The sequence below is a fragment of the Eupeodes corollae genome, chromosome 2, assembly GCF_945859685.1.
Source record: "Eupeodes corollae chromosome 2, idEupCoro1.1, whole genome shotgun sequence".
NCBI lineage: Eukaryota > Metazoa > Arthropoda > Insecta > Diptera > Syrphidae > Eupeodes > Eupeodes corollae.
The window spans coordinates 100,273,094-100,775,954 of record NC_079148.1 but is presented as its reverse complement, the minus strand read 5'-3'; the positions used below and the strand labels follow the sequence as shown (position 1 = coordinate 100,775,954).

General features: G+C 34.2%; 2 protein-coding genes and 1 pseudogene across 11 annotated transcripts; 2 read left to right on the top strand and 1 right to left on the bottom strand.

The window, feature by feature from the left end:
• Nucleotides 1–15,085: 15,085 nt before the first annotated feature.
• On the bottom strand, nucleotides 15,086–15,589 carry LOC129946693 (nucleoside diphosphate kinase-like; annotated as a pseudogene).
• An 8,710-nt stretch (nucleotides 15,590–24,299) lies between these two features.
• LOC129945839 (20-hydroxyecdysone protein) lies at nucleotides 24,300–26,654 on the top strand. Its single transcript, XM_056055772.1, has one exon. The coding sequence runs from the start codon at nucleotides 24,455–24,457 to the stop codon at nucleotides 26,240–26,242; it is 1,788 nt and encodes a 595-aa protein (XP_055911747.1). The 5' UTR covers nucleotides 24,300–24,454; the 3' UTR covers nucleotides 26,243–26,654.
• A 16,060-nt stretch (nucleotides 26,655–42,714) lies between these two features.
• LOC129945868 (cyclin-dependent kinase 14) lies at nucleotides 42,715–488,849 on the top strand. Of its 10 annotated transcripts, none has more exons than XM_056055818.1 (12): nucleotides 149,392–149,611; nucleotides 158,528–158,814; nucleotides 203,752–203,829; nucleotides 348,114–348,302; nucleotides 412,182–412,214; nucleotides 430,704–430,903; nucleotides 434,547–434,638; nucleotides 448,149–448,323; nucleotides 448,389–448,650; nucleotides 464,503–464,715; nucleotides 464,888–465,067; nucleotides 482,772–488,849. In XM_056055818.1, exons 3-12 carry the CDS (start codon nucleotides 203,760–203,762, stop codon nucleotides 482,834–482,836), a joined length of 1,479 nt encoding a protein of 492 aa, XP_055911793.1. In that variant the 5' UTR covers nucleotides 149,392–149,611; nucleotides 158,528–158,814; nucleotides 203,752–203,759; the 3' UTR covers nucleotides 482,837–488,849. The 10 variants fall into 10 exon arrangements, with proteins under 10 accessions (XP_055911785.1, XP_055911784.1, XP_055911793.1 ...); XM_056055817.1 differs by having other exon boundaries at nucleotides 158,064–158,814; XM_056055812.1 differs by having other exon boundaries at nucleotides 158,002–158,814.
• The last annotated feature ends 14,012 nt before the right edge of the window (nucleotides 488,850–502,861 follow it).

The window sequence follows — 502,861 nt, the reverse complement described above, 5'->3', positions numbered from 1 at the left end:
AAAGAAATAATAATACAAAATTAAACCATACACAAATTATAGCTTTTAAATACAAGAAACCGTCCCACTAATCTCATCAAGCTGTCTTTAATAAAAAAAAAGTTGAACACTAAAAGCTGATCACTTTTTAAAACCGTAACCTATTACCACTGTCAATTTTTTTTTTAATTTTTAGAGTTGTCAACACTTAAAGGGTTTTTCAAAAAGAGGCTGCGATGCGACCCACACTGATAACTTCCCATCTCGTCTGTCGTTTTGTCTTGTTTGAGAGTTTGTAGGTTTTTTGTGTTGGGTTAAAAAAGTTGTTAGTTGAAATATTCTTAAAATTTTAAAATTACCAACAATATTTTCCACATAAAGAAATAGTTTAGTTTGAAAATTTAGTTCTGTTAAATAGATTTTTAGTCCAAAACAAATTTGTACCAATTTATACATAATTACTATTTGCTGTGAAAAAAAATAAGTTTGATGTCAATATTTTTAATTTTTTAAAAGCTATTTGAATCAAAAGTAAATGTTTGCCAAGTTTTAGTATTGTATTTTTTTTAAGTATTTATTGTTTGTAAAAAAACTGTCAACGTTTTTTTTCTCAAAATTTTACTGAATGTTCACAACAATATTCTTTTAAAGGCAAAAATAGTTTAAAGTCCAATATCTCAAAGTTTTGAAAAGATATTTGAGTCAAAAATCAATTTTTACAAACTTTTATTAATTTTTTTGTTCAGGTTTTTATTTTTTGTAAGAAAACTGTCAATTCGATTTTTCTTAAATTTTGTCCGAATGTTAAAAAAAATATTTCTTATAAGTTAAAATTAATTGAAAGCCATAATCTTAAATTGTTGAAAAGATATTTGAGTCCAAATTCAATTTTTACCAACTTGGAGTAATGTGTTTTAGATTTTTATTTTTTATAAAAAAAACTATCCATTCCATTTTTCTAAAAATCTTACCAGAAGTTAAAATCTTTATTTTTCGTTGCACAAAATTGTTTTGAAGATAAAATCATTTTGTATTCGTAAAATTTTCTAGGTGACAATCTTTTTCAGTCTTTTTGATTTATAAAAAAAAAACGTTAATTCAATTTTTTTTTCAAAAACTAAACTTGTTTGGTATCGCGTTACAAAATATTATATAAAATTTAATTCAAGTCTCTAGCGTTTTTGGTTCATGAGATATTTAGGGTTAACCAAAATGTTCAATTTTTTTTAACTACTACGGTAAAAAAAAGCACCTGCTCAATTTTCTTGAGAGCCCTTTCTGCATCTTTTTGCCTTATTATATCTGTACAACAAAATGTATTTGAATTTGAAATCTCTTCTGGTTCTTGAGCTATAGACGAAGAAAAAAACGTCGCGAACGTACGGACGACGGACTTACGTACTTTCGAACGTACGGACACACGCAGGCACAGACATATTTCTAAAAAATCTTTTATTTCGACTCTAGTGACCTTGAAACGTCGAGAAATGTCAAAATTTTCAATTCGATAAATCGGACCCATTTCAATTACTTCCTATGGGAAGTTAATAAGGGGGGTCGATGGTATTAACAAAATTGTTTTTTATTTGAAAGGCACATATAAGCTATTAAGTTTGGTTATGACATCGTTCAAATGCCCGCCTCGGCTTCTTACGGCGGCACGGATCCGAATGGTACAATTTTCAATGACTCTTTCGCATAGATCCGACTGAATTAGAGCGATGGCCTGTGCTATGTTAACCTTTAGGGCATCAGTTGATTGTGGTTTTTTGGCATAGACCTGCGACTTCAAGAAACCTCACAGGAAAAAGTCTAACGGGGTCAAATCGCATGACCTAGGTGGCCAAGTCAGATCATCCCTGCAAGAGATAACCTTACCCTCAAATCGTTCATGCGAAATGTCAATCGTGGCGTTTAGAAACTTAACTAAGATTCCAAACTCAGTTCTTAACGCGTCCTGCAAAAGTTCTTTCTTTTGTTTAATAGCCAATTTTTCTTCAAACCCTTTAACCTGCCAGTTTTTGTTTTCAATTTTGTACGATATATGGAAAAGAGCTTCTATAAATCGTATTTGCACGTGAAGGGTTTGCAATCCAAACGAGGAAAATCAAGATTCTTATCTTTAGGCGAAACTTTGCATATTTAGCAAAAAGAGCATTGCATCTAACATTGTTAAAAAAACCGTTTTATCATTAAAAATGATTCAAGGTGGTTAATTTCAACTTCCATTCGGTTGAACTCTCTTTTTATCGTTTCAATATTTTTTTTTTCAAACTCGGAGCACTATATCGGTAGCACTCGCTTCTGGATTTACTAAAAAGTTTTGTTTATATCGCGGGTGCCCTAAACTTCCATCTGATCCCCATTACCAGGAACACACGAAGTAATCGCCACTGGAATACGATGGAAAGAAATCTCGAACACTTTCTTAAGCTATGATTCTTCCGATTTTAAAAATTGTTCTGGAGACTTTTTTAATTTATTTTTTTTAAGAGTTGGCTTACAAATGCCTTGCTGTATGCAAGACATGTAATGCGATCCTCTTCTTCAGAAATGGATATTCTCGACATTGCGTATAGTAAAACAGCACTTGCACACTCGGTAACTAATGTCTTCAACAAGTTTTCATTCAATGTCTTCACGTTTTCAACAAGTTTTCATTCAATGTCTTCACGTTACAAAGGCAAAAGGTCGCCCTAAAAAGGTCGGGTTGGTATCTATAAAAAAGCGCAATGTAGCAGCACAATGATAATTTTCACTGAAAAAAACTCCTTTTTTTGTTTGAATAACTTGCTTAATATTGAAATACTTACCTGTACTAGATTCTGACATTTTGTCTTCAACTAATTCCACAACTTTTACTGCAATGAAGTTACTCGCTAACGCTTGCTAACACTTGATAGGTAAATTTTCATGTGAAGGGAATTTTAATGCAATGCATAACAAAGCCCTGCATTGCCAAATTAACAGAAATAATTGAAAAAAATGACCGTTCCTTGCTATTTGAATAAATAATCCGAGTTCTTGTGCACGGCGAGGAATAGACTGCTTCGGGTTTTGCTTTCACTGACCACGGCGATGTTGTCAGCCGATCTTACGTTCCTTGAACGTTCGGGTATTGGCCCATTGTTTCCTGAACCGAATGTCTCAAATTTGGCCACCAAACGTTGACTGTGAAGTGCCACCACGTCTACGGTAAAATAGGCATTTTGATAATAAAGTTTTATCATTTGAACGTGCAACTTGCTTCACGATCATTTGACATAAGCAACTGAACAATAAACAAGAGATGACACCTATTGATAAACCCTTTATTTGTGGCCAGTCCTTATGATTTGAAAAAAGTAATCTATATATCTTACAAAAGGAATTGGACTTGTCTGCGAGATTTTCCCTCATATTTCACTAACTCAAATAACCTTCCACAGCTACAGCATCATTAATATTATATTTAAATGTATTTTCTAAATTTTTAAACCTTTACAAATATTTCTTATTTATTTATTTGTTTGTTTTTAATTGATGTTTAAATTGCTGTTCGTCTTTTAAGTAAATTATGTTTGACCAAAAAAGAAACTCAAGAGCGACACTTGTGTCGAGTAATGTCGTCCATTAAAAAAAAACTACTATCCTTACCAATCCAATAAAAAAAAATCAGAAGAAAATCTCAATAATAAAAGTCAATGTTTCATAGTTTGCATGTCTTAAAAATTTCTTTAAATGTTTAAATCTCAGTGTAAAATTCAATTCATGAATGCACCAAAAATAAATTCAACAACAAGAAAAAACAAAACAATTTATTTAAATTGCACATAATTGTCTAAATGAATGATGAATATATAGTGAACAATTTCTATAAACAAAAAAAAAGAAATGTCCATTATCAAAACCAAAAAAATAAAAACAAATGAAAAAACAATGCAATAAAAATCACATCCAATGTTATTGAGATGTTTACTACAAAAAACAAGAATAAATTAATTAGGGAATCGAAAAAAAATATCAATATATTTTTTATAAGTGTACAGGATCCAGAATCTTAGCGAAAATTGCAAAAACATACAAAATACAAAAAAAAATCGTACTAACTTAGAGAAAATATTTTAAAATATTTTCCTTACCCTCGCTCCTAGCCCTGTCAACTTGTACTTCAACAACAACTGTAAAAATGTATTTAAGTGCTTACTTTTAGAAAAGAAAAAATAATGTTAAGTTTATGATTAAAAAGAAAAAACATACAAAAATAACTTTATGCTTTTTATAACTGAGCGAAAAATGTAAATTGATTATTGTAAATGTTTGTTTCTTATATAAATAGTTTCTAGTTTATTTAAATACTTTCATATTTTTCGTTAAATTTTAATTTTGAGATGATTTTAAGTATAGCGACTCTTTAGAAACAAAACTGAAAATATACAAACAAAAATAAAACAAGAAAATAATTTTCAATCAAAGAAAATAAAAATAAATGTGTTTAAGGAAATGCAATTTAGTTTGAGTGTTTTAAAATAACATCTTTCGATATGATGGGCAAATCAAAGGTAATAATATCACAAATCTGTTTAAGTTTGGTGAGCTTCTTTATCAAAAATTCAACTTATTATTTTGTTTAATTTTTTAACAATAATTTCATTTATGTACTTGATTAATTCCTTACACACATCAAAAATGAATAAAAATGAAAGTTTTGAACTTGTTCCCTTATAATCAAACATATAAATATTAACTAAGAGAAATACATTTTTGTAGTAATTTTGTGACTATTTTACAAATTTATAACAAAATACGAAAGATCTCTTCTCTTTTTTAAAATTGTGTTTTGAATTTCAATTTCAATTTAAACATGAAAATGATTTAAATTTACCTAAATAGCCCAACCAACTACAATGGTAATTTTTAGATTGTAAAAACATTTCACTTTAGAATCGATAATAATCAGAATCACATCACACCAGGTTCGCAATCTTAATTAATTTACTTTTGACAATTTCTTTTTTATATTCAAATTTATACTTTCTGATGTTGATCATATAAAAAGAAGAAAGATGTCAATTCGGGAAAAAGATTTGTTTTATTATTTGCAGTAACTTTACCTTTGGTATTTTGGGTCAAATTTATTTTTCCTGATGTTTAACGCAGAATATTATTTTTAATACTAAAACAAAATCCACAAAACCGTGAATGATGGAATAGTTTCGAATTACGAATTATTTTCTTTAAAAAGGATAAGTTCCGTTCAAAGTTCAAAGTCCAAGACTTGGATTACCAATATAATAGACTATAGACTTTAAAAAAATATCAGAACAGCCTTTGGAACAAGGACATAACGTGTCTGGGGACACGGTTATTTGACTTTTTATAAAAAGTGGAACAGATTTGTTTTTTTTTTCAATTGTTTTAAAAATATGCTGTTTTATTTGAGGATATACTCGAGACGAATGCTAACTCCACGTTACCATTTTATTTTCTCATTTGCCTCTTAAAATAGATTTGGATCAGTGGTGGTGGTGGCTAAAAATAAAAAATTGAAAACAGGAAATAACCTTGTTGTACTCGTTTTTGAAACCATCTCACTGCCACTTATGTGAGTTTTTAACTTTACTGTTTTTACTTCTTGAATTGTGACACAAGAATATTATAAAACAAAAACAGCAACTATGTTTGCTTTTATAGCATTTTTTTCCTATTTTTCAAGATAAAGAATCAAATTGATAATGAAAGTTACGTGATGTCTCAATATTTTTAAACATTCGAATGCATTTCTCCATTCAAACATACCTTAATGTAAGGACCAAATAATATGTCTTCGGTCTAAAGATTCGAAACGCGTCGAAAATCATTACTTCTTCAACATGAAGGTGAGCTTAAGAAAAACGTGTTTGACAATTTCAAAATTCAATCTAGCAATCTACCGTCTTTTGATTTTGATTTTTTTTTTTGACAGGAGGAAATCTTCAAAAGACACTTGGCAGAATTCGACACCAAGAAGTGTGGGAATGTTAGCCACTAAAACCACCTCTTCATCAGGACCAATCTTGAAGGATCGACTACAGATTTTTCTTTCTTAACTTTGTACAATCACTTTGTAGAAAGTTTAAACTTTTAATACTTTTCCATGTTTTTTTAGACCATAAGCTCATGATTCTTGGTTCTTCTTAATCTCCGAACATGGTTCCTTATATTCAAGACGGACTCCATTTCAGAACTTTGCAGTCTCTGTTTGTGCGATACAGCGTATTTTTTAACAACTTCTGTAACCATATCTATTTGTAAGTCACGATGTAGATCGGTATTTCTTATGTACCAAGGTGCATTAACCATTCCACGAAGGACTTTGTTTTGGAATTTTTGGATGATTTCGGTATTTCGGTTTGATACGCCATTTTTCGGTCCAACCTCTCACTATGTTGACGGCATTTTGTAGTTTTACTTCTTCCTTAGAGACACATTTTTAGGGTCCCGAAATTGCGGTATCATCTGCAAAAGTAGCCATTATGGTGTGATTGCCAACTGGAATATCCCTTGTGTATAGTATATACAGGGTAGGACCTAGGACACTTCCTTGTGGTACACGGGCTTCTATTTTCTTCAATTCCGAGTATTATTGATTGTACCTTACTCTAAACAATCGGTCTGAGATGTACGATTTTTATATTTCAAAGTACTGCCTGGGAAGATTCCTTTGCAGTTTGTACTCAAGTCCCTCCCAAACCTTGTCAAAAGCTTGAGCAACATCTAAGAAAATAGCTGAACATACTTGTTTTTCTACTAATGCTTTTTCTATTACATCCGATATTCTATGATCTTGGTCTATGGTGGAATGTTTATTTCTAAAGCCAAAATGATAGTTTGGGATTAACCTTCTTTCTTCTATGATTTTGCTAAATCTCTTCAGAAGCAGTTTTTCAAATAATTGGTATAAGCGATATTGGTCTGTAAGTCGTCACTTCTATAGGTGGTTTACCTTGCTTTGGTATGACAATTACTTCAGCAATTTTCCAATTATGCGGGACATACCGGTGTTTAAGGAATGCATTTATTATATATTGGAGTTTTATGAAGGCTTTCAATGGGTTGAGCATTTAGACTCCATTATTTTGTTTTATGACGTTTATGAGCTTATCTGCTGCCCGTTAGAGATCCTGGATGAACAAAATTTGAAAAGTGATGGAATCATGCCTCACACTTTATTAACAGCAATACAAAAGCCAATTTTTAGCCTTTTTAAAAATATTAGTGAGTTTTTCCAAAAAAATGCGATGCTGCTGCGTCGGATATGCCAATCATCTTTACGAAGAAATTGTTGAAATGCGACATAATTCCGAAACAAGATTTGGTAGCATATTTAAGCAGCTAAAGAAATGGCTGATAAAATGGACTTACAATTGGTAGTCCCCCGAATTTTTGCCAAACAGACAAAATGAGACAATTATGCTGGTGGTCCGGAAGAAGATTTTCATCGTTATGTCTATGTTCCTTTTTTGGACCATTTGTTGGTTCAGTTAAAAAATCGGTTTCTCGACCATAGTGAATTAATTTCCAAAATTCAAAATAATTTACCAGAAATATGGTGCAAACTTTATGAAGATGACATGAAAAGAACTGTTGAAGTATTTGCTCATGTGTGGTCAGATGATATAAGAGAATGTTTGAATGATTTCTTAGCTGAGATGAGAATGTGGCGCAGGTACAAATTGTATTCTTATTTCTTATAAATTCTTCACAGTTGTCAATGCCAGTATATGCCAAAGCAACATGGAAACTTCAACAAAAGTCAAAATATTAAAAATATAAAAAAGGAAAGTTGAGAGTAAAAGTTTAAGGGAATTAAACTTATGAGGCTGTTTTTGACGAAAATTTCCAATTTTATTATTACTTTTTGTCTTAAAAATTAAAAAAAAACGCCCAAATCGAATCTACATAAATCAGAGAAATGTGGGATTTACTTTTTCCGATTTCTCTATCATCATAATGTCATGCTTGATTACAGTCTCAAGTTCTAAATTTCATACGAAAGAAAACTTGCCTAGTTTCTATATGTAAAATTAAAAAAGTTATAACAGAATAATATACGGGTATAGGTGGTGCTGGTTTTAATGGGTTATCCATTTTGAGGTTTCAAAAGTAAACGTAAAAAAACACATATACAATATTTTGTCATGCTATATCTTTTTTATTATAAAGTTTTAACATTGACATCATCGATTCTTGACGTGGTGGCTTTTAAGTGCTCAAGAGTCAAAGATTTATCTGCATAAACATGGTCTTTCGAGTAGACCCACAAACAAAAGTCCAATGGTGTCAAATCGTATGATCTTGGTGGCCAGTTGATATCTCCACGACGAGAAATTACGTGGCCAGTAAATGTCTCTTGCCATAAAGCCATATTCGGTCGTATTATCTGGGGCATGTGGGACAGTATTATATACCACATATTCCCCTAGTCGTATTCTTCAATAGCAGGGCAAAACAAGTCGGTTATCATATGACCATAATGCTCCGAATTGACAGCGCCAGTAGTTCCATCGTCGTTTTCGAAGAAATTAGGTCCAACCACAAGTCTGAACCAAGAAGTGCACCAAACACTGACTTTTTGTAGATTTAATGACCTATCTTCAATAACTTGAGGATTCTTAGAACCCCAAATACTACAATTTTGTTTATTAACATCCCCACCGAGAATATTTTGTTGCAAAAGTCGCTGTCCACCGCCTAATATTCAAGTACCCATTCTACGTATCTACTAGATTTTGAATGGCTTCAGTTGTTGTCAGCTGGACTTTATATGGATGAAGGAGTAGGTCCAAATGCAAAATACGCTAAATTTGCCGTAAGACTGTCCCAATTCCTGAGAACGATGAAGAATAGACACATTCGGGCCTTTAGCAACACTTTCACTTACAGCAGCGATATTTTCAGAGGAACGAGCGAAACAATGAAACGAAACAGGAACTTAAATATCTGTAACCAATGCAGCCTCTTCAAAATTTCTTCAACGTTTTGCCACTTGCTTGTGTAGTTGGACAATAATGTTAACTATGATTAAATCACGATAATTTGGCTGTGGTAGAATCAGCATTTTGTAGTAGGCTTAAACAATTTGTACGCGTTGTGCTTAACGATTCATTTTCGTAAATGTAAGACTTTTAAATGAAAAAAAAATTGGTTTAACAACTTAGTTTGACAGGTTTTGAATTCCAGTCCTATACTTTTGAAACCGTAAAATGAATAACCCGTTACATCTATCGTTATTTTATCGATATTTTTTTTAAACAATGTTCTGTTGAAATACCAACTTTTTTAAGGATGCCTATCATTTTAATATGGACCTCACTGGGACGTACTATCAAGCACGGGGATTCCTTTTTTTATCCTTTTACAAGATTGTGGAATGATCTAACTTATTCTGTTCTCTACATCCTACATTTTAAGGATAGACATAACCCCTTTCGTGTTTGTAAAAAATTATAAAAATTATTGAATTTTTATCTGAGGTTCGAAAGTTCACGTGGGGATAGAGACACCACCCATACCCTTTATTTTTGTTTCGGCTCAATTTTTACGATTAAGCTCTGTGGTTTAGACGAAGTCAACGATTAATATTTCAAATTTCTTTACAAACTTTTTAAGCTGAGTGTTAACCTAAAAAGCGTTAAATATTATTAATATTTTTTGTAAAGAATATATGTATTTTTGGCAAAACTGTTTTACTCGCAGCCATTTTACAGCTATCTAGAAATGTATTTTATGTTTGATTTGATATTTTAACATGAGTAATGTGCAAATTTATTTCAAAAATCAAGGTTCCTTTTTTGCAATGCTCATAGGTGATTTTTTTTAACCGCTGAAGCTCACTTTTGAAAATGGGTGAATCAATAAACAAAATAACTGAAGTATTTAGCGTGATGATAATTCTCAATTGTATATTCGGACACCGGTCTCTGGGGCTTTCGTGAGTATTGAGAGAGCCTGAAAGGTAAAATTCTAAAGACTAAGATGGCTGGTTCACCTAGATTGCATGGAAATCAATGCTCCGGCCCGGAAAGTTTTCGAATCTACACCCACAGGTCAGCGCAGTAGAGGAAGACCACGAATCGGGTTGCGCGCACAAGTGGAAAGTGACCTCACCCAACTTGTAGCGCGAAACTGGAGACTAGCGCTAAAAGGAGAAGTTAGTTGGTTATTCTAGTTCTTCTCACCACCACAAGTATTGAGCCACCGGTACATCCAAACAAACTGACTGATGTGATTTATGGTTGCTGGAATAATTGGTCAGTATTTCTTCAAAAAAGATGCTGGCCAGAATGTTACAGTCAATGTTAACCATTATAGAACCACGATTACTTACTTTTTCGTTTATTAATTGAAAAACATGATTTTGTGTTTTATGTTACGGACACTTGACACTTATGAGGTCGCTAGTCTACTCCGATAAGCCAAAACGATTGACTGGTTGAGGGACAAAATTCGCCGCGATATTGCCGATATACGGCCACAAATGTTGGAAAACGTCATTGAAAGCTGGACCTCCATATTAGGATAACAAAGTTAATTTCTATGAATCAAAAACATTATATTTGGTCTATTTTATTTATTTATTTCAATGAAATTTTCCGAGAAATTTTAGTTCCCTGGGTTCCATGAAAGCATAAAAATATCAAAATTTGAAGTTCCTACATATATCAATTGCATATTGCAAGAATATTATTTGTCACTTAACAAGTGACTACGAAAACAATTTATAAAAACCTTAACTTGACCATGTGTCAAAAAACATCATCCAGATCACTTCAAAACCTTAACAAACATGTCAAACTCACCAAACAACATACAACATAATAACAAAATGTCATTGAACTCGCTCTATATAAGCAGCTATTAGCCCGTTATCTCATGTTGCATATGTATGGTATATAAGTAGTACGTATTTCCGTGTTGCGCAATAAAATTCAGGTTTATTGAACAAAATTATTTAATTTTTTTTATGACTGAAGCATATTTTTTTAATTTACCTATACCTCGTTCTTTTTGAAGAAAAAATGCAATAAACAAAAACTAAAAATAAAAATAAACAAAACTTATAAAATGCAGTTTATTCCAACGAATAAAGCCATGAAACCAGTCAAAATAGGTCAATGGACGAACATAAAACAAAACAAAAAAATACACAAAATTGAGTAAATATTTTGTAGTTATTTATTTTTTCAGTTCGAAAAAAGGATGAACATAACTGGATTTTCATCGTACGCAGGAGAAACCCCGTCTCAGAGAATCAATCGATACGCAGTGAACAAAATATATATATTTTATAAAATTCTTCAAGTTTGTACCTCAGCTCTTTCGTTTTAAGTGCGTGTTTTTTTTTGTTTTTATTTTTGATTTCTTTGAATTAACTCATGCCTGCCTTTCCTTTTGATTGAAATTAAAATGAGTAATGAATGGAATAAAAACATTGTTAATCCCAAATAAACAATAATAAGTCCCACATCAATATGATTATGGGGACATTTCGTTTCGTGCTAAAAGTGTGACCTTAGTCTCTGAATGATGTGTCTTGAAATTTGCATAAAGCCTTTACAAACAGCTGCACCTACGATCTTACATATTTATGGCATGAAGAGTGTAAGTACTTGTGTACAATGAAAACCGGACGGTTGATGATATCTTATATTGATTATGCAATTCAAGTTTGTGCCAGTTCCGATTTCAGTTAATCTGTCCTTAAATGTTTTGACATTGCTGATGCTAAGAGGAGGTAAAGCTTATTATTTTTTGTGAATTGTTAATTTCTCCGATCAGACTAAAACTCATAGAGAGTTGAAGAAATATAAGTGTGCTAATTGCATGTGTCTACATAACATAACCCACTAATATTCTATAAATAAATGTTTCTTATTTTTACACCACCACACCATCAGTACCATTTGAGAGTCTTAATTTTCTAAAATTTACCTTAACCGGCAAGCAGACGTTGATACGTATAAAAAGAAAGCCCGTCTATATCTATCTTGTACATAAGGCTTTTAATGACCCTAATCGATGATGGAGTGTGACAAAAATGGAACAAAAATTAACGTGATAAGATCGACAGAAAGTGCATTATGCAGATGAATCCAAGAAACTTACGCCCACCTTTCTCTGAAGCCCATCATATCAGTGCCATATGAGTACGCTTCCGAGCGCGAGCGTGCGTCGTCATGTTGTCGGTCGGCACTGCGCGGCGGTGTTTGTTTTTTACTTTACATTTTTTTTTTTCGTCTGAAAAGAACCATCGGCTACCAATTTATAAAGAAAGAAGTCCAAATGCGTGCCTCTCATTCATTCTCAATCAGCAGCAACACAAGAGAGCTTCATATTTCATTCATGTGAGTGCCAAAGCCGATTAGCATTTTCAAAGCAACAAGTAGCTTCACACCTTTGGATATGCTATATCCATATACCTCTTGTCTCCATGCATTATCTCTGTGGCTCTTGTTCTGCTTAAGGAATTTTAAGTGGCCCACATTATGGTTTGGTTAGAGTGGCACCATCTCTCAAACACCCATATGGTGGAGTAGATATAGATTCGTTGAAATAATATTCAAACAACGTTTGCATCGACGATAAATTAGAAAAAAAAAATTAAATTCGAGTTAAATGAGTTTAATAGAGCTCTCCCTTGCACCTGGTGATGATGATGATGCGATGGTGATGGTGTGCGAAGCCTCATAAATTCAAACTGTTTTTTGAGCCATCCATTCAGAATACAAATTCATATCGCTAATTGGTTATTTCATATTTCGACCAAGAGGAAGCTACATTCCGTGTCACAGATTGGGTGATAATTATACAATGTTAAACTTTTATTTTGGAAGTTACAAGGGACATATATGTATTGAGACGACATCGACACGACATGACGTTTTTTTTATTTGTTGTAAACTTCGACACGTTCGTTTCAAATTTTCACTTGACAAATTATTGATATTTAGGTTTCTAGTCATGTTCTTTGGTATTTACACTTTTACTTTTAATATTTTACCAAACAAAAAAAGTCAAACTATTACACTGCTGTATCTAAGGTACTGTACAACAAACAGCACACCACGCCACAATACACTGTTCTCTGTGCTTAGTGTATTTATGTACATAGGTAGGTCTGGTAGTTATGTATGACGGTAGGTTAAATTGTTTTGTTAAAGAAAGTTAACAAGTCAAATGAAAGTGAATAAATTCAATTTCAAGCGGTATTTTCATTTTTCATGGTTAATGATGGCCCATGATGAAGATAATGATGATGATAGAATAAAGCTGATACCATGAGAATTTTACCATCAAGATAATAGTCTCTCAATCTCTTTGTACAAGAAGAAGGACCATGAGACCAAAGACTAGACAAACTACATTTTATATAGCCAAAGGCAAACAAGTTGCAATATATTCTATTCTTAGATACAAAAGTGCACATAGAGTATATATGTACATAGTTTTATGGTGCGTCCGTCGCATCCGCCGTCACTACTTACTTGGGTTGGCTAATATGGCAAATACCAAAGACCATAAGAAAGCGCAATCTCATCTATACCTATTATAGAAAAGGCAATCAGTGCGCTTCTGCTGCAATGAACTTTAACGCTGTGGTGCTGTGGCAGCGCGATGACGACGCGACGACCGGCATTGCACTGCACTGCGCTCCATTGGATGGCATAGAGAAGGTAACCTAACAAAAAGTGCAACAAACAAAGAGAATATAAATAATCAAAGACAGGGCTGTATTAAGAACCAAGAATCAGGCGAATATAAGACGCTCGAGTGAAACCATCACTGTACTGGATCTATAGTATATTTGCGAATTACAGTCAAGAGTCTGATGATCGAAACAATGTTTCTTCTTTGGCACCAATAAGACTGATGTTTCAATACGAGAAAAAAACCAACAAGTCGGTAATGTACCAGTCTCAAAAAAAAACACAAACTGTTAATTTGGTAAATGCAGAGAATCAAGATAAGTATCTTCTTAAAGAGTCCAATTTTTAGCTTAGCCGTTGTGTCAATTAAAAAATTGGCATGCTTTATGTCTATATCATATAAGCTTCACAATCCTTAAAGCTGGGAAATTTAAACTTAATTAAATGAAATAATAAAATAGTTCGCAGCCTTTTTTTACATGATTTAAAATATAATTGCTTTTGTCATTCAACTTTAAAGAAACCATAACATCGGAAATCGTTTCTTAGATCAAATTAAAAATAACCGTTTACAGAATAACCAAAGAGCTGACCAGTGCACACAGCTCAAAGCAACACCTGGTGAAAGAAGTAGACGGTTTGCTAAGTTCGGTGGATGAACAAGCCAGATGGTGGAAAGAACATTTTTCCTCGGTTTTAAGCCGAGTGTTTGCAAACAACTTGCAGCCGATGCCTTCTAAAGCACCCGAACAAACGAATCCCTGATTCCTCACCGCACCTCCCAGATAAGATCATTGCCGCAATTAAAGCACTTAAGATCAACAAATCGGTAAGACTTGATGGAATTCTAGCAGAGCTTTTACAAGCAGCGCCAACGTCATCAAGCGAACTGCTTCATCCGCTCATAAAAGAAGCCTGGACCAACGAAAGCTTCGTCGATAAGTGGAAAAGGGGAATGATCGTCAAGCTCCATAAAAAGGAAAGCTTACAAAATGCGAAACTTTTTTACTTACTTAAGGTTGCGCTACAGTCCTGTGGGCGTGGATTCGAAGAATTTCCGGGACGGAGCATTGGTTTCAATGCGCTCTACGTGACCCAGCCATTTTAGTCGTTGGAGTTTTACCCTTCTGGCTAAGTCTACGTCAAACAGGCAGGATTGCTCTATGGATCCTCCTGCATTGATCATATCAACTCCCTGCGGATCATTATTGAACAGTGCGTTGAATATCGATCACCACTACACCTGCTGTTCATCGACTTCGAGAAGGCCTTTGGTATCGTTAACAGGGAGTATATCTGGTTAGCTTTGCGAAGGAGAGCCAGCCCAGAAAAACGAATTGCTATTATTAAAGCAACTTATGATGGATCCAAGTTTTCTCATTTTTGCCTTAAAAAGTTGGAAATGCTTGACGATTTAGATATTTGGGAATATTAAAAAAAAGAGTACGACGAATTCTCCTAACCGGTAGGTAGAGCAGCTTCTTATTCGTAGACCCAGTTCTAGGTAGCTGGAGTCCATGAGACCAATTCTTTCTCATTGAACCACAGAGCAATTTCCTTGTTAGCCGATTCAACAGCATCTGAACCGTGGAGGATATTACGTCCGACTTGGATGCAGAAATCACCACGGATGGTACCTGGCAGAGAGTCAGCAGGGTTGGTGGCACCCAACATCTGGCGACTGGTTTTGACGACGTTCTAGCCTTCCCACACTTGGAACTACTGGGCCGGAGCTCATGTAATTGACCAAACCGGGGAAGAATGGACGAGCAGACATGTCAGAGTAGTGCTTCTCCAACAAGTCCTTGGAAGTCCACATGAATTTCATGGCGACCAACTTAAAGCCCTTCTGTTCGAAATGCTCGATGATCTTGCCGACAAGTCCACGACAAGACCGCATTGGGCTTGACCATGATAAAGGTACGTTCCTTGTTTGCTGCCATTGCTGTCGAGAACAACGAGAAGAATGCGTTTCACGTTCTGCACGATGGTAGGTTGTGAAAGGATTTTGAAATCCGGAGAAAATTCAGACAGGGCTGTATTCTGTAAGAGATGTACTGCGTGCAGCTTTGTCAGGTAGCTGAGAGATTCAAAGGACTTTGACATCCTATTTAAACCACTTGGAATACACGGACGATGTTTGTTTACTCTCTCATAGGATCATGGATCTCCATCACATGACAACGAGTGTGGAGAGAGAAGCAGAAGTCGTCATCGAAGTCGGAACCGTACAAGACGTTATCTCCTGCATCGGCAAAGCAAAAGCGGCGTTCAATATGTTGTCGAAAATTTGGAGGAATAATTATATCAACTTAGAACAAATCTACGACTGTTTTGCACAAATGTCGAATCTGTGCTTCTTTATGGATGCAGCACCTGGAAGGTTTCTTCAGCCATTACAAGAAAGCTGCAAACCTTAGTGAATGAGGTCTTCGTAACATCACAACCTTAGGATTTTCTGGCCAACCGTATATCAAATGAGGTAACAACTCATTGCAGGCCAAATAATGCAGTAGTATCCGGTCTTACAAGAAGAAAGAAGAGCTGGAGGACCGAGAAGTACATGGCGCAGGACAGTCGAGGCGTAATCAGCGTCACTAGGCAAGAGTTGGAGGGAGCTGAAACACATCTCCAGAAACCGCATACGATGGAGCGGAGATGTAGTAGAGTCCGTATGCCCCTTAAGGGCTTTCCAAAGGACTTAACAGGTCTGAGGAACTAAGTAAATAAGTAAGAGTACTAATTGCCTTTTCAAAGTCAATACAATTATCGTTCTTTAAAAGAAGACAAAACTTGTTAGCTTATTTCAGAATAAAAACCTGCATCATTAGAAATAACTTTAATCTTGTGTCTCAAGACTTAACTGTCAGTTGTAAAAGATTAAATACGCACTGTATCTATCCGTCAGATAGAACACCTAGACTTGAATTCAAATCCATAATCATATATTCTAAAAATCAAACCTTTGGGCATAAATTTTCTCCTATAGAAATAGGTTGTAAGTGCAGCCCTGATCAAAGTAATAACTCTACTTATACGAAAAAGAAAAATCCATCTGACTCGACTATGTTTAACTTCATGCTGATAAAAACACAAGCACCGCATTAAGAAACTCGTTCTTTTGTATAAGTTTTATCCATACGTGTATATGTATATAGTGATTGAATAAATGCAAGATGTTTATCTCTTAGGCATATCTTTCTAAGGTAGGACCAAGCCAAAGAAGACCAAGTCCAACTAACCCTCTGCGCCTACCCAGCACCCCCTTTTGGCTGGTGATGGTTTTTCTTTTTTTTCGTGGTTTAATGCGCGCAACGCATCAAAGAGTTCGTATGGATTCTTGGTCAGTAACTTCTTCGATATGTCCTCTTCCTCAGGTCCCAAGCGTCTTTGATTTTGCTTAGTGTTGTTTTTTTGTTTGTTTGTTATTTTGCTTCATTGGTCTCTTATGTTGTTGCAGATGGTATATGTGAGATGGTAAGAAACGATGATGGCAACTACTAGAAGGATTCTGGTTACCGAGAGATGGCAATAAAAGTAAATTTTTGCGCACATACGCTGAATTGTAATAAATAAGATTTAATCATTGGCAATGCACTTGGTCTTCAGGTTTGAGGATATAAATATACATACATACATATAAGTGCGGTTGATGATGATGATGAGGACGTGCAGCAAGAGATGGCTGACCAAAAGTCCATCGTGGATTTCTTATCGAAGATATTTCTTTTGCTATAAAAATATATGTATAGCGAAAGAACCAAACTAAAAGATTTTATTTCTGTTGTGGTATGGAAGCACATTTTGTATAATGAAGTGTGCATTCATGTTATTGGGACAGTGATTTAAGTTGAACTTGATGGTTTATATGATTTGGAAATTTATTCTTTGCGGTATGGTGCGGTGCGATGCGATGCTGCACAGTGAAGTGAGGTGGTACGATGATGGTGATGTCCACTCTTTGAAAACTCATTCAGTGTTAAATGAGAGTTAAGTTAAAATGCGCTGAGATAAGGTCAATGATCTTAAAAGTTGGTCTTGTTTTTATGTTGATATATTTTGTTTTGATATAAAAATAAAAATTATTACAAAAACAAAGAACAAGGCAGGATTTGACTTTTGTATAAGAGTACATTCTTAAAATAAAAACTACATTATAATTAGTTGACAAATTGTACTCTTCAATAACATTTACAAAAATAAATGCAAGAATTTAACTATTTGTGTAGTAACGGCTTCGAAACCCTAAAAAAGACAACTTTAAAACTAAAGGATCAATTTTTAGCATTTTACAATTTTATATTAATTTTTAACTTTAGCTTCCAAAACAAAGTTGTGTATATTTTATCTACAAAATAAATGTTTTTAACTTTCCATAAGAAGTTATTGTAATCGGTCCGATTTGCGAAATTGAAAATGTTGACATTTTTCGACTGTTTATGGTCCCTAGAATCTTAATGAAAGTTTTTTAGAGAGATATCTGTGTTGTACATTCGTTCGTATGTTTTTACGTTCAGGAAGCTTTTTTAGTCGGCCGCATATCTCAAGAACTAGTGGAGATATTGACTTCAAATAAATTTTGTTCTACAGATAATAAAATAGAAAGATGGAGAAGGGATACTCAAAAAAATTGTATGGGTGGTTTTATTACCTTAGCAATTTAAAAAAATCAAAATATCTCACAAAAAAGTCGCATTACTAAAAGTAACCTCTTAGTAAGTAATGTTGGAATTGAACCAACCTCCATAACTGAAACTCGACAAGAAGTCTTAGACATAACTCTTGTCTCAGATACTATACCCCATATGATCTTGGACTGGAAAGTATCCAAAGAACACTCGTTCTCTGATCATAGATATATCCAGTTCAATATAAATGTGGATGATAACCCGAGTCCATTGACTTTTCGAAACTATCGGAAAACTGACTGGGCTTCATACAGGAACTCATTACAGAGCTTACTAGAACCTGGACTATCTATAGTCCTTCATGTAACGCTAATGAACTTGACAACAAAGTCAATTACCTTACCTCAGCTATGAACAGATCGCTAGAAATCGCTTGTCCACTTATACACATAAGATACAATAGGAAACCACAATGGTGGGCCTCAGAGCTTGAATCACTCAGGAAAGAATGCAGGAAACTTGTCAACCGGGCCAAAGCCGCAAGACTAGCCTCTCACTGGGACTCTTACAAAGAATCCCTAGGAATCTACAAGAAGGCACTTAGGAAATCCAAGCGATCTTCTTGGCGATCCTTCTGTGGCACGATAGAAGGAACTTCTGAAGCCTCTAGGTTACGGAATTTTTTTTCAACTAGTCTAGCTATGCCGAGCTGCTTGAAAAATGCAGATGGCTCCTGGACAAATTCAAGTAATGAATCGCTGAACTTACTATTGGACACTCACTTTCCTGGTAGTTCTCTTACTCAAACTTGCAACAATTATATATGTTGTTCAAGTTCAAATACAACATATTCACAAGATCTGATCACGAGGGATAATCTACAATGGGCTCTCAACAGCTTCAAACCATTTAAATCTGCAGGACCATATGGCATAATACCAGCCGAGTTACAAAAGGCTTCTCACATAATTGCACCAATCCTTGAGGCAATTTTTACCAGCTGTCTTTACCTGGTCCATGTTCCCTCGGCATTGAGAGAAGTTAAAGTTGTTTTTATACCCAAAACAGGTAAATGCTCGCAATTCAATCCTAAAGATCTACGACCTATAAGTCTATCATCATCCCTTCTCAAGACCTTGAAAAGATTGATTGATATCCATTTAAGGGCAAGTATCAATATACAAGACTTCTGTCTTCGTCTCAACATGCCTAATGTAAAGTTGAATCGGTGGAAACACCATTACACACTTTAGTACGCACCGTCAAATATTCCGTCCATCATAAAGATTTCACTATGGTTGCTTTCCTTGACATCGAAGGACGTGGACACATCTGCATTAACATCTCTAAATGTAGAGAGTTCGCTTCGGGAGTTAATTCATTTAATGTTGACTAGCAAAATAATTAACTCAAAACTAGATAACTCTTCAGGCAGACGATTCGGTAGTAGAGGGACACCGCAAAGTGGTGTTCTATCCCCTCTCCTCTGGAACCTGGTGGTGAATGAAATCCTAACTGGTCTGGATGCGGAGAGTTTCAGAGTGATAGCCTATGCGGACGACGTTGATATTCCAGTTTCAGAAAAGCATCTTAACATCCTAAAAGAATGCAAAATGCTTTGGACAGACTAATACTTTGGGCTGATCGGTGTGGTACACACAAAACCGATTTAGTCTAAATTTCGAGGAGATACAATATTTATTTGTCAACCCTCCCTATATTAAAGGAATCCAATTAAAATTCTCAGACGAGGGTTAATACATGGATCTTGTCTTAGATAAAAAAAAAACTAAATTGGAAACGCAACGTACAGGAAAGAGTCAAAAAACCTACTGTAGAGAAAGGTATAAAAAGGGATAAGCTAAATAAAGTTCAACTTGCCTATGTATAAGCGGATCGCTTCGCACGACCCTATCTGCCGCAATGGACACCTTGCTCTACCTAACACTTCTCCAACTCTCTCTACCTCTCTGCTATTCGCCTCAAAGCTTCGTCGCAATGGACTAACAACAAAATTGGCCACTCCGTAATTCTTAGGTGTTTAGAATCAATTGCAAAGCACACAGCCTACACCATCCCCCAACTGCAATTCGACACAAAATTTCCAGATTTCTATACATCCCAGATCTTTTTGGAATAATAGGACATTCTTGGAGGATGAGTCAATCCATTTTTACCCAGATGGGTCAAAAACAAAAGAGAGAGTTGATGGAGGTGTATACTCTGAACGACTGAAATTAAGTCTCTCATTCCCCCTTCCCAATCATGGTAGCGTGTTCCAGGTGGAACTTTTGGCGATAGAGGAAGTCTTGTCCTGTCTTAAAGAAAACGTGATATCAACATCTGATATCCGTATTTTCTCAGATAGTCAGGCCGCTATCAAATCTCTGGACTCTGTCTCTACAAATAAATAACTGTCTCTAATGGAGATGGCGCAACAGTTTAATATTCACCTTTGTTGGGTGTCGGGCCATAGAGACATTCCAGGTAACTGTAAGATAGATGACCTCGCCAGGAACGGTACAGTACAGCCCAACCTAACCTAACCTTACTAAAAATACATACAAATTGATTTTCGACTGAAATATCTTTTCAAAAATTAAAAATATTGGATTTAAACTAATTTTATTTTATAGAAATTATTGTTTCAACATTCAGTAAAATTTGTATAAATATCCAACAGTCAATTTTTTCATAAAAAATAAAAATCCTGATACTTTGTGAATAAATGAAGACATTGACTTCAAATAATGCTGTGCTAAATTTTCTTAGAAAAATCCTATCTGTGTTTGTTTTTTTAAGAAATAAAAACTTTCAAGAAATGCTACTAAAATTGGTAAAATTTGGTATTTGACTAAAAATCTCGTTAGCGAACATAGATTTTGAAGTCAACAACTATTTTATAATATACAAAATATTGTTGGTTGAAAATTTTTTTTAACAAAACACGAAAACATACAAGAACAACAAAAAACTGATTAGAAATGGTCACACCCACAGCTTCTATTTTTTTGTAATCTTATTTTTTTTTAATTTTAACTTGTTTCTTTTAACTCAACTTGTTCTATTAAAGATGCAAGAATTTTTAAAAAGTTGTTTCAGGATTATACATTTTGTAGCAGCACATTTTGGCATACAACTAGAAAAATGTTATGGGCTCAAAATCAAAATTTCAAGCTATAATGATGACTTTTAGTTTATAATGTTGCAAAATTTGTATATTAATAAACTTTAACAGGGTAGCGCACAGACTTCTATACATTTTTAGAAATATTGCTTAGTGGTCTTACATAAACCATCAATTCGGGAACGTCTGGGTATTTTATATATACCTATATTAAATAAGCAATAATGAAAACAATACATACAAAATCTTCTACCAGTAAAATACGTCAAATCATATCCAGGAAAATTCCCGAAGTCACCGTTCATGCAATAACGATTTCTAATAAGCGCGCCCTTTTTTGATTATAGGGCAGCCATCTTAAATGTGATCTGACTTTGTTAATACGAAAATATTTGAGGTTACTTTGTTATTTGGTGTAGAAAGGTAATTACCATTTAGTTATAATTTATTCCACGATTAAAACTGACAGCCTGCTTTCTTATTGTTCTCTTTCTCGACTGACGTTTGACAACGAATGGCTGCGTTCACTTAAAATTATTTTTTGACATCAAATGCATTGGTGAGATCTTTTCCGACCTTGATAGAGCAGCGTGCATTCTCCATCGTCATTCTGCACAAACGGATAAGTTTGACAGGGATGCCAAAACTAGACATTGCTCTGTAGAGCTGCTGTTATACGCGGCTTCAAAATCGATAAAGAGATGGTGGGTATCGATTTGAAGCTCCTGGGTTGTGTCAGTTTATTTTGAGTGAACATTTTATAGCAAAAGGAATGCCAAAAATTATGGATCTAAATTTGCCATTTTTTTTTTTAAGTAGTAAAGTTATAGCAACAAAAAATGAAAAATAAAATGATTTTAACAGCGATAGTTGTTTGAAAGAAGATTTGAATTAACCACCATTTTCTGGGCAATGAAGTGATCGTCATCGTAAAGAATAAAAGACCTTGACAGTTGACAGTAAGGAGCTCCACTTTTCAATACAAATTTCGTCAAATTCAAGAATTTTATTAATTTGTATTCATTAAGTATTTTCAGACACTAAAATGTAAAACTGATTCGTTCTTGAGGTTGTGTGTATGATAATTCAGAATCCACAAAGCCCATGCCAATACTTACATATTCTTATTCTATTAATCAAGAAATTTTACGAGTTTGTCCTAAATCTTGTAACGAATATCAGTTGTGTTTAGTTTACAATAACTTTTCTTAGGGCATGGACTCATGATAACTCTTAGGTTTACGATAATGTTAAGCCACAACACAACTGTTAACCCACAACACAACTGTAAGATCACACCACAACTGTGAAGCCACAACACAACTCCTATTTAGAGGTTTACTTTTAAAGATGTCTTTAAAAACCTGAATTGCCAACAAAAGGTTTTTAAGCACCAAAAAAAACCTCAGAGTTATTGTTTTTATTTTTTTATCGCCTATTTCTTAGGATGGTTATAACAAAAAGAAGTTAAGAAGTCCTTGAATTTATAGTGGATCCATGATTCTTGCCCTTACACTACTTTGATTTATTTTTTCTAGAAGTTTAAGTTCTAAAATGTGTCTATGAGAATTTTTTAATTTTTATTTCCTGTAAAATGTTTGACAAATGTATTAATAGATTCGAACAACATGAAGACTAAGCTACTCTTTAAAAACTAACCACGGAAAATAAGCCCTCAGCCTTTAATTTTAAAGAGCACATTTTTTTGTATGCTCGAAACGTTTTTAATCGAATGTGCTTCATTGCATGATCAAAATTACATTAGAACGAAACTATCCACCGCAAAAACAAGATGCACATACACAACCCATCAAGTACAAAATCAAAACCCCCCTGGGGCGGTTCGATCGTATAATAAGCAAAAACCACAACTTACAGAGCCTTGCTGCATTCCATTCTCCTTCCCTTCCCTGTTTCCGCTGCATCATTTATGCATCAGACACGCCAGTGCAGCATTGGACGGTTTTGTTCGCTTAAATTTTAATGCACAATCAATTGACACAGACATTTGGTTAGAAGAATCATCGTTCTCGATTGCCGAAGATTACCTTCTAGAAATAAAAAGTACAACAACAAAAATAGGTACCCATCCGTTCTGATGCTAGAGCTTGTGATTGTGATTGTGCTTGTGCTTGTGCTACCGCTGCTGTCTGCCCAACCCACCCCTTTTGTAACTGACTGCTTGTCTGTCTACTGTCCGCCACATGTCTTCGTCTTGTGGTCTTCTGCTGTCCAATGTCTTGGCCATTATCAAAACTTATTACCAAACCAAAATACAACAACAACAAAAAATGTAAGAACCTGCGTGCAATTGATTCGCCATCCAAGAACCAAGAGTTCTGTGCAGAGCTCTTCGTTCCATACTCTGTGGTTGGCTATGTGTCCAGATTTTAAAAACGTTACAAGAAAAAAAAATTGATCTTAGCCTGCACTTTGGTGAGGCGTGTACGCTCTGCTCTGGCGTCTGACACGACCGATGCGAGGCGACGCGCCGCTCCGCGGCGACAGAAGTTCGTTAGTTGGTCTTCTTCCATCTACTTCTTGTACTGCTGCCAATACCGCCGCCGCCAGCCGTTGCTGTCCATGTTACCACTTCTACTTCTTCCGCTGCTATTTTGATGCCGCCAAGCTGTACTGATGTGCGGACTGTGCTGCGAGTAGAGCTTGGTGGCTCACATACACACTGTAAATAACGGGTCATTGGCATAAGCGCAAATCTGGGGCTGCACGTTGCTGTTGACGCTCTGCCACTTGGTTGGCCGATGCATGTGTGCGCAAGCGCGTGCGATAGACATACACTCTTCTTTCTCTTCTTCATCATCGTCACCGTCATCGTTGCCACTGTCTTCTTCTGTTCGAGCCATAAACTAAGGTATAAATGCGCCTCATCCATTACAAGTTCGATCAGTTTCGGCCGTGAGCTGAAGGTGGGAATTTGAAATTTCAAAGTTTACATTTGGTCTAAAGAGTGAGGTGTGCTTGTGCCTGTGCTTGTTTTGTGTGGATTAATCTTATATTTTCGATAAAATTGAAACAGAAAAAATAGTTGCAAAATGCGTGGATTATTAGCTTTGGTGTTTGCCCTTTTGGTGGCGACAAATTCAGTCAATTCAGGAGCTATCTATCGGCGTTATCGTGAACTTGAGCTTCCTGTTGGCGGCCAAAGCGATGCTCAGTCCTTGCCAGCCGAGAACTATGTCTCCGAGCTGCGAAAGAACCAAATCCCCGTTCAAGTTGTCGAGGTTATCGAGCCAGTTCTAGTCGTGAAACCAGTTGAGAATCTCCGCAGCGTGGAACCCCAACTTACCATCGCTGAATCTGAGCCAGCGGCAGTGATTACCAACGAAATTATTCCCGAGAAGCTAGAGAAGCTCGAAGAGAATCTTGAAGCTGTGCGTGCCATCGAACAAGCAGTGGTTGCTCAGGAGCAGGAACTTCAACAGCCCATCGCTGAAGCTGTGGTTGCTGTTGCCGAGCAAGGGCAAGGCCAGCAGCAACAGCAACAATTGCGTAACATTGAACCTGAAGCACCAGCTGCACCTGCCATTTTACTTGTCGAAGAAGCACCTTTGCCCCAAAAGAATGAAGAAACTCTTACAGAAAGTATCGAAAAGAAACTTGAACAGTTACCCGCTTCCGCAGAAAGCCTTCCAGCAGCACTTCCCGAAGCTCTGCCAGAATCCCTTCAAAAAGAACCCCTAGTTTTGGCTATCATCGAAGAAAAGAAACCAGAACAAGACAAACCACTTGCTGCTGAACTCCCCGAACTGAAAGCTATCAAATCAGAAGAACCAGCTAAGGATATCATTCCAGAAGCTTCAGCTGCCCAAGAAGTTGCTCTCCCAGCTGCAATTGAAAAACAATCTGATTTGAAATCGGTAGAAGAACAACAATCTCCTGCCGAAGTCCAGCCCCAACTTAAGACACTCAAAGAGGAAACACTCCCTATTGAAGCATCAAAATTAGACGAATTACTCAAAGAGGAAATTATTGAGAAGAAAGAAGAAGAAAAGAAAGAGCAAATCAAAGAAGACAAGAAGGAAATCCTTAAGGAAGCAATCCAAGAGGCAATCAAGGAAGATATCAAAGAAGTTCTCAAGGAAAAAAGCCAAGCTAATGAAATCAAACAGCAAGCACAAGACTTAGAGGCCCCAATTAGTGGAAGACAGGCAGACAGTGCTGACCCCGGTCCAACAACTGCTCGTCCCGCCCAACCTGGATTCATCCAACAACTCGTCCAGAACACCCCTCTAGGTCAACTCCTTACCAACTTCAACGGAGCTAATAACCAAGCTGCCCCTGAACAGAACACCCCAGTCGCCACGGCTGCAACCTTCATCCAGGCCTTGCAGAACACAACATCTCAGATCACCAACAGCATCCAACAGGGCTTCCAACAGCAGTTGCAGTCTCTGCAGACCACTTTTTCTGGTCAACAGCCACAGCAAGCAGCCGTCTCGAGTGATGCTGCAGCCCCCGCAGCTGCCACACCCCGCCCACAGGGTCCTTTCCAATCCATCGTTACTTCTTTTCTAGGAAATGGTGCCCAGGGTCAGCAACAAGCCGCCCCAGCACCAACACAACAAGGTGGCCCACTCCAGGGAATCCTCAATCTCTTCGGAGGTAACCGTGCTCCTGGCGCAAGCCCATCCTCGTCAACTCCTGCCGCAGAACCAGTCAAAGACGAAATTGCCCCCGCATCAGCGGAAGCAGTCGCCCCTGCCGCCGAAGAAGTCAGTCCTGAGTCCGCACGTGACAGTGTCGAAGCAGCTGACGATAGTCTAGAATCGGCCAAGCCCGATGAAATTGTCGTCAATGACGATGATATCCATCACGAATAGGACATAAGTTTTTAGAATTTAACTTCACAAAAAGTGGCACACTTTGACTGATTGTGCTGAGCGTATTCAGCGGAAAAGCCATTCTTTTAATTTTTATTTCAACAAAAATTTTGAGTTTAGGAATTTTCTATTTTTTTATATTTTATCTAATATTATTATTTTTTTTAATTTATGTATTTATTATTTTTTTGTGTAACTAAATTATTATCAAAAAAACAACAAACAAAAACGGAATACAAAAAACAGTAAACAAATAATAGAAAACAAATTCGGATCTAATCACTTATACATAATATTATTATATGAGTAATATTAAGTTCTATAAAACTTTGTCTGTTTTTGTGACATTGCTGCGATTGTAATAAAATGATTTAAATATAACGAATAAATAAATAAAAAAAGGTATAAAAATTATTTTAGAGTTTTTTCTTATATTCATTCAATTGACAACATTTTTCCCAATTGAAATATCGGTTTTTCTTAACGAGATTTTGAATGAGGTTTTGATTGAAATAAAAAACTTTTTGATCAGACGTTATCTGCAAATTTTTAAAAGATTATTACATTATAAATATTTATGATTTAAGCTTCGTTTAAATTTGAAAATGGTGCAAATGAGTCTTAACTGAATAGTTGCAATAAATATAGTTAAGCTTAAGCTAGGTTTACACTAAAGTCTCATCTCAATATAATCTTATGTGACAATATTGCTTGAAACGTCATTAACATCAATGATAATTGTCAGTTGACGTTTGAGATAGTAATTTAAGGTAGGGTAGGTAGGTAGGTAGAAATGGCGATCTCAAGGCAACCTAGCCTGAGATCTTATTAGCGCTGTAGTGCGCCGTTTTGATACCAACAACTCGTTTGACCTTTAATTGAAAGGGATAGATTGATAGAGAAGCTTCATAGCGATTATGTTAGAGCCATTTTGTCGCATTGAGAAAAAAGATTAGGTCTCTAATCTTTGTCTCAGATAGCTCATCAAGTTCTTGAAAGAATGCTTTTCCAAAGGATTTCATTCTGGTGTTTGCCAAAGCAGGACATTTGCAGAGGATTATGGTTTCACTTTCTCCTTGGTCACTACAGCTACGGCAAAAGATGTTGTAAGAGATACCCAACTTCTCTGCATGAACTCCTATTGACCAATGTCCGGTACAAACCGCAACAATCCTGGCTATGTCTAGCCTTGGCCTGCATAGAAGATCGTTTATACGGGTTTTGTTATAGGTGGGCCATATCTTCCTAGATATAATGCAGTTGGGTAAATTGCTCCACCTTCGGTTTGATTCAGTTTGGTAGATAGAAAAGATTTTACCCTTCATAGCACCAAGAGGAATGTTAACCATTTCCACATGTGAGCTATGAAGGGCCGATCCTTGCCTGGCTAGCTCGTCAGCCCGTTCATTTCCCACGATACCACTATGGCCCGGAACCCAGATCAGGGTGACACCGAGGTTAATATTCAGCTTCGCAAGCTTATCGTGACATTGCTGGACCAATTTAGATGAGGATATGGCCGAGTTAATGGCTTTGACAGCTGACTGACTGTCTGTAAAGATAGCCGCATTTCGGTTTTGGTTTGGGCTTTGTTTAAGTAACTTACATGCCTCCCTTATTGCCAGCAATTCAGCCTGAAAAACGCTAGCAAAGTCAGGAAGCCTAAAGGATTTGGCTACATTTAGGGATTTAGAAAAGATCCCAGAACCAACTCCGCACTCCATCTTTGAGCCGTCAGTAAAGATGGTTGTGTCGAAACCTATCGACACGATGTCATCCTACCAATCTTCTCTCGATGGGAAAGTAACCTTAAAACCCTTACTAAGGTTCAAAGTACGAGTGCAGTAGTCAGTGTCAGTGTTGCTGTGACCATAAGGTTTTGACAACCAGCTATTTGATTCCTTCAGTCTAATAGCGCTGCAGGAAACTATGTATTTAATAAAAAGGTCGATTGGTAGAAGATCCAAAATAACGTTTAAGGCGTCCGTTGGGCAAGTACGCATGGCCCCTGTGGTGCCCACTCTAGCTGTTCTCTGAACCTTCTTTAGCTTATTAATATTATAGGCTTTGCTAAGAGCAGGTCACCACAGAATCGAACCATATGTTAATATTGGGCGTACTGCGGCTGTGTACGTCCATAAAACCATCTTCGACTGAAGTCCCCACTTTTTGCCGAAAGTTTATCTGCAGGCGTAGAAGGCAACACAGGCCTTCTTAACCCGTACTTCAATATTAAGTTTCCTGTTTAGTTTACGGTCTAGTATAACTCCCAAATATTTTGCACTGGAAGACAATGATAGGATTTGACTGTTGAGTCGAGGTAGCGTGAAGGGCGGTACTTTAGTTTTGGTGGTAAAAAGCAACAGTTCAGTTTTACTTTGGTTAACTCCTAGTCCACTTTCTTCTTTCACTAATCACAGAGGTGTACTTTTCTGACACCAATAGCACCAAATCCTCCGTATAGGCTACCGCCTTCACTACACATCTCTCTAATTTAACGAGAGTTGTATCCATGACCAGAAGCCATAGAAGAGGCGAAAGAACACCATCCTGGGGTGTTCCCCTACTCACGTGTTTTGTTGCGATTGTATTGCCTAGAGAGGCTCGAATCTTCCTACCACTGAGCATGGAAATAATCCATTCTCGAATGAAGTCTTCTACACCGAACTTAACGAGCTATTCTTCTATGGATTCTGTAAGGACGTTGTTAAAAGCACCTTCTATGTCTAGGAAGGTGGCAAGAGTAAATTCTTTATAATGGATTGTTTGTTCTGCAGTACGCACTACCTCATGGAGGGTAGTCTCCGTAGATTTGCCCTTAAGATAAGCATGCGGAGAGCTTTCGAGTGGCCGTCCAACCAGGATTTCTCTAACATGGTAATCAAGAATGCACTCCAAGGTTTTAAGCACAAAATATGTTAAGCTTATTGGTCTGAAAACCTTCGCGGATTCGTGACCTCGCCTACCCACTTTCGGGATAAAAACTACTTTGACCTGTCTCCACGACATGGGCACATGTTTGAGAAGGAGACATCCTTTGAGCGATTCGGGGTTTTCACTCTCGCAACCCGGAAAGTGCGTCTTCATCAGTAGCTCAAGAGATTCGGCTGGAGAGGCTGTCCAGGTTCCATCAGGCTTTTTTAGAAATGAAGGATTACAATGTTCCTTCGATAAAACTTTGCTGAGCCTTGCGGAGTCCTTTATGTCTTCGATTGATTGACAGTATTCTCTCCAGCCTTGTCTTTTGGCTGATGAGAGCCAAAAATTTTAAGAGAGTCTTTATACGGTTGGTAAAATTTATGTTTGTGACAGATATTGAAAATTGTCCTCGTCATTTTCCTAAGACTTTACAGTTTTTCATTCCACCAAGATGGAAGGGTTTTACGGCTATATTTAACTGGGCAAGAGACTCTAAAAGCTTTACTTATAGAAGTTTCAAAGGTTTTCACCTTTGATTCAAGGTCTCCTATCGATTCAGTGAGATTCGGTAAGTTGCTTAATTTGGAAATCGCATTTTGACTGAATTTCGTCCAGTCAGTTCTTTTGGGATTTCTGTAAGGTGGAGGGTTTTTCGACTCGTAATTAATTTGAAAGAGAATCCACTTGTGATCCGAAAACGAATTCAAAGGGGAAACTCTCCAATTCTCCACTAATAAACAACGGTTGTTTACTAAAGTAACATCAAGCACATCCTCCCATCCATCATAATTTTCCGAGCTCGGAAAGACGAAAGTGGGATTATTGCCTCTGTTACAAATGGTCATATTATTTTCAATAATAAAATCAAAAAGTAACTCACCTCGTTTATTGATCACAGAACTTCCCCAAAGGGTATGCCGAGCATTTGCGTCGCCTCCGACCAGAAGGTTTGCCTTTTTAATGTTAGCTTCGGTTATGATTTTGCACACCTCCTACGGAGGTGATGGTGCATTATGGGCAGAGTAAAAAGAGGCCAACAGCAAACCCTGTGTATTCTTATCTTCAAATCTGACAACTGTCAGATCGGGAGTGCTAAAATTTTTACATAAAAAACCTTTTAATTGTTTCTTAGCTAAAAAATCAACTAGCTATTAGATAGTTTTTTTTTGGATAGAAGTATGAAAAAACCTATTAGCTTCTTACTTTTTAGTACGTATGTTTGAATTGTACCGAGATGATACGGATTGTTAGAAATGTGCGGAAGAATGAAGAGACTTCCATAAAATAAATGCTACAACTTATTCTTAAAACAATTGATAAACAGGATTTTAATATCAAACTGCTAAGCGAAAAAGTCGCTCTTAAAAAACAATGATGGACAGACCACTACATCTAATCTTTTTAGTTCTAGAACATATCAATATTTGCCTGGTGTCCGAAACTTATTTCTCCAATGGGCAAAGTCTAGATAATGTAATAGAAAACTATTGATGTTACCACGCTCCATATCCAGCTGACAAGGCAAGAGGTGGATCGGCGATTCTTATAAAAGAAAGCTTAAAACATTATGAAGTAACCAAGTTTACTAGTGAAAATATGCAAGTAACAACTATCAGTTTTGGTATGAAAAAGAAAGAGTTTAAGAAGGCAGCTATATACTGCCCACCAAGACGCTCAGCGACAGAAGATGATTATACAGATTTATTTAATCTTCTTGGGCATAACTTTCTTGTTGGTGGAGACTTCAATGCGAAACACACCCATTGGGGTTCAAGACTTATATCAACAAAAGGCAAAAGACTTTTCCAAGCAGGCTGTAAATACAATTGCGAATTCTATTCCTCCAGGTCGCCAACTTACTGGCCTTCCGATACTAACAAAATACCAGACGTTATTGACTTTTTTGTAGCTAAAGAAATCAAACGAAATCACATTAGTGTCGAAGGTAATTATGACCTGTCATCAGATCATAGTCCAGTGATTCTATCACTAAGTGAATCGGTATGATTTTAGAGAAAGGCTTTTAAGTTTTATAAATTTAAGATCTCCCATGGATACAATCGAGCAAACTGACCATGAAGTGGAATAATTTATTGCTGATGTGCAACAGGCCGCTGAAGAAAGTACTCGAACATTTTCTAATAGAAGACAAAATGAAATAAAATATCCTTTAGAGATAAGCGAGTTTATAATAGAGAAAAGAAGAGCTCGAATAAAATGGCAAAATAGTAGATTTCCAGATGATAAAACAATGGTTAACCGTATAAGCAACAATCTTAAAAAAAAAAAAAAAATTTATAAATACAAAAATGATTCACTCAGTACATTCCTAAAGAATTTAACGACTGATGCTTAAACCGATATTTAGCTATGGAAAGCAGCCAAGCGTCTGAAAAGCCATACTCATCAAACGTGGCTGAAAATAACTTACAGTTTGTTGATAAGATAGATGAAAGTGAAATACCAATTGTAAGACTTAAAGAAATAAAAAGTATGTGTTTACATCAACTACCAAATAAAAAATCAATAGGTTACGATTTAATTACTGCTCAGGTTATGAAAGAAATGCCATTGAAAGCCTTCATATAACTCCAATATATAATAAATGCATGCCTTAAGCACCGATATGTCCCGCACCATTGGAAAATTGCTGAAGTAATTGTCATACCAAAGCAAGGTACGTAAACCACCTACAGAAGTGACGGCTCCAAAGTTTTTGAAAAACTGCTTCTGAAAAGACTTAGCAAAATCATAGAAGAAAGAAGGTTAATCCCAAACCATCAGTTTGGATTTAGAAATAAACATTAAACGATAGACCAAGTTCATAGAATATCGGATGTAATAGAAAAGGCATTAGAAGAAACAAGTATGTTCAGCTATTTTCTTAGATGTTGCTCAAGCTTTTGACAAGGTTTGGCATGAGGGCCTTGATTATAAACTACAAAGGGATGTTCCCAGGCAATACTTTGAAATATTAAAATCGTACATCTCAGCGGATTGTTTAGAGTAAGGTACGATCAAGAATACTCGGTATTGAAGAAAATAGAAGCCGGTGTACCACAAGGAAGTGTCCTAGGTCCTACCCTGTATTTACTATACACAAGGGATACTCCAGTTGACAATCACACCATAATGGCCCAGATGATACCGCAATTTTGGTACCCGACAGTCAGAGCTTGGACCGAAAAATGGCGTATCAAACTCAATGAAAAAGATAAACAATATTCCATTATTCTTTAATAATCAAGGTACAGACCTTACGCCAATGCGGCCAAATACCTTGGAATGACTTTGGATGCAAAGCTAAAGTGGAAAGAGCACTTCAGAAAGAAAAGAGAAGAACTAAACTTGAAATATAGAAAAATGTAACGGTTACTTTGTAACAACTCAATCTAAAACAAAATAATGCTGTATAAACAAATACTAAAGCCTGTTTGGACCTATGGAATCCAATTATGGGGTTGTACAAAGAAAACTAATACCGAAATCATCTAAAAATTCCAAACAAAGTCCTTCGTGGAATAGTTAATGCATCATGGTACATAAGAAATACCGATCTACATCGTGACTTACAAATAGAAAAGGTTACATAAGTTGTTAAAAAATACGCTGTATCGCACAACCAAAGACTGCAAAGTCATACTAATTCTGAAATGGAGTCCGTCTTGAATATAAGAAACCATGTTCACCTCATGAGCTTATGGTCTAAAAAAAAACATGGGAAAGTATTAAAAGTTTAAACTTCCCCCAAAGTGATTGTACAAAGTTAAGAGTAAAAAATCGGAAGTCGATCCTTCAAGATTGGTCCTGATGAAGAGCTGGTTTTAGTGGTTAAGAGTCCCACACTACTTGGTGTCGAACACTGCCAAGTGTCTTTTGAAGAATTCCTTCTGTCAAAAAAAATAGGTTGCTGTTTCAAAAAAACCTAAAAGTATTTCTATCAATGGTTGCGATGTAACGGACAAGCTCGCTAATGCTTTTAATAGTTTTTTTTTCGAATATTGCCAGCAGTTTGCAACGATGCCCCTCTCATCCTGATTGTACTCGTTGTGTGCCTGTATGCAGATGCGTTGTACCATGGGAAATTAACAGTTTTGTTTTTGAGCCCATAACTCCTTTCGAAATACTTAAGGCTATTGGTAGTTCAAAAAATTCTCATTCTTGCCGAGCTGATGGTATATCTAATATAATTCTTAAGACTATTCGGTTTTATGTTGTAGACGTCTTAGCTTATATCTCTAACAGATGCCTATTTCTCTTCTTTTAGTTTTCAGCAAAATTTTTGAAAAACTTGTTAAGTCTAGAATATTAAATTATTTAGCTGAAACAAAGTTTTTTAATCCTTTCCAATTTGTGTTTCAAAAAGAAAAATCGACAGAAGATGCACTTTTACAATTTTGTGATCAAATAATGTCAAATCTTGACAAGAAAAAATATACAGCTGGTTTATTTATCGATATTACCAAAGCCTTTGATATGGTTAACCACAACTACCTGTTGAGAAAATTGGAAAAGGCCGGTTTTCGTGGCTTTATGCTCAACTATTTTAGGTCATATCTTGGGAATAGGTCGCAGAGGGTGAAAATGGACGAGATTAGGAGTGAAATTAAGTTCCTTAACTTAGGTGTACCGCAAGGTTCTGTTTTGGGACCGATTTTGTTTCAGATTTACATCAATTCACTCTTTGCACTTGATTTTCGGGGTATACCAACTGCATTTGCAGATGATGTTGGTTTTTCATATGGCTCTAACAGTAGATTGAATCTGTTTTCCGATATAAAATATGATCTTGAGTTTGTTTGAGTTGGTTATGAGTTGCAAAACTAAAATAATGCTTTTTAGCTTGGCTTCTTTACAAAAACTTTGAAGTAAACACATATTTTCCTGCTCCAGAATGTCAAAAATATAAGCTATCGAGTTGTAACTGTGTGCATGGTAATTGTTCTCCTACTTATTTTGACAATATAAGCTGTAGCTCTAAGTGCTTTTTGATTGAAAAAGTTGATGAATTTAAATATTTAGGGCTCACTATTGATTCTAGAATGATTTTTTTTAAATCATACGAATAATTTGAGACAGTATCTTCGATGCACACTTAGACATTTCTATTATTTGCGTAGTATCGTTTCAAAAGATCTTTTAAAAACAATTTATTATGGAATTTTTCAGTCCAAGCTGCAGTATGGAATTTCTTGTTGGGGTGGTGCATACCTAAACAAAATTCAACCCTTGTTAGTCTTGCAAAAATACGTTTTAAGAAAATTTGTCGCAAGGCGAGTAGACAACCGAGTTTCTCTTTATTTTGTGACCTAAAAATTCTACCTGTGCGCCATTTGTATTGTTTTAAGGTGCTTAAAACTCTCTTTATGAAGTCTGGTAATCGTAATTTTCGATTAATATCTAGTCACGGTTTGCGTGGAAACTCTTTGATAAAGAATGTCACCATTTTTCTTATTTATATGATTAACCTTCCGATGCCTAGTGGGGTTACCCATTACCCCACTACTTTTTATAAAACCTCAAAAGAATACTTTTCTCAGTTTCTTTTAATGTAAATACTCGATCTTTAATAAATTATAATAATTGATTTTCAGTTTCATTACTATTTTTTTTTATAAAAGGTGATGGGACGATGAACAACAGGAGATGTAATTCACTAAGGCAAAAAAGCCTTGCCTTCGGAAGGTTAATTACATTTTTATATATATTATAATTTTGTAATTTTGAATTCATAAGAAATAAAAAATTCTATCTATCTCTCTATCTATCTGCTTTTTGTGGGACATTCTACATTCACCCCAAACCAACAATTTATACTGCTGCAACATTCTTCCACGCTCACTACTTTTATTACATACTGTTTGTGTTTCCTCATGAGCTAAGTTCAAGGGCAGTTTCCTGAGGAAGTTACCTGTAGCTAAAGCAACTCCATAGTTTTTCCGAATTTGAGCTCACAGTAGATTCAAAATAAAAGTTTTGCATGTGCCTCCTGGAGCATCAAAATAGCAAACCACCTTCTCCGCTGGAAATTTTGTGTATAACTGTATCAAAAACTATTTTTTGGTCTGAATTTAAAACTGGAACCTCCTCTGTTATTCTCTGCTCTAGAGCGACAGTATAATAATTTAATTCGCTAGCTAAATCACTGCTCACTTCCCCAATTCTCTGTGGTCTGGTCAGTGGTCATCCCAAATTCAGACAAATCTTTCCCCGTAATATTTATAAAGTCATCTTCTACAAAAGTTGTTTTCCCGTAATACCAATTGTATCCAAATGTTATTCAAATATTTGGTAATTTAGGAGTGAAAGCAATCAGCGTTGTTTTCCCCATATCAAAAATAACTCATGTCCTTTCTTAATTATCAAAATATCTCCTTACCAAATTTCATTTAAATCTGTCCAGTAGTTTAGGCGTAAAAGCTTAGCTTATGTCCTTCCCGGTTATCAAAATATCTCCTTACCAAATTTCATGCAAATTGTTTCAGTAGCTTAGGCGTGATTGAGTAACAGACAGACAAACAGAGTTACTTTCGAATTTATAATATTAGTATAATAAAATGCATATATTTTGGCCCATAAATTAGTCGAACTTGATATTACGATCATAGAAAAAATGGAAAAAAAAAAAAAAAAAACAATTTTATTTTAAATATTTAGTATTTACCATAATTGTGAAAACAAAGTTATTTAATGATACAAATTTGTCTTAAGGAATTTCCACAAGACTTTTTATATGTTGCCAAATTATTATTCTACTGGTCTAGGACAATAACTTCTTTTCTTACCTTCTTTCCTAAATATAAATACTAATTTGAATTTCTGTATTTTAATATTCACAATTTGAATTAATTCAAAACTGAAATTATACTGCGTCATCTATTAGTCAAAATAAAAACAAAATACGTGGTGTAAAACCTAAATAATGGCTTAGTTTTTAGAATCGAATATTTCATTGCATATTTGAAGGTGGCCCTATATTTAAAGGTTCGTCCGCACATTCTTTAAAAACTGTGGCGCAAATTCTTTAACAGTTCCCATATATGCATTAAAGCCGACTCTAGTTAAGGAAATAAAAAACAAACGTCAAATTCTTCAAATTACAAAGCGATAATTTTTCATAAAAAATGGTAAAATTTATGAAATATCTATTTCAATAATATTGTTTCCATTTTATTTCACTCATTTTAGAAAAAAATAAATCAACAAAAAATACGAAAAACAACACACACGAACATCAAAGACATCAAAAACGGTTTCTTTAGTAATATTCAAGATTTATAACTCTTTTGGCTTCTAAATAGCTAATTATCCTCGAAAATATGAACGTTTTCATTTTCAAGAAACATTTGTCTTTGGTTGTATTTTATGAAATAGCAAACGTCAATGTTATTCAGACTTTAATAGACTTTTAGAATCGACTTCGAATAGAAAAATTATTTGAAGTTGTTTTTTAATATTTTAAAATGTGCACCTATGTTTTGAGTCACTGAAGCACTTATGACACTATTTTTACTATTTTATTTTTAATATTACGAATCAGTGCAAAATTTAGAAACATTGACTTGTATTTCCTTTTTAAATTTCTAAACGCTCATATGTGACTATGAACAGAAGCGTTGCGACATAAGCCTGACATTACTACTAGTCATGAATCCATGGTTTCACGAAGTGTTTTCACTCCCAAACCCTATTTTTTAAAATGTTGATATTTTTCTCTAATACGACTCGACAACTTTCTGCCTCTCTGTTTTTTTTATCGTCTGCAACTCAGCATACGATTTTAAATGTTATGGACTAGCAGTCGATAGGTGCGTGTTTTTTTCAAAATATCCGTAGTGGACTGTGACTTTATACGTATTACATACACAAATTCGAGTTTTAGAATATAAATCTTCGGTAAATTGATAACTTTTATGTAAGCCGAAGGCATGACACTTAACTGATGTAAAACAAAAACTTAACAGAATTGCAAACGCTTTTAACTGCGCTTTTATAAGAAAAATGTTTTATTTTCTTTCGTGTCCAAGAAAGCTGTATAATCTCGGCCCCTCCTTATGTTTACCTACTCATATGGTAGTTTCTAATTTCAATTACGAATAGCATGAAATTGGTTGAAATAAACGGAAATAATCATTTTTTGTTTGCAAAGTTAACCGAAAAAATTGTTAATCATCAAATCAATCTCACGGGTATCGTCCAATTTAGTTGAAATGGAGGATGGATAGGAAATAATTCTACATGCGAGTAGATCAGATTCCGAACAGAATCATACATTTAATTCGATATTGCCAACGACATCTTAATAACTGATAATATGGTCAATAAACTATTTAAAAAAAAAATAAACACCAAAAAATGTGATTGCGGTACAACTACAGTACAACTTTCCGCTGAATCGACTCCACGCAAGTTAAGGCTGTGAGCTGCACATGGTGAGCACACGGCATTCGGATTTTTGTTTAAACTATGACTTTGTGCACAGTTTTCAATATAAAATAAATTTGAAATGTACGTTAAATTAAATAAGAAAAGCAAAACAATTTATTATAACTCAATAGTTCAGAGTTAACCAATTTTTCATTAAATATTAAAAAATATGTATGCCAATAATAAATCAAGGGCCCAGATCGACAAGCTTGCGAATGATAGATTGGAAGATAATATACAAACAGGGGCCCAATTGCAAAAGCATTAATAAAGGGTGTCCCAAAATAAACGCAAGATTTGAATTAAATAGAAAACGCCGTTTTTAGTCTTTTGATAGTTATATTTTTATTGACTCGTAAAGTACATAGGATAGCGTTATGTATGGAATAATACATCGGACAAATGGCCTCCACGGCTTTGCATGCTCATGCGCACTCTTTTGTTGAAATTTTCCATGAGCATTCTGCATAAATGTGGCTGAATTTCTTTGATGCAGCGTTGAATCTCCTCCTTTAATGCTCGGGTGGTTGTGGGGTTGTTGACATAGACTTGTGATTTCAAATAACCCCATAAAAAGAAGTCTAATGGTGTTAAATCACACGATCTAGGAGGCCAATTTTGATCACCGAAACGAGAGAGTACACGACCTGGAAATGTCTCATGCAGTAATAGAATTGTTTCACGGGCTGTACGACATGTGGCACCGTCTTGTTGAAACCACATATTGGACACATCAATATCATCCAATTTTGGCAAAAAGAACTGTGTAATCATGTCGCAATATCGAGTACCAGTAACAGTCACTGCTTGACCAGCATCATTTTCAAAAAAATATGGCCCAATTATGCCTCCAGCCCAAAATCCACACCATACAGTCACGCGTTGTGGATGCATTTGTTTTTCGACAATCACATGTGGGTTCTCCGAACACCGAATGCGGCAATTTTGGCGATTGACAAAGCCATCAAGATGAAAATGTGCTTCATCGCTTAGGATGATTTTGCTCGAAAAATCAGGGTCCATTTGTTGATGTTCAATAATCCATTCAACGAACTCTCTTCTCTGTCCATGGTCATTAGGCTTCAATTGTTGTGTTAATTGAATGTTGTAGGCATGAAGACACAGATCTTTGGTGAGTATACGCTGTAGAGAGGTTCTTGAAATTTGCAATTCTTGTCCATGACGTCGAATTGAGGTTCCTGGATTGTCAGCAACACTCTCACGCACTGCTTCGAGATTCACATTTGAACGGCTTGTTTTTGGACGACCAGTGTGTTTGGCGTCTCCAAGGGATCCAGTCTCCATGAATTTTTCAATTAATCTCTTCACAGTTGACGAAGTTCAAACACTATTCCGAATATATTTTGTATGAAATTTTCGAACTGCAGCCGCCAAGCTTTCACTATTTTTGAAATATTCTTTAATAATGAAGACACGTTGTTCTATCGTGTAACGCTCCATTTTTAGTAACCCTTTACTGTTAGCTGTCAAATTGCTGTTTTTTAGGGTTGCCAACACCTTACTGCACAAATGGCGGCAAATTCAAATCTTGCGTTAATTTTGGGACACCCTTTAAGTGCGTTTTTTTGGTATTGCATATATAGTACCCTAAGAAATTGCCAACAAAACAATCCGCCAAATTTTTGTATTTAAAAATTGATAAAACTGAAAGAAGATCTGTCAGAATAATAATGAACAAACACACAAATAGAAGAAAGTTTTGTGAAAATCTAAAGTTAAAATTAATAAAATGGACAATTTTCAAGAAGAAATGGTAAGAAAACATCTGGAAATTGAGATTCTTTAAAAAAAAGTTCATTTAACAATTGTTTCAAGGTGGTTTGTTCTTGAAGCTCGCTTCAATTCTTTATATATCTGAACCGAGTTGAAATGACCTTGATTCGCCTCGATTCCGGTCGGAGATCACACAAAAATATAGTTTTGGTTTAATTAAATTAAAAAAAAATTGCACATGGAGTAGATAGCATATTCTTATATGGTGCTGAACTATTCAGTTTTTCATTGTTTAACACAAATCAAACTATCTCACTTGCACTTCATAAGAAACATCGAAAAACCATTTGCATTTAAGAAATTGTTGTCAAACATAATCATTTTTTAATCTTCTTGTGCCGTGGAGACACCATGAAGATTTATTAAACCTAAACTGAAATAAACCTTTGGTGGAAATATCGCAAAACATAAATATATTTTCTATTGTTTTCTCTTGCAAAATAAGCCCAGTTAGTCCATTTTCACTAACAAAACTAAATAATGTCAACAGTAATAGATTGATTTTGTCTCCCCAATAAAAAACACACATGATTCCACATTCACAAATACTCAACGAACACATCCATCGAGATACAAATGCAATATCAATCGGACCAACATTTGAGAACGAAATCCCATAAGATACATTCGAGACTCGTATAAATGTCAAAAACCCATCCATAGTAAGATTGTACTCTTACTTTTATCGGTCTTATTCATACTATGGATATTGTTTTTGTGTAAAATCCTACTTCAGTATTGATAGATTTTCTAACAAAACACGGGTATTGCAGACAAAAATAGAAGTAGTATCCAACTGCGGATAGGGTTTTGACGTTTGCTCGAGTCTTGAATATAAACTTTCGTAAAATTGATAAATTTTTTGTAAGTCAAAGGCATGTTCATAGATTTTAATAAGTATACTTTATGTGAACTTGACAACAAACAAAAAAGAAATAAATCAAATTCGAAACACAGAAAGAGAAACGTCAAAAACATGCAAGGAATATCCTACCCTCGCGTGTAGTAAAGTAGTGAAATTATATTGAGATTGTTCTTTTCATTAACTTAATTTTTACTTATATTAAAATGTTTACATTATGTTAATATAGATTCAGAAAATCTAGACGTTTATTTAATTAATTTTAGTTTTACAACTAAACAATTCAATATTTAAAGAACAATGTCTTACTTATTAAAAAAATGTGCCCACTCAACGAGACAACATACTATAAAAGAGCTTAACCTTACAATTAGAAGAAGAATACAAAAATTTAAATAAAATTAGGGATAGAAACATGCATTCCATACACCAACTGTGTGTGCAAGGAGGGCAGAAGGCCATTTATAAAGAGCAAATGCAAAGAGGAATTTATTATAGTTCAGTTTTGCTCTCTCTTTAGTTTTTATGAGTGTACTAGTGAATCTTTGTACTGTATGTCAGTCTTAAACAATCTTAGGCTACTAAAAGATACTTAAATTTACTTAGAATTTATTACACAGCAAGGTATAATAGCCTTAAAGACCCTTGTACATTTAGCACATTTTGAGATTTCATGTCTTATCTGACACTTAACTAATGCAAAACAAAAACGCGACAGAAGTACAAACGCTCTTGACACTAGTTTTATAAGAAAAATGCTTAGTTTTGTATGGTGTTGGTGTTATAGATAACTGTGTAATCTCTCCTAAGCCAATGCGTTTTTGAAGTAGCACAATAAAGTCTTTTAAGTTCCCTAATTTTAGTAACCCATAGTTTCAGTGTTCACGCACTAACACTACAAAAATAAATCTTTTCAATTTGTGTATGGTCTTAATAAAAATTTTTCGGCCCTTAATAACTGTAGTGCGACTACCATTCGCAATAAAACTTAAATGGTATCTTGACTAGTCTTCAAAAAAGATAAATAAGTGAAAGATAAAATATTGCTTCTCATTCCAGTTTTCAACTTAACTTAGCTTATTATAAAGTCGATCTTTGAGTTTCCTGTGAATTTTTGTTTTCTTTTTTATGATTAATTGTTAAACTAAATATATGTACAGTTTTTTATTGTAAGCTGATTCGACTAAGTTATTTAATTATACGGAAATAGGATTTAAGCTAGAATATAAAATGGGCAATATTATCATGCAGCTGTTATTTTGTACGTTCACTGTAGCCACTAGGTGTCGCCACGCATAATCTCGTGATGGTACCATAGATTTTATTTACAAAGATGTTTTGGGAAACAAGGAGAATTCCAAATAAGTAGAATTTAGTTCGTTTGTGAAAGGTACGAGCGCTTAAGGCGATAGAGTGAATTTTTGATTTTCAACGAACTAAATTGCAGACAGACATTCTCCCTTTTTACCAGCTGCTGTCTAGACGTGTTCTGGCTAGATATAATACATTATAATTAAATTGTTTTTAAGTTAAGATTTTATCCGTTTGGATTATTTAATAAAACAAAAAGTATTCAACTACGTTGCGTATTATTTTGTTAATGAAGAAATAGTTCTTAGTTAATAAGACCGCTACAATGTCAATAAATAGTGCGCCATCTGTTGCATGCGAATATCGAAATAAAGTATGATTATTCAGTTCTTAATTCGTTCGGCTTCAATTTTCAAAATGGAAGATTTAAAAACAAATTATATACAAATTGTTCCTTAGTATATTACTTTCTTGATATATCCTTTTTGCAATTGTCCATTTCATTAAGTTAAAGGTAATTGTGGTCTGATTATAGCATTTTTTTTAAACACAGTTCTTAATTATTATGACAAATGTTTGGTCGTTTCAAATTTCAAATATTAATAATATCTTGCATTTTAATTATTTAAGAACAATCGTTATTGATAAGTCAACATTTTAATAAACGTTCAATATTTGAAATAGTTTATTTTTCTGAACCTAGACGAGTAAGCTATTATTCAGTATTCATATTTTAAGCATTTCGACATATAATAAAGAAGCACTCGTATTGGAAGCGCAGAGTTTTGGGTATATGTATAAATTAAATAACAAGTATCTCTTCTGTCCCTCAACGCCATCCCTGTTATAGTGAATATTATCTTGGTTCTCAGCGCCATCTCTATATTAAATATAAACCATATCTTCGCCGTAATATATATATGGAAATATTATTTACTGACCATTTATTGAAATTATTCACAAAAACGTGTTGCAAATCTTTCAAATATCTGATTTTCTTTCGATTTTCTAAAATATCAAATAATTTGTTTCCAACTACTTTTATAATTATTCCAGTTCAATCTGACATTCGCCTTTGCGCACATTCAAATTCGCTTCATATTTCCAATTGTCAAACTACCCTTCAAAAAATTAAAAAAAATAACATTTCCAAATGCAACTATCTTCGCTTTTAGTTCCGGGTTGCCCTTAATGGCCGCGTTTACTTCATCTAATTTCGTGCAGCAAGAAAATATTAAATTTCATGTAGAAATAATCGTTAATAAATTAACAATTACCGAAAATACACTGCGCGAATCAATATCCAATCGAAATCAATTCAAATAAACCACTAATGAAGTGATATAACGCGTCAAATTTAACATTATCCCAAGGATTCACAGCAGAAGCACCACCAACTAGCAATCAAGAACCCAACAAGAGAATCAAGAACAGCAAAAGAAGAAAAGAAATCCAATCCAAGTCCCAATCCCTCGCCAAAGTGAAGTGAATTGAATTGAATTCCATGCAATCGCATTCCAGTAACAAAAAAACAACAACAACAAAACAGTGATTGCCAGTTGCCACACATTACACTGAAATAAGAAACAAAAAAATACAAAAGAAAATCAATCATTTCGCCGCGAAATTAAAAGAAAATCAAGAGAAATTTGCGTAAATGTGTTCTGTTTTGTGTTTTCTTTAAATTCCAAGTGAATCGTGTTTAATTAAAAATACAAATCTAACAAAAAAGATACCAAGAGCTCTTCCTCGTCCTCACTCAGTGTTCGTTGTCGTTCCCTCTGTCAGTTACCCTGCCCCCATCGCGTCGTTGTCTTCTTCGACATCGACACCGATAACGACAACGTTTGTGCGTTTTTCTCCTAATTTCGTTCACCTGAAGTCGTCGAAGTCGGAGCTCCTCCAAGAGCAGCATCAACAACATCAAGAAAGAAGAAAAATTCGTCTCGTTTTTATTTTAATTTCTTTTTTAATTTTAATTTTTTTATTTGGTTTTATTTCTGTTTAATTTCGTGTGTCCCGTTGGTTTTTTTTTTTTGGTTAATTTTTATTTGAGTGCAAGTGCTTGAGATGTATTGAGTGAGTTATTTTCTAATTTCTGTAAATAAAAGAAAAGCTGAAGAATAAGTTTCCTTCGTCGCCGCCGCACCGCGCCGCGCCGTCAACGTCTTCGTTTTGTTCTTCTCGCCACGTGAAGCCGAGCCGAGTCCGAGAGGCAGAGATAAAAGAAAAACCACAAACTTTTGTTTGCTAATCAGAAATCTGTAGAATTGAAGAAGAGTCTGTGATCTTTTGCTGCGGCAGGTAGAGGAGTCAAGTGAATGCACTGCTCAATGGAGAGGAGCTTATCAGCTGGTGGAGGTGACAGTTCGAGTCAAACAACAAAAAACTCTAAAGATGGTAAGTCAAAAATTAAATTGAACGCTAGTCTCCAAATACCCAAGGCCCAATTACTAGGTTACCTTGGTTGTTTTGGGGATTCAACAAAAACCTGTAGTGGCAGAATATGTTCGTATTTAAACAGTAGCAATGAGTCCTTTCCACGTCCTCTAGGGATTTGGTTGTGTTGGAGTTATGAGTTTCCTTTTTTCATGAATTCCTAACATGACTTTGACAGAAGCAAGCAGGGTTGCCATGACACATTGTATTCAAAATTCTATTGGGAAAGCAAGTCTTATATTGATGGTTTTGATTGAAGGATTAGTTTTTAGTTTTGTTTAGTCTTTTGAACTTATAATGGTGACATTTAAACAAAAGCTTAATCTTAAACTTTAAGTAGCCAAAGAATTAATTTGAATTGAATTATAAAATACACTAACTCTGGGTTAGGTTAGGTTAAAGTGGCTGTCCATGATGGAAACGGACACACTTAGGCCAGTTTAATGGACCATTGTGATACCATATGAATCTTGAGGCTTCCTCCTAAGCTTAATGGAATCAGCTTGAGTCCCTTACGAAACTTGAGAGGCTGACTATGCTGATATGATTAAGATCCTTTAGATCGTTAAAGAAGAATTCTACTAGGTAATTCGTGCGTTTTCGAGCTAAAGCAGGGCATGTACAGAGAAGGTGAAGAACTGTTTCCTCATCCTTCTCGTCCACACAGGTTCTGCTAAGTTATTTGAGAACACGACTAGCCGCTTGGCGTGCCTTTCTATTAGGCAGTACCCGGTTGTGGCACCTGTTATCGAGCTAATATGAGATCTGCTTAGAGATATCAAGCACCTTGAACGTTTTAAATCCAGTGTTGGCCAGATGTTTTTTGTGACCTGACAAGTGGTGATGTTTTTCCACCTGGTGTTTGCCTTCTTCGTAGCGTCTTGCATTAGCAACTGTTTACAAGTAGCGATTGGTATGCCAGTAGTTGCCAAACGTGGTAGCATGGGCTGTACTGTACCGTTCCTGGGGAGTTCATCTGCCTTACAGTTACCTGGAATGTCTCTATGGCCCTCTACTGTTGTGCCATCTCCATTATAGATCATCGACAGTTATGGGCTATTATAGAGTTTGTAGAGACGGAGTCCAGAGATTTGATAGCGGCCTGACTATCTAAGAAGATACGGATATCAGATATTGATATCACGTTTTATTTAAGCCAGAATAAGACTTCTTTTATCGCCAAAAGTTCCGCCTGGAACACTCTACAATGATTAGGAAGGCGAAATGAGAGACTTAATTTCAGTCGTTCAGAGTACACATCTCCATCAAACCCTTCTATTGTATTTGAACCATCTGTATAAAACTCTAACATTGAATCAAAATTTCATAACCAGTTGTTGCTATCAAAATATTTTTTTAAAGCGTATGGAAACTTGGCACTAATGTAATTTGATAATGTTTCTAAAGTAAAGAGTTTGAGTTAATGAATTTAGTTTGACCTAAAAATATATTGCTTCTCCTTTTAGAGCTTACTTAATTACTAAAGGTAGCGCTACAGTCCGGGGCGGACCTGGGCGGACCTGGGCCTCAACCAACAAGCGTCTCCAGCCAGCTCGGTCCCTAACTAACTGTCTCCAGTTGCGCACGCCCAGTTGGTTAAGGTCCTCTCCCACCTGGGTGCGCCACCTGAGTCGCGGTCTTCCTCCACTGCGCCGTTCCACAGGATTGGATTCGAAGATGTTCCGGGCTGGAGCGTTGATGTCCATTCGCTCTACATGACCTAGCCATCTAAGCCGTTAGACTTTTATTCTGCTAACTAGGTCAGTGTCGCTGTACAGTTCGTCATTATATCTTCTCCTCCATTCTCCATCTATGCCTACGGGCCAAAAATCACCTGAAGAATTTTTCTCTCGAAGCATCCTAAGATGCTCTCATCTTTCTTTGACAGGGTCCAGGCCTCAGCGCCATAAATGAGGACCGGGATGATGAGTGCCTTATAGATGGTGATTTTAGATGCTCGAGAGAGGACTTTACTTCTCAATTGGCTTCTAAGACCAAAGATGCAGCGATTTGCAAGAGTTATTCTTCGTTTGATTTCAGCGCTGGTGTCGTATTCTGTGTTTATAGCGGTGCCTAGGTAGACAAAGTCCTTAACTACCTCGAAGTTATAGCTGTCCATGGTGACGTTTTGTCCAAGACGTCGTTGTTCAATGTCCTTTTTTGATGACAGCATATACTTGGTCTTGCCCTCATTGACCACTAAACCCATCTTCTTCCTCCTCCTCCTCCTTTTAGAGCTGGATAAGAATAAATAAATAAGATGGTGCAACAGTCCGTTCAGAACTAGGGCCCAATGACTTACAACTTTCAACCATTCCTGTATGCGAGAAATATTTGACAGGTTCAGGCGACATAGGGGACTTAAAAGTAAGTCATGTTTATATTATCTGATTGGCTGTTAAAAAATTTCCTTCCAATTAAGGCCATTTCATTGGAAAGTTAGTCGGGAATAATCTCCCTTAATAAAGCACAAAATACGAGTCGAGATAGACTTTTACTTTGCCTAAGAAGTTTTATTTATGTTTTTAATAGTTTCTGCACGATCAGCATAAAGTAAAGATTAGTGAAGTAAAGTTCCAAATTTGAAGTTTATGGCACTTTACCGACTATCTAGATGCCTTGGTCAAAATGTAGGTTCAAAGAAAGTAGTTGACTGCAAATTATGTACCTTATGTTGTCTGAACCTGTCCATTGTCTGGGATAGAGGTGACCTACAGTTTTAAGCCGAATCCGAACGGCTTGTTTGAGAAAGCACTTTTTTATCACAAGAACTACTATTGGAGGAATTGTCAATTCCTCTCAAGAGGCAGTGAAAAAAAAACTTTGGGTAGCACAGCCAGAGATTGAACAAAAGACCTCTAGAATGACAGTCCAACGCACTAACCATCACGCCAAGGGCACTGCTGGATAAGGATTTAAATTCTACAGTTTTCCTCTAAGCATATTTTCTTTAGAAACTTAAGTATTCGAGGACCCATCAGGGAGAGAAAAATGTTTTCTTTCACTCTGTGGTGTCCAAAGTGTTTCCTCCTTTTGGTTATAAGTACTTTCCATTTGTTTAAAAAGTAATCAGTTGTTTCCCCATGGGTTCAGCTTATTTTACTTTGGAATAATTATGCCTGATAATTTGTAGCTAGCCTGTTCCATCGGTATGGATGTTCTAATTCTAGGCCAGAGAAATTCTAAACAAGTCACTTCTTGGTCCATAGAAGTCGAAGTTTCCACTTAAACACCATTTCTTGAAACTTAACTTCCTTCTAAAGTTTTAAAATTAGATGTTTTGGTCGTGACATCTCTTAGGTGCCAGTTATAGCTATCATTGGTGTTCATCATTGAAAACAAATATTGGATTTTTTTTTTGGCAGGTCGTTTATAGCTATCATTAAAAATGTCTGTTTAGAGATAATCTTAAAAGATTTCAGGCCGAAATATTGGTGTCAATTCTCTCTAATTGACTTTCTCCGTTCGTTCTGTCATATACAAACGGGACCATTAAAAATATCCGATAATATTTCACCCTCAAAGTTATCTAAAGTGACTTCACTCTTAGCAGAGTCAATGTTTTATTTACTCAATTAGGTGAGCGATAGTTTTAACAACAATAAGAGTGTTCTAGCGTTGTTTATTGATCTGACCAAAGCATTTGGTTGTTTTCTTTTATAATAAACACACACTTAAGGGGATATTACTACCCTTATTATGAAGAATCACTGTGTGAGCACTAGAAAGAGAAGAGAGGGTTTAAAAGGAGATGTCGGTGCACATTGGTTTTGAATTCCTGAATATTGCAATGACTAGGAAAGACAGAGTGTGGTAAGGCATTCCACATTCGCGTAGTACGGCTAAAGAGCGAATCTCTGTATTTGACAGTACGGCCGAGGGTATGCTTATGAGCATTCCTAGAAGCTCGAGTTTTACGGTTGAACTGTTTAAGAGGAGGAATGCAACTGGCTATTTACTAGAGCATAAGCTGTTAAAATAACGATAAAAAGGGTCAGACAAGAGGCCTTACGACGATGTTCAAGCGAAGTAAATGAACTTATGATGATACTATCAATTTAAATGCTCTACGTTCAATACCATCCAAGAGGCTTAAGTAAGTTGCAGGAGCACCTTCCAAGAAATGGGAGTTATACTCAAGCTTTGAACGTATATAAGTCTTGTAGATAACAGTCAGATCAGAAGGGGTGAAATATTGATTGCATCGCCTAAGGAAACCACACCTTGCGACATTTTTGACGACATCGCGTTCCACAAGAATATCGAGGTGTTCAGTCTCATTGATGCAAGTGCCATCCAACGATAATAGCAAGGGGGTATATCTCACTTTAACGATACAAGACAGCATTGCGTTTTCGAAGCATTAAATTTCACGCGGTTTCTTAATGCCCATTGAACAATGCTGTTTAGGTCGGAATTTAATGAGCTTATCATATTTTGTCGTTGCGGTCCCACATCCGAAGAAGGCGAATGTGAGTCTGAAAACGAATATGAAAAACTAAGAGTACTATCGTCAGCGAAACAATGTATTGGATAAGATGTGGCAGACAGGAGATCATTAATAAAAATTAGAAAGAGTGGTGGAGATAGAACAGAGCCCTGGGGCACACCAGCATTCATTGTATGGTCTTCAGACTTAAATCCATCCAATACTACTTATATTGAAAGATCCGAAAGGTAATTACTAATCCAATGAAGCAGGGGTTCACGCAAACCGAAAACACACATTTTCGATAAGAGAGCCTAATACCAAACCCTATCAAATGCTTTTGAAATTTCAAGTGTAATAATCTTACTTTCTCAAAAGCGATGTAAAGATTGGTTTCACTGTTCGGTGAGATGAACCATGAGATCACCACTGGCCCTATTGCTTCGAAAGCCGTACTAATTTGGTCAATTATCAGATCCTTTTAGGAAAAATATATAAAACTGGATTTAGAGGCCCGGTTTTCGATTGGTTTGCTTCCTATTTATCCGCAAACATCAAAAAGTTAGAATCTATAGAATATTTAGCGATGTTCAAGAGCTTTCTACCGGTGTTCCCCAAGGATCTGTGCTAGGTCCAATATTGTTTTTGATATACATAAACCCTGTCTTCAAACAATCATCAATTAGCAAAATAACAGCGTTCGCTGATGATATGGCTCTGATATATGTTAGCAATTCGCTATTTGAATTGATCGCTATTTTACAAAAAGATTTAAATGTACTAAGATAATGGTTTTCAAGGCGTGAGCTCATTTTAAGTGAAAAAAAAAAAACAAAAATAATGGTTTGCAATTTAAAACAAACAGCTCCAATCTTGGACTGTTAGTTATCTTCCATTCAGGAACATGCAAGAAACTTAGCTTAGCTACACATTCTTGTAGAAAATCCAGCTTTGAACATATGACACCTTGTTCCAATGATTGTTTTGAAATCGAATTCGTAATAGTTTTAAATGTTTAGGAGTTACAATTGACAAAAATTTAAAACAGAGAATTAAAAAAGTACTTAATGTCCGTAACACGTAAAATGTTCTTATTAAAACGAACTTGTACAAAAAATCTATTAACAACAATATATTATGGGCTCGTTCATTCTAAGCTACAATATGGAAGAACTAGTTGAGGAGGTGCAAATCAAAACACGCTTGATCCCATAATTACATCGCAAAAACATACTGTCCGAATCATTTGTAAGAAATCAAGGTTAACAAGTAGTTGGCCTTTATTTCAAGATCGTCGTAGCTTGCCGTTGAAACACCTTTATGTATATGCAGTTCTTCAAGTTTATTTCATGAGAAGTGGATACAGTCCACTGGATTGAAAGTCTGCCATATCAATACTCAAAGTTTGAATCCAAAATTAGATAGATTTTGGTATTTATTTATAAATTCTAAGATTGACATGGTTTGTGTTAGTGAAACATGGTTCTCTGTGGATTTGTTGAAATAAGGTGTAATAACAATAAAATAATGATAGGGTCAGTGTATCGTCCTCTTCGGAATATAGACATATCACCTCTCTTCTCAATATTGGATGAACTATTATATGTGTCACCGTCTGTTATCGTTGCTGGAGATTTTAGTAACAATGTCCTCAAGAGCTCTGAGCTTACGGATAGAATGGCATCTCTTGGCCTATTTCCAGTAAATACTTTAACACCTACTCATTTTACCAAGGACTTTAGCACTCCACTTGACTTGTTTTTTGTTAGTCATCTTAGCAAAGTTCTTCTGTATGACCAACTACCTGCTTCTTATTTCTCTCATCATGATTTAATTTATTTAACCTTTGAATGTACACCAATGAATCAACCTTCTAATTAAAGCTTTAGAGATTTTAAAAATGTCGATAGACGGCAGTATGTATGTATGTGTGTTTATTTAGCTTTTCAACTATTTGATTACAAATGATATAAATTTACATTAATTTTATATTATATGGAGTGGAATAAGAGAGCTTAACATCAAAGAAATAAATAATTTAACAATTTTTTAAATAAACTTAATAATATAATTATGTATATGAATGTTTATAATTTACATTTATAATGATACATTGCGCTGAGTTTTTATATGCGCTATAATTTTTCGTTTGAAAACTTTTACATTTAATTCAGTCTTTAATTCACTTGGTAAATCATTGAAAGCTTGAAGTCCTTTGTAAAAAATACTGTTCTGACTCGCAGTTGTTCTTGCCATAGGTAGTCTAAAATCTTGATTGTTTCTTAAATTAAAGGGTTGCACATTACCAACATAGTTTAACAAACGTGACAAATAAAACGGCATGAGATTGTTTTTATTTTGAAAATAAATAGCAAAACATTCAAAAGGATCCTTTCTCTAACATTTAACCACATCAACACATCCAACATATAACATATAGGTGTATAAATATTGCACTTTAAGATAATTCTCATGGCTTTGTTTTGAAGTTTTTGGAGTCTATTTAACATACTTTGATTCGACAAAAAAAGGACAGATGAACAATATTCAAAATGGGGTTTTATAATTACGTTAAATATTTGTATTGCACTTAATGTTGATATGTTTTTACGAATTCGTTTAAGTAGATTTATTTTTTTAACAATTTTCTTTTCAATATAGTCAATATGTTTATTAAATGTCAACTTATTATCTATGACAACACCAAGATATTTTATATCTGCTACCATTTCAAGATTTTGACCATCAACTTTTATATTTACAGCAGAATCTCTTAAATTATTACTTAAAATCATAATTTTGGTTTTAGCAACATTAATCTTTAATCTATTTGCTCTGAGCCATAAACTAAGACTATCTAAATCAGATTGCATTTTCATTACACCATCTTCTAAGTCGTCACATTTTAAAAACAATAAACCATCATCTGCAAATAATGCACATTCACTATTTCTTAAAACTTTTGTAATATCATTTATATAGATGTTAAATAAAAATGTTCCTAAAATAGAACCTTGGGGAACGCCAATATTGATTGCAGCTTCTTCTGATATTACATTGTTCACTTTAGTTTGTTGTTTACGATTTGACAGATACGAGGTCATCCAATTTAATGATTCAGCACGAACTCCATACTGTTCCAATTTTTCGAATAAAATTGCTCTATCAACTGTCTCAAATGCTCGTTTTAAATCAAGAAAAACACATATTATTTTCGTTTTTGTATCGAGTTGTTGTTTCCAATTTGCGATTACCATATTAAGTGCACTTTCACATGAATGTTGTTTTCTGAACCCGGACTGGTTTTCAATTATCAACTTATTATTTTCGAAAAATGATTCCAGTTGAATATATGCAACTTTTTCGAGCACTTTTTCATAAAGAGGGAGGGCATTAATTGGTCTAAAGTCTTCGCATTTTTTTGAATTCTTAACTTTCGGGATTGGAGTTATTTGAGACACTTTCCAAGAGTTCGGAAACTCACCATCACTAAAAGACTGGTTTATTATTTTCACCAATGGAGGACCAATCCAATTGATCATGTCTTTAAAAATCTTAATATTTATATAATTAGGATCTCGTTTGTTTTTAATTTTATCAAAAACTTTTTTCAAATCAGCCAATTGTATTTCAGAAAAAGTGAACTCTATCGGGTTTCTTGTAATATAATTTACGAATGGGGCATAAGGGATGGAGTCATTGATTTCCGTTATACTTTCAACAAAATACTTATTAAACTTGTTTGCTATAATTGAATTGACACTACACATTACATCTTTCAACACAATTTCAGAGATTAGCGATTGTTTTTCTTTAAGAACAAATTGTTTAATATTTCTCCACATTGATTTTTGATCAGTTGAACTGATTATTTTATTTTTAATAAAGTTACTTTTTGCTTTGTTTATCTCGTATTTGTAATTATTTCTCAAATTTGTATAACTATACCAATCTCTCGAATTATTTGTAAAACGGGCCTTATTATAAGCGGCAATTTTTTGATGTTTCAATATTCGAAGTTGGTTACTAAACCATTCAAATCCATCTTCACACACGTTTATAGTTTTAATAAATGAATTTGCAGTTTGTTCGATAATATTTTTAAATATCAGACTCATTTCATTCGTTTCATTTAGATAACAAATGTTATAGATGTTACTTAAATTTAAATGATATTCAAAATTTGCTCGATTATATTTCAGCACCGTCAACTTTTTCTTTTTAATCTCTTTTTTTATTTTTATATTAATATTGATTAAAACAGATTCATGATCGGTAATTTTGAAATCAGGGGCAGTTTTAACCGTAATTTTTTTTGAATTCGTAATAGCAAAGTCAATTAGCGTTTTTGAAGATTTAGTTATTCTAGTGGGAGAATTCACAAGTTGTTTTAAACCGTTTGTTTTTATATATCTTTCAATATTTTTCTTGTAAACGTCATTTGACTGGAACCAGTCGATATTAAAGTCACCAACGATAAGTATTTCGTCCGAACGCTCATTAAGTTCATCAACCCATTCAATAAATTTTTCACAAAAAACACTTTTTGAGCAACTTGGTGACCTATATAATGCCACTAGTATAAATGAGTATGTTTCACAAAAAACTCTTAATGACAACCACCAGATATCCTTGTTTATTGATAAAACTTGTAGAGTTTCAGTTTGCCACCTTTCATTCACAAAAATTATTACACCACCGGTATGTCTTGATTCACTGTCACATCTGTTAATATTATAGTTCTTTAAAAATAGTTCATTGTCATCGATTTCAGAGGTTACGCAAGTTTCAGATAATATTATAAATTCAAATCGGTTATTTTGCACTACTGTTTCAAGTTCAGTGAAGTTGCTCAAAATACTTTGGATGTTTAAATACAACGCTTGAACATGCTCTGGTTGCTAAAACTCTACTTTGTTTTTTTCCAATTGATATTTATTTTTAAAAACTGAACAATTTTTATCTCTAGCGTCATGATTAACATCTAATGAAAACCCGAATTTTTTATTTGCATCGATACAATTATTACATTTAAGGTCATTACATGTACAATCTCGAGTGTCATGATCATCACCACATTTAGCACAAACTATTTTTTTGGAACACTTCCCAGCAATATGGTTAAATCCCCAGCAGTTAGAAATAGATCTCAATAATATTGAGTGGTTTCGAATATACGGTATCCTTTCTGTAGATGACCAAATATTATTTCTTCAAACGAATATAAAGTATCTCTATGACTTACATGTTCCCTTGGCTATAAAGCAGTTTCGAAGGAAAAATCAGTCTTGGTTTAACAATAATATTAAGGCTTTAATAAGGGAACGTCGAACTTAATAAAAAAATCACTTCAGTAACTATAGAAGGCCTTGAAAATAGTTCTAATGTGTCGCATTTTCCTGATTATCAATTGAATGAGCTGCCTTCACGTTTTTATATCTCTACGGTTGATGAGGCTGAAAGCCTCTTAGCCATCAAATCTAACACCGTGGGTATTGATGGTATACATCCAGTTTTCTTAAAAGCCATATTACCTTACGTTCTGAAATACATAACGCACACAGTTAACACAATCTTTATGACCAGTACCTTTCCCTCTGCTTCCAAACAAGCTAAGGTCATACCTGTTCTTAAAAATCGTGATTGTGGTAATTGTCGATCCATCGCCATTTTGCCTTTTCTTTCAAAAGCCGTAGAAAAATTAATTAATAACCAAATGCGCTCTTTTCTGAACAATAACAAAATGATATCATCCAATCAGTCTGGTTTCGGACCGAGGCACAGCTGTACCACGGCTTTAATTGAGGTGGTGAAAAACATTAGGCAAGCTATAGACAATGATAAAGTGACCATTCTCACTCTCTTAGATTTTTCGAAGGCTTTCGATACCGTCAATATCGAGAAACTTTGCGAAAATATTGAACATCTCTTTAATTTTTCTGCGCCATCAACAAATTTAATTCGGTCTTATCTTTCTATGAGATTTCATGCAGTTCATGCTAATGATGCAATGTCTTCCTTTCTTCCTTTGCATTGTGGTGTTCCTCAGGGTTCAATTTTGGGCCCTTTGCTATTTACAATGTATATCAATGAACTTTCTTCTTTGTCGCTTAGCTCATCCATACACATGTATGCAGATGATGTGCAACTGTACCACAGTTTTCCATTAGGTATGGCTAAGAATGGTGCACATGAAATTAATGAAGATCTTTTTAAATCGTAAGAAATAAAAGTACTTAGTGATTTCAAAAACTAATATAGATACCTCATATTTTCCCGAAATATATTTTAACAATTCTGTAACCGATTTTGTTGCTTCTGCAAAAATCCTTGGTCTTACTTTCGATACAAACTTAACCTGGAAGAGTCATATAAAAATTGGGTTAGGTAGGATCTATGGTGGTCTTCGTTTTTTGTGGGTTAGCTAAAGTTTTGATCGTCCCTATTATGCTCTACTGCAGCGAGGTTTTTAGCAATTTAATTTTTTTTCTGCTATTTGTAAATTATAAAGAAGAAGAAGAAGAAGGGATTACCGAGAAAGTTATTCCTTCTAATGGAGAGTGCTGGACATGTACATAGAAGGTGTTGGACTGTTTCCTCTACCTTCTCGTCCATGCAGCTTCTACAGAAGTCATTTGTGTAGACCCCTAGCCTCAGAGCATGTCTTCCTATGAGGCAGTGTCCTGTTATAATTCCAATTATAGAGCTTTTGTCTGTTTAGAGATATCAAGCCTTTTGACCGTTTTAAGTCTATGCTTGGCCATATTTGCTTGGTTGGTAGGCAGGTGGTACTCTGTGACCATCTAGCATTTGTTGATTCTAGAGCATATTGTTTGAGAAGATATTAGCATGTAGCAAGTGGTGTTCCTATGTTATGTTTTTGTCTAACATTAGGCAAAAGTGTTCCGTTTTTCGTGAGCTCATCTGTTTTGAAATTTCCCTGAATGTCTCTGTGGCCCGGCACCCAAATGAGGTGAATATTAAACTGTTCCGTCATCTCATTCAGAGATGATCGACAATCTTGGACTATTTGAGAGTTTGTGAAGATAGACGCGAGTGATTTAAGAGCGGCTTGGCTGTCCGAGAAGATTCGTATATGCTTGCAAGATATAACTTTTTCCTTGAGCAAGGATAGTGCTTCTTTAATCGCCCAAAACCATTCCTATGCTAAAGCTTACTTTTCCGAGTAATTTGTGCATAGTAGTAAATTTCTAACATCAAATCCCTGAGTTTTGAATATCTTTTCGCAGTGAACATTTCGTATTCCAAATATTTTCTTATTTTGATTTTTCGTGTTGAACGGAATCACTTTGCTTTTTAGAACTGTGATAAAAAAAAAAAATTAAGTTAGTTTCAAACTAACAGTGATGGCAACCCGTATAAGTACAACATTGTGTTTGCATTTGTATTGTGCGCTGCGCATACAAACAAACATACATCAACATCATAGCCTATCTATATGAGGCCTTTTCTTGCAATAGTTGAGGTTGAGGGTTTTTCTTGACAATTCCTGATTTTCTGATTGAACAACATTTCTGCCTTCGATTGCTTGAACATTTTTGTGTGCTAAAAACTTGTTTCGCCACGAAGAATGTTGGTTGTACAAAAAGTACAAACAAAATAAAAACAAATTAAGCCGGCTAGAGAGTATAGGTACCTACCAGAAAAATTGTTTCTTCTGGATAGAGCATGCAAGCTAGGTTCTAGTTTTTTATCATCTTGGAAAAAGTTATAGTTGGTACCTACGAGAAGACGTTAAGAAAATGACAATGTCATTTTAACGTCTAAAAATAAATGAACATATAGATATACCCACGTTAAATAAAAGGACAAACAAATAAAAAGGAAGTAGAAGAATTTTTCATATTTTCTACTCTTAACGAAAATAATGTTGAAGAAACACACAAAATAATAATAAAAACGTTAATGCGATGTTCATTTGAAGAAAAAGTGTCATCAGAGATGATAATTTATTATGATGCTGTTGCACTAAGTCCCACGTGGATTTTTCTTTTCGTTCATTTAATGGAAATTATGGAATAAAGTGTTTTTATTTAAGTTTTATTCTTTTTTTGAACGATGTCGAACTTACTCAACAAAGAGTATATTTAAGGTAGAAAATGATTATGAGGATATTTTTGAAACACTGATGTACAGTGTTTTTTTTTTTTAAGAATTTACTTATGCACACTCAAGGCGTTCATGTGAGTGATAAGACAAAATGTTACTGATGGGAATTTCATCAATAGCTAATAGGTTTTGAGAACGCCAACATTTGTATTCAATTTCTTCCTAATTTGCAAATGATTGTTTTACAAGCTCTGTTGCAAAGTTAATCCATAATTCGGAAAACAAAATTTACCTATAAATTAAGGACCAAGATCAAGAATGACAAAATCAGTGATTTACAATTTCTTAAATAAATAAAATAAAATAAAATAAAACTTTAAAAAAAAAAAAAACGTATAAAATTTGCAAAATCTCATCGATTCTTTATTTGAAACGTTAGATTGGTCCATGACATTTACTTTTTGAAGATAATTTTATTTAAATGTTGACCGCGGCTGCGTCTTAGGTGGTCCATTCGGAAAGTCCAATTTTGGGTAACTTTTTCGAGCATTTCGGCCGGAATAGCCCAAATTTCTTCGGAAATGTTGTCTTCCAAAGATGGAATAGTTGCTGGCTTATTTGTGTAGACTTTAGACTTGACGTAGCCCCACAAAAAATAGTCTAAAGGCGTCAAATCGCATGATCTTGGTGGCCAACTTACCGGTCCATTCATTGAGATGAATTGTTCTCCGAAGTTTTCCCTCAAAATGGCCATAGAATCGCGAGCTGTGTGGCATGTAGCGCCATCTTGTTGAAACCACATGTCAACCAAGTTCAGTTCTTCCATTTTTGGCAACAAAAAGTTTGTTAGCATTGAACGATAGCGATCGCCATTCACCATAACGTTGCGTCCAACAGCATCTTTGAAAAAATACGGTCCAATGATTCCACCAGCGTACAAATCACACCAAACAGTGCATTTTTCGGGATGCATGGGCAGTTCTTGAACGGCTTCTGGTTGCTCTTCACTTCAAATGCAGCAATTTTGCTTATTTACGTAGCCATTCAACCAGAAATGAGCCTCATCGCTGAACAAAATTTGTCGATAAAAAAGCGGTTTTTCTGCCAACTTTTCTAGGGCCCATTCACTGAAAATTCGACGTTGTGGCAGATCGTTCGGCTTCAGTTCTAGCACGAGCTGTATTTTATACGGTTTTACACCAAGATCTTTGCGTAAAATCTTCCATGTGGTCGAATAACACAAACCCAATTGCTGCGAACGGCGACGAATCGACATTTCACGGTCTTCAGCAACACTCTCAGAAACAGACGCAATTTTCTCTTCTGTACGCACTGTACGCATTCGTGTGGTTGGTTTAATGTCCAATAAAGTAAACTGAGTGCGAAACTTGGTCACAATCGCATTAATTATTTGCTCACTTGGTCGATTATGTAGACCATAAATCGGACGTAAAGCGTGAAACAAATTTCGACCCGAACACTGATTTTGGTAATAAAATTCAATGATTTGCAAGCGTTGCTCGTTAGTAAGTCTATTCATGATGAAATGTCAAAGCATACTGAGCATCTTTCGCTTTGACACCATGTCTGAAATCCCTCGTGATCTGTCAAATACTAATGCATGAAAATCCTAACCTCAAAAAAATCACCCTTTAGTACTACCCTCAACCATTCTGGCAAAGTTTTTTTTAAACTATTTATTTTATTTACTTTTAATTAAGGAAAGACTTATTTTGTAGATTAACTTTGAAGTTTTCAACATTTTTTGTTGTTAGGACTGATTATTTGAGTCATTTTCAGTGGTCTACTCTAACCCTAACCCTTATTCAAATCCACCTTCCATTGCTGTTTTTTATTAAATTTCGTTCATGTAGTAGATTGGGTTGAACAGCACCATTTCTGGCGAGTTGATCTGCCTTACAGTTTCCTGGAATGTATCTATACCCCGGCACCCAGCAGGGCTGAATATTAATTAATTGTTGTGCCATCTCCATTAGAGTTTGTAATTGTGCCACCTAGAATTTGCTATCGCAAAAGCTGTTTCCTTTAGCATAAGTTTACATGTGGCTATCGGTATACCTATGTCCTCCCTTTCAGGTGAAATAGGCATGACGATTCCATTTTTAGCGAGTTTATCGGCTCTACAATTTCCCGTGATGTCTCTGTGGCCCGGAACCCAACATAGGTGAATGTTAAATTGCTGCGCCATCTCCATAGGAGACGATAGACAATCGAGGGCCGTTTGAGATTTGGTTGAGACACCATCAAGAGATTTAATAGCAGCCTGACTGTCAGAGAAGATACGGATATCAGAGGTTGATATCACGTTTTCTCTTAGCCAGGAGAGAACCTCTTTGATCGCTAAAATTTCCGCTTGGAAGACGCTACAATGATTAGGAAGGCGGAATGAGATGCTTAGATTAAGCTTTTCTCAGTACACACCACTACCAACTCCCTCATTTGTCTTGGGTCCATCTGTATAAAAATGAATACTTTTGTTATCCAGGAGTTTTTTGTCTTCTCAATCATCTCTGGATGGAATGGATACCTGGAAGTTTTTTCCAAATAGGGGTTTAGAAATAGTCTTGAGTCTTATAGCTGTACTCGCTGCCACTTGTTTACAGAAGATGTCGAGGGGTGTCAGATGGAGGAGAGTGTCTAACGCTGCTGAGGGTGTGGTTCTCAATGCCTCGCTTTTGCAGAGACATGCAGTGCGTTGGACTCTGCTGAGTTTGTCGTAGTATGTGACTTTGCAGTCCACCATACTGCAACCCCGTACATAACTATTGGTCGGATTACCGATGTGTATAGCCAGTAGGTTATGCTAGGTTGAAAACCCAATTTACTTCCTATGGCTTTTTTGCAAAGGAAAAGAGCTGCTGTAGCTTTTTAAATTCTTTCCTGTATATTAGATTTCCAACTTAATTTTTTGTCCAATATCAGACCAAGATATTTGGCTTCATTGATAAAAATTAGTGGTACACCTTTTATTGAAGGAGGTACAATTTCTGAGATCTTGTATTTCCGTTTTTTTGAGGATTAATACTAAGTATGCAGTGATCAGTCCATCTAGTGAGCATATTAAGTGCATTTTGGAGGAGGTCTCTTAGTGTATTAGGATGTTCCCCTGTGACGGCGAAAGCAACATCATCGGCATATGCAACCACTCTGTAGCCTTCCCTCTCAAGGGATATTAGTAGTTCGTTAACCACTATGTTCCACAGGAGAAGGGACAGAACACCTCCTTGCAGAGTGCCTCTACTGACAGATCTTTTTGTGCCCAACTTAGAGTTGATGATCCTGCTTTTTAGCATTAGATTAATCAACTCACAGATTGAGTATTCGACGTTTAGGGTCGTTATAGCAGAAGTGATAGTGGATGTGTCAACGTCGTTGAAAGCTCCCTCAATATCCAGGAAGGCCACCATAGTATATTCCTTTTGCTCTAGGGAGTATTCGATAGTTCTTACCAGAGTGTGCAAGGCTGTTTCTACCGATTTCCCTTTGTAGTAAGCATGCTGAAACATTGATAGTCCTTTATCAATGCTATAACGTATATGGATATCGATCAATAGTTCCAGAGTTTTGAGAATAAAAGATAATAGGCTAATAGGTCTTAGGCCTTTAGGGTTGAAATGCGAGCATTTGCCCGCCTCGGGAATAAAACTAAATTTACATCTCTCCATCGCTGAGGTATATAGACCAGATTTATACAACTTTTGCAGATCATGTCAATGATGGGCAAAGTTATATCAATGGTAAATTGTAGCTCAGCTGATACGATGTGATCTGGACCTGGAGATTTATAAGGTTTGAAACTATTCAAAGCTTATATCAATTTTTCCTATGTAACCAGACCTTGAGGAAAAATTAAGTTATTACCCGACCCAGGACTGTTTGTTGTATTAACGGATTGGGAGCTATCCGGGAAGTGGATGTCTAGTAGCAGGTTTAGTGTTTCCTTGCAAGAGTTAGTCCATGTAAAATCTGAGTTTTTAAGACAGCTAGGCATGGTTGGATTTGTCGAGAGAATCTTCCTTATCCTTGATGCCTCCGAGGATTCTTCTATGGAGTTACAGAAGGATCTCCATGAGGATCTTTTGGTTATTCTCAATTCTAGTTTATACTTTTTGAAGGATTCTTTATAGTAGTCCCGATCTTTTGGTGTCTAGTCTTTTTTGTTCGATTGAAAAGCCTTCTACAATCTAGTTCAGCAGCCCACCAATATGGTTTCTCTAAGTTTCTGTCAAATTGCAGTTGAGGGATGGTATAGTCTGTGTGCGTTGGAATGTTGTTGTTAATCCACTGCGGCGAAACTTGGGGGCGAATAGCAGAGCTTGCAGTTATTTGTTTGCTAAATAAAGGGTGATTTTTTAAAAGCCATACAAAAAAACACATACAATTCAGAAAAATGCATGAAATCTTTATTTAAATCGTTAGTACGGTCCACATAATTTAATGTTTGAAGATTATTTCATGCAAATGTAGACCTTGACTGCGCCTCAAACGGTACATCCGCTTAGTCCACTACTCTTTCCAACATTTCGGCTGTCTACCAATGCACTAATCGAATCAGGCTTGTCTGTATAGACTTGAGCTTTAAGGTAGCATCACAACAAATTATCTAAAGGTGTTAAATCGCACGATCTAGGCGGCCAATTGACCCGTCCCAAAATTGAAATAAAATGTTCACCGAACTCTCCTCTCCGGTGGCATGTGGCATCGTCTTGTTGAAACCACATGTTATGCAAGTCAAGCTCTTACATTTTGGCCAACAAAAGTTGGATATCATCTCACTGTTCCAATGATGCCACCAGCCCATAAACCGCACCAAACCGTGACTTTTTGTGGATGCATTGGTAGCTCTTGCAATTCTTTTTGCTGATATTCACTCGGTAAAAAAGTGGACCTTCGGCCAGCTGTATTTTGAAAGGCAGCACACCTAAATCCTTCCACAAAATGTTCTACGTTGTAGAGTAACAGAGGCCCAATTGCTGCTAACGGCGACGAATCGATAATTGATGGTCTTAAAATTACACTGGCCGATGCAGCTGCTATATTTTCTTCAGTTCGTACTCTACGTAAGCGTTTTGGTGGTTAAATGTCCAACAATGTTAATTTGGTGCGAAATTTAGTCACGATAGCCCGAATAGCCGCTTCAGTGGGTCGATTAAACTGAGCATAAAATGGAAGAAGTGCGCTATAAACTTTCTTAACAGAGCACGCATTTTGATAATAAAATGCAATAAATTTTGCAAGCGTTGTTCATTTGTAAATCGATTCATGGGTTAATTATAGACCAAACTGAAGATGTTTGACAGTGAAACAAGACACAAAACGTGCGTCAGCTGTTTAAACCAGTTTTGCCAAAAAGATAATAGCTAAAAAATCACCCTTCACATATATCCTTTGAAGAATCAACAGTACAAAGAAAAAAAATTGCATCGTCTTGTTAAAAATATCCTTAATTTTTGATCGAAAAAAGTTTGTTAATATCTCTTGGTAACGAACCTCGTTTTAGGTTAACTCATAGCCGACCTCATTTACCAATAAGTTCGGCCTGATGATGCATCGTTCTCAGACCATAAGCTTCACAGCAGAGACTCCCTGTTTATGCACTACATATAATATCTTATGTCCCTAAACAAGGCAATGTTTGCTAACAAATTCATCGGGGCACGTTTAATCGATTAGACTGACCATAAAATGGAAGAAGTGCGCGATGAACTTTTTTAACAGAGCACGCAATTTGATAATAAAATTCAATAATTTGCAAGTATTGTTCGTTTGTAAGTCGATTCATGGGTAAATTATAGACCAAACTTAAGATATTTGACAGTGAAACAAAACTCGAAACCTGCGTAAGCTGTTTTAACCACTGACTGTTGCCAAAAATATAATCGCTTAAAAATCAGCCTTTATATCAAGAGGTGTTAGGTAAAGTAGGGTATCCAATTCCGCAGATCGGTTCTTGCGAAGCGATCCGCTTATACATAGGCAACCTGAACGTTGGACTTTATATTGTTTGTCGCGATTTATTGCTTTTCTAAAGCAGTTCGCTTACTGCCACACATTCATTAAAATCGGTCTGATTACCGATTATTTTGGCAATGACTTAAGATATTCCCTTCAAACTAAACAAATCATCGCATTTAAAAATTTCTACAAAATATACAAAACAAAATTCGTAAAAACTAGTGTTCGACCCCAATACCTCGAGAAAAAATTAAGGCTTTGACTTCAAAGTTATTTCATTCCTTGTAAAGTTTTGTTATTAATATAAAATACATTTTTTTAGAAAAATCGAATAGGTATTTTTTTTTTGCTACTTAAATTGGTAAAAACTGGTTTTCAAATAAAATTTATCAAATAGAAAAAGATATTGAAATCAAACTTACTTAAATTTGCAAAATATTGTTTTTAACTTTAAGTTGGTTTTAAGCGAAGTGCTATTGACAACTTTTTTCATACAAAAGACGAAAACCTACAAATACAAAAACAACTGATAGGCAATCTGGCCGTCCAGGCTAGAGGTTGTGACTTCCTGACCACGTAAAATTAGCCTAGTTGCGAAGCACCAACAAACCTCGGATACAGACGTATTTCCTCATGACGAACCAAGCAAACGAAATAAGGACATCGAACTTCGTGAAATGATAGGTTCTTATAAAACTACGTGCAGCTGTACAATTAGTGGAAGCCCTAAACTGCTGCAAGGCAGATATAACCGCCATCCTAGAAGTGCTATGGGATGCACGGGGCAAACGCAAATTAAAAAACTGCGATGTATGCTACGGCGGCAACTGCTATTTGGGTGTAAATTACTTGTTGGAACTAGACTCAGGCAAAAACTCCTGATTTTCAACAGTGTGAGCGAGCGCATCACAACAATTCGCATTAAGGCGAAATTCGCCAACATAAGTCTAATGTGCCCGCACGCCCAAACAGAGAAGAAAGATAAAGGCACCAAAGACATATTCGTATAGCTCTTGGGCAAGACATATGAGCAGTGCCCTGGCTATGTCTTTAAAATTGTCTTACAAGATTTTAACGCTAAGCTGGGAAGAGAAGACATCTTTGGTGGCACAATCGGCAGATACAGCCTGCACGACACCATCTTAGAAAACGAATTCCGGCTGATTGATATCGCTGTGGTCTTAAACGTCTGAAACACAATTCACACATCTTGCTATCCACAAGGGGACATGGAAATCTCCTAATGATCAATCTAATGTCGACCAGATTGGTCACATTGCAATCGACGCACGACACTTCTCCAGTATACATGATATCCGAATATTCCGAGGGGTCAACATTGACTCGGACCACTACCTTGTTGTAGCCAAGGTAAGGCTACGCATATCCCCATCCAAGCCAAAACAAGGAAGTACTCAAAATTTAGGAGAACAAAGAATGATATTGTCTTCAAACTTTTCTTTTCTCATACAAAATGTTGATGTTAATATTTTTAACAACTTTTAGAAATATCGACAGGTGGCATCTCCACTACTTTTTTCATTTATAAAAAAACCATATAGTTGATTTTTTTTAAATCCTACTGATTACGAATGATGGTGAACAGGTAAAAAAGTCGATACCATTTTTTGTTTGAAACAATACTTGAAGTCGATATGTCAATTAGTTCCTCAGATATGAAAGTCGTTTTTTTTTTCGAAACGAATGTACCAACTCACACAGACATCTCTCTTCAAATAATGGACTTAGAGTCTAAGAATCTTGAAACGTCGAGAAATGTAAACAAATTTAAAAATTTATAAAAATGTTCTGGTACTTTTTCTGCGAGCAAGTGATGTTATAGGTTTGGTAATGTAAAGTTCAAAGTTTGAAATGAATGACATTTGAAAAGCTTTCTTGTTACCTTGGTCTAAATCTAAATTGTTTATGTTTTCGTCTCTTTAAGCATATATTTCAAAAAATTCATTTACAAGACAAGCTATGCAAATTGATCCAACTGTGCTCCATAAATGTCCGATAATTCTTGAATGTCGTGTCGAAGTGTTATCTAAGTTCAGCCTTAAATCTCAAATTGAAAGTAGCCTCAGCTGTTTAAATTACCTGCCTAATGCAGAAACTTTAAAGAAAAGTTTTTATACCTAACTACTTGAGAATTTCGTCTGCATTTCTTGTCATTCTTTCGAATTTCTTTTCTTGCCACTTTATAAAAATGCATGCATTTAGTTGCAAGTAGAATAAATCTTTTATTTATGTCACTTTTATATGCATTTTATGTCGCCATTCCTCTTAATAAATCCACTTCCTCAAAGAAATTTTCATTCTTATTATAAACCAAACCAGGAAATAATAAATTAACAAAAACTATAAATAAAAAGTTCTCATTGCACATTTATGTACAGTCAGACAGAAAAATTTGCATACAAATTTAATAAAAAAAAAGCACCACAAACCAGACAAAAACTGACTAAGAAAAAAAAGTGGACTGAAAACTTGAATGTTACCTAAAATGGAAAAATCAAAATACTATGTATGCCATTTCCATACCCTACCCGACCCAACTACCTATTTTGTGTTTTATATTATTCAAAGCACAAAAAGAAATTAATTGCTATTTAATTTAATTTATTTACTTTTATAGATTTTGTTTTTTTTTGATATATGTAGATATTAATTCGATTGTTATCGAGGTAGAAAAAAAAAAACAAAAAATATTAATTACTTTTAAAATTGCTCTTAATTTGTTTGTGGCGGTATTTCCAAATATAGATTCCTCTACACTACACCTGGGTAAATTTTGTTTGTTTATTTAATTTATTTTGTTGTTATTTTTAAATTAATTAGGTATAGAGCCGCCCGTCCATTTCTATAATTTATCGATCTTCAATCGAACTCAAAAAAAATGTTGTGGCTCCAAATCTATGGATATGTATGTTTGATGTAGGTACACCCAGTTTTTAATAAGTAAGAGCTTAAGTTGCCACTTGCCACTTGCAACTCAACTAAACACAAACCACTAAAAATAAAACTCTACGTTCGCGCGTCATTATTTATCTTGTACCGGATGATGATTACCTAGTTCCATTCCAGCACGAGTAACAACAAATTGCTTTGGTAAAATAAGACGTTTCTCCATAATTTACAACCGCACTTTTACTTGTTTTAAAAAATGGAACAAAGTAGAAAATTATGGCAACTATGTAAGTGAAATAAAGTTTGCTAGAAATTATGGTATATATCAGGGTTGTTAGTTCGGTACTTTTCGTCTAAAGTTTAGATAATGGACTTTGGTGTGTTAATTCTACTTTAACTCAGCAATAGTATCTTTGATGATTTTATCTTCTTAGTTTGATTATGTTGATTTTTAAATCTTGAGATTTGGTCTGCACAAAATAAGAACGTTTATGTAAATCCGTATCAATAAAGGATAACAGAATTTAATTGTTTTACATGATAAGTTGAAAAGAATAGCTTGTTTATTGTTCTGAAATATTAAGTTTTTTGTTTTTAAATACAGCTATGGCAAAAATAACTCTAGTCGACAAGGTTTTCTTTCTCGCAATGAAATTGTGCTTTTCCAATGGGTTTTGATTCTTTTTATTCAAATCCGTCTTGCTTAAAAGTTGGTAGGTTTTCGTATTGGGTTTAAAACGTTGTCAGTTGAATTATTCTTAAAAATTTAAAAATTACCATCAATATTTTTCATATAAACAAAATAGTTTAGTTTGAAAATCTAGTTTTGTTAAAAAGATTTACAGTCGAAAACAAATGTTTACCAATTTTAGTAGCATTTCTTAAATTTTTACAAATTGGATGAATGAAATTAATTTGAGAGGTATCAAGAACCGAAAATCAATTTTTACCAAATTTGCGTACTATTTTTTGTTTTTTTTTTTTTTTTTATGAAAAAAATAAAAACGGATTGTTGGATTTTTATAAAAAAAACTACTGAATATCGAAATCTTGAAAAGCTATTTGAGTCTGAAGTAAATTTTTACCAAGTTTTTATATTTTGTAAAAAACTGTCAATTAGATTTTTCTCAAAATTTGACTGAATGTTAAAAAAAATATTTTTTAAAATATAAAAGTAGTTCAAAGATGTTAAATTTGTTACTTTTCGTTACACAACATTGTTTTGGAGATGTAATAATTTTGAATTCGTAAAATTTTCGACTCTAGGGACCTTGAAACCTCAATAAATGTCAAAATTTTCAATTCGCCAAATCGGTCTCATTACAATAACTTCCTAGGGGAAGTTAATAAATTATTTTTTTTTTATGATATTTATTTTTTATCATTTAATGACCACCACGCGCTAAAGCTAAGTGGCATGTGGCACCTTTTTGTTGAAACCACATATTCTTCAAGTCCTATTCTTAAATAGCAGACAAAAAAAGTCAATTATCATGACTATAACGCTCCGAATTGACGGTGACTGTCGTTCTAGCATCGCTTTCGAAAAAGTAAGGTCCAATGATACCTTTGGACCAGAGAGCGCACGAAGCAGTGACTTTTTGTGGATGAGGATTCTTAGAACACCAAATACGACAATTTTGTTAATTAACACACCCACCGGCCGAGTGAGAAATGTGATTTTCGACGCCAACAAAAATTGTGTTTGAAAAACCGCCCTTCACCGTCTATTGTTCAAGCACCCATTCGACGTATCTACGACGTTGTGAATGATCAGCTGGCTTCAGTTGTTGTGTGAGCTGGACTTTATATGGATGTAGGTGTAAATCCAAATGCAAAATACGCCATAATGTTACGTAGGACAGTTCTTGTTCCTTAGAGTTTTCGGCAAACTCTTTCACTTCTTCTTCTTAGATCATCAGACCTGTTAAGTCCGTTGGGGCCTCTACTACGACTATGCGCCATCGTGTACTGTTTTACGGAGATGTGTTTCAGCTCCCTCCAACCCTTGTATAGTGACGCTGATTCCGCCTCGACTGTCCTACGGCATTTGCTTCTCAGTCGTCCAGCTTCCTTGGCCTGCAATACCGTCGTTACCTTTTCGAAGCGTATGTCCAATGCATTGCCACTTATGCCTTCGTATTATAGAGTCTATAGGTTCCTGATCAGTCCTTCTATGAAGGACCTCATTTGATATACGGTTTGGCCAGAAAATCCTTAGGATGTTACGAAGACATCTATTCACGAAGGTTTGCAGCTTTGTTGTATTGGCTGAAGTAACCTTACAAGTGCTGCACCAATAAAGAAGCACAGATTCGACATTTGTGCAAAACAGTCATAGCTTAGTTCTTAAGCTGATAGAGTTATTCCTCAAAATTTTCGACAGCCGCTTTTGCTTTGCCAATGAGGCAGACTTCTTATTCAGTTTAGCCTTTGATGAAGACGATGCTTCCAAAGTATTGAAAGCTCTCCACTTTTGGCACCGGTTGGGAGGAAATATTTATTCAAGAGGATGGACGGGTTTCGGGGCTGATCATTTTTTTTTGCCGGAATCAATTTTATACCACACAACTTTTGCTTCTCTTCTGATCCTATGAGAGAAAATATCGTCCGCGTAATCCAAGTGCTTTAAATAGGCTGTCAAAGTCCATTGAATCCCTTCACTACCTGACAAAGCTGCACCCAGCACATCGCTTATCACCAACAAAAACAATATTGGCGACAGAATACAGTCCTGTCTGACTCCGCTTTAGATTCCAAAATCATCAAACAACCTACCATCGTGAAGTACGTAACATTTGGATCCATCGTATGTTGCTTTAAAAAACTCTTTCACTTACAGAAGCGATGATGCACTGGTCTTACAATGTCTGTAACCAATAAAGTCCCTTAAAATTTCTTCACAATTTTGCAAATTGCTCCTGTAGTTAAGACGATTATGTAAACTATAATTTTCTCTTAAAGTACGGTATGTGACTGTGGCAGAATCCTTAGTTTTGTTATAGGTTTAAACAATTTGTATGCGTGCGATCGTTAAGCTATCCATTTTCGTAAATGTCAGACTTTCAACTGAAAAAATTGGCCCTAAACTTTTGAAACGGCAAAATGGATAACTCGTATATTTCACTTTTTCTTTATTTGAAAACAGTTTAATTTGCTAAGATTATTTTTTTGAAATGCTTTGAGTCAAATATGGACATTCTCGTATATGTTTTTTGTATAAATACATGTACGTATTTGTAAAAAGAAGCAGTTACCAATGTATACCATACCAATATTTTCTCAAGGATTTGCTTAAACTTCCAGTAGTGATCATAGTCACTTTATACAATTAAATTATTTTTCGTTGTATACTTAAGCGTATACGTACTTTTTTATTTTTTCTGATATACCATTAAAACTTTAGATTTCGTACTAATTTTATTATAAATTAATTAATTTCAGAAATTTAAACCTGTTATTGCATTTTTTTTGTTGAATAACGAAAAATACGACACATTTTTCAATATGTTTTGACATAACGAAGCAACAAAACCTTTTTACTACATCCCAATTAAAATAGAAATGTTGCTTAGGAAAAATTTCAATATTGATGAAAATTGGTGGTTTAGAATATCATTTTTATGAAGCTATACAAAAATCCCAAGTGAACATTAAAAGTTATAAAGGTTTTTTGTGCAAAATGTCAGTTTGTATTCTGTTTGAATGGTAAATGCTATAAAAAAGTTGTTCTAGATTTGGTAGATCATGCGATCTTTGATTTTAACTTTTATTTCTACAAGCAATCGTTTGAAAGTTACAGCTGTTTCAAAAAATTTTAAGCTTTGAAAATATCATTATGCTTGCCTTAACTGTACTCTGTATCTAAAAGCGTATCGGAAAATACCTGTAGACTTTGTGTCACTTGTTAATAACTATGTACAGTGTATATGTCTAAGGAACAAATTTTTTTCTTTTTTTTAAATTCATTTTTATTAATTCAATCTTAAACCTATCTTAAAGCTAGACAAAAATTCATTAAACTAGCCTACTTATCCATAACTTTCAACAAACTTAATGGTCCCATACGGACACTCTAAAATAAACTATAACACTAACTACTAATGCCTTTCGGCCCTAAGATCTATTTTAACTTCAATTTTATTTATTTTGTATTTATTAGAAAATTATGAGAAAAAACTAATATCAAGGTCCTTCTTTATTTTTACTTAAAAAACTACTTAAAATAAGGTCCTTAATATAAAACTTAAAGCTAACTTAAACTACCTATTCTACCTATAAACTACTTAAAACTAGAACAACCACAGCAGCAAATCTAACGTTTTTTGTTTTATATATTTTATTGTCTTTTTTATGTTTTTTTTATTATTTATATGTCTGTCGAAATATAAATACTGATCTAACCAGATACCGAGGTACTTCACTACACTTTTGCTCGCTGCCCGTGAAGATCAACGATGACCATCTTGCGCCAATTCTTACACGTATCCCTCGTGGCCCTAGCCAACGGATTTCGGAACAGAATTGTCTCCGACTTCTGGACATTTATTTTCAGTTTCCAGTCGTCGCAATATGGCTGAATCTTGTCGAAATCACGCTGCAAGAGAATTCTAATAACCTCAACCTTTCGGGCCGTCCTGTACGCAATTAGATCGTCGGCGTACGCAATTGCCTTTGTTAGATTACCTATCAGATCGCTGGTGTAATGATGAAGAGAATCGGCAATTCACCGCTCCCTGTTGAAGACCATTTTTAATTAAGAATGTTGTGGTAGAAGTTACATTGACACTTTTGACAACAAACTTTCTATAGTTAAGCATATCATAAAGTATATACAACAATGGCTTGCTTATGCCAAGCCTGTTCAGTTTTAGGTAAAGACAATCCATACGGTGTCAAAGGCCTTTTCCAAATCAACCGGAACAGCACCTGTGCATTGTTGTTTTGATTTATTCCATTGGATATCAGAAACGAGTTTAGACGCAGCATGAATTGTGTCATAACCCGGCTTGAACCCGAACTGTTTATCCGGAATTATGTTGTTGTCCGCAGCGCACTACTGATGATATTTTCGAAAACTTTGCTGATGCTCGGAAGAAGACTTATCGACCGAAGATTTGACGGGTTGGAGTTGTCCTTTCCCTTTTTCGGAAGAGGATGAACCACAGCGGTCTTCCAATGTACTGGATAATATGGATTATTTAGTGCATTGTTGAAGAGTGTGGTGTACTTGTCAATTGCTTCCATCGGTAAATGTCTTAGTACAAAGTTGGATTACCATCGATACCTGCTGACTTTTTATTTTGTATTGAATTGAAGATGAGCAGAAGCTCAACCTTCGTCACTAACTAGGGACTTGCTCCCGTTTGCTCGGCGATTATGGCATTTGCCAAGGAATCGTCATGTAACCGCACTAAACCGCGGTTCTCAGATCGCCATTGTGTCATATGATTTCGAAGGTAAAAGTGATTAAGTAGGGCTTCGTTTTCCAGGTCGTGGTTGGGGCGAATGCTAACATTTACCTTGTACACTTGCTGGAAAGCAGCTCCCACCGCCTCCACTTTTTTCTTCGGATCTTCAATTATATAAAAGTCGTCGTCAAAGATGGCTTCTTCTGGATCTATTTTCGTTGTCCTGAGTACGTCTCTGTTCTCTTCAGTTTTTTGGAGTTTCAGACACGGAAGGTCATTATCATTCTTTTTTCTGAATATCTTACTGATTATAGGGAACATACTAGAGTCATTGGAATTAACTGACCGGATCTTACGGTCCCAGTACTTGTTGATTGATAACCTGTAGTTCTCATTTTTTATTGACGACTTTAGTGTCCTAACCTCCAAGTGGGTCTGTAAGTCGTCTCTACAAGTTTTTGAGTTTTGTCAGTAAGCCACTCTAGTGCTTGAGTAGTGCGTCAATAGTCGCGTTTCTGTAAGCGTCCATTTGGTCCCGTTCTTTGTACTTTGGTATTGTCCGTTCCATAGTTCGTTTTATTGTTTCGTCCATCTGTTGTTTATGTTGTTCAATTTGGTGGGGCTATGCCAATCGAAAGTAGTTCTCTCGCTAAGGCTTTGGTGAAACGAGGCCAACGCATCTTACTGTAATTGTAAGAGTGCGTTGCAACGTATTCCTCCAACTCCACGCGTTCGTTCGGAATCTGCATTACAGCAGCCAGTCCGAAGTGATCACTGTCGTACTCGACTGTATGTAAGCAGTTTCGAGTGTGATTACCCACTTTGTCTGTAACTGTAAGCCTTGTGTCGTACAGCAAAAGATCCAGAAAGGAGCCGCTCCTTGGATACGATGGCTTTTCAGTAGCCAGCAGGTCGACGCCATATTCAACGCTGTAAAGATTCATCAAAATAAAAAGATGGTTACCACTGGGATTACTATGTAGATTTCCCCAATCTTCATTCTTTGCGTTCAAATCACCTGCCAAGATAAAATAGTTTTCTTCTAAGCTCAGTTTCAGTTCTAAGAGAAAACTTGCAGAGTCAACATTGTTATGCACATCTACATTCTATTTTATCCTTAATATTACATCTTTAAAGAAAACGTTTTCAGTGATTAATGTGAGCATTCCGTCCTACTCTATTGGAAACTGTTGTGCCAAAATCTCACTAAAGATCTTTAAACAGCCAATTTCAATAGCAAGGAATGTTAGTATCATTTTGGCTTTAACTGTACAATTTGTATATCTATACATTCAAAGAAACATATTTATAAATACTTCTTTTTATTTATTTTTAAATTAAACAATTTAAATACATACATATGTATATGTATACATACATATATCATAAATGAAAAATTCTAGTAATGACAACAAGTGTGTCGGGTGTTTTGATAATTTAAATTAAAACTAAAATACGTGTGTATATATTTAAACATTTTAAAATTGGATTTTTGATGAACCTTTTAATATCGGATATTAATTCAGATATTATAAAGACATTAAAGAAAATATAAACATTTTTATAATTTAATTACAGAAACAGACACAAATTGTAGTTTAAAAAGAATGTTGTTTTAAATTAATTAGATAAATATTGTTTACGTTGTAGATTATTCTTTAAACGTTTGTTGTTGAAAAATTCCTAAAAAGATGATTTAATCAGCTTTATTATATTTCCAAACTTTCAATCCTAAATTTTTTTGAAATGTTTTTTTTTTTTTTAAGTAACCCTAATATCTTATGGCCATGACTACGAAATCATTTTTTTTAACAGTTGTGTTCCCCAATATTTTGTAGTTAACATGGGTCAAAAATGTGTTTGCAACAATAAATATCACTGTTAACTTTCTGTTTTAGAAAAAAATCTCCATTTAAAATTGGTTGATCTGCCAATTAGACAATTTTGAATTAGTTGTTCAAATTTCTATAGTTTCAATTATAAATATTTATAGACATTTTTTAGTGAGCAAAGTAAATATAATAATAAATAAAAGGTATTAAACGTAATGGTTCATATTAATAGTTCTTTGATAAGTTCTGATTTCGTCTGCTTGGAAGTAAAAGTCACTAAGTGCATTTTTTTCCAAACTCGAGAAAAAGTCATTGTGTGTTGATGTAACGAGTCTAGTGTTAATTTAATAAAAGGTAGGATAATTTAAAATAAGTTTAAAAAAAGGAATTGAGTGGAAATTTTGATTTATCATTTTCCTATTTTTAATGATCGTATCCCCGTTTATTTGCTCTCCTGAAAAATCTTGATTTTGTTACTAAATGTCTTCTACCTCCAAGCAGCCGATTTTGTTTTTGCTAAACTAAACACCGGTCTACGTTACTCATAGACAGTTTAAACCTATTTTTAAACAATAGCTTGGAGTCTACAAATGAACTCGAAGGAACCTATGTTTAAACTGTTTTTAACTCTATAAAACTTCAAAAATAAAACAAAAAAAACTATGTACATATGTACAAATGTAATTGAGAAAATTATATTGTGAGACATTTTTTTGGAAAATATAAAAACCAAAATTGAAATGTCAATAGACTTACTCATTTATCAAGATTTTATTTTGCTGGATGTTAGAATGGTACCCGGATCAACCCCTTTGAAAAGGTATCAATTCGATAACAAAAAACTGCCAAGTTTATTATAAACCTTCAAAATATTGAAGATTGAACATCAATGGGACGTTTTCCAACATCTGCGAGTTTTCAAGTCCTAATAGCACTCGGAATATTCACCAAAGTAAGAAAGGTAATGTGACTTTGGAGACTTTTCTGGATTTTTTTAACCAACAATCAGCAGAAAAGTTTTAAGGATATCGAAGAAATGGGCTTTTCCGGTTGGTTAGAATTAAATTGAACTAGAATTGTAGTAGATTATACCTTAAACCAGTCTCTACCTAAACAGAGCTTCTTAATACTGGCTGTTAAATTTGGGCTCTTGTTTAATTAGACTTTGGTCTAAGTTATGACCATAACCATAAATTTGCCCCAATATCCCTGAAAAAATCATAGCTTTTGAAAATGACTGATTTTAATAACTAAAAACTCACTATTTTAAGCAAAAAAAAAATGAAAAATATTACCCAAAACGGATTTCATTAAAGATTTTTCAGATATATTTAAAATAATTTTTGAAATGCCAACAGTTTTAAATGTTTTCTAACGAACAATTTATTTTGTTTCTTTTCAGGTAAGTCTCGATACTCTCAAATCATATGAAATACCACAACCCAATTCTAGAAGAGCCAATTACATGATTTAAGTAGAAGTTTTTTAGTATAAAGTTTATAAGAATACATTCCTTTTACTTGGAGCCTGGGAATTGTAATTCTGCAATCAACGATCAAAAATTGTCTTAATTGATTGTAGCCAATTTATTGCAGATGCCAAGAAAGCGAATTGAATGAATGCAATAAACATCTTTAGCGCCATTCGCTGTAAAAGTATAACATCCCCTATGAAAAAATTGTGTAAAGTGTGTTTTTTTAGACTTGTGGTTTTCAAGAAGAAAGGCAGCACATAAAGGGGTTTTCAATAAGGTCGGGTAGATGATGAAAATGTCAATCGCCGCGTTTGTGTCACGTAGCGCAATCCTATTGGAATCACATGTCGTCTGGGTCTATTTTATTAAATTTGGGCCAAAAGAAATTAATTATCATCGTCATGTAGCGCTCGCTGTTGACGGTAACCGCCTCACTAACGACGTTTTCTTAAAAGTACGTACCAATTACGCCCAAATATAGCTGCAGGTAACCATTTTTAGTTTGGAGTGGTCCAATCCGGCTGAATTTGAGAGATGGCCTTTATAATGTTCAGCTTTCGGGCATTGGTCGATTATGGTTTATTTGCATATACCTTCGACTTTAAGAAACCCCGCAGGAAAAAGTCTAGCGGGTTCAAATCGCATGACATTGGTGGGCAATTCACATTACCCCTGCGAGAAATAATCTTACCCTCAAATCGGGCGTTGTCTATGGTCATGTACTTGGGTCAGTTGGATCTTGTACGGGTGTAGGCCCAAGTCTCGACAAAATTTGCCAAGTTGAAGTATGCCAAAGGCCAAATTCATGTGCACGCCGAGGAATATACTTTCTGGTGTTCTGCTGTATACTTTCACAGACCACGGCGATGTTCTCGGCTGATCTTGCGTTCCTTGAACGTTCGGGTATTGGCCCATTGTTTGCTGAACCGGTCGTCTCAAATTTGGAAACCAAACGTTGAAGAGTCGACTGTAAAGTGTCACCACGTCTACGGTAAAATAGGCGCAATGCGCGCAACGTTTACGCTTACGAACACTCATTTTGATAATAAAGTTTAATCATTTCAACGTTCTTTTCAATTGTGTACCTGATGATTTGGCATAAACAAGTTAATAATAAACAAAAAATTTGACAGAGTCACCAAAACAAAATGGCCACTATGGGGTGCCAAAATCTATCCGCGCCAATTGAAAAACCCTTTATAATTAAATGCTGTGATCAAGAACTTCACTCTGTTATAAAGAAAAGTGTTTGAAATAATGCATCTAAAATGATTTGGGTAAAGTGAGTTCAGTACAATCTAGCCGAGAGGTTTAATTTTCCAAAGCGTCAATCAGCGTCAAAGTCTATTCATTATGAAGAGACAAACTAAAAAATAGAGTGACAGCTGTCAAAAAGACCAACACTGATAATAGTATTAAATTAAATTAAATTGGGTGGCGCAACAGTCTGTTGAGAACTAAGGACTCAACCATTCCTGTGTGCGAGTACTGTTGTCAGGGATGGAAGCAACCTACAGTCTTAAGCCGAATCCAAAGGGCATATATATTAGAAAGCACTTTTCATGACAAGAATTACTCTTGCAAAATGTGTTAATTCCTCGCAAGAGGCTACCCGACAAAAAACTTTAGATGACATAAGCACGGATCGAACCGAAGACAGTCCAACGCACTAACCATCAGGCCACGGGTTCTACCGATAATAGTATTGCCAGATTAAAAACCACACGTCTAAAATAAGCACTCTACTCGTCTTTGCAAAACCAAAATATGGTTATCTTATTCATAGCATGCATTTTTAAAAATCACAACGATAAAAACTGCAAATTCCGTTCATATTTAATCATTTCTCGATTAAAAAACATACTATTATATAATCAGATAAAATATACTTAAATAGTAGGTCAATGCTAATTAATTTCTTTTGCATTAAAGTCTGTCACCAATCTTATCGTCTCTGTTGTGTATTTCATATATACTCGTACCATCAAAAAAAAAATCAACTGGTTGACACATTCTCATTAATAAAAAATAAACTCATTTATTCGCAATAATTAAATAATATTTGTACCGAATAAATGAAAACAAAATGTCCTTGAAATAAACATGAACATGATATCCATCAAGGGGAAAAAATGTTTAATGAATTTCTCATGTTAATTTTGACTCGATATGATTTTCGAAAAGTTCCAAAGAGGTATATTTATAGGTACATCATTTATGAGGTATAGGTTAGGTATCTACCATATATGTACGCATGTAGTTAAGGTATCATGTCAACTTTGATACCTAGCAATTAAATTAATGTATCATCACTTTGCTGACGTATTTCCTACATTTCAACGTAAATCATCTAGACAATCTTATCGTTTTTTTTTTGTAGAATAACTTATGATAAAGGTTACACAAAGGTCAGGTCTTGGATTTGTAAAAAAATTTTAGTAAGTTATAGCTTCATAAGTGCTAAGCTAAGTTTCGAATCATTTTCGAAAAAAAAATTGATTCTTACAGTCTATAAAGTAAGAGCGTGGTCGATTTTATCGACAGTTAATTAAAGATTTCGTTCTAATTCCTTCGCAAACCGTTAGAGCGAAGCTTTGACCTTGATGCATTGTCAACAAAGGTTCAGTTGTCGTTGATCTTTTGAAAAAGAATCACGTTAAGCGCCATGAGCGCTAAGTACGCGTCACGCTACGAGGCTGTGTTCCTTTGCATCTACCCGAAAGGTCCCAAAAAGGTCGCAATCAGCGGCTGCTAAATATATGATATAGTCGTAGGCATTTGTTCAGAATTGGATACAGCGATTTAAAGTGGCTAAAAATGTCGATGAATTACCAGAAAGTGGTTCGATAGGAAAAGTGAAAGGGGAATCCTGCTTTAACACTGCGACAAGGACAAACAAAATTAATGGCAAAAGGTTTAGATATATTCTACGAAACTATCCGAACCCTTCTTCATACTCATAATCTGAAATGGCGCAACACAATGAAGAAGCCTCTGTTGACTGAGAAACATGTGACAAAGCGACTCGCTTGGGCGAGTGATTTTGAAAATGTCATTTTTATTGATGAATGTTCTAAATGAGCACGTTTTGTCCTCACGCAAGTTTGGTCAACTACCACTAATAGGCTTGTTCAGCGGACCGCAAAACATGGGGCTGCTTCTCAAAGCAGGGATTCGTCACTTTGCACCTGTTTACTGACAACCTAAATGCCGATAAAATGATAAAAATCTACAAAAAAGCTTTACTGCCATCTGCCAAACGATGGTTTATCACAAAAAAATGAAGAAAAAACAACGCAGCAAGCTCTGTACTCAGTGGAAGACTCAATCCGGCATCGTAACATTGGATTGGCCATCGCAGTAGCCCCATGCAAACCCTATCGATAATGTGTGGGCATATATTGAAGAGAAGCTTCGTGGAAAACGCACATACACTTTGAAGCACCTTCAAATTAGTAGTAGAAAGCATGCCTCGGAGATACCAGACAATTATCGACGCTGGACACATTATTGACCAAATTGCATCATTGTTTGTAATGTGTACAATGTATATATAAATATAAAGGTTTCATAAAATATTTTTTTTTTATAAACTAACATGACCACGCTTTTACTTGACACACTGTATTAAGGGTGGAACAATTAAAGGTTTCTCTTTAAAATAGCCCCGAAATTAAAAAAAATATATTTTTGCCATGTGCTATGGATTTATTATAGTAAAGAGTAGGATTTTCCACGGACAGGTCAACGGACCTTAAATAGTGAATAGTTTTCGGGTTGTTAGCATACTATTGGCCCTTTACATATCAACAAAAATAGGGTCAAATGACAGTTCCGTCGGAGCCATTACACTTTGCCCCAAGACGGCTGTTAACACGATTTCGAAATTTGGTTCCGTGAAAAGGTCGATTGTGGTACAGCTGTTTGTCCAAATCCATGTCTTCAATTTCCGTAAAAAAAACATGGTAACCGTACCTCATTGTTCACCGGCACGTATGTGGATTGTGGACGTAATTAAGTCCGTTTTATTTAGTGTCCATCTAGACTATTCTTGAAAGAAAAGCTTATTTTAAAATACACGCTTTTGCATGTATAATGATGCGACTTTGACAAACAAGTTTTTGGCCAAAAAAATACATGTTAAGAAAGTCAAAGCGTATTTTTTTTTTCTAGATTTGTGGCTTTATTTGTGATCTCTAGAGTTAAATCCATACGCTCTTTCTAAATCTCTTCGATATCTAAAGTTCCACAAGGTAGGCTTGTGAGGCCACTTCTATTTGACTATGTATTTTATATTGACTTAAGAATCAGATGTACTTTATCTACTTACTTACTTAAGGTGACGCTACAGTCCTGTCTGAACTAAGGCCTCAACCAACTAACTTCTCAATCTAGCTCGGTCCTTAGGTAGATGTCTCCAGTTTCACGGTCCAAGTTGGGTGAGGTCACTTTCGCGGTCCTCCTCTACTACGCTGTCCTGTGGGTGTGGATTTGAAGACTTTCCGGGCCGGAGCATTGTTTTCCATGCGCTTTACGTGACCCAGCCATGTTAGTCGTTGGACTTTTACCCTACCTGCTAAGTCTACGTCACTGTACAGTCCGTACAGCTCGTCGTTTAATCTTCTCCTCCATTCCCCTTCTATGCATACAGGACCATAGATCGCACGAATAACTTTTCTCTTGAAACGACCCAAGTTACTTTCATCCGCTTTTGTCATAGTCCATACTTCTGCACTGTATAGCAGGAAGGGAATGATGAGGGTATTATATAGCGATCCTTTGGGCTTTGCAACTTAATTGTTTTCTTAGCCCAAAGAAACAGCGGTTAGCAAGAGTTATTCTTCGGTTGATCTCAGCGCTTGTGTTATTTTCTGCGTTTATATCGGAGCCTATGCAGACCAATTCCTTGACTACCTCAAAGTTACACCTGTCGATGGTGACGTTAACACCGACAAGTCGATATTGTAAGTTCTTTCTTGACGACATCATGTTCTTTGTTTTGCCCTCATTGACCGTTAAACATATTTTTACCGCCTTGCCTCAATACTCACAAAAGCCCCATTGAGATCACGCTGAGTTCTTTCGGTTATGTCATATGCTAGCAATCGGACAGACTTTTGAAAGATAGTGCCTCTAGTGTTGACGTGTGAGCTCTGCACCGCGCATCAACTTGTCTAAAACCTATTTGACAACGAAAGGTTCTGTTAAGTTGTTTGCAACCTTAATGGATCAGCGTGAATTCTCCATGGTCATCCTACACAAACGGTCGAGTTTGGCAGGGATGCCAAAACTAGACATGGCTCTATACAGCTCGTACCTGTAGATACTGTAATATGCCGCCTTGAAATCGATGAAAAGATGGTGGGTGTCGATTTGGTGCTCTTGAGTTTTTTCCAGGATCTGACATAATGTGAATATTTGATCTAAAACCACACTGATAATGACCTATCACGTTGTTGACGATGGGCTTTAAACGTTCACATATTACGGCAGAGAAGATTTTGTAAGCGATGTTAAGAAGACTGATTCCTCTATAGTTGGTAAAGTTTAGAGAGTCTCCTTTTTTCAGAATCATATTTTATCAATGGCCCTTAAATTGAAACACAATAGCAAGTCCCTGTGATATTTTCGAGCATTATCAGTTTTCTTCATTTTTCGCATTCCATAATTTTCGAAAACCATAAAGTTAGATTCATAAAACCCCTTTGTAAACTTTTCTTTTTTAAATTATGGTAGGAAGTAAAAGATTCTTTTACAAGGAAAGAAAGAAAAAAAAATGGTCTATATTTATCAAAAATACAAAAAAAATCTATAAAACTTGAACTTTAATCCACAGCACATATGCAAACTGTGGGTATGTTTGTATATACTATCGATTGCATGCTACACCGAACTCCTCTAAGATATTAAGTTCTTCATATTATATATGCACATTGACGACCGACCGCTACTGAAATTTCCATTTTTTTGTTTGAAACATTTTTTCGTCCCATTTCAGTCTTAAAAATAAAGAAGCAGATAGCTTTACAAACATTCAGGGAAAAAAGACATTCCTTGCAATAAAAAAGTTCCATGTGAGTCTTAGGACTTGTATAAGCACACCAGACCACGACCACCGACCGCACTCGATGGATCTATGTATAAGGAATTGATACTTTTTACTTTGAAAGATATACGAATGACGTCGTCTTCGTCGTCGTCCTTTTTCTACTAGAACTTGGTCTTTTCACCGTTTTCATTTTTAACACAAATGTGGTGATGTCGAAAGGCAGAAAAAAATAAACATAAAAACTCATGTAAGCTGCAGGACTCTTTTTTTGTGCTATGCAGCGCGTGTGTGAGTACTTAGGCCAAAGGATGAGAGGCCTGTAAGTTCCGCTGACATAAACATTATATTGATTTCATGTTTTGGTTTTCACAAAAATATACATACAAATAGGTTTTCGGTGTAGCAATGAATAACCCCTTTTTTAAAACTTTACCGCTTCAAAAGACTTTTAAGGGTAATACCGACCATGGGGGTGGGATGTAGCATCACTAGTATATCAAACGAACACGCATGAGAACACTGACATCCTGTGATTAGGGTATTTTTATTATTTTCCGCAACTATCTTTTGGGGCAAATGACATTTCCATGTTCGATGAATGTCATATCTCGTTAAATTTTCATGTTGACACAAAGCCCATACTTGTAGAATAATTGCAAAATTGTACCGAAATAAATTCAGGAAATTTGAGTTCCATTGCACGCCGCCGCCGCCGACCAATCGAGGGTGTGTGTATCTTTTGTATATGTTTTTGCAAAGTAGTATCATAACAATGAATTAATTCCAATTTATTTTAATTATAAATAAATAATGTTAATTACAACGCAAGCTTTGCAGAAAGAATGCCTTTAAAAAAAAAAAACAAGGAATGAAGCGACATTTCTGACGTGTCTTTTTCCCTCTTTTTCAATGTCCTCGCTGATGTCCATCAAACAGGATCTCACTCCACAGCTATCATTATTTTCAATTGGCTCAACTTTTTTAAGTGCGGTGGTTGAAAGTTGGCAGACTATGGTATCTTGTTGTGGTTCCTTTAATGCTGTCCAGGTAAAAAAAAGCTGTAATTTTTGTGGCGTAGACAAATTGACTGGCTACATATTTATATATATAATGTTAAAATGGGTGAGATTCATTACATTTTAATGCGTTCGTTTGGTTAATTCAATTTTGAGATACTGATTAATTATAGATATATACAAAATGTGATGATATTTTTTTAAAGTGTTTGTAAATAAAAAGATAACTTGTAAAAATGTTATGACTCAAATTGGGTGTAACGTGGTATGTTCAAAATAATGTTCCACACATTTTTCATTTACATAATTGCAATTTCGAAGGGATTAAATAAAAATCTGATGGTACCGATTAAAAATCTTAAAAAAGAGGCTGGGATGCGACCAAAACTGATAAGTTTCCATTCATGCCCGTTGATATTTCTAAAAATATAAGAAAATATTAATAACAGTTAATTTGAAGTTAATATTTTTTATGTTCTCAGTAGAAAACACTTTCTTTTCAAATTTCTATTTTTTTAAGTTTTTAGTTTTTGTAAAAAAAGTTGTCAATTGGATTTTTCTAAAAAATGAACCAAAAGTTAACAACACAATTTTGTATATAAAAAGAATAAGTTTGTTTTAAAAATCTTTTCTTCTTGCCAACATTTTTAGTAGGTTTTTTCACTTTCTTACTTCCGACATAATATAGGAACTACATATTTGGCAAGTTTTACATTTATAAAAGATTTTAATCAAACATGACATTACGAAGTCCATAAAAGTAGTTACCCCCCATTCCGCCCGTCTTTTTGTCTGTCCTGGGCCCTACAGCCCAAAGCAATTGGTCGACTGACTTTAAATTTAAAAAAAGAGGCTGAGATGCGACCCACACTGATATCTTCACATTCCGTTCTGTTGATGTGTCTTGCTTAAAAGGGTAACACTAAAAGTGTTATGTTAAAAATGTTATCGAAATAGTTTGATTTCAAAATCTATTTTTGTTAACAAGATTTTCAGTCGTTAACCAATTTTTACCAATTTTAGTAGCATTTCTTAAAAGTTTTTATTGCTAATATAAACAAATACAAATTAAATGAATTAAATAAATTTAAAGTCAAAATCTTCTATTATTCACGAGATATCGAGAACCAAAAATCAATTTTTACCAAATTTGCGTACTTTTTTTTGTAGGTTTTATTCGTTTATAAAAAAATAATGAAATTACTGAATATCGAAAACAATATTTTCTGTAACATAAAAAAAGTTTCAAGCTAATATTTTAAATTTTTAAAAAACTATTTAAGTCGAAAGTAAATTTTTACCAAGTTTAAGTATTGTTTTTTTTACGTTTTTATTTTTTGTAAAAAAAACTGTCAATTCGATTTATCTCAAAATTATATTGATTGTTGACAACAATATTTTTTAAAAGATGAAAGTAGTTTGAAGCCTTTATCTCAAAGTTTTGAAAAGATATTTGAGGCGAAAATAAATTTTTACCAACTTTTTTTTTTTAATTTTTTTTTTTTTTGTTAAAAAAACTGTCAATTCGATTTTGCCCCCAATTTTTCCAAATGTTGAAAACAATATTTCTTATGAGTCAAAAATAATTGGAAGCCATAATCTCAAATTTTTAAAAAGATATTTGAATGAAAAATAAATTTTTACCAACTGTCATTCATTTTATTTTAAGTTTTTATTTTTTGTAAAAAATATCAGTTCGATTTTTGTCGAAATGTGGGCGAATGTTGGAAACAACATCTCTTATAAGTCAAAATTAGTTGGAAGCCAAAATCTCAAATGTTTGAAAAGATATTTGAGTCAAAAATAAATGTTAACCAACTTTTATTATTTTTTTTTTAGGTTTGTATTTTTTTTTGTAAAAAAACTGTCGAATTGATTTTTCTAAAAATTTCACTGAATGTAGACAACAATATTTTTTTAAAGATAAAAATAGTCTGAAGCCAATATCTCAAATTGTTGATAAGATATTTGAGTCGGAAATCAATTTTTACCAACTTTTAATAATTTTATTTTTAGGTTTTTATTTTTTGTAAAAAAAACTGTAAATTCGATTTTACTCAAAATTTTACTGAGTGTTGAAAAAAATATTTCATGTAAGTCAAAATTGGTTGCAAGCCATAATTTCAATTTTTGGAAAAGATATTTGGGTCAGAAATAAATTTTTACCAATTCTTATTCAATTTATTTTAAGTTTTTATTTTTTGTTAAAAAACTGTCAATTCGATTTTTTTTTCAAATTTTTACTGAATGACAACACTATTTCTAAAAAGATAAAATCAGTTTAAAGCCAATATCTCAAAGTTTTAAAAAGATATTTGAGCCGAAAATCAATTTTTACCAAATTTATTAATTTTGTTGTTCAGGTTTTTTTTTGTAAGAAACTGTGAATTCGTTTTTTCTCAAATTTTGTCCGAATGTTAAAAAAAAATATTTCTTATAAGTCAAAATTAGTAGGAAGCCATAATCTCAATATTTTGAAAAGATATTTGAATCAAAAATAACATTTTTTCCAATTTTTAAAATTTTGTTTTAGGTTTTTATATTTAGAACAAAAAACTGTCATTTCGATTTTTCTCAAAATTTTACTGAATGTTTACAACAAAGTTTTTTAAAAGATAAAAGTAATTTGAAGCCAATATCGCAAATTTTTGGAAAGCTATTTGAGTCGAAAATCAATTTTTATCAGCTGTTATTAATTTTGTTTTAGGTTTAATTTTTTGTAAAAAAAAAAACTGTCCATTCTATTTTTCTCAAAATGTTTCCGGAAGTTGGAAACAATATTTATTATAAGATAAAATTATTTAGAAGCCAATATCTCAAAGTTTTGAAAAGATATTTCGTCGAAAAGCATTTTTAACAATTTTTTTTTTAATTTTTGTATATGTTTTTATTTTTCGTAAAAAACTGTAAATGCGATTTTTCTCAAAATTTTTCGTAATGTTGAAAACAATATTTTTTAAAAGATAAAAGTAATTTGAAGCCAATATCTCAAATTTTTTAAAAGCTATTGGAGTCGAAAATCAATTTTTACCAACTTTTGTTAATCTTTTTTAGGTTTTTATTTTTTGTAAAAAATCAGTAAATTCGATTTATTCAAAATTTTACTGAATGTTGGCAACAATATTTTTTGAGAGATTAAAATAGTTTGAAGCCAATAAAAAAAAGATATTTGAGTCGAAAATCAATTTTTACCAACTTTTTTTAATTTCTGTTCAGGTTTTTATTTTTTGTAAAAAAAACTGTCAATTCGATTTTTCTCAGAATTTTTCCGAATGTTGAAAACAATATTTCTTATAATTAAAAATTAGTGGCAATCCAATATCTCAAATTTTTAAAAAGATATTTAAGTCAAAAATCATTCTTTACCAACTTTTATCAATTTTCTTTAGGTTTTTATTTTTTGTAAAAACAACTCTTAATTCGATTCTTCTCAATTAACTGAATTTTGACAACAATGTTTTTTAAAAGATAAAAGTAGTTTGAAGCCAATATCTCAAATTTTTGAAAAGATATTTGAGTCGAAAATTAATTTTTACCAACTTTTATTAATTTTTTTCTTTAGGTTTTTTCTTTTTTGTAAAAAAAACTGTCAATTCGATTTTTAACAAAAAATTCACTGATTGTTGAAAAAAATATTTTATATAAGTCAAAATTGGTTGGAAGCCATTATTTCAATTTTTTAAAAAGATATTTTGGTCAAAAATAAGTTTACCAATTCTTATTCATTTTATTATAACTTTTTATTTTTTTGTTAAAAAACTGTCAATTCGATTTTTTTCAAAACTTTACTGAATGTTGACAACTCTATTTTTAAAAAGATAAAATCACTTTGATGCCAATATCTTAAAGTTTTGTAAAGATATTTGAGTCGTAAATCAATTTTTATCAACTTTTATAAATTTTTTTGGTTTAGGTTTTTATTTTTTATAAAAAAACTATCTATTCGATTTCTCTCAAAATTTTGCCAAATGTCAAAAACGTTATTCTTCGTTGCAGAAAATTGTTTTGGAGATAAAATCATTTTAATATCTTAAAATTTTGGATGTGACAAATTTTTTTTTTGATTTATAAATAAAAATTATTAATTTGATTTTTTTCAAAAATATATTTGTTTAATATTAAGTCAATTATTTTTTTTTTATAATTTAAGTCTCTTGCTTCATTTGTTCGTGAGACCTTTCTGCCTTATCTGTGTAACCAAATTTATTTGCAGTCGATATCTCTGTTGGTTCTTAAACTATGAACAGCGAAAAAAACGTACGGAACGCACAGACGTGTACGAACGTACGAACACACGCACGCACAGACATCTCTGCAAAAACTTTTTTTATGTCTAAATAATTTTTTATGATCAAAAATGTTGTTGTTAAAATATTAAACATGAAAATATTAAACATTTTATTCGAAACTCGATATCTTGAAAACAGGTCATCATTTTTGTACGATATTGAAATGTAAAACGTATTTTAATAAGCTCTAAATCCTTGCATATCAAAAATATTTTAAAACTCAAATTGAAAAATGGTGAACGTGTAAAATTAGTTTAAAAAAAACGCTCTATCGGTTTTTAATAAAAAGTTTCTAAAATTAAGCTGACATTTAAATTTAAAAAAAGTTAAAAGATAATGTTTTTAATTATTAAAATACAGAAATTATTTTTGAACAGACTCTTTGGATACATGAACAGGTTCGTGTGACCCAATCTTGCATTTTATTTTTTGAAATATGGCCGTTGTAAAAAAGTATCCCAAATGTTTGACGAATGTATTTACGTACACAAGCACACTTAGACATCTTTCTAAAAATTCCAAAAATAGTAATAATTCGACAAATCGGAAACCGAAAAAAACTTGGATAAAAATGTTTCTAAATACTCTTTAAAATTCTTAAAACTAATAGTAGTCTCTTCATTTTTTAAAAATAAGTACGTTGTCTTACAAAATCAAAATTTTGTTATTAGAATTTTTAAAATCATTTCTCAATACTGTCGATTTTGACTAAAATGCAACAAAACTGTGATCCCCTTTTTTAAATAAAGTTTAAAATTATAAACGAAGTTCAAAAACAGGAAAAATCTCAGCTGTTAATGTTAGTATAATAAAGTTTTTTTTTTTAAGTACTGAAAATGTGTCAAGAAAACCAAAAAAGAACAACGATTAACACAACTTCAAATGTGATAATAAGTAACTCCAATTGTCTTGAGTTTCATCAAACATTCCATGCCATGACGATAAACCAGATATAAAATTATACCCGACACAAAACTAAGAATATCTTTGTACATCACATTAAAAGTGAATGAAGTATTTTATTTGTGGATCTTGCATTGCTCTGCCAGCTGTAAATAACTAATTAACACCGTCTTGACTACCTATATATATATATCTCCCGAAAGAAAATAAAGGGAAGATACACAGGGAATGAATGTTTTATAACCTCATCCTGGGCGCACAATCTGTCTCAGAGATATAATTTTATAGATACTGCAAATGTACTATGGTTCTATAGGATTTTCCTTGAACTTATTTTTTCATAAATTTTTTATTGACAAACTTTATTAAACGACTTAAATCTCATTTTATCAGTTGAGAAAAATCTGAAAACTTATACAAACTCAAAAGACTCTTGAAGTTCAATACAAAATTTCATAATTTTCATCAAAATTAAAACCCTTAACAAACTTAACTGACCCCAAATTAAATTATTTCAGTTTGGTCTTTGCAACATTTTTTAAAAACATCAATAAGCCTATGTGCTTGATAAGTGCATCAAAGCTCTTATCTTCAAACGAATCTGCAATTACCTAAAAGGATCCATAAATTCGCGCTTTGCTAGACTTCTCTAATCCTCCACCAAAAAATATCTGCAATGAAATAAAATTGAATCCCCCTATTTGTTTAGAGAACACCTCTAGAACAGCCATTTACCCACCCTTAAGAGCATTTTACCCTAACAAAAACAACAACTGAACAAAAATCACAATACCGCACAAATCTTGGAACAAAGTGTAAAAATATATCTTCACGGATGTAAGAAGGTTTGTGCAGTTCTACACAATCCACCATCTAGCATCATACGTGTGGCGTGATGGTTTTATTTGGAATCTTCTACTCTTTTTTTTGTTGTTGTTTTATTTTTATATTTTGCTCTGCCGAACTCTCTTCCGCATCAGCTGAAACGGAAGTACCACTTTGATGGTAATGCACCTCCCCATATTGAGGGTATTTCGTCGGTAGTGATATCGTCATCGTCATCGTCGACTTCAACGTCGTTCTTGTCGTCGTCGTGGTTGTCCTTCCATCTCTGTATGATTATACTCAAAGTTTTCGTTGTTCACGTACGAACTGAGAAATCTTTTCTCTACCCCTACATCGCACCCACTTTCCGCCCATCGAATGCCACAAAACTAGATTCATTCACGGTTGTAGCATATAGAGGAGACACATGATGAACCAAACGGAAATAAATTTTTCACTTCAGCAGGGGGTTCTGCTTATTTTCTTTTTTACTCCACATATAACAAAAATGTTTTCCTGTAACGGCTACGCCAGCATCGCATCACTAATACTGGATGAAGCTATACATGCTGCTCTGCTGCTCTGGCTGTTCCTTGCCAAACCATTAGTTAGAAGTGCGGAAGGGTGGATAAGAAGGAGGTGGGGGGGTGGTTGAGTTTGTTTCTCATGGGGTGGCGGCCGGCGTGGCGTGGCGTTGTTTAGTTTTGTTTGCGGTATACTTCCCACTATGCCTTTTTGTCTTAAATAATGACTCTTAGTTTTTAGTAAATCCTTGCTTCATAGTCCCGTCGTTTTTGAAGTACTTGAGAGTAGCGGCAGGCGCACATCCAGATTTCATCGGAGAAGGTATAGAGTAGCAGCAGAAAGTGCAAATGTATATTATTATATATGCATGCGGATGAAAAATGGAAGGAGTGCGAATTCTGCGGTGGGTTTAGAATTTTATAAACCTTGTAGGTAGTCTGTGGATCTATAGAGGGAGGGAAAGATTGAGAGAGAAAAAGAATATAAACACAACGGAACGGATACCCTTAGGTGAGATGCTTTCAATAAGCGGATGTAAACTTTAACTTGAAGACTTTTCTTCTTTACAAAGGATAAAGTTATCATTTTTTCTTTAAGAGAGATAAGCATCAGGTATTCTTCAGAGGGTAAATGCCAATGACCTTTTAAAAGTTTTTTTTTTTTTATTTTTGTTACAAAAAAAATTACCAAATCTTTTCAACATTGTTTATAAAATTAATTTTTTACATTTTAATATGCGCAAAAAAAAAGAAAAAAATGATGTTGGAGTTTAGATTTTTTAATACAAATAGAAGAGTATTGTACTTTATTAAAAGTGAGAGCTAAGCAGAGCTAAACATTTATTAGGTTTATCTTCTTTATGTAGGTTTATAAAAGGTGAAGATAAATAAAAGGTGATTTTTTAAAAGCTACAGGAAAGTTTTCCTGAAAAAAAAAACATACAATTCAGAAAAATGCATGACAAATTTATTCGAATCGATAGTTCGTTGAGCTTTAACATAGCCCCACAAAAAATGATCTAAAGACCGGTTCCGAAAGTGAAATAAAATGTTCACCGAACTCGCCTTTCAATAAGTCCATTGTTGCGCGTGCTGTGTGGCATGTGGCACCGTCTTGCTGAAACCACATGTCAAGCAAGTAAAGCTATTGTATTTTGGGCAAACAAATGTTGGGGATATCATCTCACAATTAGCTTCGTCGCTGAACACAATTTTTTCGGTAAAAAAGTGGATCTTCGACAAACTTTCCAAGAGCATATTCACCAAAAATTTGTACGTTGCATTAGGTCGTTGGGCTTCAATTCTTCCACCAGCTGTTTTGAAGACATCACACCTAAATCCTTCCGCAATATTTTCCAGGTTGTTGAGTAACAGAAGCCTAATTGCTGTTAACGGCGATGAATCGATAATTGATGGTCATCATTAACACTGACCGATACAGCTGCGATGTTTTCTTCAGTTTGCATTCTACGTAAGCGTGTTGGTGGTTTAATGTCCAACAATCACAATAGCCCGAAAACCCGCTTCAGTGGGTCGATTAAACTGACCATAAAATGGAAGAAGCACGCGATGAGCTTTCTTCAAAGAGCTCGCATTTTGATAATAAAATTCAACAATTTGCAAGCGTTGTTCGTTTGTAAGACGATTCATGGTTAAATTATAGACCAAACTGAAGATGCTTGACACTGAAAAAAAAAACACGAAACGTGCGTCAGCTTTTAAACCAGTGTTGCCAAAAAGATACGAATCAACGTTAAAATGAAAAAAAAGTTGCACCGTCCTGTTAAAAATATCCTCAATTTCTGAACGTAAAAAGTTCATTAATATCTCTTGGTAACGAACACCATTTAAGGTTAACTCTTAGCCGACCTCATTTACAAAGAAATACGCCCTGAAAACGCAACGCCCTCAGCCCATAACCTCCACAAAGCAGTCACTCTGTCGATTTTAGATTAACTCATAGCCCACCTTATTTCCCAAGAAGTGCGGCCCAAAAACACATCCCGTTTTGACAAAGCAGTCACTCTCTGTCGAGGCATCACTTGAAGGATCTTATTCCCCTAAACACGGTATCGGTAACGACAAATCAAAAGTTTTTTGTTGGTCCTCGAGACCATTTATGCCTTAAGTCATTAATGGACATTTTACCTGCCCTTTACATACAACTTGACTATAGGTTTTTTTGTATTAAGAACAAATTTTAATAATAGTTAGTATTCTCTTTGATGGAAAATGTCATCATCATCACCATCAGCTCAACAACCTTTATTCGGTCTTGACCTCACAGAACAAGGCTACCATAAAATGTACTACAAGATACTTTTCGGGCTTTTGTCACAATATAAGCTTCAAAGTACTTAGCATGCAGTTCATGATTGTAGCGTCTCCGTAATCGTCCTGCCTCACATAAGGGGCCAACAATTCTCCGCAAAAGCCTTTCTTTCGAACGTGCCTGGGAGGTCGAAATGATTTTTACTTATTAGCCAGATCTCGGATCCATACGTGAGTCCTGGTAGAACCATCGTCCTGTAAAGCAGCAGCTAAAAAGGTATGGTAAGGTTTCTTGAGTTAAAGTGCTGAAGTAACCTCTATTGGCTTTGAGAAACCTCCCGCGTCTTCCTTCTTTTATGTTGTTATCGTATTCGGTCTTCGAAGGATTGTCAAACTTCAAATTCATTTTTCGCTACCTTGTTTGATGACCAATTCTATATTCCGTATGCGAGCAAGTCAATCATAAAGATCTACGACCTATAAGTCTATCATCATTCATTTTTTTAGATCTTGGAAAGATTGATTAACATCCATATGAGGGCATGTATTGATACAAGACTTCTGTCTTCATCTCAACATGCTTACTGTATAGGTAAATCGTATGGAAACGGCGTTACACACCATCGAATACTCTTTTCATCATAGAGAGTTCAATATGGTTGCTTTGCTTGACATCGAAGTTGTTTTTAACAACGTAGACACATCTGCAATCGCATCTGCAGAATAATTTACTCGAAACTGCTCACCTCTTCTGCAAGAAAATTCGTTAGTAGAGGGACACCGCAGTGGTGTTCTATCCCCTCTCCTCTGGAAGCTAGTGGTGAATGAAATCCTAACTAGTCTGGATGCGGAGGGTTTCAGAGTGATTGCATATGCAGATGACGTTGCTCTGGCGATTTCAGGAAAGCATCTTAACACCTTAATAGAATGCTTTAGACAAACTAATACTTTAGGCTGATCGGTGTGGATTTGGTGTTAACCCATTCAAAACCGAATTAGTCCTATTTTCGAAGAAATACAAAATTCTATAAGTTAACCCTCTCTTTATTAAAGGTAGCCAATAAAAGTTGTTAGATGGGGCTAAGTACAAGAATTTTATTTTAGTAAAAAAACCTTTTCTAGTTCTCTTTTCTTGAAAAAGAGCTAAGCAAAAACTAAAAAAAGTTCAAAGTTCAGCTTGTCTTCGAATAAGCGCATCGCTTCACACGACCCCATCTGCGGCACTAGGTACCCTACTCCACCCAACACCTCTTGATATATTTAGCAAACAAATATCTGCGAATTCTACTATTCGCCTTAAAGCTTCGTCGCAGTGGACTAACAACAACATTGGCCACTCCGTAATTCTAAGGTATTTAGAATTAATTCTAAATCACACAGTCTACACCATCCCCCAACTGCAATTCTACAGAAACTTCCAGATTTCTTTACCTTCCAGATCTTTCTGGGAGGGCGGGGCATTCCTGAAAGACGAGCCAATCCAGTTTTATATAGATAGATCAAAAACAAAAGAAGGGGTTGGTGGTGGTGTGCTCTGAACGACTGAAATTAAGTCACTCATTCCGCCTTCCCAATCATTCTAGCGTGTTCCAGACGGAATTTTTCTCGATGAAAGAAGTCTTGTCTTGGCCTAAAGAAAACGTGATATCAACATCTGATATCCGTATCTTCTCAGATAGTGAGGCCGCTACCAAATCTCTGGACTCTGTCTCGACAATCTCTATAACAGTCCATAATTGTCGATCTGCTCTAATGGAGATGACACAACAGTTTGATGTTCACCTTTGCTGTGTGCCGGGCCATAGAGACATACCAGGTAACTGTAGGGTAGATGAACTTACCAGGAACGGTACAGTACAACCCATTCTACTACGTTTGGTAAATGCTGGTATACCAACCTCTACTTGTAAACTATTGCTAATGCAGAACGCTATGAAGAAGGCAAACACCAATTGAAACAGCATCACTGTGTGTCAGGACACAAAAAACATCTGACCAAGACTAGATTTAAAGCGATCAAGGTGCTTCCTATCTCTAAGCTGATCGCATATAAGCTCAATAATAGGTGTCATAACCAGACAATGTCTAATAGGGCACGCAACGCGACTTGGCTTATTCTCAAATGAATTTTGCAGAAGCTGTATGGACGACGAAGAGGAGGAAACAGTTCTTCACCTTCTCTGTACATGCCCGGCATTAGCTCAAAAACGCAAGAATTACCTTCTTCTATAACGATTTAAACGATCTAAATCATATTAGCCAAATCAGCCTCTCACCTTTCGTATGGGACTCAAACTGGCTTCATTGAGCATGGGCCATTAAACTGGCCTAAGTGTGTCCTATTCTATCACTGATAGTCTTTTTAACCTAACCTTACGCTTTCGTGTTCGAAAAACTTAATCTGTCAAATTGAATCTTATCATTCTAAATTGTTCACAAATATTTCATTTAAAAAATATAAACGATTCAATAAACTTGATTCAATATACAACTTCCTCATTCTAAATATAAATCAATCAAAACGTCAAAACTTCAAATACTTTAAACAATTTATTTTAATTTATTTAAATCTACTTTTACGCCAATAAAGTCATCAAAAATTCCTCAACCTCGTCCCCTTTAACCATGCGAGAGGCGAGAAAAATGCGAAATCATTTATAAAACCAAAAACAAAAACACTCCTTTCCTCTTTTTTTTTTTTAGATTGAATGACACATTAAACTTTTAGAATTGACGTCAAATGTCAAACAAACATCACAAATCTAGTGCCATTACATTCCAAGCCCATGTCCATTTCCATAAAATATTTCTTACCTATATATCTACTTACTCTTAATAACTCAGAATAAACCTCTGATATTTTGCCTCCCTTATATACCCCTATACACAATCTAGAATTTTGACCTACTAAAAAAGGCTTCTCTCATGACTGTTTGTATCTATGTATGTTCATTGTACATACCTTCCACTGAAGGTATACCTAAACAAGACACAATCAAAGCTACGTGCGTTGTTGATTCAAGTCAAGTCACCACCATTGACAGCACTACAGCTCAAAATACATACCTAGAAGTAGTGCACTTAAGAAGATTGAATGTCAACCGCATTTACAGTATTACATTCCTCTAATCGAATTAGTTGACCCGCACCATCAATTTCAAGGAGTGAGCGTCAATTTCCAAATAACTTTATCAGCATTTGTGTCTTGCATAGGTACTGATGTCGAAAAGTCAACTTAAAATTCGGTCGGTCGGTCGGTTGTTTGGATGGTCGGTAGGGGTCAATTTCTCCCAAAAGTAATCAATGTCAATTAAATTTATTGAATTTGAAAGTATCTCAACAACATGATGACTTTTAAAAGTCTGTCCAAAAATCCCTTAACATAAAAGGCAAAAGGATGCATATACATATATATATCCAACCAACCAACCCACCTACCTACATAAGTTTTGGTAAATATTGATTTATTGCCAAACACTGACACAAGGAAGACATTTTAGTGATCTATCTACGGAGGCAACTTAAAATTCAGTCAGAAAAAAAACCTCCCTCTTTGCCTGTCAAAATATAATGTTCTTCTGCGTGAAGAGGATAGAGTTCCTGGTGCGCTGTTCCATCATATTTTTGGTCGAAAGCCAACAATACAACTTATACACATTAATTTGCTCTCACCCAACTAAAATACTTTTAGCCACTCACCCATATTTTGGTGCGTCACTTTGTTGATGCCTCTCCTCCACTCGCCATCACCACATCACGACACACAAGAGTGGTAATTGTACTGGCCAAGAAAATTTGTATAGAGTACAGGGTGTGCAGAAAGTAGATTCGGTTGTCATGGTACTGAGATGGGGTGTCATGCAAAAGAAATGAAAATTCATATTAAACTATGCAATTTGCAACTTCAACTCGAGTCAACTTAAAACGAAATCATTTTGCATAAGGCGGTGGCAAAGTGGAAACGAGTGGGCGCGGCTGACAAAGAGACCATTTTTCCAAAAAAAAAGAGGAAAAAGCTAAAACAAAAAACATCATGGAAAACTTCATGCCTACACGGAAATAGTTGAGGTTAAGTGGTGGCTCTGCGCGACATCAAAACAACGACGCTGACGATGATGACGACGACTACGACTACGACTACGACTACGTGGTACGAGTAGAACGCTCACATTTGATGGTATAATAACGCTCCGTAGCCGCGCCACACTGCAGCCGCAGCCACAGCCGCCACGGCAAATTCAGATTCAAATTCAGACGTTGAACAGCTGAGCTGCCCTCAGTCACTTTTATATTTGGCACTATTGTGAAAGGTGCCTGATGGCTTGAGACAGGGCAGAGAAAGAGGCATAGACTGGGGGGGGGGGCAGACGGTAAACGAATGAAACAATTTTTTGACTGTACCTACCAAAGTGGATTTAATTTTTTTTTTGTTTTTTGGTCTGATAGTTACAAGTACATGGCTTTGACATGCACCAGGCACACATTACAGAGCATTTTTCTTTTAGACATTTTGGCGACGAGTTTTAGGTGTAGCGACAATGACGTAAGGAAAGTTTTGTTGAAAGTCGAAAGTGGTTGCAAGGTGGTTCATGCAGAAGGTGAACGGTGGTCATTTTTGTTATGCTAAAAAGAGTCAAAAAGATTCTTTTTAATGGTAATTTATTTAAGAGTGTATAATTTATGGGATTGTTACAGTATTTGAGGAAAACTGTCAACCAAAAATTTTTTTGGTATTATATTCGTTTCGTTTTTAGAAGCCACTTTCTAAGTGAGTGCTAATTATAGTTTTAGGTTTTGTAGGAAATAAAATTGCATTGTGATTTGACGTATTCAAGTTGATTTTGTGCGACTTTTTAGGTCAAAAGTCAAATTTAATGTATACCATTTTCTGACTTTTTAAGCTGTTTTTAGTCTGGAATTTTTGTTTGCTATGCAGTTGAACCATTAAGTGAGACAAGTGTAACAACCTTAGCAATATGGTGTAATATTGAAAAAAAGCAAATCATTCAAAGAACACACAGTAAAAATCAGTACTGAGTAGTGGGGGACACTGAACGCACTGAAACCAACAGTTGTTCAATGCCAATCTGTGAAAGATCCTCAGATGAGTTTCTTTCCTAGTTTAAAATTCATTTTGTAATACTTTTGCATAGCTTACAGTCCATAAGCTCATGATCTTCTTAATTTCCAAACATTGACTCGTATATGTAAAACAACCTTCATTTCAAAATTGGTGTGACTTTGTAGTTGCTGATTGTGTGATAAATCGTGTTTTTTACAACCACTTCTGTAACCATTCCATCAACCTTACACCCCTGAAATTTTTAAATAAATCCCCATCGCCAATGATAATATGAGTCTTAAAAGTCCCACTCAACAATGGAGCTTAAAAATTCGAAGGCTGTCCAAACTTCCGCTTCTTTTACAATTATTTGTGCAGCTCCTATGTGATGTTTTTTTAGAAGAAGAATGTGCTGCGACAGGGCCCTCTTCTGTCACATTCTCATCCACATCCAAGTATGGGAAGGTGATGATAGCACTTAGACCCCCTGCGTCATGCAACACAGCTTGCGGAAGAAGACTGTGTTGCGACCTAGGTACATCAACATCCACATACCAGAAAGGGAATGTGATAGTAGCACTGCGACCCCTTACGTCTTGCGACACACCTTTAAAAAAGGGTGGTGGACGTTCGCATGAAGCGTCTACATCTTCTTTTTTATAGATACGTAGCGTAACTGTCTCGAAACCGTATCTTATCACTCCCTTAACTCGCGCCAGAGAAGCCACAGAGTCTTTATTGATTACGATAATCGCACTTGGATAAGGACCCTTTGGCTCCTCCAGTTTCGCGATCTTACAGTCGTGACAAGGGAGGTCCGGGTTGCTGATCTCAATCGTCTCACGTATGTCATCAGGACATGAGGGTTCTTTAGGAATCCAAGCGCGAGCTCTCGGCCTGCATGGAATATCTTCCTTTGAAACGACCTCGAGAAACCAGCCGAGAGCCCCAGTTTCACCATCTGTCAACGGTCAGAAGTAATCGAGCCATCAATATTGCTTCTATCAATGACCGCAACTATGATTTTGTTGGATTCCTTAAGTACATCACTAAAAGGTTTAGCGAGAGGTACTCTTGCAATGTAAGGAGGGCTAGTGTTCTGCACTTTGGGCTTTTTAATGACGGGAGTGGACTCCTTCAAAGACCTTTGTCGCTTTGACGTGCAGTCGTAGCGACTAGTTTTGTCTAGAATGGATTTAACCCACTCCTGCCTCTTGCTGATGGGATTACTTCCATTCCCAGAGAATCGCTTACACAGATAAGGCTGGCTAATCCGGAGGTCGCCTGGTATCCGGATACTCCGTTAATGGCTGAGCTATTTTTAGAAATCGGCACGGGTCGTATAACACCTTAGATCCAGCCCAATTGAGAAGTTGAAGGGAAGGATATGTTTTGGAAAAAGGAGAGACGAAAAGCAACTAAGACACAAGCGTCCCAGGAAGGAAACAAAGTTTTCACGGACAGTGATACGCTTTACAGCCAGGGAACAGGGAATAGCACAAAGCCGATGGGGGTAAGGATTAGGAAGGGGAAGAGGGAGCGGCCTTAGGTTTCAGGTCTCTTCTGGAGAAATAATTCCCGAGATTCATTGACCTTACTCAGCTTCTACAACTCGACAAGTTCGACGCTCAGGTAGAAGTAGTCCATTATTTCTTTGAGTAAATTATGGCCTTGTTCACGGTTTCATCACCATTTTTATAAAGAAAACCTGCGAGTGTCTAAGGTTTTATACTTTTTTCTAGAGTGAGCCCGGATTTTTGCAAATATTTCTGTGCTGCATTAACTTCTTCCAAAATATCGCACCAGAAGGAAAGGTGACACAAAAAAGTAAAGTCGCATACAGTAGATAAGAGTATATGGTTGTCGAACCTCTGGTATCCAAATTTTCCGTTTGAGGATCATAAAGGAGTCCAAGAGTTGAAACTATATTCTGATGAACTATTTGCATTTAAAATGCGCAGTGACATACCTCCTTAAAATAAAATGTACCTTAAAAAATGTTCAGTTTGTTGGCAAAATGGGAGAACAACCTGTCGGTCGCTGTTCTATTTTCTATTTCTGTGGGACTGTGTCTAATGTGCAAAATACTTATTTTGATTTGCTGATGGCAGCCTGTATTAGTCTACCACCCGTGGCGGATCTATCTTGCACCAATGTTAAAGTTTTATCAACAAAAGTTGATCTTGATGGCTTTGGTATCCACTGGATAATCTCTTGCATATGAAAGCTACAATATTGGCACTAGGATACTTCCTTGTGGTACACCGGTTTCTTTTTCTTTAGTTCTAAGAAATGCTGGTCGTTCCTTACTCTTAAAGATTCGGTTCGTAGAATAAGATTTTAGTATTCCGTAGCACTGACTGGGAAGATTGCTACACAGTTTGTACTCAAGTCCCAAATGCCACAACTTGTCATAGGCTTTTCCACCAAATCCGAAAATCAAAGTTCTTGGTTTTTTTGTATTTGTATTTGTATTTATTTATTATTATTAAGCATTTTAAAACATAGAGTCTTATTTTTAATACTTATTATGTTCAGATTTAAATTTTATCAAATTAAAAAGAGGAATCAAATTATTATGCTAAATTTACAATTTGCTTGAAGTTAAGAGAAAATTTATTTTTAGATAAATGGTCATGATGAAAAATTAAATAACATACATTTTTAAATTCTAAGACAAAGTGATTTTTATTTTGGAAACATTTTCAGCATTTGTATAAGTTCTTTAAGGAGTTCTCAAAACGAGTGCTGCTGTGTATCCCTCTCAGGTTAGCAGGCAAAGAGTTCCATAGGGCAACAGCGTGTACAAAGAACTGTTGTTTTGAATTTCTGAATTTGAAAGAAGGGACAATTAGAACATTACTTCTTTGTGATACCTAAGCCTTTCGTATAGATATTCAGGAGATCTAGTATGAATAAGTCTAAAAAGAAATGTCAAAGTTTGATAGTTTATGTAGTTGTTGAAGGTCATGTTGAAAATACTACTTGCTTGCATCGAAACATGATCGAACTATCGCAAGTCATAAATAAAGCGAACAACATTATTAAACGCGACTTGAAGTTTTCGTTTATTAGCGCTGTCAAGGGCACAGAAAATGGGACTGCTTGGGAATGATTTATAGTAAAATGTTTATTTCTAAATGCAAAGTAATAGTTCGGAATAAGTCTTCTATCTTCTATTATTTTGCTGAGTCTTTTCAATAACATTTTTTCGAAAACATTTCCTATAAGCGATATTGGTTTGAAAGATGTTACTTCTGTTTTTTAATTTGTATTGTTTTTTTTTTATTTAACTTGATATTCGTTCCTATTAACAAAATGTAAGAGATCTGTAGCCGTATTTGCTGGAAATTGTTAAAAACCATTCGCAAGGCGTTTGACTAAACAATAAGCTTTTTGTTTCGGGTTTCAGAATGTGTACGTGTCTTTTTAGACCCTTAGGCTGCTTTCCAAGAGTATTCGGTAGAAGCATCTGATTTTCATTAATCTTATTTTTATAATTTTTGAATACAATTATGTTGATTTGTGTTAAAAGCGGAACACCCAATATTTTTTTAAAGCCAAATCTCATAACTTGTTCATGTAAAAAAAGTAAGAGTTTTTCTACAGTTTGAAATTTTTAAGCTTATAGCAAGCTTCAAACTACAATCAGAGGCTCATCATAAGTACATGTGTTAGTTGTTAACAAAATACAAAACATTTAACTATATTCAGAACAAAAAATAAAATGGGACCGTTTACGACAGTGGAGCACTGGCTCTAAACAATGATTTTAATCCCACTTTACTTAAATTTAAATCTATCGATGAACAGTTTAAGTTATATAAAATAGTCAGTCATTCGACTTAAAGCTTCATTCTTGCCGTAGTTAGTTCTATGGACGTCAATATGTATAAAGTCAAAAATAAGCAGGTGATGAGTTCCGCCTCGGTAGTTCAAATGTACACAAGATAGCAAATAAGGTGCATCAATTTCACCGTTAATTAGTTGATGAAGAAATATTAAATCACTATTAACACGCCTATGATGGAGATATTGCAATTGAAGAAGCTGAATACGATGTTCATAGGGAGGCATATCATAAGGATCTTCCCAAGGAAGACCCTTTAGAGCAAAGCAAATGAAATTATGATGAATTCATTTAATACGTATTCTATAAATTTCGTAATAAGAAGTCCATACCTGCGAAGCATATTCAAGATGAGGACGAACGTGGCAGTTGTACAAAGAAAGAGTTACATAGCGATCATTGAACTCCTTTGCCCAGCGTTTTATAAAAGCAAGCATAGAACTTGCCTTATCAACAATACAATTAATGTGATGTGTAAACTCTAAGTTGGAACAGAAATGTACACCTAAATCATTAAATGTGGAGACACGACATAGTTTTTGCTGTGATATACAGTAGTCAAATACGTTACGGATTAGTTTTTTAGTGAAAGTTATCGTCTGGCATTTTAAAGGGTTAAGTGAAAGGCTACTTTTCCCACACCAAAATGTGAAACTATCATTGTGATCATGGTTGGACTTTATCTTAAAAATGTTCATGTCATCAGCAAAAATAAAAATTTAACTTGAGCGTAGCCATGACGATACATTGTTAATAGACAGGATGAACAGAAAAGGACCAAGGTGGCTTCCGTGGGGAACACCAAATTGAGCAACAAAAGGTAAAGAATGACAATTTTTAAATATTACCTCATAGGATCTGTTTTCAAGGTATGATTTGATCCAAATGGTGAAAAACCAAAAGCCTTAAGTTTAAATAAAATAATTCCGTGGATAAGTTGGTTAAAAAATTTAGAAAAGTCAGTGTATGCACAGTCAACTTATCATAACCTTATTCTAAAGCGTTTGAACATACATATGTTTGAGAATATGAGGAGATTAATAACGGTTGATCTTTTTTTCACAAGACCATGTTGCTGTTCGCAAATGAGATTCTCATTAAAAAATGCTACGATTTTCACAAACAACATGTTCAAACAATGTAGGAATGCAAGAAAGCTTTGCAATGGGCCTGTAGTTTGTTATTTTAGCATTGTTACCTTTCTTGAAAATTTTTGTTAGAAGTGACATCTTCCATATAGTGAGAAATTTTGCCCGTTTTTAGAGAAAGGTTGAATAAGAAGATAAGGGGTTCCAATAAAGCATTACTACACTTTTTTTAATATTATGGGGAGAATTGCATCGGTACCGGCTAGGCAGTTACCATTCAACGCGGAAAAAAGATGGAGGGCCGTACTCAGTAGCGCATAGATGTGACTAAAGCTAGTTTGCAAAAATAAGCGAAGATTATGAAAATGTACTTCATCAACTTCTTGAGGGCTATTAAAAAATAACTCACGGAAATTTGTTGCGAAAGCGTTACAGATATCAACAGTTTTATCTAACGAAATGTTCTTGTAAGTGAAGTTAACTGGAAAGCCATTTGACTTTTTCTTTAAGTTTACAAGTTTCCACAATTTGTTAGGATTCTCTTTCAAAGAGGTGCCCATATCAGTAACATAGCTCGCATATAAAAAGAGACTTAAATTGGTTAAAGATTTCAACATGAAAAGAGAAGTTGATCTGAGACAGAGTTTTGAGATAAGTTTTCCATGCCTTATTTCTTTTGTTACGCAGGAAACGCAATTCTTTCGTGTACCAAAGATGGTTTAAGTTTGTATTTCTTGATTTTTTTAAAGGTAGTTTTTTTTTCAAAACAATAATTAAGGATCTTATAAAAAGTTGAAACTGCTCCGTCAATGTTAGAAATTGCTAGTGTATCAGCAATTCCAGAAATGGTTAACTTCAGACAACTGCTGGAAATTGGCCCTTCTGAAATCAAAATTAGATTGGCAAGGAATTACGGTGTTCGGTAAGGTGATTACTTAAGTCAAGAAAATGTCGAGGGGGGGGTGATACTTATCAATATTAATGATTCCTGATCTAGATTCTAGTCAGAATAAAATACTAAATCGAGAATTCGATTTTTTGAATTTTTAATACCGCTTGTCTGTAAGTCAGTAAGAAGGATTTTATCGAGAAAAGAAAGTTCCAATTGTGAAGTGGAGACCGCTCTAAAACCAAAGAACAATATATGAAAGATCGTCAGATGATTTTTCTTTCTTAATTTAAAATTCGCTTATAGTTGTAATACTTTCCCATAGCTTTTAGACAATAAGCTCATGAATGTTGGTTCTTTTTAATCTCCAAATATTGTTTCGTATTTTTAAAACTGTCCCATTTCAGAGTTGGTATGACTTTGTAGTCGCTGATTATGTGATATGGGGTGTTTTTTTAACCACTTCTGTAACCATTTCAATTTGAAGGTCACATTCGACCATAACATTCTTACATACCAAAGACCACTGGGCATTTATTATTCCACGAAGGACTTTGTTTTGGAATTGTTAGATAGGTTATGTTTGTACAGGACAATAGTTGTAGTTCATATGTCCAAACGGGTCTCAGTACTTCCAAATATAACATTAATTTGTCGTGATGGATAGAGTTCTTTCCTATTAACCTTTTTGATGTACTCTTTCCAACGTCATTTAAAGATATTTGGCAGAGATATAGTAAGGAACTTCTTACTGTTTAAAATTATTGGAATTACGTTTTTGTTTGTTAAATGTAAATGCGTCTGTTTAGTTTATACGTCATTTTGGGACCAAACACCAAATTTTTCGATAGCATTTTCCAATTTTTCTTAAGTACTTAAAAAGGATGACCAATACTTCAGTATCATCAGCAAAAGTTGGCCATGATAGCTTTGGTATCCACTGAAATATCTCTTGTATATAAAAGCTACAATGTTGGTCCTAAGACACATCCTTGTGGCACACCGGCTGTGTGCCTGTTCCCTCTAGTTCCGTAAAATGCTGATCGTACCGAACTTTTTAAAGTCGGACATAAGATTTACTTCGAAGCACTATCTAAAAAGATCGCTATCCAAATTGTACTCAAGTCCCAGGTGCCAAACCTTGGTTGGGTTGCATCCCAATCTCTTTGTTTTTAAAATCGGGAAAGTATTTTCCATTAAAGTTTTATAGATATGCAACGATTTTTAAAGGAGTTAATAATATTCAAAAAAAGAAAATTTATAATCCTTGAAGCTTTAATTTTGTAGACTGAAATGTTTTTGTCATGACATCTGGAATGAAAAACAAAAACTGAATAAAAAAATACCACGCGCCATCGATTAAACCTTTCCGTTGTCCCTTGCGTGACAAAGTGACATCTCTGCAGGCAGGTCATTTTCCATTTAAGGGTGTAATAATTTAGAGTGCCCTTCTTCTTCTTCCAGACTGTAAATACAAAACATAATAAAAAAGCAAAAAGAAAAAATCTCTGAATTTCATAAAGCAAACGAAAGAAAAAAAAATACATAAAACTTTTTAATTTCATCAATGTCATTTGACACATTACCCATTATAGAGTACGTTAGAAAATCCTTTGTCATTGTTCTCAACTATTTCTGTCCCTCTCTTTACATTTAAGTCTTATAAAAGTGGCTACCTACCATCATCATCATAAGCAACCAACTACTGTATCCTTATACCTCTGACGACGACGACGACGTTATGAAGCTATGTTTTTTTTTATATACATGTATATTTTTAGAGAACAGCATTTCTTAATAATTGCATTATATTCTTCACTGAAAGGATATAAAGCGAGAACAGATTCTAAGTTCATATCCTCCATTTGCCACTACCACTGGGCTGCCATACACACCATCGTCGTCATCAACATTGTTGTCTCTTTGCTCTGTCGAAGTGGAAGCACTTGCAATCCATTTGGAAAGAAAGTTGTTGGCATACATACATATGTATGTATATATACACCCAGGTACACTTAAACGATGTAAGTATATGCAATTTCCTAGTAGAATCCTTATGGTAACCCAATTAGAGTCGTTCTCAAGATGAATTTCTGTGATGCTTCATCATAAAGTCTGACGAAGACGTAACCAACTATATACTAAAATGACGACGACGACGACGACAACGATAACGGGTATGAGTTTGTTATTTTATACTTTCTCAACCATATACAGTATATATACAGTAACACACCCACGAACACTTGTCTTCTTCGTCATCGTCGTATGTTTATCTATGTCCTTTTGGTAAAAATCCTTTTTGCCTACCTATGAGATGTTAAGTAAGCATCTTTGCGTTTCGGTCACATGTGAACTAAAAAAGTGTCAAACCTTATTCTTCACCATCCCTGTCCCATCCCCTGATGACATCACTGCCCTCCGCGCCTAAAGTGGTGTTGGCGTTAGCGTTGGCGTAGTCTTTTTCGTTCAACTGCAAGGATATGTTACAATCCACCAACAAAAATGAAAATGAAAATGTATGTGCGTCCTTAAATGTTGCGATTTTTCTTTTCACCTGTCAATGCAGTGTGTGATCCCATTTCTTGTATTTTTTCTGTAACGTAACCTAGAAAAATAAAATGGAAAAACAAACTTTTCTCATCAGAATATGTTGGGGCTGAAAAAAAAATAGTGAAAAGCAGAGCAGGAGATGGAAGGGGTCCTCAATCTGCTTGAAATTTATATATTTATAGCTATGAATGTAGGTATGTGTATTCTGATGCTGCTGCATCCTGATGCAGTAGCACATCCTTGAATATTTTTTTAAGCAAACAGTATATCAATATTAAATGCGCGCACATCCAGATGCAGGGATTAAGCGTGGACTTGTACATTAATTTACATACCTTGATCTCTGAAGGATATAAGCATAAGCATAACATAAAAGTAGGTAGATGTTTGCAATAGAAATGGAAGAGTGCCGGCCCGGCCGAGTGTTGGAAAGTTTTTATGTTGTGCAACAGAAAACTATCCTTATATTAGTGGAAAGAATGGGATAAAAGAAGAAAATGTAATGAAAAGTTCAACTTGTTTTTTATTTTTCATTTGATTTTTCTTTCTTTTTGTATTTGTGATATTAAGCTTGAAGCTTTAGTAAGCGATTAAGTTGGTTTTTGTGTTTACTTTGACTATTTATGTAGAGGTAGAATATCCTTTCTGGCCATGGAAGTGGCCTTGGTTTATAAATGTGAGAATAAAAGTGTGAAAGATGGCGCGAGCGGTCTTTGAATATGAAATGATGGAAATGTTTTGTGATTTTTTAAAGGTTTGTAGAGGAACTTTAGTCTAGAAATAAATCGTTAAAATATTACAGAGACGGCTGTAATTTATTTTCTTTTTAATTGTATGGAATTAATTTTGCAATAATTGCAGTCCTAAATCATTAACTCATATACATCACTTTAAATATTGTCATCTACAGAAAGAAATTAAATGGATATTTAAATTTTCAATGAGTGTCTCATCGATTATTAGTAAACGTCGAGCTACAATCAATCCCAGTAAAGTAAAAATTAAAGCTTTAATTACAGCCGGTACGTAGAAGCGGGTCCCGCGATTCTGTGCGTCTGTCTGTCCACGTTCCTACAGCCTAAACCACTAGGTCGATCGAGTTCAAACTTGGAAGTTAAGGTTCTCAGCAGATTTGAGTTAGGTGTTTTTTCATTTTTTTTAAGTTCAAAACTAACAGTGGTCCGATACAATTTTTTTGGTCAAAAAACGAAAATTCGAATTTTCTCAAAAACAAACCGATAGATTTCTTTTTTAATTTTCTCTAAATTTTATTTTTTAACTTGAATTCTTTAAGTAAGAAAAACATGTTTTTGTATTGCTCCGGAAAGAAACCGCATACAAACATGATCTTCCTCTTTCTTTTCTTCAGATAATTTCTTTCCGTCCTGGTTCTTTTAATATGAAATTTAAATAAAGCTATCCAAAGGAAAAAGATTTGAACGAACTAGCTTACAAGTATTTTCCATTTCCGGGATGAGTTGTCCTAGGATGAGTTATGCTTTGGGATGAATTGCGCCTTTGTATATACTAAGGAAATACCTGGAAACTAACTTACCGACAAAAATTGGGTGTATTCGATAAGTTCATTTAAATGCAGAAACCATTTCCCTTAACATAATATTTTCCGAGTATTTCATATATTTTTTAGTCTACGGAAAATTGTCTTTGTTTTGACACCCTATTTGTACATAGTACCGCTCATAGAACCTTAATTTTGTTTTTATAATTCTCAGGAACTAATTAATCGATTTCAATATTTGATAATCAAAAGTGTATATTGTTTTAGATTTTCGAAAAAAACTATTGAATTTTTTCTTATATAGGTACTTTTTTAAACAGACTCTTTGCATACAGGAGCAATTTCGTGCGTCCCATTCGTGCATTATATTTTACTGGCACTCTAGGACTTATCAATACCGTTAACGTGTTTTAAGTTAAAACACATTGCAAGCTTTAGGAAAGAATTAAAGAACAGATACATATGCAAATCCGAGGCTTGTTGGTGCTTCGCAACTATCAGGCTTTTACGTGGCCAGGAAGTCACCCCGACGGAACAACCCCCAACCTGGAAGGCCAGATCCTAAGTATAACTCCAAGGATGGGGAGCCGGATAAAACCGCTCCTTATATGCATGGGCTCCGAATAAGTCGAAGAAGCCCTATAAGGTGTTCACTAAGTAGTTCAACCATACTGGAACTGTAGACAATACCGTTGACTCCATTTCGGGAATTCCTCCGCTGCCGTCTGGATAAGGAGAGGTGCCTTAGTGGAAACACCTCTCCCCCCCTCCCCACTCGTTTGCTAGGCTCCGCTGTAAACGCAGAAAACAAAACTAGCGCTGAGATCAAACGCAGAATAACTCTTGCTAACCGCTATTTCTTTGGGCTAAGAAAGCAATTGAGTGGTAAAGTCCTCTCTCAAAGAACCAAAGTGTCACTTTATAATACCCTTATCATCCCCGTCCTACTATACGGTGCAGATGCATGGACTATGACAAAAGCGAATGAAATCACATTGGGTCGGTTCGAGAGAAAAGTTCTTCGTGTTCATGCATCGAAGGGTAGTGGAGGAGAAGATGGAACACGAGCTGTAAAGCGACGTAGACTTAGCAAGAAGGGTAAAAGTTCTACGACTAAGATGGCTGATTCACGTAGAGCGCATGGAAACCAATGCTCCGGCCCGGAAACTCTTCGAATTTACACCCGCAGAACAGCGCATTAGAGGAAGACCGTGGATCAGGTGGTGCGCACAAGTGGAAAGTGACCACACCTAACTTGGGGCGCGAAACTGAAGACATCTAGCTAGGGACCGAGCTAGATGCAGAAGTTTGTTGGGTGAGACCCTAGTTCACACAGGACTGTAGCGCACATTAAGTAAGTAAGTAAGTACATATGCAAATTGGTTTCAAAGATTTTAATAAACAAAGAGGAGTAAAAGCAGAATGGGTAAAACATTCCACATTCTCGATGTGCGATTAAAAAACAAATCTCTATACTTGACAGTGCGACCAAATTGAGCATAAGAGTAAACTGAAGAACATTCTGGGAAGTGCAAGTGTTACAACTAAATTGTATGATTGAGAGGGGTATACAACTTCCTAATTCGACATAACATTGTTTGTAAAAATATCAGAAAAAACATCTAAAGAGAAATATTGCGGCGGTATTCGAGTCATGTAAATGTTTCGGTTATAGTTCTATCGTCTCTGATTCTTAAAGCTCTTTTTTTAATTCTATCGAGATTTCGTAAAGTTTGTTTTAGAAGCCCCTACCTAAATATAAGAGTTATATTCAAGATTTCGACGAATAAGGGCGTTGTAAATTTTATTTCGAAGTGTTTTTGGTCATTTCTAAATACTTAAAGGAAATCAATTGGAATTCCTTCCTTTACTTAAAATTTAGAAGATATTTGTAATAACTTTCAATCGATTTGGGTTAAGATTATAATGAATGATTGATGTATTAAATGCTTTATCGTCGTTTGATAACAGTTTCTCGGCGGCACCGGACAATATTCTACCTTTAGCTTTGAAATTTTGTAAATATAACCTTAAAACCCCACTTTGCTTTATTTTTAATGTGTCCTTAAAACAAGAAGTATTTTTAGATACATGGAAACATTCTCTGATAACTCCTTTGCATAAATCTGGATCTAAAAAATCTGTAGAAATTTATAGACCTATAGCTAGTCTTCAGATAATCCCCAAATTATTTGAAGCAATTGCTACAATCAAACTTTATAGTTTAGTTCAAAACCGTATTTCCCTGCATCAGCAGGGGTCAACTGCAACAAATTTATGAATTTATAGAAATTACTGTTTCGGTTTTTTAGAAAATCGTACTCAAGTGGATGTAATCCACACCGATTTTTCCAAGGCGTTTGATTGGGTACAACATAATGTTCTCTTGAAAAAACTTGAATTGCTTGGCTTCCACTCGAATCTGCTAAAATGTATCAGAAGCTATTTGGTTGGACGAAGACAATATGTTAAAGTTGGTGATGTTCTTTCCAATGAAATACAAAATTTTTCAGGTGTACCACAAGGTAGTCATCTTGGTCCACTCCTTTTCATTTTATTTATAAATGATTTACCGAATTGTATTTAAAGTTCTAGATGTCTTTTATGATCTCTAGATTTTTAGTTCTGTAAGTTATTTCAAAACCTAACGCCATATTGGGATTTATTTCAAGAACTTCTTAGTCATTCGAAGATCCTCATACTTTAAAAACTCTTTTTGTGTCCCTGTTTGGAATACCTTTATACAATCAAGTATTTTAAGGATTAAAAGGTTGAGAAGAGATTTACAAAATTTGCTTTACGAAAGCTGTATAATTATTCAAATATGCCACCTTATGAGACCCGATGTACTTTAAAACTTTAGTATCTAGAAGAAATTTGTATTCAGTATCAACGTCGGTACAAGCAGCATTTTTGGCAATGTCAAATACGTGATCAATCCATAAGAGGTGATCTGTGGTACACACACTAAATATTGAAAGTTTTTCCGAGCCCTGGATGCAAGTGTCACTCATAGAAAGCAGCATAGAGATTAGGTTACTTTTTGGATGAGCTTTTGATTAAGCAATTTACTGAGCTTATCATGCGTTACCGCTGAAGTTAAACATCCGGAAATATAAGGATGATCCAAAAACGAATATATAAATCCGAATGAATTATCGTCAGCGAAATAGATTAGAAGTGACGGACAAGAAAACGCTTGTGAATTTAAAAAAAAAAATGTTGAAAAAAAACGGAGTCCTGAGGAACACCATCACTCATTTGATGAATTTCGGACTTTATCCAATACAATTTGTATTGAAGTTTGTTTCCAAGGTTTTGAAATATTAAGAGCAATAATCTTACTTCCTAAGTAGTACCCGTAGCATGATGATTAGTGAGTTGGACTGACACAGGCAAGGATCGAACCCAAGACCTCTGGCATGTAAATCCAAAGAACTAACAGTCACTCCACGGTTACTACATATATTTCTTAAGCTGATGATTAATCGGGGTTTCCATGTCCAAGTGCAATTGAATGATGGTTAGAGAGGCAGGAGGACTAGACTGCTGGTCAAGGGTCTTTTAATAATCTCGCAACTACAAGAGTGCGGAAGAAGATTCGACCAATAAAATCGCTTACTCATAAAACTCTCTGATAGCTTCGAATTAACAGCAAACTGTGGTGCAAGCAGATTGGGTTTATCAATAGAACTTACAAAAGAAGTGTCGCTGTGAACAAGCTTTGAAACCGAGGACGACGCGACGCACAGGGGTTCGGGTTGTATAGGACAGCGGAAAAAAGTCTGTTTTATCTGAAAGGTTCAACGGATTTAAATGAAACAAACATGTTAAGATTAGTTTTAAACATATTTGGTCAAAATTTGGTTAAAAAAAATGATTATAAACAAAGTTATTGAAATTTTTCTAAAATTTGAGGGTTTTGATGTTTGTATGGTAGAGCGAAAAAAAGTTTATAAAATATTAACGAATTTTAATGGAATTTGACACCCATGTTAATATTAGTCTTATGCATGTTTGGTCAAAATTTGGTCATGAAAAAATTATTAGATAAAAAGTTATTGACATTTTTATAAAATTTGAGTCTTTTGATGTTAAATAAAAGTTTTTTTTTAGTAAAATCTTTTAGGACATATCTTAATACTTCACATTGGCGTTTCGACAATTCTGCTTGTATAAATATGTGAGCAGGAATAGCTCTCTGATGTTGCTGCATATTTAATCTCTTCTTCAGGAAATATATTTCTAATTTCGTCCCTCTTATAAACGGTGATTTTTTAAGAGCTTGAGAACTTTAAAAAAAAAACGCATAAAATTTGCAAAATCTCATCGATTCTTTATTTGAAACGTTAGATTGGTCCATGACATTTACTTTTTGAAGATAATTTCATTTAAATGTTGACCGCGGCTGCGTCTTAGGTGGTTCATTCGGAAAGTCCAATTTTGGGTAACTTTTTCCAGCATTTCGGCCGGAATAGCCCGAATTTCTTCGGAAATGTTGTCTTCCAAAGCTGGAATAGTTGCTGGCTTATTTGTGTAGACTTTAGACTTGACGTAGCCCCACAAAAAATATTCTAAAGGCGTCAAATCGCATGATCTTGGTGGCCAACTTACCGGTCCATTCCTTGAGATGAATTGTTCTCTGAAGTTTTCCCTCAAAATGGCCATAGAATCGCGAGCTGTGTGGCATGTAGCGCCATCTTGTTGAAAGCACATATCAACCAAGTTCAGTTCTTCCATTTTTGGCAACAAAAAGTTTGTTAGCATTGAACGATAGCGATCGCCATTCACCGTAACGTTGCGTCCAACAGCATCTTTGAAAAAATACGGTCCAATGATTCCACCAGCGTACAAACCACACCAAACAGTGCATTTTTCGGGATGCATGGGCAGTTCTTGAACGGCTTCTGGTTGCTCTTCACTCCAAATGCGGCAATTTTGCTTATTTACGTAGCCATTCAACCAGAAATGAGCCTCATCGCTGAACAAAATTTGTCGATAAAAAAGCGGATTTTCTGCCAACTTTTCTAGGGCCCATTCACTGAAAATTCGACGTTGTGGCAGATCGTTCGGCTTCAGTTCTTGCACGAGCTGTATTTTATACGGTTTTCCACCAAGATCTTTGCGTAAAATCTTCCATGTGGTCGAATAACACAAACCCAATTGCTGCGAACGGCGACGAATCGACATTTCACGGTCTTCAGCAACACTCTCAGAAACAGACGCAATATTCTCTTCTGTACGCACTGTACGTATTCGTGTGGTTGGTTTGATGTCCAATAAAGTAAACTGAGTGCGAAACTTGGTCACAATCGCATTAATTGTTTGCTCACTTGTCCGATTATGTAGACCATAAATCGGACGTAAACCCCAAAAACATTTCGAACCGAACACTGATTTTGGTAATAAAATTCAATGATTTGCAAGCGTTGCTCGTTAGTAAGTCTATTCATGATGAAATGCCAAAGCATACTGAGCATCTTTCTCTTTGACACCATGTCTGAAATCCCGCGTGATCTGTCAAATACTAATGCATGAAAATCCTAACCTCAAAAAAATCACCCTTTACCTTTTAGCTCGATCGCAGCATTCATGGAGCATATGCTGGCATACTAACTTTCTTGATATCTTTTGGCGCGTTTTTTTTTGTTTTTTTGAATCAAAAAGTTAAAAAACGCATTTTTTCCTAGTACTAAAGCTTCAGACTACTTATAGAAGGCATCTTTTATAAATAATCAATATTTTTATTTCTTCTAGATAATCGAAAATAGGCCAATTAAATGATTTAAGAAGCTATGGAGTTTATTTATAGGAACTTCGGAAAAATACATCCCAAACATTTGTTGAAAATACGGTTCGCGATTTGAGTAAAATTATTTTTCAACTTTGAGTGCTTGTAAATCAGAACATACAATATATATTTTAAAAAATACTTTTAAATCATAAACTTGGGTTATCTAAGAGTATTTAAACATAAAGTTTAAGAGGATAACTATGACTTTTTTAAAAAAAAAAACTTTTTTCCGCTTTTTTACTGCTTTTGCAGTATTCTGTTACCGTAATTTTGGTCATGTTAGAATTTAGTTACTTATAACTTTCTAGCTTGTGTAAATGTATCCCTTTTTCCTCAGTGGGGTTTGTTTTATAACGACGGAGTCTTCCAGCTCTAATCCTAATAAAGTCTTTACAGCTCGATTCAAACCATGAGTTTTCCGGAGGTTTGATACATTTTTCTCTTTTTGCGATGCAATTTCTTATTCATTACATATTTTCTTTTCAAACCTTTTATCGAAATAACAAAACAATGTTGTATATTAACAAAATTATAAAAAGTTTTGAGCTTAATTAATTGCATGCATTCATTTGTTATAAAATTTAAATTAACATACTAAGCACAAGAAGTTAAACAAAAGCTCGTACAAAAATCTAATTTCAACATAAATTTCCAAATTACTAACATGTTACAATAGGGATTAAATTACAATGAATGTCCTTCCACATGTACCCAAAACTCACCAAACTATGTTACTAAACCGATTGTTTTAGTATTTAAACCCCTCCTACAGGCGATGCCCTATTCTATTGTGTCAACTTGTCCTCAATTTATTTGTATTTCTTTTGGAAAAACAAAAAAGTTATTTAAACTAAACCAAAAACCCATTTCCTTCTCCCCATTCTACTAATTGATACAAACCGATTTTAATGAATTTTTACGAGTATTTATCTCTATTTTTTGAATATCCTAACTATTCTCTAACTACAAACAACTTAGCATATAAAATATATATTTATCTATATTTATGTGGAGCTGCTATACGACAACATGCAACCGCAATTTCACAGTTGAAATCATTTTTCTACTGCACTCTTTCCTTCAATGCTCCAGCAACCCCCATTACCACAGTGTAATAATACACAGAGAAAAAGAAAAAAAAATAACAATATATAGAAAACTCTAATTTTCATGATTTTCATTTGAAAGTTTTCCAAAATCCACCTCCCAACCCTATACACCCTCCATTAGACTTTTCTGACTTGTAACATAGTCATACAGTTGAAATCCTTGCTCATCTGCATTTTTCGACTTCAAATCCAACGCTGACGAGGCATCACAATATCTATGCATCTATAGATACTTTACTGCAGACAATTACCAACCAATATACAGTGAAATTAAGCGAAACTTTTGCAATCAGAGCCATGACCTTCCATCACTCTTCCTACTTGCTCGCCACCCACCGCTCATCTTTGCATCGTATACTGACCAAAGTCAAGAGGGTGGAACAATGCCCTATGCCCATGATGTGTCCATGTCCTTTCCAGTTCTGGATAAAATTTTATTTCTCTGCGCTCTGCCTTCTCAGGACTTGAGTAATGGCGGGTTGTTCAACATTTTCTTTTTCTTCTTCTTTTCCCATCATGGCCAAAATAAACACAAAAAGCCGCCCTCCTAAAACCGCACACGTTCCAATACCAAACCTACCTACTCCTTTATACTCAAAAGGGTTTATAAAATGTAATAAAAATAAAGTTATAGTAAAAGTGCAATTACTGCACTAAGCTCGTTGTCTTCTTATTTTTTTTGTCTATGTTTTTTTGAGGGAGGGTGGAGATCTCCTATTCTGAGAGATGGAAAACTACAATCAACTCGACTTGAGGGTGGCTAGGCTAGCTAGGAAGCTTCAGTGGCAATTAGTTTCTTCTTTCATACTCCCCACAAAGAACATCATGGCCGTCCTAACATAATTAAATTAAAATTTCTACTTGCAAAAACCGTAAAAAAAGTACAAGGTATGGTATTAAAAAAGTCAAGGAATTTTTAAACAGTAGTCGCATTTGAAAAAAAAGAGACTTGAATGATGCCAACATCTCGAGAAGTGTCTTCTAAGTTCTGTGGGAATCTAAGTGTTCTAAGACGATTCGTCTATCCTAACTTTAATTTCTCAAATGTTTTTATATTCTCTTTGTCTGTATGACGGAACTAAAACTGCCACAAAACGTCATCCTACCGAGTACCGTTCTGACATTTCTTCTCTGACAGGTTCAGGGGTTCTTTATAATGTATGATGTGTTTTCCGTTTGCATTTTCCTACTCGCTTGTCAGAATTTTAAATAAAAATTAAAGCATGCAGCACCCCCATAAAGCTTTTGTATTCTTTTACTTATTCTTGGGCCTTAAACCTCATCCCTTGAAAAAGTTTCAAAGACTCAAAAGAACGCCGGACAAACAAACAAAAGTGTTGGTGGTGCAGTGGGTGCTGATGTTGTGGGGTAAAAAAAGAAAAACAGGAACCACAAACAAACCCCATTCCTAGAGTGGTGTTTGTTATACCTTCTATTTATGTGTCGCGTCGACGACCCACTACCCACGACCCACGACCGTCGACGAACTGCTGAGTCATGTCTGGAGAAAAATAAAAACCAGAAAGTCGGTGTTTTATTATATTGCTTGCACCACCACTTGGGTTGTTGTTTCTTATATCGTCTCGTTAACGACTGCAAATTGAGAACCGGGGTTTGTTGTATATGAGGTGCAATATTGTGCATATTGTGCATGTGCATACTGTGTGCTTATGTGCAGTGCATGCAACAGTCAACCAATTAAGACAAATGACAAAGTATCGCGCAACATCGTCGTCGCGGTCACCGCGCTGCCCATTGCTGGTCGTCTTTGTAGTTGGTTTACTGAGTTTTGAAGAAAGGAATTGATATAGCCCGAGTGCAAGTAGTATAATAAAAGTGATTGGAAATTTTATGACACAAAATGTCTTAGACTATGATTAATATAATACAAGAAATTTTGATAGACATTTTGAATGCGATTATAATTTACGGTATTTTTTATGTAAAATATCTTCTATGAAGCCCCATGTTTATTACCGCATATTAAGGATGATAGGGAATATGGTCGTCAGATTCAAAAGTAAGTTGGACATTTACAACCCTTTTTTTAATATGCTGTAAAATCAAACCTTTTCTACAAAAATGTACCATAAAGTTTATTTGCTATAAATCAACTGCTCGAATGTCGCCGCTAAAATGTATTGAGTATAATTTATTGACTAATCGCTAAATTCTTAAGGCATATATCTATTTAAGAAATTAAGGTTTTTCGTTTATATCTTAACTGATAAACTTGAGGTCGAAAATCAAGAACCGATAGGAATATTTAAGCATTTAGGACCTTTTGCGAAAAAATCAAACCTTAGCTCTAAACTATATTATCTAAAACCTATATAAAGTCTTGTGCTAAAGCTTTTAAAAAGCAACGACTTAATGTCGTGCAACAGCAGGTTTGCTTCAAACCTAAAAGGCAATGTTCGTCTTTGACACAAACGCCCGGATCGTAGTCTTGATGATTACATTTATCAAACCTTAGCTCTGAAATATATTTTCTAAAACCTATATAAAGTCTTCGCTAAAGCTTTTAAAAAGCAACGACTTAATGTCGTGCAACAGCAGGTTTGCTTCAAACCTAAAACGCAATGTTCGTCTTTCCCACAAACGCCCGGAGCGTAGTGTTGATGATTTGATTTATCCATTTCGCAGGATTCGCCTGCGGATGGTAATTCCCTGTAAACCAAAGTTTTAACGTATGCTTCGCTAAGCGTTTTCAGTTCCTTGCCACGGAACCGACGACCGTTAAAAAATACTCACGACGATGGACCCACCAAGTCCAAGCAAATCATTTCCCACGGTTGGTAATTTCCTACTCGTTCGGTCATTAGACCAGCTGGTTTTTCATTCACGCTTTTGCAAATTTTACAATTCCCAACATATTTCGTTATATCGCCTCTCATTTTGGGCCAGTAATACTTTTCTACTATTCTAGCAAAAGTTTTCTTAACGCCCATGTGTCCTGAAAGCGCAGCATCATGGCATTCGTTAAGGTTTCTCGTCCTATCACTTTTCCCTAACACTAACTTCCACTCCTCTCCATTATCATAAACGACTATACGGTTTAACCTAACATGTTTCTAGAGCCATTCATTTTGAACTCGCCAAGATGGGCTCTTTTCTACCTGTGATTTAATTTTAATCACCCAAGGATCTGAATCCGCCTCAGAGACCAGCTACTTTTGGAAGTCAACAACATATCAGGAACTACATGTTCTTTGCCGTTTCTATGATCCTGCGGATCCTCAAGGTTGCTTTGCCAGATCAATGAGTGGTAATCAGTTACGACAGTAAATCGAACTCTTTCGAGATAAGGCAGCAACTTTTCAATCGCCAAAAGGACCGCTAAACATTCTTTTTCGGTCGTAGAGCAATTCTTTTCACTGCTATTCCTCGATACCAAGAAATAGTCCCAAAAAAATTCCTAAATTACTTCAGGGTTTTCGGTGGAGGAATCCTAATCATGCTTTCTACTTTTTCCGGGCCAGCATGAAGCCCTTTTATGATCTTTTTTTTTTAAATCTCTAAGTGCCTATCGAAAGAATCGGTGACGATGATAATGTCATCCAAGAACAAAGACAAACGGTTCTAAGTCAAGACCTAAAACGTCTTCAACAATCTTTTGCAATGTTACCGGTGAATTATGAAGCCCAAATATCATCCTTCAAAATTGAAAAAGACCTTGTCCTGGCAAGGCAAAGGCGGTGTACTTGCGTGATTCTTCCTCGTTTCACTTCCTATAGTCAAGACAGAACAGATAACTACCATCTTTCTTCTTAACGAGAAGACTCAGTGATTTCCAGGGACTCTTCGACTTTTCGATCACTCTATCTTCCAACATCTCCTTGAGCTCCTGATCGATATGTTTCTGAATAGCTGGCGAAACGGGGTAATATCTTTGTTTTATCGGCTCTGCAGATGTCATAATCTTGTGCTTAACTAAATTGGTGCAACCTAAACCTTCGGCCATTGGTTTAAAAAAAGAAATTTAATACTAGTTCTGACTCCCTATTTTCAGAATGGTTGAAATCCGATTTTTCCTAATCGCTACCATTTCTATCATCAATACCAATCTCTCTTGGCTAGAAAAAGATAATGAAATAACTTTTCTCTTGCGTGGATGGAACGAACCTACAGTTCTTAAGTAGAATCCGAACAGCTTATTTGTAACATAACTTTTTACAATAAGAACTATTACTCTTGGCCGTTTTCAATTCTTCACAAGAAGAGGCTTACATGGCTGACTTTTGTTTCTTCGAATTTTTGTCGATTAGCCTGCAAGAGTTAATTTTTTCATAACCAAGACATACGTATCCCAAATTTGAGTATTCTTTTTTAAATGCTAATATTATGACTTCAGCATACAGCATCATTTACCACAGACTCCAGAGTTAAACATGATGGGACCATCTGTTAGAATCGAAAATTCTATTTACTAATTTATGATTTCCCAATGTAAACTCATCCAATATTTTCCATCAATTAAATTTCTTCCACATTTTTCGCTTCTTCAGAAAAATAAAAATCAAACAAAATTCCCACAATAGTTAATTTCCCTGTCATTGGTATTCAAATATTCCACAACGCATACAACATGTCAGAAATTCTTTTTCTTTACTTTTCAAATCGTTTCGTTTCGTAGCTTTTAAAATCCTGCAAATTTGCAAACATCTTCAAAGCAAACAACAAAAAAGTCAGCGCAAACTGTGTGTCCAGTTGACAGACAAATTGCCTTCATTCCTTATAGCATCACACAGGTCTGATGCTTAAAAATCTTTTCCTGCTCCTAGTCATGCACAACAACATGATGAACAACGATGACGATGACTACGACTACGAAGAAGAAGCTGGCTACGATGGCGATGAAATGTGTAATTCCCCAAACCGAGTCGTTGTCGCCCTCACTTCCTTGTCGATTCATCAGATCGTGCAGGCAATGGCTGTCTAATGTTTTGTTCCCTTCCGACAGAACCAAAGACCACCTTTTTCGCATTTATGGGATGTGATGTGTACTTGTGCTCCTCTTGGATTTCATTCCTTGGAAGTATAAAGTCATCCTTTTTTGGAAAATATGCAGTTAAAGAGAAATGTTCGGTGCAATTTGTGAGATCATAAACCAAACACAGATGCATTCAGCTACCGTGCACTCAGCAAGCTCTGCATTTGGCTTGCTTCTTCCAACAATCAAACAGAATTGGTCCCAGAGTATGGTTACCACATGAGCTTGAATGCACACAGTTTGACATTTTACACTTCACAGCTGACAGACGTTTTAGCTCGGAAAGTTGAACTTTGAAAAGTAAAATATAAATCAGCGAAAACAGATAAATTGGTTATGCTAAGCACACTAGTTTTCGAAACACAAGTTATTTAAATACAAATATTTAAGCAGTCCTTGGTCAAGTTCTAGAAGTATAACTTCCTTAGATGTGTGTTTGACAACGAAAATAAGTTTTCCTCTATAAACTAGAATCTGTCAATTTTTATATAATGTAGAAATTTGAAAAAAGAAAAGAAAATTTGAGCCTCGTTGGCAATTCATCTAAGTTCCAAACTTTAAGTAAACATTTCCCGAAATGATAGGGAAGCCATCAGCAACATACAAAAGAGGAGAAGAATAAATTTTGCATAATTAGAAAACTATCAAAGTGAGCTAATAGCTTGACAAGAGATGTGCAGCGTTGTCAACGTTATCCTATACTTGTATACTTTGACATTCCAACTAAGCAACTTTAGGATGGAAAACATATAAATCGTCTATGTTTGATGGGGATTAATGTTTTGCGAGATTTGGTTTGCTTAGATAAATTCAAATGTTGCTTCTTCTCTTTGGACCGGCATAAACCGTTGGCGCCATCATTCGACTATATCTATAAACGGCATTTCAGTACATTTCCCATAATAATTTCTGTGCGTTTAATAGTTTGTTAAAAATGGAAGCAGTAAATGATGGAGTGTAACGCCGACGACGACGATACGATGTAACGCTTCGATATTGCATGCGGGTACCTCAATACTTTATATTTTTTTTATTAGTCTTACTGAGTCAAACATTGTGATGCACAATTCAGGGACGTATACTTTTATATAAAAATATGAACATTACAATTTATCTACATACATATTTATCATCAAACTATTAAGCAATCAATTGACTTTTGCAATTGGTTTGAATTGACGGGCAATTAACCAAGAATGGGGAGGCATTTTGATTAAGTGCAATCATTAGGTACACATAGTACGAGAAAAGCTATAAAGACGCGTTCATTCAATGTGGCATCAGCTTGTTAGATGTTTGGATTTGATTTGTGTCTATGGTACATATATGTGTTTGTCTTAAAGCAAGCCGAGCGTAACAACGGTGGTCGGTTGGCGCCGCCTTTTAAAAAGAAAGAAAACTTCAATCTTATAAAAAGATTTCCTTCTATCTCTTGTCAGAAGGTATGCGAAATATGGAAGACGTTATAGCAAAAGTTCTAATTGATCTGTGGTTTTCGCCAATTGAGTGCTAAATAAGGCGTTAAGAATAAAAAAAGAACAATTTAATGTCGACACATAGACATTTGACTCATGATGATTATAATGGTGAAAACGTGCTTCATTTTACCTTTAGGGAGTTTTTAGACAGGAAATATTGAGTGGTAGGCAAATGGTATACAATTTTGGAAGAAATCATCGCCTTTCAAATAATTGTATCGGATATTTATTTTTTTTAGTAAAACACTAACAATTTAATGGAATGAATACAAATGTTTAAAAACACTTTCTTGTCCGATTTTACGTCATTTTTAAAAAGTTTAATTTCGCAAAGGTTGAATGTTAGTTTTAAATGATAATTGTTGCTGTTTTATCAGATTATTACTAAAATTTGGTAAAATCTAAATTTCGACTCAAATATCTTTTTAAAAATTTAGGATATTGGCTTCAAACTAATTTCATCTTATAGAAAATATTTGTTTTCGACAATCTGTACAATTTTAATACAAATCCAACAATCAATTTTTTCATGCAAATTGGAATCTACAGAAAAAAATGCAGACTTGTTAAAAAATTATTTTCACAATTAAGGTATTGACTTCAATTTGATATTATTTGCTTATTTTTCTAAAAAAACTATATAAGAAATAAAACATTTATGAAATGCTACTAAAATTGTTGAAAATTGAGTTTCGACCATAAATCTCGTTTAAAAAATTTCAACCGATAACTTTTTTAACAAAACACAACTCAAGTAATTATTGGCGCAAGAAGCAAAAGATGCTGCCAACAGGTGCGACAGCAGGACCGTTTACAGAATAACCAAAAAAGCTCACTGGTGCACACAGCTCAAAGCAACACCTGGTGAAAGAAGTAGATGATACTGTGATAAGTTCGGCGGACGAGCAAGTCAGAAGGGGTTGAAAGAACACTTTTCCTCGGTTTTAAACCGAGTGTTTGCAAACAACGTGCATCCAATGTCTTCTGAAGGGTCTGAACAAACTAATCCCCGAAACCGCACCGCACCTCCCAGTAAAGATGAGATCGTCGCCACAATTAAAGCACTTAAGAACAACAAAGCGGTAGGACTTGATGGAATTCCCGCAGAGCGTTTAAAAGCAGCGCCAACGTCTTCAAGCGAACTGCTTCATCCGCTCATAAAAGAAGCCTGGACCACCGAAAGCTTCCTCGATGAGTGGAAAAGAGGAATGATCGCCAAGCTCCAGAAAAGGATATCTTACAAAATGCGAAACTTACTAACTTACTTAATTTGGCGCTACAGTTGTGTGATCTAGGGCTTCAATCAACAAACTTCTCCATCTAGCTCGGCTCCTAGCTAGATGTCTCCAGTTTCGCGCTCCAAGTTGGGTGAGGTCACTTCCCACTTATGCGCGCCACCTGATCCGCGGTCTTCCTCTACTTCGCTGTCCTGTGGGTGTGGATTCGAAGACTTTCCGGGACGGAGCATTAGTTTCAATGCGCTCTACGTGAAACAGCCATCTTAGTCGTTGGACTTTTACCCTTCTGGCTAAGTCTACGTCGCTGTACAGCCCGTACAGCTCGTCATTCCATCTTCTCCTCCACTCCCCTTCAATGCATACGGGAACGTAGATCACAAGAAGAACTTTTCTCTCGAAGCGACCCAAGGTGCTTTCATCCGCTTTTGTCATAGTCCATGCTTCTGCACCGTATAGCAGGACGCCGATATTGAGGGACTTATATAGCGACACTTTGGTCCGTCGATAGAGGACTTTACCACTCAATTGCTTTCTCTGCCCAAAGAAACAGCGGTTAGCATGAGTTATTCTGCGTTTGATCTCAGCGCTAGTGTTGTTTTCTGCGTTTACAGCGGAGCCTAGGTAGACGAAGTCCTTGACTACCTCAAAGTTACCTCTGTCGATGGTAACGTTTTGACCAAGACGTCGGTGTTGTATGGCTTTTCTTGACGACGGTATGTAAATGTGAAAACTGGAGAGGAATTTGCGTTCTACCTGCCGTTGTGGAAATAGTACCAAAAAACGTACCGGGACACATCAGGGAACACCTTGAGGCCACACTCGATGTCGAACAGGCAGGATTCCGCGCTGGATTCTCCTATATTGATCATATCAATTCCCTGCTTATCATTATTGAACAGTGCGTTGAATATCGATCACCTCTACACCTGCTGTTCATCGACTTCGAGAAGGCCTTTGATAGCGTTAACAGAGAGTATATCTGGTTAGCTTTCCGGAGAGAGGAATCCCTGAAAAATTAATCGCTATTATTAAAGCAACATCCAAATGTCACGCTCTGCACGATGGTAGGATGTCAGGGGATTTTGAAATTCGTTGCGAAATCAGACAGGGCTGTATTCTGTCGTCAATATTGTGTTTGTTGGTGATAAGGGAAGTAATGCGTTCAGCTTTGTGAAGTAGGGTAGGGATCCAATAGACTTTGACATCCTATTTAAAGCAATTGGATTACGTGGATGATGTTTAATTACTCTCTCATAGGATTATGGACCTCCATCAAATGACAACAAGTTTGGAGAGAGAGAAGCAAAAGTTGTGGGGCTGAATATTAATTCCGGCATAACAAAAATGATGAACCTCGGAACCCTACCATCCTCTCAAATAAATATTTCCTCGCAACCGGTGGAAAAAGTGGAGAGCTTTTAATACCTTGGAAATATCGTCTCCATCAAAGTCGAAACAGAACAAGACGTCATCTGCCACATCGGCAAAGTAAAAGCGGCGTTGGGTATGCTGTTGAAAATTTGGAGGAATAACAAAACTACGACTTTTTCACACAAATTACGAATCTGTGCTTCCTTATGGGTGCAGCTCTTGGAAGGTTACTTCTGCCATTACAAGAAAGCTGCAAACCTTCGTGAATAGATGTCATCGTAATATCCTAAGGATTTTCTGACCAAACCGTATATTAAATGAGATCCTTCATAGAAGCACAGGTAAGAACCTATAGACTCGAATCCGCTCACACAAGAAGAAGCTGGAAGACTAAGAAGCACATGGCACTGGATGCCCTATGCGCCTTAAAGGGTTCCCAACGGAGTTAACAGGTCGAATACCAAAGAAAGTACGTACGACTCAAGTATTAGGGGGACAAAGAAAGATATTGACATAAAATATTGTATCTAACACAAAATATGTTTTGTTAATATTTTATTACAGTTACAGCAAGACCAAGTTACACAGACAGGGAAGTTGTCAGTACCTATAGGCGCGGCCCACCTTATTTTTTAAAAATTTGTCGAAAGTTGTTAGAGCATATCAATCAAATGTCTCCATTTCTAGAGATTATTCGGTATGTTGGAATCATTTCTTCTCCAACGACATAAGAACTACTAAAATAAATAATTTATTATCTTGTATTTTTGCGACTAGCGCTCACGTTCACTGCAAAAATGTCAATTCTTGAAACCAGAAATCAGTTTCAAGAATGAACATGATTTTATGATGGCAAATGTTTTTTTTTGTAATGGGTTCGATTTGGTGAATTAATAATTTTGACATTTCTCGACGTTTCAAGGTCCCTAAAATCGAAATAAAAGATTTTTAGAAAGATCTCTGTGCGTGCGCGTGTACGTACGTTCGAACATCTGTACGTTTGCGACGTTTTTTTTTGTCGTCCATAGCTCAAGAACCAGAAGAGATATCGACTTTAAATAAATTTTGTTATACAAAATTTATGGTTTATGGTAAATGGTTTTTTTTTTTACCATAGCAGTTTAAAAAAAAAAGGTGAACATTTTGGTGAACCCTAAATATCTCACGAACCAATAAAGCTAGAGAGCTGAATTAAATTTTATATTATATATTGTATCGTGATACCAAAAAAATATATTTTTGGAAAATAAAAAATGTTTTCATCTCTATATTAATTTTGTGCAACGAAAAATAACATTTTTAACACCTGGTAAAATTTTGAGAATAATAAAATTGACAGTATTTTTTTTACAAAAAATAGAAACTAAAAAAAACATTACTTAAAGTTGGTAAAAATTGGCTTTCGACTTAAATATCTTTTCAAAAATTAAAAATTTATTAGCTCCAAACTAATATTGTCTTATAAAAAATATTGTTCTGAACATTCGATACAATATTGAGAAAAATTGACAAATTGACAGTTTTTTTTTACAAAAAATAAAAACTTTAAAGAAAAATTTATAAACGTTGGTGAAATTGATTGTCGACACAAATATCTTTCCAAAAATTTAATATTATGCCTTTCAACTAATTTTTACTTATAAGAAATTTTGTTTTCAACATTCGATAAAATTTTGAGAAAAATCGAATTGGCAGTTATTTCTATAAAAAACAATAAAAACCTTAAAAAAAATTAATAAAAGTTGGTAAAAATTGATTTTCGACTCGAAAAGCTTTTCAAAAATTAAAAATATTGTCTTCAAACTTTTTTATTTCAAAGAAAACATTGTTTTCGGTATTCAGTAGATTTCTTCCAACAGTCCGTTTTTTTACAAAAAAAATAGTACGCAAATTTGGTAAAATGTTCGGTTCTTGATATCTCTAGATTAATTTCATTCATCCAATTTGTAAAAATTTAATAACTGCTACTTAAATTGGTAAAAATTAGTTCTCGACTAGAAATCTATTAAACAAAACTAGATTTTCAAACTAACATATTTCTTTATGTGAAAAATATTGGTGGTAATTTTGAAATTTTTAAGAATAATTCAACTGGCAACTTTTTTTTAACCCAACACGAAAACCTACAAACTTTTAAGCAAGACAAACCGACAGACGGGATGGGAGGTTATCAGTGTGGGTCGCATCACAGCCTCTTTTTTTTTGTTAAATAAAAATGCCCACAATTTGTAAACGTTGTTTTGAAAAAAGTCATCGGGAAGTTTTCAAATGTCAAAACACATTATTAGTATAAATAAGTGACCTATAGTTCTTAACAAAACTTTCCGAGAAAAGTATACATATTGTTGAAAACCGGCCTCCCTTTCTAGTCTTTTTTGATTAGTTGTATGTTTATTTAATTTAATTCGTTAAAATCTAACGTTAACAATATTTAAAAAAATTCTTATAATCTAATAATATCTAATATCATAATTTATATTAATTATACAATATTGTTGAAAAACATAAGTTTAAATTGTTTACATTTTATATTATCATTTACAGATTCTAAACAAAAATGAAATTCGTTATAAATTGTTATTAACTGATTGAGAGGGCTACATACACCATAGTTTGATCTGCTAAATATTTGAATAATAGGTTGCTGTCGCCTTAAACTTGCACGACTGAAACTGAAATTTAATTTACTTAGAACTGATGGTAATGATATCGAACCATTACTAATCCTAGTCTTTGCTATTTTTCACTTCTATTATGAATATTTAAGTATTGCAACAATTTCAGACATTTACTGTCTGGAAAGCTACAGACTTCTAATGGGTTAACGAGTAGATACTTGAAGTATCAAAACGGACAAACTAATAGTCAAAATTTTGCATCTTGCAACTATTAGACACTAACCACATTTAAAAAAAATACCAATTCATTTTAAATTTAGTAATGCAATTCGTTTTTTAATTCAGGATTTCGGTTATTGAAATAAATATAAGGTTGTTTTTACCATTGGCGAATTTTGACGTACACTCTGCGTCAACTAAATACAAACAACGTTTTTTGAAAGTAGAGATGGTACAATAACCATCAATATTTGGAAAAATTGTACAAAGTATCTTCAGAAAATCTTGTGCATATTCGGTTCATGGGGAGTGTATTTAAGATTGAAGTTAAATACTACGAAAAAGGTTTCACTTATATTTCTTCCAAAAGTTTGATATTTTTCGCAATAAATAGTATGTTTTCGAAACGATTTTTAATTGTGAATCGAATGGTACTTTTGTTGATTTTTATCAACACGAATCCAGTAATGAAATGTTGAAAGTTTGTCTTGTAACACTCAGTGTTGCATCTAAAGTAATGTATCTTAAAATCTTGTTGAATGAAGTATTTCATTGTAAACAGCAGATATCTCGAAGTGCTTACCCAGTTATATTGAAAGTTCGTACTTAGAAACTTAAAGTGTCGATTCCTTAAATCTGATTTGGCATTGGAAACAAAAAGTTACATTTTTTTCAGAAATAATAAATGTTTCCAAATTATTGTTTCCATACATAAACAGTCCAAGGTAAACACATAAAGAAGATACGAAAAAGCCAAAGGGTATTATTATGAGAAAGAATTTACATTTCTATTTAAAAAACAAAAAATGTTACTTTTTTAATCAAAAGTATCCCGAAAATCTTCCATTTTGATTTATCTTATACTCATCATCAATAGTCCTATGGCAAATACCTATGATGTACCTATTTCCTATTCAGTGACAGTTTTATCTTTGTCATATCCATCTCATTCACTTGCAAATTTTCGTAACCAAATCGATACAAAAATACATCCGAATAACCTTGGAAACAAACAAATAATACAAAAATAAAATCCAAAAAAAAAGATATGCTAAGCAGAACATAATGAGAAAAAATCCAATACCTTTTTCAACTTCAAAAAAAGAGATGAATGAATACAAATAGATCACTAACAGTATATATTGTATACTATGGAATATATGCATCTATTTGTGTGTTTTCTTTCGTATACAGTTAAGTGGTTATATCTCAAAAACCCAGTGAAGTAGGAGAAAAGTAGGTGGTGGTGATGGAAGCTTGCCTGGGATGTCAGAATGACGACATGAAGAGTTTTTTTTATTTTCTCGTGTAACCATACTTACCTACGTAACGTAGATAGGTATAAATACGTTCGTTAGGTTGTATCTTATTATAACGAAAGTTGAATGTCAAGGATGCTTGGCAAAAACCAACATGGAGTACATCATCTTTCCTGAAGATAAAATAATAATAATATCTACGACAACAAAAAAAACTACAAAACAAAAGTATCTATAAAAAGCAGATAACACGAGTTGAGAAAGTATTTTCGTTTTAAGAGTTCATAGTTCAAAAGGCTATTGTTTTAAGTTTCTATGTTAATTTTTTTTTCTTTCATTTCAATTTTCTCTTAATTCCTCAAAACAAGTTTCTGATGATTCGTTGTTCAATCAATTAAACGTTTTTCCAATTTATTTTAAAATGAATGCATTGATGAAACTAGGCATGTTTGAAAACAATGTAATCACAGAATAAGGAATTGATTTCCAATCATGGAAAGGGTATTAAAAGCTGACAGGAGAAATGAAAATTACCGTAGTTGTGAGATCAGCAAATAACTTTTTACTTCTTAAAACAGGACGAATAATTTAAAATAAAGAACAGAACAAATTCTCTGATGCATATTTTGGTGAAAGGTTAAACAGCTTATACCTTGTCTTTTAATTCAGATTTTATTTTGTCAATCAAATTTGCATAAGGTTTGGGTATTTTGCGGCTTAAAAAGTTTTGTTTGTTAAGTTTTAAGAACAGAAAAAACAAACTTTTAAATGTTTTAATTATTTTATTTATTTCAGAGATATCATTTTCTTAAAAATTTAATAAACATGTACACTCATTTCAAGTTCTTAAAGTATTCTTACAAATAGCAAAAAATCGTGTTTTAAAGGAACGCTAAGGACATGAAAGATTGAATAAAACAAGTAGTATGGAATATATCAGGCTGATCGATTTCGCTGCGGGGCGAGACATTCTGGTAGATAGTACGCAGTTCACACATCTTAATATCCACAAGGGGACATGGAAATCTCCTGATCAGTCAACCGTCCGTTAGTTCTTTAGTTCCAGATTGACCAGATTGCGATCGACGCACGACACTTCTCCAGTATACAGGATATCCGACCATTCCGAGGAGTCAACATTGACTCCGACCATTACCTCGTTGTAACCAAGGTACGGCTATGGATATCCCGATAAAAACCAAAACAAGGAAGTACTGTGAGAAGATTCGACGTTAGACGGCTACAATCGCAAGAGACTGCAATGGCCTTTTCCGATCGAGTCTCTAATAACCCCTTAAGGAGTCCTTTGCTGCCTGCATTAAGCATTAATAACCAGTGGCAACATTACCTTCCAGGCATCAGAGATGCCGCCTCTGAATTGCTAGGTTTCACACGGCCAGCACAGCGAAACCTCTGGTTTTAGGACGAATGCCGACAAGCGCACGCAGCGAAACAGCAGGCATACAAAACGACGCTGCACAAAAAGACCAGAGCTGTGCGCGAGCTCTACGAGCAGAAAAGGAGAGAGGAACACCCGCTCCTTAGATGGAAAAAAGAGAGTAAATAGAGGGATGTCACAACAGGAATGAGGTTCGTAAATTTTACCAAAAGGTAAAAAAAACCTCCCAAGGGTACCAGCCACGAACCGAAGCCTGTGAAGACGATCAGGGGAAAATCGTAGTAGAACCGCAGTTGATGTTGGGAATATGGAAAGACCACTTCTCCAAATTATATAACGGCGATGACGAACCGAATTCCGCTGTAAGGGAGATAGAACCACTCAAGCTCGGCGACGCAGATCAACAATTCCCTACCCGACCTTGACGAAGTGAAGATAGCTATATATAAACTTTAGTCAAACAAAGCTGCTGGCTGACGGCATCGCTGCCGAACTAATCAAAGCAGCAGGCGATGACTTGGTACGGAGCATGCACCAACTCATCTGCAAAATATTGTCGGAAGAAAGCATGCCCGATGAGTGGAATCTCAGCATAGTGTGCCCGATACATGAGAAGGGAGACCCTCTTATCTGCGCCAACTACAGAGGCATCAGTCTCCTTAACATTGCGTATAAGGTCCTCTCTGCGGTATTATGTGAACGTCTGAAGCCATTCTTCAACAACCTGATTGGTAATTATCAGTGTGGTTTAAGACCAGGAAAGTCCACTATCGACCAAATATTCACACTACGGCAGATCTTGGAAAAAACCCAGGAGCTTCAAATCGATACCCACCATCTCTTTATCGATTTTAAAGCCGCGTATGACAGCATCTATAGGGAAGAGATCTACCGAGCAATGTCTAGTTTTGGCATCCCTGTCAAACTTATCCGTTTGTGCAGAATGACGATGGAGAATGCACGCTCCTCTATCAAGGTCGGAAAAGATCTTACCGATGCATTTGATGTCAAAAATGGTTTTAGACAAGGCGATGCACTGTCGTGCGACTTCTTCAACATCGTTCTGAAAAGAATTGTGCAAAACTAAACCGTCAACACTAGAGGCACAATCTTCCAAAGTTCCATCCAATTACTCGGATACGCAGATGATATTGACATAATTGGAAGACCAAAGCGTGATGTCAGTGGAGCGTTTTTGAGCATTGCGGCGGAAGTGAAGAAGATGGGTTTAGTGGTCAATGAGGGCAAGACCAAGTATATGCTGTCATCAAAAAAGGACATTAAACAACGACGTGTTGGACAAAAAGTCACCATGGACAGCTAAAACTTTGAGGTAGTTAAGGACTTTGTATACCTAGGCACCGCTATTAACACAGACAACGACACCAGCGCTGAAATCAAACTAAGAATAACGCTTGCGAAACGCTGCTTCTTTGGACTTACTCGTGGAAGGTAATTGAGACGTAAAGTCCTCTCTCGAGCATGTAAAATCACCATCTATAAGACACTCATCATCCCGGTTCTCATTTATGGCGCTGAGGCCTGGACCCTGTCAAAGAAAGATGAAAACGTCTTAGGATGCTTCGAGAGAAAAATTCTTCGGGTGATTTTTAGTCTCGTACGCATAGATGGAAAATGGAGGAGAAGATATAACGACGAACTGTACGGGTTGTATTTGTATAGCGACAGTGACCTGTTAGCAGAATTAAAGTCCAACAGCTTGGATGGCTAGGTCATGTAGAACGAATAGACATCAACGCTCCAGCCCGGTTGGTCTTCGACGCAGTATTGGGACGGCGCAGTAGAGGAAGACAGCGACTCAGGTGACGCACCCAGGTGGGAGAGGACCTCAACCAACTTGGCGTGCGAAACTGGAGACAGTTAGGTAGGGATCGAGGTGGCTGGAGACGCATGTTGGTTGAGGCCTAGGTCCGTCCGGACTGTAGCGCCACCTTAAGTAAGAAAGTAAGTATGGAAGACATCAATTTTTATCTTTATTTGAGAACGCTTGAAAGGTGCAGTTTTTGATGACAATGGCGCATAAATCCGACCAAATTTGTCCGATGGCTTCGATTATGTTGTCTTTGAAGGTTACGATGGTTATCGGCTTATTTGCATAGTCCTGAAACTTTGAAAGCCCCACCAAAAAAATTTTGAAGTTAATTAATCAAACGATCTTGGTGGCCAAGATCGTACCCGTTCAGCATTGATGATTTTTCGACAAAAATTGGTATGAATGCTCGTAAATCCAAAATCAGTGTAATTTTGTAAGAATGCAAGCTCAAATCACAATCCAAACTTTCCAAGTTGTGGACAGGCCAACTTCTTGTGAGCGACGCGGCATTGACAGCCTCGGATTCTGCTGCAGACTTTCATTAACAGCGGCAGGGTTTTCGGCAGATCTTGCGTTTCGTTGCAGTACGGATGTTGGCTGATTGATCCTGAGCTTGTGGACTAGAATTTGGCTATCAAACGTTAAATTATTGACTCGGAAATACGTCCGTATACCCAGTAAAGAATACCAATTTCGGTAATAAAGTTTTATCATTTGCACGACTTGCCTTAAGCGACCAAATAAATGAAAACATTTTGATAGAAAGTCAAAGAAATAATTTGCTCACAACGAGCTGTCAAATTCAACCTGGTAATTACTGGGAAACCCTTTAGAAAAGAATACTTCAGTGAAGCTACATAGCAAGCAATCTCGTCTGTCTTCTGATAGAGTGTCTGTTGGGTCATCAGTGGTTCCTTTTTTAATCAGATGTATTTTTGACAATGTGATTGGTTTCCTGATCAAAATATTTACAGAAAGTTAGTTTTATTCCTCATATGACATTAAATCACTTTTCTGTTGAACGTTTGTGCAAACGCTTTGGTAAACTGTCATGCTAGTTTAAAACTGTCATAGTCTCCGTCATCGTCGCTGCACAGACGAAAATGTAGCTGATGTAGCTGACATTTCAAGACTTAATTCACAAACATCAACTAATTTCAGAAGCTGAACATTTTCTGCATCTGCACTCACTATCTTGCCTGAGGAGAATTCGGCACAAAATTTTGGAATCTCCGTTTGCAAAATGCAATTGGTTAAAGAATTGGACGAGTTCGACTGTTTGCTTTGTTATCGATTCACAGTTTAGGTGAATTGGGTAATGATTTGAGTCTTTTCTGACGAGACACATTTCATTTCGGTAGATACGTCGACTTAAAAGATCGCCGCATCTAGGGTTTGGAAAATTCACAGGTTGGAATGATAGCATGGTTGACCCATTTTTTTAAAAAGTAAAATGTCTTAGCATTAACTTATTGTGCAGATCTGTTTACTGTGATCTCAGCTTTTATTTGATAATTCGTAAAAATATATGTTTAAGGTTTAAGTTGTCTTATTTAGTAATAAAAAAAACTCACATTTTGCTTTCCCTAAGACAATGTACCAATTAAAACTAAATATGAAACGAAAAAGTGTCTATTATGGTTCAATCGTGGACTAAAACGTTTAATTATGAAAAGTGGCAAAGCTGACAAGGGATAGAAACAATTCCGGTTAGATGATTTCCACAAAGCATATCGATCGTTCTGTAGTAACGCTACATTTATAATACGTAAAGCAAAACTTAGATTTTAAGCTTTCAAAGTGAAACCCTCTCAAACCAAACGCAAACTCTGTAAAAACCTATCAAAAACAATGCAGAAATCTCTAAACATTTTTGACATAATCTTGACAATACTGTTGATAGCAGTTTGAGCTTCAATGGAGTTGACTAAATAAATGTGACAGAAAGTTGTACTTTACTGAAATCCCACTCGGTGGCTTTTGATGAAATACACTCCGTATTCGCAAAGCTATATTTTCTTAAATAAAAAACTTAAAACTCTAATGTTCAATACCATTATCATAACCAAACTGTTGTTTTCTACCTGAAAAAGGGCAAACATTGCTCCTATTTCCAAGAATCAGAACGAAGTTAGACAGATTATTATTCTTTTCCAAGGCATTTGAAACAATAACCAGTCTATCTTTTGCCCTTAACATTGTCCTTATAATTATGGTTGAAGATCTGAGAAATTCTAAATATAATATAATAAACCTGAGCATCCTGCTTTAGAAGATTTCTCCAAAAACTCAAAAGTCAATTATTTTTAATTCAATTTCTTTTATTAATCTTAAATCTTCGTAGCTTTAACTTAGGAATCAAGCTAAAGTCGCCAATTATTATGTGCCAAAGTTCCTTCCACTTATAAAAGGCATTCCTCAAGGCTCAATATTGGGTCCACTTTTCTTCACGATGTATATAAATGGCCTTCGCAGAAATATTAAAAATTGCTTGTTATAGACATGCATGAAGACGATATTGACGTTTTGAAGATCCACATAGAATTTTGGAATTTAGGAATTCAAAAAGAAATGAAACGCATATATTTTAATGTTCTGAATTCAGCTATAGATAAGTGTTTGCCATTAAGTTTGAAAATTATGATCTCGGGCATCGAGAGGCAAAATTTTCTACCAGTTTTTACAAAAATTGGGGCAGTATGTCAGCAATAAATCGCCAAATATTTACTTCCAAGGTTTCAATCGTTTAAGACTTATCTGCGTAGTCAAGCAACTTTAAATAACCCCCCAACAAAATTTCAGCTGTGTTAGATCTAACGATCTTTAAGGCCACGCTCCATGCCTACGACGACGCGAGATAATGCGTTCTCATTGTTCTAGATTGTAAAGTAAGTTTAGTTTTTATGAAATGACAAAACAAACTAAGCTAAAATAGATTCACGGCTGTCAAAAAGACAAAATCTTAAAAATGTACGTTCATTACATTGACAGTAAAATGTCAAATTTCCCTACTTGTGCTATCTTGTAAGATATTGTATCTTAAAGTGTTAAGTAACTACAAATAGAAATGAAAACAACAAAATAAAGAACGAGTCTCAGTATTTTTCTTTAATTAAATCAAGGAACCAAATAGTTTGTGTTACTGTATTCGTAACCAAAATTTACGTTAATCCCTTAATCTGTATTTTCTGTAGATTTCCTGCGAAATACTAGTTTGAAGTAAGGACAAAGGACAAAAATTACTATTAAAGCTTCATAAATAAATCAAAGAGTATTAACTCTCCCAATAAAATAGTCTTGCAAATACAAAAATCTCTTAAATTTATGTAAAGGATAAAATAAAATGGAATGAAAGTGGGCCATTTAGACCAGAGAATGGCAGAGATGAATGAACGAATAAAGTAACCAAATGTATAAATGGAAAGTCCAAGACTGGAAGACACTATCGTTTATACATAGCAAGCAAAACGGGAAGAAACCATTTTTGGTTAAGTGCTCCCCATACTTTGAGACAGGAGCCGAGTCTTGTTAGGTACGGTACCTATAACATAGCAGCAGCAGCCGGTAAAATTTGCAATTAGATGTACATAATTATTTCAGGATAATGCTATCTAGGGGTTTGTATTTTTTTGTCAGATCTCTGTATCTAACTCTTTTTCTTGCTTCGTTGGCAAAGTCGTCGTTGTCGTTCTCGTCTCCGTCGACGTTGTCGGTCCTATCCGACCCAATTGCTACAACTAATTGCTTTACCTGCGACTTTACGAGTTTCTTCTTCTTTGTTTTTATTGAAGATGTTCATCTGTTCCTTGTTGTGCACCTACTTCGGTTATTGCACCCACTGACTACTGTTTTACTTTAAATTCCAACCACCACACCCGCAACCGTTGCCGCGCCCTTGTCGTCGCACAGCACTCCCGCCAGGATAGTTATTACCCACCTGAAGGGTTTCCCTTTGCTTTCACAAAAAAATCGCTCGAAGGAGTCTCGCTGTGTCTTTCAGTTGGATCCATTTCCATTAGGCAGTTGACCTGATTTTATTTTAAATGAAGAGTAATCACTTTCTTTATAAAACTTCGAGGATGTGATGGAGCGCAGGGATATTCTACGTTCGTTGGGAAAAAGATACATTTTTTGTTTGCGTTTTATGTGTATGTATTTACGGTACACTATCAGTGTACATGTAACAGTATTTAAGTATAAACGACGAAGAAGCAGAGCTTGGTAATTAACTTGGTGAAAATTTTGTTATCCGGAAAGAAAAAATTGTGCCAATTTAAAGTGTAAAGACTATGGCGCGGAGTGAAAATCGACCAAAAAGTCAAGGTGAACGTTGGATGTTACACATATATATATATATGTACGTACAACATACCTTTATAGTTACTTTAATAAATTTTTGAGCCTATAATATGAAGGTGGGATGCCAACTGCTCGAAATGGATGGTGATGTTAATGTTGATGGTGAGAAGAAAATTATGAACCTTTTAATATTTTTGTAAGTGTAAATCAGATTTTAATGAGGCCATGGATGCGAGGGTTTATATATGAGTGTTGATCCTACATTTTGAACTTTTCGTTTTATATAATATGAACATTTAGCTGAGATGATTTAGAGCAAAAATATAAGTTCTTGATTAAACGTTTAAAATTGAAGTAGATATATCATCAGAGCGGAGCAAAACTTGGAAGGATGTTTTTAAATGTTTTATATATGTACATACTTGTGAACTGTTTGAAAATATGTGCCACAATTTACAGTCTTTAAAGTTGATTTTTAAGTTATAGACAATGACAAAGTTTAATAATAAAAAGAAAAATGTGTTTAGGTTTTCTTGATTTAAACGAGGACTTCTTGGTATTAAGAAATGGGAATTTGTTTAACTTTAACTTTTATATTACAACATAAAATAAAAAATTAAAATATGTATAACTTTATATTAAATGTTTTTTTCTCTTTTTTTTCAGGTAAGTCGATAGTCAATTTTGTAATGATCGTAAGTAAAATTCCATTCATTTTAAATATAAAGGCTCAAGGTAGGTATCAATTTTGTTTTTTTTTTTTTAAATTCGTAAACCAGTGGCGATTTCTGGTTATGATCTCAGGGTTAGCTACTTTCTTCTAGACGTTGAAGATAAGTTTTTATAAATAATAATTAATTTTATTCAAATTTTCTGCAGTGCGCTCTGAGCTCACATCGATAAATGCAGCAAATCTTTCATGATTTTTGTTTATTAAAGTAATAGCAATAGATAATTGGGACTTTAAATGAATGTCAGGCAAAGCTATAAATTCTGGCAGTCGGATTCAGAAATGTGATCGTCTAAAATGCCAGCAACAGTTTTGATTAAATCAATTTAAATAGCCATTGAAAACCTTTGAAAACTGTTTGCCGTTTCTTAGTCTTCTTATAAAATTATATCATATTGTCTTAGTAAATTGAGTAGTTCTATATAAGTGTTTTTACTTAAAGATGAACTTGATTCGTTGTGGCCTCTAAACAACAACTCCTGCTTTCCAAGAAAGCATATTACATTTAATATACGTTTTAACACCGCACGGAGTTTTTGAATGTTATGTTGAAAACTTGAAGCTTCGTATTCCCTAGTCTGAAAAAGTTGTTTTTATAATTGGGTTTTGACGCCCATTATAAACTATTAATAGCTTCTTCTAAAATGATATTGTTTAAAATGGTTTAATAATTCTTCAATTATGGTTTTGCTTAACAAGTATTGGAGATTTCATTTTAATTCCTATTTTAAATAAAAGAACCTACTGTTAGACCAAGATAATTAAAATAAGGTATTTAAATAAGCCTAACACCTTATTCTTAACTGGTCATAGAATTATGCAATTCCATGACTTTGAAGTCAAATTGAATTCTTTATTTAATACAATTTAAAAATAAAACTTCATACAATTTTTATTTCTTTTTTAATTGCAAAGGAATTGAATTTGATGCAATGCAGGTGCATAAGACGTTATGTTCTCTTATTCTTTTTTTTGCTCCGCTATTTTTCAATTTAAAGTCTTATATTTTTTAGTTTTTTTAGAATTCATAAAAATAAAATCCACGTGAGTGTTTTAAAAAACAGTGTGTCTTATAACTCTCAACCATTTCTGTACCCAACCTTTAACAGAGATAGAGGTGACGTAAAACTTCTTGTATGCCGAATCCAACCGACTCATTTCAGAAATCACTTTTTCATAACAAAAATTTGTAAATTCCTTTCACAGACAAGAATTGAATCTAAGAGTCTTCTCGCATGACTTATATTTTATTCTTTATAACAACACTAGCGGCCCGTCTTGGCTTCGCACGGGTAGACATAAATATGTACTGATATTTAAGTTATAAGCATGCTAATTAAAACCACAATGAAACACTAAATTAGAAACAAATTATATACCTTAAAGTCTCCCTGTACACTATGTTGTAGGTGGCAACAAAACGTATTGTTTTTTAGGAGATCCTAGTCGAGAAAGTGTCACATACAATTGCCCGTGGGATAAGCACTCTTTCCTAAAGTCGATACCAACTATGGAAAAAGTTTGTTCCTGGGATTTATTTAATGGTAGGGCAAAGGATATTTTTAAAGGGCACTGTAATCTTTTAAAAGATATGGGCAAAACAGTTGGTATTATCGAGATCCGCCGAGCATGTGCGAGCTGACCGGCCGCGGGACCCGTAATGATAGTTGCTACAATCACATCTCTTAATTCTTTGATCAATAGTCTTGTACCATTACACATATTCAGATGGCTCAAATGTCTAAAAAGCATAACAGGCGTACCTATTTTTAATTTTAGTTCATGAGGTGGCATGCCAGCAGGATTGATGAAATTTCAAAATTCCTGGGGTTAGTGCACTTTATCTTCGATGTTGCACACGGTTTCAACAGATTTGTAACATTTAAAATCATCTGGTACTTTTTCAATAATAAGAGCTTTCCCAGTGGACCATTTTTACGGATTGAACATACAGACTATTGATCTAAAGAAACAGTCAACGGTAATTTTAACGTAGTTACGCCATTTTTCTATCATTTTATTGGGTTGCAGCAATTCCTGACGATGCCACTGACACTACCTTTCCTCCGGATAATCGTACATTTGACAATACTAAATTGGCAAGTGCCACACAGCGCGTCCAAAAAAAAAATTGACCACTGTTATTTTCCACACTTTCAATCTGCCACTAACTTGGGTACATTTTTGAATTGGCAAATTCTGACAACTCGTTAACATCATATGTACGGCACGGTATGGCATCAACTACATTTTGTGAGCGATTCGGAGAAGGTAATCCAAAGTCTCTTAAACTTCTGTTATTTAATTATAAAAGTTTGTATCAAACCTTCTTTCTATACATCATAATCGGAACCTCGTTATTGGGCTATATGTTTGATTTCTTTACACAAATCATCTTTAAAGGTGTACCATAATTTGAGAGAATTTCATGATATATTTTGAATGAAAAGTCCGATTTTAATAATTTAAAAAGTAATCATCGGATATTGAGACAGTCTTAAATATTTACCATTTTTCCCAAATTGCATGCTTACAAATTTTGAAAATAGATGTTTTCACAAAATACTACTAAAATGGGTTGAGTTGTTAATATTATGAAAACAACTGCTTAAATTTTCATTACTGATTTAATCATATGATTATTTCAAAGCCTTTCAAAAGATGGTTCTAAACAATAATTTTAATCCCACCTTATTTAAATTTAAATCTATCGATGAACAGTTTAAATTATATAAAATGCTCATTCGACTTAAAGCTTCATTCTTCCCATAGTTAGTTCTATGGAAGTCAATATGTATAAAATCAAAAGAACGTAGGTGATGGGTTCCGCCTCGGTAATTCAAATGTACACAAGATAGCAAATAAGGTGCATCAATTTCACCATTAATGAGTTGATGAAGAAATAATCATTATTAACACGCCTTTGATGGAGAGATTGCAATTTAAAAAGCTGAATACGATATTCATAGGGAGGCAGATCATAAGGATCATCCCAAGGAAGACCCTTTAGGGCAAAGCGAATGAAATTATGATGAATTGATTCAATACGTTTTCTATGAATTTCGTAATAAGGAGTCCATACCTGCGAACCGTATTCAAGATGAGGACGAACATGGCAATTATACAAAGAAAGAGGAACATAGGGATCATTGAACTACTTTGCCCAGCGTTTTATAAAACCAAGCATAGAACTTGCTTTTTAAAAATACAATTAATGTGATGTGTAAACTCTAAGTTGGTACAGAAAAGTACACCTAAATCTTAAAATGTGGAGACACGACAGAGTTTTTGCTGTGATATACAGTAGTCAAATACGTTAGTGATTAGTTTTTTAGTGAAAGTTATCGTCTGGCATTTTAAAGGGTTAAGTGAAAGGCTATTTTTCCCACACCCAAATGTGAAACTATCAATGTCGGCTTGTAATAGAATACGATCATGGGTGGATTTTATTATTTTGAACATCTTCATATCCTCAGAAAAAATGAGAAGTTCACTTGAGCGCTGATAAGACGAAACATTGTTAATAGACAGGATGAACAGAAAAGGCCAAGATGGCTTCCCAGATGTTCAGAATGACAATTTCTAAATTTTACCTCGTAGGATCTGTTTTCAAGCTGTGACTTAATCCAAGCTAAGAAAAATGGTGTAAAACCAAGAGCTTTGAGTTTAAATAAAATAATTCCTCATTTTAGTTGGCCAAAAGCTTTAGAGAAGTCAGTGTATACACAGTCAACTTCTTAACCTTGTTCTAAAGCGTTTGAACATATGTTGGAGAATGTGAGGAGATTAGTGACGGTTGATCTTTTTTCACAAAACCATGTTGCTGTTCACAAATGAGATTTTTACTAAAAAATGCAATACTGTCACAAACAACTTGTTGAAGCAATTAAGGAATGCTCGAAAGCTTTACAATGAGTCTTTAGTTTGTTATATCCGACTTGTTACCTTTTTTGAAAATTGGTGTGAGAAATAACTTCTTCCATATACTGGGAAATTTGCCTGTTTTTAGATAAAGTTTGAATAAGAACGTAAGGGGTTCAACTAAAGCATTACTACACTTTTTTAATACTATAGGGGGAATACCATCGGTACCGGGTGAGCAGTCATCATTCAACGCGGATAAAAGATTAAGGAACGTACTCTGTAGCACAGGTATGTGACTACAGCTAGCTTGCGAAAAGGAGTGAAGATTATGAAAATATACTTCATCAACTTCTTCAAGGCTATTAACAAAGGACACACGTAAATTTGTTGCGAAAGCGTTACAGATATCAATAGTTTTATCTAACGGAAGGTTCTTGTAAGTGAAGTTAACTGGAAAGTCATCTGATTTTTTCTTTGAGTTTACAAAATTCCAAAATTTTTTAGGAGTCTCTTTCAAAGAGGTGTCCTTATCAGTAACATAACAAGCATATACAAAATTAGAAAGAGATTTAAATTGGTTAAAGAGTTCAACATAAAAAGAGAAGTTGATTGGAGACAGAGTTTTGAGATACGTTTTCCATGCCTTATTTCTTTTGTTACGTAGTAAACGCAGTTCTTTCGTGTTTCAAGGATGGCTAAAGTTTGTATTTCTTGATTTCTTTATGAGTACATAAAAATTATAAAAAGTTGAAACTGCTTCGTCAATGTTAGAAAATGCTAGTGTATCAGCAATTCCAGAAATGGTTAAATCTTCAGACAACTGCTGGAAATTGGCTCTTCTGAAATCAAAATTATATAAGCAATCAAAAGAATTACTGTGATTAGTAAGGTGATTACTTAAGTAAAAAAAATGTCCAAAGGGGGGTGATATTTGTCAATATTAGTAATTCCTAATCTAGATTCTACAACAAGAGTACTAATAGCGTCAGAAGAAAAGACTAAATTGAGAATGCGATTTTTTCATTTTTTAATACAGCTTGTTTGCTGTAAGTCAGTAAGATGGACTTTATCGAGAAGAGGATTCATCTTCAGACAGAATCCAGTCAATGTATGGTAAATTAAAATCACCTAGAAGTAAAATATTGGTGTCAGAGCTTTACAAATTTAGAAGATAGTCTAATGCCAAGAAGAGATCGTTATAAACAGACTCCAAACTTTTTGGAGGAATGTAAACGTTTAAAATGAAAAAAGTCTAAGTCTGTAAATTCTTTACATTACACATTATTTATTTTTAGTAATTATGAAATTATGATAGAGTGTCAAGTGTCAAATGTTTTATTTATTTGTAAAATGAGTATTTTTATAGTTCGATTAGAGACAAATTTCTGGAAATAATGTCTTCAAAAATTATGACTAAAACAATTAAAAAATACAATTCAAATCTTTATCTTGTTTTCACGGCATCACTTCCTTTTTTTAAGCTGTTTCAATATTAAAAAAGTTTGTTAAAGGCCATTTCCTCCATGTTAATGTCTTAAACTATTAATTTCGCAAAAAAAAAATTGCAAACTCAAATGATTGTTTCCACAGCAAAACACGAACAAAAATTATCATATTCACATCATAAATTATGACTCCTATATTTTGACCAGTCCACAAATCTTCGTTAATACTTCATCATCAAATAATATGACCAAATGAGTTTTGTTTGTATGTTTCTATAGCAACTTATAAGAAAAAAAAAAGAAACTTATCTTTGTATTTGATTAAAACCACAATTCAACAATGAAATTCGCATCAGTGGTATGCGCAGACAAACATCAACATCATCATCATCATCATAATCATCAGCAATCAAAAATATTATGAAGCGATGATGTTGGGAGCTTCCGGTTTACTTTTGAAGTGGGTTCATATAATAATAAATTATTGTCTGCGAAATCGAAATTGCGGTTCTGCGTTTGGGGAGCAACGCATCAACCAATGATTGTGTTTTATTAATTTTTTTTGTTTTTTATTTTATACTTCATCTCTTGGTTTTATTTTTATTATTATTATTTTTAGTATGCCATTAGTGCACATGTTTTTATGTTTATACATATAGATTGAAGTTATCATTCAGTTTTGTTGCGAGTGGAAAGTGGAATATCTGTACTTAGTGAATTGCAATAAATGGAAAGGGGAGATTAAAGTCTCATACTATAGGTATATATTTATATGGAAAAGAGATAACATGAAGCTACTGTGGGAAAATGGGGCTAAAAAACTGTGCTGTGCATTATAATATTTTGTTTTTGTATCTGATGGTAGAGTATTTAAATGAGGTTGAATAAAATGCATACATTTAATAGAAGCTACATTTATTGTTATTTAAAAAAATTAATACAAATATCTGTGTTTGAAAACACTCAACTAAAATTATGACTCTTCAAAATCCTTACTTTATTTTTAGGGTGCTTTTGTTCAAAAAGGAAATTATTGCAATGTTTATAATTTAATTGCGCAAATGTATTTACTTTTATTTCACGCAACTACCCCCATTCAAGCAAAATGCTGACGAGTTGTCAATCAATATATTTATAAAGGGTGTCCCAAAATTAACGCAAGATTTGAATTTGCCGCCATTTGTGCAGTGAAGTGTTGGTAACCCTGAAAAAAAAGCAATTTGACAGCTAACAGTATAGGGTTATTAAAAATGGAGCGTTACGCGATAGAACAACGTGTCTTCATTATTAAAGAATATTTCAAAAATAGTGAAAGCTTGGCGGCTGCAGTTTGAAAATTTCATACAAAATATGGTCGAAAGGTGCTTTAACTTCGTCAACTGTGAAGAGATTAATTGAAAAATTCATGGAGACTGGATCCGTTGGAGACGCCAAACACACTGGTCGTCCAAAAACAAGCCGTTCAAATGTGAATGTCGAAGCAGTGCGTGAGAGTGTTGCTGACAATCAAATTTTAAGAACCTCTCTACAGCGTATGCTCACCAAAGATCTTTGTCTTCATGCTTACAAAATTCAATTAACACAACAATTGAAGCCTAATGACCATGGACAGAGAAGAGAGTTCGTTGATTGGATTATTGAACATCAACAAATGGACCCTGATTTTTCGAGCAAAATCATCCTAAGCGATGAAGCACATTTTCATCTTGATAGCTTTGTCAATCGCCAAAATTGCCGCATTTGGGGTTCGGAGAACCCACATGTGATTGTCGAAAAACAAGTGCATCCACAACGCGTGGCTGTATGGTGTGGATTTTGGCTGGAGGCATAATTGGGCCATATTTTTTTGAAAACGATGCTGGTCAAGCATTGACTGTTACTGATGCTCGATATCGCGACATGATTACACAGTTCTTTTTACCAAAATTGGATGATATTGATGTGTCCAATATGTGGTTTCAAGAAGACGGTGCCACATGTCATACAGTCCGCGAAACAATTCAATTACTGCATGAGACATTTCCAGGTCGTGTACTCTCTCGTTTCGGTGATCGAAATTGGCCTCCTAGATCGTGTGATTTAACACCATTAGACTTCTTTTTATGGGGTTATTTGAAATCACAAGTCTATGTCAACAAGCCCACAACCACCCGTGCATTAAAGGAGTCGATTCAACGCTGCATCAACGAAATTCAGCCACATTTATGCAGAATGGTCATGGAAAATTTCAACAAAAGAGTGCGCATGTGCATGCAAAGCCGTGGAGGCCATTTTTCCGATGTTTTATTCCATACATAACCCTATCCTATGTACTTTACGAGTCAATAAAAATATAACTATCAAAAGACTAAAAACGGCGTTTTCTATTTAATTCAAATCTTGCGATAATTTTGGGACACCCTTTAGAAACAAATGTATGACATTTAATTCAATTTAGCACAAATTTAATATCCCAAATAAATTATAACGATACGTGTCGTGTTGCTTCTGAGTGGAAAAGTCTATTCTTTTTATTTTTTTTTACTATTTTCATTAAATAAACACAAATTGAAAGCCTAATTGCAATAGCCAAATATTATGATTCCAAATGTAGATTCTAGGGGTGGATAAAAAATGAACGTTAACAAGCACGCACAGTTTGCTGTGTACAATAAACTCCAACCAACCGTTTCCGGATCCGATACAATACGACGACATAAGTATTTATTTTATCAACGAGTATTTTATTTTATCTATCTCTGCCATGAAACAACAAAACAAAATACACACAACATTTGCTAAATATAATTAGTATTTGAAAGGCCAATGGAAAATGTGGTTTGAATAAAAAAAAAAGATGCGCTTTTAATCGAATCCCAGGTAATCATCAGCAAATAGTAAATCGATTTAGTTTATAACATGGTGGTCAGTCGATCCGAAGCCAGTTCGGTGTGTTTTGTGTAAAACAAAGCCTGATGTAGATAACAGGTCTCAATGCGTAACGCTATTTAATATATTTACCTAATCTATGCACATATTGTTAGAATAAGCTTAATGGAATTATTGCGAAAAAGAGATTTTGGTCTATAAACCTTTCGCGAATAGGCTTCACCTTCTGAACATTTGTTTTTTAAAAAAAACTATAAAAGTAGAGTATTTAAATTGAGAACTATCAATAAAGTTGGATTTGAATAAATCGTAGACAAAAACATGTCACATTATTTTAAATGGTATTTACAATTGAAAACCTGTGAATGATGCTTTATAAATTTTCTGCTTTTTTTGTTTGATTTATTTAAAATTTTATATATTTATCTGAAAATAGGGTTGGGTTGGGACGAACATGCCTATGTTTATTTACCTACCACTGATTCGTAAAGTGGCGCTTTATTTTACAAATTCTACATTGATAGACGAAAAAGCCTCATATCTCTGTCGATTCAAATGTAAAAGTCACGAAATAAAAAAGTGCACATTTTTAAGGAATACAGATCGACAAACATTTTAAAGCTTTATAGCTGTTTTTGATAAAGTTGCATACCTTACAACACTTTTTATTTATTCGTTGTCAATCTGTTAAATAAAAGGTGACTGCAGTATTAAAAAAATATACAAAAACTTAAGTTGCACGTTTTTTGTTATGAGATTTTTGTTTTCCAACACTCAGGCGTATACGCATTTTTTTATTTGGTTGCGATTGCACGTTTAATTATTTGATCAAAGACTGTGTTTGTAAACGTTTCGTACTAAAAGTAACGAATCACCTAGTCAAGCTATCAATTTTATGCATGGTGTCCTTCAATGATATCTCAAAACGAGCACAAACGAGTCTTCGAAGTGAAAAGGCTTTTTTACTTGTCACATACAAGTACTATATGGCAAATTTTGCATTCGTAAACAAATTTCGAAGTCGAGTATGGAAATCGAAAAAAGTCGGTCCCCCAATTCTTTCCGTCTGTCTGTCTGTCCTAGCACCTGCAGCCCAAACCATTGGGTAGATTGACTTCATATTTGGAAATTAAGGTTTTGAGCCGACTTGTGTTATTCGTTTTTAAGACTAAAAATAACAGAAGTCCCGATACACATTTTTTGACCAAAAATCGAAAATTAGAATTTTAGATAGAATCTTTTAATCTCGGTCATTTTTTTTTCTTAATTTTGCTCCTTAAAACTATAGAACCGCTATTATGTTTTTGTTTTTTCTCAAGAACTAATGAATGTTTAAATGTTCAGTGTTTCTACGAAAGCTCTTATACTGTCTCAATAATATTTGATGATCAAAAATGTTACTGTTTTTTAAAAAAAATATACCTAATTTTTATTCGAAACGCGATATCTTTAAAATGGATCATCATTTGCTTACAAAATTGAAAACTAATTGGTATAAGAATAAGCTCTGAATAATAAATAATGTTTTGATTGGGTTGATAATTGAACAAAGGATACATTGACATTCTTGGGTATATTCGCATAAGAAACTTGTTTCATGTATCCGTCTAAGAAACTTTTCGCATATCCATTCTAAAAGGTTATTTTTTAAAAGCTATAGGAAAGTATTTCAATTTAATTTTGATGTTTGAAGACTATTTCATGCAAATGTTCATCTTGACTGGCATTGGCATACTCTTTCCAACATTTTGGGCTGGTATCTCACGAATAAATGCTTTACTGTTGTCTTCCAATGCGTCAATTGAAGCTTGTCTGTATAGATATGACTCATGAGCTTTAACATAGCCCCACAAAAAAATTGTCAAAGGCACAATAAAGGTGGCTAATTGACTTGTCCCGAACGTGAAATAAAATGTTCACCCAACTTGCCTCTCAATAAGTCCATAGTTGCGTGTTCTGTGTGGCATGTGGCACCGTCTTGTTGAAACCACATGTCATACAAGGCCAGGTCTGGCATTTTGGGCGAAAAAAAGTTGGATATCATCTCACGGTAGCGCTCATTATTCACAGTTAAATTACGATTCGCATCATCTTTGAGGAACTACGGTCCAATGATGCCACCAGCCCATAAACCGCACCAAACTGTGACTTTTTCTGGATGCGTTGGAAGCTCTTGCAATGTTTCTGGGTGATATTCACTCCAAAATCGACAATTCATGAATTTTCTGAACAGAACACGCATTTTAATAATAATATTCAACAATTCGCAAGCGTTGTTCATTTGTAAGACGATTTATGGACCAAACTGAAGATGTTCCACAGTGAAACAAAACACGAAACGTGCGTAAGCTTTTTAAACAGTGTTTCCAAAAAGATAATAGCTAAAAAATCACACTTAAAGAATAAAAGAAACCATTTGTTATTGTGATATTTTTGAATTAGCGTTATGTTAACTGCAAATCTTTAGTAAATGTTTTCAAAGGTTGTGAGAATGCGTTAGCTTGTTCTTGTCATTTCAAAAAAATCTGAAAATTTGTATATCGATTACAAACTTTTAATGCCAAAGTCTCAAAATACAAAATTGGAGTTAGGGAGCTTAAATGAAACGTCAACGATATCTACCCACATAATATCTAAACTAATTCTGGCAGAAAATGAAAAATGATACGATCATCTTTAAGATTTGACCTACTAATTTATTTACATAGATTCGAACCCAGGGTACCTTGAAAAAATCAGTGATGACGTACACTTTTTTGCTACTACCGTTAAGGTTTATTTGTTGCCTTCAATTTTTCAATTTTCGGTACCAAATAGTTGATAGTTTATGTTTTTACCATCTCAGACATTTAACATTATTGAACTGCTTTTTGTTTTGTCATAAATAAGTTTTTTAACAAGTGTCGAAGAAAAAGTGTGAAAACTTATTAAGTGTAAATATTTATTTTTGTTGAAATCTAAATATTCGAAACATTAATTTTGGACTGTTGGATTTTTATAAACAAAAACTACTGAATATCGAACACAATATTTTCTGTGAAATAAAAAAGTTTGAAGACAATATTTTTAATTTTTAAAAAAGCTTTTTGAGTCGAATTTTTTTACCAGGTTTTTTTTAGGGTTTTATTTTTTGTAAGAAAACTGTCAATTAGATTTTTCTCAAAATTTTACTGAATGTTGACAACAATATTTTTCCAAAGATTAAAGTAGTTTAAAGCCAATATCTCAAAGTTTTGAAAACATATTTGAGTCGAAAATCAATTTTTACAACCTTTTATTAATTTTTTTAGGTTTTCATTTTTTGTACATAAAACTGTCAATTCGATTTCTCTCAAAATGTTTCCGAATGTTGAAGACGATATTTCTTTTAAGTGAAAATTAGTTAGAAGCCATAATTTCAAAATTTTGAAAAGATAATTCATTCGAAAATTTATTTTTACAAACTTTTAAGAAATTTTTGTTTAGGTTTTTAGTTTTTTTGTAAAAAAAAAAACAGTCAATTCGAACTCAACAATATTTTTAAAAGTTCAAGCCCAGCTCGGGCAAAAGTTCTTCAAAAAATTAAATTGAACAAAAAGTGATTAAGCACCACTAAAGGAGTCTGATGATCGGGTTGGCCCCCGTGAAATAGCTATAACTCCAGCCTATGAACTTGGTGGTAGCACACACAAGTTGTTGTTGTTTCATTCTTATATTCAATTATAAATTCGGCAAGCAGCTGCCTTAAACTGTGAGTATAAAATTTCATACAAAAAACCTCTAAAAGATAAAAGTTGTTTAAAGCCAATATCTCAAAGTTTTGAAAAAATATTTAAGTCGAAAATCAATTTTTACCAACTTTTATTAATTTTTTTAGGTTTTTATTTTTTGTACATACATTTGTCAATTCGATTTCTCTCAAAATGTTACCGAATGTTGAAGACGATATTTCTTTTAAGTGAAAATTAGTAAGAAGCCATAATTTCAAAATTTTGAAAAGTTATTTCATTCGAAAATCAGTTTTTATATTTTGCAAAAAAGAACTGTCAATCCGATTTTTCTCAAAATTTAACCGAATGTTGAAAACAATATTTCTTATGAGATAAAATAAGTTCAAATTGGATTTTTTTCTAAAAATATATTGGTTTGGTATCACGTTACAATATATAATAGACAATTTAATTCAAGTCTCTAGCGTCATTGTTCCGTGAGATATTTAAAGTTAACCAAAATTGTTGTCACCTATTTTTTAAACTGCTATGGTAAAAAACCACCCACTCAATTTTCTTGAGAGCCCTTTCTCCATCGTTCTGCATTATTATCTGAGTAACAAAATAATTTAAAGGCGATATGTCTGCTGCTTCTTGAGGACGACGAAAAAAGCGTCGCTAACGTACAAACAAACGCACGCACTGACATGTTTCCGTAAATCTTTTATTTCGACTTTAGGAACCCTGAAATGTCGAGAAATGTCAAAATGATCAATTCGACAAATCGGACCCATTACAATAACTTCCTATTTGAAGTAAAAGAGAGACCTTTAAGCCACAACTTTATTTTTTCTGGAGACATCATGTGTGCGTTCAGAAATGTATTTATATTTGTTTGTTTTAGACATTAATTTTCGAAAATTATTTATGAATTATTTAATTTTTAATTCCCGAAAATTGTCTTTTTATAGGTTATCTATGATTTTTCTTGATAAGCTATTCATACGTAGTGGTTATATACTCTTTGAGCTATTGTCTATGTCTCGAAAGTTCAGGCACTGTTATTATATTTGGTGATTTTATGCGAGTGCACATTTTAATAACAATGCCGCGTCCTAGAAGATCTAATCTTTCTCAGCGAAACCGTAATGCAATTAGGCAACGGAATATCGTGAGTCAATTATCTGATGGAAAACGAAAAATTGCGCGAGAACAGCGCCGCGTTAGTATGGAGCAAAGAAGGGCCTTAATTCGTGCTTCTGAAACACTAGAGCAATGAAAGGCAGCCCGTGAAACGGCTAGGTTAGAAACGAGAAATCGTCGAGCCTATCGTACAGATGAACGTGATTGATTGCACCATCAACTACAGCTTTTATTGTTTACATTGCATTGGTCCAATGGACGTTGTTGCCAGCATTGCGGAGCATTGAAGTTTGCTGGTGAAACGCATGGTTTGTGCTGCCTTAGTAGTAAAGTCCTGCCACCAGAGCCATTGTGCTCCCTGCTTTATGGCGAAACACTAGAATCACTAAATTTTCCAGCGAATACTCAAAAATACAGTGTCTGTTTCCAAATGACTTCATTTGGGGCAGAAATTATCGAAGAGCACGGATATAATCCGACATTTAAGGTAATTACGTTAAAAAATTTATTTTCTATCATTGTAAAAAAAAATCTGAAATGTAGTTTGTTAGATTTCTGTATTTGTCTCTGAAATAAAAATGGCATGTTATTATTTGAAAAAAAAAAATTGTTACATCGAAGAAATTTCAACGTCAGAAGCAAGGCGATGCAGTTCCTTATCATCCAGATATGCGTTCTACTGATGCTCTTGGTCGTATTCATACAGTTCATCCGAAGAATGATGAATGTTTCTATTTGTGGTTGTTGCTGGTAAATGTTCGAGGGCCAACATCATTTAAATCACTACGAACTGTTAATGATATCGTGTGCCCCACATTTCGTGCATCTCCAAGTCAGATACGCACATTATTTGCTATCATGATTTCAATATGCTTCCCATCGAACCCACGTGACCTGTGGAACAAATACAAAGATAACATGTCAGAAGATATTTTACATCGAATTCGCGTCAGCTCAAGAAATTCCGATCTTGAGGTGAATTAGGAGATCCATAACCAGACTTTGATCTTGATCAAAGATATGTATTGCCTCATGTGTTTCAGTTTGTCAGTAAGGTTAGGAATGCCCGCGCCAGATCGCGGAATGAATGACGCATTTAATAGAGGATTGGAACGTGAACATGAATATGATCCACATGAACTAATCCAATCAGTTCAAATGAATGTACCTCTGTTGAATCCTAAGCAGAGGGAAGTCTATGATACACTGATTAATGCAATTGATGATGGAAATGGCGGCTTATTTTTTTTGGATGACCCAGTGGAACTGGGACTGTGACCTTGACTATCTGTGGCCTCAATCTAGAAAATGCATGTTTTTCTCATGGTCAATTGTAAGTGGCATGCTCACGTGTAGGCAAACCATCCGCTTTATTTGTTCTTGCGCCTGACCAAAAAAAAAAGAATTTCGTTTACCACAAAGAGCTTGAATGAAAATCCTTTTAATGAATTAATTTGTTTCTATCCCTATAAAAATATTATTTTGTATCATTGTCTTATGTTCATCAAATCTAAATTAGTTCAGCCAAAAAGTAACACGACATTCATTGACTATTAGGCGGTACAAAGTTCGACGGGTCAGCTAGTTTAAATAAACCTAAATCACATTTTAGTAATTAATTCTTATCAAAATGAAATGTACACCATTATTCATCCGTCATTTCCTAACTGTATTTTGAATATTTCTATATCTACCCGTACATTCTGACGGAGTCAAGGACGGGGACTAGCTTCACAATTAATCTTTTTCTATTTTAAAAGAGTCCTTATTTTAAATCCTCACGACTGCTTCCGCCACAGATTTATTGATTGTTACAATTTATCTCTCTATGTTTTAAGAGTAACTTTAATACCATTAATTGTCATGTATTGCGATGTATGTACATACATAAAAACAACTTTCTGAACAAATTATTCAAAGTTTTATTCTTTTTGCAAAAACAAAAAAGAATTATTATGCGTGCTCCAGTTACTCTAGTTACCATACCCACTCCCCAACACTGTCTCACTGCCTGACAACATCCCTTAAAAATAAAATATGCAGCACATCTAAATTTATTCTCTAAATTTGCGAGTTTGATTTTCTTGAATTTTCTCTGTAATCTCAAAAGTCAGATACGAAATCCTCTTTCTAAAACAAAAACGTTTTCTTTTTTCTTGTTTTTAAATTTCATGAGAAGAAGTTAAACAAATTAATACATTTGAATTCCAATCACATACTAACTTAAACCAGCAGCCCCCCATTTCTGTCAGAAGTACTAATCCCCCCAGCTTGAAGGCTTCAGTCTTTTTCTTCGGGTTCAACATCAACATTATTTTCAATTCCACTCACTCAAAACAGTGTTGTTGAATGAGTGAGTGTGGATAAAGGTGGTGGATTTTGTGGATCATAAAATTGTACTATTCACCACGGATGAATCATCCCTTGAGTGACAGCCAAAACGAGTTGTGGTAAAAATAAACTAACGGCTAAACAAAAGCAAAACAAATCTCTAGAGCTAGACGTGCCGCTATATACGCTATACGCTATGTTATGTGGATGTTGTGAATTTTAATGACGCAAGTGACGAAAATGTTTTGCAAAAATAAGGTGACACTACGACTTACACCGACAGAGCTACAGGGTGGGAAAAAATGCCGAGAGAAAACAGAGAGCGAGAGTAAAAACGTAAACATTGAACATTTGTGCTCTCTATAGAGTTACAGAGCTACGGCTATGGGTGGTGGGCTCGAACTCGACCCACTTACCAACCACTATTCCACTACCACGACCGACCGACGACGACGCACGTTCAACACCCAACCAACCACCCCCTTTTAGACGAAGTAAGTCGTGAATATGCCGTTTTCATTTGAAAATATGACACTGAATGTGTTCAGTTGGTTAGATTTGCTTTTGTTGTTGTTGTTGCTACTGTTGGTGGTGCTGCTACTGCTACTGCTACTGCTGATTCTTTTTTGCCACTGCTGCTTCTGCCTCTTGAGGGATGAGGTTTTTTATTTTTTGTCGAGCGAGATGAAGTGGTGGTGGAGGCAGTGGCAATGAAGTGAATTCCAGGGCTTTGAAATTGAACACATCGCATCGCTTAGCTTGTGCGAAATACGCTCCCAGATTTTAGCAGCAGTTCACAAACGAACTCCGAGTGTGACGCAACGGTGGTGAATCGGCAAATTGAATATATCTCTATCTTTTACCTACAAATGTATATACGATATTAATCTACTGTATCTAAAATTACGATACAACGACTTCGACGACCGACATTTCCTCGAATTTCGTGTTGGCGTATATTTGCCTAGATATCGCTTATATCCTACTCAAATGATGGTTTGTGGTTTTTATTTTTGTTTTGTTTTTTTTTTTCGTTGTTGTGTTCTTCTTTGGCTCCTTTCCGAACAAAGTGCATTCTGTGATTTGAAATAGAAATAAATACAAAAAAAAAGGAAAAATCCAAACAAAAGAATCTAGAGAAGTGAATCTCTTTTGCTGCAGCTCTTACAAATGTAATCGGATGAATTCGTAGTGTTACATCGCAATTGCTGAAAAATACCGGGCTTTAGAAATAACTTCAAAGTGGAATTTAACACCAAATTGCAGAGAGAGATGATACAAGCCAATGTGTATCTTTTTGAGATGGTTTTTATGGGGTGTTGCATAAGTGGCTGTTAATTCGAGAACCAATTTCAATGCAAATTTACGTTGGTATAGTTATATCTTTGTAGATACACAAATACCACAACTACATCCTATAGTACGGTACAAAGTTAGAAAATGCATCATTATCATCAGAATATACATTTGAAGGAATAATTGGGATACCTTTATGTAGTTTAGTTACAAGGCTTGTGGATAATTAAGCCTTTCTGCTTTGTTGATAAGTGGGTTTGAACCTATGTTTGAAAAATTATACTGAAAGGTATTCGGTTTTATTGTAGTTATCAGGAAGAGGATTATGACCTTATTTTGAAAAGGGATAGTTTTTGTAGGTATTTTTTTCTAATAACTCGGAATATCATATCGCTTATTAATGGGTGGGTTCTTAAGGACTGAGCGTTATATTGGGGAAAGTCAAATGGTCCCAAGTTGAAGTGTAATAAATTTCGAAATTCCATTTGGTTTTAATAAAGTGATCATCAAGTTTGGAGACAACTTTTGACTTTAGAGCAGTGAGTAAATAATTGACTAGTGAAGCAGTTTTTGTCAATTCAAAAATGAAACGGTGGTATTTTGTTAACTGCTGATCCTAAAATTGTTTTTTTTTTTTTTTTTTTTTTTTTTTGTTAAAATAAGATATAATTGCATAATTGCAGACAAAATAAAGAAAATAAATCCAAACTTTTCACTAAACGAAAAAACATTTCTTCTTCAATGCATTTATGAAGAAAGAGCTCTAATAGAGAACAAAAAAACTGATGCCTCTACATGGAAGGAAGAATAGTCAATATCCATCTGTCCAGCGCTGATAACACGTTCTAGATCTTTATTGCAACAATAATGGTTAATACGGTACTCAATTTCAAACGGGCACCGTAGGCCAAAATGGGAAATCTTCGTTTTAAAATGCCAAAAGCTTTTTCGATTACTCCTCTCGAACGAATTTGAGACTCGTTATACAACTGTTTTGCTGTGCCATGTGGGTCATCAAATATGGTTTTTGAGGATAAGCTGAATCACCTAATATTTAATGAAAATAACATTCTTACACATACCTACCCAAAATAAAACAATCTTCATATGAGCTAGACTCTCTTTCCAAAACTTTGCAACTATTTGAAATATTTGCATCATGGCTTGATCCAGGCCACCTCGCCACCACATTGGTGAATATCATTTTAGTATTGCAAATTGCCTGGACGTTTATAGAAAAATACCTTTTTCTGTTTCGAAAAACTTCTGCATCAAGCTCACCTTTACATACACAATATTATTTACCAGGAGACTGAATTTTTACATTAGTGCCATCAATGGCGTCAATAACATTTGGAAACGATGCTATTTCAAAAAAATCCCTTTTAGTTTTTAAAATATCAGTTGTACTATCAGAAAATGTGATAGTCATTAGCAAGTCTAGCTATTGCTTTGGAAACTTTCAAAACTATCTTTGAAACTATCGAAACATGCATCCCTCCAAAATCAGCTATGCTTAGAAGGTGGTTTCCAGTTTCAAAAAATGGCAAGGCGACCAAAAGTTGGTTGATAAGAGCTATGGAGTTGTTTAATTTAATTAAAATGACTGTACCTGTTTGAAGGGCATTCTAAAAAGCTTTCTATTTTTTCTAAAACAAATATGGTTATTTCTCTTGTTAAACGAAATCTTTTGTAAAACGAGAGCTCATCAAACGACGAAGAATATCCATCTCTTTCTTATATTTGACGAGGAACTTCAAGTTCAACAATCTCAAGGATTTCAATGTGATCATCAAATACATCCAGGATTTCGAAGTCCATTTTATTTTGTTTTATTGATATTGATTTTTTTAAATCACTATTTATATTAGCTTACAAGAACGTCCAAAAATGGCTTTAACGATTGATTCAATCATTTATGTCTTACTTAAATAATTTATGCGACACTTCCTGTTACACATAAATTGTGTTTGACTTAATGACTTTTATGTTTAGGTTTGAGTTTGGTGCAAAGCAATATGTGTCGCTTAAGTTTTGTATCAGCAAATGGGCCTAAAACACATATAAAACATTTGTTTTTTTCAATATATTTCTTTTTATAATAAAGTTTGAAGTTTTGACATGATGTGTAAAATACTACATCATTTAAATGACCACAACGCGAATTGTTGCAAGCATCGATTCTTTTGGCTATACCCGAGGCATGATGGTTAGTGCTTTGGACTGTTATGGTTAATTAGGCTAGTCTTACAAATTTGCTTTAATATACTTTTAAGAATTAATGAATAAAAAAGAATTTAAAAAAAAGTGTGTTCGACTATTATGCCAGAAGCCATTGGTTCGATACCTGTCTATGCCATCTTAAGTTTTTTTTCACGGGTACTGCCTCTAGCATTTGTTATGAAAAGTGCTTTCTCCAATTAGCCGTTCGGCTTCAAACTGTAGGTCCCCTACATCCCTCACAACAGCACTCGAACACAGGAATGGTTGAGAGTTGTAAATCACTAAGTCCTAGTTCTCAACAGACTGTTGCGCCACCCAATTTTTTTTATGGATTCTTTTGAGGTAATTTTCGGCCATTTTTTGACACATATTGGGTGGTGTCTCAGCAATAACTTGACGAATTTTGGTTTTTAAGTACTCAAGAGTTAAAAGTCTGCAAAACACGGTCTTTTGCAAAGTGCCACAAAAAAGTCCAGCGGTGTCAAATCGCATGATCTTGGTGGCCAGCTGATACCGCCAAGACGAGAAATTACGCGGCCAAGAAATGTGTCTTTCGTTAAAGCCATATTCGCTCGACTAGTGTGGCATGTGGCACAGTCTTGTTGAAAGCACATATTCTCCAAGTGGTATTCTTCAATAGCAGGCAAAAATAAAGTCGGTTATCATATGACCATAACGCTCCGAATTGACGGTGACAGTCGTAACATCGTTGTCTTTCAACCACAACCAAAGAACGCATTAAACAGCGACTTTATGGATGTAATGGCCTCTCTTCAATTACTTGAGGATTCTCAAAACCCCAAATACGACAATTTTGTTCATACCCACGAAGTGAGTATGTACTTCCTCGCTGAAGAAAATTGTGCTGGAAATATCGCCTGTTGTTCAAGCACCCATTGAACGTATCTACGTATGTGAATGGTCAGCTGGACTTTGCATGAATGTAGGTGTAGATCAGGGGTCGGCAAGTAGTTTTAAGTGCGGCCCAGATACGATTGAAAATATTTTAATAGAGGTCCAGAAAAAATAAAATAAAAAAGTTTTGTAGTTTTTATTTTGCTTCATTTCAAGTAACTACAATATTAATGAAATTAATGAAACGGTAGTACCCGTGGCATGATGGTTAGTGCGTTAAACTGTCATGCAAGGGGTCTTGGGTTCAATCCTTGCCTGTGCCACCTTAATTTAAACAAATTAAGCGGGTACCACCTCTTGCGAGGAATTGACAAATCCTTCTAGAGTAATTCTTGTCATGAAAAAGTGCTTTCTCAAACTAGCCGTTCGGATTCGGCCTAAAATTGTAGGTCCCTTCCATTCCTGACAACAGTACTCGCACGTTGTTAGTCACTAAGCTCTAATTTTCAACAGACTGTTGCGCCACCCAATTTTTTTATCGATTCTTTTGGTGGTGTCTCAGCAATAACTTGACGAATTTTGGTTTTTAAGTACTCAAGAGTTAAAAGTCTGCAAAACACGGTCTTTTGCAAAGTGCCACAAAAAAGTCCAGCGGTGTCAAATCGCATGATCTTGGTGGCCAGCTGATATCGCCAAGACGAGAAATTACGCGGCCAGGAAATGTCTCTCGTGTTAAAGCCATATTCGCTCCACTTGTTTGGCATGTGGCACAGTCTTGTTGAAAGCACATATTCTCCAAAGTCGGTTATCATATGACCATAACGCTCCGAATTGACGGTGACAGTCGTAACATAGTTGTCTTTCAACCACAACCAAAGAACGCATTAAACAGCGACTTTATGGATGTAATGGCCTCTCTTCAATAACTTGAGCATTCTCAAAACCCCAAATACGACAATTCTGTTTATACCCACGAAGTGAGTATGTACATCCTCGCTGAAGAAAATTGTGTTCGAAAAATCGCCACCCACCACCCGTTGTTCAAGCACCCATTAAACGTATCTACGTATGTGAATGGTCAATTGGACCTTGCATGGATGTAGGTGTAGATCAGGGGTCGGCAAGTAGTTTTAAGTGCGTCCCAGATACGGTTGAAAATATTTTCATAGAGGCCCAGAAAAAAGAACTAAAAAAGTTTTGTAGTTTTTATTTTGCACATTTCAAGTAACTACAATATTAATGAGAGAAAAATTATAACGATGGTCTTGCAGGGAAATATATTGTTGAAGTTCAATCAATTCCAATTCTAATGAAGCTCTTGAAAGATCAAATAACTTCGCATCCACTTCAGTCCATTCTACTACTGCAGTGACTCCATAAGGCAATTTCAGGAATTGAGATAGCTTCCCAATCTCTGCAAAATTTTACAGCAACTAAGCTTTAAGATTGGATAGAAAGTATGAAAACATTGCAAAGTCTTCTTCTTCACAGTTCTTCTTTTTATATTCAAGAATTGTTAAGAAATAAATAAATTCTTTTTTTAGCAATATCTTTTTCCAATACATTCAGCTTATGACAAAAAGTGAACGCGCTTTGTATAGAATCACATATTAACTTCCCATTTACGTAACTGGATGTTAAGCTCATTTAACCATCTCTTAGAAAAAGCGAGGCTCTTTTATTATGATCTCCAAGTGTTTCCTGGCTTCCGTCGTATCCAAGTTTTTCAAGAAGGAAATAACTTGCTCTTTAATCATTGAGAAAGGTTCAATAATATGGCCTTAACTTAGCCAACGAATATTATTGTGCTGCAGTAAGTCCAAATACGCCGTTTCACATTCACAAAGAATTGCTGATAAGTTGTTTTGTAATGTTGCTTTAAATTGGCACTTTTAACAACAGCAACAGTTTTAGGATCCATATTATTAGTAAGATACGATTTTAAACACGAACAATTATAAAACAATCGATATCGAACGAAAGCTCCGTAATTAGATCTCACAATAAGACTGACAAACGATTCGAAAGTAGAGATAATTTTAAATTTTTGAATCAGTCAACGGTCCGCTTGTTGCTGATCGCGCGCTGGTGTAGATCCAAATGCAAAAAATATGCCGTAATGTGCCGTAAGACTGGCTTATTTCTTGAGAACCACGAGAAATTGAAACACTCGGTTTTTCGGCAACACTTTCACTTATAGCAACTTATAGTAACGGGCCTTACAATATCTCTTCAGATTTGTTCATCGCCTCTTAAAATACGATATGTGACTGTGGCAGGATAACCAATTTTTTAAAAAGTTTTTAGCGATCCATCCTAATTGTCAGACTTTCAATTTAAAAACAAAAATGATTTAACAACTTAGTTTGATAGATGTTTAGCCCTATACTTTGAAACCGCAAAATGGATAACTTTTTACAATTAACTTCGGTCATTGAACTGATTTTCTTTTTTAATAACATGTTTGTACTGCACCACTTATTAAAAGACTTAGTGTAAAGTGACCATTGTCAAAATAAACTCATTAGTGAAATACTCATCAAATATGTTATAAGAAGACATATGTTTTTAAAAGAAAAATGGTTGATTCAATTTATGTAAGGAAAAGTAATCAAAAAAGCAGCGCGTTGTTAATTCTAACACCAGAGTACAATAAATGGAAGAATTAACGACTTACAGAAGATCTTACTTACTCTCAGCTGAATATACTTTAAAATCTCTTATATTTTTATTTATGTCAAATTTTGGCAAATAGTTTTAAATTAAAACTTTCTCTTATTGATTCTTAATTAATAAAAAGGACATCATCCTCGAGGATGATATCTGGCTTCTTGAAGTTAATTGCTTATTCACTATTCGACATAAAATCTCTTACAATATTTTTAACCAAGCGTTAAAAAACTAGTTTCTAACTATTTCTTTATAAGTAAGGTGCAGGTCAGCTTTTATATTATGCGATACTTGCAGTTTTTTTAAAAGCCGATTTTAAGTATTTTTTATCATCAACGTCACAGATTACAACTTATTATGCAAGCAAATATTTTACTCCGAATATGTACCAGCTACCTTGCAGAAACTTGTTCAAGAAACTAACCACGTATTTACCTTTCCTAAAATACTTTTCATCTTTATTATGGAACTATTCCAAAATATATACAAAATAAAAGACAAATTCTAAAATCCATTTCACTCAAAACTCCACTCCAACTTCTCTTTTTTCAATTTTCCACCAACACCAATAAATCGAAAATTAATCATCTCCTAAATGTCAATATTATCCTACATTACCTAAGTGACCTCTTATACAATCAATTTTTCATAAACTTTCATAAAGCACTTTCGATCTATTTATTATACTTATACCCCAAAACTTTTTGCCACACTATAAATTCTCTTCAGTATTTATATATTATATAAACCAACGCCTATACAAGTGCTTCCATATATTGTAAACAACGCATTTTACTTTTAAGCATACCAATAAAAAAAAAAGAGAAATTTCTTTTCCTTTACTTTTCTTCCTTTTTTCCGCAATTAAATTTGGGTCAAGCATCATTTAGAAAAAAAAAAATAAAATAAAAAACAAATATTACAACATCGTTTAGGGCATCGTTAGAAAAACCGCCCAAAAAATATACTTTTTGGTCTCATCTTGAATTTATAATACCGCATAGATACTTTTTACGTGAGATAGTCTTTTCGTATTAGATATGTTTCGAAATAAAAAAAAAAAGAAAACTTAACCTTGTATCTAATTTGCATAAAAGGATACTCGAAAACTTTTTTTCTTATTCTTCTAGCTCCTTAAACTTCGGTCGAAGCGAAAATAATTAAAAGGATAAGATTAAATTTACCATTTATTGTTCATCGCTTGTTATTATAGAATTTTCAAAAAGAAAAACAAAAAAAATCATTATTTTCGAGTCACGTGGGTTTTGATTTAAGTTTTTTATTGTTGTTGTTGGTACACATTTAACCTACCATGACCAGCTCGTGTAGGTTTATCCTGTGACATTTTCCCGGGTTGTAAAACTACCCCTACTATGAAATCCTTTCTCTCTTTGAAAGCACATTCTCTCGAAATCTCACTCTCTCTCTCTCTTGATGTGGTAGGTTTTCAGTTTCCTTGTTCTCTGTATTTAATTTGTATCCAAAACCACCCACCACAGTCCACAACTCCTTCCTTGAGACGTTGCGCGCCGCCGCCGCCACCACTTCTCTCAATCATCATAGAATTTGTTGAATCCTTGTTGGGGTTTCGGCAATGGTCTCGACTAAAAATCTCGTTGACCTCATTTCCGTCGGAATTCTCGTCGAGTTTAGTCGTGCTGCTGCCATATAGCTGATGGTTACCAAAAAAGTCCTCCGGGGAGACTCTTAAATAAAAAAATACTATACACTTCTCCCAATTTGTCGTAAAACATCCAAACATTCGTGTCGTCCTAGCCTAACGGTGTGTTGTCGTTATTGCTGCTGAAAGTAAGCAAATAGCAAAATAGCATCAAAATAATAAAAGGAAACCTACATAAAAACAGTAACAGATCAAGGACTTCTATTTGATTTCTTCACATCTGTGTTTGTGTGTCCTACTTTATTTTTTTTGTCTCGATATACTCGTACACTATATATATATATATACACATTCACATCCTTAAGTGCCGCACACACGAAATTATTGTCTGCCATCACAATTTCTTCTTTTTTGCTCTCTGTTTTTGTTTGAATTTTCGAAACTTTGAATTTTCGAATCCTTGAATTTGTAAGATATATTTTTGTTGTCTTCATCCGATCCCCATAATAATATACAACAAGACACCTTTTCCACAACACCATGGATAGCATTGGTTTCGGGTATATTGTATTTTTCTTTCTTTTTTGTATACTCTTGTTCGTCTTCCTTTGGATTTGTTTGTTTATTTATGTCCTTTTCTTATCATAACTTTCAAATAAAAGTGTTGATAAAGTATTTTAATTAAGTTTCGTTTCAAAGATATTTATATTACTAAATGTAGATTCACACTATCTTCTTTTGTTTGGATTTGAAAAAAAAAAAAACAAAAAAATCCCAAAACAGCATCACGCGGAAATAAGTTCGTGAAAAAAATATTTACATAACTTTTTGTTACTTATATGAATAAAAAAAAATACTAAAAAATATTTCCTGGCAACGCGGTGCATCTAATAACTTGAAAAAAAAAATCTAATTAAATTTCAGTCGTGAGTTTATAAAAATCTTCACTTAAACCAAGCCCAGCAAAAGGGTATTAAAATTCCCAAATAACAACAACAAAAAGAAGAAGATAAAAGTTACATAAATAAAAATTTGCTCTGAGATAGCAAAGTGTGTGTTTTTTTTCTAAATTGTGAGTTCAATCTTCGATTCATTGTTGTTTCCCGCGTCTCGTCGTGTATATGGTCTGTGTAAATATATTCAAATGTATCTATGCTAATTGCTATTGTATATATATTGGTTTAGTTTATATATGAGGAGAGTGTATATCTATCTATCTATGTATCTTTTATAAATAATTGTCGTAGATAAAAAGTGCAAAGAAAATAAAAATAAAAAGTATCTCTAATTGTGATTGTGTGGCTTAATTCTATAACCGGTGTGGTGCTATAGTAGATATCAATTAAAGCCAATAAGAAAATATCTATCCATATATAAAGAAGTACACACTCTGTAAGCCTTCAAAAAACCTCATCAGCAGCGAGTATTAGATAATTTGTACAGGCAAAATAAAACATTTGTAAATCTACACGGTAAATATTGGAAGAAATCAGCAAAATTAATAACAACAACAATAACATTCGGAGCAGCAGAGGTCTGTATCTCTATCTATCTATCTACATTTTGTATTTATTGTATATTCACAAGAGCATTTTGCATTTTAATTAAGTTTATTGATTTTGTTTTCATTTATAAATATAGATACCTTTTTAAAAAGAAAAAAAAAAACACCCTATCTATAGAGACTTTTCGCTTGGCCTCTCGAATGAGGGTGGCAATTTTGTGATATCGGATAGTTGGATTTTTATAATATATATGTGTTTACACTTTTCTCCTTGGCAGGACTTCAGAAATGAACATGAATATATTAAAGAGAGAGAGGCAATCATTTAAATATTAATTCGTTTGATTTAATTTTTTAATTATGGATGTTTAATTAATAACAAAAAATGAATCAATAAGTGGATATTCTCCACTTTCAGGAAATCGGTATAGGAACCTATCGACTATGATAGACGAACAAAATTTTGGTTTGCAAGTCACGTAAACGTTATATGTCAGCTGTGATAAGTTTTTACTACCTGATAATGTTTTTGCTCATTTTTTTTGTTTGTGTTTGTTAAGTTTACAAAGTTATTTATTTATTCTAAGCACACAATTTAATATGTATTATATTATTGTCATTGGAATTATATTTGAGGGTCGGGGTCTTATATTAGGTGCAGTTCATTGTATCTCCATTCTATAGATGCAGCTTATAGCTTGTATTTATTTATGAAACAAGTTTTAAAATGACGATTTTGTTGGGTGTGACCTTAAATATTCATAAAGGTACCTATACTTTGGATATTTATAAGTTCATGTTAAAACAATATTGTTTTTATGACAATCTTAACCTCCTTTTAGTTTGATGAACTTATTGTTATTTTAAGTTTAAAATTTCTTCAAGAAAATTTTGAAAAACATGACTTTAAATTGTTTCTTGAACCAATAAGTATACATATAGACAAAATTTGGTGTCGTCCTTTTTTCTGTTTTAATAAGGAAGACATTTAAAAAAAAAATTCGTTTCCATTTAAAAGTTTAGGGTTTGTAAATGTTTAATTAAAGTTTCAATGTTAACCAAATGTAGACTAATTATTTGAAAACATTAATTGAATCATTGAAATGAAATTTCATAAACCAATCGTTCATAAAGTGAAGCACTAATAAGTTAAATTGATTTCGTAAGTAATTTATAAAACACCAAAACCTAACTTATTAACATCCCATAGGAAGTTATTGTTATCGGTCCGATTTTTCGAATTGCAAATTTTGACATTTCTCGACGTTTTAGAGAGATGTCTGTGCGTGCGAGTGCACGGACGTTCATGCGTTTGTAAAGTTTTATTCGTCTTCCTTAGCTCAAAAACCAGTAGAGATACCGACTTCAAATAAACTTTGTTATACAGATATAAAGCAGAAAGGGCTCTCAAGAAAAGTGAGTGGGTGTTTTTTTACAATTGCAATTTCAAAAACAGGTGAAAATTTTGTTTTACCCAAAATATCTGCCGAACCAATAATGCAAGCGACTTGAATAAAATATTGAATTATATATTTTAACGTTATAAAAAACTTTGGAAAAAATATAAACACAAAAATATTTGTCACCTCGAATATTTTACGAACAAAAACTGATCTTATCTTCAAAACAATGTTGTGAAACTAAAAAAACAACATTTCTGATATCTGGTAAAATTTTGAGTAAAATCGAATTGAAAGTTTTTTTTTTATAAAAAATAAAAACCCAGAAAAAAACAATATTTAAAGTTGGTAAAAATTGATTTAGGACTCAATTATTCTTGCAAAAATTTATTTTATTTTACCTATACAATAATATTGTTGTCAACATTCAGTAAAGTTTTGGTAAAAATCTAATTGACGAGTTTGGAAAAACTGATTTTTTACTCAAATATCTTTTCAATAACCTAAGATATTGTGTCCAAAATAATTTCATTGGAAAATGTGTAATTGTTAATATTCAGCAAAATTTTGCAAACCATTGAGTCGTTGAAAAGTTGGTAAAAATTAATTTTCGATTCAAATATCTAAAATTAAAAAAATTGGCTTCAAACTTATTTAATCTCACAGAAAGTAATGTTTTCGATATTCGGCGATTTTTTTAGATAAAAATCCAACAATTTCTTATAAAAAATTAAAATCTTCAAAAACTAGTACGCAAAAATAGTACGGTTCTTGATATTCCGTGAATAATCAAAGATATTGACTTCAAATTAATTTCATTCATTCAATTTGTATTTGTTTATATAAGACAAACAAATTTGTAAGAAGTGCTACTAATATTTTTGAACATTAGTTTTTGAATAAAAATCTCGTTACCATAAAAAGGTTTTGAAATCAAACTCTTTATCATATTCAAAATATTGTTGGTAATTTTTAATTTTTTTTTAGAGCAGCGACAACTTTTAAACAAAACTTAATAAACTACAAACACCTTTTAAGCAAGAAAAATCGACAGACGGAATGTGAAGTTATTAGTGTGGGTGCCAGCTTCTTTTTCTTTATTAAATTAAAAATACAATTTACTTGAACTTTTAAACATTAGAGTTAAAGATCTGTTTTTGTGAGTTAAGTATTTAACACTCTTAATGTACTATGTGTATGTTTTCCTTTATGTTGTCTTCAATAATTTAAGAAACACAGAGCTATGCAATACTTGTCAGTCTATAATTAACTTAAAAATAGATTTCGGCTTATCACGTTGAAAAGGTTAAGTTATTGCATGGAGGAAGTATTTCACCTCGGAATAATTTGTACATCGATGGTACAGAGACTGAAGACATCGCTATTAACAAGTGACAACAATTCCCCAAATATACTTAGTGAGCATAAAAAGTAAATATGTTTCTTTTTGTCAAAAATGCCCGTTTCTGAAGATGTAACTTTTGAACGGTACAATTTTGTAGATCATGGTATGTACTACAAAATAAATTAATTAACTTTTGTTTCTACGTGGAAGCGTTTACAAGTTACAAAAATGTTAAAAACTGATAATTGTTCAACATATTAAATTGTTGCTTATTGTTCCTAAACGGTAATTTGTATCTAAGGGCGTCATAAATGTCTTCTATTGATTCTCTCTCAGAAACCAGAATTTATTTGTTTAAAATTGTTTTTTAAGGTAAATATTTTTCCATTTTTTTCATCTTAATTCTCAAATGTAACTGGTGTTGAAAAATATTTCAAAATGTATTTGTTTGCTTGTTATGACACAGAGTATTTAAAAAAAACTCAAAATTTTGACAATTTCGTTTTTTCGCAAACAACTCCTTAATTGTTCTCTTTATAGATGTTTTAGACCTTATTTATTTCTACAAATTTATGTTCTTTGTTTTTATTTAGAGATACTGGTTTCACTGGTCTACAAATTTTGACTTTATAAAAGTATTCCTTATGTAACGTAGATTTGTGTACGTATTTATATGTGCTTAACACAAAAAAAAACACAAAAACAATTATTATTAACTAAAATAAGATTGACTTTTTTAAACAAAAATGAAAAAAATAATTTTTGAAAAATGTAGAGAATTTACTTTGGTTTTTTAATTCCTAACAGAACTGCGACGTTGTTTTTTCGCGGCCCTCTTGTATTTTGCGTCCTTCATATCTCTATAAATAGTCCAACAAAATTCCTCTAACATAGAAGCGTTCCAATGCAATGGCCTAGATACCGATTTTCCATATTGTCGATGTCCTGATGAAAGCGCTCATCGCTAAAAGTTCCGCTATTATCTGGAAAGAACTCCAAGTGGAAATGTAAAAAGTGGATTTATAAAGACATTATTTTCGGCAAGTTCAACAAAGTTCGCACTCCTCTTATTTCCCAGAAAATTTTGTGCTACCTACAAGTCAAAGTTGACATCTTTAAATAAATCTCTTATCTGAGGACCGACGAATATGCTTTCTTTGAATTAGGCCTCACTTATTCGTGGGAATTTTTGGCGAAGGTATTGAAAAGCAGCTCCATCTCTATCCATTGCCTTTACGAAGTTTTTCATGAGTCCTAGCTTTATATGCAAGGGCGAAAGTAACACCTTTTGTGGATCAATTAGAGGTCACAACTTTTCAATATAATGCTGTTTTCTACCACGATTGTCCCATTCACGGATGAAGCAACAAAATTTCGTGTAGCCTAATTGCAGTTCAAGCAGCGGACCTACGACTTTCAAATTCCCGCATATTTGCCAGTGGTGTTCCTCATGTTTAATCCGCAGCAGAACACTTTTATATTTTCATAAGACTCCTTTTTAATGAACTGCGTAACCAATAGGAATCAAAGATAAAATATTTCGGTTATGTAGCAATACAGTTTTTAAGCTTAACTTAGAGCTATCTATGAAAAGTCTGTGTTCACTCCGGTTATACGTTATGTTAAGGGCTACCATCTTAACTTTCATCTATTTCAAATTATTGCTGGAACTCTTTTTATCGAGTCCGGAACGATGTTATAACCACACCCCTTTCCAAAAGATTCCATTAATGTAACCTCGAGCCTTATTCTTGGGCAATTCTTAGTCCCTAACAAGATCATTCAATTCAGCTTGTGTCAGCTTGAGAAAGAGTAGCCGATGGTACATTTGCATACACTATAGTATTCTTCTTATATGTAGAAAATCCCTTGAATTTTGAAACACAAGAGTGGTGAGGCAGAAATAACAATCCGTTACGTCACTAGTTGATTCCCGCCACTGCATTCTACTGCGAACCGAAATTATTTTTTTTCTCCACTCATGCAATTTCTCAAACCTATCGCACATGGATTGCAACAATGCAAAACCCAGCTTTGATCTTTATGTTTAAAATAGTAGGAATAGGCTTGTTTTATTGTCGGCGATATGGAACACCTTTGCTTACAAAATACTACTTCACCGCAAATGTAACAAAAATTGTCGGGATTACTTACACATTTTCGTGGAATTTTTCAATAAAATACTTTTCTTCAATTTTAATACTTAAAAACACAGAATAGAACACTAAAGCACAATATATTTATCATTATATGGCAGCTACCGTAGTATAAATTCAAAAGTAACAAGTGAAATGAGGATAGCTTTTTAGCCAAATATTTTTTTCTAAGAAAATGCAAAAAACAGAATAAATCAAAATATACATTTTTAAAAGATGGCACATGTAAACTCCGGCATGGAAATATTGGCAATAAACTTATCCAAGTGAAGACCAATTTTATACGGGCTTTTAGTAGTTCATTGTAGATCTTGGGGTTTTCCAACGCTCGTTATTAATTAACACTATACTTTTATTTTAATGAGGAAATATGTACCCTTTCAAAGGTTGTAAACTTTTTCGGCTATGAACTTCCAACAGGTATAAATGGTTATAATCCTGATACATATGAAAAAGTATTTAAAACTGAATCTTAAGTACAAAGCCAAGAAAACCAAAATGTGCAAATAAGTGCTCATTCTGTATTTTTGTTTCTAAATACTAATATTCTACACGCCTGTGCCGATTTTCATCAATATTGTAATTTTTCTTGGGAATAGAATGTGTGTTTGCGTTATCTTAAAGCATATTGCAAAATGAGTTAATATTTTGTTATTTAACAAAAAAGAATGCACAGAAAAGTTTAAATTGTGAAATTACTTAATTTAAACTAAAATAAATTCTAAGTTTAAAATTGTAATGTTAAATGAGCTAAAATAAAAAATATAAAAAGTAAGTATACGCCTGAGTGTAGCATACTATTAATTTTCTTAATATGAAGTGATAACTAAAACCAAGAAAAGTTTAATCGGGACCTTAAAAAAATATTGTTATAATTTCTTGATTCAACCAACATTGGTTAACATTTTTTTATGTCTAGTCCTTCATTCTGTCACCCCACTGTTTCAAGATGGTTTTGGTCTGTAGCACAAAGATTTCTTGCCCAAATCTCTGGCTTCAATTTCAGTCAATTCGCAGCCTTAATTTTGAAGAAGAAGGGACCATACTATTACTGTCAATAGTTGAATTTGCTTTTCGACGTTAACATTTGGTTTTTCGAGCCCCTAATTTTCTAAATTTGTAGACAAAAATACACCAAGAATAGATGATTATTAAATTTGCTTTAAAGTATAAAATACGAAGCATAACCAAGCAGATTTGCTGAGTCAATTTGAACTCCAAGGCGAATAATCCTAAATCTTTGTGCAGAATTCCTCTCAGGTTACGTAGTGTGAGATTTCTTAAAAATTGCGTTTTGTAAAAGGTATAGTCGTACATTTTGTAGTTCCGTCTTTTAAGAAAATAAACACTGAGAGTATTTTTGTGTCTATTAATATAAATCCATTAAAACTTAACCTCTCATATTTTTACCAAGAGTAAAAAATCTCCTTTTCGATAAACTCTCCTTTTTTGAGAAAATATTATTAATTTTTGCATATTTCTATAAAAATCAATGTAAACATCTATTTTAATTATTTTTCTTTTAATTTAAAACTGAAATTGAAAATAAAATGTTATTAATATATTTATTATGAAACAGACATTTTTGGGTCAAGTCATGTTAAGTTATGCATCAATTCAATTATTATCTGAATGAATTCCTTCTATTTCAAATTTAGTATTATCTTAAAAACTTTTCTTGTAAGACATCAACTCAAATGTTCTTAATAGTTTTAATAATCAATTAAGATTTGTTTAAATAGATAAATGTCAGTTTGAATAAACTCTAGGCATCTAATTTCGAATTCTTAAGTGAGTTAGCATCTTAAAATATAAATAACACAGTTTATTTTAAACATGACTGTCTAAAATTAGATGTGTGTTATAAATTAGACTGTTTTATAAATATTTTTTCTCATTTCTTTTAAGTGAAATCACAAACAAAATTAAATACATTCTAGTTCTTCATTAGGAAATAATTAATTTTCAAATGTCCAAACTTTATTTTAAAATTAAACCTACACACATATCAATTTATTATAAACAGAAAGTATGAACAAAAATAAACCCATCGTCACAAAACAGCTGCCGAGATCTAAGGCGTTCTTTAGTGATAAATTAATTTTAATTTTTTCAAAATATTCATTTAACAACAATTTTCGAAATCATCAAAACGCATTACACACAAATTATTTAAAAATAAAAAAAAAGACAAAAATACAAGTTGAACATAAATTTTAATGTTAATTCTATTTTTAAATAAAATTTTATTTATATGATGAGAAGAGATAAGGTAGACTCATAGACTCCAATTTCTTAAGAGCTTCGTAACACAAAATTAATCTTAGAAAATATTCATACACTATTTATATGTCTGTAGATATGTAAAAATGTAAAATAAAACGAATTTTGAAGTGTCTGAACTTTTTTACACTATCCGGTAGAAAATCGCATCGGCACATTTTAATAATAAAAATAATGATTCATTATACAGATTAGCATTATTGTTGTAGTCATAAAAAGTTTTGTGTAATAAAATTTGTATTTATTTATCAACAAGTATTTATTAGCTAATAAATTTATGAGTTTTGAGAAATCTTACTTTCTTATAGATATTTTTGTTTGGTTCACAAAAAGCACTAAATTTCTTCAAAAGTCTCAAAAGGTAAAATAATGTTGAGATTATAACTTGATTTTGCGTCAGTATTTCGCTACCAAAAGTATTCCTTCTTATTTCTTTAAGAACTGGACTTCTTCCAACAAAGTTTTAAACATCCTCCCATTTCTTTAAATTGCACAATGAGGTATAAAATTCAGCTGCATTAATTCACCTCTCAATTTAACCATCATTGAAATTTCGACAATACTATTATCGTCCCTAAAATAATTCCTCTCTTCCAAGTTGTGATTTAGTTGACAGTAGAACTGCCTGTGGCGTCATTCTAGTATTTCTCTAGTTGTTTTATGTCCACTTCCGAAAAGAGCTGGTATAAAGAAGCTTTTAAATCAATCATGATCATTACACAAAAGGTTAAGTTCCATTCCAAATTCTCTTGCCAAATTTATCCTATCAGCACACTAACTGTTTTGGTTCGTATTACTTGAAGGGCTGCTATCTTCAGAAGCCTATTATTGATCATCTTCATAACTCTCAAAATGTAATCGACTTGCATTTTTAGGGTTCGTATGATTATAGGTGATAATCCTGATTCCCACATAATAACATAGTTGAGTGTATTTGATGAAAGTCTAAAAATTCGCTTATTAAAGTATCGGAGAAGTTTCTCAGCTGTTTCGTTCCAAAAGTTTTTCCCGCGTAAATCATAACAGACTCAGATACCGCTTCAAATATCTTGAACTTCCTGCTATGTGCTATAGTTTTGTTAGAAAAACATCTTTTCCAAGTTGCACTAATTGCACCTTTAGTCTTAACTAGTTTCTCTCTTAGATGAATTTTATGTGAACTCCAAGGTATTTGAACCTCTTTATTATAGAACCATTTTTCTTTCGCCGAATTGCGGCCTCCTCCTCGATTAAAAATCAATGTTTGGGACCTATTAAGATTAACCATCAAACTCCAAAGTTGACAATATTGATACAGGGGGTTTATACCATTAACTGCAATGATTCAGGTGATGTTGTCAAAAGAACAATCTCGTCCGCAAACAGCAATGATTTTATTATTTGTCCAGCGAAGTCTATGCCACCTGATAAGAGGTCTATAAAATCTTCAATAAACAAGGCTAACAGACTCTTACTCAATGTACAGCGCATTTCTATCGATCATATCAAATGCTGATTTAAAGTCAACGAAAAACTTATATAGGTTAGGTTTGAGTGGCTGTCCAAATGTCATTGACGCACGAAGACCTCAAGGGTCCATTGCGATACCACTAATGAGGTTACTCATGGGAGAGTAATGAACTTAAATAAACCATTTCGTACTTTTAATAAAGTTAGAGAGACGTTTTGTGTCAATCGTTGCCAGTTCACTGGTATTATGGAAGAAGGGATTACCGAGAAAGTTATTCCTTCTAATGGAGAGTGCTGGACATGTACATAGAAGGTGTGGACTGTTTCCTGTTCCTCCTCGTCCATGCAGCTGCTACAGAAGTCATTTGTGTAGACCCCTAGCCTCAGAGCATGTCTTCCTAATTGGCAGTGTCCTGTTATTACTCCAATTGTAGAGCTTATACTTTGTCTGGGATAACAAGCCTTTTGACCGTTTTAAGTCAATACTTGGCCATATTTGTTTGGTTGCTAGGCAGGTGGTACTCTGTGACCATCTAGCATTTGTTGTTTCTAGAGCATACTGCTTGAAAAGATATTGGCATGTAGCAAGTGGTGTTCCTATGTTGTGTTTTTGTCTAACATTAGGGAGAAGTGTCGGCTTTGCAATTTCCCAGAATGTCTCTGTGACCCGGCACCCAAATGAGGTGAATGTTAAACTGTTCCGTCATCTCATTCAGAGATGATCGACAATCGTGGACTGTTTGAGAGTTTGTGGAGACAGACGCGAGAGATTTAAGAACGGCTTGGCTGTCTGAGAAGATTCGTATATCCTTACAAGATATAACGTTTTCTTTGAGCCAGCATAGTGCTTCTTTAATCGCCATTTCTTCTGCCTGGAATACACTACATTGATTGGGAAGTCTATAAGATAGACTGCGATTAAGTTGTTCCAAAAAGATACCATTTCCAACTCCGTGATCGGTCTTTGAACCGTCTGTATAGAAGTGTACCGCATTGTCTTCCAGGAGTCTCTCTTCTTCCCAGGAGGAATATGAAGGGATGGACACATAGAAGCTTTTACTAAAATGGATTGAAAACTTTTTTCTTTTCAGCTGCTTTGCCAGGATCCAAAACTAATTTCGCCTATTACAAGCCGCTAATCTCTTAGATTCAGCTCCAAAGAATGCTGCCTTCTTTAGCTTACATATTGCCTTGAAATATCTATTAGCCTACGAATATTGATTTTTAAACTAGCCATCATTCAAATATCTGTATGCTCTAAGCCAGATAAACGATAATTCCCGTGCCTTTCTACAGTCTACATCAAACTATGGCTCTATGAAGTTCTCCCGGGCTTTGCTGTTGGCAGCTATAGTTGGATACGACACCTTGATTATTTTATCCAGCTTGGATAGATTTTAGTTTCTTTGTAAACACACTTCTGTTACAAATTAAAATTATTCAAAAACATTGAGCTGATTTTCTAAGACTTATAATTCCGTGTTTTATTAAAGTTGGTACTTGTATTTTTCTTAGACTTAATAATATAGTTCGAGTTCGAAAAGCTTCTGAAACAGATTGGATGGAATACCACGGTTCCATTCTCATGCTTTTTCTACTTTAATATTATCTTCATAATTTAAAAAGGTACAAATTTCTAAAACACCCTGTAACCACTTTAATCAAAATATAGAATTGGCTTAATACTTTGGGTAATTTTTGCAAACGAAAATTTTCCAAATTGAAGCCGCAAACAAAAATTTCCAAGAAAAGAAAAAAACACTTCTGACAACTTTTATTTTTCAATTTTTTTCGGACCTTTCGGTCCTAACTCGCACCATGTTCACAAATTCACTTGCTTCATTCGCCAAGTTATTCTATTAAGAACGAAAATAGCTTGTAATGGCTGATATAATGTTCTCCTAAATTTAGAAGAACAAGAACAAAGTAAAAAAAAGCGACAAGCCGAATATTTCGAGTTAATAATTTTTGAATGGGGCGCTGAGAGGTTGTATGGTGGTGTAGCATGATGATGACTTGAGTTTGAGTACTATCGCACAATATTCGTACTGTAATGTGAAAGGAATTTTAAATCATCATTGCACATAAAAACGGTCCCACCTACCGACCGACCGACAGACAGGTCCGGCGCGGTATTGCTTGCTATTTAACCGATGCCAAGTTCTTTGTTGTTTGCCACGCTGCGGGCTGTGGACTGAGGACTGCTATTGTATATGTCAGTCGGTCGTTGGCGGAAAACAGATATTAAATAATTGTGTCTTATTATTTGTTTATTTGTTTTTTTTTTGTTATTATTTTTATTTGCATACTCATATAACTCTTGGTTAAAATGATGTGACAACAGAAAGAACCATACAAATAAAATAGTTCTGAGTAAAAGTGAAATGACGCTTGGATACGTTCGTTTTTTTTTTTAAATATATAATTTCTGTTTACGGACTGTTTGATGAAATGATTACTCATAATATACTCAATTTATAGCAACGGCAGCAGCAGTAGCAGAGGTGGCGGTGAACTTATGGCTGAATTTTAAGCACTAGAAAAATTATTGAAATTTGTTGCAAATAGGTTTCAAATTTGTTTGACAAATATGTATCTTTATGAGAAAACTTTGGGTAATTTTATTTATTCATGCAAAAGACATAAAGTAGTTATTTGTCAATAATACAATTTCGTTAAAAAGCTGACATTTAAGATTTTTAAATTAATAGGATAGTAAATAGATATCGATTATTCATAATAGAAACATGAATATTTTGTTGTATTGTCTTCAAAGCAAAAAAGGTGTGGGAAGATCTAAGATACAAATTTTGAAACTATTTGGACGAGATTTCGATACTAATTAGGTTAATTTAACACATGGTGAAGAAATTGATGTATTGCATGTTTGCGTCTTGAAATTTGAAATCTTAACTTTGGAGAACATGTTTCTTAACACCCACTCGCATGTCATTAAAATCTCATGCTTTTTGAAATATATTTGTATCTCAATATATCAGAAATATTTGCTTAAAAGGAGCATTTAAAGGGCTTGTCTCTTAATGAGATACCTGTATGAGAACCACATCGATACTAAAAAATACGCCTACTTAAAAATATCATAATATAAATTAATAATTGATTTTTAAGAACGAAGTATTAGTTTGATTTGTACAAAACAAAAAAATGTATTAAAGAAAAAGAAAACCCGTAACATTTTTAAATGTGGTTTACAAATTACGAGGAACTTTTACGGTTACAAGGAATTTTAATGTCAAATTACTCATATGTTAAACAAATTACTTCTGGGGAATCGAATTCATACCATCTCCATTGATTCGGCGTATTTACAATAAAATCTAGAACTTGTAATGTTTTTAAAATCAATCGATTTGATTATTTATCTATTATTTTCATTCATTGTTTGATACAAAAAAGGTCGAAGATTCTTAATATTACTTGAAAACATGAAATAAGTTTTGGTGGTCTTAATTCAAAACCGATCCCAAGTTAAATGTTAAATGTTAGGTTTTTGAAACATACGTAACATTTTAAAATTCGAAAAAAAACAAACTATAATAAATCTTTTTGAATCTATAAAGTAGCTTTTTTGTCAATAAAATGGTTTTCCAAATCTATAATTCTTTTCTTCAATATTCAGTTGAAATATCACCATCTTAGTTCAAATGGTCCCCAGCTCTAGAAATATCTGCGGAAAATTGGAATAGGAAAGACAAAATTCGGTGATGTTGAGGGCATTGATGGCAATAAACTTAATGAAATATTCATTTCTTCTCCACCGCCACAGATCCCACAAATTTGGCCTTCAATTTCTTTTACTGACCAACGTGACAGTAATGAGCCTGGTTTAGAATGTTCTGCAGTAGATAGTGCTGGGTGTTCTTTCTATAAAGTCAAAAACTGTTGGGCTCGATGATACACATCCTACACTTTTGTGTATGATGTTGCCAGTTGTTTTGACACTTTTGCTTTCAATTCTTTTTTGACGTCCTCGATATACCTTGAGCCATAGAAAATTGCTAATATCATTCCACTTCCCAAAAACGCTAAAAGAGATGAATTTAGACCTTTTTCAAAATTACCATTTTTGTCGAAAGTTTTTGAAAGGATCCTTCAAAAGCAAACTAACATCTTTCTATTTACAAACTTACTTATCAATCTGGTTTTCGGAAGGAACACAGCTGTGTTACCGCACTTTTAAACGTTGCTGATGACATTAGAAAAACATTAGATAAAGACGAGGTTACGTTTCTAGTTTTTTTTTTATTTTCGAAAGCTTTCGATTCAGATAATCATGTTAATCTATGTAGAAAACTCACGCTCAATTTTAATTTTTCATCTAGTGCAACAAAATTAATTTTGTCTTATATATAACTGATAAAAAGCAAGCAGTGCAAGTTGGTGACACCCTGTCAAATTTTTTGCCGAATGCTACTGGTGTACCACACGATTCCATACTGGGTCCTCTCTTGTTTTCTGCTTATGTAATTGAACTTCCATCTTCATTAGTTAATTGCAGCTCTCTCTTGTATACTGATGACTTAAGCTGTCCACTTGGCCTTATCGAACATGGAGCTCTCTGCCTCAATGAAGACCTGAAGAGAGTGGCAAATTTTTCTTTGTCAAACGGAATTATGTTAAACACTAAAAAATCCAAATGTCTTGTAATTAATAGAATCTTGACCTTTCTTATTTTCCACCGATTGTTCTGAGCAATGCTCTAATCGAATATGTGGTTACAGCAAAGAATCTTGGTGTGACTTTTAATCGTCTTTTGACTTAGGATGATCATATAAATGGACTCTTTGGTAAGGTTTATGGAGTACTTCGTACATCATGGGTTACACAATCTTTCACTTCATTAAAAACGCGTTTGCTTCTCGCTAAAACCTTAGTAATTCTTATTATGGTTTATGGTTCTGAAATCTTTTGTTACTGCAGTTTCACGAGCAGGCGAAAACTTAATGTAGCTTTCAACTCAATCGTTTGTTATGTTTTTGGATTACGTAGATATGATAGGATATCTGATTTTGCCTCGCACTTACTAGACATGCCTTTCAAAAAAATATATAGAATTTCGTAGCTTTCCAACATACGAGTACTTATCGCACACCAACCACAATATTATTTTGACAGACTAAGAAGGGCGAAATCAAACAGATCTCATCTGCTAACTATCTCTCCTTACTCATATTTAAAATCTTAACGACAATTTTTTGTAAATTCGGTTAAGCTTTGGAACACTTTACCTTACTTACTTACTTACTTAGGTGGCGCTACATTCCTGTGTGAACTAGGGCCTCACCCAACAAACTTCTCCATCTAGCTCGGTCCCTAGCTAGATGTCTCCAGTTTTGCGGTCCAAGTTGGTTGAGGTCACCTTCCACTTGTGCGCGCCACCTTATTCCTCTACTGCGCTGTCCTGTGTGTGTCGCTTCTAAAACTTTCCGCGACGGAGCATTGGTTTCCATGCGCTCTTCTCGACCCAGCCATCTTAGTCGTTGGACGTTTACCCTTCTGACATCGAAAGGTTCTGTTAAGTTGTTTGCAACCTTTATGGAGCAGCGTGAATTCTCCATGGTCATCCTGCATAAACGGACGACAGCTCGTCCCTGTAGATGCTGTCATATGCGGCCTTGAAATAGATGAAACGATAGTGGGTGTCAAATTGGTGTTCTTGGTTTTTTTCCAGTATCTGCCGTAATGTGAATATTTGATCAACTGTGGACTTTCCTGGTCTAAAACCACACTGATAAGGACCTATCAGGTTGTTGACGATGGCCTTTAGACGTTTACATATTACGACAGAGAAGGTTTTATAGGCGATGTTAAGTAGGCTGATTCCTCTATAGTTGGTGCAGTTTAGAGGGTCTCCTTTTTTTAGGATCGGGCAAACAATACTGAGGTTCCATTCATCGGGCATGCTTTCTTCTGACTATACCTTACAGATAAGTTGGTGCATGCTCCTAACCAACTTATCTCCAGCTGCTTTAAAGAGCTCGGCATTCAAGCCATCCGCTCCAGCGGCTTTATTGCACTTCAGCTTAGATATGGCAATCTTTACTTCGTCTAAGTCGGGAGGACGGGATTGTTGGCTTTCGTTGTCTAAGTTGAATGGATCATCCTGCCTGACAGCGGAATTCAGTTCTTCGTCGCCGTTATACAGTCTGCAGAAGTAGTCCTTCCATATCCTCAGCATTTACTGCGGTTCCACTATAATGTCTCCACTTTCGTCTTTGCAGCCTTCGGTTCTAGGTTTATGTACCTGTGAATTTCGTTTCACCTGTTCATAAAACTTTCGAACCTCATTCCTTTTATACCTCTCAACATCTTCGACCGCACGCTTCTCATGCCCTCTCTTTTTTCTTCTGAGAAGTCGGCGTTCCTCTCGCCTCTTCTGCTCATAGAGCTCACGAGCAGCTCTGCTCCTTTTATGCAGCGCAGCTTTTCATGCCTGTTGTTTGGCTGCATTTGCCTGCCGACATTCCTCATCAAACCAGGGGTTCCTTGTTGGTGGCTGTTTGAAACCCAGCACATCAGAGGCGGCTTCTCTGATTGCATCTTAGCAATGTTGCCACTAGTTTTCGATACATTGTGTTGGCGACAGAGAACTTTGAGAGAGGTTACTGGTAACTCGGTCGGAAAAGGATTTGGCGATCTCTGGCGATTGTAGCCGTGCGACACGTTGTACCTTCTCCCTGCACCTCCCTGTTTTGCCTTGGGTCTGGAAATCCGAAGTGTTACCTTGGCTACAACGAGGTAGTGGTCCGAGTCGATGTTAGCTCCTCGGAAAGTTCGTACATCCATAATGCTGGAAGCGTGTCTGGCGTCCATCGCAATATGGTCAATCTGGTTGACGGTACGTTGATCTGGAGAAGTCCAAGTTCCTTTGTGAATGTTGAGGTGTGGAAAACGCGTACTGGCTACCATGACGTTTCGCCCCGCAGCAAAATCTATGAGCCTGAATCCGTTTTCGGAAGTGTTGTCGTGCAGGCTGTTCTTCCCGATTATTCCACCAAAGATGTCTTCCCTTCTTGGCTTGGCATTAAAATCGCCCGGTACTATTTTAATATCGTAGCAAGGGCACTGCTCATATGTTTTGTCTAGGAACTCGAAGAACATATCTTTGGTGTTGTCGTTTTTCTCTTCTGTGGGGGCGTTCGCGCATATCAGGCTAATGTTGGCGAGTTTAGCCTTGATGCGTATGGTCATGAGGCGCTCATTGATGCACCTATAGCTCAAGACTTCTTGCCTAAGTCTGGCTCCAATTTTGAAGCCGCATCCAAATAAGCGCTGTTGGTTTTCGTGGTAGCAGTCACCATAGTAAATATCGCAGTTTTTCATCCTCTTTTTGCCCGGTCTATCCCATCGTATTTCCTAGATGGCGGAGATGTCTCTTTTATAGCAGTCTAGGGCCTCCTCTAATTCTTCGGCCGCTCGTGGTTTGTTAAGAGTTCTAACATTCCACGTGCATATCCGAAGTTCGTTGTCCTTAATTCGTTTGCGTAGGTTGCCAACAGTAAATCCGTCCGTGTATCCGAGGCTTGTTGGTGCTTCGCAACTATGAAGCCTTTACTTGGCCAGGAAGTCTCCCCGACCGACGGCACAACCCTTAACCTGGAGAACCAGATCCTAAGTATAACTCCAAGGATGGGTAGCCGGATAAAACCGTTCCTTATAGGCCAAGGCTCTGAAAAAGTCGAAGAAGCCCTATAAGGTGTTCACTAAGTAGTTCAACCTTACTGGAACTGTAGACGTGACCGTTGATTCCAACACCTCTCCCACCTTCTCTCGTTTGCTTCCCCCATTAACTTTCCACTAGGGTTGGAACCCAATCTCCAGTTGAGGTACTAGTCAGCCGATGTTTACCACGGGGAGGTGAGAGTAGGAATTGATAGACAGAGGTTGGTTTAAAAGGAAAACCTGTGGACGCTTGTGTCCTCTTGAATGCACATGTCTACCATTTGAACATCTTAATTTTTATTCTCCCTATAAAATTGTTCAAAATCTAAATACATCAGGTTATGAAAAAGCTTAAAATCTTCAATACACTGTTAAGCACACGATATAAAGTAAAATAGTTTTTCTCCAAACTAGTATTTTATACTCTTACTGTTGAAGCACTTACCTAGTCAAATATTTTCGGAAACATTTCAAAAGATGAAGGCCAAAAACAAAGTTTAAACCTTATACCGAAATGATCCCATTGATTCAAACTTAACAGTTAAACCTATAATACAAAAAAACTGGACATTCACAGTTTTTTAGCGACCATATTGTTGAAGCTTAATCTTTCAAATTGACTGTCATTTATTGAGTACGTTTTAGAAAATCATTTTGGACTCTTATACCTCTCAACAACACTTTCAAAGTTTTCCCAGTTTTGCATTTCACTGGTTCAAAAACGATCGGATGACAACTTGGGTTGTATGTACATTTTGGATTTTATTCCGATTTTAATGACAATAAAGTTTGGATTGGATGGTGATTGAAGTGCAAGGTGTTAAATATGTAAATTCTGAAAGAACTATTCGAAGCTGATCATCTCACACTGACTACCGAAATCGTGCTATCTCGCTTTTGAGCTTGTTTCTTGTGCCAGTTCTTGTAACAGTTTAAATATTATTAATCGTTTTATATCGATTTAAACTTCATAAAACAATTTTTGAAAAACAACTACTAGATCAAATTCATGCATTCTAGTCGCACCGAAAGAAAGAACTTTCCTAATGTTTACGTGTTTTATTATTTAATTTCTTAGATTGACATTATTTGTTTGTTTGTTAAAAAAAAGACCTTTGGCCACCCAGTTTGAATTTGTGTTTAGTCGGAACTCAAAAACATGCTACCTAATTTAAAAAGGAAAAATCTTTTTAAAATATTCATTCGTAAAGTAGTTTTTAAGTTTATTTTAACATTCATAATAAAGTCATAACTTATTCAGTGCGTGATGTGATGTGATATGTTTCACCATATAAATATGATGAATGATGTCCCATCTCTTCACGTCACGATGCGATGGGGGAATTTCTAATCCTCCCACACTGGGTACCTACCTATGAATGTGTCAAGCCAAACAACAAGCCCTCTAAAGTCACTTTATCACTTTTCATTTATTTTAATGAGTTCCAGGAGCAAGAATCATAAAATAAAATTTAAAAAAAATACAAATTATTTAAGACTACATTTATGTATGTTTTCTGCCGCTGCCGTTACCATTGCCGCTGCCACTGCTTTTGCTTTGGAACTCTGAAAGTGAAGAAAAACATGTCTGACTCACATGACAAATGGCCATGGAGGCGATTCTCAAGGTGAACTTGCACTTGGCTGATGATGATGATGGTGATGGGGATGGTGTTGGTGATATAGCGATGAGTGTAGGAAGGAGCTTTTCATAGCCCAACACGAACATACTAAAAGTTCCCATTGATTGTGATGTTTCCCGTGCAGCTCATGCATGTCATTGCTGGTCTATTTTCCTGGCTCGTTTCGTGATGTGTCTAGAAAATTCTATGAGGATGATGATGATGGGAATCTCGTTTTGGAACTCTTGACGGAATGCAAAAATTACTACGTAAATGCAGGAGGGGTTTTGCATTTGTCACACAACTAATTGGAAAAGAACTTAAACGACAATGTTGGTGACGATGACGGTGACGGAAACGACGAACGTGACAGTTGGGACAGATTCAAACCATTTGGACAGCACTAATGACGCCATTTTAGAATTTAGACATCGCAGTTATGATGTCTGTAATTACGACAGAACGTATTCAGCTTTAAATTTCTGTTGTACTGCTGAATGTTGACCGCACCTTTCGTCACCAACACCACCCTCTCTGTCAAAAGCACAGTGTTTAGATGCTGCAGAAATTATACATATGTGATGTAGACCAACTAGAAAGCCGGTATGTTATAGTTTTATACGCTTCATCATAACTTGAGTTATTTATAACAAAAAATAAAAATAATTAAAAAAAAAGACACAAAAGTTGATCGTTTATTTTTATCATCATCGTTTATTGTGATGAATGAAAATCGACTGCAAGATGGTGAGGAGGTGGCCTGCAATGAGTGGGGTTGACTGTAGGTAAGGTATAGGTATAGGTATTGAGTGAGCCTGAGCATTTATACGATGTAAGGTCATTGGCTTGAGATAACGAGTTAGTGTACGTGATATAGTGTGGCGTGAAATATACGGAAAGAACGTGCTAGTTTTAATTTTATTCCCAGGCATCAGGGTTCAATTAAGATTGAATTTATGACATGACTGACGTTCGATGTAAAATGTATATGATTGTTTATAACTATAGAAACATATAGTTGCTAGTAGTTTGAAATTAGAACTTCAAGTATTGTTTTAATTGGAATTTTAATGAAAACTGATGGAAAAAAATTGTGACCGTGATGGGTGTTTAAGGCGAAGGTAAAGATTGATTATTTTTCTTGGTTAAGATTTGCTTTTTGAAATTGAATACAATTTATAAGTCTGTTAGTACTGACGTTAGTAGGAAGTTTTTCGAAGGGATATGTTTTTTGCGATTGCAAATTCTGTTCAATTTTCAATAGAAACATTTGAAAGTATGTTCTATGGGTGATCTGTTTGACAGCTGTTATTCAAAATTGATTTTCTTGAAATTATTTAACAATCGCATATGAATATCTCTAAACGTATTTTCGTCAATGAGACTATTTATTGCATTACACAGTTACAGAGAGGATATCATTTATACAAATCAGGAAAGGAGAGCTCTAAAGCGCGCAAAGATTTACATTTAGAGCTGATATCAGAATAGAATGAACTTGTATTGACTGCTTAAATAAAAATAAAATATTAATCTATCGAATCCGAAAGCAGCCGTTATTAATAATGCTTCTATCTCAAGGCTTATTTATTTGAATTTGTTAAATTCCAACGTGAACAGGGTAAATACTAACATGTGATCATGGAAGAAATATAAGGCGAAAACTCATAAATCTTCTCTGAATTGCTTCCAGTCTTGTAATAAAGGGTTGATGTTAAAATGGAATAAAACCAGCTGTATAAGAGATATTAACAAAATTATTTTTTATTGGAAAGGCGCATGTATGCCATTAAGTGTGGAATATGACATGATTTAAATGACATCTTACGGTGGCACGGATTCCTAGTGGTCCAATCTTCAATGACTCTTCCTCATAGATCCTTTAAAATTTGATCGATGGCCTGTGTTATATCTACCTTAAAGGAATCGGTCGATTGTGGTTTATTGGCATAGACCTGTGACTTCAAGAAATTCACAGAAAAAAGTCTAGTGGGGTACACGAAAGAATTGCGTTTACTGCGTAACAAAAGAAATAAGTCATAGAAAACGTATCTCAAAACTCTGTCTCCAATCAACTTCTCTTTTTATGTTGAACTATTTAACCAATTTAAGTCTCTTTCTATTTTTGTATATGCTTGTTATGTACTGATATGGACACCTCTTTGAAATAGAATCCTAAGAAATTTTGGAATTTTGTAAACTCAAAGGAAAAATCAGATGGCTTTCCAGTTAACTTCACTTACAAGAACCTTTCATTGGATAAAACTGTTGGTATCTGTAACGCTTTCGCAACAAATTTCCGTGAGTCCTTTGTTTAAAGCCCTAAAAAAGTTTATAATGTATATTTTCATAATCTTCACCTCTTTTCGCAAACTAGCTGTTGTCACATATATTTGCTACAAAGTAAGGTCCTTGATCTTTTGTCTGCGTTAAATTATGATTGCTCAGCCGCTCCCGATGGTATTCGACCGAAAGTACTAAAAAGTGTAGTAATGCTTTAGTTGAACCCCTTACGTTCTTATTCAAACTTTCCCTAAAAACAGGCAAATTTCTCAGCATATGGAAGAAATCATTTCTTACACCAATTTTCAAGAAAGGTAACAAGGCAGTTATAACCAACTACAGGCCCATTGTAAAGCTTTCTTGAATTCCTTAATTGTTTGAACAAGTTGTTTGTGAAAGTGTAGCATTTTTTAGTAAAAATCTCATTTGCGAACAGGAACATGGTGAAAAAAAAGATCAACCGTTACTAATCTCCTCACATTCTCAAAACATTTTAAAACGAGGTTATGAAGTTGACTGTATATACTATACACTGACTTTTCTAAAGCTTTTGACCAACTTAGCCACGGAATTATTTTATTTAAACTTAAGGCTCTTGGTTTTCCACCATTTGTCTTAGCTTGAATTGAGTCATACCTTGAAATCAGATCCTACGAAGTAAAATTTAGAAATTGTCATTCTGAACACTGTTGCTCAATCTGGTGTTTCCCAGGGAAGCTATCTTGTCCGTTTTCTGAAGTATAATAAATCGCATGAACTTGGTGGCCGATTCATATCACCCCTGCGAGTGATAACTTTACTCTCAAATTGTTCATACAAAATGTCAATCGTGACGTTGGCTGTGTGGCACGTAGCGCCGTCCTGCTGAAGCCACATGTCGTCTAGGCCCCTATATTTTGATTTGATTCATACAAAATCACCTGGTGAACATCGAGTGGGTTGGTGTCGTCCCATATACGGAAATTTTGCTTGTTAAAACAGCCATTCACCCATTCAGCACAAAAGACCTCTCCTTCCAAATGATTCGAAGCCGTCAGCGAACAAACGGCGCTTTCAATGGTTAATGAACTTTGAGTTCCTGGGTCGGTTGGATCTTGACAGGTGTAGGCCAAAGTCCCGATTGCCATGTTGCGCAACATTTGCGTTAGCGAGCACTAATTTTGTTAATAAAGTTTTATCATTTAAACGTGGTGTTCAATCGTGTAACTTGCCATGATGATTTGGCATAAACAACTGATATTAATAAACCAAAGATTTGACAGATGTCACCAAAACAAAATGGCCCCCATTGGACGCCAAAATCTACCCGCTCAAATCGAAAAACCTTTCATGAATGGAGTAGCAAGAAGACCACACTACAAACCTATATTGGTCTTACAAATGAAACAAAGAGATTCTTAAGAACCTTAACGTCACGTCAATCGCGACCGAATCTCTTTATAAATCGTAAAGCCCTATAATCTTTCTTAACTATGTATTTTAAATGCTTAATAAAAGTTGACTTGGATTTACGAATAACCCCTGGGTCACAAAATACAGAGATTTATAATTAAACTTAAAGGGTTTTTTTTTCGTGTAAAACTCGTGGTTTTACACATATTAACATATTAAACAAGACGATAGTGTTCATAGCACAGAAACGATGAAAATTGTTCCAAAATATTAATAAAATCAAAGCTTCTGAAGTTAAACCAAGAATAGTTCAGTTTGTAGCCATATGCATTTCTATAATGTTAAACAAACTTTAGAGGATGGCTTATAAATAAATTATATGATGAAGGGATGCAGCTTTTTTTCTCGAATTTATAAAGAATCAGGACGTTTCAAAGTATCGGTCATTTGCATACAATTTGGGTAAAAACTTCCTGACCGAAATTTTACAGTAATTTCAAAGTATTTGAAACAAAAACATTACTATCCACTTTATTTTATAAGTAGCCATCAAAATGACCAACAAAAATGAATGACATTTTAAATAATTTCCCTTGGAATTTATTTGTAAAGGTGATTTTCTTAGCTATTATCTTCTTGGAAACAGTGGTTAAAACAGCTAGCGCACGGTTAGTGTTTTGTTTCACTGTCTAACATTTTCAGTTTGGTCTATAAGTTAACCATGAATCGCCTTTCAAACGAACAACGCTTGCAAGTTATTGAATTTTATTATCAAAATGCGTGCTCTGTGAAGAAAGTTCATCGTGCGCTTCTTCCATTTTATGAGCAGTTTAATCGACTTTAATCGCCCTTCTCAGCAATTGGGCCTCTGTTATTCAACACCGTGGAAAATTGAGCGGAAGGATTTAGGTGTGATGCCTTTTAAAATACAGCTGGTGCAAGAATTAAAGCCGAATGACCTACTGCAACGTAAAATTTTTGGTGAATATTCTATTGGAAAGTTGGCAAAAGATAAACTTTTTTACCGAAATATTGTGTTCTGCGAAGAAGCTTATTTTTGGCTTGGCTCAATGGGTACATAAATAAGCAGAATTTCAAAGATGATGCGAATCGTAACGTAACTGTGAATGCTTAGCACTATCGGGACATGATACCCAACTTTTTTTTTGCCAAAATGCAAGAGCTTGACTTGCGTGACATGTGGTTTCAACAAGACGGTGCCACATGCAACACAGCACGCGCAATAATGGACTTATTGAGAGGTTAGTTCTGTGAACATTTTATTTCACGTTCGGGACCAGCCAATTCGCCGCATAGATCGTACGATTTAACGGCTTTAGACGATTTTTGTTGGGGCTATGTTAAAGCTCATGTCTTTACAGACTCCAAGTTACGCATTGGAAAACAACATTGAAGCATTTATTTGTTAGATAAATTGAACTAAGCGGATGGACCATTTGAGGCACAGTCCAGGTCAACATTTGTATACAAAAATCTTTAAACATTAAACTATATGGACCGTACTATCAATTCAAACAAAGATTTCGTACACTTTTCTGAATTGTATGTGTTTTTGTTTTTGAAAAACTTTCCTATAGCGTTTAAAAAATCACCCTTTAAAAATTGATTTTTTTGCTCCCTTTTTCAAAAAACTCACTCTCTTGTAAAAGAAGATAAATTTTGGGTTTAAGAAGTACAAATGTTTCTTTGATTTGGCACAAATTGTAACCTTGAACTTTATAATCATGATCCAACAAAATGCACTAAGAAAGACCTATACGTCCGGCAGTGAATTGACCCACTTTTGAAACTTTGGTATAGATCTATCAATTGATTGACAATTTAATCTGTAACCTTATAAACTAAGTCGCTGCTTGAATTATGAAGACACTCAATGCCTCGCCCATCCTACATGGTGTCCTTTTTGATGCATCAATATTTTGCCAAGAAATTCGCATAATAAAGAGTATCGACGTTTTAATATATCATTATTTTACTTTTGGCTTATTTTCGTACGGGCTTCGCCAAATCTATTTAAATCTTGAAAATATGTCGACACTTACTTCTGAAGGTCGCAATAATATTTTTTTTTGTATACCCTTAAAATAAATCAACATAAAAGTATCTTAAAAGCAAATACCTTATCTCACCTTGAATAACTTTTGAAATTTCCATTAATTCCCGAAAGATGTCTCCAATTATTACCTAAAAAAAACTTAAGCAAAAATGTATTATTATTTCAAATTGATTTGAAGGGAATATCTACTTTAGCTACGAAAAAAAATCACCATAAAATCCATAATTTGCAATTCCATCTTTTTACTCATACCAAACCCATAAATGTGTGATAATGTGACATTTCGAAGTAACTTTGCCAAAAACAAAAATTCGCAAGAAAACAGAAAATAAAACAAAGAACATAACACAAGAAATCCCAAGGTGGCAAAACTTTTCTTGTTGTTTCCAACTTGAAATTATATTGTGTCCAACAAGACGGAAAAAACTGATAAAGTGTCAAATTGCAAATGCCAAAAGTACACAAAACTCTATACTTTTTCAAAATAAAAAAGAGAACAAAAACAAATATCACGCTGCTTAGACAGAAATCTCATTCCAAATATTTATAACACAGACTTATTATTTCTGTAAAGCCCCCAAATCTACCCTCAGCCAAGCAAACTTAAGATTTATTCTTTTTTCTTAAAATTTTATAAAACGTCAGAAAAAGGCAAATAGAAGAAAAGTTTAAGCAAATATTGACAAATTGATAAATTGCCAACAAAAAAAAGTCAACACTTTGTGTTTGTCTATGATTTAGAGATAAACGCGAAGATGGTTATGGTTAAAATAACTAATTTGTAGCCTTACCGTTCCTTGTCGTCGGGCTATAACCAGACTTATCCTCTCTTATCCAAACGTTTTTGGAAATCAAAAGAAAAAAAACACAATTCTGAAGAAAAACTCATTAAAATTTTTAGCGAAGAGGGGAAGATTCTAACAAACCCACCACAATGCTGCAAGTGAAGATGGAGCAGGGAGATGACTGGAGGAAGAAAAGTGTGCGAGATTATAATGAAAAATTAATTGTTTCATTTCCTATATTTGTTTGGTTTTGTGTGTTTTTCTTGTCTGTAAGTCAAAATAAATATATACATACATAAGTAGGTTTGTGTATCTTTAAGATTATAAATGTAATTTCACGGACAAGGTTTTCCTCGTTATCGTTTGATGACTTTCTTAATTAAATTTTATGCTTAATCGATATTTTTTTTGAACTTAATGTTTTGTCTAAAATAAATATTTGGTTTAACATAATTTGGGTTGGTAACCTACTTCAAAAACAACATTTTGGTTTAATCAACTGATATTGAAATACGACAAAAAAATATACTATCGGAAAGAATAATCGTAAAATTAATTGAGTGGATTAAGTAAATTGATTAATGTTCTTACAAAGTGGACACATTCCTTTCAAAACTCTTTCAATGTCTTAGTTTGAAATTGATGAAGCTTTGATAAAACAATGTTACGGATGGGTTTGAACTTCAAAAAATTACATCACGTAGAATTAATAAAGCAATCAAAGTATCAAAAATTATGATACAAGAATTTCAACCATTTTTTTTTCAATAGTAGTTTTTTAAAAAGGATATAGTGCTTCAACCGTTTCCGTTTTGGCCACATGGGAAAAGTTTTTTGCTATTGTTAAACATAGTTTCATATTTACAATAGAATATGCAATCCAACCCACAATGATAACTTCCCATCCCATCTGCCGATTTGTGTTGCTTAAAAGGTTTCGTTAAAAAAAGTTGTCAGTTGAATTATTCTTTAAAATTTAAAAATTACCAGAAATATTTTGTGAAGAATGAAATAGTTTGAATTCGAAATATATTTTTGTTAACGAGATTTTTAGTTTCTAGGCCAGGCCATGTCAATATGACTAATTACTTTGTTGAACTCCCTAGTTGAGTCCTATGCTTAGGTTGAAAAAAGAGGTATCTTGCTCTCAATGGTCTAATCGGGGTATAATTTCAAATTTACGATAGAAGTTTAGGACACTTTACATGGTTATATAAAATATCTCGCACAAATATTATATCATGAATAGTTTTTTGAGATTTCAGACCCAGAAGATTACGGCGAGCTTAAGAATCTGGACAAAAATTCCAGTGAACTTTACAAAACACATATTTTGTGAAACGATTCTGAACTTTCTCAATTCTATCCGTAAATGTTTGTTGGAAAAGATTCCATATGCCATCAGCATACTCAAGTAATGATTTAACTTATGAGTTATAGAGATGTAATAGATCCGAAAAGTAGGTTGAGTTTCTTCTAATGAAACCAATCATAGAGCTGACTTTAGCGACAATAGCATCCATGTGCGGAACAATTGTTAACTTAGAATCAAAGGAGACACCCAAATCCTTTACTGTAGCAGTGCTCTGAAAATTGAAACGATCAAGAGCATACGCAAACTCATAAGTTGAGAGTTTCCTAGAGACAGATATAGCAAATCATTTCTTGACATTAAGTTTAAGACAGTTAACCAAACACCAGTCTGATAGATGATCGATGTCTATTTGGAGATTGAAGCATAAAGAAATGGAATTCACTTTTAAAAATATTTTAAGATAAGAGATTTGCTGAACTTTATGTTTTTGCAAATATCATCGATAAAGATTATAAATAAAAGTGGGCCAAGATGACTGCCCTGGGGAACTCCTGAGACACATTTAATAGATCTCGAAGTTTGATTGTCAAGTTTTACTTTTTGTAAAAAGTAACAAAAAACATGAAATCCACTGAAGGAGATTGGATTGAATCCCAAAATTATGACGCTTACGAAGTAGTATTTTGTTACACAAAATCAAATGGCGAACTAAAACCGATTAGATAGAGTCTACTTGACTTTGAATTTCTATACAATTAATAACGAAAGATGAAAAACATGCGAGCGATTCAGGAATTGTGGTCAGCTTACAAATGCCTCTATATTTTTCACCATTATTTTTCGAACCAGACTTATATATTATGATCGGAAAAGATGATTTCCATTCGTCCAAAAATATTTCGGACGATAAAGATCAGTTGAAATTAATTTGAAATGGAAAGCATACAGAACTAAAGCATTTTTTTTAACAAGAGCAGAAATGCTATCCACACTAGGGATGTGATAATGTTTAAGATTCTGAAGACCATTTAATACATCAGATAATTGTAAGTGTATCGAGTTAATATCTACTTTAGGGGTAATATCTGAAAGAACATTCAAGTTTCCTTGTGAAGAGTAAACTGATTCAAAAAATTGAGCCAAAAGATCAAGAATTTTATTGATGTTAGTAGAATTATCCCCTCTAAAATTCTTCGTAGATGGAATGCCAATAGATTTCTTTTTAGAATTAATAAAAGTCCAGAATCGTTTCGGATCACTTTCAAATTAAGCTCAATATTCGAAATATAATTCCTGTGCAAGAATTTGCTGAGAACCATGAATTCTTTAGATAATGAATGTTTGTCACCTTAAGTGTTTGACATTTTATGCTTGGCAAAAGATTTATTTTTGAAGTGAGTCAGCCTTTTGTTATACCACGGAGGTTTTGAGATATTCTTTTTTAGCAGTTATCAAAAACGTCATTTTTCGTTGCGTTTTGCAATTTTTTTTCCTAAAAAATTCTAACTTTGTACAACGTTACAATATTTAATTCAAGTCGGTTATTCAAAAACTTAACCTGTTATTTAAATTGCTATTGTAAAAAACCACGCACTCAATTTTCTTAATTTATGTCTGCATCTTTCTGTATTATTATCTATAAACAAATTTATTTGAAGACGATATCTCTACTGGTTCTTGAGCTATGGACGACGAAAAAAACGTACGGACGAACGAACGTACGTGCACTCCCACGCACGCACAGACGTCTCTCTAAAAATGTTTTCTTTCGACTCTAGAAAACTCGAAAAGGCGAGAAATGTTAAAATTTTCAATTCGAGAAATCGGACCGGCTTCCCATGGAAAGTTAATAAAGGGTAGTTTTTAAGACGTGAAGTTTTTAAGAAGAAATAAAACGCGTTTAATTCAATTTTATGGCCAAGAATCAAACTTTATAATAAAGACAAGGGTTTGCCATTATGATTTAAGTATGATTTCGGACAAGTTGCTGTAACGACTAGCTTAAATAAATTCCAATCAAGAGGCTCAATTTTTGACCACTTTTTGCAGAAATTGAGGCCGCTTATCATCAATATTCTCTTCCAAGGTGTCAAGCGTCTCTAAAGTATCTGTTGAATGGAAAAGTTTTACCCATCTAAAAGCAGATCTTGGAAGCCCCCCAACAGTTTCCTTCAATGAATTGATTGTTTTGGTTGATGACATGACATGAAGTGCCGTCTTGTTAGAACTTATTATTGTCCCCATCAATATCTTCCAATTCAGGCAATTTCATAGTGTGTCTCATTGACTGTAACGTTATGCCCGTCTTCATTATTAAAGGAATATGAAGCAATGATTCCCTCTGTCTATATAGAGCACACCAAACATTGACTTTTTGAGGATATAACGGTGACTTCTCAACAATGGCTTGTAGACAATTTTACTTATTAACTTACTCATTCAACCAAAAATTAATTTCAACGCTGACAAAAAAAAATAATAATGAAAATGGGGATGGGTGGCAATCTCGTCTTGGACCCATTCACCATTGTTGGATTTTTAAGCTCGCATACCAATTTCCTTCCGCATATGGACTCATTCCATCCACGAGAGTAGAAGTGAAGCGAACCCCATCCATTGTTGCTCAAATTTCCGACTCTGCTGGACAATTATGTCGAGCAAATATTGGACGGAGCATTATTATGGTAATACATATTTACAATTTGAAGACCTTGTTTAGGTGACTATGCCTATTCATAAGGAAACTGCAAATCAAACTGAGGATAAATTAAATGACAACTCTAACTCTCTAAAAAAGATTGCAAGATTCAAAATCACACGTCTAATAAACCACACCCGTTACATGTTTACCTAAGCATAGAAATTAAAGACAACAAAATTTGAAACTGTGGCGATTGTGACATTCAAGGTTAAATTAATGTTTTCATATCAAATAAAATGGACACATTTTTTTTATTAAATACTCTTATAACTTTTTTCTGTAAACCTTATATTTTCAAGTATGCTTTTAATTTTTATAATTTATAAACATGTTTTAGTAAAACAAAATAAAATTTGTTGTAACTTTTCATTTTATATATTGAGTTTTAATAAATCAAATTTGATTTTGATTCTAAATCACGTTACAATTTCTGAGAGAGCTTCTTTAACCTTTAACATAATAAACAACAAAAATCTCTGACGCAAATAGATTTTTTTTTCAAGTTTGTATCTTAACTTCATTTACCGTGACTATCAAATTCCCATTTAAAATTCCTCCGACTTACAAATTCAATTTTCTATTTTCGCATAAAATAAATTCTTGGCAATTCTCTACCTTGGTAACGAAGAACCATAGAAACCTCTCATCTTAATTGGCTCTAGATTCAGTAGATATTGAAAACATGAGAAGCAAAAAGAAAAACAAAAAATCACTACCTTAGAATGTGACACCTTTTTTTTACAACCGTGCTTTCTTAGCAATCACAGAAAAGAATCTCAATAAAGAAAAATTAACAAACATTCTGTGGCACTGCTGGCTGCTATCCACTATGATCTTATATATCTATGCAGCACACACACATCCAAACATAAAACAAACAAACAACCCTGACTACGAATTAAATGGTTATAAGCGGAACTTGAAGCTTTGTATATGTATATCGAGTGCGTAATCAGAGCAAGGCACCTTACCTTACCTACAGAACATAAAGCTATATAGTAGTTAGCTTGGTACAATAGGTACCATAACACCAAAAAGCCATCGACACTAAAGCTATGACCTTTAAAAAGCAATTTTAATCTTATTTTTATTATTTTCATCGTTTTTTTCTATTCGTACGGAAGTAAAAAAAAAAACTGGAAAAGTACCCCCAGGCACTTGACTGTCACGTAATACCAAAAGGGGAACCCCTTCACGCCATAATCGTCATCATCACCATCGGCGGCGGTAACGGCGACAGCGAGGTTCGGCGTTAGCTGTGTATAGTTGTCGTCATTTCGTAGTCGTCGTTGTCGCTGTTTTCGTTGTTTTCGTTGTCCTAAATGGCGGATGCTTTGTGCCGATATGCTTTAGCTGGATCGCTGATGACGGTTTTCTGGTAGTGATGGTGATGCTGATGATGATGCCGAAGGCGGTGGAGGCGATGGAAAACATGTTCCCTTCCTTCTGCTTAAAGAAAGTACATTTCGAGTACATAAACTGACTACACGCACTTTGGCAGATAAAAACAACAACATTTCGCGTACAAAAATGTGCCAACATGCAATGGTTTTTATTTAAAAAACAAAAAAAAAAACATTAAAACAACACAAAATTGGTGTCGTAATATACAGACGACTGCATGGCTGGCTGCGGTGGTTGGCCTGAGAACGGTTAGGCTATAGGCTGTAAGCAGTGGAGAAGGGTTTCCTTTGTCATAAAAAAGAGGTTGTTCCAAACTACATACCCACATCAGTAACAAAGAAAGAGAAGGGTTTTCATAAATATGTCCCTTTTGGATCCTTTAAGTTTTATAAGTGTATCAAAAAGTATTTAATTTTAATTGTCATGCTCTCTTTTTTGTTTACTGCTTTGCTTCCATTTAACAATAAAACCCAGACAACAAGTGAAATTTAATTTCATACAATGTGGGCCAAACGTTGACATCGTGCATCAGACAACACCCTCCCCCCGTCGACACCGACACAACGAGCGACGGCCCGCCCTCAAGCACTTCACGACGAGTTAGTGTTGTTAAATAAGAATAATCTGTCGTCGTTTAACACTCACATGGTTAGATATGAATTTTATATACCTCCTAAATGACAGAGTGATACCGAGGGAAGCAGACTTCAACGATCATGGTATCTGTACATATGTAATAATTTCTGGAGGTTATTTTGAAATTTCGTGTCATTAAAACCTAATCTCCAATGAGATAGGAAGAGTTTTTAAATCTGTTTACCTTTATCAGCTAAATTGATATTTAAGGTTTGTCGGATGTGATTTTGATTAAAAAAGAAACTCATGAATGATAATGCAATATGAATTTCAATGTACATTCTTTAAGATTCTTTAGGGAATATTCAATCTGTTTTATCTTGAACATATTTTCAGATTTTTCACTTTCATATTTAAAGAAAACACTTTTTTTTGTTGTACTGTTGATATGAAATGCTTGACTTATTTCATGTACTTGATCTCAATGACTATCGACATCTATCTTCCCCTTTGGGAAAGGTCCTTAGAATTAAGAATTTAAATACATATCTAAAAATGACTTACTTATTTGTTAAGTCAACATAACCATTTAATGGCTTCTTTATAATATGGGTCACTATGGCGTATGTGGAACCTTTTTAATATAGATTTTCCGAACTGTTTTAAATTTACAATTTTTGCTAATCAAACATTTATTGTTCAAGTGTAATGTAAGAAATTAAAATAAATATACAATACTGGCTAAAACAAAAGCAACTTTAATTGCCGCGATTAATAAATAATTAAAAAACAACAAAGGATTCAATTATTGTTTTTTTTTTGTTTTTTAAATTTAAATAAATATTTACATAATATTTGTAATTGTTATTGTTATTGGTCTAATCAAAGCAAAGCAATAACTTTTAAAAAATTCATATATTTTTTAAACTTACTAAAATGTTGTTACTATCTGGTAGCAAACCCCTTTTATCTAATCACTTCAGCAAATCTTTCCCAAGCCAATTTAATATAATCAAACAGAATGTTTTTATTTTTGCAATTAGTTCTTACAATTCATCGATTTACAATTTCCCATAGATTTTGTATGTGGTTGAGATCGGGAGACTGTGCTGGACATTGTAACACGCCAATCAGGTTTTCTTGAAACCACGTCTTAATCTATTGGACGTATGCTTTGGGTCGTTGCCCTGCTGAAATGTCCATATCAGATGCAACTGATCCTCACCGTGTGGCACCATTATATTTTGCAAAATGTCAGGGTAAATAAAACAATCCATTGTACCATCTATTTGGTTAATCGATCTCAGTACAAGCCCTTAAAAATTTCCCCACACCATTACGTTACCTCCTACGAGTTTCACAGTAGCTTTGATGTTACGTGAATTAAGTGCCACTTTGGCTGTTCTGGAACACGACAGAAATAATCGGAACCCTTGAGATTGAATTTGGACTCGTCCAAAAAGGGTACTTTCCTCCATTTACTAACGGTTCAGGTAATGTGGTCATGAACAAAATTTAATCTCGCAAGCTTGTTTTTGGTAAGGCACGTCCTGAACAAAACGAGTTAAACAAAAATTGCTTAATGTAGACTTTATTTCGTAAAATATTTTTCGTTTAATAATCCAAATAATAGTCCAGTCAAAATACCCATTGCACCTCCTAATAATTCGCATATTGATACAAATTTGCAAGTACACTAAGAACATTGTTGTTATGTCTTTACCAGAAGTTCCCTTAAATCCCAAGTCAGCATACAAAATTATTAAGGTTTTACGTAGGTTTTTTGCTGCTAAAAAGTTTGTAGATTATAAGATGTACTTAATTAATTTTTCTCTACGAGTAATCGTTTAGAAATTACAGCATTTTCAAAAAATTGTCATTAAGAAAAATATCGATTTTTCTTGTTTATTATTTGGTGAAGAATATTTCATTTTTTTTTTTTTTGAATTGAAACAAATTTAGACATTAAACTCATATCTAGTTTCGAGGTCCAGCAAATTTCTTTTAGAAACAAATAATTTCTATTTCATACCATAAAATACTTATACAAAATATGAACATTTTAAAAAAATGATTTTTTTTTACATTTTTCCAATATTTGACCTTTTATGTAAAATAATCGTATATTGCTTTAAAAACTGTAGTGTAAAGGGTATAAATATAATACAAAATATTTTACAATTCTTCATACATTGAGGAAAAAATATCATATAAAATTGTTAAACTTTAAAAAACGGAAATAATTTTTAAAATCTCTAAAGTATTTCGCACTAATTCTTGCAAAAATAATTGAAAGAAATTAAGAATGGTACTACATTTTTGCAATAGAATCATTTAATGGTTAAAATTGTCCCTTATCCTAAATTACGTGGTCGTTACACATTTATTTTAAATATCATAATCATATCTTCCAATATATAACTAACCATCTAGACCCATGTCTTAAAAAGTGTGGAATATCATCAACTTGTTTTATATTAAACCGTGTCTTTGGTCCTGCAATTTCTTTTAAGTTCACTGCATACATTTTCCATTATTTCAAAATCAAATAATTTTGATGGTCCTTTCATTAAGAATATTTAATTATGAAGATTGTAATCTTTCTACATCCCATTTTGATGTTCAGAACTTTAAGATGAATGTGCACCGGTATCTCCTTTTAAATCCTTCCCTATTTTCCTTACGCTCGCACTATCAGACCTTGGTTCATTATCTTCAGTGAATACTCAATAATTGGCATGTCCTCTTCGGCAAAAAGCATCATTTCGATGCTTAGAGTTCGAATTCAGTCCGAAGCACATTTTTATGTTAAATTCAAGAAATTGGCCTAGCATCAGATGTTAAAAGAAATTACAAAAACTAATAGTGCTTCCACCAAAATCCATAACTATCATCTTTGTGTATTTGGGATCGAACTTAACTGAATTCTTTCCATCTTAAAACATCTATGATTGTAATTCTAAACAGACGATCAAGGAACTCTAAATTCGATCCCTTATACACGGTGATAATAGTTTAAAATACTGGCTATTTTTTTTCGCATCCAAGTAAAAAAAAACGGTTTTCTAGAGTTTACAAAATAAAATTTCAATGTATAAATAAGTACGTATACGCCAGAGTATACCATAATAACTTTTTTATTAATATAAAATTACCATGATCACAATTAGAAGCTAAAGCGCGTCTTTAAAGAATATTAGTATGCTTTCAAAATTAATGAAATTTAATCGAATACACCTAGTTTCCGGAATGTTATGCCTTCTTATAAAATTTGTAAAACTAACATTTTGATAAATTGATTAATGTAAAGGGTGTCCCAAATTTAACGCAAGATTTGAATTAAATAGAAAACGCCGTTTTTAGTCTTTTGATAGTTATATTTTTATTGACTCGTAAAGTACATAGAATAGGGTTATGTATGGAATAACACATCGGACAAATGGCCTCCACGGCTTTGCATGCACATGCGCACTCTTTTGTTGAAATTTTCCATGACCATTCTGCATAAATGTGGCTGAATTTCGTTGATGCAGCGTTGAATCTCCTCCTTTAATGCACGGGTGGTTGTGGGCTTGTTGACATAGACTTGTGATTTCAAATAACCCCATAAAAGAAAGTCTAAGGGTGTTAAATCACACGATCTAGGAGGCCGATTTTGATCACCGAAACGAGAGAGTACACGACCGGGAAATGTCTCATGCAGTAATTGATTTTTTTCACGGGCTGTATGACATGTGGCACCGTCTTGTTGAAACCACATATTGGACACATCAATATCATCCAATTTTGGCAGAAAGAACTGTGTAATCATGTCGCGATATCGAGCACCAGTAACAGTCACTGCTTGACCAGCATCATTTTAAAAAAAATATGGCCCAATTATGCCTCCAGCCCAAAATCCACACCATACAGTCACGCGTTGTGGATGCATTTGTTTTTCGACAATCACATGTGGGTTCTCCGAACCCCAAATGCGGCAATTTTGGCGATTGACAAAGCTATCAAGATGAAAATGTGCTTCATCGCTTAGGATGATTTTGCTCGAAAAATCAGGGTCCATTTGTTGATGTTCAATAATCCATTCAACGAACTCTCTTCTCTGTCCATGGTCATTAGGCTTCAATTGTTGTGTTAAATTCAATTAACAGTAAGCATGAAGACACTGATATTTGGTGAGTATACGCTGTAGAGAGGTTCTTGAAATTTGCAATTCTTGTCCACGATGTCGAATTGAGGTTCCTGGATTGTCAGCAACACTCTCACGCACTGCGTCTCCAACGGATCCAGTCTCCTTGAATTTTTCAATTAATCTCTTCACAGTTGACGAAGTTAAAACACTATTCCGACCATATTTTGTATGAAATTTTCAAACTGCATCCGCCAAGCTTTCACTATTTTTGAAATATTCTTTAATAATGAAGACACGTTATTCTATCGTGTAACGCTTCATTTTTAATAACCCTATACTGTCAATATATCGGCTGGTAAGTCTTACTAAGACATCGGTAGACATCATTGAATGAAGCGTATTATGCTTAGGTTTTATTAAAAATGTGTGTATATTATTTATTAATATATTATTATTATTTTTTTTAATTATAAAAATCTATGCTTTCTGTTAGAGAAACAGAAAAAATTATATATATTACCTACCTGAAATGCTTTAAGAAACAAACTATTGTTTGGGTACAATATATTTACGACAACTGCTCTAAGAAAAAAGTTACTGAAGTTATTTTGAATTATCAATTATTGATATTTTTTTGAATTTTTTGCAGAATTATTCATTTTGCAGTTTCAAAAGTAAACGTTAAAAAAAGAAACACATATAAAATATTTGTTTAAATGAGCTTTCTATTTTATTATATATTGTTTAAACGTCGATTTTGATTGTGAAACACGACATCATTTAAATGACCACTACATAAATAACTGCAAGCACCGATTCTTTCGAGTTAATTTTCGACCTCTTTTTGAATCATACCGAGCGGTATCTTATGGCTGAGATGAACTTGACGAATGTTAATATTTTTGTTTTGTTAAAGAGTAAAAGTCTTATCTGCATAAACACAGTCTTTCTCGTGGCCCACAGAAAAAAGATCAGTGGTGTTAAATCGCATGATCTTGGTGGCCAGCTGATATTACCAAGACGAGAAATACGCGGCCAGCAAATGTTCCTTACCATAAAGCCATATTCGCTAAAGCTGTGTGGCATGTGGCATCGTCTTGTTGAAACCGCATAATCTCCAAGTCGTATTCCTTAATAGCGGGTAAAAACAGATGGTTATCATATGACCGTAACGCTCCAAATTGATGGTGCCAGTCGTTCCATCGTCGTTTTCGAAAAAGTAAGGTCCAATGCATACGGACCAAAGAGCGTACCCAAAAGTGCTTTTTTGTAGATGTAGTGGCATCTCTTCAATTGCTCTATTCTCAGGATTATTAACATACCAACCGAGTGAGAAATGTGCTACGTAGCTGAAGAACATTTTTTTGGAAAACAAGCAGTCCACCGCCTCTTGTTCAAGCACACATTCGACGTGTCTACGACATTGTGAATGAACAGCTGGCTTCAGTTGTTGTGTGAGCTAGACCTTATATGGATGTGGGTGTAGATCCAAATGGAAAATACGCCATAATGTGCCTTAAGACCGTCCTAAGTCCTGAGAACGACACATTCGGTCCTTCTGCAAAAACTTTTCACTTACAGCAGCGATATGTTCAGTGGTACGACAACAACAGACCTCACAATTTCTATAACCAATCCAGTCTCTTAAAATTTCTTCACAATTTTATGGAAGAATCACCATTTTTGTAGTAGGTTTTAACAATTTGTATGTGCGATAGTTAAGCGATCCATTTTCGTAAATGTCAGGATTCCAAAAAAAAATAAAATTGGTTTAAGAACTTAGTTTGACAGGTGTCGAATTCGAGCCCTAAACCTTTGAAATTGCAGAATGGAATGGTATGAATTAAAATTCATGTTTTTCTCTTCTACCGACTGGTAAACCTTTGCTAGGATCTTTGTAGACAACATTCAATGGAAAGTTTTATTATTGTTAATTTTTTAGGAGCTATAACTTAGTTATTTTGAAGTATATTTCAGGATTTTCAAAGTCTATTTGAAAAAATTTGTGGTAGTATTTACCCTTTAAAAGTAAGATGCAATAGACGAACGTTTTCGATACAAAAAACTTATACATTTTTTGTACTCAAAATATTCTTGTTTTGCACATTTCCCATGACTTTATTTGGTCCTTAAACAGCGGTAATTTATTTTAAATATAGATAGATGTGAAAAACTTTCAACACTAACCCATGTATTTATAAAGAAAATAAACATAAAATTAGTTATTTCAGCTCTCGTTTTTAGGAAAACTATACCATGGAATACGAATTTTCCGAATTATAACTAAAGGCAGTTGCCTACCGTTCCATTTGAGCCCGGAATATTTGTATTCTGTTGTGTAGCTTTCCTAAGCACGGAATATGAAATAATTTATTTTAACCATGTTTTCTGTATAAATATAAATATAAAAATAAATCAAATAAACGTTGAGATTACATAATTTAGAAAAAAATGTCGTACTAAAATACAGAGCATCGACCCACCTTTCAATTGATGCATAAATTACAAAAATGATTTTTTTTCAGTTTTTCGAGAAAATCGTGGGCTAACCCTTGCCGAAAAAGTAGTATTTTCAAAATTATTTCCCACCCCCTTAGTGGGGGTTAACATAGATAGTGGCCCAATTATGCTGCAAAGTATAGGGTTCTCTGATCTTTTTGGGAAAATAATGTTGTCCTGGAAAGGAATTCTGAAAAATTGGCCTAAGTCTCAAATTTCAACCTATTCAACCAAGATGACCAACTTTTTCATAATAATACATAAGAGATATAAGAAAGTAAAAATAAGTTCTTTTACTTCTTTTAAATCCGCTAATGTTAAAAAAAAAAATCAGCTGTTTTGCCATTTAAGGAATAAATTAATTTTAAGATGTACAGTGATTCTTATTTAAAACATGTTATTTTATAATATATCTGGCGACTTATATCAACTTATTATGTCTACTATATAGTTTAATGAATACTGAGTAATACTTTCTCGAAAAACGTTTGCTAAGCAGGTTAATTTATCATTACTTAATATTTAGTATGCATAACCGTTATTAATTTTCGTAGACTTTACACTATACAAAGTACCTACATTTGTTTTATAACGCCTGTTTGTATTGTTCTGACTCACAAAAGCCTTACCTACATTTCTTATTGTTATTATTTAATAAATGAACAAATAATTCATTTTATAACCACTTTGTATTTTTATTGATAAAAACTTCGATAATAAACCTACCTACCTTCATTGCTCACGTGTCACTTAACACACTTATCAAAATTTAGCTCAAAAAACATGTCCATTCACTGCCATTTATGTTACGTAGGTGTTCATAAAATAAATGAACCCTAACAAAATTTCAAGAGACTCCTTAAAATCGAAAATAAAAAAAAATAATTGAATTACAATCTCCATTAAACTTTATTACACCCCCTTACACGGCTGATGAGCGACGACACGGTGGTGGTGTGTGCTGGTGTGCTTTTATATGTTTATTGTTACTGCCAAGACTTACTCAATCGCAATCTGCCGTGTCATAAAAGTTTCGCTAAAAATAAATATCTGATCCAAATTTCAATAAATATAAATAAAATATCTTTGACTTGGCCTGTTTTTTTAAGTTCTTTTGTTGATCGTTTATTTCTGATGAGTCTTCCAGGAGTTCCGTTTTTTTTATAATTATGGTTTATCCCACGCTCCTTCAGGTGTGTGCTATACTAATTCCTGTTACCAAATTCAAACCTCAAAAACTCACATAAAGATACATTTTTGAGTCACCTTATATACTCCGCGTGCCGCACCCTCTCATGACATTCATTTTGGTTTTTGTGGGTAAATTTTTGTAAAAGACATCATCACAAATGAACATAAAGATATACTACATGAACGTATGTATTACCGCATTGTGCTCGATGTTAAATTGTGCGAGACATCATCGTTTTCATGTCTTTTTAACTGTAATCCTGCACGCAATCTATGAAATGAGAAAATGTGACTTAATAGGTATAATATTATAAATATATTGTATCCGAAATGAAAAAGTGTATAATTATTTTATTCTACTTTATGGCATTGGTTTAATTTAGAACATATTTTGGGAAATGAAATTTTTTCCTCAAGTACCTACTTGTATTTGAATATAAGGGCTAAATAACATTGTTTATACTTACCTATTCCGTTACAACTCAGACGGTATGCCATTAGGATCGCGTTTTCTTTGGCAATAAGATATTTTGTTTTTTTTTTTGTCACGCTAATTTAAAGACGTCGAATATTATAAGAGCCACTCTAGAAATATACGAGACCGGCTATTATGGTGTATTATCAAAAACATTGAAATGTTAAGAGAATTACCAATATTAAGAACATTCTTGACATGCTAAATTTTGTATATATCTCCCTCCACCTGTCGAATGCTCGAAATGTGATTAAATGGAATTGACATTTATAGGAACATTTTGTGTTTAATTATAAGTTAGATGTAAGCTAGAGGGTTCGAAGGAATTATTGAACCATTTTGACCTTTAGAAATCTCATCATATAAGAGGTTCAAAAAACATATTCATTAAAAAAAAAGAGTTAAAAGTGACTAAAGCAACTTTTCATTTGTAAATATTATGGCATTAATAAAAGAGACCCACAATTTTACTTAAGATCCGAACTTGAAGAAAATTTCTGTGACCTCCAATATTCTATTTGGTGATATACCACAGGCGGTTATCACACTCAGGCCTTCACCCAGTCAATGAACTAACTATCGCACTATGGCTCAATATTTGAAACAGCCTGATACAAAGGTAGGTACTATAGAATAAGTACTTCATACTTTGCTAGCTTGAAAGCATCACTGCGCTAAAATCATCTTAAAAAAATGTTGTCAATTAACTAAAGCAAGTTCGTTAAATATATTTATACATACAACTTTTCTGGCACTAACTCAGCAGTATCAAAGTATCATTATATCAAAATGCTTACATATTTTCAACATTTTATCATAAGAAATGGAATCTTTTGAAGCTGCTCTTTTTGAAATGTTATGCTTGTCAAATAGAATTTAAAAATATATTTTGTAAATACAAAATAAAGCAGTTTAGTGTTTGATGCAGCCATTTGCCGATTTGTCTTACTTCATAGATTGTTTCAAATTCAATAAATGTTTAGTCTTTTAAGAAATTAAAAAAAAACGTTTCAAAAATGAAAGACTACCTTACAGTAGATGTTTTTTAAAATGAAATATTACTTTATTTCATGGCAAAGTTAATAAAATTACTACAAAAATCATCACATTAATATAAAAGCTTTCAATCATTAAATTCAAAAATTGACAAAAAAGAATTTCAAAATTAATATCAGGAAATATATAAAAGTCGTCCACGATTTCTTTTTGTACGTATTTTTGTCCACTCCCAGATATACTTCGTAATAAAACAACTTTTTGAAGTTGAGCAAACATTGAACTTCAAAAACAACAAGAATATTTTTGATTTTATTTTACTCATATGTACGAGATATTATTCAGATACATTTTGGTTTTCAAAGTTTCTATTAAAAAAAAAAGTTTATTTACCTCTTGAATGCTCAAAATCTCATCAAATATTTTTGAGTAGTTTCGCTCAGAACAGAAAAAAAAAACTTAATCAACTGTGTTTCTTAAAATATATATGTAAGGAAATTTTTTAAAAGCTGTAGGCAAGTTTTTCAAAAAAAAAAATAACACATAAATTCAGAATCGATAGTACGGTCCATATAATTTAATGTTTGAAAATTATTTCATGTAAATGTTGACACTCAAAATCCTCAATTGGTCCATCCGCTAAGTCCAATTTTTCCAACATTTCGGACGGTATCACACGAATAAATGCTTCAATGTTGTCTTCCAATGCGTCAATTGAAGCGGGGTTGCCTGTATGGACATAGGCTTTTACATAGAACCCACAAAAAATAGTCTAAAGGAGTTTAATCGCACGACGTGATGGCCAGTTAACCATTTCCGAACGTGAAATAAAATGTTCACCGAACTCGCCTCTCGATAAGTCCATTGTTGTACGTGCTGTGTGGCTTGAGGCAACGTCTTGTTGAAACCACATGTCATGCAAGTCAAGCTCTTGCATTTTGGACAAAAAAGGTGGATATTATCTCACTGTAGCGCTCACCATTCACAGTAACGTAACAATTCGCATCATTTTTAGAAAAGTTCGGTCCAATGATGCCATCAGTTCATAGACCGCAGCAAACTGTAGAATTGGTAGCTCCTTCAATGCTTCTGGCTAGTATTCACTCCAAAATTGACAATTCTGCTTATTTACGTACCCATTTAGCCAAAAATGAGCTTCGTCGCTGAACACAATTTTTCGGTAAAAAAGTGGATCTTCGGCTAACTTTCCAAGAGCCCATTCACCAAAAATTTTAAGTCACAGTAGGTCGTTCGGCTTCAATTCTTGCACCAGTTGTATTTTGAAAAGCATCACACTTAAATCCTTCCGCAAAATGTTCCATGTTGTTAAGTAACAGTGGCCGAATTGCTGCTAACGGGGACGAATCAGATAATTGTTGGTTATCATTAACACTGGCCGATACAGCTGCTATATTTTCTTCAGTTTGAACTCTAAGCGTGTTGGTGGTTCAATGTCCAACAATGTAAATTTAGTGAGAAATTTCGGCACAATAGCTTAAATGGCTTTAATAGTATAGTTTCAGTGGGTCGATTAAACTGACCATAAAATGGAAGAAGCGCGTGCTAAACTTTCGTAACAGAGCACGCATTTCATTATTAAAATTCAATAATTTGCAAGCCCTGTTCGTTTGTAAGACGACTCATAATTATAGACCAGACTGGAGATGTTTGACTCTGAAACAAAACACGAAACGTGCGACAACTGTTTAAAGCAGTATTGCCAAAAAGATAATAGTTGAAAAATTACCCTTTATGTATTTGGATTTTTTCGGGTTGCTTTTTATGACTGTCTTTTTTTACCAAATACTGCTTGAGTCTTTAAAATGTGTAATTTGCAACTTAGCAAGAATTATACATACTTTCAAGACCTTTGGTGGTTGTTATCAGAAGAATTTAGATCGTTTAGTTAAAACTGAAGGTTTTAAACTTTCTGTCATCTCATCAATACGAATTTTCCAAAACTTGTTTTAATGTTCAAAAATAGTTTATTTCAATTGATTTGAATCAATGTTTTTGGTATCTCTCTCAGAAGCTTTACCTTTAACTATTGCTTAAAATTAACATTATTTCATTTCAACATCAACATCAACATCAACAAGTATTGTAAAAATTACACCATTCATTGTAAGAATAGAAGATTTAATTTTTGTTTGAATTAAATTTTTGAAATTGATCTACAACGATGGACCAAAACGTGCCAAAATTCATTTTTACCGGCATTGTTGGACTTGATATTTCAAAAGCAATTGATGGAGTTTGACAATAAGCTCTGTTGAATCTCTTCTTCGTTAGATTAGAAATTACCGTTCAATACAAGTTGTACTTTAAGGTTTCAAGTGTGACATTTATACATTAAATTCTGGTGTGCCCCAGGGCTCCATTTTGTCTCCAACACTCTTCCTTACATTAATAAACAATCTCTTGATTGAACCTTTTTTTTCCATTACATTACCATCAGCTTTTCATATTACTTTCTTTATTGATGCCCTTGTCCTTTATATGTGGAATTTCAACGGGAGCGTATGATAAGGTCTTTAAATTCTGATCTCGCCAGAATTGTCCAATGAGAAAGTATAATCATTTAGAATTGAATGTTTTAAAAAACTTGATGACGTCTCCTGTCGTTAAAGCGTAACCCACCCCAGATGCCACTTTTTCACGAATGGCACTTGCATCCAGGAAACTCATCAACTTTCAATACTTGGTATGTCTAGCACAGACCTACTCCTATAGAGTGATCACATATTCGACCTTGCCAAAAATGCTGCTCTTGGTTTAGGATTTATCCGACGATGCAAGAAATTTGTCACCCCTTATGATCTCTCTGTATTTTCAAAGCCTTCATTCGTCTAAAACTTGAATCTTACTCGCATATTTGGCCATGTGCAACTAAAATAAGTTTGAGTCCTTTAGATTGAACCCAAAAAGAGCTTTAAAAATAACCGGAACACTTATATTTCGAACACTCACTATGTTTCTTGGATTTCGTCGTTTTTTACCATAAATGTTCTGTCGAGTTATCTGGTTGCTCCCTATCCCTCATGCGTATAATACTCGAACTTCCAGGAATGTATTGTCAAATATAGAGATTAATTTTTAACCGCACATCGAGAATGCTCTACTCTACTCCGTTTTTCCCTCTCAATATTCAAAACTTCAATATTCAATACATCAATGTTCATCGGTATATCCTCTTTAATCCTTCCCTATTTTCGTAAAGTTCGTACTTTGTTTAAACTTTAAACATTGAAAAATTGGATGGCACAACAGTCCGTTAAGAACTAGGGCCTAGTGACTTACAACTCTCAACCATGACAAGAATTAAATTGGAAAGTTCAAAGGAAAAAGTGGTCCTGTTGCCACGTATTCCAGTGATTCCTCCAGATTGTACCATACCCTTTAGAAGGTTACAGTTTCCAACTCATCTAGCTTTTGATATGTCTAGAAATAAGCCTCAAGGACAAACAATGCCCTTTTGTAGTTTAGATTTGGAAAGTCCATGTTTTTCTCATGAATAGCTATCCACAGTTTTTAAGCCGAATCCGATCAGCAAATTTGAGAAAGCACTTTTCATGACAAGAATTACTCTTGGAGAATTTGTCAATACCTCGCAAGAGGCAGTACCCGTGAAAAATACTCCAAAAGGCATAGGCAGGGACCGAACTTTAAACTTTCTAGGGTTATTAATAACCCCTTGAGTACCTCTTAATTATAGAAAACATTTCGTGTCCTTTTTTTTAATAACACCCAGCATATTTACTTCAACTTGTAAACAACGTCCTTAAATATGACAAAACATCTTTTAAAATGTTAAGATTTCCAAGTAATTAGTGTAGGCAAAGGTTAATTAAAAAATTCTTCAAGTTTATCTTGAGCTTACTTTAAAGCAATCTACTTAAGGTAGACATTCTTTTGGCAATCTATAAAAACAACACTTATAATGTGAACCTCAAATGATCTATATATATGTGTGGTAGATACTCTGCAAATAACATTTTATCAGTGACTAATAATGACTTACGAGTACATACTATAGAAAAGTTAATTAAAGCGTCGTTGATTGAAGGTAAAATTCGAGTACATCAAAGTATGTCAAGTACTAGTGTATCTCATTAAAATTACTATGTACACAATCCCTGAACTCAATATACCTACGGTACATCCTACGGCGACCGACGTAGGTATTGTAACCATATTAAAACCTTTTCTTCAATATCCTGTTTTTGACCTTATCCAACAAATCGAATTCTTTACATACCCACATTCCTCCAATTAAAAGCCTACTTCAATATTAAATAGACCCAATCAAGACCAAGAGCCTATAAAATAGTATTTTTCTTACCAAATGCGCGTGTTTTAAGATGAAGTTTCCTGTGGCCACTTTATCTCTGGTTTGGCATCGATGGGCGTGCAGAACTGGACCAAGTAGAGTTCATATTCAGTCGCTATATATAGGCTTACCGACCATTACCGCTGCTAAGAGAATAACATGCTTTCCTACTCATTTGAATGCTGTGAGCTGTTTGTGTCTTAGGTTGCTGGAAAACCGTTTCTTTACCATAAAACGAGCTGCTACTGCATTACATTAGTCGTATAATAAACTTGTGCCCATATTCTTGCTTGCATGGGACTGCCTTGCTTATGTGCTGACAGCAGCCTACGCCCAGAGACGCCGCCGTCCGCTTCGCTACATTGCCCTCAAATACCGAAAGCTAACAAGTTATAATTACCTCACTTGCAGCAGCCATTCACTTTTTCAAACCCTCATGAAGCTAAAAGACACAAACAGCTTGATTTTAAAATGTATTCTTCATTAGTTTTTTCGCCGCCGATATTTTACGAGCTAGAGAAAGATTAATTTAAATAACTGTTATGCAAGCCAAACATAGTTAACATATGGATGGTGAAGCTGTGGCGGGCGCGACATTTCACGCATGTGATCGATCGCTATAATTGGCAAGCATGTGTCATTTTTTCGATGGTAAACCAATAAAAATGGAATTTATTTTGTGTTTCTTGTTTTCAATTAAATGGAAAGTGTTAATTATAGTTTGCAGCTTGCTGTGAACAATGTTGCATGTTGTTAGCAAATTAATTTTTATATCAACGTTAATTATGTCTACCTATTGTTTATTATGTATTTGCTTTGTATATTTAATTTAATTTTTGTCTTTTTTCTTTTTTTTTTCTTTTTGTGTCGTTTCAGGTGTGACAATGCGTGAGAAAAAAGGTGGCGCATTGCAAAAACTAAAGAAGAGGCTATCCCACAGTTTTGGAAGATTAAGTAAGTTTCTATTTTTATTTATTAGCTATATAAATTTTTTTAATAACTTTGTATATTTCGTTACTGGAAGTAATTAGATGGAAAATGACAGAGTAAATTATAGGTATTACCGGTACTGTCCTCAGATCTATAAAATAGGGTTAGGAGACCGAGGTTGCTGATATAACTAATATTCATATTCCTCTCCTTATGGCTTGTAAACCATTTTTAGTTAAAAAACTTAAAACTTAAGAAGTATTACCCCAGAGGTCTTGGGTTCGATCCATACCTTTGCCATCTGAAGTTTTTTACACTGGTACTGCCCCTTCCGAGGAATTGACAAATTCTCCAAAAGTAATTCCTGTCATGAAAAGTGCTTTCTCAAATAAGCCGTTCGAAATGGTATTCACACACAGGAATGGTTGAGAATTGTAAGTCACTTGGCCCTAGTTCTCAACGGACTCTTGCGCCACCCAATTTATTTATTTATAAACCTGAAAAAAGTAGCAAATCTGTTCTACATTCTTTTTTGTACTGGTTCATTCATTTCAAAGTCTCGCAAGTATAGCTTAATAAATATATCTCGGTCATAAGGCCGATCTTATGGAGTAGCGGTATGGTGGTAGGCGCTAGATATAGCGACAAATCGCGATAAACTCAGCAAAGTCCAAGCTCCGTCCCTAGCTATATGTCTCCAGTTTTGCGCTCTAAGTTGGGTGAGGTCACTTTACACTTGTGTGCGCCACCTGATCCGCGTATTCCTGTACTGTGGGTGTGGATTCGAAGAATTTTCGGGCCGGAGTATTGGTTTCCATGCGGTCTACGTGACCCAGCCATCTTAGTCGTGACTAAGTCTACGTCGCTGTACAGCCCGTACAGCTGGTCGTTCCATCTTCTCCTCCACTCCCCTTCGATGCATACGGGACCGTAGATCACACGAAGAACTTTTCTCTCGAAGCGACCCAAGGTGCTTTCATCCGCTTTTGTCATAGTCCATGCTTCTGCACCGTATAGCAGGTCGGGGATGATAAGGGTCTTATATAGCAACACTTTGGTCCCTCGAGAGAGGACTTTACCACTCAACTGCTTTCTTAGTCCAAAAATACAGCGGTTAGCAAGAGTTATTCTGCGTTTGATCTCAGCGCTGGTGTTGTTTTCAGCGTTTACAGCGGAGCCTAGGTAGACGAAGTCCTTGACTACCTCAAAGTTACGTCTGTCGATGGTGACGTTTTGACCAAGACGTCGGTGTTGTATGTCCTTTCTTGACGACAGCATGCATGTACTTTGTTTTGCCCTCACTAACCGTTAAACCCATTTTTGCCGCCTCTGCCTCAATACTTACAAAAGCTCCATTGACATCACTCTGAGTTCTTCCGATTATGTCACTGTCATCAGTTTATGCCAGTAATTGGACAGCCTTTTGAAAGATAATGCCTCTGATGTTGATGTGTGAGCTTTCCACTATTCATTCAAGCACGATGTTAAAAAAATCACATGACAGCGCATCACCTTGTCTAAAACCTTCTTTGACATTGAAAAGTTCTGTTAAGTTGTTTGCAACCTTTATGGAGCAGCGTAAATTCTACATGGTCATCCTGCACAAACGGATGAGTTTGGCAGGCTCTATACAGCTCGTCCCTTAAGATGCTGTCATATGCAGCCTTGAAATCGATGAAAACATGGTGGGTGTTTGCTGTTCTTGGGTTTTTTTCCAGGATCTGCCGTAATGTGAATATTTGATCAACTGTGGACTTTCCTGGTCTAAAACCACACTGATAAGAACCTATCAGGTTGTTAACGATGGGCTTTAGACGTTTACATATTATGGCAGAGAATATTTTATAGGCGATGTTAAGTAGACTGATTCATCTTTAGTTGATGCAGTTTAGAGGGTCTCCTTTGATCAGGATCGGGCAAACAATACTGAGGTGTCATTTATCGGGCATGCTTTCTTCCGACCATATCTTACAGATAAGTTGGTGCATACTCCTAACCAACTTATCTTCGTCTTCTTTAAAGAGCTCGGCATTCAAGTCATCCGCTCCAGCGGCTTTATTAGACTTCAGCTTAGATATGGCAATCTTTACTTCTCCTAAGTCGGGAGGACGTTATTGTTGTATTTCGTCGTCTATGTTGAATGGATCATCCTGTCTGACAGCGGAATTCAGTTGCAGAAGTGGTCCTTCCATATTCTTAGCATTAACTGCGGTTCCACTATAATGTTTCCACTTTCGTCTTTGCAGCCTTCGGTTCCTGCTTTTAAACCTCTCAACATCTTCGACCGTATTCTTCTCATGCCCTCTCTTTTTCCTTCTGAGAAGTCGGTGTTCCTCTCGCCTCTTCTGCTCATAGAGCTCATGAGCAGCTCTCGTCCTTTTATGCTGTTTGGCTTAGCCTGCTTGCCGACATTCCTCATCAAACCAGGAGTTCCTTGTTGGTGGCTGCTTGAAACCCAGCCCATCAGAGGAGATTGACCATACTTATTATCGCAGTTTTTCATCTTCTTTTGCCCGGCCCATCACATCGTATTTCATGAATGGCGGTGATGTCTGTTTTATAGCAGTCTAGGGCCTCCGCTAATTCTTCGGCCACACGTGGTCTGTTAAGGGACCTAACATGCACGTGCATATCCGAAGTTCGTTGTCCTTAATTCGTTTGCGTAGGTTGTCAACAGTAAATCCGTTCGTATCCGAGGCTTGTTGGTGCTTCGCGCAACTATATGGCTTTTACGTGTCCAGGAAGTCACCCCGACGGCACAACCCCCAACCTGGAGGGCCAGATCCTAACTATAACTCCAAGGAAAGGGAGCCGTATAAAACCGCTCTTTATGGGCCTGGTCTCCAAATAAGTCGAAGAAGCCCTATAAGATGTTCACTAAATAGTTCAACCTTACTGGAACTGTAGACGCCACCGTTGATTCCATCTCGGGAATTCCTCCTTAGAGTCTTAGTGGAAACACCTCTCCCCCCCTCTCTCGTTTTCTGACCCCAACAAGTTTCCTCTGGGGTTGGAACCCAATCTCCAGTTGAGGTACTAGGCAACCGATGTTTACCATGGCGAGGTGAGAGTAGGAGTTGATAGACAGAGGTGGGTTTTGAGAAAAATCTGTGGACACTTGTGTCCTCTTGAATGCACATGTCTACCATTTGAACATTAATTTCATTGTTTTTTTTGACTGGGAGTCAAATAAAAAGTGCTCACATCCAGATGAGCACGATTCCCATTCTGTTCATGCGGGTTCCTAATGAGTTCTGACCCTTCAGGAAACCTATTAGTAAGAATAGCTGAGGCCTACTTAGTTGCAAAAAGAATTTAGTTTTGCCTTTGTAAATCTTTGGCCATAGATTCGTAAAAACTTTGCAAGTTTCAAGAGCTGCTCACCTGTTGTTTGCGATTTCAATGAAACTTTGGTCTATTTTTTCATTTACCTGCTCTGTTTTCCAGTATATCATTGGTATTAATGGCTTAGACTGAGCATTATTCCATTTTTGACGAATTAGTCTACCGTCAATGTCGCAGTGTCCTAGGACCCAGAAGAGGTTAACCGTGTTGGTTTCGCTGAGTAAACGAAGCTCCCTATGGCATTGCTGTACTAGCCTTCAGTTTGTGGCAGTATCAAATATGGCCTTGATAGCTACTTGGCTGTCTATGCATTTGCCTTCCATGCCATTTTTAATCAAATAGCTCTCGATGCTTTGAATCACATTAAACAAAAACCCTTTTGATGCAAAATGCACATGAACAATCTTTTTAACTTCCCATAAGAAGTTATTGTAATGGGTCCGATTTTTCAAATTGAAAATATTGACATTTCTCGACGTTTCAAGGTCCCTAGAAATAAAAGATTTTTAGAAAAATGTCTGTGCGTGCGTGTGCACGTACGTCCGAATGTTCGTACGTTCGCGACGTTTTTTTCATCGTCCATAGCTCAAGAACCAGAAGAGATTTATATATTCCAATAATAAACAATAGGTTTCCTTTGAATTTCTGAAAATTCAAATCCTTATTTCACAATTCCTGGAATTCTTAAATTTGTAACTTAAAATAAAGAAAATCGAATATAGAACAAGTTCCTTTTGTAAAAGTGTTCTTCAATTTTATGTATAAAGATATTCATGTACATATGTCCATGTCCACATATAAAATTTATACTACTCCAAAATCCCCCTATCAATATATTGTGCATCTATTCACCACAAAATAGTTTCTCTTGACTTCATTTTATACAATTCACAATTTCCAATTGAGACAATATACGTAAGGACTTATAAAGACCAAGTACATATTCAATATCAAAAGAAATTGTTGAATAAGTTCGAAGACAGACTCTTTTGAAAGTGGCTCAATTGCACCATTCACACACATATTTTCTTCCTCTTCTTGTGTCAACCAGCTGCTAAATAGATCACAACATAAAAACCATTACAAATAACAAAGAAAGTGAAAATCCTATTTACCTCCTTTGAGTTGAACAATAGAAATGAAAAAGTTTCTATTGACAAATAAAAAATAAAACGGAAGTTACATAACTTTCAAAGAGATACAATATCTAACACTGAGTAGGTATCTCCTCATCAATAGCATCAGTTTTAACATCAGCCACCCCCACTTTTTAGTGCTCAACATAACAGTCAAGTGCCACCTACCTTCCTCTAGTTTTTATTTTAGTTTTTTTTTTTAATGAGATGAAATAACTTCTGTTTGAGGAAGGCTTATGTTGTGAAGCCACTTAAAACTTGACACAGTGCAAAATATTCAATTCAATGCTAGCCTCGATAGTAGAGTCTTTAGTCTATACCTACATTCAAAGTATCTACTAAGAGCTAGCGGCTATAAAAACATTGCTGTTCCATTTGATTGCAACAGCAACAAAAAATCAACAACACAAAGCAAACCGAATTCCGAATTGATGGTTGAAAAGTGATACCGTCGTCGTCATCATCGTCGTCAAAGCATCGCGTAACCGCCTACAACATCACTGGCTGTCTGACGTGTTTTTAGAGCCTTTTATAGAAACTTGAAATTAGGTCCAATGGGTATATTTTTGTCTGATTTACTGACTCACATCAGTTTAACAATGAAACTTGAGATGAAAAAGCTAAAAAATCATGAACTGAAAATCAGTTTGATTGATTTTTGCTTTGCGCATTGTATCAGCGGGGGAGGAAAGAGCGATGTTAAGATATTAGGTAATACGATGACTCTTGTCTGTAAGTCCCAATATTCATTGCACAAAAAGAGAAATTCTGTTTTTAGTTGCATATTGTTTGAACTTCCTTCTAGGTAGCATTCCTTTCTATTTTTATACCCATTTTTAATTAGATGGAGCTCGAGGCTTTGAGTCACACTAAAACAAAAAACACCTTTTGATGCTAAATGTGAATGAAAAATCTTCTTTTTTTCATTGAATTTCTTTGAAAAGGAATCACTTATTCAAGATTACTTAAAGTCATGATGTAGTCCTTTTGTGAAATAATAAAATCATTGATTCCGTTCTAACGTTCACACTTACTAAATCCATTTGATTATCTAGTCAAAAAATTGTGTCTTTAATCATATCCGATAAAAAATCGGTCTTTAAATATGTATATCGTATTAATTTAATGACCTTCGAAAAAATATCGCACTAATTCGCTTATTTTAAAAGAGTTTCTTGAAACTTCCTTGCTTCTAACAATAGATTCTTTAATCGTCAATATAAATTGATAAGCTTTTCAGCTCCGAGTGTTTGTACCCTCAATTTCTAAGCAATATATACTTATTTTAAGGCGCGCCTTCATCTGAGCGTTAAATATAAAGGGACCAGATGGAAATATAGGGCCACAATTTAAATAAGAACTTTAATTTTTCGATCCAATTTGATTTACCACTTGGTCTAATAAGCGTCTAAAAATGTAAGCCGCGTGCTCGCTGTTGCGTAGTGTCAAATTACGATGACCATTTATTGATGAAATTTCCCCCTCGCAAGATATAAAGCTGTGTCGCTTGAGTGGCTTGCTTTCCCCACAATTCAGATACACGCTGTGTCACCGGGTCACAAAAAGTCGGTCGAAATTACTCTATACCTTAGGTACGCCCAAAATTAAAAAAGAAAATGTTCACACTAAGGCAACGACCAATATATTGAAATATGTAATAAACAAATTATTACAATTATTATGAAGTGCAGAAACCGAAGAGTCTGACTATTAGGCAAATTTTTTTCAACTAAACGATTTAAGTCTTAAAGTCATCTGATTCACGGGATTTGTTTCTCAGGAGGCCACATGGCCCAGCGGTGGGTCAGATACCAATAGCCTTGGAAAGTTCAGAATATCAGTTCAAGCATCGTTTTCTTCTTGCTTTGGTCTCTTGTTTTATATTCTTTGAGAACATGAGGGACAACAGAAACAGATTGCTGTTGTACCCGTAACAAGGAAGTTCTTTGATTTCTTGCATTGCAAAGTGTTTCACAAATTAATCTCCGAAATTGAGCGATTTGTATGATATATCCCGTGTTTTTCGTACAAAATCAAACCGTTGACAAAAGATGTTGAAAGCTAATGCTCAAAAGCTATTTCGCGGTACAACTTTATCGGTTTTCTCCGATTTTTTTTCTGTATCACATTCTTCTAGGTCGTGTTTTGTGCTCAACATAAGTATCTCGCGTTCGTCTTTCCATTTAGCTACTACAATAGCCGAGTTTTCTCTTCCAACGATTTGACCTTTTTAAGCTTTGGATCTGTTACTTCTTTAGGATACAGTTTGTGATTTTTGCGTAGCGTTTCTACCAAATACGTGTTGTGAGCAATGAAAGCCTCTAAGGCAACTGACGTGTAAAAATTGTCGGTTGCTATAGTTCTGCCTTTGTCGAGATAGGCTAAGTCTTGCACTTTTTGACGTTGTATTTGATTGAGATAGTTGTTTTTACCGGCATTAACAGAACTGGTGTATGTATATCCACTGGTATCACAAAGTTTATATATTTCTAAATCGTACTTATGAGACTTGCCAGGATTATATTGGCGGAACTGTAATCTCCCGCGCCAGGGAATCATGGACTAATCCACAACTATCACCTCAGCAGGAGTTTGGGCATTCATATAAATTGTTTCCAATATTTCCAAAAGACCACTGACCTTGGCAAGACGATTGTTAGAAACAGTTGCATTATCAGTGAAATGGACACATTTAAAAATCCGTTGAAAACGGCTCTATGGCATCACTTGAGGGGCAAACGAATTCTTGAAAAATGAATCTTTGGTCGAATATTCGATAGTAGAAGAGTATTTGACAATTCCCCTATGTGTACCGAGCCCGAGAAATGTCTTTATTTCTTAAAAATCTGTATGAACCCAACTTTTTATGCGTGTTGTTCGAGTAACAGCTCTACTAGAAAAAGTATTTTGAGCGTTCAAATTTGTCAGAAGAACAATCAATTCATACACTTCTTGAGTCAAAAAAAATATTCAAAAGCATCCATGGTAGAACTGGAACCATCTGCAGATTCCATGTGTTCCACATAATCAAATTTTGTCAAAGAACTACCATCAACAGGTGTCCAACTATACGCAATGGTTAGGTTAGTTTAAGGGGCTGACAGTTGATGTCTTTACCGTCACACTTAGATCAATATAGATCCATTGTGATACCCGTGAGTATTGCTACTCAAGCTAATAAGAAAAACCTATGTGTTCAGTTAGTCAAGCCATTTAGAGGCTTTGACGAAGTTCAGAATGTTCGTACCTGGCGTACTAGAGAGTTCTTCTAAATCCCCGAAGAAATAGTTGCCAAGCAGTTTTTTTTTTTGATGGGAGAGTGCTGAACAGTGATACAGAAAGTTCGGAGTGTCTTCGTGCACCTCCTCGTCACCGCATCCTCTGCATAGATCATTTGAACTTATTCTCATTTTTTTCATATGATAACCTAATAGAATATGTCCGGTGATTATGCTCACAAGAGATCGAAGTAATCCCTTGTGCAGCTGCATAATTTTTTCCGTTCTTTGTTTGTTAAAACAGGGCCAGATCTTTCTTGTAGTGCCGCAGGTGTCAAGAAGGTTCCACCTTTCATCGCCCTTGATAGTTATTCTTTTTGAGATTTCCTGTTTTAAATAACAGGTAGGGGTGCTAACTAGCTGAGCTTGGCCTACGTCAAGCATTGACCTTCATCTTGGTAATTCATCGGCTTTCTCGTTACCTACTATATGGCTGTAGCCTGGGACCCAGCAGAGTCTAATGTTGTGCTGTGCGCCAAGAACCTTAAGCTCTTCGCGGCAGCATGAAACTAGCTTTGATTCAGTTGCAGTAATAGCTTTTATTGCCGCTAGGCTATCTATCAGCTCGTGGTATCGCCATCATTGATACCTTTTTAGCAGCTGTTGCCACTACTGTAGTTTGAAAGCCTAAGCGATGCGGTTAACTTGAGAGCTTCAGAATAGAAGCCTGCCCCTACACCAGTGTCCATTTTAGAGCCATCGGTATAGATAGCTATTGACGACTCACCGGTATATTATCTATCAATTCCTCTTTTCTTGGAATGGCACCCTGGAATGGTTTATGAAAATCAAGTTCTGGTATTTTATAGTCTGTTGTAGTACTATGACCCATAACCTTATGAAGTCTCTGGGCATGTCCTATGGAACTGTTTATCCAGACCTAAGTTTGACTAAGTCTCAGGGCACTTTTGGCCGCAGATTCTTGAACAAGGAGGTCTAAAGGTATTAGATTGAGCATAGCTTCCAGTCCCGCAGTTGGAGTGGATCTCATTGCTCCCGTAATGGCAGTGCACGCAAATCTTTGAAATTTTGTCAAAGTTTTCAGGTTCGTGTTCTTTTCTAAAGCTTTCCACCATAGAAAACTACCATAGTCTAATTATTGCCGAATACATCCATTTGATAATTTTAGGATTTGGTCCCCAGGTTTTCCCGAAAATTCTATTGCAGAAGTAAAAGCCAATCGATGCCTTTTTAAATCTATCTTTGGTGTTCAGGCCCCAGTTTAGTTTTATATCTAAGATCACACCGAGACACTTTGCGTGATCAGAGATTTTAAGAGGGCAGACTTCAAATGAAGGTTTTCATAAAATCAGGTATTTTACGCCTGTTAGTAAATAGGACTAGTTCTGCTATAGCTGGATTGACTGTCAGACCACAGTTTGCTTACCAACGAGAGGGCGTATTCGGTTTGTTCACTGATAGTGGGTAGTAACTTGCCAGTAGGTAGTAATGCAAGATCATCAGCGTAGACTATTATCCTTACTCCACTTGATTTTAATTTAGAAAGTATGCCGTTCATGACAAGAACACAAAGTAGCGGTGAGAGAACTCCACCCTGAGGAGTGCCCCTGGATGTGGGTACTCTTACTTTTTCTTCCGCTAGATCAAAGTTAATTAGTCTCTTTCTGAGCATACACATTATCCACTGTGTTATTTCGTTTTCGACTTTGTGGTCGTCCAAGGCTTCACTGATTCGTTCTTCACGTTATTGAAGGCTCCCTCAATATCCAAGAACGTTGCAAGGGTGTATTCCTTGTCATTCAGTAATTTTTCCATGACGCTGACAACACTTTGTTATGCTGTTTCAACGCTTTTTCCTTTAATGTAGGCATGTTGAAATTCCGGATGTGTATATCAATAAGCCTTTCAAAAGTTTTCAAAATAAACGATGTTAGACTAATAGGTCTATAGTCTTTGGCCTTCGTATGGCTAGGTTTACCAGCCTTAGGGATGAAAACTATCTTCACCTCACGCCACGATAAGGGAACATACCCCGATTTAAGGCTATTGTTGAAAATGCTAGCTAGGTGTGGGATGATAATAAGTATACGCAATAGAAACATTATCTTCATCAGATGTTCCAATTGCTTTAGAATCGGAATCGAAGTATACATCAGAAGCAAAAAAAAAGATACTCATCAGAATCTGACCCTACAAATCAGCTTCGTATTCCACCGTAGTACCCGTGATGGTTAGTGCATTGGGCTGTCATGCGAGAGGTCTTAAGTTCAATCCCTGCCTGTTCCACCTAAAGTTTTATTCACGGGTACTGAATCTTGCGCGGAATTGACAAATTCTCCAAAAGTAATTCTTTTCATGAAAAAGCCATTCGGATTCGGCATATAAACTGTAGGCCCTCTTTATCCCTGCAATTACTCGCACACATAAATGGTTGGGAGTTGTAAGTCACCAGGCCCTAGTTCCCTACGGACTGTTGCACCACCTTATTATTATTCCATCGCATCGTAAGCTTCATCGTAAGATGGCCTTCCATTAAACGTTCTTTGATCCATTATTTGTTTCAAATAATTAATCGGCCTTTCAAATAAATCTTCAAAAAACAAAAAAAAAACGATGTGAATAGAAAATACAAGTTTTTACTTTTTGTAAGCATGGCAGTCAACGTGTTTAGGAGACAACATTTGGTTTGGTTTTTTGATAGAATAATTTTTTAGCTATATTTATAAATAATTAATTATTAATAAGTAGTACACATTATACAACGTCATTCAACTAGGTTACCTGGTAAGCGCATTCTGTTAATCATATTTTCAAGGAGCTCGTTGTAGGTTTCCTGCTGCAGATCCCGAAATTTTTAACTTCTCATAGGAAATCATTTTATTCGTGTCGATTTTCCGAATCAAAAATATTGACAGATATTTGAAGGTCTCTAGAATCTAAATCAAAGGCTTTAAAACAGATATCTGTGTGCGCCAAAGGATGTAGAAATCACTTTCAACAAAATTGAATGTGTGCTTGTTTTTACTTTAGCAATTTAAAAGAATTACGACCCAAATACCTCTCGAACCAATCCCGCTAGCGACTTCAATTCAATTACTAATTATAAATCCAAAAAACTGAAACAAAATATTTGGCACCTAGAATATTTTGCGATCAAGAGCTAATATAACCTCTAAGAAAATGGTATGCATGGAAGAATATCGTTTTTAACATCTGCTAACACTTTAAGTAAAATCTAAGCAGCAGTTTCTCTACAAGAGTTTTCTCAAAAAGTTGTTAAAAATTGCTTTTCGACTCGAATATCTGAGCAACAACTAAAGATGTTGCTTTGAGATTAATTTTATCCTGTAATAAACATTAATTTTAAACCTTTGAAAAATGGTACTAAAAACTTCGTTTTTGACCTACTCCGGAACAAAAACAGATATTGGAAAAAACTTTTGTTCGTATTGACGACTTGCTTTTTACAAAAACATCTAAAAACTGGCAATAAATGGTTTTCGACTTAAGTATCTTTATAACAAAGAAAAATATTGACTTCAAACACAAAATATTGTCTTAAACTTTCAGAAAAATCGACAGCTATTAGTGTGGGTATCATACCAGCCCCTTTTTTCCTTTATTGGTTTTAGAATTAATTCACAAAACTAAAAAAATCCTTAAATTTTTTGTTTTATATTTTAAAATGAATTGAGAAATTCACCTCGAAAAACATTTTCTATCTCTGTATGTGTACCATAAAAAAAGCTGACTCAATTTTATGTTGTGAATTCAGGGAGTTTCCGGATCTGTTTTAATTTTCCGTTTCCTTCTTTTTTATGATTCTTCAGACTCAGAATTTCCTGGCATTTTATGGTTCGTATACAATTCTCCCTTTCAACAAGGAAACAACAAAAAAAAACAGTTCCAAACCACATTTGGTACCAGATCAGTATTACAACCAACAGCAGGAGTACGGAGTAGTTGCTGATTCAAAAAGATTTATTCAATAATAAAATTTTGTTGCTTCGTTTTATTGATAAGACAAATCAAAGTGAAGCTTCGCAAAAAAGAAAATAGAAGGGGAATGAGCATCAGTTCGAACATTGCACACTAGCAGATAAAAATATTTATAAATGAAAACAGACGGAAGGAAACATTAAACGTCAAAAATCAAACATTATACTCGTAACAAAGATAAAAAGCAAATTACACATGAAAGGATTTTAGGTCCTTTGTCCAATTTTACGTTTCAACCAGATTTTGCACATTTCTTTTTCTCTTATTCTTGGTTCTGAGTGTTTTGTTGTTTCTTCCTTATTTTATGAGTGCAGGCGAGGAGCTATCATCAGATGTGCAAAAATGTCCTTAGTCACAGTTGAATGTAAATTGCTTTGGGACTATCATGATGATGGCATGACTATCGTTATGAACTTACAATAGATATACGTGTATATGTATGTGTACTTTATTGAAACTGACAGCTTTTAACAACACGAGAAAGCTCTTGACAAAAGGTCATTTCATTTGCAATCTTATCTGAATGCAGCGCATGCCAGATGGCTGTGTGAAACATAAAAAATCATACAAAATTGTCCTTTTTATTATATGAAACTAAAAGTGAAGTCTTTTAGTCCAATTATAGAGTGAAATAGCAGAAATAACTATGGAGTTATGAATTTAAGATACTTACTGAAGCAATTTTTTGATGATGCGGGATGATTTCCATAAAGGACTTTTTACATCAGAGCGACCAATGACCGGGAAATGAACGAACATTCATCCATTCGTCAAACCTATATGTTTGAGAACTTTTATCAAATATTAAAAAAATTAAAGACGAAAAAAAATTAGGAGTCTGCCTTGGAAGGTCATGAAATATTTGAATTACTTAATAATATCATAATGGTAACCTGTCAATGGCAGCTGCTCTTTTGATCTAACAAATCAAAAAATGTAAAGGAAATTACTCAATTAGCCTGTTGGCAGTTGTTCTTGACAACGTTATACCCACAAGCAAAGCTGAAAGAATATTTATTTCGTAAACAAATCAATTTAATCAAATATTCCGTGTAAGCCAAATTCTACTTTTGTTTGACGTTTTTAGAGATAAAATAATTGCTGCTTAGGTTTGATAATAATTTTCAATTTCTCGAAGAATTTAATAGTTTTGTTTTTACTATATAGTCCTTAAAAGTAAACTCTAATATAAAAAGGAGTTAGAAAATATATAAATGATATTACGTTATACAAAATAAATATTATACCTTTAAAACAATTAGACACATCAAGACAAATTAAAAAAAAAAGATAACAATGCATAAGTTTTAAAATAAGGCCAAGATTTGAGTTTAAATTATTTTAAAATAAGAATTTAAAATTGTTGCCATCATAAAGTACAAATAAGAACTATATTTATACAATAATACAATCGAAAACAGTGTTTTCCAATTACGAGAGTAAGAATTTTCTTGAGCTACGAGTTTAAAACTAACATTTAAGGTTTATAAATACCTTCTATGAACCAAAAATATGAGGACAGCTAAATTAATTTTTTTAACTAGAAATTTTCTAAACATTTAAAAATTAAGTAGCGACTCTAGAATTTTTAACATTTCTTTTCATTTTGGTGACTAGTACAATTCTAATTCTCTTTTTTTCTTAAATGGGTATCCGAAATTCCGAACATGTGTTATAAGTGACAGTAAACGCAACAAACAAACGTAAACGGAACTATTAGTTGGAATTCCATACTGTAAATTGGACCATTCCATCTATTGTTTTCATAAGATTAATTTTAGAACCTCGTGTTCCGCTATGCCTTTACCTCGAGTGCTTTTCGAAGTATTTAGCACAGAGCCAAGTCTTCAACATTTTCTTACTTTAACCAAAAACATTTTTCTAAGAAATGACAGATGGTATATAGATTTACTTGCTTTAAGTTAAAGCAGCCATTCCGTAATTTTAACTTCAGTAAAAAGTCATTTTAGCGTAGTAAATTTCTAAAGATTAACATTTACTTAATCGTTTTGCGGTATTAGGAATCACTTTTGTATGTATGCAATAATACTTAACCAGTTGCATTAAAAAATTATTACATGCATTTTTATTCAAATTTATTTAATTGAATATACTTTTTTTATTATCAAATGTTATTAACTTTCCATTGGTTAATATTTGGTTGGGTTTCGACTTAAAATATAGGGACCAAAATTCGAAATTGAAATCAAACTGGTATTATCTATCATATGCAAAATATTTGTTCTTACTTCATTAATATTTCAGAAAAATTCTTTGAAACATTTTTTTTTACAAAAACACAACAAGAAACTAATAGTTTCGACAAAGCTATCGACTTCATATGAAAAAGACTTATTTTTTTTTATTTTACACAAAATATTGGTATTAATATTTTGTTAAACTTTTTGAAAAATCTACAGAAATGTTTTGTATTTTACACAAAATATTTGTATTAATCAATTGTTAAACTTTTCGAAAAATCGATAGAAAATTAAGATTATGTCAGGTCAACACTTGGGATTTTGTAGATAAGGCCAGTTTACTTCAATTCTTTTTTTTTATATTCACAAGCACTCAAGGGGTTATTAGTACCCTTTTTATGTTTATATTTAGCGAGCGGGAAGGATTTAAAAGGAGATACCGGTGCACATTGGTCTTAAAGTTCTGAACATCAAAATGGGAGGGAAAAACAGAGTTGGCCAAAGCATTCCACATTCTCTATGTGCGATTTAAGAAAGAATCTGTGTACTTGACAGTACGCCCAAAATTGAGGTCAAGGTTAAACTGATGAGCATTCCTAAAAGTGCGAGTATTGCGGTTGAATTGTTTAAAGGGTGGAATGCAACTGGCTAATTCGACAGAACATTGTTTGTAAAAATATCGATAAAACAACTTAAGGCATGAAACATTGCGGCGGTGTTCTAGCGATGTAAATGTTTCGATTATAGTTCTGTCGCCTTTCAATTTTAAAGCCCTTTTTTGTATTCTATCCAAGAGATTTAAACTTGTTTTAGGGGCACCTGCCCAGGTATGCGAATTATATTCAAGCTTAGGACGGATAAAAGCTTTGTAGATTATAGCCAGATAAGAAGGGGTACAAAATTTCTTGCATCTTCGGAGCAATCCTAAGCACCTGGCAGCATTTTTGGCGATATCGAATATGTGATCATTCCATAAGAGGTGATCTGTGATATTCATACCGAGTACTGAAAGTTGATTAGTTTCCTGGATGCAAGTGCCGCTCATGGATAGCGGCATCTGGGGTGGGTTTCGCTTCAACGACAGGAGACAGCATTGAGTTTTCGAAGCATTAAATTCTACACGGTTTTTGATTCCCCATTGGACAATGCTGTCAAGATAAGAATTTAATGAGCTTATCATACGCTGCCGTTTAAATTCCACATCCGAAGGACAAGGATGTGAATCTAGAAATGAATATAAAAAGCTGAGGGTACTGTCGTCGGCGAAACAGTTTAATGGATTAGAAGTGACAGACAAAAGATCCTTTATGAATATAAGGAACAGAGTCGGAGACGAAACGGAGGCCTGGGGTACACTAGCATTAATTTTATGAATTTCAGACTTGAAACCATCCAATACAACTTGTATTGAACGGTTAGAAAGGTAATTTCTAATCCAACAAAGAAGAGATTCATCAATACCAAAAGCAAGCATTTTCGATAAGAGAGCTTAGTGCCAAACTCTATCAAATGCTTTTACTTTCTCCAAAACGATGTAAAGATTTGTTCCACTGGTCGGTGAGATAGACCATGAGATCTCCAGTCTACCTGTTGCTACGAAAGCCATACTGTCGTTCATTAAGAAGCTTCCGTTCCGTTCCGTTCATGACCTTAGAAAGAAGGAACGTAAGTGCAATTGGACGATAGTTTGAGGAAGATTCGCCTTTTTTAGGGACAGGCTGGACAAATGCAGTTTTCCATCCACTCGGGAAGAGACCTGTAGAATAGGACAGATGGAAAAGCTTACGCAGTGGTTTTGCCAGCGTTGAAGAAAACCTCTTCAGAACAATAGGGGGACAGTAATCCGGGCCAGCGGATTTGTGTATGTCAAGGTTTTTCAGTACTCTTTCGAACGCACGAGTGCGAAAGAAGATTCGTCCCATAGAATCATTTACGCTTTCAAGAACAGGAGGACTCATGACACTATCCGGTAGCGTCGAATTAACAGCAAAATGTGCTGCAATCAAATTGGCTTTATCAATCGGGCTTACATAGGTAGGGTCGTTGTGGACTAGCGTTGGAACCGAGGATGACGTGGTGTTTCGTACGTTTTTTACAAATGACCAGAAATTTTTACTACATTTGGGACATTGTAGTATTTTTTGCCTTAATTTCTGATCATGCAAAAATTTGGTTCGTCGAATATAACCATTACAGGTCTTTCTAGTTTGTTTAAACTTATTCCGGTTTTCCTCAGTCGGGTTGGCTTTATAACAACGGAAACTTACATCTCTGAACCTAATCACCTCTTTACAGCTGGAATCAAACCATGAGTTCTTTTTGGGTTTGATAGATTTCACCCTATTCGGGATAAAATTTCTCATCCCACAAAGAATTAAATTTGTTACCATTTCTGCGCTGGAACCAGGTCACTATCGAGTCACTATGCTACTGACCAGTTAAAGTTCCTGAAGAATTCATTGAGACCGTCCCAGTTGGCTTTCTCATATTGCCAAACGGTTCTCATAGGAGGTTTTTCTTTAACTGGGTTTTTTCGTCATGAGAATTTTGCAGAAACGATACAATATATTATATTGTTCAATAGAATAAGATCTATTTCTTAAAAAAAAGAAAAGATATCAAATTCTACTTCATTTACTTTAGTTTATTCAAAAAGTTGTTTTCTTTTTCATATCACTCTCGTTCTAAGTCCTATAATACTAATGCAAAAATCTTATGAAAAATTCACTGTGTTTCCATTACCCTTTTTTATATACTCCTCTGCGGTACTGTGGAAGCCATTTAGATCTGCAAGAAACTTTAAAGACAACCACGAACTTGCTCGTGTATCAAAGAGTCTGTTTAATAATTGTTAATTTAAAACTATGCCTGCTAAATTAGGTCTTATCAAAAGATTTAAATGCCATTTGATTTCTCAAAAAACCCGAGTTTTTGAAATTTTGTTTGAGAAAATCTCTAGAGCTGTTTATTTAACTAAATTTGTATATAAGAATTTCTTAAATTTAAATTAAGTATATAATTATTTAAAAGATATTAAAATACATTTTATTTTTGATTTTGAAAAAATAAATCACAAAATCTATAGGCTCGTTTTTGAGAAAATTTTAATTTTCGATTTCTGACCAAAAAATTGGTATTGGAGCTTTGATATTTATAAGAAATTATAAAAATGCCTTACGTGAATCTGCTTATGGTTTAGGTTGTATTGGCGAGAACAAACAGACAGACGGACGGAATCGGATAAGCTGCCTTTTTCGACATTTCTACCAATGTATGGTCATGTTTGATTAAAATCTCGAGTTCAAATGTTTCTACGAATGTAATACTTGCCTTCTATGTAATTCCTTTATGTCGCAAGGAAGAAACAAATATAAATTAATTACAGGCAACGGCCTAGTCACTGATAAACCTTCGGTTTCCATCGATCATCGAAATCAAGCATCACTGAGCGTGGTTAGTAGAAAGATGGTGGAACGTCTCGAAACCTACCGCGTGATGTTGTCATGTGTTTCTTTCTTTCTGTTGTTCTTTCTCTTCTGTCCTTCTGTCTTGTATTAATGTCTTGCGTTGTTATCACCTTACATAGTCTAGTTGCTCAAGGTGCTGTGTTCTCTACTCTGTACATTTATGTGCAACATTAATGTAATGTAATAATTAAATACATATATGTATAAACCGAAAAATGTGTTTATTTATTTTCACAAACATAAGTGTTTGTAAATGGCAAATATCTACCTAAATAAAAAACCAATACCAAACACCAGTGGCAGTGTAATTTTTTTCCTAAAGACATTTCAAAGACTAAACATTTTTATTTTCGTTAAAATACGAATTTTTGAAGTTTAATTAGTTTATTAATCTAAGAACTTTTTCTTATGAATACTTTAATATGATGTCTGAAAGAATTCTAGTTTTTTTTTATTAAATTAATTTAGCAAAAAATATTTTAATATACATATGTACATTAATAAAAAAATCCTCAAACATTATATAAGACTTGATAAGATAAGCCGAGATCTTATTTTTGAAAATTCTGGCATTATATATGCCCCTTTCCGATATATACTTTGGCATTCAGTTTAAACAGGATATTAATCATAATTCAAATGATTTTGTTGAAGACTTAAGAATAATGTCAATATTACCAATTTTGTGAGAATTTCCATTTTCATCTGAAAATGTGGAAGTACTCGATATCCAATTGAGGTTCTTGTTAAGCAATAGTGATTTTGTTAAGAAATAAAGGGTGATTTTTTTGAGGTTAGGATTTTTATGCATTAGTATTTGACAGATCACGTGGGATTTCAGACATGGTGTCAAAGAGAAAGATGCTCAGTATGCTTTGACATTTCATCATGAATAAACTTACTAACGAGCAACGCTTGCAAATCATTGAATTTTATTACCAAATCAGTGTTCGGCTCAAAATGTGTTTCGCGCTTTACGTTTGTTCAGCGATGAGGCTCATTTCTGGTTGAATGGCTACGTAAATAAGCAAAATTGCCGCATTTGGAGTGAAGAGTAACCAGAAGCCGTTTAAGAACTGCCCATGCATCCCGAAAAATGCACTGTTTGGTGTGGTTTGTACGCTGGTGGAATCATTGGACCGTATTTTTTCAAAGATGCTGTTGGACGCAACGTTACGGTGAATGGCGATCGCTATCGTTCAATGCTAACAAACTTTTTGTTGCCAAAAATGGAAGAACTGAACTTGGTTGACATGTGGTTTCAACAAGATGGCGCTACATGCCACACAGCTCGCGATTCTATGGCCATTTTGAGGGAAAACTTCGGAGAACAATTCATCTCAAGGAATGGACCGGTAAGTTGGCCACCAAGATCATGCGATTTTACGCCTTTAGACTATTTTTTGTGGGGCTACGTCAAGTCTAAAGTCTAAACAAATAAGCCAGCAACTATTCCAGCTTTGGAAGACAACATTTCCGAAGAAATTCGGGCTATTCCGGCCGAAATGCTCGAAAAAGTTACCCAAAATTAGACTTTCCGAATGGACCACCTAAGACGCAGCCGTGGTCAACATTTAAATGAAATTTTCTTCAAAAAGTAAATGTCATGGACGTTTGAAATAAAGAATTGATGAGATTTTGCAAATTTGTTGCGTTTTTTTTTCTTTAAAGTTCTCAAGCTCTTAAAAAATCACCGTTTACCATGACTCTTCACACATGCCAAAGTTTTGGTCAAAAGCCAGAATATTTAAAAACTGATACTAGAAACAGCCTTAACACAAATATCCTTCAAAATATTTTATTAGCTAAAGAGTTTACAGATCCGAAAGAGGATTGTTGGTCTCCCTCAAACTCACCAGGTATAATTATAAGGTTATAGCAAAATTAAATTAAAAAATGGTAAATATTATATGAATGAATTAATGAATATAGTATAATTAGGTAGGTATATTTATAAAAATAAAATGCACGACTGGGTCGCACGAACTTGCTCCTGTATGCTAAAAATATGTTTAAGAAAGTACTTATATAAGATTTTAAAATATTCCTGTAAAATAAGTTTGTCTTCAAAGATATAAACGCCATTTAAATTGTCAAAAAAACCGCACGATCTTTGTATATGAAAACCATAGTACTCTCATGAGCCGAAACTTTTAGGACGACAAGATACCGATACCGAGTCGTTGGCGTTAGTATCGAAAGTGGAGAAACTCAGCGGAAGCGAGAAAAAAATATTATTTCCATTCCCATAAGCAGCCAGCAGAATAAGGGAGATAATTAATTTTCGACCCAAAAAGTCTACACTTGTATATGTTTTCACATAAAGAGCATCCATATGAAGGTTCATGAATTTGTTTTTGTTTTATTTATATCAATGCACTTTATATAACAAACAAAATGGCTTAACATTGTATCTAAAAAGGGGATGAAACAAACTTTTCCATGCTTACGTCAGCTGATTAGGATCTTTTACCCATATTTGTTGTTATCTACATTCATAAGTCTGCTTTTACTTGGGTACGATCTTTGTATATGAAAAATGGTTTCTATTATGTATAAAGCTACGATGCAATTCATATAGATTCAACTTGTTCCTTCAAAGCTTTTTTCCTTTAGATAGCTTTATTGTAATTTCATATAAGAAGAACCAGGATGGAAAATAAATAAGATAAGAAAGAGGCATACCATGAATGTTTAAATTGTAAAGCGATCGCCTCCTATTGGTTGTGTAGTTAGGTAGTTAGGTTAGATAGATAAAGCCATGTTTATGATTATAATGAAGGAATGTTATTGGTAATTGGAAGGTTCTTACTACAATCTAATCCCATTTCTCATTTCCTATAAGTTTTCAGCGCAAACATGGAGTTATTAAGTTCAGTTTATTTTGTTCGTTAAAGTTTAAAATAAACAAGTATAGGAACAGGTAGAAGAAATTGCTATTCATGTGTTGTATACAGTCAGGCTCTTGGACGTTTTGGATTTTAGTTATGAAGTGATACTAGCAGTAGTTGTAGAAGTTGTATGTACGTAATACCTTTATAAGTAGGTAGGTATAATGTGTACACGTTGAAAAAGTGATTCTAATAGAAAATACTCTTTCTGGCTCGTTTCTTTAACTTGTACTAAGTATTTATTCTTTTATTTAGGCGGAGGCAAGCAAAAGAATAATATTTTAAAATCATATAGGTATACAAAAGTACCTAGATATTACTTCTTGATAGACACTTTAAAATAGATTGTTGATTAAACATATCATATTCGTTAATCCGATGCAGTGGCGCTACACGGCCATAGTTGGTATTTACAATAGTTATAGTTATAAAAATACATTTATAACCAAATGCATTAATTTGGATAAAAGATAGGAATGCAATTAAAATTTTGTCAAAATAATTTACTTTAAATACAGTAAAAATAATTTAAAAACAAATTTTTTAAGATTCAAAATTTAATTGAAAAATAAGTTTGTCTTCAAAAATTCAAATGCCATTTTATAAATAAAAAAACCATTGATTTTCCAAATTATTTTTTTGAAAATCGTTAGAGCGGCTTTTTTTTAAATTAATTTTTTGTTTATAAAATTTTTTTAATTTTGTTCTAAAAATATTTTTGGTATGCAGTTGTTTAGAGATTAAAAATATACGCCTTACATTTGAATTTTGTAAAAAAATGTTGACCCGTTTTTGAGATATTGAGTTTTGAAAAAAAAATTTCAATGTTTTTTTTTTAAAATTCAAACAATTAAAAATTGCACTTTTGATAATCACATATTGTTAAGGCAATATAAGAGCTTACTCAGAAAAAAAATTATTGAAATCAATTCATAAGTTGCTGATAAAATTAAAAAACAAAATAACGGTTCTATGAGCGGTACGATTCCTGAGCAATATAAAAATATGTTTTTCTTATTAAAAGAAGCCAAGTTAAAAATAAAATTTTAGAGAAAATTTAAGAAAAATCTATCGGTTTCTTTTTGAGAAAATGCGAATTATCGTTTTTTGACCAAAAAAATTGTATGGGGGCCACTGTTAGTTTTGATCTTAAAAAAAAAATGAAAAAAACGCCTAACGCGAATCTGCTGAAAACCTTAACTTTCAAGTTTGAAGTCAATCGACCGAATGGTTTAGGCTGTAGGAGCGTGGACAGACAGACAAAACCGACCGGACGGAATCGCGGGACCCACTTTTTTCGGCTTCTCTACCATCGTAATATCATGTTTGATTAAAATCTCGAGTTCGAAATTTTGCACGAATGCAAAACTTGCCATATAGTTCCTATATGTCGCAAGTAAAAAAGAACTTTCATCAACAATAAACAGAACAAACATAAAAAAGTAGCACAGATTTTTTCAACCTCTAACTTATTAACAAAAAAAAAATATACAAAACCTTAAACTCTTTTATTTCATGTTTGTTAGTCAAACAACATTGCCATCGAATTACAATATATTAATATTGTTAGCTACTTTTCGGAAGAATAATTTTTATTTAAATTAATTCTGGCTTTTCTTTTAAATAATTCTTAAATTCTATGCAATTTAATTCATAATTGCATCTGCAAATTAAAATAGACCTGATCGTTTCAATGTTCGTATTGTTTTTTTCTTTTGTCCATACATTGTTTAAAATTGAGAAAACTCACTCTATAGAAGCATTAGACCCATGAAGTCATAAACAAATCTCTACGATTTTTGAAATGTTTTCATACATTTTGTATTGAAAATTTCGATCCAACTATCTCCAGCTTTAATTTGGCTCTACTTCCATTCCACAATTTTTTCTAAAGAAACATAACTTTTTGCACATAAAAACACGTCGAAAACATCTGTGTCATTAAATGAATGCTTCTTTTTTTTATAAAATACATTAAACTTAACTCCACTTTGTCTAAGTAAAGAGTGTAATATCTCAATGATAAATGATAATAAATAACTGTATTGAATTTTTAATCTGGGACACTCAATGTACCGAAGTACAAAGGGTCCCATCAGGAGAAAATTTAAAGAGATATGAAAACTTGAATTTCAAATTTCTCGCTGTCGTTCACATATACTTATGAATTTCTATGTCCAAAGAAAGTGTGAACTGAATAAAATGAAGTGAAGTAACGAGTATAAAAATCATTTTTCACTGCATACCTATATTCACATTCCTATCAAGTATTATTTTCTTTCTTCAAACTCCTTTTGTTGCAATAAGAAAAGATGTTGAACACCATGATACCCAATCTTAAGATATTTACAATGGTAGATAGGTACCGAGGAAGGTAGATCTAGGTACCTATTTGGATTCTAAGAGCTTATAAAAGAACATTTCGTGAGTCATTTCATTTGAATTACCTACCTAGATTATGCGTATGCCTGTTTGCCAATTAAATCGGGTCTTGATGGATGATTGCTGCTATATAATTTTTGTATACAAAGCTGTTCCATTTAATTACATTCTAAATTATATCCAAAACATAACATTAAATTCCTTGTTTATTTGGTTTGCCATCGTTACGATGCTCATACAATATAAATCCTAAGTAGGTTTTCAATTAAAATTAAAGAAAATACAAAAACAAAACAAAAAAAAAATCGTTGACACTTTAGACCGATAGTCTTGTTCTTAGCCTTTAACGATGAAATAACAAGCTAACTTGACTGGTGGTAGCACATTTACATATACCTCCAACTGAAATAGCAAGGAAAACAACAACAAAACACACTCGGCGCAGACACATTTGAATACGAAATCAAATCAACATCGAAAGAATCGTGCCCGGACTCTTAAAGTTGATTCGATTCATCACGTCAACATGTGCGTAGGATATTTTTGGCGTTTTTGTTTCGTTTTAGTTGCTTTTATTTTTGTTATGTTTTTGTTTCGAGCTATAAAAATAAACATTTTTCCTTCTCATTAGGGAAATGACCCACGTATTGTTGTTTAGATTTTCGTTTCCATAAAATCTCCAAAAAAAAAACAGAAAAATAAATCACAAAAAATAAATCTATAAAAATCCCTTTTATGAATATTGTTGTAGAGTAAAACACCACAAGCACAACTTGAGAACAATTTTTGTTAGGTTGGTATTAAGGATTTTTGTTTTGAGTTTTGTTTTGCTTATTTCGCCTCATTTGGAAGGATTTAGTATACAAATATTTTCGTGAATAATCCTGGCATTTCCAAACAAAAAGGACACGGATGGACAAGGACATAGAAAAGTAACCTTATGCCTATACCCACGCATACCTCTATAGTTAAGAGTTGTGACGTAGTGTACAGTGTATCAAAATAACATTCTTAAGGAAACAACACCCAATTTAAGGATAATCAAGGGCCAAATATACATATGTAAATATTTCTTTCATTAATTAACAAAAGAACACCTAAATGATAAATTCGTAAACATATTTAAAAATTAAAGTTTGACATTATTGAATGAATGAATTTTCAGAACTCAAAATATTTAAGCTTGTATAAAATTTGTAGACAAAACGGCCCAACATCTGTAGATACTTAAAATCTTTAATTTAAATTTAAAAACATGCGATAATTTAGTATTTTCGTGAATCGTGGTCACTAAAAGGTAAAATATATAATGGGCTATCCATTTAGCGGTTTCAAAAGTAAACTTAAATAAAACACATACATATAAAATATTTTTGTTCATATTTTTTATATTATAAAGTTTGAACGTTGGTATTATGTTGAATACATCATTTAAATGACCACCACACGAATTGTTGCATACGTCGATTCTGTTGAGATAGTTTTCGAGCAATTTTTGACACATATTGATGCCGAGAAACTTGAGAAATTTTGGTTTTTAAGTGTCAGGAGTTAAAAGTTTATTTGCATAAACACAGTTTTTCGCGTAGCTCCACAAAAAAAGTCAATCAGTGTCAAACCGCACGATCTTTTGCCAGCTGATAGCGCCCGACGAGAAATTACGCGACCAGGAAATTTCTCTTGCAATAAAGCAATATTCCTTCGAATTCTGTCGCATGTGGCACCGTCGCACAGTGGTTCGAAAGCGGAAAAATTCTTCTGAAAAAGTCATATCTATCGTTTTTAACTTTAAATTAAAGTCCTCTTAGATAAACCGAGTGTATGATTTAAAAGTATTTTTTAACATTTATATTGTATATTCTGATTTACAAGCCCTCAAAGTTAAAAAATAATTTTACTCTAATCGCGAACAGTATTTTCAAAAAATTTTGAGATGCTTTTTTCCAAAGTTCCTTTACATAAATTCTCTAACTTCTTAAATAATTTAATTGGTCTATTTTCGATTATCTAAAAAAAATTGATTGTTTTTATAAAAGATACCTTCTATAAGTAGTCTGAAGTTTCAGTACCTACTAAGAAAAAATGCGTTTTTATTAATTTTTTAGATTTTTGATTGATTTTAATTTGTTCATGTTGAAGCAAAGAAAAAATCAGCTTCAGATACGTGCAGACGTGAAAGTAATGCTCAAAAATGTTTCACTGGATCGGATTGCAAAAAACTTCGTTTTGAAAGAGATTTTTACCAAAAATTTTGATTTCTTCGGTATTAATTGTCAGAATTTACTGCTTTAGAAAAACTGTCAAACATTATTTAAATAAAACAAAATTAATACATTGACCCAGGTCTGAGAATTTCGATTTTTGAAACCATTTATATCTGCCTGGAAAATTTTTCAACTTTTAACTCAATGTTCTTGAAAACAACGGACTAAAAATAATATAGTTTTATGATATTTTAAATAATATGATAAAGCTTGCTACAAAATAAAGAAAAGGATTAGGAATAGTCCTCCATTTTTTTTTTAAATTCTCGCTAAAAGTAGGGAAGGTAGGAAGGTGTTATTTTTAAAGTTGTATTTCTTTGTTTTTGTTGGCTTATTAGAATAAAGTCTCTTACTTAAATCTATATACGTATATGTATAAAATTAATATAAAAAGTCAGTATTGAGTTATTAAGCATTTGTGCAAGTTGTAAAAGAAGCAGGAGTTTCGTGAAAAACTAGGTATCATTGTTGATCTTGTAAAATAAGGTACGGCAACAAGTAATGACGGCAACACCTCAAGAAGATATTTTGCATTTATAACCGTGACTTCAGAAATTACTGGAGTTAGTGAATCCATAATTTCGCAGATAGCTGCTAACCTTGGAGTAATAACGTCGAATGGAAAAGTAGATTTAAAAAAAAAATTAAAATAAAAAGTTAAGATTTTACTAAAAAAACACTTTTATTTAAATATAACATCAAAACCCTCAAATTTTATAAAAATGTCAATAATTTTTTTTCTTATAATTTGTTCTTAACCAAATTTGGACGAAGCATGTATAAGACATCTTAACATGAGAGTCAAATTTACTAAAATTCGTTTAATAGTTCAGATTTTATAGACTTTTTTCCGCTCTCCCATACACACCCCAAATTTTAGAAAAATTTCAATAACTTTGTTGCTAATTATTTTTTTTCGACCAAATTTTGACCAAATATGTAAAAGACTTATCTAAACATGTTTGCCAAATTTCATTTAAACCCGTTGAACCGTTCAGATTAAACAGACTTTTTTCCACTCTCGCATGCAAACCAAACCACTGTGCGTCGTGTTGAAACCACATATTCTCCAAGTCATATTCTTTAACGCTCCGCATTAACGGTAACAGTCGTTTCACCGTGTGTCGCTTTCAAAAAGGTAAGGTCTAATCACACCTCCGGACCAAAGAGCGCCCCAAAAAGTGAAATTTTATGGATGTAATGGCTTCTCTACAATTAGGGATTCTCAAAACCCTAAATACGACAATTTTGTTTACTGACATACCGACCCACGGAGTGCAAAATAAAAACATTTTGTTGGAAAATTCACCATCCACCGCCCTGTTGTTCAAGTACCAATTTGACGTTCTGAATGGTCTGTTCGCTGGCTTCAGTTGTTTTGTGAGCTGGACTTCAAACAGATGTAGGTGTAGATTTAAATACAGACAGTCCTAATTCCGAAGAACGACGAGGAATCGACACATTCGTATCTTCGGCAACACTTTCATTTACAGCTGCGATATTTTCAGTGGTACGAGCGAAACAATGATGCACAGGCCTTGCAATTTCTGTAACCAACTCAGTCTCTTCACAATTTTTCCAATTGCTTGCGCAGTTGGACGATTGTGTAAACCATAATCTCCTCTTCAAGCACTACATGTGGCTGTGGCAGAATGGAGCACTACCTTTGACCGCAGACCAAAATCACTTTTGACAAAATCTCGCTAATTTAAAAAAATTACGCATTCCCAAAATAACTTATTTTCAAATCTCGAAACACAAAATCACTCATTTTTTCCGATAATCTCGCTAGTGTCAAAAATCTTACACGTTCGAAATCTCGCATTACAAAATCCCGAAGTGCAAAATCCCGCACATTAGAAAAAGTCAACCAGTGATTAATGTTTATATAGAAATTATACTATTTTTTGCATTTATTTAACAGAAAATTAAAAGATAATGTTTTTTATTACAAGCAACATTTTTTTTAACAAATGAAATAAAAAAACTGTACAATTCAAATAGGTAGCTAAATATATTCCCAAGCCTAGGAAAGATATAGATTTCGAATTATGCTCTTTAAATGTTCAACTTTGGATATCCTTTGTCTCTTTTTAAAGATCGATGTTAAGGCCTTACTGCGAATTACTGTTCGGCTACGTTGTTTCGAATTTCTGCAGCTTTTGGATTGTTCAAATTTATTCCTTCCCATTATTAATAAATGACCAACAAGGCAATAGACACCAATATGCCGCTTATTTACGATGGAATTAAGCCGTCTGTGCCACGCTTCTATATTATTTTGTGTTCTTGGTAAATTTGTTGAAAACGTGTCAACAACATTGCAAAAACTCGGATTGTATTGGGGCAGTGTAACCTGAGACTTGTTGGTTTTGACTTCTCCGGGTATATACAATTTTTTTAACCAATTGCCAATTTTTCTTGCATCAGTGTCTATTTTTCAAAGCTTAAAAATAATCAGAGACCTCATCTTCCGGCCCAAACGCCAAGTTTTTCATCATTTTTACTTGAATTAAAAAGTAGCCGTTCTCTTTGAACCTTACGCCAAATTATTTGGCCAAAGTGAAATAGGCAACCCTTAAATACACAATTTGTAAAAACTGTTTTCGCGGTCAATGGAACACATCCGTTATAATTTGCTGTGAATCTAATTTGATGCTCATTTTGACGCTTAATTGCTGCAATTCCTTAAAGAATTCAGTATACAAAACCTTTGTTTTTTGCGTCATTAAGCAGAAAATGAGAGGAATAATTTCGGTTTCGATTTTACCATGTATTGTGTATAGCTGGCGCATTATTGAAGGTACCACATCAAATGTTCCGTCCATTATCCAGCACTGGGCTTCACTCAAAAGTTGTATGCTAGATTTGGTCCTAAGAACTATAATCAAGTCATCATTTATTCGTTTTTCTGACAAAACAAATAGTTCACCTTCACAAAATTTCAACGAGTCTGGGAAGCTTATGTCACTCAAAGTCTTCGGTTCTCTCAGATTCTTACAGCGCACACGTGATATTCTTTGTTTCAGGGCTTTTGTGTTCGGGAGGTAGGATCTGCAATCCGTTTGACATTGGACAACATTATTAGTTATAATTTGGCTTGGTTGGTTTTTCAGCAATACACCTTGCATCATTTTTTACTTTAGACGATATTTTATTGTTTATGGGCACTCGGAAGTGTCGGACTTTCAAGTGGAAAAAAAAACTATTTGGTTTAACACCTTAGACGAGATGTCGAACTCCAGCCCTATACTTTTGAAACCGCAAAATGGGTAATACTTTACCTAAGCAGTGCAAAGAAAAAGGAACAAAGTACCTTTACATGAGAGAGAAGCTGGGATAACTGACCGATAACTTCACATCCGTATCCGTCTCCTAATTTTTCTTAAACTTTAACAAATTATCAATAATAATATTTTGTGTACAATACAATCAATTGAATTCAAATTTCTTGAGTCGAAAATAATTTTAATTTTTGTTCGTTGTTTTTGTAGGATTCCGTGTTTTGTAAAAAAAGATGTGAATGAAATTTGTCGATCAAAAATTTACTAAAACTTAGCAACTACAAGGCAAAATATTCAAGTCAACATTTTTAACAACTTTAATGTTTTTCTTTAGGTTTTTATTTTTTGTAAAAGAAAGCTCTTAATTCGATTTTTCTCAAGTTTTTACTAGATGTCACTTAAGTTATTCTATGTTGCAATAAACGAGATATTCGGGGTCAACCAAAATTCTCACAGTGAAAAATCACCTGATAATTTTTTTTTAAAGTGTTTTCTCCATCTTTCGATTTTTTTTATCTCTGCTGGATCTTAAGGAGATATAGACGACGAAAAATGTTATCCCGAACGTACGATCACACACGTATCTCTAAAAATTTGTAATTTAGATTCTAGGGTCCTTGAAACTTCAAGAAATATCAACATTCTCAATTTTCCGGATCGGACTGATTACAATAACTTCCTTTGAAAAGTTGATAAAAAGAAATCTAGCAGTAGAAAGATTTTTAATGACGCTAATTAGCGCTGGATAATTTAAAAAGTTAGGAGAATAACAAAATTAGTGAACTCTAAAACTGGCTCAAAAGAATTTAAAAAACGAAGCATGTTTATAAATCATTCAAATCATTTTGAGAAAATATACATATCTAACTTCATTGAACTGGTAGCAGTTTATCCATCAGTAAAATCATTAAAGTGAAGAGACATTTCCAATAGAGAACAGAAAGCAAGTTCGAGTTCTTTGGCTCAAATGGTAAAATTTACGTCTAAGAGCATGTACTGTACATAGCTGATGATAGTTTTAAATTCTACTAAAATAACGATTCTAACCACAAGGGTTACAAAGTGCATTCTTCGCTGCTGCATAATTGCCCGAAAGTCATTAGCACCTCTGGAACGCCAGGCATTAACGTCGTTAGGAATTTATTTAATTATTTGATCACAACAAAAATTATCTTAAAAATGTGCTGCAAAAATTGTTGAAATCTATATCAAACAACATACAAAAATGTCAAGGCCTACAAGGACTTTCTAAAAATATGTTCCATCACGTACGATTTTAACTTTGACTTAACTTTTAAAATTAAAAATTCCAAGAATATTGTACGAGTTTTATTTTGATACACTGTAGGTATTTTTGTGTTCATTATTCACAAATCAATTAGCATTCGTGGAAAAGCTAACTTAGAGCCAAGGCAAGGAGAAGAACAAGAACATGACCACCAATGCTAATGCCTTTAACTATACAACCTACACCTAGTTGTTAGGAAGAGGTATAGTATCTTGTGTCCTTAAGAAAGTTATTTGTTTGTTTGTTTATATTCAAGTTATGCGCCACAATGGCTGCCAATTAAAGCGTGCAAACATTGCGACTCGTGAGGGCTTACAAAGTATTTTTGTATATATATATTTTTTTTTTTAAGTCGATTTTGTGTTAAGGGATTTCTTATGAACAAAATCACCCAAACGTGATTTGGCATTGAAATGAGAAACGGACGGAAAGTCGCTGTTGAAAGTCAAGGTGAATGGAGGTTATTCGCAGGATTACAACAAAGCCAAGAACAGATGTCTAAAAGTAATGAGTGCAAATAAAACAGAGAACAAGAAAAGAAGATAAAATAGAAAACCAGAAACACGCAAGGTGTTTCTTGTTGCCGGCGCGTCACATTCGCGGCGCGGCATTCCGGCCTCATCGTCGAGTCGAGACGATGCTTCATATAAGCAATAAGTTGGGTAGTTATAGGTCTTTTTGTGCTCTAGAACCCATTGAAAGATTTCAATTCAGGCAGACATTTTTATATGATTTTTTATATTTCGACGGTAGGTAGGTAGATAGGTGGAGAAGTACATCTTTTATTTTCATTGTTTAGTCGGCAAAAGATTTGAAATTCGTCGATGTGATTTGAATATATTATCAGAGCAAAGTGGATAATACCTGTTTGGTTTGGTTATGCTTCTGATTAAAAAAAATCGATTTTAAGACCTACCATTCTATACCAACTTACCTTTATAAGTCTAGATTTGTTTGACAATCTGCTTTGTGTTGAGTTTTGTATCTTGATTTTGATCTTGGAATTAGGCCTTTATGTTTTTTAAAGTTCAAAAAGCATACAAATTCAAGATCAGCAGCAAAATCGTATCTTCGCTTATTGAGCCCTTTAAATACAGTCGACTCTCTCTAAGTCGAACTTTCACGTTATGTCATAATAAGTTCGAGTAAGAAGAAGTTTTTAAAAAGTTCGAGGTAGAGAGACTATTTTTTTTATTGAATAATAGAAAGATTACAATCAATAAACAACGAAATTCAATAAATGAACAAAATCTTCTTACTTCTATGAGCCGTTAATTCATTACTGTAATTCATTATTGTCTCAATAAAATTATTTAAAAAAATAATAATTTTTTAATGATATATCATATCAGCTGAAGTATTCATTTGTTTTAAAAAAATTTCTATTTTAAAAAGTCTATTTTGGACCTCATTTGGTACATCTTCTGTCAATTTAAGCGGTATCGCCAAATATTTCAATTGCATTTTTGAATACGTTCTTCCCTGGCATTTTAATGTTTATTATTTCAGCTTCTTCATCAGGTTTACTGTTGTCATAGTTAGCAATATCGGTATAAACTATTTCTTCCAAAATTGTTTCGCTATCCAGTATTTCTGTAGCTTCATAGACTTCAACATAGTTCCTCCAATTAACACCCGCAATATTGTAATCAGTTTCAGGTAGCTGGTTTAGTTGGTTTAGCGGAATATCATTTCCATCGTCCTAAGTCTCGTCCTTGAAGACGGGCTTGAAAAACCTTGTGTACACAGTCTAGTAGTGTTATCTTATAGTCTTCTGTTTTGGTGTCGCAAATACTTTAGATCATAGTTAGTATAAGGTGTTTATAATGATCTTTCAAATTTCGTATAACGCCTTTGTCCTTCGGTTGAACCATTTAGGTCATGTTAGGGGGGAAAATACTAAAGTTTCATAAACTTTATTTGATCGCCGTACTTTACATCGAGCTTTAAAAACCCACTAGTACAATGATCTGCTGTCGTCAAAGAAAGTTGGTTGGCTAAATAATAAACTGGGAAAGATTTTATTTTATTAAAACAGTCAGGATTTTTGCTCTACCCGGTGAACTTGAGCTTAGGCTTTTCTGAAGCTATCATTTTTTATCCAACGATTTACTCTTTCTTTACTGTGCTTCTATCCAAAAACATTTTCCACTTGTCGTGTACGTGTCGGAAATTATTTGTAAACAAAATCCCGTTTCAACGACATTAAAAATGTGGTCCGGTTTAAATCCTCAAACAATTTCTGAAATTTCTTGTTTCCATAATGCTTACTAGCAGAATAATTAACTCAAAACTGGGCAACTCTTCTAGTAGACAATTCGTTAGTAGAGGGTTCCTCTGGAACCTAGTGGTGAATGAAATCCTAACTAGTCTGGATGCGTAGGGTTTCAGAGTGATAGCCTATGCGGACGACGTTGCTATAGCAGTTTCAGGAAAGCATCTTAATATCCTATAAGAACTCTTACAAAATACCTTCGACAGACTTTTGACTGATCGGTGTGGATTGGGTGTTAACCCACACAAAACCAATCTGGTCCTATTTTCGAGGACATACAAAATTCCATTTGTCAACCCTCCCTATATTAAAGGAATCCAATTAATATTCTCAGATGAGGCTAATACCTGGGTCTTGTCTTAGACAAAAAACTAAATTGGAAACGCAACGTACAGGAAAGAGTCAAAAAACCTATTGTAGTTCTCTTTTCTTGCAAAAAAGCTGTTGGTAATAAATGGGGTTTACAACCCAGAATCACGCATTGGCTATACACATCGGTAATCAGACCGATTTTAACGTACGGTGTGGCAGTATGGTGGACTGTTTTAAAGAAATGTATAAACAGGGATAAGTTAAATAAAGTCCAACGTTCAGCCTGCCTATGTATAAGCGGATCGCTCTACCTTACACCTCTTGACATATTTAGCAAACAAATAGCTGCAAGCTCTGCTATTCGCCTCCATGCTTCGTCGCAGTGGACTTACAACAACATTGGCCACTCCGTTATTCTAAGGTACTAAGAATCAATTCCAAAGCACACAGACTACACCATCCCCCAACTACAATTCGACAGAAACTTCCAGATTTCTATACCTACCAGATCTTTTTGGGAGGATAGGACATTCTTGGAGGATGAGTCAATCCATTTTTACACAGGGGTCAAAACTATTCCGCCTTCCCAATCATTGTAGCGTGTTTCAAGCGGAACTTATGGCAATAAAGAAGTCTTGCCTTGGCTCAAAGAAAACGTGATATCAACATCTGATATCCGTATTTTCTCTGATAGCCAGGCCGCTATCAAATCTCTGGACTCTGTCTCTACAAACTCTATAACAGTCCATAACTGTCGATCATCTCTAATGGAGATGGCGCAACAGTTTAATATTCACCTTTGCTGGGTGCCTGTAAGGCAGATGAACTCGCAAGGAACGGTACAGTACAGCCCATCCTACCACGTTTGGCAAGTACTGGCATACCAATCGCTACTTGTAAACTGCTGCTAATGCAAAACGCTGTGATGAGGGCAGGCACCAGGTGGAAAAGCATCACCACGTGTCAAGTCACAAAAAACATCTGACCAACACTGAATTTAAAACGTTCAAGGTGCTTGCTCTCTCTAAGCAGATCTTCATCTTCTCTGCACATGCCCTGCTCTAGCCCGAAAACGCAAGAATTACCTAGGAGAATTCTTCTTTAACGATCTAAACGATCTAAATCATATCGGTATAATCAGCCTCTCACGTTTCGTAAGGGACTCAAGCTGATTCCATTGAGCTTAGGAGGAAGCCTCAAGATTCATGTGGTATCACAATGGGCCATTAAACTTACCTAAGTGTGTCCGGTTCTATTTTGGACGGCCAATATAACCTAACCTAACCTAACCTGTTTCCATTTAATAGCTTTATTATAGTCAACATAAGAACTTTTACCAGACAAAACTTTGCTAAGGATACTATATGCCTGGTTTTAAATCTTATAAGCCAACTATTTCTGGCCTTGAAATTAAGAAATTATAAGCTGTCCGCTAGTTCCAGCGCTTTCTTTTTTAAGATTGGACCGCTTATGAATATGAAGTTATTTTAAAGTTAACATTTGTAAAATTTGAATTTAATAATTTTCTGTTACGGTTGCACATACAAATAGTTCGACTTTTTTCCGTTGAAAATATTCCAAGAATCTAAAGAATTTGTTCGAGTTAGAGGGAATTTCGACTTAAAGGGAGTTTGACATAGAAAATGGTTTTTGTATGAAAAATTAAGAGAATTGCAAAAAATAAACCGTACAAATTCGAGTTAGTGAGAAATTTGAAGAATTAGAGAGAGTCAACTGTATATCAAATCCGCTCTATCATCTTTATTGGTAAAATCCATTAAGCAAAATTGTCGGATTTTACCTTTGAAGAAAAACTATCCATCATTATTTTCAACTTCTCTTTTACTGTTTGGTGCAATCTTAGGGCTATCATTATTCATGACGGTGTGATTGGACCTTCAAATCAAATGGGGTGGCGCAACAGTCCGTTGTGAACCAGGGCCTAGTGACTTACAACTCTCAACCATTCCTGTGTGCGAGTACTGTTGTCAGGAATGGAAGGGACCTACAATTTTAGGCCGAATCCGAACGGCTAATTTGAGAAAGCACTTTTTCATGACAAGAATTACTCTTGAAGGATTTGTCAATTCCTCGCAAGAGGTAGTACCCGCGAAAATTATTTTTTTTTTTTTTTAATTAAGGTGGCACGGGCAGGGATTGAACCCAAGACCCCTTGTATGACAGTCCAACGCACTAACCATCATGCCACGGGTACTACTACGGGTGATTGGACCTTACTTACTTGAAAATTAGGCTGGTTCGACTGTTACAGTGAATGTATTGCAGTTCTCAACCATCTATGATAAGTGACTTTTTATACTCGTTATTTTGAAAGAAAAGTTTACTGGCTGTGTTATTTTTCAAAAAATTGATAAATATTGACAAAGGCACAGTGGCCCGTTTTCACTTTTTTGGTTGAGCAAATCATATCTCATAAAGATATTGCTTCAATTTTTTAATCTTGAAGGAAATTTCCAAGGCTACCAAAATTGTGACTTTCAAACAAAACTGTTAAAAGGGTGTTTCAGAAATGTATATAAACACTAAATTTCTTGAAAAATATCATCTAAGTCCGGGGAAATGTGTAATAAACTCATCATTTCTGGAGAGTATCAGAAAAAATAAGTGGATCCAAAGAAGTTGCAAGCATGTTAAAAAGGTCCCCATTCTGCCCAATCCTTGAAACTAAACACGTATTCTTTTATCGATATTTCTTGTTGTCCTTATTTTTAAATTCATTTGCTTCTTCTGACAGTTCTTCAAGTGGTATTGGTTGATATTCAATGATATTTTGACTATCAACCAATATTTTATATAGACTTCGTGTGAGTAGTTTTTTATGATACTTTTGTTTTAAAAGCTCTGCCGTTTTCTTAGTATACTCTAAAAATTTAACTGCATTCATTACTTCTCTGCAATTCAAAACGTTTAATATTACTTTCAGCCTCATTACAACTTCTTCATTGACTCCAGTTATTCGAGCGGTTGAATCGGACTGTTCAAAAAATCTTCTTCAGTGTTTCCATCATTAGTGTTTTAAAAACCTTGCTTTGATTTATCCACATCAAGGCCAAGCTCATCGCGAAAACGCCTTTGGATCCCTTGTTTTCCTCTTTTTCCGCCTCCTTGGTCCCACTCGATTCATCAGTACCTTCTCCTTCTTCTGTGAAAGTATATGCAAATAAATAAATAAATTGGGTGGCGCAACAGTCCTTTGAGAAATAGGGCCTCACAACCATTCCTGTGTGCAGGTTCTGTTGTCAGGGGACCTACATTTTTAAGCCGAATCCGAACGGCACATTTGAGAAAACATTTTTTCATGCTTTAGATGGCATAGGCAGGGATCGAACCCAAGACCTCTGGACTGTCCGACGCACTAACCATCGGTACTGCACAGTATATGCAAGCTTCAATATAAATTCCTCCATTTTGCTTTTTATTAGCAGCCTAGGTGTATGATCCATCAAGTTTTGAAGTTCCACTCTGGCTAATAATTCCGTGACTTCGTAGTTTTCGGTAACTGATATTTTTTCGCAACTGGTATCGTATTGTAGAATAGCAAGACATCTAGGTTTTGATGTCTTAACGAAGTTCTCAGGATTTTATGCTGTTCTTTTGAGAATCCCAAATTCAAAAACAAAGCTTATGCGTTCTCATTGGTGTATTGTATGGGATTGTGTTGGGGACTCTTTTCCATGAAGTGGACTTGCAAAAGATATTGCCTGAATTATATCATATCACACTTCCTTTTTTCATGGTCCTTATTGTATCTTATAGTCAAAGCTTCTGAGAGATGTTCTGTACATATCTTCTTTGTAACTTTGACTAGTTTTTTTTTTTTTGTAAATGTTGCGCACTCATTGACTGGCTTCCTTGGTCATCCTCTTGATGTAGTTAGGAGACCGCCCGCTTCTTCTGTTTGTCCGGTATTGATATGCGGAGATTTCTCGGCCGCTATGCTCTGGTATTAGTATTTAATAATTGCCAATTCCGAAGCAATATGGAAATCAATGAGGGTATGATTTTGTAAGGATATAGTTGACAGTAAATTTGGTACATTAATCCAAAGTTACTATAAATTTATTCATACTCGTGATGTTTCATAATTTTCTTAATAAACATGTTGTCCGCAATCAGTATACAAAGTATACAAAAATAAAATTTAAAGAAAAAAAAACAAAAATTATTTAAATTACGAAAATAGTTTTTCCCCGTAAAGTTATTAAGTACCTACTTCGTTCCAGAACTATTATGTATATATATCGCAATAAAATTTACATAACTCACAGTGAATGAATGACCTTAATTACTTGTACAAACAAAATCTTATCAAATAATTATTAAAATCTATTTTAAAATGACAATGAGTAATGATATAATTATCATATCATATCGTCGACAAGCTAATTTGAGCGCAATCTAAATCGTCAAGGTATATCGAATTTCTTTCAAACGTATCTGTCTAGTCTTGACTTAAATGTGTCTTGTTTTTCAAATTAACTAAGTTACTAATTGCTGTTGATATTTTATCTTATTTATAAATGTTATTTTTAATGTTTGTATACTATTATGACACATTAAAGAACTATAAACACTTTTAATCATCTACAGAAGCTTTTTAATTAAATAAAGGTTTGGAGTTTTATAATATGAAATACGGTAAGACATGAGATATTTTTGTACACTTTGAAATGTCCCTTTACTCTTGTTTTCACTGTCAAAGCTTTAAACTCTCTTCAAGTGGATGATTTGTTATACCTCATCTCATTTAACACATTGAAGCTCCTACAAGATCCAACTGAAATGTAATTTTCTCAATTTTGATTGATGTCTTCCCAAAATGAATTTAATTCAAAATCAAGAATTTTCACTAAAATATGATGGATATTAAAGAAGGCTATACTTACGAGTATGCTTAGCAAAAAAAACCAATCTGCTCTACCCTTAACGAAGAAATTATACTTTGAGACACACCAATCGACTAAATTATCACACCATTAAGAAAGCAATTTCACAATCAATTCCATTTCATTACATTCATCAAGTGGATAGATGGTTGCCCAAGAGATACACAATATCTTGTGGATATCGTATGCATCTATGTATGTGTACAATACATATATTGTTTATGGGTATAGGGTATACATATATATACCCCTGTCACACGTCATTAAATAATGCCCGACCTATGTTTTGTTCTTTTTTAGTTCTCAAACCACCACAACCACCCTCACCCTCAATATCTTTTGATACAAATGCATACATACAGGGTGGGTCAAAAGTGACTTTCTAATTTAAAGGGATAATCAAATTTTATAGATTTTATTTTGAATGATTTATGACAAGGCAAGTAATGCGTTGCTCAAATGGTAGACATGTGCATTCAAAAGGACACAAGCGTCCACAGGTTTTTCTCAAAACCCACCTCTGTCTATCAACTCTTACTCTTCCCGTGGTTAACATCGGGTACGTAGTACCTCAACTGAAGATTGGGTTCCAACCCCAGTGTAAAGTTGTTCGGGTCAGCAAACGAGAGAAGGGGGAGAGGTGTTTTCACTAAGGCACCTCTCCTTATCCAGACGGCAGTGGAGGAATTCACGAGAAGGAATCAACGGTTCCAGTAAGGTTCCATATTCGGAGCCCAGGCCTATAAGGAGCGGTTTTATCCGGCTTCTCATCCTTGGAGTTATACTTAGGATCTGGCCCTCCAGGTTAGGGGTTGTGCCGTCGGGGTTACTTTCTGGCCACGTAAAAGCTTCATAGTTTCGAAGCACCAACAAGCCGCGTATACGGACGGATTTACTGTTGACAACCAACGCAAACGATTCAAGGACAACGAACTTCGGATATGCACGTGGAATGTTAGGTTCCTTAACATACCACTTGCGGCCGAAGAATTAGCAGAGGCCCTAGACTTCTATAAAGCAGACATCACTGCAATCCAGGAAATACGATGGGATAGGCCGGGCAAAAAGAGGATGAAAAACTGCGATATTTACTATGGTGACTGCTACCACGAAAACCAAAAGCGCTTATTTGGATGCGGCTTCGTCATTGGAGCCAGACTTAGGCAAGAAGTCTTGAGCTATAGGTGCATCAATGAGCGCCTCACGACCTTACGCATCAAGCCTGAACTCGGCAACACTAGACTGATATGTACGCACGCCCCCACAGAAGAGAAAGACGACATCACCAAAGATATGTTCTTCAAGCTCTTTGACAAAACATATGAGCAGTGTCCTAGCTACGATATTAAAATAGTCCTCAGCGATTTTAATGCCAAGATAGGAAGGGAAGACATCTTTGGTGGAATATTCGGGAAGAACAGCCTGCACGACAACACTTCGGACAACGGATTCAGGGTCATAGATTTTGCTGCAGTGCGAAACGTCATGGTAGCCAGTACGCGTTTTCCACACCTCAACATCCACAAAGGAACTTGGACTTCTACAGATCAATCTACCATCAACCAGATTGACCATATTGCGATCGACGCCAGACATGCTTCCAGCATCATGGATGTCCGCACTTTCCGAGGAGCTAACATCGACTCGGACCACTACCTCGTTGTAGCCAAGGTAGCTCTTCGGATTTCCAAACCCAAGGCAAAAGAAGGTGGTGCTGGGAGAAGTTACAACGTCGAACGGCTAAAATCGCCAGAGATCGACAAATCCTTTTCCGACCGAGTAACAAGTAACCTCTCTCGAAGTTCTCTACCGCCAACACAAGGTATCGAAAACCAGTGGCAACATTGCCAAGATGCAATCAGAGAAGCCGCCTCTGATGTGCTGGGTTTCAAACAGCCACCAACAAGGAACCCCTGGTTTGATGAGGAATGTCGGCAGGCAAATGCAGCCAAACAGCTGGCACACAAAGCGGCGCTGCATAAAAGGACGAGAGCTGCTCATGAGCTCTATGAGCTCATGCTGGGTCACATAGAGCGCATGGAAACCAATGCTCCGGCCCGGAAAGTCTTCGAATCCACACCCACAGAACAGCGCAGTAGAGGAAGACCGCGGATCAGGTGGCGCGCACAAGTGGAAAGTGACCTCACCCAACTTGGAGCGCGAAACTGGATACATCTAGCTAGGGACTTAGCTAGATGGAGAGGTTTGTTGGGTGAGGCCCTAGTTCACTCAGGACTGTAGGGCCACTTTAAGAAAGTAAGTAAGTAAGTAATGGGTTTCCATGTCGCTTCGTAAGACATCTGAGCTCCACACCTGTATTGAAGTTTTGAAGTTAAACCAAGTTACACGTTGGGAAATTTTACTTATTTATAAATCCTATCAAGTATAAATGAGCTCCATCTCTTATAATGAGATGATGAATAAAATCACTTTGGTGCCTTGAAATTTCTTTTAAACGAACTTCGTGGACAAGAAGCTTGTGCCAAAAGAAGATTTTGTATTGAAACTGTTGCTATTTGGATCTGATAACTGTTCATAAAGAACTGTGGGAAACACTGATTTCACCAAAGTCGATGTTTTCGGACTTTCCACAACTTCATTTCGCTCAATTCGAAGTCATCCAGCTCGAGGAAGATTGACTACTGCTTTTTGTTGACAAAGTCGTGCTACCAGTTCACCATACAAATTAAAAGAAAATAAGAATCAGAGTTATTAAATTTTTCAAATTAAAGAAATGTTTGACCCACCCTGTAGATAGATTTTTATTTATGGGTGGAGATGGAAAACAATATTCTGTCATTGGCACCCTATACGAGTATATAGTTCGTTGTTCACCCTCTTGAATCTGTCTGTGCGAATGTCAAGAAGCTGGCTTAATGACATGAATTACACTCGACTATATTTTATTTGAATTCGACATGCCTTTCACATCCATACCCATAACGATAATGTCTTGTTGTCTACTTGTCTATAGAAAGGCAGAAGTATCTATATACATTTTTATGCAGATACATTTATGCATCAAAAACCGGAGATTTATGGGTTTGAATATGTGATGATGATTGGGGCTGTAAGACGAGGACAAGTAGTTTATCTCTATGGATACTATACGACTTTCGTAACAACTACCTATTGATGTGACCTTGCAAGATCATCGTCATTGGCGTCATTGTCGCGTAACAAGAAACTTCACTTTATAAGCGAGAAAAATGGCCATAAGCAGTTTGTGTTGTTGCTGTTGTTGTTTTAATGGTAACTGGTTTTAAATTGCATATGCGGTACAACAATGAGGCAATGGCGAAAAGCGATTGTATGCCATATTGCAAGAGACACAGGAAATGAGTCATTTCTGCATCACATCTTATATTTTAATAAAAACAAAATAATAAAGAAATATAAATTTGCAGGGCGGGACATTAATGTATTTATTCTGTAAATGGACTCACAAGGGCATCAGAGAATAAAATATATGAGAGTAGAAAATTATGCAAATTTTTGTATTAAGAACAATGAAAAGAAAAACGTGAACGACTGAAGTTTCAAACGAGCGTTTTCTTTTTAGAAATGTGGTTTTCAATCTGGCAATAGTTTTTTTTGGAGTAAGTCTTGACATTTCATAATGAATAGACTTACACTGAACAAAGGTTGCAAAAGTGCAAATGTATAAGCAATATTCGGTTGACTTTACGATTTAACACCACTGGACTATTACTTTTGGGGTTTCGAGATGATTGACGCCTTCAAAGAGAATATTCGGCGCAAAACTTTTAAACTAAAAATTTCCAACGTTAAGTCGGCAATTGCAATGACCATGTTGAGAGGTTCATTGACTTCTGTAATGCCAATGGCCTTGTGATTGGTGGCACTTTGTTTGAACACAACTTACTTACTTACATAAGGTGGCGCTACAGTCCTGTGTGAACTAGGGCCTCACCCAACAAACTTCTCCATCTAGCTCGGTCCCTAGCTAGATGTCTCCAGTTTCCACCTGATCCGCGGTCTTCCTCTACTGCGCTGTCCTGTGGGTGCGGATTCGAAGACTTTCCGGGCCAAAGCATTGGTTTCCATGCGCTCTACGTGACCCAGCCATCTTAGTCGTTGGACTTTTACTCTTCTTTCAAGCACGATGTTAAAAAAATCAAATGACAGCGTATCACCTTGTCTAAAACCTTTTTTGACATCGAAAGGTTCTGTTAAGTTGTTTCCAACCTTTATAGAGCAGCGTGAATTCTCCATGGTCATCCTGCACAAACGGACGAGTTTGGCAGGGATGCCAAAACTAGACATGGCTCTATACAGCTCGTCCCTGTAGATGCTGTCATATGCGGCCTTGAAATCGATGAAAAGATGGTGGGTGTCGATTTGGTGCTCTTGAGTTTTTTCCAGGATCTGCCGTAATGTGAATATTTGATCAACTGTGGACTTTCCTGGTCTAAAACCACACTGATAAGGACCTATCAGGTTGTTGACGATGGGCTTTAGACGTTCACATATTATGGCAGAGAAGATTTTATAGGCGATGTTAAGTAGACTTATTCCTCTATAGTTGGTGCAGTTTAGAGGGTCTCCTTTTTTCAGGATCGGGCAAACAATACTGAGGTTCCATTCATCGGGCATGTTTTCTTCCGACCATATCTTACAGATAAGTTGGTGCATGCTCCTAACCAACTTATCTCCAGCTGCTTTAAAGAGCTCGCCATTCAAGCCATCTGCCCCAGCGGCTTTATTAGACTTCAACTTAGATATGGCAATCTTTACTTCGTCTAAGTCGGGAGGACGGGATTGTTGGCTTTCGTCGTCTATGTTAAATGTTCTTCGTCGCCGTTATACAGTCTGCAGAAGTGGTCCTTCCATATCCTCAGCATTGACTGCGGTTCCACTATGATGTTTCCACTTTCGCCTTTGCAGTCTTCGGTTCTAGGTTTATGTACCTGTGAATTTCGTTTCACCTGTTTATAAAACTTTCGAACCTCATTCCTGCTTTTATACCTCTCAACATCTTCGACCGCACGCTTCTCATGACCTCTCTTTTTCCTTCTGAGAAGTCGGCGTTCCTCTCGCCTCTTCTGCTCATAGAGCTCACGAGCAGCTCTCGTCCTTTTATGCAGCGACGTTTTGCGTGCCTCTTGTTTGGCTGCATTTGCCTGCCGACATTCCTCATCAAACCAGGAGTTCCTTGTTGGTGGCTGTTTGAAGCCCAGCACATCAGAGGTGGCTTCTCTGATTGCATCTTGGCAATGTTGCCACTGGTTTTCGATACATTGTGTTGGCGGCAGAGAACTTCGAGAGAGGTTACTTGTAACTCGGTCGGAAAAGGATTTGGCGATCTCTGGCGATTGTAGCCGTTCGACGTTGTATCTTCTCCCAGAACCTCCCTGTTTTGCCTTGGGTCTGGAAATCCGAAGTGCTACCTTGGCTACAACGATGTAGTGGTCCGAGTCGATGTTAGCTCCTCGGAAAGTTCGTACATCCAAAATGCTGGAAGCGTGTCTGGCGTCGATCGCAATATGGTCAATCTGGTTGACGGTAGATTGATCTGGAGAAGTCCAAGTTCCTTTGCGGATGTTGAGGTGTGGAAAACGCGTACTGGCTACCATGACGTTTCGCCCCGCAGCAAAATCTATGAGCCTGAATCCATTGTCGGAAGTGTTGTCGTGCAGGCTGTTCTTCGCGATTATTCCACCAAAGATGTCTTCCCTTCCTAGCTTGGCATTAAAACTGCCCAGGACTATTTTAATATCGTAGCTAGGGCACTACTCATATGTTTTTTCTAAGAGCTCGAAAAACATATCTTTGGTGTTGTCGTCTTTCTCTTCTATGGGGGCGTGCGCGCATACCAGGCTAATGTTGCCGAATTTAGCGTTGATGCGTATGGTCATGAGGCGCTCATTGATGCACCTATAGCTCAAGACTTCTTGCCTAAGTCTGGCTCCAATGACGAATCCGCATCCAAATAAGCGCTGTTGGTTTTCGTTTGAACACAAACTGTGTCATAAAATTAGCTGGATGTCGACGGACAGGCAAGCGTCTTTCAACCAAATTGAACTCTTTGCGATTAGTCGTTGCTTTATAAGCAGTCTTTTGGATGTCCGAAAAAGAAGAGGTGCCGACATGGAGACCACCACTAAATTATAGCTACTCTAAGATTGCATACAACTACAGTTGCACAAGGCGAAGAAAAAAATGAGGTGGAAACCTCGTACCACATGAAAAAGAGAGAGGTTCATTGCAGTGTGCGCTGTGACAAGCGTAACTAAATCAACGTATTAGTGCAAGAAGCAGAAGATGTCGCAAACAGGTGCTACAGTGGGACCATTTACAGAATTACCAAAGAGCTGACCGGTGCACACAGCTTAAAACAACACATGGTAAAAAAAGTAGACGGTACTTTGCTAAGTTCGGTGGATGAACAAGTCAGAAGGTGGAAAGAACACTATTCCTCGGATTTAAAGCGAGTGTTTGCAAACAAAGTGCAGCCGATACCTTCTGAACCGCCCGAACAAACTAATCCCCGAATCTGTACCGTACCATCCAGTAAAGAGTTAAAGCACTTAAGAACAACAAATTGATAGGAGCTTTTACAAGCAGCGCCAACGTCATCGAGAGAACTGCTTCATAAGCTCATAAAAGAAGCCTGCACCACCGAAAGCCGAAAAAAGGAGATCTTATAAAGTTCTAAAACTGGAGAGGTATTTGTGTTCTACCTGCCGTTGCCAAAATAGTAGCAAAAATCGTACTGGAACTCATCAGAGAACACCTTGAGGCCACACTCGATGCCGAACAAGCAGGATTCCGCGCTGGATCCTCCTGTTTTTATCATTTCAATACCCTGCTGATTATTATTGGGCAGTGCGTTGAGTATCGAGCATTACTACACCTGCTGTTCATCGACTTAGAAAAAGTCTTTGATAGTGTCAAAAGGGAGTACATCTGGTAGGCTTTTCGAAGGAAATTCATCCCAGAAAATCTAATTGCTTTATTAAAGCAACATATGATGGATTCAAGTGTAAAGATCAGGTCGATGGTAGGTTGTCCGATAATTTTGAAATCCGTTGCGGAGTCAGACAGGGCTGTATTCTGTCGCCAATAGTATGTTTGTTGGTGATAAGCGATGTACTGCGCGCAGCTTTGTCAGGTAGCGGAGGGATCCAATGGACTTTCACATCCTATTAAAAGCACTTGGATTACGCGGACGATGTTTGCTTACTCTCTCATATTATCATGAATCTCCTTCTGACAACAAGTGTGGAGAGAGAAGCAGAAAACGTGGGGCTGAAAATTAATTCCGGCAAAACAAGAATGATCAGCCCCGGAACCTGACCATCCTCTCAAATAAATATTTCCTCGCAATCGTTGGAAAAACTGGAGAGCTTTCAATACCTTTGAAGCATCGTCTTCATCGAAGGCGGAAACGAACAAGACGTCATCTGCCTCATCGGCAAAGCAAAAACGGCCTTCGGTATTTTGTCGAAAATTTGGAATGATAACTCTATCAGCTTAAGATCAAAGCAATAATTGTTTTTCACAAGTGTGGGATCTGTGCTTCTTAATGGGTGCAGCACTTATAAGGTTACTCCAGCCATAACAAGAAAGTTGCAAACCTTCGTGGATAGATGTCTTCGTAACATCCTAAAAATTGTCTGGCCAACCGTATTTCCAATTAGGTCCTTCATAGAATTACAGGACAGTCGAGACGGAATTAATGTCACTAAGCAAAAGTTGGATGGAGCTGAAACACATCTCCGGAAACCGCACACGATGGCGTGTAGGAGTAGTAGAGGCTCTATGCCCCCTAAGAGGTCCCCAACGGGTTTAACAGGTCTGAGGATCTAAGTAAGTAGTAAGTAAGTATCAGGAACGGAAGACAAACGACGTATTTTCGCTGAATTTGGTCTGCAGATTTTGATAACTAATCTCAAATCATCTTTAAATATGGTACCCATTTTCAATCTGCACAATTTCCAAAAGCGTTCAATATATCTTAAAAAAGTCATTGTTTTGGTACAACGTCGAAAGCCCTAACCGCTTACAGCGTTTAAATTTCAATATAATAAAAGAAATGCAACCAAAAAATCAAAAAGTTAAATAAGACTCTTTGTACAATTCTCCTTTCAATTAAATAATATTTACCTGAAGTTCTAAAGGAAACCACTTTTACGAATGAAAAGTTCTTGTCTTTAACACTGCCCTGCTGCTTCATCAATTCATTCATAATTGAGTTGCATCATACAAAGTTATCAAAAACATTTAATTATAATTAAAAGTTATGGAAAACATTTGATGATGGCATTTCAATCCATCAAGCAGTCTGTCAAAAGACAAGATCAAAGAAGTTAAGTATGAAGCCGTGCACTAGAGAATAAAGAGGTACAAGTAGAATCAAAAATTAATTTCTATAGTAAAAAAGTGCGTATACGCCTGAGTACACACACCTTTTCTATCAACATAGCCCCACAAAAAATAGTCTAGAGGCGTTAAATAGCACGATCTAGGTTGCGCGTGCTGTGTGGGATGTGGTACCGTCTTGTTGAAACCAGATGTCATGCAAGTCAAGCTCTTGCACTTTGGGCAAACAAAAGTTGGATATCATCTCACGGTAGCCCTCACCATTCACAGTTTCGTTACGATTCGCATCATCTTTGAAGAAGTACGGTCCAATGATGCCACCAGCCCATAAACCGCACTAAACTGTGACTATTTCTTGATGCATTGGTACTTCTTGCAATGCTTCTGGCTGATATTTATTCCAAATTCGACAATTCCGCGTGTTTACGTACTCATTGAGCCAAAAATTAACTTCGTCGCTGAATACAATGTTTCGGTAAAAAATGTTCGGCCAACTTTCCAAGAGCCCATTCACCAAAAATTTTACCTTGCAGTAGGTCGTTCGTCTTCACTTTTTGCCCCAGCTGTATTTTAAAACTCATCACACCTAAATTCTTCCGCAAAATGTTCCACGTTGTTGAGTAAAAGCGGCCCAATTGCTGCGAATCGATAATTGATGGTCATCATTAACACTGGCCGATACAGCTTCGATATTTTCTTCAGTTCGCACTCTACGTATTTGTGTTGGTGGTTTAATGTCCAACAATGTTAATGTGGTGCGAAATTTTCTTCACAATAGCCTGAATAGCCTCTTCAGTGGGTCGATTAAGCCGACCATAAAATGGAAGAAGCGCGCGATGATCTTTTTCAACACAATAATTTGCAAGCGTTGTTCGTTTCTAAGACGATTCTGAAGATATTTGACAGTAAAACAAAACAAGAAACGTGCGTCATCTGTTTAAATTAGTGTTGCAAAGAAGATAATAGCCAAAAAATCACCCTTTATATGGCTTGTATTAAGAAAGACAAATTAATCACATTTTTTCAATACTCATCCGTTTTGCATATATGTCAACTTTGTCGTTTATTTGACAATCACTCTCGTTGTTCCTTTATCCTCGATGTACATTTTCACCCGGAAAACTTAAATTACTATCCACACTGGCACCATATGCCATACTCATCCTTAACATAATCAAATTCTTTTAAATCGATATCCAACTTGTTTTATCGCATTTACATATTTTAATATAGATGCCGTCAACCCTTATCATTCTATTTTATCCCGCATCTCATCCCATCCCATCCCATCCCAACCAATGCCATATCTCACCCCACATCATATTATTATATGGGCGACCGATTAAAAAGTCATAACAGATATTTCCACATCATAAAACCAGCAAAGCTATAAAACTTTCTTTCGTTTTTGTCATCAGCTTAAATCTGTAGTTCAAAATCTCCTGGAAAAAAAATAATAAAAAAATAAATCAAAAAATGCCCATCTACAATCTACGTACTGCACATTTTTATGGTCGGGGTCTGTCGACTTTGCTTGAGATAACATTCCTCTATATACGTAGCCCTTATATCCCTTCTGTGTACCTATAAAATGTTCCTTCCCAAAATAATTATTAAACATTTCACTGAAGCTGTTTGTGTTGTTGTTTTCTGTAGTCGTCGTCGTGGACGTGGATGTGGCTCGTCGCTAGGCCATACGATACACCGCACGTGATTCGTCTCATGGCATCAAGATGGCTCTTTGAAATTGAGATGACGATGACGACGACGGTGATGATGACTGGCCCTATTCTGCCGGCGTTATTCAATGTGGTAGCAATCATGCAGCTTTTCTCGAAGCCTATCAACTGCCCTTACCAGGCTATGATTCATGTAAATCATATCAGTGTATATCTCCCCTGCAGCATATAGTTATCTCTCTTTCTTTCTGGCGAAAAATACGTTTTGTTTGTCTCGCTTTGCTGGAAGGTATACCTTATGTAAGGGTGCTGCTTGAATTCGAATTCAAAGCGAAGGCCGCATAGACAGTCTGATAAGCCTCAGGTGGTGCGGTGTTGATATTATTGCCTTAGCAACGAATTCTGTTGGTTTTCGCTTGAAGGGCTGTTGCACACCCCATCATTTGCCCAGGGAGAAAACTTGTTGTAAAATGCTCTCAGGATCGATAACTCGTCCCAAAGGACTTCTTTTTCGTTCATTTGCATAAAAGTTTCCTTTCTGAAGCAGACTTTTCTGGTTTCCATTCCTTTTTTTTTTCTTGCATAACCAATAATAGATTTGAATTATGCACTCTTCATTCAGTATAAGGATAAGGAGGGATGTTTCAATTAGAGTTAGGTACATGCGAAGGGTTGAGAACTGTGGAATGAAAAGTGCACGCACAACGAGAGGGAGCGACTAAGGATATGTGGTTGATTACAGAAGCAAAGGACCCTCATTACAGCTCTTTGGCTTAAATTAGAGCTCTCTAGTTATACAAGCTCGAGTATATGTAAGAAAGGGAATCAAAAACATAACGATAACGAAAAATATACCTACAAAGAAAAAGGACGAAAATAGAAAAGCTTTAGAGGATCCTTCTGCAGCATGATGATGGTGATGGATGATTCCGATACCGGATACAAATCAAAGGACTCGTTACAGTGATACTTCAAGTCATCTTTGAGTTTTTTTTTTTTTGTAAATTATTTGTATTGTTCTATTGAACCGGTTTTTTCCTCAATCTCATCCCCATAGGGTTCACGTTTTTATTTGAACAATTTTAAAAGGCAAATATTATTTTTTGATGTGTTACACAAAGGAAATTCTTTTCTTTTTTTTCAAGAGACCGAGAGAGAGAGGGAGAGTGGTAGATCGATTTAATGGTGAGTTGTTAGGTAGGAGGGTTTGAGTTTTATTTTATTTTTTTTAGTTAGATTGTAAGGGTATTTGTATTCAATCGGGTGGATAATGGAACGACAGATTGTGTATTTAATGACAAAAGAGGAAGTCCCAATATTCGATGTGGGTATTTTCGTTGTTTAAACAAAAGGTAGAAAAAGGACATTTTATTCTGCTTGATAAAAGCACAGAAGCTAAAATTTGTTCGTTTTTTTTGAAAAATTAAACGCTTGTATAAACAATGAGCACAAGCATCATGTGACTTTTCACATATTGTACATTTAAACTCTTGACATTTAAGGCAGAATGTTAAATTACAATTGTATGTAAATCATAGACGGGTATTTTTAAGCACTCTACAAAATGATTGAATAATTTGCAATTCAAGGTAAAAAAATGTGTTCTTTGTAAAAAGAAACATGTGTTAGGTGTGATTGATCGTCGCTTGTGAAATTTGTTTGCGTCACCATAATTAAATAGCTGTGTCAGCCATATATATACTTACTAAGGACGTTTCTATTTTATTTTCAATTTCGTTTCCAGAACTTAGAATAAGCATATTTCTTTTTTCTATTTTTGTTCTGTTTTTGAATTTCAAAACAAATAAGTTTCGAATCCTACAATTAATGTATACTTAGCATTTATAATTTTGATATAGCACCATATCCTTTTCATTGCCAATATTTGAAGCTCGATACCTTCACAAATAACATCTTAAAGGTATTAAATAGCATGGAAAATTATAAAAGGCTTATTTTTGCACGTGGACCGAAATGAAAATGTTACAACACAATATTTCGTGTGATTTTGTTTTTTTTTTTTTTTGACAGGAGGAAATCTTCAAAAGACACCTGGGAGTATTCGACACCAAGTAGTGTGGGACTCTTAACCACTAAACCACCTCTTCATCAGGACCAATCTTGAAGGATCGACTTCCGATTTTTCTTTCTTAACTTTGTACAATCACTTTGGGGGAAGTTTAAACTTTTAATACTTTCCCATGTTTTTTTTTAGACCATAAGCTCTTGAGGCTTGGTTCTTCTTAATCTCCGATAATGGTTTCTTATATTCAAGACGGCTCCATTTCAGAATTAGTATGACTTTGCAGTCTCTGGTTGTGCGATACAGCGTATTTTTAAACAACTTCTGTAACCATTTCTATTTGTAAGTCACGATGTAGATCGGTATTTCTTATGTATCAATGTGCATTAACTATTCCACGAAGGACTTTGTTTTGGAATTTTTGGATGATTTCGGTATTTGTTTTCTTTGTACAGCCCCATAATTCCATAGGTCCAAACAAGCTATAATACTTGATTATACAGCATTATTTTGTTTTGGATTGATAAATCAGAGTTGTTACCAAGTAACCAGTAAATTTTTCTATATTTTAAGTGTAGTTCTTCTCTTTTCTTTTTGAAGTGCTCTTTCCACTTTAGCTTTGCATCCAAAGTCATTCCAAGGTATATGGCCGTATAGGCCAGCTTGCTTATTAATGAATATTAAAATATTGTTTATGTCTTTATTTGTAAAGTTTATATGTGAAGATTTAGTTTCATTGAGTTTGATACGCCATTTTTCGGTCCAAGCTTTCACTGTGTCGACGGCATTTTGTAGTTTTACTGCTGCCTTAGAGACACATTTGTCGGGTACCAAAATTGCGGTATCATCTGCAAAAGTAGCCATTATGGTGTGATTACCAACTGGAATATCCCTTGCGTATAGTAATTACAGGGTAGGACCTAGGACACTTCCTTGTGGTACACCGGCTTCTATTTTCTTCAATTCCGAGTATTCTTGATCGTACCTTACTCTAAACAATCGGTCGGATATGTACGATTTTAATATTTCATAGTACTGACTTGGAAGATCCCTTTGCAGTTTGTACTCAAGACCCTTATGCCAAACCTTGTCAAAAGCTTGAGCAACATCTAAGACAATAGCTGAACATACTTGTCTTTCTTCTAATGCTTTTTCTATTACATCCGATATTCTATGAACTTGGGTATATCGTGGAATGTTTATTTCTTAAGCCAAACTGATGGTTTCTCTTCAGAACCAGTTTTTCAAAAACTTTTGCCATAATTGGTAAAAGCGATATTGGTCTGTAAACTGTCATTTCTGTTGGTGGTTTACCTTGCTTTGGTATGACAATTACTTCAGCAATTTTCCACTGGTGCGGGACATACCGGTACTTAAGGCATGCATTTATTTTATATTGGAGTTTTATGAAGGCTATCAATGGCATTTCCTTAATGACCTGAGTAATAATTTGATCGTAACCTGTTGATTTTTTATTTGGTAGTTGATGTAAACAAATAGTTTTTATTTCTTTAAGTCTTCCAATTGGTATTTCACTTTCATCTATCTTATCAAGAAACTGAATGTTATTTTCAACCGCGTTTGATGAGTATGGCTTAAAAACATTCGCAAGATGCTCAGCAAAAAGGTAAGCCTTTTCTTTCGGGTTACCGATCCATTTCTCATCATGAGATTTCAATGGCGAGTTTTGTAACTGCGGTGTTTTCAGGCGCTTGGCAGCTTTCCATAGCGAAAAATTGGTTGAAGCATCAGTCGTTAAATTCCTTAGGAATGTACTGAGTGAATTATTTTTGAATTTGTAAATTTGTTTTTTAAGATTGTTGATCGTGTGATTGCTTGTGTGGCACGTTGTCCAATTTTTGTAATGGCGTATTATTTAATTCTTAGGCTTTCCTTTCAGTTTTAAATATTTAGTGTAGAACTTTTTGAAATGTTTGTAAAAAGCTTTGTAAAAAAATTGTTTGATCAAATAGATATTTCTTTAAATGAATGCAAAGTCCTTTAATAGTGTCTAGATTTTTGGAATAGGTAAAGCATTCAATTTATATCGTCAAAACGGCTGATAACACGATACAGAAATTTCCTACGCAAACGACAGATTGTTGCATGACCGTGTAAATAGGTGTTTCACCCTACATCATCCAAATTCATGTCTTTAATTTCAATCAAAAAAAAAAATATTTTAAATTGTCTATGATGATTATATTTATTTGAAACGTTGTGCTCAGTCATCATTTCCGATGACAAATGGCCACGACTTTACAATTCGCACCAAACTGAAGCTCACTGGTGATGAATTGTCAGTTTCGTTTGTTTAAAAAAATATGGACTCTTTTCCGCGATATTGGATTTTGAAGAAAAAAAATCAATATTTTTTCGAAAATCCAAAAAAAAATATTTACATTTTGGAATATCAAATTTTGAAATCGGTTCATTAGTTCCTGTGAATTACGAGTATAAAAACAAAATTACGGTTCTATGAGCGGTACTATGTTTCGTTAGCATGTCTCCCTTTTTCGGCTCTGATACGGAAATAATTTTAACAACGGTATTAAAACAAAACGAATTTTCCGTAGACTATGCGAATTGTATTTCGTTGAATATCATTTTATAGTTTGTTGAAAAAAGTTAACATTTGATTATAATAAAAATATGAAATACTGGGAAAATATTATGTTAAGGGAAATGGTTTGTGTATTTGAATGCGCTTATCGAAAACGCACCATTTTTTGTCGGTAAGCTAGTTTCATCCCAAGACACAACTCATCCCGGAAATGAAAAATACTATAGACGAACAGGTACAAGAAATTGTTATTCATTTGTAGTTTACAGCCAGGCTCTTGTGCGTTTTGGATTTTAGTTATGAATTTAGACGACGATAGATGAAAATGCGCCTCATCAGGAGAGATGAGTTCTTGCCTAAAATATTTGTTTACTGGTCTTATTAGCTGTGAGATTTAAGACCTACAGTCTACACAGCGAAACGATACGAAATGGCCGTACGCATTCAATTACTGAACCAATTGAAGAATTCTTTTTAGACTACTGTGTGAAGTTTTGAGCTGTTGAGATCGATAGTGAGGTGGTGTTCATAAATTGATTCTGATGACATGATGACAGTCTCGGGTTCAGCGGCCCAATACTCGTCTGTGCAGAATTAACTAACGGTGTTGACTATATGTGTTGTCCACCGGAATGCCAGTCTTACGAACTTTTGAGTGAAAAAAACCCACATAATGAGCTACACAGAAATGAGTTTCCAACATTTCTATACGTTTTTCAAGGACCCTTTTTGTACTTCACAGACATAAGACTGACTTTTTTGTCAGGGATTTCGAGAGTTGAACAGGTTACTTACTTACTTAAGGTGGCAACTAACTTCTCCATCTAGCTCGGTCCGTAGATAGGTGTTTCCAGTTTCGCGCTCCAAGTTATTCGCTTGTGCGAATACTTTTTGGGCCGGAGAATTGCTTTCAATGCGCTCTTCGTGACCCAGTAATCTTAGTCGTTGGACTTTTACCATTCTGGCTAAGTCTACGCCCCTGTATGCAAACGGGACCGTAGATCACATGAAAAAATTTTCTCTAAAGCCGTTCCAAGGTGCTTTCATCCTCGTTTGTCATAGTCCTTGGTTCTGCAGCGTAAAGCAGGAAGGGGCTGATGAGCGTCTTACACAGCGACACGTTGGTCCCTCGAGAGAGGGCTTTGCTACTCAATTGCTTTCTTAGCCCAAAGAAACAGCGGTTAGCAAGAGTTATTCTTCGTTTCATCTTAGCGCTGGTATTGTTTTCTGCGTCCGTAGCGGAGCCTAGTAAGACGAAGTCCTTAACTACCTAAAAGTTACGTCTGCCTATGGTGACGTTTTGACCGAGACGTCAGTGTTGTAAGTCATTTCTTGACGACAGCATGTACTTTGTTTTGCCCTTATTGACTGACATCAGGCTGAGATCTTCCGATGATATCAATGTCATCAGCTTATGCTAGTAATTAGAAAGACTTTTGAAAGATAGTGCCTCTACTGTTTAAGTGGGAGCTCTGAGCATCACCTTGTCTAAAACCTTTTTTGACATCGAAAGGTTCTGTTAAGTTGTTACCAACCTTTATGGAGCAGCGTGAATTTTCCATGGTCATCCTGCACAAACGGAGGAGTTTGGCAGGGATACCAAAACTAGACATGGCTCTATACAGCTCGTCCCTGTAGATGCTGTCATATGCGGCCTTGAAATTGATGAAAAGATGATGGGTGTCGATTTAATGTTCTTCGGTTTTTTTCCAGGATCTGCCATAATGTGAATATTTGATCGACTGTGGACTTTTCTGGTTTAAAACCACACTGATAACGACATATCTGGTTGGTGACAATGGGCTTAAGACGTTAACATATTACGCCAGAGAAGATTTTGTAATCGATGTTAAGTAGACTGATTCCTCTTTAGTTGATGCAGTTGAGAGTGTCTCCTGCTCTTAGAAAGTTTAACAGGTTGTAGTGTCAAAATAACCTTTAACTTTAACCGACTTTCAAAAAATTTCCTAAAGTAATGTACACCTTATGACAAGAAAAAAAAACAATACCGTTCATTTGACGGTTAAAATTACGACTTAAAAAGCCTAAATTATAAAGTCCTTCCTCCAATAACATTTCAAACACAAAGCTCAATTAAATAGCAAGCAGTGTTTTTCTCATTAACATCAAAAACGTAAGTTTTTTAAACACACAAAATGTAAACTATAAAATCTACTTACAATCAAGTGGGCTTAATTAATTTATTTTTATTTATTACAACCTTTCGAGTGAATAAGGCAGATAGTAGTCATCGACCAAGAGCTATACCAATGCACCTAAGTCCCTAAGCCAATATTTGTTTATACCCTCTCCGCTCCCCAATAGGTAGCTTTCCAATATATGTACTTCAATTTCATTATCTGTATACACCAACAGTAGTCTACCTAAATAGTATATGAAGGTACTCAAAAGATAGAAATATCTCATCTGGTAGTCATACTTGTGGTACAGAGCAATGAGAGATAAACCACGAACCAGTGTAAAACCTTCTCGTCATCTCAAGACATTTTATCCCGATCATCGACATCACCACCAACGTACTATAGTCGGATGTGGGTATAGGTAAAATAGCAACCTTAATTTAAGATGCCAATAAATAAATTTGATATTCTAGGAATGAGACTTCATCATCATCATCGGCCCGGGCGTCATATCCGTTGTGGTTCGTCTGATGTATTTAAAGTTATAAGAAACGATCGAAGGCAGTCGCTTCAGTCTCAGTCTCTGTAGTTCGTTTGTCGTCCTCTCAATATGTCTTCTTCTTTGTCTCTGAATAGTATTTTTTTATTTTTTCATTCCTAAGTTGAATCTTTTCATTATTTATTCACAATATTGAGGCATCTGCTCCATCTGGTATTCCAAGCGGTCCTTCAATTGTATATTCATTAAAATTACAATTTCCAATTGGAAATTCTCATTTTCAATCCCTATAATCTCAAGACACACGAGTGTGCCTTTCAATTCAAGACATCGCCTTGCTTGCCTTATGGTTGTTATATATGATGTTGATGATGATGATGTCTGACGATGACGAGAGGCTACAAAGACGAAAACGAAGACGACGACGTTATTATTGCAAGTCTTTCCTCTTTCATTTGAATTTCGATTAATTCCATAGAATTTAGTTAAAATCAGCTTAAGTCAGGGGTAAGTTCTAAAAATAATATTGTAGCCACTCTCAGTGGGTGTCCTGTCGTCTCTACGAATATATATCTACACATTAACAGCTACAGCTATATGTACCTTTGTTTATGGTACACTATATAGTTTGTCGCTTATTTGTTCGACTTGAAAAAGCTTTATGATTATAATTACTGGTCATTATAAGAAAGTGGTTTTGGTTATTGATTTATTTCCATTTAGTATAAGTTGTGTTGGTTGATTTTTGTTTTCGGGTAAATATGCTCGTTCTATAGTTTAAGTGGGAAAGTATTTATAATGAAAGGCAATTAGGGTTTACCCTTTGTCGTGTTTATTAGTTGTAAATAACCCTTAAACATGCCAATTGAGTTGATTGGGACTACACTAAGGACTTATTAAGTGCGTCATAACCACAAAAAAGTTTGTATTTAGGGCAATCAATGTGCTTTAGAAGGTATATTTAGATGGTAGTTGACTTATATATTGAAAAGGATGTTTTCGTCCTTAAAATCGAATTAAATAGTTTAAGTTTTAAATTGAAACGTTTAACACTATAAGGTTAAATTTACCATTGTGATAAGTTGCCTTTCAATGAAAGCTTATGAGCTCTTGAAAGCATGTAACTTATTCAATTATAATTCAACAACAACTTAAAAGAATTAATTATAGGTTAGTAAGTTATACAGAAAGTAAAATAATATTTAGAGTTGATTGCTATAAATTTATATCGTCGTCAATAAATTGTTATTTAGTATTTAATCCTTAGATTTATTTATTCAACGTGGACATTTTGTTTATTGAACTTAAGAAACTATTTAGTTGTAATTTTTGTATGAAAAAACCTTATTACAAAAAAATGCAAATCTTCTTCTAATAAAAATGACCTTAAAATTATTTTAAAACATTCTTAGCACTTATAAATATATTTATCTAATGTTTTGTATTCTTTTCATTCTAGGTAAGTACACGTACCGTACATATTATTGAAAGCTGCTAAGTAAGTTACTACAAAATTACATGTTATTTTTGTTCTATTATACCATCCCACAAAAGGTTTGTAGTTAGATAAGCATGAAACTTAGTAGTTTGGGTCCCAATGCAACGCCCATATTCGAAAGACCAAATTTTTGCTTGACCAAAGATTACGGCGAAAAATACTGCAATGTTTCAAAAAGGCAGTAAGAATTTTTGGACATTTGTAAAACACATGAGGAATTCTTGCTCGGTTCCTACGCTTGTTGTCAATGACACTCCTTTAGTTAGCTCCATTGATAAAGCTTACTTGTTGTAAGGCAGTTCGCCGAAAATTCCACCTTAAATAGTGTCATAGCTCCCCCAGTTCTTGAACGAGTAAATGATTCTACGGGACCAATCTTTTTTTGAACTCGAGATGTGGCGAGAGTTCTTAAAGATCTCAACATTCATAAATCGGCTGGTCCCGATGGTATCCCCGCTATTATTCTGAAGAGGTGTTCTTCCACGCTAGCACGCTGCGTAAGCTTTTTCATTTATCTTATTCTTCTCGGCTCGTTCCTAGTTATTGGAATACTGCATTTGTTCAGCCAATCCCAGAGAAAGGCCAATCTTCTTTTCCCGCAAATTGTCGACCGATAGCACTAATGTCCCTTCTCTCTAAGACCATAGAAACGCTTATTAATTATAAGCGTACGAAATATCTTGAGGAACTGAAGCTTCTTAATGACCGGCAATACGGATTTCGTAGCAATAGGTAAACTGTGGTGACCTCATGGTTTATCTTACTGAATAGTGAAACAAATCTTAACATCGTTTTGAAGAAAGTAAGATTATTGCTCTTGATATTTCAAAATATTTGATAAAGTCTGGAATCTAGCCCTCTTATCGAAAATGCGTGCTTTTGGTATTAACGAATATTTTCTTCGTTGGATTAGAAATTTTCTTTCGAACAGTTCTATACAGTTGCTTTAGACAGATTGCTTCTTCTAATCTAATACTTTGTTTCGCTGCCGATAGCACTTTTAGGTTAACATATTCGTTTCCAAACTCACAACCCTCCTCTTTGGATGTGGAACTCCAACGACAAAATATGATAAGCTCATTAAATTCCGACCTTCAAAGTTTTGCCCAAAGGGGAATACAAATCCGAATGGAATTTAATACTTCGAAAACTCAATGCTGTCTTTTATGGATAAAGGGAGCTATACCCTCTTTGCTACTATCTATGAGAGGCACTTGCATCAACGAAGCTGAAATTCTCAACATCTTTGGAATGTGCATCAGCAACCACCTTTTATGGAGCGATCACATACGCGATGTTGCCAAAAATGCCGCAAAATGTTTTTTTTGAGAAAATGCAAGAAATTTTTCTCTCCGTCTGATATGGCTACAATCTAGAAAACCGATATACGTCCCGAACCTGCATATTACTCTCATCTCTGGGCTGGTACTCTAGCAACTTTTTTAAGCCTCTTGTACAGTTTTAAAAGAAGAGTCTTTAAAATTATTGGTGACATTAACATACGTCACTCGAACATCGTCGTAAAGTTTCTTGTCTCATACTTTCTTACCGTTATTTAAACGGACTAGTAAAATAGCCAATTTTATTCCTTCTCTTAAACCATTTAACTGATACCCGCGCTTCTAGGAATGCCATTCAGTTAACATTTGAGCCAAACTTTGGCCATACTATGGAGTATAGAGATTAACTTTTAAGCCGTACTACGCGAATGTTGAATGTCTTGCCACAATTGCGATTGAAATTTTAGAAAAATGTATATACTTTGAAACTTGACCTTATTGCATTTTACAAAAGTTAAATAAGGCCAATTTTCAGCACTTCGCCATGACTCTGACAATAAGGCCAAACTATTTTGAGAAATATGACCAACTTACTTCAAAGGTACTTTTTACTTTTCATGTTGACCCCCTGCAACACCCTTGCTTTGGCAAACTTTAGGATTTGGGAAAGGTGGGAGGTTGAGTGTGCGCAAAGTTTCTTTGCATCAATGACAAACAACACTGTTGAAATTGAAATAAGAAAATTTGGCCCAAGTGGCTTCATTAAACTTTACAAAAGTAAAACAAGACCAATTCTTGAAATTCGGCCTAATTTCACTTAGCTTTACTTCACGGCACCAATTGCCGTTGACAGTGATGGGCTCCAGCCCAAAAGTCCACACTAAAGAGTAACTTTCACTTCCATTTAGCTCACATACGAAACTGCGTATGTTCGTTTGATTTCACCTTCTTAGTCAGTTGGATTTTGAAACTGAAATTGAATGCCTCGGATTCTGCTGCACACTTTCACGAACAATGGCGATTTTCGACACATATTGGGTTTCTTTGAAGTACTGGTATTGGTTAATTCTTCAATGATCCAAAGGACTGGAATTTAGCTACTAAATGTTGAATAGACGACTTGGAAGGATGAGAGAATATTTTTAAGCGTCTTTAGTGACTGATTAAAAAAGATAATTTGACAGAAAGTAGAAGAAACAATAAAGCCTATTGGAAAACCCTTTATATATAGATTCCGTTCAATAATTGATGTATAGTCTTACAAAATAACCAGCCGCTTGGTTTTCCACAAGTCAATATGTAAATATAAACCACCAAAAAAGCAAATGTTTTTTTCTACATTTGGAAAGGTGCCAATATTCTCAAAATCATTGAAGGAATTTTCAATTCTTTTCAAGACAGCATAACTTTCAAAAACATAGCTCTAGGAAGTGACCCTCAGACATGTGTAACTGGGAAAATGAAACTAAGTTTTAGCAGCACTTTGACAAATGGTATTGACCTGATTTGTATATTCCAATAAATTTATTTTGTTGGTGTTCCTCAGGGAAGCCACTTAGCTACTTTTCTTTTTTTAAATAAAGACATTGTTACAAAATAGTTTCATATCAATTCTTTGTTGCCCCTAATGTTATCTAGAAATATGTAATTGAAATCCAAAACACTATTGACTCGTTTCAAAGAGTGCACATGAATAAACTTAATTTTATTCGATATGTTTGCATCTATGAATTCTTCAATCTCAGTGAGTTGTTAACTATACCAGTTATGGTTAACAACATATTTTCTCTAAGCTCAAATTACTTCCAAGCATGGCTTCCAACAAGTTTACAACCTACTTTTAAGATAATAATCTATTTTTAACATCAAACTTGCCCCACACAACATTCTGTCCTGATATATATAAACTTATCTAAGTATGTACACCTATAGTTTTACCAGGTTTATAAGCTCATCAAATTGCAGTCAGTCGGTGATGCCACAAATATTTGCAAGATCATCAAGTTACCATTATATTTTCAAAGTGTAGCTATGTATGAAACGAAGACTTTCAAATACTCTGATAAATGTGCATCAAAACAATTTGCTCAAATGAACTTCAAAGTAAAAGTCAGTCACGCACGGCAACGGCAACGGAAGAAGGGAAGTAACTTGGTTAGTATACAACGTCCTCAGTACCAAAAAACTATTTCTGTCTTCTAACTATCCGTCCGACAAGTGTCGGCTTTCATAAACACACACAAACACCCAAACACAAATACATACAAAGTTTAACATTATAAAAAAAGATTGCATTGGAATTCCGCGCCACAAAGTCTTTCGAGATTTCTCTGGTGCGCGCTTTGTCTGCATTTTTATATTGATATAATGTGGTACAACAAAGCTGTTTATCCCGCTTTTCCAAAGCAAACCAAACGACCAGCCAGCATCTTCCCGTCGTCGTCGTTGTCGTCTTCGTCATATAAAGCAATCACAATGCCACACAACGTAGTACAACAATGCTTCTGGCTGAAAAGAAATAACACCACCAAGACCACTCGTACCAAATAACTCGTACTCCTATCCACAAACATAATAACCACAACGAGTCAAGAGCCTTAGCTATTGTAACTTGTGTCCCTTCTCTCGGATGGCTATAAGTTGCTTTTACAGAACCGTATCAAATGAGGGGGCTATAATTTTATAAACTTCTTTAGTACTCTCCTCTCGTAAATTTCAAATTTCCCTCAGGATTTTCGGAGGTTCTTTGGATGGAGACTGCGAGCAAAATTATAAGACAGTAAGAAATTGGAAGAAATCACCAATATTTCGAATTCTGAATTTCTTCAAAACTCTGATTGTCTTAAATTTTAAAAATAGTTAAAACTTAAATTCAAGAAAAAGTTCAAGGTCTTTTAAAAATGTTAGATACCTATCCTACATTTTTAACATTTATTGGCCTTTTAAATTGATTGCTAGTTGAGAATATATATATATATATATATAAAGTCCTGAAAAATTCAAAAGTGTTATTAATGTAAACCTATAGGAATCTTTTCTAAACCTACGTCAATAAAAGGAACTTTTGAACTTCTCATAAAATATTCAACTCCGTGCCTTCATTTCGGTTCCATCTTAGCTATCTTTACCTCGTTTCTTTTTTTTAGATTGAATTTCACACATTCGGTGTATGTACCTCGTGCTCGTACCTCCTCGAGGTAGTAAAAATGTTCGAGGAAGAGACCATAACCTCCAATATTCCACACTCTCAGGTGACATTCTGAATACTAATAAATAGTTTATCCAAGCCACAACAAGATGGTTTAGAGGGTATACGTACTATACGTAGTATGCCTTCCTGTGTAATGCACAGCCATCTTGAAGAGGAATCACGTAATTTGACGACGACAAAAACGTAGAAGTCGACAATGTCGTTAGAATCCCTTAAGGGAATCCCACAATGGACAAAGGAGAATGAATACAGTTACAACGATATTAAACATAGTTACAATGACCACAGCTCGCTATCGCTACTTCGAGTACGACTAAGATTACGTCCGTGTCGTTGCCGCTAGAATCCTAACCAGGGGTACTATATACCCATCACTTTATATCAACAAAATACCAAGACGATATTTTTATTTACGATTGTATATTTCGCGGCTTTGATGTCGACGTTGGCATTGGTTGGTTGTTGGTTGGTGCGGTAATAACTAACTGAGTTTGTATATCCCGGATGTACACTGAATGCATGAGATAACTTTGGCCAAAAGCAAATTTATCCTCCTACTTCATTCATTCATCCATCGCTATTCATAGGCAAAAAGGAAGGAGCACGAAACACAAAACACGAAACACAATTTTATTGCTGTGTGTTTTGCTGCTGTTTAGTGAATGTGAATGGTGAATGATGTAGATACTCATATTGATGCCATTGTCGTCGAATATTGTGGCTGATGATGGGTTTCATCTGAAGGATATGATCAAGTAGAATTGTAGATATATATATGTGTCAGGATTCAACTTTGAGTTGAATTGGAAATTGGGTTTTATGGCAGGACATAAAACAACGTAATATTCAATGGAATCGGAAGAAGAAGCAACCATTTAGGCTTCATTAGGCGACCAAAATTGAGTACCCTTGAGTATAAGAGGGTCTCAATTGGCTTATAATATGAGTTGTTGTTTTTCTTTTTTTTATTCGTTTATAGCATTTGGAAAAACGAATTTGTTAAGGTGTCATTATTGTGTTTTCTTCCCCCACTCTCTCTGTCTATCTAAAATCTACTTACGTTTAATATGATGATCTTGATGAATTAGTATACCAAAAGAAGGTACTCAATGTCTTCGTCAGCATTTTTCTTTATCTTCTTTCCACACAAAAGAGTGTACTTCAGATTACAATCATTCACTGTCAATTTGAAGGACTTTTTTCCTTTTTTAGATATTTATATGTAAGTGCTTGAACGGACAGGACAGCTTCTTGAGGTTATAAAAGGACAAAGGTAACAAAGGAAAATTATAGATACTTGAATAATACTGTTTCTGAATAATGTGTAAGTTGTAACTTTTTTGACTTCAATGCTATTACGATATTCAAGTATGGAAATGGTTTGCTATGTGAACCCTCTTCTGTTTTGCAGCGCTGATTTTGTATGGGTATTTCGATCTTAAGTAACATAGGCCCACTTTATCTGTATATGTGAAACTTATCTAAAGTTTTTGTTATGCAACGATTTCACTAAAAAGAGTAAGGGTTATGTTTTGTTGTTTAGTTACATAATTTAAGAAATTTTTGAGTCCATCAAAACCAACTTTTCATAGGAATTGATTTGAAAAGAAAGTGTTTGTTTTTTGATAAATGTTCTCTCCTTAAATATTGAAGCAATTGAACATTAAAAATTTCAGAAACATTTCTGAAAAACCATAACATGGGAAAAGTACGAGCGTGACTGGTAAACGTGCGTTCATAACTGGTATTTTTATGAAGGCCTTTGGTTTTTTAACAGTTGTCACATGATTCAAGCTCAGTTTGGTTGACCATTGCTTGCAAATCGTTCAAATTTATTACCAAAATAATGATTGAGGACGTGCAATGCAATGAAAAAACCATAATTAATTGAAAGAAACCTCTAGTGAGGCTAAATTCATAACCATGAGATTAAATTCCTCCTTTACAATAGTAATCAATTTAAAAAAATGGTGAACATTTTGGTTAACCCTAGATATCTCACGAATCAATAACTCTATTGACTTGAATGAAATTGTATGTAATAATTGTAACGCGATACCAAAAAATTTGTTTTTGGGTCTCAATTAACATGCGCCTCCAGCCAGCTCGGTCTCTAGCTAGCTGTCTCCAGTTTCGCATGCCAAGTTGGTTGAGGTCCTCTCCCACCTGGATGCGCGGACTCGAGTCGCGGTCTTCCTCATTAATGGTGATACTAATGCACCTTATTTGCTTATTCTTGTGTACATTTGAATTACCAAGGCGGAACTCATCACCAGCGTACATTTGGTTCCATACATATTGACTTCCATAGAACTTACTTACTTAAGGTGGCGCTACAGTCGGGGCGGACCTGGGCCTCAACCAACATGCGTCTTCAGCCAGCTCTGTCCCTAGCTAGCTGTCTCCGGTTTCGCACGCCCAGTTGGTTAAGGTCCTCTACCACCTGGGTGCGCCACCTGAGTCGCGGTCTTCCTCCACTGCGCCGACGTTCGTCGGGATTGGATTCGAAGACCTTCCGGGCTGGAGCGTTGATGTCCATCCGCTCTGCATGACCTAGCCATCTAAGCCGTTGGACTTTAATTCTGCTAACTAGGTCAGTGTCGCTGTACAGCTATATCTTCTACTCCATTCTCCATCTATGCGTACGGGACCAAAAACTACCTGAAGAATTTTTCTCTCGAAGCATCCTAAGACGCTCTCATCTTTCTTTGACAGGGTCCAGGCCTCAGCGCCATAAATGTGAACCGTTATGATGAGTGTCTTATAGAATATGATTTGAGATGCTCTATAGAGGGCATTATTTTGAATTGCAAGAATTCTTCTTCGTTTGATTTCAGCGCTAATGTCGTTGTCTGTGTTAATAGCGGTGCCTAGGTAGAAAAAGTTCTTAACTACCTCAAAGTTATAGCTGTCCATGGTGACGTTTTGTCCAAGACGGCGTTTTTCAATGTCCTTTTTTGATGACAGCATATACTTGATCTTGCCCTCATTTACCACTAAACCCATTTTCTTCGCTTCCGTTGCAATGCTCAAAAACGTTCCACTGACATCAAGCTTTGACCTTCCAATGATGTCAATATCATCTGCGAATCCAAATAATTTGATGGACCTTTGGAAGACTGTTCCTCTAGTGTTGACGGTTGAGCTTTGGACAGTTCTTTTCAGAAATATATTGACAAAGTCGCATTACCTTTTTTGACATCAAATGCATCGGTGAGATCTTTTCCGACCTTGATAGAGCAGCGTGTAGTCTCCATCGTCATTCTGCACAGACGGATAAGTTTCACAGGAATGCCAAAACTAGACATTGCTCTGCAGAGCTCTTCCCTATTAATGCTGTCGTATGCGGCTTTAAAATCGATTAAGAGATGGTGGGTATCGATTTGAAGATCCTGGGTTTTTTCCAAGATCTGCCGTAGTGTGAATATTTGGTTTATAGTGGACTTTGCTGTTCTTAAGCAACACTGATAAGGACCTATCAGGTTGTTGACGAACGGCTTCAGACGTTCACATAATACGGCAGAGAGGGCCTTATACGCAATGTTAAGGAGACTGATGCCTCTGTATATGGCGAAATTTAGAGGATCTCCTTTCTTATGTATCGGGCAAACTATGCTGAGATTCCACTCATCGGGCATGCTTTTTTCCGACCATATTTTGCAGATGAGTTGGTGCATGCTCCGTACCAAGTCATCGCCTGCTGCTTTGAATAGCTCGGCAGCGATGCCGGCAGATCCCGGCAGCTTTGTTTGACTTAAGTTTAGATATAGCTATCTGCACTTCGTCAAGGTCGGGTAAGCGGAATTGTTGATCTGCGTCGCCGAGGTTGAGTGGTTCTATCTCCCTTACAGCGGAATTCGGTTCGTCATCGCCGTTATATAATTTGGAGAACTATTCTTTCCATATTCTCAGCATCGACTGCGTTCTACTACGATGTTCCCCTGATCGTCTTTACGGGCTTCGGTTCGTGGCTGGTACCCTTGGGAGGTTTTTTTTGTTCAATCCTATTGGATATTAATGCATTCTTGTGGATTTTTGAGCGCAGAAAAGATTTTTAAGAAAAGTCTCAATCTACGAAATAAAAAAAGGTGATACTAAAAGTTAAACGAGAAAATTGTATAAGCACTCAATAGAAAATGTAGTCGTTAACAATTCTCAAATTTATTTTAAGATCGTATTTTTCAGTAGGGACTTGATTGCTTTAAATCTTATTTGTTTAAAGCTATGAGCAACGTCCGCAAATTATAAAAATGTTCACTGAGATTCGGAGCTGGAAATCGCATCTTGGAGAATGTTTTTTATTTAAGCGATGAAGCTCATTTTCGGCTCAATTGATAATAAGCTACATATGAGTAATTTGTCCAAATTCACATTTGTTTCATAAATCACTGAATCGCGAAACTTCTCCACCAATAATTGGGCTATTTTCTTTCCTCGACGGTTACGATGATCGTCACTTTACTGTGAATGGCCAGCAGAGTAAACGCGTTCTGAGTACTGGTTTTTGTGGGTGTCAATCGTAAGATATGAACAAGTAGATTATATCTTAACGGAATTCGGCAAAGCCTTTCTAAAATTGTGTTTTAAAACATTACTTTAAAAACTAGCACAGCAAAGTTTTAACGACTATTTTATAAACTGGATCTTCTCATATTTGGAAAATAGACGTTATAGTGCAAAATTTCGTAATGAATGTTTAAGTTCATTATTTGTGAATTATGGTGTCCCCCAGGGAATCTATTTTGGTCCTATACTTTTTGTTTTATTTATAAATGACTTGGTTTCAATCATACAAAATTTTGTCTGTCTGTCCTAATAAATGCTGATGGTATTCAAATTTTCAACAAAAAAAAATCAACTCTACATCTGACTGTCTTCTCTTGCAAGAAGACTTAATATTTTTCAGAGAAAGCTGCAATAATAATTGTCTTCTTTTAAATGTTGACAAATGTAAAGCCATGAGTTTTACACGCAAAATAGTTCCATTCGTTTTTAATAACATGTTTTTTGTCCTCTAAGTGGAGTATATGTATTTTCTGACTTGCGTGTGGTCTAAGATTCTAAACTAACATTTGATGAACCTATTAACTCCATAGTTAATAAAGCAAGTAGAGTTCTGGGGTTTATTAAGAGATTTGGTAGTAATTCCGTAATCAATATGTTTAAAAATTTCTTTTTTTTAATATTTTTTTTTTTATAATAAACACACGCTCACGGGCCTTATTATGCAGAGGCACAGTGTGAGCACTAGGGAGAGGAGAGAGGGTTTTAAAGGAGATGTCGGTGCACATTGGTTTTGAATTCCTGAATATTGCAATGATTAGGAAAGACAGTGTGGTAAGGTATTCCACATTCGCGTAGTACGACTAAAGAACGAATCTCTGTATTTGACAGTACGGCCGAAATTGGGCTCGAGGGTATACTGATGAGCATTCGTAGAAGCGCGAGTATTACGGTTTAACTGTTTAAGGGGAGGAATGCAACTGGCTATTTCATTAGAGCATAAGCCGTTAAAATAACGGTAAAAAAGGGTCAGACAAGAGACCTTACGGCGATGTTCAAGCGAAGTAAAGGAACTTATGATGATATTATCATCTATCAATTTAAATGCTCTACGTTCAATACTATCCAAGAAGCTTAAGTAAGTTGCAGGAGCGCCAGCCCAGAGATGGGAGTTATACTCTAGCTTTGGTCGTATGTAAGTCTTGTAGATAACAGCCAGATCAGAATGGGTGAAATATTTCTTGCATCGCCTAAGGAAACCCAAACACCTTGCGGCATTTTTGGCTACATCGCGTATGTGCTCATTCCACAAGAGGTGGTTGGTGACACACATACCGAGAATATCGAGTTGTTCAGTCTCAGTGATGCAAGTGCCATCCATGGATGATGACAATGAGGGTATATCTCGCTTTAACGATACAAGACAGCATTGCGTTTTCAAAGCATTAAATTCCACGCGGTTTTTTAATCCCCATTGAACAATGCTGTTTAGGTCGGAATTTAATGAGCTTATCATATTTTGTCGTTGCAGTTCCACATCCGAAGAAGATGGATGTGAATCTGAAAACGAATATGAAAAGCTAAGAGTACTATCGTCAGCGAAACAATCTATTGGATTAGATGTTGCAGACCGAAGATCATTAATAAAAATGAGAAAGAGTGTTGGAGATAAAACAGAGCCCTGGGGCACACCAGCATTTATTTTATGGTTTTCAGACTTGAATTCATCCAATACTACTTGTATTGAACGATTCGAAAGGTATTTACTAATCCAATGAAGAAGGGATCCATGTTTTGTTTCATTTGTGAGACCAGCCCTGGAATATGCCTTTACGTTATGGTCACCTTACTACGCCGTACACGTCACAAGACTCGACCACAATGAGAAAAGATTTTTGCGTTTTTGTCTACGATCCCTTCCGTGGTTTCATGATATTCAAATATTACCGCCTTATTCACAAAGACTTTCTCTCATGAATCTTCCTTCTTTGACAAATCATAGGAAGTACTTGCAATTTTGTTTTAATGTGAAAATAGTAAATGGACAAATTTCATCACCATCAGTTCTTGGTAGTTTTAGTCGTTCATAGACAAGATTGCAAAAATTATCGAATACTAATTTTAGTAGATTACATGGTGTACATAGCTTCTTAAATCAATTATTTGAAATCTATAATAAATTCCACTCTTGTTTTAACTCATCAAATTATAATAATAAAGTAATGATATGGACTTAGACGATATGTGGTATAAGCTAAATGGTACTTGAAGCCAGCACACCTTACAACCAATTTGAAGACCAAATTTGATGATCTTAAGAACTAGGCCAGTCTTATTGGCTGCCTCATTCTTGCCGTTTGAGAAAAGAGCTCTTGGGTCTAAATTAAAGCATCGATTTTATCAATTGTGTGGCCGAGTCAAAGAAAATTGAGAGCGACAAACAAACCGCTGCAAACGTGCCCGCGTTTGACATATTTCAAGTTCCATTATGTTTTGATTTTTTGTTTTGTTTTAATTTAGTTGTTGAAATATCTCAAATGGTTTGCGTTTTATTTAAAACAAAAATTGTCAAGTGCTTATTGGAAAACCCTTCAGTATCAAAAACACAGATTCATCGTTATTAATTCTAAAGTTTATTAATATATATTTAATTTTTGTTTCTCATAAAATTATTATGTTAATAATATTTCCAAAGATTACTAAAATATATTTGATAAAAAACTAAATTTTGTGTTGTTACCTTTTTGAAAAAGGTAATTCTGCATATCTGATGATCAGAGTTCCTAGTTATGCCATAATGATATTTAGAATGTTGTCAAATATTAAAAAAAATTGACTTTGGTCAATTTTGTTGTCCCATTCAATATTTTCTATAATAAGAAAATAAATTACTGAATTAAAAGTTGATTTCATTAAACGTTATACCGGTAGCAGCTCACACTATGCTTATATTAAAAATCCTTAAAGCTTATCATAAGACTGAATTATACATTTAATTTTACTCTTTTCGTTAAAAATCATATTTGACTATTTTAAAATTTCTGTGAAACAATAAATAATCGTTATCATAATATAATTCACTAGAGTAATCTACCAAATTAAATACAAAATATCTTCACTGCACATACATTTAGAAAGGAATATCTTCACTATTGTTTATTATTCATAGAATGCCTGTTATAGTATTCATAATTCCCATAATCTGTTCTATACTAATATATTTATAGTATTAGTAATGTTGCGGAAATATATGTAAATGACTAATGCATAACTATAAGAGTAATCCAAAACAATATCCTTCAGGATATCTTCAAAACTTCAATGCACAAAATCATGTTTAAATTCATAAAGGAGTTGTCTGATGTTTCGTTGTTGAAGTCCTTCTGCCCAAAGGATGCAATTAGTTCTGATATGTAGACAAGTTATGTATCAAACGGAAATATTATATGGTAGACCAATCTATACTATAAAACACACATAGATATTTAAAGAATTTCAAAACCAAAGATTTCTTGAATTTATAGAGTCCTGCCAAATACCAAAAAATCTAAGAACGTTAGTACAGTATTTTCAATTATGGTTAAAAACTAAGTTATTTTGACAAATTGATATTGGAAAAGCAAAATATTTCATTTCCTGTACACATATAACAACTTCAAGTATAAATGTTTCTTACCATACACTTGTTTTGTATGTGTTCGTCCTTTGAAACTAAATTGACGATTATAATGATGATTATACGTACATAATGGTCTAACCGTACCCGTGTCGTATAAACGATGTCTGAACATGAAAACTTTTCCTATAGGGATAATTGGTTTTTCCCATGGCCATTAAACTGCGTAAGCTTGTACACATATCCATACTTATACATCGGTATAATGCATGTACGTGATAATTTTCCAATGTGTCCTTAAACAGTAATTTTCGTGCACTTGTGTGCACTCTTAAGGCAAAAACATGCCAAGCTTTTATATACCTGAATATGCATATAGACCAGTGAACTTCCTTCGTCGTCCTCTTTATATGTGTTTTATTTTGAACTTGTGTTTTATTTTTCTACCATTTTTGTTTTGTATAAGTCATGCTGATGAAACAAAATGCTTAAACCTAAGAATAGCTTTAGGTACAAGAAAAAAAAACCGTTGTATATATGGGTCCTTAAAGAAGTGGTATATAGGTAGACGTGGAAAACATTTATGTGCTTTTTGTCCTTTTAGAGGCTAAAAAGGAAAATTGAATGTCCTTTTTTTTGGTTGTAGGTATATGCTTTTTCTTTTTCTTGTGATGTCTGCCTGCATAGTTATGGCTCGATGGTAACACATACTTCTAAGGATGGCACTATAACAATCACTTAGGAAGACTTTTTTTGGGGTAGAAAAAAAAGGGTTGGTCGGACAAAAAACACTTCGGGGTTATTATATATTTTTTGTCAGGTCAGGTATACAACAACTACATAATATGCTTGGCTGAATGTTGATGTTAGGATGGTGATTGTGGCATTTTTTTAAAAGACTATTTCAACAGATAACCGTTCGTGACCGAAATACTCCTCAAGGCAATGCATATTAAAAAAATAACGATTTTACTTTTAAGCCAGAAAATCTTGTTTATTGTACGAAAATATGTTGTTTTTTTTTCTCTTCTCAGAAGAATATTGCAAAAGACAAGTTCTTAATGATTTGTTTTCTTATATAAACAAATAAAAACAAATATAAAGTATAAATTTTCCGAGGTAGGATTATTTCTTGGGAAGGATGAACATATCGCCATTAGATATATATAAGTTTGGCATAGGTATGTTGTTTCAAAATAAACATTATTACAACACCAAGGGCCATACCTTGACTTGTAATTAACCTCATTAACTTGACACTTGCCCTTAATGTGTTAATACATATCCACTAAATTATACAAAAGATAAGTTTTATGTTCAAAAAGCTCCCATGATCCCTAATCGTGCACGTGTATAATATAGGCAAGGCATATAAGTAGGTAGGTAGGTTAAGTTATAGGTACCTACTTACTCCAATTGACATAACATACCATATCTATACCCATTTGATATAGCAAATCTTTTTTTTTTTGAATTTATATCCCTGAGCTAATTTAAGTCGAAAGTGCTATTTACTTACGAAAACCAATCTCATAACTAAACAAAAATTTCCACTTGTCTAACATCCGATTACCGAATCCCAACTTCTTAAGAAAAAAATGAAAAGAAAACAAACATTTTTCCATCTCCACAAAAAAAGAAAAAGAAGAAATCCAATAAAAATCTTTGAGCCTAAAACGTGACAGTAATTTTATTTTAGCCTCTCTTATTGAGCCAAACCATGTCATTTCTGGTCCAAAGGATACACACGCAGATGCCATATGAGTATACGAGTATACTATCAGCAATTATTTCCTTTTAGCCGTCACGAGACTACTTCGAATAAATATTTCAAGTTTCGTGATGTGCAGAAGGACGGACGGACAAAACCTACAAACGTACAAATTTTTTCTGGCCAATTTGTGTGAGAGGCATAAGTAGGGATATTTTTATAATACAACTATATTTTCTTTACTTTTGGTCTTCTGATCTCATTATATTAGCTTAGTCAGTTATTTTCTTTGTTGTTGTTGGTGGTGGTGGTTGTATACAACACAAAAAAAAATAAACTTCAAGTTCAGCAAATAGAAATGTAGAAATGAGAATGAAAAACAGAACCTAGTTATAACTAAAATAAACTTGCCCTCATTATACGCTAGAGAAGATGGGAGAATTTTGTGTGAATGTGTGGGTACATATATATCCTTAAAGATAAAAAACTCCTACGCACGATTCATAGAAAAAGATGGAGTCGTTTCCTGATGGAAATGCTTTTACCGCGTACGATACGAGTCGTGTATACATTAGAGTGAGTATAATATAGACCACCTACTTTTTTACGTCAAAAATTGTGAGGTTAACTTCCTGTTTTCCTTATTTTTCATCATCTTTTGTACTCGTAGAGCAAATGACAGGTTTTTCTACTTTAATTATATAAAGATGTCTATTAATTGTGTATGTAGTCACCATAAATAGGAATAAGTTTAGAAGGAAAAAGCAAAAATTGGCAAGAATAGTTTGACAAATTTTATTAACTTTTTTGAAGAAAGATTTGTGATTCAATCTAGCAAATTAGTGCCAGCAAAATTAGAAAAGCGTGACACAAATTTAGTCCAGAACCCTCCGGTGGGCCGAACACCTAGATCGCATAACCGCGATTTCGTAACAAATTTCCGTGAATAATTTCTTAATAGCCCTGAAGAAGTTGATGACGCATATTTTCATAATCTTAATTTTTTTTGCATACAAGCTGTAGTCACATCCCTGTGCTACAGAGTACGGCCCTTGATCTTTTATCTGAGTTGAATGATGACTGCTCAACCGGTCTAGATGGTATTCCTCCGATAGTACTAAAAAAGTGTAGTAATGCTTTAGTTGAACCCCTATCGTTCTTGTTCAAACTTTCTCTTAAAACAGGCAAATGGAAGAAGTCATTTCTAACACCAATTTTCAAAAAAGGTAACAAGGCGGATATAACAAACATATGTTCAAACGCTTTAGAAAAAGAGTATGAAGTTGACTGTGTATACACTGTCTTTTCTAAAGCTTTTGACCATCTTATTTTATTTAAACTTAAGGGTCTTGGTTTTCCACCATTTACGCTCAAAAATAAAAAAAAAACTGGTACCGGTAATCTGATTTCCCGCTAAATTTATCCATAAAAAGTGGTTTTTAGATTCCTGCCGGACGTTTTTATAATTTACCATATTTTTCTGGAAAATTTTACCAGGAGATTTTTCGAAGAATTCCTACTAAATACACCAGATTCTGGTAAAATATACCAGGGATATTTTTTTCCTGTTTGAAATCTACCAGAATTCTGTTAGAATATACAAGAAACATGTTTTTTCCTGGTAAAAATGTACCAGAATTCTGGTAGAATACAGAAATATTTTTTTCCTGGTAAAAATGTACAAAAATGTTGGTAAAATATAGCAGGAATATTTTATTCCTTTTAAAAATCTACCAGAATTCTGGTAGAATATACAAGGAACATTTTTTTCTTGTTAAAAATGTACCCGAATTCTGGTAGAATATACCGGGAATTTTTGTTTACTCTTAGAACATGAAGCTCTTCCCGCCAAATTATGGTAAGCGCCTTATGAAATTATGAATTATACATTTAATTGTATTCTTCTTAACATAAAAAACGCATACGATATAGCATATAGGTAACATTCTTAAAGCAAACATGCACATAAACATCGTCTCTAGTATGTCCAAGAAAAAAAGGAATAAATATTTTTCTCTAAACTAAATTATCGGAAACGCCATATAATTTACGATTATTTGGAGGGAAGGGCTTTATTTACCAGAAAAAAAGATAATTTTTAAACTCCCATTATTTCTAGAATATGTACCAGAAGACTGGTTTCATCTACCAAAAAAAAAATAATCCAGAAAATTAATTTTCTGGTTCTATTAACCTTCACTTTACCAGAAAAAATACTGTCTACCAGGACCCCGCTAACATTTACCAGAACATTTTTTCTCGAAAAATTGACCAGGAAACCAAATTTCTGGTAAATAAAACCAGATTTATTTTTACCAGTAAATCTGGAGTATTTTACCACATATTTTTTCCTGTTTTTTTTCTCTACCAGGAAATAGGGTTAAAAAAATTCTCCTAATAGTTTTTAAATTCTATCAGATTTCTGGATTTTTTAATTTTATCATGAAATCTGGAGTTATTTACCACGAAATCTGGGCTATTAAACCAGATTTTGCTTACCATGACATGAAAAATTTTGAGATAATAAAGTACAGCCAAGATCGTATCCTTTTACAAGCCGCATTGATAGTTTCGCGTCTCCACATTCAAAGATTTAGGTGTCTATTTCTGTTTCAACTTAAAATTTACACATAACATTTATTTTATTGGTAATAAAGCAAGTTCTATGCTTGGTTTTATAAAACGCTGGGCAAAGGAGTTCAATGATCGCTATGTTTCTCTTTATTTTGTACAATTGCCATAATCGTCCTCATTTTGAATATGCTTCGCAGATAATTTCAACTAACACATGCAGTTATGATGAGCATCTGATCGTAGTCTTGCTATAAGCTGACTACTTTCTGAAAAGTTTTTCTTAAAAGTTTTTTCCAGCTCGGACAATTTTTCGTAGTTCCTTTTATGATAGGCGATAGCGTGGCACACAATACTTACGTTAGAAAACTGGTTTAGACCAGGATGCTTGAATCCTGAGGGTACGCCCCTAGAAGTTGTGGGCTCGCGATCTGAAAAAAAAAATGGAAGGCATGGATCGGATCTCGGTTGTAAAGCCAATGATTATGATGATGATGTGCATAGTTTTCTACTTTTTAATCCTGTAGCCCTCTTCTAACTACTCGCAGTGTTTTTTAAACTGTTTCCCCTTTGTCAAAAAGGTGTTCAATTTACAATTAAAGCGGCAGGAAAAAGGACAAATGTTATAATATATGTACGATATCCTATCTGAAAAGTTTTTCTTAAAAGTTTTTTCCAGCTCGGACAATTTTTCGTAGTTCCTTTTATGATAGGCGATAGCGTGGCACACAATACTTACGTTAGAAAACTGGTTTAGACCAGGATGCTTGAATCCTGAGGGTACGCCCCTAGAAGTTGTGGGCTCGCGATCTGAAAAAAAAATGGAAGGCATGGATCGGATCTCGGTTGTAAAGCCAATGATTATGATGATGATGTGCATAGTTTTCTACTTTTTAATCCTGTAGCCCTCTTCTAACTACTCGCAGTGTTTTTTAAACTGTTCCCCCTTTGTCAAAAAGGTGTTCAATTTACAATTAAAGCGGCAGGAAAAAGGACAAATGTTATAATATATGTACGATATCCTATCGGTTTAAGGAACAGCGAAGTAAAAGTTAATATTCTATACAGAGGTCTCTTATAGCGATGAAAAAGAACTAAGATTTCCCTAAACTCGATGTAAGAATATGTCAAGGCTGATATTCGATCGTTCTTATACATTCGTCCCTATATATTAAATAAAAGTCCTGGACTCTCATCACGTAAGGTTCTCTATATCGTTTTCGATATCGTCATTCATTGCTGTTCTTCACGCAAAGATAGAAAACAACTATCGTCTAACCGATATCGACGTTTGAACTTCTGCTTCAAGTAAATCCAATAACTACACTATACCAATTCTGCTATCGTTGTTGTGTATCTTAAATTTTATTGTTCAAAAAAATATTAGTAAAAAAGAACAAATGTTTCGCCGCAATATTTTATTTTAACAAAATTTCGAGGACAATGAATAACATAATAATAAAATTATTAAAAAAAAGAAGAGAATTAAGAGATGCAACAGATTCTCTATTTCTTCCAACAAAGACAATATCATCTATGAATTATAAAATGTATGTTTTTTTCTTAAAAACTTTTTTAACTTATTCAACAGTTTCGACTTTCAAAAGAAGCTTTTTTGAAAGTTTTAGATATCATAAATTTAAAAGACAGATGTAGATCAACGTGCTGAGATTTGGAGAAACTTTAGAGTAACCAGGTGGAGGTGGATACCAGTGGCTAACTTGAAACAATTTTGGAATTCCATTTGCCCGAAAAACTTTTTCAAAAATCCTCCACGAAGTGACTAAAATTAAAAATATTTTTGTGTCTGCACTTTCTTTTGGCCCTTTATTTTGAATCAGTCCAAATCTTTCAAATTGATTTTGTATTTCTTAAGTTATGCATAAGTTTACGCTTTATAATACGACTTATTTTTCTTCTCGCTTTTATGGTCTTTGTTGGAAGTCCCTCGGCGTTTAGTTTCGCAACTTAATCTGACCAAGTTTGGTTTAGCTCCTGGTTTAATTGTGATTTATATCCTCTTGCTTATTTTCGATGTATTGTATGTTTTACTTACGTTTTTGGCAGAACCAAAGAAGGAAAAATATCAAAAACACGGTTTATAATGACGTCAGAAATAAAAATACTCATAATAACAGTAGTTTGAAATTTTGTACCAAATTTCATAGAAAAACAAAGCAAGTTCGTTAAACTCGATGAAAAATTTTAATTTATCAAACAGGTTCGTTTTTTTAGCGTCTGTCAATTTAATTCAACAAGAAATATAGAAGACACGAAGCAGTAGTGCTACGTGAAGCAAAGAATATCGTCCTCGGCTATCCCTTAAACGACTGTCGTCAGAAAAGTTACTTAATGAGATCCCTGATATTTTTCTCCAAGGTAAAGAAATTCTGATGTTTTTAAAAAAGTAAAAGTATTTCAAAATTCAAAAAAATTCAACAACAGTATTGATTAATCTATTAAAATGCTGAATCTCAGCAAAAAATAATCGTTTTGTGGTTTAAAAAAGGGTTTCGAAGATCTGTTTCGAGAAACAAATATTTTACCTCCTAATATTCCAATACAATTCAAAAAGTTATCCAACTTCTTAAAATAATTTGTCATCAAATTACATATATGAGAAAAATTGATATCTGCATTCAACATCTTCTTAATTTGAAAGCTGATGTCTTTTCGTTTTCGTATATCAAAACGCTATCTGATTACTAATTACTTTAATGAACTACAATCATTATTATTGCTGTTGCAGCAACCGATACAATAATAATAATTAGAAAGATGCTTCCGTCAAGATAAATCCAATGTATAGACAAATGTAAGACACAAGACACTTATTTGTCGTCGAGACGACAATGACAACATCGACTAACGACAAATTCCTAAAATCAAATTGTATACGTCATTTTGTGAAATTCCACAAAACGAAGATGCATATTTCATTGAATATTCAACATTTCTCCAATATGGATAAACAGGAACACAACACTGATGTTATAGTACCAATTTACATACACATGTATATCAAACGATATAAATAAAGGTAATAATTTGTGTTTATCATATGAGTACATAATATGCACAACACTGATGGAATCCTGATGTATATAATTTGAATTTGTCTCGTCTCGTCAAATGTATGCTAGACTACATGCCATCAGTCACACCTCCTCTACTGATGGTGTAAAAGGTGAAGACTTTCTATTGATTTATATCAGGGTTGATCAGAAAATAAAATTTTAAAAAATTTGTATGGAATCAGTATTGTGATGGTTCTGAACTTAGATTCTATGCTCTGCTTCCGGTGTTATGTAAAATTTGACGATAGTTATTTTTAAAAAAGTTCTTAACAGCAATATGTAGGTAAGATAGAGAGATAGAATAGATAGATAGATTTATTGATTTATCAAGAAAAACTTTACAAAATCATTCTGTTTACTTGACTTAAATCTTATAAGGCATGGCCAGAGGGGCCGTCAGCCAGATGATAGCCTTGCTTACTGTTTTTATTCGAATTTTGTAAATTAATTGATTTTTCATTTTAAATTTAAAAGCTTTCACTTATTATTTTTCTTCTATAGTTTACTACTATTTCAATAAACTTTGCTAGTTGTTGCCAGTTTTTCCATTTAAAATCGCTAGAAGATCAACTTCTTCTAAAATATTTTTTTGCCATATTTGTCGTCGGATTTCTGCCAGAATTGGACATTTTGCGATGAAATGAACTATATTTTCCCTTTCGTTGGTATCGCACATGGAGTAAATCAGAGCTAATTCATTGCGGTGCGGTATGAAGTTTAAAGATAAGAACTCTCCTCTTGCTCGGAACAGGAAAGATATTTGTTCACAGCTAAAATTGTCATTGAAATAGAAGCTGCCTTGTGCTTAATCATATTGGAGTTTTGAATATATTTCTCTGTGAAGCTTCTCGCATTCTCTATGTGTTCTTCCCTTGCTTTGTAATAGAGACTTTCCAGTAAATTACAGAGAAAAGGTTTCCACTCTGTAACGCACGAGTCTGCTAAATTTTTCCATTCTTCAAACCATGAACTTTGGGACTTTATGACTGATACTGCAATATTCCTAGCAAATTTTATCGGTGTGGCTGTTCATCAGCTTAACAATGTAATTGAAATGTAATCTAAGTGATTTTAGGTACAGTGGTGATAACCCAGTTTCGATAAGAAGCATATAGGTTGGTGTTGTGTCCGGTAGATGAAACTGTCGTTTTAAAAAGAATCGGAGGAGTTTTTCAGTGGTCTCCGAAGGGCGTCAGCCCCATGATTCTGCAGCATACAATATGATGGACTGAAACGTTGCTGTAAAAACTCGATATTTGGTGCTGAAAGAGAGATCCGAATTTCCGTAAATATTTTGCCATGCTGTCCCAACAGCGTTTTTGGAAGCCGATAGCTTTTTCTCAAAGTGCTTTTCGGAATTCAGGTTGCTCGTTACAGTCAAACCAAGGAATTGGTATTCTTTGACATTTTCGATTAAATCTTCACCATAGTACCATTTTTCATTTGCAGCCGAAGGTCCACTTCCTCCCCGAAAGACCATCGTTTTGGATTTGTTGAGATTTACAGTAAGGTTCCACTTAAAGCAGTAATCCCTTAATTTGTTGATCATTAGCTGCAGGAACTCCTGCGATTCCGATAGCAGAGCTAGGTCGTCTGCATACATAAGTATTTTAATAGCGAACCCATCGATTGTTATGCCACAGGCAATTCATTATTCAAATCTTGAATGTAAAGGCACAATAGTGAAGGGCTGAGATTACAACCTTGTTTTTGCCCATCCCATACTGTATAGCTTGTTTCTTTGTAGATGTTTTCAATCAACCTTCCAAATTAAAGAGATATCGCGTCTCTAAACAGCTTGTAAATTAGGGCTTTATGTCGATAAATTCGAAAACTGCTCGGAAATCGACGAAAAAAGTGTATACTTTTTTGCGCCTACGAAGATATAACTCAGCAATGTTCGTCAAGCTAAAGATGTGGTCTACTGTAGAAGCTCCTTTCCTGAACCCTTCACTGAGAAGGTGCTTACTTTCGACCCATTTTCTAAAGCGGCATCTTTAGATTTCCATAAATATTTTAAGCGAAGAATTAAGAAAAGATATACCCCTATAGTTCGTTGGGTTCATCTTATCTCCTTTTTTGTGTAGCGAAGATATCATTATATATTTTTGTAAGATGCATAAGAAAAATGTAAAATATAAATTTAACAACAATGTTTACACTTTTACTGAATGCTATTAAAACATTTTTGATTCAAGGAGCTAAAGCTTCAGTAACAGCTTTCACTGCATTTTTACAAGCTTGAGTGTGACAAGATATATCAACAAATCAAACCATCCTTCTTCTATTTGTTCAATGAAAAGTTTGAAATTTCTCGGTTATACAGATTTTAATTGTTTCATAATTTTGGATGATATTTAAATTATATTACTTTAATATTAATACATATTTTGTTTTTGAAACACTGGTGGCACTATTACGTTTTCGACATTTAACCATTAACTTGGTCCTCACTTTTAGTCTTACATCAAATCTGCAAATACTTTTGTCATTGACTTGAAATCTTAATTAATTTTGTTACCTCTGCTTTTAAATAATTAATAACTAAAGAGTCTATAATATGTAATCTGATGAGATTAAGTTAAACATTTTTTTATTTTAGAGGCAAAAAGTAGTTTTTTTATTATAAAGTTAACGAAACGAATGAAACTTAACGTTTACCAGTTAGTACCTTTTTCCCGCTGAACCATTTTAAAAATACGAAAAATTGAATATTGACGCACCCTAATATGTATATATATCCATATGATCGTTCTTATAATCTCAAGAAATGTGAACTCGAATCGAGAGAATTATATTAATTAACTACACTTACTTTGTATAGATACATATTAAGAAATTAAGGGTGTGCAAAAGATTGTTGTTTGTATGCTTATAAATTACTTTGTACAAGGTAGTGCTCCTAAAGCTTACCTTACATACAAAATGGGGGGTACATACCTATCTATACCTTCAAAAGGATTGGGACGATGTCTATCTTCTTATAAAACATCGTAAGTATGGGAAATGTGACAGCAGCCGACAAGATGTCTCTAGCGTACTAAAAGGGAATTCCAATTCTCTATTTATGTTCTATTTATAGAATCCCATTAGCAATGAAAATTCTTTTCAATTATTTGATTGTCATTCATTTTAATTCCGACCATTTTTGAAATACATAAGCATCGCAGACGAGACATGAAAAGTTTTAACAAAAAGTAAAACGTCCAATTGTGTTATAAAATGACTTTCGAATGAGATGCATGAAATTTGTTATTCCTCAACTGAACTGTGTAGACATGTGTACTAAGTTTTGAAAGTTGAAGGCATTGATAATGTTTATTTTCTTACATTGGACAGTAAAGGCGCTTAGTAAATTGTACCTGTGGAATTTTAAATGGGTATGTAAATACGGAAGACAAGTCTTCTAACTCTTTAACGCAGTTCATCATCATTCATCAGAAAGTCTTTAACTGTTTAGGTTTATTGTTATCTGCTAAAAAATATGCAAATTTCTTGTGTCCAAGTTTGTTATTTTGGGTTAAAGATTTCCAACTGAATAAAAAGTTTTAGATGTCCAATATTTTAATTTTTATTTGAAATAGGTTGTGATTTTTGTTTTCACATTTATGTAAAACATAATTTACGTTGCTAGTTAAAAAAAAATGAGGCTCACCGATCAACATATTATGATTTTGAATTGTCAATTCAAACAATATTAAAAAATATACATCAAACAAAGTTTTATCTATTTTCTGTTGGGATATTCCAGACATAAAACAATAATTTAAAGCATATTTTTTTCATATTTCTGGGAAAATAATTATACCACAATAATATTTCATTTTAACCCTCCTTTACGTTATGGGGTCCAAATGTGCCTTACCTTTCGTTTTGTTGTATTCATGTATCATCACAGGCTTATTTTGAGAATGATTTCAATAGTCCAAACCAAAAAAAAAACAACTTGTTTGTTTGGCTTTTTAACATTATGTAAGTTACCAAAACCATTCTTTCAGAAAATCAAAAGATCGATGAGTGGACTCGCTATATTACCGCTTCCTGTTATCGATTTTCCAGAATCGTTTTGGTTACCAAGAAATGTATTTACTACAAAGTCTTAGTTATTACCTTTTGTTTTTTGTTTGCGAGATTTTCCCAAGATGATGAATTTTATACCAAGCAACGTCAAAGCTTAGTCCACGGATGTGAAGAAGTTATCCGTTCTAACTAAGGTTACGCCCGGTGTTAAAATATGATGGCCTAATACTAGAAAATCTTAGCACACGAGTTAGTATTTTCAATACATTTTTTTTCATATACCGCCAAAACACGATTTTACATTTATAGCTAAAATGTTCAATTGTAATTAGAAATAATGGACCTTCGTATACGCATGATCGTAGCTACTCAAGTTCTTGAAAACCCAGCAGAAAGGTTGAATTTTGTTTAAAGGCTACTAATTAGAGCAAACCAGAAATCCCCATCAAAGGTTGATCTGCTAGAAATTGTAAACTTAAGGCATTTCCTGGCAGTTTTGAAGTCAAACAAATTCAAGAATGTATTTTCGAATGACCTGAAAGATTAATTTTCTATTAAAATTACAGCATTTATTAAAACTGAAATATTTAGCATAGATTTAAAAAAATGTTTTATCAAAAACGTTGTGGGATACAAATGAAGCCTTTGACGCGATTGTTACGATTTTTGCAGTGATGTAGAGGAGAGTTAAATGATTTTACTGCTTTACAATAAATTCCCCAAAACAATCTATACGCATTTTTTGTTTGTTTTTAATTTTAGAAAATCGTTATTGGAGAAAAAAAAAAGTAATTAAATGTCTATTTGAAAAATGTATCGATTCTTTAAAAATTCATTAGTTTAAATTTTTTTCCTCAATTGATTTAATAGTCACAAATGCAGAAAAAATAACAAGCGACAATTTGTTTAAAAGCTTCAATCACGAAAAAACATTTGGTTTATACTTAAACACCCACACAGCCGACAGTTATTAAGTTTCAGTCTTCTTCAGATAGATTTACCGTTCATAACCTGCAACGATATTGCAAAAGGTTTTTCATCCAAGACTTCAGCATTTTCCTTTACTAATCGACACTAGAATTTTTTGAGTGAATGTCAAAAAATATGTGAATTCAAACGTAAAACTTTTTAAAAGGTAGTATCCATGCAATATCTTATTACTTACAAAAGTTAATTATGCTAAATTTAATTTTTATATTAATACAAAGCTTTCAAATTGATGTAAAGATAATACATTTCTTTCAAACACCCAATACTCAGATGATACTAATTTCCAAAAATTACAAATTTTACTACAGTCCATAAAGTACCAAGGCAAGTGGCTTACAACGCTCAACCATTCCTGTAATTTGAGAAAGCATTTTCATGCATTCAATATTGTTTCCAATATTTCGGAGCCCAAACCTGGACAGAGTTTTGACTTCTAATAATTTGATGCTCTGTCTGCCTCCATCCAAAGAATTGTTTACCTGTATCCTCACACTGAAATCGTTATTACGGGCGATTTCAGTGTTCACAATTATTCGAGGCTTCTCCATTCAGGCTAGACAACACCCGAAAGAATGCTGAAATTTTTGCTGAGTTCAACCATCTTACTCAGCTTGTCAATGAGCCTACTTGAATGGCCGTGAAAAAAATACACTTGACTTGTTTCTCACTTCTGATCCTGAAAAGTACATAATCAGTGTATTGACGACTTTAGGCACATCGGACCATAGTGTCATATCTGTTCATTTCTCGTATCAAACAAAACCAGTTCAAGAAAGAGTTCCAAAAAAAACCGTTTGGCAGTACGAGAAAGCCAACTGGGACGGTCTTAATAATTTCTTCAGGATCTTTAACTGGTCACTATACTTCCTCGGTAGCGATGAAGACTCCAGTGCGGATAGGATTACTAGTATGATTAGCTTAGGAATGGAGACTTTTTTCCTGTATAGGGTTAAGATTATTAAACCTAAAGCTAAACCATTGTTCGATTCGACCTGCTTAGATGTTATCAAGGAGAAAGAGGTTAGCTTCCAATGTTTTAGAGGCCAACCAACTTAGGAAAATCGGAAAAGGTTTAAGTAAGCCAGAAGACCTGCAACGTCGATATTCGAAGTTTTTGCATGACCAAAAATTACGGCGAAAAGAACCGCAATGTCCAAAAGGCAGTAACAATTTTTGGTCATTTGTAAAAAAACATGAGGAATTCTTCCTATTCTTCGGTTCCTACGTTTGTTGTCAATGACACTCCTTTAGTAAGCTCTATTGATAAAGCTAACTTGTTTGCAAGGCAGTTCGCCGGAAATTTCACCTAACCAGATAGTGCCATGGCTCCCCCAGTTCTTGAACGCGTAAATGATTCTACGGGACCAATCTTTTTTTGTACTCAAACTGTGGCGAGAGTTCTTAAAGATCTCAACATTCATAAATCCGGTGGTCCGGATGGTATCCCCGCTATTATTCTGAAGCGATGTTTTCCCCGCTAGCAAAACCACTGCGTTAGCTTTTCCATCTATGCTTCATTTGTTCAGCCAATCGCAGAAACAGGTTAATCTTCTTCTCCCACAAATTATCGACCCTTCTTTCTAAGGACATGGAAACGCTGATTATTTATCAGCTTAAGAAATATCTTTAGTAACGAAAGCTTCTTAAATACCGACAATACGACTTTCGTAGCAATAGGTCAATTGGTGATCATATAGTTTATCTCACCGAACAGTGAAACAAATCTTTACATCGTTTTGAAGAAAGTATGATTATTATTGCTCTTGATGGGCAGCGGCCTAGTCACTGACAAAGCTGATAAGATGAGGGACCGTCTTGAAACCTACCGCGTGCTGTTGTCGTGTGTTTCCTTCCGTTGTTCTTTCTCTTCTGTCCTTCTGTCTTCTATTAATTTCTTGTGTTGTTATCACCTTACATAGCCTAGTTGCTCAAGGTGCTGTGTTCTCTACTCTGCACATTTATTTATTATGGTCTTGAGGTTTTAAAATCATTTGATAAAGCCTGGCTTCTAACTCTCTTATTGAAAATACGTGCTTTTGGTATTGACGAATTTCTCCTTCGTTGGATTAGAAATATTCTTTCAAACCGTTCAAAACAATTTGTTTTGGGTGGGTTGAAATCTTATACAAATAAAATAAATGCTGGGGTGCCTCAGGGCTCCGTTTTGTCTCCAAGCCTTTTCCTCATTTTTATAAATCATCTCCTGTCTGTTTCTTCTAATCCAATACATTGTTTCGCTAACGATAGTACTTTTAGCTTCTCATATTCGTTTGCAGACTCACTAACCTCCTCTTTGGATGTGGAACTGCAACGTGAAAATCTTATTAGTTCATCAAATTCCGACCTACAGAAGTATGGTTGAAGTGGGTTATACCTTCCTTGCTACTATCTATGATAGTGGCACTTTCATCAACGAAACTGAAATTCTCGACATCTTTGGAATGTCTATCAGCAACCATCTTTTTTGGCGCGATCACATACGCAATGTCGCCAAAAATGCCGCAAGATCTTGGTTTTTTGAGAAGATGCAAGAAATTTGTCTTTCCGTCTGATCTATTTACAATCTACAAAACCTATTCCGTTCGAACTTGAATATAACTCTCATCTCAGGGCTGGTACTTCAATATCTTATTTAAGCCTCTTGGACAGTATTCAAATAAGAGCTTTTTAAAATGATTGGTGACATTATCATCATCACAGCAACATCGTCCTAAAGTTTCTTGTCTCACCTTTTTTTACCATTATTTTAACGCACTATGCTCGAGTGAAATAGCCAGTTGCATTCCTGCCCTTAAACAATTTAACCGTAATACCCGCACTTCTAGCAATGCCGTACTATGAAGTACAGAGATTCGTTTTTTAGCCGTACTACATGAATGTGGTATGCCTTGCCACGCTCTACCTTACCCTATGGTTGCAATGTTCAGAAATTCAAAAACAAATGTAAACCGACAGCTCCTCTTCAACTCTTCTCTTTTTTCCTAATGCTCACACTGTTTCTTTGGCATATTACAGGTATATACAACTTTTTAGTGCTCTCTAATTATAAAAAAATAAAATTGCAGGCCCTTTGATCTTGTCAACATTTTTAATCTGAAAAATTGAACTGGTTACAATCACTTTCAATAACAGATAGTTACTACCTTAAGCCAGAATAAAATGTGTTACACGTAAGAACAATTTTTTAGAAATAATGAGTATAAGGATACTAATTTTTAAGATTCACCCAAAAATAATTCTCTCGAATTCTGATATAAAATTGCAATTATTCTCAAACAATTCCAAGTTTAATCAAAAATCCTGCATACAAGTTGTCAATCACTTTTTATACTGCAAGGCAAAAATACTACACGTCCTTAAAGAGTAAAATTGTTATGTCACAAATATTTCGTTTACCTAAATACCTATTCATCGTAAGAATTTACCATCCTTATTCATGGTAAATTTATAATACGTATCTTTGAAAATCTTTTGGATATTTCAGAACTCTTTGTTATGCATAACATAGACATACCGACCATCTCTTCTTACATAAACTATCCTTGCATACATAAAATGATTGTATTTTTCAATATCTGTTCCTGAAACATCATTTGTCCTTTTTCAGATTAAATAAAGTAGGTGGTACCTTCCTCATCTTCCAAGTCAACAACAACATATGGTTGTCGTCTTCTGTTGTCTAAGGAAATTCAAAAATAATAGCTTACTATAGGTGCTGCAGAGAGTTGTGATGTTCGTTGCAATTTTGCAAATGGCAAATTGAGTAACTAACTTCATGCATGCGCGGAGTTAGGAGTTCTCTTGCATCATGTCGAAATCCAGGATATGTGCATTTGTGCACTCATTTTAAAATATCCTAGATATACATATAAAACATAGTATAGCGAAAAAAGAACCTAACAGAAGGATGAATGTTGCATAGATAGAGGTACCTCCTTTAGCAACATAAAAAATTCACGTGCAGGAATACGAAATGGCTCAACAGAAGGTATAGTCGTGTCATTACGAATAAAACGAAAAATTAATGTTCGCTTAATGGTTAATTCAGCGTGGCATGCAACAGGATTTTGTTGTTCATTTTAATGCCATTCCTTGAGTTTTTTTTCTTGCGAATAAATATAAAATTTTTATGAATGAAAACACACACACACTCACAATTGATGGATGAAATAAGTACAGGAGTTTATATATGTGATAACATTCATTGCACGTCCTGTCTCCTGTGGTGTGTTTATTTTTGTTCCTTGTGGATCTATCGGATAATGGTGCTTCCTTTATTAATTTGGTCAATGCACAGCAAAGCAATTAGTAGAGTATTTAATTTGGGAGTGGCAATAATGTTTAACTATCAAGGGTTTGGTTGACCTTTATAGCTTGCGTTTTATTGCAAGAGTATAAGCAAATAGAAGTGGCCGATTTGTTGAGTTGATTAGACTGTACACATTTAGATAGACTGTGATAAGCGTTTTTTTTTATTGGAATATTAGGAAGAGTAAAAAAAAAGTTCTGCAATTTTCTTCGTTTATCCATTTTACTTTAACGCCATTTATATCACAATTAAAACATTTAAATGTTAGGCTACTCCTTCCACTTAAAGTCTAAGTTTTTAAAATAAGCTATCCGTTATAAAATAATGTTTTTCTTTAAATTTTCTTATGATCGAGTTTTAATTAATTTAATTAGTAATATTGATAAAAATGTGTAAATATTTTAGTTTTTTGAATATTGTTTTTCATTGAAAAAATCTCGTAAATAAAGTTTGGTTGTTCATAGATTTTTTTGTTCTTTGATTTTTTTGTGTATTGTGTTGCTGGTAAGTTTTGTGTCGAATATAGCAACATTCGGGGACTAAGAACACATTTTTTCTGTATACGTCGATACTGTTTTAAACAGTTTGCTGTTCTTGCACCAAGTGAAACCTTAGCTTAGTACCATTATTCTTTTCTCACCATGTCTAGTCGTTTACGTCCGTAATGATGTTGCCTACCAGCTTCTACCACAATATGGCCAATGTATGTATACATTTTATTTATACATTGTTCAAAAGCTCATCATTCATACTTGTTTTATTTATCGCAGTCCAAGTTTCGATATTAATTTGACTTCAAACGAATTCGCTGGATTTTCAACGATTTCAATATACACAATTCTTCGTGCCTGCGCTATTTATTCTGGTCAGACAACACCCGAAGGAAGATATGTCAAGATTTTTGCTGAGTGAAACGTCCTGACTCAGTTAGTTGACGAGCCAACTCGGATTCCTCACCTTGCAGGTCAATCTGGCAACACCCTAGACTTGTTTCCTACTTCTGATCCTAGTAAATAAACGGTTAGTGTATTACCGCCTCTAGGCATATCAGACCATTGTATCGTATCTGCAAATTTCTCGTATGTGAAAAACCCAGTTAACGAAACCTCTATGAAAACCGTTTGGCAATATGAGAAAGCCAACTGGGATGGTCTCAATGAATTTTCAGGAACTTCAACTGTTCACTATGCTTCCTCAATAGTGACGTGGATTTCTGTGCAGATATGATTACAAACTTAATTCTTTTGTGGAATGAGAAATTTTATCCCAAATAGGGTAAAATCTATAAAACCCAAAGAAAACTCATGTTTTGATTCGAGCTGGTTAAGAGGTTAATAAGATCAAAGATGTAAGTTTTCGGATTTACGAAGGAAACCCCACTGAGGAAAACCAGAATGAGTTCAAACAAGCTTGAAAGACCTGCAACGGTCATATTCGAAGAACAAAATTTGTACATGACCAGAAATTAATGCAAGAGTACTAAAAGACCTTGACAAACACAAATCCTCTGGCCCGGGTAGTATCCCTATTTTACTATTTTTGTGTAGTATTTCTTGTTTTCTTTTTTATAGAACTGAAAAAATGTCAATTTATTTATTAAAACATTTAAATTTGATGCTAAAAACAATTTTTTTTATAAGATATAATTTTATCGAAAGCAATATCTTTATTTGATGCCAAAATATTTAAGTCAAAAATGATTATTCACCATTTATTTTTTTGTAAAAAAACTGTTGCTTCGATTATTCTAAAACAAATTACACACACATATGTTTCGAAAACCTGTTATTTCAATTGTTAGGACCTTGAAACGTAGAGAAATATCAACATTTTGATATTACAAAACTTCGTATGGAAAGTAAAAAACCATTAATAAACGTCTTAGAAGACCTTTCTGCATATTTCGATAATATCTGCATGATAAAATTTTATTTGAAGAGGAAATCTCTGCTGGTTTTAAAGATCTGATTAGTTATTTTAAAAATGTCACTATTTTCAATTTGACAAATAGGAGCAATCACAATAATTATTATTAAGAAGTAATAGTAATAATTAGCTACATGTGTAGAATGAATTACTAACAAACGCAAATATACACCCTTGAACAATGTTTTAAAATTGTAAGAAATTTTGCAGTTTTTCAAGAAAAGTTTCCGGACTTGTTAAGTTTCTAAAAAGTGATCACAATAAGCCACCTTCTGACTTAACAGCTCTAGAGTTTTTTCGTGATGCTAATAATGTTTCGCAATCGATTCAAGGCTTTAAAGATTGTATTGGTGAAGGTACCGAAGACCTTTAACTGCAAATTTTAGTATTGGACATGCAAAGTATATGGTACTGCAGCCGTGGCGTCCTTATGGCTTATATCGTTTTCCATTCCTAATTTAAAACCTTCCTCTTTAAAATATAAGGAGCATCCATTAATATCTTTAAAAAAATTATCGTTTTTAAAAAATTAAAAATAGACCTTTTTATATTATAACGAGAGGTTTCTTTAAACTGTTTTTTCGGGGTTGGGCTTTTTGAAAGCTGTTACCCGATTTATACTTATACTCTAATTGGTTTGTCTTTTCATAGAAAAAAGACTTGCTCCTGAGCAACGTTTCCAAATCCTGCAAATTTACTACCAAAATAGTGGTTCGGTCGACGAATGAATTTATTGAAGGAAAATTTTGATGAGTGCCGTCTGTAGGACCCGTAGCGTTATTGTTAGTGTGTATGACTATTATGCTAGAGGTCTTGGACTCAATCCCTGCCCGTATCATCGAAAGCTTTTGCTGGCGGCATCTGTCTCTTTCGAGACTTTGACAAATCCTCTAACAGTAATTCTTGTCATGAAAAGTGGTTTCCAAATATCCGTTCAAACTGAAATGGTTGAGAGTTGTAAATTATTAGGCCCTTCTTCTCTACATACTGTTGCGCCACTTAATTTTGTTTTGTGAAGGCATTACTTCGCGTCATGGGGTAGCCCCAAAGTTCGTTACGCAGTTAAGCTTGTGTTGGATGACACCATGGAAGAGAATAGTCGACTTGTTATTACTGACATAAACTCCTAATTTCTGCAAAAATCAGTCAAAAATTAGGCTTCTCGTCTATAATTTATTCGAACCAGCCGAGGGTCACTTGTCCTAAATTATTTTTAAAACATAATGACAGATCCTTATCCTTTAAATAAAGCTTAATTCTTGGCCATTACAATAAGTTATATATGGTTTTATTTATTTAAAAAAAAACTCTTTATAAATCGTGTTTTCAATAACAGCGCTACATAAGTGTTTTGTTTTTTTTAATAAAACAAAAACGGATTTTGATATAAATAAAATTCTTTATTTCTGTGAAAGTACATTCGATGCCATTTTGTATGGAACTTGATTTCTTTTGCATGGCCACCACGAGCACGTACTCTGAACCTAATTTTCGACAGTTTTCAACCATAAATCGGCCGACACTGCGGCAATTTCACGTTCGATATTCGTACGAAGTTCATCAATCCTCGCTAGTTTGTTAGCATGCCATAGACCATAGACTTGAAGTAGCCCTACAGGAAATAGTCTAACGGCGTGTGAGATAAGACTTTTTCCAAACTTGGTTTCAAATTAATTGATTGTGACATGTAAAACCACATGTCCTCTAAGCCCATATCATCCAATTGGGGCCAAAATTATTCGGTTATCATTGAACGGTAGCGATCCCCATTCACAGTAACGTGCCGGTCTTGATATCACGAAAGAAGTACGGTACAATAGCCCATAAACCACACCAAACCGTAATTTTTTCGGAATGTGCAATGATGACTCATGGAGTACTTGTGGATTGCTGCCTGGCCAATACCGCATATTTAGTTTATTGACGAATCCATTCAGCCAGATATGAGCCTCATCGCTGAAGATGATTTTTCGATGAAAATCCTTATCATTTTCAAGTTGTTGCTCAGCGCAATTCACGAACATTCGACTCTTCTGGTGGTCAAGTAGCTTCAGTTCTTGCATAAATTTAGTGTTGTAAGGATGTAGGCCAAGATCTTTTCGCAAAATTCGCCACAACGACGTCACCGAAATGCCCAACACTTAGAAACTGTGAGAGACACACATTTAGGCTTTCTTCAACTGAAGCCTCAGAGGCAGTAATATTATCTACACTACGGGCAATTCTTTGTCTCACTGGCGCGGAAACATTTTTTACTGTGCCTGTGAAATCAAATTTTGTCCACTAAACGCTCAACTAGGACGATTATGACAACTTTTAATTGGACGTAACGCTCCTAACGTTGAGGCCACCGACTCAAATTTTGTAATGAAGTGACAAACCTTACTGAAGAGAAATGTAAAACGAACGGCTATGTTTCAAAAAATTCAACTAAAAATTTAATTTACGAATTAGAAAAAATCAATGTACCAGTTTTTGAGTGTTTTAAGACTGATTTATATTTTTTAATAAGTTCCGTGCGTTCAAACTTCTTCAAAAACCAGCAATCACTTTATTTGGCACAACAAACAAAACAACAATTTACCCCCCAAGAGTACAATTCACCCTTACTAAAAATAATTGTTCGTATTGTCCCGCTGTCCAAATCCGTCATTTTATGATTTCATAAACATTTATTGTTTCAAGTATCTTATGTTATAACCATTTAAATTCATGTCACATTTATCCAAGCCCACATGGTAAGGATTTAAAAATAAATCCTTTATCCTTAAATAATTCTGTACACTTGTATTGTTGTTTTTATGCTCATTTTGTATAGAAATTCATATACATTTTCTCATACATACGAACATTTACGTTTGAAACTTAAGAAAACAAAATAAAAAGAAAAAATCATGGTAGACGAAATAAGAAGAAAGAAAAAACAAAAAAAAGAACAAGGACTTTCCCTTCAAAATCGTTTCACACTCGATAAACCTCAAATAAAGGATGCGAAATCTCCGATAACTATTACGTCACATAACGTTATCCCTGCAGAGAGTTTTGATTTTATTCATTGCCGTTGCCGTTGCCGTTGCCGTTGCCGTTGCCGTCGCTTTTGCCGCCACCCATTTCTTGATGTAGCGCTACAATGCACACAAAATTCAACCACAATGAACGACGACGACTTGGTAAGGTATACTATATGACAGCTATAGATATTTATACCAACTTATGGACTTATATTATGGTGGAACCAATATCCTTGGAAGGAAAGCTAAGGTAGGTATATGAAGCGCAGGCGAGTGAATATGAAAGTTCGAGTTTCCAATTTGCAGCCTTTTAAATGCACCCCTGACCCCATCTTCGAGACAAATGAGCAAGCAGCAGGGAAGGAATGAAAACGTTGTGATGGCAAGTGCAATGAGGAACGGTAATGGTGAGCTGAATGGCGAACAGGTCTTTTGTGTTTGCTCAAGAATGCACGACACCAACTACAAAAGTGTCATGTGCTGTGCAGTGCATGGCGTTTATGTCCGTTCGTTCGATCGCGATAACTTTATACCGAAACCTTGCCTCAGCCGCTACCACCTCCGCTCCGATGAAGACGATGAGAATGATGATGAAGAACAAAATTATTGCTCTCCCCCTGGCCTGAAAAGAGGGGTAGTTCCATCTCGATGCCGATTCACCCTCTTCAACTTACCTGTATGGGTTTTCAGTTGAAATTTGAACTGGAAAATCCACCTCGGCAAGCAATCTCGCAGGCAGGCACTCCAATATGGTAGCGAGCATATTTCATTCCGGTCACATGGTTCGATGGAGATGTGTCGCCTGCCGTTGTGGAACGTTTAACCTGCTGCATCCTCTTCCGTTTCTATAACCATCACCTCCATCACCCTAACCATCACCATCGTCATCATGGTTGTTGTTGTCGTTCTCGTTGTCGCCTCCATCATCGTTGCGCATCTCATCATTTGTCGCATATGGATGATGGATTCCAAACCAATCTATTATGTACCCACTTTAGAAATATAGGGTGAAGGTGGAGAGGTTGGGCGTGCTAGGATAACTGAGTTTGGATTTCGAACGAAAAATAGTGTTGATTGGCATGACACTCGAATTTGCATACCATAACCAAACCACGTGCAAAGCGCACTATTTCCCATCATAAAGAATATTATTGGCACGAAAACAAAAACGGATTGATGATTGAGTGCGAGGGGGTTGATTGCAGCACTTTTCAGTTCACTGAATTCATAGCATTTTTCAGTTTGAATTTTTCACAGTGAACGGTGATTTGGTTAAGGTTTATTTTATATCTAGATAAATAGGTAAAAGGGATGAAGAAGGTTGTATAAATTGTATTTTGGATGTATGTTTTTTAAAACGACTTACTAAAAAAAACACTTAAACTTGTGATAAAATGTTTTATACGACGACAACGCATGAGTGTATTTTTTTGGTTCATGAATTTTTGAAAATACATACGAATACCTTTATTCGGATCAAGGCTTTTAAATGGGAAGTCACGTTTAAATTGAATTGAAAATATGCCAACGAGTGTGATAGTGCTTATATTGCCACGAATGAAAACTGATTCCTGATGCTGAGGTTTTTTTTTATTTTGTATTGAAACGATACAGAAATAGAGATGATTTACCATAATTTGAAATAATATTTTGTATTTATTTTGCTATTCAAGATTTTTTGAAAATATCGGAATATAAAATTAAATGCATGCGTGATATCACCGTGGGGCGTTTTTTCGAGTTTTGCTACGTTATTTTAATTAAAGTAAAAAAAATCAATTGTTTTTTCGCGATTGAAAAATTTAGGAAATTAAAAAATTACGTATACGCCTCGTATACACATTTTAAACACTCAAACATTTTGAGTTCTTGAATAGGTAAGTAATTTATTTATTTGTAAATATTTGAATACAGTTTTAATAAACATAATGAATTTTATAAGGCTTTGGCATAACCGTCAGCTCAGTTGGCAAAGTATATAGAGCGATTTTAATTAATTGATTTGAATGAACTCCGCCATTAAAAGATGTCTATACTTATAAATTGAATTTAAAGAATTCACACCATTTAATGTTTCTTGCATTGTAAAACTGTTGTTCTGGAAAAATCTAAGTCTTTGGTGTCTTAACACTGTGCAAATGCTTATAAAATGAAAGCAGTCCTCTTTTGGCTTTCATGTTGCAAAGTATACAGAATTGTTAGAAGTTTGCGTTGTATGGACTGCCATTTAAGGTTAGGTCCTCACATCTGGATTTGAGTATTAACGATATTTCTTTATAGCTGAATGTGTTTTCTAAATAATAATTGTTTAATAGGTTATAGTTTAGTTGTTAGTAGTCTATTCTGCTTTCAGACTGTTCAGCCTCTGCTACTGATTTTTCTCAAAAAAAATCTTGGAGTTTTTGAATTATCTTGTAAAGCTGCTACTTTGATTGAGCCAACTTATTCAAATCAAATTAGATAACTTCTCCACAGCTTATTCCGCATTTCACAACCCACCAGTCCTTATTCCGCATTTCATAAAGGAGCATTATCTTTGTTAAACGAGCATCTTCATGTGAAGCAATTTTATAGATGTAGTCGGGCTGCATCTTAAGGGTGTTGGTAAACTGTTTTGCAACCCTCGTTTCTTAATAAATAGCATAGTTAAGTGTTCCGTTTGGCGGATTAAAAAGTTGTTTTTAAAATTTCTTTGGAGCGTTTCTACTGCTTCAAATTAACCGTTCCCCAAACTTGTTCCGCGTTACAAAGAGATGTTTTAACAACACATTCGAATATTTTATATTTAGCTGACAGCAATACAATTTGGTTTGAGAAAATATTTCTCCATGTCATATTTAGCAAGCTTTGCGAAGACTTTGCTTTTTCAATTAGATGATTTTTGAAATCCATCATTTTGTTCAACTTCACGCCTTAATAATTGTAATCTTTAGTGATTTCAAGACGATGGCCATTGAAGAACCAACCTTCTCTAACCAAACTGTGAGAAGATATTGTGGATACCATGATTTTTGATTTTTCAATATTTATTGCAAGTCCACATGAGTTGCAATAAACTCAGCAAAGTCCAACGCACTGCATGCCTCTGTATGAGCGAGACATTGAGAACCACACCCTCAGCAGTGTCCATCTGACACCCTTCAACATCTTCAGTAAACAAGTGGCAGCGCGTACAGCTATAAGGCTCAACGCCTTATCTCAGTGGACCAACAACAATGTAGGGCACTCCATCATTTTGAACCTCTTTGGTTCTATACCAAAGTACATAGACTACACTATTCCTAAACCCCTATTTGGAAAAAACTTCCAGGTACCCAATACATCCAGAGATGAATGGGAAGACAAAAAACTCCTGGATCACAAAAGTATTCATTTTTATACAGATGGATCCAAGACAAATAAGGAGTTGGTAGTGGTGTGTACTCAAAAAAGCTTAATCTTAGCATCTCATTCCGCCTCCCTTATCATTGTCCTGTCTTTCAAGCGCAAATTTTAGCGATCAAAGAGGTTCTCTTCTGGCTTAGAGAAAACGTGATATCAACTTCTTCTCTGACAGTCAGGCTGCTATTAAATCTCTTGAAGGTCTCTCAACCAAATCTCAAACGGCCCTCGATTTTCGATCGTCTGTTATGGAGATGGCGGGCGCAGCAATTTAACATTCACCTGTTTTGGGTGCCAGGCCACAGAGACATCACGGGAAATTGTAGAGCCGATGAACTCGCTAAAAATGGAACCGTCATGCCTATACTGAAATTGAGGAGATAGGTATACCGATAGCTACGTGTAAACTTCTGCTAAAAGAAACAGCTTTTGCGATAGCAAACTCTAGGTGGCACAATTTACCAACATGCGCAGCGACAAAACTCATCTGGCCTTCATTGGACCTTAAGCGCTCTAAAGACTTGTTATCTCAAACCAGACTTCATATTAGGTTCCTAATAGGAGTCCTTATGGGACACTGTCTTATAGGCAGACACGCAATATGACTTGGTTTAGCCTCAAATGACTTCTGCAGGAGCTGTATGCACGAAAAAGAAGGGGAAACAATCTCTCATCTTCTCTGCACTTGCCCTGCTCTTTCACTAAAACGCAAACTTCATCTGGGAGACTACTCTTTTGATAATCCCAGTGTACTAGCTACAAAGAATATCAAATATCTTCTTCGCTTTATAAAAAGCTAAAATGGTTTGACAAGTAGGAAGTAATTCTTTAGATTCATGTGGTATCACAATGGGCCTTTTCTTTTGGCCTAAGTGTGTGGATTCTAAATCCGCAGCCACGTTAACTAACCTAACCTAACCCAACCCCATGAGTTGCAGTATGTTAAAAACCGATTTGCAAATTTTCTGGTGACTCTGAAAAGGATCACTAGATCATCTGCATACAGTAGGACATTGATTGTAGTGCCAGCTATCCGAGTCAGGAAGTTATTTTCCAATATCAGGGCATCCTTGTTTACTACCAGCATTAGTATCAAACCATTGTGAGAACGCAGATCCCTCCGAAACCGCTGCTTCTGTATCATTATACATATTCCTTAATACATTTGAAAGTTTTGAAGATATTCCAAGTCAAGGGAGTTTAAAAAAAAGTGCATTTCTGTTCGCAAGGTCGAAAGCTGCCTTAAAATAAAAAAAAGTGTAAATCAAAAATCGTGTAGAATTTAATGCTTTAAAAACTCAATGGTGTCTCCTGTCGTTAAAGACTGACACCCAGCGAACTAATCAACTGTACGTACTCGGTATGTGCATCACAGATCACATTTTATGGAATGATCACATATTTGATTTTGCCAAAAATGCTGCCAGGTACTTAGGATATCTCCGACGACGAAGTTTTTCACCCCTACTGATCTGGCTGTAATTTACAAAGACTGCATTCGTCCAAAGCTTGAATATAATTCCCATATCTGTGCAGGTGCCCCTAAAACAAGTTTAAATCTCTTGGATAGAATTTTAAAAAAAGCTAATAGGCGATAGATCTATAATCGAAACATTTACATCGCTAGAACACTGCCGCAATGTTTCATACCTTTCGTTGTTTTATTGATATTTTTACAAAAAAATATTCTGTCGAACTAGCCATTAGCATTCCACCCTTCAAACGATTTAGCCGTAATACTCGCACCTCCATGAATGTTCATCAGTTTGCCCTTGAGTTCATTTTGGACGTACAGTATAGAGATTCTTTCTTAAATCGCACATCGAGAATGTGAAATGCTATGTGAAATGCTTTTGATGTTCAGAACTTTAAGACCAATATATGTACCGGTATTTTCTCTTAAATCCTGCCTTGTTTTCCTAACGCTCGCACTGTGCTTTAATGTAAACATATATAAGCTACTGATAACCACTTGAGTGCCTGTTAATTATTACAAAAAAAAAACATTTCACAAATATTTTGTAAAGGTTCCAAAAACCAAGTAACAGTTGTCAAAAAAACTAGACTTGTTTTCGGTCAAATGTTTACTTTGTTTTAAATTGATTTAGTTTGAGAAACACCCAATGGATATTTTTAATCCTGCCTATCTTGAAATTTCTTTGAAGTCGATATCTTTGCGTACGGACTTACAGACGGAAGAACAAACGAACACACAAACATCTCTCTTTTAAAGAAATGTTTAAATTCTTAGAAACCTAAGCAAATCAGACCATAGCGCTAACCTTCACGCCATGGTCACTATGATAAATAAATGATATCAAACCCAAACATTTTTGGTGAACATACTAAAATTTTGTATTATTTTAACTTGCTTAAAATTTACAGAGAAATTTTGTATTATTATTTGTACAGAACAAACAACAGGGTTGTTGTTCCTTGTCTTTTAAATGTATTTACCAATCATTTAATTTCAAAATGCTGTCTAAGTTTTTCCTTAAAAAAAATCTATTGTCACAAAAACTAGAACTCCTTTTAAAGATTAAAAAAAATCCTATTTCTTTATACTGGCGCTCAAAACCATTCAATCAAATTATTCGTATTCAAAAAGATTTCTTTTTTCATACAAAGTGTAATAATAACTTCCCCCCGAATACCCGCAAAATGAATCAAATTACACCATGTCGTTGTTGAATTATACAAACGGTCTGTGGAATAAGAATCCTTACATCGTCAAATTGTTAATGTTTCCACCAATCACCTAAATGTCCTGAATCTGCCACCAAAATGTTATTAATAATATACCTCTCACTTATTCACAGTCTCACTCATACTTGTACATAAAATTTCTTTTTTGAAATGAAATAATAAAAAGAAAAACGAGGAAAATGTCCCCCAATATTTTGTTGCCCACAAATGCACCCCCTCGAATATATAACTTGAATTATTTAAGAATGAGTAGGACATTACATCACCCGAACTAAAGTTGAGAAATCATCTTAAATTGCAACAAATTCACGCGTCTTTCTCATCATTTTCACAGAAACGTAAAAAAAATAGAAAAGAAAAATGTAATAACCACCAAAAGAAGAAAAAGAAACTTTACCACGAACAACAGCAACAATAAGAACAACAAAAACTCCTCCCAGTCAATATTTTGCAATAAATAAATAAATTGCTAGAGATTAAGTGAAACCCTCGAGGGTGATGGAAAAAGATAAATTTGCTCAACTAAATGTAATCGAAAAAATCAAATATGTGAGTCCGTGAGTTGAGATGAGATGAAAATATACTCGTATACACAGATACACAGAAAAAATTAAGGACTTTGATATAAATCGTCCTCTTTTGTCTTCGATAAGGGGTTTTAGTATTAAATCGCTGCCGGTGAACAGAACACATTTTCGCATAAATGAGGGTTTCTTTTTCTTCCGCTTCAAATCTCTAAGGGGGAGATTTCAATGAAGTCAAAAGAATAAATCTATCGATTTGTTTCTGAGATTTGCACCGAATGCGCTAAAGTACTTACGGAAGTACAAATGTGAATATGTATTTGCAAATTTTATCACATGCAGCATTTATATGTGTACAGTACATGTGTAGTATTGAATAACTTAGAGACTGGAGGGTAATTTGGATTAAGAATTGTTGTGCGATCTTAAGCTCCATCCGTATGATTGTTTGCCATACAAGAATAAAAACACATTCTTTTAATGGAAGTAAGCTTATAAATCAGGACCAAAAACTAAATCTGTTACAAAGCAGTCGTAGAAATGAAATTCATGTAGGCCCAATTTACTGAGTCAAAGTTTAATATAACTTTGCAAATAATATATTCATTTAAAGTATTCGTATTAATTTTAAATATTTAAATATCGATTTTGAAAAAAATATAAGTTCAAAGACAAACTCGAGATTTGAATAATAAAAAAAACATAAGATCCGTCGATTGAAATTTCTAAATCCTTATTGTTTTTCATAAACAGTTTTAAAAGAAAATAAAGTTGAAAAGTAATTTTCGTAAATGTATTGTTTTGTTTTATACACAAACTAGCTGACCCGTTGAACTCTGTTCCGCTTTAAAGGCAATAAATAAGCAAATTTTTAAGTTTTATATTCTTAATTTTATTAGAAAATACAAACAAAAATCAAGTACGTACATTAATAATTCATTTTTGTATCTGTTTCGGTTTTCCTGAATCCCTGCTTCATTAGATTAGTAATTACCTTTCGGATCGTTCAATACAAGTAGTATTGGATGGATTCAAGTCTGAAAACCATAAAAAAAATGTTGGTGTGCCCCAGGGATCTGTTTTATCTCCAACACTTTCTCATTTTTATTAATGATCTCCTATCTGCAACATCTAATCCAATACATTGTTTCGCTCACGATAGTACTCTTAGCTTTTCATATTCGTTTTTAGATTTGCATCCTTCTTCTTCGGATGTGGAACTGCAACGGCAAAATATGATAAGGTCATTAAATTCCGACCTAAACAGCATTGTTCAATGGGGTTAAAAAAACCGCGTGGAATTTAATGCTTCGAAAACCCAATGCTGTCTTTTATCGTTAAAGCGTGATGTACCCCCTTTGCCATTATCAATGGATGGCACTTGCATCAATGAGACTAAACACCTCGATATTCTTGGTATGTGTGTCACCAACCATCTCTTGTGGAATGATCACGTACGCTATAGCACGAAAAATGCCGCAAGGTGTTTGGGTTTCCTTAGGCGATGCAAGAAATATTTCACCCCTTCTGATCTGGCTATTATCTACAAGACTTACATACGTCCAAAGGTTGAGTATAACTCCCATCTCTGGGCTGGTGCTCCTGCAACTTACTTTAACCTCTTGGATAGTATTGAACGTTGAGCATTTAGATTGATAGATGATAATATCATCATAAGTTCATTTACTTCGCTTGAACATCGCCGTAAGGTCTCTTGTCTGACCCTTTTTGACCGTTATTTTAACGGCTTATGCTCTAGTGAAATATTCATTCGTGCATTTCTCCCCTTAAACAGTTCAACCGTAATATTCGCGCTTCTAGAAATGCTCATCAGTATACCCTCGAGCCCAACTTCGGCCGTACTGTCAAATACAGAGATTCGTTCTTTAGCCGTACTACGCGAATGTGGAATGCCTTACCACACTCTGTCTTTCCTATTCATTGCAATATTCAGGAATTCAAAACCAATGTGCACCGACATCTCCTTTTAAACCCTCTCTCCTCTTCCTCTGCATAATAAAAGTAGTAATATCCTCTTGAGTGTGTGTTTATTATAAAAAAAATCTGTATTTTAGTTCATGGGTTGCTCTTTACTTCAGTACCTTGTAATACACCACTTCAGTTTTTGTTTTATTATCAGACGCTATAACAAACAACCTAGATGATCTTCCCAACATTGACCATGGAAAAAACATGGATGTTCTGCATTCTAACCACAAACTTTAAAGGATCAGCCTTGTGATTCGTTATGTACATGAAAAATTCAAGATGGATCTGAAATTGAAGGTTTTTAAATTCAAACGCCATGTCGGTTGAGATCATCGGGATCTTCGCAATGAGAACTTTCTCATCATGAATTTTTCTTTCAGTATCGTCGCGTAAATTACATTGTTCATCAATTTTCTAATCACCAAACGATTACTACGGAGTCAACCTTTAGGCGTAAATTGTGCGGTGCTAAACCAGGCACATGCAAGGAGTTTAAAAATTCAATTGTATCAATATTTGAATATCAATAGATTTGAATGAAAGCATTGTTTCAATGGTCTTATTTTGAATAACGTAGTTCAACCCATCTACATCTTTATTCTTAGCCGCTAAAATTGCTCGTAGGTGTTCCTATAACCCACATGAGTATCTTGGACAGAATTCATTTAAAAATGATAGCTGACCGTTGTCTTACTGATACTTGTGTTTCTCTCGAGCACCATCGTAAGGATTTATGCCTGTCATTATTTTATCGTTACTTTTATAAACAATGCTTTAATAAAATAGCCAGATGCAATCCTCCCCTTAAATAATTCAGCCGTAATACCCGTTCTTTTAGAAATGCTATCAGTTTACCTTTGAGCCCAATTTCGGACGTATTGTAAAGTACAGAGATTCGTTCTTTAGTCGCACTACACGAATGTGGAATGCTTTACCAGACTCAATATATCCAAATCATTGCAATGTGCAGACATTCAAAACCAAATCCTCCCTTCCTAGTTGCTCGCACTTTGTTTAATCGTTATAAGGGTATTCCTATTCATATCCCCTTGACAGTGCGCATAATATAAAAAAACTCAAGTATTCTTATTTTTTTAGTTAGAAATATTGTTTGGAAATACATTCTTGATAAGTTCGTCTTTTGTTGAGACAAAATTACAGAAATTATTTGGAAATGACATCAATCCGCTCGATTCATCCACAGGTACTTGACCATTACCGATAATCAGCAATTGCTCAGAGAAATCTTCAGCAGAGTTATCATTAAGCAATACTCTCGTGTTTCTTGTCAGCAGCAGTTTTTTCACAAAGCGCCATAGATTCGAAGATTTGAGGCAAGCGTTTATTTCGTCGACAGCCGTAGATCTTGAAATTACTGGCATTGTTTGGCGGAAATCGACAGACAGTAAAAGCATTGCTCCTCCAAAACATCTCGAGTCATTGCGTAAACTTTCAATGATCGATTAAGTTTTTCTAATGCATGATTCATTTGTTTCGCCAAAAAGCAATACAAATACAAAAATACAATGGCTCATGTGGCGGAGTGCACCACAATACTGGCAAACAACGTCCATTTGCCCAATACAAACGCTAGAATGCAAGCTGTTATCATATTGCTGCAATCGCATGGAAACGCTGCTCGATTCAAAACAGCGTTTGATAAATCTCTTGTTCTACGTCGCAAATTTTCTATTTGTCGACCTCTGTTGTTTAGTCGACGATTTTTCATGGCCAACCTAGTCGTTTTAAGGTCTGCTTCATTTTGCTCTAGTAATTGAGAAGCACGAAGTCGAGCCATACTAACGCTTGCTCTTCTTCAGTTCTTTTAATGGCAGTGTTTCGTATCCTTCTTGCATTACAGCTTTGTCGGGAAAGATTCGATCGTCTTGGTCGCGGCATTGTTAATTATACTTCACTTCAATTCACCTACAAATTTATTTTACAACTCAAATTTTCAACCATTCATTCATATACAAATTTACTCAGATATTCGAGATGTGCGTTTTGTTATTCCAAGTCTGAAGGGTTTTTGGTTTAACACCTTTTATAGTTCACTTATCTTTTTATTTAAATAGGAAATTTTTCCATCATTACATTATGATTATTAATTATTTATTTAATAGAAGTAGTTTTAATATTGATTTCTTACAAAAATGAATCTACTTGCCCAACAATTTTCAGCCATATCGGTGCAGCCGTTTTTGAGATATAAATAGTGTGACTAACATGACTTTCTTTTATATATATAGAAGGTAAAGAATTGTGTCTCAGATAAGTAATTTTCCAATAATAAAGTTGGAACCTATATTTTTCTTACTTATTAAGTAATGAACAATTCGTCATAAACAACCTAAGGGTACCTTTTAAGTTAAATTTTTAATTTGATTTTCCAAAGTTTCATTTTGAATAACAAGTTATTTTGGCTAAAATCACACTTTTGTAGCTGTCATTTGTTAATTTCAAGAGTTAATACTGAAAGTGAAATAATCCACGATTTAAAAACTCAATGAAAAAGTTTAAACTCAATAAAAAATTGGTGTCACAATTTGCAAAACTAAAACACTTTTCTTCATAAAGTTTCTTCTCTGCATCATCCTTTAATCCAAAATTAATCGGGTGGCACTGTAACAGTGACTCGATTCTGCTACCAAGGTATGATTTATAATTTCTTATTTACAGAATTGGATGATATTGATGTGGATGAAATTTGATTTCAACGCAAGAAAAAAAAATTGATCGCGTTATTTATCTGTAAAACGAAGGATTCTTCCTACGATGGCTACGATTTGGCTTATATTGTTTTTTTATTATAAATAACTTACCTTTCTCTTAACAGTGAAATAAATAAGAACACTTTTTTTCTTAAGAAATATAATTTTCAAAGTGAAACATCTTATTGGAAATTATCTATTATATGATTTTCTGGCCTCATTTCGGTTTTGGTTTCTGGCCTGATTTCTGTTTTGCAGTCTGGCAAAGTTTCCAACATCTCTTTTTTAATACACAAAACAACAAGCTTTTTTGGAACTTCCTGTGATATTTTATTTCAATAATCAAATAACAAAGAAACTTTTTAGTTATGATATCCGATCGATAAGTTTTTCTATTTTTTAATTCAAAGTAATGTAAAGCGGTCCATAGTCCAAAAAAAATTGTCTATTTGTGTATTCACGGGTAATAGTCTAAAATACAATATCTCTGTCTTGTTTCCCAAAGTTTACTTTTCTATTTCCAATTTAAAACAGAAATGTCTGACATTTACTTTTCGGGTGATCTTGAGAACGGCGGCATTAAAAATTACCGCAGATTTATGTTTCCTTAAAATGGATAAAAAAAATCTAAACACAAAATTCATACAAAATATATCTGATTTTTTTTAAATTTAACTCCCAATTGTATATTTTTTTGCATTCACAAAAACAAAACATATTTTTGTAAATTCCGGACTATAATTATCTCAAATGAAATGATGAATTCACTCAATTTGTATTTTTTCGCTAAATCGAAAGAACCAATTTACTCTTGTAACCATTAAACCTGACACCCGAGAGCAAGAAACAATCCTTTACACATTAATTGGATGCACTTCGAAGTAACTTGCAACTATTGCTTACCTTTTTATTAAAGGTGTTTTTTTTTACAAGTGGATTTCAAGAAGAAAAAACGCATATAAGCTAATGTTATGGCCAAGAATCAACACTTATAATTGGTCGCCTCAGCTGGCTCGAATAAGTTCCCGCTGAAAAGCCAAATTTTCTACCACTTTTTGCAAGAATTGGGTCCGTATGTCAACCAAAAAAAATCTGAATAATCTCTTCCAAGCCGTCAATCGTCTTATCTGCGTATGCGAGCAACTTCACATAGTCCTACAAAAATAGTTAAGCTTTGTTCAACCGCACGATCTTGGAAGATTATTGCAAAAACGAAGCGAGCATTTATTTAATTAACAAAAATTCACAAGTCGCAAAAGTTCTTCAAGAGTATATCAATTATTACAAAATAATTAACCAATCTGAGCATAGTGACAGCTGTCAAAAAGAGCAACTGCCAAAAAGACTCACTAGATTTAAAATCACACGTCTAAAAAAACACCCGATACAATTAAATGCAATTCAAAACATGTTATTGTTGCTTTATTTAAATTCCTGCTTTATAAATAGCCTTCTAAGTCAACTAAATTTAGTTGTGGTCCAGACATAAGAGTTATTTTCATCCTGTTCCAGGAAATATGCATGATGCTTTCTCCGAATTTAAAACTTTTTCATGTAGTCCCAGAAATTCAATTAAATTAAATACATTCCATTTATACCTTCATATGTATACAAGTGTGTATTTGTAAAGCTTGCAGAATAATATTAATTAACCATTCAGACAAAAATAATTGCAGTAATTCCTTTGATCCTTTGAATCGGTTAATCAATGAACCACAATCCATTAGCATATCAAAAGAATACACAAAACAGCACATGTTAACTGAAAACTTTTTTTTTAACGTCTGGGCGAGTCCACATAACATCATTATGCAAGTCAGTGTAGATATTTCACTGACCAACTAAATGCCTAATTAGGAAAAAATGTACAACCTCATTTGACATGGAATTTTGTGTCCTTTTTGGTTTTTCTATTATTTAAATTAGTTTTTCTTCTGTTTTTTAATTATAGCAAAGAAAATAATGTTTTACTTTTTTACCCAGATCCTAGAAATATTAATTGGTTTAATTAAAAATTTAAAATAGTTTACTCAGTCATTTAGTTAATTATTATTATTTTTCAACAATCTGGACAAGAAGCATTGCAATTTGATACCTGACTGCAAGTATTTTGAATCTCTTCCGTTCGTTCTTAGTACTCCTACCTAGAAATGACATCCGTTCACGTACTTAGGAAAACTTTAAACTTTTTGAATGACAAAGGAAAATGTCCTTTCCATAAAGAGAGAACATCTTCCTCTTAAAAAGTTTACTTTCAAAGAAGGGTATATACCTATGTATATGAGTATTCGTATTTTATTAACGACAAAAAGGAGTTGTTTTTGCTATGCAAGTTAATGAAATATTTATTACGAGAGTCAAGTGCCATCATCATCGCTAGTTATAGCCAACAATGAAAGTAGGTACAATACCTTTTCAACTTTCGAAAAACTTTTGAAACAACTTAAGCTGTTGTTGCAGTAACATTGAAGTGCATGAGCTGCCAGAGCACCCATACTTGGAGCTTGAAGCATTATCATGCCGAAGGTGTAATTAAGTTCTTCGTATGTATAGAAGGAGTTTTCGGGGAAGCTGTATGAAATGTTCTTGTATTTTAGCAATTTAGTAAATGGTATTGAAATGGTCTGCATTAGCTTAATTTGAAAGTGTGAGGGAATTGGAAAAGTTAAATATTAATTAATTTTAATTATTTTCAAATTGTTTGTTCACAGCCTGGTTGTTTAAGACGCAGTAGGGCGATTAAAAATAATGTCCAAAAACACACTATCGATTTCCTGATTTGATAACACCCTTTTTATACAAAGCTACTTCTCCTAAACTTACAACCTTTTTGAATAAAAGTTTAATATTTAATTAAAATATATTTTATTCATTTAAGTTTTCTAATGTGTATTTTTTTCTTCTTGTTTTAGGTAAGTAAAAATTGGGAAACTGCTTTTCTGTGAGTATGTTAAGTCTGAAAATTCTTTGAGTGCATACTGTAAGAACTTATCGACTTATTATTTTAAATTGTTGACTTTCTCAGAGAGTAAGTCTCTTCTTGATGTAAACAAAATGATGATGGCAGCTAATCTAGTGGGAATGCAAAATATGTTTTAGAGTAACGAGAACATCTTTGTTTTTGGGTAAAGCCTTTTAGTAAATGTTTTGCCATCTTCTTAATTTAAAAGAAGTTTGCATTTTTTCTTAAAACTTAAATTAAAAATGTAAATATTAAAAATCTAAAAATTAGTGTTTTTCACCGTTTAGCTTCATCTCTTCTTTTGAAACAAACTTTAAGGAGATTAAAACAATTAATAAAGCTAGCGAACATGTTTTGCTGAAATATTGGCTCAAATATTTTTATTTTCAAGAAATGTTTTCCAAAAGCCTTATCATCATTCTTGCCATAGAATTTTGTATTTTTGTAGAAAACGTTAACCAAATGTTAAATATTAATTATAGTTTTATTTCGTTTTTGATTTGGTTTACAATTCAGAATTTCAGAAAGTAGTTAGCTTATAGCAAGCTTCAAACCACGATCAGAGGCTCATCATAAGTGATGACATGACGATACCTAATTAATAGACAGGATGAATAGAAAAGGTCAAGATGGCTTCCCTGAGGAACATCAAATTGAGCAACAAAAGGTTCTGAAAGACAATTTCTAAATTTTATCTCATAAGATCTGTTTTCAAGGTATGATTTGATTTAATCTAAGAAAAATGGTGGAAAACCAACAGCTTTGAGTTTAAATACAATAATTCCGTGGCTAAGTTGGTGAAAAGCTTTAGAGAAGTCAGTGTATACACAGTTAACTTCATAACCTTGTTCTAAAGCGTTAAAAAACATATGGCTGAGAATGTGAGGAGATTAGTTACGGTTGACCTTTTTCTCACCAAACCATGTTGCTGTTCAAATGAGATTTTTATTAAAAATTGCGATACTTTCACAAACAATTTGTTCAAACGATTTACTAATGCAAGAAAGCTTTGCAATGGGCCTGTAGTTTGTTATATCCGACTTATTACCTTTTTTGAAAATTGGTGTTAGAAATTACTTCTTCCATATACTGGGAAATTTGCCTGTTTTTAGAGAAAGTTTGAATAAGAACGTAAGGGGTTCACTACACTTTTTTAGTACTATCGAGGGAATGCCATCGGGATCGGCTGAGCAGTTATCTTACAACGCATATAAAAGATAAAGGACCGTACTCTGTAGCACAGGGATGTGACTACAGCTAGTTTGCGAAAAGGAGTGAAGATTATGAAAATATACTTCATCAACTTCTTGAGGGCTGTTAAGAAATGACTCACGGAAATTTGACGATCATTTCTTTAAACTTCGAACTCTTCGCTGAAACATTCTGTTTCGGAAAAGCTTGAATTAAGCCAAGTTGCTGTCAAAACGAATACGTCATGTGGAAATGATTGAGAGTTGAGAAAAATGTCAGCAGTCTTACTGCGAAGTCCCTTTACGTTTTGGTAGAAGAGGGCAAATCTGTTGAGTTTTTTGGCTTGGTTTTCAAAGAAACACCTCGTTTTCGACTTTGTGTAAATTCTTTGACTAAAGTCTCTGCGTACCATATATTTCTATTGCAAATTGAATCGAAGAACGTGAGATTCTAATTTTAAAGAAGAAACAAAGCTATTTGGTTTATTGATCTTAGTACACCTAATGGATGAAGTACAAGGTATGCTCTTGGTAGAAACTAAGTGAGAAGTTATATCTTCTGGCGTTTTTAGTGGGTCTAGACGGAATATTGGTTTTGTAGTAAATACATTAAGAAAATGCCTCACCAAAATTATTCTAAAACTTATTGGTCTATGCTTTGCGGAAGAAACCGTTTTTGAAAACATAGGACATAATTGTCAGAAATCTTTTGAACAGTCTTAACAAGGCATATTCCAAAAAAGTAAAAATGTCCTTAAAACGATTAAGAAATGTTCGGATGACATCTTTCAAAACCATTTTTATAAAACCAGGTCTACAATTCAAGTAAGCCCTTTTGTATTCATAACAATTTTGACTCGGGGGTGAAATCGGCTAAGGTAATAATTGATTGATATTTATTCCGTCTGTGTAAGATGATTCAACTCAATTCAATTCGATTAAACAATTTCAGATTAGAATTGTGACAATTCATTGATTCTATGATGAAATTTTAAAGTAATTCCTATAAAACATCTAAATAAAATAATTAAATTGATTGCTTTTTTTTATAACATTCGTACTTTTCTTGTGATTTTCGAATGTCGTAAGCTTTATCCGTCACGTCATTATTTTTAACTGAAAATACTTTTTTATTTGTTTTTTGTAAGCATCTGGTAGCTCTATTCAGAAATGACATATTTGTATGAAAATAACAATCACATTTTTGTTGTGATTTTTAGGTATCTATTTGACTATCACCTTACACCACATTCTATTATTTTGACTGTCATTTATCAGAAATCACTTGAGCCGATTCCACCACAAATTCAGTTCTGTAAAAACAAAAAATATTTAAATTAATATTGAAAGCTAAGAAAATAAAATTATCTAACAATTATAAAAACAATTGGCTCCCAGAAAAAAATCAAAATAATTTTACTCACAAGATTTTACTCAAAGAAAAATAGAGCTAAAGGGACGTAAGAAAAGCTTTCGGTATAGCTGTTTAAATGTGCAGAGCATAGAAAAGCGTATTATCGGGCAGTAACAAGTATCTTTTCATCAAGAAACTCTGCAATTTTTTGATTTGGTTGTATTTGGGGTATCCCCAAACTTAACGACATAACAGCTTTCAAGTTGGCATTATATATTTTGAACTTTTTTGAGTGTTGTACGGTTTTGATGGAATTTTTAGATGCACGCAATATTATAAAACCATTTGTTGCACTCTGCTCTTCTTCCACCATTGCGAAATATTACTATTTCCAACTTATCAAAATTTCTGTCAAGATTCCATTGAATGCAGTAAGTCTTAAAGCTGTTTTAAATTGAAAGGATTTTCTAATAAGAGTACAGTATAAGAAGGCGTTAATTTGAAGATCATCTAAAACAATAACGATTGGAAATTCCACATGAAAATCATTTAAAAACAGAACGAAAAGAAAAAAGAAAGATTAGCAGTCTGACAAACACGAACCATCCAAAACAGCTGCAGCAATATCCTTATAAAGAGATTTTATAGTAGCCAGTATCTTCTAAAAGCTACCTGTGCTAAACATGAAAAGCAAATAACTCAACTAGAATTGACTTTGAGAAAAAAATAATTTAATAATTTTTGAAGTAAGAAGAGAGTGAACGGACCTCAGAAGAACTTCTATCAATGATACTTGACCAAATAAATAAATCGAATGACCAGTTCAAAGTTGAAGAAACGGACATTGCAAGCTGCTTTCGCTTAGACAAAAAAAACGAAGGAAAAATAAGACCAATTAGGCTATTTTTCAAAAACATTGAGAAAAAATAAGAAGATTTATTGGGAAAAAAGTTGGGGCAAATTTTACTATGACGGAAGATCTTCCAAAATCAATGGTTGAAGGTCGGAAACCTCTTATCCCAAAACTTATAGAGTTTAAGAGAGAAGAAAAGGGGGCTTACTTTAAATTTAACGAACTAGTTGTAGATGGAAAAGTTTGGTCAGGAAACGAACAAGAAAATCCAAGGAAAAGAATACGATCGAATGAAAGCTCACCACCGGAAAAAACAAAGAACAAAGAAATAAACAGTAATAAGACAAAATCTGTTATAATAGGATCAACCGCAATGAATCCTAAGAAACAACCGACCGCTAACGAATTTTTAGAAAAATACAATGACCCACAAACCTCGAAACAACAAAACAAAGCATATAATAACGAATAGCAATTCCTGCTTGACAATAACCAGAAAAAATATGAAGACCATGCATCAGCAGTAAATATCGAACATAACCAAAACCCACATTCAACTATAGTACAACAAAAATCCTTCCCAACCCGGTTGATCACCGTGGGAAGAGTAGATCAACACCCATCATATAAGAACAATAAAACAGAAAACTGTACCCACAAGAACCAACACGAAATTCTAAAGATCTGTACTTTTAATGTCAGGACACTTTGCTCAGATGAGAAAGAGGAAGAATTGAGACAAGGGCTGGAGAAAATTAAATGGGACATTATAGGACTATCAGAACCAAGTATACTTGGAGAAACAAAAGGCCTCTACGGTGTTGGATTCCTCATTAAAAAAGAACTTAAAGCAAAAATAACTGACATCAAGCTACATAATGAAACAATGTGCAGCAAACAATTGAATATAAAAAACACGAAAATGACAATAACTCAAGTATATGCACCCACAGAAAAAGCTGATGACGAAGAGATGCTAAGGTTCTACAACAACTTAGAAGACTTTAACGCTAAGCTTGGAAAGAGACAAAACGAAGAAGAAAAGAAAACAATAGAACCCTACGGAGAAAAAAACGAAAGTGGAGAAAGGGTAATACAATGGATCGAAAAGATGAATTTTAAATTTGGTAACTCGTTTTTCAAGAAAATGGACGTGGATATTACCGATTGGTAAAATAAAAAATGAAATAGACCTGATTCTGACAAACGAAATTGAGACAGTCAACGACATATCCGTGCTCAACAACGTAAAGTTCGACAGTGAACACAGACTAGTCAAAGACAGAAATCATTATAAGCCATAATACACTGAAAAGAAACCGACAAGTCCATTTCATCCCAAAAATGATTCCCGACCAAAAAATAGTAGACTATAACCAAACATTGACAGCAAAGATAAATCAAATATCAACTTCAAATCGTTACATACAAAACACATATGACGAATTAGAAAAAATCGTAAAAAACTCTGCAAAACTATCAATTATGGACACCAAAACATCAAAAGATAAATTATCCAACAATAAAAAATCTTAATCTCAGAAAAGATACTCTACGAACCAAGCAACAATTACTTGACCAAGAAAAAACTGAACTAAAAGAATTTAGAAAAACTATCAAACTAGAAATAAGGAAAGATATCAATGAGTTCAACGAAACAATAGCTAGAGATACGATTAGCCAAACAAAATCAATAAGAAAAACAAAATCACTAATTAACAGTCAACAGGAATGGATTATTAGCTTAAAATGCCAAAATGCAAGCAACATAACAAATAGAAAAGAATTAAACGAAAATGTTACTAAGTTCTTCGAAAAACTATTCTTCTCGACCAAGCATATAACTGCTTTGCAGAAATGATAATATACGGTAAAGAATCGCTTTCCGAAATATTAACATTTATGTTTAACGAAATCATAAGAACTCAGCAAATCCCTAAGCAATGGAGAGAAACAACCATTTCACTTATAAAGGGTGATTTTTTTGAGGTTAGGATTTTCATGCATTAGTATTTGACAGATCACGCGGGATTTCAGACATGGTGTCAAAGAGAAAGATGCTCAGTATGCTTTGACATTTCATCATAAATAGACTTACTAACGAGCAACGCTTGCAAATCATCGAATTTTATTACCAAAATCAGTGTTAGGTTCGAAATGTGTTTCGCGCTTTACGTCCGATTTATGGTCTACATAATCGACCAAGAGAGCAAACAATTAATGCGATTGTGACCAAGTTTCGCACTCAGTTTACTTTATTGTACATTAAATCAACCACACGAATGCGTACAGTGTGTAGAGAAGAGAATATTGCGTCTGTTTCTGAGAGTGTTGCTGAAGACCGTGAAATGTCGATTCGTCGCCGTTCGCAGCAATTGGGTTTGTGTTATTCGACCACATGGAAGATTTTACGCAAAGATCTTGGTGTAAAACCGTATAAAATATAGCTCGTGCAAGAACTGAAGCCGAACGATCTGCCACAACGTCGAATTTTCAGTGAAAGTTGGCAGAAAATCCGCTTTTTTATGGACAAATTTTGTTCAGCGATGAGGCTCATTTCTGGTTGAATGGCTACGTAAATAAGCAAAATTGCCGCATTTGGAGTGAAGAGCAACCAGAAGCCGTTTAAGAACTGCCCATGCATCCCGAAAAATGCACTGTTTGGTGTGGTTTGTACGCTGGTGGAATCATTGGATCGTATTTTTTCAAAGATGCTGTTGGACGCAACGTTACGGTGAATGGCGATCGCTATCGTTCAATGCTAACAAACTTTTTGTTGCCAAAAATGGAAGAACTGAACTTGGTTGACATGTGGTTTCAACAAGATGGCGCTACATGCCACACAGCTCGGAGAACAATTCTTCTCAAGGAATGGACCGGTAAGTTGTCCACCAAGATCATGCGATTTGACGCATTTAGACTATTTTTTGTGGGGCTACGTCAAGTCTAAAGTCTACACAAATAAGCCAGCAACTATTCCAGCTTTGGAAGACAACATTTCCGAAGAAATTCGGGCTATTCCGGCCGAAATGCTCGAAAAAGTTACCCAAAATTGGACTTTCCGAATGGACCACCTAAGACGCAGCCGCGGTCAACATTTAAATGAAATTATCTTCAAAAAGTAAATGTCATGGACCAATCTAACGTTTCAAATAAAGAATTGATGAGATTTTGCAAATTTTATGCGTTTTTTTTTTTAAAGTTCTCAAGCTCTTAAAAAATCACCGTTTATGTAAATCCTGTTTGTCAATTCTTTGAAGAATAAGTTGTAGCATTTCTTTTATGGAAGTCTCTTCATTGTTCCGCACATTTTTAACAATCTGAGAATAGGCTTTATTTTCATCGCTTTCACTTTGAACAGCCTTTTTAGGCGGTTCCTTTTTAGTGTTGATAAAACGGTATTTACTGTGTTTCTGGGTTTGTCTCTAGCAGATATATATTTTTGCTTCTGAACTTTTGGAATTTTTGTGCAACTGGGCAGCCTCTATAGCTTACCGGGTGATTACCCTGGCAGTTCACACATTTTGCTTTCTGATCTTTACTCATAAGAAAAGCAAACTCTTGATTGCAGTATTTTTGGGTATTACCAAAAGCTTGGCAAAGTTTCCACTGCGGAACAACTTTAGATTTTCAGAGTGGTTCAATTTAAGATTGATCTTACTTTATAAATCTCTCCGAGTCTTTGTTTGCTGTCAAAAGTAAGCACGAATAAAGGTAGTAACCTCTTACTTGTCAATGATTCTTCAGAGGAGTTTTTATTTGTCTCATTCTTAAATAGATTGACTGCATCAAGGGCTTGGAAGCCTTTTTGTACAACATCTTCTACTACTTCCTCGTAAGAGCACGAGGAATGAAGACCTAGACGAGGAATGAAAAATGTAGATAAAGTTATAAAAATTCATTTATAATAAGATTGCGATATTTAATTGACGCTTTTAAAAAGATAAATAAGTATTAGTAGCACAGTAGCCATTAAGAACATTGAGAAGTTGAGAATGAGAAAGAATACCCCTGCCAAGAATTTTTTTCTGTACGTTTGGAATATTGGGCAGGTTCCAATAAAGTGCGTGGTATTTTCCGATTCATCCATACCAAACAATGTACATATTTCATCTGTATCTCTTGAGTAGGCTCTTCCATTGATAGACTTGGACTTGGATAGATTAAAGAGCCTACAAGGAGCTTTAAAAATGATGGAAATCATATCACGTGTATTGGTGCCATAAAAGTAGTTCGCTATGCCGGAGAACAACAAGTTACAATATTCATCATCAAATTGAGACTGTGTCGCACTAATTGTAAATTCAGTCCAGTGTTTTTCTTTCAGTTTCAGTAATAGAATGTTATGTAAGCTGGTCCATTCAAGTAGATTCATGTCAATGGAAAAATCCAACGAACATCTAGAAAAAGATCCAACCATTCCTTAGCCCAGAAGATTTTCTTCTTTAAAATTGCTTTCGATAAAATGTTGGGTAATCTATTATTAGAAAGATTTAGATTTCGTGTTATGAAAGAAAAATGGAGCTGAAGGGACGTTATAAAAGCCTTCGGTAAACCTGCTTCAATGTGCAAAGCATATAAAGGCGTGTTATCGGGCAGTAAAAAGCATCTTTTTATCAAGAAGAGCTTTAATTTTTCTACTTGGTTGTATGTGCCGTATCCCCAAACTTAAGGACAGTGCAACATAAAAGCTTTCAAGTCGGCATTATATATTTTGAACTTTTTTGAGTGTTGAACGTATTGATGGAATTTTTAGATGTTCATTCCAAGACATATTTTTATTGAAGACTACGCCAAGATATTTGTATTGATTAAACACAATTATTACAGAATTATTATAAAACCATTTGTTACACTCTGCTCTTCTTTTACCATTGCGAAATATTACTATTTCCAACTTATCAAATTGTCTGTCAAGATTCCATTGAATGCAGTAAGTCTAACAACAGTACAGTATAAGAAGGCGTTAATTTGAAGATCATCTTAAGCAATACCGGTTGAAAGTTCCGCATGAAGATCATTTAAACAACAGAACGAAAAGAAAAGAACTTAGCACACATCCTTGAAAAACAACTTTCTAAATGGGGAAGAAGTGTGACAAACACGAACCATTCAAAACAGCTGCAGAAGTATCCTTATAAAGAGACTATATAGAAGCCAGTATCTTCCAAGTTATTCCTAGAGTCGATGGCTTATAAATAAGAGCATTCCTGTTAATTCTATCAAAAACAGCCTTAAGATCAATGAAAAAAGCGTAGCGTTCATTCTTTTGGCAGAATTGAAGCTGAGTTATGCATGAAAGAGTTTAAACTTGGTCCACAGTAGAATAGTTGGTTCTATATGCAACTTGAAATTCATTGATGATAATATTTTTTTCTAACCAAGCTGACAGCCTGTAGTACCTTTGGCATGGTGGTTAGTGCATTGGATTGTCATGCCAGAGGTCTTGGATTCTATCCTTGCATATGCCATCTAAAGTCTTTTCACGGGTACTGCCTCTTGCGAGGAATTGACAAATTCTCCAAGAGTAACTCTTGTCATGAAAAAGTGCTTTCTCAAACTATCCGTTCGGATTCGGCATATAAACCATTCCTGACAACATTACTCGCACACAGGAATGGTTGAGAGTTGTAAGTCACTAGGCCCTAGTTCTCAACGGACTGTTGCGCCACCCAATTTTTATTTTTAAGCTGACAGTCTGTTCTTATAGACGGTATCATGAAATGAAAGTCCTTTATACTTTGATACAACATAATGTATCTCCTTTCTTGAACAGTGGGTTTATAATATATTTTCTAAAAGATGAGCAGTTTCAAGAATCTCAGTGAATAACTTCTGTATTTCTACAATAAGAGATGGACTTTGAATTTTATAAAATTCATACGGTATTCCATAAAAAGAAGAAGTTTTCAGATATTTTGAAGAAGATATAGCAGAATATATCTCGTTCAGGAAGAGCATGAGATGGTAGCTGAATCATTTGATGGCGGGAGTAAGCATTTAAAGTGCATTTTAAATTCAATAACATTTAATGACGTTGTGGTTTTGATCGACCGTCCGCGTATTTGCTTAGCAATCTTCCACTACTCTCTTTTAAGAGGTTAAATTTTTCAAAATATTTGTATCATTCAAGATAAAAACTTGCAAAAACATTAAATATTTTGGAGTCATTCCTTAAAGTCACAACAAAACTGAAGAAGGTTGCCCTAGTTTTTTTTTACATATGAGTGTCATAACTTTTTGCTCAAGTTTTAATTTATGAATTTTGAATCTGTGAATGATTTTTATACGTACGACCACCACTTACACATCCGTAACAATAAAGACAGTCCTATCTAAAGGGTAAATAAATTCTCAAAATTAATTGTATTTATGAGATTTTCTCAAGTAAGTAGTATGTATAAATAAAATAGAACATTAAGGGTGCATGATTTTCAAAGCCTTAATTCTTATTTATTATAAATACCTGCAATAAATTAATTTTCATTTTAAATTAAGATTTATGCCGATTAAAAAATGTATAATGAGTTAAATATTATAATTCCTACATAGGCACCTTTTTGTTCAAACCACCGCGATATGTGTAAAGGAATATAATTTATTTACTTTCCATATACTCGTATACGATTCAATTTAAATTGTAAATCCGACTGACTTAATGTGTGTTTATACACGATACAGTCCTTCTCACGTAATGTAGTTTATAACTACTCCTTATCAACAATTCAGGATGACAAAATTATACCCATTGCCCTATTTCGCACAATAATAAATAAACACCCACACCCACTTGGAGCCAATTACATATTTATCCTTGTTTTATGAGCATTGTGTTTTATATACGAGAATATAAGATAGGACAACAAATTATACGTTTAAAGGACATGAGCATAGCTTGCCAATTTTTGTTTCACTTTTATTATTCTTTTATGAAACAGCTTTTTTTAAACTGTGGAAACATGAAACTGAACAACAAACTACAAGAACCACAAAATCCACACACCAAATGGGATAAAGTTAAATACCTATACGTAACGTTAAAAGCTCCCATGGGTCGCACGCTCTGGCCTATTTCTATATCTGACCTTAAAAAAAGGACTATATCTTTATTGCGCACCTGTTGTCCTTATTTTCGGTAACAAATATATTGATATTATTATTGTTCTTCCTTTTTTTCTTAACTCCAGAACTTTGCCTTCTAAAAGATACATTCAATGCAATAACCTAACCTCCATCTACCTCGTCAGGACATATTGAAAGAGTCCCTTTTTTCACCGAATTTTACGAACCAAAAGGACATTTTAAATTTTTTTTTTTTGGTCTTTGTTTTTGTCATGCTTAGGAAGGTATACCGCTATTCATATCACAATTCTAAAAAACAAAGTGGATTGAAATTCATTTGTAGAAAACCAATTGTGTATGTCGCCATTCGTTGTCGCCTGCAAGGCATCTAAGCGCTAATATACAGACGAAAAAATAAACGTTTTTTTTGAAAATAAAAATAAAAACAGGCAGAAGCAGTTGAGACACAAAACAACCCACTTTCGTGTCCTCTGCGCCCCACTTGACAACTGTTTTCATTTTAACTTTTACCATCATCATCAGTGCGAGGAAAGGGTTCTTTTTATAGTTCGTTCTTTTTTTTTCACCACAAAATCCTTTTAGCTGTTTCATTTAAATTTCATACGAAAAAAGGGTTATTCGCTGAAATTCAGTGTAATAATAACATTTTATCCTTTCTTTTCTTTTGCATCATCATGTAGTATGTATGATGATGACGTCATACGAATAAATTCTGATATTTTTGTTGTTTTATTTTTCTAATTTGAGTGAATTCAATTTTAATGAGTTTTGATAAATAATCCAGGACTACACATGTTCATACAAAAATTGTTTTAAGAGTGGGTGAAAGGGGGAAGAGATAGCGTAAGGATAAAAGTATATCTATGCTTTGATAGTACGTGCCTCCCCACCCTTATAACATGTTTTATAAAATATATTATATACGTATATGGTTTTCCATTAACGCTCGTAAATATTAATAATGTCCTTTTTTATAGCTCATAATTGGAGTTGGGTTTTGCTCGCTCCTGTTCTGCTCCTGCTATGTGGTTATAGATAGATTCCTTTTTTCCATATACGGTTATAAGTTGGAGAATGCTGAATGGAGGATAGATAGCCATTATAAAGGAGTCCAATACGTATTTTCCTATTACCCTATCTTATTACTTCTGTTTATGCTAATGGTGAAATAAATATCCTTTGAATGTTGACAATTTGTACATATTAAGCTGAAGTCCACCTAGATATGGAGGCCTATGATTGCCATAAAAACATTTGGCAATAGCAAGGCACGTGTGTAGGTAAATATGTAGATGAATATGAGGACAATTTTTGAAAGTTCTGGTTAACCTGCCTACATGAATTGCTATGTTTATTTTTAGGCTTGTCCAACTTGTCAGGTTCGTTTGGTTGGTTTTTAACCACATTTCTATATAGGTTCACATAAATGTGTAATGGTTTTAATATTTTTGATTTATATTGCACTGAGTTTGGATATTGGACAAACAGGATTATAATTTTGGAATAAAAAACAGTGTTATGGAGATTTGGAAAATAAATCATGTTAGTTTTTGTTGGTAAAGCGTAGAAAATTTACAATTCGTGTGTGGGTAAAATTTAAGCTTTAAATATTCAAATAGAAAAATAGTTTTTATTGTATTTTGAGTTATTTATGAGCTAAAGGTAGTTGGAATAATGAAAGGTAGCATTTTGAACAGTCGGCTGTTTGGGCAGATTTTATTTAAATCAGCACTAAAAAGTGGCTAGGATGCGACCCACACTGATAATTTCTCATCCTTGCCTGTCTGTCGATGTTTTCTAAAACGTTAACAAAATATTATTGAAAATATTTTGTGTTAAATAAAAAAGTTTGAAGTCAATTTTTTGGTCTCATAAAATTTAAGTCGAAAACCATTTTCAATCATGTCTAGAAAAAAAGTATTAAAAGTTGTCTATCGAATTTTTCAAAAAAAAACAAACTAAAAGTTAGCAACACTATTTTGCATATGATAAAATAATATTAATTTCAAGGCCTGTTTTTGTAACCGAAATATTTCGTCGAAAACCTAATTTTGTCAATTAAAGCACATTTTTTTTTAGTTTTTATTTCTTATAAAAAAAAGAACCGATTGCATTGTTCTGAGAACAATATCTTACAGTCACAACAAAATTTTGCAAAAAATAATATATTTGAAGTTAAGTTTTTTACTTATCATTGTAATATTTGAATCAGTTTTAAATGAATCTGCAACAGAAAAGATGCTTATTTTTTATTATAAATACTGGCTGTTGAATTTTTCTAACAATTTTAATTGATGTTAAAAATAATATGTTTTCGGGAAATGAAAAACATATTTATACATTTTTTGTTATGATATTCAAGTCGGAAATCAAATTGTACCAACTTTGATTAATGTTTTGTTAAGATTTTTATTTTTGGTACACTGTTACTTCGACTTTCTCAAAATTGTATCTGATGTCAAAAAAGTTATTCTTCGTTGTATAAAATAACTCCGGAGGTAATGTTTTTGTTGGTTCGTAAAATATTCAAAGTGACAAATATTTTGTTTGTTAATAAAAAACCGCCAATTATTTTTCTCCAAAATCACACTAAATGGATACTTCTTCAAAATATAGCATTCGGAATTTGATAAATATGGTACCGGTATTGGTTCGTGATCAACTTTAACTTTCTTTTAAATTGCTTTAGTTAAAAAGCCATCCACGAACTTTTTCACCTGATGCCAAAAACGTTGTTCTTTGTTGCATAAAATAACTCCGGAGGTAACATTTTTTTGTTCGTAAGATTTTCGAGGTGAAAAATATTTTGTTTGTACCTATTTAAAAAACAGCAAATTGATTTTTTTCAAAATTACACTAAATGGAAATCATGTCAAATTATAATATACAAAATTTAATTTAAGATGGCAGCGGTATTGCTTCGTGACCAACATTAACTTTCTTTTAAATTTCTATAGTATAAAAGTCATCCACTCGTCTTTCGATGTTATTATCTTGAAATCAAAGTGTATTTAAAGTTCATATCTCTTCTTGTTCTTGAGACAGACATTCTTAGGTTCGTAAGTCCGGGCATCCCTCTGAAAATCTTTGATTTAGATCGCAGGGACCTTAGAACGTCGAGATACAAAATTAAAAAATGTCAATTGGACAAATCGGACCAATCAATCATATTTTTCAGTCATAGTTTATAAATATTTAAATTTGTTTTTATAATTAGTGAACACTAAAAGGGTTTTGTATACCTTTAATATGCTAAAGACATAGTTTGAGCATTAGGAAAAGAGATAGAAGTTGGATAGGAGGTGTCGGTGTACATTTGTTTTTAAATTTCTAAACATTGCAATGACAGGGGGGATAGAGCGTGGCAAGGCATTCCACATTCGCGTAGTACGGTTCAAAATTAAATCTCTGTACTTCATAGTACGGCTGAAGTTGGGGTCAAGGGTATACTGTTAAACTGTTAAACGTAATCGAGTTGATGATGTTAATGTCACCAATCATTTTAGAAACTGTTATTTGAATACTGTCGAAAACGCTTAAATGAGTTACTGAAGCACCAGCCAGATGAGAGTTATGTTCAAGATTCAGATGTATGTATTGTATATAGGTTTTGTAGATTGTAACCGGATCAGACGGAGAGACAAATTTCTTGCAACTTCCCAAAAAACCTACATATCTTTCGGTATTTTTTGTGACATCGCTTAAGTGATCGCTTCACAGGAGGTGGTTGCTTATGCACATTCCGAGGGTGTCGAGATTTTAGTTTCGTTGATGCAAGTACCACTCATGGATAGTGGCAAAGAGGGTAAATCTTGCTTTAATGCTACAAAACAGCATTGGGTTTTCGAAGCATTAAATTCCACACGGTTTTTTATTTTCCATTGTACAATGATGTGTTTGGAAACGAGTATGAAAAGCTTAGAGTGCAATCGTCAGCGAAACAATGTATTGGATTAGAAGTAGCAGACAGGAGAATATGGGTTTCGGATTTGAATATTACTTCAATACCAACAAATCTAAAATACTTTAGAGTAGTCCTGAAGTAATATTGGTAGACAAACTTTGAGCTGGGACAAGTTAGTGATGCGAAGAATCGAAATTGTTGCGTCACTTAAGAACAACTTAGAATATTGCTGCTGTAGCCTGTGCTGTTGACAAAAACGCAGATTTGTTTATTCTCGCCTAACTTTTGTTCTGTTAACATAAAACACAAGCCGAAAAGTTTCAGCAACGTCATATTTTCGATTATTCAAAATCAAATAGGGTGGCGCAACAGTCCGTTGTGAACCAGGGCCTAGTGACTTACAACTCTCAACCATTCCTGTGTGCGAGGACTGTTGTCAGGAATTGAAGAGACTAAAATTTTAAGGCTGAATCCGAACGGCTAGTTTTTTCAGAAAGCACTTTTTTATGATAAGAATTACTCTTGAAGGATTTGTCAATTCCTCGCATTTTTTTAAATTAAGGTGGCACAGGCAGGGATTAAACCCAAGACCCCATGCATGACAGTCCAACGCACTAACCATCATGCTACGGGTACTACATTTTCGATTATTAGGTTCTTGAAAAGTATTGTTATAGTCAGGGTTGGTATTGAAAAATCATCTTAAAAAGCTGAATTATTAAATTCCAAAATCGAAAATCAATTTTTTTTTTTGCTGAAACGCCATTCCGATTTCTTATATCCGAAATCTTACCAGATTTGTTTTCTCACTATCACTACTTTTTGCTTCGTTCTTATTCTTATTCTGAAAATGATCACAATTGAACACCGAAACTTGTTCGAATCAATTGATAGATTTATTCTGCATGCCAATGCCCACTTAGCTATTCAAGACCTTAGCGATGAAATGCATTGAAATGTAAAAGCGTATAAGACATACAGCCGCAGATGTGCAAATAAGTCATGAATAATTTTATGAAAAGAATATCTTTCTACAATTGTAGCTCTCTTAATGGTATACCTCTTTACAATGAAAAAAAAAGATCCATTAATTTCTTTTAAAAAAATCATGGTCAATATGATTTTGATTTTTATTTCCAAGATAAATAATATAACATTTCTAGTATATAATGAAATAAGCAAAAGTAAATCACAATTTGTAAAATAAGTTGTTGATATATACACATTTATAAGTGGAAATAATAAAACATGCATCCCGTAGTACAAGACTAGTAGCGGATTCAAGCACATTTTGTTGTTAATTCGACGCGACCGGATAGTGTCATGAGTCCTCCTGTTCTTGAGAGCGTAAATGTTTCTATGGGACGAATCTTCTTTCGCACTCAACGCTGGCAAAACCACTGCGGTCTCTTCCCGAGTGGATGGAAAACTGCATTTGTCCAGCCCGTCCCTAAAAAAGGCGAATCCTCTTCTCCCTCAAACTATAGTCCAATTGCACTTACGTCCCTTCTTTCTAAGGTCATGGCAACGCTGATAAATTTTCAGCTTAAGAAATATCTTGAAGAACGGAAGCTTCTTAATGACCGACGGTATGGCTTTCGTAGCAATGGGTCCAGAAGTGATCTAGTTCGGCACCAAACTCTCTTATCGAAAATGCGTGCTTTTGGTATTGATGAATCTCTTCTTCGTTGGATCAGAAATTACCTTTCTAACCGTTCAATACAAGTTGTATTGGATGGTTTCAAGTCTGAAATTCATAAAATAAATGCTGGTGTCCCCCAGGGCTTTGTTTTATCTCCGACTCTCTTCCTTATATTCATAAACGATCTTTTGTCTGTCACTTCTAATCCATTAAACTGATTCGCCGACGACAGTACCCTCAGCTTTTCATATTCGTTTCCAGATTCACATCCTTGTCCTTCGGATGCCAGTTGCATTCCACCCCTTAAACAATTCAGCCATAATACTCGCACTTCTAGGAATGCTCATCAGTTTACCCTTGAGCCCAATTTCGGGCGTACTGTCAAGTATAGAGATTCTTTCTTAAATCGCACATCGATAATGTTGAATGCTTTGAGCAACTCTGTTTTTTCCTCCCATTTTGATGTTCAGAACTTTAAGACGAATGTGCACCGGTATATCCTTTTAAATCCTTCCCTATTTTCCTAACGCTCGCACTGTGTTTAAATATAAACATATAAAGGGTACTTATAACCCCTTGAGTGCTTGTGAATAAAAAAAAATGACAATTGTGATCATTATGATTCAATATGTTTAATTTTTTTTGCTAAAAATAAATAACCTTAAAGTATCTATGAGGACAAATATTTTATGAAACAATATGGTAATTACATACATTTTGTATTGTTTATAAAATTCAATTTTAATTGAGTTTTCTCAAAGATTCAAAAAAAATCTTTCTTCCTGTTCTGGGAACAGGGCAACCGAAATAAAAGACCGTTTTATTTTAATTTAAAACACTTTTATTTAAGCGTCAGATCCCTTACCGTTGGTCGGGGGAAATCATCGGCTATACGTTGATAAACTTGTGAAAAAACTAAACTAGAAAGAGATCTGGAGATCCCTTTTATATTATTAATATGCTAACGCAGCAAACCTTTGTTTGACTGCGGATGATGCAATGATTCAATATTGTCAAATACTTTTGATATCCATTTGATACTCTTGCACAAGGCTGAAGGCCAAGAAGTGCTGATATGCAATTTATGTTTATTATCGTTGCATCATCTTTGAAGAATTATTACAATGTGTTTAATTGAATTTGAAGTCAAGATTTTGCGTGGGTTTATCTTTGTTTGAAATTTGTTGGGGCGCACAAGTGTGCTTGGATATAACACCCCCCTCTTTAGATTCTTCTAAGGGTCGGAAATTGACCGTTGGAAGATTTACATTATTTATTATCTTACTTTTCTTACTTTTTAATTTTAGATAAACATAAATTATTACAATTATTAAAATGAATGAAATGATAAAATATATTTTGAAACTTGACTTTTTATGACTATATTTCAATTCTTGTATTTCTTTTAAATTGTTTATATTTTGGTATTTTAATTCTTCAAAAGTTAATTCTTCAATTTTAGTATAATTTATATCCAATATTGTATTAGGAATTAAAAGCTCATGCTTATAATTTTTCCTTTCATATGATTTATTGTTTATTTTAACTTTACAATTTTCAAATCTAATAAGGTAGTTACCTTTAATTTTAATTTTTTGATTATTACAATTTTGATTAAGTTCTTGTAATTTTACATTAATTAATACAAGATTATTATTTCCTATTTCTAATACTTGTTCATTTATATTTTTTATAAGTTTACAATTCATTGACTTTTTAAGTATATTTTCTATACAATCATCATTTATTTTGGTTAAATTTTGTACATATTTAGTACTGTCATATACTATTTGATCTTTTGTCAGTTAAAGGTGTTTGTGTATTTTTAATTGGGAATTACTATCCTTATTTGGAATGGGTTGAACGTATATCTTTTTATACAGTTCATTTGTATATTTGGGTACTTTAATTATAAATATAATATTTGTTTTATATAGGGCTAAACTGAGTTTTAATTCTTCCAAGTTATTTATATTAATGCCGTATTTATCTATTTCATCTACAGTTAAAATATCTCTGCTGAGTATGCCTAATCTTGAAGTCATTATTATTTCTTTTATTTTTTCTATGTCTTCATGTAAATATTCGAGATTTTCTCTTAACTTTATCTCGTACTGTATTTTAGCTATATCTTTTACGTAATCGTAGCTTTCTACAAATGTATTGATTCTTTTAATTATGTTATTAGTTTCATTATTTAAAGTTTCAGTAAGTATTTTGATTTGTTTATTAAATTTTTCATTTATTATTATTTGTTTGTTTAAATTTGTTATCTCATTATGATTGTTTGTTTCTATTATTTTTAGATGTTCTTCGATATCTTGGCGATCATTGTCGTCCATGGTTCCGTATAAAAATTTCATACCTGTTCCTAAAATATTTATTAATCCTCTTTTTTGTCTATTTGATTTAGGATGGGGTAAGAGTACTTCAAACTCTTTTCGTATTTTTGACATTTTCCTAATAAAGCTGTCATTTTCTTCTGGAATTCTTTTAAAATTCCTTTCCATAATTTCTATATTTTGTTCATATTCAGTTAGATTTATAATATGAATTATAGTATCGTAACTTTCTATTAGTGGATATTCTTCTAGTTGGATTAAAGTGAATCCATTTCCCTTATTTAAGTCAATGACTTCCAATTCTGCTCGTACTTGGTTGAGGGTTATCGTCATCATCATTATTATAATTATTTTCTGCATTATCGCCATGGGTTGCAACATTTGATGCAATATCCTTATTGGATCTGAAACTGGAAGATTTTATTTGTTGATATTTTTTTTTTCTTCCTAAATTGATCTTTATGAAGAATGCGATTAGGAATTTTTTTAAATCTATTTCCTTCTTGTAACGTGTATTTTTTATCAGTTTTATTAATAACTTTCACCTTTTTATGTTTAGGTACGATTTTGTTTTTTATTTTCTCTTGTTCTGTTACCTTCGCATAATTTTCGTCTATGCTTACATCTTTTCTATTAATGTTTAATTTATTTAATATTTTTATTTTATTTTCTTCAATTCGTTTATAGATTATTTCGTTGTCAATTTTATTAAAGTGAACGTCGATTGGTTTTTCTTTGGTAGTTAAATGGATTACGTTATTGTAAGATTCAAGTGCTTTTGTAGCGTGCTTTATTGGTATATCTTCTTCATTGGATAGTTGTAATTGCTGTAAGATTCTCATATGTTCATTTAGACTGCTATGAAGTCTTTCTACATCGGAATTTCCGGTGTGTCTATTAGCTGTGCAATAATGTATGATTATGTTGTTATTTTCTAAAAAGTTCTTAAATGTTTCTGATACAAATGCGTTTTCATTGTCGAGAGTAATTTTATTTGGTTTCTTCATGTATGAAAATATTCTAGTGAGAGCGTTTATTACGTCTACATAAGTTTTTGTTTTGATTGGTTCAATTGCTGCAAATTTAGAGAATTTGTCAATACATGATAAATATTTTTCTTTTTTATTAACAAACCATATATCGATATGATAGTGTTCGTTAGGACTCTTTGGAGTCTCCGTTTTTTCGTAAGGTAGTTTAATTGGGTTTCTTTCTGCTTTTGCCATACACGTTGAGCAATTGTTTATTATTTTATTAATTAAATTTTTAAGGTTTGGCATATAATATTCTCGTTTTATTTCTAAGAATATTTTTTCGATTCCTGCGTGATTATGATTTTTATGATTTCTTAATATAATTTCTCTTGCTTCTAACTCTTTTATATCTTTTAATATAATCATGCTTCTTTGTAATATTTTATTACTTAATTTATTTTCCTTTTTCCATATATCTTGGAATTTTTTAAATATTTCGTCATCTTTGACATATATGCAATTTAGTATTGTTGTATCTACTTCTTTTATTATGTTTATAAAGTCTTCTTCTTTATATTCTTTTCTACTGAATGTTATTCTTCTTTTTCCAACATGTGGGTACAAAATTTCTTGATGATCATTTTCATTGATTTCAAGAATTATTTGTCGATTAAATAAATTAACCGGTTTTTCACTAATAGGAATAAGATGTGAACTATCTGATTCAGCACTATGCTGTGTTGCTAACTCATCTTGGTTATGTAATATGACTTTATTGTCTTCTATTTTGATTCTGGAAAGTGCATCTGCTACTTTATTCTCTTTGCCTTGGATATATTCAATTTTAAAATCGTATTCTTCTAATTTTATTTTCCATCGTTGGAGTCTGGTATTTGGCTCTTTTAAATTGTGTAACCATACTAAAGGTCTATGATCTGTTTTAATAATGAATTGTCTACCGTATAGGTAATGTCTAAATTGTTTCGTTGCCCAAACTATTGCTAATAATTCCTTTTCAATTGTACTGTAATTGCACTCATGTTTATTAAGTGTTCTTGAGGCAAAACTGAGAGGTCCATGTGTTTGACTTAACACGGCTCCAATAGCAAAATTGCTGGCGTCAGTTGTTAGTGTAAATTCTTTTGAGAAGTCAGGGTGTCTATTTATTAAATCGTTAGTCATTAAAGTTTTCAATTTATGAAAAGATTCTTTGTAATCGTGATCATTTATATTTATTTTGCTGTTTTTCTTTAGGCATAAAGTTAAAGGTTTAATTATTTTTGCATAGTCATCTATAAATTTTCTATAGTATCCTGTTAATCCTAGAAAGCTTTGTATATCTCTTACTGTTTTTGGGATAGGAAAATTCTTTATAGTTTCAATTTTCTTTGGATTTGGTTTTACACCATTTGGGGTTACTACATGCCCTAAAAATTCTGTCTCTTTTCGTAGAAACTCAGATTTATTTAGTGATACTTTAAGATTTGCATTCTTGAGTGTCAATAAGATTTTATGGAGTGAATCCATATGTTCTTGTAGGCTAGAGGAGAATATTATGATGTCATCTAAATAAACGTAACATATTTTTCCTATGTAATCTTTCAAGACCTCATTCATGAGTCTTTGGAAAGTTGCAGGTGCATTCTTTAAACCGAATGGCATTCTTACGAACTCATAATGTCCCGTTAATGTACTAAATGCTGTTTTTTCCCTATCTTTAGCTTCAACTTCTATTTGATAAAATCCTTTTGTTAGATCTAACGTTGTAAAATATATTGCTTGTCCTAGCTTATCTAATATCGAATCCATGTTTGGAATAGGATATTTATCTTCTCTAGTAACATTGTTTAACTTTCTATAATCTATTACTATTCGCCACTCTTTATTACCAGCGTGGTCTTCTTTTTTAGGAACGACCCAAATTGGGGCGTTATAAGGCGAAGTAGAATGTTGAATTATTTTTGATTCAAGCATCTCTTTTATTTGCCTATCCACTTCTTTTTTGTGGACCTCAGGATATCTGTATATCCTTGTATATATGGGAGAGTTATCTTCCGTTGGGATGTTATGTTTTACATGATTTGTAAAAGTTAAATCATCACCCTTTTTATAAAATGCTCCGTCGCATTCTTTTATTAATTTATATAATATTTGTTTTTCTTTTTTGTTTAAGTGATCTGTTCGCAGATCCTTTTTCACTTCATTATTTAATATGGAGTCTACAGGTTTTATTTCATTAAAATAATTGATTGTCTTTTCATATTCCTTTTCTTCATTTTCGCTGAAGAATAAAGGAATGATTTCGTCATTCAATTTCAATGTTTTATTTTTGTAATTTATTTCTCCATCATTTGGAATCAAAATATTGTTTCCAATTATTCCATTATACTCTTCATTGAAGGTGTGCACTTGGAATTCACAATCATTTTTTACAGATAGTGCAAATCTGTTTTTTGGTATTATTACATCTTTTTTTACTATTATAGGGTTTCCTGCTGTCCGTATTGTCATGGGATTGGTACGCCATTTTGTAAATTCTTTTGGAGAATCTTGTTCCCGCAAAAGACTATTAGTTGCTCCGGTGTCAATAAGGAGTCTTAAAATTGTATTCCCTTTTTCTAATTTAATATAGGGAAGTGAGATTCCGAGGCAAAATGCCGAAAATTTGCTTGCGTTTGTTCTTTTTGTTTGTCTACGTAGTTAGCTTCATGTGCTCTCCTTACTTGGGATGAACTTGGATCGATATCCATTGGTTCAAATCTTTGAGGATACTGTCTATTTCTGTTATTATTGTTATTATTATAATTATTATTATTTGGTCTATTATAATTATTTTGATTGTTCGGCACATAAGGTTTTGGTTGCCAATTTTTATTATTTTCATTATTCCTAAATGGATTATTAGGATTTTTAAAGTTATCATTATTATTTTTATTCTTATTCTCATATCTATTTTCAAATTTTTTATTAGTATTAGTGTGCTTTTGTTTTTCATTATTAAAGTCATTATTTTGTCGTGTGATAAATCCTGCTTGAGTTATCTCATGAAGTGCTGACTCCATGGTTGTGGGTTTTAATGCATATAGAATTGTTCTCATATGCGTCGGTAATCTTTCTTTAAAGATTTTAAGCGCTGTTTCGTTATTACGAGGGATATCAGAAATATTATTTTCTTGTAAACTCTTTTGGTTTAATAAGGAAAGGGTATGTTGTATGTAGTTATAAAATTTAATCGGATCGCCTCTATATTGAGAAGCTCTGAGATCCTCATATAATTGGAACGAATTCTTAAATCCACCGAAATTTTGCAAAAGCATGTTTTTTATATCAATCCATCTTGTAAGATGGGTATGAATTTCGATAGCCTGTCTGGCTCTTCCTATAAATTTACTCTTAAGAATGTTTATACACATTTTTTGAGAAATGTCATTATAAGTTAATAATGTGGGGATTATATCATCCACATTTGAAATAAAAATAGGGAGGTCTTCGGTTTTACCGTCAAAATTTTGTAATCTTTCTATATATTTAAGGGGATTTAATTCCAAAGATCTTAAATTATTATTACCTCCTACTAATGGTGGTTGTTGCGGCTGCTGTTGCTGCTGTTGCTGTTGTTGTGCTACTGATGGTTCCATGTTGTCTGCTTGTTCTTGAAAGTTTCTTTGCTGGTTGTAGTTTAGCTGCCTTAATTCAGCTCGTTGCGAATCTCTTCTGATTCGGTTCATCAACTTGATCTCGTTGGGGCTTTAGATCATGCCACTTACATCCACGTTGGGTTCAAGTGGATTTTCCACATATAATTTGAACCATAAATTAATTTTTTTTTTTTTTTAGGTAGGTATATTTTTTTCTTTTAGTTGCACTATTTGTTGCATTTAACCTTTTTGATTTTGCTTATTATCGTTCCTTTTGGTTTATTTTTTTTTTATTTTGTTTTTAATTTGTTTGCACTTTTACTTTTATGTAAAAAAATTATATTTTTTTTTTTTATGTTCTTCTTATTTATTTATTAATTTTTCTTTTTTTTCACTCACTCATTTTTTTATTTTTACTCAATTTTCAGTATAGGGTTTTTTTTCAATTAATTTATTAATTATAATTGTTCATCCGCCTTTAATTTCACTTCTACTCTTCCACTTTTCACTCTTCACTAAAAATTATTTCCTCTCTATGAGGTTTCGCAACATTAACCATATTCACTGGCGTTGGTTACTAAATAATTTTTCCTTTTTAATAATTTTCGATTTTCGTTCGAAAAATTATTATTTTTTTTGTAATTAAATTTAGTTAAATGAAATTCACGATTTTCGTTCGAAAATTAATCACTTTTACTTTATTTAATTTTTTTTTGTTTGCATTTATTTTTTATTGTTAACTAAAACACGTTTTTAATTCCGGTTCGACCACTGGATTACCATGTCTCTTATAATTTTCACTTATAATCTGACTGGAATCCTACCGACTGCGCCAATTTTAATTGAGTTTTCTCAAAGATTCAAAAAAAATCTTTCTTCCTGTTCTGGGAACAGGGCAACCGAAATAAAAGACCGTTTTATTTTAATTTAAAACACTTTTATTTAAGCGTCAGATCCCTTACCGTTGGTCGGGGGAAATCATCGGCTATACGTTGATAAACTTGTGAAAAAACTAAACTAGAAAGAGATCTGGAGATCCCTTTTATATTATTAATATGCTAACGCAGCAAACCTTTGTTTGACTGCGGATGATGCAATGATTCAATATTGTCAAATACTTTTGATATCCATTTGATACTCTTGCACAAGGCTGAAGGCCAAGAAGTGCTGATATGCAATTTATGTTTATTATCGTTGCATCATCTTTGAAGAATTATTACAATGTGTTTAATTGAATTTGAAGTCAAGATTTTGCGTGGGTTTATCTTTGTTTGAAATTTGTTGGGGCGCACAAGTGTGCTTGGATATAACAATTCTATATAATTACTAAAAAAATTGTTGTTTATCAATATTTTTTGAAATACATTCGCTTTTTTTATGTTTAAAAGCATTAATTTTGTATTAGATTTCTTATATTAAGTAAATTATTGATTTCACAAAGATCAAAATTAAACAGCCATAATTTTATTTTTTTATTAAATAAAAATAATGAACGGTTGCTCTGAAATTCAAGAGGTAGCTTGTTAAAAATTCTGGGTGTTACTCAGGAGTAAAAGTTTAGAAAGCAACGTCTTTTGTGAGGTGGTACTTAAGCAAGGAAACTTTCCTGACTTCGAAGACTGTAAGAAGTTAAGTTGTGATTAGAAAGGTTACCACTTCTAAAAAAAAAAATGTTAAGACTTTATTTAATTACTAATAAAGGTGCTTAAACACCTTCTGTTTCTGTGCAACCAACAAAGGTTGCGTATTATAGTTAAACGAACCTCCCCAAAATACAATCCCATATTGCAGCTTTGATTGAACCAAGCTATAATAAACTTTTTCAAGAAGTTTTCGCGAAGCGAATTTTCTAAGATACTACATAATAAAAGTCTTAGACAAAAGATACTTTTTCAATTTTGAAGTATGAACAAACCAATTCAATTTATTATCAATCAATAAACCGAAATACTTATACTCAGATACATGTTCGATTGCAAAACATGAAGAAGAACAGTTAAGACTCACATTTAAACTCAGGTCATTGTTGAATAAAGTGCATACATGTTTGCTAACTCCAAACTTTTTACAATCCGAGCTATGAAATATGAATTAAAGAGAGATAAGAGAAAGAGAAAAGTAGGTTTCATTAAAGAACATTAGCTTAGTCTTCTCACTTATGACAAGCGTTTGCATACCGAACCAATGCCTAAGAGCCTCTTAATCGTAATTAATATCAGCTATTAAGTCTAAAATGAATTATTTGAATATAAACAACCAATATCATCACCGAACCCTGTTACAGCACCCTTCAAGTCTAGGTAGAAGATAGAATTTATATATATTAGGAATAAAATGGCACCTGGAACCGACCCTTTAGGAACGCCAATAGCTATATCTAAAGGTGCACTGAATCTCTTATTTTAACTCTTTGTCTTCTACCCTTAAGATATGAACAAAACCTTTTGATAATGAATCCTCTAAATCCAAGTTATTCAAGTTTAATTAGTCCACAGTATCAAATGCTTAGGTTATATCAATATACATAACACCTGTGACTTTAAGACTGGCAGCAAAATTGGCGAAGTGCGTCTTTCGTTGATCTGCCCGATCTAAACCCAAACTGATTGCTACTAAAAAGTTAACTTTATGCAAATACGATACAATTCTGACTTTCATCACTTTTTCAACAAAAAGATTGAAAAAACAGGAATGAAAGATATTGGCCTATAATTATTAATATTTTTCAAATCACCTTTCTTAAAAATTGGTATAGCTTCAGCCATTTTTAAGCTGTTTTTAAAAATTCCACTATAAAACAATTATTAAATATATGGGCCAATACGTCAACGACTTTTCTAAAAATTGTTAGAAAAACTGTTTTGGTTTGCAGAATTAGAGTTATCCAGGGAAATAAAAAGCCATTTTCTTTATGAACACAATGTCTTGAACATAAACTTTTGGTTAAGGTTGTAAAGCCAGCGGTCCGAAGCGTATCGAGGGCAACCCTTGTAAAAAAATCGTTAAATATGTTGGACATATCTAAGGAAGAGTGATTTTCTTGGTCCATATAGTTAATAATATTCTGTGAATCAAAAGAAACATTCCTTGAAAAAAATTCATTAATGATGCCCCACTGAGATCGCCTTTAACTATTTAAAATTTTTGAGAATAGTAGTGTTCTTTACACAAAGTTATCTGAGCAGCAACTTCCTTTTATAACTCTGAAAAATGTTTCTGCAGAAAAAGATTATTAGGTTGTTTTTACATTTAGAGTGCAACTTATTCTTCCTGTGTATTTTACATCATAAATTATCTGACATCCAAGGTTTTAATTTATGCAATCTACGAACTTTTTCTGTATTTGATTTAAGGCATATTTTAACATGATCATATAAAACCTCAGAAAACAAATCAAATGTACGAGAAGGATCATTTTGTCCGTACATTTCTGACCAATTTTCATAAAGTAATCGATTATTTAAAGATCCAAAATAAAACAAATCTAAATGAAAAAAAAATTATCAGAACTTATTTAGATTGATGTTAGTGCTTGTAGTTATGTGATTTTCTTAAAAAAAAAAAAAAACAATTAAAAGATCCTTTACTTTTTGCTGAAAAATAAACTTTTAAAAAAAGCAAAGTACCTAAAACACTTCCCTGGTGTTCTTGAACTGATCTCAATGCAACTAACTTTAGCGACTTTTGGTAGTCCTTTAAACTTCATTTTTGTGCCTTTTGTTATTATTCCACGTATTCAACTTCTAGGTTATCTATATTTTTCTATGAACCCCAGGATGCAAAAACTTAAAATAAAATGTTTTCAAATAAATCGTTCTCTGTGAAAACTTCAAGGTTTTCAAAGTAACTTCACAAATCCACGTAAAATTTCCATCATTAACGTCAATGTCATAATCATCATCACAACGATGATTCAAAAAATTATTTTATTTCACGCAATTTCCTTCCAAATGAACAATGAAAACTTTCTCTATTTGCCTACCTTCCAGCACAAGTAGATACCTACCGACATCATATGGATGATGGCGCAAAACTTCAGAATCTCATTAAAGTGATTTTTTTTAATTAAATGCTTACAGGGCATTATCCTTGCAGCTTCAAACATTGCTAGAGCAAAGCGCACCCCTTTTTATGCGATTGCGGCTAATCAGGGTGGTTTTGTCAGTTAACGCATCCTCTTTATCATGACGACGAACGATAAAATGAAACAAATATTATATTAGCTTTGAGGAGAATGTGAGGTATGAAAACTCGCATAATCATGTGTCATGTCATTAAGGTTCTCAAGAATTTAAATAAGAGAAATACAAAAAAAAAAAACATTAAGTAACAGCACTAGAAATCACTCCATTTTGTTTAATTCACATCCTTTCCTTTGCCTGTGGGGATCCTTTTTACAAAATTTCGCTCGTCTTTAACTTGCCTCCACTTTCGTATCCCTTAAGTCTTTATAGACTCTTATAATGTTGTGTCTGTTTTATAAATGGAATAATTTCAATTTCAATTAAAACACGTCGAAGTGTCAAAGTTCAGAGACTCAAACGAGATAGAATGAATCCTTCGTCTTGTTTTTTTCTTGCAGCCAGTTTTATGACGTCTATTGCAACATACGGAAATTTGATGTTCATTTCCTGTTTTCTATCATTGAACGTTGTTTAACACGCTTTGTGTTCAACCCTTTTGCTTAACGTGCGTCGTCGTCTTTGTACTTATACTCATAATACTCAAGTGGGTTATGGTTATTAGAATTAAAGGGTAAAAAAGAGTCTTATGAAATAGCTCGAGTTATGACGGCATTAGATTAAAATTTAAAAAAACTTTAAATAAAAGAAAAAATTACTAGAAATCAGAAACTAGAAACAATAAGTACATAATTTAACTTTGTTTTATTTTATTAAATTTAATTTATTTTATATAAATAACTTTTTTAAAAGGTTATAAATAAAAATATGTATTTAATTTTACTGACAACTATAAGAGTAAAAAACAAAATAAAATATAAATTGTTACAATTTTTATAAAAAAATAATACATAAACAGAAAAACAAAATAAGCAACTTATTGCTTATAAATAAATAGAAAATACTGCCTTTATTATTTCTTGAATGTTTTAAATTATAAAATCAAAGCTTTAGACATTTGAACGTTCGTTTAATAGTATAAACTTAATTTTAAAATATGTCACTCTTCTTTTTCACCATGTGTCAAATTTAAACGATATCTTTTCCTTAACAAGGCGCACCTTGAACAAAAGATTGAAAATGTATTCATTTGATTGGTCCTAGAAACAAATATAAAAAAAAAAAATCTGTTAAAAGGATATCCCACTCGTTCTACAGTGACAATCACTTAGGTATCATGTCCCATGTAGCTTAGTGTTTTAACATCCTTAGAGCCAACACAGACCCTTTGACGCTACTTCACTACGTTATATTATTGTACCTACATACATATATGCCAGTCTTTTGAATGTTGCCACTTGGAATGCAGATTTCATGGCAAATCGGCAAAAACATTCTCCGGAATATCCCGCAGGCATGTTTCAACTTCAATTCAAGGCACTGACAAGCACTCCGGCCCGATGACACGAGATGAGATACAACACATGAGTGTACTTTGCATGGAGTTCTAAACAGCTGGAAGAACGGAACTTTGAAATGTTGTTTATCCTTCAGATCTTATTTTCTTTTTTTTGCAAAAAGCAAAAATGAAAAATAAAATGCTCTGAAAATGGTTGGACATTTTATTCCGTGTCGAAACAATGAAAATAGAATTTAAAGAAGAATGTTCGATTCGAGGTGTTTTTCTTTTATTTATTTTTTTGCTGCTGCTTTTGCAGCCATTTTGGTGGATGAAAAAAAAAAGAATAAGTTGAGCTTGAGCATCAAGAAGTGTTGAAATGAAAAGCTACCTACGAGGACGTAGGACTGAGTAATCGTTTAAGTTGCCTTTCTATCAATCATCATGGCGAAGGCTATAAAACGAGGGTTATTCTTAATGTCGGAAAAGTTGTAGATTCTTGACATCAAGTGCTGTTGGGTTTGTTGACTAATGAAGCGACTTATGTTGCAAATTGTAGAACGTCTTAGATCGAGTTGCTTATGCAAGTTTAACACCTGATAAGGGGTGCTACGAGGGTTTTTAAAGCAGTAACTTATTAAACATATATAAGGTTTCATAAAAACAGAAACAAAAGACAAATATTTTCCTAAGCCATTTGATTTTAAAATTCAATTAAAAAGTTGTTTTCAAAGAGAAAGATTTTTGCATAAAGTTGATTTTAATGATAATTATCCCCATAGAAATATAATAAAACGTGTACATAATTATTTTACACTCATAAATTTAATATCACCTAACACCCACTCAAAACTTTGTGTTGAACTTAAATATATACGGTTTGTTAGAAAGTATAGCATGTCCTGAATATTTTATAAATACCCTACTCTACAAAAGGTGTAATTTAGGAAAAATGTATTTTCATGTTTACTAGTTGACAACATTTACGTGACACATCTCTCGAGTAGGAACAACAAAAAAAAACATCCCACTTCGCACCCCACCTCCAAAAAAAAACTTTGAATTTTGATATGATGTATATATGTACTTATTTCCAAAAAATAAATATATTACCTATGGCATAATATCGTTAAAAGCCAACTTCAACTTCACATACATATATTAAAGCCTCTGTCTGAACGCCAACGCTATCCCTTTTGTATCTACATATTGTATAGTGCCCTATATAGCCTGGAAATTCAAAAATTTTATACAGGAAAACCCAACAAACTCCAAAAAACGATTCTACCTCATACTCCGTAATTTAATTTCCGTAATATCCTTCGGTTATTGAAATTCAAATTTGATTACACCATAAGCACAAAATGTACACCGTCCCGTCAGACAAGCACACACCAAATAACGAAATAACGTTGCCTACCTATAACCTACCTCTGCCTATGTATCTGCCCTTATACACGTAACAACATCTCGGCATCGGCACCCTAAATAAAAAGCGAGTCCTTTTCAAAAATTGTTCATTTTTCACATAAAGCGAGAGAAAGAGAGTATTCACATCGGAAACGCCTCTCTAATCAGATGAATATTAAAATTGAGTGGGGTTACTGTTGGCAACACACATTCAGTTCAGACAACACTCCACCACCACCTCCGCCCGCATCAATCTCTGTCCTTACCCATATACCGACCTGCAGGCTCTACCGGAGGGCTATTTGAAAAATCAACTTAGATAAAGACACACAGGTACGAGTTTTCAATGAATATCTATAAATCACCAGAAGAAGAGTGAAAAACCTCATTTGTTGTTGCCTTAGGGAGCAGCCTCATGTACCACCTGTCCTATAGCTATATAGTTGGGACAATACAGTATATCTATAAAGTGACTTTCAATTTCGCTTTTCTCAAGAGTCCTTGAAATCGAAGTATAAACTTTCACAACCTTTTCATACTTAAATCGGCAGCTGAGCGAGTCGTTTTGATTTGTAAAATCGTCATCATCATCTCGTCTTTTACATCTCCATCTCCTTCTGCTTCGCCATCGCTATCGTCGTCGTTAACTTGTTATAGGTTGAAATTGACTTTCGTCCTTAACCCTTTCAACGACCTATAGATGAGCCTAAACGGAAAAACACCCAGCCACCCAAGACTACAACCATCATCATCATCATCAGCCAGAGGTGCTCCTCCCTCTCTTTGATGTACTATATTATGTACTCTACTCGTATGTATATGGTTGAGGATGGGTTTGTTAAAAGCTTTTTACATTCAGTTTATCCAAATACGTTACGTACACAATTGTTGAGACAATACGCCAGAATGCACACCCAGCCATTAAGGTATTGTTGATGTTGATGGCAAAGAGGAAAATGGAAAATCCCTTGAAGCGTACAACCTAACCGTAATGACATCACAACTAAGCATGGACAAAAACCCACACCCTCTTTAGTCCATATTCAATATCCAAATGCATGAGAATACTGTACGAGTCCTTGTATACTACCATCTATACTATACATGGATTTTTGGATTAATAAAAAAAAGTAAAAAATAAAATAAATACGGATACGGATACGAACACGAACACGAACGAAAATGAAAACAAGCATCAGGGAAATGGATTACGGATTTTGACAAAAATGCCTCCAGGGGATGTAGATGTAGATCCGGGATATTATGTTAATGTTTAAGGGGTTTTTGGTGTTATGATGGGGACGACAAACCTACGACAATGGCAATGGCAACAGCATCGGGTTTCGGCATCGGCAACGAAGAAGTCAATGGGGAATGACGTTGAATTAAATAAACACTTCTATCCCAATTGCAATTAAATTTAATCAAGCGTTTTGCATTGGGTACACTTTTGGGGGCGTCTAAGAAATGAGATACTTTGAATACAGTGCTGATCCAAATGAAATTTGTCATTTTTGTTTTAAATTGTTAGAATAAGGTTTACATATTAATTAAGTTTAATATATCCGATTTTGTATTTAAAGAAATTGCTTTTTCAAAAAGGTTAACATTTGTCTTTCAAGAAATATTGGACCTGGCTAGAAAACAAAATCGAATCGATTTTTATATTCAAAAGTAACTTTCAATGTCAATGTCAATGAAATACATTTAAAAAGTCGAAAACAAAATATTTGTCTCCACCTTACTGTAAAATGGAAAGAAGATATAACATTATTGAAAATCACATAATCAGAGTAAATTTTCAGAGATACTCGTATTTACAATTAAGACATGATTATATGAAATGGTTTACGTGTCTTCAATAACTGCCTACGGAAATTTGTAGGGTAACACCGTTTATGATAGTGTGAGTAAGGGTAGGGAAAATCTTTCATATTTAGTCGAAGTTTTGCATTTTAAAATAAATACACATTTCGCTTAATAATTGGTTGAATTTTCTTCGCAATGTGAGTAAATTAAAAGTATATCATACCAAAGTGCTTAGTCCTGTTATAACATTTCCTTAATTATGATTTTTTTTTGTTTGTTGAAGTAGATAACATTTTGATTAATATAATTGATGTTTAATTTGCATAAAATATGAATTAAATGTTTGGGGCTAGTTTTTGTTTTAACGGCGATATTAAATATTTAGTAATTTCCTAAAAGGTTTGTGCGTCTACTCTCAGCTATAACCTAATCGATGTATCGATTTTCTATTAAATTTTGTTTAGATTATTAATTTGTCTTAAAATAATATAATTTTTAAAATTCCAAATTAAAACTTTAAACTGGTGGAACCAACATTTTGTATGTACTTGATATAACAGTCTCTTGTATTTTCAACCAATGCATAAATAATGGATACTTTCCCATTATATGAAAAAAATCAAAGTTGGAATGAAATTAAAGACTTTCGTCCTATATCTTTATTGTCAAATGTTGGAAAACTTTTCGAAAGAGTTTTAGTGGATTACCTAGACAGTGAAAAAAATATTATTCCTAATAACCAATTCATATTAAGGAAAAACCATTCCACTGAACACTTATTACTGTTTCTGAATGATAGAATTGTTCAAAACCTCAGGAATACAAAGTGTTCCGTTGTTCTTGACTTAGATATGCAGGCTGCCTTTGATTCTTAATGGCACAACGGTCTAATTTTTAAATTGATAAAGCTGGAATATAATGAAGCCTTTATACGAATGATAGTCAGTTTTCTGAGTTCTAGGGCAGCAATGATTAATATTGCTTCTGAATGCTCAGAAGAGTTTTCAGTCTTTAGGGGGGTACCTCAAGGATCATTACTTGGTACAAAACTTTTCAATGTTTATATCTATGATTTTCCATTTAGTAACCCAGGAAATGAGTGTGAAGCCTTTTTATATGCAGATGACGCTAAGATATTGTCAAGTGCGGTAAGGCCGCCCGATGCACTAGATAAATTAAAAGATTCCGTGCCCACTTTAACGTGTTACCTCAACTTTTGAGGATTAGTACTTAACGCAGGGAAAAGTAGCATAATATGTTTTAAAAACGTTTATGGGAAAGGACATCGTAAGGCAGTTATAAAAGAGTAATACTCTCTCACTTGTAATTGTCAATGTTGTGATCCCACTAATAACGGAACCAAAATATCTTTGTTTACGCCACCAAAATAAATTTAATTTCAATAAACATGCTAGGGAAGTGTTGAATAAAACCAAAATGGCTTCCGTTATGCTTAAATCAACCTCTATCATCAAGTTCCACTTCAAAGAAAACCAAATTGCCTATTTATAAAACGCTTATAAGACCTAATTTAAGATATGGATTTGGGTGTTGGTTTAGTATTCCGCCAACAGCTCCAAATGCGTTGGAAAACTTCGAGCGAAAACTGCTTAGATTCAGTTGCGGAAATCAGAAGGCCAAATAAAAACTGGTATTCAAATACAACAATATACAGAGAACCTCTCTTTATATGTATGGTTAACCTACTGCGAAATGAATTACAATCATTGTCCAATCATCCCAACTCAGTTCTAGAAGATATTTTGGACAGAACTATCAATGAAAGCGTACTTGGTAGCAACTTTCAATTATCCCCTATAAATATATTGAATTCAAAGTCTCAAAATTTGAACATTTTTCAACGTTTCAAGGTCCCTAGCATCTAAATAAATGATTTGTAGAGAAATGCCTATGTGTGTACAAACTATCGTACGTACGGGAATATTTTGTATCGTCCTTTTCTCAAGAACCGGTAGAGATATCGACTTGATACACAGATAATAATAAAGAAAGATCCAGAAAAGACTCAAACAAGTGCTGGGCTGCGACCGACCCAAAGTGATAACTTCCCATCCCGTCTGTTGATTTGTCCTTCTTAAAAGTTTGTAGGGTTGGGTTAAAAAAGTTGTTGAAATATTCTTAAGAAATTTAAAATTACGAACAATATTTTTCATAAAGAGAAATAGTTAAGCTTAAAAATCTTGTTTTAGTTAAAATATTTTTAGACGAAAACAAATTTTTACCAATTTAATTAGCATTTCTTAAATATTTACAAATGGGATGAATGAAATTAATTTGAGAGATATCAAGAACCGAACATCACTTTTTACCAAATTTGCGTACTATTTCTTGTAGATTTTATTTTTTGTATGAAAAAAAGTTACTTTTATAAAAAAAAACAACCGAATATCGAGAACAAAATTTTCTGTGAAATAAAAAAGTTTGAAGACAATATTTTTAATTTTTGAAAAGTTATTTAAGTCGAAAGTAAATTTTTACCAAGTTTTAGTATTGCTTTTTTATATAGAAACCTATATTTTTGGTAAAGAAAACAGTCAATTAATTTTTTTTCAAAACTTTACTTAATGTTGAAGACAACATTTTTTATAAGTTAAAATAAGTTGGAAAAAAACAGGCGAATAATCACAACAATATTTGTTAATATATAAATGTAGTTCTAAGCCAGTATCTCAAAGTTTTGAAAAGATATTTGAGTCGAAAATCAAATTGTACCAACTTTTATTAATTTTTTTATTTAAGTTTTTATTTTTTGTGAGAAAACTGTCAATTTGTTTTTTCTCAAACTTTGTCTGAATGTTGAAAACAATATTTTTTATAAGTAAAAATTATTTGGAAGCCATAATCTCAAATTTTTGAAATGATATTTGAGTCGAAAATAAGTTTTTATTACCTTTTGTTAAATTTTCTTTCACGTTTTTATTTTTTGTAACAAACTGTGATTTCGATTTTTTTTCAAAATTGTTCTAAATGTTGAAAATAATATTTCTTATAAGTGAAAATTAGTCAAAAGCCATAATCTCAAATTTTTGAAAAGATATTTAAGTCGAAATCAATTTCTACCAACTTTTGTTAAATTTTCACTTAAGTTTTTATTTTTTCAAAAAAACTGTCAATTCGATTTTTCTAAAAATTTTATTAAATGTTTCTAACAATATTGTTTAAAAGATAAAAGTAGTTAAAAGCCAATATCTCTAATTTTTGAAAAAAAAAATTGAGGCGAAATTCAATTTTTAATAACTTTTTTTAATTTTTCTGTTTAGGTTTATATTTTTATTTAAAAATCTGTCGATTCGATTTTTCTCAAAATTTTACCAGATGTTAAAAACGTTATTTTTCGTTGTGATAAAATCATTTTGTTTTCGTAAAATTTTCGAGGTGAAAAATTTTTTTAGTTTTTTTATTTGTAAAAAAAAACGTTATTTGGATTTTTTTTGTCAAAAATATTCTTGTTTGATATCACGTTACAATATATTATATAAAATGTAATTCCAGTCTCTAGCGTTTTTGGTTCGTAAGATATTTAAAGTTAACCAAAATTTTCACCCACGCAATTTTCTTGAGAGCCCTTTCTGCATCTTTCTGCCTTATTATCTGTATAACAAAATTTATGTGAAGTCGATACCTCTTTTTGTTCTTGAGCTATGGACGACGGTAAAACGTCGGGAACGTACGAACGTACGTACACAGCACGCACAAACATCTTTCTAAAAATCTTTTATTTCGACGCTAGCGACCTTGAAATGGCGAGAAAAATATCAAAATTTTCAATTTGAGTAATCGGACCCATTACAATATCTTCCCAAGGTAAGTTAATAAAAATAAAAATATCAGACGAACCGATAACGCTAGCGACTTGAATTAAATTTTATTTTATCTAATGTGACTTGATACAAGTATAAGTTTGAAACAAAATAAATTAAAGGGTTTTTTTATAAATCAAACAAAACTGCCAACAAAATAATTATCACCTTTAATATTTTACGAACACGAATTAATGTTATCTCTTAAACAATTGTACGCAATACAAAATAATATTTTTTAAATCTGGTAAAATTTTGAGAAAAATCGAATTGACAGCTTTTTTTACTAATAAAAAACTCAAATTTAAATATCTCTTTTAAAATTAAAGGTATTGGCTTCAAACTAATTTCATCTTATAGATTTTTTTCATAAAATTAAAATCTAAAAATAAAATTACGAAAAATTGGTAAAAATTGATATTGGATTCTCGACATCTCGTATTCAAGCATTAGGAGGACAAAGAAATATGTTGACTTTAAATCTTGTTTCTCACATAAAATATTGAATATTTTGTTAAGGCTTTAAGAAAGACAAATCGATATACTGGATGAGAAGTTATCAGTGTGGGTAGCATCCCAGCCCCTTTTACTAATTAGACATTACTTTGCATTATGCAGGGTCCGCAAAATAACTTTTTTTTAAATATTATATACAAAAAAACTACTGAATATTTTCTCAAATTTATCTATTTATTTGGAAGAACAATCCTTCCGGTTAATAATGGAATATATGTATTCAAATGGCTGCCTCAGCTGGACATGCAGTCGCCCACCCGATCGGTCTTTTAAGCACATCATCCATTGTGTGCAGCTGTGTCAATCGTCTCTCGCTTGTCGACGTAACACTTATCTTTTCCGGCACCCTACAAATAATAGACCAATGGTGTCAACTCGAAACTACGAGGTGACCAAACGACATCAACTATGTTGCTGATAATGCGATCTCCAAATCAGGGTGTAAAACATCGAGTCGAGCTTCGGCTGTTTGGTACATAGCGCCGCGCCTTCCTGTTGGAACCAAATGTTGCCAATATCCTGCTCTTCAATTTTTATGAACAAAAATTCGTTCAACATGTCCGATAACGATCGCCATTGACCACTCGTTTCTCATTTGCGAAAAAAATGGCCCAATTATGCCTATAGACCAAAATCCGCATCAAACAGTGACTCATTTTGGGTATACCGGCCTTGCGTGCAGGTTTGGTTTTCTGTGTCCCAAATGCGACAGTTTTGCTTGTTTACATACCCGCCAAGATCAAAATGATCTTCATCTGAAAAGATGATTTTTTTTGGCAAAATCGGCATCTTCTCTAAGCGTTGTTCAAGCGTATACACAACCATATTCATTCAGCGAAAGGATAACACTAATTAAATATTAAATCAGACATGAGCTAAGCGTTACCATTCACGAAACAAGCACTAGTTGAAAAAAAAAACGTTGGATGGCGAACCGTATATTATTGAAATTTCATGAGATAGTTAGTTGCAACCGAAATTTTCGCTTTTTGAAACAAAACACTCTACTTTTTAAATGTCCTTTCTGAATTTTTAATTTTACTATCTTTAAAACAAAATGCATTTGAATTCGGTGCTGCTGGTTCCTGAGATATGTGCGACGAAAAAAGTTATCCTGAATATACTAACTTACCGTCAATGGTGTCTGTCTAAAAGTCTTTGTTTTAGATTCCATTCACCTTGAAGCGTTGTGACTACAATAACTTTTTATAAGAAGTTAGAAATTATCCACAAAATTACCGAAAACCACACAAATATTCAGCGTTCACATTGGTATGTTCCTTTAACGAGAAAATCTTGTTCCAACCTTTAGCAATGTAGCTTAATTAACATTTTCAAGAATTGAATTTTTGTAATTTCCACTACGGTTTTCGTAAAAACAGATGCTGTCGCACTTAAAATTTATAGAATTTGTTTTAGAGTTTGAAATAAATATTTCTTCAATAAACCATTGAGTTTTTTATTCGTTTTTGGGTTTCAAAATAATATATATACTATTTTTAAAGCGTATGGTTTGGAGTCTGATATTAATTTCTGCTATTTCCTAGGCCTCTGTTTTCTCTCCGATACCTCACCTTATATTTACAAAGATTTTCCCCTTAAAATTCTTCATCGATTGTATTACCTTGAATCTTTCGAAACTTATTTAGAAAGGTTGTTCAAATAGATCACTTGGGTCCCTTGAAGCGTCACCTCCGTGTTTAATTCAGCTAATCTTTTTACGGATGTTTTAATAAATAGCCAGGAACATTCATCCTCAAACCTTTAACAATTCAACCAAAGCACCTACTCTTCTAAAAATACTCATCAGGAAATGGTGAAGTTGTTGAATTATGTTATCCTTATATTTTCTTTACTTTAAGATATAATTAACCTAAAACTTATAATTCTCGTCTAATATCTCTTAAAAAAATTATTTCTGCCAAAAGAAAAATACAATTAAAAATAATTGCACAAATTTCCTCAAAAATGTTAAAGCACAAACTGCATAATGGATTATCCCATTTTTGTTTGAAGCTCATTCTGAGTTGAAGCATTGAGCGGGTTCACTTTGATTATAAATTCAAATCGATGTCACATTTTCCAGTATGCAGTGTCCATGACGATATGAGACGATTAAAAACGACAAAAACCGTCTATAGAAAACTTTCCGACTGTAAACAACCCTGAAATTATTTTTCTGGCATACGGACGAGGACACTCAGTAAACCTGAACTATGCAGGTCCTCATATCGGTGTTCTATATTTTTGTGTGTGTTTCTCTTTTGGAACACAGACATTTCCCTCCTTTTCAGACGAACACACAATCTAACACAACTCATCTCCTGTATACTGCTTATTTTCCCACCTTCTCTCTTTTATCCTTCTGATGGCACAAAAGCAATGTCATTCGACTACTTTATTTTTTTAAACTATGCAGTCTCCTTTTTTCGTTTGAGAGGACACATAAGGAGACGAGTGTTAGAGGCCGCTGTATATCCTCATCGTTGCCAAGGTCTAATCCTTTGTACAAACACTTTTGGAAGAGAAAAATAAACACAAAAAGAAAATACAGATGTGCAAATGACATAATGAGTGGCGTCAGCATAGCAAAATTCAAAGACAAAAAAAAAAACAAGGAAATAAAGTCCTTTTTGACAGTTTTCAAATCCATAGTGTTAAAGCTTTTGAGCTTTACCTTCATACTTTCCCAACAGAGAACATCAACAAACTCACTCCGAAAACTCTCTTTGACAATGTTTGTTTTGCAAAAATTTAACTTAAGATGTATCTAAATTGTACATACGAAGGAGGCGAAAGGATGAAACGAAGATTTAATTAATTTTCCATTCAGCCAGCGTTATCCTGATAACCGCAGGCGGCCACCGCACACACATTTTGTGTCCACGATAAAATTGCTATTCGGCTCCCTTTTGGAAATTGATCTGTATTTTTGTCAATGCGGTGAAATTAAGTGTAACTTGACATCAGGACAAAACCCAAACCCAACATGACCTAAATATTTGGAATTGAAATATTGAAGACCATGTCGCGGTTAAATGGATTTCAATATTTGATTTGTGGATATAAATGACTTATGTATCAAATATGCACAAACATATCTCTAACCGCGTCAATTCAATTAGAAATTTGGTTAAATTGATAGCTGGGTCGAATTTGTAATGAGACCTATTTAGCAAGACGAAAAGGAGTATCGATACATGTGAATTAATTTATTATTTATCGAGTCCTGAGAAGTAAGATAATGAATTTACTTGGTTGTATAACATAACAGGAGCTACTTAAATTGATTAGAACTGCCCCCGAGAAAAATCAAATCATTTGAGTTTGATTTTGCATTTAAAAAACATTTTGTTCGTCTAAATTGGGTGGCTAAGGAATGAAGTACTGATAATAAGTTCTGAAATAAGTTAGGTAAAAGATTCAAAAGTTCATTTGAAGCAAGTTCAATTTTTTAACTAAAAATTTCGTCTTATTGTAATCCTAAGTTAACGCCCTATTAACTTAATTATGCTTTTGATGTTTTTATCCTCCGTTCGTCGTTAAATTCTCGAGTTAACTTAACCTTTGTCTACCCATAACTCAAAAACCTCTACTCATATGCCTTGAATCAGTAAATGAAATATTTGTGTATTTATTAAATATTCAATTGGCTATGCTTTTACAGTCATAAACCAATAATTATAAGAATTTTTCATGAATTAATTGCTATGGGTCACTATGGCGTATACGCACTTAAATTCGAAAACATTGTTTTCATCGCTTTAGCTCTTATGTTTTGTATTTTAAATTCTTTGAATACAAAATCTCTTGAAAGTGAAGTTTAATAACATTCTAACAGATTTAATTTCAATGAAAAATTCCTGATTGACTTTTTGTTTCCGGTAAAACAACAACAACAAAAAAAGCAGAAAGCCATAAATATCTTCCTATTTATATTTTCTTTTTTTTTTTTCATTTTTTTTGTATTCAATTTATTTATTGTTATTTTTCTACTTTCTTTTTATATTTTTAGCAATTTCAAGAGAGGACGGCGACGAATCACACCACCACCATCATCACCACCATCTACATCACAGGGGTGGTCATGGACACAATCACGGTAGCAAAGTTCCCTACAATGGATACAACTCTGAGGAGTTTCTGGACAGACTGGAGCCGAATGGTAACATCCCAGCCGATAAATCAAATTGTAGATACGGGGGTAAGTTTTCCTATTGTTTTCTCTTCCTCTCTCTCCCTGTCGCCGTCCATCGTTGTTATGGGATTTTATTATTATTATTTTTTTTGTGAAAAGAAATTTTGCTTCTCCCGTTGGCGTTGCTTGGGTATTTTGTATTTTTTGTTTTGACTTTTATTTTATTCGCAATCGGAGATCATACAAATTGGAAAAGAATATCAAGTTGGATTTTTTTTTTTGTTTTTGTTTCTCTCTGATAGGAAAGTTTTTCAAAGGTTCCTATCCTACCTACACTTATACCAATCTCAAATAAAAAAAAACAAAAAGCAAAACTTATTCAGTTGAGCAGATTTTAATTTCCTTAAATCTCTCTGAAATTTAAGTTTTTTTGTTTTAACTATTTTTTCTTTTCGATTCTGTAACTATTTGGCAATAGATATTTATCCGAATCATGTATTTTCTTCTTTTTTTGTTCTGTTTTTTCTCTGGAGTCCTCGGTAGTTGTAGAGGGATACAAATCGATTAAGTATTATTACGTTAGTGCAAGATTTGTTAGGTAATTGGGAAAAAATATCCAAAGGGCTTGAGGTCTAATTTTGATCAAAGTTTTGTGGTCAGTTTAAATATATTTTATTGATTACAGATAAAAGTGAGTGTGTTACCTCGATTTTATTTCTTATTAGTTGTGATGCTTTCAAAAGTTTAGCTATTTAAAAGAACATTTACACCTCATTTAACTGTTGGTCATTTCTGATGGGTCTTCGAAGGATGATGATAACCATGAGAACTTTTGAATTCGGTTTGAAAATTTTGTATTGATAAATTCAGAGGAGGAATTTGAAAACACTCGATCGTAGTTGCTTCGATATGTTATGCTATCTATCATATATAAAATGTAGCTTTAATCATTTTCCCTAACAATTAAAAACATAAAATAAATACTTTAGGGTTCACAAAATTATCAATTTCATTCATTTCTTCAACTCTTTAATTGTATCATCAGAAGTTCCCCAGAGAAGCCATTTAGGTCCGATCTTATTTCTCGTTTGTATTCACGCCTTACCTAATGTACTTCAAAACTTAATATCTCTCTTGTTTGCAGATGATCTAAAATTTTGTAGACGCATACAAAGTACAAGCGATTGTGATCTTTTGCAAAATTAAATCAAAAGGCTTTTTGAGTGGTTTAAGATAAATCAATTAAATCTGAACATTGCTCAATGTCAATCACTTTCTTTTACTCGATTGACTACAATTATAACATAAATCGTACACTTGAAAAATTTTCTACAAAAAAGGTCTTGGGAGTTATTTTTGACCATAAATTGAATTTTCACAAAAAAATTGAATTTTTATTTAACAAAGCAAATTCCATGCTTAGTTTGCATGACCACCACAGAAAAGGTTGCAGAAGTCCAGACGCTGAACCCAATTTCCGACGGTTTTTAAGCAAAAATCAACCAATACTTCTGCAATTTCACTTTCGATATTCGTTCGAAGTTCATCAATCTTGCTTGTTGGCATAAACCATAAACTTAACGTATACCGCATATTTGTTTTTTTTGCTCAACACAATTCACTAACATTCAACGCTTCTGGTGGTCAAGTGGCTTCAGTTTGTGCATCAATTTAATCTTGTAAGGATGTAGGCCAAGATCCTTTTGCAAGATTCACCACAACGAAGTCACAGAGATGCCTAACGCTGGAGAACGACGTGTTAGAGACACATTTGGACTTTCTGCTGAACTGAAGCCTCTGTGCAGTATTATTCTCGACACTACGGGCACTTCTTTGTCTCACTGGCACGGGACTGTTTTGTACTTAGCCTCTGGATTCAGACTTTGTCCACTAAATGCTCAATTGTTGATCTGCTAGGACGATTATGACGACCATAAATTGGACGTAATGCTCTTTACATTGAGGCCACTGACTCCGAATTTCTGTAGTAGGTTTTAATAATTCCGACTCGTTGTTGGCTCTTATATCTTTCCATAATGAAATGACAAACCTTACTTAAGAGAAATGTCAAAAGAGTGGCAAGAAATACGGAGTTTGCTGTCCCTGTCGCTCTACTTTTGTAATGTCCCTGTTGCAAACCCCTGTTTATTCAGAATCATCCTCAATCTAGTACGAAGAATGTTACACTCTTGATAATGCCGTGAATTGAGTCTCTCACTTACGGCTGCAAAAGAAAGGTTTTGTCTGTGTGGAATGTAAGTGTTTTCCGCCAGGGTGCTTTAATTGGGCCAATAATTCTCTTCGAAAAATCCACTGTTTGAATTGTCTATTTTTCACATTTCGTTCCTTAGAGGGATGATATCAAGACTTTGAGCGAAGAAATTAAAAATGTTGATCAATTTCTTATCTTATCTCAATTAAACACAAATAAATTATTCAATTAATTATAAATGTATTGTTCTAAAGATTTGCCTTGTAAAATTATTGTTTAATAAAATGTATACGACAAACCCAAAGAAATTAATTCATTTGTTTAAAATTGACAAACAAAGAAAATTTCCGCCCACATTAACCCCAACCAATTTAAAACTGAAACTTAATCTCACTAACCACGTCAATCATTTGTTTTAAGAATAGGGTTGGTATGATGAAATATTCTTCTCATAACAATATGGTCTGGTTGTGTCTGAAAAGAACACCTTCCTTACATATATTCTTCATTAATTAGAGGCTTCTGTGTTTAAAAACAGTTCTTAAAGGGTAAAATATACAAATCTCTTTGTTTAGAAGTCCCTTCGTTTGTCGTCTTTGTTAGGTCGTCGTCGTCTTCGTTGTTGTTCATCATCACAACAACTTTTTAGTAAAATTAGAAATTTGATCTGTCAGTTTTCAATCTATATTATTCCTACAAACAACATCACATAATGCTGTACACTGTCAGTCTGTTGTTCTAACATTGTGTCCCTGCACTTGAGTAGTTTTTATCCGTATCTTTATATAAGTATCTTCTATGAGGCGTAGTCATAATATGAGTGGTGTCTTCTGCATGTCAGGAAACTCGCATATTGACAGTCTTGTGGGAAATCCATCCACCCTTTTGTGTGTTATCCGATAATGATAATGATGATGCCATTGTTTGAAGCTTTGTCATTCATTAAGTCAAGTAGCCCATCGTATATGTTGTCGTTTTAATAACGTAAAAATTACATATCCGCTTTATATATATATCATAGAATCATGTACCGTAAATATGTAATGTGTATATATTATTATAGTGCCTAGAGACAGGAACTATCTGTTAGAGATAGTAGTCCTGTAGGAGTCCTTAAGAAAATAGCAACAGCAACAAAAACAAATGTGATGATGAAGACTATGATTATCATAATAACAACAAAACGTCAATTTTAAGAGGCAAACCACAAAAGGGGTTTTTGCCCACTTGCAGCACATTCTCGAATGTAAAGGGTGCGCAATTTTCGCTGTTCTACTTTAAAAAATTAACCTACGAGTATGACTTTAAAGTCTACATATTTAAATGCGCTTTTACAGTCTATGTATATTAAATTACGTTCGACGAAATATTGGTACACAGGGTGTTTCGAATAAAGTAGAATGATTTTATTCAACAAATATAAAGTTGTTTACAATTTTCTAAATAATGAATAATAAAGGCCATGTCTTTTGCCCGAATGGTTTTCAATTTTCGGTTACTAACATTACAATTTTATATTAATCTGATTTTTTTTTTACTTAAATTACTCAATTTACTAAATATAAATATAATTTAAATAACAAAATATTGCTTAGAGAACTTAGGTTTCAAATTATAAAACATGTTGTTTTGAAATGACTTTTAGTTTCTTTAAAATGAAAAGCCGTATGAGATCCCCTCCTTACAGTACTCCACAAGCTGCATCCAACTTTCACCGTCCAGAAGTCGAATTATTTCATTTTCTTGTAGAACATTTTTCAAAAACTGCCCTTGTTATTTCCTTTAGATTCTAATGAAAGTTCGATTCGTATATTCACCCAGAAAGTATCCAACATCTTCCTTTTTATTTAAGATGCAGAGACTGCAAATAACTGCCAAATCGTTTCGGTGAGGTATGAAATCAAGCCGCAACATCTCTCCTCTTATAATAAAAATTCTCCTGATGGCTTCTGGTGTGAAATTCGATGCAAAGTAATTCCGTACATGAGATTGTATTTCAACTTTGAATCAATGTTCTTTCCTTTTGTTTCATCAGTAATTTCTTCAGTTCATTTCATTAAAGGTGATTCCACAGTCCGCTGCTAGCTTCCTCTAATCTTCTTACCAACCTTTTTTAAATTGAATTGCATGTCGCCAGATTACTTTTGGCAGCCTGGATTTTTGCATTTTCGATATCCTGATCAGATAAGCCGCGTTCAGCTTAAGGGTAAAATATAGAGTGTCGCTTTGGGTGACCGCAACTCCCGAAGAATTTTTTTTAGTCGAATTCGTTACGGGGAAACCTTATAAAATGATCAGCCTTTGCAGATTTTTAGCTAGCCAAATGCTGCCAACACGCGCTCAAAGTTTCAAAAATCTCCTATTTTTCCCTGTTTTACGAATAATTACGTAATTAAAGGTAGTAATTTTGTCAATACTCAATACAAATATCATGAATAAATTTACGTAAGAAAAAAAATTGATAGATATCGTATTTTTCAAAGAATACTAAACAAAGATTATGTATTTTGAAACATTTGGATACAATTTTCGGCACTCACTGACTACTTGAAGAACATCCTTTGTTAAAAAGTCATTAAAATCTGTTATTGATTTGACTCCTCTTTCTGCCATGTCATTTACGACCTTAAGTGATTTAACTATTTTAAAACCATCCTTAAAATGGGGGTTTTCGGGCCAAAGATACGGAGGTTGTTTCAAAAAATCTACGTTTGGTTTTAAGCGGTTAAAAAAGTTCAATGTCTCCTTGTTGACAATGTTTTTTAACCCAGCTGTTACAAATTGCTCAAGTTGATGTATCGGAAGCCTTGGATTTACAACTCTGTTATCGTCTGCCTCGTTGCTTATCAAAAGTATGTTGACCATTTCAGATTTTTCGCTGTCGGATAAAGTTGGGTCAAAAAACGCCAGACCTACCAACTCTAAACTCAAATACCATAAATGGTTTGAAAATTTTGCAAGAGCTTTCTCACAAGTGTCCTTGTCTATTTTCTGGCACTCGATAAAACTACGCAAAAGATAAAAATCTTGTTTAGGAGTCATATAAGCCCTTGGAACATTAAGCCAAGCTTTGCAGTGAATTTTAACAATGAAAACGCATATATCCCCCAAAGCATTTCGTTCTTCATTACTCATTCTAAACTGGCTTCGAAACATAAATATTTTTAAACTGTAAATAGCTTTAGCCATCCATTTGGCATGATGAGTATCACCTGGTGTTCTAAATCCAACTACGTTTCCATCTAGCACCCCAACAAACACTTAAACCAACTGCAGGAATTCTTTGTAGTCATCTCTAGGCTGACATTCATTGAGTTTTATATTTAATTCATCTGCAATTTGGGTTATAACAACATTGGTTAGGTGTTTTTTCACATTTTTTTTATCACTGATGCCTGTGTTATATCGTTCAGGGTCTATTTCTGACCATTCATTTTGAAATCTTTTGAAAATATCAGGTTGAGGTCCAGTGGTTGAACCCTATTTACAGTCAAAAATACCTTTTAGTACAACTTCAAGAATGTGGTGACGACACGCCAGGTGAAGCAACTCCTCATCCAACATTTACTGCAAAATTTTGCAAGCTCCTTTTAGCCTTCCAGTGTTTGAAGCAGTGGTGTCAAGACACATTGCTTGCACAGCGTGTGAAACTTCACATTGCTCCAGAATTTCATACACAGCAGCGGCCTGCTCTTCACCTGTCCTATTTTCTATAACTGTCACTCCAAAGAGTTGTTCATTTTTACCATAGGATATAGATATAGCAATTCGTTCATTCTGCTCTCTCTTTAGAACACTTTTTAGCAGTTTCCCATCCCAATGAACAACCACTGCTTCATTTTCTGATATTTGTACACGTTTTTCGATGTCCGCGGTGTATTTTTCCCCAAAGTTTCTTCTTCTCGAATGTAAGGCTGATTTTAAAACTACAAACTCAATTGGATTCTGCCCTAGTGCTTCTATTGAAGCTATAATTATGCGGTAAGCATTTCTGTCAGATACCTTACATCGATCTAATAACATTGAAAGTTTCATTGTTAACAGCTCTTCACCCCACGACTGTTTCTCATTCTCAATATTGGCTGATTAGCTATTTGAATAATTAACAACTCAAACTATGGATTCATTGACAGCAATTGTGGTTAACATGCAAATTCGCGGATTAAACAGTTACAACAATTAATGATTAAATAATGAGAATAGGGACAGTTTTTTTGGAGCTAGGACGAGTTTACTTCGCAAAACAGAGAAAAAACAGAGTTTTTTGAAACTTTTAACATATATTTTTAAGTAATGGAGCAATGTCCTTTCTTATTGTAATATATTTTTGTCCAATTAGCAACAATAGCTGTTATTAGCTGCGTTATCATCTTTCATTTTTAAGTTCTTTTCCACATTACTACTTCCAAATCTTCTAGATCGATCCTCCATTGTTCATCACCTTAAAGTCTCCCACTGCCCTTCTCGAAAATCATAACTTTAGACTTTCCTATGTTGACTTCTAAACTCTTTATTCTACAGTACTCTGCTACAATACTTATCAACAGCTGAATCTATTTATAGCCGTCTCTGCTAATATGACAATGGCAACAGCAAACTTTATAACTTGAATTGTTATGTCACCAATTTTAACTCAATAAGGTAACCAGTGTACCAAATCGTCCAGATACAGGGCAAAAATTAACAGGCTAAGATTGGATCCTTGTTTAAGGCCTCGTTTCATTTACAATTTTTCGGATTTATTTTTTTCCATCAAACACTTCCGCAAATGACTGTTGGTAATATTTCTTTGTGGCATTACAAGATTTGCTTTACCCTTCTAAATTGTACAACTTGAAGAACAACGCATTGTGTCGATTGTGTCAAAGACAGCCTAAAAATCAACGAAAAATGCCTACAGTTTTTTATTGTTACTTAGCTTCGTTCTTGCCATTATTTAATACGAAAATTTTGCCTACTGTAGAGTTACCTCTGCGAAAGCCAGCTTGGAATTCACTGAGAATTTGGTTGGTTTCAACCCAGTCGGGTCACTTTCATAGGAGTGAAGAATATATTTTTAGCGAAGCATTTAAAAACGATATTCCTCGATAGTTTTTTGGATCATTTGGTTCACCCTTTTTTAATGTAGGCCAGATTGGGGCTTCGTAAAAATGATCTGGAGGAATACCGAAATTAAAGATAGTATTTGAGGCTTCTGCTAACTAACTGGAATGTCATTTGTCCCAGCAGCTTTGCCATCATTTATTGATTCCAATTCTACCTCCTTCTCTAGTTTTATATCTTTGTTTAAAAAATTGTTCCGTAAATATGGGCGGGCGTTTTTACGACTTCATTGCTCCTCCATAGAAGAGCTCAAAAGATTATTAATATGATCTTTTAGGATGTTCACATTTGGTAGAGAATCTTGCTTTGAATTTTGTTGCCATTAATTTTTTTAGAGACGAAAACTTCTTTGAATCCTTGCATTGACCTAGAGATCTTGCCGATTTTTCATCGAAATACGAAAACTTTCTGTTTTGTATTTTTGAACCAATTTCAAAAATGCTAGGGATTTACAAGAAAAGTTTTACCAATCCCTTTTTTTTTAAGTGGCTGTATTCTTCAATAACTAAGCTTCATCCATAATAATACTTTCTAGTTCAAAGAGTGGGAAGTATTTAATTCTTGCATGTCACTCCCTTTTTACTACTAATTCATTTTTTCTTGCCAGAGGCCTTCGGTTCGATCCTTGCCTACGCCATCTAAAGTTTTTTTTCACGCGTACTGGCTCTTGTGAGGAATTGGCAATTTCTTCAAGAGTAATTCTTCTAAGTTCTCTCCATCCCTAACAACAGTACTCGCACACGGGAATGGTTGAGAGTTATAAGTCACGAGGCCGAGTTCTCAACGGACTGTTGCGCCACCCAATGCATTTATTTATTATAAACTAACTACATTTATAAGAAATAAAGCCAGATTATAAAAACTAGACTTGGTATAAAATTTATTTCTAGATATATTTCCGAGCTGAATTCATGCCTTAAGTATAGTAAAGTTGTATGTTCAAGTGATTACGTTGGCTTTTCTCAAGCCAAGTGATCGTAGTTGGTTAAACTGTCGAAGCCTCATCTTTATATCAGTCCATGAAAAGCAAAGGTGACCTAACTGTTTTTATGTTCATATTTAACTGAAAACGTTTAATCCATGTCGAAAATATGAGGACATTTTTTGAATATCATCTAAACATTGTTGGTTCAAAGATCACAAGTTATTACCAACAAATTTTTCGGTGGGAAAATTAATTTGCTTAGTTATTGGTCTTGTTCTAACATTGAAAGATTTGAAACAAAAAAAAAACACTCAAACGTTGTAATCGTATGACGGCCAAGATATCAGCACCCGATGAGATTATTGTTAGTCTCTTCTCTGTCTTCTTAAGATCAAAAAATTAGTTTTGTCTCACTTCTCTTGAAAGATCAATTTGTAATTTCGTCTGCTGTATAGTTAAGGTTTTGTTTCGGTAAATGTGTTAAAGGTTTTGAACTCGATATTTTGTAATGCAATTTGGCAGTTATTGACTTTTATAATACTCGTATATTTCGTTTTAAAGTTCATCCGGAAGAACAAACATAGACACACATTTTATTAATAACGAATCATTCCATTTTGGTTTCGAAAGCAAAGCTAAAAGTAAATAAAAAATATTTACTTGAATTTTTAAATTAAGTTTGAACAGCATTAAAACAGTGATAGTCGGCCTCTAAAAGATTTGCGACTTGTGATTGATTTGATTAAATTAAATCACTCTCCGTACATTTTGGAGAGTATCGAACCCGTAGCTTGAGTAATATTGGTTTTAAAAATTCTAAAGTTCAGGTTTTTTTTTTTATGAATAGCCTCACGAAAAAGAATTGAACTCCTTCAACTCGGTTTTCAATTCATGTCACCGAAACGTAATATTACTCGTGTTGAGTAGCTTTTGGCCCTGTTTTTGGAACCACATTTCGTCAGACTCATGGTCTTAAGTCTCAGCTGCCGTCTAAATCAATTGACTTTTCCGAGTAGAGGCCGGGACTTTTATAGCCTAGTTGCCATTTCTTTATGGAACAATCTTGTCTCTAAATTGGTCGTCGACAACTTCGAGCATTTTGCTGCTCGTGTATTGCATTGTATCGTTTTATTTCAAACCAGATTTCCAGCCCTAGTACTAAAAAGTCACTTTGAATTGCTCTATAACATATCTGAGCCATTTGACAGTGACGATGATAACATAAACCACAACTAACAATTCTAATTTGGTAAAAAATGGACATTACCTGAGAAGATTTATTATTTTTGATTTTCTTTTATATTTTTAAATATTTTTCCTGAAATGATAATCGAATCATAAATTGCATACAAGCAAAGTCAAGTGTGTTAGTATCATTCCGCTATACTCATACATTTAATAAAAATAAATCTAATTAAATTTATTAAAATTTATAGACAGTCGTTTTAAAATAACAAAAAAAGCAGCTTTATGCTGTCACATAAAAAAAGGCTATACAATACATGTTTATGACGCGCAAAATTTCCATATAGAAGGCATAATAGAGTCTCTCCCAAACTAACAAACCAAGTGAAGCATAATTTTATCATAACTGACAAAATGACATTAATTAGGTGCCTGTGTTAAAACTTTCAATGGATTATTACCATCTATAAATTTAATTGTATCCTTATTTATGCATATGTATGTTCTCCACCATAAATACAAATGTTATTCGAGACATACATACAGCTTAACATCCCTCGTACATGCATAAACAGCTTTGGCCAAAATAATAGGAACATTTCTTACTTCTTAGTTTTATTCTTTTCTATTGATATCTCATACAATAGGGTACGTTGGTTTAGGATTTTAAATCTGGAGTTGATTTTAAAAGTATGTCTTATATTTCTATAAACATGTCACAAAGCAATAGGTGCAGAGACACAATTGGAAGCAAGCAATGTATAGTGCATAACGTTTCTAGGAGTCAGATTGTTATAAAAGACAAAAGTTCTGCAAGGATAGTTCTTAATGTCATACAAATAAACAGCATCCAAAAAAGCCAGAAGATGTCCGATCAAAATGATTAAACTCAAAGTTAATTTACAGATGAAATGTTCAAAACATGTAGTACCCGTAGCTGGTTGATGGTTAGATGCACATTACTACTCGAACATAAAAATGGTTGAGGGTTGTAAGTCACTAGGCTTAGTTATCAACGGACTGTTGCGCCACCCAATTTATTTATTTATTTATGTTCAAAACATGGTCCAATTTTTGTTATGAAGGCAATAATTTGGAAATAATCGTATTTCTTAATAAAGGGTGTCCCAATATTAACGCAAGATTTTAATTAAATAGAAAACGCCGTTTTTAGTCTTTTGATAGTTATATTTTTATTGACTCGTAAAGTACATAGGATAGGGTTATGTATGGAATAACACATCGGACAAATGGCCTCCACGGCTTTGCATGCACATGCGCACTCTTTTGTTGAAATTTTCCATGACCATTCTGCATAAATGTGGCTGAATTTCGTTGATGCAGCGTTAAATCTCCTTAGTTAATGCACGGGTGGTTGTGGGCTTGTTGACATAGACTTGTGATTTCAAATAACCCCATAAAAAGAAGTCTAATGGTGTTAAATCACACGATCTAGGAGGCCAATTTTGATATCCGAAACGAGAGAGTACACGACCTGGAAATGTCTCATGCAGTAATTGAATTGTTTCACGGACTGTATGACATGTGGCACCGTCTTGTTGAAACCACATATTGGACACATCAATATCATCCAATTTTGGCAGAAAGTACTGTGTAATCATGTCGCGATATCGAGCACCAGTAACAGTCACTGCTTGACCAGCATCATTTTCAAAAAAAAAATATGGTCCAATTATGCCTCCATTGCGATTGCAATTGACAAAGCCATCAAGATGAAAATGTGCTTCATCGCTTAGGATGATTTTCTCGAAAAATCAGGGTCCATTTGTTGATGTTCAATAATCCATTCAACGAACTCTCTTCTCTGTCAATGGTCATTAGGCTTCAATTGCTGTGGTAATTGAATTTTGTAAGCATGAAGACACAGATCTTTGGTGAGTATACGCTGTAGAGAGGTTCTTGAAATTTGCAATTCTTGTCCACGACGTCGAATTGAGGTTCCTGGATTGTCAGCAACACTCTCACGCACTGCTTTGACATTCACATTTGAAAGGCTTGTTTTTGGACGACCAGTGTGTTTGGCGTCTCCAACGGATCCAGTCTCCATGAATTTTTCAATTAATCTCTTCACAGCTGACGAAGTTAAAACACTATTCCGACCATATTTTGTATGAAATTTTCGAACTGCAGCCGCCAAGCTTTCACTATTCCTGAAATATTCTTTAATAATGAAGACACGTTGTTCTATCGTGTAACGCTCCATTTTTAATAACCCTATACTGTTAGCTGTCAAATTGCGTTAGTTTTGGGACACCCTTTATAATTAGGAATAGTGTGATTGAGAGAATTTTTACTGAAATGTGGTGTGGTGACAGTAAAAATTAACTTAATTTAAACGAATTGATGATTTTTCAATTAAACATCGAATATTATTAATCAACAAAATAAAGTAATTAATTGTTTTTAAGTCTATATAGAGTGTTCCTATGTTTTTGAGCTGTCTTTCATAAAACTTGAGCAAAGAGACTCCAAAATCTTAACATTTTATACTACTTTTTAAAAATCAAAAATTCAGAAGTATTAAGAAAATATGTGCCACTAAAATTACATGACTAAAATTTAAAAAAGTTCCCTTACAAAAATGCTTCAGACGTTACTACAACAAATAAAGTGTTGTACCTATTATTTTGGACATAGCTGTACATGTATAACTCTATAAGTATAATGGGTTGTTTTAGACATGTAAGACACAAATTTATACAACAAGCGTTCACTCAAAAATTAATGGTCTTTTTGCAACCCCATCCCACCCCATTAATTCCAACTCCCCCAAAAAAACCAAGCAGCAGATGGTAACATCTTACATAACTACTTTCTAGATTATTAACTGTTTTTTGAGGGGGAGGAGTGGTACAAATTTAATCTGCTTTGTACAGAAGTGATAATGGGGAGAAAATTTATTCCATAAAGAGTCAGCTTGTGTGTTTTCGTGTGACTGTGCAGCATCACACAAATTAGGTCACTTCGATTCCATCTAATTTTATGAATACCACCAGAAGGATTCGACTTAGACTTTAGTAAAGTAAAATGATAGGAATAGTGCCTTGCCCATATAAATTAAACTTTATTCAAAACTTTTACCAAGTCATAACGTGACAGTAGTTATAAAGTGTATGTTAAAATTAAAAGGAAATGGTTAGTAGACCTGATCTGCTATCTCGTATGCTATGTGAGCTTATAATTTGAGGAAATATTTAAAGTTGCTTTTTATTCTGTAATTGACGTGATGGACAGTTTTGATTATGAAAGTGTATATGTATTCTATGGTAAAATACAAAATTAAGGGAATTTAAATTGTAAATAGAAACCAACTACATTTGAGGTTTCTTCTCTTCTTTTGCAATAAAATATGCTTTGAAATGTATGTTTTTGGTTAGGTTAACATTTAAAATGTATTTCTCTGTTTTTGAAAGTTAGATCTCTCTTCATTTTGCTTTTACCTTTGAAGGCATTTATGCATTTCATATAAAGTGGTATGGTTCTGAGTTTAATCAAAAATAGTTAAATATGATACGAAAGACGTATTTTGAAAAACTGAATGATCAAGTTACTTACAACCCTAATTTCTCTTTAGGCCTTCAAGCGCACTTGATATGAGTACAACTTCCTATTTGCTATATTGATCTCTATTTTATTATAAATTTTAAAGATTACAGCATACATCAAAGAAATTTAAAGAAGACTTTTTTGAATATAGCGGAGAGTAAAATCACTATTAAATGTTGGTTTTTTAAGAATGTGGCTTTCAAAAAATAAAGCACAAGTAATTTTATGTTACCTATGTCAAAAAAATGAGCTGTTCTATAAAGAAAATGGTTTGACATTAAAAGTTAGGTGGTACATTGCAATTTCCCTCGAAATGAAATTGAAATCGATTCAAAATATAAATTTTAGTTCTTAAATTAATTTTTACCAATATCGATTTAATTTTTTTCGAACTCAAAACAACATATGTATAAAGGCGACAAGTTTCCAGTTTCTGTGCCACAAAACATGAGAGAAATTTGACTTTTAAAATGGGCTACAATTTGCTCTGGATGTTTTACGTCTGTCGAAAGAATGGCCTTTCTGCCCCTGGTAAAATTGGTTTCGTCGTAGTTGCTGATGTTTTCAGGTGATATACCTTCCAAATTCATTTTCAAATTGTTAACAAAAACTGGAAATTATTAAAGCAGATATATTTGCTCTTGATAAAGTTATACGAGTTGTGATCAAAAAGTAAGGTGTCATTTTATATTTATGACCAAATATCAATTTATTTATCAAAAATTATGTTATCCCCTTCAAAATAATCCCCCTCTGATACAATGCCCATGTCCCAGTGCTATTTTCAGGCGACAAAATACTTTTGAAATGAACTTTTGGGTATTGCCTCGTTCTCGCTCGTTCAGCGATGCAGCCTTAATCTCCTGAATCGTAGAAATCTTCGTCCTTTCATGGGCCTTTTCAATTTCGGGAAGAGAAAAATGTCGCAGGGCTGAATACGTAGCTGAGGCATGATGGAAGTATTGTTTTTGGCCAAAAAACTACTCTCTAATAATGGCTTGGGCGCAGGTGCATTATCATGGTGCAAAATTCATGAATTTTCTTTCCACATTTTCCAACCGTTCATTTCTTATTGGTTCGCGCAATCGCTGCATAACTTTAAAGTAATACGCCTTGTCTACCGTACGCCCTTGTAGCAAGAATTCTTGATGCACAACGCCTGGTAATCAAAGAAAACTATGGGCAAAGCCCTCACATTTAAACGAACTTGGCGTGCCTTTTTCGATCGTGGGTCTCCTGAACTCTTCCATTCGGATGATTGACGTCGTTCAACATATATTGGGCAATGACCAAAACTAAGCGAAATTGAGAAAAAGTCACCGAGTACGCAATTAGAGATTTGAAAATACTTCCCTAGTAAATTGTGTACAAACATTGTATAAAACACATTTCTGTATAAAAATCCAAAGACGCCCCGGTTTTATGGCGAAGATCAACTGTCAAGAAAGCAAATCACCAGTTATTCGTTGTTAATAACATGAATGTTTGTGTCTAAATTTCGATATTTGCGATTTTTAATCGATTTGAATTCAACAAGATAAAACTGATTTAAAACAGCAAAAAAAATCATACGATTTTTATAAAATGCACTTGATTCGTGAGAAGTTTGGGATCCAAGTCTTCTCTACCCCAAAAACAACTATCTTTTTAAAACACATTCAGAAAATATACTTCGTTATCAGAGTCCCAACTGATATTTTTAAACTGCTTATCGCTAAGAACCACAATTCTTTAGCAAACGTGCGTCAACATTTACACCAAATAAAAAACACTATTTTTTATAGTTATTTTTTTTTAAAAGCACAAAACAAATATAAACATAAGTAATTATGACAATGAACAAAATGGTTCATTAACTGATGTGATATATGTCAGTTGCTTTAATTTCAATTGAAGTGATTTCAAAACGTATTCCAAGCCTTGACCGATCGATCGAATAATAAAACCCTGAAATCAATTTCACTCGATTTTCAATTTTGATTTGGACTTCATTTCGCTTGATTTTGGGAACCTATTTATTATTTCGTACAAGTGGGCGCAGCTGGCTCGAAGAAATTCTGACTGAGAGGCCCAATTTTCAATGACTTCCTGTAGGATATATGAATTCGAGTAATACCTCAAAGAATATTCTCTTCCAAGATATCAATCGTTTAGCGCATAATAACCTGTTTAAGTCAAGGTTCACGATCATGGATCAAGAAATCTTTTCTTCAATAAATTGATTGTTTCGTTACTGCTCGCAAACCATTGTTTTAATAACCATAAATTTAATGCAAAATATGGTGTTGTGTCTGGAAAACCTAATTCCTAGGCCTTCGTCAACACTACGGTTCTTTTTGAGAAAGGAACATGGATACTGCACATCACAAACTCCTCTCAACAGCTAAAATTGTTGCACCAGTTTCACTATTGCTATTGGCCGACAATTTGCTTCACTGTAACCCAAAAGTACTTGGGTTTTAACAAACTGTAGCCATTTTTGTAGTGATTTTTATAATTTCAACGTGTTTTTCAAGCGCGTATATTTGCATTTAAAAAAATGTCCAAAGATGGCATCTTCAAAAGTGACGAGAATTGGAAAACTTTATATTTTTTTTGTAAATAACTTCGATGATGTGTTTGTTGATATTTAATAAACGTGTTATCGCTGGGATGCTACCGACACTGATAACTTTCCATCCCGTTTGACGATTTATCTTGCTAAATGTTTGTAGGTTTTCGTCTTTTGTTAAAAAAGTTGTCATTTGAATTATTCTTAAAGAATTTAGAAACTACCAACAATATTTTGCATATAATGAAATAGTTTGATTTCAAAATCAATTTTTGTTAACGAGATTTCAGTCGAAAACCAGTTTTTACCAATTTTAGTAACTTTTAAGAAAGTTTTTATTGCTTATATAACAAATACAATTTGGATGAAAAAACTCAATATGAAGTCAATATATTCTATTGTTCACGAGATATCAATTTTTACAAAAAATTTTTGTAAATTTTATTGTTTTTTATGAAAAACCGAACTGCTGGATTCTTATAAAAAAAGTTTCTAAATGTCAAAAACCATATTTTATGTGAGATAAAAATAGTTAAGAGCCAATGTTTTTAATTTTTAAAAAGGTAATTGAATTCAAAATCAATATTTACCAACGTTTTTAATTTTTTGTATGGGTTCTTATTTTTTTGATTTTGTCTCAAATGTTACTGATATTGACAAAGATATTTTTTAAAACAGAAAATTTGTTTAAGGCCAATATCTGAGTTTTGAAAAGATATTTGAGTCGAAAATCATTTTTTAACAGCTTTTATTCATTTTATATTTAGGTTTGTATTTTTTGTAAAAAAAACTGTCAATTCGATTTTTCATACAAATTTTATCAGATGTTAAAAACGTTATTTTTCATTGCACAAAATTGTTTAAGAGATAAAATCATTTTTGGTTCGTAACATATTCGGGGGACAATTATTTTGTTTGTTTGTTGGAATTTTTCCAAAAATATATTTGGTTAGTATCGCGTTACAATATATAATATTTAATTTATTTCAAGCTGTAGCGTTATTGGCTAGAGAGAGGCTAGGTTAACCAAAATTTTCACCTTTTTTTAACTTTCTATGATTAAAAAACCACCCACTAAATTTTTTGAGAGTTTTCCTGCATTATTATCAATTTATTTGAAGTCGATATCTCTACTGGTTCTTGAGCAATGGACGACTAACACAATTCGCAAACCTACGGACCTACGTACACACACTCGCACAGATATCTTTCTAAAAATCTTTTATTTCGACTCTAGGGACCTTTAAACGTCGAGAATTGTCAAAATTTTCAATTTGACAAATCGGCCCGATTACATTAACTTCCTATGGAAAGATAAAAATATTTCAGAAATCCTCACTGATGTTTTAAAAATTCTTTACAAAAAATCCTTTCGAAGCTCTAAAATTTTAGTGTTTAGATCTTTTAAGAAAAATTCCAGGTAGTTGCGGTAAAAATAATTGGACACTATTCCATTGTTCTGTTTAATTAAATTAAAATTAAAGTTATCGCTGAAAAAATTGGTCGTACAATTTTTCCGAAAACCGCCTGAAATCCTACTATTTCTTATTATTCTTTTAAACATTCAAAGGACCATTTTAAGTGAGATATAGACATTTTGACATTCCCTATAATAGTTTTATTTTTTTTTTGTCGAAAACTTTATAACTCCAAGTAATTTCAACACAAAACACACATTTTTGTATTTATAGAGTGACATTTAAGCAAACCTGACCATTGCAACTCAATCACACATACAAAAAATTAACAGCTATTAGTTTACACGATTTCTCTCTTGTAACCAATCGAACCTCATTTTCTACGAAATCAAATAGCAAAATATTTCAAAGTGTAATTTTTTGAAATATTGACACATTTAGTATTGAAAAAAAAGAAAACTTTCGGCTCGAATAAATATTAAATTCAATATAAAAGAATCTTCCCAGTAAATTGGGGGGGGGGGGCTATAAACTAGGGATGACAAATTCCTATTCATCCACTCGATTTATGTAAGGTTCTATATAAAGTTAAGACAAATTGCAACTTTCTATACATTCAATTTAACTTTTTTTGTAAGAACTTACGTAAAGCCATCATCATGCTGTGTGCTTATGGTGCGGATGGCATTGGATCTAACAATAATGTTTAAATGGACAAAAGCCAATATTAGCTATATAACAACTGTATCTCAACTTCTATTCAATATTGCATCCTTATTCTGACCATCCTTAAAGGTATCATCTATACAGATATACTTTAAACTTGTAAACCAACTTTATAAACCAACCGACAAGGGACAGGTTAGATAGGTAGGTACAATTGAAAAGGACATTTTTATTCGCTTCATTGAAGTGTGGACAATTCACCTTTGATTGATTGTCTGTCTAGCCATTTTCTGGAATTAAGAAATGAAAATGATGAGATAGCTGATTTGGCTTTAGATGTGAAGTATGTATTTGTTTGCAGAGGAAAATTGGACTTCTATTGAGAGGATAAGATAAATTGATGCATGCTGTGAATTACCTCTATCTAGAAGGCAACATCCATGACTTGGAGAGTGAGATAAAGAGAGTCTGGGTCAAGGATTATACCAATTTTCCAGAAAATCGAAATTCGAAATTTACAAGCAAATAGAAATTTAGAAGAAATAGAGAGAGAGTGTGTGCGTGAGTAGACCGGTTGTGTTCAAAGTAGAGCTCTTTAAATAATATAAAAAAACGCTTAAAAAGCCTAAACAAACTATCCAAAAGTGCATCAAAGTTCGACTTTGTAGAAATCACAAGGGTGAGTCCAAAAACACTAGGATATTGCATTTAATTCTACCAATAAACCAAAAATATTGAAATGCAACGAACCCCACCTAACAAAGGAAACGAAGAGAACTGTACCCTCGCAACGACGTCGCCACCCCCACCCCCAAAACGTTCCCTAGAAGAGATTTCTCCGGAATTCCCACCTCATAAAATGACTTCAATCCAAGAAAGTAAATCGTCCGTCGGTAACATGTCAGTCACTGCCCTAAAATCTTTAATAATGGGCTCAATGTCATCTTTACTAGATGAAAAACTTAAAGATTTGCCCACCAAATCTGATTTAGAGGGCATTGGTGAGGAAATACACAAACTTCAACAACAGAATCTCTCTCTACAAGATCAACTTCAAAAAATGGAGTCTCGCTGCATATCGCTAGAAAGACATGTCGAGTGGCTGTCAAAAAAAGCAAACGAAAAGAATATAATCTTTCACGTCCCAGCAATAAACGGTGAAGTAGCTACGGATAAAGCAAAATCTTTATGCCTCGACTTGCTAGAAACCCAAAATACGGCTGCAATTTCATCGGCAAGATTAATCAAATCACGAAACCCTAAGGTGGAAAATATAATTGTGGAGCTGCACAATCGCGAAGATGTCGGCCGGATTTTGCAATCTGCAGTAAGACTCAGAGGTACTGGCATTTCGGTACATAAAGATTATCCAGCAGCGGCACGTGAGAGACGAAGACGTGTAATCAAACTGAGAGATGAAATAACGTCAAAAAACCCGAGAGTTAAAAGTTATTTACGAGGAGAAACTCTTAAAATACAAGATAAAATATTTTATTTCGACATAAACAACAATCTCTCGTGTGATGAGGAAGGTGGAATGTCACTCATGGAGCAGCTGTTAAATGTCAGTGATGAAACGTCATCCCATGACGCAGTAGCCAGTGGCTCTCAATCTGTAAATCGAAATGATCGCATTCAGCGCTTTTAGTAATAATGCCGTCAGTCGTTTTAAATTTAATGTTAATAAAAAAAGAAATAATTTAAGTAACTTTTCTTTAAGTATTACCGCTTTTAATATAGCAGGGCTAGGAAATAAGCTTCTCTTCAACGATTTTTTTAAATTTATAAATAAGTTCGATATTTTTGTTCTTTTTGAAACTTTTATTGATAAGGGTATGGATAGATTCGAAAACTTCTTTATTAATCACAAACTATTATGGATACCAGCAACTAGGACGTCCTCACAAGGAAGAGCTAGCGGAGGAAGTCTTTTTGGAATAAAAAAGGATATAGGCATTGATTGTAGTTATGTCCAAATACTTCAAAGAGATTTGATAGAAATAACTGTCGAACAGACGAAAATGTATATAATACCAGTCTATATAAACTGCAACAAATGGGCGCAAGACTTTAGCAGCTTATACAATTTTCTCTTAGAATTCGAAAAAGAAGACCTAATGATCATTGGCGATTTTAACGGGAGAGTTGGTAATTCACAAATACTGAATGAAGAGCCGGAATTTTTGCCTGATTCAATAAAAAATGTAAGAAGTGCAACAGATGAAGTTTTGGATGGCAATGGAAAGAAACTAGTTGAAATGTGTGAATCCATCGGCTTAACCTTACTAAATGGACGAACAAACGGCGATACAAATGGTAATTTCACATTTATCAGGGGTACTGCTTGCTCAACGATAGATTATTGTCTTGCAAAGGGAATATGGCTAAAATATATTGCTGACTTCATAGTGAATGAGCTTACCTACTCAGACCATTTACCCATATCTGTTCAAGTTGATATTAAGCTTCAGCAGGATTCTCAGCCTAAACAGCAGTATTTATTACCTAAACTACGGTGGTATGAAAGAGATTTACAGAAGTATACAGCGAATCTTAACCTCAATGTTAGCCTTATAAACGAAACTGACCTTCAGTCTATATGTGGCTCAGATATTCTTACTTCATGTATTATGGAATCAGCGAAGCCTTTGCAGAAAAAAACAGTTAAAATAGGCAAGCAACCATGGTATGATTGGGAATGCGAATCTGCAAGGAAAAAATCTTTTGCCTTTCTCCTCCTGTTAAGAAGATGCAATTCCAATTACGCTAAAATCATGTATCGCGAGGCTAACAAAAACTACAAAATTTTATGCGCTCAAAAACAAAAGCGTTATTCACAAAATTTATCTTCAGCCCTGGTTAACATCAAAGACAGTCGTTCCTTCTGGAAAACTGCCAAAGTGCTAAATGGAGCCCTGTTCTTGCAAAATATCAAGGTGGAAGCTGGAGAGTTAGCTACACATTTCAAAAAACTCCTAAATCCGCCACCAAATCCAAACCCCATGGAATATGCACTCCCATATCAACAGGACATTTTCTTAGACCGATCTATACTGCTCGAAGAGGTTACAAGTGTCATACACCGATGTGGATTGAACAAAGCCCCTGGTGAAGATCGCATATCGTATGAGTTCTTCAAGAACGCTTCAACAGATTTTTTAGTAAAACTAACATCGACATTCAATTTTATTTGGTCCACGGGAGAAGTCCCTGACAGTTTTAAGAAAAGTGTAATACTACCGATTTTAAAAAAAGGAGATCCAAGAAATCCCAGTAACTACAGAGGTATATCGTTTTTAAACACTGTCATGAAAATCTTCACAGGCATCTTACTTCAACGTTTAACAGACTGGATAAACGAAAATGACCGGTTAAGCGAATTTCAAGCCGGCTTCCGCAAGGGGTACTCAACAGTAGATAATATCTTCTCTCTAACAAGTATTGCTCGTATGTATGTGGAAAAAGGAAAAAAATTGTATGCGTTCTTCGTAGACTTCAAGGCAGCTTTCGATTGCATAGACAGAAGATCTCTATTTCTTAAACTAAGCAACCTTGGAGTCTCAACAAAAATGTTAAGAATCTTTCAAAAGCTCTACGAAGAAAATAAGTCGGCTGTTTGGGATGGAAATAGTCTTTCAAATTGGTTCGAACCAACAACTGGTGTAAAGCAGGGATGTCTCTTGAGTCCACTCCTCTTCTCAATTTATTTAGACGATCTAGTTACGGTTCTTCCGGGTGGAGTTCCTTTTGATGGAATGTCCTTAAAAATATTGCTCTACGCTGATGACATTGTTGTTCTCTCCGAATCTCCCAACATGCTCCAGATCATGATAAATAAACTGTATTGTTACTGCAAACTGTGGAACCTAAAAATAAATACAGCTAAATCAAAAGTAATGGTGTTTCGAAACGGGGCGGGTCGTCTTGCAAGGAATGAAAGTTGGACTTGGGGAAATGAAAAACTGGAAACTGTTAAGGAATATAAATACCTCGGTGTTTGGATTACTCAAACGCTATCATTCAAAAAGCATTTACAAGAAAAACTTAAAGAATCCAAACGCGCGATAAACTGTAATTGGAAAACAGTATTCTGCAATCGAAATATAGCTTCAAGTGCAAAATACAGAATTTTTGAGGCCGTAGTCAGATCAATTATGTGTTATGCGGCACAAGTTTGGGGTATTCTCGAGTTTGAAGAAGTAGAAAAACTCTTACGTTTTTTCTTAAAAAGAATATTCAGACTTCCAGAAAATTCACCAACGTACATGTTGCACCTCGAAACTGGTCTACCTCCACTGTATTTGTACACTCTTGATTTACACTTTTCATATATAATAAAGACCTTGAAACACCCTAACCATCGCCTCACAAATAAAATCGCTTTGCATCTCAAAAACAGAAATGAACAATTTTTTTCGGAATGGAGAAGACTGAGCCTAGAGCATGATGTTCCACTCCAACTAGAAAATGAAGATTATTTAAGAATAAACCTGCAAACCCTTTTAAGTAAAATTGAAGACTCAGCTAGAAATGCTTTCATCGAACATTGCCATCAAAGTCAAACAAGAAGCTCGTATAAGCTTTTAAACCACTTCCTGGGAGAAAATAATTACTTTAATGACCAGAATAGTCTAGATGTTATAAGTACTATCTTTAAAGCGAGAGGCGAACTCCTTAGACTAAATTACGTACCCTACATAAGCGAGCAAAATACGGAATGCACCTTGTGCAATATGAGAACTAGAGAAGACATATGTCATTTCATTGGCATATGTCCTATTTTAAACTCAATCAGAAGATCAATCTGGAGAAAAAATACTCTTAATGAAGATGAAATTCAGGGTATTCTTAATGGCGAAAATTGGACACTTCTTTACTGCTACATAAAAACTGCCTATAAATATCGAAATCAAATCATAAACGAATCTTTTTGATCCTGCTTTACTTTTTATAATCAAAAAATTAATTTTTATATTTATTGTATTAGTTTATCTATTTGTTATTAATGTAAACTTTGCGTTAAATTAACTCTTACTTTGTATTAAGAAATATTATTGCTCTCTTTTCGGCTGACGGCACATGCCAATGCTCTTTTGTGATAACTACCAAACTATGTAATTACTTCTTATAAATGTAAATAAAAATCACACTTACTACTACTACTACTAGAACCTTTCAACACTCTATACAGAAGTTTGTACTTGTTTTTGATCAAGAGAAAAGAATTTTCTGATGACTTGAGTTTTCATCAACTGACAATATTGATTCTGACTTTTTATAGGAATATCTTTTGTTTGAGTTGGTTGTAAATTTTTGAAAAAAAAAAAAAATAATATAATAATTTAATTAAAATTGTACTTTGATTATAAATATAGCATCAGTTCCCTTTCCTTAAAATCAATCGATTCAATAATTAATACTTTACTTTTCATTAACCACAATTTCCAATCCACATCCCTCACTTTTTTCTCCCTCCTCCTCTCTATCTCTATCAATGTGGTTTTTGCGTGCGTAATACTTCCTCGTTTGCACAACCACATTGGTTTTCTCAACTCTATGTCATCCTGTAAATATTGTCCATGTCCATGTTCACTGTTCAGTCCATGTCCTGTCCATTCATTGTAATTCAGTCTTCCGTTCTGAATTTGTAATTACAATTATTATTGCAGCTCTACCATCATCATCATCATCATTATAAGTTACATATACAAAGGTCATCATCATCATCGTCATCGTCACATCATCCTTTACCAATATTATCTGTGCACAACATAACCGCACCCAAATGTCCGACTGTCACTCTTGTAACATCGGTGACCGATATGAAAATCGGATAATTTATTGCTTTTATATGCAGGTTGAGGTTCATATACTTCGAACTTGTATTATTCGGCACTCGTATACATCATCATACCATAACTTTATTACAGGATGCATTTACACATACATAAACATAGTCGATTCATGTAGACACAATGCATCCTTTATTGTTGTTGTTGTTGTTATTACTTCAGTATTCTGTTCTCAGAAATCAGGTTGTTTTGTGAAAAATAACGAGGTTTATGTTCTTGAAGAACATTCAGTTTTGTGCATCGGTTATGCACCTGGGAAGGATAAAATATGTGTACAAAAAAATCAATGGATATTTTGACTGAATGACATTTTAATATTCGATATTGGAAAATATTTTTGAAGGACATTTTCATTTTATTATAGTTGTGGGGGTGGAGGGAGAGTTTGACTTGCATCAACATCAGGTTTTTAATATGACAGAATGTTTATTTTACTAAAGAGACTATTGTTTTTTGTTTAAAAATAAATTCGAGATAAGAAATATCATTTAATTGAGGAGTGTAAATCCTGTGGAACTTGTCGTGTAATTAATTAACATAGAAAATATTTGATTTTGAAATAAAATTGAATTTCAGATTTCGTTTTGATATTAAAATGTACAAACGAAAATAAGAAGACGAATAAAACTTTTTAGTTAGTTTATCAACATAAAAAAAGATTTTTTAACGACCTTAGAGGAACTCTGAAGTTGATACCGTCAATTAATATATTTAGAAAAACAGAATTTAAAAAAAAAGTGGAAGGTTGAAAAGCTTTTGCGATAATTTAAGGCATGGTCACAGAACATGAAGGGATTTGTACACCCAACGGATCCGTTCATTCCACTAAACATTTGTTTTCTAGAGACGACGCTATGTCGAAAATAGAGCCTTTGAATTTCTGGTAGTATCGGACAAATAGCTATAAAATGGTAAATATCTTCACGCTCATTTCTGTTACAATAATAACAAAAGATAGGTGGATCTGACCGATGTGGAATATAATTCAAGTTCATTATTTCAACCCTTGCTCTGAAAATGGTACCTATAGCTCTCGCAGAAAGTCTAGTATTGAAATAATTTGTCGCATTAGTATTTAAGGAGTGGCTTAGATTTCTTTATATTTCTCTTGATGACGATGATGATGCTCTATTTAAATGTTGAAGATATATATTTTCATCAACTTTTGCGATAACATTCAAAAAGATATCTTGCTAGTTATCTATGTTAAACTCAGTCAGTCCAAGAGAACTTTTCTGTTCGTAAAAGAATCTTTATGATAGAAGTGTGAAGATTCGAACTTAGTTTACTCATCACTCTTGTTAGAAAATCTGCATGCAATTTAAAATTTTTAACAAAAATCGGCGCAATTCGAGAATCAACATGAATTGCATACTGCATAGGCTCGAGTTGAACTAGGTAACCGAAATAAGTTTTTTTAAAAGAGGCGTTGTACCAACTCAAATTCATCAAAATACTTGTGACCAAAAACTTGAATACCATAAGACAAGCAAGTGTTAATGGTTGCTTGGAAATCTCAGTATTTAGATCCTAAATCTCTGTTTGTTTGAGAAGAAATTTGGCCATATTATATTGAGAGCTATCTTAGCTTCTTTCCCTTTATGGTGAACATGTTTATTGAAGCACTCCCAGATATTTGAATTCCTGTACTATTTCAATAGGTTGGTTGTTAAGGAACCACCTTTCTTCTGTTAATCTTATACAACTTTGTGCCTCAAATACCATTATCTTTGTTTTTTTGGGTATGTTTGGACTCTATTGATTTATAGCGTAAAGAAGTACTTTTATACGAATATCAGAAAAACTTACTCCACCGGAGAAATTATCTGAAGTATCATTAATGTAAAGGTCAACCAAGATTGGGCTAAGGATACATCTTTGAGGAACACCTGCAGTCGTTTGAAACCAATTTGAAATCTCCGCCCATTCCAAACTGTCGCATAAGTTTTACATACAAAATGTTCGTAGATATTCAGAAATTTTCTAGATATACCAAGTGACGCCATTTTGTAAATGAGACCTTGTCGATTGAGGGTATCAAATGCAGCTTTTAAGTCGATAAAGGAAGCATACATTTTCATTTTGTTTTGTGCGAGTTTGTTAGCAATCCTCGATAAAGCAAAAATATGGTCAACCGTTGAAAAGCCCTCACGAAAACCAGTTTGAAACATACTTAAATGATTGTTTGATTCTACCGAACTGATAGATCTTTTGTATAGGATTCTAGCAAATACTTTTCTAATGAAATTTAATATTGAAATACCTCTGTAATTCTCAAGTAAGCATCTTTCTTAAATATTAAAAATGTAACAGATTTATTAAAACTCGTATAAACTCAAGCGGAATCGTACAAGTTGTTATAAAAAGAAAGAAGATAAATTGGGTGTCGGAACAGTCCGTTGAGAACTAGAGTCTAGTGACTTACAACTCTCAACCATTTCTGTATGCGAGTAATGTTGTCAGGAATGAAGGACACAGTTTTAAGCTGAATTTAAAAAAACACTTTTCATGACAAAAATTATTCTTGAAGAATTTGTCAATTCCTCGCAAGAGGCAGTGAAAAAAACTTAAGATGGTATAGGCAGGGATCGAACCCAACGGTCCACTAACCATCATGCCGCGGGTACTAATAGCAGTTTCAGCTATATATGCAAAAATACAGGTGGCCAAAGTGATTATCATATTTAGGGTAAATTTGACCCGTCAAACGTTCCTCATTTTCGCATGAACTAAATAAAAGAATATTTTTTTTTAGATATTTAGGATTTTTTTAATGGTTTACTCTTAACTATCTGTTTTTAATAATTTTTTAAAATTACAAAATCAAAATTAGTTTAATTGTTCATGTCCTTAAAATGGTTGATCTTGTATTGCGTTTGCGACTTATTTTTGATGAACCAGGTTTATTATCGCTGGTATCCCGAGTTGCTCCTTCTTTGGGGGATTGTGATAATACGCTGCTCTAAGAACAAGTGAAGTCCGCTATAGTGAAACCAGCGTTAGGTTTAGTGTTAACCTTTTTCTTTCATTCTTTCTGCTCGAGATATCTAGTGTCCAGTCATCATATTGCTGGTAATATTATCTACATGTTTTCGTGAATCAGTTGTTTCTAGTTTAGTTAAAACTTGTTGTTTCCCTATTGGATAAACTCCAGTTGCGCGGAAGCCAATTATACAAATTTTCCCTTCTTTATTCTTCTCATGTAAGCTGTCCTAGACCTGCATTGTTTTGTTTCTCCAGTTTGCCAGTTGCCAGAAATAACACATCCAGTGGTTGTGCTACATGAGTGCATTTGGTTGGAAGACAAACAAAATAAATATTATTTCCTTCAGCGAGCTTTATAACGTCCTCTGAGAAATGGCTTAGAAGATTGTCACCAATGGTTGTTTTTAGATCAGTTAACTTCTGGGCTTGTAAGAAATAGATATTTCAGAATGAACTAGAAAATACTCTGTTGTCAAACCAACTATGAGGTGTAGTTATAAAAGTTTGTTACTTTATAAAAAACGTATATAGACGACAAATTTCCAGTTTCTGTGTCAGAAAACATGAGAGAAATTGGACTTTGAAAACGGGCCATAACTTGCTCTTAACACCTCTCCAAATAATAGCCTTTCTAGCCCCTGGATCATCTGTAAAATTGTTTTCGTCGTAGTTACTAATGTTTTCGGGTGATATACCCTCCAAACTAATATCCAAGTTGTTAAAAAAAACTTGAAATTGTTGAAGAAGATATGGTTGCTCTTGATAAAGTTATACGAGTTGTGATCAAAAAGTTAGGTGACGTTTTATTTTTATAAACAAATAAATATTAATTTATTTATCCAAAATTAAGTTATCCCCTTGAAAATAGTCCCCCTCTGATACAATACACTTGTGCTAGAGCTTTTTTCAGTCGTCAAAAGTTCTAAAATGAACTTTTGGGTATTGCCTTGAGCTCCTTCAGAGATGCAGCCTTAATCTCCTCAATTGTGGCAAATCTTCGTCCTATCATCGGTTTTTTCAACTTCGTGAATACGGTAGCTGAGTCATGATAAAAATAAAATAAAATAAATTGGGTGGCGCAACAGTCCATGAAGAACCAGGGCCTAGTGACTTACAACTCTAAACCATTCCTGTGTGCGAGTAATGTTGTCAGGAATGGAGGGGACCTACAAACGGCTAATTTAAGAAAGCACTTTTCATGACAAGAGTTACTCTTGGAGAATTTGTCAATTCCTGGCAAGAGGCAGTACCCATGAAAAGGCTTAAGATGGCATAGGCAGGGATCGAACCCACGACCTCTGGCATAACAGTCCAACGCACTAACCATAGTGCCTAGGCTGAGGCATGATGTAAGTAGGTACTTTTAATGGCCAAAAAACTACTCTCTAATAACAACTTGGGCGCAGGTGCATTATCATGGTACAACATCCATGAATTATCTTTCCATATTTCCAGCCGTTGTTTCCTTATTGGTTCACGCAACCGCCGAGTAACTTTAGGGTAATAAGCCTTGTAGTAAGAATTCTTGATGCACAACGCCTCGTAATCAAAGAAAACTATGAGCAAAACCATCACATTTAAACGAACTTGGCATCCCTTTTTCGGTCGTGGCTCTCCTGGACTCTTCCATTTCGATAATTGGGCTTTGGTTTCGACGTCATATCCATAACACCAGTTATAACCCATCATTGACGTCGTTCAACATGTCTTGGGCAATGTTCATGCAGTGCTACTTCTGATCAAAACTAATCGAAATTATAGATTTTATAAGGCTTTTCGTGACCGTCTCTTTTTATATACTTGCCTTATCTTAAATATCTTCCGAGAAAAAGAAAAATGTTTTTAAAGAACACACAGACAGTTCATTGTTTTTTAACTTCTTATGATGTATAATTAAAAGAATTAACTTTATAAAACAAATTCGACTTCGAATTATAAATTTCCTTTTTCTTTAAAAATGAAGCGTCTGCTAGCATTTTAGCATTTTGACACATCAAGTGCCGCACATTCAAGAAACCTTTTCATGTATAGATCCTATCGTTACAAGAAGCCGAAAAAAGCTATTAATTTTTCTTCAAAGTGTTCAGACAGATAATTATTTCCTGAAAATCTCTGACACAAAATTATCGTTTCCTTATTAAGAGTTGTTACTTCTTGCAAAAGAATGTTTTGATACCGCGATTAGATAGTCAAAAAAATTCCTGATATTTTGTTCCGATTCGTGATCAGTGGCCTCCAATCTACCAATCCTATTAATTTATTTCATGTCTGCCGATTTGATATTTTATCTTAAGGTTGGTTCCCGAACGAATAGGTATGGACAAAAACGATCAAAAAATGTAATATAGTGGATTTTTGTTTGCATTTTTAATGGAAAAAATACTTTCTATTAAAGAACCAAGTTTTAAAGAGGTACCTGGAAGGAAAAATCTTCTTGATAAGTTTCTTATAAAATACTTACTTACTTACTTAAGGTGGCGCTACAGTCCGGGGCGGACCTGGGCCTCAACCAACAAGTGTCTCCAGCCAGCTCGGTCCCTAGCTAGCTGTCTCCAGTTTCGCACGCCAAGTTGGTTGAGGTCCTCTCCCACCTGGGTGCGCCACCTGAGTCGCGGTCTTCCTCTACTGCGCCGTCCCTCGGGATTGGATTCGAAGACCTTCCGGGCTGGAGCGTGGATGTCCATCCGCTCTACATGACCTAGCCATCTAAGCCGTTGGACTTTGATTCTGCTAACTAGGTCAGTGTCGCTGTACAGCCCGTACAGCTCGTCGTTATATCTTCTCCTCCATTCTCCATCTATGCGTACGGGACCAAAAATCGCCCGAAGAATTTTTCTCTCGAAGCATCCTAAGACGCTCTCATCTTTCTTTGACAGGGTCCAGGCCTCAGCGCCATAAATGAGAACCGGGATGATGAGTGTCTTATAGATGGTGATTTTACATGCTCGAGAGAGGACTTTACTTCTCAATTGCCTTCTAAGTCCAAAGAAGCAGCGATTTGCAAGAGTTATTCTTCGTTTGATTTCAGCGCTGGTGTCGTTGTCTGCATTAATAGCGGTGCCTAGGTAGACAAAGTCCTTAACTACCTCAAAGTTATAGCTGTCCATGGTGACGTTTTGTCCAAGACGTCGTCGTTCAGTGTCCTTTTTTGATGACAGCATATACTTGGTCTTGCCCTCATTGACCACTAAACCCATCTTCTTCGCTTCCTTCGCAATGCTCAAAAACGCTCCACTGACATCACGCTTTGATCTTCCAATTATGTCAATATCATCTGCGTATCCGAGTAATTGGATGGATCTTTGGAAGATTGTGCCTCTAGTGTTTACGGTTGAGTTTTGCACAATTCTTTCCAGAACGATGTTGAAGAAGTCGCATGACAGTGCATCGCCTTGTCTAAAACCTTTTTTGACATCAAATGCATCGGTAAGATCTTTTCCGACCTTGATAGAGCAGCGTGCATTCTCCATCGTCATTCTGCACAAACGGATAAGTTTGACAGGGATGCCAAAACTAGACATTGCTCGGTAGAGCTCTTCCCTATAGATGCTGTCATACGCGGCTTTAAAATCGATAAAGAGATGGTGGGTATCGATTTGAAGCTCCTGGGTTTTTTCCAAGATCTGCCGTAGTGTGAATATTTGGTCGATAGTGGACTTTCCTGGTCTGAAGCCACACTGATAAGGACCAATCAGGTTGTTGACGAATGGCTTCAGACGTTCACATAATACGGCAGAGAGGATCTTATACGCAATGTTAAGGAGACTGATGCCTCTGTAGTTGGCGCAGTTTAGAGGGTCTCCTTTCTTATGTATCGGGCACACTATGCTGAGATTCCACTCATCGGGCATGCTTTCTTCCGACCAAATTTTGCAGATGAGTTGGTGCATGCTCCCTACCAAGTCATCGCCTGCTGCTTTGAATAGTTCGGCGGTGATGCCGTCAGCTCCAGCAGCTTTGTTTGACTTAAGTTTAGATATAGCTATCTTCACTTCGTCAAGGTCGGGTAGGCGGAATTGTTGATCTGCGTCGCCGAGGTTGAGTGGTTCTATCTCCCTTACAGCGGAGTTCGGTTCGTCATCGCCGTTATATAATTTGGAGAAGTGATCTTTCCATATTCTCAGCATCGACTGTGGTTCTACTACGATGTTCCCTTGATCGTCTTTACAGGCTTCGGTTCGTGGTTGGTACCCTTGGGAGGTTTTTTTTACCTTTTGGTAAAACTTACGAACCTCATTCCTGTTGTGACATCCCTCTATCTCCTCGATCGCGCGCTTCTCATGCTCTCTTTTTTTTCGTCTAAGAAGCCGGTGTTCCTCTCTCCTCTTCTGCTCGTAGAGCTCGCGAGCAGTTCTAGTCCTTTTGTGCAGCGCCGTTTTGTATGCCTCTTGTTTCGCTGCGTGCGCTTGCCGGCATTCGTCGTCAAACCAGGGGTTTCGCTGTGGTGGCCGTGTGAAACCTAGCACTTCTTATAAAATGCTGAACTTATTAAAAGCTAAATTATCTTCAACAAAATGAAAAATTAGTGCTTATTCTTTCTCTTAAGTCATAGCGGTCCAAGAAATGAAGTGAATATCTAATTTTCATGGATTAAGATACGGTGGTATATTTTTTAAGTCAATTCTATTCAGAGTCATTGTTTAAGCTTCTAAAATAATGTTTTGAAATATTAACAAATTGTTGTAATTTTATATTAGAAATATTTTAAAATCTATTTAAGCTGAATTTTTATAAGAGCAAGAGTGTCAAATAACCATAAATTTCCATAGTTTACCTTTTTAATTGCTTACTGAGCCACAGATAACAATCGTCAAAGTAGTTCGGTGCATTTTATTTATTTTCTGTTCTGAGATAATTTCCATTCAATTTAATCACTAACAAAATTGGCTTTCGTAACCAATTCCAAAAGTCCACACTCTTGTGTTTCCAATTACGAAGTGGTCACAACAATAACCCACTCAAGCTTTACTTTTATACCTACTAACAAAAACTTTAATCAACAAATCGATATAAAACCACACATCCAACCATAGGAACACAAAAAATATCCATAATTCCCACATTGAATATGCGCCGAGTTAAAAGGATAACATTTGAACGCACAAAAAGGATTTATAACCACTCACAGAGAAAGAGTGCCCTTTTACTTCATTGAAAGCCATAGTGAATTTTATTTATGGCTTTTCTCTTTGTGTAACCGACACAATCGAATATTCCAGCTACCATCCGAAGACAGGCAGAAGAGCATTGCAAATGTAAACAACACAAAACCACCATCCCACCGAAGAGCACCACACGCGTTTTGACGACGCCGCCTTTTCTGCTATACCGCTTGTACAACTTGCTCCTCTCCTCATGGTGATGATATGGGATGCAGAAGAAATACCAAAAATTGTTATTCCACAAAAGCAGCAATATGTCATACGCATATCCTCCCGAGTTATACAGGATTTCCCATAGGCTATAGGCACCAGGCAGGGTTACATATATACAACAATAAATTGATGGTGTCTGTTCTTTTCCATGTTGTATATCTTGTATCCTTGCCTTTGCTCATGTATATATTTGTACTCGTATCCATGGGATATTTTATCCTTTTATGCCAAAAAGACTAGAGAAGTGCTTCTCTGTGCCTATGACAACCCATTTGCTATGGAAATTTATTTGAATTAATAATAATTGGAAGGAATCGATGTTGGTGAAAAAGTTGAACAGCCAAAAAGGCTTTACCTTACAATACAAATATTACAAATAAATAAGTTGAGGCGTGTGTTTTTTTGGTTTTGTTTCTATATATTCTAACCGTCATAACATCACGCTGGTTATTTGACTTTTTATGATGATGTGGTAAATTTTTATTGACAATATTATTGATTGAGCATACGAACATCTATAGGTACATGACGAAGAGGACAACAACAAATTTTATCTGTGATGATAGATTGAACAGAATTATTGGATTAGGGTTTTAGGACTACAAAAGTGATTTTTGTACAAATTTTGTCAACTGTCTGGAATAACTTACCTATATAAAAAAGAAAAGTCCATATAATGAAAATATGCTATGTACCTTTGCGAATCATTATCATAGAAATTTGACAGAAATATTGATGAAAATGAAATTGAGTTTGGAAATGTCAATTACTGAGTTTTTCGTGAGCCATTTCTTATAGGTTTCATAGGGGCTTTTTAAATAACTTGAGAAAAGTCTCACATCTACACAAATACGTATTTAATCATCATTATATCATCTTGTCATTTTTGATGATATTGTATCATGGGGTTCTTCTGATTGGGATAACTGTCAAATTTGATGTAATTTAGTTTGAAAAATCCCTTTCATCATCATTATTATCGCAAAAGCGTTTACAAATCGATGAAATATTCCGAAATTTGCGCTGTGCTCGCCCCAAAGCTTTTAAGCTACTTTTATCATCAAGTCATTAGCGATAAGGTTCGTTTTTGAGAAAAAATACCCAAAATTCCAGTACGTGCTGGAGTGAAACTTTTGGTTTGCTTATTTTTATTTATTTATTAGCTTCTCATAGGAAATTATTGTATTTGTCTGATTTGTCGAATTAAAAATATTGACATTTCTCTACATTTCGAGGTCCTAAGAATCTATTTAATATTTTTAGAACGATTTTTGTGTGTGCGTGAGTATGTTCGGGAAGCTTTTTTCGTCTAAGAAAATTCTTTTAATTTTTTTTTATACGAGTATAAATCAAAAAATTCAAAAAAAAAAAAATTGTCACACAAAAACAATTATTTTATCTCCAAAATAGTTCTTTCGTCCGAAAAATAACGTTTTTGACAATTTTGATGAATAGCCTTTTCAGACCAAACCTAAAATCGGGTTTTCGGTGAAATGTTTTCGAAAACCCGAAAATCGTTCACACCCAAAATTTACACGTTTTCATTCGACATTTAAATTTGTTTAACACCGACTGTCAAATTTTGTATTGATGGAAAAATTTGCTAGTTAAAAGTTTTATTCTTCTCAAATTATTTATGAAAATAAAATGAATTCTAAACATTTTCTTCTTCTTTCACAACAAATTCAATCAAAAATACTGAGCTTATGACTATTGCTTCTGTGCCTTCAGAATCGTCATAGATTGTGGCCGACCGAGCAACTTATAGGCGGGGTTGAGAAGATTCTGAACGAATTCGTGTAGGTCCTTATGGCCGGAGCAGAAAAATATAATTTCTAATTCCAGATTCGTACCAAAATCACACTCATCCAAAGCCACGACTTAAGCTCTTTGGCTTTGGCTTCTTACTTTGAGGACTCGCCTGGTTTGTCCAATGCACTGAGGATCTTTTTGGTGTTAGCAGGCTATTCATCAAGATGCGATAGACCACTGTTATGGTTTTATTCACTGGAACAACGATTAACACATTGTAGAATGTTTTGGCGCAAATTTTCCTAGCCCGCTGCTACTAAGCCTCCAGCAGAAATTTTCTTTCATACTTATTCTCCTGCACAAATAAACTTATCGCCTTTCTCATATCTCCCAAATCCTTGTGATTGAACGGAGTTACCGGAAAGTTTTTCTCCAAGTAGTTAACACAGGCTGAACTTTTGGCGATTAAAGAAGTCTTGTCTTGGCTCAAAGAAAACATGATATCAACATCTGATATCCGTATTTTCTCTGACAGCCAGGCCGCTATCAAATCTCTGGACTTTGTCTCTACAAACTCTATAACAGTCCATAACTGTCGATCATCTCTAATGGAGATAGCGCAACAGTTTAATATTCTCCTTTGGTGGGTGCCGGGCCATAGAGACATTCCAGGTAACTGTAAGGCAGATGAACTCGGCAGGAACGGTACAAAACAGCCCATCCTACCACGTTTGGCAAGTACTGGCATACCAATCGCTACTTGTAAACTGCTGCTAATGCAAGACGCTGTGATGAGGGCAGGCACCAGGTGGAACAACATCATCACGTGTCAAGTCTCAAAAAACATCTGGCCAACACTGGATTTAAAACGTTTAAGGTGCTTGCTCTCGCTAAGCAGATCGCATATAAGCTCGATAATAGGTGTCATAACCGGACACTGTCTAATAGGAAAGCACGCCACGAGACTAGGCGTATTCTCAAATGACTTTTGCAGAAGCTGTATGGACGAGGAAGAGGAAGAGGAAGAAACGGTTCCTCATCTTCTCTGCACATGCCCTGCTCTAGCTCGAAAACGCAAGAATTACCTAGGAGAATTCTTCTTTAACGATCTAAACGAACTAAATCATATCGGTATAATCAGCCTCTCACGTTTCGTAAGGGACTCAAGCTGGTTCCATTGAGCTTAGGAGGAAGCCTCAAAATTCATGTGGTATCACAATGGGCCATTAAACTAGCCTGAGTGTTTCCATCTTGGGCAGCCACTATAACCTAACCTAACCTAAGCACATATTTGTGGCGACGAGTCCGAAGACGTATCCCTTGGAAACGTCATTACGAACTACATATGGGCAAGTCTTCCTTGTCCTTGGGGTCGTCACGCCAGTAGCCATTGTGAATTCCGGTTCCTCGCAATTTTATCTTTTTTTATTTTTATTTTTTTCTCTCTTCCATATTCTGAAAATAAAAAACAAAAAGTAATAATTCCTATTTTGTAAGGAAATTGTATAAATAATATTACTTACCACAACCAAATTTATTTCAAAATGAAATATTTTTTTTGACAGCATCCATCAGCTGTTTTGTTTACATTTATTTGAGCGAGAAGGTTTGTTTGTTTAGTTCAACTTTGAATTGCTACTAGTTTTCAAGAAGTTTTATATAAAAATGTATGCGAAAACTTGAGTTTTCGATGTAGGCTTCTGACGAAAACTGATAATTTCGCGAAAACCTGGTTTTGGACTTGGTGTGAAAAGCCTAAAAAGCTGGTAAATATTTGTTTTTGACTTAAATATTTTTTTTTAATTACAAATATTGGCTTTCAACTAATTTCAATGTTATATAAAATATTGTTTTCAGCATTCGCAAAACTTAAAGAAAGTTCGAACTGATAGTTTTTTTTTTTACAAAAAATTAAAACCTAGAAGAACATTTCTAAAACTTGATAAAAATTGATTTCGACTCAAATATCTTTTCAAAAATTTAAAATATTACCTTCAAATAAATTCTGTTTTATAAAATATATTTTTTCGAAATATTGTAAGAGTTTTATAAAAATCCAACAGTCAGTTTACTCATAAAACTTAAAATTAAGTTTTTTTTTCTATTTTCAATAATGGCGGGTAGATGTTGTTTGTAGATGTAGTGGCGTTTGCTGTGTGGCAGGTAGCGCCGTCCATTTTTGGTCAAACAAATTAGTTACCATTGTTATGTAGCGATCGCTGTTAATTTTTGCTTGTTAACACAGCCATTTATTCAAAAATGCGTCTTGTCACTAAAGATGATTTTTCGGCCTCAATTGGGGTCCTCTTCCAAACGATTGGATTGAGCTCCTTATTGGTAAAATCGGTTGAACCAGAGTGTTTCTGTTCTTAGTGTTATTCTTTTTATATCTAAAGACACGTCTTCGTTATACACATGTACCAAGCATTGTAGCCATTAAAGCAGCTACCTTTAATACCGTTAAAAGGAGCTTACCTAATCTCGAAATATGTAACACAATTTTTCAAAAGGTTCAACTACTCGGGAAATATTCTTCCTTATTTAATTTTTCTTCTGTATATGTCCTCTTTCGTCTTCTACTTCTTCGAAAACTTAATACTTTCAATTTGAATAAAATTCCAACGCTATATTGCTCCTTCAAGAGTAAATGATTTATATCTATCCAAATGTCTATATGAATTGCTCATAAATACAACTTAAACAAAACACATAACCAAGACAACTTTATCCTATCAACTCATAAATTCAGAAAATTTTTGTGTAAACCCCTTCTTTTGGTTTTCGTTCAAAAACTTTAACAAAGAGCTCTCACTCTGTTGCACAATTTTCAAAAAATAAATAAGAAAGAACAAAAAAAAATAAAACAAGTGAAGAAATTTAATTCTAAGGGTGACAAGGTTAAACACCTGAAACAATTTTGAAGTATGCCAGGAGGCATTAACTTGTGTGTTTGAGTGTGCCTTGTACGCGCCAGAGAACACTTCTATATACATTTTAGTTGTAATTTTTCTGAAAAATTAATTTTCCCTTTTTTTGTCAGTTATTCATAGCGTGTTTCGTGAAAACATTAAATACACTATTCTTTACAAAAAAAATAATTTGAATACTCTAGAAGGTCGCACATTTATGCTTAAAGCTTAAAATGTTTTTAACTTTATATTGATTCGCCTTAAAAAAATGTTTACATGAGAGAAATTTCCAAGCTACTTGTGTTTGGCTACAATTTGTCCTATGTTTAAAAAGGGTAGTCCAAGTTCACCAGACAATTATAGAAGCATTTCAGTTCTGAGCTCACTAAGAAAACTGCTATCACAAATGTTTTGCGTTAGGCTTGTGAATTGGATTGAAATAAATAATTTTACAATTCGATATCAGGCTGGTTTCCGGGCGGGCCTTTAAACGATTGATCAAATATTTGCTCTTACGAACGTTGTTTAGACATTTTTAAAAGTTTTATTTTTTAAAAATAACATTTATTCACTTTAGATTTGTGTTATCTTCCCTTATTCTAATTTAATTCACGACTGAAAAACAAGGTCCTAAACCGCAAAATTAGTTTTTGAGATTTTAAAAATTCCCGAATAACTTCTTCTCAATTTTTGTTACTATTACTTTTTCAATATGAGTTGAAATAACTTAGTGAAGCCTTTTATAAAATGTCTTAATTTATACCTTAACATAAAGCCATTTTCTTCTACCAATTTTTGACTTTCTTTAAATTTTTGAACAACCACTAAAAAAGGCATTTTTGCACCGATTTTAGTGCTCGATAAAATCACAAAATTTTAACAAAAACCCAATTTTTCTATGAATATTAAAAGTCCTCCTAAAAGTCCCAAGTATAATAAAACAAACAAAAATGGTTCTAACTCTTCGCATCTCCGCACAAAAAAGCAAGCCTTTCTAGATCCAAAGAATACCATCGCCACATAAAGCAAGGCCATTCACCGTTATACGCCGCTTTGCCAACAGAAATCTAGAAAAGGAGAGTGCGAGGTTAAAGGCGAGCGATATCAACGTATAGTTGAAGGAGCAAAATTTAATTGCATAAAAGCAGCACACACTAACTATGGAACTCTTAAATTGAATTCCACCCTTGAGTTAATGTGACTGGGAACCATTTAGTACGCTTTATGGTATCCAGCCTTATGTTCTCTCTCTCTGAACCCAATGTAAGGATATTTATATGACTATGTCCTAGACCTCACACTGCATTCAAAACGCGGAATGAATTCGTTCCACTACTTCGTCAGAACATAACATAAAGCATTAATGATGCCACATAATATGCCATATAGAAATTGTAAGCCACAAAACTACTCCTGTTCAGAATGAGAAGAATAAAGGTGGCATATGATGAGGATGACACTGAAGTTGCCCGGAAAAGATGTTCACATTTTCCACAAACTATGAGTAGAGTACGGTTCACATATACCTATACATAAATGTAATATAATGTCTTGTAACGTTATATGAAGATATGATATGGCATCAGAAGGGTGTCCTTTGAATGGTAGTAATATCTATACAAAAGTTCTTAAAGCAACACCATCATCCAGAAGGCAGTCTCAATAAACGTGAGAATTATACAGCTAGGTAAGGTATATAGTGTGCCTTTGTTTTCATGTTCCAACACAAGACCGTGATGCATGCAACTTGAGACTTTTAAACTAACTGAGTTTCAAGCATTTCAGAAATTTGAATCAAATTCAAATTAATTGATTTCCCTTTTCCTCGACCTTAGTTGAATTCTGTGTGTTATTTTAGGTTTCCATAAGTAGTCCCTTTGCCACAAATGACAGGTAGAATTCAACTTTATAGAGCTTTGTGTTTTGCCCTTTTGAGTTGTAAGGTACTTTACATGTTTTTAGAAAACGTGTTCTGCTGGTCTGGCTCTGGATCTAATTGACACCCCATTATATTTTTCTGAATTCAGAAAAATAATTAAAAATACCACTACGGAAATCTACTGAAGTGGTTTCAGAACAAAGTGAAGATAATGGAGTTTTTAGCAACAGTCCTTTTATGTACTCAAGTAGTTGAATTTTTCTAAGCCAGATTACATTTTAAAAAGGTAATTTGAAAAGTTTTACGGTGATAGGACAAATTTGGGAACATACGCTTTTAAATTAATGCAAAATGTGAGGTTTAATAAGAATCGGCAGATTTTAAAATATTTTGTGCTTGACATTTTTCACACCATATTTTTATTCTGAATTTAGTGAGACTAAAACCAATCTTACTTTGCAAAGTTTTAGTATTTTTTGAATTGGAAAGTTTCCTCTTTCAATTGATATCCATGAAAACTTTCAACTTTCACTCTGAATGGTCCTTAATGACCAAAATGTCAATGTCAAAGCCTCAGAGGAAAAAGGAAACTATATAATACAGTGATGGAAAAAATAATAGAAACTTAGCAAAATTCTTAACTGTCATCTCCTGGTATTTGGGATCCAATTTAGTGTTCCTTGAATGAAAAACAACAAAGCAGCGGGTTTAGATGGCTTTCCTATCGAATTCTATAAGAATTCAACCCCTGAATTCTAAGAGCGTGTATTGGGATTATGAAACAAAATGTTTACAGGAGAGAAATTTCCAAGCTACTTTGTTTGTCTACAATATTTCCTAGGTTTAAAAAGGATAATCCGAGTTCACCAGAAACTTGTAGAGGCATTTCAGTTCTGAGCTCACTAAGGATAATCCGAGTTCAAGAGAAAATTGTAGAGGCATTTCAGTTCTGAGCTCACTGAGAAAACTGTTATCACAAATGTTTTACGTTAGGCTTGTGAATTGGATTAAAAGAAATAGTTTTATAATTCGATATCAAGCGGGTTTCCGGGCGGGCCTTAAATTAAATATTTGCTCTTACGAGCGTATCCAGTGGTTTTATCGACAAAAAGAAGCTCTATACACTTTTTTCGTCACCTAGCTGCTTTTGATACCATCAACAGAAGATCACTTTTATTAAAGCTAGCAAATATTGATCTTTTAACCAAATTTATTTACAAACTTTTTATGAACAACTTTTATTAAACACGTCTGCAATGCATTGTAATGGTATATCTATGTCAAAATCCTGTACAACAGAAACAGGTGTTCCACAAGGCTGTATATTTAGTCCGCTGATGTTCGCTCTTTTTATGAATGATATTGAAAATAAATTACCGGGAGGCGTCAACTATGGCGATTTATCTTTGAAGATTTTGCTCTATGCTGATGACCTGGTGGTGTTCTATGACAACCCAGTGACATTGCAGCTTCATATAAATAAGCTTAAACACTATTGATTCGTGGGATCTCAAAAGCAACATTTCTAAATCTAAAATCATGATTTTTAAACCTCAGAACCGTTCAGATAATAATATACGAAATTGGACATTAGAGCGATTATAAATATCTTGTTTTTGCTATCACTCATAATTTGAACATAAAAAATCATATTAAAGAGAAACTGGTGCCAGCCAAATCAGCTATAAATTCGAAGTGGTCAAATTTTTTTCAAGAAGCTTCGTGAACAGTTGCTTTTGTTATATGAATCAAATGTATGGACACCAATTTCTAGAGGATATGGAAGTTATTCAAAGATACTTTTTCAAAAGAATCTTCCGTTGAGTCCACGCTTCCGCAAATATATGTTAGAAATTTGAAGGCCATGCAAACTATTTTATTAAAGTTATGCATAGACCTGATAGTAATCTGCACAAGCAAATCCTGCTTATATCACTCCTTTGTGGATATTCCCCTTTTAGAAATTGGCATCCTCTTGCCACAGTACATAATTTGGCAATGTATCTAAATGCAAACAACAAAGAAGAATCGAGAAATACTTTTTACAACTGTATTTCGATAATTGATGAGGAAATGTACACAACTAATTTCGAAAGGACTAGGGAATCGCTTTCCAAAGCAACCTGTAGCCGTCTTAATTTAACTTTGGGTGATTATAATTATTTCTGTGAGGAAAGTTTGATATTCAAAATACGAACTGAAACTCTTGAGCTTAACTACAGGCCAAATAGAACTGGCATATGTAGATACAATTTGTTCACTCTGCAACTCAAACCAAAACAAAGATGTTTACCATATTTTAGCATTTGTCTTATTTTTAAGAAATTTGTAGACTTCATTTTGATAAAAGCTTCTTTTCGCCAGACGAATTTGTACGTGGTTTGAACGGGGAGTATGGTTGGAAATTGCTGGTACGCTATGTCTCCTATGCAAATAATTACAGAAATTATTATTTGAGTCTGTTTTAAAGTATCTACTTAAATAAAGTATTAATATTCCACAATAGAGTTCGCCTTTTTCCGTTTTAACTAAACTAGAAGTCCATTTCTTCCGAAACCTTTTCACTTCTTCGTCATCTTGGGCTGAATTCGGACTGTAAGCATCAAAATTATGCGTTTTGCCGAAGAGGACATGCCTATTAGTAAGGATTCACGCAAGATACTGCACCGAAGCACTTTACACCCTTCTTGTGGTTCAAAAAACCCTCACTTCATCTGAAAAATATACATAATTACATGATGTGGTTTTCATGCCAGTGTGTTTTGCAGTCTGAAACCATCAACGCGGTCTAAGAAAATTGGAATGACAAAACCCGCTACTGCGAAGGCAGTCGTTTCAGTATCTCGGGCGATACGACAAACGTTGTGTTAAATAAATAGCTGTGTTTTTTTTAGGATTCAATTTAAAAATCGATTTGAAATTACCAGAAAACTATCCGCAGTTCGAGTTTTAATATTTCAAAATTGAAAATATTGAAAGTTTGTCAGAATAGTTTAAAACAAAATTTTAAGAATTAAAACGAAATTCTGAGCAAAACATGTTTAATTTGTTTTCATATTTTTCTTCTTGTAAATTCAAGCTGAATGAAATAAAAGCTGAGGAAAAATAGCCCGTTCGTAGATTATGGTCTAACTATGCATAAATCTTCCCGTGCAACAGATGGCGCTCTATTTTGTTGGCATTATTTTTTTTTTGTAAAATAAAAAATAAGTATTATAGCTACTATCTATTTGCATATATGTAATTAAACAATAAAGTTGATTCAGCTTACAAACACATAACTATACTTTTATTTAGTTTTACTATAATTTTAGTTATAAGAAAAGACTAGAACGACGTGCAAAGAACTAAAACATCGATTTTATGATAATCAACGTTGAATCAGAATTTTTGTTTGAAGACTTTCCAGTATGCTTATTACGTTTTATTCTGGAAGGTAGTCGTTCAGCAAGACAATAAAAATATGAATTTAAAAAAAAATAATACAAGTTGATTCGAAAGCCAGTTGGAAAAACACGTAGATAATTTAATTAGAAAACATTAGTTGAAACAAATTGAAAATTAATTCTGTAAAAATATCACAGCTCATCTTGAGTTTTAAAATGACATCAGGCTCTTTATGTTGAACATTACTCTACTAACACAACCAATGATCCTCAAGGAGGTAATAAAGGTGCAAAAGTACAAACGTCTGAAAATTAAAAACTCGAATATTGATTTCGGTACTCAAATGAATCCCAAATCTCTATCCGTAGCAATATTTTACTCTATATTTATAGGGTCCGCCATCTTACGTTTTTTTTCGTCAACTAGTGATTATCTCGTGAATGGTAGCACTTAGCTGATTTGACAGATAATTGGTTTTATCCTTCCGCTGAATGAATATTGGGAACAATTCTTAGAGAAGATGCCGATTTTGCCAAAAAAAAAATCATCTTTTCAGATGAAGCTCATTTTGATCTTGGCGGGTATGTAAACATGCAAAACTGTCGCATTTGGGGCACAGAAAACCCGCACGCATGCATTGAAAAGCCGATACAGCTAAAACGAGTCACTGTTTGGTGCGGATTGGGGTTCTGAGGCGAGTGGCCCTTACAGTCAATGGCGATCGTTATCGGACTATGTTGAACGAATTTTTGTTCACAAATATTGAAGAGGAGGGTATTGACAACATTCAGTTACAACAGGACGGCCGAAACACAGCCGAAGTTACACTCGATGTTTTCATATCATTTAAAAAAAAAATGTTATTTGGCGAACACTTTATTTAAATGATTCTTCTCCGAATGTTGTAATTGTTATTTACTTCCCATAGGAAGCTATTGTCATCGGTCCGATTTGTCGAATTGAACATTTTGGCATTTTTCGTCCGAAAGTTCCGACGTTTTTTCATCGCCCATAGTTCAAGAACCAGTAGAGATATCGACTTCAAATAAATTTTGTTATACAGATAATAGTGCAAAAAGATGCAGAATGGACTCTCAAAAATATTGAGTGTGTGGATTTTTTACCATAAAAATTAAAAAAAACTAGAGACTTCAATTTTATATTTTAAATTGTAACGAGATACTCAACAAAAATATATACATATTTGGATAAAATTCCAATTTTATAAATCAAAAGAAATATTTGTCACCTCGAAAGTTTAACGAAAAAAATGATTTTACCCCAAAACAATTTCATGCAACAAAGAATAACGTTTTTAACTTCTAGTAAAATTTTGAGAAAAAATCGAATTCACAGTTTTTTTATAAAGAATAAAAACCTAAAAAAGCATTACTAAAAGTTGGTACATCGATTTCCGACTCAAATATCTTTTCAAAACTTTAAGATATTGGCTTTCAACTAATTTTATCTCACAGAAAATATTGTTTTTGACATTCATTAATATTTTTATAAAAATCTAACTGTCTTTTTTTTATAAAAAAAATAAGATCTACAAAAAATAGTACAAACATTTTGTAAAAATTGATTTTCGCTTCTCGATATCTCGTGAAATATAGAAGATATGGACTTAAAATTAATTTCAATTATCCAATTCGTATTTGTTTATATCAGAAATAAAAACTTTTAAGAAATTCGTAAAAATTGGTTTTCGACTAAAAATCTCGTTAGCAAAAATAGATTTCGAAATCAAAATGCAAATATTGTTGCTTTTTAAGAATATTTTAACCGACAACTTTTTTAACTAAACACAAAACCTGCAAATTTTTGAGCAAGACAAATTGACAGACGGGATGGGAAGTTAACAGTGTGGTTTCTGTTTTGATTTTAAAACTACCACGAAATAAACTTTATCAAAGAAAAAATCTTCAATTTAAAGCTTGAGTTAAACCCCAGTTAACGCATCGAGTATTGTAATTAAATAAAAATCTACATTTAAATTTTAATCACTTAGCATTCTATGATTTTCCTTGGTGCACCTTCATGTTTCTTATTAAGGGATGTAACTGGTTTGTGTGAGTTTAGCTTTACTCTTTAATGAGTTATAAGATGGCTCGTAAAATACAAGCAATTTGTAAACTGAAGGCCTCTTTATAATGTCACTATAAAATCAGAATTGCCATATAACCACAGATAATAAATTTATACAGATGTCTCATCCCAGCAGGAAAAAATGAAACATTTTTTTCTCTTAACAGACAAGCCTTAACAGACAAGAGCTTTTAAAAATAAAGCTGAGAAAGCTCTTTTTGCCTTGCATATTTTTTTTCGTTTTAGAAACTTTTCTCTTCTCATTTTTCATTTTGTTTGCCAACGAATACAAAAACAAAGTTTGGTCCGTTGCAAACAAATGTATATCTTTTTTTTTATGCGCGTTTTGGTGCGTAAAAGAAGAAAGGGGTGATAATTTTGGATCTTTTTTTTGTTTATTTTTTGTGAATGTTAGATTGTTAGGTGTCCGGTAAGGAGAATAGAAGAAGTTGCTTGTGTATTGATATATGAGAATATTGTGTGGGCAAGTAGGTACGCATGTACGTTCGTACGTCCGTACGTTCGCGAAGTTTTGTCGTTGTCCATAGCTCAAGAACCTGAAGAGATATCGACTTCAAATAAATTTTGTTATACAGATAAAAAATATTTTTTTGGAAAAAAATCCAATTAAAGTTTTTTTTATAAATCAAAAAAAAATATACAAAAATTTGTCATAGAAAATTTTACGAATATAAAATTATTTTATCTCCAAACCAATTTTGAAAAATAAAGTTTTTAAAATCTGGTAAAATAAATAAAAAGATCAGTTCTTTTTAAACTAGAAAAAAAATATTATTTTAATTGTTGACACATTATGTACAATGATTTACATACATGTACATTGGACATTGGTACCTCATCATCCAATTGACACCAGTCAACAACACTTCATTACGTTTAAAAACATATAAAACAGAAAAATGTATTTGTGGAGATTTTACAAAATTGAAGAAAAAGATGAATTTATAAAAAAAAAATCCACATGAATGCACGCAACTAGCATTTACATATCCGATAATAAGAACTCGAGCTATAAAGACAACCTTGTCCTAGATTTGTTTCTATTTCCAAAGACAACTGTAAATATTTTTTTTTCTCGTCGTCGACAAGCGATCAACTCTCCTGCACCTATTTTCAACGCATCACCACCAGCCACACCACACCACAAAAAATCAAAATAAAACAGTTTTGTTTTCATTTGTGAAGAATGATCTTGGTTTATTATGTGTTACTGTGCATTAGGATTATGAGAGGAAAAGAACATACAAAAATGATTTCAGATTTTTCTTTGCCTTAGTTTTCATTCATAGGAAAGAAGAGGAGCAACATAGCTTTCGTGTATTCATTTACCCTGGTTACAAGACGAGATCGAGGAATTGAATCGAATCGAATTGAGATTTCGATCCAGGTATATGGTGGCACTGAATCGAGGAATCGAATTCAAATGGAATCGAAATGACATTTCGGTTTTATTTGTGTGCGTACTGCTACTTTTAAATAAACTTAAAATTTTGGAACAATGCTCTAAACACAAAGACGAGCGCCAAATTAAATTCAGCTTAGAACCAAAAATACTCCATTTAAATGGACTATTTTTGCTTAGAGGGAAAAAACTTATCGCACGCACACAAGCAAAACCTCACACACCAATAACTCGATTCCCCGATTCGGGTTTACAAACAAATTTTCGATTCGATTCACCTCTTGCAGTGGGATTGGATCGAGTAATCCTATTTCGATCCGATCCAGGTCTATACGGCGCTAAATCCTGATTCAATTCGGATTCAATTCTCCTTGTAAACGCGGTATTAGTGACTGTGTTGAACTTTTTGAAAAAGCTCTTTTTTTGGTTGATTTCAGTTTCATATATCATTTCTCGCCATAAGGGTGAGACATCTGTATATTTATTATCTGTGATATAACTATAAGACCCACCGATAAATAGAACTATTTGGTCTTATAGACCTGTAAGTTCTACAAACTAACCCGAACTATTCCTCCACCGACAAGTTCCGGAAACTTTCTTTAAATAAACCCAATATTGATAATTACACTATTAAAGAACACACGCTAAAAACATTTCTTAAATCTTTATTTTTGGAAATGCCATAAACTCGGTCGTATCTTTAAGAAAAGAATTTCCTTCCAAAATAAATGTATTCCCGAAAATAAGATGAGAAATGATCCTATCATATTTACAACATCAGCTATATATGTACATATATGTATGTATGTACGACCGTTATGTTTCTTATTTTACCACACAGTCTCTACAGTTTAAGTCAAAATCATTACTAGGAACATCCTTTTTCAAAATTAAGGATACCTACAAACAAACAGCCAGAACTCAGAGCTTCAGAGCTCATAACAAATTGTGTAGGCGTGCGATACTTATTTATATAGTTCGTCGTCGAAAAGCCTCAACTATTTATAAGAATTTGCTTCCTCATATAACGAGTAAATACTAAAGGGCACGAGTATGAGGGAAAAACCACCGCACACATAAGATGTTTAGTTTATGCGCCAAGAGTGTAATTTATCAAATGTTATCGCATCATTAATAATTTCTGTACGAAGCTTCTTCTTCTCAAAACGGTACCGAATAACGAAGAACTGCTAAAATTGTATGTACCAACAATATAAATAACATGACCGTCAGCAAAAGGGAAGCCTTTATTTTATTTTTGCTTTTTTTATATTTATTTGAAAACATAATACGTTATTCGGAATTGGAGTTGGAGCTGGAGCTGCGATGTACATAGTTGAAGAATAAACCTCAAATGGTGGTTTCTCTATAGTGCTTGAGGGAATTGCCTGGAAAATATGTTTGCACATGAAATACAAACTCGCGTGGAGTAATACACCGTGGCGTGATGCTCGAATTAAAATACCAAAAACAACACAACACGGTAAGAGCAGCTATGGTGGTGGGCAATAAAAATCAATAAAAGCTTTGGTGGATTTTATATAAAGTCTATAGAGCCACAACAGAATTGAACGAGTTCAAAAAAGAACGAGCATAGAAAGAGAAACGTCACCGGTTATAAGGAAACAGGAGCACGTTTCAAACATGAAAGGTGAATATCTTATCAAGTTAATACACCTTGAAGTGTAATAAATTTCGTTCAAGTGAATTTTTTCTTGTTTCCTTTTTTTTCTGCTGAGCTGGGCTGGTCGCTAGCTTGGAAGAAGAGGACACATATGGGATTGATGATTACAGCCGTGGTGCTTATAACTTGAGGTTTTGGCATTATTTGGTTGGGTTATAGAGAAGGACTTTTGTGTATATAATTTTATAGACCAAGAAAAAGGACTTGGTATCGGATGTGAAGTTTATTTTTAGCGAAGTAATAAAAATGCTAAGTTAACAACAACCTCAGATGTGAGGTTTTATTAAAAGCACAAAGTGGGCAAAGTCTCTGTTTTGATGGTATATAGTCTAGTCGGAGTTATTTATTTATAGTTTAGGGAATGATCTATCTGTGAAGCTCGGTTTAGATAAAAGTTAGAACATAATTTATTCACTTTTATCCCTCGAAAAACCGAGAGCTAAAAGTACAATCCAAATACATATATGCAGACGGGACCTAAAATCACCGAAATAATTTTGCGCTCTTATCTTTCTTTGCTAGGGTCCAGGCATCAGCGTCATAAATGAGAACCGGGATGATAAGTGCTTAATAGATGGAGGTATAAGATGCTCGAGAGAGGACTTTACTACTCAATTCTTCTTCTTAGTCCAAAGAAGCATCTGATAAGCCCCTATTCGATGTTCACATAATACGGAAGAATGGATTTTAAATGCAATGTTCCGGATACTGATGCCTCTCTAGTTACGGTGCAACTCAGAGGGTCTCCTTTCTCTTGTATTGGGCAAACTATGCTGAGATTCCACTTATCGGGCATGCATTCTTCCGACCATATTTTACCGATGAGTTGTTGCATGGTCCCTACCAAGTCATCGCCTGCTGCTTTGAATAATTCGGCTGCGATGCCTTCAGCTCCAGCTGATTTGTTTGTTTTTTTTTTTAGTTTAGATATATCTATCTTCACATCGTCGAGGTCGTTTAAATGGAATTGTGCATCTGTGTCGCCTAGGTTGAGTGGTTCTATCTCCTATACAGCGGAATTCGGTTCGCCATCGTCGTTATCTAATTTAGAGAAGTGATCTTTCCATATTCTCAAAATAGACGGAGGTTCTCATGGTTCCTTACAGGCTTCGGTTCCTGGCTGATACCCTTGGAAGTTTTGTTTACCTATTGTCAAACTTACGAACGTCATTCCTTTTGTGACATCGCTCCTCAATTTCGGGCTTCTGGTCCCTTTTTCCGTCTAAGAAGCTGGTGTTCCTATCTCCTCGCGAGCAGTTCTGGTTGTTCTGTAAAGCTCCGATTTGTATACCTGTTGCTTAGCTGAGTGCGTTTGCCAGAACCAGGAGCTTCGCTGTGGTGACCATGTTGAACCTAGCACTTCAAAAGCGGCATCTCTAATGCCTGCAAGGCAATGTTGCCACTGGTTTTTAATGCTTAATTCAAGCACGGAAAAGGAATTTAGCCGTCTAACGCCGAAACTTCTCACAATACTTCCTTTGCCTTGTATCGGGATTTCCGTAACCTTGGCTACAACGACGTAGTTCGCCGAATCAATGTTAACCCCTTGGAATGTTCGGATATCCTGTATACTAGAGAAGTGTCATGCGTCGATCGCAATGTGGTCAATCTAGTTGACAGTTGATTGCGTGAACTGCGTACTAGCTACCAGAACGTCTCGCCCGCTGAAAAAACGATCAGCCTGAATCCGTTGTCAGAGTTGCTTTCGTGCAGGCTGTATCTCCCAATTGTACCTCCAAAGATGTCTTCTCTTCCTAATATCTTGTTCAAGAGCTCGTTGGGGCATGTGCGCATATAAGGGTTATGATGTCTTTATTCTCGGCAGCAGTTTAGACCTCCCGTAATTGTCCGGCTGCACTTGGTCTGCTAAGAGACTTAAAATTCCATGTACAGATCCGAAGTTTATTGTCCTTATTTCTTTTGCGAGAGTTGTCAACAGTAAATCTGTCCGTATCTTCGGATATTTTAACGTGGTCAGGAAGTCACCCCAACCTGGAGAGCAAGATCCCCAGTATAACTCCAAGGACGGGAGTCGAATTAATCGCTCTTTATATAGGCCTGAGCTCGGAATATGTCAAAGAAGCCCTATAAGGTACTGACAAAGTGGTCTAATCTTACGTTGATTCCATCTCAGGATTCCTCCGCTGCCGTCTGATTGAGGAGAGGTGCCTTATTGAAAACGCTTCCCCCCTTCCCTATCTCGTTTGCTGCCCGCAACAACTTTCCACTGGGGTAAGAACCTAATCTCCAGTTGAGGTACTAGGCACCCGATGTTCACTGCATGGAGTTGAGAGTAGTTGGGTTTTGAAAAAATCCTGTAGACGCTTATGTCCTCGTGAATGCATATGTCTACCATTTTTATATAATTTAAAGAAAAAAGCTGAAGGCTTTTAATTATTGTTGGATAAAAAAATTATAAAGTAGGTGGCGTAACGGCTTGTAGACGAGGACATAGTAACTTACAACTTTTAAATCATTCCTGTACGCGAATAATGTCAGGAACAGAAGGGACCTATAGATTTTATGCGAATTATTCAAAAGAGGCAGCTCCCGTTTAAATACTTTGTTTGGCAAAGCCAAAGATAGAACCGAAATACTATTACTTTTGTTGAATAGTTATTAAAAAAATTTACTCTAAACTTGAATTTTTCAGCTGAAATTTTAGGAAGAACACGTAGAACATTACATGAAATAACTTGTTTCCAAAAGTTAAGAACATTTAAAAAGACTAGTTAGACAAATTTAAATTTGGATGGAAGCACTGATAAGCTGGAAAAATTCCCTTCGTTATACGAAACCAATAATATGGATACCCCACTTGAAAAGAAGGTTATCTCATAAAGAAAGAACGAAAGTTCCCTAAGGAAATTGGTGTAACCCAAATATTTTAACTATTCATTGCCCTTAATTTAGTATCACTTTGCCTTAGTGGTTCAATATCAAATTAATTCTCCTGTCGGAAGTTTGTAACAGAATTTTCCAATATAATTCTTCTTCCAAATTCGGTAGCTTTATCTTCCAGAATTATTTTTAAAACAAATTATTGGCCATGTACACAGTTATCCTGCTTCATTTCTAAAAAAAGCAACAATTGAGTTAGCTGTTTGTTTTCTTAAACAATTCTTATTCATAAATTAAGCCATTTCGAAGAAATCGCCATTATTTACTCTTGTTCAATTCCTCGAACATGGTATGTTAGGGTATGTTGTACGTTCGACTATATACTATATGGTTTCAAACACGTTCCAAAAATAACCAAATACCGTGCTAAGCAGTACAAAAAAAGAACTCAAATTACCGAGCTTATCTTAAAGCAAGATCCTTCCCCTTATGCCATATTCGTGTCTGATGATGCTGGTCATTAATCCCAGGGCTCGCATTGTTCCTTGAATTTCCTGAATTCCATTCTTTCTGGCCAACTACACCATTATCAAAAAACACCCATATTCATATATATAAAAACAATAGAAATAAGAAATCGCACGAAGTGCCCTCCGCATCCCTCTCCCGCCTCCAACAACAACAAAAACACAACTCCAGACTCATCCTATTGTGTTGTTGCTGCTGCTTAGATCAGGATGATGATATTAAGTAAAAAGTTATCCTTCTTCTATTTATACCATTGCCATTTTGCTTTCTGTGGGTTCCTCTTTTATATTTGCTTCGGAAATATTTTATTTATGAAACAATTCTCACATTAGTTCGAGTATTTCTGCTCTTCGCCATCCCGGCCGGGCTGTTCCGTATTTTGAACTTGCTACAAGTATTACCTAGGATGTGTTGTCTGAAGCTCTCAAGTAATTTATGCCTCTAGTTGGAAAATATACAAGAAAAAAGAAAACGTGTTCTTGAATCAAATGTGTTTTTAGAAACAGAAATAAAAGTTCGTATTGTTCTTTAAATTTAAGAATCAACAAGAAATCAAGTTGCAGAACTTTTGAAGCACGCACTTGTAGATACCCTGTACTTCTGTATATACAATAGTATTGGTCGTTAAGGCTCTGTTAAAGTTAAAGGCAGTGGTGGAGGTGGTGAACCTTCCGGGGGTTAGATTTTAACACGCAACCTGAGTGATGTGCTTAGAGAATGAACTTTTACTCCAGAATCGGAAGTCGGGAGTAGGGGTATCAAATTTTATCCAAAAAGACACAGCTTCTAAGGGGTTGTTGGTTGGTTGGTTGTTTGAATTCGGTTTTGTATGGTTTGCTTGAAAACATATAAATTCTCTTGAGTCCTTCCAACCAAAAACAGAAAAAGGCAAATAATTTTGTTGACTATAAGTTTTTTTGTTTTTGTGTGTTTTGAAAAAGAAATCACTTTGGTGCTTTGTTTCGTTTCGTTCATTCTGTGAGTAGTCAGAAGCTACCTATTTTGTTGAAGAGGGAAATGAAAAACTTTATTACTTTCGTGGATGGATGGTCCCGGTTATCCCGGTCTGGGTTGATGATGATTCTGTACTTGAAAAATTTATTACTACGCGCCGCGCGCCATTCTTCTTATGCTGAATGCATTTCGAAACAGCAAAGCAACCCAACGAAAAGCTTGAAAAATCAGCAGCTGTATGGGAATAATATCATTCTGATGGCTGATTGTTGGCACGAGTTTAAGGAGGCAGATATAGTAGTAATTTAAATAAGTTATAAGGATGCTCAGGATTGATGGATGTTTTGGCATTCATTTCGTTTCGTTTCGTTTGTCCGCGGGGCAGTAATTTTTGAAATCACAAGGAAGACGAAACTTACATAAAAATACCATTATTTACTTCAACTTTACTTCAATGCTACAATTTTCCTCACTTTGTGTATATCTTTGTTAAGTCTCTTCTGGATGTTGTTCGTTAACATTTTAAAGTTTTGCTTTATTACTCATTTATGTTTGTGATACCTTAAAGATGAAATTCTGTTTTCTAAAGTATGTCCTTTTGATCTGAATTGGTAGATCTTATTGCGAATAAAGCAGACAATGATGGTGAGACATTTTAAGACACCTTTTAGAATTGAATAGGGATTCAAAAGGTATAGAAATTCCCAACAAGCGATGAAGTTTGAAAAATATTTTTGATACTGAATTATTGGCAATCTCATTGTTGTTGAGGGTAAGGTTAGGCCAAACACAATTAACAAGGTTTTCTTACTGGAAATTAGATTGCACTTTTAAATAGCTTTTGATGGCGTTAATTCAAATACGACTTTAAATGTACTGCATCCAGTTTTTGAGGCTTTACTTTTCGAAATTCCAAAAAAGTGTTTATAAGGCTTTTTGAGGCTATCTTTATTTATTTAGTAGCTTTTTACAATTTGTGTATTCCTAATAATGCCGTAATAATTTTCGAAATCTATAAACCCTTTCTTCAATATTCAGTTAAAATAATTATAAGCTGTAAGATTTCACCAGTCTTAGAAACCTGAAAGAAATGCTGCATCATTTAAGCTAAAACGGTTTTAAACAAAAAAAGACAAAATGGTTTGGAAGTAAACTTTGTTCTTGTAACGAATCTGTTGTTTAAAAAATTCAATTTATATCAAGTTTTTGAAATATATAGTAACGTAAGAGTGAATGGTAAGCGCTAGCGTGAGATGATATCCAACTTTGTTTGCCCAGAATGAAAGAGCTTGACTTCCATTGCATGTGATTTCAACAAGAGAGTCGAGTTTGGTATCGGTCAATTGGCCGCCTAGATGATTCAATTTAACGCCTTCAGACTATTTTTTGTGGGGCTATGTTAAAGCTCATGACTGTACAGACAAGCTCGCTTCAATTGACGCATTAAAAGACAACATTGAAGTATTTATTAATGGGCTTTCAATGATTTAGCTTTGCTTCATGAAAACTTACCGGAAATTATCTTTGTATCTGAAATTTAGATTTGAGATTAATGATTAGAGTATTCCAGGGTAAAATTTGTATGCCAATACAAATGACTCGTATGCTGCTGGTGGAGTAGGTGCTTTTGTAAGAGATACTTATGATATATGTAATATGAAATGCTATAAGTTGACGAGTGCTGATGTTTGAAAAATGTCTTGTTGTTTTGGCAAAGAGATATTTTCCTTTATTTGTATACATAGATTGAACTCTGCCGTTCAATGCTTTTTTAGATGAATTTTCGGTTCTCTTACGCAATTTGAGGGTTGGTAATCTGGTAATTGTAGGTGACTTTAACTTGGATTCATATCTTTCATTAATTTCCGATCATGGGTTAACTTCATTAGTCATTCAATGAGTTTTCTATTTCAAAAATATTTGAAAAAGTAATGTTTTTTTTGTTTATTTATTTAATCTACAAGCAATATTACAGCTAACAGATATAAGCACTCCAAGAGCAAATGAAAAAGTGAATAAATATAATACTTCAGTTTTAACTTTATTACGATTAAGATTAAAAAAGTCAATATTTGAAGACACTTCATTGAAATATACAATAGATCTGATAAAGTTTCATTAATACCATAATTTTTCATGTGAATTCTTTGGAATAAGAAGAATCTAGCTTTCATAGACCTAGAGGGAACGTAGATTGGTACCAAGGTAAGAAGAGATGGACATTTAATATAGTAGCATAGTAAATATCTAATATGCATTACACTATGAACTTTTCTTCTTGATTGTAACGACTGTATTCCAAGTAATTGGAATATAGCCTCATAACTAGGACTAAAGTTCCAACCCTTTTCTTAAATATGTATTTTGTAAATCGTCTTCGAATCTTTTCAATCCGATTAGAACCATAGAAATAGGACTCCAAATAACATCTGCATTCCAAAATTGATCTGACGAAAGATATATACAAGGATATTAACACGAAAGTATCTTTAAAGCCTTATGAACCAAATAATTGAAATGACCTTTAACAGAAAGTTGGGAAGAATTACTGATTAGTCTTTCATACTTGAAACCCTATATAAATCCACAGATTCAATTGAATAGTTGAATAATAAAATATAAGATTTTCTGGAAAAAGAAATCGTGTTACGCTTTTTGATATTCAATTTAAGGCTATTGATGTGACACCAATTTGATAAAGAATCAATGTCAGATTGCAAAAGTTGACAATCGTCCAAACTCGAAATTTTTAAAAATATTTTCAGATCGTCCGCATATAATAAGCATTCACAATAATTAAAGACCGAGACAATACCGTTAACGAACATTATGAAAAGAAGCTGACCTAGGTGGCTACCTTGCAGGACACCTGATGTACACTGAATTTCCTTAGAGTATGTATCTCCAATCTTAACTTGTTGTGTTCTACAAGATAAATATGACGATAACCAACGAAGAAAGTGAGAATGAAAGCCAAAAATCTCAAGTTTTTTTAAAAGTATTTGGTGTTTCACAGAATCATAGGCTTTACTAAAGTCAGTGTATACTGCATCCACTTGAAATTTGTGTTCCATAGCATTAGTGACATACGAAGTGAAATAAGTTAAATTGGTAACAGATGATCGACCGGATACAAAACCATGCTGTACTCGTACTTCTGATAAATATTCACTTGTAAGAAAATCAAGCTTTATTTTCACCATGCTTTCACAAAATTTGGGAATTGCGGAGAGTTTACAAATACCCCTATAATTTTCTACATCATTTTTAGAACCTGATTTATGTATAGGGACCAAGTAAGAAAGTTTCCATTCATCAATAAAAATACCTTCTTGTAGGGACTTGTTGAATATGCTTAGTAAAGGAGCACAGATGGAATCACAACAATTTTTCAACACTGCCGAAGGAATGCCATCTGGTCCAGAACTATAATAGACTGAAGTGATTTTAGTCCGGAATTAACTTCTTCAAAACTTAACTGGATCAAACCAATATCAAACCTACTTTTAATGTTTTTTAGTGAACTATTATTAAATACTGAATGAGAATAAACGGATTTGAAATAATTAGCAAACAATTCAACTATGGAGTCTAAAATCCGACGATTCAACACCTCTGAAAAACATGGTATATGAAATCCCTATCGATTTTCTTTTAGAATTGACAAATGACCAGAACGATTTACTGTTGTTTTTTATATTACTTTCAATATTCAAGAATTAAATGTAGGGTTTTGAACTTTCTCAAAAATTCTAATTTTCTTAGTTCAAAACAGTTTGCTTTGTTGGATTTTCGCTCTTTTATTCATAAAGGACTGGATGATAGAAGGCTGAAAAATAGGAAACAAAAGGTCAAACTTGGCAGCTATCTGAGTAACTGCAAGGTTATATATCTTGGAGTTTTCATGGAATAAATATTTATTAGAAAAAGGATAGGACCAAGAACAGATCCCTGAGTAAAACTGTTTACTATGGGATTTTTCATTCTCGAATGCAATACGGTATAAGCTGTTGGGGAGGTACTTATCAGAACAAAATGAAGCCGCTTATTGTACTGCAAAAATACGCTTTAAGAAAAGTGTGCAACTCACCCGTCTCTCTCATTCCATGGAGCTTTTTATGCGTATAAAGATGTTGCCTGTCAGACAGTTATTTTATTACAAGTTTCTCAAGATTTTCTTTATTAGAGGCGGGTACTTGCAGAGTCCAATATGTGAAGGCTATATCATTCCATCTTTTCGAACCACAAGCTTTAGAAACTCGTATCATGTTGTCTCCTGCAAATTGTATAACCGCCTTCCAGCTAGCCTACGCAAACTACCAACTCTATTCGCCTTTTTAAAAAATGGAAAAACTGTGGCCTCTTGCCTAGGAAGTCTAATATTCAAGGTTTGCTCATAACTTCATATAAAATATGTGATATAAGATATGTTCTTTTGAAAATTGTCATACAATCAATTGTTGAGAGAAATTTTTAGTTTTAACTTATTCTAAAACTGCGTTTTTAGTTGTTCTTAGAATATTTAAAGAAGCCGGAAGCGTATTATAAAAACTTGATATTATACACAAATTTAAAGTCAGAACACCAATTCTTTAAGAATTTATTGACAGAAACAATAATCGTAGTTTTGTCGACCAGTGTTATTTAAAACATTCAATGATTTTTGAATTTAATAAACGAAATAAATCTCTATCATTTCAGAGAACATCAATTTCGAATGTGTTTGACATCATTTTTAACCTTTTTTACAACTTAAACGAAATAATATTTCTCACTACTTCTTTACCATAAAGTTTTGTTCTTTTCCATAAAGAAACAAATTTAAATGTATTCTTTTTAAATTTTATATCAAAAAGAGAATAAAATACGAAACTTTTTATTCGTATCATTAATTTGTTTTACACAGCAAAACTTTTCTCGTTAAAATAATAATTGCTGCAAAAGAACTTATTTTTTTCTTTTCATCTTTTTTTACTTTTTTGGGCTTTTTTTGTTTTCTTTCAGAACTCGAGTGTGTTTTATAATGTTACATAAAATATGTTTGATAGAAGTTTTTGAAGAGACAAGTTTTATTTCGATTTCAACTTTGATTGATATAAAATTTAAATACCAATTAAATTGCCTTCAAAATCTGTACATTGTACTTATTATTAAATAAAGACAATATTAAGAGCAATAATATTTTAAGGTTGCCATTTGTTCGCAGCTAAATACTTCTAAAAAAAGAAGTCCAAAAAGTTCATATTTGGAAAAGTGTGTATATAACGAAATAATAAGACCAACAAAGAATTTAATGAACAGTATTCTAGAGTAATTACACAGAAATCGTTCCATAAATCTCAAAATTTAAATACTATTGCAGAACCTGTCTCAGCCTTGAGTACTCTTCCCAATTTTTCCCATTAAAACTACTTAACGTTTTCTAAGTAAATATTACTAATTTAATATCCCACATTTTTAAAAGTATGTTTTTATGTTTGTGAATAAAGTTTACAATTCAATATTCAGCTTAAATCAAAATCTTCTAACAATTTTTTTGGAAGAAATAAATGGTTATTGAATTTTTGCTTTTTGATGTTTTCCCCAAAAATAAAGTTATAATTTTTGTTGTTGTCATAGCTTGCTTAATGCTCTGCCGGATATATCTGTCACATTCAATTAAACGCTCTTTCATGCAATTATGTTCTACTCGATTAATTACATCAAAGATAATATTATTCGTAAAACATTTCGATGAAGCTATATACTCCCCTGCCCTTGTCCCTGCTCTACCCTCTAAGTGTTATTATCCATTCCATGACCCCCTGAAATCAACCTATACGCCCGCCTATAGGTATATTGCCTTTTTCATATAAATCGTATAGTAAAATGTTCTTTCATCTGAAAATTAATAAGTTCCAGCATCCAAGAGAACGAGCAGCCAGCAATGGCTTTTGTGCCTCTTCAGTGTGAAGTAATTCAAGCCTTGAATTAGTTATATTAAAATGAAAGTTCAATTCAATAGATTCATCAAATCGAGAGGGATGATTTTTGTGATGGTGGTGGAGGCAGAAGACTGTGATTGAACGGAATGTGGAACTTTGAGGGGTGGTTGGCTGTAACTAAACATCAGAAGAGAAATTAAGTCTTGACCATTTGAATAAATGGAACTTCTTGCGCTTCCAAAACGCCAACTATAGGTACACGGTAAATGAATTAGAATTCATTCATTCTGCACGAATAAATTCGATTTCGTGATAATAATAGATACCTCCTCCTGACAAGCGATGCTGTTAAAGTAATGCTATCCTGCCAGGATCCCCGAACATAGTATTCTTTTTTTAAAGGAACAACTTTTTTCCATCATTGTAGGTATACCTTGAGAAATTGTGGGAATAAAAAAGTGTAAGACTTAATAGAAAACGTATTAATATCCCCTTGGGGATATACGACCATCCTGGACAGGTATACGAACGTACTCGTAATGCCGAAAAGATGAAGTAATAAATTAGACCTATCACGATAGAAGACCAACCTGCCCTTGCTTGCCATTCTTCCTTCCCCCCACCCTCTCAAGCAGTATGGTGCAAACAATCTTCTAATTGGTTCTATGTACAGGTGGGAGCATAAATCAATAGGACTTTTGTATAAGAGTATTAGGTTTCTTAGTGTATGCTTGCACTTAGATTCACCTTCCTACGTTATTTTCGTTACATACAAATTTTAAAGGGTAAAAGGGATGGGAGGAAGGGGAAAAATTGTGTTACGTGAATCGAAGCGATTTGCCTGGCATCATCATCGGTTTGACCTAATTAAAGAAAAGCAGGAGCAGCAGCTATAGTAGCTGGCAGCTTAATAGCAACAGAAGGAAATTAAGACGGTTGGCTTAGTTTAGTTTACTTTGCCTAAAAGTTTGGTTTTGTGTATCTTTTCTATTCAACTTAATCAGAGACTGATGTAGATGAGAAATGATCCATTAAATTAACGAAATCAAACATATAACATCGAATATCTTGACTTTGTTAAAGGTCTTAGTTGATGGACGGAACTTTAAGGAAACTTAAGCTACAAACAAAACTAAGACAAATATCATATTTGTTGAGTTTGAATTAATTTTATGAGGATTCCAACTTTATTCAACAATAGTCTCACCTGTATTTTGTTTTTGAAGAAAAAGAAAATTCTCAAGCCTTAAAGTCTTGTGATAATTGATACGATAAAAAAAGAGACTGGGATGCGGCCCACATTGATAACTTCATATCCCGTCTGGCGTTTTGTATTGCTTAAAAAAGTTGTCAGTTGAATTATTTTAAAACATTTAAAAATGACCGACAATGTTTTGATTCATATGCAAATAGTTTTATTTCAAAATCTTTTTTTTGTTAAGGAGGTTTTTAGTCGAAACCCAATTCTTACCAATCGCATTACATTATGGTTAGGTTAAAGTGGCTGTTGGTTGGGAAGTCCAACACACTTAGACCAAAGTATGGTCCGTTGTGATACCACATAGATCAGTTGATCAGCTTAACTCGTCGAACCAATTAGAGCTAAGAATGAAGCGTAGGAGACAAATAATGTCAGCATTTTTTTAGATCGTATCGTTGAAGTAGTAGTCTCCAAGGTGGATTATACGTCTTTGTGATAAGGCAGGGTATGTGCACAGAAGATGAGAGATTGTCTCCTCCTACTCCTCGTCATGCAACTCCTACAAAAACCATTAGCAGGTGCTCCAAGTCGAATAGCATGCCTTCCTATTAAGCAGTGCCCTGTCAGGACACCTATAACGTAGCTAAGGTGCAATCTACTCAGAGAGATTAATTGTTTTGAGCACCTGGCGTTAAGATTAGGCCAGATTAGTTTTGTCGCTAAACAGGTGGTGGTGTTATTCCACCTGAAGTTTGTTTTCTCTATGGTATCTTGCTTTAGCATAAGTTTACTTGTAACTAAGGGGATACCTATGCTAGCATTGTGAGCGAGTAGAGGTAAAGTTGTTCAGCTTTTTGCAAGTTCGTCAGCTGTGAAATTTCCTGGAATGTCTCTATGGCCCGGCACCCAGAAAAAGGTGAATGTTGAACTGTGTAGCCATCTCCGTAAGAGATGATCGACAATTGAGGGCTGTTAGTGAGTTAGTGGAGACAGAGTCTAGAGGCTTTAACGCAGCTTGGCTATCCGAGCAGATGCGTATATCATTAGTTGATATAACGTTTTCTGTAAGCCATGATAGGACTTCTTTTATAGCCAGGATTTCAGCTTGGAACACGCTACAATGATCGGGTAGACGAAAGGAGAGACATAAGTTTAGTCTATCTGAGTATACGCCCCCAGCAACCCCATCCTCCGTTTTTGATCCGTCTATATAAAAGTTTATAGGATCATCGTTCAAAAATGATGTATTCTCCCAAGAAGACCTGGGAGGTATAGTCACTTTGAAGCTATAATTATTGAACTGAGGATGCCGTATAGTGTAGTCGAAATTACTGTTTATAGTTCTAAACGAGTTCAAAATAGTAGTATGGCCAATTATTGATCCACAGAGAGGAGGCTTGAAGCCAGTGTGTAATGCGGGAGTGTAGGTCCCATTTATTACCAATGGCCTTTTTACAGGAGAACAGAGCTTCTGTGGCCTTGTTTATTTTCTCTTGAATATTAGGTTTCCAACTTAATTTCTTATCCAAAATCAGACTCAAATATTTTACTGTTCAGAAAATTTAAGTGGTACACCGTCTAAGGGGAGGGTCAATGAGTTGGACTTTGTATTTCCTTGTGAATAGGACAAGGTCGGTTTTTTTTGGGTTAACGCCTAGTCCACACCGACTTGCCCACCTGAAGATCTTACTTAAAGCGTTTTGTAAGAGTTCTTTTAGTATATGGGGATGTTTACCCGTTACTGCAATAGCAACATCGTCCGCATAAGCAAACACTCTGTTTCCCTCTCTTTCTAGAGTAATTAGTAATTCATTTATTAATAAGTTCAAAATTAGAGTGGATAGGACACCACCTTGTGGCGTACCTCTGCTGACACCCCTTTGTGCAGTAAAATCGCCCAGTTTTGAATTGATAATCCTGCTTATCAGCATCTGATTAATCAATTCGCTGATCGACTTATCTACCTTCAGAGATGTCAATACACGTGCAATTGCAGATGTGTCGATATTGTTAAATGCACCTTCTAAGGCAACTAAGGTGTACTCTTTATGATGAAGGAAATATTCGATAGTACTTACTATACTGTGTAGAGCCGTTTCAGCTGATTTCCCTTTGTTGTAGGCGTGTTGAGTCTTTGAAAGGAGGGGCTTATCAATACTTGCTCTTAAGTGGATATCGATCAAACTTTCAAAAGTTTTGAGAAGGAATGATGATAAGCTGATAGATCTTAGGTGTTTGGGGTTAACGTGGTTGGATTTTCCAGCTTTTGGAATAAAACGACTTTGACTTGTCTCCAAGACATCGGGATGTATGCCAATTTAAGGCATCCCTTGAAGATGTTTTCTACGATGGGTATTAGAAAACTTGCATTTTCTTGAATTTCAGCTGGAATTATACCATCGGGACCTGCAGTTTTATATGGCTTAAAGCTGTTAATAGCCCATTTGAGTTTTTCCCTAGTGACTAGACCATTTGGGGAATATAATGTACTGTCAAAACAATTTGGTACAATGTTATTAATAATATTAGAGCTTCCAGGAAAGTGAACGTCTAGTAGCAAGTTGAACGATGCTTCGCTTGAATTGGTCCAGAGGCCAGAGGTGTTTTTCAAGCAGCTTTTCATGATTGAATTTTTGGAAAGGATTTTGTGAAGCCTGGAGAGCAATCTTCCACGTTGCTACAGAAGTTTCTCCAGGACGATCGTTTTGTTTTCCTCAATTAATTTGTATATATCTTCAGTGATTCTTAATATGAATTCCAGTCATAGGTGTCTCTAGAAGCTTTAGCTCTGTTAAAGAGTTTGCTGCATTCTTTTCGAAGTGGATCTAGGCCTGAGTTCCACCAGTGTGGTTTCTTTTTACCCCTTACTTGTATAAGATGTCATGCAGTATCTAGAGCTATGTTTAGGGCTAATGTTATATTATTGACTTTGTCGTCAAGATCTTCAGTGTTGGAGGAGATATTAAATAGTTCAGGTTTTACTAAACTATTTAACGTTCTCTTGTATTTTGGCCAATTTGTTCTTTTGGGATTTTGAAAGATCGGTTGGGTTCATTTATAAAGTTAAATTAGTTAAATTCCAGTTCAAAACATTATTATTAATGAAGTCGGGGACAAGAGTTATATCTTAAACTTCTTGTCGATTTTTAGTAATAAAGATTGGCTCTCTACCAACATTAATATGAGTACGTTTGTGTTTAGAATATATTCGAAAAGATACTCACCACTGTCGTTTATACCCCACACTGTATTGTAGGCGTTAGCATCACTTCCGATGATGAGGCCGATGTTAAGCCTTTGAGCTTCAGCTGTTAGTCTCTCCAGGGTGTCACCCGGGAGAGGGCCAAGGTGGTCGTGGCCGAGATACGCCGACTTCAGCCAGAATGTTCCTCTGGCTGTTTCCAGACTTGCGGCGGTGATATCTCGATCGCTGAAATTAGGGAGTAAATAAACATTTAGGCTACGATTTACTAATATGTAAGATCTGGGTTCATGCATAAAGCACGTAGTATTTGAGAGTCCTGATTCCTCGAACAATGGATTTAACAATCCAGGGTTCTTGAATCAGGGCAATATCTTCATCGCTGCTCGATGAGCGAAGATGAAGCGAGGCCAAAGCCTTTATGGGGTGTTGGAGGTTAACCTGGAGTAACCGCAACATTTTCGCTACCATACTCCTGATCAGCCTCCAACACAGTGATGTCGGAGTCATCTATATCAGGGGACGATTCTAAAAGAATGGCCTGATCTCCGCTGTCGTACATTACATTATATTCTACAATATGAAATTAGTTTGAAGCCCAAATTTTTTTTATCAACTGTTAGTAATGTTTTTTAGGCTTTTATTTTTTGTAAAAAAAACTGTCAATTCGATTTTTCTCAAAATTGTACCGAATGTTGAAAACAATGTTTTTTATGAAATATAATTAATTTGAAGCCAATATCTAAAGTTTTTGATGAGATATTTGAGTCGAAAATGAATTTTTGCCAACTTTTATGTTTTTATTTTTTTGTAAAAAAAACTGTGAATTAGATTTTTCTCAAAATTTGACCGAATGTTGAAAACAATATTTTTTATGGAATAAAATTGATTTGAAGCTAATATCTCAAATTTTTAAAAAGATATTTGAGTTGAAAATCAATTTTTGCCAACTTTTATGTTTTTTTTTTTTTTTTGTAAAAAAAAATGTAAATTCGATTTTTCTCAAAATTTTACCGAATGTTGAAAACAATATATTTTTAACATAAAATTAATTTAAAGCCATTATCTCAAATTTTTGGAAAGATACGCACAAAAATCTCTCTAAAACGAACGTGCGTACGCTTTTACACTTAGTCATCATCCTAAAAGATTCCAAGGACGTTGAAAATTGGAAAATTGTTACAAATTGTCAAATCAATTCAAAGATACAAAATTGGTCGAAGTTTTAAAATCCAGCGTTTTCAAAGAAGATGGAAACTATTTTTTTGATTGAGTTCTATGATAAATGGATTAAATAAAACCCTTCAATTATCAAAACTTTATTATACTAAAATTTTACCTAAATTAAATTTTTCCTCAAATTAAATATTTTTTTCATTAAATAAGTTTTTTTTCAAATTAGTTCTCTACCTCAAGAAGATGCTTAAATTTAAACAATACATATCTATAATTTATTACTTCAATTTTCAACTCTGTTTCCACTTTTAATTGCTTTTACCTTCTTAAGCTTTACAAGAAAAAAAGAACTAACAGAAACATAAATAAGTTCTTTTATAAACCTGTTACTTATATTTATGAGAAACTCGTGCCCTTAGCGTGACTATATTGGACTGACATTCCTTTGAGATCATTCATATTTCAAAAAAACAAAACAAAACAAAAATATTAAGAAAGGCTTAAATTGAAAAATGTTACTTTAGGTACTCTGTTATGTTAATACCTTTCATCTTTTATATTTTTAATTGTGACTCCTTGTTGTGCTTCATTATAAATTATACACCTATTTTCAAATTAAACCCAAAACAGATTTCTCCAACGATGCTGATGATGTTAAAATTCACTGCCTTTCACCTTATCATTATAATAATTAACTTTTGAGTTAATTTTGTTTTATTTTTCAGTTTTATATTTTTGAAAATTAAATATCAGAACCTTAATTAGAGTGAAATTTTCATTTTGTCTCTAATTGACTTATATATATATTTTTTACTTTTTTTGCTTTATGTGCAATTTTTCTTTGTGAAGAGCGTTGTTAATTGAAGGAGAAATTTAATCAGGTTATTTTTTTTTTATTTTTTAATGAATTAATGACGAATTTTTGTTTTTGCGTGACATTTTTAAATAAAGGTCGCATCCTCATTATATTGGGGAGTTCAATTTGATTAAATTTAGTTTCTTTTTTTTTTGTTTTTGCATTTATTGATTTATCATTCTGTTTATGGTATGGAAAGGGTTTTTTTGGAATTTGAATTTTATATTATTAAATTAAGTTTGTTTATTGTTTTTTGTTGGTTTATTTTATTTGTCTTATTTTTTTTCTTTTATTTTTAGATCGGGAACTGGCAAATAATGAAAAGAAACAAGGTATTTTTTTATTTTTATATCCTTATTTTATTTTTAACAAGTACTAATGGGAGTTCTAAAGGGACTGGAGAATTTGTTGCAACTAATTTTCAATTTGTTGTTCCTTATTTTAAAAAAATCAATACTTTTTTGTTTTAAAAACACTCTTATCCTGATGACTTTGTTTAAAAATGAATAATTGAGTTGCTCTCAAAAACAAAATGTGAAGTTAGCTATTACAAAAATAATGCAAAAGGGAAATTATCATTTTAAATCTACGAAATTTGCTTTGTCTCTATTTTTTTGTTCAATTAGTTAAAACCGATAGAGTTAGAACTGTTCGTTATGACAAACTATTCGTTAAAGGCGTTATCGTTGAAAGCGGAATTCGTTTCGAAAGAAAGATTACTTCGCAATAACCGTTAACTTGGTATTAGTGGTGTGTTTTAACCCATTTTGACTGTATTTGGTTATAATTTAATATAAAGAACAATTTTAAGTGATTCATTTGCCTTGAGTGACACAATAAAAAATACTAAGTTTTCTTCTCAAGAATCTATAAATGCAAGTTCTCAAATGCCAAAATCTTTTGAATTTGCTTAATCTTTATTCGGTGGACTTAAATTTTAAGTATTTTGCTTATAAGTTTTTGAAATCGCAGATGTATGTTACATATATTTGTGGTCTTAAGTTGACTTAAGTTGTTTTAACTGTTAATCCTTTTTATTTGTTGGAAAATCTATCAAAAGTGTAGTATGATTTTACACGAATAACAAAAACAATATCCGTCGTATGAATACTATCGATAAAAGCTTTTTAACTCTTTCCTGTATATTAGATTTCCAACTTAATTTTTTGTCCAATATCAGACCAAGATATTTGTCGTCATTGGTAAAATTTTGTGGTACACCTTTTATTGAAGGAGGTACAACTACTGAGATCTTGTATTTCCGTGTGAAAAGGACGAGGTCTGTTTTTTGAGGATTAATACTAAGTCCGCAGTGATCAGTCCATCTAGTGAGCATATTGAGTGCATTTTGGAGGAGGTCTCTCAGTGTATTAGGATGTTCCCCTGTGACGGCGATAGCAACATCATCGACATATGCAACCACTCTGTAGCCTTCCCTCTCAAGGGATATTAGTAGTTCGTTAACCACACAGGAGAGGGGACAGAACACCACCTGCGGAGTGCCTCTACTGATAGACCTTTTTGTGCAAAAAATCTCCCAAACTAGAGTTGATGATCCTGCTTTTTAGCATAAGATTAATCAACTCACAGATTGAGTATTCGACGTTTAAGGTCGTCATAGCAGAAGTGATAGCGGATGTATCAACGTTGTTGAAAGCGCCCTCAATATCCAGGAAGGCCACCATAGTATATTCCTTTTGCTCCAAGGAGTATTCGATAGTTCTTACCAGAGTGCGCAAGGCTGTTTCTACCGATTTCATTTTGCAGTAAGCATGCTGAGACATTGATAGTCTCTTATCAATGCTATTACGTATATGGATATCGATCAATCGTTCCAGAGCTTTGAGAATGAAAGATGATAGGCTAATAGGTCTTGGGAATGAAAACTACATTTACATCTCTCCATCGCTGAGATATATAGACCAGATTTATACAACTTTTGAAGATCATCTCAATGATGGGCAAAGTTATATCAATGGTATATTGTAGGTCAGCTGGTACGATTTGATCTGGACCTGGAGATTTGTAAGGTTTGAAACTATTTAGAGCACATGTCAATTTTTCTTTTGTAACCAGAGCTTGAAGAAAAATTAAGTTAATACCCGACCCAGGACTGTTCCTTGTATTAACGGATTGGGAGCTATCCGGGAAGTGAGTGTGTAGTAGCAAGTTTAGCGTTTCTTCGCCAGAGTTAGTCCATGTACCATCTGAGTTTTTAAGAAAACTAGGCATGGTTGGATTTGTCGAGAGAATCTTTCTTATCCTTGATGTCTCCGAGAATTCTTCTATGGAGTTACAGAGGGATCTCCATGAGGATCTTTTGGCTATTCTCAATTCTAGTTTATACTTTTTGAGGGATTCTTTATAGGAGTCACAATCTTGGGGATGTCTAGTGTTTTTTGCTCGATTTAAAAGCCTTCTACAACTTTTCCTGAGTATTTCTAGTTCAGCAGCCCACCAATATGGTTTCTTCTTTCCCCGGACTGGAGTTTACATGGTTTTATTGAGGGCTGCTGTATGTTTATCGACCTTTTGGTCCATTCAGTGGGCCCTGGTGGTCGTGGCCCAAATACGCTGATACCAGCCAGTAGGTATGATTGTCTATTACCATACTGGCTGTGGTGACGTCTTAATAACTGAAATAAGGAAGTAAAAATACATTTAGATAACGTTTTACTAGTATGCAGGACCTTGGATTACCTTTTCCTGTTACAAATATCACGTAGTAGCCAGGAGTTCTCAATCCTCGAACCAAGGATTTCACAATCCAGGGTTCTTGGATGAAAACGACATCTTCTCCAGTTTTTGTCAGACGGAGCAGAAGAGAGGCCGAAGCCGTTTTAGAGTGTTACAGTATGTAGTATTTGCAGCATTTTGGCTACAAATAGGCAGATCAACCTCCACCACTGTTAAATCCAGCTCATCTAGTTCAGACGAAGAGGAACTTAATAGTACATCTTCTTCGTTACTGGGAAGAGCTTTGTCGTACATCATCATCCACATGCAAGGATGGGAAGGTGATAGCAGCACTGCAGCACCTACGTCTTGCGACAGCCTTCGAAGGGGGTTGTGGAGGCTCGCATGAAGCGTCCACCTCATCTTCTTTATAAACGCGGAGCATGACTGACTCGGAAGGTGATAGCAGCACTGCAGCACCTACGTCTTGCGACAGCCTTCGAAGGGGGTTGTGGAGGCTCGCATGAAGCGTCCACCTCATTTTCTTTATAAACGCGGAGCATGACTGACTCGAAACCGTATCTTATCACGCCCTTATCTCACGCCAAGAAGCCACAGAGTCTTTATTTATTACGATAATCGCACTTCGATAACGACTCCAGTTTCGCGACCTTCCAGTCGTGACAAGGGAGGTTCGGATCATTTTAGTAATGTCATCTAGACAAGAGGGTTCTTTCGGGATCCATGCGCGAGCTCTCGGCTTGCAAGAAATATCTTCCTTTGCAACGCCATACTTCGCCCAGCATGCCGACAGCAAGCGTATAGAGATCGCGCGACCTCTGATCATTACAAGCGATGAGTTTGACATGACCTTGATGCCAACCCCAATCGCTTGTTACTAGTAGTGGACTAGTGCTCTCTCATGACTTTGAAAAAACCAGCCGAGAGCCCCAGTTTCACCATCTGCCAACGGCCAGAGTTAATCGTGGCATCAATATTGCTCCTATCAATGACCGCGCTTATGATCTTTTTATGCTCTTTAAGTACATCACTAAAAAGTTTAGTGAGAGGTACTCTAGCTATGTTGGGAGTGCTGGTGTTCTGCACTGTGGGCTTTTTAGGGACGGGAGTGGACTCCTCTCAAGACCTTTTTACTAGTTTTATCTAGAATGGATTTAGTCCACTCCTGCCTTTTGTTAAGGATGGGATTACTTCCATCCCCTAGTGTGGAACCAGGGGATTTTAGAATCCTCATCACATAGCGCCGTTGTTAATAAGAGCTCCTATAGGAGCATTCTGGAGAGGTTAACTTTCTTTAGTAGTAGAAAGATCATTATTCACGAACTTTCCCCTACCGACCTGAGAAAGCGTTTTCGTCAGTGATACATCCTGTACCGCTTTAGTTTATACATTAGATTCTCACGAGTAGGCGAAGTAAAGGGGGGGGAGGTCATCTGTGCAGAGATTCGCTTACACAGATAAGGCTAGCTAATCCGGAGGTCGCCTGGTATCCGGATACTTCGTTAACCACTGAGCTATTTTCAGAAATTGGCCCCTCAGACTGGTTGGTCATCGGCACGGGTCGTATAACACCTGACTATTAGAGTTTTCTAAAAATTTTAAAAACCTTTTGTTAACAATTTACTAACATTTACTATTAAATTTATTATATGTGAGAGAGAATATGAATTTTAATATTTTAATCTAGATATGAATTTAAAATTATGGATGGCAATTAATTTAAATAAACCAAGTAAAACTATCTTTTTTATGGTTAAGGTTGTCGTGGTATAAGAGGTCAAGCTACTACACGCATTAAGTCTTCCACATCTGATTTAGAAAAGAGCCAAATTCTAAGATGTTTTAAGAACCTGCGGCATTGGCCATTGCTGTTGCATATATCTGCTGGAAGTTTATTCTATATAAATAGAGCTATGACAAGACAGAACAGTCGAAGATGCTCTGTTCTAGTTATTTGGATAGTCACAGTAGACGCTGATGATCTCAACGAGCCGCAACCACTCCGCAGATAGAACAGTCTCAATAACTTATAAACATAAAGATGCCGAAGTGGTAATATATTGAGCGATTTAAACTAGGTTTTGAAGCATTACTCTAATGATCTTCTCCTGGGCTGTGATTAAAGGCTGTAGATTGCTGACAAATGCACTACCTCAGCAGGAAATACCATATTATAAGCGAGAGTTAGCTTATGCATAATAAATAGATGATACAAGGTTTGCTGGTACTATTTTTGGCAAGAGACAAATTTTATTCCAAACAATATACATTTTTTTTACCCTCAAATTGTGTTAAGTTTTGAGTCTAGTATTAACACATTCAAGTGGCATGTTAGAAACAACTAGAATGATCACAACATGCGTGGAGAAGGCCAACATTTCCAATAGAAATCTCATTTGACAAGGAAAATTCTAATGATACTTAAACCAGTTTGCCAAAATAGATAGATCGCTATTCACTGAGGCTTTTATTCTATCAACAGAAGGAACAGCATACTAAAGGGCTAAGTCATCAGCAAAAGCAACCATATTTCCTTTCAAAGGCAACTGAAAAATTGAGTTTATATAAACAATAAAAAGTAAAGGCCCGAGCACTGACCCATGGGGGACGCCTATACATGCACTAGTGATCGAATCACTCATAGTTGTACCGATTCGCACATGCTGGGACCTGTTTTGAAGATAGGATAAGAACCAATTTAAAACGTTACTTCTAGATCCATATCAGTAAAGTTTATTTACTTTTTCTTTTTTTTGTATCGGATTTATGAATCGTATAGATTTAGCAAGTTGGTAAGGGTTAAAGAAGGCCATTCCGTGGTTTTAATTTAAGAAAATTGTTAAGAGATAGTAAGATGCTAAAATCGTTAAAAACCAGATGAATCATCTTTTAAGCTAAGTAAATTACTAAAATTTTAGTAAAACGTTTAAAATGTTGCGCCAATATTTTCTTTAATTGTTGTCAAATATATATGTGTCGAAAACCAATGTTTACCAACTTTTAGTAGTGAAGTCGCTTAAAGATATTTGGGGTCAACCAAAATGTTCACATTTTTTTCAGAAATGGCATAGTTCGACAAATCGGCCCTATTCAATAGGTTCCTAGGATAATTTAAAAAATCTACGTCAATTGTTGAGATTTCTTTTGAGTTGTTTTTTTTTAAATTGGAATGTTTAAATTCTTCAACATATTTAGATAATAAAATGTCTGTTTTCATTTTAACTCAAATTCAATTTTTAAATAATTTTACAAAAATAAAACTTCTGTGTGTGATTTATTTTCTGTTTAGGTAACAAACCAAACATTTTTAAAGAAACTTTTCCATTATTGTTTCAAGTTATTTAACCTCTTCAAATACATGTATACGAGTTTGTATTTATATTCTTACCTAAGATATAACTCTTTTCCATTCACAGCACCCGATTCCATTTTTCTCTTTACGCTTGGGTTATCCTTATATCTCTTTGAAAAGAAGTGTTCTTGCAAATCTCATATAAAACTCAAATATTTCTCTATGATGTTCTCGAGAATTCCATAGCTTTTTCTATTTCAATTCCTTCGAAACAATTACTTTGAGTAGTGGAAGGGAGTACATTCGCAAAGGTTGCTATATACTAAGAGTACCATATGAAGCCTTCAGAATCAAATATTTAAGCCATAATATGTAGATAAACATATAAATGTGTATATATTTTTTATGACCTAATGTCAACGTCATCTATTGTGCTGTACACAAATAAATGTTAAGGTACACATACCTGATGTTTATATATTTTTTCTGTCTATACTTATGCAGAAGCAAAATAATAATAATGCCTGAATATGCAGGAAGACCCTACAACAACAAAAAATATTTGTATGCAAATGCTCTGCATATTCTTGCCATCACAGTAACAGATTCAACAAAAGGAAATAAAAGCACAATTCTACCGAAATAACCATTTGATGTTACATTTACATGTGTCACATGCAAAAAATGACTCTGTAACCACAGTGGTGCATACAAGACAAAAAAAGAAATAAAACAGGAAGACAAAACAAAAAACTTAAAGCTCTTCCTTTCTTCTCCTGGACCGAAGTGATTCCGGAGGAAAGGAACAGAAAAAATCATACCTACATTTATGTATGTGTTGTATGTTTATGCTTGGAATATTTTTCGATTAAATATTCGTCTCTGTTGAAACGGTGGTACTCTAGGGTCCTTATACAAAAAATAACTATACATGCCCCATGACAACAGGAACAACAACAAAAAACATAAAAAACAACTAAACGAGCGAAATCCTTGGTAAGATTTATTATTCAACAAGAAATTAAATTAAAACCGTCAACTATATACAACGAGCAATGTCGTCTTCGTCGTCATTAAAGAAGAAAGAAAAGACGCCTCACTGATTTGTTGGCACCCGTCGTCATCGTCGTCATCGCAGTAGACTTCACTATCCTGCGCCTCATCCACCACCGAGCGATCCTTTAAGAGTCGCCTTTCAAAAGAACATACATACGAATAAGATGTCATTTCGTCTTTTAAGATAGATTGATGTTTTTCGCAACAGGATATGCTTGATTTAGTGAAGTCAAATTATATGCATTTGGCTCATATAGATGCTAATCAGTGTCTGGCTGATTATTTATAAAAAAAAAACTTGGATGTCCTCTTAGGGACAGTACCAAGAGAATTTCAACTTAAAGAAAATCTACACTAGGTGTCAAAAGGACGAAAAAAAGGAGTATCAAAGAGTGCATTTTCTTACTGACTTGTGTACATGTAATTAAATGCTTTGAGTCTTTGTTTAAGAGTTTGTTGAAAATGTTTTTATGTTTTTTCCACAAAGATAAAAAATCCATGATGAAAAAATTAGATTTTTAATTACGTGTCGCCATCTTGTCTGCAAAATATGAATTATATTGCAAACGATATAAAAATGAGACTTTTTTTATTGTTAATAATATTCTTTTGAAGTGGCACGACGATGGATGTTGTGAGTGGCAGTGGTGGCGGTGGTAAAAACCATCAGCGAGTCCGGTTATTTATATTGTGGAAGTATACTTTTCATAAAATTTATGTGTAAATCAAAAGAAAAGTTATTGCTGTCCTCTCTGTATAAAGAAGTAATTTAATATCAAAAAGTTGAACGTTAAAGTTTCGTTTGTAAATGTATAGGTGCATAGAAAGAAAGGGAAAAGTTTTAAGAGTCGAGAAATAGAATTTTATTTATTTTTAGATTTGTGTAATGTGAATACTTTTTTTTTTTAATATTATTACACAGAATAAATTTGAAGTTATCATATCTATTTACGATGAGTTATTATTCTTTTGCAAAGTGGTTTTATTTTTATAACTTTTTTTCAAAAGAGAATCTAGAATAGAAAAAAGAGAAGTTTATGTTTTTAGCCTTTTTTTCGTGACGTGAAATAATCTTTCTTTTTTTTTAATGTCTTCAAAAGGAAGCTTTTAAAGTGTTTAAAGATTTATTGCAGAACTTCTTGATTCAAAACATGTTCAAATAATGATCTCGATAATTTATCGAATGCGAGAGATATATCCTGTAAGAGACTTCCAATCTTTGCTATCATTCAAAATATTGATACATTCATCTAATAATGAGAAACTTTTACAAAAATAGAGTTTTCCAATGTCATGTAAGATGTTTGAAATGTAAAATATTTTCCTCCTTATCAAGGTTGCAAAGCGAGCAGTTAGGCTCATTTTACGAACTAAGGCCTCATTTCAAAAAAAGTTTTTGTCTCCCAGAACATCTTTATAAACGTTGCTTAAATAACGTGTCATCTATACAGACTATGCAGACGTAAAACGAGCGACTTATTTAATTCCGACGAGATTGCAAAATTGTGCGTCACCGCTAAATCGTATCGGTTTTTGATAAGCTGTAACTCTTGGAAAAACAGATTCTTAGGAGATTTTGAACAAGCCAAAGCATTTCTATGTAATGAAATCTTCATTTTCCTTCTGATTTATCAAAAATATTTGTGGAAGTCCGGTTTCCTCTTGGATGGTATAATATCTCGTGTTCCTTGGCTGTTTAAAATTTGTATAAAAAAAAATCCTCTGAACACTTTCCAGTTCTTATAATTCCTCGTGTCCATAAAAACTTAAACACTTCATGTTTAAAAGTTAGATCAACGGAATTGGTTTTGAAAAAATTTTGCCACCCACTTTTTAAAGCCATTTTATTCTACTTAAAACTAAACCCTTAAACTATACAACAGGTATGTAAGCCGGCCAAGGCTTAAAACCCCATCCCGACTAACCACTATCAAGTGCCGATTGAAGCCACCAAAACTGGTTCTCCTGCTTCACCCTATCAGTTCGGTCCCGCTCGGACACAGCCCTACTGAACCGAAGGAGCTCTGCTCCGCCTTGTGCCATGACGTCCCGATTGTACAGGAGTCACCTATCCACGGTTCGTCGTCTGACCTGGTTGATTAGCGAAACTGCCCATCTATCCTGTATCAGACAGCATCTATCTAAAAAAGGAATGGCTCTAGTGGAATGAAGCCGCTCAAGCGTGCACTCTCAAAATACACGTCATTCGGATAGAACACCCCTAAAATTAAATCGTTGGTCGATGACATAGCTCTTGCAATGTGACCTCGAACGAGTTTTATCACGAAATTGTCAATTCTGTTGATTCGAGCCCCGTTGTATAGGACCTCGTTAGAATAGTAATGCATGTAAAAAGATTCGGCTGTTCGGTTTAAGCCGATACAGCGTCGTAAACACTGCCGCTGGAACACCCGAAACTTCTCCATCTGGGAAGGGGCAACGTTGAACCACACAGGACAACCATAAACGTTCATCGGCCGTATGAGGGCCATGTAGCAAATTATATCACTCTGGGGTCAAGCCGACTGCTGTAAAACAGTCGTTTCGTCAGAGCGAAGGCTAATCTGGACCTGGTCAGAGCAGCATTTATATGTCTGTCGAAATATAAATGCTGATCTAACCAGATACCGAGGACCTTCACTACACTTTTGCTCGTTAATCGCTGACCATCTTGTGGCAATTCCTGTGAGTGTTCCTTCCCTCGTGGCCCTAGCCATCGGAGTCCAAAACAGAATTATCTCTGAACAATTATTTTTGGTTTCCAGTCGCCGCAATATCATTGAATCGTATCGAAATCAAGCTGCAAGAGAATACTAATAACCTCAAAGAGTTGGGCCGTTCTGTACGCAATTCGATATTCAGCGTACGCAATTGCCTTTCAGATCGCTGCAACGGTCTAACGCACTAACCATTGTGCCTACCAGTACGTTTAATTTACACCTTAATAAATAACCAAGGTATTTGAATTCGTCAACTAATTTCATAGCACCGTTCCCGAGTTACGACTATAACTTATTGACCTGTTAAGCAATTTAAAACCCATCATTTTTGATTTTGAGCTGTTATTTTGAAGGTCTCGTGTATTAAAACACTGTCGAAGTAAGTGAGTTGTCCGGCAAGATAACTCAATCAATTTTAACTATTTCATCACCGATCCTTACTTCTTCTGTGATGTGATTTTCTAAATCATTAGTAAATGGGGAGAAAAGCAAAGGACTTAAGTCACAACGTTGAGTAACTTCGGTTTGACATTTAAAGTTTCTTAATTTGTTTAAACCATTACGAACAGCTGCACAACAGTTTCCCCAAGCATCTTCTCGTAGAACCTTATGAATTTGGTTGATAAACCGATTACTAAAAGCTTGTATATTAGAGATTTCAGAAAAATGCATGAAATCTTTCAGTGTTGTCTGTATTCACAGTAACGTTACGATTCACATCATCTTTCAAGAAAAACGGTCCAATGATGCCACCAACTAATAAACCTACCAAACTGTGACTTTTTCTGGATGCATTGGTAGCTCTTGCAATGCTTCTGGCTAATATTCATTCCAAAATCGACAATTTTGCCTATTTACGTACCCTGACCATAGTTACGTTACTGACCATAAATTGGAAGAAGGGGACGTTAAACTTTCTTAACAGAGCACGCATTTAGATAATGAAATTCAATAATTTGCGTTGTTCGTTTTTAAGACGATTCATGGTTAAATTATAGACAAAACTGAAAATGTTTGACAGTGAAACAATACACGAAACGTGCGTCAGCTGTTTAAACAAGTGTTGCCAAAAAGGTAATAATTAAAAAATCACCTTTTATAGGTTTGACATTATTTTACTAATGTTCGAGCTTTTCCTTGTTTTTAAACAAATCTTCGATGACCCATTATCATTCCTGTTGAATTCAATGAAACTCATTTACCGAGTGTTTTTTTTATTATTGTTGGTGATAAAAAAGTGTAAGAATTTTCAATATAATGGTGGACAAACATAAATGTTTTTTATAATGTTTATTTCTTTATATTCCATTCTTCTTAAACTGTACAAAATCGATTAAACACAAAAAAAAAATAAATATAATCACAAAAAATGAAACAAAATTAGGTCCCCAGAGTGACAGTAGACCAAATAGCAGCAACACCCTAATAAGAAGCACCACCCACCACATACAACACACCTACATCCCTTCTCATAAAATGTTGAACACACCATAAAATCCTTATGGTTACCAATTTCATATTTCCCATTGTTTGGGATAAAATATTCAAAAGTACTGAATCGTATCCAATTTCCTTAACTCTGGAACAATATAGTATCGAGAGTGGGCCTGATGTGTATAGCCTGGGATTTTCGGGTCGGGGTCGGAGTCGGGGTCGGTATCGGTATTGGTAGATAAAGAGAGCTCAAAAACTTTCTCAAGGACGACAAAGCAATAACAAGTACTTCTCCGTATATATTGAGCAATATTTCTGAAGAATAAAAGGACGAACCAGAAGAACAATGCAAGCTCTTGGATGGCTGTATAAGAAACCGAATTGAATTTCTCCTCAACAACCAACGAAAGCAGTTAGGAAAAAAAATTAAAATTCAATTCGCAATGAAAAATTGAAAATCATATCCTTTAATAGCGACCAACTTGTACCTATGTTCGTATGTTGATATCGTCTGCCTCTGCAGTGCACAAGAAACAAGAGTGGTGTACCATAATCTGGGAGAACTTATATATGTATCGTTGTATGTCTAGCCGACATATACTCTGCTTGTTATAAAGGATACTCGAGTATACTTCCAGGATTCATTTAGGATGGCATAGAATATTTAAAGCAATTTTCGTGAATTTTTAAATTTCAATTGGAGCACAATTTTGCTGCACACATCCTTATCCTAAGCTTCTATAGCGATGGTGTGTTTTGTAAGTATACTCTCCTAAATTCATATTTTAATAATTCGAACAAAAAAAAACTGCAGCAAAACTTTGAAGATCCTGGATGCTAAAGTTTAATCCTCATAAACATATCAATGCACTGCAACTTTTGATTGAAATTTTTTTTCTTTTTTGAAAATGTGGTCTTTTTCTTCTTCGACCTCGAATAGGATACGAAAATATTGTAATAATTTGAAAATGGAAAATATAATTTGAAGCAAACTTTCCATCTGCTGCGCTCCACACCCAACACAAAACACAGACAAAGTTTGGCAAGAAGACGAAAATTGGAATTCTTTTTATTGAAAAACTATCGTCGAAATCCGATTGGGGATATAAAATATGTAGTAGATAAAAAAAAGTCCCAAAACTACACACATTTGTATGAAATTTTCAATTTTTGGATTTCCTTTGTTTTTGGATTGCAGAACTTTTAAGGTTAAATAGTCAAACTTATTTAGTTTGTCTATGCCTCTTGCCAATGATTAAAAAACAGTAGAGGGAAATATTATTTGGTACAGAATATATGTGATATGGAAAGTTTTGCATTCGAATATAAAAATCGAGATTTTGAGTGAGCTTCTCAATTCGAAGTTGTTACGGAAAACAAAAAATAAGTGATTCATATTGCAGCCTTTAAATTATTATTGGCTTAGTGACGTACGCTTTCACTTTTAAAGGATATATGTACATACATACCTTGGTATATGAAATTCAAGGAAATTTTAATTTGGCCATTTTTTAAGGATATAGTCAATTTTTAAAATAGAATGAGTAACCTCTAACTGATTTTTATTTTTAAAATTAACAAAATTGATTCTGTTCATACAGTAAGTACCTTCCGATAAAAAAGCGTTTCAAGGACAAATTTTTAAACATATTCTTTATTTGTAAGTAATAATGATATATGTATGTTTTAAGAATTGAGGTTAAAAGCTTACTTTTACTTTATCATACCCTAGCCCATTTGTAAGGTAATTGCACGATTAGTCGTTTGGGTTTTTATTTAGGAGAAAAATACTATACTTTGTAAATGCATCAACATAAATTAAATATTTCTGTCTTAGTCTTATGATTTCTGAATTTTAGAAAATAACATTTTTTCTACTAGAGCAAACTTTTTAACTTTAAGGTAATTTTTCTATTAAAATCGGCTGATTAGTTCTTGAAAAAATTTACGGTTTTATGAGGGTTACCTTTTTTGGAGTAATTCAAAAATATAATTGGAGAAAAATTCAAAAAAAATCTATTGGTTTTTTTTTTAGAAAAATCGAATTTTCGATTGTTGACGAACAAATTTTTAGTAAACCATATTTTCCAAACCATCATAATTTCATGTTAGATTTTAATCTCGAGTTCGAAATTTTTTTACATGTTAATATCTTTTTTTGTTCCAAAGGTATTTAAGTGGAAATCAATTTTTTAACAATATTATAGAATGTACATACCTAGGAATTATGAATTAAAATTCTGTTGAATAATGAATGAATCCATGTATTTCTTGTATTTCTTATCGATATTTTACGTTAGGTCTGTTCTATAACATAAATTGAAGACCCTACAAAAAATTTCGTCCGCTGAACCCATTTTACATTCAATCTTTAAAACAGATAAGCTTTTTTTATTTTTTATTTTATATTTAGACTTTTGTGATTAACCAAAAATTTAATAGAAAAAAATCAAACAACCCAAAATGCATCAGAAGATTTAATGTTCAACCAAAAGGTCCTAATGCCTGTTTTAAGATAAGTTAAACCCTTTTTTATCACCATTAAAATTGAAGCATTGCATATTATCCAAAAATATCCAAATTTAATAATGATATCAACTTTATATTTAGTTAAATTCAAAAATGTGCATCCTTCAGAAAAGTATAAATTGATGTCGGTTGCAAAGTGTTGTAAATAAATAAATTAAGTGGCGACAATGTCCGTTGAGAACTAGGCACTAGTGACGAACAACTCTAAACCATTCTTGTGTGCAAGTACTGCTGTCGGGGATGGAGAGGACCCACAAATTTTTAGTTCAATCCGAACGGCTTATATAGAAAGCAATTACTCTTGCAGGATTTGAAGATAAATCGCAAGAGGCAGTACCCATGAAAAAAAAACTTTAAATGGCACAGGCAGGGTTTGAACCGAAGTCCTTTGGCGTGACAGTCCAACGAACTACTTATCTCGCAACGGGTACTACAACTACAAGTGTTAATTACATTTGCTTATGGGAAGGAAATTTTCCTGTCGCTTCCGTGATTTTCTCCACTTCACCACACCAACGCCATAAAAGTTTCTGCTGATGAGAGTACTATGGTTTCCTTATATAAAGGTATATCCTAAAGAAGAAGGCCAAAAGCGCCAAATAAAATAATAGTGGCAGCCAACTGAAATCCGCAGCGTATTTATGACACTTCGAATGGTATTTAAGCTTCAGCTCTTGAATCAGTTAGACTTTGTAAGATTCAAGTCTTATCAAAATCCAATCAGTAAAATATTCGTTTGCTGAGCACGAACGACGATAGCTCTTCTGTCCATCAATCATTCTGTAGAATGAGAAATTTTATCCCGAATAGGGTAAAATCTATCAATCCCAAATAACACTCATGATTTGATTGTAAAGAGGTTATTAGAAACAAAAATGTAAGTTTCCGGAATTACAAAGCCAACCCAACTGAGCAAACCGGAATAAGTTCAAACAAGCAAGAAAGACCTGTAACGAACATATCGACGCATTAATTTTTCACGACCAGAAATTACGGCAAAAAATCCTACAATGTCCCAATGGTAGTAAACATTTCTAATCATTTGTGAAAAATGTGGTTAACATTACGTCTTCGTCGGTTCCAACATTCGTTTCCAAAGACGCACCCTATGTAAGCTAGATTGATAAAGCCAATTTGCTTGCAGCACAGTTTGATTTTAATTTGATGGTGTACTTGCAACCGTAATCGATTCTATGGGACGAATCTTCTTTCCCACTCGGTCAGTTACTAGAGTTATTAAACATCTATATATTCACAAATCCGCTGGCCCGTATAGTATCCCCGCTATTGTTCTGAAGAGGTATTCTTCAACGTTGTTAAAACTACTACGTAAGCTTTTCCAACTGTCCTTTTCTACAGATCTCTTTCCAAGTGGATGGAAAACTGCATTTGTCCAGCGTGTGCCTAAAAAAGTCGAATCCTCCTCCTCCTCTAACTATCGTCGAATTGCACTTATGTTCCTTCTTTCCAAGGTCATGGAAACGCTGATCAATTTTCAGCTTAAGAATTATCTTGATGAACGGAATCATGATCGTCAGTGTGGTTTTCGTTACAATAGATCCGCTGATAATCTCACGGTTTGTCTCACTGAACAGCGTTTGATAAGCTCATTAAATTCTGACATTGACAGCATTGTACAATGGTTAATCAAAAACCGTGTGGAATTTAATGCTTCGAAAACTCAATGCTGTCTACTATTGCAAATGCGTAGCCCTAACTCAGTGCCACTATCCATGAGTGGTACTTGCATCGGGGAGACTGAACAGCTATCAGTTCTAGGTACATGCATTAAAAACCACTTGTTATGGAGTTTGACATCGCCAAAATTGCTACTAACTGTTTAGGTTTTCTCCGACGACTCCGAACCTTGAGTACAATTCCCATGTTTGGGCAGGTGCAAAAGACTCAAGTGGGTTATAGGTCCACTTGAGTCTTCGGGATAGAATCTGAAAGAGAGGTCTTAAAATTATAGGTGACCGTTGACTGAAACTTTTGCATCTCTTAAGTACAGACATTCTTTTTTAGTCGCACTTCAAGAATGTAGAATGCTTTGCCAAACTCAATATTTCCCACTCATTACAATGTTCAGGCATTCAAAACCAATGTGCAACGGTATCTCCTTTTAAATCTTATCCTCCCTTCCTAATTACTCGCACTGTGTATAATATTTATAAGGGTATTCATATCCCCTTGATTGCGCGAAAAAATGTACATACAAATTAAAAAAGTTTAAATTTATATTTCTCACAAAAACAAAATTAATTTCTGCCTTATTACATTTGTATTACTTGAAATAATTGTATGGTCCACATGCACATCGCGTCACTCTGTTTATTTATTTCATTTTCTTAAGAATTTCAATTCAAAACCAATTTTGTAAAAATGGATTTTAATTTATTATGTTTTTGGCAAATATAAACCAAATTAATAATTTTTGAAAACTGCGTAAAAAGTTTGTTTTGTTAACAAATTTCTTGTACTGAATTTACTAGCGCAAACAGTTAACTAAATGTATGCTATAACATAACCTCTATAGAACTCTTAATTTATATCCTGTTTTTTTGTGTATTTTCAAAGTTAATCTGAAATGAAGAAAGTTATGTTATATTAATTAAAACATTATAGGTAACATTTTGTCAGTGCTCGTAAATATTGCTTTACAAAGTTCTTTTCTTTAAAAAATTAAACAAATGGATATTAATTATTTAATAAAGGTTAATCTCGACTTTTTATCCTAACCTACCCATATAATTTTATTTAGAGCAACATACCCATTATAAAGCAACCTTATTAAATCGTAACTCTTAACTTTTCAATCTCACTTAATTAGGTCTTCTTGATTGCGAAAAATTAAAAGTTTTATTTATAAAACTGAGTTTATTTTATCTGTACTTTTAAAAATAGGTTATTTACAAATTCTGCGAAATTAGGTTAGATACGTTAGACAAAACGCTATTTTGTCAAGCTAAGGTTATGTCAGTTTTAAAATTAAATTAAAAGCCCTTTCACCAGAAACCCAAACATCAGGATTCCATGAACATAAAAAAACTAAAAAAAAGTTTGTATAGAGATTGAGCTACTTGAACTTTTTGCAAAAAGAAAAACTAAAACTTAATGACGAATCGAATAATAATATCTTTTTTTCCATTTTCAAAACAAAACAAAAACCATACCCATAAAGATTTTTTATTCTGAATTTATAAACAAACAAATATTCCGCTTTTCGTATCAGATACAAAAGTTAAATCCTCCCCAAAGGAAAACATAACCCAAATTTATGTTCAAATTGTTAAATTTTTTCCATCACTGAATGTGCAATCTCAATTGCCGTCCTTTATAATATATTTGCAGAACTATAAGGTGAAGTTTTCACACCGCATCTGCATTTATAATTTTTCCCTTGAAAGTGAGCCTCCTCATCAACAAGTTCATTTCTCTAGGACTTCATTTATATACAAACCATGGAGCCAACACAATATGAAGAGCACCTTTCCCACAGTTCCATTTAGGTATCACAGCGGAAATGAGTTGCCAAGCGCCATGAAAAACAACTCCGCTAGAACGCGCATCCTTTATAATAATAAAGGATATTTTATTTTTCAAAACTAATTAATCCTCTTCTGTGTGAGAGTATATACGTACAGGACCTCGCTCCTCGAAAATCATACACACCGGGTTACTGGGTCAGGGAAGCAACGGAAAAAAGCCTATGTGAACTACGAACCATCGACCGAGCAGTGTCCTCTATTATCCGGATACCCAACATCCAATGGCACATTCGCTAACCATTCGCATATTGTTTGGAATCATCCATCCTTGAAGAGAATTCCCACGGTTCCGATATTGTACGATATGCATGCGCCGCGCCAGCCGGTCGGCCAGCCCTCCGTTGAATAATTCTCGACGGTGTCATAGTTATCCTGTGTCCTGGATATTTTTGTTTAATTTTAGTTTTTTTTCCAAATGCGGGTTGACTTTTCTATTCGAGATGGAGATCCCTGAAGTCCTTGCAATAACGACGACGACGAACGGTAGTAGGACGGACGAGCAAGAATAACAAAAAATGGGCCATGGAAGTGCTTTTCATTAGTGGTCTTTTGGACAGCAAACAAAAAGTAGGAAAGAAAACTAAATGCAGAGCAAAAGGACGAAAAAAAAATTACACTGAAATTCGAGGATAACTTCCTCGATTTATTGTGTCAGAACGAAGCCAGCTTCCTGTACGAGTATCGGAGTATGTATGCCTTACCGGCCGCTCAATGACGCTAGCGTTGGTTAGATCCTAGGACTCTGGACTGCTCAAACTCGAATACAGTTTTAATAAAAGACAAAAAAATAGGAAGAAAAAACGTTGTTGAATAAACAGAGCAAAGCAATGGCAAGAACTAAAACCAAGGCGGGTTGTAGTATAGGGAAGTATTAATATTTATGAGGTCCTCGTCGATGTCATTATGCGACTCAGTTTATTCGTTTTGGTCTTGGTCCTTCGACTTTGTGCTGCAGCTCCTCCTGCACTGGAATTGAAATTTGAGTTGAAGTTAGAGCGGGAAGCGTGGTTTCGCCGGTTAATTTGATATAGTTCTGTTTTGCTTTTCTTTATTTATTTTTTTGGTTTTGTGTAGGAGAGGACAAAGGAATAAGGAATCAAGAGAAAAAAGATAAAGTTTTCTACTTCACTTTGACCGGAATCGCGCAAGCAAAACAGTAAAGTACAATTTTAATGAACCATTTCAATTTGATTTTCCATCTCTTGTGACTCTTTCATTTAATTTGAATTTGGCGAAAGCAGGGCACATACTTACAGAGAGATACACCCTCAGAAGGAACGCGATGCCAGTGGCCATTTAAACAAAATTATAATATTAAATTATCCCTTTTGATGTGAAAGTTCTTTTCTGTCATCTGATGATGTGTCTTTTGCCTCCTAGAATCCAAATTTTCTTTTTTTTCAATTCATTATTAAAAATGACCTCTTTTGTCTCGGTTTCTTTTGTTAAAAATGCCCGAGTATCTTAATTTCTTTCTTCTTTCATAAATATCCTTGAGAAGTTTTTTGAATACTTCATTTTGTCTTCTTTTTTTTTCTTTTCTAGACTGGCGAAGTGGCGTAAATGACCACGATCGAGTGCAGCGACAACTGTCCGTATCATCAGACAGCAAATTGCTCGATGACGATATCAGGGAAGAGACACGAGTCATAATGAGACCAAAAAAACCGCCCAGACCTAAATCAGAAGTGTTTTTAAATAAACAGGACCCGCATCCAAGACGAAAACGTTTCAGTGCATTTGGGGTAAGTTTTTTTTTGTATATATTATTTTTTCCTTACTTCCATTAAAAAATATTATTATTATCATCGAGAGTTATTACATTTTCTATAGTTACCGCAAAATTATTTGCGCTGTGAAACGTAACTGCCACAATGGCTCTTATTTTCTATTTTACATCGTAATAAAAGTTTTCAAAATTAATGAACGGTTTAAGAATACAAATATTTAAAAAGATTATCAGACAAAGGGTCATCGTTTACAGTGACACCTAGCAAAATGCTTACTTCTTTTTGGGTATTTTAGGGACCGATGACACTTTATCGTATCGATTGAATACTTTAAATTCAAATCAAGTTTACTTTACTATGCGATAAATGTTTTTTTTGTTTAGAAAAAATACATAGCGTTCTATTTATATTATCTCTCATTTCCAACATGTTTTCTGTATTTGTTTTCTTTTTGATTCTCATTTAAGAATGTAAGTAAAATTAAAATCGTTAATTTCATACATTATTTCCGTCATGTAAGGTTTTTTACCAATACTTACTAATCTTTTAGAGACCATCAACATTGTTTATTCTAAAACTATTTAAAAACATTGTATGTTTCATAAAATAATTTTTAAATTTTTTAAACAGAGTTTTCCATTAAGAGGTTTCATTTCGATGATCAAAGAAACAAAAAGTTCTGAAGAGAAATCAATCAAAATCAAATAGGGTGGCGCAACAGTCCGTTGTGAACCAGGGCCTAGTGACTTACAACTCTCAACCATTCCTGTGTGCGAGTACTGTTGTCAGGAATGGAAGGGACCTACAATTTAAGGCCGAATCCGAACGGCTAGTTTGAGAAAGCACTTTTTCATGACAAGATTTACTCTTGAAGGATTTGTCAATTCCTCGCAAGAGGCAGTACCCGTGATTATTTTTTTTTAAATTAAGGTGGCACAGGCAGGGATTGAACCCTAGACCCCTTGCATGACAGTCCAACGCACTAACCATCATGCCACTGGTACTACAGAAGAGAAATCAAGGCAGTTTTATTTTGTTGTAAAGAAAAGGCATGCAATGAAAAATGTCCTCGATAACTTCACGAATTTCATATTCAATGTCCAATAGATTGTATAGTATTAGCAAAGATCTTAATTTTAGCTTGTCCCAAAAGAAAAAAGTCTAAAGGTATTAAATCTCAAGATCTCGTTGGCCAGTTGTGATCACTTCTGTAAATGACATGATTGGACAACTTTTCTTATGAAGCAATTGTTTTATTGCTTTTGTGGCACGAAGATTAGTCGTTGTCGGCTTGTTGAAAATAAATTTCGTCAACATCAATTTCAGTTACTAAAAATCACTAATCATAGCTGGTAGCAAAATCCATTCACCGGTGCCATTACATCAGATTTATTATTTAAATTAGTAAATTCCAACCACATAGTTAGTTAAAATACCGCACCAGGCAGTGGAAAACTAACGATGCAATGGAGAGGCATTCAACAATCATTCTTGAATATTACGAGCTTTAAACTTGGATCATTTTGATACAATTCAAAAACCCCAATAAACGAAAATACGGCTCTTATGATATTTGACTTTCTTGAGTTCTTGTATTTATAGAAGTTTAAAAAAATTCCAAAGATTGACAAGGTATCGCGCAATGACCCACATATGCTTTAATTTTCCAAATAATAGGTTGGCAAAATGTTTTTAAAGTAAAAATGGGTTTTGAAAGTGTGTATCTTGTATTTCTTATAACGGGTTAGTTTTAACTTTTAACTAAGCTTTAAAAATTCAACCTTCTACACTTAATCAATTAAAAAGGTTGTTTCAAAAAATACACTGTTACTTAAAGTTGGAAATTACTTAAAAGTTCAAACAGCATTTTGCATCATAACATGTTTAATTTGTTTTAATTTAAAAATTGAAACACCTTTTCTAGAAAGAAATTATTTAAATTAAAAAACGTATCGTATTTTACTGTATATATTTTGTACATTGTATATGGACAAAATGACTAAACTAAAATTGTAAGTGATTTAAGTTTTCTTACGCTATAGTCCGGGGCGGACCTAGGCCTCAACCAACATGCGCCTCCAGCCAGCTGGGCTCGGTAGCTACCTGTCTCCGGTTTCGCACGCCAAATTAGTTGAGGTCCTCTCTCACTTTCGTGCGCCACCTAAGTCGCAGTCTTATTTTACTGTCTTTACTCTTATTTTACATCTCTTTAAATTAGACTCGAAGACTTTCTGTGGAATCTAAGTCGTTGGACTTTTATTTTTTTTAATGTTCAGTGTGGCTATACAGCCCGTAGAGTTGCCAAACGGGACCAGAAATCAACCGAAGTATTTTTCTCTCGAAGCATCCAGACGCTCTCATCTTTTTTGACAGGGGGTTAGCCCTTAGCGCAATAAATGAGAACCGGGATGATGAGCGACTTTAAAACTCGATGCGTTCTAAGTCCAAAGAAGCAGCGATTTGCAAAGGTTTTTCTTCGTTTTACTTCAACGCTGTTGACGTTGCCTGAATTTATAGCGGTGCTTTGGTAGACAAAGTCCTTGACTACTTCAAACTTATAGCTGTCCATGGTGACGTTTTGTCCAAGTAGTCGTCGTTCAATGTCCTTTTTTGATGACAGTATATATTTAGTCTTTTTCTCATTGACCAATAAATCCATCTTCTTCACTTTCGTCGCAATACTCAAAAACGCAGCACTGGCATCACGCTTTGATCTTCCAATTATGTCAATATCATCGCAGTAACTGTATGGACCTTGGAAGATTGTGCCTCTAGTATTGACGGTTGAATTTTTCCAAAACGGTTTTGAAGAAGTCGCATGACAGTGCATCGCCTTTTTTGACATCAAATGCATCGGAGAGATCTTTTCTAACCTTAATAGAGTAGCATGAATTCTCAATTGTCATTCTGCAAAAACAGATAAGTTTAACAGGGATGCTAAAACTAGACATTGCTCTGTTGAGCTCTTCCCTATAGATGCTGTCATACCCGGCCTTGAAATCGATAAAGCGATTGTGGGTAACGATTTGAAGTTCCTTTGTTTGTTCCAAGATCTGCCGTATTGTGAATATTTGGTTCAGGGTGGACTGAAGCCACCCTGATAAGGGTGTATCAGGTTTTCGACGAACGGCCTTAGACATTCAAATAATAAGGTAGAAAAGATCGTATATGCGATGTTCAGGAGACTGATGCTTCTGTAGTTTGAGCAATTTAGAAGGTCTCCTTTCTCGTGCATTGGGCAAACTATGCTGAAATTTCACTCATCGGGCATGCTCTCTTCCGACCATATTTTGCAGATGGGTTGGTCATCTGCCTGCTACTTGGAATAATTCGGCCAGCGATGCCTTCAGCTCCAACAGCTTTGTTGGACTTCAGTTTCGAAATAGCTATCTTCACTTCATCGAGGTCGAGTTTAAATTAAATAAAAACAAATAATTGAAATAAACAATTTAAAATTATCACAAAATGGAAGGTTTCCAAAAAGATGGTTTTAGAAGTAATTAAAAAGTAGCAGACAAAAATGTTTTGTTTGTTATTCCAAAAAAAAAATATATATAAGTGCGATCTATTTTGTTCTGTAAAATGAACAAAAAATATATCATTTCAAATAATTTAAAATTAATCGTATATTAAGTATCATTTATTTTTCTATTAACAGGGTGATTCACCGTTTGGTAAATCGGATGCATACATAAAATTAGAACAACTGGGCGAAGGATCATATGCAACTGTCTATAAGGGTTTTAGCAAGTAAGTATACTCAATGACTTTTCTTCAAAGAATTTTGTATGATCTTAAGTCCAACAAAAGTCTCTTAAACCTTCTTAACCCGCTTTAAAACTTTAGATACTTAAAATACAATAACAGTGACCTTTAAAACAAACCTCTCTATCCGAAATTTGATAATGAAAAAGCATTCAAAATACCTGATTATTTTTCCATTACTCATACCTTAACGTCCCCGTGTGGATATTAAAACAAATTTGTCTCTAATTTATTATTAAGTCCTTCAAAAACAAACAAAATATATTCATTTATTTTGATGTCTATATTGTGTGGGGTTTCCTATAAATTATCTCTCCAACCCCCTTCCTCCCCGTTCGGTCGCTTGTTTAAATAATGTTGTATCCTTTGCACGGATCATCGTTGAAATATCAATTCTGTTGACAATTTTCCTATCATTACTCAACTATAATCAGTTTAGATCAGGTTCCAGGTGACCTTATTTTCTATTTGTGCTGCGTCAGGCATCAGGACTTTGTTTTTATATATGTATAGGTTCTATTTTTCTATGAATCAATCAAAAGCACAAAGCGTATAGTGACAGATATATCTTTATGTTCCAAATCCAGCAAAACTCGTATAATGTGTAGGAACATTTATTTTGATTAAGGATTTTCCCAACCATCCCACCAAACAACCCACTCCCATGAATCCAGTTATATTATCATCCTTTTTGGGTACAAAGCACAAACTCAAACCGGCCGACCGACCGATGATGACGACGACGACGGAGGACGACCCTCTATAGTCGTGTATTCCGGATGCTGATGGCTGATGAATGAAAATAAAACGTTACGAACATTTGGTTCTCTTATCAAACAAACATTTTCTACTCTTTGACAAATGACATGTGTTTTGTCCTTGTCGTCTAGGTCATCCGGTTTGTTCGACTTCCGTGTGCTTAGCTCGACGTCATTGGCTGGCGTTGGCGTGGTATGGCATGGCGTTCAACCCTTTAGAATAATTGATATATGGTCATTGTGTCATAGCACAGAGTCACACACAAAGGGAACCATCACGTGCAGTGTATAAAAGACACAAATTTAATTTATGACTTTGAAGATGATTCAGTGTCCTGATTTATGATAACGCAATTTGGTTTTGGTTGGAGAAAGTTAATTTAAATTCATTGTAACAATGTAATAAATGCCGAAGCCACAGAGTACGCAATTAATGGATTCTCAGAAGCAAATGCCACTCAATTAAGACTTGAATAAAATTGAATACAGAAAAAAAGCGATAAAGATAAAAAAAAAAAGATTTTATACGTCTTTTGAGTTCGCAAACATATATTGTTCCTCATACAACAAAAACTTCGTAAACTAACAACCCGTAAAATTTAATCAAATAAAACCTACATTGAACTATGATCTTAAACCAAAAACTAAGTTTTCAATTTTTATTCAACCAACATATATAAGGACTATCTACATAAAAAGAAGCAAACTTATTTTCACTTTATCCGCTAAAGAGATTCTTGTAGGTTTACAAAAAAATGTAACTAAAAGTTAAAAATCCCTTTTTTCATTTTTTATTAAATTCATCCTTTTGCATTTCTCAACAAAAAAGGGACGAAATTTCCAGCATAACTTTTTTAGATCTCCTGAACTTTTATCATCTCCAAAAAAGTGTAGGTTTAATGTGGTATTCTATTATTTGTAAGGTCGAGTAGCTAAGCTAGGTATATTCTTGTTCTTGCTATCCATCAAAGGATTCTGTAAGATAAATTTCGAAGAGCAATTAGGGAGAAATACTTTAGAAAATTTTGCTAGAAAGAACAAGTTTTTTTATATCTCGTATTCTTTGTGACGAAGTATAGGAAGTGAATTGAAAAATTGACCTCATCTGCAAATATGGAAAAGGGCTTTCTTTTTTGAACACATATTCCTTGAAGCGAGTATCTTTTATAAACTTCATACATACGGGGGTATAGTGTTTTTTTAGCTTACTACAAATGAGTTTAGAAAAATGTTACGAATACATACAAATATCGAACTTGAAATTTTAAGTAGACATAAACTTTTACGATGGTTGAAAAATCGAAACTTATTTCAAATTGAGTGTTGTGTAGTTCAAACAGCGGTTTTTTTCATGTGGTTTCTTTTGCCGAAAGTATGATACTGAAATAACGAACTTGCCGTCAATGCTTCACAAAGATTTTGGAATATTCACTTACAAGTTCCAATTAATTTATAAATCGGAGGTGACGAAAAGATGATAATGTCAACTCGGTTGCTATACGTCAACAAACATACTGGCCGCATCTAATACTAGGAAAACCAGCTCGTTTTTTGAACCTAATGCATTTACAGACAAGTAAATCTGGATAAAGATTGTGCGAATAACGTTTAGGTTAGCGGTGGGTGCTAAAAAGGCATGTTTTGTGGGCTAGAAATTGAAAAATAAGCTTGTTATTACATCCCATGCCACAGTCGATCTTTTTCGAATAAAATTATTAAATTTCCAACCTCAGACTTTTGATTAGATCTATTTAGATTTTTCTTTTGTGAGATTTCTTTGAAAAATGATATTATGCCAACAATCCGAAACCAGTTATTAGTTCTTGTATATAGTGAAGTGGTATTATGTGCTACTGTGAAGTCAGCTAAGGCACTTTATTGGAAATGTTTGCTATTACTAATTGAGTAATACATGTCCTTGGTTTAATTGTTTTTTTAAAGACCAATCTTTCAGATTCTCTGGACGTAAATTTTTTTTTTTTGGGGTTTGCCCGAATGTCATTTTAGTGAAGACATCCTAAAGAAATTTGACCCTAGTCTTCAAGAAGTGAACCTTTCTTTATAGTAAATAAAAATTGGGTGGCGCAACAGTCTGACAAATTTCTCGTGTCAAATCTGTCCAGTTAAAGAAAGAGCTGCTAAGAGAATCGTTTGGCAATACGAGAAAGCCAACTGGGACGGTACAAACTGATACATTACCAAAAATAACGGTTCATATGCTCGTTGTCAATAACACTCATTTTGTTAGCTCTTTAGAGACCAATCTTTTTTCGCACTCGTACTGTGGCAAGAGTCCTTAGAGACCTAAACACACCTAAATCCGCTAGTCCGGCTGGTATCCCCGCTACTGTTCTTAAAAGGCGTTCTTCAATGCTGGCAAAACCGCAGTGTAAGCTTTTTCATCTGTCCTACTCCTGGTCTCGTTCCGAGAAGATAGAAATTTACATTTGTCCAGCCCATTCCCAAAAATGGCGAACCTTCCTCACCCTCTAATTACCGACCGATTGCACTCACGTTCCTTCTTTCCAAGGTCATGGAAACGCTGATTAATTTTCAGCAGTATGGATTTCGTTTCGAACAGTGGAGCAAATGTTTACATCGTTTTGGAGAAAATAAGATTATTGCACTTCATATTTCAAAGGTATTTGATAGAGTTTGGCATAAAGCTCTCTTATCGAAAATGCTTGCATTTGGTATTGATGAATCCCTTCTTCGTTGAGTTAGAAATTACATTTCGGACTGTTCAATTCAAGTAGTATTGGACGGGTTCAAATCTGATAACCACAAAATAAACGCTGGTGTGCCCCAGGGCTCCGTTTTGTCTCCGAAACTCTTTCTTATTATTAAAAATGATCTTTTGTGAAACTTCTAACCCACTAAGTTTTTTCGCTGATGACATCCATTCATATTCGTTTTTAGATGCGCATCCTTTTTCTTTGGATGTGTATATCGTCTACTGTCGCAAAAGCGTAACCCTCCCCCAATGCCACTATCCATAAGTGGTACCTGCATCTACCCATTGTTAGGTATGTGCATCACAAACCACTTGTCGTGTAGTGATCACATATTTGACATCGCTAAAAATGCTGCTAACTGTTTAGGTTTTCTCCAAAGATGCAAGAATTTTTGTACCACTTCTAAACTAGCTATAATCTATAAAGCCTATATTCGTTCGAAACTCGAGTACAATTCCAATATCTGGGAAGGTGCTCACTTGAGTCTCTTAGAATGAATTCAAAAAAGAGCTCTAAAACTGATAGGTGACCGTTGCCTAGCTGAAACGTTTCTATGTCTCGAGCACCGTCGAAAGGTTTCATGCCTGTCATTATTTTATCGCTACTTTCATAAACAATGCTTTAATGAAATAGCAAGTTGTATTCCTCCCCTCAAAGAATTCAACCGTAATACGCGTTCTTCTGGGAATTCTCATCAGTCTGCCTTTGAGCCCAATTTCGGATGTACTGTAGAGTACAGAGATTCTTTCTTTAGTCGCACTACACGAATGTGAAATACTTTACCAAACTCAATATTTCCCACTTGCAATGTGCAGACATGCAAAACCAATGTGTATCGGTATCTTCTTTCTAATCCTATCCTCCCTTCCTAATTACTCGCACTGTTTTTAATCATTATAAGGGTATTTATATACCCTTGAGTTCACGCATAATATAAAAAAAAATATAGAATATTTTTCGTTTTATCGATTATCGCTTCAAGTTCTTTTGGAACAATCTTTAATTTACATCCTAAAAAAATGTTACTCTCAACAAAAAATTAAAACAACCATAAATGTATAATCTTTGTTTAAAATCAAAATCCTTGAAGTAGAATCTTAATAGGAAATACACATACAAATGTAAGAAGTCAACTCTTATAGTGATCTTTCCAAATTACTTCAATTAGATGCTTAAGACCTATAAGCTCTTTGTATATTTGCTTTCCCCTAAAACAAATGTGATTTTAATATAAGTCAAAACAAACATTGACCTAAATTTACATTCTAAAATAATTTTCAACTTTTATTGCAACAGAATTCAGCAACTCCTTTTAAAACCGATAAATAGAACTCTCTTTATTCATCCTTCATTAAAACTCAATTATTTGGAATGAATAAATGACTTCAACCAATTTTGCACTTTTTAAGCCCGACCTAAATGAAAATTACCTAAATAAACCCTCAAAAAGCTATTTCATCAAAAGATTAACATTTAACAAGGCCCCATGAAGTTTGACTTAATTCACAAAATTCTGCAGCACACTCTTATACGCTCAATGCCAATCATTCTAATCCATATGCACGCTTTGACCCGTTTAACGAACCATTGAAAATGAAAACAAACCCAACTATATATCGATAATCGCATTTCATATTCGTTGTAACATTCATACAATTCGAATCGTTTTCCCTCTCAAAAACCTTGAAGATCAATAAAAACCTCGCTCTGACTAAATTCACATTTTACAATGAGAGTTAAATTATACAGAAACAGATTCAAAGATAGATATACACAAGTTCCCAATCTACAGTCGCAGTCCAAACTAATGCTGAAACCCACTTTATTATTCATCGGTTTTGGAAAACCCCCCAAAGGCTTGAAACACTCGACCGACATTTATCCTTTTTCACTGCTCTGTGCTAAGCTCCATTCACAATCGATACCAGCACACAAACACAGAGAAAGGGAATATTCATGACTATTTTGCAGAGGATAATTCCCTAGCAATCGTGTAGGTACTATAACCATAAATTATAATTGATTTGCAGTCATAGATAATAATTTTCCATGACATTCAGATCCGAAAATGTTAGACGGTTATTCGTATCCTTATAACTGTGACTACACGACACAACGACGACTGCGAGATAAAATGTGGACATGTTTGTTTGTTCAATATCTAGGTCAGAAAAAACGTGCTCTGTATGAATTTGTGTATACACGTATCCTTTTCGACATATAGTCTGGCAATATAGTCGAAACGACCCGCCTGCCTCTCCTTCTTTCGGAACTCGTATATACGAAGCGAAAAGTACGTTAAAGTATCCATTAAGTCTTATCCCAAAATTCCTGGCACAAACCCAACTTAAAACCGTATCACTTAGGAAAAAGGACAAAACGAGGGAGAGAGACAGGGGAATGTTGGTCTATATATGTTTTTAATAAAGTTGTGGGCGCTCTGAGAAGGTGCCTGATGGTGTTTCGGCTAGATGATACGTACTACTTTGGTCGGTCGATGATAATGCTGCAAGGTCCCATCCTCAAACCTCATCCTTATCTTTAGCACAAAACCCGGTCTTTTGAGGATACTATTTTCTTCACTTTTTTCCCTATCTATCTTTCTCCCTCTCCGTGGGTTGGTGGTAAAAAGTTTGTTTTAGTTCCAAAGAAAGTGTTACGAGGTGAAGGTAGAGGTGGAGGTGGTTTGTTTGGTTTTGATGGTAATGTCAGGAAAAAAGAGGTATTATGAACCAGTGACACACATTAAAGAGGACAGAAGTTGGATATGGTGTTGCAAGTCCATGGCGCCATTGTGGCTGATGCTTATGGGTTATGGAATTCAGAAAAGAAGCATATCACAATATGAAAAGGGTTCAAAAAACTATTAGAGTGAGGTGTTAGGTTTCTTGAGATATTCTTGGCACTTTTCGCCGCCTCGAGTGACATGGAATGAAGGTTTTTATAAAGAAACTTTTGTATACAAAGACAAAACGATTGAAACACATTTTAAGGTATCATTTTCTAATGTCTATGTCTCATTTAGCTCTTACTGAAGACTTTGTCTTGATTTTAATTAAATTGAAACTACCCTTTATATGTATAGGTATATGTTACTCTTGTAATGAAGGAATTCAATAAAGAGAAATATAAAACCAATAAAAAAAACTAGAGATTTTCCTCTACACGTATTAAGGTCAAATGAACAAAAAGAAAAAATGGACGAATAGCAAAAATCTGAAAACTTAATAAACCAAAAAAAGAAAAGAAAAAAAAAGAAAAACAACCCCTTGGGCACCTTTAATTTAAACTGCAATAGAATTCCTTTTGGAATTCGGATTGAGGAAAAAATCAATCTTTCAATAAATGCGGAAAAAAATTCAATTGAAATTTTTTAATGCTTAAGGGGATTTTCATAAATACACGACGAGGTTATTTATATTCCATCAATTCAATCTAAAAAAAAAATGAAATCAATAATCCAGCTTAAGTGAATTTGACCATAAAAAAAGACCATTTGGGAAAAGTCGTTAATACTTTAAGAAATTATTTATGTAGAGATGTACATACTCATTAAAAAAACATTTCAGATGACATTTTTTGGAACATTTTATTTGGGTAGCTTTTTAAAAATATAATAAAATAAGTATTTTTGAAGTGATTTGCAGTTTTCCCGCATATTTGCACCTGAAAAAAGGGCGAAGATGGGAAACCAATTGCAAAGGTTGGGGCTATAAAAGTTTCATTTCAAAAACGGCTTTAGAGAAATCATTATTATTTCATTTTCACATTCTACTACTCCAAATTTTCAAAACCTTATTAATGATCTTGGGCCTTATTCGACGGACTTCTGAGATGATGTTGAAAAGTCAAAAGATAGATTTTGGCGTAGACTGTTTTGCATGACGGTTCAACAAGCATGAACCAGAGATAGCTCTTTTCCAAGTCGGTATCTTACTTTTGAGTTAAGCCCACCGTTGACCAATATTGTATTTCCAGCCTCATTTTCGAATACAAATAGTTCAATAATACCATCACTTTACAGTGCGAAACAAATTGTCGCTCTCTGTTGATGCATTGGTTTCTTGACAATAATATTCGCAGCTGTGGGTGCTTCATTTTGACCAATAGTTCTTTTTTAAAAGCTGTGAAAATGAGTTTTTCATACTAATCAACATTTTTCAAGCGTTCACGGAAACAGCTCTATGTGTTTAAATAAGAACATACAATTATTAAAAAACAAAACCCCCGCGATACATAATAAAGGGTGTCCCAAAATTAACGCAAGATTTGAATTTGCCGCCATTTGTGCAGTGAAGTGTTGGCAACCCTGAAAAAAAAGCAATTTGACAGCTAACAGTATAGGGTTATTAAAAATGGAGCGTTACACGATAGAGCAACTTGTCTTCATTATAAAAGAATATTTCAAAAAGAGTGAAAGCTTGGCGGCTGCAGTTCGAAAATTTCATACAAAATATGGTCGGAATAGTGTTTTAACTTCGTCAACTGTGAAGAGATTAATTGAAAAATTCATGGAGACTGGATCCGTTGGAGACGCCAAACACACTGGTCGTCCAAAAACAAGCCGTTCAAATGTGAATGTCGAAGCAGTGCGTGAGAGTGTTGCTGACAATCCAGGAACCTCAATTCGACGTGGTGGACAAGAATTGCAAATTTTAAGAACCTCTCTACAGCGTATACTCACCAGAGATCTGTGTCTTCATGTTTACAAAATTCAATTAACACAACAATTGAAGCCTAATGACCATGGACAGAGAAGAGAGTTCGTTGAATGGATTATTGAACATAAACAAATGGACCCTGATTTTACGAGCAAAATCATCCTAAGCGATGAAGCACATTTTCATCTTGATGGCTTTGTCAATCGCCAAAATTGCCGCATTTGGGGTTCGGAGAACCCACATGTGATTGTCGAAAAACAAATGCATCCACAACACCATACAGTCAGGTGTGGATTTTGGGCTGGAGGAATAATTGGGCCATATTTTTTTGAAAATGATGCTGGTCAAGCAGTGACTGTTACTGGTGCTCGATTTCGCGACATGATTACACAGTTCTTTCTGTCAAAATTGGATGATGTTGATGTGTCCAATATGTGGTTATAACAAGACGGTACCACATGTCATACAGCCCGTGAAACAATTCAATTACTGCATGAGACATTTCCAGGTCATGTACTCTCTCGTTTCGGTGATCAAAATTGGCCTCCTAGATCGTATTTAACACCATTAGACTTCTTTTTATGGGGTTATTTGAAATCACAAGTCTATGTCAACAAGCCCACAACCACCCGTGCATTAAAGGAGAAAATTCAAAGCTGCATCAACGAAATTCAGCCACATTTATGCAGAATGGTCATGGAAAATTTCAACAAAAGAGTGCGCATGTACATTCAAAGCCGTGGAGGCCATTTGTCCAATGTGTTAATCTATTCATAACCCTATACTATGTACTTTACGAATCAATAAAAATATAACTATCAAAAGACTAAAAACGGCGTTTTCTATTTAATTAAAATCTTGCTTTAATTTTGGGACACCCTTTATATACAGACATGGGCATTAAAATAGACACAGATGCAGTTGCTAAGAGTAAAACCAAATTCAAACAACAACATACATTAGAAGTAGTTTTAACCGTTTTCAAAAAAAAGTTAGACTTTCTTATGCAAAATAACATGGGTCTTATTTATTTTTTGCTTGTTGATTGTTTGGAGATGAACCGTTCCTTAGGTAAGACTGTGTTTTTGATGGACATTAAAATAGAAAAACAGACCTTAAGATTTAACTGGTTTCAAAAATATTTATTTTTTTATTTTTATAAAACAATAAGTTTGCTTTAGACAATTAAATTGAAATTATTTTAATAATATTACAATTAATTTTAAGGAAAGTATGGGTCGCTGTAAGTATTGTTCCCTAGAAGAGAAAGCTGTCATTTTAGTTCTACGAAGTGGGGAAAAATAATGAGCAGATCTCTCAAGCTGATTGCAAAAGCAATTTGAACGCTGAGAGCCAAAAAACATAGGGTAAAACGAAGAAAACAACCCCAAGAGAAGACTGAAAGATAGTTTGCGCCTCAAAAAAAGATCGTTGCAAGTCTTCAAGGGAAATAAAAAACAAACTACAGCTTCCAATAACTTCCAGAACTGTTCGTAGAAGACTTGTTGAAGCTAACTTGCTCAGAAGGATCGCAAGAATGGTGCTCATTCTAAGGAAAACAAAATATAACAACGCGGTTTAAATTCACTCACGATCATTTTGATTGGAGTGGGCCAAAAGGAGGTAAAAAGTGGAGGAATGTTTTGTGGATGGACGAAACAAAGATAAATTTCTTCGGAAGTGATGGCAGACAAACTGTTAGAAGGGTTAATTTGAATAAAATGAATCCCAAATACATCCAGAAAACTGTCAAAAATGGTGGCGGCAGGTTAATTTTCTTGGTATGGTGTTGGATCAAAATATGAAGGTGAATATCATGAAAGATACGATGCTGCCTTATGCGGACGAGAATCAGCCTCTCAAATGTGTCCTATAGCAGGACAACGACCCTAAGCACACATCCAAATCTGCTCAAAAGTAGTTTAAGGACCAAGAAATCAGCGTATTGGAGTGGCCATCCTAATTGCCTGACTTAAATTCCATTGAACATTTTGAGGAAGACGTTTAACAAAAAATAAAGCCGAACTGTGGAGTATGGTTCAACAGGAGTGATACAATATTTCAATTGACAGATGCAGCTTATTATTTGGCTCAATTTTTTAAAGATGTCACACTGTAGTCAAAGCTAAGGGCAAGGCTACCAGATATTAAAATAATTTTAAAATCCAGAATAGCTTTGTAATTAATTTTTTTTTTAATATTTGTATCTATTTATGAAATATTTATCTACAATTATGAAATATTTTATATTATAATTTTACTATAAATAATGGGTAATTTTAGTTTGAAAGAAAAAAAAAGAAAATGAAGACCAAACATGAAAAAAAAAAATCTTTTTCAGTCAATAAAAAATTAAATTTTTAAAACTCTGTGTGGTGTTTCTATTTTAATGTCCATATCTGTAGGTACAAATATATAATATGTAGGTACCCCCTAAAAATAATCTTTTTTTTTAATTTGTTTTGCAATTCAGGAATTTAGACATTTTAAACAAAAAAAAAACATGCGAATGTTCTTTGACATTAGTCCAGAACAATAAGGAGAAAAAAAGGGTTCAATCTGGAATGAAAAATAGTCAGCTGGGAGTTTGTTTCTACCTTCCTTTTAGTGTTCTATATATTGTGTAAAAAGTCTCATAAAATCCCCAAAAGTTTAGAAAATCGTTTTTTTTAATTATCTCCGTTTCTATTGGTCCAATAATCTTAACCCCTTTACAAAAATTGTCCGTTTAAAAAAAATGCAAAGCTTGTTCACAGTCTTAGAAATAAATAGTTTCAAATTTAAAACTTTAGAACAATTATGTAATTATTATTAATATTGTATAATTTATTTAGTTACTGAGTATTATTTTTTTCAGTGATAGATATCAAATATTGATTAACCTGAACAAAAAACAAATTAAAAAACATATTTTATTTTTTGGCTAATTTTTAGTTAAGTAGTTTTGTCTCTTTCCTGAAAGATCCATTTCCTTAATTGATGTAGATACAATTTTTTCTTTAGGGACTCATAACGCTGGATTTATAATTCTTCCAGGTTTTTGTCCTCGAAGTTCAAAGGCCATGTGACAAAAAAAAGATAACACCTTTCTTCATTTCATCCTCAGAAATACACTCTACGATTAGAGCCAAAATTCGTCACTTCACCAACACTTTTGGTAAAAATACACATTCTTACTTGCGGGATATTCGAACTTTATGACAAGTTTTGAATTTGTAAACATTTAAAACTCGAGATATCAATCAAACATGACATAACGATGGTAGAGAAGTCGATTCCGTCCGTCTGTCTGTTTATTTATCCTGGCCCTTACAGCCCAAATCATAGGGTCGATTGACTTCATGTTTTGAAACTAAGGTTTATATTTTAAGACTAAAAATAACCGTAGTCCCCATACAAATGTTTTGGTCCAAAATCGAAAACTCGAATTTACTCCAAAACAAACGATAGATTTTTTCTAATGATCGCTAAAGAATGTGTTTTTTTCCAATATACAAAAATGTTTGTAGTGCTCGAGAAGGATATTCCCCATATAACATAATTATGTTTTTAGGTTGTGCCAAGAACCAACTGTCTTAACCGATTGCAATCATATTTTTTACTGTATCAAGAATGTTTGATTATCGAAAATGTCATTTGTTATTATTTTTGATTTAACAAACAATATTGAATTTCGAAATTCGATATCTTGAATATGGATCATCATTTTTTTACAAAAAAAAAGTAAAAAGTATTTTAATAGGCCTTAAAAATTTCAAAAATATTTTCAAACTTAAATTGAAAAAGTTGTATATTATTTAAAAATTTAATTAAAAAAAAAAAAAACGATGCAACGATTATCAAATAATTTTTTTTTTAAATCAAATGGCGTTTCAAATTTCGAGAACAAACTTTTTTGCGGGTACATTTTTAAATCTTAAAATACTGTCAACATTTTTAAACAGACTCTTTGGTGACATAAGTTCGTACGACCCAGTCGTGCATTTTATTTGTAAAGAAAACATAAATACAAAATAAACAGTATAATCAAAATACAATGAAATGATATTGACAAAAAGGAAACTATTTTGAACGCTTGTTAGAGTCCAGTTTGAATGGATATGGTACTAACTTTCTAATGTCTTAAGGACCAAATTATTTTTTTAAAAGCAAGGATGATGTTATGTCAAAGGTTTTTCAATACAATATTTCACTTTAACGTTTTTTTTTTAACAAATGTTTTCAACAGATGGATATTTATTTCACTAAAATGGCCGCCTCTTTTAATGTTGGAGTACCATTTCCTTACATAATATTGTCCATGACAATTCCAAACATACATATAGGTACCTGAATTTTGGGCTGTTTAAAATTAAACATCTTATTCAAAAGCTTTAAACATATCAGAATTGATTTAAAAAAAGGTCAAATACTATTTTTGTAAAATTTAAAAGTATTTTTTAACCGGGAAAGTAAACGTGAATGAGCAATAATAATTTTACTTTTTTTATGATCCAAATTTTATCAAAATCCGTTGAATGGTTTAATTTCAGTGGTTTTGTGTTTACTCTTCTGTTAAACTTTCAATTCAACATTTAATATTTTATTTACTTCATGATAACTTTGACCTTTCCAAATTTGCACACTAGAGGCTATAAAATGGCCTCTTACTACAATATCAAATTCTGAAAAATCAAAACCGGCTGACTCTTATAAATTTGATTGCATCCATAAAAATCAATATTTTAAAATTAGCAGAAGCTTTCAATTTAAAACAGAAAAAAAAATCCGCAGTTAATGGAAAAGCAAATATTTGTCTGCCTGTTATAGACCTATTAAATTACATTTTGCCTCAATTCCTCCAGCACATACATATATTACTCAACTCCTCAACCTACAACTACACTCTTGTGAAGAATGGGATTTTTGTTTAAATAAAATCATAGAGCTGCTGAAGTCAATAGTTCCAGCTTTCCGGATATCCTCGGTCGTCGCACATACATATAAAGAATGGCATCGAATTTATAAATTTTATTTACGATTATTTTTGGTCGGAATTCAATTTTATCTTTTAACAATATACTAAATAAAATCCATTGTCATCTGTCAGATACTGTGTAGTATCTGAGTAATGTGAATGTAGGCATATACTATACAAACCCTCGAGCTTTAAACCCACCACCCCATCCAGGCAAAAAAAAATCAAACCCTTGTGGAAGCTTCTGATGTCGATACTGTGAATTTACTTTTCCATCGAAAACCAATTGAAATTCCATTTTCACTGCATTTATAAAACATTTCTTTTTCTGTTTGTTTAACTTGAAAACGTTAAAATATATTTTATATTTTTTTTATTCAACAGTTTAACCCACCAAAGAGTTGCACTAAAAGAAATTAGACTGCAGGAGGAAGAGGGTGCCCCATTCACAGCGATTCGTGAAGCCTCGCTACTCAAAGAACTGAAACACTCAAATATTGTTACATTACACGACATTGTACATACGAGAGAAACGCTAACTTTTGTTTTTGAATATGTTGTGAGTAGTATATTATTTTTTTTTTAATAGCCAGAACCTTTTTGATATTTTACTACATTTTTTAGAATACGGATTTATCACAATATATGGAAAAACATCCGGGCGGTCTGGATCATCGTAATGTGCGTCTATTTCTGTTTCAATTGCTGCGCGGTTTGTCGTATTGCCACAAACGTCGAGTACTGCATCGGGATGTGAAGCCACAAAATTTACTCATAAGCGATGCTGGTGAATTGAAGCTTGCCGATTTCGGTTTGGCAAGAGCCAAAAGTGTTCCAAGCCATACATATTCCCATGAAGTGGTTACGTTATGGTACCGTCCACCAGGTAAGTTTTTTTAATTAAATTTATCCGGCTTTGAATTGAAAAAAAGAAAATAGAGAACTATGCACTTTTTCTTCCGAATTTGATTTTGAATGCGAGAAAATATAAAGAAAATTGCTGGTGGAAAAAAAATACGAAGTGATTGTTGTGTGCGGTTTAAACTAAACTTTTTTATTTTTAATTGATAGAAGTGAAGTGAAGGTCTGATAGCAACTTAAAAATAATAAGAAAACCATTTAATAGGCAGGGTTAGTAAGTTTTACCATTTATTCATTAGGAACGAATTCTTTTTACAGGAGAGAAAAAAAACATTATATTTTTGAAAACCTAACAATGTGTTTAGTACCTACGTTTTGGTTGCATAATAGAATGTTGTCAGACAAGCCTTTAGTTTACCAGCATTCTTCGTAGGTAAAAAATAGTTTTATGTAGCTTCATGAATTCGGGTCAATGAAATGCAATCAGTTCAGGGTCTGCAGATGAAGTAGGCATTTTAGGCCTCGAAGTGGAGTCAGGTTAAACATTGAAAGGTTGATGGACCGGCGAACTACGTTAACTTTCTCAATGTTCTGTAAAAGAAACAAATACTGCTCGTTTTTCTTTTCTAAGTTAAAATAATTTTTAAACACTTCAATTGCTTCGTCGTCTTCAATTAGACTGTTTACATCTTTAGTAGCAAAAATAACTGCCTACAACTACCTGCAACCTAGACCCATATGCAATGCCTTGACATGTTTCCCTTTGTAACTAATGTACTCAGCTCCACATAAACGTGTTGTAAGTCATATTTGAATCAATTTTAACTTTTACTGAGACACCAACTCAAAAGACCGCGAATATTCATTTCTACTAAAAAAAAACTTCAAAAAAACAAGAGTAGTTATGTGTTTTTTTAATTCACAAAGTAGTTTATTTTTGTAACGAGTGCCTTAACCACATATTGTTCTTTAGCTGTAGAACTTGATTGCCTGTATCTTCTCTATTATTATAAGCTTTATTAATTTATTTATCTTAAACCTTTCAAAAGTACTTGGTTGGTAAATTACGGGTTTCATTTAAAATTTGAAATAATAGTTTTACGTCAATTCAATTGAAACTAAGAAACCAAGGAAATATTGAACTTCAAAAATTATAGTGTAAGTGTTTGTATCTTTTTATCAGTAGTTGAAGTTGAGTTGAACGGTAATTTGTTTCCTTTTCACCCATATTCTAAACAAGTTCGAAAATAGGAAAAAATACTCCGGGAATAGCTATTCTAAATGTGAAAAAAATTAAAATACGAATTCATTTGGGGCTAGTTTGTTCCCGACACTTGAGCTGGAGAGTTACGAAAATAAATGTAAGTTTTTCTTTTTTTTTTCAATAATAATTGATACCATTTCAAAAATGTTAAGTTCAAAAACAACAAACAAGGATCAGCTTCAAATGCTTTTGAATTTGATGGAGGCTCAACGCGATATTGCGTGTGGCTTCCACAAAAAAACAAAGGAGGAAATGGCATTGTTTTGGCAAATGGTGGAAAATGAACTGAATTCGTGTGGACTACCAAAAAAACACTAACGGAATTTAAAAAAGTAAACATTTAAACAAAAACTCAGTAGATTTTTTTCTGCGGCTGCGAACCTAAAGCCAAGGAATTGGTCTGGTGGTGGAACAAATAACGAGCAACCTTCTTCGGACTACGAACAGGTCATCTTTGTTTGGATTGGAATGAAAGAGTCCGTAGAAGGTTTTCCTGCAACAATGTTTAGGCTGGATGCAAGGAAAAGGAAATCGAATAAATAACATTTAGAGCCAGCAAAAAAAGTGGCCATTTCCTCTCCATCCCCAACTGAATTGCTTGCTGAAGAGCAAGTACAAGTGCCCACAAAAATACTGCCTCTGAAGCTTTTGAAAAATAATTAATAACCGAAAAGGAATTATGTGAAATATTAAAGGATTTAGGCGGAGGAGTATAAGACAACTTCGGAGTACAAAAGGAGCTGTGTGAGGCTGTCAAGGGTGTTGTTGAAGAAGCGAACAAAATTCGTCGGAGCACTACAAAAATACACCGTTCACTTGACAAAATTTTGGATTTGAATAAAGAAATGCTAAACATAAAAAAAGAAAAACTCATTCTGGACATAGTTGCTCCTCAAAAACGTTTAAGACTACGGTAAGCACTTTGCTAAAACTAGTTTGGGCCAGTCTAACATTGTAGTCTTCAGCGAAGAAACGCAAACAAGTACTGAATTTCGTTATTGGTGGAATCGCAAAACTTTTTTTAGCTGGATCACAGGACCTGGAAAGAATATCCAGCAAATACTTGAAGACAACCTTGTTAACTTTATAATACTTTTGAAACCTAAGAATCAAGTTGTTTAATGAAACTAGAAAAACAAATTTAGAATAAATCTTTGTGAATTTACTCACAACCATTGAGGCAACTCCAGAGGGTTCGAACTGTCCCTCAAGGATATCTAACAACTTCTGAAACTTTTGTACACCTACTTGCTTGTGTCAAAGTTCGAAGCGAAAAATTGTCTCCCAGGGAATTCGGAATAGAAGAATTTTACTCTCGGGAGAACAAGTCTCCCGGGTAATTATTTTCCCTGTGAATATTAAAATATTAAAAACTATACTGATAAATCTTCGGTTCCCATCGATCACCGAAATCAAGCATCAGTGAGCGTGGTTAGTTAGACATATGGGGGATCGTCTCGAAACCTATAGCGTGCTATTGTCATGTGTTCTTTCTGTCTGTTGTTCTTTGTTTTCTCCTCTCTCCTTCTGTCTTGTATTAACGTCTTGTGTTGTTATAACCTTAAATAGTTTTAGTTGCTAAAGGTGCTGTGTCTCTACTCTGTAGATTTATGTGCTGAGTATCACTCAAAAAATTTTCCTGGTAAACAAAATCTAGTAGAAAATACCAACAAAAAAACTTGTCCAAATTTTGGGGTGAATAACTCCAGATTTCATTGTAAAAATCAATCTATTTTTATTTATCAGAAATCTAGTTTCCTGGTAAAATTTTTGACAGAAAATTTGTTTGTAAATGTTGCCAGCGTCCTAGTAAAAAGTATTTTTCCTGGTAAAATGAAGGTTTTCTGGAAGGTTCCTGTGTGCGAGAAATATTTGTGAGGAACGGAGGGGACCTACAGTTTATATGTTGAATCCGAACGGCTTATTTGAGAAAGCACTTTTTCATGACAAGAATTACTCTTGGAGAATTTGTCGCAAGAGGCGGTACCGGTGAATACAACTTTAGGTGGCACAGGCAGGGATCGAACCCAAGACCTCTCGCATGACAATCCAACGCACTTACCATCATGCCACGGGTACTAATCGCACATCTAACATTTATAAATTTTCGCTCATAATGAATGAATATTTTGCAACGAAATCCTACAGCAAATTTTGAAGAAATGATTGAATTGATATACATATTACATATAGATATCGAATTGATTTCAATGATCGTAATGCTCGAATCTTGAGCATTATTTACGATTTTAATATGGAAATCAGTGTTAAAATAATCAAAATTGCTTTGCATTTCAGTATAGAAAATATAACACTTTCTCAATAGAAAATGGCAATACGAAAATGACACATGTGAAATTATGAAACCATCTATAGGGAACTAAAATTGATTGCACAACACCGCTTCACAACGCATTTTCCCTCTTTACATCGTCCAAACCATCAAAACATGTGGTAAAATGCAAAATTTTCTTAAAAATGATTCAAATTTATGACATTTTCCGCAAAATTCTTTTAGAATTCCATTTTCGATTTTTCCAAATTCCCGCTTTTAATATATATTTTGACTTTTTAAGCAACATTTCAAAGTCAAAATATTTGTATTTCAATGCTGCCTAAAGTTTTAAATATGTACATATTTCCTAACTTTCCTTGCTTAACAAATAGAACTTGAATTTAGTTTTGGCCAAGTTTTACTACCTCGCCTCTCGATACAAATATAATTATACAATTTGCTGTTGAATGTTTTCGATAACGTGCATTAACTTATGCATACCCTCAAGTTCTACATCTACACCTCTTCGTTGTGATTGAACAATTTTATGCAGGGTAGAAAAGTACATTTTGTATACATGAGATAAGATCCACAATAAGCTTAAAAAGGGGTGTCTTTTGAATTCTACCACTCTCGTTTGAACCCCCATGGCAGTCGTCAATAATCCAGTCAAAAAAGAATCGAAAAGAAAATAAAACAATAAATTCTTTCATTTCTCAAGTATGGAAGACTTTTCATAGAATTTGCATACACATATGTGTATATTTTGAAAAACAAAAAATCCATCTTTTACAAAGACAAAAACTATATTTTCTTTTGTCGTGAAGTTGAACTAACCTGATCTACCTTTTCTGTGCGTTATACTGATAAAACCATCATTGTATCGTCTTTCTGTATTAATATCATCATCTGACTTGATGAATTGAACTTTCTACAACAATAATCCAATATCCTTGACATTCCTCATTATTTTATATTTTTTTTCTTCACCTAATCCTTTAGTTATGAATAAAAGAAATAAAAAATATATTTTATCCGCAAAGAACTCTTTTATTAGGCGCTGTTTTGCACACCACCATCTATACTCTGCATAGCAAAGTCTTCTCACAGTGTCCTCGTTCTACTCTTGAGAAAAGGATTAACAAAAGCATCCAGAATCTCTCATCTCTCAAGTTCCTAACAACGAATAAACAACTGTCTTGAAGGATTATTTAAATTTCATGCAAACAGAAAAAAAGAAACCATTTAGTGTTTGGTTGGGATGTGGTGGCATGAGGAAAAACAAAATTGAATCGAAACAAGGACATTTTCCATGCTAATTTCTTACTAACCGCACACAATTTTGATCCGAAGGAGACAACAATGACAAAGAAAAAAAATATAAAACTTTGAGGGCTTAAAAAGGATTTTTGTTTTGGATTTCAATTAATCCTTATTCGGAGCTCAAAACAATACTGAAAAAAGTATGCCTTCTCCTCCTCCTTTCGTATACGAGTATGATGAAGCAAGAAATAAAAACTTTTCTCCAAAAAGTATTCAACAGTTAATTAATGCCAATGTGTACACTGTGGATACTCATACATCCATCTAGAAAAAAAAAACAAGAGGGTACGAAGGATGATCCTTTTGTGTATTATGAAAGAGTGCGCTGTCAGCAATTGCTAATTGAATTAATTAAGACTACAATAGATAAAGACATGCATAAAGATACACGAAACCGCTTTTATATAAAATTTTCCGAGATTGATAGAATAAATTACGGGAATTACCATAAGAAAGGAATCCTGCCAAACTATATATACAAAAGCGTAAACAAGGAATTCCATTAAAAATACCTTCAAACTACAAAACTATGCTTTGTTTAAGTGGTTTTTTTTTTCTTGAAAAAGATAAAGAATTGTTTTGGTCTATATTTAACGAAGTCACTTAGCTTAGTCCTATCAATGGAACCAAACTTCACAACAACCTACAAGACAAAAACAAAAAACTCCCTCCTTTGTGTGAATGTCCTTCTTGTAAAAATATGAATACAACAACTAAGGAATTTATTGCATTAAATACTACACAATCGGATTTAAAAGGATTTTCATTTGTGTAATTCTACTTGGCCATTCGGTGGTGCTATGACTACAAGTAGAGAAGTATCCTGTATTCCTGGCGCTTCGAATCCAACTTGTCTTGTTGTCCACAATTATTGTCGCCATAAATTTACAAGACAGATTATGTAGGGATATAAACACAAACAAACGGAACGTGTTTACTTATTCTCTATTGTTATATTCCTAGTAGGTATTTCATAAGTCACCATCAACAACATTTTCCAAGAGCAAACGAGGTTATATTCGTATACACTATGCTCTTTTCCTCCCTCGCATTTTCTGAAAGCTTCCAAAAAGCTGTTTTTTTGGGAGTGATACCTATGGAAACAATGATTTAGATCCCTATTATTTTCTTTACATATAGGGTACCTAAGGTTTTATTTTTTGTTTTTGTTTTTGTTTGTGTTTTGTTTAATAAATAACCAGTTTATTTTATGCCAGGACACTTTCCTCTTTCCTGTAGAAATAAAATTTGTAAATGAACAGGGCTTCGGCTTAATGGGTGAAATATTTATATACACAAACAGCTTTGTTGTTAAATTTCCAGGAACTAGGTCATGAGGAAAGACAAAATTGACAAAAGAAAAACTTCTATTATAAAAGAAATAAAATGCTTGTTAAGAAATTTAAATATAATATTTGGCTTAAAATGCAAATTTTTTCTTTCCTTTAACATTGAAAACCCCTTGAGTTCAATAATATTCTTTGAATTGAATAAAAATAAAATAGAATGTTTTGAAAAGGGTACTTAAAAAGTTCGATGCAATTAAGGAAAATTGGAAAGTGTGAGTCATTTACATATAAACACGGTAGATAATCACATAAAAGGTTTTCCAATATGGAGTATTGGTAACTTCGTACTTTAAATGTGAACGCAACTTTAAGCAATCATTAAAATGTCAATGTCAAAGTGTTGGGTGAAAGAAGCATTTTCCCTTTGATTCACAAATAGGGAGCATTTACAAATAATTAATGGAGGGTAAACACTTAAGTGGTTTCTTTTTAAATATTAGATTCTTTTTGACACTAACAGGTATTTTCCGCTTTAATTATTATAAGCGCCATAAATCCATTTACCAATATTGAAAACTTAAACGCATTCATAATGTAGTTTTCGCGAAAATGAAGCACCCACTTTGCCTCATGTACCCAAGTTCTTGAGACTTTCATGCTAGTGGACAGCAATCATGGTTCCCCCACAAGACTGTGGCTACTGTATCCAAAATTGTAAGACTCAATTCACGAACATTAAATTGCCATCGATCTTAACAACGCTCAACATTTCTCGCACTAGTCTGAGTAGATTTCTGAACATTCGCTTACAAGGTCCAATCAACTCAACTTTTGAACGATTGCTGAAATTCAAGACATAGATTTTGACGTCCTTTATGGTTGGAGCAGAATTGCTCTTCATGCAAACTCCTAAATTTTGTTAGCACTGTTGAAATTTCTTTTGGGAAATCTTTGTTAAGTGATGTTAATGTTAATGATGTTTTGATGTTAAGTCAAAAATCGAAACCGATTCAAACAATTAAGCCAATATCATCAAAGCCATCTGTGACCTATAAAGAAACCATGAACAATATCTTATACAAAATGCGAAATAAATTATTTTTTACTTTTAAATATCCTTTAAACTTATTTGTGAACGTTTCTGACTTTCATAGCTACTGACATGAAAAATCAGAACAACATCTGTCAGCCTAGCTTTCAAATACAACCTCAAACAAATGGCGGTTTCTTTTGACCATGCAAAATTTGTTTTCCATTACTTTTTCGACATTATACCGACATATTGAGTGGCCATAAATAGTAAATAAATTATGCTCAATATCAATTTTTTGAGCCATTTTAAAACTTTTTACGAAACAACAAACTTGTGCTCGAAAAAACATAGACAGAATTTTGTCTGCTTCTGAAACCACCAACTACTTAACTATTTATTATAATAATGCTGAAGGTATGACAGCAAAGTCTCATGAATTTTTTACTGCTTCCCTGACCGAAACATGGTTAGACAAAAAAATTGTTATTAGCGAATATTTTAATTCTGAAATCAACGTTTTTCGTAAAGTTCGTTGTTGCAAACAAACTAGTAAAAAGTGACAACATTCATGTCAATCAATAAACTTATAACTTGATCTGCCGATAGAAGGTCTTTTCTAAAGACATTACTTCTGATATCTCTGAAAATGGGGCATTTTCCCAAGAAGTGGACAATATCCACTCTTTCTGATACGTTTCGCATATTAGACTCTAGGAATGTTAATTAAATCTATTAGTTCACTACGTAGTCTGACCATCATAGAAATCACGCGAACATTATTAAAACCATTAAAAAAGTTTTTCTGTATAAGGAATTAGACGATTCAGTAATATATTCAGGTCTACATTTCTCATCAACCTTTAAAATGACTTTATACAAGATGTTTTTAGCGATTGATAAATTTGCAAATTAAAATTAATTGGACTTATTCAGCAAATTCTTGCCACTCTTGATACAAACCGTTTTGATTTGTATCGGTTTTATCGCCACTCTTTTGACGACCAGTGAATTCTTCATTTTAAAAACTTTAAGCAAGAAGTACGTAACTTTAATGTTTTTATAAACAAAGGAGAGAAACCCGTTTTAAGCATTATATTTTAGTTCAGCGTATTTTTCGACAGTTGAAATATTCTTTTTATAAAGTGCTTAAGGAGTTTTTCACCGAATTGTATTTATGAATCCCCATACCTGTGATACCTATTAAAGTATGCTCTCAGCTACTGCTTCAAGGACTTCAAAAGCAGGTAGTCACCTTGGACCGTTACTGTTAATTATTTTTATAAATGAATTTTCAAGTCTTCTATCTTTTTCAAGATGCCTTTTATAGGCTGATGATCTTAAGGTTATTAACAGGTGCGAATAATCTCCAAGTAGATCTCAATGCAATTCTTCAATATTGTAAGTTGAATGGACTCTTTTTTACCAATAACAAATGTAGTGTTATGACTTATTCTTAAGTAGGAAATCCTTTACGTTTTTACAAAATAAAGATTACCAGATGAATCGCTGAGTGATTTTCAAGCTGAAAGACACGTTTTTCGCTTCACATTAATAATATAATTTACTGGCTGGATTACGCGGGAGGTATTCAACTATTTTATATACAAAAATGAGAATGAAAAAACTACTATTTTCTTATATTGTACCTTTATTAATTTATATATTATCTCTGTACATATTCCTATTACGGTTATAGTACTTCTTTGTAAACAATATTTTTTCTTCTTTGGTCAGGCGCATACACATATAAATATTTTGCAGAGCTGACACGGAAGTAAGCAACATAAAATTGTCCTTGGGTAAAACAGGGCTTTGTGATGTCAAGGCCTGCAACCTTCAGTGTCTGTCATTGTGCCTTATTAATAGACATAGCAAAACAAAGCTTTATAGGAAATTGTACTCGTTTAAATTCAAACGGGTATTCGTTAGTAGTCATTGGTATCCTGTTAATGAAAACGACTTGACCTTGGGCTGAGCCGGAAAGAATTTTAAATTCCCCATAAGTACTATGGGAGCCCCAGTTTTCAAGTCCAGTTTATGCGGAGGAAGTCCTCATGTATTCAAATAATTCGAAAAATTCAATTTGAACATCAATAGCATTAGCTTGATCAGTCAGATTATCAATGGAAAAATAGGTTTATTGATGGACTTGAAACATTAAAAGAGTTTTATTATTTATGCTTGCAACAGAATCGTTTTTAGGTGCTAAAATCACTCGTTCGCGTAACCAATCATCCGTCTTCTCTGAAATTTGGGGGACCTGCGGGTAAACATTAGCTATTAATTCGTCTTGTCGAGTGACGCTAGTTGCAAATGTTGGTTCTATTAGTACTTCACCATCATTATTTAAAATATTCCTATACCCCAAAGAGTTCTTGAAAATTGTGCTGCATTATTATCACCACTCAAATGTACGCGCATATTTCTGATCAACCTTAAAATTTTGACAGAAGCCCACAGAAACGACGATTTCAGGCAAGCATTTACTTCATCACTTTTTGTACCTCCCACACAATATAAACGTAGTTTCTTTAAGCAGTTTAGCTAGTGAGCTTTGTTTCGAGATACTACAAAATGGACGCTCTTGGCATTGCAAATCTAAAGGTAATTTGAAAGTTGCGTGATCGGTTTTTTTCATTCTATAGTAATGTTGCAGAAATCCCAGATGATGCAACTGCTAATCGAATTTTTCCTTGCATTCTAAATTAAGCAAGCAAAAGATTGATCAATAAAGTTTTTCCGGTCCCGCCAAGAAAGAACATTTACCACTGTTCTGCATAACGTTGTCGATTATAGTGTTGTACGCAAGTCGCTGGTCGTCGGTTAATTTTTGTTCATTTTCTTGACCGAAAATCGAAAGTTGGTTGGTATCATTTACGTTTGTAATGAAGAAATTGTCTATCACGTTCTTCGATCCGTTTAGGAGTTTCCATACCAAAGTCTGACATCATTCCTCCTGAACAGCAGTAACCTGGTGGTTCTTTATTTGAATGCACGACAGAAATTGCATTTGGTATTCATATTTCCTATCGAAATATGAGATCAGTGATTCAGTGATATTTAGATTTTATGTACAAAGATAACAAATTATTGACTAACTTTATCGGACTTTATTTATGCCTAAAACAGCTCCCTGATATTCTCTTTCTTTAAAAAAAAAAAACTGCATAACTTGTTTCGAAGCCAAACGGTAACAAGATTTCCTCTTTTGCTTGATTTCAGTTTTATAAATATAAATATAGCAAACTCGATATTCGGTTTAATAATTTAAAAGTCAAAATCTTTCGAGGGTCTTATACACTTTAAATTCTTTTATTGTAAGACCTTTGCTGGAGTATTGAAGTGTTATATTGAATCCTTATACCCAGTTAAGTACCCTCGTATAGAAAAAACCAAAGAAGATTTACTAAGTTTGGCTTGTGCAAGACTTTTGGATCCATTAGATTTTCCATGTTTTGAAAGCAAATGTGTTCTTATCGATCTAAGACCTCTCGTTCTGAGAAAAAAATTAAATGTATTAATATTTGCTTATGATGTCCTTAATTCTTGATTGTCCGGTGCTGTTGTGAATATTTTTTGTTCCATATCTTAGTACAAGTTTTGCTTAGCGTATTCCAATTACTAATGCCTGCATTGATTTAAATGAATATGATTATGCAATTGATTTAAAAATGAATAGTAAATTAAATTAAAACAAAATTAATAAGCTGGCTGAAAGTCCAATTAATTTTAAGAGTAGTCTTCATCAAGTCTTGTAACTTGACTATGTAAAAACTCATAAACATCAGTGTCATCTAGAACGTTGGTTAAAATTTAAAATTCTGTCTCGATGCTTCGCAAAAAGTTTTCCTTTCAACACAAGATAGAAAAAATAAAACTTAGGATAAAAATAGATGCTATATACATAGTTTTTCGCTTCCTGTTGGTAAGATTAAAGTTAGACTTTGTTTTGAACTAATCGGCTTATCATTATCGTCTTGTCTAGTCTCAACCCCGTACAACAATAACTGACCTGCTTATCTTCACCTTCAAAGCTCGAGCTGAGGACAAAGAAAAAATCTATCTTATTCTGGCTTATGAATTAAGGTCAAACTATATAAGTAGTAGCTATCACTCAACGCCCACGCTCAAGCTTATACCTTCTCATTCCATTGCTAATCCTGCAAGGGTATATATACCTAGTATATAAGAAAGTAAAAACATTTACGAAAAAAGATACCACATAAGAAGTTCACAGACCAACATCCAAGGAAATAAATAAAAAATTATCATCATAATGCTCAAGAGAAAAAAGGATATACAAAAATATCCTTAAATCTTTTTTTTTTTTCTCATTTTCATGGATAAAGATTTATTGGAATATCAACCATAGGTTTATATTTTTCAATTCCCATCACTGGAAATTCTGAAAGATCCGTGAGTTAATATGTATGGTTATCGGGAGAATTCTCGATCGATTTATTGCTTAATGAATTTAAAAGCTTTTTTAATCCTCGGAGAGGAAACGGAAGTGAAAAATTGTGAACAAGCTGAACCACTAGTACCACGAGCGAGGTACCAAACTACCAAGAGATTGAGTTGCGTATGTGGTGGTGGCTTCTACGGCGACTGGCAGTGGCAACGGAACTAAAAGGATGACATACACGTGTGTGCACTTGTAAATTACAACCAAATAATATTTTCATTCATAGTGGATGAAGGTTTTTTTTTTTCTTTTTTAAGCAACGGCCATTTTTATATTTCTTTTTCTTGTTGTGCTGAATTTTATTTTGTTTTCAAAGGATGGATGTTGGAGTTGCTTTTTCTAGTGGGCACTGACACTGAGTAGGTTATATGGGTTGCCTTGTTTCCAACTAAAGAACGTGACGTAATTTGATTGCTGCAACGTTAGGTAATAAATGTTGGATAATCTCACAAAAAAAGGATGAAAAAGCTATGAGGATGATGATAGAAGGATGTTTTTTTGTTGTTGTTGACTGTGATGCTGCTGCAAGAGTTGATTATGTTTACCTCGGCTGTGTTGACGTTTGTAAATGCTCAAGGATTATGTGCTTGTAGAGTTCTTAAAATGAAGATGATAGAAGAATTAAAAAGGATGATACCAAAGCAAAGATTAATGTTTTTGATTCGCTAACTTCTCTATGCATATAAAATGTTGCTGTGGGAAGTTTTTTTTTCCTGCATAATAGTAAAAGATAAAACTAATTAACGAACGAAAAATGCATAAAGTAGAGAAGGTTAAACTTATGTGAACACAAAATGAGAAGCGAATCCTTGAAAATATTAATAGAATCTATTGCAGGGGCTTGCATACCTGAACCTTTAACCAACACGTTAGTAAAGTTAAATTATATTTTACGTGTGGGAACTTTTCAACCATTACCTTTCGTTAGCAACAAAATTTTAGGACATAATGAAATTATTTTGAAGTCAATACCTTCTCTAGTTCACGAGATATCGGGAATCGAACATCAATTTTTACAGATTTTTCTGACTGTAGGTATTTTATAAACATTTACTGAACTTCGAAAACAATATTTTCTATAAGATGAAGCCAATATATTTATTTTTGAGTCGAACTTTTAAATGAATTGGGTGGCGAGTAATGTTTTCAGGAATGCAGGGGACCTACAGTTTATATGCTGAATCCGCTAATATATGCTAATTTGAGAAAGAACTTTTTCATGAAAAGAGTTACTCTTGGAGAATTTGTCAATTCCTCGTAAGAGGCAGTGGCAGTACCCGTGAAAAGATTTTCGATGGCAAAGGCAGGGATCGAACCCAAGACCTCTCAAATCGGACTGATTACAATAACTTATTCCTATGGGAGTTAACAAGAAAAAATACTCCACGAAACTGTTCGACAAATTTATGCTACTGACACTAGTTGGTAACGTGAAGAAACTTAACCGCGTGTACTACGTTCAAGGAGAACTTAGAATATTGAATATTAAGAATACTGCTGCTTTGATTTTTGGAATCAGTCACAAAGATTTCGGTAAGTTTTAAGGCTTTGAAGCAACGTGTTGTCTATTCTATTAATGTTCATCGAAAAATCATCTTAAGTGATGAAGTCCGATTGAACATCAAAAGCTACTCTAAAAAGCAGAGTTTCGCATATAAGTCTTGAAAAAAGCCTCTCCTTTCTTAACGTGTAACTATTTGATGCGATTTTTTTAGACTGGTTGCGTAATAAGACATTTATTTCTAGTACAACAGTAAGTGAATTACGCTAACAAGTTATAATTAATGTTTTTAGTATGGTCCTTAGTGGAAGAAATTAATGTGAAACGAAACAATAGTCATTTTTTCAAATAGTGTTATTTACCAAAGAGGTAATCACAATTGAAATTATGTAATTTAACACCCGTAGACTTTTTTCCCAAGTCTAAAAAAGAAGATGATAATTTGAAAAATTTGTATCCAACTTAAAAGAAAACTAATCTAATTGGCATACAAGATTCTTTTATTGTGAAAAAAAGGTCTTAAAATAATTTTGTTTAATCTCTCAACTTTCCACTAACTGCTCTGTCAACGAGTCGACTACTGTGCAAAACGTAGACACACTTTTTTTTAAAAGAAAAACAAAGTTTAATCCATTTGAACTTCTCACTTCGTTGTTATAAATTTATAGCTACTTGCTCTTTAAATATTGCCCATAATAACTTCAATCTGTACCGTCTTTTTTTATAACCGTATCGCACAAGATTAAAGAAAAAAAAAAATAAACAGACATAAATCTGACAAAGAAGATATACACTCAACTCCTGCAAACTATCGTTATCATTCGAAAATACCAATCAAAAAACGAAGTATCCACCGATACTTTCCCATTTATCTTTAATCCTTAACCAAAGCTCCCTTCAATTTTTCACCCATAAAATTGCGGAAAGAAAAATCAATAAAACTTTAGCCATTATCAAGAAAAAAAAACACCGTTCGTAATATAAGGATCCGCCCTGAAAATCATACAAACTACAACACACACACACACACGTTAAATTAAAGTTATTTTATTTTCAACTTTTAAGTTGTATATTTTTCTTTTCAATTCGTTTGTATGTAACATCCTCAATATCACTTTTGCAAATACCTAGCATCTACCTACTACATATAATATATAGGTGAATATTCGAACAAGGTTTATCTCTCAGCCAGAACTTCAAAAAAAAAAATATATTAAACACTAGGCGGCAATGGTGACCATTTCGGAAAGGAACATTTGATCCTTGTCTCGTTGCAAAAAAATAAACGACTTAATCTTTTTGTGCATCGAGAGTTGTGAAGTAGACATCTCAAGAAAGCAGCTACAAAACATGATATCAATCGATAGCTTTTGATGCCAACAAAGTCCAAGAAATCATTTTCCATAATTTGAAAACATTTTGCTATTGATAGTTTCAGTTGTCTTCATTTGACCAATATATCGATAAGGGTTCGTCTACGCATCGCTAACGACTTTCTTCATTGAGATCTTGAATCTCTTTAGTGCCTTAAAAAAAGGTGTTTCAGTTTTTGCCTGATGTTATACAAAAAATAAAGTAAAAAGTTGTAAAACTTTTGTCTCTAATGACAAATAAGGCCAAGGGAAGACCTGTAACTCGAAATGTTGTTGTTTTTCTTGTGCACAAAATTTAATTTACGCAACTGGTCTGGTCACCCTAAAACTATATCACTTCATTTATAATTCTCAGATCATAAAAATAAAATTGAAATAAAAAAAGAACTGTTTCTTATCCTTTTGGCATCGACCAACAAAAAAAAACACATAACCAAATACCTAACCTATGCCAGGGCTAGCACAGAAACTTCTGCTGGTTTCCTTTTCCTTCCTTTTTTTTTGAATTTAGTTTGTTTCATCCTCTTTATCCACTTTCTATGTAGGTTTATAGTATATCGTCCATCTGGGGGCTTTATATTTGCTTCCGCAGTCAAGTACGAAAGTGCTATATAGTTTGAGAGAGTCCTGGTAATCCTATTAGATTGCAAAACCTGCAGTGTCTATCATCGTCGCCGTCGCCGCGCATCCTTTTCAAACCGCGTTTTCCTATGTTCTTTCTTTTTTTCCTTGTTATGATATTTACCTCTCTCCCGCACACAATTTCGGAAAACTTAACCCCTAACGACGAATAGAAGAAGAAGTAGTACGGAAAAAAAAAAACAATTTAATGACCGCCTGCATCATAGTTGGTATATCCTTTTTTCCACTTCCTTAGTAACTATCTGTAGGAAATCCTTTATGTTTTTCGATAGGGGTAAAGGTGATGAATTGATACACAAAAAAATAGACAACGAAATAAGGATGAAAGAATAATCACAAAGCGATTTCTCATAACTTCCATGGCTTAATATTTGGTGGGGTTCTTGTAGAAGTAATCTCAAACTTTAAAGATTACCAATATCAAAATAAAAATATACTGTTTTAAGAGTTAAGAATTGATAACTAATTTTCTTATATTTTGTCTATCAAGTAAGTCACAAGAACATGTAGATGCGACCCAGCTATTGACTTAAACTTTTCCCTCATCCAAGAGTTTATTATAAGAGAAAAATAAAACGGCACAGAGGAAAACAGTTGCATAATTTATCTTTTATTTCTTTTTAAATATTTAATCAAACAAGACACATACCAACTAACATTGCTACAGACAGAGATATATTTTTAATTTTGTTATCCTTTTTTTTCTTCTTAGATGTCCTTCTTGGTAGCACCGAGTATTCCACATCGTTGGATATGTGGGGTGTGGGGTGTATATTCGTTGAAATGGTCACAGGGATGCCAACATTCCCCGGTATTCGAGACACATATGATCAGCTGGATAAGATATTTAAATTGCTTGGCACGCCGACAGAGGAGACGTGGCAGGGTGTAACACATTTTCCCGGATACAAACCGCATAAATTAGGTAATAAAAAATACATGAAATTATTTGGCATGGAACATACATATAAATACGTTCTATATTAATCCTTTTTTTTGATATTGTTTATCTTAAAAGATTTAGGTACTTTTCATTGTACTGAATACATAAATGTATTTTATTGGTATATGATTTAATGTTTCTTTATTTTTTACAGGTTTTTATAGGTCGCGTAAATTAGGTCATAGTTTTCCTAGGTTGTACGATATTATTGAAGGAGAAGCGATAGCGAATGCCTTCCTGCAATTGAATCCTGAAGAAAGGATAGGTGCAGAGGACGCACTGCATCACTCGTATTTTGCACAGTTGCCAAAAAAATTATACGAACTACCCGATGGTAAGTGCTTATGCTTATTTTTTGGATTGAATAACAATTTTTTTTGAGAAATATTTATGAAATACTTGGACATCGAATATTTGGATTACTAAGGATGCCTTTAAACTTTTCTAAGAAATATTGAGCTTTAAGTTAAGTAAATTTGCAAAATCTCATCGATTCTTTATTTGAAACGTTAGATTGGTCCATGACATTTACTTTTTGAAGATAATTTCATTTAAATGTTGACCGCGGCTGCGTCTTAGGTGGTCCATTAGGAAAGTCCAATTTTGGGTAACTTTTTCGAGCTTTTCGGCCGGAATAGCCCGAATTTCTTCAGAAATGTTGTCTTCCAAAGCTGGAATAGTTGCTGGCTTATTTGTGTAGACTTTAGTCTAAAGGCGTCAAGTCGCATGATCTTGGTGGCCAACTTACCGGTCCATTCCTTGAGATGAATTGTTCTCCGAAGTTTTCCCTCAAAATGGCCATAGAATCGCGAGCTGTGTGGCATGTAGCGCCATCTTGTTGAAACCACATGTCAACCCAGTTCAGTTCTTCCATTTTTGGCAACAAAAAGTTTGTTAGCATTGAACGATAGCGATCGCCATTCACCGTAACGTTGCGTCCAACAGCATCTTTGAAAAAATACGGTCCAATGATTCCACCAGCGTACAAACCCCACCAAACAGTGCATTTTTCGGGATGCATGGGCAGTTCTTGAACGGCTTCTGGTTGCTCTTCACTCCAAATGCGGCAATTTTGCTTATTTACGTAGCCATTCAACCAGAAATGAGCCTCATCGCTGAACAAAATTTGTCGATAAAAAAGCGGATTTTCTGCCAACTTTTCTAGGGCCCATTCACTGAAAATTCGACGTTGTGGCAGATTGTTCGGCTTCAGTTCTTGCACGAGCTGTATTTTATACGGTTTTACACCAAGATCTTTGCGTAAAATCTTCCATGTGGTCGAATAACACAAACCCAATTGCTGCGAACGGCGACGAATTGACATTTCACGGTCTTCAGCAATATTCTCAGAAACAGACGCAATATTCTCTTCTGTACGCACTGTACGCATTCGTGTGGTTGGTTTAATGTCCAATAAAGTAAACTGAGTGCGAAACTTGGTCACAATCGCATTTATTGTTTGCTCACTTGGTCGATTATGTAGACCATAAATCGGACGTAAAGCGCGAAACACATTTCGAACCGAACACTGATTTTGGTAATAAAATTCAATGATTTGCAAGCGTTGCTCGTTAGTAAGTCTATTCATGATGAAATGTCAAAGCATACTAAGCATTTTTCTCTTTGACACCAAGTCTGAAATCCCGCGTGATCTGTCAAATACTAATGCATGAAAATCCTAACCTCAAAAAAATCACCCTTTAGTATGGTTCAATAATTAGAAGCATAAATTCCCATTAAATACGGATCATAATTTTTGGCCAACATACGGCCAGTGTCTTTTTCAAATTAAATTGTCACTCTTTGCGATAGCAATGCCCTCGAAACAATGGCGTGTAAGCCTTTCGATCCCCGGGTGCGCCAATTTTGTTTGTTAATTTAGGTGAAAATTTTCCTCATAAGATTGTCTAATTTATGGTGATCTTGGTCCCGAACTGCAAAGCTGTAACGAAGCAGATGGCTGTGAGCCTTCAAATGCAAGTTTTAATGGATTGGACCTTGCAAGCGAATAATCCGAAATTTTGTGTGCAGAATTCTTCACAGATTAGAGTTTCAATATGAAAGTTAGAATATTTGAAACTCAGAAAAAAATGTTTAGTAAAAAAACACTCACATTAAAAAAAAAATTAACAAAATTTGTGTGTCATGATGGTTCGGGAGTTGGACTGTCATGCCAGAGGTTTTGGGTTCAATCCCTGCCTACGCCATCTAAAGTTTTTTTCTCGGGAACTACCTTGCAAAGAATTGTCAAATTCTCCAAAAGTAATTCTTGTCATGATAAGTGGTTTCTGCATAAAAAACTGTAGGTCCCCTCCATCTCTGACAACAGTACTCGCACACAGAAATTGTTGAAAGTTGTAAATCACTAGGCCCTAGTGCTCCACGGGCTGTTGCGCCACCCAACTTATTAAATGAATTTTAGAATGCTCATTTAATTTTTTTTTAATTTTGTTACTTCTATTGAAATTATTCGATGCAAGAAAAATATAAATACATTCCACTTCCCATAAAAAGGTATTGTAATCAGTCCTATTTTTCGAATTGAAAATGTTGAAATTTTTTGACCTTTCAAAGTCCCTAGAATCGTACGTTCGGAAAGCTTATATACAAATCATGTGGCAGTTTTTATATAATAAAAAAAACAACAAAAATAACAAAGAATAACGGAAAAAATGAAATTGCCAGTTTTTTTACACAAAATAAAAACCTATCACAAAACATTACTGAAACTTGGTTAAAATTAAATATATGTTCAAAAATTTAAAATTTTGGCTTCAAACTAATTTCATCATAAAGAAAATATTGTCATTTGACATTCATTAACATTTTTATAAAAATCCAACAATCAATTTTCTTCGTACAAATTAAAATTTTCAATATATTGATTTTCGATTCTGGATATCTCGTGATAAAATGGTTTTCGACTAAATATCTGTTTTGTTAAAAAAGTTGTCAATTGAACTAACAAAATTAAACATTACCAACAATATTTTGGATATGAAGAATTAGTTTTATTCCAAAATCTATTTTTGCTAACGAGATCTTTAGTCGAAAACCAATTTTTACCAATTTAAGTATCATTTTTAAAAGTTTTTATTTCATATGAACAAATACAAATTTATTTGAACTTAATATTTTGTATTTTCTACGAGGTATCCAGAACCGAACGTCAGTTTTTACTAAATTTGCGTACTATTTCTTGTAAATTTTATTTTTTATGAAAAAATGGGTTGTTGGATTTTTATAAAAAAAATAGTACATTTTAAAAACTATATTTTTTGTGAAATAAAATTAGTTTGAGTAAGTAAGTAAGAGTTTGTTATTAGAAAAGCGAATTGATAATTCGATTTTTCTAAAATTTTACCGAATTATGAAAACAATATTTCTTATAAGTTAAAACTAGTTTGAAAAGATATTTGAATCCATTTTTAACAAATTTTAGTTATGTGTTTGTCATAAAAAAAACTGTCAAGTCTGTTTTTCTTAAAATGTTACGGAATGTTAAAAACAATATTTTTTATAATAAAAATAAATTTGAAGCCAATATCTAAATTTTTTGAACCTTTAGTATTTTTTCTTAAGATTTTTACATTTTATAAAAAAAAACCTTAATTCGATTTTTCTCAAAATTTTACTGAATGTTGATAAAACTATTTTTTAAAATATAAAATTAGTTAAAAGCCAATGTCTCAAAGTTTTAAAAATTGTTTTAGAGATAAAATCATTTTTTGTTCGTAAAATATTCGAGGTGACAAATATTTTATTTTAGTTTTTTTTTTTATTTATAAAAAAACCTTTAGTTACATTTTTTTACAGAAATATATTAGGTTAGTATTTCAAATTTAATTCAAGTCTCTAGTGTTATTGGTTCTTGAGATATTTTAGGTTAACCAAAATATTCGCCTTTTTTAATTTGATATGGTAAAAAAATCCACCCACTCAATTTTTTGAGAGTCCTCTCTTCATCTTTCTGTATAACAAAATTTATTTGAAGTCGATATCTCTTCTGGCTCTTGAGCTATGGACGACGAAAAAAACTTTTCGATCGTACGGAAGTACTACTGTACGTTCACACGCGTGCACAGACATCTCTCTTTAAATCTCTTATTTCGACTCTAGGGACCTTTAAACTTCGAGAAATGACAAAATTTTTAATTCGACAAATCGGACCGATTACAATAATTTCCTGTTGGAAGTTAAAAATCAAATTTTAGATGTAAGAATCGGCTTAATTTTGTAACTGAAACTTTTTAATTTTGAAAAATTGGACGTATGTTTTTAAAATTCACCAGTTTTTTAGTTCGTGTAGTAACTTTTCTCGAAAATTTTGGAAAGAAAAATGTGTATAATGAGCCTAATTGAAAATTATTATTAAATTCGATTTTGGTAAATACATTATATTTTATGAATTTCTGTTTCTGAACAAAAAATTCAAGAAGATATGTTCGTGGAAATAATCTTTACTTCATCGAAACTGAACTTGGTGATGGTGTTAGGTTAACAACTTTGTTCCTAAGTATGGGCTTGTTGGCTTATTCTTCCATTTAATAATTCCAGAATTCGAAGCAACCGGCTGAAAATTGTGGAGATATCAACCAAACAAAACTTTTGTGGAAGCGTTACTTATGGAAGTTCTTTCTGCAAATGTAAAAACACTCTATTTGGCTAATTAAATTCTATAAATAAAATGAATTGGGTGGCACAACAGTCCGTTGTGAACCAGGGCCTAGTGACTAAAAACTCTCAACCATTCATGTGTGCGAGTACTGTTGTCAGGAATGGAAGGGACCTGCGATTTTAGGCCGAATCCGGACGTCTATTTTGAGAAAGTACTTTTTCATGACAAGATTTACTCTTGAAGGATTTGTCAATTCCTCGCAAGAGGTAGTACCCGTGAAAATTATTTTTTTTTTTTTAAATTAAGGTGGCACAGGCAGGGATTGAACCCAAGACCCCTTGCATGACAGTCCAACGCACTAACCATCATGCCACGGTAAATTCTACCTCGGTTTTTATTTCGACTTTCAGAAAAATACATACTTTACGTCATCCAAACAAATACACTATAGGTGAAAAATTATGTTTCTTATTACAGAATTTTTTACTTTTTCCCATTTTCCAAATGTTAATTAAAATTAGTGAATGATTAACAAGAATCTTAACTTTCAATCCCTTCAAGTTCGCTAAGATAAATGATTTAATCCACTATTTTTCCAAATTAAATTAAATTTCTCAAACTAATACACACCTTTATTTAAGTTTTCAAAAGATGTACACTATACGGTATAGTTTCAACAAGAAAAAAAAAGGAATTAAGAACTACAGATAGAAAAATGCTTTTAGTCGAAATGCAATTAATTTCGAAAATAAACACAAATTTAATTTGAAAACAAGCACAAATACAATTTACAATTTAAATCCGTTTGCAAACTTCAAATTCAAAGCCAGATAACTTCTTAAAACTTAACGCAGATTCTTCCATGGGTTTTGGAACCAACAGCAGTTGTTGGTTGCTTTCCTCCTAACTTCCCTCGCTATGGCTACTAGTGCTGCTGTTAATGTTCTATTTACTGATTAAAGTCTTGAAACAAGAGCATCTTCGTCGTTGTACACACCTACCCCACATGCTTTTATATCGATTGTGGCGCTTAATAACAGTCCAATGTTTGTAAAGTACTTTCGAAAAACACCATAAGGAGTATATACGGTATTCTGGTGCCGTTTAAGACACAACACCCAATTTGCTGGCGCTGCAAATAAGCAAAGCAATTATTATTTTGCCGGTTTATTTTGGAATTCATTGTTTAAACAAATTGTGGTGACAACAACAAAAACGACAACGAAAATATAACAATCCTAAAGAAAACATGACTTTAAATGTAGGTAGCTACACTTTGCGAAACTGCCTTTATAGAAAGGGTTAGTTGTTTAGTTAAGCCTTGAAAAACAACTCTTATAGGATTTGTTTTCGATTCATAACAAAAATAAATTTGTTACCATCTGTGTTTGATGGTATGGATTCAGAGCCTTTTTAACTTTTAAGTGTTAAGGTCTACATTAATTTTTATTCGAATTTTAGTTTTTATTTCTACAAAGTTTACAATATCAACAAAAAATACATTTAACTTTGCAATTAGACAAAAGCAAGTACCGTCGATCTGCAGGCAGACGCCGTGGTTTTTATACTCAGTATCAAACTCGAGTATGATTCACAGCATAGAACGCAATCAGGGGAAGGGTTTTAGTTTGATGTAATGGGTGTTTTGTTTTTTAGACCTGTGGTTTTTAATCTGCTTAAAAGCTAGAGATCGAGTAAGCTGGTGAAGTTATTACTTGAGGCCTAGTACAAAGCGCTGTAGCACCAAGTTTTTAATATGACAATACTTTCTTCGGAGTTGGTCTTTTTGGCAGCTGTCACTTGATTTGTGCTCAATTTGGTTTTGCATTTTAAAATAAGCAGACTTGTTCTTGAACAACGTTTGTGAACTGTGCAAATTTATTACCTTAATAATGGGTCTATTCGCGCGATGCATCAATTTATTGAACCTGTGGCGTGACCTCTAAAATCGTGAAGTCACTTTTCTGCCCGATGCAGTTGACGCCTTGAGAGAGAATATTCGGCGCGTTATTGCGAACATACAAAAGTAGTAGAAAATTAATTCTCTCAACTGGAACCTATTCGAGCCAACCGCGAAGTCCACTTTTGAAGCTTACTTAATTTCAAACCTTTGTCCGTATTCCTGGCCATAATATTAAATTTCATGCGTTGTATTTCTTATTGAAAACAACAAATCTAAAAAACACCCTTTACATCGCAGCATTGAAAATCGTTTGCATTGACCCCTTTTTAAATAGAAGCTGAATAACAATGTACATTTTTTGCTATCATACTGCATTGAAATTGCAATTACCACGGTTGAAAAACAGTTCTCTTCAACCACAAGCCGATTTAAGGGTGTTGTTTGGTTTATTTTCGTGTGCAGCACAAAATATAAGTTTAAACATGGGCGAGAACATGTTTCGATTAAAACGTTACCTAAGTATGTACATATGCGTGCATTTGTGCAGAATTTTGTATCCTAGATTGGGTACTAGAGATTTTGAAATTTTGTAGATGGGCGGATTATTTCATTCGCATTATTCGCACAAAGCTGGAAAATCAGATACGATGGTAGGTTTAATAGTCAAATAGAAAATTATAAATACCTGCTAGGGAATTGTATATCTGTTTCAGTTTCTGCATGTTTGCACTTAAATTATTCAAAACGCTTGGTGTAAATATGTATGGCATAACAATGCTATCGGTTAACAATATTGTGGTGGCCAAAACTCGTGAGTGCTAAGCTTTTAGAAAATGAAACAAAAGAAAAAAAGAAACGTTTTCAAAAATTATTTTACGAATTCAACGGGTTTTTAAATTCAAAGCAAATTCAAAGCTGCACTTTTTTTTAAAAAATGGAACATCTTTTTATATGGTTAAATAAATAATTTATTTGTTTTTATAAATTAGCAGGTAAATATAATAAAGATATGTTGTACTTCTTGATCAAACAGTAAAGTTGTTCTAATTGGAGATAGGCTGGCAGCACTGCTCAGTGCTCACTGTTCCACAAAACGATAGCTGTCTAAACTTGTGCAATTAAAAGATCTTCAATTAAATTTACTACTGGGATATTGACCGAAAAATCTGCTAAAATGGTGAGTTCAATGAGCTCAATGCTTACAGGACGCGGTGTGCAATATTTTACTTCATATCGAAGAAAAAAGTAGAAAAACAATCAATTTAAGCTTTAAGAACAATTAAATGTCGAGTGAAGAAATGTAGGTGTATCTCATAATTTGCGAATTAAGCTTCCAAAAGTTGTAAACGCAATTGAAAATTGTTTGATTTTAATACTGGGTTTTTGCATAGGAAGTTTTTGAAATAAGAAAAAATAGTATTTTTAATAATTTTCATTGGAAAATATAGGATGGCGTTTTAAAAGCTGTAGGAAAGTTAAAAAAAAACACGTACAATTCAGAAAAGTTCATAAAATCTTCATTTGAATCGATAGTATGGTCCATATAATTTAATATTTGAAAATTATTTCATGCAAATGTTGGTCTTGACTGCGCCTCACATGGTACATCCACTTAGTCAAATTTTGTCATACTCTTTCCAACATTCCGGCTGGCATCTCATGAATAAATGCTTCAAAGTTGTCTTCCAATGCAGGCTTGTATGGATAGGCATGAGCTTTAACATAGCCCCACAAAAAATAGTCTAAATGCGTTAAATCGCACGAAATAAAATGTTCCACGAACTCGCCTCTCAATACGTTCATTGTTGCGCGTGCTGTGTGGCATGTGGCACTGTTTGGTTTAAACCACATGTCATGGAAGTCAAGCTCTTGCATTTTAGGCAAACAAAATTTGGATATCATCTCACGGTAGCTCATCTTTGAAGAAATAGAAGATATTCACTCCAAAATCGACAATTCTGCTTATTTACGTATCCATTGAGCCAAAAATGAACTTCGTCGCTGAACACAATTTTTCGGTAAAAAAGTGGATCTTCGGCCAACTTTCCAAGAGCCAATACACCATAAATTTTTTCGTTGCAGTAGGTCATTCTACTTCAATTCTTGCACCAGCTGTATTTTGAAGGGTGTCACACCTTAATCCTTTCGCAAAATTGTCCACGTTATTGAGTAACAGAGACCCAATTGCTGTTAAAGGCGACGAATAGATAACAATTGATGGTCATCATTAACATTGGCTGATATAGCTCCGATATATAATTCGCAGTTACTCTATGTAGCTCCGATTATATAGAATCTCGATTTATTTAGGAAAATATGCGTCAAGACAAAGTGTAATGGTCATCTTCTGATGAGCCCAACCATTACACCGAAGCGAAACGCATATATGAACACTTATGCTGATTATATTTTAAATCATATTTATTCAGATATTTTCTTCAGTTCGCACTCTACGTAAGTGTGTTGGTAGTTTAATGTGCAACAGTGTAAATTTAGTGCGAAATTTTGTCAAAGTTGCCCGAATAGCCGCTTCAATGAGTCGATTAAACTGACCCTAAAATGGAAGAAGCGTGCGATGAACTTTCTTAACAGAGCGCACATTTTAATGACAAAATTCAATACTTTCCAAGCGTTGTTTGTTTGTAAGACGATTCATGGTTAAAATATAGACCAAACTGAAGATGTTTGACAGTGAAACAAAACACGAAACGTGCGTCAGCTGTTTGAACCAGTGTTGCCAAAGAGAAAATAGCTAAAAAATCACCCTCAATGTGCAATTATTAATAGGAAACGATAATAGCCAAAATGGCCACCATTATTATGGCTGCAGCCATGTCCTTCTTATCCTTACTGTCTCCAATAGATCGTGAAGCATAAGCTAGCAAAGACGTGCTCCTCAAACAAACAAAATCTGAGGCTTTAGATTAATAATATCTCGGTATTATTGTTTAAAATAAATTTCGCCTGCATCAATATCTTCTGCTTTCTACCATGAAAAATCCTTAAACATAGCGTGGTTGCTCAATGCAATTACCGTAAGAGTCTCATTTTTAAATATGTTGAATCTCACTGTTCAAGTGTAAGAAACCGCATCAAACAGGTATACTATGAAAACAGATAGGCTTTTAAACAATCATTCTAGCATTTTCTGAGCCCTACATTGGATGAATCTACTTATTAACTTCATCTCAGAGATGAAAGTGACACACGTCGACGTCACTTAACATGATTTTTCGATGGAAGTGCATATCATGTTGATGCTTTTCAAGGACCCAAACAAAGAAGGTACAACTTTGTTGGCGATGGGCTGGCTTGAGTTCTTGTTTTACTTGAACATTAACAGTCTTCAAATCTAGGTTAGCCCTAGTTTAAAATACGTTGGGAAATGTGGTGTGTGAAGCACCAAATGCCTAGTTCCAAAGCTCGACAAAACTTTGTTTTCGTGTAAACTATAAAGCCAATTCAGCAACATTCCCAGTTGTTCTTAAGCGGCAGTTGCCAAAATTTTCTCCCCCTACACTCAATTGTCAAACATAAAAAAACCACTGCCTCAATAGCTTCTTTTGGAAAATCCTCTCTAATACGTATACATACACGAATCATCTATGAACATACTTCAACTCATTTTTCTTTGAATCCAGTTTTAGAAAACTAATTGTGTACTTAAGCTATAAAATCGTATCAAGTGAGAAATCTTTTTATTGGAAACAATTTGTTAAAAAACAATTGACTTTAAGGATTTCCAATTAAATCTTTTAAGTTAATGAACATACTAGTACGACTATTCGTAAATACTCACCAAAATAAGAAGTAGTACTGTCCATAAAATACTTAATAACACAAGAAATCAAATCGCAATAAAGTTACTTCAATAAAAAGCTAATTGACAATTTCATCATAAAAGCTTTACAGTCTTTTTATTTTCGTTCAAATTAGCTTCGTATGTTTTCCTTATTTGGATTTCAACTTTGTATTTATAAGTTTTATTAAAAGTGATACAGACGCATTGAAATTAGCAAGTTATAAATGTTATGTATTTTTAAAGAAATATTCTCAGTTAAAACAAAAGAAGTTATAATGCGATTTTAAATGTAAATAGTTTTAAAAGACCTTTTGTTAATATTGCATCTACTTACTTAATCTTATAAAATGGGGTTAAATTGAAAAAAAAAAATAATTTTTGTTTTGGTTATTGGTTGGTTATGTTATTAAAAAATACGTTTGAAGATGCAGCCGAGGTATTGTGGTATACTTAATCTGGAGTCTTCAAAAAAGATATAAAAGCCGCTTTGTTTTTTTGGTAACATATTCATAGTGCAATAATACAGTAACCAGTAGAACGATATACTCATTAATTTAACTAACTTTTAATTTAATTTGTTAACTTGGTATCACTGGCATTGTCAACAATGTAAATGCTACCTCAAATGTCTTACGTCTGTTTATAAAATCAGAATGTTCGTGTAAAACACATTTGATAATTTTTAATTGAAGAAAACCAAATCACATTTGATTTTGTGTAAATGATATTTCCAAAACTTATTGATTCGTCGGTAAATGGTTTTTCAATAATGCCGGGTAAATGTTAAAATAGAAAAAACAATCTGTGTGCGAGCTATTAACAAAATTGTATTTGTATTTGAAAGGCACATGTATGCCATTTAGTGTGCAATAGGACATCATTCAAATGGCCGCCTCGGCTTCTTACGGTGCCACGGATCCGAGTGATCCAATTTTCAATGATTTCCGCATATATCTGGCTGAATTTAAGCGATAGATGGTTTTATGTTCACCTTTAGGGCATGGGTTCATTGTCGTTTATTTACATAGACCTGGGACTTTAAGAAAACCCACAGAAAAAAGTCTAGCGGAGTCAAGTCACATGACCTTGGTGGCCATTCACATTACCCATGCGAGAAATAACCTCACCCTCAAATCGTTCGTGCAAAATGTGTACCATGGCGTTTGTTATGTGGCACGTAGCGCCGGCCGTCTTGTTGGAACCAAATGTCGTCTAGGTCCACGTATTTTAATTTGGGCCATAGGAAATTAGCTATCATCGTTATGTACACTGAAAGAATACATTGCGAATATTATAACGTCAGTGTGAACGCAATAGTGTGTGGCTTAGAAGATTTCAATTGGATAAAAAGTTATAAGCATAGTTAATTTGGCCGTAATGATAATAGTAACGTCGACAATAGTTACAGCCAATACGCTAATGCCAGTATGGGAGTCAGGCCCATACTGATTGCCAACATGTACAAAGCTCCTAGCAGAAAAGTCTACCCATTATTATTATGTCCCTTATTATTGTAGAAATATATCGAAACAGTAGTTATACCAATGCACTATTGACAGTTATCCAATAAGGGTATCGATTTTCACGCCACAAATTATCGCGGAAAAATCGAGTAGCATTCTCTCTCCAGGCCATACTAGCATTGTCATAAATGCCCTGCACTTCTTTTCGTGTAGCGCTCGCTATTGATGGTGACTGCCTCACTAACGTTGTTTTCAAAAAAGTACGCACCAATTACGGCGCTGCCGTCCCAAAATCCACACCAAAAGGTAACTTCTTCTATATACGGCAATTCCGCTTGCTGTGAGCCTCGTCACAACAGACGATTTTTCGGCCAAAATTGGGGTCATTTTCCAGATTCGAATCCCAGTCAGCGAACAAACGCTTTGTCTATTGTCAAGATCCTGGGCCAGTTGGATCTTGTACGGCTGTAGGCCCAAGTCGCGATGCAAAATTCGCCAAGTGGAAGTCTTCGAAAGGCCGAGTTCTTGTGTATGGCGAGGAATAAACTGCCTCGGGCTGTACTGTACACTTTTCGTACCACGGCGATGTTCTCGGCCGATCGTGCGTTCCTTGAACACACGGGTGTTGGCTGAGACCCATTGTCTCAAATTTGGCCACCCAAAATGAAAAATTCGACTGTGAAGGGCCACCACGTCTACCGTACAATGGATGCAATGCGCAACGTTTGCGTTAACGAACACTCATTTTGAAAATAAAGTTTTATCATTTAAAGGTGTTGTTCAATTGTGAAACTTGCCATGATGATTTGGCTGAATAATAAACAAAAGATTTGTCAAATATCACCAAAACAAAATGGCCGCCACGGGGGACCAAAATCTACCTGCGCCGATAGAAAAACCCTTCATAAATTTTTATATTACTTAACATCCTCTGCTATAATTAATAATTTTGCATTGAAAACCGCACATTGACATATAGAACCCTCGTGACATAAATCACCAACCACGGCTTGATCGATAAATAATTAATTAAAATAAATACCATACACAGCAGAATTCTCTATACGATTTGTCATCGAAGCTTTACCCTGGCCTCGAGCTAGAACCTATACCTTCCCATACTTCTATGTACATATATCATACAAGAGTATATAGTTCATCCGACCACCAGAATATGCACAAGCATGAGCTGAGCACATATACACCAGGTGACATCCTTTTCATTATCATTTCATCTCAATTAAAATGAACTCCTTATTGTCGCTGGCACATTCTATTTGCATAGCTCATGGCTCAACCTTTATAGTGGGGACGGGGGGTTATATGAAGGAATACAAATTCTTGTTGGCATTGCGCTTACACATCCGGGTGTGATTCAATCTCCTTTCCTAATTAGTCATGCATCCCTCCGTCCGGCCCAACCGCCCTCCGGCAGCAACCATGGACTAAAGTACCTTACATGTCACATTGACACATCTACCAGCTCTTTCTAGGATAATATCCGTCAAAATATTTACCTGTTCATATCCGTTCTGACGTGCACACATACCTGTGTACTTAGCAATACCACACCTGTGAATAGTCTCTTTTATGTGGCACAGCACAATTTCGTCCTTTTCCCCAACTAACCGCATTTACGTAAAGACCAATATTAAATCGATAAAGGATATGATTGTTTTCCAATCTTGTTGTGTACAACTCGTCATAATGTGCGTCCTCGTCGTCGTTGGCATTGGCAGGAACTCCTGTCTCATTCATGTTTCATGAGTGTTTTTGTAATTGAGTCTACCTACCTACCTACATACTTATATGAGAGAACACTCACCTGTGGTTTTTCTAATATATTTTAATTAAAGCTACCGCACATATTAAATTGACTGAAACCGCACATTTTGCTTCCTGATATGTAAACGTACATGTACAGTATACATATGTATATAGAGTTCAAACAATATATCCATAACAAGGAAGATATTTGTAGTATTGAATGTAAAATTAAATGACCACAAGTAAGGACACGGATGGGTTAATATTCTACAGAATACTTCATTAAAGAAATTATTTTAAAGATATATTTTTAGAAATTTATAGTTAATTTAAATTCAGGCAATTAGGTGCGGCATGCCTGAAATTATTTCCGGACTTTTTTTAAGGTTTTTACTTTCATTTCTCACCGCAATAAATAAGGACAATACAGCATTAAATATAAATTGGTAATCAATTGAAAAAAAATCCTAACAAAAAAAGTACGTATACGTCCTTTGCATCCGAATTTTTTAAAACAATGAAATGCAAATACAATAAATGTAAACCTAACAGAACAAAATAAAATAAAGCAATGTAAACTCAAATAAGAGGCTGGGATGCGACCCACACTGATAACTTCCCATTCATGTTTGGTTGTCAACATTTCTAAATGTTTTACAAAACTTTGAAAATAACATTCTGTACAATATTAAAACTTACTTACTTACTTAAGGTGACGCTACAGTCCGGGCGGACGTGGGCCTCAACCAACATGCGTCTTCAGGCAGCTAGGTCCCTAGCTAGCTGTCTCCAGTTTCGCTAGCCAAGTTGGTGGAGGTCTTCACCCACCTCAGTGCGCCACCTGATTGGCGGTCTTCCTCTATTGCGCCGTCCCTCAGGATTGGATTCGAAGACCTTGCGGGCTGGAGCGTTGATGTACATTCGCTCTACATGACCCAGCCATCTAAACCGTTGGACTTTAATTCTGCTAACTAGGTCAGTGTCGCTGTGCAGCCCGTACAGTTTGTCGTTATATCTTCTCCTCCATTCTCCATCTATGCGTACGGGACCAAAAATCACCCGAAGAATTTTTCTCTCGATGCATCCTAAGACGCTCTCATCTTTCTTTGACAGTGTCTAGGCCTCAGTGCCATAAATGAGAACTAGGATGATGAGTGTCTTATAGATGGTGATTTTAGATGCTCGAGAGAGGGCTTCATTACTCAATTGCCTTCTAAGTCCAAAGAAACAGCAATTTGCAAAAGTTATTCTTCGTTTGATTTCAGCGCTGGTATCATTGTCTGTTGTCATAGCGGTGCCTAGGTAGACAAAGTCCTGGACTACCTCAAAGTTATAGCTGTCCATGGTGACGATTTTTCCAAGACGTCGTTGTTCACGTAATTTGATGGACCTTTGGAAGATTGTGCCTCTAGTGTTGACGGTTGAGTTTTGCACAATTCTTTAAAGAACGATGTTTAAGAAGTCGCATAACAGTGCTTTGTCTAAAACCTTTTTTGACATCAAATGCATCGGTGATATCTCTTTCGACCTTGATAGAGCAGCGTGCATTCTCCATCGTCATTCTGCACAAACGGATAAGTTTGACATGGGATGCCAACTCTAGACATTGCTCTGTAGAGCTCTGCCATACGCGGTTTGATAAAGAGGTAGTGGGTATCGATTTGAAACTCCTGGGTTTTTTCCAAGATCTGCCGTAGTGTGAATATTTGGTCGATAGTGGACTTTGCTGGTCTGCAACCACACCGATAAGGACCTATCAGGTTGGTTGCGAAAGGCCTCAGAAGTTCACATAACACGCCAGAAAGGATCATATTGCAATGTTAAGGAGACTGATGCTTCTGTAGTGTGCGCAATTTAGAGGGTCTCCTTCCTTATGTATCGGGCACACAATGCTAAGATTTCACTCATCGGGCATGCTTTCTTCTGACCATATTTTGCAGATGAGTTGGTGCATGCTCCCTACTAAGTCATCGCCTGCTTTGAATAGTTCGGCAGCGATGCCGTCAGCTCCAGCAGCTTTGTTTGACTTAAGGGTAGATATAGCTATCTTCACTTCGTCAATCTCGGGTAGGCGGAATTGTTGATCTGCGTCGCCTTGGTTGAGTGGTTCTATCTCCCTTACAGCGAAATTCGGTTCGTCAACGCCGTTATATAATTTGGTGAAGTGGTCTTTCCATATTCTCAACATCGACTGTGGTTCCACTACGATGTTCCCCTGATCGTTCTTACAGGCTTCGGTTAGTGGCTTGTACCCTTGGGAGGTTTTTTTACCCTTTGGTAAAATTTACGAACTTCATTCCTGTTGTGACATCCCGCTATCTCCTCGATAGCGCGCTTCTCGTGCTCCCTTTTTTCCATCTAAGTAGCAGGGGTTCCTCTCCGGGGTTCAATCGGAAAAGGAGATGGCAGTCTCTTGTGATTGTAGCATTCTAACGTCGAAACTTCTCACAGTACTTCCTTGTTTTGGCTTAGACCGGGATATCTGAAGCTATACCTTGGCTCCAACGAGGTAGTGGTTCGAGTCAATATTCCTCTCGGAAAGTTGGGATGTGTGAACTGCGTACTAGCTACCAGAACGTCTCGCCCCGCAGCGAAATCGATCAGCCTAAATCCGTTGTCGGAGGTGGTGTCGTGCAGGCTGTATCTCCCGATTATGCCACCAAAGATGTCTTCTCCTTAGTTACTCCAAGGACGGGGAGCCGCTTAAACTGCTCCTAATAGGTCTGGGCGCCGAATAAGTCGTAAAAGCCCTATAAGGTATTCACTTAGTAGTTCAACTTACTGGAAATGTAGACGCCACCGTTGATTCCATCTCGAGAATTCGTCTGCTGCCGTCTGGATGAGGTGCCTTAGTGGAAATACCTCTCCCCCTCTTGTACTCTTGAATGCGCATGTCTACCATTTGAACAGCAATATTAACACATTTTAAATAAAAAAATTGCAATCAACATTTTTCTTTTTTCACAAGATATTTAACTCAAAAACTTTTTTTGTCGGTACATAGTTATTTATTTTTTAGATTTTTACTTTCTGTTGTCCATTATATTTTTACAAAAAAAAATCTTAAAGTTAACAACAATATTTTGTATACGATAAAAAGAGTTTAAAATCAGATGTCAATGTTTGCGAAAAATCAATTTCAAAAAATTAGTTGCAGATTTTCAAGTTTTTTAATTCTTAAACAAAAATCCGATGGCAATGAAGTTACCTTATGTTTAACAAATATATTTAGTACGAAACGAAATAATTTTGAAATGAATACATACCTTCTTTTATTTTTGAGATATTTGAGCCTAAAGTCAGTTTTTACAAATTTTGTGTACTACTATATAAAAAAATGTAAAGAAACTGTCAATTGAATTTTTCAAATAAAAATATACAAGATCATAAAATTTATAAAATAAAATTAGTTTAAAGCCCCAATATCTCTAATTGTTAGCAAGATATTCAATTTTCAATAAATATGATTTAAAATCATGAAAATTAAATTTTTATTTTTAAAATCATGAAATGAAAATAAAAATAAACCAGCATATTTGTTCTTATATGCGTTTTGCCCCGATGTAATGGTTGGGCTTATCAGAAACAAACAATTCGACTGTTAACAGTCAAACATATCATCTTCAAAAGATATTCAAGTCAAAATTCAATTTTTGCCAACTTTCAGTTCTATTTTATTTTGCTTTTCACTTCTTTTTCTAAAACTGACTCAGACTTTTCTAAAAATTTTACCAGATGTGAGAAATGTTATTATTCGATGCATACTATTATTTAGGAGGTAATTTAAAATTACGTTATCCTCATTAATATTGTTCAATTCCAATCTCCCTTCCATTTTAATGTTCAACATTTTAAAACCAATCTGCACCGATATCTCCTTTAAAATCTTTCCCTATTTTCCTAAAATTTGTAGTTTGTACTGTGTTTAAACTTAAGCATTTTAAGGGTATTAATAACCCTTGAGTTCCTGTACATTATAGAAAAAAATCCAGTCATACGATATTATTTGTCATAGCTTAGATGCAATCACACCATTAAAAAACCTACAGCAACCCGTAACTCTTGAAAAAGAAAAGGCTTTCCAAGGACGATTCAAAAAGGCTTAAATTCTGCGAACTATTTATTATTGCAAAATTATCACCTTTTCGATAGCAAATTTTAACAATTTCCATGTGTTTTTGACAATTGTACCGAATCCCTAATAGCATAGCTTTGAGTTGTCAAATGTCAGATGATGACATCCGCCCAAATTGAAAACTCTTTTAAAAAAGGCTTGTTTTTAAAACAAAATTAATGTTAACTAAAATACAAATAATTAAATGCAAAATTTGTTTCTGAAATGATTAAGTTTTTAGTTTACATACATTTCATATGTTATTTCTAGCGCAACATATTGTTTCTTATTCAAATGTATTTATATTTTTTTTTCATTTTTAAAAAGAAAAACATAAATTAATAAATTTATTTGTTTTCTTTCATTTTTAGAAACATCGATTTTCACCGTTGAAGGTGTGCATTTGTATCCAGAGCCTAACCGACAAAATAAATGAAAATTAAAGCAAGTTCTATCCCTGGATGGTGTTCGTCACTACTGTTAACAGCAGCCATATACATAAATATATTAAAATAAAACAAAAAATAAAACTAAATGAAAAATATTTTTAATTTAATTTAAAATTTAAAAAATATATAGAAAAAGGAAATTAAAAAATTTAATTCGATTAATAAATAACACAAACAAAAAACACTAGAAAATGAATGGAATCAGAAAAGGAAATTAAATAAACGAAAAAACCGAAGTCCTTGTTTGTATCTCCGCTGGATCTTTTCAAAAACTTCAAAAGTATGCTGAAGATTCGACGCTGGATAGCTTCACATTTGTAAAATACAACAAACAACAAGTATCTGGACCGACAAGGATTCTTAACGATGACGCTTGGAACTACCACAAACAATTAATAAATTAAAAAAAATAATTAAACAAAATGTGAAATACTACCAACAGGACCATTCATTAGATAAAAATGAGAAAAAAAGATTAAATAATGCAAAAATTAATTAATAAATAATAAAATATAAAAAAAAAACTAAAAAGTAAAATAAAAAGAAGAAAACAATTAGAAGCGTAGAGTAGAATATTTAAGTCGTCTTGTACTATCCATCCAGTCATTTATGATGCGTTCGCTCATCTTTCAAAGAAGGAATATGTATTTAAGTTCTGCAATTTAAAATCAAAACAAATTAAAATGCTGTTTTTTAAATTTTTAATTTTCTCCTTGGTTCCTTTCAATGTTTTTCTTTTAAATGTCCTTGTTACAAATCAAATGGAAAAAAAAATTGCATTATTGTATACACTTTTTTAATATCATTTTCCTTTTTTATATGTTTATATACAGAATATTATGAAAAAAAAAACAAATTGTTATTTTGAATTTATTAAATTTAATTGATAGTAAATCTAAGCAAAACAAAAATTAATACATTTATGCAAAATGAAATAATACACACCTTCTATGTTATAAAGGTTTATTTTATTTTTTTTCTTGTTTCACAATGTGTTTTACTATAGTTTCCATTTTTTCGTATTTGTTTATAAATAAATATTATATTACTTAAAATCTTATACCACTTGCAATTTATGTTAATGATGATAAACAACAAAAAACTTATTTGTAAATGTTTACAAATATTTTTAAGTAAACGAAATAATACACAATTTTATTTTATTTTTTAATGTTTTCTTTTCGTTATAGATATTTTTTTTAATTTCAATGTAAATGTATTATTATTAACCATTATATATATTAATTTCAAAATTTGTATTATTTTTGTCTTATTTGTTTTGAAAAACATTTATTTTATCTGAATCAAAAAAAAAAACAAAAAAGTTTATATATAAAATAAACACATAACATTTATTTTATTTGCGTTTTTTTTCAGTTTAATTTGTTAATTTAGTCTGATAATTTAGTTTTTTATAATTAGTTCCAGTGTAGTCAAAATCTTATAGGACAATTTTATGAAACATTTTTGCTAACACGTCGCAAAAGTTTTTAGACAAAAACGTAGTATTAGAAAAAGTACATATTTTGCTCCGAGTTTTAAGCATTCTATCCTTGTCGTATAAGAATCAAAAATTCGACTAAAAGAGCTGCTAACATTTTATAATATTTTTTAAAGTACTTGGACTTTGAAACCCTCACGAAGAGACGAACATTTCTTCTAGGTTACCATCTTAAAGAAGTAACTAGAATATACTGGAGAAAGTTCTTAATGCAGTGACTTTAATATTTGCAGAAGTAGAATTATATTTCATTAGAAGTTCTGCTGGTTGACTAAACTATACATAAAGGATCTTCCAACAAGAGGTTTTACATTGAAAAGCTTTACCTTTTAAAACTGTCATCTGTCGAAATTTGACCAGTAAAAACATGCCAATAATTTTGGAAGAAAGGTTCCCACACGTTTCAAATCTCCAGAGGTGATCACTATTAGGAATCAAACTCTTCCAACTTCGATATTGATATTGATCAACTTGTTTTATGTATTATTTGTTTCAGCCATCTATATTCCTCCTAAGAGTAATTTGAATTTTTACAAAGTTCATTTAAATAACTTAGAATCAATATTGGATAATCTTAAAAGTTCAGAACATATTTTATTTGCATGTGATTTTAATCTTTGTAACATTGAATGGACGTTGGACTTGGAAGACAAATGCTTAATTCATTTTAATGTTTCAGCTGAAATAGAATCTTTTGTTATAGACTTCTTGGGCCAATATAATTTAATACTTGATTTGGTTTTCGTGGACAGTGAGTTTCTCATTTGTCTTGACAAGTCCAACTTCCCGATCATTGAAAACTCCAATTATTATGTTGCAATTGATGGAAATATTTATTTTTACCACTTTCTTAAGAAAGAGGAATCTATTCATAAGTATGTTTATGATTTTCGAAAAGCAGACTATGATGGACGTTCCTTTCATCCAAGAGATGCCTTCCGTAAATAGAATTGTCGACATCGGCTCGGTGAACTTAAGTCGTAAAGAAATTGAAGAGGCTCTGTCTGGATTAGATGCCAATTAAAGTGAAGGACCCGATGGGATTCCTGCTTGTCTTTTGAAAAACTGTGCAATTGCGTTAGCTGAAACACTTTATATAATTTTTAATCTTTCACTTGCAACAGGAAATTTTTTTGGATAGGTGGAAAATTTCGTTTTTGTCTCCAATTTTTAAATCGGGGGTCAAGGCAGGAAATAACTAATATAGGCCAATATGTAAAGTTTCTGCAATACCAAAAATATTCGAAAAGCTAGTTTGTAACAAACTTTCAGTTTTGTTTCGTAGCCACATATCAGTTTTAGCTTGACTGGCTCAAGATAGCATATCAAATATTGAAATGATGTGTCAAACGAAAACATTCGATAGAATATTTCATAACGTCTTACTTCATAAATTAGCTTCCCTAGGTATTCACTCTTCGTTATTGAAGTGGCTTAAATCATACTTGACAGGTAGAATTCAAAAAGTAAAAATAGATTTCTCGTTCTCATTTGACATCTTTGTTCCATCAGGCGTTCCGCAAGGAAGTCATTTAGGGCCATTATTGTTTTTGTTATTTGTAAATGACATACCTAATGTATTTAATGATGGATGACCTAAAACTTTATCGTAAAATAAGCAGTGAATCTGATTGTTCGCTCCTTTTGAAGAATCTAGCAAGATTAAATGATTGCTGCCAACAGAATCACCTTCTCCTTAATAGTTCTAAATGGCAAGTCTTATCGTGTTTCATGAATAACAACTCAATTTTGTTCGTTTATAAAATCAAACACATAAAACTAGAAAGTTGACAACGGCCTAGTCACTGATAAAGCTTCGGATTCCATCGATCACCGAAATCAAGCATCAGTGAGCGTGGTTAGTAGAAAGATGGTGCACCGTCTCAAAACCTACCGCGTGCTGTTGTCATGTGTTCTTTCTGTCTGTTGTTCTTTCTCTTCTGTCTTGTATTAATGTCTTGTGTTGTTATCACCTTACATAGTCTAGTCGCTCAAGGTGCTGTGTTCTCTACTCTGTTCATTTATGGGTTGAGTAGTGTGAAATGTAATGTAATAACTAGAAAGAGTGAGGAAAAAGAAAGACCTAGGAGTTATCTTAGATACCAATTTGTCATTTTTACCTCACTACGACTTTATGATTAATAAAGCTAATCAAATGCTTGGCTTTATCAAAAGAAACACCAGAGAATTTTCAGATCCCTATACATTAAAATCACTATATAATTCTTTTGTAAGGTCGGTTTTGCATAGTCTGGAATCCTTATTATAATAATTCAAGGGATAGAATTGAGAGAGTTCAAAAGAATTTTACAAGATATGCTTTCTTTAAGTTGAAATGGAGGATTACAAGACCGTCCTACAGTGTTCGGTGTTTGCTGTTTGAAATACAATCTCTTCAAGATCGTAGAGTATACTTTTCAGTAATGTTTATTAGGGATATCGTTACGTATCATATTAATTGTCCCCCGTTACTATCATTATCAACTGGAGGTAATGCTCCATCAAGAACAACACGCTGTCGATTTCTTATTTATGAACAGTTTCATCGTAGCAATTATGGTCGAAATGAACCTATTTCCCGTTGTATCAGCTAGACTAATTTAATTTGTAGCAGGGTCGATTTTCAGCTCTTGGAATTTCACACCTTTAGAAACGTTCTGAACACGCTTTGTTTAAAAGAGTTCATAATAGAAGACGTTAACAACACGAGAAATATAAATTATTTGTAAGAAGCTCTTGATTTGATTTGAATGACTATCAACAAAATTATTTTAAAACTCATTGAGCAAACCGCTTTTCAAAATATGGGACAAAAGTTGCCAGAAATATGGAAATTAAAAACCAAAGATTTAAAATGAAAACATTTTAGAACGACGCTAGTACTTTACTTCACTTTGTAACAAAACCCAAATTTATTCGGCTTAAATAATAGCTTATTCTTAATCTAATTCAAACAAACTGAGAACATAACCTTCGATTGTGAAGAGCAATAAGTGGCACAGAAGACTGAGTTTTAAGGAAAGAGTACTGATGTTAAAATCAAAAGTTCCAAGTTCCAAGAATTTACACTACTTTTCGGTGGGTAGAAACATAATGCATATTCCCAAACTAGAAATTTCCTTAAAACGGTCAAGGAATTTTCTGATAGCATTTTGCTTAATTATTTCTCCTTTGTATTCATAACAGTTTAGACTAATATTCAGTCTAAGTTTTCCCTTGCTCACGCAGGGCTCATGGTGTTTATTTTATTTAATGAACACAATTTTGGCAATACTGCACAAGCTTTACAATCAAGAACTCAGCCAAGGCCTATGCTAAGGCTCCACAATCTATTTAAAAAATGTAATATTAAATTTTTAAAGTTATCGAAGATGTACAGCAAATGTGTGAATTTGTCATGAATCTTTTTTCATTGTTAATGGCAAACCATAAAATAAACATCCATTGATTTATTTTACAAAATATCCGTTGCTGTTTTTTAAATAACGAAATGAAACCTCTTATTGGAAAGCTCTGTATAAGTCCACAGACAAATTGTGTACGCATTGATCTGCTATCATGTTTTAATAATTTGGCACAGCTTTTTGATCTCTAAGACTGTGAGCTGTTATATATATTTGTATTATATTTATTTTTTGCTGGTTTTCAAAGTTCGCTCTTAAATTTGACCAAAATTTGGTTACTCCAAAAATGAAAGGTCAAATAACATGCTTATCTCCTCATAAAATCATCAAAAATAAAAACAAAAAACATTCTCTTAACATTGTATTATAGATAAAATTCGTAGACTTGTAAACAATGTCAAATTAGGAGATCGAACCAAATACCTTAACAGTGAATTTTGCACAAAAATGTTTATAAATAAAACAACCAGTGCCTTTTATTGTTTTAAAAAACTTAAGATCTTGTGATCCTTTCGATTCTCAGACTGTCTCTTAAAAAACTAATTTTATTTTATTTTATTTATTTTTTACAATCTATTTTTTTAATGAAATCATATATAATTTTTGTTTCTTATTTGAATAAATCATCATCTGTCTGTTCCTATGCTTTATTGAATTAAAAACAAAACAAACGGTGCAATATATATTTACTTAGGTCTTTATTTCGAATAAATATTAGCATCAAAGTAGATTTTGCACTGTTAACCATAATAACTGAAGAACCACTAAGTAATAATAAATAAAAGGAAACCAAATATCGGCACGTCAAAAAACATTATAGATTTAGAAATAAATACAAATTAAAACATCGAATCTTTTGTACAATATTTATTTTTTTTTTTCAAAACTATTATTTCTGTAAAAAGTTGAAGTTTTTAATTTTTTTTAATTTTCTCTCAACTAAGTAATTAATATCCTAAATGTTAAAGTTCACGTAGTGACGTTTTCTACAAACAAATTTATTCGATCCTTCTTAATTTCAATATAGACAAAAATACTATTAGAAAGAACTTAGCAAAATAACAAACATTCAATTTCAATAAAATACCTACAAATTAACAAACTAATAAATTAACGTTGATATAACTACACCACATCTTGTCTTATGAAACATAAATAAAAAGAAAAAAAAAATATGTAAAAAAACGTTAAAATAATTACAAAATTCTACTCGAAGAAAAAAAACCAAAAACCAACACACTAGACAAAAGAAAAGCAATTTCTATATAAATCTGTTAAATAAAATTATTTCCTTTTTAAATTAAATTTAGAAAATTTTAAAAATAGAATCAAAACGAGCTAAAATATAAGAAAAATAAATAAAATAGAAAAACAAAAACACAATAATTAAAATAATAAATAGAATTTCAGCCAAAATCGTAAGGACAGATGAATTAATTGTTAAAATTAAATTTTATAGTGGATTAAAAAGTAGTTAAACTTAATGTAGAAAAACTTAAATTCGAAAAAAAATACTTAGTATTTCCAGATTAAAAAAAAAGGTTTTTTTTGTGTTAAAAGTGACCGAATTATTCATTCGGTTAGAAATATAAGTTTATTAGTTTCATGAAAAAAAATATTTATTTATATAGAAAAACAAAGTTTGTTGTTGTGGCAGGTGATGAAAGGTAGCATTTAACTGACTATATACAAAAATGCAAAGAAAACTTCATTGAAATATTTCTGATAGATTCGCTATTTTACCCAAAATTTCAAAAGTTCAATCTAGGAATTGGATATTAAAAATGTATTACAAATATTTTTATTTGAAGGTTCGCTAAAGTTATTAGAATGAAAGATGTAAGTTTCCGGATTTGATTGCAGCACAGTTTGCTGTTAAGTCGATACTGCCAATGAGTGACATGGCTCATCCTTTACTTGAAAGTGTAAACGATTCTATGGGGCGAATATTTTTTCTAACTTGTTCAGTTGCTAGAGTTTTTAAAGATCTTGAAATGAACAAATCCTCTGGCCCGAATAGTATCCACGCTATTGGTTTGAATAAGTGTGCCACGTAAGCTTTTCAATTTATCCTCTCCTACTGCAGCCCTACCCTGTAATGCGTTTCATAAGCCAATTTATGAATTCGTACTCTGTAAAATGTTCGAATCGAATACAACAATCATCTAGTACTTTTTCTAATTATCGAATAGGTTTGCCGAGTCCCGAAGTATTTCGTATGGGATTTGTGAAAGCAAAACTTCAAAACAAATCACAAAGAAGACGAGGAAAAATTAAAATAAAAATGCAATCATTACTATCACTTGAGAATAGAATAGTTTACTCTCTAATATTAAAAACCAAAGTTCGTGGGTTTTCCTAATGACCTCAATATCTTTATGACTCCTTGTTTGGCAAATATTTACTTTTTGGTAAAAATCCAATAGAAGGGTTTTATTACCTTTATAATAGGGCCAGGTATAAATTACGCAACTTCACCTTAAAAGAGGTAAAATCTTACATTTGATTAACAGAACTTGGAAAATTTCAAAACATTTTCCTAGTGACCTGTCAAAGCTGAATTAAAAAATAATTCGTTTTCCCTTACAAGAAATGATTACAAGAAAATGTTGAAGAAATCTAAAGCTCAAAAATGTACACGAAATTCCATAAGTTCTTCAAACTTATGAAAGATAAAATCTGCATCAAAAAATTAATTTCGAAAAAAAGTGGACTTATTCCGTTCTCACAACTGACGATTCAACTATCGTAATGACTTTTTTTTACACTTCTCTGCTTTGCAATTGCCACATCTCTCTTTTTAATTCAAGCTTAGAAAGTTTAAGCTGATTTTATTTCATAGTCATTACGTTTTTTGTGTTGAAATTTGTCTTTTGCAAAGGTATACATTACCTTTGACTCCTTTGAGACCGTTCAATTCAAGTAGCATTATACGGGTTCAAATCTGACATCCACAAAATAAACGTTGGTGTGCCGCAGGGCTCCGTTTTATCTCCTACACTCTTGGCTATTTTTAAAAATGATGATTAGTCTGAAACTTCTAAACCACTTAAAGGTTTCCTTGATGACAGCATCCTCAACTTTTCATATTCGTTTTTAGATTCTCATCCTTGTTCTGTGGACTACAAGAGATAAGCTCATTGAATTCTGATCTTGGCAGCATTGTACGTCCAAAGGGGAATCAAAATCCGTGTAGAATTTAATGCTTCGACACTCAATACTTGCATTGATGAGACTCAACAGAATCACAAACTCTTTTTTGTGGGATGATCACATGTTTGACATCAACAAAAGTACTGCTTAGTGCTTAGGTTTTCTCCGACGTTGCTAGAAGTTTTTTGCCCCTTCTGATCTGGCAATAATTTGTAAAGCTTTTATTCGTCTAAAACTCAAATATAATTCTCATATTTGGGCTGGCGCTATAATAACGTACTTGAGCCTTTTGGATAGAATTAAAAAAAGCTCTAAAAATGATAGGAGATCGGGTTCTTACCGAGACATTTATTTTTCTCGAACAAGAGGTCTCATGTCTGTCATTGTTAAATCGCCATGCTCTAGTCTCTAGTGAAAAAGCCATACTTCTAGGAATGCTCATCATTTTATACTTGAGCTCAATTTCGGACGTATTATTAAGTAAAGATATTCTTTTTATAGCAGCACTACACGAATGTGGAATGCGTTACCAGACTCAATATTTCACACTCATTACAATGTGCAGACATTCAAAACCAATGTGCATGGATTTCTTCTTTCTAATATTAGAGTCGTTTCCTAATTGGTCGCACTGTGTTTAATCTTTACAAGGGTATTCGTACAATATAAACAAAATAGATAATGTAATAATAATAATAATAGTAAGATTAATTATGCTGTCTATAATGCCAAGTACATATATTCTTCCTTTTGTTACTTAAGATTAGATAAAAGGTTTAACTCTTTTTAACTATATTAATCATTGACACCTTTAAATGCATTATTATAATTGCTATTTAGGATCTATAATTATTATGTTTGTACTTTTTTAAATTGAAATCATAGAGCTACAGTAAAATGATAAAAATGCCTTTTCATTGCATAAATTCGAAAAGCGTTCGAATCGAACATTTTCATTGCATAGTTTTTGGTAAATGCTGAATTTTATTGCAGGTTATTTACATATTTCGATGCGATGATGGCTGATTTCAAAGGAAGAATATTTTACTAGAAGAATAATTGACTGAGGACTCCAAACTATGGTCCAAAGTTTTAAGAGTACTCATATATCTTCGACGTTAGGCAAAAAGGACTTAAGTTAGAAACTGTTCGCACAGGAACAATAAACTTACATACATAAGTCGTTCACATCAAAAAAGATATGAATTTTTAAGTCTTATAGTTTAAAGACTAAATTATTACGATATTTAGCAGTTTTTCTAGATCTAGACTAACCATCTCGAAATAAGTCAGTGAATTTTCTGAACTCACACATTTTAAGATTCTTATCCATGTTCCGAATTTTGATCAAAAGTGAATTCAAATCACTTCTCAATTTCACGTCAAATGAAATTGCATGTTCTTCAATTCGATCGATTTCGAAAACTTCGAAATTGCTTCGAACTGTCAGATCTGAAAGATCATCCATTTTTATTTTGTTTCTGAAGTAAAATGTTTGCTGTTGTGCAGATGGATGCAATATTATTGGCAATTTTAAGTAAAAAAGGAAGCAGAATTCAAGAGAAAAAATAAGAACACGTATTTTGCTTTCATTGTAATTTTAGATTAAGCAAAGACACTTTTTTATATGTTTTAGGGAAATAGAACCTTTTATAATACATTCATCGATTCCTTAAATTCAAAAACTTGATGGGACCCTACGATTCCTAGCAAATAGAAGCTATCAAAAACAAAAATTAACAGAAATAAAAAATTTGATTTTAATGCGTTCAAAAATGGAACAAACCGAAATACAGAACACCCATTTTCATATTCGAAAATCTAATTCACAATAACGAATTGTCTAACAACCAAATTCACTTTCGCAAATGCAGGGTTGGAATCGCGTAAGGTGATTGTTGACCATCAAAATTGGTGATTTTTCACTTTTTGCTATGGATTGTTATTGTCAGCTATTTAGGTGTCACTTTCAGATATTTTGAATAATTTTTTGTGAGAAAGATAATTTGTGTGAACTTGAGCTCCACTATAAATTTAAAATTTAGTGAAAAAGTGAAAATGCAAATTTTTTATCAGAGCACCAGAACGAGAAATAACTACAAAAAAAGTTCAATTGCTGAGAATCAACTTAAAGAATAAAGCAAATATTTTCGAACTTCCTAAACCAATGTAACTTTGAAACTTCTTATGAATATTTATAAATAAGTTATTTACAACATATTGTATGTATAAACTATTTATTTTAGATCCATGAAAAATTTCCTATTGAACAAAGAAACTTTTATGAAAGTTTAATAAGATCAGCATATATTCCACCTATGCTTCAAATGGCTGCCACTTTAAATCTTCTTGCATATGATAGTTATCAACGAAAAGTTGGGGCTGATTTTGCTGCACCGATGGGCCAAAGTACTGTGGCTAAAATAAGCGCTGCATTTATTAAAAAAATGCAGTCGGCTCTATGCCCGCTTTTTATTAAAATTGAGCCCTAAGATTCAACAAAAAAATATTTTTTTGCAAAATATAACAAACATTTGTTTTAATTTATAACTATTATTGAGTATACTTACATTTTTGCAGAAACAAAACTTTGCAAATTTAAAATGCAACACAATAAACACAACAGCTGATCGAAATGACATTAATGCTTGTTGTAATTTGTACCAAGTTTCTCAAACTTGGGTAAGTGCTGCCAGTAAATAGTAAAGTGTAAGCGATCACTTTACACAGAACAAAGAGAAGTTGATGATCAAAATTGACTGTCAATACAGGGACAACCAACTATCACCTTACGCGATTCCACCCCAGAACATGGGCATCTGTATCCAAAACCAATAAAATACACATTTTTCTAAATCTGTATGCCAAAATTCGCCGAAATCTCCAAGTCCTAAATTTCCACCAACTTCTTCCACTATATTTCTTGACAACGATAACAAAATATTTTAACTGGTAATAAAATTAAACTTTTCTGAAGGTTTATATATTGACTTAGTTCGAATACCACATGAAAGAGACACTATGACGATAGATTTTTGATCTTTTAACATTCACATGTTTTCAAGAATCAATTGAAAGCACAGTGTATAGGTCCTAGTAGACAATTTATTTTGTATTGAAACTACTGCTGTTCTGTTTTTAATAACAATGTTTTATTTTTGCTCTTGCATAAATGGATACAAAATCAGCGTCAGGAACTCAAAATTAATGATATGCTATGAAAAATGGTCAGGCGATTAAAATACAAAGTCATCACCACAAATACCTTATTAACAAATAAACTTTGTTTTTAATGAAAATCTACCTCTATTGATGTTCTTAAAATCAAAATTATTACATTTGGTTTATTTAAATAAAAAACTACCTTAATAAATATATATTTAAACTCGAGTAGAAATATACATAAATCGAACGAACAGAAAATCAAAAAAGTAATATCAATTTACCACGAATATGAGATGAAAGTTTATTAAATATAAAAAAGATCATACAATTATTGTTTATGCTTTATACATATTCCTCAAACCCTTCGCACAAGTTTCCATCCCAATTTATAAAAAAAAAACTATATAATCATACGAATATATGTTAATTAAATATTGTTTGCAATTTATTTTATGCAAATACAATTTTGATTTAATTTATGTTTTTTGCTTATACAAAAATAACGATAAATATATGTTAAACATATGTTATATAAACAAAACAGGTCGCACATCCCATCCCGGAAATTCGTCCATAGTTTTAAGGAACACGCAGTTTTTTTGTTTTAAAAAAATAACGAATTGAACAAACAAAAAGAAAAAAAAAACAACAAAATAAAACATGAAGAAATACAAAAATAAACAATAATATATTTACAACACAATGGGAATTTTTTCGGCTTTTTCTATTGCATATTTATGTGTTTTTTCTACATGAGCAAATTAAAAATAAAATCGACTTCGACACATTAAAAATTGTAAATATTAATAAATAATAAATTATACGATATTGATATAAAGTTGTACGAGGTGCATACATTTATATAATACCTACACAAAATGTGTGTATGTCAATGTATTTGTGGTAAGTTTTACATGAAGCGTCAGTTTAATAACAAAAAATAAATAAAAGTAATTAAAAATTAAGAAAACCCCATCAATTGAAAACAGACAAAAGTTTTCTATAGATAAAAAATTTGTTTTTTATTTTTGTTCTTAAATCTATTTTTCAAATGAGTTATAAAAAGATATAAAACTAAGTTTTGACATAAAAATAAATTAATTGTTACAAAGATACAAATTTTAAATAAATTTTAAACAAAATTTTAAGAAAAGAAAAAACAAAAACAAAAACTTATGTAAATTAGGTTCGTTCTTTTGTATAGAGATTTAAAAAAAAAATTTTAAAAATAAAAATAAAAACAAAAAACTATTAAAAGGTATGGTAATCATAATATGATTATTCTTATTATTATTATTGTAAATAATAATTTAAGTAATGTTTATAAAAATAAAACACACACCATTAAAAATATATTTAACAACAAAAAATAAAAGAAATAAATACTAAATCCTCATTTCTTTGATTGATACAAAAGAAAAAAAAAGAATTTCAATTTGGAAAATAATTAAATAATTTTTTTTTGAGTTTTGGGTTTAAAATAAATATTACTTATAACTTAAGTAAGTTGTATATGATAAGTTTATAGTTATATGTATTGATAATATTATTTTAAGAAAATTAAACATATTAATTTTATGACTATAATTTGAAAGAAGAAGAAGGAGTTGATGAAACATGAAACAAAATACAGTTGATTTTTGAGTAGTAAATTAATTACTATAAAATATAAGATAAAAAGGAAAAAAACAAAACTAAACAATTTAATGAACATTTTAAAATAAAAACAATTTAAAAGTACGAAAAACAGTGTCTTTTTGTTAATCTAAACGGTGATTTTTTAAGAGCTTGAGAACTTTTTAAAAAAAAAAAACGCATAAAATTTGCAAAATCTCATCGATTCTTTATTTGAAACGTTAGATTGGTCCATGACATTTACTTTTTGAAGATAATTTCATTTAAATGTTGACCGCGGCTGCGTCTTAGGTGGTCCATTAGGAAAGTCCAATTTTGGGTAACTTTTTCGAGCTTTTCGGCCGGAATAGCCCGAATTTCTTCAGAAATGTTGTCTTCCAAAGCTGGAATAGTTGCTGGCTTATTTGTGTAGACTTTAGTCTAAAGGCGTCAAATCGCATGATCTTGGTGGCCAACTTACCGGTCCATTCCTTGAGATGAATTGTTCTCCGAAGTTTTTCCTCAAAATGGCCATAGAATCGCGAGCTGTGTGGCATGTAGCGCCATCTTGTTGAAACCACATGTCAACCCAGTTCAGTTCTTCCATTTTTGGCAACAAAAAGTTTGTTAGCATTGAACGATAGCGATCGCCATTCACCGTAACGTTGCGTCCAACAGCATCTTTGAAAAAATACGGTCCAATGATTCCACCAGCGTACAAACCACACCAAACAGTGCATTTTTCGGGATGCATGGGCAGTTCTTGAACGGCTTCTGGTTGCTCTTCACTCCAAATGCGGCAATTTTGCTTATTTACGTAGCCATTCAACCAGAAATGAGCCTCATCGCTGAACAAAATTTGTCGATAAAAAAGCGGATTTTCTGCCAACTTTTCTAGGGCCCATTCACTGACGTTGTGGCAGATCGTTCGGCTTCAGTTCTTGCACGAGCTGTATTTTATACGGTTTTACACCAAGATCTTTGCGTAAAATCTTCCATGTGGTCGAATAACACAAACCCAATTGCTGCGAACGGCGACGAATCGACATTTCACGGTCTTCAGCAACACTCTCAGAAACAGACGCAATATTCTCTTCTGTACGCACTGTACGCATTCGTGTGGTTGGTTTAATGTCCAATAAAGTAAACTAAGTGCGAAACTTGGTCACAATCGCATTAATTGTTTGCTCACTTGGTCGATTATGTAGACCATAAATCGGACGTAAAGCGCGAAACACATTTCGAACCGAACACTGATTTTGGTAATAAAATTCAATGATTTGCAAGCGTTGCTCGTTAGTAAGTCTATTCATGATGAAATGTCAAAACATACTGAGCATCTTTCTCTTTGACACCATGTCTGAAATCCCGCGTGATCTGTCAACTACTAATGCATGAAAATCCTAACCTCAAAAAAATCACCCTTTACTTACAAAGGTTTGACTTGGGAATTTAACTCGTCGGGAATTCGTAATATCACTCACTAGGTAAGTCTATAGGATCAGTCGAATTATTCAATCGATAACGTTCATTCTGAAGTATCTCAAAGAGGTATCATATCATCATCATTTCCCAAAGGAAGTTATTGTAATGGGTCCGATTTGTCAAATTGAAAATGTTGGCATTTCTCGATGTTTCAAGGTCCCTAGAGTCGAAATAAAAGATTTTTAGAAAGATGTATGTGCGTGCGAGTGTACGTGCGTTCGTATGTCCGTACGTTCGCGACGTTTTTTTCGTTGTCCATAGCTCAAGAACCAGAAAAGATATCGACTAAAAATAAATTTTGTTACACAGATTCTAAGGCAAAAAGGGCTCTCAAGAAAATTGCGTGAGCGGTTATTTTACAATAGCAGTTTACATTTTGGTTAACCCTTAGTACCACACCTCAACATCCACAAAGGTACTTGGACTTCTCCAGATCAATCTACCGTCAACCAGATTGACCATATTGCGATCGACGCCAGACACGCTTCCAGCATCATGGATGTACGAACTTTCCGAGGAGCTAACATCGACTCGGACCACTACCTCGTTGTAGCCAAGGTAGCACTTCGGATTTCCAAACCCAAGGCAAAACAGGGAGGTGCTGGGAGAAGGTACAACGTCAAACAGCTGCAATCGCCAGAGATCGCCAAATCCTTTTCCGACCGAGTTACAAGTAACCTCTCTCGAAGTTCTCTGCCTCTAACACAATGTATCGAAAACCAGTGGTAACATTGCCAAGATGCAATCAGAGAAGCCGCCTCTGATGTGCTGGGTTTCAAACAGCCACCAACAAGGAACCCCTGGTTTGATGAGGAATGTCGGCAGGCAAATGCAACCAAACAACAGGCACGCAAATCGGCGCTGCATAAAAGGACGAGCTCTATAAGCAGAAGAGGCGAGAGAAACGCCGACTTCAAAAAAGGAAAAAGAGAGGGCATAAGAAGCGTGCGGTCGAAGATGTTGAGAGGTTTAAAAGCAAGAATGAAGTTCGAAAGTTTTATGAACAAGTGAAACGAAATTCACAGGTACATAAACCTAGAACCGAAGGCTGCAAAGACGAAAGTGGAAACATCATAGTGGAGCCGCAGTCAATGCTGAGGATATGGAAGGACCACTTCTGCAGACTGCATAACGGCGATGACGAACTGAATTCCGCGTTCAGGCAGGATTATCCATTCAACATAGAAGACGAAAGCCAACTATCCCGTCATCCCGACTTAGATGAAGTAAAGATTGCCATAGCTAAGCTGAAGTCTAATAAAGCCATGGTGTGGTTGTCTCCGGTTGTGGTGTAATTAATTAAAATTGAAAAATAAAACGAAAATTTAAATTTTGTTAATATTATTTGTTTTATTTTAAAAACAATAAATTTCACAACTTTATTTATTTATTATTTAATTTATGACGCGACGCGTTTCGGAAATTCTTCTTCCATCCTCGGGCGTATAATTGACTGACTGCATTTACTTTTTCTATTGGAGCCTCGGTGTGATGTTGAAGTTCTATCGTGGCTCTAATGCAGGTATGAAGCTCTTTGTTCTTTTGGTTGTTAAGTAAGATTCTGTGTGACGTCGATTGCTGTTTATTGTTGTTGTTGTTTTAATAATTTGATTTTTCATAGTGTTGTTGTTATTTATTGTGTAATGGGTTATGAGTTTGATATTATATTTAGTCTATTGTTTTTGTTGTTGTTATATTTGATTGCAGTGTCATATAGTGGGTTTGTTTTTAATGTCAGTTTATCGTTAAGTAAATTGTTTTCGTCATGTTTATATGCTTTATAGATCTCATATTCCTCAGTGGCGTCGAGTATTCGTCCTTTCTTCGATTCAAGGCCGCATATGACAGCATCTACAGGGACGAGCTGTATAGAGCCATGTCTTGTTTTGGCATCCCTGCCAAACTCGTCCGTTCTTGCAGGATGACCATGGAGAATTCACGCTACTCCATAAAGGTTGGACAAGGTGATGCGCTGTCATTTGATTTTTTTAACATCGTGCTTGAAAAAATAGTGCATAGCTCACACGTCAACACTAGAGGCACTATCTTTCAAAAGTCTGTCCAATTACTGGCATATGCTGATGACATTGACATAATCGGAAGAAATCAGCGTGATATCAATGGGGCTTTTGTGAGTTATGAGTCAGAGGCTCCAAAAATGTGTAAAACGGTTAATAAGGGTAAAACAAAGTACATGCTGTTACAAGAAAAGACCAACAACACCGACGTCTTGGTCAAAACGGCATCATCGACAGACGTTACTTTCAGGTAGTCAAGGACTTCGTCTACCTAGGCTCCGCTGTAAACGCAGAAAACAACACCAGAGCTGAGATCAAACGCAGAATAATTCTTGCTAACCGCTGTTTCTTTGACTGAGAAAGCAATTGAGTGGTAAAGTCCTCTCTCGAGGGACCAAAGTGTTGCTATGTACAGACTCTTATCATCCCCGTCCTGCTGTACGGTGCAGAAGCGTGGACTATGACAAAAGCGGATGAGAGCACCTTTTGTCGCTTCGAGAGAAAAGTTCTTCGTGTGATCTACGGTCCCGTATGCATTGAAGGGGAGTGGAGGAGAAGATGGAGCGACGAGCTGTACGGGCTGTACAGCGACGTAGACTTAGCCAGAAGGGTAAAAGTCCAACGACTAAGATGGCTGGGTCACGTAGAGCGCATGGAAACCAATGCTCCGGCCCGGAAAGTCTTTGAATCCACACCCACAGGACAGCGCAGTAGAGGAAGACCGCGGATCAGGTGGCGCGCACAAGTGGAAGGTGACCTCACCCAACTTGGAGCGCGAAACTGGAGACATCTAGCTAGGGACCGAGCTAGATGGAGAAGTTTGTTGGGTGAGGCCCTAGTTCACACAGGACTGTAGCGCCACCTTAAGAAAGTAAGTAAGTAACCCTTACGGTTTGTCAGCCAATAAAGTTATGGCGACTGTTTTTTGGGATGCACGCGGGATAATCCCAATTGACTACCTTCAAAAGGGAAGAACAATCAATTGGGAATATTATGCCAACCTATTGGACCGACTCAATGACGATTTGAAAAAAAACCTACCTCATGTGCAGTTGCCATGGCAAAAATCCATGGATTGGGCTATGAATTGGGCTATGAATTGCTCCCTCATCCACCCTTTTCTCCAGATTTGGCTCCGAGCGACTACTTCTTGTTCCCAAACCTGAAGAAATGGCTTGGTGGAAAAAGATTTGACTCCAAGGATGAAGTCATCTCGCAAACAAAGGCCTATTTTGAGGACCTCTGCAAATCATTTCTTTTTTGAAGGGATACAAAATTGGAGAAGCGTTGGACAAAGTGTATAGAGCTACACTAGGAGACTACGTTGAAAAATTAAATTATTTTTTATCAAAAAATCTGTGTTTTATTCCAAAAGCCACGGACTTATTGACCCGACCTCGTATCTTACGAACCAAAAACTTTAGGCACTTTAATTAAATTTTATATTATATTGTAACGTAATGCTAACCAAGTATATTTTTTGAAAAAAAAAAACAATTAATGTGTCGAAAGTTTTACGAATAAAAAATTATTTTATCTCCAAAACAATTTTGTGCAACAAAAAATAAAGTTTTTAACATTCGGACAAATTTTGAGAAAAATCCTAAACCTAAACAAAAAAATTAATAAAAGTTGTTAAAAATTTTCGACTGAAATATCTTTTAAGAACTTTGATATATTGGCTTTAAATTACTTAAATCTTATAAAAAATGTTGTTGTCAACATTCAATCAAATTTTGAGAGAAATCAAATTGACAGTTTTTTTTACATAAAAATAAAAACCTTACGAAAAAACAATACTATAACTTGGTAAAAATTTACTTTCAACTCAAATAAATAGCTTTTCAAAAATTAAAAATATTGTCTTCAATCTTTTTTTATTTCACAGATAATATTATTTTTGATATTCAATAGTTTTTTTTTATAAAAATCCAACAGTCCGTTGTTTTCATAAAAAAAATAAAATTTACAAAAAAATAGTACGCACATTTAGTAAAAATTGATGTTCGATTCTTGATATCTTTCATATTAATATCATTCATCCAATTTGTAAAAATTTAAGAAATGCTACTGCAATTGGTAAAAATTTGTTTTCGACTAAAAATCTATTTAACAAAACTGGATTTTCAAACTAAACTATTTGCTTATATGAAAAATATTGTTGGCAATTTAAAAATTTGAAGAATAATTATTCAACTAACAACTTTTTTAACCCAACACGAAAACGTACAAACTTTCAAGGCAAACAGACAGACGAAATGGGAAGTTATCAGTCTGGGTCGCATCCCAGCCTCTTTTTATTAATATAATAATAAAAAATAATATTTCCAAGACTTCTTGTTACATTAAAAATATTTACATTATGTACTTATTATTGTTTTTTTTCTTTGAAACGAACGTTAATTTAGTAAAGAAAACAAATAATGACATCAAGATTCATTAAAGGAAGTTCATATCAACGAAGAAAATTCAACATCACGACACTGAAAAACATTTTCTTCAAATATATTTATTTATTTGCATAAATACAACACATAAGGCTTGGAACATAATAAAGACAATTAAAATCTTCTCATCTTAGTCCGAAACAAATTATTATGGGTGTTTCTGTCAATATTACCTATCTGAAGGAAAATATAGCCACACAAATATCTTCTATTGATTTTACATCATTATAAGACCAAAATATGGTTATTGTTCTGACGAAGCGAGGCGAGCGTTTGTCCAAAGGTTTTACTTCGTCACGTTCGTCTTAGATTGTTTAATGGTGATTATGTAATGAAACTTCTTTACTTTTTTCGCTAGAGAATAAAGCTACGTTCCAACTTATTGCCAATGCCTTTAATGATACTCGTGACATTTTCTTTCATAACTGACTGTAGGATATCCAAAATAAGAAAAAGATCAAATCAAACAATTTTAGATATTTTCAAGGATTCCAATTGGCATAGGTATCTATCAACTTTAACAATGAATCAAAAGTTGTTACAAACGTAAGTATTATAGACTTTTATCTAGATACAAAATTATGTTAATACCTTGAACTTTATTAATTTTGCAACATCACAAAAGGTTTTTTATTTGTATTATTGAATTCTGCAATTTTACGTTATTACGAATATTTCCAAAGATAAAACTCGTTTAAGACCTTGATTTGCAGCTGTGGGTAGAGTTTTAGAAGAATTTTCATCCTATCATCTTTTTAGAATTTAAATCTTCTAGAAACCTACAACTTATTTGAAGAACACTTACATTTTTTGTCATTATTTGCAATGGAGGAATGGCTAGTCCATTTTTAGGTAATTAACATAAGGTAGAGCAGATCTATAGAAAGGAATATTTCCATCATTCTAGTTAAGCAGATTTTTAAAATACAATGTCAAAATGTTTTTTTAATCATTGGTAATGCATTATTTTCCAATCCAGCAACAATCTTCATGGTGCCGCAGATTCTGCATCTGCGTTTTTCTTATCCACGCGCATTCTTAAGTTATTGTAATCAGTCCGAATTATCGAATTGAAAACTTTGGTTAACCCCAATTATCTCACGAATCAATAACGCTAGACACTTGAATTAAATTGTAAATATATTATTAATTGTAACGTGATACTTAATATATATATTTTTGGAAAAAAAAAACAATTAATGGTTTTTTATAAAACAAAAAAAAC

Excerpts from the sequence above, each read along its gene's own strand:
- LOC129945839 (XM_056055772.1), top strand. The coding sequence starts at position 24,455 with ATGCGTGGATTATTAGCTTTGGTGTTTGCCCTTTTGGTGGCGACAAAT.
- LOC129945868 (XM_056055809.1), top strand. The coding sequence starts at position 43,877 with ATGCACTGCTCAATGGAGAGGAGCTTATCAGCTGGTGGAGGTGACAGT. Across the intron at positions 203,830-348,113 it reads CCACAGTTTTGGAAGATTAA|CAATTTCAAGAGAGGACGGC; the intron begins GTAAGTTTCTAT and ends TTATATTTTTAG. Across the intron at positions 448,651-464,502 it reads GTTATGGTACCGTCCACCAG|ATGTCCTTCTTGGTAGCACC; the intron begins GTAAGTTTTTTT and ends TTTTCTTCTTAG.